The sequence below is a fragment of the Pristis pectinata genome, chromosome 9, assembly GCF_009764475.1.
Source record: "Pristis pectinata isolate sPriPec2 chromosome 9, sPriPec2.1.pri, whole genome shotgun sequence".
Taxonomy (NCBI): domain Eukaryota; kingdom Metazoa; phylum Chordata; class Chondrichthyes; order Rhinopristiformes; family Pristidae; genus Pristis; species Pristis pectinata.
The window spans coordinates 27,595,960-28,120,025 of record NC_067413.1 but is presented as its reverse complement, the minus strand read 5'-3'; the positions used below and the strand labels follow the sequence as shown (position 1 = coordinate 28,120,025).

The following is a 524,066-nucleotide window of genomic DNA, read 5'->3' as shown; positions in this document are numbered from 1 at the left end:
AAAAAAAAATCTGCAACAGACTTGACGCCTAAGCACGCTTGCCAATAATTTGTGGAACAAATAGAATCTCAGTTCGTTAATTCGATTCATAAAGATAAATTAAAAAGAAAATCCCGGCACAATTAAAGGGTTTAACATGAACTTTTTTTTATTTAGTACGATGTAGATTGGGAGAGTGAGAGGCAATTTCATAAATCGTTCGTCAACCGCCGGGCACTTTCAGTTTTCTTTTAACCCTCTGATACAATACCTAGGCAACAGATTGTGACCAATTGGATTAATATATAACGCTATAGTAATGATAACGCACACATTGCCTGTGCGTTGAGTTTTTAGAGACAATAGCACGTTAACCTGGTTTGGGATTCCGCCAGATCTTTGCCAAAACTGAATATTACAGAACATGAAGAGGCCATTCGTTCTTCCATGCCCGTGCCAGCTCTTTTAAAAAATTATTAATTTAATCCCAGTTGGCTGTTGTTTATGCTCAGAGTCCTGTATATTTTTTAAAATCTAGATGCAATTTTCTTTTGAAACTTGCTATTGAATATTCTTTGACTGCCTTTTGGGATGTATATTCCAGATAATAACAACTCAATGTGTAAAACAAATCTCATCTCTCTGATCCCGCTACCTTCTTTCAAAAATATACTTTATTCATAAAAATATACACCTGGAACTACAACAGGTACATGTCTTTCTTTACATTCATTGCACCATCCAATCAGTGCATTCTCTTAAATTTGCATCAATTATATTTATTTTTTCCTCTTTAAACAATACCCCCATGAAGTATTTGAGAGGCTGATACACAGAACCCAGCCCCTCAGTGCCCAGGAACGGTAGGACCTTAACTGTCGTCCTTCCCTACAAAACCTTTGTAGTGGGTGCACTGAGCTCCTGTGTGTCCTTCAGCACATAGTCCTGCACCCTGGAGTGTGCCAGTTGCCAACATTTGCTCACGGTCATTTCCTTTTACTGGAAGACCAACAAGTTTCAGGCAGACCAAACTGCATCTTCCACTAGGTCGATGACTTTCCAGCAGCAGCTGATGTTTGTCTTAGCATATGTCCCTGGGACCAGCCCGCGGATCAGAGCCTTCTGTTACGCAGGTGCTCAGGACAAAGCTCGGCGAGGACCACTTCATCCTTTTCCAGGCCTTGGCAGATGCACAGTCCCCAAAGCGATGGATGAAAATTTCATCAACACTGCAGCCATCTCAAGAGCAGTGTGCAATGGGAGTGAGAACTTCGACTGTGCAGGAAGGATCTGATGGGGAGGGCCCCTCTCACTGCCAGCCAAGGTCCTGGTATTTGTTTGAGAGTTCTGGTGATAAGGCATTCTGCCAAATGACTTTGACAGTGTGCTCGGGAAACCATCGTACAGGATCCATGATGTCCTTCTCTTGCAGGGCCTGCAAGATGTTACGTGCCTGATGGACCAGTGAGCAAAAATGTTTTTCTGCAGAAACTTTTCTACGAAGGACAGGCAGTGTGGCAAGATACAATTGAATGAAACATTGCACGGCAATAAGGCCAGATCCATCCTACTCAGCACTGGGGACAGGAAGAACCTCAGCATGTAGTGATGCCGGTATTTGTATCATTTGGTTCTATGTACAACTTGATGCAGCCATACACAAAGGTGGCTATCAGGATAAGGGCTACTTTTCTCCCCCCTTTCTCTGGAGAGCTGTACATCACAACCTGATGGATGCAATCCATCCTAGATCTCCAGATGAAATGGAAGATGGCTCGTGTGACTACCACAGTGCAGGAGCGATGTATGGGCCACATCTGCACAAATACAGTAATACAGAGAGCACCTTGCACCTGATGATCAGGTTCTTGCCTTGCATCGAGAAGGAGCATCGCTCCCATATTCCCAATTTTTGCTTTACCTTGGCTATCCATTCCAGCCAATTGTTGCACAGCCCCCCTAACCAACCCCCCCCCACCCCCTCCATCAACTCCTCCAAGCCAGATTTCCAAGTAGTCAGACCTGATGTGGTGACAGGAACAGAGAATCGGTTGAATCAATTACCAAAGAACATGGGGTCAGTTGTATTGCGATTGACTCTGGCCCCTGAGGCCTGCTTAGATTGGTTGTAGATGCTGATCAATCTGCTGAATGACTATGGGTCTAAGCAGAAGATGGTGATGCTGTCCATGTACATCTAGACAGTCCTAATGCAGAATTTCAACCCAAAACATCAACTATCCCTTTGAACCACAGATGCTGCTTGACCCACTGAGTTTCTCCAACATTTTGTTTATTTTTGCTCCAGATTCCAACATCTGCAGTCTCTTGTGTCTATAGGTAGACTTTGGTCTGAGTGCCCCCATTGCCTGGCATCGTCATTCCTCTTATGCCCGTGCCCTTCCTGATGGATTTGCCAAAGGGCTTGATACAACACAATACGCAAGGAGTGTGCAGCCATGACTGACTCCAGACTCAACAGGGAAGCTTTCTGTTTCCCACCCATTAATTTCTATGCACTATTAATGTCTATGTAGAGCATTTGTTATCCAATTGCTGATTCCCTCCCTATTTTGGAGAGTACATGTGCGGTCCTGTCAAAGACCTTCTCCTGGTCTGAGCTGATCAGGTATGTATCCCACACATAGCTAATGGTATCCCTGAGCAGTGCAAGGTTATCAGAGATTTTCCTGCTGGGTATGGTGCAGTTTGGTCTGGTGCTCCTGCTTTTAGTATATTGGTTCTTACTACCTTTCACATATCTGAAAGGCAGATACTTGGCTTTGTGGTAGGATTAACCACCCAATCAATTGGTAAGTAGATTATGGCCATGGAAGGAGCATTTACAATGTAGTCTGACAAAGTGCAAATCTGCCTATAGATTCTTCTGCTGCTTCACAATGTTTGCTAAAAGCAGCAGGTTATTCATTTCCATGAACCTACTTTGATATTCTTTTAGATCATCAGTGTCCAGTAGCAATGTTTTATTTATTTGTCCTTGGTTATATAAGATGCAGAAAGAACAACCTCTCCCTGACTTGGTAGATAGGTGAATTGACTATTAAACCATATTCCTAAATTTACTGGGGAGAAAGAATTATTGGCTTTGTTATTCTTAGATCAGGGAAGGGTTTCCATCGTAAATGCTGGAAAGCATAGAAGTGAAAGATGAATGAATGTGTAGGCATCATCTTGGCTCACTTATGAAGTAGTGGATGCTTGGAACATTATGAAAAACAGCAAATTTCCATGGGAGTTTATTTTTTATCTCCAAGATCTCAAGCACAAGGAGGTAACTAGAATCTGTCTTGCATATGGTAATAGAAAATTTGTGAGCTATCTTGAATTTATTTTCAGAGAGGAGCAATGGGTGCATTTACTGGCCAATCCTGGCTGCCCTGAGAAGGGACTTATGGGCTTCAGCGTCACTTTAGAAGCTATGAGTGTCATCCAGTCATTCAGGGATGGAAACCCTTCCCTGATCTAAGAATAACAAAGCCAATAATTCCCTTTCTCCCCAGTAAATTTAGGAATTTAGGGCAACACGGTAGCGTAGTGGGTAGCGCGACGCTATTACAGCACCAGCGATCAGGGTTCGATTCCCGTCACTGTCTGTAATGAGTTTGTACGTCCTCCCGTGTCTGCGTGGGTTTCCGCCGGGTGCTCCGGTTTCCTCCCACATTCTAAAGACGTACGGGTAGGTTAATTTGGGGTTTAAAATGGGTGGCGCGGACTCGTTGGGCTGGAAGGGCCTGTTACCACGCTGTAAATAAAATTTTAAAAAAAGAATATGGTTTAATAGTCAATTCACCTACCTGCCAAATCAGGGAGAGGTTGTTCTTTTTGCATCTTATATAACCAAGGACAAATAAATAAAACATTGCTTCTGGTCACTGATGATCTAAAAGAATATCAAAGTAGGTTCATGGAAATGAATGATAGGATCCACATTCAAGCCCATACTAGTTATAAGTGGGAGGTTCCAGGACATTAGTGAAGGCCACCAGTTTTTGCTATGCTTTATCACCTGCGTTTAAGTCAGAAGTCTAACTTCTTGGTCAAAAGATCATAAATTCAAGCCCCATGCCAGAAATTTGAATACCTAATCCAGGCTGACAGTGAGTAATGAGTAATACTGAGATAATGTGACATTGGATGGCACAGTGGCGCAGCAGTTACTACTACTGCCTCTCAGCGCCTGGAATTTGGATTCAGTCCTGATCTTGGATGCTTTCTTTGTGGAGTTTGCACATTCTTTCCTCGACTGGATCGGTTTCCTCCCACCTCCCAATGACATGCTGGTAGGTTAACCGGCTGCTGTAAATATTCACTTTTTGTAGTTAATGGAAAAAAGAATCAGGAAGGTGTGTTGATGGACAAGTATGAGAGAGAATAAGCTGCGGGGGTACAGGGAAATAAGGTGAGGGGGAGCGAGACTAGTGTGCCCAATGCGCAGTATGGCTTCCTTCGGTGCCATTATAAGATAATGGATGTGCCACCCTTTGGATGAAGTAATAAACCCTGTCAGCTATCTCAGGTCTCATGACCTGTATTTGAAGATAATAATGGAAATTCTTCCCAGTGCCGTAGTCATTAGTCATCCCCAAGCCAAATGACTTAAGATCAGGTTATTTGGTCATCCGTCTGTGTATGTCTCCCTGTCGTTTTCTATATTTCACTCTCTCTTCCTCTCATGGGTTGGTCTGGGTTTTAAGTTAACACATCCAATGGGCTGAGTTTGAGCTGGATATTCATTTTAGACCCTGACCAATTTTGTCAATAGGGAATAATAACACTTGGATTATAAAACTGATATATGTCTCAAACCTAGCCTTTCTTACAAGGAGGATTAGGCTTTTTTTTATTTATAAATTTCTTTCAAGATCTGTTTTTAGTGAGCCAAGTGTGCAACAAGCAGCAGTCACTAGATTCGGATGTGGGAAGTTCCTTTTTTGCTCCACTGGGAACAAATCCAATCTGAAAATAGATCCAATCCTTGGGGAAGCGAAGTCTAACACTGAGCAGACGCTTTTAACAATAAGGAGGTAACTTTTTTTTGAACTGTTACTCATTTTCTGTTATTAATGATTAGTTACCAAGCTGGCAGAAACTAGGCTTCCATGGAAAGGTTTGAGAGTTAGGAGTTGAAAGATGGCATTTCCAGGCAACAACGAGTGAGGAATCTGTGGGGCCCTGCTCTCCATGACTCATGCTTGCCCAGGAGCAAGCTTAGTTGCCGATGCACAGTATAGTTTCAGTGGAAAGAATGTGCATTTATGTAGTGCATTTTATGACTTCAGGACATCTCAAAGTGCTTTGTAGCCAGTTAAGCACTTTCAGTGCAATTGCTGCTTAATGGGAGAAATGTTGCAACCAGTTTGAGCACAGAAAGGAATACAAGCTGGTTTTAATTTTCTTTTCAAATGTTTGCATTCTTTGGGACCCAGGCATCACTGGCAAGGCCAGCATTTATTCTCCATCTCTAATTGCTTTTGGGAAGGTGGTGCTGATTTGCATTCTTGAACTATTGCAGACATTTTGGTGAAGGTACTCTGAGAGTACTGTTGGGTAAGGAGTTCCAGGAATTAAACCCGGTGACAATGAAGGACTGGTAATGTATTTCCAAATCAGGATGGTGTGTGACTTAGAGGGTAACATGCAGGTGGTGGTGTTTCTATGTGCCTCCTTGATGATATACATTACAGGCTTTGGACATGCTATCAGAGTAGCCTAGACAAGCAAGTGCAGTGTATTTTGTCGATAGTGCCCACTGCAGTTGCTGTATGTCAGCAGTGGAAGAATGAATTTTTGGAATTATTGATAGGGTGTCAATCAACTGGGTTGCTTAGTCCTGGATGGGGTCAACCTTCTTCAGAATTGTTGTCATTGCATTCAACTAGGCAAGTGGCAAGTATTCCGTCACACTCCTGATTTGTGCTTTACAAATGGTGAGAAGGCTTTGGGGTGTCAGGAGGTGACTCACTCAGTTCGGGATACCCAGCCTCTGACCTGCTCTTGTAGCCATAATATTTATGTGGCTGGTCAAGTTGAGTTTTTGGTAAATGGTAACCTCCAGGATGTTGATGGTGTGGTATTTGATAATGCTAATGCCATTGAATGTCAAAGGTAGGTAGTTGGACTCACTTGTGGGAGAACGTCATGGCCCAGATCTTTTGTGGCACAGATGTTACTTGCCACTTATCAGCTCATGCCTGGATGTTGTCCAGGTCTTGCTGGATGCAGATAGGGACTACTTCACTTTCTGAGAGGCTGTGAATCAAATTGATCACTGTGCAATCATCAGCAAACAGCCCGACTTCTGACATTGTGATCAAAGGAAGAAAGGTTGTTGATGAAGCAGCTGGATATAGTTGGCCTAGGACACTGACCAGAGGAACTCATGCAGTAATAACCTGGCACTAGGATGACTGACCTACAAGAATCTTCTTTCTTTGTGCAAGATATGATTCTAACCAATAGAATGTTTTCCACTTGATGCCATTGACTTTAGTTTTATCAGGGTTCTTTGATACCACACTCAGTCAAATGCCAGCTTAATGTCATAGGCAGTAACTCACATTTCATCTTTCCAATTCTGTTCTTTCTTTCTGTCGTTTGGGGAAAGGCTGTGACAAGATCTAGAGCAGAGTGGTCCTGGCAAAACCCAAACTGGGCAATGGGGAGCAGATTATTGGCGAGCAATACTGCATGAATCCTCTGTCAATCACACATTCCAGCGCTTCTCTAATGAATGAGGTTAAATTGATTGTGTGGTAATTAGCCAGATTGTATTTGTTCTGCTTTTTGTGAACAGGACATTTCTGGGCAATTTTCCACAGTGTTCTAACTATACTGGAACAGCTTGAGTGGAGGCACAGAAAATTCTGGAGCAAATGTCTTTAGTATTGCTGCTGGGTTGTTGTCTGGTCCCACAGTCCGTTATTTCAGCCATTTCTTGATATACATAGTGAACTGAATTGGCTGGAGACTGACTTTTGTGATGACAGAGGTGTCAGGAGGACATGGATGATCTATTCGGCACTGCTGGCTGAATATGGTTGTGAATGCCTTGTCTCCAGCCTCACATGCTGGCCCACCATCATTGATGATGGGGGTATTGTTAGGCTCCTCTTCAATTGTCAATCACCATTTATGACTACAGAGCTTCCATCTGATTCATTGACTGTGAGACCACTTAGCTTTATCAATTGCATGCTGCTTTTGCTGTTTAGTACGCATGTAGTCTTCAGTTGCAGATTCCCTAGGCTGGAACCACATGACTTTTAGGTTGTCTGATGCTGCTCCTAGCATGTGCTACTGCAGTCTTCATTGAACCAGGGTTGATCCCCTTTCTTGATAGTATAGTGGAGTGAGGGGTATGCTAGGACTAGAGGTTACAGATTATGATGTTATACATTATATGATTAGTTAATCCATTTTACTGTTGTTTGTTGAGTAATAAATCTTCTCTTAGTTGGTAGTGTCTCAGATTGAGGATGATTTGCTTCCAGTCCGGTTTTGTGGGTTCTGCAGTGGCTAATGAGATCAATGTGAGGACCCCAACTTCTCACACAGATGAGGCAGGAGGTAGCTGATTAGATGGGCGGGTGGTCTGTGAAATGTTATCCTCCTTTTGTTGTTTATGCAGGGATTCCTTGTGTTCCTGACACATCATTCTGAGGTTCTTAATACCATCATGAATGCACCTTCTGTAATTTGAGCAGTCCTGGAGTTAGTGGGATCACCCTTGAATCTTTTTCTCAGCCCCCACCCCCCCCCCAAGTAATCTCCTCCTTTTGAATTGAGTTAACTTAAATCTATTTATTTGTTGTCATAAATGTATTTGCATATTTAATTTAAATGTATGCTCATGTTTGCATTTTCATTTTTTTGAATAGATGTTAAATATTTTTCATTGTATGTGAAAGCCAGAGACATTCACCAGATGCTGATACCTTGGCCATGTATTTCTGGGTGTAGTGCTTGCCATTTACAGGGTATTGCTGAGCAGCAGTCAATTGGTAAGTGTAGCTAAAGCAGCAGCAGGTGCGATGAGCCAGCGGCATGGACAAAAGCATCCCACAGACCAGTTGTTTACCACAGGAATTGTGCTATTTTTATTTACGTTCACCTCAGATGACAGAAGGGATCCTTGTTTAATGTCTCATTTTAAAAATCAGAAATTCCAATGTCATTGCACTTTCTGCATACTGTACTGAAACATCAGCAAGGCTTGAACTAACAATGTTCTGACTGCCAGATGAATGTGCTATTATGAGCCCCAACTGATATAAAACCAGACCATAAACAAATGAAATTTTAATGGGGGTCCAGTGACAGAAAGGCCTGGAAGTTCACATTCTTTGAACATTGCAGGACCAGTTGTTAAAATCTGCTACATTTATGGGTCCTAGAGTGTATGTACAGAGGCATAGGTCAAGGAATTCACAGGCACATCACTATTGTTTTTAGTACTTCATATACAAAAGTAAATTGCTTTGGAATGGAACACAAGTACGTTGATTTATGGATTGTATTGGACTATTTCAGAAATTTGAGTGGGCATATCTGGTCACAAATTTTGCTTGTATTGATGATTGGATTTCCATGGCAAATTCACATGAAATAAGTCATTCTCTGTGAAATACTCCTTTATAGCAATGCCCAAGAGATTAAGCCATGCTGTTTTCAGGTGCACTTATCATTGGGCATCCTCAGAACATGCATGTTTAAAAAGTGCCGTACTCTGAATAGGTCCATACATGGCTGAAACCCCACTCAAATAGATTCTCTTACTTAGCTCCTCTCATTCAAGGCTTCACCACTGCAACAAGTCCCCAACTGGCCCCAGTTCTTACCCCAACTCATTACCTCAGGCTTCTTGATCCAATGCCTTAGTGAGGAGGTCCCAATATGATCCTAACTGAAGTCTTGCCTCAATTTGACCCTGGGCCTCTCTCCCCTACAATTTCCTGGACCCAGGTCCCATCTAGGAATTAATTACCTGATACTTCCCTTCATGCACTGTGTAATGGCACAGCTTGCAGACAGAAATTTAAAAGGGCCATTCAGTAGCATCTGATATTGATGAATTTCCAGGTCATACGGAGTATAAATCAAATGTTCATAATAAACCTTTGTATGTTAGTGGTTCAGCCTTAGTTCAATATTGTGTCCACCAATGGCACTACACTTCAGGGAAGGACACCTAGTCTTTGAAGAGAGTACAAGAATGATAACCTGATTTCCACTATCCAATGTCTTCATGGTCACTTTTAGTGATGCCAATTTATATTTGCTAGATTTTTAAACCAATAATATAACAACCACTTGGCCAAATATTCTTAAGTTCATTCCATTTTCGGAACATGGTTGCTCCATTAACTCAGATGGTTCAGTCCAATTGTGATGGAAAATTCTTTAAAAGTTTTTTACTTTAGTTGTCTTGTATAGAATTGCATGTAATCCAGTGCAAAAGTAGATATTCCATCCCATTTTCATTCTCCCCTACCTTCTTTTTCACCCAGTTCCCATATCCCAGTAATGCATTCTTCTTCATATATGGTAAATGTTATGTTTGACTAAACACATTGGACTTTAAAAAGCCATCTACAATCTCAACCTTTTGTTTCAGAGTTTGTTTTAGTTACCCTAGCAACAGGCTTGTAAGACAGAGTCCAATGGAATCTTGAAATCAATATAAACTTCATTAATAAAATCACAGCCTGCTTTATCTTGGACTGAGGCTGTCAGTTTTCAACACCTAATGATCCTTGGCAACAAGGCAGGTAAGTTCTTTGTAAAGAAATACATTGAAACTGTCCTCCTAATATAAATGAATCTAACGAACTAAAATCCTCATAGTAAGAGGTGTAATTATTTAACCAGTTTAAAAGCTTTGTTTGGAAGTAATAGTGGGAGTTGTGTATGCAACAGCTGTTTATACAGATACTATTTAGCCTTAAGGAGCTTTTTATTTTTATCTTTTATTCGAGACCATAAATCCCAAGATTAATTATGGATGAAGGCAGCAAATTTTGGCCAAACTGCTGGTGACTCTCATTGCAACATCAATTATTTTATACAACTTTTGAGTACAATGTCAGGATAGCTTAGCTGATTGCACTCCCAATTCCAGAGGTTTACAAGCAAAGGAACATAAGAAACAGGAGCAGGAATAGGCCATATAGCCTCTGAAGCCTGCTCCACCATTAGTAACATCATGGCGGATTTGATCTTGGCTTCAACACTTTTCTGACTGATGCCCTAGATTGCCTTCTACACCAAAAATCTGTCTTAATGCTGAAAATACTTAATAATCCAGTCTCCGCAGAAATCCCAAGAATCACCGCCTTCTGAGAGAAGAAATTCCTCATCTCCTTCTTGAATGGGCCATCTCCTAATCTCAAATTATGTCTCCTAGTTCTTGATTCCCCCATAAGAGGTAACATCCTCTCAGTATCTATCCTGTCAAGGCCTTTCAGAAATGTTTCTGTAAGACCATCTCTTATTTTTCCACAAAAAGTGCTGGAGGAACTCAGCAGGTCAGGCAGCATCCATGGAGGGAAATAAACAGTTGAAGGGTCTCAGCTCGAAACGTCGACTGTTTATTTCCCTCCATGGATGCTGCCTGACCTGCTGAGTTCCTCCAGCACTTTTGTGTATTGCTCCCAGATACATCCAGCATCTGCAGAATTTCTTGTGTCTCTTATTTTTCTAATCTCCAATGAGCATTAGGCCAAACCTAGTCAATGTTTCCTCAAAAGGACAAACCCTTCAATCCCAGGAATTAACCTGGTGAACTCTCAGAATTGCCTCCAATGTAAATATTTTTCCTTCTTAAATAAGGGGATAAAAACTAAACCCACTACTCCAGGCAAGGTCTCACCAATTCCTATACAATTGTAATCAGAATTTTTCATTTTGTACTCCATCCTCCTTGCAAAAAGACCTTCCTAATTACATGCTGTACCTTCATTCTAACTTTCTGTGATTCATTATTTCTCTATACATTGCATGTAAAACTGGAGCAGGAGTATGCCATTTGGCCGCTCAAGCCTGCATTGCCATTTGACAAGATCATGTTTATCTTCTACCTCAACACCATTTTCCTGCCCTATCCCCATGTTGCTTGATTGTTCCAATATCCAAATATCTAATGATGTCAGATTTGAATGAAATTAATGACTGAGCCACTGCAGCCATCTTAGGTTAGAGAATTCTAAAGATTCACCATCCTTGAGTAAAGAAATTCTCCTGAGTTCAATTCTAATTGGCCTACACTTTATTTTGAGATTATGACCCCTCAAATTCCTACCTGAGAAACAGCCTCCCTGATTCTACCCTGTTGAGCCCTCTGAGAATTTGGCAGGTTTGATGATGTCACCTCTCAATCTTCTAAACTCTGAATAAAGGCCTACGTTTTTCAGTTTCCCCTCATGACTGACCTACCATCCTAAGAGCAATGTGGTGAATCTTTCGCAGCAGTTCCATTGTAGCAAGTATATTCTTTCTTTGGGCAAGGAGACAAAATCTTTACAGAATACTCCAGGTGTGGTCTCACCAATTGCAGTAAAAATACTATCTCTCAGTGACTTATGTACAAGGGATACATGGTTCCCTTTGAACATCAACACTTCCTTATCAATTAGTATTTAAAAAATATACTCTACTTTTTAATTTTACCAAAGTGGATGACTTCACATTTTTCCACATTATACTCTGTCTACCATTTTGATTCAGCAACATCTGTAGCTGTTTATTATTTAAACAGTATTCTGCTTTTCCATTTCTACCAACAGGGATAACCTCACAATTCCTCACATCAGACTCTGCCTGCCATACTGCCCACTCACTTACCCTATCTGTTTTCATATTAGAGATTTCTTTGTGTCTTCTTCACAACTTGCTTTCCCACTTATCTCTGAATCTTCAACAAATTTGGCAATAATACTCAGTTTCCTTCTTTTAAGTCATTAATGTAGCAGCTAAATAGTTGAGACCCTAGTACTGATGCCTGTGGCATCCCACTAGTTACAACTTGACAACCTGGAAACGATCCATTTATCCTGTTTTACTTGAGCAAAAAATATAGCCCGACTCTCCATTGTGGTAGTGAGAGGTTCCACTTTCCAGATGAGATGTTAAAATAAGACCTGGTTTGATCTCAAATATTTATAGACACCGGTCTATTAAATTCCTCTACACAACCATAAAAAAGTGTTGTGCATTTGAAAATTGAATTGTTTGGTATAGAGCCTCTGCTTGCCTAGCTCATTCCACGCGCCCATCACCCTCTGTGTGGAAAGCCTGACCCTCAGAACACCTTTGGATTCTTCCCCTCTTGCCATTTGTTTTGGACTCCCTTACCCTGGGGAAGGGATGGACCATCTACCCTATCTATTTCCAGGCACAGTAGTTGTAACACTATTACAGCACCAGTGACCCGGGTTCAATTGCAGCCACTGTCTCTAAGGAGTTTGTACGTTCTCCCTGTGTCTGCGTGGGTTTCCTCCGGGTGCTCTGGTTTCCTCTCACATTCCAAAGACATACAGGTTAGGAAGTTGTGAGCATGCTGTGTTGGTGCTGGAAGTGTGGTGACACTTGTGAGCTGCCCCCTGAACACTCTACGCAAAAGATGCATTTCAATTGTGTGTTTCGATATACATGTGACTAATAAATAAATATCTTGTATCTTGTACTTTTCTTTGCTTGTCCATCCAGGTCCCTCTAAGTACAGTCAGCCACTCAATCACCACCATCCTCTCCACTCCTCTTCCCCTCTCCCCCATTATGTAGCAATACCCCCCTTGCAGCTGAAGAATGCCACATGCATTGTGGTATGTTTCTTTGAAAGCGAGCTGCAGAGATCACACTTGCAAAGTTAAATGGTGGTAAATTTGAGATCAATTGAATACATTATGCTGAAACTGACATAGTGTGATATTACACAGAAAACCTGTGAATTTTGCTACTGAAGATTTTAATCCTGATGAGCCTTTCACAAACAGCATTAGAGTGACCCACAATGTCATTTTAAGCTAATAAAGCAATTTCTGGGCTTCTTTGTTCAAAGAAGATCAAGTTATTAACCCTACTACTTAGTCAATATTTACCCCTTAGTCTACATTTTTAAAATTCAGATTTATCATTATGACATTGCAATTATCGCACATCAAAAAGTATGAAGTTCTTTGAGACAAGAATGGTATGTTGTAAATTACCCATCCCAACACCAGCAATTCTTCCCAATAGTCCATTCCAAGTGCTGATCATTATTTGGGTAGAAATTTTAACTTTTGGAAAATGGTGTAAAACAGAGTATATCAAATTATCTGACCATTTCTTCCTATCATTTTATTTTTAATTAATTCCATATCTTCCATTGAACACTATTGCTCAAAAATTATATACTCTTACATTATCCAAGTTTGGCTGTGATACCAGCTGCAATTTCAAAGCCCTCTATTATGAGTCAGTATAGTAGATTTCCACATTATTTCAATAGTGGGAAATAGGTTATAGAGAATCAACAGGCTATTTTATAGCTTTCCTATTTTTCTAACCATCTAAGTCAACAAAGGAGAAACCCAGAGCACTAAAACTGGCTGTTGACTCACTATCACCTACATTATGCAAACATACAAAGTCAAATTGATCCCACTGAAGGAGCCTCAGTTATGAAGAGTGGACAATAGATTGAGAAACCTGAGTGTTCATGGCTTTGCATGGTAACCTAATGGGAATAAGCAATGTACCTGCTGGATTATCTGCTGTTGGATTTGTATGTCAGTACGCTGGTCATTCTTAGCACCAGAAGGTAATGGGTTTAAATCCCAATCCAAATACTTATGCACATATTCTACCCTGGCATTTGAGAGGTTTGAGCAAATAATCTAGATTGCGAGAATAGTAAAACCTGTCTTCAGACATTCCATGTTTCAGATCTGCCCTCTCAGGTGCAGAGGTAAGATCCCATAGTATTATTTTGAAGAAGAGCAGGGAAAATTCCTCAGATGTACTGGGAAATATTTTTGCCCTCAAGTAACAATAAATTAGTTGGTAATTACAACGTCAGTTTTTGTGAAATCACCCCTTTTCCTTTGTTTCCTCACATTACAAAAGAAAACTAAACTTCTGAAGTGGATCTTGTGATCTTATCAAATGGTGGAACAGATTCAAGGACAGATCAGCTTGCTCTTGCTCCTGTTTCTGATGTTCTTATGAAAGAAGTTAATTGACTGTGAAGTGTTTTGTGGCATTCTGAAGTTATTAAAGATGCCATTGAGCTACAAATTCTTTCTTTAAAAGGTAGGGTTGAAAAATTAAAATCTTGGATCACTTACAATAGCTTACTAGGATTTTGCTGCTCACTCTGATCTCCTACCTTGGGACTGAAGGAGTCTATAGTCAGAGTACAATGTTGCAGCCAAAACACAATTGTGACTCAAATCATCAAGGAGCCTTTAAATGAAATGAAATGTACCCCAAAGATCAGTGTGGATGGATGAAAAACAAAAGCTGTACTTTTATGTCTGCAGAGTCCTTTGCTGGTCTTACACTGGAGATCCACAGAGAACTTCAATTTTGTGAGCTGGTAGGAAATTAATAAAAAGAGTATAGAGGCAGGAGAAGGTTGGGATCTATTTGTAGACAGACCATGTGTACAAAATGGCAATGTGTATTGTACATTTGACCTGTAACAGTATAAATGAGGAAATCCTGAATTGGCAGTCTGTTTTAAATTTCTTCTGATTTTTTTTTGTTTGACTTGTCAATAAAAGCAGTACAAGGGATATTTTGGAGTGTCATCACTACTATGTGCTTAGTTCCATGGTTTTTCACTGGTATTAAATAAATTATGTGCAATCACCGTTTTACATAAGCAGATGTAGTGAAATACTGGAAATCAAAAAATGCAGTTGTTGGAAATTTGAAATAAAAACTGAAAATGCTGGAAACACTCAGGTCAGACCGCATCTGTGAAAGAGAAACAGAGTTAACGTTTCATGTCAAAGACCCTTTATCAGAAAACAAGACTCAATGCAATCTTGAGGAACAGTACCTCATCCTCTGTCCAGGCATATTGCAGCCTTCTGCACTCAATATCAAATTCTACAATTTCAGGTAATGTGCTTTCTCTGTATGATAAGCTGTCATTTCTGCTGCAAATCATCCATATTGGCTCAGTTTTTCTCTCTCCATGAGCACAGCCTGAGCTGCTGGGTATGCATTTCACACCCCTCTGTATTACCACTTTCTACCTGCCCCCATTAACCAATCAACCACAATTTATCCCCACTGCAAAAAAAAATCACCCCATGACCCCTCTTTGCACCTTCTTTGCAACTTAAAACCAACTTGTTTTTCTCCCTTTCCAGTTCTTAAAAAGGGTCTTCGATCTGAAATGTTAACTCTTTCTCTTTCCAGAGATGCTAATCGACTAGCTGAGTGTTTCAGCATCTTCTATGTTGAAAGTATATACCGCCTTGTGGACCTTGAGATGAACGTAGTGAGCAAAGTGCTCCAATGAAGTGAAGACTGAGTAGTTAACAATCTCTTTAATTTAATGCTTGAGATTTCCAATAAAGTTACTCTTGTGGATTAAAAATAATGGAGAAGTTGATTACAATCTCAATGGGCTTTGTATGACTTAACATCAGAATGGCCTACCTATAGACCTAGATTATTAAAGGTTAAATCCACCAAATGCTTTCAGCTCTTATTAATGAGACAGAAAATTTGCATTTTGCATGTCCTCAGAAAACCCAAAAGTGTTTTACAGTCAATTAAATTGTCGATAGTCGTGATGAAAGGTCACCAACCTGGAAACCTTACTATTTCTCTCTGCGAATGTATGTTGCCTGATCTGTGTAATAATAGCATTTTCTGTTTTTAAACTTCAGATCTACAGCATCTGAAGTATTTTTTTTGGAAGTACTCTAAGAAAACACAGCAACCAACTAGGCACGGCAAGATCCACAAAAAGCAATGTGATAAACGACTAGACTTTTCTTTAAGAGTGGGTTGAGGGATATATGTTAGTCATGGAGAAAAGCCTCACACGATTCATACCTTTTATGCGCATCTGAGGGCAGAAGGGGCATCTGTAACTGACAAATAACTGCATTCTTGCACATTGTCAGCCTAGATCCAAGTCTTGAGGCCAAACCAGAATCTACAATCTTGTCAATCAAGAGATGGCAGTTTCACTGCTAAACAGTGCAGAGCCTTCAGGCCAATGTTCTCACTCCTTAATTCCAAATGTCACTTGACTTTTCACAGGGCTACCTTTGTGTTGGCATAAGCACAGTTAGGCCAGCACTACCCACATCCCATGGTTATTAGGATGTAGATAGTGCTAGCAAGTCCACACTTACAGTCAATCCCAAGTGGTCTTGAGGGCATTAAAATGGTATGGGACTAGAGTCACTTGATCTATGTTATCTTGCTGAATATTAACAATTTCTTTTCTGCAATCTATTCACAAATTACAAAATTAATTTGAACTCAGACTTCACATCTTAACATGGTAAACTATGATTCACAACCTCTGGTTGGTAGTGCACTATCAAGACTGAATTGCTATTCTACCTTCTATTACTAAAAGTAGGGGGTGCCTGATCTGCTGCAGAAGTTGTTGAAGGTTTTAACAACAGAAACAAAATAACCAAAGTAACTGCAATTTAACGTGTAAACTGTTACTTGGTCTATTGGAAATAGCCAATGTCAATATATTAAGAAGTTATTAGTTGCAGTTATAGCCTGATTCTTGATTGATTAAATGGTGGGAACTTTGGGCTGTGCCACTGTTGAACAATAGCAAGCAGTTTGCACTGATGGGGATTAAACTAACAAAACATTTGATTCTCTGAATGACAAGATATACTCTAAGTGTTTTAGTCATGCTATAGGGGAGGGGCAACAATTAGCTTTTGGTCAAATCTGAGTTGTAATTTAAGCTTTTTAAGCTAAAAGACTTTAACCTTTCTATCTCTTTTGTGTTATTGATGCTGTTATTATTGCTACTGCTCCAAACATTTCTTCTTCTCCTGCCCATTAAGCTTCAAACACCATTGCCAAGAAAATGGATCCATTTTGCCATTTTTAACTATGTAAATATTGCAATCTTTCTTTTACTCTTGTTTTGAAATATCTGTGCTCATTTCCTGTTGAAGACTCGCCCCTTGGAAAATGGACGAGATACATCCTGTCAGGATTCACCTAGTAGTGGGGTGTGACTCCCCATCACATTTCACCACAAGTCATCAACATTAAATTGCCCATTAATTATTACCAACCAATAAATAGAGTCACTTAAAAGTAAAATAATGAAAATTTCTGGGCCAACATGTCCCATAAAAGTAAAAGGCAAGAACAACAAATGCACAGAACCCTATATGTCAAGGAATATTAAGGGTTGGAATAAAGAAATAAAGGAAGCATATGGTAGGTATAGAGGGGTGGGATGCCATTCAGGAATAGAGAAAGTGTAGGAGGTACTTAAAAAAAGAGAGAGCAAAAAAAAGGGGCACAAATATCCTGGATTGACAAGTTCAGAGAAATTCCAAAAGGCATTTTATAACTATATTAACAACAAGAGCCTAACTGGGAAAGAGAGGGCCCATTAGGGATCAAAGGGGCATTTGTACATGGAGTCAGAGGTGAAGTCTTAAATGAATACTTCTCATCTGTATTCACTAAGGAGAAGGACCTTGCAGTTGAAAAAATTCAGGGAGGGGAGAATGGTGAAATTCTAGAACTAGTTATCATTAAAAAGATGTTAGATGTTTTAGCAGGCTTTAAGTAGATAACTCCCCAAGACCTGATGTGGTGTACCCCTGGCTGCTTTGGGAGGCAGGAGTGGAGACTGCTGGGTCCCTGATGGAGAGATTTTTAAAACCTTTGCTGACAGCGCAAGTGAGGCGCCAGATGACTGGAGGTCAGCAAACGTGTATTTTAATCAAGGAGGGCAGCAGGGATAAACCAGCTAATTACAGGCCTGTGTCTAATGTTAGTGGTAAGTAAGTTGGGGGGTGGGGAGAAGATCCTAAAAGACAGGATTAATCCATACTTGGAAAGGCAGTGATTAAACAAAGATAGTCATTGTTTAGAGGGAGAGCCTGTTTGACCAATTTGATTGAATTTTTTGAAGAGGTAACAATGCATTGGATTTGTTAATGCACATTGGATCCAAAACTGGTTTTGTGGTAGGAGGCAAAGGCTGATAATGGAAGGTTATTTTTGTGATTGGACTGTGACCAGTATGCCCACAGGGATCAGTATGGGCGTCTGACTGTTTGCTATATATTATATGATTTTGGATCTGAATATATGAGATCTGACTAGTGAGTTTGTCGATGACAGTCTGAAGATGATAAATTTGGTTGTGTTGTTGATAGTGAGGGAGGATAGTCTTAGGTTTCATGATGATATTGATACAGTTAGCAAATGGTTAGAGCAATGGCAGATGGAATTTAATACTGATAAGTTGTAAGGTGGATGCACTTTGGGAAGACTAATAACGGTAGGCAGTACACACTGAATGAAATGGCCCCAGGGAAGACCGAGGAATAGATAGACCTTGGGCTACAAGGCCAACTTTCCCATGAGGCTGTACCAAAATCATTTTGGAAAGCATAGTTTACATTATAATTGGTCATTTGTGAATCTATTGGGTCATAGATGAATCTTGTAGCTATCTCACAATTGACAAGCTTTTGATTTGAAACATAACCTTTACTGTATTCATGCGCAATATTGTACCTTGGCTTCCAACGTATTTGACAAGGTATCTGCACAAAAATGTAAGCCCATAGGACTTGAAGAAAATGGATTAAGCATAGAAAACAAACAAGTATTTAGAAGTTTGTCTACATAGGGAGGATAAGATTGCTGAGCAACTTCTTCTGATTCATCACCATTTCAGCATTACGCGATAACTTAGCAGATAAATTTGGTGAAATTTTGGTGCAGAGATTTGCTGTAATGATACCAGTCAAGAACCTTCAGTTATGAGAAGACAGTACAGAAAATACGCTTTGGATAAAATATGCAACTGGGCAGAGGAATAGAAAATGAAAATTAAATTTGCCATAAAAACATAGGAAGGTAGGTAAATGGCCAACACACCTGCACTTTATGAACATGCTTAAAAGATGAAAAAGTTCCTGGAGTCGGAGTAGACTTAAGGCTCAAGAAGTCCTGGCAATGTGAAGTAGCAAACAATGCAAACATAATGTTGAAGAATCCATGTCTGCATCAACCATGATGCCAATACAAACTAATCCTATCTCCCTGCATATGGTATATATCCCTCCATTCCCTGCCTGTTCAAGTGTCTGTCTAAGTGCCTTCTAAATGTTGCTATTGTATCTGCTTCCACCACTTCCCTGGCAGCAAGTTCCAGGCACCTATCACTCTCTGTAAAAAAACATTACTTGCCTCGTAAATCTCCTTTAAACTTTCCTCCTCTCACCTTAAAGCTATGCCCTTTCATATTTGACATTTCCAACCTGGGAAAATTACTCTATCTAGCCTATCTATGACTCTCATAAATTTTATTCATTTCTATCGGGTCACCTCTCAGCCTCCAACGCTCTAGAGAAAACAATCCAAGTTTGTCCAACCTCTCCTCCACAACTAATATTCTCTAATCTATCCCGATGAATCTCTTCTGCATCCACTCCAAAGCCTCCAATTTCCTTCCTGTAATGTGGCGATCAGAATTGCACAAAATACTCCAAATGTGGCCAAGCCAAAGTTTTATACAGTTGTAACATGATTTCCTGACTTTTACATCCAATGCGCTGATTAATGAAGGCAAGTATGCTATACACCTTCTTTACCACCCTATCTACTGTGTTGCCACTTTCAGGGAGCTATGGACTTGCACCCTAAGGGTCCTGAAAGGATGAATTGGCAATAATAGACTCAAATAGAATTTGTATTCCAAATGTAAAACAAGGATACAAAGTAGCTGCTGAATTACTATAAATCATTTTTTAAAATCTTCCGTTCTTTTTCTAGTACATAGAACATTACAGCACGGTACAGGCCCTTAGGCCCACAATGTTGTGCCGACATTTTATCCTGCCCTAAGATCTATCTAACCCTTCCCTCCCACATAGCCCTCCATTTCTCTATTATTTATGTGTTTATCTAATAGTGTCTTAAATGTCCCTAATGTATCTGCCCCCCCCCCCACAACCTCTGCCGGCAGTGTATTCCATGCACCCACCACTCTCTGTGTAAAAATCTTACCCCTGACATCCCCCTTATACCTGCCTGGAACGTGCTGCTGGAGGATTGATGAAAGCAGATACGATAGTGCCATTTAAGAAGTATTTAGGCACATGAGCATGCAGGGAGTGGATGAATATGGATCACATGCAGGCAGATGGGATTAGTTTAATTTGGCATCGTGGTCAGCACCGACATTGTGGATGAAGAGCCTGTTCCTTTGCTGTACTGTTTTATGTTCTCTAGTCTCTAAATAACTTCTGATTAAAATATCAGTATCCACAATCTTGTCCCTTTATCATTTCATTGACCGCAATCAAACTTCCCCAATGTCTATGTTTGAAAGGGCTAAATATACTTACATGGTTCCTGCACATTTTTCCTTCAAGTGTCTATCCATTTCCGTTTGAAAGTTACGACTGATTCCTCTTGCATGACCTATTCAAGTTGTGAATTCCAGATCACAACTTCTGGTGAATGGGATCCAAGTCATAATTATCAGCCCAAAAAAATATCATAATAAAATCCCCTATAGCAACTTAACAAGCAAATTTTTAACGTAGATGGGTATTTGATGGTTGGCATGGATGGACATTTGTTTTGCTGTATCTATGACACTATCGATGCCATAACTGTTGGACAAGGTTATTCTAGGTGAATGACCTTCCACATCTTGAGTCCATTTTGTAAGTGTTCTGCTGCTGGAAGAGTTTCCCTTTAGGTGAGAAGTTTAGTCAAGGCTCATTCCAACTACTATGATGCACATTAAAGTGCCAAAACATTATTTAAACACAAATAGAGAGATGGCCCTTTTAGGCAACATTTAGGGTAATCTAGTCAACAGTTAGTTCCCATTGAACCTACTTTTACCACTTTTTCAGTCAGTGCATTCCACAATGCTCAACCCCTTTGTGGAGAAATGGACATTAGTCATGTTGTATTTTCCAAAGTGTCTTTAAGATGCTGCATAGTGGACTCATGATGAAGGTCAGAGCATGTGTAATCAGGGGATAAATGGTAGAATAGATCAGTGGCATCAGAACAGAAAACAATGAAAAAATTAATGGTTGTTTCTCAAACTGGCAAAAGGTGAGGTTTCCATAAAGATTAATCCTGGGACCAATGTTCATGTACATAAATTGAAGGTACAGTTTCAAAATTCCCAGAGCTGCCATCACATTCAGGGTATTGCAAACACAGAAAGTTTAGGGTAATTATTAAATAAATTAAAATATCGATAAGTGTGAAATTGTTCATTTTGGCAGGGAGAAATGAGTCAGCACATGCTTCTTGGATAATAATATACTATAGAAAATGGAAAGCTGAAGTATGATTATGAAAGGATTTGATATAGTAGATATTGTAAAGACATCCCTACTTGAGTAGAAAACATTAAAAAGGACCCTAAATGCAAGAAATAAATCCAGTAAGAATTCTGGAGAATCTTATTTTTCCAAAAGTGCCACATCAAAGTGGAACTCAGCAACGTGAGTAGTTTTGAGAAAATTGGTACAGATGCATTTAAGGGGTAGCTAGATGAACACATGGGAGAACAGAATAAAAGGGTTAGACAAAAAATGTGGAGCATAAACATCAGGAAAGATCAGTTGAATCAAATGACCCCTTTCTATCTGGTAGACTCTTGTGTAATCCAATGTGTTAGTCTGTTAGGGGCCTTAAACTCTTCAATCTCCAGTACCTCCTGCATATTTTCTTTTGCTTTCAAAAGAGCAAACCACCATCGCTCTGGTGATGGTGTTATATTCAAATTGCAGACCAGTTTTATCCTTCACTTAGTCATAGAGCAGTGAAGGAGGCCACCCAACCCATTTTAACTGTGCTTGTTTTTTGTGAAAGAACTATTAGTTTCCAGCCACTTCTCTATTTCCCTGTTGCCCTGTGAAATTTTCCCATTCAAATTTACATCCAATTCCCTTTAGACAGTTAATATTGAATTTGTTACTCCTACTTCAATTATTCTGTGTCATAATTACTTTCCTTGTCCTTTCCCAAGCCACCAAACCAGTTTTGATGAAGTCTGTGTCCTCTGGTTACTGACATCTGTTACTAGATGTGGTTGTTCTTCATGTTATGTCAAAGTCTTCCATTAAATCTATATTAAATCTCCCTTTAACCTTCTCTGGTCCGGGGAACAGAGTCTTTCCATGCAATTATAATCACTCATTCCTGATATCATTCTATTAAATCCCTTCTGCACCCTCTCTAAGACCATGACCATTCCCTGAAATGGTCATAATATTCAGCTTGAGACCTAAACAGTGGGTTATGAATGTCTCTGATGGTAAAGAACTGAAAACCCAAAACTTTTTCCAAAATATAAAAAAGGCCAGTTTGAAAGGTTTGTGAACTGAATTTCCATATTGTTGTTTCCTCCTTTAAAACTGTTCCCTGCAATTCATATGTCATCACCTCTTATTGGTGCTGACGTAGTGCTTAGTAGATGGCGCAGCAGTTCAAGTCCAAATCGAGCTTATTGTCATAGGCACAAGTACATGTATGCACAGGTGCAATGAAAGACTTACTTGCAGTAGCATCACAGGCACAACATTCAAAAGAAAAACATAAATTTTACAAAAATTATACAAAAATTGTACAAGGAAGAACACAATTAGCAATGAACAAAGCAATGTTACAGTTAGTGTTGCTTCCTCACTAATTCAGTGACATGGATTCAATCCTGACTGAGGGTGCCGGTGTATAGACTTTGCGCATTCTCCCTGCGATCATTTGAGTTTTTTGAGCTTTGCTTTCTTCCCACATCTTAAAACATGCTGCTTGGGAGGTTAATTGGCTATTTTAGGTAACCCATAATGTAAGTGAGTGAATCAGGATAGCTGATGGGCATGTGGGAGAGAAAAGTGAAATAACTGGGAGAATGGGGTTGAGAGAACTGCTCGGCATAGACTAGATGGATCGAATAGCCTCCTACACTGTAAGGAAAAAAATATGAAGAAACATTTTGACAGACTATTAACCCAGAGGTTCAGATCTTGCCTAGTAATCTGTGGAATTTAAATTCCGTTAACAATTTGCAATTTAACAACAAAATAGTTTTAGTACTGATGACATTGCTGTGAAGCCCATTTGGTTCACTAATGTTCTCCGGGGAGGAAATCTGCCATCTTTATGGAGTCAATGCATGAGGGTTAATCTCCAATTAGAGTCAAAGCAGGGAAAAATGGCAAAGGGACAGAATTGAAGGCTCTTCATTAATGGTGCAGATAACCAGACAGATGAATTAAAGGCACAAACAGAAATAACTGGGCTTGGTCTAAAAGGATTTACAGAAATGGTATTAGTATATTATTGTCACTTGTACCGAGGTACAGTGAAAAACTTGTCTTGCATACCAATTGTACAGGTCAATTCATTACACAGTGCAGTTACATTGGGTTAGTACAGAGTGCGTTGATGTAGTACAGGTAAAAAACAATAACGGTACAGAGTAGAGTGTCACAGCTACAGAGAAAGTGTAGTGCAATAAGGTGCAAGGTCACAACAAGGTGGATCATGAGGTCAGAGTCCATCTCATCGTATAAGGGAACCGTTCAATAATCTTATCACAGTGCGGTAGAAGCTGTCGTTAAGTCTGGTGGTACGTGCCCTCAGGCTCCTGTATCTTCTACCTGATGGAAGAGGAGAGAGGAGAGAATGACCCGGGTAGGTGAGGTCTTTGATCACGCTGGCTGCTTCACCAAGGCAGTGGGAGATAAAGACAGAGTCCAAGGAGGGGAGGCTGGTGTCCGTGATGCGCTGGGCTGTGTCCACAACTCTCTGTAGTTTCATGCGGTCCTGGGCAGAGCAGTTGCCGTACCAAGCCATGATGCATCCAGATAGGATGCTTTCTATGGTGCATCAATAAAGGTTGGTGAGTGTCAAAGGGGACAAACCTAATTTCTTTAGCTTCCTGAGGAAGTAGAGGCATTGGTGAGCTTTCATGGCCATGGCATCAATGTGATTTGACCAGGACAGGCTGTTGGTGATTGCAAAATCACCAAAAGTTAGGAGCAAAATACCTAACTTGTAGAAGAAACAGAAAATGGAAAATGAGAATGGGTAATCCTATTAATAATTAAAAAAATGGCATAGAGTGAAAGGATCATAGCTCAGGAAATCAAGTAGAAGAATCAGTTTGGGTGAAGCTAAGGAACAGTAAGTGACAGGAACCATTTGGGGGAGTTGCCAACAAGCCCCAAACAGAAGTGGTAATATAGGTGAAAGTATGGAATCATGAACTTGGATGTGCATAAGAATGTAAGAAAATAGGATCAAGAGCAGGGGTAGGCCACTTGGTTCAAGTCTGCCCTGCCATTCAGTATAATCATGGCTGACCTGCCCAGGCTTCATCTCTTTTGTGCCAGTTCCTCATGGTTCTCAGTTCCCCAATCTTTCAACAAATTATCTACTTCTTTAAATACTCCTCAGTGATCTAGCCTCCACAACACTGGTTTCTGCAATAAAATGGCACTGAGGTAAAAGATTAGCAATGATCTGATTGAATGACAGAGCCGGTATGAGGAGCCAAATGGTCTACTCCTGCTTCTCTTTCTTATATTCTGACCTACAATCATCTCCATACTTGCAGCAACTTGGCTGACTTTTAATGGTCTAAATGAGTTCATACAAGGCAAAGTTGTTCCTAGCTAGTTAACGTTGAAAACTCCTCCTCGCAGTTAACCTTGAAAACTCCTCCTCGCCAATGACTGGGGATTGCTCATTGAGTTGTAAAGCTGTCTGAAGGCATAACTATCTCTTCCAGACAGCATGCCAGACTTCTCCATCACAAAGGGGATGATGCTTGTAGTCAAGTGATTTGAATGAGACCCTGACTAAGGGTGAGCAAATTGTTGGCAAGTGTTGCTAAATAGTACTGTTGATTGCACCTTCCATCACTTTGGTGTTTGAACATAGAATGACTGGACCACGATCAGCTGGATTGGATGTTTCCTGCTTTTGTGATGTAACATGCCTGGGCAATTTGTCCAGCAAATGCCAAATTTGAACAATTTGCCAGATGCATTGCAAGTTTTGGAGCTTAACTGCATTACCTCACTTGTCTGGATTAAATTCTATTGCCACTTTTGTGCCTATCTAACCAATCCATTGACACCCTTCCTGCAGTCTGGAGTTTCTTAATTATCAACCGCACTGTTAATTATGGTATAATCAGTAAACTTCTTAATCATGGTCCCTATATTCAAATACAATATCATGAATCTATTTGAAAGAAACCAAGAGAAATGTGCTGCACACAAACCCTATCCAACCCCACTCTAGGTCATTTAAGCTCCCATTGACCAAATTTTAACTTGCCACTTGAATCCCAAAGGCTTTTACTTTACTGATCAATTATCAAACTCCTAAGTTCCTTGTGGTCATAGATCATAGCCTTCCTTTAGCAAATCCAAGTTGACTTTCCATAATTAAATTGTGCCCCTCTTAAAGTTGATTGATGTTGTCCCTGGGAATGGTTTCCAATAATTGACCACCACTCATGTTAGTCTAACTGGCTCACAGTAACTTAGTCTATTATCTTTTAATAAAACAAAAGGAGAGTTATACATGAGCAGTTTTCTAGTCCTCTGGCATCAAGCTTCTATATGCTTAGTCTGAGTCAGAATCAGGTTTATTATCACTGACTTATATGACATGAAATTTGTTGTTTGCAGCAGCAGTACAGTTGCAAAGACATAAAAATTACTATAAACTACAAAATAAATAAATAGTTGCAAAAAAAGGAATAATGAGGTAGTGTTTCATGGACCGTTTAGAAATCTGATGGTGGAGAGGAGAAAAGATGTTCCTAAATCATTGAGTGTGGGTCTTCATGCTCCTGTACCTCCTCCCGATGGTAGTAATGAGAAGGGGGCATGTCCCGGAATGGTGACGGTTTTTAGTATTGGATGCCACCTTCTTGAGGAACTGCCTCTTGAAGACGTCCTCGAATGGTGGGGGAGGGTTGTGCCTGTGATGGAGCTGGCTGTGTCCACAATCCTCTGCAGCCTCTTGCGATTCTGCATCATTAGTCTGCACCCTTGCAGTGTATACATTTCATCCAGGTTTGTCATTTTATCCATATAGATATGTTCAACCCTTAATATATTCTCCTCCTACCTCATTTCCAAAACTATGCATCTTCTTCCTAAAAGTAGTCATCTACAACCATGTATCTTCCATCTTCATCATCAATATTTTCATCTCCAATTTCTACCTACCTCTTTTCTTTGTTACTCCCTTTCCTATCACCAGGTTGTTATATCTTGTTTTCCAGTTCCAACACTGCACTTTCTATAATCCAATAGGTCATTTGCCACATTGATTTTTCAGTATTCGTTGTAAGCATCCTCTTTTGTTTGCCTTATCTTGCCTCCAAATACTGCCCCACTTGTCACCCTTTCCACCTTTCCAAGTTATTCCCTAAAAAGGCCAATCCTCCCTCCCGCTCCTCCAATTTCCCACTCGTTTGGCCTACAACAAATTATCTCTCTTGAACTCGGCTACACAGTAGTTATTGTCAACTCATACAGACCAGAAGGTGCTCAATGAGCAACAGTGGGCTTCAGAACAGGTCTTAGTCACCTGGAGGGTGGGACTCAAATCAATTCGGCTTCCCCCTCTGCTTCAGTGGAGTAACTCATGCCAAGGAGTTATGGATCAAGTTTAAATTTGATGCTCTCCTGTTTCTCCTCCACAAGGATGAAGAGTCTAACATATTTGACAAGCGTTTATTTAAGCAAAGAGAATGGGCCCATAGGAGACACAAGAGACTGCAGATGCTGGAAGCTTGAGCAACACTTAAAACACTGGAGGAACCCAGCAGGTAGGGCAGCATCTGCGGAGAGAAAGGAACGGTTGATGTTTTGTCTCAACCTTAATGTCAACTGTCCATTTCCCTCCAATAGATGCTGCCTACCTGCTGAGTTCCTCCAGTGTTTTGTGTGTTGCAAGGAGAATGGGCTGCTGGCAATCCTGAGTGAATACCTCAAGGACATTTGATAGTGGCCGTGAGAACAGACGTTGCCCTCTAATGCTGTTAAAATTACTACACTCTTGACATAGCAATATAGGAATAGTCCCTTCAGCCCATAAACTTGATCCAACGATTAGAAATCACTAACTTGTTCTTTAACTTTGATCCATTTCCCTTATTTACTCTACCTCATGAAAATTAATGATCCCATTTTGAAGTTTTCTATTGATTCATGTTCACACTTTAATGTGATTCAAAGTTGATACAAATAACCACTGCCCTTCCCAATCTCATCACCATCGAGCTAAAAAATGGAGCACTGTAGTTTACCACTTATTTCAGCTGTAAATACAAGGATGACCAGTTTTAACTGTTCACTGTAGGTTCAGCAGCTGCAGGACCAGTCTGTAACAGGCTAGAGGCCTATGAACCTAAATGCACTAATGCAAATACACTTGTCTAGTGGAAGATCCGGTCACATTGTTCCCAGAGCCGCAGGCAGCAAAGAGAAACATAGTAGAATGAGAAATTATTTTATGCAGCGGCTGATATGATCTGGAATTAGCTGCTGAAAATATGGTGGAAACAGATTCCGTAATAACCTTTAAAAGTAGTGTTTATGGCTGAAAAGGAAAGAGCTGCGACTAAGGGGATAACTCTACAAAGAAAACAACAGATATAATGGGCTGAATTGCCTTGTATTTTCACTGTACCAGATTTGGCGGATAACATTGAAGGATGAAAGAAACCTTCAAAGTAAATGAACGTCTTCCTCTCCTGAGCCGAGTGTTCCTCCAGGCCACACAAGTTCACGCCCATGCTCACGGCGACGGGGAATGCTTCTCCGTCCTGCAAGACCCTCTGTCGATGGCCGGCCTACCGGCCGTTCAACTCTGCCCCCCGACCGCCCGGTAATCAGCTGTGGCTCTGCTGCCATTTCGGGAAGACAGCTGAGCCGGCGGTGTGAAGACCTAGCCTCTACCCAGGCCATGGAGCACGTTGTGGGCCCACTCAACCCGCCCACCGCCTTAAGAAGGGGCCCTCCTTCCATTGCGAAGCAGCCCAAAGCATTCCCCGCAGTTTAAAAAAACTTGTACTCCCTCCTACCCTCGTCTCCTGGGACGCGATTCCATGAGACTGTGCAGTAGCTCCGCCACCTTCCCAAGGCCTCCCTTCACATGTGATCGCAGGCGGCCGAGCCGTTTCACCTGCCGTGTGCGCTGCCCGCCGCGCCTGGCCAGGGACTGGAACACCTGCTGCGGAAGCTTCAATGCAGCAGCTTCCTTAGGGCAACACTAGAAGCCGAGGGTTCCTGCAAGCAGGAATCTCCTAATGGTGATTAAAGTGAAATGTGCCATTCTCACTGATTTGCAAGGGTAGACATTGTGGATCAAAGACCGAGAAAAAATTGAAAAACAGCCACATTTCGGGAACTGCAGGTAGTAAACATTAGATCTGTCACCATCTGGAATTAGATTTTTTACCTAAATTACAAACCTATAATCCCTTTTCAGATGCTGACCCATCTGAAAGGGGATTTCCGGTTTTACATTTAAAGGATGTTGTCAAGAAAACTGGTTCAACAAGTTACGAGATAAATACTTTTTTGAGAATTGAATGAAAGTTGTATAAACGGTCCGTAGAGGGCAATCAACCAGTGTCGAATATTGGTGTGAGCATTGACTGAACAAGTCCACTGAGAAGAGTATATACGTTTTCTGAGAAACTTAAATGGGCGGGTCTGTACCTAATAGGAAACTATGTTTGGGGAATGAGATTAAGTTAGCAACAAGAGTCCATTTGTGATTCTACAAGTCCTGCAAGAAAAAATTATTATATAGTTGGGTTGAGTTTATGGAGGAGGGGATGGAGCAGCAAGATTAGTCGGCAGAAAGCACAAGTTCTGTGGGACGAGCGGTCTTTTTTATTCAACGCAACAATCAGCTGGGGGAACCCAGCAGGTCCAGCAGGCACCTGTGGGAGGAAATGAATTGTTGATGTTTTGGGTTGAAACCCTGCATCAGGACTGAGAATGGAGAGTGAGATGGCCAGTATAAAGAGAAGGGAAGCAGTGAGCAAGAAGTTTGAAGTAACTGGTGGACTGAGGAGGATGCAAGATGACAGGCAGGTTGCATCAGGTAGGAGAGGGGATCAGGGGTGGAGTTGGGAGACACTTAGCAGATGAATATAGATGGAGGCAAAGAGAGAGAGGGGAAAATTGAGAGGCAGATGGAGCAAGGTGGGGGGAGAGGATGGGGGGAGAGGAGTGTGAAGGTGGGAGACAGTTGCTGGGAGGAGAGAGAGGGAGAGAAGCAGGAATACAAAGGACTACCAGTGCTGGAATCTGATAAGTAAAGAGGGTGATAATGGGACCCTTACGGGAGAGGTGAATGGCAGATGGAACCAGAATGGGGGGTGGAATCCTGTGGGTCAAATGTGTGTGTAGTGGGTGGATGGAACCAGGAGGGTGAGGGGACAAAGATGGGAGAGGAATTGAGGGAAAGTGGACAAAAATGGGAGCATCGGAAGGGGGTGGGGTGGGAGAAAATACCAGCAGAAGGGAGGGTTACCTAAAATTGGAAAGCTCAATGTTCATGCCATTTGGTTGAAGACTACCCAGATGGAATATGAGGAGCTGTTCCTCTAGTTTGTGTTGGGCCTCACCCTGGCAGTAGAGAAGGTAGAAGATGGACAGGTTAGTGTAGGAACGGGAAGGGAAATTGAAATGGCAGGCATCTGGGAGTTCGGGATGACCATTGCAGACCGAGCTTATGTGCTTTGTGTAATGTCGCCCAGCTGCACTTGGTCTCATCATTGTAGAAGACTCACATGTACATGTGACTAATAAAGAAATCTTACCAAATGCAGTAAACAAGGTTGGAAGAGGTGCACATGAATCTTTGCCTCACTTGGAAGGACTGTTTAGGTCCTTGGATGGCGGTGAGGGAGGAGGTGTAAGGACAAGTGTTACACCACCTCTGACTGCATGGGAAAGTGCCTGTTGTCAGGGAGGGGTAGCTAGGGACCAGGGAGTCAAGGAGGGGGTCGTCCCTGCAGAAGACTGAAAGGAGTAGGATGGAGATGATGGGGGGGGGGGCGGGTGGGTGGAGGTGTTGCGTTGCAGTTGGCAGAAATGATGAAGAATGATATGCTGGATGCAGGGGCTCATAGGGTGAAAGTTGAGGAGACTAGGGGAACTCTCTCTCTGTTCTGTCCAGAGGGAGGTGAGGTGAGAGCAGAAGTATGAGAAACAGAGATGTGAGAACAGGCTCCATCAACCACAGCAGAAGGGAAGCTATGCTTCCTGAAAAAGGTCATTTCAGATGTTCTGGAATGGTAAGGTCTCATCTTGATAGCAGACTGGTATTGTTATTGGTTTATTATTGTCATTTGTACCGAGATACAGTAAAAAAAAAACTTGTGTTGCATACCGTTCGCACAGATCAATTCATTACACAGTGCATTGAGGTAGTACAGAGTGAAAACAATAACAGATTACAGAGTAAAGTGTCACAGCTACAGGGAAGTGCAGTGCAGGTAGACAATAAGGTGCAAAGTCATAATGAGGAAGATTGTGAGGTCAAGAGTCGATCTCATTGTATAGGGGACTGTTCAATAGTCTTATAATAGTGGGATAGAAGCTGTCCTTGATCCTGGTGGTATGTGCCCTCAGGCTCCTGTATCTTCTGCCGATGGGAGAGGGGAGGAGAGAGAATGACCTGGGTGGGTGGGGTCTTTGATTATGCTGGCTGCTTCAGCAAGGCAGCGAGAATATAGACAAGAGTCCATGGAGGGGAGGCTGGTTTCTGTGATATGCTGGGAAGTGTCCACAACTCTCTACAGTTTCTTGCGGTCTCAGGCAGATGTGGTGGATGCCGGTGGCTAGGAAATTAAAATAATCTAATGAGAGATTACCTAACTAAAGAGAAGTAAACCTTAAAATACTGGAAATACCTAGCACATCAGTCAGCATCTCCAGAAGTATAGTTATTATTGAGAGTAGGCAGGGAGGAATGTGTCCAGTTTTCTTGATTTAGGGTAGTGGGACACTTTGCCTCTGAATGGAAGGTGTGGACAGCCAGCATTTTTAAAACAATATTTTTTCATGAATAGACTGGACAAAATAAAGTACATTTCTCGTTTCAGTGGCTCTCAGAAATGGGTTTGGGTTGTTAATCTGGTTCACTGTAAAATAAAGTTATGCACCACTGCATCATAGCAAAGTCAGCCCTGCCAGAGCCTCTGGGTAAACCATCACCATCCTCCTTGCTATTTTGCATGGTTTCTCATAATACAAATTTTCAGAAGTTCAGGTCTTTAGCTGCTGTCATAACTGTGACCTAAATCCATACTACCCAGTAATTGAATTTTGATCATACAATGAAACAGGTAATACAATATAGGCTGGGGACTGAATCATGGATTACATGATGACATCAGCTAACTCAATGCAGGTTGGGGATTGAACCCTGGAGTATAAGATAGGATCAACTTACTCAGTACAGGCTGGGGATTGAACCCTATTGCTTTGGATCAGCACCATGCATACTTTCACTCACATACCTTGGTATCTGAAAACTCTTTCTGAGAACAGTTTCAAATAAAGATAAAGGCACTTCTATTCAGTGAACACAATATAATCCTTGTTGATTTATTAAACTTTGTACAAAACTCGTTTTGGAAGAGCCTGGTCTTAAAATTTGTGACGGTGATTTCAGTTTCTTTTCAAACTGTAACTAAATAATATATACTCTTCATGCAGAAGACATGGATGGATTCCTTTGGTTCCTCTTTCCTTTGCGGTAACTTGGAATTTAATGACATTGAAGATTGGAGGGTGGTTTGTTCTTGATGGTGAGATGATCATTCCTGGTTTCTTCTTTATGGTTATTGGTTGGTGCTGAGCATGGCTTTGATATAATTGTGCTGAAAGAAAGGGGAAAAAATCATACAGTGAAATAATATGCAATTAGCAGAAGCATAATATTCTGTTATAAAGAACTCTTCCACACTGCATTGAGTATTGGACACTGGATCTTTATTTATGCAAAGGGATGTATAAATCTGAAATACTCTGCCACAAAAAACTATGAATGTTGAGTCAACTGAAACTTTCAAGACTGAGATCCATAGATTTATGTTAGGTAAGGATATGGAACAAAGGAATGTAAATGGGTTGAAGTATGGTAGTATAGGCTTGAAGGCTAAATAGCCTACTCCTATTTCAATGTACAGTGACTACTCATTATGACAATGGTCTACCAAAGATTGCAAAGCCAAATCACACCAGAGCAATTTGTAAAGTTAAATTACAACAGTGACTACAATGAAAGGTACAGGTTCTGAGATCCTGAAAGTACTACAGAAATAGAAGTCTGAAAGAAATCTGGCAACTTAGACCAGCACCAAGAAAAGCTAACCTATCAACCCCGTCCCTGTGTCGAGCCAACATGTCACTCCAGTTACAACAAAATGTAGTTGATTCTTAAAGCCTCCTTGAATTCAGCTGAATTACTATCCTTCTGGGGTCAAGCATCACATGGATTATTGGGAAAAATAGTTAAGGAAGTGTTCATGCTAGGGAGAGTGCAGAGGAGATTCACAAGGATGTTGCCTGTTGGAGGACTTTAGTTATGAGGAGATATTGGGTATTCTGGCTTATTTTCCCTGGAGCAGAGGAGACTGAGGGGTGACCTGATAGAAATTTATGAGATTATGAGAGGCATAGATAGAGTAGATGGTCAAAATCTTTTTCCCATGGCAGGGGTGTCAAAAACAAGAAGGTAAGATGAAGGAATTTTAAAGGAGATCTGAGGTGTAATTTTTTTTTACTTTACACAGTGGTTGATATCTGGAACTCACTACCAGAGGTGGTGGTGGAATCAGAAACAATTACTACGTTTAAGGAGCATTTGACAGACACTTAAATAGGCAAGGCAAAGGAAGATATGGCCTAATGCGGGCAAATGGGATTAGTGTAGATGGGCAAAATGGTGGCATGCATGTGGTGGGCCGAAGGGCCAGTTTCTATGCTGTACACTCTACTACTGATAGATGTGAGAATTAGAGATGACAAGCAGGATCGTTTTCCATCTAAGACAGTTCTGATTTTTTTCCTGACATGCAATAGATTTATTATTGTTCACTCCATTGGTATTGAAGTGTATAGTACAAATGTGAGATGGAGAAAGAGAAGAGAAATTGATGTTTCCAGGGAGATATGGGACTGAGATGGTGAGAGAGGCAATGATCAATGATAAAACAAGATTCTTCCACTCTGGATAGCTCAAAATGACTAACAGTTGATTATTATGTGCAGTCACTGTTGTAATGCAATCTATTTGCTCAAAGTAAGGTCGCAAACAACCTTGTTTCTTAGTGCTATTGGTTAAGGATTAAATATTGGCTAGGATACGGAGGAAAACTCCCATTTCAGTTATGTCCCTGTGAGGAGGAGGATAGAGCCTCAGTTTAATATCTCATCTAAAAGTTGGCCCTTCCAGCAGAGCTGGAGTACTGGCATAGGTTGTGTGTTCAAATTCCAATGGTGAGACTTGATCCCACTACATTCGAATTAAAAGTGTCACAATTCACCAAAATATGACACCTAAAGTTCATTAGTTCAGAACTGAACTCTTATTAGTCTTATAATAGTTCTTCCTGTTTTCTTTCCTGAATCTATTTGATAACAATCCAACTGCCTTCCTTATTCTTTATTGCTAGTCAACATTGGATGGAAATTCAGTGGTGGAAGGCCAACCCATTGAAAGACAACCCATTGAAAGGACAGTCAAAAACCTTCAGCAAGTCTATTTAACTCATGGTAAACTAACATGAACTAAAAGTAACCAAAATTTAATTCCACCATGCCATGAAGAATCAAGGGGCTCTATAATGAAATCCTCACACAGGGTGTAAGCTGAGAGAAAATGCTGAGATTGACTATACAAACATGAACAAGCTTCTCCAGAACCCCTGTAGTATGACCATCAACAAATATTTAGAAGTTAACATATAAGTATAAAAAACTCCTCTCCAAACTCCTATACCTGGGCCTCAACACCTTCCTTTTCAACTGAATCCTTGACTTGCTGACCAACAGACCACAATCAGTGAGGATAGGCAGCAACAACTTCACCACGATTATCCTCAACACTGGTGCCCCACAAGGCCTGCATCTCAGTCCCCTACTTTACCCCCTATACACTCACGACTGTGTGGCCAGATTTTGCTCTGACTCCATCTACAAGTCTGCAGATGACACCACCGTATTGAGCTGAATCTCAAATAACGATGAGTTGGAGTACACGAAGGAGATAGAGAGCCGAGTGGCATGGTGTCATGACAACAATCTTTCCCCCAATGTCAGCAAAATAAAACAGCTGATCATTGACTTCAGGACGCAGGGCAAATCTTCATGCTCCTGTTTACCTCAATGGTGCTGAGGTCGAGATGGTTGAGAGCTTCAAGTTACGAGGAGTAAACATCACCAATGTATGGATGGCATGCAAACAAAGTTTTCACTGTGGAAGAAAACGCGATGATACTGGAGGAACTCAGCAGGCCAGGAGCTTCTGTGGAGAAGAGCAGGCGGTCAATGTTTCAGGTCAGGACCCTTCTTCATGACATGAAGATAGGAAAAGGGGAAGCCCAATACATAGGAGGGAAGAGCAGAGCAGTGATAGGTGGACAAAGTGTGGAGGTGGGGTGGGCACAAGGTGGTGATAGGTAGACGCAGGTAAGAAATAGTGATAGGCAAGTGTGGGGGAGAAGGGGAGAACAGATCCACTGGGGGATGGGTCAAAGGAAGGAGAAAGGAAAAAAAGTTTTCACCTGTACCTCGGTACATGTGACAATAAATAAATCAGTTTAGTAACAAGATGGCATCAGTATATCTGATTCTGACTCATGCAGCCTTTGAATGTGGTAAACAATAGCATTGTCACTGAAAAACTCCATTAACAACTTTTCAAAATGCTGATAAGTTCAGACTTTGTGCCATCAAAACATTTTTGTTATGCCAAAGGATGAACATCAAACCATTTCTATATTGAACTGTTCATGGTCTTGCCACAGAGGGAATCAAAGGGGACATTGCATCAATCACTTGTCATGGGTGTGATTTTTGTATTGTGAAATAAACAAGATTTGGTGCAAATATTAACATTTTGCAGATAGCTGCAGATGGAGTGATTTCTGTACCAATGGATGCAGGCTGCACTGAGTGAGTGGTGGGATGAGTTTCATTCAAAATTATCTAGAGTGAAGGAATGTGTAATATTTAGCATTAAAGACCAAGAGTGATTACCTATACAGGTGAAGCCAGGTTCGTTCAAGGAATCACCAGAGAGGGTTGCCATCAGAGTCAAAGTTAAAGAGAAGTACATCTGAGTGGAAGTCACAGTTACAATTAATGATTAAAGCTGTTTAAGGAACAAAGGTGGTATTAATATACAACAATTTGTGGTATTTTATTTTCTTTGGAAATGTCACATGACATTTTAATGCCATTATTTGTGGGGCCTTATATTTGTTTTATTTTACTTGTGTTGCCTTATTAACCTTAAAGATTTCTGGGTTGTGCTGCTCTGTGAATCTTCATTAGTTTTACCCCAGCCAGATGAGTTCAGGCTGACACCAGGTGCATCTACAGGGCAAAGTCCATAACCCAATGACAGCATATTTCTGTTTAGCAATAAGTTGTGGAAATGTAGAAGGACGGACACAGTGCCACAGCAGCTGGTGCTGCTAACACATGGCTCCAGTGACCAGGGATTCATCATTACTAGGGTGTTGTCTAAATGGAGCTTGCATGTTTTTTCCTGTGACTGTGCTTTCTCTGCATGCTCCGTTCCTCCTCCATCCAAAGATGTTCTGGTAGATAGGCTGCTGTGAATTGCTCCTCGTGTAGGAAGGTGATAGGAGATTGATGCAATCATGAAGAAGGCACACCAGTGGCTCTACTTTTTTTTTAGAGAGTATGAGGAGATTTGGTATGTCACTAAGGACTCTTGCAAATTTCTACAGATGTACGGTGGAGAGCATTCTGACTGGTTGGATCACCGCCTGGTATAAAGGGCTCCGAATGTGCGGGATCAAAAGAAGCTGCAGAGGGTTGTAAACTCAGTCAGCTCTATCACAGGCACAACCCTCCCCACTGTGAGAACATCTTCAGAGGCGGTGCCTGAAGAAGGTGGCATCCATCATTAAGGACCCTCATCATCTAGGACATGCCTTCTTCTCATTACTACCATCAGGGAGGAGGTACAGGAGCCTGAAGACCCATACTTAATGCTTTAGGAACAGCTTCTTCCCTCCCCGCCATCAGATTCTGAATGGTCCATGAACAGTACCTGGTAAATCCTCTCTTGGACTATTTATTATCTATTTATTTGGGGTAACTTATAGTGATTTTTATGTCCTGCACTGTACTACTGCTGTAAAACACCAAATTTCACGACATATATCAGTGATAATAAAGCTGATTCTGAAATGGGGAACAGATGACCATGTGAGAGAGAATAGATTACAGGGAAATAAGTCATGGAATGGGACTTATGGGAATGCTCTAGGAGTTGGCAGAGATTAAGTGATCTGAAATAGCCTCCTACATTATGAGACAAAATGAAAACTATACTTTCCCTCCTGAGCCTAAAGATCTGCCTCTATATTTGCCATCCTTGAGATCAGCTAACATTTAAATGGCAGCACATCCATGTGTCCATATTACTCTTTATTTGAACATTGAAGGCAAGTATCTATGGAATATTTAACAACAAATACTTTAATTTTGACTATTCTGGCAAAGCCACGTGATTGATGCTCACTACTAGCTGCTCTAAGTTAGTGATTTTGAATCTTTGCATGTGAAGATGTTTCTTTACAATTTCAAGAATCTAACCTCAGCAATAACAGAATACTGAACCAGAACTTGTCCAATGCCTTTAACAAAGTAAATGTCCCAACATGCTTTACATGAGCAAAATTAGAAAAAAAATGACACGGAGAAGTGCATATTAAAGAAGATTGAAACCTTAGTTAAAGGAATAGTTTTTAAGGAGGTTATTACAGAAGTTGAGGAGAAAGTAGTTAGGAACAGAATTTAATAGTTTGGGGTCTAGGCAGTAGGCTGTCAGTGTTGGAGAAAAGGAAGTGGGGGTAGAAAAGAGGCTGGAATTGGTGGGATAGAATTTTCTCAGATAGTGGTAGAGGTTAGGGGTAGTTACAAAGATATGGAGGAACAAGACTATGGAGATGTCTAAACATGAAGATGTAATTTTAAAGGTTAAATTATTAAATGGTAGTCAATGTAGATCAGTTATGATCAGGGAGAGGAAATTTTCACAATTTAGGATAAAGGCACAATATCTTTTCTCTTGTTCATTGTAGTGCATGTCTTGGAGAAAACCTTCTTAATAGCATACCTTTATCATTCTTCATGTTGGAGGAGGTAGGCCTGGAATAGCTGCCAAAGTAAGCCTGGTAGGACATTATAGTACATACCACAGATAGCAGTCATAGCATGTCAAGAGTGGGGTGAAAGAATATCTTATTTTGCAGTGGGTGAACAGCTGGCCAAACTTATGGCTCTGTCCTGGAAAGTACCAATCTCTTAAGTATCACTTCCAATTCTCTGCTGAACAGTCTAAAATTAATTTCACTGCTGTACACTTCTTTGCGTTGCTGTGTGTTCTAAGTTTGAATTATTTATTGAGTTTTTCCTTAAAAATGTAATGTATTCTGACCAGTCATACCCCATAGGAAAACATTCCATATTAGGGAAGTGGACCAGTAACTAAAATCTTGGATTATTATCCAGAAACGTAAATGGAAATTCTATCTCGGCAGCTTGGGAATTTTTAAAAATATGCTGAAGCTTAAAGAGCATTAGTAAATACGATAAAGAGTCGTTGTAAAAACCCAACTGTTTCACTAATGTCTTTTAGGAAAGATAGTCTGTATCTGGTTCCACCTGTGACTACAGTCCCATATCAATGAAATTGATTCATTGTAGAATCATAATGGCACAGAAGAGGGCAATTTGGTCTGTTGAATCTGTGCTGGCTATTTGCAAAACAATTCAGTCAGTCACAATATTCCTTTTCCTGGAGCCTGGCAAATTATTTTCCCTCAAGTGCTTTTAAAAAGCCCTGATTGAATGAATTTCCATCATCCTTACAAGTATATGATCATTAGACAATTTAGAAAAAATCTTACTTGCCCTTCTATTTTCTGCCATTCACTTTAAATCTTTGTCCTTTGATCCCTGAATCATCTGCTAATGAGAACAACTTCCATTTACCCTATCTAAACCCATAATGTTCTTGTAAACCTCATCATATCTCCATGGGACCTTCTTGGCTCCAAAGATAAATCTGAGTTCCTCCTGTTTAACTTTTTTTTGGAAGTTCCTCATCTCAGGAACCTTACCCACAAATCTTCTCTGAATCTTTTCTAGAACTTTCACAATCTTCCTGAAGTGTTATAACTGTAATTGTATGCAATATTCCAACTGTAGCCCAATCACTCTATTGTAAAAGTTGAATATAACTATTGTCATAAAATCATAACAATTCATCGTGCAGAAGGACCTCATGCAGCTACTCGGGCCCTTTTTTTGGCTAAAACATGGAGCTAATTAGGTTACTCCCACTTTTCATCAAGAAATACAGCATAGACATTTGCCATTGAGCCTGCTAGGGCTGAGCATCAACCACCCATTTATTCTCCCCACTTTCTCAGCAATTCTTCCCAAGGCTAAAGCTGAGTAGCCTTGCAGATCACTGTTACTTAAATGATCATACAGATACTTTTTAAAATGATATGTGATGATAGAATTGACAACTGTATCTTCACCTTCCGAAGGGAAATTAGGGATAGGCAACAGATCCCAGCTTTGGCAGCAAGCCTACAGCCAGTAATGAACTAAAGGAATAAACATTCATTATGATAATTCTACTGCCTTAGAAAATTAGTTTCCCTTAGTCATCTTAACTACAAAAAAAATTAAATTTTCTCTTGGAGTTTTCCTGAACCAATGTTCTGAAAGATATCAGGTCAGAATGTGATACACTGTATGGAATTCTAATCTACCTCTGCATTAAAAACTAAAGACTGCATCCTGAAATTTGACAACTTGATATAAAAATTGTCTGTTCCATAGTTGAAAAGTAAACAAAGGAGAAATGCCATTGGTTATGCTGATTAAGCAAATGCTAATAAAGCACAAGGGAAATATAAAAAGAAACACATCAATGTAAGAAAGGTTTTGCTTGCTGGGGGGAAGAAACATTTTCCATCAGTATCTCCAGAAGTAGAACATTGTAAGCAAGTTTTGTGCAGTAATACTAGCGGAAAACCATTGTTTTCCTTTTCCCATTTACAACATTAACATTTGCCTTGCTTAACGTAGCCAGTTAACTTTGTTAAATGGCTTTATTTTTGCATATGTTGACCTTGGGGGAGGAGTTGCTGAGAAAATGAGGAAAATAAAAATAATATGTGTAAATGGGTAGTTGATGCTCAGCACGAACTTGGTGGGCTGAAGGGCAAGTTTCCGTGCTGTACTTCTCATCCTTTTTACTTCCTCAGAGCCTAAACATGTATCAGTTTTGGCTATTCTCTGAACAAATGTTTTGGATGTGGAATAAAGAAGTCATTGTCTCACTTCCATCAGCCAGCACAACAAAGCTTTTTCTTATTAATAAGTTGTTCTCAGTCTGAATAATCTGCCATTGACCATCCAACACCTTTACCTACCCGTTGTTCCAGCTTCATCCGTGCTTTGTAAAATGACACTGATTCTGGATTCGCCATCAGGATTTCATGTTGGATGCGTTGGAATTTCTCCTTATCATCTTCTTCCTAAATGATTGGGATGCACAGGATATTTAAATGGATAGTATGCCCTCCCCATCAACATTTTCCTCTCTTGAAGGTGATTTATTTTGCTGAGGAATGGATACTATTCCCTGGTTACAGGCTTCTTGCAGCAATGCAAGCACTGTACTTATTAAACATTTCCTTTTTGCCATATATCATTTTCCTTTATTTTTCTTCCAACCTCAGAATTGGATTTATTGAAGAATTGGTTTTCATTGATAAACTTTATGCTTTGATTCAAATAGTATGGGTTTTCTATAGTTACTACAACCAATCCCTACATTAATTTATGAAACTCTTCTTCAATTTGTGCAGCATGCCCATGTATCTACTCCTCCCTTACTTAGATGGAATCCATCTAAACTATATAGGCTCCCCTATTCCAAAATGCAATTCCCTGTTTGAGAACTAAATTAATTCCTATTCCAAATCCTTACTCATGTCTGAACTTCCCAAACATGGATAGCATTTTGGAAATTATTACTTAGTTCATCCCTTAAATTTCTTTTGTCATGTCTTACTGCCTATTTTGAGTTCTATGTGTTCTACTTCTCTGCGATTTCTTACCATGTAGATGGCAATACTCAATTCTTATATTGTTCTTTTCAGTATTTTATCAAACTGGTGTGCCAGATGCTCAAACCATGCACCAGGGAAGCAAAACTCCACTTGTTGTTCTGGTACGATTTGCACAGAATTCTACATGCAAAATTATAACATCATAACTTGCTTATTCCCCACTTTCCTTGATAGGTGACAGAATTGCCCCAGTGCATGCTATAGGTTTGCCTGTTGTAAACAACTCTTGACACTCTTTGTCATCACCCTCCAAGGAAGATAAACAGTTAGAGACAAACAGGAATGACTGCTCCTTTCCCATTATCTGACCATGACTTATGTGCCACTGTCTAGGTATTGATATTTCTAAAAAAAGGTTTGCCAGTTGCACACTGAATAATGATTCTTGAAGTTTGATCTTCAACTAGAATGACAGCTTGTAAATGTTGCAAGAAAAATCTTCCAGAACCCGAATCTATGAGGAAAATGCCTCAACTTCTACAACAGACAAATTATTTCATATGGATGCAACTTTCAACTGTATGGGGACCAAGCAGCAGTAGGATTAGATACAATAATAGAATATTAAAGAATAAAGGGAGTGAGCAGGAAGTAGGTTAGATTAGCTGGTATTGAAAAGGATATAGGAAATAGGCAAGATTTAAATTGCATTGTATACAAAAGGGGTACATTTACAATAGGTAGAATCATAAAGATTCTGAGGAATGAACAGGAATAAGACCAAGCATGGTATTGAAGGAAATGGGGAGTGAGTGGGAGTGGGGTTAGATTAGGTGGAATAGTAAAATATATAAGTATTATTAGCGCGCGTGTGTTATTAAAGGATAGGGAGAATAAGCAAAAGGATGGGATTAGACAAGGTGGGATATTAAGAGATGTTGGATTGAGTTGGAGTATGGAGTTCGTCTGGATAGAATATCCAAGAGTATGGGAGCAAGCAGGAGAATGCTATTGACTAAGGGCTAAATCATATGGGGAGTTAGCAAGATGTGAGCATTGACAATGGGTTGAATGGCTGTTCCTTGTTGGGTCATGCTAATATTATAAGACCAGAAAGAGTGGATAATCTATCTGTATTGCAAGGGAGACTTGAAAAACTTACCAAAGATATCATTCTGGGGTAGGGGACCAACCCTGGTCGGATACTGTCTACTTGTGGCGTGAGTTGAGCATCATCAGAAATCAGAAAGGATTCGTTGTACCAAATATCAAACTCTGTATGAAAAACAATTAAAAGTAAATCATGATTAAATGTTGCCAATTTCTGCCCTTTTTGTGACAACTTGCGGGGCGTGGGTGGGGTTGTTGATTCCTTGTGCACCAGCTCTTTCGTGCTAAATGTTGAAACTATTAATTTGTGAGACTTGACTAGGACTGTTCAAAAAATAGCCTATAGGTTAGAATTATCCCAGGTTAACCCTTGGTCTGGCATGATAAAGGACAGCACTTTTTCCACAAACAAAAGACCCAAGGAATCTTGTGTAGTAGAATATACTTATATGAGGAAACATGCATGAAGTTTTTTCTTCATGACCAACCAAGATTATGGAGAATGGAGATCACAATAAGTGTAGAAGATTACAGCAGGATGTTGGAGAGAGAATTGCTTGGGAATTAGGGAGAGAGATGACCTTGATGGGGGAGGAGGAAGGTTTGGTGCAGGAGATTTGGGTGTGAGTGGAATGAGTTGGTTTAAGACCATTGGCAGTGATAGGTGTGTGATGAGGGAAATCAACAATGATGGGAAAGTTAAAAGAGACATCTACATGGAGAAAAATGGATTACTTGGATTCCCCAACAATGGTCCAGATAACGTCAGGACCTTTTTTCCTAAAGCAGACCTTTACCTTCGGTTAGGAACTGCCTTATTGTTTAAGGTCCCCCTCTTTGTGAGCCTTGTGTGGGTAGCTAAGCTTTGAGTAAGGGACATCAAAATTGGCATAACATATCCCTTGATGTCACTGCAAATGCTCAGTGACATCTGTGCACTAGTGCATCACATACAAGAAAGTTCTGGAAACAATTTCGACCCATGGTCTTCTGCCCCAGCCTGAGAATGGTCCTTCATGCATAAATATTTTGGCATCTCTGGCCTCAATAATGATCACCATCAGCATGAACCAAATGGCAAATTAACTAAATTGTTCCCTTTTCCTATACCTGGCACCAGGCCACTTGAAACTATTAGCATAGTAAGTCCTGTCATTCTATCACCCTAATTTTGGCATCTAGCTGATATGAAGAAAAATCAGATTTTCTTGGGAGCTGAGATATTCGCTATTCCAGCCATCATCATTTCATCTCTCTTTGTTATAAAAGCATTTGGGGGGGGGGGGGGTGGTATAGAGGGTCAGAGAGAGGAATAAAGGAGATGATCAGAGGAGATCATTTCATTCCATTCTTCCCTGCACTCCCTTCTTGGTCCTTTCTCTTCACAGAATGTGGATTCTGCTGAAACAACCAACATTTGGGAGGATATAAGAATAGAGAGTACTGAAATTATCTTGAGGATTACAGTTCAGAATTAGACCACACTCAGAGAATTGCATAAATTCTGTGTGACAGACTACATGAGAGAAGAACCACAGAGAATAGGGGTATGTTGGAGAATTGGGATAGAGGGGGTAGGTTGGAGGAAGTGAAATAGTGACTGTAATAAAGTGATTATGGTATTGGACATACAACTTAGAAGCCACAATTTTACTCATGGCAAATTAGTACCAGAAAAAAATACAAACTAGCTGTGGATGTTGTTTTTAAAAAATGCAAGGAAATAATATAGCTTTACTTACTCAGGACTACAAGTGGCTCCAGCCACATGATAACTCTTAATGTCCTCAACAAAGAACGGATAATCCACATTACTTTGTCAATATTGACTCAAGAGCAAGCAGGAAAAATTAAAGGAAGAGGCATGTTCTTCTTTTTGAACCGAAAGCATTTTTGATTACCAGTTACAGGACTTGGACTGATGTGTAAGTACTGTTGCCCACTGTTAGGTTTACTTGTGTGAAATCGGTTTGATTTGGCAAACTATATTGGGAATGACTGGTGTGTATAACGTATAAGCACTGGGATTCTTATGAGTATTCAATTTTGGTAGGTAGTCAAAGATTTTCATAGGTTTGTGGCTAGTTTGTGAGTAATGTTTTGTGAAATCTGCTTTTTAGCTCTGATACTCAGCCAAATGGAAGATCTGAGCCAATATTTTGGAATTTGGCAGCCACAGCTGGCCTAGTTGCTGTAAGCTTGGCTGTGAAGTATTTGGTTTCCTGGCATTAATGGATACAGGGGATGGAGGATCTCTTATTGATTTTTGTGGAGTTATGGTGGTTTGGCAGTCCAACTGAAGCATCAATTCAGTGGCTCTGTGCTATGTTTTTTTTGTGTAATGTACATTCCAAAAGCTTTCTTTGCTTTGTACCTCTCTCACAATATATTGATTACCTCTCACCAAAAGCAGATCACCCCATTTTCAGGATGTATCTAAGGTACTGGAATTCTAGCTTGACTGTTTGCACTCCTAATTATTCTGTATTTGGAGCACTTGTGAATTTTCGTTGCCAGCTCAGGTCCTTCTTGGACTGTGAGGACTACTATAGATATTTATTGTGGATACCATTAGTTGGCAGATCTCGGTTGTGAATTTATGGTCACTATGATGATGCAATGCTTGGGTTACATTGTTGATAATGTTGGGAGATACCTTATATTAAATGAGGAATAACAGGTGGCAACAAGTTTCCACACACAGTGTTCCCCTTATAAATGTCAAGGCATATCACTGAATAATACGGAATAAAGAAAGGAGTATAGATGATGCCTATGTGGCATCGGTGTGACTTCTAATGAGCATAGTTTGATAAATGCTTTCAAGAAACAAGAGAGAAGAAAATTTTCCTACAGAACCCAAGATATTAACACAGTCTTCTAGTTTATATTGCTTCATAATAGTTACAATTACATTGTGCTTCATTGCCTCTTTCAGAAACATATCACATCCAATGGATGAGTTTTTAGCCTCTGTTCAAAGTAAGATCCCACTAAGAGTACTGGGGTCAATAATTAGTAAATCTGTTTTGATTGAGGCAGGCATGTTGAAAATTTGAACAATTTTCTCAATTTTCTTTAAAATCCATTTGAGTCAATGAAATAAGTTTGAAGTCTCACATAAAGGACAGACACATCAACAGTACAGTACTGCCAGTGGGTATCATTCATCTTTGCTAACTGAAGCTTGGTTTTGTTTTCCTGGCTAATATTGGTCTTTGTACCTGCAGCTATTGAATCATGGCACACATTAGACCTAAATGGCCTGTACATACCGGTCAGCAGCCGCAGCCTGCATTGATCCACCAGCTTCTGGCAGTACTGCACCTCCACCCGCAGGTCTCGCAATGCATCAAAGTCCTGTCGGTATTGGTGTTTCAGATCCTTCAATTGAATGATTAGGTTGAACTCATCTTCATCAACTATAGGCTCGTCTTGTTTATTCATGTACTCACCTAGCATGTATGAAAAGGACTGTGAATCAAAGGCGTTTCAAGCATTTTAAAACTACTGTGCTCACTGCAGAGAATTGTCATGAGAACAAGAGGAAGTGAATCCATTACAACTCTGATAATAAGTTACATATGACATCTGACTTATATAATTGAGGTTAGTTGGTATTACGGTACCTATGGTATCTCACTGGCTACCTATTATCAAATATTTGAATTAAAAAAGCTGGTTTGCAATGGTGACCATGACATACAGAACTATGAATCACTGTAACAGACAGTGGAAAGAAGAGTAGAAATTGAAGACAGGACCATCCAAACTGTAAGTCCATCCACATTTATTCAGTGTTTATGACATATTATTACAGTTCAGGATGTTTAATTTTATTCCCTTAATTTCTAGCCTAGAGCCAGTTGATTAAAATTGGGCATGCTAAAGATATCAGCTTGATTCCTTGGTGTACAGTACAGTAAGTGCCTGTGAACCATTTAGCAAAATGTTAAGTCCACAGGATTTGCAAGCAGGTCCTGTGGACTTAGTATTCACACAATATTTATTGTGCTTAGTGGTTAAATTATTTTACTAGCAGTCAAAATAATGTGAGATTAAATCCCAACTGTATTTGAGTCCAGCTTTAAAAAATAGGGCAATGAAGCAATCAGTTCATTATGAAAATCCAAATTTTCAAATAGTAATTGAAAAGTAAGAATCCTGCCATTCTTGTGTCATGACTCCAATCCTATATCAACATGACTCTCAATTGTCCTCTGAATTATCCCTGTAAGCCACTAAGTTGTGTTACACTTCCTGAGGTAAATGTGCTGCTGGCCTTGGCAGAGATGCCTACATCACGGGAATCAAAAAATTGTAATTTTCAGCAGGTTTAACAGATCAGTGTTGAGAAAAGGAATACTACTGCCCTTCACAGCAGCTAACTCTTCATAAACTGTGGAATTAAACCTGCAGCCTTCTAGTAGGTGATTCTCAGAATCTGTATGCTTTCCTAATGACATTACCTTGATCATGTCGCTCCCGTTTCTTGATATTGAGTGACCGCTTAGTGATGTCAATCTCTTCCTTGGTGTTGTTGATTCGCTCAGTCAACTCCTTCATGCTCTTCCTCTTTTCAATGAGAATACTTTTATTCTCAATAAGAATACGATTAATCTCGCGTCCTTTCTCTGCTTTGAATATTTCAAACATCTCTGACTTCTGTGGAGGTGTGCTAAGCCACAGAAGTGAAAAACAGAAATCAAAATACAAACTAAAACAAGGAACAATCTCTTACTGGATGAAACACTTTATCCTATTATTTTTTTTTGTATTGCTCACCTCCGCAAAGTGCTGTCCTTGCTCTGGTACAAATCCATGGGTCATTTGTCAGTGGGGACATAACAGTTAATTACCAGCAGAGATCAATGGATCTTGATCATCTGCTGGCATATTGGCTCATTTTGCTCATCCCTTAATCCAATGATGCCAAAGAAATAATCAACACCCGACTAATTCAGTACAGATTGGGATATGAATTATGCATTGGCCTTATATCATACACAATGTCTTTATTCATTCGGCCACGAGGGAAGGATACATGTCAAGTTACCTTCAAACTCTGCTTACTGCCCTTTCATCATTTGTGCAAAACTTTACAAATCTAGAATAGGCAAATGCTACTATGACGTTTAGTAGCATCACAGTTGAACTTGAGTGGGTTGTTTCTCCCCTTCTAAGCTTAGGACTGTGGAGGTAAATGTAGAAATTAATTGTTAGGGTAAGGGTACACAGGCAATGTTATGCAGCCAGTTTTTTTTTCCAGGATGTAATTCTGTAAGGCCTTGCAATGTTCTGGTTAATCTATGCTGCACCATTTTAAGGCTAATGTAGATTTATAGAACCATACAGCATGGAAGCAGTCCATTCAGCCCTCCATGTCCATGCTGACCAGTGGGCACCCATCTGTATTAATCCCACCTTCCAGCACTTGGCCCGTAGCCTTCTATGCCCAGGTGATTCAAGTCCTCATCGACACATTTTGAATGTTATCACCAAATTTGCTTCCACACTCTCTCTGGCAGTGCATTCTTGGTGCTCACCATTCTCTGGGTGAATAAAGTTCCCCTCAGATCCCGTCTAAATCTCTTATCTCTTACTTTAAATCTATTTCCTCTACCTTTATTCCTCAACTTCTGTAGAGAAAAAGTTTGCTGAAGTCTACCCTATCTATAACCATTTTGTTTCCCTCATTTCCAAAAAGTGCCACCTTGCTCTGGTACAAATCCATGGGTTGTTTGTCAATGGGAACTGAACAGTTAAAGTCAATCCTCTTTTCATTCCTTATATATCTCAATCATATCCCCTCTTCACCTTCTCTGCTCTAGGCAAACAGATCTAGCCTCTCCAGTCTCTCCTTATAACTGAAATGCTGTATCCCAGGCAACATCCTGATGAATCTTCTATGCATCTTCCCCAGCGCTATCCCATCTTTCCTATAGTGTGGTGACCAGAAATGCATACAGTACTCCAGCTGAGGTCTGATCCATGTTTTATAAAGCATAAAAGCATAACCTCCTTGGTCTTGCATTCAATGCCCTGACTAAAGTTGTTTTTCAGTTGGGACTTGTGTTTTTTTTAAGCAGTTCCAGCAGCCAGAGCTGCAGAGGGGAGGAGCCAGCAGCCTTTTTTTTAAAGTTGTCTCTGATTGGCTAAGTGCATGGCAACTCAGCCAATAAAAGGCAGGTAGGTTAAGGCAGAATTGCCATTGTGTGATTGGGCCAGTGTAAGAGTGGGGAGCTGAGGCTTTGGCGTCAAGAGGTGGAGGCTAAGGTGAGGTTCTGTTAAGTTCTCTTTTTTTCTTTATTATTGCACAGGTAGAGCAGTGGGAATGACACCCAGTGCAGTGGTGTGCTCCTCTTGCATGATATGGGATGTCAGGGAGAACTCCAGTGTTCCTGATGACTCCATGTGTGGGAAGTGCATCCGGCTGCAGTTCCTTACAGACCGTGTTAGGGAACTGGAGCTGGATGACCTTCGGATCATTTGGAAGACTGAGAGGTTGATAGACATGAGTTACAGGGAGGCAGTCACACCCAAGTTGCAGGTAGCTGGGTGACTGTCAGGAGAGAGAAAGGGAATAGGCAGTCAGTACAGGGTACCCCTGTGGCCATTCCCCTCAATAATAAGTATATTGTTTTAGATACTGTTGTGCAGGGATGACCTACCAGGGGAAAGCCACAGTGGTCAGGTCTTGGGCACTGTGCCTGGCTCTTTGGCTCAGAAGGACCTGAGTTACAGGGATAGGTTGAATAGGTTAGGACTTTATTCTTTGGAGTGCAGAAGAATCAGGGGAGATCTTATAGAAGTATATAAATTTATGAGGGGTATAGATAGGGTGAATGCATTCAGGCTTTTTCCCCTCAGGTTGGGTGAGACTAGAACTAGAGATCATAGGTTTAGGGTGAAAGGTGAAATATTTAAGGGGAATCTGAGGGGGAACTACTTTGCTCAGAGGGTGAAGTGAGTGTGGAATGAGCTGCCAGCAGAAGTGGTAGATGTGGGGACAATTGTAACAGTTAAGAGAAGTTTGGATAGATGCATGGATGAGAAAGGTATGGAGGGCTATGGTCTGGTGTAGATAGATGGGACTAGGCAGAAAACAAGGCCGGCATGGACTAGATGGGCTGAGGGGCGCGTTTCTGTGCTGTACTGCTCTGACTATAAAGAAAGGCAGTATCCCATAAGCCGCCTTAACCACATTATCTACCAGCGCTGCCGTCTTCAAGGACTTTTGGACTTGCACACCAAGGTCCCTCTATTCTTCAATACTCCAAGACCCTAACATTCATTGTGTTTGTCCTAGCCTCAATAGTACTCCAAAAATACACCAATGCACATTTATCAGGATTAATCTCCTTCTGCCATTTCTCAGCCCATTTCACCAACACATCAATATCATCCTGTAACCTAAGACTACCCTCTGCACTATCAACAACCCTATCAATCTACATGTCATCTGCAGACTTGCAGATCCTGGCTCCTACATCCACATTCAGATCATTCATATATATTACAAACAGCAAGGGTCTCAGAACCCATCCCTGTTGGATACCACTAGTCACAGGTGTCCAATCACAAAATCAGCCCATTTTCCGATGACTGGCACCCAAAACTGAATGTATGCTTTTATGAAATCATTTAGATGGGAATCTACATTTGTAATGACGATGGAATTGTCAGGATTTGCTGTCATTTCTGTTTGAAAGTGACAGGAGCCTCTGGTATTTGCAATATGCATAATGAAATGTGTTGGTCAGTAATACTGCACTCCTTGAAACATCCATAGCACTACTTTGACAAGAACAGAGATGTTCTCCATCGTGTCCTGGTCAATACTTAACACTTGGCAAAATTAATAAAGTAGGTTTCTTCAACATTAACATATTATTATTTGTGGGACCTTTGATGCACAAATTGGTTGCTGCATTTGCTACATTACCACAACATGAAGACTTAAAGAAATTTCTTCAGTGGCTATAAACCTTGTTGGGAAACCCTAATGGTCATGAAAGGTGCAACAGGATTGTAAGTCTTTATCTCTTTTTTCTCAAGACAAACTGAAGTGTTTATAGCCAGTGGAGGATGCTGTCTGCTTCCATGGGATATCTTATATCTACCTGAGAGAAGATGGCACCTGGCTTTAACATCTGAAAAATAATTCATGAAAGTAAATCAAGTATCACAAAAAAGGACATGGAGTTTATAGTGGAAGTAAGGTGTGGTCAAGTTTCTGAAAGTAAACAGATTAATGTAGAAAGGTACTTTCTGCAATGTTTAGAGTATACAAACAGTTTTAAAATGAGAAAGAACAAGATTCAGCATATCTAATAATGAACAATTTACATTCTTTTTGGGAAGCAGGAAAACTACTCCTGCTAATTCTGGATCTACAAACAAATAATAGAAAAAGATTTGCAGCCATCCTTTTTAGGCAACCATTGGTGGTTGCTTTAATGACTGTTGGTAAATCCATTCTAGATCTGCTAAAACTGGATGGAACTTGCATGATCTACATTGAAATTTTACAAATAATTCCTCAAAAGTGCTTAGATTCAACCTCAAGCTTGTTTCAAACTAGTTGCTTGCCTATTTACAAGCCCTTTTTATGTGGCATTAATAAAGCAGATGAAGAGCCACCACACTGAACAATTTGACATCTGGCCATCTGCTTATCAAATGGTATAGTAACTAGTTGAATATCTGCCCTCATCAGTTTCCTTGCACTGATACAATGGGCTGATGAAATTGTTTCTAACAATGTTAAAAGGATGAGTGCTGTCTAGTTGAAAAGAAGCTTAACCTGGAGAAAAGCAATATGGTGCCCATTTCCAAGCCTCTCAGTGACTGGTAGGAAATTTGACTTTTTGATAGGATGTTTGTTAGCATTAAAAGCTTTGTTCTGGATTGAAAATCCCTTAGATGATGCTAACAATAGTGCAACACCCAATATTCATCACTAGCATAATCTTCTATCTCGTGTATGAAAAACATAAGTTTTTGTTTACCTACTGAACAATCTAATCTTGTTTTCCCTGAAACAGAGCTTTTCAAAGGGCCAACATTCAAGCAGAATTCATTGCCAGACTGTACCACAATAATCTTGCCTGACTAAACACTTCTCTTGCTGGATGGCATGGAGATCATCGATAGGTTTCAATGACATAACAGGCAGTCACGAAGACCATATGAGTGGAGGCAAGAAGGACTTGTAACCCAAGAGAGCTTAACCATTCAGATCTTACAGAAACCGATGGTCATAGCTTGACTTCTCTGTAAAACCATGTCTATACTGGTTAGGCTTCACTAAGGGAATCCTCACTAAGATCTGTGACCTCCCATCATTGCAGCATCCATTTTGAAGCAGCAGCGCTCTCCGTAGCTGGGTCCTGTGGTTTCAGCTGTGAGGCTAAGTGCTGGTATCTTTGAGATTTTGCAATAGATCAATAGAAAGTGCACACCGAAACCGTGGTGGCATGAGACTGGGAAATTCAATGATGCTGTTCTAGGAATCTTGCACTAGAAAACCTTAATTTTTATAGGACTTTTAAATAAAAGAGGGTGACACACAATGCTGGTTTAATGCCAGTAATAAATAGAGGAGGAATTTCTAGGGTTTTTACACCCAAGTCTTCCTTAAATTCTATTTACCTAGGCCTGATCTCTTCCAGTTTGACAGCTGATTCTGACAGTGCAGACTCGGCACTAGCTACCTCTTGCTCTCTCTGCACTGTAGGTTTTGCAGGAACATCAGGAACAGGTTCTTTTGCTTGGAGTATCATTTCAGGATCTTTTCCTGCGATGGAAACACGTTCCTTCTTGGTGGAGCTAAACACAAAGCAGGCAGTACTGGTGAACAGACTGGAGGAGAGTATACAACGGAGTGCCTTAAGGTATGGCATTAGGACCATTGCTCTTTTTTTGATATATTAATGACCTGGCTGTGCATTGAAGAAATAATTCCAAAATATGCAGATGGTACATAATTTAGTAATGTATTACACAGTGACAAGGGCCATAGTGGAGTGGAAGGAAGATGAGGACAGACTGGTGGAATGTAGAAATTATATAAAATTTGCTGTGAAATGTTACATTACAAGAAAAGGTGGATGAGAAAAGGCAACATTGGCTACATCGTCCAATATTCAACAGTGCAAGAACTGAGAGAGCTAGGGACATATTTATGCTAATTGCTATAGGCAGGTGGACAAAGATATTAAAAAGACAAACAATATCCTTGGGTATATAAACAGAGATATGAAGTGCACAGAGGTTCAATTAATCCATAGTGAATCCCTGATTAGTCTCAGCTGTGTGTTAGTTCAGTTCTTGGCACTAAATGTTAGTAAGGATGTTAAGGCCTTAATGAAGGTGGTGAAGAGACTTACTGGTATGTTACCAAGAAAGTCACTTCATATGAAGTGTAAAAGGATACAAAAAAGCATAGAACCTGGCAAATGGGAGAGCAACAAAGGAATGTGAAAAAAAAATACTTGCAAATTTGTCAAAATCAATACATAAAACTTTCATAACCAGGAAAAAGAGTGTTTAGAAACTTTGTCGTCCCTTAAAAACTGGCAACGGTGATAATATTAATGCATATAAGGAATTGACAAAACTTGTTACATAATTACTTTACCTCAGTAAAGGGAAGTAATATTATAGCCCGGTGCGATTCTGCAGACTTCTCCAGGATGATCTTTATACAATCAACAAATTGATGTGAACTTCAGACATTTCAGATCTCCTTGTTGTGTAAACCCCATAAGATGCAAGGTAGCTGCTACTAGCTATTAAGCCATAATTACTGCTTAATCACCTCCTTTGCCCTACAATCTAATTTTGTATGTGTGGATTGTCAATCAAGCTATAATTAATTGAAAATTCTGTGTTCTTGAAATATTTTTTTCAAAAAATTCATTTATGACATTTCAGCTTCTAATGTCTCATATGTTTGCCTTATATTTTATACAGAACAGAAAATAAAGGTTTAATTATAAATTTTCGTTTTTAATTCTAGGCTTTGCTGTGTGTAAAAATCATTGCAATGTTACTGGCTGTCCAGCATGGTTGATGAATGCTGGAAATGACCCAGTGCTGGCACTTGTCAGCAACTGTTATCTGAAGAGGTGAATTATACATCATAAAGATTGCTAGATCTTAATGGTTAACTGTCATTGGGGCCAGCAGTGATTACTGTTACTTTGCCAGTGACTACTCTCTGGGTCAGTGCATTAGGAAAAAGGGGTTCACCAAAATTGTGCAAACAGATTAATAACAATGAAGAAAAGGATAGCACCAAAGAGAAACGCATCTCCAGGACCTGGTGCATTTCATCACAGTGTATTTAAAGGAAGCAGTTGAAACACTGCAGAAACTCTGTCCATGATCTTCTAAAGTTCAAACACTTCATGGACCAGTCCTTCAGATAAACTGCACTATTAAACTAAGGTAAGAGTTGGAAAATAGGGAATTACATACCAGTTAACCAAACATCTATTGTTGAAGAAATTACTCAACTTCATAATTATGGATGAAATGACAGAACTCCATGAAAATCATTTGCTAACTCGGGTTTGTAAAAGGGAGGTAGTGCTTGATGAACCTGATAATTATTTTTCAAAGAGATGACTGAAGAAGAATATCTAAAGATGTTAATTATGTGGGCTTCACAAAGGCAGTAGCTCTAGTGCTCCTTAGAGTGTTGTTAACTATAGTTGATGCTCATGGAATTGAGGGAAAATGATTGAATAGGATATTTGAGCACAAGACAAAGAGTTAGAGTAATGGCCAGTTATCCTAACTGCTGGGTGTGTTCAGAGGCATCCCATAGCATTCATGTTGGAACCATAACTATTCATAATTTATACAGATAGCTGACGAGAAAGGAAAAAGAGCTAAATATTTTGCCAATTACATAAATATAGATGGCATTGTAAGCAATGCATACAGAAACATTAAATTGAAAAGAGACAATAGATGAAGTAAATGAACAAAGCTGTAGCATTTGGTTTTCAATCGAGGCAAATGTGAGATTATACATTTTGGCCCTAAAAAGGATATATTTTAAAATGGTGAAAGCCTAGAGGTTATGAAAGTACAAAACGACTTAGAGGTCTATTTACATTGGACATTAAAATGTCAAGAAATTCTGTTTAAAAAAAACTAATGGAATGCTGACTTTTATATTTGTATTACACAAGGGACTAATGCCAGCAGCATGCTATATAAATTACTTGTTAGACCACACCTGCGTGCCATCCCTTAGGAAGAATGCACTAGCCTAGAGGAAATACAGAGCAGATTTATAAGAATGATATCTGGACTCCAAGGTTAAATTAGAGGGATTATACAGATTAGGGCTATATTCATAGGAATCTGGAATTAAGCATAGATTTGATTGATAGTTAAGATATTAAAGGGAAAATAGGATTAATATGTTGGGAAACTTAGGATCAAGAAGGCATACCCAAAAATTAGAGCCAAGTTAAGAAACACTTGCTCACAAATGGTGGTAGAAGTAAAGAAATTTCTTTTGTAAATGATAGTTGATACTGGGTCAGTAATCAATTTTAAATTTGAAGCTGATACATTTTACCAATAATAATCAAAAATATTAAGGGATATGCAACTTGGAGTTAGGCCACTAAACGGCTGTGAACTCACTGAATTTGACAGGCTAAAAGATTAACTGTCCCACAATCTCTTGATTGTTGAAGGTCATACACAGTTGGGTTTCCCTGTTCAATCAAGTCTCAATTATCTTGTGGCCCTTGCTTTGTATTGGTTTGCATTTTAAGCAACTTTGTGGGGCCAAGTGTTATAAGCTGATGAGTGGAAGGATGTTTAAATAATAGCAGATACCGTTGGATGCTTTGTTACAACAAAATCTATTTTAGTAATACTTGTTAGGCTTTAGGGAAAGAATGAATGATAGAAATTAATTTGGTGGCTCTTTGAAAGAGTGGGCTAAGGTAAAAATGCCTACTTCTGTTTTGTGTGATTCTGTGATAGATGACTGACACAAGAGGAAAGCTGTGATGTCAAAAAAATTATTCAAAAATTTTAATCTATCAGGTTGCATGAGATTAAATATAGTGAAAGAAACTACAGTAAAGCCACTAACCCAGCTGACTCTTTGGTCTTTTTACTTTTTAATTTCTTAGCTTTAGCTGATGCGGGAGCCAGTCCAACTCCAAACCCTTCTCCACTAAGTTCTCCAACCTGGGATTCTTCAGAGATCTTATGCCCCATCTGTAAGTACCAGATGACAAGATATAAAAGAAATTCACACAATAACAAAAATAGAAAGGCTTAGCAGATGTTTAGCCCACTGTAAATTTTTCACAGTAACTAAAATCTGGCAATTACAGACAAGCATGTGACTTTTAGTATGAGGTTAATAGATATCTTTGAAAAGTTGCAAATCAAGTTGAGTTCCACTTTCTTGATCTTCACCAGTCTTAATATTTAAATGTTTTTATTGTAACTTTTCAAAATTATGCAAAATGACTCAGAAACACATGTCAATAGGAGGAAAAAATAATGAAGGATAGATGACACAGGATGAACATTATTGGCAAATGAACCAGATGTGGACATGGTGAAAAATCAGTTTATACAGTGATTGGTTGGGGTCTGAAATGCACTTCCAGAGGTAGTCGTGAAGGTTCTTTAATTGCAAATTTCATGGGCTGGGTCTCAAACGACAGCAAGACAGAGTACAGGAAGGAGATAGAGAGCCTTGTGGCATGGTGTCAAGGCAACAATCTTTCCCTCGATGTCAGCAAAACAAAAGAGCTGGTCATTGACTTCAGGAAGCAGAGAGGAGTACATGCCCCTGTCTGTATCAATGGTGCTGAGCTGGAGATGGTTGAGAGTTTCAAGTTCTGAGGTGTAAATATCACCAATAACTTGTCCTGGTCCAGCCACATAGATGATATGGCCAAGGAAGCATACCAGTGCCTCTATTTCCTCAGTAGGCTAAGGAAATTTGGCATGTCCCCAATGACCCTCACCAATTTTTACAGATGCACCATAGAAAGTATCATATCCATATCCCTCACAGCTTGCAATGGTAACTGCTCTGCCCAAGACTACAAGAGGTTGCAGAGAGTTGTGAACACAGCCTAGTCTATCATGAAAACCAGCCTCCTCTCCATTGACTCTGTCTATACTTCCCACAGCATCGGGAAAGCAGCCAACACAATCAAAGGCCTCTCCCATCTCTCTTCTCCCCCCTTCCACTGGGCAGACAAAAGCTTGAGAACATGTACCACCAAGCTCAAGGACAGTTTCTATCCTGCTGTTATAAGACTCTTGAACATAGGCTTTATCTACGATAAAGGTGAACTCTTAATCTCTCAATCTGCCTCGTCATGGCTGCTGCACTTTATATGTCTACCTGCACTGCACTTTTTCTGTAACTGTAACAGAATCTGCATTATGTTTTTTTTTCCTGATCTATCTAGATGGCAGGCAAACAAAGCTTTTCACTATATCTCAGTACCCGTGACAAGAATAAACCAATTACTGATAGGGGGCTGCATAATTACCTGAGAGGAAAACTTGCAGGGCCATAAGTGAGGGTGAGGGAGTGGGAATATCTGGATTGCTCTTACATAGAGTTTGAATAGACTTGACAGGTTGATTAGCTTCCCTCCATAACGTTATCAATTTGTGATTCTGTGAACCTCTTATTGTCATTCCTTACATGTGACCCTCCTTTTACTCCATTTGTTCCTCACTGCTTCCACTATCCATCTTCATTCCTTTTCCTCCAAGCTCCTTGCACTTCCTCTCTGCAATTCACTAGATAGCTATATATTGAAAAGGTGCAGAATCTGTATCTAATTTTCCCTTTCGCACATCAGAGGATACACTTGGGAATCTCCATAATTGTATCCTACCAACTTTGGAGGAGGAAAGAGTGCAGGATTCTGAGGTAGAGAGCCAGAACAGATGGAGGACCATCAGAGTTCACAAAATTTAAATAATATTTACAACAGAGAAGCAGAACATATCACCCAATAGGCCCACAGGGTGTGTACACTCCCATCCTTCTTCATTTAACCTCAGTACATACTTTTCTAATCCTTTGTCCCTCGTGTGTTTTGAGTTTCTCCTTTAATGTAATTATGCTATTCAGTCCCATTGCTGTTTGTGATGATGAGGTCCACATTGCATCCATTGTCTGGGAATAACTTCACTGAATTTTATTAGTGATTATCTAATATTTGCAGCCTCTAGTTTTGATCTTGCTAAAAAAAATACTTGCCATATGTTTCTTGACAAGCGTTTCCTAGTTGGTTGAAACAAAAGGACCTGACAGAGCTTTTAAAAAAAAAGGCAAATAAAGAATTGGGGTTCAATTCCATTTGGATAGTTTAGAAAAGTAGAAAAGCTAGGTTAAATTTGCGTAGAATTTGATTCAACCACATACTTAGGTTAAATTCTTTCACAACGTTATAGACTTCTATCTGGTTACCCTTCAATTTCTTTTCTAGGGAAAAGAGCTCTAGTTTTGTCAAGTTTTTCTGAAAGATATGATCTCTCAGTTCTGTTATCATCCCAGCAAAACTTTATAGATCACTTTACAAGTGCTCTTTTTCTTGCAATGTGGATATCAGAAATGTTTGCAGCACTCCACCTGTGTCGTCGAACAAGGTTCAAGTCAAGTTGAGTTATTGCCATGTGCTCAAGTACGGTGAGGTACAGGTACAATGAAAAATGCTTGCAGCAACATCACAGGCACATAGGTTCAGACAACACACAGAATATAAATTATACATAAATTACACAAGATAGTTATGAGAAATAAAAGACTGCAAAGCAAGAAATTTGAGCAAAAAGAAATCAGAGAAAAGTCCATGGTAGTGCAAAAGGTGGTCCCTAGTGTTTCATTGTGAGGTTGGATTAGAGTTGTGCGGGTTGGTTTAAGAACCTGATAGTTATGGGAAAGTAGCTAATCCTGAACATGGTGGTGTGGAATACAGGCTCCTGTAACTCTTGCCTGATGGTAGCAGCAAGAAGAGGACATGACCCGGATGGTGGGGATCCTTGATGATTGATGCTGCCTTCTTGAGGCAGAGCCTCCTGTAGATGCTGTCATCAACAGGTTCTACACAAATTTAATAAAACTTTTTATTTGCTTTTTTTTTTACAGATTTACTAACATGCATTACTTAAGTGATTGGTAAATCTCCATTCTCAGGTCCTGTTTCTCTAACCAACTTAAATAAAATAGTCAAGAAACATATTGCACAATGTTCTTTTAGTAAATGTACCACGTTACCCTTGGCTATGTACTGAAGTTCGAATGTGCCAACTATGTACCACAAGCGTACTCTGCTTGCACTTCTATATTTTGCAAACCTTCTTGTATTACATTGGAGCGCTCCTCTATATGAGCTACCTCCCAATTTGGTTCCATTTGTAAATGTTAAAATTGTACTTCCAAACCTCTAAATCAAATTGTTTATGTAAATGATGGCACAAACACTGAACCTTATGGAACATCACTTCCCATCGGTCAATCTGTAACAGATTCCTTAGAGAAGACAGCACTGGAATCAACAGATGACTTTAACATGCTAAACATTGGTGATGGTGGTGAAGTTGACAGACCATGATGGCACAGCAACTGATTCAAATCTGCAGCTCCCCATCCTACCCCACCCATATCCCTCAACCAGCTACATCTTCAAGCAATTGCAATTATCAGCTAGTATGGTCAAGTACTTCAGTGCACATTAGTATCTTTTAAGTACCATTACTAAAGCTTCATTCTTTCTCTAGAGTCCTCATGGGAAGAACATGAGCCCTTGCCCAGAGAGAGGTAAACATGACAAAAGATATTTATCCATCCAGTGAATGTGCTGACATTTGTTATGTGCATTGCAGGCACAGGTGCTGGAGTGTATTGTCATATGGATCATATGGCAGGCATCTTGGTCAATGTTATGAAGTCAAATAACAACCATTTAACAAATAATTGGATTTTATGACTGACTGACTGGAGATCCTTCTCAGTGGATTGTGTTTAAAAGCTTTTAAGTGCTCTGATATCGGAGAGGTTTCACTTTTGGTGAAAAGTTAAACTGAAGCTCTGTAAAAGCCTGGTTTTATAAAAGAATGCAATTTTTTTCTTTCCAAGTCATCACTAAATACTAGGTACGTCCTCCCTCACTAGATATTTGAGCACATGTATCAAAGTCTCCATAATAATCAAGTTCTGAAGAGCGTTATTTCTTAGGATTCCAGACACTCACCGGCTCAGGTGTAGGGGCCGTTTCTTTATTTGTTTTATCTATGAGGATGTACTTCTTCCGCAGTGCAGTCTCTATTTCCTGTTCCTGTTGCCTTGGGGGTAATAAAGGGAAAGGTTTTTTTTTTACAATGAACTGAATTTTGCTGGGAATTCTGGAAAAGGTTCACAGTCCAATATTGTATGCAGTCACGGTTAGTTTATTCATGCAGCTCCTTTTGCTACCCGTCCCTTATCTCAGCTGTGTCACTGACAGAAGGCTCGAGCAAAAAGAGATGAGTTTACCTCATGGAGAGGAAGCAATTGACTAAGCATATTCAAACCCACCTTTCATTTCCGATTGACCAAAAGGAGAGGCCAAGACAGAAAAATGAACAGAAGAGACTGGGTTGGGGACAACAGAAACAAAGCAGGGATGCCAGACAGAGGTGGTTCCAGCAGGAACAATGACTGAGGCAGATGCAGCAGTTATGGACTATAGAAAGCTTAGAAGCATAGGTAGTGATGGAGATAATGGCAGGGTGAGAGACAGCAGAGAATTTGGAGAAAGACACAGTAGGTGCAGAAAAAGATTGCAGTAGATCCAAAGAGAGTCTGTGGTTGATGTAGAGATAGCTCATGGTGGACGCATAGAGATCGGGGTGGATGCAGAGAGACCCTGCAGTGGATGGAGAAAGAGCCCGTAGTAGATAGAGAGAGCTTGCAGTGGATGCAGAAAGAGAACCCACAGTGGATGTAGGCAAATCTTAGCGTGGATGCAGAGGAGCCGGGAGTCGTTGCAGAGAAAGACAGCAGTAGATGCAGAGAAACCTTGGAGTGGATGTGGAGAAAGACTGCAATGAATGCAGAGAAAAGCTGTAATGAATGTAGATAGAGGTAACAGATGAAGCAGAAACAGGCAAAGAGTAGAGCAAGCACAAAATTGAAAGCATTTGGTGGATCAGTGCAGAGGGAGCTTTACTCTGCATTGAATCCTTGGTGCACCTGCAGTGGAAGTATTTGATGAGATAATGTGAAGGAAACTTTGTTATATATTTAAGCAATTTAGGGACATTTCATGCAACAGCATAGAGAGGGCTTTATTCTGTTATCTAACCACAATGCAACTAGTCTGCGAGTATCTTATGGAGTAGGATGGATATACCTTAACTCTGTTGGAACACTGCATTGTAGATGCCCTCCAAGTGTTTAATGGGACAATGCTAATTTGCTGGAGGCTTTCGCTGCTTCTGCCCTGGGAGTGTTTTATATGCAGGGAATCATCACAACTTAATGAGCATGTAATTATTATGACAAGAGGAACATGGGTCAATACTTACTGCAAAATAATCTTGAATTGTGCAAAGGACTCACGAAGTTGCCTGACGTTAGTAATCTTTTTTTTAAAGAAGGAATCAGACAAAATGTTAATGTTATCATAATCAGCATAAACAATTACTTCATTATCTGTTTAAGGTTATAACTTCAATCCCTGCCACAGATACATTTTTTATATAATCTTCTTAAACTAAATTCAGATTCTCATAACTGCTTTCATGGATCCATTACACTTCCTTACCCATACAAGTCAGATTCATATTGGAAAAGTGTGGTAAGTGTGGAAAAGGTTCAGCATTAATGATCACTCTTCTAAGCAGCTCACAAGACCAGTTTACAACCCAATTTCTAGTTACGCTTCTAGTCAGAGGCTAGCCATGCCTGGCACTGAGGCAGAGAAGGGAAGGGTGAAGTCAGACAGAGCGATAGTGACAGGGGACTTGATAGTAAGGGGCACAGAGAGGCATTTTTGTGGCTGCAAATCATGACTCCAGGATGGTGTGTTGCCTCCCTGGTGCCAGGGTCTAGGATGTCTCACAGCAGGTACAGGACATTCTGTGAGGGGAGGGTGAGCAGTCAGAGGTTGTGGTCCATATAGGTACCAATGACATAGGCAGGAGTAGAGATGAGCTCCTGCTAAATGATTTTGGGGAGCTAGGTAGAAAGTTAAAAAGCAGGACTTCCAGGGTTGTAACCTCAGGATTACTACCCGTGCTAGTGAGGTGAGAAATAGACACATAGTGCAGTTCAATACGTGGCTAAGCAGCTGTGCAGGATGGAGGGCTTCAGATTTATGGATCATTGGGCTCTCTTCTAGGGCAGGTGGGACCTGTACAAAAAAGACAGTTTGCATCTGAACTGGAGGGGAACCAATATCCTCGCCGGGAGGTTTGCTAGTGCTACCCAGGAGGGTTTAAACTAGAGTGGCGGGGGATGGGAACCACAGCAACAGGGCAACAGGTGGTAGGGTTGAGGGCAAGAAAGATGGTACGGCAAGAAAGACTGAAAGGAACGGGCTAATAAACATGGTGGGTCTGATGGGCTAAATTGTGTTTATTTCAGTGCTAGCAGTATTATGGGTAAGGAGGATGAACTTAGAGCGTGGATCAGTACATGGAATTATGATGTTGTTGCCATTACAGAGACCTGGATGCGTGAGGGACAAGACTGCTGCTCAATGCTGCTGGGTTTTGCTGTTTTAGACATGATGGGGGGGGGGGGGGGGGGGGGGGTGCGGGGTAAAAGAGGTGGAGGGGTTGCACCACTGATAAGAGAGAACATCACAGAGGACATACTGGGGGCTCATCCACAAATGCAATTTGGGTGGAGCTCAGAAATATGAAAGGTGGAATTATGCACCACAAAGCTGTGTCCTCAGCCTTCTACTCTATTCCCTATATATTTATGACTGTGTGGCCAGATTCTGCTCTAACTTCATCTACAAGTTTGCATATGATACCACCATAGTAGGCCGTATCTCAGATAACGATGAGTCAGGATACAGGAAGGAGGTAGAGAGTTTAGTGGAATGGTGTCATGATAAAAACCTTTCCCTCAATGTCAACAAAAGAGCTGGTCATTGACTTCAGGAAAGGGGGGGAGGTGGGGTTTACATGCATCTGTCTACATCAATGGTACTGAGGTCGAGAGGGTTGAGAGCTTCAAGTTCCCCGGAGTGAACATCACCAATAGCCTGTCCTGATCAAATCACGTAGATGCCATGGCCAAGAAAGCTCACTAGCGCCTCTACTTCCTCAGGAGGCTAAAGAAATTCAGTATGTCCCCTTTGACACTCACCAACTTTTATCGATGCACCATGGAAAGCATCCTATCTGGATGCATCACGGCTTGGTATGGCAACTGCTCTGCCCAGGACTGCAAGAAACTGCAGAGAGTTGTGGACACAGCCCAGTGCGTCACGGACACCAGCCTCCCCTCCTTGGACTCTGTCTTTACCTCTTGCTGCCTTGGTGAATCAGACAGCATAATCAAAGACCCCACCCACCCGGGTCATTCTCTCTTTTCTCCTCTCCCATCAGGCAGAAGATAAAGGAGCCTGAGGGCACATACCACAGGCTCAAGGACAGCTTCTATCCCACGGTGATAGGACTATTGAGCAGTTCCCTTATAAGATGAGATGGACTCTGACCTCAACAACCTACCTTGTTATTACCTTGCACCTTATTGTCTACCTGCACTGCACTTCCTCTGCAGCTGTGACACCTTTTTTTTTCTCTCTCTTTTTTTCCCACCCCATTTCTTTTTCCCTTTTCCTTGGAGCAGACTCGATGGGCCGAATGGCCTGCTTCTGCTCCCTTATCTTGTGATCTTGTGATCTTGTGACCTTACTGTGTACTGTTATTGTTTTTACCTGTACTACCTCAATGTACTCTGTATTAACTCAATGTAACCGCACTGTGTAATGAATTGACCTGTACGACTGGTATGCAAGACAAGTTTTTCACTGTACCTCAATACAAGTGACAATAATAAGCCAATACCAATACTAATAGCCACTGAGTGGTGGAGGAACAGACATGTAGACAGATTATGGAAAGGTGCGGAAACAGGGTTGTCAATAGTGGGGGACTTTAACTTCCCCAGTATTGATTGGAACTTCCTTAATACAAGAAGCTTAGGTGGGGCAGGATTTCTTTATTGCATCCAAGCAGGGTTCTTGAAACATTATGTGGAGAGTCCAGCTACAGGACAGAACGTACTGGACCTAGTTTTGGGAAATGAGCAAGGCCAGGTGACAGACCTGATAGTGGGTGAACATTTTGGGAAAAGTGACCACAACGCATTAATTTTTAAGATAGTTATGAGTAAGGATAAAATTGGATCTTGCAGGAAGGTATTAAATTGGGGGAGGGCAAATTACAACAGAATAAGACCGGAGCTAGGGGGCATTGATTGGCAGCAGCTGCTGTCGGACATGTCCACGTCTGACATGTGGGAGTTGTTTAAAGAGCAGCTGATCAGAGTTCAAGACTGGCATGTTCCGGTAAGGAGTAAAGACAAAGGTGGTAAGGTAAGGGAACCTTGGATAACCTGAGAGGTCCTAAACTTAATCAGGAAGAAAAAGGAAGCATATGTAAGGAGAGGGGAGGACTACTCAAGGATGAAGGAGGGAATTTATGCTTGGAGTTAGAGCAAGTGGCTGAGGTGCTAAATGAGTACTTTGCATTGGTATTTACTGAGGAGAAGGAATTGGAGGATAGTGAAAACAGAGTGGGGCACGCTAATGTGCTGGGATATTCTGAGATTAAGGAGGAGGTATTGCTGGGTCTCCTGAAAAGCATTGTGGCTAAATCCCCAGGGCCTGATGGTATATATCACAGAATATTGAAAGAAGCGAGGAGGTTACAGGTGCTTTGACAAGGATCTTTGTGTCCTCACTAGCAACAGGTGAGGTCCCGGAGGACTGGAGAGTAACAAATGTTGTGTCTTTGTTCAAGAAGGGAAATAAGAATAATCCAAGTAATTATAGGCCAGTGAACCTCATGTCAATGGTAGGGAAGCTATTGGAGAGGATACTGAGGGATAGGGTTTATGCACACTTGGAAAGGCATAGCCTGCTTAGGGACAGTCAGCATGGCTTTGTGCAGGGCAGGTCATGTCTTACAAACTTGATTGAGTCTTTTGAGGAAGTGACAAAGGTGCTTGATGAGGATAAAGTAGTGGACTTTATCTACATGGACTTTAATAAAGCATTTGACAAGGTCCCTCATGGTAGGTTGATTAAGAAGATAAAGGTGAATGGGATCCAGGTGAATTGCAAGATTGGATTCGGAACTGGCTTGCCCATAGAAGATAGAGAGTAGGGATGGAAGGCTGTTATTCTGGCTGGAGGTCCGTGACCTGTGGTGTTCCACAAGGATCAGTGCTGGGACCTCTGTTGTTTGTGATCTATTTCAATGATTTGGATGAAAATGTAGATGGGTGGATTAGCACATTTGCGGATGACACCAAGATTGGTGGAGTTGTGGATGGTGTAAAACACTATCAAAGAATACAGTGGGATATAGCTCAATTACAGATATGGGCAGAGAACTGGCAGATGGAGTTTAATCTGGGCAAGTGTGAGTTGTTGCAGTTTGGGAGGTCAAATGAAAGGACAAAGTATACAGTTAATGGTAGGCCCCTCAATAGCATTGAGATACAGGGGGATCTTGGGGTCCAGGTCTATAGTTCACTGAAAGTTGCAACGCGTGGATAAAATGCTATAGAAGGTGTATGGAATGCTTGCCTTCACTGGTAGGGGTGTTGGGTATAAGATTAAGTAGGTAGACCACACTTGGAGTATTATGTGCCGTTCTGGTCACCCCATTATAGTAAGGATGTGGAGATTGTGGAAAATGTGCAGAAGGGGTTTGCCAGGATGCTGCCTGGATTAGAGAGTGTGAGCTATAAGAACAGGTTGGATAAACTTAGTTTGTTGTTCTGAGAGCGTCGGAGGCTGAGGGGAGACCTGATAGAAGTTTTTAATATCATGAGAGGCATTGATAAGATAGACAGTCAGGATCTGTTCCCCAGGGTAGAAATGTCAAACATCAGAGGACATACTTTTAAGGTTGGGGGGGGGGGGAAGTGGGGAGTTTAAAGGCGACGTGAGGGGCAAGTTTTTTTTTTAAACGCAGAATGGTAGGTGCCTGGAATGGGTTACTGGGGTAGTGGTGGAATCAGGCTGTTTAGTGGAGTTTAAGAGGCCTTTAGATAGACACACGAATATGAAAGGAATGAAGGGATATAGATGATAAACAGGAGGAGGACATTTAGTATAAATTAGCATCAAGATCGACAACATCGTGGACCAAATAGCTGGCCAGTGCTATACTGTTCTATGTGCTATTAAATGTTATTATTAGGACCCAAGTACACAGGAGTTGGGTAGCTTAACGTTAGTTGTAGGAAAGACTGGAATATATACTAAAATAAGTAATAAAAGCATCTTGAGACAGAAAATTTGATAACATAGTTTGAAAAGGCTAAATGCTCTCTTATCTATGCTGTTCATTATAACTCCCAAAACTTTAGCAGATTTATCAAACATGATTTTATCAGAGTCTATGCTGAGTCTGCCCAATTCTATCATTATTTTCCAAGTGCCCCATTAACACTACCTTAATAAATGATTCCAGCATTTTTCCTATCGTTGATGTCAGGCTAATTGGTCTATAGTTCCCAGTTTTCTTTCTCCTCCTTTCATAAATGGTGAGTTTATACTTGCTATTGCCCCCCCCCCCCCCCCCCCAATCTATGGAAACTATTGTAGAATCAATGGAGTTTTGGAAGATGGCAACCATAGGCACCCCTTTCAAAACCCTGGGATGCAGACCATTGAGTCCTAGGAATTTATCAGCTTTCAGTCTCAAATTTCTGCAATATTTTTATTTTCTCACTTGTGCTAATTTTTGTCTGTTCTTCATTGACTCTAGTCCTGTTGTTCTTTACCATCTCCACAGAAAACTGCTGAAAGCAGACATAAAATACTTCTTTGACTTCTCCGCCACTTCGTTATTCCCCGATACAATTTTTTCGGTCTTAGTCGGTTAGGGGTGAAACCCATTTCATTCACACTAATCTTTGAACCATACATTCAACTCCTTGATGTTATTGACTTGATTACAATTTACACACTGCTCGGGTGGAGATTACTACCTCTGCTTCTAATTTTTAATTTCAGTCCTAGAGACTCATACTCTTTCAGCTGAACCTTTTTCTTTGTCCCATCTATGTTGGATTTTCACATAGATCTTGACAACTGAATCTTTCCCCTCCCACATCTTTTGAGGGCAGGGGGTCATACTCTTAAAATTAGAAATGATTGGAGTGAAGCTTTCTCTTGCTTTTCTTAAAAATAGCCCCATAGAATCTATGGTAGAGGGCAGGTAATATGTCAATTTAATATCTCATAAGTAAGATAACATCTTTGATAATGCCATACCTGATTGTTAGCCGAGATCTTGTATTCACAATCATCTGACTTACAGACAAGGGTGCTATCCTTAAGCAACAGCAATACACAAAGTCCAGTATATACCACTTAATTGGGTAAATTGACTACAGAAAGTAGGCACTGCATTTGAAAAGAGCTTGTGTTGGAGAATCCATGCTTGTGTAGTAGCCCTATCTCTAACTTTTACTGTGACAGGTGTGGCTCCTCAATAGGACTGACATATTTTCTAGATAAATTTTTTTTTAAAGAAGTGTTCAGTCACTCACATTAATTTCTTCTATTGTCCCATCCAAGTACCTACAGACTTGAGCTTTGATGTCTCGGATTTGATTTGCAGTTAAAGTTTCGTAGCTGACCTGTCGACGGCTAGCCTAATATAGGAAAGCGGAATATATCACTTGACAATCTGAGAAATTACAGGAATACCTCATTTGATAACTATAAAAAACTGCTAGGGTATAGCAATATTCTGTAGCCAGAGTTAATCTTGAGAGTATATCGTTCAATATTCAGAGATATATTACTCAATAACTAGTAAGAATATCGGTATCACTAGATGCCCAAACAGAATACACACAATATATAAGTTGATATCCAGAGGCAATCACGATAAGGAATCAGTTTGTATCCAAGATAATTTCTAGAATACATCAATTGCTATCCAGAGAAAGTTTCTGGATTATATTACTTAATATCCACAGAGAATTACAGGAATATATCAGTGGATATCCAGACAGCATTACAGAAATATATTATTTGATAACTAGAGGTACATTACAAAAATACATAACTGGGCATCCAGAGAAAATTACTCTCCAGAGTAATATCCAGAGATAATTGCTGGAAAATACAATGTCATATCCAGAGAGCGTTGTTTGAGTAAATCTTACAAGGTCAAGAGAATTTCTTGAAGTTTGAAAATCACTCAATAGTTAGAGATTATATTTCAGAAATATACTTCTAGGTATTCAGAGGGATTTGCTGGAAAACATTGCTAATGTGCTCAAGCAGTAAATGGAAGTATCAGTACTGAATATCCGAATATAACACTGAAATGTTTGAAAAAATATTGATGAGGAAAGGTTATCGCATAACTGCAGGTGTTTGTGTTGCTACGAACAGCAGAATAAAATAAACAGGTAGTAAGCACTCTACAGCCAGGCATTGTTAACTTCAAAAATCATAATCTCAATCTCATTTAAAATCAATCATACTCTAACCTTCTTTGCTAATATTTATGCTATCAAAAATAATGCAAATATTTGAAGGGTGTAATGTGAAATATCTCACCAGTATATTATACATAGCCAGCTCATCCTGAAGTACCTTGATGTCATTCTGAAGCTTCTGAATCAATTTCTGGAAAAAAGAAACATAACATAAATAAGGATGGAATATTAATTTTCCTTCCATGAACGTTCATTCATATGAGACATTAGCTCTCCCTTTATCACTTATCAGTGAGGTTGCTTCATTTAGTGTCACGTTCATTTCCCAAACCATGGACCTGATATTTACAGAGAGAAAAGTTGAAGGATGAATGCTGGGGACAGCCAAAAATCCGAGGATATGAAAATCCTGATGAATTTAGTGGAAAGATGTTGTTTTTTCATTGTTTCCTACCCAGCAGCTAGCCGGACTATCCAGGCAGGAAATCCAGTGGTGGTCGGGTGCAGCTAGGGATGGTCTCTGGAAATTAATGAGTATCAACAAAGTTGGGGCAACAGAAGCCTGTACCGTACCCTACATTGCAATGATAATTGTATTGGCACATTAAAAATACATGCCTGTGGTGTGCAAACGTGTAATAGTATTCTCTGTAAAGTGCCCTTCCAAAAGTGACTACATTTAAATGTCTGCGTATCCCTCTGTAAATGATTGAGGTAAAAAAAAGCCCAGGACAATTGCTATACTAGCAACTGAGGGGTTCACAAGGAAGAAGGATGGGAGCTGGATCTGAAGACTGCAGATGCAAGATTGTGAGAGATAGGTGGTAGTCAGAAGATCCAAGGGCAGAAGAGATGTGGTTGCAGATTACGGGGTAAAAATGGCTTTAGAAGTTTAAGATAGATGGCGGGGTGGGTGGGGCATTGGTATCTTATAGGACAGAATGAGGGGGAGAGATTGTAAGAAGTGGGGAAATTGACAGATTGGATGCAGCAAAGGAGGCTTGCAGTGGAAGATCGCAGGCAGGTAGCAGTGGAGAGGTTGGCAGATTAGCAGAAGCTGGAAGAACTGGGCTGGTGGAAAGTCAGGCTACAGGAGAGGGTCGGAATACCATGGAGTAGAAGAAGTGTTTGGAACATGAATAGAGAATAAGGGAATGTGGCAGACTGTGGGAAAGATGTAGTGAGATCACAGATAGGGAGAGTGTCAGAAATTATGTGCAGGAAAGATCAGAAAGCTACAGAGCTGAAAAGGTTAGGTTCCTGGGGCAGAAAGGGGTCAGATCAAAGGTGAGAAAAGGGTCAATGAGGGCAGAAGAGGGGTTGGAAAACTGAAGAACAGAAGAGTGGTTTGGAAGACCACAAGACAGGAGGGGAATCACAAGATAATATGGTAGAAAGAGTTAATTGGAAGAGCACAGAAGCGATGGGCATGGTCTGCAGATTTTAGGGAAAATGGGGCTTATAAGGAGAACCAGTCGAGGACAGGAGGATCATTTGAGGAGCTAGGTAGGAAAGCACATATTCTGTCTCACAAATGTATTGTGGGACTTAATTGAAATATTATCACAAAATAATCTGCCTCAAAAGACACAGGCATATCACATGTACCATAGCTTATACAAGGCTGCGCTTTGGTAAGGCATTGATTGTGGCTACATTTTGTGATATAAAATTTCATCCTCTAACCCTTACCTTCCACCATTTATTGATGCAGCTTTAATATCAATGCTAGGAATCTAAGTTCCATGCCAGGAATTTCATTTTACGTTCTAAGAAGTGCATTATAATAAGAGATTCTGTAATTTGTATGAGATATTAAAACAAGGTCCTTCGATCCTTGCTCCTGATCAGTAGACTAAAGTTCCAATAAGACTACTTGAAGAACAGCAGATAACTCTTCCTAGATCCTAACTTGTGCTTTTCCCTCAACTAGTATCACCAATGAACATTAGACACATTCATCTAACTGCTATTTGTGCTGGATGAGAAAAAAAGTTGCCTAGCTAACAATAGTTACCATATTTCAAAAATGAACAATGTGATGTCCTTGGAAACTTTCCAAGAGATGTAAGCGTCTGATGGGACCCAATGATATGTGTTGGGCGCATGTTGGATAAAGTATCAAATCCTAGGACTGAGATCAGGTGGGGCTATACCATGGGCTCTTTATAAATAAATGCACTAAGGTTCAGTGCTCGAGAGGAGAGTCGTACAACACAGAAACAGGCCTGTCAACGCACCACATCCACGCCAACCTTTTTGCCCATCTACACTAATTTGTTTAGAGCCTAGCTACAGAAATCAACCTGATGGGACATTACATACATCACCTTGGTAGTCAGCTCAGACTTATAAACATGAGTCTGAGTTGACCATCAAGCATCCATTTATACTAATCCCACACAAATCCCATTTTGTTTTATTCTTCCTATTTATTCATCAACTGTCCCCAGATTCTACCACTCACCTACTCACTAGGGAAATTTTACCGTGGCCAATTAGCTGACCAACCTGTGTGCCTTTGGACTGTGGGAGGAAACCAGAGGACCCTGAGAAAGCCCACATGGTCACAGGGAGAATGTGCCACTCCACACAGATGCCACTGGAGGTCATAATTGAACCTGGGTCACTGGAGCTGTGAGGAAGCAGTTCTGCTAAATGTGCTATTGTGTTGCTCTGTGTTGGGTTTGGATTGGGTCAGCTATCAAAAAATGATATCCTTGGGCTTGGATCAGGCTTGATTGCCATGGTTGTGTTCGGCTTTGTTTTTATATTCAAAGGGATCTCTTTAAAAAAAACAAAATTCAAAAGCAGAAATTAAAATCTAACCTTTTCTGTTTCTGATCAAAGATCATAGGCATCAAATGTGAAGTCTTGCTCTCTCTGCAGATGCTGCCTGATTTGCTGAGTATTTCCAGCAGACTTTTTTTTAAAGAAAAAGAGAAATTAAACCATTCATTCTCCCAGTCAATGCAGGAGTGAGATTACAGAAAATTATACCAATGATCTGCTTTTGTGGTGTGTGAGTGCTTATATGTGTTGGAAAGAATAATGAAAAAAAAATCAGTGAGTTGTACACTCACCATAGGGTCACTATATACGTTAGCGACTGGCTCGGCTGGTATACACTTCATTCTTGATGCAAACCGGAGCGTAGATAGCTAAAGCAAAAGAATGACATTATCAGCTACAATTGTTCATTTCCTTTCATATCCTCCCCTCCAACTATGAAGGCACTGATTTTGTTTCATACCCTTTAATTGCTATCTATAGTCATCATTATTAATGTGTGAGCTTGAAGACTATTGGAGGGCTATTGGACCACTTGGACTCCAAAATGACAAAAATAGTATCCAGCAGATCTCCATATTTTCTAATATTCTAGAATTGGAACAATGATTAAAAGCAAATCCTTTCCTAATAGGTTTTATCCATATCAACACACCTTCTTCTATCACTCTGCCTTAACGTAGACCAGAGTTGGAAAATGACACCTTCTAAATTTGTATGTCTTATTTTTACACTGGGCAGTGGATTTACCATGAGAACAACATGGGGACCTTCACTGTTGTTAAAGCAATTTGTTTTTCTCTGTGTCACTTGCATTCAATGGGAAGTATATCAATAGTGAAAATGATTTCCCATTCTTGGGATGTATGTGTCATTGGAAGAACTGTTTTTTTAGTACCTATCCCAAAGAAGGTGGCATTAAGCCTCCTTCAACTGCTGGGAGCGGTGAGATACAACTGAACAAGTTGTTTGGCTACCACAGAAGAAATCAAGAATTGCTTGTGATGGTATTAGATCAGGGCCAGACTAGTTGAGTGAGGCAAGTTTCCTTCCCTACAGGACATATGAGACTGTGAAAGGTTCATAAGCACTTTTAATGGCATCAGCTTTTTACTCCCAGATTCTTTAAAAATCTGAACTAAAATTCACAAATGAATAATTAGTTCTCTAATTTTACCTCCACTCTCAAAGGTATTTAGGGCCTTGCTGAATTGAAATTCCCTAGAAACAAATCATCATTAGGCACTTTTTGCCCAGTGACTACTCTTATTGCAGGACCCAGATAGAGACCTCAGGCAGAATGTCTGAGATCAGCACTGTCAGACCTGGCCCAATTCTCCTCTGATATCTAGAGACTTTTTTTGCAACAATAATAATTGTTAGCAGTCTGGAGATGAACCCTACATTACTCAGTCCACAGGCTGTTTAAAAATATTTAAGAGACAAGAGTTCATAAACATACTGGTGGACAGAAAAACACATGAGATCAAAGTCAAGCAATACACACACGCGGGCTCATAGACATGCAAACAATATCAAACAGATCACTTGACATGAACCAAGTTAGAAGGAACCTCTAGTGGAAGTGTGGTTTGATAAGAGCACCAAGCTTCACAAACTATGGTTGATTCCCATATATGTTGGATTGGAATAAAGGCATTTTAATTGGTCTCAACACCCTAAGGTTAGGGAAGCAGAAAACATCATGCTGCATTGCATAGCTGCAAAGCATCTCCATACTCCAGGAGGATTGCAGCTGTTTACTGGGTTTTACTCCAACAATAGTGGGGAGAATGTTGTTAAAGGTAGGAAAGTGATGTTGCACACAGGTAGTCTCAGATCAGATGGGCCACGAAAGACTTAATTTCCTGTTATCAAACAATATAATAAACTAAAGATATTTGACCAACTATAATTGCTTTTCCCCCCACTAGTCACTGTGCTATGACAATTTCTGTGCTACCTATCACTCATTTTGCTGTACAGATACACTGACTTTCTCTCTCCTCCCTCTCCTTTGAGGTCGGGCTTGTCTCATTTCCACTCCATTTCACTGGGTTCTGACGCGTCTGATCAGGTCAGAGTAGGACCAACAGTCTGCTGCAGGTTGGGTGGCAGGTGTTTGGTGGAACAGATGGGGTGTGGATCGCATGGGAATCATTGTACTCCATCCAACTCTTATGCCATCCTTCCGTGTGCTCTCGACAAAGAGTCTTGAGGTTCTCAATGACATCTGAACTGCTCCTCCTCCATTTTGAGTGGTCTAGCAGTAGGGATTCCCGTAGGACTGTGGAGATGTTATACATGTTCATAGAAGTTTTGAAAAAATTCTTGAAGCATTTTTTTATCCAACTAATAACCTCTTGCCATGATGGACCTTAGAACAGTGGGTCTGTTTTCAGAGTTTGGTGTTGGGCATGCCCATCCGAGACAATGGAGTATAATGAGGGCCTCCATGCTGGTAATGATGCTGGGGATAGGGCACTGACAGTAGTTTTCTTATCTTGCCTGTGGATTTAGAAGATTTTGTTGAGCAAATGTTTGTGTTTCCTACCCAGTGCTTTCGAGTGCCTGCTACAGAAAGTTCATGACTTGGAAATGTACAGGAAGGTAGTGGTTACTGCTACACAGTAAACCACAATCTTTGTAGCTGATTAAGGTTTTAATCTTCAAACACACTTTTCTACTGATAGCCAAAGACTGTGCTGGAGCAGTTAAGGTGATGCTGAAATTTATCACTGAGAGGTAGGTCCCAAGATAAGTGAAGCAATCCACATATTCCAGTGTTTCATTGTGGACCTTTATTATCAGAGAGTGATGTTGTACAGTGGGACAGGTTGGTTGAAGCCCTTTGTTTTGGGGATGTTGTTAAGGCCAAGACCCATTCAATTATACACTTCACTGAAGAAGCCATCAATGATTTGAAGCTTGGCCTTTGAACAAGTTCAGATGCAAGTATTGTTTGCACAGTGTAGTTTGATAACTGAAGTCAGGGCAACTCTACCTGTCTCCATCATCACCCCATATGAAGGACAATGCAGTTTACTTGATTGTCATGCCATCCACAACTTGAAACAACCTCTCATTCCATCACCAGCATTACGTAGCCCAAGTGTATTTCACAGCAGTATCAGTACATCTTCCTCTGCTGCTGCTTCTTTTTTATTGGCACCCATCCTTCCACATTGATACATACTGTTCTCACCATGGATAGGTGGACTGTTTCAATGGCAATTCATCCACTATCTTAAACATCCATACGATCCACATTCAGTTGCATTGCGTACTATTTACAGGATGATCTGTGGCAACTTGTTAATGCTTGCCTGGCAACATCTCCTAAATCTCCAGTGTTTAGATGGACAGAGTGGACTTACTGTGCTGTTCCTTCTTCGTTGCTAGGTCAAAATCTTGGAATTCCCTACCATACAGCATTGTGGAAGGACCATTATACACAGACTGCAGTGGTTCAACCCGAGGACTCACTATCCTATCACTAAGGCATAAAAACAGAAGGCCTGTTTTTATGCTGGCTCTCACACTTTGACAATGACTTAAAAAAGTACATACCCAAAAGAACAATCACATATCCACATTTTCCCATAAGGTCCTTACCGTTTCTTCAATTTGAGCAGCCTCTCCATAGATATTTGCTACCAAGATAGTGTTGCAGGTCCCACCTAAAGGATGTTGACAAGTGAGCTGCTTAAATACTGCAGGTTCAAACTGAAAGTTTAAGCATTGTACAGAAATTAATTATTAGCAAGGTGGGAGATTAAACTAATTTACTCATTGACAGAAAAGTATCTGAACATGGATGATATAAATGTGTAAAAAGAACATTGCCTAGAAATTGACAGGCTCCTATTTAAGGGCCTTGCTTGTTCAATGGTGTGTTGCTGGGAAATTAAGTAGCAGATTAGGTGCAAAGGGTCATGTGGTACTGAATAGACAAATCAAGCACTTAAGGGTAGCACAGTGGTGCAGCTGGTAGAGGAGCACCAGAGGCCTGGGTTCATTCCTGACCTTGGGTGTTGTCTGGTGGAGTTTGCAAATTTTTGGCATGATCACATAGGTTTCCTCCCACATCCCAAAGACATGCAGGTTGGCAATTTACTGATTGAATTAAATGAGTGCTAGAATCTGGGGGAGTTGATGAGAATGTAATAAGAATAAAAATCAGATTAATGTAGGATTTGTGTAAATAGGTGATTGACGGTCAGCCTAGACTCAGTGGGCTGAGGCCTGCTTCCATGCTGTATGTCTCTATGACTCTGGATGGTGGGATCAATGGGCCAGGATTGGTAAGATGCACATGAAGTAGAGTTCAATTTCAACTTCTGTGGAGTTGAGGTTGCAATTTCACTTTCTTATCAGAATATGAAATCTCCCTCTGCCTTAATATTATTCAAAGGCATTGTTTCCAACAACCTTTGATGAAAAGAGTTCCAAAACCCACGACCTCAGATAAAACAAAATTCACCTCATATCTGTCTTATATGGATAGCTTCTTATTTTTAACAGTGACTAGTTCCAGATTCTCCCATAAGAGGAAACATCCCCTCCGCATCCATTCTGTCAAGAACTCTCTGGATCTTAAATGTTTCAATCAAGTCCTTTCTCACTCTTCTAAACTATCAGATAGCCTATCCAACTTTTTATCATAAGACAACCTTCTCGTTTCAACTAATAGTTCAGTAAATCTTCACTGAACCATTTCCAATGCATTATCATTCTTCCTCAAATAAAGAGACAAATATTGTATGCAGTACTCCAGATGAAGTCTCACTAATGCCCTAAGTAACTGAAGCATAATTTCACTAGTTTTGTATTTAGTCCCCCTAGCAATAAAGAATAACATTTCTGTATTTTTCTAGATTACTTACAGTACCAGCACACTAACCTTTTGAGAATTATGCGTGAGGTCACCTAGATCCTGTGTAACTCACGCTCTACAATCTCTCACCACTTAGACAATGGAGGGAGAGTTAATAGATAATAAAAAGACTGGGGCCAGGATTGGTAGGTTGAAGGACTGGGTCAGAAGATTGATAAATGAGTAAGACAGTGAGTTGAAACAAAATGTTGGAGCTGGGATTAGTCAGTAGAGGGGTTGAGGCAAGAGTTCATAGAGAGAGGAAGCAGCATTGAGATTGGTAGGTAAAGTGTTTATGTTGGAATGGGTAGATCAAAGATCTGGGGTGAGGGGCATGGTTGGGCAGGGAGATGATGGATTTAGTCAATAGGGGATGGGGAATGGTGTCAGCTCAACAGTATGGTGATAGACGTATGGCAGTAGTTGGGAAGGATGAAGGTAGCAGGCTGGTAAGGGCGGTGAACATGACTGAGGATTTTGTGGGGTAGGAGGGGACGGTGGCTGGTAGTGTAGCAGGACCAGGTACCTACGTTACTAATGGGAGACCAATCTAAGACAAGTTGCCAATGTGAGACTAAACAGGCATGTCTCAACATGAGTGGCCTATAGATGCATACATAAATGAAAATCCCAGAAGTTGTGTACAGGCATGTATTGAATGCCATTGTGCATGTCCAGGTTTCTTTGCGCATTAGAGTGTTAAAGAATCTAAAAGAAAAGTAATGGACTTTGTGGAACTTGCAATAAATCCCCAATTTTTGAATAAAATTTCCATTGAAATTAAAGCACATAAAATATAATCATCCAATTTTCAGGCATTTTTTTAAAAAAAGAATTGAAGGATATGATAAAGAATATAGTTTCTTCTGTCAGGAAGGAATGATTGATCTCTAATATAAGAGTAACATTTCTTGACTATCTATCCACTGTGTCTGTATATGGTATTTCTGTTATGGCAACAGGCAAAATTTTTGTGTACATCAAAAGCATGTGCATTTTTATTGTAATACATTTTATTTTAATACATTTTCAACATTGCCACACTTACCATAAACATCCATTCCATCCACTACAGCACACAATGGTTTCAGGGGGTACAAAATGTGCTGCTGTTGCCCAGGCTACTTCAATAGTAACTCCCAAACTGGTGACCTCTACACTAAGAAGGTTAAGGGCAGCAGGCACATGTGAACACTACCACCTGCAGGTTCCCCTTCATATTGCACACCATCTTCATTTGGAAATACCTTGCTGGTCATTCAGTGTCACTGGGTACAAGTCTTTGAATATCCTACACAACAGCACTCTGGGAGTACCTTCACGTGAAGGACTGCAGCAGTTCAAAGAGGCAGCTCACATACTACCTTCCCAAGTGTAAGCAGGGATGGGCAATAAATGTTGGCCTTGCCAACAATGTCCATATCGCAGAAAATGAATGAAAAAATAAAATAGTAACCAGGTCAATGCTTTCCTTACAATTTGTACAATATTACTTTGTTTAAGACAGATATATTTCAGCTATTCAGTAAGCCCTACATCCAATATAGGGAATTCAACACTAGGCCTACTCCTAAATGACAAAATGCAGTGAGAAATGCTAAAATTAGCAAAGATGAACTGACAGGTTTATTCCTTGAACTAACAATTATGTAACAATGTAAGTTTAAATACTAACAGGAAAGTGTTTTTTCAACTTTACGATATCCTCAAACTAATTGAGGTTCTGTCAACGAACTTGTTTTTTTAAAACCATTTTTCAACACCTCCTGTTTGATGAACAAACAGACTTCTTCAATAGGCTACATGTAGAGAAATCTTAGGGATGCTCTTGGTAGTTTTGTTACCATATCACTACATATTATGTATGGGGAGTACCTTCTTCCCAACCCTACCTTCAAAAGAAACACAATTAACATTTTATAATCTACAGTGTTATCCCTTGAATGCCAAATAGATAAAGCAGTGGCATGAGAGACCATAATTCCATCTGATCTTCTAAGCCTGACTGTTTTCCTATGCAGACATGCTAGTCCTTAACCCCCCGTGCACCCCCCCCCCCCCACCCCGGGAAGGAATTGGGTCTGTCCTTGAGGACTTGAAGGTGAAATGTTGAAAATAAGCACACAGCTCATTATCCAGCTTGGAGCAGAAGGGAGAGATGGTCCCTCCAGGCTCTTTGCCTGCTTCCATGTAAAGAAGTATCTTTCCCTCCACTGCTCTTTCAGCATCTCCATCCCAACTCCTCCTCCATGCTTGCTGCTTTTCCTAAGGAATGGTAGTAGCACAGTATATGTGCAAGTAGACCAGGAAATAAAATCAGCTGCTTTACTGGTCTCCTCTGCCCATTATTGAGTGGAGAACAATTGAGAAAACTTTGGAAAGAATTATGGAGGAAATTCTTTCCTGGGTAGGACACTCACATTATGTATCCCTGGCATGTTCTTGTTCCACTACAATGGCAGCGGTAAACTCAGGCTTTATTTTCATTCTCAATACATAGGTGGGAAGGGAAGGCTACTACTGAAGACCTGTTCATCTTTGCCAAGAAGGTGAAGAATAAACTTCTTTGTGGTATTTGAATGATTGAGTGCTTGCTAGTTCAGTTAAGATTCATCCATGTCCATATTGGGCAGGAGTCATGAAGGTCATGAAAGATAAGAATGACAGCTTTTCTTCCCTAAATAACATTAGTAAGTGGTTGAGATTTGACATTAATATGACCAGGTTTTAATTTCCAATTGAAAATAAATACCAAGTTCAAATTTGAGATTTCCTAAGAGTACTGAAATATCTTTGTTGGATTTCGAGTCCAGGTCTCTGGATTACTAGTATAAATACATCAATCTCATTAGCAGAAATCTTTCTACTAATACTCATCTCATTCTCTTATTTCATTTGATTAATTTCTAGTGCTTCTATGAACTCTCTACTTCTTCTACGTGCTTACCTATGGAATCCTTCAGTGCATGCGTGAGTTTGCTCTGCCTAAACGGAATATGCTCTCTCTTGGAATCAGCAAGAGCAATAATGGCCTGTTCAAGGAAGGAGAGTGACTTATTGATGTACATTGCTTCTCGCATCACCTGTCCTTCAGACTGAAATAACAAAAAAGAAGTTAGTGCAGGTTAAAAGGATATAATGTAATGGTTAAATAGTTAATTTTTGTTTTGTTTCTGATTTATGAGTTCCAGGGAAATCAAACATTCTACAATTCTGGCATTCATGTTTGCCTTAGTTCAGACATTGTTCTCCTGCCTTTAACTTCAAGTTGCTAGTTGATCCTCCAGATCAGAGATCTGTGGTCTTTGCATTAATCACACTATTTGTAGAGGATGGACAAGTTCCTATTATCATTGTTGATGATCATTTATCTCTGGACCAACATCTCCAAAAACAGATGAGCTGGTCATTCATCTCATTGCTGTTTGTGTTACCTTATGTGCAAAATGATAACTAAATTTACCTATATTTAAAAAAAACAGCAAAGTACACTGGAAAATAATTAATTTGCTTAAAGCTGAAGTAGAAAAGGTGGCTCAACATTGGGTAAAGTGCTATTTGTCCATTCATGCAATGGACTGTCAGCACTGAAGGTGGTGCTATCTCATCTGAAGATGCCACTATTGCACTAATGTGCTCAATGAAGCACACAAGTCCCCTTATGGGTTGCTTGACCACGAATATCTGCCCTAGAGAATTACCAGCTGAGCAAAAATCAGAATGATGCATTTGATAGTAACTCACTCCTGTCTTTCCCAAGCGTTCAGAACCTGCAAGATCCACCATGTTGAGTTTTGAGGTCAAGTACTTGACTTCTGAAGCCTCCTTCCACCGAGTCTGCAAACAAGGAAGAAAATTAAGGTGGAAAATTAAGTAAGAGGCTTTGCTTAAAAATTTAATTTGTGGAGATGGCCAGTAGATTAATCAGCAAGTGGAAGACAAAGGTTAAGTTTTTGAATAGATGAGGGGATGTCTTATTCATTCATCAGCTCTTCTGTGAGCATCATAGAGTCGTGGTTGAAAGACGATCACAGCTAGGAGCTAAACGTTCAAGGATACACATCCCATCGAAAAGACAGGCAGGTGGGCAGAGGGGGTGGGGTGGCCCTGTTGGTAAAAAATGAAATCAAATCCTTAGCAAGAGACCATAGGATCAGAAGATGTAGAATCCTTGTGGGTAGAGTTAAGAAACTGCAAGGGTAAAAAGACCCCGACGGGAATTATATACAGGCTTCCGAATTGTAGCCAGGATGTGCGGTACAAATTACAACAGGAGATAGAAAAGGCATGTAAGAAGGGCAATGTTACGGTGGTCATGGGGGATTTCAATATGCAGGTAGATTGGGAAAATCAGGTTGGTACTGGATCCCAAGAGAAGGAATTTGTAGAATGCCTACGAGATGACTTTTTAGAGCAGCTTGTGGTCGAGCCCACTAGGGAAAAGGCAATTCTGGATTTGGTGTTGTGCAATGAACCAGATTTGATTAGGGAGCTTAAGGTAGACGAACCCTTAGGAGGCAGTGATCATAATATGATAGAATTCAGCCTGCAGTTTGAGAGGGAGAAGCTAAAATCGGATGTATCGGTATTACAGTTGAGTAAAGGTAACTACAGAGGCATGAGAGAGGAGCTAACCAAAGATGATTGGAAGGGGACCTTAGCAGGGATGATGGTAGAGCAGCAATGGCAGGAGTTTCTGGGAGTAATTTGGAAGATGCAGGATCAGTTCATCCTAAAGAAGGAGAAGCATTCTAAGGAGGATGAGGCAACCGTGGCTGACAAGGGAAGTCAAAGACAGCATAAAAACAAAAGAGAGGGCATACAATATTGCAAAAACTAGTGGGAAGCTAGAGGATTGGAAAGCTCTTAAAAACCAACAGAAGGCACCACTAAAAAAGCAATAAGGGGAGAAAAGATGAAATATGAAGGTAAGCTAGTCAATAATAAAAGGGGATACCAAAAGTTTTATATAAAAAGAGAAGCAAGAGTGGTCATTGGACCACTGGAAAATGACGCTGGAGAGGTAGTAATAGGGAACAAAGAAATGGCGGATGAACTGAATAAGTATTTTGCGTCAGCCTTCACTACGGAAGACACCAGCAACGTCAGAAATTCAAGAGAGTCAGGGAGCAGAAGTGAGTCACTATTACTAAGGAGAAGGTGCCTGGGAAACTGAAAGGTCTGAAGGTAGATAAGTCACCTGGACCGGATGGACTACACCCCAGGGTTCTGAAAGAGGTAGCTGAAGAAATAGTGGAGGCATTAGTATTGATCTTTCAAGAATCACTAGATTCAGGAATGGTTCCGGAGGACTGGAAGATCACAAATGTCACTCCACTCTAAGAAGGGAGGGAGGCAAAATACAGGAAGTTATAGGCCAGTTAGCCTGACTTCAGTGGTTGGTAAGATGTTAGAGTCCATGATTAAGGATGAGGTTTCGGGGTACTTGGAAGCTAATGGTAAAATAGGCCGAAGTCAGCATGGTTTCCTTAAGGGGAGAGCTTGCCCAACAAATCTGTTGGAATTCTTTGAGGAAGTAACAGGCAGGATAGACAAAGGAGAGTCAGTGGATGACGTTGTTTACTTAGATTTTCAGAAGGCCTTTGACAAGATGCCGCACATGAGGCTGCTAAACAAGATAGGAGCCCACGCCATTACAGGAAAGGTACTAGCATGGATAGAAAATTGGCTGACTGGCAGAAGGCAAAGAGTGGGAATAGAGGGGGCTTTTTCTAGTTGGCTGCCGGTGACTAGTGGTGTTCCGCAGCGGTCAGTGTTGGGTCTGCTACTTTTCACGTTCTATGTTAATGATCTGGATTACGGAATTGATGGCTTCGTGGCCAAGTTTGCGGATGATACAAAGATAGGTGGAGGGGCAGGTAGTGCTGAGGAAGCAGGAAGTCTGCAGAAGGACTTGGACAGGTTGGTAGAATGGGCAAAGAAGTGGCAGATGGAATACAGCATAGGGAAGTGTGAGGTCATGCACTTTGGTTGAAGGAATAAAAGCATAGACTATTTTCTAACTGGGGACTGAATTCAGAAATCGGAGATGCAAAGGGACTTGGTAGTCCGAGTGCAGGATTCCCTAAAGGTTAACTTGCAGGTTGAGTCAGTAGTAAGGAAGGCAAATGCAATGTTAGCATTCATTTCAAGAAGACTAGAATATAATAGCAAGGGTGTACTGTTGTGGCTTTATAGGGCATTGGTCAGACCACATTTGGAGTATTGCGAGCAGTTTTGGGCCCCATATCCAAGAAAGGATGTGCTGGCATTGGAGAGGGTCCAGAGGAGGTTTACAAAAATGATACTGGGAATGAAAGGGTTAACTTATGAGGAGAGTTTGATAGCTCTGGACCTGTACTCGCTGGAGTTTAGAAAGATGAGGGGGGGATCTCATTGAAACCTACCAAATATTGAAAGGCCTGGATAGAGTGGACATGGAAAGGATGATTCCAGTAGTGGGAGAGTCTAGGACCAGAGATGAGGAGGAATTTCTTTAGCCAGAGGGTGGTGAATCTGTGGAATTCATTGCCACAGATGGCTGTGGAGGCTAAGTCATTGGGTATATTTAAAGCAGAGGTTGATGGGTTCTTGAATAGTAAGGGTGTCAAAAGTTACAGGGAGAATGGGTTTGAAGGAAAATTAAATCAGCCATGATCGAATGGTGGAGCAGATTCGAAGGAGCAGAATTAGACCATTCAGCCCTATGTCTTATGGTCTGATTTGCTCAGCTGGTAGTAACAATCAGTAGATATAGGTCCTCCACAGGTTATGAATGCCCAACTTACGTACAGCCTGTACATGCGAACGAGCATTTGGGAGACCGGCAGGATGGATTTGCTGGCTGCTGTGGGGCTGCAGGCAGCTTCTGCTATGTGGGAACTTGGTTCATGGCAATATCTGAATGGTTGAGTTAAACACCCTGGTTTAACTACACATTGCCCTTGGTTGGCCTTTCTTTTTGTTTAAATATATTGCTGGGCATTTCTGACAGGAACGGAACCCTGTCATAACGTGGGGAGTACCTGTAATCTCACATCCCAAGTGTATGTTGTTCAATATTTACTTATAAGGCACCATAAACTGGGGGTGTAATAATATTCCCTATATGAACAGGATATTCAAGTTTTCTGCACATATGCCTCTCCAACTCTCTCAAAGGCAGATTGAAAAAACATCTGATAAGACCAGATACATAACTATGACACTTTGTTCCGAAAGCTGGTGAATACAGAGAGGAATAGGAATAGTTACAACTGAGCTCATTTAATACAATCAGTACATCCTGTCTTTGAATAAAACCACAAAAAGAATGAAAATGCTATGCTTCTTCATATTAGGGGTCATTAAACAGATAAATAAAATAAATTCTGATGACTATTTTGTAAAATTTATGAACAGCTTTTCCGCACAATTTTCCTTTCAATAACTGAATAACCACCTGGATCTACTGGTATTCACAACCTGTAAGGATTGGTGAGACACATGAAACTTGACATCCCAGGAATAGAATTTTCTTTATTTATTGCTGAGAGTAATTAGAGGCAAGCAATAAACAAAGAAAAGGTGCCTTTCTGAACTGCTGGTAAAGGTTCCTTCACAGCGTTGTAGGGTAGGGAGTTTTAGAATTTAGACCAGTTGGTAATGAAGATGGTGATAGAGTTGGATGCTTTATGATTTGGATGGGAACCTGCAGGTGGCAGTGTTCCCATGTATCTATTGCTCTTGTACTTCTTGATGATACCGGTTTGGAGGGTGCTGTAGCCTAGGTGGGAAACTGCAGTCTATTTTGTGGATGGTAAATACTACAGCCATGGTGTGCCAGAGTCAGAAGTAGTGAATGTCTAAGGTGGTGGATTCAATGTCGATCACTGCTGGATACCTAGCCCCTAGCCTGTTCTTGTAGACGCAGTATTTATGTGGCTGCTCCAGTTGAACTTTGGTCAATGGTTATCCCAGGATGTTGTTTTTGGAGGATTGAGTAAAGGCAATATCATTTAGTGTCAAGGGAAAATTATTAGATTCTCTTTTATTAGAGACAGTCATTGCTTGACACATGTGGCTTGGATATTGCATGCAGCTTCTCTATCTGCATGTCTTGTGTAGCAGGTATAGTCTGCTTTATGTTTTGAGGAGTTGCAAATTGAATTGAACATTCTGTGATATTAGTGAGCATCCCATTTTTGATTTTGTTATAGAAGAAAGTTCATTGATGAAGCAGCTGAAGATTGTTGGGCTTAGTTGTGAGGCATTTATAAGTTCTTGAGGTTGGCTAATAATCTTTTGAACTGTTTACCTAGCTTGAGAATTTTATAATTATTATTACAAACATTAAAAAAGACCTGTTTGAATGCACTCTACTTCACACCACACCAGCTTGTGTATTTATCCTGTTGGCTCAGGTCCTGGATTGTTTAGAATTTAAATAAATTTGTTTAGGTGGCCTTTAGGTAACAAGAATCTACCTATGTTGGGGGAAATTAATAAAGGCTGCAGACCAAAGAGATGACAACTCAGCTTACCTCAACATATATTGTAAAGATGCAGTGAGATCTGGAAGAGCTCTTATTCATTGTATGGGATGCAATAATTCTGTTGGTTTCACCCTGTGACATGAAGGAGTTACAGATTCAATAAAAACCACAAGGTTCAGAGAGGAATTACAGGATAGGCAAGTCAATAATGCTGCTACAAATATAGGGATACAATGCTTGGTGAAGATATTGAAATAGGCCATTTTTAATTAATGCATGTTCCAATCTGCAGACAGTTGATCCTTGATTCAATTGCTTATGGAGTTAGGATTTAGTGAATTTTCCTCAGTGTGTTGAAGATGCTGTTCAAACTGCCAACTTAGTTGCACTATATTCTAGAACTTATTCTTGATCTTATAATTTTGCAACTTTAACCATCCCCACAATTCATTTCTTGACATATCAAACCTCAAGGAAAATGTTTAATGATGGCCACTAAAATATTCAGAAACCAATGTACGCCACAGACGGCTGGTCTCACTAGTGCAAGATGTCTGAATCTCTGAAAGTGGCATCACAGGTAGACAGGGTGGTGAAGAAGGCTTTTGGCACACTGGCCTTCATCAGTCAAGGCACTGAGTATAGAAGTTGGGATGTTATGTTGCAGTTGCACAAGATGTCGGTGAATCTGCATTTGGAATATATTGTGTTCAATTTTGGTCACCCTGCTATAGGAAAGAGGCCATTAAGCTGGAAAGAGTGCAGAGAAGATATACGAGGATATTGCCAGGACTTGAGAGACTGAGAGAAGTTGAGCAGGCTGGGACTTTTTTCATTGGAGCGTAGGAGAATAAGGGGTGATCTTATAGAGGTGTATAAAAATATGAGGGGCATAGACAGGGTGAATGCACACAGTCTTTTTCCCAGGGTTGAGGAATCAAAAACAAAAGGTCATAGGTTTAGGGTGAGAGGGGAGAGATTTAATAGGAACCTGAGGTGCAATCTTTTCATCTAGAGGGTGGTCTGTATTTCGAATGAGTTGCCAGAGGAAGTGCTTGAGGCAGGGACATTAACAACATTTAAAAGACACTTGGCCAGGTACATGAAAGGGAAAGGATTAGAAGGATATGGGCCAAATGCAGCCAAATGGGACTAGATTAGGTGGCATTCTTGGTTGGCATAGACCAGTTCGGCCGAAGGGCTTATTTTCATGCTGTGCGACCTTATGACTATGACTGACTGCATATTGGGACTGTTGCATCTCATTTATGAATTCATATGGAACAAAATAGTAGTAATAATCTGCACTATTAGTTTCTTCTCCTAGGCTCTCCCAAAAGTGCCCAATAGTTTATTGCTTAAATCCAGGAGATTACATCAGGATCAAGGTGGGCTGGTAACAATGCATGATCAAACTGAGTCCTCACAGAGCTTATTTAGAGCTTATGAAATTACACCTGCATTAAGTGTACACCTGCATGAATGTATCAACCAAAATGGTAAATATCAGACATGGACTGAACCACATATAGATCAATTTATACAAAGAAGGATACTCAGAAATTGGATTTCATCCTCATTTGGTGTACCAAACAAATTTTGCAAGCAGCACTAGCAACAAAGTAAGGACATCAAAAAGAAAATGAAATTAGAACATTCTAACTTATTGTGGTTCTCTCCCATTCGGAAGCAATAGAACATGACCCGCACATTTATAGATGCCTATTATGCTGAGCTCACAGATGTTGTATCATTCATGAGCTGCCTGTTAGGAAGTGGGTCAGCTCAGCTAACATGCAGTCTCCATGGTGGTCAAACAAATTGCTGTGAAGGGGAAGCAAAATGAAAATAGTATGGAGGTGGGGTGGGGGTGGCAGTTGTGGGAGCAGCGATGGTGCACTGGTCTCCTCATGGAGTCCCCAGTGCTATGGAGCCGCACATTTGGGCTCCATACCACAAGTGGGTCAATGCCACAATGAGTAACCGGATCATTGAAACCACAGATTTTAATATGTGCATAGATACAGAATTGCTGCAATCCAAGTCAGTGAAGCCTGTGGTGAAAAGATCAGCAAGTAAAAATGAATGTGGGCAAGTCAGTGCCTAGAAAACTGATCTCCCAGGAGGACCCATGGTTGCTAACTTGCTGCATGGCTTGATCTTTCTTTTAGTCAGGTCATAGTTCATGAACTTTCAACCCAATTGCTGGTAGAAAGGAAGTAATAAATGCTTCACATATTGATGACATGATTGTATGTATGAATGATGATGCAGAAATAATGCCCACACTGGGCTGAATCATGTATAGAACTGCCATATCCAGTTTTCCAATGGGAGGATCTTCAGCAAGAAATGAACATAAACATATCAAAGCTTACATAAACCACTCTTTAGGCATGATTTACTCATAAAAAAGAAGCATCGCGCTTAATTTCTAGGAAAGTTTGGCACCTTATGATTGTAAAGTATGTGTGCTCAGTGGGTTCTTAATCTTCCAGTGAAGTGCTTACAGTGTGTGTAATCTGATGCATAAGACAGGAAAGCAAACAAGTTGGGTCTGGTTTATTCAAGGATTCTTCACAGCTTTACTCTGGAAATTTCTACACACAATATTGCAGACCAGCTATCAGTTAGTCACAAGACAATCTTTAAAGGAATGACAGCCTTAAAGCAAGAATTACTGTTCATAACTAATATTACCTTATTTGGCAAGCTTATTTTGAAAGTTCAAAGTTAAAAGCTAGGGTGTCATTTTCTGATTTTCCTCTGATGATAAGAACCCCTCCTTGCCAAATGAACATGCTTGGAAATCACAGGCAGCAGATTTCTATGTCACAAATAAGTAAGATAAATTGCACGCCTAGATGTTCATGCAGAATACCATCCCCGCCCACGACCCCCTCCCCCATTAATTTAAGTGGCTCCTGGTTGAAATACTTTATCCTCCCACATGATGGCAGTGGGTTGCTTTGGTACAGACTCTACCTGCAGAAATTCTCTGAGTGCATCAGACTTCTGGATAGGAATGGAAACACAAGGCCAATATCCCACTTCTTTCTTTCTATTCTTGACATTCTAATTTTGAATCTATCCACAACTGGGTTCCTCTGACAGTAATTATGGAAGTACTGTGGAAACCAACACTCCCAGTCTTATTGGGCCAGATCATCAAGTACAAGATAAATTTCAACCATCCTGTCTGTGTAGCTCTTCAAAGAACAATGTGCATTATTCCTCACAATGTATATCCAAGTTGCTTTTGAAAGTTGCTTTGAGTGTGCTTCTATCACACTTTTAGTCAGTGCATTCCAGATTACAGCAAAGTAGTATAAAAAATATTCTCCTAATTTCTGCCAACCTTCATCCATTGCCAACCTTAACTTATTTTATTGGTTAATGACTGACATACTAATGGAAACTATTTCTCATTTATCAAAATCCTTAATAATTTTCACTGTCTCCAACCTTCTATTCTGCTAAGGTGTGAACAGTTCCATTTTAAATTAAAATTCTTCCTTCAGCATTTTAAACACAAGATGATGAGAATGACAATAAATTTTTTAAACATCAAATGCAGGATACACTGTTCATAAATAACATTCATATATTAAATGTCTGAGGAGTTTCTTTCTGAGTGAATTACTTCTAAAGTGTAGTCACCATTATTTTTGGAGGTGAATGTGGCAGTCAAGTTAATGACAGCAAAATCTTACAAAGAGCAATGAAGTGAATGTCCATTGTGAATGGTGGAGCAGATTTAGGAAGACATCGTGTCCAAGACTTCAGGAGGATTCTTTCTTAAATGCCAGCATGGGATCTTTTATCTGAATATGGCCTCAGTTAATATCTCATCTAAAGATTAGCATCTCCAATAACAACACATTTTCTTAATACTGCAGATGAAGCATCTGCCATACCATCCACTTAGTCTCAAAGACTACCATGGCCATCTCTGACCCTTGTGTCCTCTACCCTCCATATTTCACTTCTTTCAAACATCATTTCATTTTCCTTTCACATATAGAAAATATTGTCACTACATCAGCAGCGTGTTAAAAATACATATTTTCTATTTACTCTGACCTTTTAGCTGAGAAATTGCTCTGCACCTCTAATGTGCTAGAGCCATGTTTTGTGTGTGGGTTTTTGCTACAAAATTCCATGGTGTTACGTTTCAAAGTCATACATCACAGAGGCCTTTACCCTGCAATATGTGGATTCCAGGTGGGAATTCACCAAGGAGAAGAATATAATGAGTTGAGGGAGGGATATGCTGATTGTCTTGATCATATTGATATTAGGGTGTTAAATGTCTTGGAACACCCATTCCCAGGGTCAGATGAGATCTATCCCAGAATGCTATGGGAAACAAGGGAGGAGATTGCTGGGGCCCTGACGGAGATTTTTGCATCTTCATTAACCACAGGCGAGGTACCAGAAGACTCGAATATGGCTAATGTTGTTCCTCTATTTAAGATGGGTAGTATAGATAAGCCAGGTAATGACAGGCTGCTGAGCCTTACACCAGTGCTAAGGAAATTATTGGAGAAAGTTCTAAGGGACAGGATTTATGTTCATTTGGAAGGACAGGGATTGATTAGGGCTAGTCAGCATGCCTTTGTGAGAGGGAAATCCTGTCTCATTAATTTGATCTGAGTTTTTTGAGGAAGGTTAAAGCATATGAGATCCAAGGAAAGATGGCTAATTGGATCCAAAATTGGCTTGGTGGTGGAAAGATGTTTTTTCTGATTGGAAGTTAGTGACTAGTAGCATACCACAGGGATTGGTGCTGGGATCTTTGCTGTTTGTGATATATGTTAACAACTTGGATGTGAATGTAGGAGGTATGATTAGTAAGTTTGCGAATGACATGAAAATGACTGGTGCTGTGGAAAGCGAGTAAGGTTATCTATGGATAGAGCATGATATAGATCAGTTGGAACGTTGGGCAGAGCATTGGCAGATGGAATTTAATCACAACAAGTGCATTTTGGGAAGTCAAATAGAGGTAGAACATGTGCAGTAAACGGCAGGGCACTAAGGAATGTTGAACAGAGGGAACTTGGGTTTAATTCCATAGTTCATGAAAGTGGCAACATAGGTGGACAGGATGACAAAGAAGGTAAGTGGCTTGCTTGTCTTCATGGATTGGGGTGTAGAAAATAAGAGTTGGGATGTTATGTTGTAATTGTACAAAACTCTGGTTAGGCTGCACTTCAAGTATTTTATACAGTTTTGGTCATCACAGGTATAGGAAGGATGTGATTGCGCTGGAGAGAGTGCAGAGGAGATTCACCAGGATGTTGCCTGGATAGAAGGACATTAGTTACGGGAAGAGATTGGATAGGCTGGGTGTGTTTTCCCTGGATTGAAGGAGGCTGAGGGGTGACGTGATGAAACTGTATAAGATTATGAAAGGCATAAGAAGGGCATAGTCAAAATCTGTTCTCCTTAGTAGGGTTGTCAAAAACAAGAGGGTATAGTTTTAAGATCAGAGGTTGGAGTTTTAAAGGGGATTTGAGGGGTAAGTTCTTTTACATAGAGGGTGGTTGATAGCTGGAATGTGCTGACGGAGGAGGTGGAAATATCAGATACAATTACTACATTTAGGAGGCGTGGTAGGCCAAAGGGCCTATTTCTGTAACGTACAACTCTCTGACTTGAGTTATGTACAACTGGGGAGCATGGACATAGTGGGCCAAAAGGCCTGTTTCTGTGCTGTACAGCTCTACGATTCTATAACTGTGATTAACAAAGGCTTGGGAGAGAGGAGGAAAGAAGGGTGAAGCTTCAACCAGTGAGTTCTATTGTTGGGGTCACAGCTCTCTTGGTCATCAATTACCCAACTGAGCCAATGACACTGAGAACCGATGTACCTCATTCTCTTCTGCCAGTTGAGGGAATGCTACATTACCATAAATGTCCATTCCTTGGACCCTAACCTATTCCAGTCACTTTTATTGATTTAATGTACCATTTAAAGAACAAAAGGAATTCTTCCAGTGTCCTGGCCATACTCTTCCCTCAAACAATTTCACCAGAAAGAGATTAATTATAAGACATTTACCACATTACTGTTTGCTGGGTCTTGTCAAATATAACAACAGTGAATGGACTTCAAGAAAAGAATTAATGTATATGAAGCAATTCAGATATTTCTGAAAGTTGATGAATACATGTTCTTGCTTTCTAATTGCTGTAGGTTAAAGGAATGAGTTAGTTGGGAACAGGATATACTGTATATTAACAAGGTTTAAATGCCATCCAAATGTTTCAAAAGAGAGAATGGTTTACAGATACAGCTGAAGAACAAACAGGTTAATTAGGAGACATGTAATTTTCCAGTTCTTAAAAATTTTTAAACATCCTAGACCATTTCATTCAGAATTTACTGGTGTGGTAGTTATGTGACTGGACTAGTTTAAGACTAACAGTTTAGAAAGTGCATATTCAAATCCCACCTTGGCAGTTCGAGAACATAAATGTATTTTTAAAAAAAAACACCTTATAAGTGACTATGAAGCTAATGAATTGCTATAACAAACCTTTACGGGAAGGAAATCTGTCTTCCTTTCTCAGTCTGGACTAGTTCCACATCAGCATGGTTAATCCTTAACAACCCTCTGAAATAGCTGCAAGTTACTCAGATGTATCAAAGTGCAACACTGCAGCAATTAAATGAGGTCTGCCACACAACAGTCTCTCAAGGGAAATTAAAGTTGGGTGATATACAATAACACAATATTACTGGAAGAGAAGTCAGCAGGCCAAGCAGTGTCTGACAAGATACATTTAACATTTCAGGTCAATGACTTTTTATCAAAACCTATCAGATGAGCAATAAATGTTCACAATAAAGCCTGCAGAAATGAATTTTCTTTAAATATTTCAATCTAGATGTACCCCCTTCCTGAAAACTACCCACCATTATGTCCTTGATTACATTCCCTTGCTTCCCCTCAGTTTTCTCACCTCAAACAGATAGTTGAGGGCATCTTCCTCAGTAGTGACCAGACGGATGGAAAGTCCTTTGATACGCACACCATGGCCGTCCTCCACTATTGTCATCTGTGCATCAGATGTTGGGCTGTCAGGCATGGTGGACAGTAGGTCAAATAGAGTCTCATTGTAAATCTCCAAGTAGGAAACATATACAGTGAGGGCAAGATCTGCTTGTTCTTCCACCTCTTTAAAAATCTGCAGACAAAAATAGTGCATCATCTTTCTTTGTATTCTTTCCCCAGATTTTCGCTTTTCCTCTGTAGTTTAGGTGGTGGAGAGAATAACTGAAGCAGGTGCTGTGATGCTAGTTACCTATGATAGCACTAAAATGACCTGTGTTCCAAAATGGATGTGTGTTTTATGTATTGTACTTCTTCAATTTCATCAGAGGTGGACTGAGGCCAGGTATGTAAAGTTCAACAATCACATTTATTTTACTCAAAAAATTATAAAAGACAGAGAAAAGGGAAAGTGCATTTACAGAGCACATCAAGGCCTCAGTACATCCCAAAGAATGTTATAGCTATTTGATATGTACTCAGTCACTATGAAACACATCAAAAGGACCTTGTAAAGAGAACTAACATACAAGATTAGATCAAGTTTTAGTGATGTTGATTGAGAGATAAACATTGGCTGGATTAACATTGGAAAACGCTCGCCTCTTCTTAGGTGTGTCGGGAGATGTTCTAATCCATTCAGGAATATGCAACCTCTCAGTTTAACATTTCATTTGAAGTACTTCATCTCCAACAGGGCAGTGCTTCCTCAGTATGCACTTTAGAATAACCCTCTTGGATGACATTTGAACCCCCAACATTCTGATATTCAGGAAATTTATTCTTGCAGATTAGAAGGGCAGAAACTCATTTATCTTCAATCTCTTCTGCTGTCATCTTCCTATTCTTCCTTCTCACTGTCCTTCAACTCCATCTTCCTACCCATCCCCTCATATTATTCTTGCTGTCACTAATACCTTTGCTCCCTTGTACAAATCTGAATTCTGTAGTTATATTTTCATACCAAGACACATGCAAATAAACCTAGGCTGCTGTTTCAATACAGTTCTAAGATAGAGCCATATTTTTGGTTGTGTCTCCTTACCTTAAACTAAAGCTCTTTCTTCCCATTCAAATGCATATTATCTCATACCACTTTTTGACATATAGGGAGTTCTGTTGTTGTCCTGTTTACTTTTAACCAGTAACACCAAAAGATTACTTGGTCATTTAACTCAATTGTCCTTTACAGGACCTTGCTGTTTGCAAATTTGGCTGCTGCTTGGTCTACAATCCAATAGTGAATATACTTCAAAAATAATTCTTTGGATGTTCCGAGCAAATGTAAAGGATATTAAATTTCCTGCTAATTAGGATTTCCTTTCATTTCTATCCTCTAACTTCTATCATTACATTGCAAACTTTATCTTATCCAAACAACTACATCCCCTATGGTAGAGATGGTGAATTTGACCATGCGGTCACAAGCAGCCCCAGAAATATGCCACTTTACCTATCAGTGATATGATATTCTATGTTAACGGTTAATTTTAGATACATCTCCGGCCAAATGTTGTGGTTATATTCTCCCTTCAGGCTCAAAACCAGAAATCACCTAATTTATACTCCAGTGATTAAACAAAACTAAAATGTAGATATTTAAAGCCCATAATTGCAAGAAGGACAGGAGATAAAGTAAGGATTTCTGGTTTTGAGAACTTCTGAATAAAAGAAGTTATTGTAGGAGGCAGCACAATGATTTTTGATTAACATACAATGCAGAAGAAAGGAAAACCTGTAGGATGGTGTATCTAGTGCCCAGAGTGAACAGGAGAGGAAATCGCAAGATCACAGTTGATTGTCATTCTGTCAGTACCTGTTGAATTGCCCTGGGAATGATGCCACGGTACTCATATTTCTCTGTAGCTCCAGTCATTGTGTAAGTTTTTCCTGCCCCTGTTTGTCCATAACACATTATTGTACCTGCAGGAAATGTGAAGTACAGTCACTAAAACATGGTACTGGTTTTCCTGTCTCTCAAATTTTCTGGAGAGAGCAGGAAGATTTGCAATTTCTTCATGTCTTGACTAAGGTGAGAGATTTGAATGTTGAAGTGTTTGAATCTGAAGAAAGATGCCCAGAACTTGGATTGCATAATACTGAGCACTATGTGATTAAATATCAATGATTATATGTTGAGATGGTAAGAATTGTAGTCATTCCTACGTCAATGCAGCAATTTGCAAAATTTGACCAACATTTCTGGTTATGACACATAATAATGCGTGTTGGATAGATGCAGAGGGACATGCACGAAGTGACATCATCAATAGCACAATTCCCATTTGCAATATTGGTAATTGAAATTAGGTCATGTTTTTCCCTTCAGAAAAAATTCTTGGCCACTCACAAAGAACATCTGTGGCCCTTTGAGGTCAAAGTCATTGTTATCGTGAACATCCTAGCTTCTGCATCATTTCAAGTGGCTGCAGTGGAAACCCAGGCATACTGAAAATGAACACCTTTCAGTCTTTTAACATTTACTGAATACATTGCTTCTCTATTTTATTCTACCAAAGTGGATGACTTCACATTATATTCCATTCACCCTGTCCTCCCCCATTCACTTAGTCTTCTTATATACCACTGAATCCTCTCTGCACCCTGCTCACAATAACCACTGCTGCCCAGCTTTATATCATCAGTAAGCACGGATCTGTTACATTTGGCCTCTTCATTTAAATTTTTGGTCTAGATTATGAACACCTGAAGCTCCGGCACTGATCCCTACAGTGGCTTACTGTCACAATATCCCTAACTAAAAAACGTGCTGTTATTTTTGGCATATTTAGTTCCCAGCTTTGGTTACCCTACAAGCACATTATAGCTGCTTATTTCTCCTTGTGCCATTAATTCTTACCCTTGTTGCGAATGAGGCAGCTTTACTTTTGTTGTTTTCATTTTGATCAACTTTGCTAGTTAACATTGTTTTTTGCAATTTATTTCATTTGTTCCCTTTTTAACTTCCCCTTCCTGCTTTGTTTCTCTTCTTCCTGAATAATATCCCTAATCCCATAAACTCTCATTCTTTTCATAAACTCGTGTAGCACCTTGTGCAACACATCCACTAGTTCCCTCCTGCCTATTCTGCTGGTTGCAACTTTAAACATGCGAATCCCACTCAGCACTTTAACTGTAATAGACATAACCCTCAGTTGATTCTAAAAGCAACAACCAATGTTTACAGCTAAAGCTGCAACAGGTTTCAACATTGTTGACTAGAGTAACTGATCAGCTTCTACCAAAGGATAGAGCACTCCTCAGGCAGCTATTAAGTAGTTCCAAAACAAAGGGGAAAAGGCATCAATTCCTTATCTTGAAAGGAATTCTATGCTTGTATTATGCAGTCCTGATAATCAAGTTTTAAAGATTCCACAATGATAATTTTATCATTGACATCCATTCTCAGCATCGAGGAATCATTCATTCCAATCATAGGATGGTTAACACATGGAAGGAGACTATTGTCAGCCTGTCGATTGTACTGGCACAATATAAGAGCTATCCAACTGATCTCATTCCCTTGCTTTTCCCATATGGTGATTCTTTTCTTTCAGATAACTATGCAGCTCTCATTTGAACATTTCTTTCCAATGGTTTCACTAAGGATCCTCATATAGAAAATGTTTTCATTGAAATTTCTACACCTAACAACTTGATTAACATCCACAAAATAGTCTTTTGGTCAGGGCAGAAATGCTTTACGGCTGCAACTCTCTCAGTTAAATTACGAGAGATTTAGGAGCTATTCCTTGCCATAGTCCATTTGGGCTTTAAGACCAGAGGGCTCTTATATTGGAAGGACCAGCAACGTATCAGACCTGACTGTGGAAAATCAGTGGGACAGAACATTTTGTCAGTGATGAGCTGCCTGCATCTGCTGTTGACATATGCATTAAATATGGTTTCAGTTTGATGATGTCAACCTGCTGCCCAAAGCCACATCAATCCAAAACAGTGTGACTCCGCTTGACTGCAGGGACATGTGTCATATGCTATCATGGGGTGGTGAGGCAGTGGGAGTGCAAGTTAGGATTGATGTGCAGAAGCTTTGCCTATAGAATGGCTGGAAGAAAATGCCCCATCTCTGGCTTTGCTAGTTGTCAAAGATTTTGAAAGTTTCTGAACATCCTTTACATTCAGAAACACTCACAACTATTAAGTATCAATTAAACAATTTTCAAGACAATTGTTATTTTCAATATAACAAAAACATCACTTAAAACAAAAGTTAGAGCCTCTGGGATCCAATGGCAAATTCTATCCAAAATTTTCTAGGTAATGGGACGGCAGATGGTGATGATGGAGGGTTGTTTTGTGATTGGAAGTCTGGAATCTCGAACTTCTCACAGTGATCAGGACTGGGACTTCCTGTTTATTATTCAAATTAATTTGGATATGAATGTTGGAGGTATGGTTAGTAAGTTTGCAGATGATATAAAAATCAGTACTGTTGTTGATAGTGAGGAGGATAGTTGTAGGTTACAGGATGACATTGATCAGTTGTAAGATGATTAGAGCAATGGCAGATGGAATATAACCCTGATAAGTATGAGGTGGTGCACTTTGTTAGGCCTAATAAGGGTAGGACATACACAGTGAATGGTAGGACTATTGAATGGTCCCCTACTACAATAAAATGGACTCTTGACCTCAATCCACCTCATTATGGCCTTGCACCTTATTATCTGTCTATATTGCACCTTCTCTGTAACACTTTATTCTGCATTCTGTTATTGCTTTCCCTTGTACTACCTCAATGCACTGTTGTAATGAAATAATCTGTATGGATGGCATGCAAAACAAAGTTTTTCAATGGAGAGTGTTCTGACTGGTTGCATTACAGCCTGGTATAGAACTTTCAATGCACAGGATCGCAAGAGGCTGCAGAGGGCTATAGACTCAGCCAGCTCCATCATGGGCACAACCCTTCCCACCATCAAGGACATCTTTAAGAGGCAGTGCCTCAAGAGGGCGGCATCCATCATTAAGGACCCTCACCATCCAGAATATGTCCTCTTCTCATTACTACCATCAGGGAGGAGGTACAGGAGCCTGAAGACCCACACTCAACGCTTTAGGAACAGCTTCTTCCCCCCTCCCCCAGCCATCAGATTTCTGAATGGTCCATGAATACTACCTCGTTATTCCTCTTTTGGACTATTTACTTACTTACTTTTTGGTAACTTGTAGTGATTTTTATGTCTTGCACTGTACTACTGTCGCAAAACAACAAATTTTATGACATATATCAGTGATAATAAATCTGATTCTGATTCTGTTCTAGTTGCCACACTATAGGAAGGATATTATAGCACTTAAGAGGGTGCAGAGATTTACCTGAATGTTGCCTGGGATGGAGCATCTCAGTTATGAGGAGTAACTGGTTAGGCTGGATATGCTTTTCTTGGAGAGGAGGTGGCTGAGGGGGGACCCAATAGAGGTATACAAAATTATGAGGGATAGGATAGATAGTCGGATACATCCCATATCAGAGGCTTTTAAACTCAGACCACATAGCTTTGGGGTAAGCAGTAAGAGACGTAGAGAAGGATCTGATGAAGGGCTTTTTCACTCTCACGGTGGTTGGAATCAGGAACACACTGCTGTGGGTAATGGAGACAGGTATTTTCACAATATTTAAGAATTACTTAGATGAGCATTAGAATTGCCAGTTTGAGCATAGGGAAAAAGTAGCATCAACTACATACTTTTTCTTAGTGATAGCCTTCCAACCCGACTTGCTGCCCTTGTTGCCTCCAAATTGTACCTTCTCCGTGGCAGCAGCCAGGGTGGTGGGAAGTGGGTGGTGGAGCAAAGTGGGAAGTTCCACAATGCCACTGGAACTCTCTTGGGGCTGGCCACACCATGGCTTGTACATCTGCTGCAACCCAGATCATACAACTGCCATCAATGTCTCTAGACCTAAACAACATCGATAATCAGTTCCAAGGTGGCAGAAGTCTCTTCCCTGACACCAACACTGTACTGAATTGTAATATTTCTACCCTTGGAGAACAGCAGTTTGCTCCTGAGTGACGGCAGAGTTTGGAGATATTACTGAGCACAAAGACTTTGGACATCCTCTGCCTGTACCTCAATGGAAGTAGAAAACTGCTCCATCAGTAATTGCATCTTGGGGAATATGAGTGCTGGCTAGCATCAAGCTTGTAAAGACCAGAAATGTTGCACTCCTGGTGCTATGTAAAAATCCTGCAAGGAGTTGGAGATAGGCTCTCCCACGCTCCTTATCATCTCTCACATATCATCAGGCAGACAGGACAACAAAGCATTTCAATGTGCATTTACAACAATCTTCTCATTTATACATATTATAGAATTCATCCAGATCATCTGGACAGAACTGATGTGGAATCTCTCCTTCCAGAGATCTGACCCACAAGCTTCTCAATAATTCTGTGCCAACTGCAGAGCAAATGTGCCAGGTGACTCTCCATTGTAAAATATGCACATCTATTCTAGTTTATTCAACTATCATTGAGTCAATGTCTGATCTGGTGCTTGGTGATTTCAGGACTGATGAGGTGTCTTCTTCCTCCACTTCTGTGCTCCTTGCCAGATAGTGTGGGAGGAGGAGGGAAGTGTGATGAGCAGTTGGTATTTCCCAAGACCCTGTAATGTAGAGTTAAAAAAATAGTATGTGTCACTGACTGTGTGATACTCATACAAGGAATTCCCAACATATATAAAGAATTGAATGTTCATTGTTTGAAGGAAGGAGATGTGGAGGATCACTTGAAGATACGTGCTTTCCCTCTACACTCAATATCTCATCAGCTCAAACAAGGGTTATGGCCTAACCCAATGCCCAAACCCAATAATGAAGAAGATTCTCTCCTCCAGTCTGGTGAGCCATTGGGACTGGAATTATCTCCCTTCATTTTGCAAGATACCTTATCTGTAAGAAAAGGGGGAAAATTGTAAGTTGCTTGGAATCATAGAACACTGAAGAATGTACAAGGGCAGTAAGAGAACTTGCTACTACAGTGGGTGTGGGTGTGTGTGTGTGTGGGTGTGTGTGTGTGTGTGGGTGTGTGTGTGTGTGTGTATTGAAGCATGATATTTCTGGATATTACATTTGCGTTTGCTTCAAGGTTGTATTTGTGAGATACAGTGCACTATCAGAGCAATGACTCTGAAAAATCTAATGAAATTTAAAAATTTCAGGTAACTTGCTTTCTCTGTTTGTATCAGAACTGACTAGTTCTGCTGTGGATTATCCATCTGTCATATTAACTCAATTTTTCTCTCTGCTGACACAGATTGATCTGCAGGGAATTTCCTACAGCTCTGACCTGCACTTCACAGCTTTTATACAACTCTTTGTTTGTTTTCTCTCCTTCTAACTGTCCTTATCAATCTACCAACCAAATAGCTTCATCAATAGGCTATCCATCCCTTCCCTCCCTTCAATTAAAACTAACTTGCTTCCTCTCTTTCCCCATTCTAATAAAGGATCTTCAACCTCAAACATTAGCTTTGTTTCTCCTTCCTCAGATGCTGCCTGACCTGCTGAGTGTTTCTAGCATTTCCTATTTTTATTTCAGATTTCCAGCATCTGCAGTGTTTGGATTATCATTTACTGTGGCATGATGGAGAAGTGTCCTTTAAGGTCAAGACCCATATTGCCAATTAGCACAGGAATTGCTGCAGGATTATAATGTATTGTAGGATTAGTAATCCTATTTATGAGCAATCCAATTTCTAGGCAAGAACGTTCTCAATGCAAATAAATTAAACTGAAAATTCCAAGATTTTTTAGATTGTGGATATGTGTCAATTATAATACTTGTATTCTATAAAAAGAATGGAGGAAGAAAACAGGATACTAAAGATCAGATAGCCCAACATTAATTGTCAGAAAAATGCTGTATTCTATTATTAAGGAAATCATAACAGGTCACTTGAAAAATCATTTATTAGGCAAAGGCATTCAAAATTCCTCAGATAAAGAAGCAGATTGTACACAAATGACCTGGAGCACATTCAATCTTGGACAGGTACCATTTAAGAGTCAACATTCAAATCATAGCTTACTTGCTTGCATGAGTGCTGCTTCAAAAATACTGTGGCTATAAGAGCAGTTCAGAGTCTGGGTATACTGAGCAAAAAAACTCCCCTGCTGACTGTCCAAAGCCTTTCTTCTAGCTATAAATTACAAGTCAGGAGCGTGATGGAATACTCTCAACTTGTCTAGATGAATCCAACTCCAACAACATGAAGTTGTATACTAGCCAAGGCAAAGCCACCCATTTGTCTCAGATCCTATCTGTCACTTTAAACAATGGGCTAGATCATGCTGGTGACTGGCTGGCAGTTCCATGGAGAACTGCCATCTAACTACAGTGGGGTTAGTGTATTCCTGATGTCCATGTTCATGCACTACAATGCATCTGACCTCCTGCTCCATTGCTGCTCTCAGCACTAAGTCCAGAGATGGAACTCAGTCCTGCTGAGGTGAGGGACTGGATAAACATCATACTTGACCCCTTAGATTAACATCAGCGATGGCTGGCTTTTGTGGCACAACCCTATTCATTTGAATTCAGTTGCGGCATGGATTGGAAAGTATAAGTAGGTAGTTATTTTTCATTTTACTTAATCTTGATGCTTTATATTAATTGGAACAACACACAAAATGCTCAGCGGGTCAGGCAGCATCTATGGAGGGAGAAGGACAGTTGACGTTTCGGGTCGAGATCCTTCATCAGGACTGGAATGAGGGGAGATAGCCAGTAGAAAAGTGTGGGGGGGGGGAAGGGGTGGAGTAAGAGCTGGAGTAAGAGCTGGCAGGTGCTAGGTGGATCTAGATGAGAGGGGATGGATAGGCAGGTGAGGGGTGGGGGGGGGGGGGAAGAGTGGGAATGATGCAAGAAGCTGGGAGATGATAGGTGGAAGTGACAAAATAGCCGAAGAAGATGGAATCTGATAGGAGAGGACCCACTGAGTTCCTCCAGCATTTTGTGTGTTGCTCCAGATCTCCAGCATCTGCAGTCTCTTGTGTCTGGCTTCTTATTAATTTCTATAATATATATGAATTGAGTAGATTTGTTATTTTATTAATTTTATAGGGTTGGGGGAAGTGGGTGAGGGTGGTGAGCAACTGACATTAATAGAATTGAACACAATCTGATCCATTCACTCCCTCCACCACTGGTTAACCATGGCTGTAGCATTTAAAATCTGTAAAATATACCCTGCAAGTCTCTAAGTCTTCCAGCATTCTCTCACAAACCCTTAAACCTGCCTCCTGGGAAGATTAGTGCATTAGGCACACAGGAACGCCACTACCTGCAAATTTCCCATCCAAGTCTCACATCAAATTAACTTGGAAATATATAGCCAATGGTTAATCATTGTTGGGACACATTCCAACCAAACACAGTATGAGAGTACTTTCACCATGCAGACATCAGCAGTTCTATTAGGCAGCTTATCATCACCTTCTCAGGGGTATTAGGGATAGGCCATAATTGGTCATATTCTGTGAATTATTAGTTATGAAAGGAAAACTGTATTTGATAAACAGACCCAATCAAGCTTTTAAAGCATGTAAATACCAGGATTAGTATTGAGGGGGGGGGGGGGGCAATATAATACCCAGATTTTCAAAATTGAGTAGGGTGCTATGCATAAATTATTACACAAACTAAGGGCTCACTGGGTGGAAGAAACATACTAGTACAGACAAAATATTGATTGAAGAATAGAAAACAAAGAATAGGAGTAAATGGTTATTTACAATTCAATATTAATGTCTTAGATGAAGGCACCAAGCACGATATATCCAAATCTAGGTGGGAAGTAAGCTGCAAGAGAAACAGAAGAGTTTATGTAAGTGGGCAAGAAGGTGGCAAATGTGAGTATAAGGTGGAGAGAAGTGCTCATTCATGTTGTTGGGAATAGGAGAAAAACAAATTCTAAAAAAATGAACAACTCAGACTAGTTAGAGCACAGTATATACGAACTAGGTAAATGCAGATTAAACTCACTTGGCACTATTTCACTCCCATGTCAGACAAAGCACATGATAGAAGCAGAGAAAATTTACTTTAACACTGTATTATCAAATCTGACAAGGTGGGAACAGATTGATTGAATGCAGGAATAAGTTTGTAGGTATTGCGATAACATATCCTCTCAAGCTATAAACAATCTGCTGGAGGAACTCAGCAGGTTGAGCAGCATCTGTGATTCTGGTGTCCTGATGCAGGGTTTTGACCCGAAACGTTGACAATTCCTTTCTCCCCACAAATGTTGTTCGACCACTGAGTTCCTCCAGCTGACTGCAATTCCAGCATCTGCAATCTCTTGTGTCTCCATATGTCCTCTCAAAGCCTGCTCCACCAATGAGTATGATGGCTAAACTGTCTTCAGCACCACTCTCCTGCCTGTTCCCCACAACCCTCAACTCTTGTATGGGCCAAACACCTATCTCAGCCTTGTATACTTGTATATTTGGCTTACACAATTCTCTGGGATGGAGATTCAGAAGCCTTGACAGAAGAAATTCCTTCTCATCTCCATCTTAAATGGACGAACCCTTATTCCGATATTATGCCTCCTAGTCCTAGATTCCCCCAAGAGGGGAAACTTCCACTCAGCATCTATTTTTAAAGCCCCCTTGTATGTTTCAGTAAGATCACCTCCCATTCTTCTAAACTCCAATGAGTATAATCCCAACCTGTTCAAAATATTGTTTAATCTCTTCATCCCAGGAATCAAGCTAGAGGACCTCCTCTAAACTGTTTGCAATACATGTGTATCTCTCCTAAAATAAGATCAAAAATGTATGCATTAAGTGTAGTCTCACCAACACACTGTATGTATATAGCATGACTTACTAGCTTTTACCCTTCATGTCCTTTGCAATAAAGTCCAGTTACCTTCTTAACTATTGGCTGTACTTGCATACTAACTGTGATTCACACACAAGCACACCCAGATCCCTATGTACAGTCACATTCTGTAGTCTCTCACCATTTTGAGCATTATTTTTCCCATTCTTCCTACCAAAATTGATAACATCATGTTGTATTCCACGTGAAAAAAATTGTCCACTCACTAAACCAATGTATTCCCTTTGCAGACTCTTCACACCCTCCTTGCAACCTCTTTCCCACCTACTTCTGTACTAACAGCAAATCTGTTTATGAACACACTCAGTCCCTTCATCTAAGTCATTAAAATAGTTTAGTCCCCAGAGCTCATCCCAGAGATAAGGAAACCGTTTAGAGGAAGTGATCAAGAAGCAGACAAAATGGTAGGTTTTAAGGAGACTTCCGATGATGGGGACATATGGAGCAACGATTCATGGAACATGAAGGATTGATATCTGACAGATCTGCCACTGAGGGTGACATCAGTTCTTCTTTCTAATGTTTCAGTGATTTTAGCACCTGAGCTTTTGTCAAGTCACTCTATCCACCTTAGAGAAATGACAAGCATTCACTTGGAACACATCCTATTAGTCATAATTCAAGTGCACTTAGACATGAGTTTCAAATATGTTAGAAGTTCTAATACTTCATATCACTTATTGCACTGATTGGAAAATCAGGTTTCCATACACAGCTACTGCACGGCCAACTGCAACTTTACTTCCACATTCACACTGCTGAAATAGGTTTTTCTTTCAATGTTGTAACAACAGGTTCTATTCCCTTTGAGGTCAACAACAAGATCCTTATACTCATGAAAATGGCTAGAGTGAAATTCCTCATGTCTTCCCAATTAGAAAATTTAAATCTACGTACTACTGAAGCCATTTATTGTGCTGGAGACTGCTTTCTTTGCAACGGCATCATACACAACATCCTGTGGAACATCATGGAGAATCTCATCTACTTTGAATAACCAATCGCAATGTTGGTTGTTGGCTACCTCCTTACGCTGGTCCCGTCTGGTGTGAATTTTTATTGTCTGCAAAGCATGTTAAAAGTAAACAGCAGTTATTTGTCTAAACTTGGAAAATCATTTCAAACTAAAGTTTAAATTAACACATTTGATTAATATCATGTTTAGTTCACACTGGTTCTAATGAAACTTGATGGTCTAACTCTCCCATATGCTGTGGCAGAATTAAGATTGACAGCTATGTGTGAAAAAGGTCCACTGGAGTAAAAAGTAAAATCTGTATCAATTCCAAGGTAACTTCAACCAATTTAGATCTGAACTGAGCTTGAGTACTCAATCTTCTTTTCCATACCCAGATGGGAGACATTTGCAGAAAAGTAGGGGGAAAAAAAAGACTTGCTATTCTACACATGCACTGTTTTTGATCAAGAACAGAAGATATACATAGTAATATCAAACAAATCATCCTGACTTGTTTAAAGTAATGAGCCAGGCTAGCACAGCCTGACCTGGCCTAAACTCAAATGTATCATCAAAATTTATACAACTTGGTTTGGGTAGACAGTTTCTCAGGTGTATATTTACATGACCTTTCTGTCTTTAGTCTCTTCTATTATTCCATCGAAGCCAAATATTGCTCTGATGAACAGCAGTTGATCTTTCAACTCAGCATGTTACAGTCATCAGGACACAACAATACTATAGGAAAATGTTTTCCTTAATCCAGCCTGATGTTTTCAGAGGCCTGTCCAATTAATAAAACTTTAAACTCAGGCTGTGCCCCTTTGCTCCTTGTGAAACAGACATCATTGGAAAGCTTACATTTACTGTCTGCACCAAGCGGTTCTCATAAGATGGTGATTGCTTTTTCTTTTGTACATGATGCTCAAGGAAGTTAGCACACAATAATTAGGAAGGCAAATGTAAGGTTGGCCTTTATTGCAAGAGGATGGAGTAAAGGCAAGTCTATCAACAACTGAATGGAGTGTTGGTGAGACCATACATTTAAGGAGGGATATACTTGCACTGGAAGCAGTTCAGATTGAAAAGCAAAAAAAAAGCAGAAAATCCAAATAAAAAAAAACAGAATATGCTGGAAATAGTGTTCTAATTGTATTCTAATTTTGCCTCTACCTGATGAAAGATCAAAGCTGGTGAAGGATTGCAGATGATTTTTCTGGAGGAGAAGTAAATAAAAGGAATTGAATGAGGGCAGAAGGGATAGATAAAAAAAAGCTGGAACTGATTTTCTTCCGTTGATGCTGCCTAACTTGTTGAGTATTACCAGCATTTTCTGTTTTTATTTTACTGGCTTAATTCTTGAGATGAAGGGATTATCTGATGAGGAAAGTTTGAGCAGACTGGCCTACAATCATTGGCATTTAGAAGAATGAGATGTGATCTTATTGAAACACAATAATCCAAGGGGCTTGACAAGGATGAGAGGATGAGAGGATGTTTCCCCTCATGAGGGAAATGCTCAACCCCAGACAAATGTGGAGCTAAATCACTGAATATATTCAAGACTGGGATATATTTTTGGTCTACAGGGGAGTCAAGGATTAATGAAAAGTGGAGCTGAGGGCACAATCAAATGATCCAAGATTTCATTGAATGGTAGATCAGACTCAATGGGCCATTCGGCCTATATTTTTTTGTGTTCCACTGATTTTCTTATGCATCTGCCATATGGGAATGGTTGAGAGTTATTCATGAACTATGGACTAAAATTACATGCAGGACTCATGTATCAATATATTTTTACATCAGCCCTTTAATGTAATAAAATATTCAAAGCACTTCACCAAAGCATGATTGGGAAAAATTGACACCAAATCAAAGAAAACATTAAGGCTGGCGAGTATGAAAGCTAGATCAAAAAGAAAGGCATTAAGACTGGTGGATGCAATTTCACAGCACCACAACTGGCATGCCAAAGGTGGGGCACAGAATGACAGGGATATATCACAGTTCACAGTTAAAGGATAACAGAGGTAACAGAGGATTGTAGAACTAAAAGAGGTTATACTGAATAGAGAGGTGAGAACAATGAGCAATCTGAGCACAAAAAGAAAAATACTAAATTTGAATCACAGATGAAACAAGAGCTAAAATATGCCTGCAGCATATTATTAGGAAATCAGTTGGGTTTTCTTAACAAATCAATTTGTAATAAATTTGTTTTAGAATGGCTGTCAGGCTGTCTAACATATTGCAGGACATGAAGAACCATTAATCAGCACCTACGTATATGTAGTTAATGCATTTACTAGCTAGTTATGTCCCATAGTATACACTTCGATTCATAGAAAATTTATGACATAGGAGCCCAATTGATCCACTGAGTCTGTGCAGGTCAATAAAGAACCACCCAGCTTAATTCCTCTTTCCAGTACTGCAGGTCACAGTTCTTTAAATAAACATCCAAATGCTTTCATATATGATGAGTATTCCTGCTTCTACCACCTACACAGGCAAATTTACCCATCTCCCCTTTAATATTTTTACCAGTTATTTTAAATCAATGCTCTATTTGTTTCTTACCTCTCTCCTAAGGAAAATTGGTCCTTTCTATTTACACATAATTTTGTATACCTTAATTCCCTAGTCTTCTCTGGTCCAAGGAAAATAAACTACATAGCCAATCTTTTCTCACAATGACAATTTTCCAATGTCTTTTTCCTTCACACCTTTCAAATATAACCCCAAGCTTTGAATGTTCTCTTGCCTTGTTTTACTCCCCCTCCCCTCAGATGTATTAGCTCACATAATTCTATGTTAATTACCATTTGCCACTTTCTACCTAACTACCCAACTATCTATGCCTTCCTGCAGTCCTTTCTTCCTCAATGTTATCATGCTGCAATGGCCCCTTAACAGAGAAGTAGCTGCAATATTGATTTAATACAGGCTATTACAATTGCTAGTATCGCAGTGGTTAAATCTCCTGAGGTTATAAATTAGCCTAAATTCAATTGACAAACCACTTTACACAAGGCCAAATGTGGTGAAATGAGGGTTATTTTATAATAATAATTGCTATATTCTCCAATAATTTAACTGGATTTTCACCATTATTTCACCATTATTTCACTATGGTCTTCTACAATACTCTTACTTACTTCATTGTCAGGGGAGCACTCAATCATATCTGCTGCAAAATTAGCTGTTGTCCTGATTCTTACAAACACCTTCACACCCATATTTTTGCTGCCCATGTTAAACTGAAAATGTAATGAAGAACATTAGAGAACAAAATATTAGACATTCCTCCAGCTTCAAAACTCTAAGATCAATGGAAGTACCAGCAATGCCATAAAGGCTTGTGACTGAGGGTATAACTGTAAATAAACCAAGGTTCTTTTTAATCTTAGTGACTGAAACATTTACCGTCTTGACAGGTTAAATTGTTGAAGGCCTCAAATGCAAATATATTTAGTAGGGCAATCTAATGGAATCTCCCTTGAATTAAGGGAATTTTGAAAGATTAGATTCAACACATCAATTATTTCAGTAGCCATGTCTTTTTAAGGTCCCATCAAGACTTGGAGACTTGTCAGCCAGAGCTCCAATAACTTATGCAGTACCACTGCCCCGGTGATTGTAGTTTTCCTATGGGTGCTTGTCCACGTCCACTTTCCAACAGGGATATAACCAAATAGCGTTCAAGTTATTTCCACATGTCCTTCCATTCCCCCCTCTACCTGCCCTCTGAACCACCGAGCCCAACTAAAGACATTCTAAAGGGTAAGATTGAAGAAGCATTTCCAAAGTATTGCTGCTTCCTAAGTTGAGCGGGGGAAACACTGAAGACTTACTGTCGCCGGTATCTCGTCTCTCTGCCCTCCTTCCTCCGTCTCTCCCGTCACATTCAGAAAGCTCCCAGGCCGGGCCAGTGACACCTTGGAAACTGTACCCATGGTAACAGCGCCAGAGTTCTTTGCCGTAAGTAGGCCCTTCGATGGATTCGATCCGTCCATTGACGGCGCGCAAGCCGGTTTACAACCTCTCCGCTCCCGGAGCCGGTCGCGGTGTATTTCCCCCACTCACATTGTGAGCACCCGATGGCGACCGTTGCCATGGCTCGGTCGCTGTGGAAACACGACGCGCGCACCGCGAGGAACGTGGCCGTCATCACGTGGTACCCTTGGTTTGCGCCCCTTCGCTCAAGTGTTGCCATTCCTGTTATGTTTGGGCGATTCATTAAAGTGGGATGAAGCGGTTAGTCGTGCTCTTCCTGAAAAATATAAGCATTGGAGGAAAACCTAGAACACTGCATATCTGGAAGTGGATCGCCCTGGCAAAAACAAAACACCGCAGAAGCGGGAAATCCGAAATAAAACAAAGTACTGGACATCCATAAGTTCTAATTAAACACCAATTGATACATTCCCTCTCCACGGACTGTCTGCGCTGCTGCCGATTTCCAGCATTTTCGGCTTTTATCCCTCTGGTAATGTTACTTAACTAGTGGTAGGTGGTGGAAATCTCGAACTTCACTAAACGAAAGCAAAATACAGATTGCTGGAGGAATTGAGCGAGTCAGGCAGCGTCTGTGGAGGCAGAGGGAAGGTCGAGACCCTGCATCAGGACTGACCGACTGCATCAGGAATGAACGCTCTTTCATGAACGACATAAATGGCGCGGCCTTTATCACTGTGCCAAGTTACTGAATTCTATGTGAATACAGAGGCATTTATAAATCTATTAAGAACCCTCGTAACATAGTAAACTGGGAAAACTTGGGGCAATGCCTCCTCAGTGCGCTCGTGTTTAGAATGCTTCAGGGCAGAGAACTTGGCCTTCCGCATCCGGACCGCATAATACCGACAGGGAGACACTGAGGCCAGGGAGAAATAAAATCAGAAAATGCTGGAAATTATTATTGGTTTATTATTGTCACTTGTACCGAGGTACAGTGAAAAGCTTGTCTTACAAACAGATCGTACAGGTCAATTCATCACACAGTGCAGTTACATTGAGTTAGTACAGAGTGCATTGAAGTAGTACAGATAAAAACAGTAACAGTACAGAGTAAAGTGTCACAGCTACAGAGAAAGTGCAGTGCAATAAGGTGCAAGGTCACAACAAGGTAGATCGTGAGGTCATAGTCCATCTCATTGTATAAGGGAACCATTCAATAGTCTTATCACAGTGGGGTAGAAGCTGTCCTTAAGTCTGGTGGTACGTGCCCTCAGGCTCCTGTATCTTCTACCCGATGGAAGAGGAGAGAAGAGAGAATGTCCTGGGTGGGTGGGGTCTTTGATTATGCCGGCTGCTACACCAAGACAACGAGAAGTAAAGACAGAGTCCAAGGAGGGGAGGCTGGTGTCCGTGATGCGCTGGGCTGTGTCCACAACTCTCTGCAGCTTCTTGCGGTCCTGGGTAGAGCAGTTGCCGTACCAAGCCGTGACACAATACTCAGTAGGTCAGGCCTCATATGTGGAAGAGAAAGAGAGCTAATGTCTCAGGTTGAAGATTTTATCCGTAAGTCTGGAGGATTCGAGGGCTGGAATTACACGCTATTGGAATAAGTCTCCCTTTACCACCTGTCTTCAGCTGCCAAGGTCAGTGTTTGGCATTTCTTCTCAGAACTTATCCGTTAGTGAATTTGGGGTCTTAATTTTTAAAAAAAGTTTGCCATTATTTTCCACATACCTGTGTAATATGCCTTGAGAAAACTTTTGACATGAAGGTGAAATTTAAATTCATGAAAATCAAACAAAAATCTGCAGATGCTGGAAATCTAAAATAAAAACAGAAAATGCTGAAGGATCTTCAACCCGCAACATTAACTGTGTTTCTCTCTACACATATGTGGCCTAATCTGCTGAATATTTCCAGCATTTTCTGGAAGTTAAATTTGTGTTTGTTTTTCATCTTTTTTTCTTCAGCAGTCCAGCAGCTGTCCATAGAGTTAATGTAGATCAGGCCTTAATGTCAGATGCAAGAACATTAGGTTATCAATCTCAGCTTAGTCACAGCCTGTTGTTTCAAAGTCAGAATGTTGTAAGTTTCAAGTTTCAAATTCAGTGACTTGGCCTTCGATTAGGTTCCGTGGGGAGAGTTAGCTAATTGGACTCGGAATTGGCTTGATAGGAAGCTGAGGATGATAGTGGAAGTTTGTTTACCGGACTGGAAGCCCATGACTAATAGTGTTCCCCAGGGACTGGTGCTAGGCCCATTGTTTGTCACCTATATCAATGATTTGGATGAGAATGTACAAGGCATGGTTAGTAAGTTTGCAGATGACATTAAAATAGATGGTGTCGTTGACAGTGAAGATGGTTATCAGAATTTACAGAGAGATCTTGATCAGCTGGGTAAGTGGGCCGGGGAATGGCAAATTGAGTTTAATTTGTATAAGTGCGAGGTGTTGCATTTTGGGAAGACAAATGAGGGTAGGACTTTCATAGTGAATGGTGGGGCCCTGGGAAGTGTTGTAGAACAGAGGGACCCAGGAGTACAAGTACATGGTTTCCTGAAGGTGGTGTTACAGGTAGATGGGGTGGTGAAGAAAGCTTTTGGCACGCTGGCCTTCATCAGTCAGGTCATTGAGTATAGAAGTTGGGATGTTATGTTGCATTTGTACAAGATATTGCTGAGGCCACATTTGGAATATTGTGTTCAGTTTTGTACACCCTGGTATAGGAAAGTTGCCATTAAGCTGGAAGGAGTGCAGAGGAGATTTACAATGATGTTGCCGGGACTCGAGGGACTGAGCTATGGAGAGAGGTTGAGATATTTTTCATTGGAGTGCAGGAGAATGAGGGGTGATCTTGTAGAGGTGTATAAAATTATGAGGGGCATAGATAGGGTGAATGCGTACAGATTTTTTCCCAGGTTTGGGGAATTAAGAACTAGAGGGCATATGTTTAAGGTGAAAGGGTAGAGATTTAAAAGGAACCTGAGGGGTAACCTTTTCACCCAGGGAGTGGTCAGTATATGGAATGAGCTGTCAGAAGAAGTGGCTGAGGCAGGGACATTAACAACATTTAAAAGTAATGGATAGGAAAGGCTTAGAGGGATATGGGCCAAACGCGGGCAAATGGGACTAGCTTGGATGGGAATCTTAATCGGCATGGACCAGTTGGGCCAACGGGCCTGTTTCCATGCTGTATGACTCTGTGTTAGCTAGACTGACACTCCAGTGCAGTAGGAAGGAAGTGCTGCCTTGCCAAACATGCAGTCTCTTTGGAGGTCTTCAAACTGATGCCCTATCTCTCAAGTATTCACAGAGCTGAGATATCCAGTCCAAGATTTGTTCCTCAACCATCTTCACTAAAGCAGAGTAGCCTAGAAGTTCATTCAAGTTCAATAAGTATTGGGGAACAATATTAGTTGGTTATTATGTACCATGCCAATAACCATTTTGGCCAGGAGCCTACCACTTGCAAATTCAATTGCATTTGGTGCTATTAAATTAACAGTACAAAAGGAGAGTTCCGTCCTTCACAGCTATAACTCTGCAGAGTGTTCAAACAAAAACAGGTATGATAGGGAGAGGCATGGTGAGAAGTCACTTTAAAATATATTAGTGGGAAATGAAAGAAAATGCTGAAAATACTCAGTAAGTCAGGCAAAACAAAATGGAGAAAGAAACAGTTAATTAGCATCTTGGGTTAATCACCTTTTGTCAGGACTGCATTTAAATTAAATGGGATGTACATGAGTTGAGTTCTCAGTGCTGGGGCAGCTGATATGAATAGGATGTTATGGCATCGAATGAGGTCTTGTTGGCTCCTTGCAGAATAATCCAGTCAGTTCCTTAACCCCACTCTTCACTCATCCTGCAGATTATTTTCCCTTAAATTCCCACCCAATTCTCTTTTCAAAGCCATGATTGATTCTGTCTCTGTCACCCTTTACAGGCAGTGAGGTCCATATCATAGCCATGCTCAACAGAAAATAAAATGCTCACAATCCATTAGTACTGTATCTCTTGACTATCACTTTATATCTGCATTAAATTTCACCTACCACTTGGTTTCCCATTCTGCAAGCCTTTCTGTGTCCACTTGAAGTCCATTATTATCCTTCTCAGTGTTACCACACCCCCAAGTTTGGTGTCTACTGCAAATTTTGAAATGTTATCATGCACATCCATATCCAAGTCATCAGTACAGGTGTCCTCGTGCTGACCCTGGGTAAACACCACTTACCAGCATCCTCCAGTCTGAAAATTTACTATGCCTACAACTGTCTGCTTTCTGTCATTACGCCAATGACTTATCAGTGCTGCCACTGACCCTTTTATGAGACTCAATTTTTTTAACCAGACTCTTGTGTAGGACTTTGTCAAATCTTCCAAATGACTGTTTAGACCACATAGAACAGTACAGCACAGGAACAGGCCCTTTGGTCCACAATGTTGTGCCGAACTAATTAAACACCTAAGTAAACTAACTAGTCCCTTCGGCCTACACAAGGTCCATATTTCTTCATTCTCTGCATATTCATGTGCCTGTCTAAGAGCATCTTAAACACCTCTATTGTATTTGCCTCCACCACCATCCCTGGCAGCGCATTCCAGGCACTCACCACTCTCTGTGTAAAAAAAACCTGCCTTGCACATCTTCTTTGAACTTATCCCCTCTCACCTTAAATACATGCCCTCTAGTATTTTGACCTTGGGGAAAAAGATACCAGCTGCCTACTCTAGCTATGCCTGTCATAATCATATAAATTTCTATCAGATCTCCCCTCAGCCTCTGTCGCTCCAGAGAAAACAACCCAAGTTTGCTCAACCTCTCCTCATAGCACATGCCCTCTAATCCAGACAGCATCTCGGTAAACCTCTTCTGCACCCTCTCCAAAGCCTCCATATCCTTCCTATAAAGGGGTGACCAGAACTGAATGCAATACTCCAGATGTGGCCTAACCAGTTTTATAAAGTTGCAACATAACTTCTTGACTCTCAATGCCTCAACTAATAAAGGCAAGCATGCCATATGCTTTCTTTCCTACCCTATCAACTTGTGCAGCCACTTTCAGGGAGCTATGGACTTGGACCCCAAGATCCCTCTGTACACCAATGCTGTTAGGATCCTGCCATTAACTGTTTACTGTCCCTTTACATTAGATTTCCCAAAGTGCAACAGCTCACATTTGGTCGGATTAAACTCCACGTGCCATTTCTCCACCATATCTGTGACTGATTTATATCCTGCTGTATCCTTTGGTGATCTTCTACACTATCCGCAATGCCACCAATCTTTGTATCATCTGCGAACTTACTAAACCACCCATCCATGTTTTCATCCAAGTGATTTATAGATATCACAAACAGCAGAGGTCCCAGTCTGGATCCCTGTGGAACACCATTAGTCACGGACCTCCAGCCAGAATAAGTCCCATCGACCACTACCCTCTGTCTTCGGTGGCAGGCTAATTCTGAATCCAAACAGCCGAGTCATTGTGGATCCCATGCATTTCAATCTGGATGAGCCTAGCATGTGAGACCTTGTCAAACATCTACTGCATTCCCTTCATCAACCTTCCTACAACAATGACTGCACTTAAAAAGTGGTTGTAAAGCATTTGGAGGCAGATAGTGATTATGAAAGACACAAATGTTTTTATTTTGATGGGAAAGTTTGAATGATCACTACATGACTTTTATTGTTGAACTCTTTGCTTCTTTCCCTTTCAGATTTGAGGCTGACAGATTCCATTGCACCACTACTCCTTCAGACAGAACATCACACGGGGAAATATAATGTAGAAACAGAGAAAAAGTACAAAACAAGAACAGGACATTTGGATCACCATGCCTGCACTGGCCATGATGCTAAATGAAACTAATCCCGTCTTCTGACACATGGTCCATATCCTTCTGTTCCCTGTCTGTTTGTGTGTCTGTCTAAATGCCTCCTAAATATTGCTGTCATATCTGCTTCCACTACTTCCCTGGCAGCATGTTCCAGTCACCTACCGCTCTTTGTGTAAAAGCAAAACTTGACTCACACATCTCCTTTAAACTTTCCTCCTCTCACCTTAAATCTATGACCTTTAGTATTTGATACTTCCACTCTGGGAAAATGATTCTATCTACCCTATCTATGCCTCTCATTATTTTATATACTTCAATCAGGTCATCGCTCAAGCCTCTGATGCTGCAGAGAAAACAATCCAAGTTTGTCCAACATCTCCTTATTGCTAATACATCCCCGCCCAGGCAATATCCTGGTGACCTTCTTCTGCACTCTCTCCAAAGCCTCTACATCTTTCCTGTAATGCGGCGACCAGAACTGCACACAATACACACATGTGGCTTAGCCAAAGTTTTATACAGCTGCAACATTAAGTAGAGAACTAATGGTGTACCCATTGTGTTTTGTTGCTTACTGTCAATGTTTTGATCAACAATCTGATAGCACTTTCTTGCTTCATCTTTCATGAGTTTCCTTTATGAAGTGCCCTGAAATGTTTTTCAATGTCAAAGGCATAGGTTGAATTGTGTTATGGTTCTGAGAATACATGTTAAGTGGATATGTCTTACATAAGGTTATATTGAATTTGATCATGTATCAAAAAATTCCTTTGAGGAGGTATCTATTTGTGAACCACTTAGGATTATATGACAGTCTAACATTGCCACTGCCACTTTTACCAATACCAGCATTTTATTTTCAGAATTCAAATTCTCTGTTTCCATAATGGGATTTGAAGTGTAGTTATTGTAATCCAAGCCTCTGGATTTTCAATCCAGGAACATAATCTATGTATTGCCATATCTGCTGCAGGTGAACAGCTAATGCTATAGAAGGAGAGAAAATTTATCTCGAATCTTAGTGTACTTGACAGAAAGTTGCAGAAAGTTTTCTCTATATATTTTTAATTTTTTTTTTAAAAAGGAGGAAATGAGAAAGGAGGAACTTGAGTAGTAATAATAAATGACAATAAAAGAGGAAAAGAAACACTGAAAATGAGGAATTAGGAGGAGCAAATGAAAGTGAGTCTTGACAACTTCAGAAAATGGCCCAAAATGTGTGCAACCTTAAAACTTTGCAGGATAACTTCTCAAATGAATACAAAGACAATCAAAAAGTACAATTTAAAATACATTATTTTCATATATATTTTCAGTGTTTTTCAAAGCAAAAGTTCAAGTCACAAGCAGTAAGAGAACAAATGCAGTTCAATAAAAGGCCATCGATTTATACATTTAAGGCATGTTCTCCCTTTTTTAAACAATTTCTCACACACACACACACACACACACACACACACAACGACAAATATAAAGTTAAGAAATTATTTAACTTCTACACAGATTCATTGAAATTCAAAAAATTTGATTTTCTGGAATGTACTCAGTAAAAGTCTTGTTTGCCGTCAGGCAGTGGAATAAACACAAATAGATATACTTTTTAAAACAAAACTTCAAATCCAAATTGCTATTTTACCTCATCTCATTTAAAATGTAATTTGGACTGAAAATTGACCTACAGCTACATGCCTTGATATTCATTGCTGTCAAGATGACAGATTCCACCCTGCCCCCCATAAACACCAATAGTGAAACTGACAACTTTCATACCAAATTTTATTCCCACCATCCACCCTCATCCTCTGCTCTACCTTGTTGAGGTATAATCTCATGACTGTCTTGAGTCATCTGACTACCTGGTTCAGGCTTGCCACTATCTCATTGTCTATTTGTCTAACTTGGATACCGAGTCCTGTGAGACAACAGAACCCAGTGTCCACATAGGCAAGGGGACTTTGTAGCAATGATAATTATATGTTACTATTGGTCAGGAGTAGTTAAGTTGAACGCACAAAATGCTGGAGGAACTCAGAGTCAGGCAGCATCTGTGGAGGGAAATCGGCAGTCAATGTTTTGGGTTGAGGCCCTTCATCTGGATCTCATCAATCCAAATGAAGGATCTCCACCCGAAATGTCAACTGTTCATTTCCCTTCACAGATGTTGCCTGATCGCTGAGCTCCTCCAGCATTTTGTTTGTTGCTCCAGAGTCCAGTATCTGCTGTCTTTTGTGTCTTCAAAGTTAAACTTATTCAGCTGTCAAAATGTCTATGCAAATGATGGGTCCCCAAAAAAAAACTCTGCATGAATCTTAATGCTGAAAAAGATGATGGATAACCTTTTACCCAATTTCTAGCCCTTTTTGGGAGTTGGTGTTAACTGCATATGTGCATTTCAGCAGTGATGAGATTAGGTGAAGAATACAGTTTAATTGTTCCTATTTTCTTGGGTTAGATTTTACTGAATTGATGTTAATAAGGAACTGGAATAGCAATTTTGGAACAATACTCAAAATATGGAGGGTCTTGGATGGGAGAATTGACAAAGCCAAAAGGTGTACACAAATTTGGGCCATAGCACTCAGTGACAGCTTCCATTCTGAATCCTCTCTTCTCAACTGTTGTCTTAAAAATTCACAAGTCTAAAGGCATTCTCATTAAAACTCTACCAGCAACATGAAGGGAGGACTACAAATTAGGGTGACATCTGCACATACCAGAGCCTGTTTTATTTTTGGTAGTGGCACCTCTCTCTACAAAGAAATGATTCTAAAGGTCAGGTATTTCCACTTATCTGATCAGCAAAGCAGATGTCTGGGGATTGACAGCTGATGCCCAGACATCAGTGGTGTACAGGTAATCAAGGATGGTAGCTCTGAGGTCCACCATTGGTCTTCAGTTCTTCTGAAAAGATATTGGTAGGAAGCCTTCATGAACATTCCTAGGACATGTGGTTAAGCTACTCACTATAATGCTATTAGGCAGAGGTGTCCAATATTTTGACCCAGCAGCAAAGAAGAAACAAAATTATATGTACAAATCCGGATGGCATGCAGTTTGGAGGAAATGTTAAAGATGATGATGTTCCCAAATGCATGGTTCCCTATCCTTCTAGATGTGGAAGATTTTGGTTTGGGGAGGGGTGGAGGGTTGCTATTGATGAAGCCATGAAACCCAATAAAGCATGTGGACCTAACCCATTCCCCACAAACCTGACTGAAATTGAAAAAATTTTGTCCCTCAAACTTACTTTAACAGATGAATTGTATTCAAAATACTCTTTAGAAATGACAGGATAATAGGCCCTACACATCCATGAAAATGTTTTGTTGATGTGCAAAGTCCTATTGTAGGGTACATATATGGGGGCACTATGCCAGAGAAAAGTATCAAACTGGGGGAGACATGAAAACATCAGCTACTTTCTATGAGAAATGAAAAGAGGAGCTCATTTAGATTTATGGCTGGAGAACAATTCTCCACTGCCATTTCAGAAGTATTTATAACCAAGTTAATGTGCAAAACTGAAATACATGAAGGTGGCTCAAAGCAAATCATTCAACACCTAGTGCCTTTCACCTTTCCGTTTCTGACCTGATGATGCAGATTAATTCCAGGGTCTTGTGACACTAATTTTAGCCAAATGCTCATTCATTATATCTGACCTGAAACTTTGTTTAAACTCAAGGACTGGCAGATTTGCTCAATCCTATCCTCAAGTGGCTGTATGTTAGGAGATGGAAATTTAGCTGAACCTCTCCTCACTTCCCTTACTGCTTAAGGTGGTTGAGATAAATTGCAGATGTACAACTTAATTGCACTTAGTATTAGGTGTTTCAAATTACTCTCTACATATTATTTACCACTCAAAACCATTCAATTTAGATTCTGAAACCAATCAAGGTGCTGCATCCAAATGTTTAAATCTGATTTTTTTTCAGTTCAAGGAATTAACTTAATACCTCAAAAGAGCAGTGAAAATTTGTACTACAGCATAGTTGTAAGATTGAGAATAGAGAAAGGGAAGAATCGAGAAATAATGATTAAAAGGTTTAATTTTGAAAGCAAATGCATTGCAGCATGAATGGAAATTTAGAACTTTCAGAGTTCTACAGCCTTAAAAGAAAAAAATAGGAATCAGTGTCTTAAGGTGCAATGTAGACATTTTAAGAAGGTGAGAGAAAATTGTGTGGTTAGAGATTAAAACTTTGAAGGATCAGGGAAAGAAAGAGTAATTTTCGAAATACGGGGAAAACCTTAGGGAGAGGAGCTGGAGATCAGATGGAAGAGAAGAACCGCCACCCTGATTGCAGATTGAGAAAGGCACTGTTGCAGGAAGAAAATACAGAAATATTAAAATAAGCTAATGGGAAGAAAGTCACAGCCCGCAGCTTGGTCTCTTTGGTGGAAGTGTGATGTAAAAAGAGCAAGTTGCAATCAAACACAAGAACAATTTCATCATTGCACCAATTTCCTCTCAACTAATATCTTTCAATCAAAAGCTCAGTTCTATCAATAGGGAAGGGAGCCTGAAACAGGTCCTGATTTCAGAGTCCTTAATCTAACAATGCATGACATTCAATATCAACAGTAGATGTTCACAATGGGCAAATTTACAACAGAAAAGTGAATAATGCAAAAACCAACCTGTTACAGGGAGCAACTTAATAGGTAAAGACAATCCAGCACAAATGTTTTAAATTTGAGTGATGTGTCTTATTGTGTTTATAACTTTCCCAATGTGATAAAAAAGACAAAGATACAGATGAATTATAAAATAAAATTTCCGCCCCTCAATAAACCTCTCCATTCTCTCATCATCACATCATACTACAAATTACAGTAGTTTGCACTGTGCAGGTAGAAATTGCCAAAGATTGACAATTCCATGTGAAAAAGGTTTAAAAATCCTTGAATTATTAAGGCATCTGATCCTTTTCCACTTTTCTTGTAAACATTGAACCCTTTAAATCGCTTAGATTCAAATAGGTGCTTTGGTTGGTGAAAGCAGCTCATCATATTGCTGACGGAGCCACACAACCTGTCACTTCTCCAGCCTTCCAGCTTTGCTCAGTTTTCATTCGTTTCCTTTTAAATAAATAGAAAAGGTTTTTTTTTGCTGATTGTAACAGGAAGGAGATTCTTGGTGGAATTCAGCTCATCATGTTTGAGTTTTACTTTGTGCTTGTGTCAGTCTTGTTGTACTCCGTTTCTCCAGATGACACTTGAGAAATGCGCTTGGTGGAACCCCACAACCGTCTGGTGAATTGACCTGAACGCATCTGAAACAAGATAATGGACTAAATAAGGGATATTGCTATTAACAGCCTAAATCCCTTATCCCTTCTCCTAGAGGTGTTGACCATTAATAAACCATTTAGTCCATGTACACAGCAATCCTGCACTATCTTTCTCACCCGACCATTCAATACACAAGACGGAGCTGAGTCAGGATGCTGGACATTGAAGGGCTCTTTCAGTGATCTTAAGAGTACCCTACATAAACAAAGATCAAGGTTTAAACATAGGTTTTTTTACTCCCTAAAAAGTGCCAGAATTTCATTGGAACTATTTAGAATGATTATAGTAAGGGTAATAAGTAGATCTGTAGAGAGCAGCTTGCACTGAGTTGCCACTCTCCGGCGCCATGCATTCCTTTCAAAGTAGGCTGTGGGGAGGAGCTGTTTCATATCTGACCAGAACATTGTCTGTGTAATGTCCTGAACATGAATCAAACACCAACTGAATTGCAGCTTGAAGGAAATAAATTATGACTTTGAACCCACATCATGAAATTAAAGAACAACCGGAACATAGGTCCAGGAGGAGGTGATTCAGGGCCATTGAGTCCATTCTATCATTCAATTAGATTGTGAATGAAATGCAGGTGTTGGAGGCAATGCTGGCTGCCATAGAAGAAGATATAATGAAGGCCTTATAATCTGAGACCTTATCCAGCCAGTTTAGTGGGACACACACTCACAGCTAGACTTCTCTGTGTTACACTATCTTAACAGGCTAGCCTTTACTTAGAACTCTGGCCTCCCACCAGGACAGCCTTGCTAATCTGATGGACTGCTCTCTCAATCAAAGTCAAGGTCATGGTGATTCTCAGTATTCTAACCTCAGGATCATTCTTGGCTGCTGCTGCTGCTGATCTGTGTCTCATCAGACAGTTTGTGTGTCACTGTAGTATTCAGAAGGTCATCTAAGCTCCATACTCATGGACTGAAAACTTCATCTATTTTCCTTTAGGTCTTCAGAAGGAGGTAGAGCAGGCATTTGGAGTGGCTATAACCAAAGATTTCCCCCAACATGCAGGCCTTCATAGACTGTACTCATATAGTGTTTCTCCTTACAGACACCTCCCTAGAATGTCTGACTGTTAAACCCTAGAGGGTCTCCATGGTCCCCAGCACACAGAAGATGCATCTTTCGGGCACTGGTCTCCACCGACTGTCCAGGTCCATCTCTGAGACCTTGGGAGCACTCCCTCTCCCATTATTATAGATGCTAATTTTGAATCTTTTCAGTAGTTGGTAAAGTACTGCTCGTATTGTGTCCCTCTAAAGAAGAGTTTGCAGCTGCAAGGTTATGTGCCAGGATCTGGCAATAGATGAATGGAATAGGGCACTCTGAAACTGAAACAGTGAGTTGTTTTACGCGGGAATCTGACAATGTAGTTTTGTAAACTTTGCAATGTAAAATAGTGATCTTAATGGCAAGTAAAAAGTAGAAAAGGAATTTCGAGGCAATAGCCTTTTGTTCATGTTCAGTGATGCTGTATAAAAAATTGGCTGGGATAACCTGCTCCTCTTCAAACCTTCTACAACATGCAAATATATCTTGGTTATCTCCAATACTGCACTGACCCTCAGCACTGCACCTGTTATTTAGCCTAGATTATATTTTCAAATTTCTGTGCATATCTTGAACCCATTACCTTTGTTTGCCAACTTGATCCACGTTGACACATACAAGATAAAACAAGTGCTGGAAATACTAAGCATTTGAAGTTAAGATGCTTCCAGCCCTCCATTTTTAAACCCTGCTTAAAACCTACTTCTTTGAGTAGGCTTTCAATCATGTCCCCTAATTAGTTTTTTTTAGCTCAAGGTTAATTTTTATCCCTAGGAGAGCCTTTTGGATGTTTCCTTAGATTAAAACATGCTGTGTAAAATGCAAGTTGTTGTTCAATTACTGTTATTCAACCCAGTTTCCTGTACCTTTTTCATTATTGTCCTTACCGTAGAAGGTTTTCCTGATGCCACCACAATCAGTTTCCCATCATTCAAACCAACGAGAATATGGCTGTTATCTTTGGTAACAGAGACACAGTGGATGGGAACCTTCATGACCATTGGTTGCATTGCATTCTTCAAACTGAAAACAAAACTGTAATGAATTAATAATTCTGTCCACAAAAGTCACTTATTTTTGTTTACATTCTTAGGAGCAGGATTAGATAGGCAATTCATTCCCTCAACCCTATACTAACATTCAATAAGATCATGACTGATTTGTGGCTCAGTTCCATTTACTCAACTTTGGTCCACATCCTTTAATACCCCATTTAACAAGATTCTTTGGGCCTCAATGTGGAAGCTTATTTTGAACCAGAATTCACAGACTTTTGAGGAAGAAAATTACAAGAAAACTTACAAGAATTTGTAAGAAAAATTACAAGGAGAAATTACAAGAAGAAAACAAGCTAGGAAACTACAGGCCAGTGAGTTTGACATCAGTGGTGGGTAAATTGCTGGAGAGGATTCTGAGGGACAGGATCTACCAATATTTGGAGAGACGGGGTCTGATTCAGGACAGTCAACATGGCTTTGTGCGTGGAAAATCATGTCTGACAAATCTCTTGGAGTTCTTTGAGGAGGTAACCAAGAGGGTAGATGAGGCAGTGGATGTTGTCTAAATGGAGTTTAGCAAGGCCTTTGACAAGGTTCCTCATGCCGAACTAGTCTGGAAGGAAGATCGCATGGTATCCTGGGGTAGATAGCAGATCAGATTCATAATTGGCTCAGTGGTAGGTAGCAGAGGTGGTGGTCGAGGGTTGTTTCTCAGACTGTATGTGGTGTGCCACAGCGGTCGGTGCTGGGAACTTTATTGTTTGTAATTTATGTAAATGATTTGGATGTGAATGTCCAAGGCATGGTTAGTAAGTTTGTAGATGATACTAAAATAGGTGGTATTATAGGTAATGTAGAAGGTTATGAAACATTACAGGGGGATCTTGATCAGCTGGGTATGTGGGTTGAGGATTGGCAAATGACTTTCAATCCAGATAAATGTGAGGTATTGCATTTTGGGACTTCAAACCAGGGTAGGACTTATACAGTGAATGGTGGGGCCCTGGGGTGTGTTATGGAACAGAGGGACCCAGGAGTGCAAGTGCATGGTTTGCTGAAAGCAGCATCACAGGTAGGGAGGGTGGTGAAGAAGGCGTTTGGCACACTGGCCTTCATCAATCAGGGCCTTGAATATAGGAGTTGGGAGGTTATGTTACAGTTATATAAGACGTTGTTGAGGCCACATTTGGAGTATTGTGTACAGTTTTGGTCACATAGAGGAAATATCTTATTAAACTAGAAAGAGTGCAGAAAAGATTTTCCACGATGTTGCCTGGACTTGGGGCCTGAGTTACAGGGAAAGGTTGCGTGGACTAGGACTTTATTCCCTGGAACATAGGAGATTGAGGAGTGACCTGATAGAGGTATATTAGATCATGAGGGGCATAGACAGGATGAAAGCACATTGTCTTTTTCTCAGGGAAGGAGTGCTAAGAACAAGAGGGCATACGTTTAATATAGAGGTGAGAGATTTTAAAAGGGATGTCAGCGGCAGCTTCTTTATGGAAAGGGTGGTGTATATTTGGAATGAGCTGCCAGAAGTAGTGACTGAGGTGGGCACATTAGCCACATTTAAAAGCCATTTAGGTAAGTACGTGGATAGGACGGGTTTAAAGTGCTATGGGCCAAACGTGGGCTGATGGGACAAGCTTGCTTGGCTACACAGTCAGCATGGATGAGTTGGGCCAAACGGCCTGTTTCCATGCTGTATGACTCTATGACTCTACAGATTTCCATGATCTTGTGTCTGTGTAACAAAAAAGTGCCAACTGGTTTCCCAAGGGACCTTGTTTGAATTTTTAAGAAGTGTAGTTCCCTCTTCTGAATTCCCCCACCGTGGAAATCAACTTTCTCTGTATCTTTTCCATTGAATTCCTATATAATTTTAAATACCTTGATTAGATCATCCTTAACACTTAAAGAAAGGAATACTAACCCAAGTTCATGGAACCCATCCTCAATTTAACCCCTTCTGATCTGGTATTATTTCTGCTGTATTTGCTCAAAAGTCAATACTTATTTTCTGCCTTGACTTTGGATATGTGAGTTCAGCACCATTGCACTGGCCAATGCCAAGGCCTTTACTTTGCAGCCTGGTGGCAAAAAATGTAGCTGAGTTCATGAAATCATGAAGAAAATGGAGTAAGGTTTTCTGTATCCAAAAGGGAAATTTATGGTATACGGGACATTTATAATGGGATCGCAATTTTTTCATTAAATCAACAAAGGTTGCTGAGGAGCAGCTGGAATTCACCAGGATAACTCCAAGGAGGCAGATGGTGACATCATTGTGCAGCTACAAGCATGTAGTGACTTGCAGGACTGATAAGACTACAGCTGGGGATCTGAAGTAGGACTTGATTTTCTCTGTTGTTTTCTCCTTCTCTGGGGGTCCACCTGATTCAGAGCTTGGCCCTGGAAGCCTACCCTATGCAGCACTCAGTTCCAGGCTCCAAACTGGGCCTGGGCATCAGGAACTTGACTGAGCACAGCTGCAGCTCCTATAACATGAGGCGCAGTACTGCTGGGTACAAGCCTGTTACTGCAATAGCTGGGCATTGAACTGGTAAGCAGAAGTCTATCACTATTACATGGGTACAGTACTGATGTATATATGTCTGTCATTCTATAAAGCTGGGGTACTGAACTGGTGGATATAGGTCTGAACTATTATAACACCAGGGTATAGGTCCGTCACTGTCGACACTGGATTACAGTATTGGCGGGTACACATCCATCAGTGGCACTAATTGCAATTTCAAAGAGACCATACAAGGATGATAGGCTGTAAAATTATTTGAATTACCATCCTTACCATGGCCTAAAATTCAGATTTTATATGTTTGAAACAGGTACACATTTGTGAACTTTAAGAATTCTCAGACAAAGCCAGTGCTGTGAAGTTCAGTGGTTATTGACAGGACGCAGAGAAAATGTGTGCAGCTTCCTGACTTATAGTGGGAATATTTTTTCCTCCCACGATCAGTTGACCTTAAAAAAACCACTTAGGTAGTTTGTACTTTTTTCTGAATGACCTGGAAGTTTGCATTTCATTAAGAGGTAGTTCTAAAAGCAGAGGACAAAAATGCTTTTTAAAAAAAAGATCCAATTTTAGAAATGGGTAACTGGCAGATGTGTACAACCTTCCTTTTCCTCCTCTTTTTTTCCAATATCATTTCACACAATGTCCAAGTTTACAGATTTCACTTTGGCCTACTGAACCTGTGTTAACCCTGGGATCTCCTGTACTACAGTGGCACCATCATTAATCCCAAATGCAACATGCCCCACCCACAACCTGTCCCTTGCCTCAATTTGATTATATGAAGAGGTAATTCTAAAGCAACATTCCAGATAATTCAGAAAAAATACAAACTATCTAAGTGTTTTCTTAAGGTTGGCTGATGACAGGGGACAACATTTCCCCATTTTCTTAAGTGAGAAAGCTGTACACATTTTCTCTGTGTCCTCTGTCAAGAACCACTTAACTTCACAGCACCAGCTTTATCCAGCAATCCTTCAAGTTCACAAACATGCACCTGTCTCTAATGTAAAGTCTGGAAGGGAGGCAATGACAGGGATGATAATTTAAAATCTTACAACCCATCATCCTTGTACTATTCCCAAAACTCTCACTTTAGGTGTGGCATGGCTCCTGATATAGAGTATAGCTTCACTATGTTGTATCAATAACATTCTTAGTTTAACTGGTTTCACTCATTAGTTGAACTTGGGAGCACCTTCATCAGTATGACACCTGAGCCATGGGTTGCTAATAAATGTATCAAGAAAGCCAGGAAACAGAATTTTAAGTTGATAACACTTCTCCAAGACTTTCAGTCTCCTCAGAGTTTAATGAGAAGCTAATGTCTTCTCTGTGCTATAAAATGGGGTAGAAATCAGAGCACTCTACCTTTGAAGATCCCGTACATGCAGTGAGCACTGCTCAGTACCCAGCACCACAAACTCTTCAACGATGCTCATCGCGGACACCTGCTCATCCATGGTCACAGATGCTAAGTGCTTGCCATTTATAGAATAAAGGTGCAAGAAGATTTTATCCTAGATTAAGAATAACACAATAAAGTGCAGGAATAATAATGAAAGGAGATGATTGATAGGAGACATTTAATCCCACAAAAGACTATTTAAATTGACATTGAGATGACATTCAAACAACAAAGGACAACTTATTGCTAATTCTTAACACTGGTAATCTTCACAGTAGAAGGGTATAAAGTTACGAGAAAAAGTAAACTAAATTCAAAACAGTTTATAGAAGTGAAAAACCAAATGAATTTAAAAATTGATAAACTCTTAAGGAAGTAGGAAAGCAAGAGTGGAAACAATGTGTATTTACTCAAATTGGCAGGATTTAATAAGTGTATTCTGGGGATCCATACTATTGTTTGAAATGATTCCTATATATAAGAAGGGAGATAGAAAGAATCCATAGACCAGTTAGCTTAAAGTCAGTGACAGGAAAGTTAATAAAACTGTAATTCAAAAAATTTGATAGAAAAATATTTAGAAAGTAAAGATATAATGAAATGTAGACACCATGCATTTCAAAAGGGGAACTAATGCCTAAACCAAGATGCATTCAAGGGAAAGCAAGATAAATACTAGGGTAAATGGATAAGATGATGGAATTAGATGCAAATGAGTAGGAGGATCTCAAATGGAGTACGGGCAATGCCATGAACTTTTATCTCAGAATGCAATTTGCTCACTTATACATTTTAACTTGGCGATGTATTGCATATTTTGTTTAATCTCAAGGAACTTTATTGTGCACCAGCCAGATATCTTAGGGTACCCTGGTAGGTAAATGGAAGTGAAGATTGGTGAATAGAACAGGTTAAGTATTTTTTCAACGATGGATGTAAGATTTTACTGCATCCATCAATCACATCTGTTATTGCCTCAGCATCAAGACTCTCCTCCATGTGATCTCTTCTCAAACCATATCCCCACTATTCATGACCTCTATGGGTCTTTTCTACATTGTTTCTCCTTAAAACTACCCTACTTCTCAAGTGCAATGTGATCTTTGCATCCCCCTGATCATTTCCAAGATATTCCCCTTCCTGCTCCTCTCCCTGCTGGCCCCTACCCCTTCTTGGATAGTTGTTCAGGATCGTGGAAAGGGAAACAGTTAACATTTCAGGTCTGAACGGAAAAAGAGGGAAAACAAGTTAGTTTTCAGTAGTGAGGGTGATGGGGTGGGATGGGTAGAACAAAGGGAACACCTCTGATTGGGCGAGTCCAAATGGGTTAATGGGGACAGTTAGAGAAGCAGTTAGAGTATTGTGCTTCTTTGTCCATGTAATGTGTTGCTAATAGTGAGGCTGTGGGCAATGCCCAACAGAACAAGGTATAGTAACAGAAAAAATCTTTGCCACAATGATGACAGAAATGGTCATTTCTGATGCAGACACTTTTGTTTATAAATCTGGAACCTCTGAGGCAAATAGAATCATATTTACATTTTTAAGTAGGAACTCCATAATGTGGATTATTTCCATGAGCGATGGAGCAGGAAATGCCTACCAAATGTAAGTTTTGAGTTATTCTTGTGTTGGAAATGTTTTTCTGGAGCTCCATAAGATAATGTGGGCCACTTCGAAAGATGGTATTTCTGACCAGGCATCATTCCCTTCAGATGACTCTGTAATGTCAACCTGGTGGGATGTGCAGTACTTAAAGAGGATAAAGTCCTACCATTGTCACAATTTCCACAATTTGGAATGAATTGATCTGTACAATCGGTATGCAAGACAAGTTTTTTACTGTACCTCGGTACAAGTGACAATAATAAACCAATACCAATAGATGGCCAGTCAGGAACCTGTAGAAAGAAAAGCGAGCTGGCCTTTTTGTGGAATGCCTCTTTAAAGATGCTGTGCAAGGATATTCTGTAGTTGTGGTCAAGTTGAAACAAATGCCAGTAAAATGAATGCTTGGGTTTAAAAACTTGATGGACTGTAAAATGAAGGGATTACAGGAGGTAAGGAGCTTTACACTTCTGAAGCCCAGGGAAAGAGTGAGGAATTGTTGCCGTAAATCTTAATTTCACCAGATTGAGAGGCTGGAGATGAAAAGAAGCTTTTAGGGATGTGTTGGGAAGAACAGAAAAGAAAGAACTAAAGAAACTCTTCTCCCAAAGATTGATAATATAAAGATATAATTTAGGATTATTGGAGGTTAAAAGTTGGAGTTATCTGGAAAAGATTGTTTCCCATTAATCTAGTTTTATTCATGTAACCTTGCTGTAACTGAGATATCCCATTCCAAGCATGTGTTACACCCCAAGTGTTTAATATCATTGCCTCTCAAATGAAACAGTTCTATTCTCAAGTATCAAAGAAAGGTTCTATCCATGTTGAGTTACCTTTGATAAAGCCCTGCTTTCTATGGTGCTATGGATGACAATCTGGCCTTCATATCCAATGACAAGGTTGCTGATGGTCATGGGTAGTGTGCTTTCACAGGGGGGCCGCAGGGTCCGCATGAACTGGCCACGGCGGATGGTGTGCACAATGACTGTACCATCCTGTGGAAAAAAAAACAAGCTGAAGTTTAATTTTTACTGACTATGGCAGTTTGAGAATTTGAATTCAGTGACAAGAACCTAAATATAAAAGCAATCCAGTTATCCAATATCCTATAGGTATTGAAACCTCCATTCCTCATGAATCTGAGTGGCTCCAGACCCACAACAATGTGATTAAGTTTTAAAAAAGCTTCAAGCAGCAGGATAGCAGGTCATTCAGTTATAGAAGATGGTCCACTAGCATCTACACAGGCCAAGTAGTGATGACATGTAAATGCCAGTATTGTCAGTGAGTATAATATCTCAAGGATGACACAATTTCAAAAAACTGCAGCACCTCATAGATTCCACAGATAAAAGCAACTAATGTAGCCCAAATTGGGAACATATCCAGGAACTAGAGACAAATGAATGTATTTCCACATTTCTGAAATTTCATTATCTGAGCACTGAACAGTACTTTAAAATGAAACTATTGTTTTCTCCCTAGTTTCCCATGAAAAACACAACAGTTTTGTGTGTGCAGGTCCAGGGATCTGGGTTCAATCCCAAGTTTGGGTGTTGTCTGTGTGGAATTTGCACGTTCACTGTGCACGTATCTGCCGAGTGCTGTGATTTCCTCCCACATCCCAGAGTCAGGCTGGAAGGTTAACTGGCCACTGTAAATCCCATTATATTCTTTCAGTGTAGGTAACTGCCAAGAGATCAAAGATGAATTGATGGGTGTGTGAGAAATAACCATGTCACAGGACTACAGTGAATATTTGAGGGAAAATGAGATTGATTGTATTTTTCTACTGGGAGCCAATTGTTGATTGACCTTCCATACCATAAAAAGTAAAAGTAAGTTAAGGAGGGCCTTTAAAGAGAGAAGAAAGGAGATACATTCTGAATTTAGAAGGCACCACCACTGCGCCAGGGGGCCACATGAGTGGCGATGGTGTTATGTTTTAAAAGAAAGTGTTAACGCTACTGAATGTATTGCCCAAATGACACTAAGAATGTAGAAGTTTTTGCATTGTTTTCTTTCTGTATATATATTTCATTATGAATAAAGTTTATTTTTGAAATTAAAAAATGCTGGCATCTCCATCAACGATAGGACTAAAGAAGTGGGGAATTGACAAGAAACCAGAGATGGAGGAATGACAAATTCTCTTTGGGTTGCAAGATGGTTGAAGGCAAGATATAGATGGTTGACACCAGACTGATCCCACCCGACATCAGAGGCAGTAAACGCAACCGATTTCATGAACTAGCCCGATCCTTATCACCTAAAAAAATCAGGTTAAATGTGATTTACCTTTGATCCTGATACTGCCATGTCAAGCTCAGTGCTTATGGCCACACAGGTGACTGCATCATCATGTCCATAGAGTACTTGTACTGGCTTCTGGGCCAATCCACAAGCAAAACCACCCTGAGAATACATGCATAAAATATAAATGAAATGGAGCATTTTATAACAAACAGCAGTCCTTTAAACTGTTTTTGCATAAGGGATTACAAATGTATCATCACACTAAGTACTGAGACTTGAACACAAAAAATTAGGCTTTCACTCAAGTGCATTACTGAGGGATTGCTGCAGTGTGAGAGCTGTCCTCTTTGGGATGTGATATTAAAGCAGGATTCTATCCTCTTATTCAATTACAATTGAAAGATTTCATTATATTCTTTTAAACAAGGGTATTAACTGTGGTGTCCCTGCTGATATTCACCCCTCAAGTAATATCACTAAAAACAAATTAATTAGGCATTTTCACATCTGGTTGTAAATGCTTGCTGTTTGCAAATTAGCAGCTATATTTCTGCAACACTGACTATAACCTAAAGTCAGCTAATGAGCTTCTGGGGATCCCCAAGTTGTGAAATGTAAAAATCCAAGCCAGCACACTATTGCCGAGTTGTCAGAGGTACTGAATTTTAGATGAGGGTTTTAAATTAAGACTGTACTTCTTAGAAGTCCATGGCAAAATAACAGGGGAGTTCTACCTTTGGCCTGACCGACATTTACTTCTCAACAGCATCATTTAAACAGATTTACAGCTTTGCAAACAGCTCTGTTTAGTCTGCAGGACTGCCATGAGCTACCAGTCGCTCATCACTTTAATTCTCCATCTTACTTCCACTGTGACTTCTGTGTCTATGACCTCCTACACTATTCCAATAAAGCTCAGTGTAAGCTTAAGGAACAGCACCTCATCTTCTGTCTAGGATTGTTGCAGCCCATGGGACTTAACACTGAATTCAACAATTTCACATAAACAACTTTTCCAATTTGTATCAGAACTAGCCAGTTCTGATATAAGATCGTCCACCTGTAAAAGCAACTCAGCTTTTCTTTCTCTACAGATTCTGCTGATTTCCTGGGTATTTTCAGCATTCTTTTTTGTCTCAGATGTACAGGAACTGCTGTGTATCTCACAGTTCTAGCTCTCTCTAACTTCTCTCATCCAACTATTAATGGGTGGCTCTGAAAGTATTGTATAACTTGGACAACCTCAGTCTGCACATTATCACAGACATTCCATTTGTTCGCTCTGCTCCTCCTCTCTCTGCAACTTCAACACACTTTTTTTTTCTCTCTGATCTGAAAAATTACCTCTATTTCCCTCTCCCCAGAGGCTTACTGGCCTATCAAGTATTTTCAGCACTTTCTATTTTTATTCCAAAGAAACAGATCTGTTTGTGGGATCTTGTTGTCTGCAAATCGGACACCACATTACCCTTAAACACTTACACTTCATTAGGAACAACATCTTGAAAGGCACTACATGAATCCTATGTAAGTGTGACGGTCTTTGAAAAACCAACGAGAAGATCCAACTACCCAAAACATACATTGTGTACTAGTTCAGAGAACCAAGCAAACTTTATCCATAAATAAACTACGTATCAATTCTCTAACTGGACATTCATATGACTGACAATAGTCTGGCAGCTTCAGACTTTCCATTCAACTAGAGGCTACAGAGCCACAGTTCACCGCTTGCTTCTATGAACACAAATCAGGAAATTACTTAGAAACAAGAGCTGGCCATTCAGCATTGAGATTCTGGTGATCCATCTGGTGAGGCTCCATATTCATTATTCTCTAGTATAGCAAAAAGCCATCAATTCCAGATTTAAAATTGATAATTGAGCCATCATTTACTGCTTTTGTGGACAACCCTTTGACATTCTGTAGATGAAAAGTGCTTCCTAACTTCTCTGAATTTATGGTGATACTCCATTGTCCATCCCTCATCAGTCTAAATTAACACTCTATCTACCTTATCAACTATTTTCAAAATCCTTAAGACCTCCAAATCATATAACGCATCAACTTTCTGTTATCTTGATAAAATAAACATGGATTATGTAATTTCTCTTGATGGTCTAATTCTTAGAGCATTGGCTACATCTGGTGAACCTGCACTACACTCATTCCAAGACAATATATCCTCCTGAATGCATCACATTCTTTTTACAGCCCCACAATGTCATTTTTCTCATTCTGATGTGTTAGTGGAAGGTATTTTACCTGCTGGATGAGCTGCCACACCATACAGGTGGTGTCTCTTGATCCAGAAATCAGATAAATGCCACAAAGGTCCAGTGCTAGACAAGTTACAATATCTGTAGGAAAAAAATTCGTAATTCAGTAAAATACATGAACTGCCAATTAACTGCAGCACTTGTTGCTTATTAAAGCAAGGGTTAGAAACTTCCCAACTCCCATCATTGGTATCAAAGCAATTTGAGGCCAATTCAGCAGGGTTTACATGAGAAGCCCACGTACTATGCCAAACATTTCACAGTGTGTAGACCATGCATTTGGCAAGGTTTACACCTGCAAAGTGATGAAAGGTGTTATTAACAGTGCTATCAACTTACCCACCAATAACCTACTCACTAATGCCCAGATTGGGTTTCACCACATAAGGTGTGGACCACTTGGCTCCAGATCTTGTCACAGCTTTGTTCCAAACATGGACCAGAGAGCTGAATTCCAGACATCAAGGGAGCAATTGACTCAGTGTGGCATCAATGACCCCTGGTAAAACTGAAGTCAATGGGCATCAAGGAGAAAACATTTCAATGGATGGAATCATACTTCATATAAAGAAAGATGGCTGTAGTAGCAGTTTTAGGTCAGTCGTTCCAGCCATGTGGAATGGCCTGTATCTGGATGGGTAAAACTAGATGCTGGTGCAGTATTTTTAGTTTTTCTCTCTCCTGATGAGCATAATAAATGTAATCATATGGTGATGAAGTTTGGTCATTACTAACCTATGTGCCTCATGATGTGTCCTATTACTTTGCCCTTGCTCAAGGATGTAACTCGGAGACTGTTGTCCCAGTGACCACCACTGAAAAGAAGTTTTCCATCATGGGAAACGACAAGGATCTTTGGCGATAAATCCACACCAGGAGCAAGTGGGCCAGATAGGAAACGTTGAGTCCTGCCAAAATAGTAACAGGATAAAAGAAAATCAGTTCAGTTTACATTTGAAAGGTGATAGTAACTTAAGAGGTCAGTGTGTGGGTGTTAAAGAAAACAGTATATCTGATTTGGTATGAGTCTTTGTTTTTGTGATTGGATGTCTGTGACTAGTGGTATTCCACATATATCGGTGCTGGGATCCTTGCTGTTTGTAATATACATGAATGATTTGGATGTGAGTGTAAGAGGCATGTTCAGTAAGTTTGGAGATAGCACTAAGATTGGTGGAATTGTTGACAGTGTGGAGCGTAGTCGTAGGTTACAGGGTGATATCGATGCGTTGGTGAAATGGGTTGAGAAATGGCAGATGGGGTTTAATCCTGATAAATGTGAAGTTATGGATTTTGGGAGTACTAATGAGGCTGGAACATACACCATGAATGGTGGAGCCCTAGGGAGTATTGAGGAACAGAGGGACCTTGGTATGCAAGTCCAAAGATTCCTGAAGGTGGTAGCATAGATAGATAACGTGGTTAAGAAGGCTTATGGGATACTGGCCTTCATTAGTTGGAGTACTGATTACAAGAGCAGGGAGGTTATGCTCTAACTTTATAAGACATTGGTCAGGCCTCAGCTGGAGTACTGCATGCAGTTCTGGTCACCACATTATAGGAAGGATGTGACAGTGCTGGAGAGGGTGCAGAGGAGCATCATCAGGACATTGCCTGGGATGGAGTGTTTCAGTTATGATGAAAGACTGGAGAGGTGAGATCTATTTTTCCTGGAGATGAGAAGGACACGTGGGGACATGATTTAGGTAGATAAAGCTATGAGGGGTATAAATAGGGTAGACTGCAGGAAATATTTCCCCATATCAGAGGTAGATAAAACTAGAGGACATAGATTTAGGATAAGGAATGAGATTTAGTGGGGATTTGCGGGGGACCTTTATCACACAGAAAGTAGTGAGTACTTGGAATACACTGCCTGAGAGAGTGGTAGAATCAGAGTCATTCACAGCTTTTAAGATGTGTCTAGATGAGGACTTATATTGCCCGGGCATTGGAGGCTATAGACAAGTGCTGGAAGATGGGATTGATGCAGATGGTGCCCACTGGTCAATGTTGATGTGGTAAGCCAAAGGGCCTGTTTCCATGCTGTATGACTCTATGAGTGTAAAAGGATATAGTGATTTAGTGGCTTGCATGCATTCTTTGAAGATGACTTTAACCCAAGATCTATGGTGGAGTTGTATAAACTGCAGAATAAAAGTAAACTTACTTTGCACTGGAGATGATCGGGTCCTTGGTAAAAGTGAAGTAATTTGAAATGTTTTTGTCATATGGCAGCCAGCCATGAGTTCCTATCAAACCATTCATACTCACTGTTACCTGAGAGAAACAAAAAAAGTAAATGAGTAGGCCTAGCAATATGTCAGAGAAGTGAGAAGTGCTCTATTTTTATGGAAAAAATAAGAGACAATAAAGATCAAATGGCAGAATTGTAAAGAGTGCACAGGAACAGAGCAATCTAAGTGTATATGAGCAAAAATCTTTGACCGTGGCGAGGCATATTGAGGGAATGGTTGCAAAATATAAGGGATCCTGTGCTTCATAAACAGAAGCTTTGAGTATAAAAGTTAGGAGATTATATTGAGCCATCATAAAACATGGGTTGTGCACAAATATATTTGTGTCCTTTTCTGCTCACCATATTTTAACAAAGATGTGAAGATCCTAGAGAAGGTGCCCAAGAGACTTACTATAACGGGTGTAGAGTTGGGAAGTTTCGGCAACAAAATTAGATTGTAGAAGCTTGGGTTGTTTTGGAACAAAGGAATTTGAGTGGAGATTTGATAAAGGTAGACTAGATCTTGATTTAACTATGGTAAATAATGAGAAACTGTTCTCAATAACAGATAGTTCAAGCATCAGGGGACATAGATCTGAAGTGATATGCAAAAGAAACATGGGAGATATGAGGAAAAGTATTTTACTAGTTGACTGACTATGATCTGGTCTCTAAGCTGATGGAAACAAAGGTACTTGGAGCTTTCAAAAGGGAAGTGAAAGCACCTTAAGAAAAATACCTTGCAGGGCTGCAGAGAAGGAGCAGGGGAATGACCTGACTAGATTATTCTACAAAGAGTCGGCACAGACTCAATAGCCAGTTGATAGCATGTGCTATTATAATTTAATGATTCAACAGCAGCAGATTGCAATAATCTATCTTGCCTTAGTTAGGTCCAAAACTAGTTGGATTGAGGCATGCACAAGCAAGTGTAAAGCAAGTTCACATGGTGGAGCACACAAGGGAAAATTGAATAGATGTCTTTGAAACATTTTCACCCAGCTGTTTGTCCATTCTCCATTTTCACACAACCACAATATCAAAAATTGTAACTATAAGGTTTCTTTCAACAACCATCATGAGGTGATTACTCATGAAATCAAACTTTTTAGACTCAGTTGCAAATCACTGAACTGGGGAGATTAAGGTAACCTGTCATTGAGTATTTACTAACAGCAGATGGTGCAGTTCATCAAGACATGCAACTTGAACTCTGCATTTTATTTGTCAGTAACTCAGAGACAAGAGGGGCAATTTCAATCCAACTTCTCCAGTGGTTGGGTTGTTACACCTGGAAGTTCTCAATTAGATTTTGCTATTGTCGCAAGAAGGATGGGTATCCAATTGAACCACGCTTTAAAAGTTGGAGTCTTAAAGTGTCATCAATCATCGTCATCTTGGGGAGTCAAAGTTTCAAGACTAGACATGTTGTTTCTCTGTCCTTTGTGAATTGATCGTTTCAGACATATGTCCAAGTCTAAGTTGAGCTCACATTGTTTTCTTCAGTTCCTCACCTTTTGAACATTGGCCACCAAAGTTTTGGACACTAAATTTATTTAGGCTTTTGTTAAATACTGATTTTTTCAAAGTCTTAATGACATTTATTTATGTTTTTTTTGGAAAATAAGAACCTGATGATTTTGGTCCTTTTTAACACTGTTTACTCACCAGAACATCTGGAGATCCCTGTGTGATAAAAGTGTGTGCTTGATTTTTTGGTACCACAGCTTGTACCAATGGAATATCATCACTGATGCCCTGTAAGAAGACAGATCATATTATATAAGCATATATACTGTATATTCTACTACTGATATATAATTATGTTTTTGGAAAGGTGTGAACTACAGGGCACCCTTTGAAACTCCCACATCAATTGAGCCAAGCATCTACTACTTTCCCATATTGCTCATCTTCTCCATCCTACCCATCCCTTTGTTAATGATTCCAGTCCACTTTCATCAACCACCTCCAGATCTTCTGTAGTCACAACGTCTTTAAGGTAGCCTAGTGATAAACCTTCATCCCCTGCATACCCGACAATGGAACTGTAAAAATATTGCCTCTTTAAGTTCTTTATATATTTCATAGTGTTCTTCAAGCCTGTGCTTCCACTTAATAAATCCCTTCCTCATCTCCATCTTAATACCCTTTGTTCCATATCACTTGATACACTTACCTCAAAGGCAAAGGCAAATTTATTGTCTCCATCTCTTTTCCTTTTTTCCCATCCTTCCTAATTTTTCAATACCCTGGGATGTTTTGCTCCCAGCTTTTGTCACCCTGCCATTGTGTTTCTGTAATAGCCTTTCCAAATATGTTTGCTATTGATTCATCCACCTTGCTGCTGCTGATGCATTTAGATATAGTCCTTTTAAATTAGGCCTTTCACTCATCTATGGATTTTTTTCCAACAATATTAATCAGCGACTATTTTGTCAGGGGCTGATTGTGGTGAGAAAGGAGAAAGGTAAACTCAAAGGTAAACAAATAGAAAGATGCCAGAGAAGGTTCAGATTTATTTGAATGATACCAGATGGAAAATTTTGAGGGATCCATCATTTGAGGGATTTTGATAGAGCAAAAGAGGAGAAATTGTTTACCCAGAGAGTGTTTAGAACGTGGAATATGATTTTACACGGAATATTTGAGGCTAATACCATGAATGCAATTTCTCTTAGTTTTTTTCTTTTATTCATTGATCAGATTTACATAGCACTGGCAAGGCAAGCATTTATTGTCATGTCTCAAAAGGAAGCTGGATAAATATACAGAGAGAAAATGAATGGGGAGTATGTTGAATGATATGAAAGTGAGAAGAACCCCCTGTGGAGCATCAACAGTGGCAGAAATCAATTCAACCAAATGGCCAGTTTCTATGCTGTAAAATTAATGCAACTCAATGTAGGCAGGAAAGGCATTCTCCCATCCATAAATACCTTTACGGTAGCACTAGTAACCATTTACCTCAACAAAGAATGACTTAAGTTGGCCTAGCTGATCAAAGACATTCGCTGTATAGCTGTCAAATCGTGCTGAGCGTCTGAGAGAATTCTCTGCGGTAAGTCGTGGAGGATGTGGCTCCTGGAAGAAAAGATGAAGCAAATAAACAATTACAGGAGTTATCATTTCTCTACTGTTGAGAATTTAGACTTTTTTGTTTATCTACTCTTCCATCACCTAAACTCTGCTCCTGCCGGGATGGGAGGATGAGTTGAGGAGAAATTTATTCATTCCAAGAACTCTGAAGCTTTAGAACTCTCTACCCCAGGGAGATGTGGATGGTGTTAGGTACATTCAAGACTGATGTAGACATTTGGACAATTAAGATTGTGAGCTGAAATATTGGCAGGTGGCTGCTTGGGTTTGGGAAAGGAACAAAGAGCAGTTGTTATGCTGGAAACTAAGCCGTGAAATGTATCTGTGATGAGTGGACAGTACAGTATAGTTCAGCTATGAAATTGCTTTATTAATGAATGCAATTCAGTTAAATAAATTATGCTTTTTTGTGACTTGAGTCACATACAGTCCAGATTAAGTACAACAATTCACCAGTTTAATGACCAAATACCAATACTAACTTCTGTAATTTACACTAAATTCAAATCCTCAAATTTGGATGCTGGCATTTGAACTCTCTTAACCTGGATATTACATAGTTACTATGCTACAGTACATCTTCATTGCTGGATTAGTAATTCCTTTTAAATTCATTGTTTTGCAGTGAGCCACATAGAGGATTTAAGTTCACTAGTTCAAACAGACCAGAAAAATCAATGGTTTGATCCCAGCCACTCAGGATTCCCTACCTGGCTTCAGCTGGAAAATATTGTAGGGGAAAACCATATTCAAAACATTTCAATATTAGGAGAGCTACTAATGTACATGTAATTAAAATCTGAAATGAATAAGGAAATGAGACAAAACTAAAAAGACAAGTAAATGCAATTGAGCAAATATTTTGAAATGTTTGTTTTCAGAAGAGGATAACAACACGATTTAAGTTTACCTTCAGGAGCTGGCATGGGGTTTGTCCAAAGTTACTGATGATCCCTTCTAAAGCCTTCCTTTCTGTCTCATCAGCAATTGCATCCAGATCCACAGCACCTGTGCAGAAAGGATTGAATTAATACTGGAGGCAATGTTAAGTAATACAACTCCAATTCTATAACATCATAAAGGCTCAGAATCCAATTGGGGATTGTACCTACATGACCCTTATCCTCAGATCAAGTCAAAATACTGTTACATTAGTAATGTAAAGAGTTGAAAAATAAAAAGTTTAAATCGCAGTTAAAGAAGTTCTTTTGAATTGTAATCATTGTTGTCATTCTGGAAAGCATGGCTGCTATTTTATCTATTCTTATGGGATGTAGGACTTGCTATAAATATGAGCATTTATTGCACATCATTTATTTGCTCTTGAGGTGACAGTGGTTAAGTTGTCTTCTTGAGCTGCTGCAGACTGTGTGGTGAAGGCTCTCCCACAACGTTGTCAGAGAGGTAGTTACAGGCTCCAGGATTTTGACCCAGGAATGACGAAGGATCACAGATATACTTTCAAGTAAAATGATGTGATCTGTCAAGTAAAATGATGTGATCTGGATGAGAAAATGGAAGTGGTGACACTCCCATATCTTGATGTTAAGGCTAGTCACTCTCACATCATCTCTGAAACTCAGCTTGACTGTGGAGGAATACAGTTCTGCTGTTGCTGATGGCCGACAGTGCCTCATAGATGCCTTGTATTGACCTGTTCTGAATTTTTCCCAATTAGCCTGATGGTAATATCATGTGACATGGATTATGTTCTCCTTGTGAAGAAAGGATATTTTTGTCTCCACAAACACTGCATGGTACCGATAATGTCAAAGGCAGGTGCATCTGTAGCAGCTAGACAGGTCAGCAGGAAAGTGAGTAGGGCCTCACTTCTAATTAGTTTTCCCATCACCTGCTGTAATCTGCCAACCACCCCCTTCTGGACTCGGGCAGCTTAGACTGTAGTCGTGCGACTGAATCATTCTCAATAATAGATTTTAAAGTCTCTATCTAAAGCACATTTCTGTGTGCCTTCATTACTCTTAGTGCTTCAATGTGGCTATTTCTTGCTTGATTGATGAAAACTTGAACTGATTTATCACATGAGACAGATGTAGATAATTTTGCAATGAATCAGAGGATGGAGGAGGAGAAAGTATAATATACAGTGGTTTATAAACTAGAATATACCATCTGAAGGAACATGAAAGCATGCTCAATAATAACTTTCAAAAGGGAATCGAATACATGAAAAGGAAAAATGGCAAAGCTATGATGAAATGAATGGATATCAAGGCAAATTGGAAAGAACTCCCAAAGAGCCAGCACAATAACAATGGCTGAATGCCTCTTTCTATAATGTAAACATTTATTGTTCACTAGTGAGGCTGCCCATCAGTAGCGGATATCAACAGTATCAACTCTCTTTTACACACTCAGAGATGCGGAAAACAAAATTATGACTTGTATACATTATTTCCAAGTGGGCAAATTTAACTTTGATTTTGCCTACAACTTTCAACAAAACTTTGACCCTCCTCTGATTAATCCCAGAATGTGATAGATTCAAAACAAATCTTAAAAGATTACAGTGAATTATTCTTTAAGCATGAGAGCCAATGAGAGAACAGCTTGAGGTGAATTAACTTCTGGTGTTCTGATGAGCCCCATCTTATAACCTTACACTTAAGACTGCACGGTTGTCACCTGTGCAGTTGCCATACCTTCATATGTGCAGTAATAAAAGACATTCAGTGCTTCAACAGCTGCAGGCCCCCTCTGCTTGTAGCCAAAGATTAGGTCAATCCAATCATGGAGGTTTGCAGAGACATGCTCTGACTCCTGCATACAAAGTTGATAAAACATAGTCATGTAATTGAGACAAACAAATGCACAAAGCAGATGAGAGGATCAGAGTGGAGGGGGTTAAGTGGGATACCAGGAGTATTAGGAAGGCAATGTGCACAATGCAGATGAACACCAACCTGCAAGAGTGAAATCTAACAGTTTAAATGATTAATGAGTGAACTATACATGGTATATATGTATGTAACTGACAAAATGACATAGGCACATGGGATAACACACAAGATGCTGGAGGAACTCAGTGGGTCAGGCAACATCTGTGGAGGGAAATGGACAGACAACATTTTGGGTCGAGACTCTTCACCTGAACTGAGAGAGTCAGGGAGTGGTGCTGGAGTAGGTTTGAAACATGGACTGCTCCACATAACCAACAAAAAGGCAGGCATAGCTGGGCCCATGTGAGGGCCTATCACTTCACCTTTGATTTAGAGAAAGTGGTAGAGTCAAAAGAGAAGTTGTTAAAGGTAAGCACAAGTTCTGCCAGGCAGAGGAAGGTGATAGTAGAGGGAACTGATTAGGTCTGTGTTCTAGAAAGAAACGGAGAGCCCTAGGGCCTTCCTGTTGGGGGATGTAAGTGTATAGGGACTGGACGTCCATGGTGAAAATGAGGCGGTGGGGGCTAGGAATTTCAGGCAGTCCAGATGAAGGGTCTCGACCCGAAATGTTGACTGTCCGTTTCCGTCCACAGATGCTGCCTGACCCACTGAGTATCTCGAATGTTGCTCCAGATTCCAACATCTGCTGTCTTTTGTGTCTCTATAGGCACAGGGTTCATTGTTAGTCTTCAATGAAGTGTAATCCATGTTCTGAAACTCCTAGTATTGCCCAGAGAATATTATAGATGATAATTACTATTACTACAAGTTTGTCCATCTGCAGGTACCCTACATTATGGACTAGAATCTAATTGGGACACAGGGGGATTTAAATATAGAATGATTGATACCTGAGTAAAGTGCAGGCTTGGAATTACTCATGAGCCATGGAGTCTTAATATTTAAAGTAGCAAACATGTAAGGAAAAGAAAGAAATGACACACATTTGGGATAATATCTTGCATTTGGCATGCTGTACTACTTATTTACTGCATCTGTTACCACAATAAAGGCAGATGGAGGGGTAGCAACTGATGGGAATTGTCAAGAAGCAAGTTTTCTACAGACCTGGAGATTAAAATACAATAAACGTCACACCTCTCACATCTGATTTCACAATGGGACCGGTGAAGTACCTGGTTGTTCAGGTGGATGGGAAAAGGGGCATAATGCAGGATTGCAACTGAATTTGACCTTGCCAATATGGCATTTCATTGCTCTCAAGGGACCTTGGAAAGAGTTTATGGAAGAAAGCTCAGGAATTGGTTAAAAAAACTCTAAACTATTTTTTTTCTTTCTTCCTCTTAGTTACCAGTGCTTTTCTGTGCTTGTAAATGAAGTCTTCAGGAGATTTTGCCCACTTTGGAAGGACAATATCAGCCACATTCTCGCTGGTCATCTGCAGGCAACCGAGATCAAACCCTAGGGAAAGGGAGGGGCACAGAGTCAGGAAGTTAGATATAAAGACATTGAGAGAGTGAAACATAGAAAGACAGATACTGAGACATGGAGGAGAAGAGGTGGGTGGTGGATAAAAGGGATGTGAAAATAAGAGAAAGGAAGTCAAGTGACAGAGTGTGTCAGAGAAAGGTGGACACAGAGAGATATATGGAGGAAAACTGAAACATATACAGGGGATCCTCGCGTTACGACCGTTCAGATTATAGAAATTCACCCTTACAGAATTCACAGATCATTACCCAGAAACGTGAGATATGGAATAAAATTTGCTCTCACAGAATTTATGTGAAAACACAATAAATCAACACAAAATTTATATTTGTTCAACATATGTAGATGACATGGCTTTGCATTATGGAAAATCATGATAAGGGCTGTTTTCCAGGAATGCAACCCCTCCCCCATAAGATGGGAGTTAACTGTATAGAAGAAAATGAAATTCCATCAGGGATTTCTTCCTTGTTATTTCTCTTCCTCTCTTTAAGCCAATGCTAAATGCTGTAGTAGGAACAGGCAAGAGTTGGACCTGTCCCTTCCCCCATACTCATTGGTGGCCGAGCAGAAATGTTGAGACCTTTGCAATGCTGTTCTAAAGTGGCTAATGTTAACACCACCAGCATTTAATTATAGAAGGTATCATGGCCAATTTTAATTCTGGGTGATGTGTACCAGGCACACTTCTCAACAGGGCCAGTAATACAGCAATCAGGATCAGGAATCATGATGGATTTTCTATTTGCTTATGCAAAGACTGCAGAAGCCAATTGTAATGCTGAGGTAAACTTGGTACAGCCCTCAATTTTAATTCCTGCTGTTCAATGTCACTATCCAATGTATTTTACTTCATAAGCCAATGGCCCACTTGCTTCTGTCCACTTCAAGTGATGTCAGCTGTGATCAGTGGTAGTACTTTGGCCTCTGAATCAGATAATTATGGCTTCAAGTCTGAATCCTGAAATGCAAGTACTTAACTCAAGCCAACAGTTCAGTATGGTACTGAGAGAATGCAATAATCTTAATGGTGCTCTCAGTTGGACAAGATATTAAAATAAGGCTTTGCTTACCCTTTCAGGTGGATTTTAAAAATATCTCAAGCCACTCTGGGGGCTCAGTCAGCATCCTGGCTATTATTTATCTCAGAGCTATTATTAAATCACTGCACTACTCATTGAACTTAGTCTTGTTGAATTGTGCTAATTGGGTGCACAATTTTCCCTTATTATAACAGCAACTGCACTTAAAAAAATACTTAAGCAGTTACAAAGCACTTTGCTGTACCATAAAGCCATGAAAAGTGATTTATAAATGTGTGTCCCATTGCATTTCTTAACTAATAGTTTCATTGTTTTATTACATTTAAAAGTAAAACCAAGTCGTCATTAAAAATGAGAACCTCAATGGTTTTCAGGTAAGGAATCAGAGCTCTGCCTACCATTCTGGTTCTCCAGAAATTCTGGGAAGTAGAAGAATTCTGGAGTTAGCTCCTTCACATCGACAGGATTGTCTATCCGGACCTGCCAGGCTGCGGGGATTGAGTGGAACTGACGGTCTGCACAATCAAATCTGTGGGACACAAATATTTAACATTTATGGAATAGGACATGGTGTTAGTGAGCAGTTAGGATGCAGTTCACTGCTCAAACCTTCAAAAGGAACACCACTTATTAATTAAACATTTTTCTTGGTATTGAGAAGGGCTATAAGTACTCTAGGGCTGTTTCTCCCATTGTGTGATTCCTGATCATTGTGGTACTCTGTGTCAAAAACGTGGCACCTGCAACATCTAATAGAAAGACAGGATCTTTGGGGCCCTAATTTTTCCAAGAACCTCAACTTGGAAGCATCTTTCTTTATTATTGGGGCCCAATGTAATCTTCAATATAATTCCATCAAGTGCAGGTAAAATGCTGGTACATGTAAGTTAATTTTTTGTTCATAGTTTGTGCTCATCAGAATGAACTCTTAATATTTGAATTGAATGCATTCTATTTTGGGCTTCTTGCAGTGTTTACATATAGAGTCAACCTTCCTCTACACTGTTCCATTAACTAATCTCAAAGGAAGTAGAGCACGATATGTATATATAGAATAAAGCTCCATCTAAACTGTAATTAAGTACCTGGGATAGGTAGAGTCACATTCAATACAAAATAAAACTCTATTTATACCATTGCATTAAACACTCACAGTGCTCATGTACCGATTCAAGTCTGGGCATCAGTTTGAAGGCAATTTGAGAACAACTTTGCTCTTGTGAACCTCCACACTAAGATCTGATTGAGATTGTTCAAGTTCACCTCACAGCTTTATTGTGAGCTTTATCTTGGACTTTATTGTGGCTATTCCACATCACAATTCTAATTTCCCACTTTTGGTCAATTTGTTTCAATACCCTCACATGTCAGCAACCTATCTGTTCATGCAAGCTCCATTGCCTTTCGTGTGGAAAAACTTTTCCAGATTTTACCCCAAAAGAGCTTGGTTTTAATTTTTAGATTCTGCCTTTTGTGTTGGATTAAGAATGTAAGAACATATCAAACAGCAGCAGGAGCAGGTGATGTGACCTCTCACTTCATTTCCACTATTCATCGAAGTCAGAGCTGATCCTTTACCTCATCCTCTTGCCCAGTAGGAAAATTAGTTTCTTTATATAGAGTCTATCAAATCCACTTAGCTTGTTAAAAATATCATCCTCTTGGATAGATTAAATTGATAAGATCTTTATTAGTCACACGTACATCGAAACACACAGTGAAATACATCTTTTGCGTAGTGATTTTGGGGGGCAGCCCGCAAGTGTTGCCACACTTCCGGCGCCAACATAGCATGCCCATAACTTCCTAGCCTGTACGTCTTTGGAATGTGGAAGGAAACCGGAGCACCTGGAGGAAACCCACACAGACACGAGGAGAACGTACAAACTCCTTACGGACAGTGGCCGAATTTGAACCCGGGTCTCTGGCGCTGTAAAGCATTATGCTAACCACTATGCTACCGTGCCTGCCTGGAATGGAGATCCCACAGTTTACTACAATGTATAATCTTGGTTAATGTAATTCTGTACAATTGACCTCAGTCTGGAGCTATGGTGAAGATCCTCCAACTCAATGAGAATGTGCTCACCTGCCGCTCTGTAGCTGGATGTGCAAGGTAGTGAAAGGTTCGATCCGGATCATGTAGTGCATGACTCCAGCTGCATTGGAATAGTGTGTACCATAGTGGAATTTATCAATGTTTCCTGTGGGATCTTCAAAGCTTTCATACCTGAGTGATGAATTAGAAAGAGTTAGATCACTCACCATTCCTGCACACTATTTAGCACACCTCAGTTTCCAAGAAGTAATTATTTACCACTCTCCTGAATTATCAGGTAGCACATTCTTATCCCTTTATTCATAGGAATAAGTTCAACTATTCAACACCTTCAGCTCATTGCTGCTGTACATTTCAGAGGCATAGATTCGCTACAGCAGGGACCCCAAAGCACTGGGGAGGTACCAATGATATGACCTCCATAAATTCCTCTAAATCTACTGGCAAGATAACAAAACCATCGTCATTCTCCTCACCGTAACCAAGATCCCCAGAAGAGGCTCTAGTTATATATAGCCAACTCCAATGGGCAGGCTACCTTGTATGTATGTCTGATACAAGGCTTCCAAAGCAGACACTCTCCTTTGAGTTCTGCCATGGCAAGAAATTACTTGGAGGACACAGGAAAGAATTCAAGGATGTTCTCACGGCTTCTTTGAAAAGCTATAAGACCCTCATCAAGTTGTAGGAATCCCTCACCTGTGACCATTCAAAATAGAAAGATATTCTGGAATGGCACTGAAAACTTTGGCTGGAGCACCAGAGGCTCAGCAAATACTGAGGAAGGAGTACACCTCCTCTCATTCTAGTACCCCTTTGCCCCTTCAATACCTCCTGTCCCACCGGTGGCTGTCTGTGGATTCCATATTAACAACATAAACCAGCTCAGAGCTGAAGTGGATGCAGATCAGCCTCAACACTGAGGGAATATCTAAGCTGATGATGTGGCTGATCTATCCCTGAACTCATATACCTACCTTCCACAATATACCTTGATAGAGTAACCCAAGATAAAATTATTGATCCCAGCTTTGAAAGCTCTAATTGATCCAAATTTTTCCACTAACATTTGTAGAGATGAGATTATTTCTGATCTTGCACTTGAATTGTTTAGCTTTAATTTCACTATTTTGGCCAAAGAAATTCTCTATAAGCTATAAGTTTTAAATTCCTTAATCATTTCAAAGATCATGCTCAGATTGCCCCTTAACTTTCTAAACTGAAGACAATTACCTAATTGTAATTATGTCAGTGGCATATTTTCCAAGTTTTTTTTCCCTTCCTGAAGGTGCCAATGTTTACACAAGTTAGGTACTTTGGTTACCAGTATCTCTCAGGTGCCAAATCCAAGTGATCAGCCTTCATCCATGAGGCTCAAAGGTACAGGCTTCTTAAACTGGATAAGGTGTCACTTGAAGCTGGTTTCTGTCATCATTTGATATCTGTGGACATTCCCTCTTCAGCAAGGGCCACTTGATAGCAATCCTCAGTTAACACTTTGTCTGGATTTCCCTCATCTTATGATGGTGACAAAATGGCTGGATATGTGGACCATTGTTTATCAGGCTGAAAATATCACCATTCAAGCAAAAACAAAGGAAACAAGTATCAACTTACTTCTCCTTTACATCCTTTGCATGCTTATCATTCACCACACCAATTGGACGAGAGAGATCTCGGAAGACATTTGGATTGTTCAAATCTAATTCTTCAGATGTGTAGTCACAGATGATCCATGGAAACTGAGTTAAATGGAATAAAGTTCAGCAATCAAAAACAAACAAAGCCTTCCATCCTCTAGATTCAAACTTTTTTTAAATATAACATAATGGCCACATGAATTCAATGTTAAAAAACAATATTGCTCCCAGTCATTAAGTGAAATGAATTTTGTGCAGTCTTGAGCCTAAATTTTAATAGTCAGAATTCCAATCAGTAAACTATACAGAATTTAACATGAAATAGAAGTGTCAGTCAGGGAGACCAGAGAAATGGGAACATATAGAGAAAGCTTTACTCAGTACCCCTACTATACTGTTTCTGCCCTGGGCAAATGTAGGAAGAGATGTATTATAACTATGTTGTTCCCATCCTTTATGTGTCTGATATTGATATACAGTATGTACATTTTCCATCCTTTTGAGAGTTCATGAAGATATGAAATTTGAACCTCATTGATTAAGAGTTGTATGTGCTGGACAGGAAGAGCACTGGGGGCTGAAGTGGAAGGGTCACAGGAACTCATTGCTCCTACAGGACAAACTTACCACTGGGTATTGAGACAGATCATTATAGGTTCTTCCTGCAATGGTGTTAAGTTGCATTAAGTACTCAAAGTTGGATATCTTTCTCTGAACCCATTTCTGAAAGAGAATAGTGGCATTTACTACATAGTCAGCAAAGTCATAAGACCAACCTCTTTTATGCAATGATGGTGTACAGCACAAGAACTAGAAAGTTATATTAAGTCTTTGTAAATGACTGATAAAGTATCAGTTGAAGTATCAACCTGAATTCAGTGGCAAGAATTATAATGAATACTGGAAGCATCACCATTATTAACTAGGGAAAAGGAGTGTAACTTCCAGCACCTGTACACTGAAGTACAAAAACAAAGTAGTTGCTGCTTGAGCTGCCCTGCTCATTGTAAAGTTCCAATAAAGCAATACGCTGCCATGAAGTTCTGACATACATGCAAAAATATGAAGTTGGAATGTATAGCCACCAAACACAGCAAAAGAAAAGTTGAGACTGTCCATTTGATTATACATTAATCTTTAATGGCTTGGAAAGTTTTAACTAATTACTTTCAATCTATCTCACCAACACTGAAAACATACTGCATGGAGATTAATTTCTTCAACATTTTTATTATGATGGAAGTTCTTTAAAAAAACAGATGTTTTTTTTCAGCATTTTTATCTTTCTCTGCTTTAATACCATCTTTCTCTTTATTGAAATATGGCTTTCTATATATGTTATTATATTGTATTAAATCATTCAACTTAGATTTCCTGGGTAAGGGGTCCATGGGGTACAAGTACATTCCATAGCTGTGAGGTCTGAATGTGCAATACACCACTGGCTTGTGTCATACTCTGCTTCTGAAATTTGGTTCCACTTAAGCCAAAGAAACCAAATTTTGGAATCAGAGTACAAACTTGGAACTGTGACTACATGCAAGTAATCTGGAACAAATGACTACTCTACAGATCTCAGTTAAGAATTGTTCAGTTTGATTGACGGAGTAGAATGCTGCCATGTGCTCCTGTTCACATACCACAGATTGTCCTACATTGTTTCAGCTAATATAACCTCAGTTGCAGTGTAGAGGTCCATGGAATGCCTGTGGCAGAGATTCTATTCACTTATGTTAAAACACAAAATCTAAGCCATTGTCTCCATTTTTGCTCATCACACTTTAGGAAGAAGGCTGAGGTGAAGAGATTTCCTAGAATGATTTCAGGGATTAGAGACTTCAGTTATGTGAGAGATTAGAGAACCTAGGATTGTTCTCTTCAGAGTAGTGAAGATAAAAGGAAGATTTAATAGAATTATTAAGTAGAGGATACAAATTAGAAAAAAAAACTGATGGATGATGAGAAGGATTTCTTTTATGCACAGTTGTAATAACTACAATTCTCTGCCTAAAAAAATTATAGAGCCAGACTCAATTAGAACTTTAAAGTGGATTAACACTTGGAAGGAAAGACTTTTAGGGCTTTGGGGAAAGAGCACAGGTGTGGGGTTAATTTGATAGTTTTTAAAGAGCCAGTACCGGTCATTGACATCACAATTCACACAGTAGCACAGCATCTTACTTGAGTTAATCCAGACGCTTTCAGCAGTTCCTGGGGAGAGTGGCTATCGAAGTAGAAGAGGTTGGGGGGCCGTGCTGCCAGGATGCGCGAGTACACTTTGTTTCGGACCTGCACACAAAACAAGAGAAACTAAATCAGATAGGAATATAAAGTCCATCTTTGGAATGAGTAACATACAGCAATAATCCTAGGAAGGAATGTGATCTCACATCTTTATTTGCACAACATGATTATGTGCCACTTTATATTTCTTTATGCATTAATTAGTCAGATGAAAAGGTGAGCATGAATGCACACGGTCATTGTGTATGCTTTATTTCTTGCTTATTTACATTACCAATGAAACTAGGTAAGGGTTGCTGAAACAGTTTTTCTCTACCATAAATGTTACAACAATGACTGCACTTCAAAAAATATTTTACTCTTGCACCGTCTTATAGGTCATGAGAGATGCTGCAAAAGAGAAAATTTTCTTTAATTCAGTTCTAAACAGGCATTATCTTGCTCAACGTTTACACAAGTGACATGGGGGCACAGTCTTGTCAGATTTTTGCAGTGATATACATGTCCCAGAGTGTTCACACACACCACCTCCCTTTGCTGCAAACAACATGTTACTTTCTACATTTTTAGTAGGTTTTCTTTAGTGTTGCTGCAAATACCATCATTTAGACTAGGCAGGGCTAACAGCAGAACATTCTTCATGGTAGGCTTCTATTTTCAAGTTAAATATATCAAGGTCATACCACACTGGACTCAAAGTGTATCGAGGTCATGCCACAATGTATCAAGATCATACCACACTCACATCAACTCTTAAAGATACATTCACATTCATATATACTATACTCTCAACATATCATCCAAGCTATTGCTTGTCCTTAGAATCACATCCATTGTGCGTATATGGACAAACTTTGACGTCACTCTGCCAAGTCTATTATTCAAACCCAAGATAACACCACTGAAAATAAGGAAGTGAGGCAACTTTGAAGCAGGAACACTTAATGTCGATTGTTTTGTTCAGCCATGAACAAAACAATCGACACACTCACTGATGTAGGAGATTGTGGGTTTATAGTCCAAACCTAAGAGTTCATGACAAAATCTAGGTTGACACTTCAGTGTATTATTAGGGGAATGCTATTTATAAAGCAACTAATGAACAACACATTAAACTCCTCACTTTCCTCTATTTAGATGTAAAGGGATCTGTGGCTTTTGGTAGTAGTGTAGGGGAGCTCTCTCTGGTATACTGGCCAATATCTCTCTTGCTAGACATCACTGAAGCAGGCATTTTTGATTCAAAAGCAAAAAAAATGCTGGAAACACTTAGCAAGTCAGGCAGCATCTGTAGATCCTGCATCAGAACTGACAAAGAATCTTTGATCTGAAACATTAATTTTGTTTCTCTTTCCACAGATGCTGACTAACCTGCTGAATATTTCCAGAATTTTCTGTCTTTGTTTCAGATTTTCAGCATCTATGTTTTTTTTTTATTTTCAGCTACCTCTTGGTCATTTGCTATCTGATGTTTGTGAGGCCTTGCTGTACACAATTGCATGCTGCCTGTCTCTATATTACATCTGTGTCTTCTAAAGAGCTTTCTTGGCAAAGGAGAACTTTGCTGTATTTTTATCTCATGTCAAGATCATATATAAATGCAAGTCCTTTTATCTCCAGTCCCACACCAGAATAGTTGATGCTTAAATATCCTCAGTAATGGCCTAGTTGTATCAAATCACTTCTCACAGCGATTTGAAGATGACGTGCCACTATCTTCTCAAGGCAACTAGAGATTGACAATAAGCACCAGCTTGCCAGAAATAAGTAACATTCCAAAAATTAAATCCTAAAAATGATCCAAACCACATATCAATTGATTATAGAAAAGACATTGCTTAAAAATAAGACAAACACTATACCTTTTTTTTGAAGTTCACAAAGTAGTTTGATTGATCAATGAAGAAGAACTCCAGAGCAGATCTCCTCAAGTTATAGCGCCTGAGATGTGCTTCTCGGAGATGAGAGAGGGGACGTTTGAAATCATACCCAATACCTGAAAGAGAAACACTACAATTCAGTTTATCTTGTTCCTTTTTCCTCCCTTTCTCTTGATGGTCATGATTCACTCCCAAAACCCATAGCTCCACCGCTAAGGAGGACAATAGCAGCAGGTGCATGGGAGAACCACCACCTGCAGGTTCCCCTTCAAGCTGCATGACATCCTAATTTGGAAATAGATTGCCAATCCTTCATTGTCACTTAATCCTGAAACATCCCATCGAAGAGCACTGTGGGTATATATTCAGCAGAAAGACTGCAGTATTTCAGAATGTATCACCATCTTTTCAAGGGCAATTAGGGATGGGTTAAATGCTGGCCTTGCCAGCTATGCCCAAATCCTAAAAAAAAATCTGAGAACAACTCATTGATGTCAAGAAAACTGAATTTTGGAATGGAATGCAAGGTGCAACCATCACTTTCTTGTGCATTTAGCCTGTGTGACAAATTTTTATTCTGATCTTGGGAATGATCAATTAACTAAGACTGAGCTCTCACTCAGGGAGATATAAAAGTTTCAAAGGCACCACTTTGAAGAACAACAGGGTAGTTCCCTCTGGTATTCCTCCATCTACCAGCTTTTATATTCTTAAATTCATCCAAAAGCTCCACTGCCAAGTGCCTTCTGAGATACCTGTGCTCCTAAATTTCTGTTAGCATTATCATCACTCCAGCAATGGTCATACCTTTAGATGTGTAGACTCTATACTCTGAATTTCCTACCTCGACCTCTCTCCCATCCTTACAGAGGCTCATGATCAACATTATGATTATCTGTTAACAGATCTGAATGCGGCTCCTTAATCAATGGTCCTGTGATGCACTTCAGAAACTTTATCACATCCCTAAGGGCTATGTAGATGCAGTTTATTATGATAGATGCCATATCTAATTTTAATTCTTCAACCAAAATGTTATTGTTCAGGGGAGCCTCCGGTTCATAAACTGGCTATCACATTTTTCCCATTACAAGTGTTGTGGCACTTCAAAAGTACTTTATTACATATGAAGGGCCTTAGAACATTGAAAGTCACAACATGATCGCAGGTCCTTCGTTCTTAAACAGGAGGCCAAGATAATTGTGGCTACAAAATTAAGACAGGTCCCCAAAGTGTGGAATTTTTAACTCCCACTAAGCTATGCTGAAATAAATGTCTTTGGAAGTTAGATTTTATATCCAATAAGAAAAAAAAGAGCATGAGAGAAAAAGAGAGCGGGACAGTGAGAAAGGGAGAGCAAGAAGTGAGAGAGAAAGGGAGAAATGGTGAGAGAGAGAGAGAGAAAGGGGGAGGAAGGGGAGGGAGAGAGAGAGAGAGGAAGGGAGAGAGTAGGTTAAGTCTGATCTTCATTTAAGTCTGATGTACTTAGTTGCAATTTTGAATAGGTCAGTAAAACGGTGGCGAGGAGAAGGTCCATGAATGTCACTTGTAGGGATTTCATTGGTATTGGTATTGATTTATTATTGTCACGTAGACCGAGACCCAGTGAAGAGCTCTGTTTTGCATGTCATCCAGACAGATCATCATTATATTGAGGTAGTAAGAGGAAAACAGAATGCAGAATATTGTATTGCAGTTACAGAGAAAGTGCAGTGCAGGTAAACAAATAAAGTGCAAGGGAATAGATTGGGAGATCAAGAGTTCATCTTTTTGCATATGAAAAGTTTGTTCAAGACTCTGATCACAGTGGGATAGAAGCTGTCCTCGAGTCTGGTGATACATGCATAAGGAATCTGATAAAATTACATTTGAGATTATTCAAAGAATTGAGTTTGCAGGGGATTAGACCTAACTTTGTGACACAGGTTGGCAATTTCTTTGGAAGTAGAAATCAAAGAGTGAGGATAAATAGATAGCATTCTGATTGGTGGGATACTACATATGGTGGTTCCCCAGGTATCTATGTTGTGGCTCCAACTTTCCTAAATATATAAATATCAATGACTCAGATAAAGGATTAAAGAAAATGCAGACTTGCAAAGACTCTCACCAGGAGGCAAAGTATGTCAGGTGTATAGGGACAATAGGATTTACAGATTATGCACAGATTAAGTGAAAGGGAAAAATTAAAATTATAGCAGATGGAGTTCAACTAGGAAATGTAAGGTCCTTGGGTCTAGAGAGGCAACTTGGAATAGGATTTATTATTTGAGGAGTTGTGGAGGAGGATTTGTGCTTTTATATCAAAACCTGTCGATAGAAATAATCAGAAATGTCATAGAATAATAGGCTTTACCTTAAGTAGACTGGAATACAAAAGTGAGGAAAGTAAAGCTTCAGTGTCCAAAGCTTTGACTAGACTCGGTCTAGAGAAATGCAATCAGTTTTAGGCATTGCACTTCAGAATGAACATATAGCCAGTGCAGATTCACCAGAATCACAGATTAAATGGATAAATTATGAAGACAGGTGTGTAAATATGGCTTATATATCCTCAAACTTAGAAAGTTGAGTAGAAGTGGTTAAAACTATAGTGAGAAAATATTTCTCCTGTTGGGGAAATCCAGAGCAGGAAATCACAAATCTTAAAATAGAACGAAACTATTCTGAAGTGAATACACAGAGCTATAGAAACCAAAAAACTCTTCCCCATGAGGCTGATCAATTGAAATTGTTTTTTTACAGATAAAAGTGATCTGGAAAGATGGTAAAAGGTAGATAAATGGAGTTTAAGTATAGATCAGCTGCAATGTTACTGAATAGCAGAGAAAGCTGTATTTAAAATCCTAAATCAAGTTTACTGAAACTTAATTCAGATGAAGCACTCCCTCAGCACTGCTTTGAAATGCTAGCCTGGAGAATGTATTCAAATCTCTGGAATGGGAATAACAATTGGAACAATTAATTATTTATTGAAAGATCAACCTAGCAGCAGAGGAGTTTTGGAACTCTCACCCTCTTCTGTCTCTTCTTTCTCCGAGCTGCCATCATAGAAATAAATATGCTGTGTGGTGACCTCTAGGCGTCCAGGGATCACTGCGACAACTGTGATCAGCTCACATTCCTCAGAAATCACCAACTTCTCCTTCTGACTGGGCTCCTCAGGTTCTACCCTACAAGAATAAAATTGGCAGTTGAACAAGCATTAATAAATCATTCCACATTAGCAGTAATACCTTCTCTTTACATTGAAGCCTAAAATCAAATGCCTGCATACTTTTAGATTTATCACAAGCAAAGTGCTGCTGAGGCCATGTTATAGATCAATTGCATTTTGATCATTTTCTGCATGCTAATAAAAAAGTATATCTGCCATCAAAACATGACTCTGCACTCTTTTTTATTAATCCTATATACCAGCAGTTTCCGCTGGCTCTGGTGCTTTTATGTCACAAAGGTGCCTTGGGTGGCAGATATTCAAAGACCCTGAAATTGCTTGATAAAGTTGGAAAGGAGAAGGTTTAAGAGCACCAATATATTATAAAGAAGTCAGTAGAAAGGAAATATGCTGAAAGTGTAATGTGACGTTAGAAGGTAAAACATAAATAAGTGATCCAGGAAGTGGAGATCACCACTAGGAAGGTTAGTTTTTCCTGCAGGTGGGAAGATTGTGGTAAGAGTAAGGCATAATGTTACTCTAGCCGTTTGGGGATCATTCAAGCACATCTATGCTCCATTCCCTCCAAGGCCAACATATTTTTCATAAGGTGCGTTGCCCAAAAGTGCTCACAATTGAACTTGGGCTTGTGTAGCTGCCCTGTACATCAGATCTTCTGTTGTAAATGTCAGCATTCAATCAGCCTTTCTTATTATTTACTGTACCTGTACATGATATTTTAATAATCCAATTGCAGCGTGTTCTGGGGTGTTGATTTTTTAAAAAAAATCATTCTCAGGATGTGGGTGTCTCTGGTAAGGCACAAATTTATTTCTGTGGTTGCATGATAAAATGGTGCTGTGAAGCAGATTGATACAATTGAGTGCTTTGCAAGTCACTGCATGTGCAGCTAAAGTCAACAGACTGTTGTGCGAAAGCAGTCAATTATTTGGTCAGACCAGGGATGAAACAACATGAATAATCATCTGGGTTTTTAATGACAGTCTGACAGCTTCATACTGGGCTGTTTATTTCTGGATTTTAAAAATCAAGTTCAAAACTAGAAACTACTGACAACTGCGGAACAGTTTGACTGATTTCGGGCATTGGTCAAAAACTGAAGTCGATTACCTATTATTGCAATCTTTATAAAATCACATAAGCATCAATTAAGAGAAAATTCATTGGCAATGTTCTGTCCATTGATTGTGATAGAACAGATGAACTTCCCTGATACAAACTGCTTCAGGCAGAAGGTTAAGTTGAATTTCTGCCCACCAGTTCAAGGCAACATTGAAAGAAAATAAGACAGTTGGTCTTCTTGAAGAATTGGACCAGATGTCCTAAATAACCTGCAAATATACATTGTAATTTTGCATCTTAATCCAACAGGGTGAAATTTCACCCAGTATCACTAGCACTGCATGCACTTTGTTGTTGTAGGTGTGCATTGTATTGTGCTTCTGAACTGAATTTCCAGTTAGCGCATTTCACCACCCCCTCCGCGAAAAAATTCTACCCTTAATCTTAAAGGAAATATTGTAAAATTTCACTTTGACCCTATTGGGCAGAGGCCAAGGTTAATATAGTTGCCAACAGCCATTCCTTGATCAAGATCAGAATGGTGAACTAAACCATCTCTTTCATAGGTCATTCACTATGAGCATGTGAAGGAAGAACAGGCTATGGTTTAAGCATCATTCCTGATGATTTTCATGCAATGCCAGTGTCATTGTAGAGAATGATAGATTAGAATCCCTGCTTTGCTAAAAAAAAATTATCTGTTCATTGTTTCAATGCTGCTTGTGATCTCTTGTCATGTGCCAATTGCCACCTGAATTACTTTATTGGCTTTAACCACTTTGGAAAGTCCTGAGATTATAAAAATAATCATATAAATTCAAAATATTCTTTAACTTCCTTGCCTAATATTGGATGTACCAATTTGTTCCACAGAGTTTGATCCCTTTTGTCTTATTCTTATGACCTGAGATCTTGGATTTTAATTGGATAGTTGGTGTATTCTTTATTCACTTACTACAACATGAAAGGAGGCCATTCAGCCCACTGAGTCCACGTTGGCTCAAAGTGGACCAATCCCATTAGACTAGATTGGGTCTCAGCAGTTTGGATAGAGCTTCTTAAAACAATGGCTGTTTCACTGACCAAACACTTACTGGTTGTTAAGGAAAACCAGGTCTTCATCTCCAAGCTGATCATCCTCCAGCTCACTCACTTTTGCCTCCTTTGCTACAGCCAGTGGTAGAGAGTCTGGTGGGGTTCTCGCCTGATCACTACCTATGAAGAATCATAAAGAATCATCAATTTACAATCTACTGTCCTTGCAACGTTCAAAGACAACACTTAGATTTTGTTTTAATTAAGGATGTGGGTGTTTCTGGCATGGTTTGTAGTTGCTTTCCTTTTACTTGAATCACTTCAGTATACATATCATTAAAAGTCTTTGTAGCAGTTTGATTCACTGTAGAGTTTGCTGAAGTATTACAGATCAGCTGAGGTTGGTAGGTTTCCTTTCTTAAAATAATTAGTTTTTTTTTGTACAGCAAACAGACAGTTTCATTATTTCTGAGATTCTAAAGCTGGAGCGAATTTGGAACATAATCTTGTGAGTCTAAACTAAGTTCAGTAAAATTGGTTGTTATGATTCTTGCATTACCACAGATATTATCGCTAGAAAGTACTACATAGCAGTTAGTGGGACATCCTTGAAAGATGCTATGTTATAAAAAAAATGATTTCTTTAAAAGAACATTCTTTACTGCTAGACTAAAGACAAAAACAAAATTTTTATTACCAAGATTATCTCGCAAGGCACTGGCATCCAAATGTTTGTCGAAGTTGTAGTTTGGAACCAATTTGAGCCTCATCCTTGAGTAAGTTTCCACACTTGATAGTTTCCATTTTATTTCAGAGGGACTCCTATAGAGTAATAAGAATATTTGTAATTCATGTTGGTTGGCTGTAAAAAAAATCACCTATGTATATATAGGCATTAAATATAGAGTCATAGTGTTGTACCGTACAGAACTAGGCCCTTTAGCCCACAACATCCACACCAACCTTTTTGTCCATCTGCACTAATTCCATTTGCCTGCAGTCGAGTCATATTCTTCTATGCCTTGCCTATTTAAGTGTCTGTGCAAATGACTCTTCCCAATGCTTGTGAACTCACTGTGGACACCCACCATCTGCTATGAACTCACCACATACACTCATGATCTGTGATCTCACAGTGGACACCCACCATCTCCTGTGAACTCACCACATACACCCTTCTATGCCTTGCCCATTAAAGTGTCTGTCTAAATGCCTTTCAAATGTAGTAATTATACAGGATTCCAACCACACTGTGTTAAACAAAAACTTACCCCGAGACACCTGTTAAAACTGCTACCTCTCACCTTAAAACTAATCCTCATGTTTTTGATACCCCTACCATGGGAAAAAGGTTTTGACTGTCTACGCTATCTATGGCTCTCATAATCATAAACACTTCTATCAGGTAACCCCTCAGCCTCCTTTGCTCCAGGGAAAATAAGCCCAGGTAAGCAGGAAAATGTCAGAAGTCAAATGAATTGATTTAATGGCAAATTCTTCCATCAGTGCTTTTGTCAATTGATACCGTCATACTGAATGGCAGCAACTCTGAGACATAGCAACTAATGAGTCTTGAGAACAGGATCAGAAAGTTGGGTATCGAAATCCCATTAACTTGTGCATTTGATCCAAACTTATGGTTACATGCAGCACAGAGCACTGCACTGCTTAAGGTGATCTCTTGGACTGTCTGTCTTTCAACAGAATGTAAAAGATCCCATGGCATTATTCAAAGAAAAGCCAAGTGGTTGCTCAAAATCAAATATCAATCCTTTAACCAAAGCCTAAAAATCTCATTGATGATTTTGCGATATTGCTGCATGGTAATTGGTTGCTGTGATTTCTTCATTGCAACAATAAATTTGGAAGAACTTCATTGGCTTAAATCTACTTCTTGGAAGGCGCTATTCAAATGCAAGTTTTTACTTTGAAGTATTTTGAGATCATATTAATTAAGAATTCTTGTCAAGACAACAGTTTCACTGCCAAAGAATGGAACCCTTTCTCCTTGCAGATACATTAACACCAGTACTCTGAGGCCACTTACACAATATATGCAATGAACATATCTTCCACACTTCACCAACAACATGCATCAGCTTCAATCACTTTCTACAGCTAACTTTCCACTTCTCGCTACTGGTACCCCAACTTTGACTTTGCAATTAACTGCCAAGTAGTTTCAATATCACTACTAATAAACGTATCATTAGTCATATTGAAACAGACCCCAAACTCAATAGGATTCGAGTTCAAACTGCTGAAACGGATTTGAATTAGGATTAACCAGCAAACCTGGGTAGCTGGTTCCATTAAAGCTGGAAAAGTTTTGCTACCAAACTATTACATTATTTAGTCAGTATAATAGTGGACCAGTAATCCAAACATGTTTAACAAAATTCTGGAACTTAAAAGCTGGTATCAGTAAAAGTCACTATGAAGTTGTATTGTTGGAAAAACTCAACATTTCAGATTTCTATGGAGATAGTTCTGAATTCTCATTTTTTTTTACATTTAAGAATTACCACTTACTGTTCTGCCCAGGCTCCACGTGAGCAGGTCAGGAGTCGCCTCAATGAGCTCCACTGGCGAAGTACTGCTCTGTGGTGACTGTTAATCTGTTTGAGTGTGTTGCTGTATCGAGCATTCTCACTCCTCACACGCTTCAAGAAGGGCTCCAGCATTAACTCCTAGCACAAAGACAAGGGGAAACAAAATTTATACAGAACTTTTTCTTCCATAATCACAAGTCATTTTTAACAGTGGGAATAACAACTTGGCCCAACTAATTCAAATCATCTTCCGACTTCTACCGCAGTTACGTATATGGCTTTTTGCGCTTACATAGATTGTCATGTCAGTATCTGTGTTGTAATTGTTCAAGGAAGGACAGTGTGCGGGTGTACTGGGGAATTAGTTAGTCCTTCCAGTCGGTGTGGCCTACAAGAATCTGGAGATAACATGTAAACTCCAAATGCTGAGTAGGTAATGGGATCAAACATCAAATATAACCTGTGCTTATTTGGTCCAATAATCCATTCTCAAGATTTTGATCTTCCATATCATTTGTGGAAAAACTCATTTACTCAGATGGGAAATGATTGGATATTTTGGAGGTGACCACTGGTGGAGGTCTTTGTAACTCTTCCTTTTTGGGATTAAGGTAGAAACATGCATTTCAGTGGCCTTCCCTTATCTCTTCCTGTATGTTTTAATTTGCATCCTGTGAAATAAAATGCGATTTAATTCATTTTGTGAACCTGTTATCTATTGAATATTGCTGTGAGAGAAAATTATTTTTATGTTTGAGACTGATTTTTAATTTGATCTGTTTTTTTAATTTACTAATTTAATCTGCCACCGGACTCAGCATCCACCACCAATGTGCCTGAGGTTACAAAATATATGAACTATAAGGTACTGTGCAACAGCTCACTGAAGTTACTGTGACCTTTTAGTTACATTAACTGGCACCAAGAAGAGGAACAGCCAGGACACAAGAACCACAGCCATAACCGAGTTCTTCAGTCACTCACTTTCTTTCCTATAACACATTTGTTATTCCTTCATTGCTGAGTCAAACTCTTTATACTCTTTACCACTAATGTATTGGTATTGGTTTATTATTGTCACTTGTACCGAGGTACAGTGAAAAACTTGTCTTACAAACCGATCTTACAGGTCAATTCACACCACAAGCCACACCATCACAATATTACAGTGGTTCAAAGAAAAGCTCTGTCACAATTTAGCTGGGCCATCTATTGATGTACAACCTTTGTCACTTTTACCCATACCACAAGAACTAATAGCAAAAGTCACAAACCATTTCTCAACAGAAAAGCACAGAACAAAAAGTCTTAGGTGCAAAACAATCCTCTAAAAATGAAAGGACAAACTGTTTAGTTGACTTACGTTGCTAAATTTAGTCATAATGATAGAAATATTGGATTTACTAAATGAAAGAAAAGACCATGGCATACAGGTTTGCCTAGTGCCATCCTGGTAAAGCCATGATATAGAGAATGATGCTGATGACTATTTGTGTCAGCTGCTATTAAAGAATCTACAAAAAGAGATAACACAAGGAAAACCACCTTGGCAAGAAACATTTTAGAACCTACTCCTTCTAAAATGCCACACTTAACATATTCTGCTTTCCAATAATGTATTTCCTGGAAGTACTCTTAATTTTATTAAAATTCATTTTGAGAATTATTGTCCAGCCCCAATTGCCCTTAAGGAAATGTTGGTGAGCTGCCTTCCTAACCATTGCAATCCTTCTAGTGACAGCATGCTCACAGTGCTGCTGGGCAGAAGTTCCAGTATTTACACCCAGCAACAATGAAGGATCAGTGATATATTTCCGCATTAGCATGGTAAGTGACATGGCGGGGAACTTGTTAGTGATGGTGCTCCCATGAATGTACTTCCCTTGTCCATCTTGGTGGAAGAGAATGTGGTTTGGGAGGATTTATCAAGGTAGCCTGAGTGAGCAAATTCAGTTCATGTTGCAGCAGTGATGTAGGGGAATGAATGTTGGGGCCGGTGGATGGGATGCTTTGTTCTGCATGGTGCTTTGCTCCTTTAGAATTGTTGGAGCTACAATCATCCAGGCAAGGGGAAAATAGTCCATGATGCTTCTGATTTTTGCCTGGTAGATGGTGGTAGGGCCTGGTGTGTCAGGAAGTCACTCACCAAAGGCTACCCGACCTCTGACCTATTCCAAACTAACTAGTAGCAGGATTTATGTGTCCGGTCTAATTGAGTTTCTGGTCAATAGTGACTCCCAGGAAATGGATGGAGGAGGACTTGGTGATGGTAATACCACTGAACGTCAAGGTAGGTGGTTAGACTCTCTTTTGTTGGAGATGGTCATTGTCTAGCACTTTTGTGGCACAAATGTCACTTGACATTTATGAGTCCATGCCTGAAACTGGTCTAGGTCTTGCTGCATGCAGGCCTGGACTGCTTCATTTGTTGAGGAGTTGTGAATGGAATTGAACATTGTACAATCATCTACAAGCATTCCCACTTCTGACCTTATGATGGAAGGAAGACAAAGCAGTTGATGTTGGTTGGGGATCTGAAAGAATCAATACATTAATTCAGGAAAGTGGTGAGGCAGAGTCCATGATGGAATGAGATTTATAGAATTGTGGGAGGGGATAAAATAGGCAGAGTCTGTGTCAAAATAGAGCAAAAGAGTCTGTGACAGGTATAATGGGTATAGCCCACAGCAGTGTCTATACAAGTGTGCTTAATGGGTCAATTGGTCTTTAACATTCGCCAGTTGTATTAATTACCTGGAACTTGGAACGACTCTCCCCACGCTCATGCTCCCGACGTAGAGCACTACTCATTAGTGAGTCGTAACAGGAATTCCAGAAGCTGGACATCTGTTTGTGACTTGTGTCAAATGTGTCCGATTCATACTGAGCCATGGCTTTTAAAACCTGCAAAAACATATGTGGTTACGTCCACAGCAAGTAATCACACCAGATAAAACACATTAATACCAACAATTGATAGAAAGGTCACAGCCAGGAAAGCTAAAGTAATGCAAAGTAAGGTAGGCTTTAAAAGTAAGATAAGACTGGATACAATGTGATAGGATAAGTATTCTGAGCTAGAGAGGAACAAGAAATAGAAGTAGAGGCAAGACTGGAGAATGTGTCTTTCTCAAGGTAGGGGCACAAAATAAAAGCAGAGGTAGCAGGTATGGAGCATTGTGGTTGTTACTGGACTTGCATTTAAGGAATACAAAATTAAAGCCCACCACAACTATTGATAACTTAAATTCAGGTGATGAATTAAATTTGTGATAAAAAATCTCACAGCAGTAATGATGAACATGAAACCAGTAGATTGTTGTAAAATCCTACCTAGTTCACAGTATTCTTCAGGGAAAGAAATCTGCCATTCCTGGGGTATGGCTTATTTGACTCCAGATCTACCAATGTGGTCAACTCTGAAATGGCTGCAAACCACTCAACTTAATGGGTACTTAGGGATGGAAAATAAAATGCTCATTTTGCTAGCGACATCCTCAATCACGAACAAAAAAAAAAATGGTCCTTTGAGCATGTTCATCTACCCAAAAAGGTGAAAGCTGTCCTCCCACCTGCACTGTCTGGAAGTACACTGTCTCCATATCTCTTGATTCCTTGTTCTGGACTTGCTCATCATTGGATGAAGACCTTGCTCCGTCAAGCCTATGTGGCAGCTGATGTGCAATGGTCATCCCATATTAAAAGAATTCACACACAGGCAAGTTCTCTCCTCAGAGCTGGAGTGGAAGGGATTGACTTGGGAGAAGATCTTTAACTTCTTATTCGTCACAGTTATGCTTTTTTCTCTAATGTTTTTATTCAACAAGAAATTATATTATCTTTGCAAATGATCAATTTAAAAATAATATTTGCCATTGCTTATCTACCATCATATCTTTTAATATACAAGTTGTTCCTGTACAGCTACAACACTGGCTCGATCGACAATGTTGGAAAACCGCCCAGGTATGTCCTGTCCACAAGAAGCAGGATCAATCCGACACGGCTAATTACCACCTCATTAGTCTACTTTTGATCATCAGCAACGTGTTGAAAGGGATAATCGAGAGTGCTCTCAAGCAGCACTTGCTTAGCAATAATCTGCTCACAGAAGCTCAGTTCGGGTTCCGCCAAAGTCACTCAGCTTCTGACCTCATTGGTCCAGACGTTGACAAAAGAGCTGAACTCCAGAGGTGAAGTGAGAGTAATTTCTTCAAGGCAACATTTGATCGAGTATGGCATCAAGGAGCCCTGGCTAAACTGGAGTCAATGAGAATTAGGGGGAAAGCCCTCCACTGATTGGAATCATAGTGGGCACAATGGAAGATGGTTGTGGTGGTTGGAGGTCAATTATCTCAGCCACTGGACATCTCTTCAGGAGTTCCTCAGGGTAGTGTCCTAACCCTAACCATCTTCAGCAGCTTCATTGGAAGGTCAGAAGTAGGGATGTTTGCTGAAGATTGTATAATATTCAGCATAATTTCTGATTCCTCAGATAATGAAGCAGTTCACATAAAAATGCAGCAAACCTGGACAATATCCTGACCTGGGCTGTTAGGTGGCAACTAACATTTACACCATGCATGCCAGGCAATGATGATATTCAACAAGAGTTAATCCAGCTATCACCCCCTGACATTCAATGGCATTACCATCACTGAATCCCCCACTATCAGTATCCTGGGGGTTATATGGCTACATGAGCAGGTCAGGGGCAAGGAATCCCATGGCAAGTAACTCACCTCCTAACTCCCCAAGCCTGTCCACTATCGACAAGGCTCAAGTGAGGAGTGTGATGGAGTACTCTCTACTTACCTGGATGAGTGCAGCTTCACCACACTTAAGACATTTGACACCACACAGTACATACAGCCCGCTTCATAGGCACCCCATCTACAACCATTCACTCACTCCACCACTGACGCACAGTAGTAGCAGTTTGTACCATCTACAGGATGCACTGCAACAACTCACTAAGACTCCTTAGACAGCACCTTCCAAACCTATGACCTCTACCAGCCAGAAGGACAAGGGTAGCAAAAGCACAAGGAACACCACTACCTGGAAGTACTTCTCCAAGCCATACAACATCCTGACTTGGAAATATATCGCCATTCCTTCACTGTCACTGGGTCAAAATCCTGGAACTCTCTCCCTAACAGCATTTTGGGTATACCCACACCTCAGAGACTGCTGTGGTTCAAGAAGGTAGCTCACCACCACCTTCTCAATGAAATACTAGCTCAGCCTACGAAGCCCACATCCCTTGAAAGAGTTAAAAAAAATAAAGCAAAATGACTTCTAAAATAAGAATATAAAATACTGGAAATGGTCACCTTAGAGAGTGAACAACAAGCATCACTTCAGGTCAATTACCTTTCATCAGAACTCTAATGAAAGGTCATTGACACAAAATAATGAAAGGTCATTGACACAAAATATGAAGTCAGATTTCTTAAATTAAGTTCTGAGTCGACTTTAGCCAAGTCATCCTTATATCCATGTCATTTGCTTTGGTGAAATTCATGACCCTGTAGTTGGATTTAATAACATCACTATCCAAATACTATGATCCCTAGAAAATATTTTATCATAACATTATAAATTAACTCAGTCCCAGTTCATAATGCTAGACCCAAGACAGCTCCTTCCTTGGATGGTTCAACAATGTATCTGAAAATCTATTATGAATGCATTGAACAAATTTGTCCTCCAGACTATTAATGCTAATCTAGTTTGTAGTGTCTGCAAGAGTATTGTGCCCCATCACTACTGTTTTACTAAGCAACAAAGGAATTAACTTGAGAGACATGTGGACCACATTGGGTTGAAGAAACTAGGAAAAAGATTAAGAAGGGAATAGGATATCTGGGTAATTGCAGGGTGAAAAAAGGCAACATGGAGAACAGGTTGTGAGGATGTGCATGGACTGTTTTATTTTAAGAAATCTAAGTGAAATGTAAAGAATCAAACAATGCAGGGTACCACCTGATAGGATAAAATGCAAAATAAATCAAGACAAATTATTTGATTGACACCAAGAATGGGTATGAAAAGTCTGAAGGTTCTAGAAGAAAAGGATGCTGTGAACATGAGGAGCACAGTATTTAAATGGAGAAGATGAATACTGGAAGCCAAGAACCGTGAGGATAATGTGAACTGCACTTCCATGTTACCCTTCCTTGTGTGTCATGCATATAATGATCAAACAATACACAGATGCATAAAGCACTCACATTTCTTTCCATGAATAATTTCCATTCAGAGGTGACACAGAAATGCTGGAAATCCTCGTAGAAGGTTGGGCTGCCATTGGTGGGTGGCAGGGATGGCAGCTGATACTGGAGCTCAAGCAATTGGTAGCATTGGTCCATCAGAGTCCGAACGATAGGCATCAGGTATGAGAAGATGTCTGACTTTTCCTTGATAGACCTGGTGAGGGGCACATCTAGTTTTCCCAACAAGAAACAGGCTTCTTCCTTCCGTATTGGCATGGTTTGGAGGAGGCTATGAAGTTTGACACAGGCCATTGCACATACCTGAGTGGAGCAGGAGAACAGAGAACTGATTGATGAAGATAAACTGAGAAATGTCTTGTCTGCTTATGTAGATAGTTAATGCGCACTGATGGAAGTAAGGAGCTGATGACACATATAAATCCAATGAACGATAAGCAAAACTATGAGGATAAAGTTCTTTCATAGGTAACCATTGGTCCTATTCAATAGACAAACATTGTGTTGGAGACTGATCTGGTCCAATCATGAAGGGAAGTGCCCTTGAGAGTCAGCTTCACTTTTTACTAGATTATATCATTGCTTGAAATCAGACAAAGTGACAGGAAGATCTAAGAAGATTTAATGCAGTGAAATGTGGCCTTAATAGAATTTGCAATGCAGAAAAGCTTTCCTGAACTGGGCTATGCCAGTGTTTATGTTCTACATGAGCCTCCATTCATTCAACTTCAAAGTTACTTCCGTCTAGTTCTTAATTCCTCATGTACTTAAACTGATTTTCTCTCAAATGCTTTTATGCAATTTGCTCAAATACTCCTGATGCTGAAAGTTCCATATTTTAACCACATTCTGAATAAACTGTATCTTGAATTTCTTATTTATTTGTCAGTGACTATCTATTAGTTGCACCCCAGTTTTGAACAACCAAATGGTAAAACTCTCCTACATCTAAGATATCAACACATACATAATTTTAAAGAACTTTACTTGATTACCTGCTTGCTTTCCCAATTTAAAAAAAATTCAAATTGCCCAGCTAATTTTCTATTAGTTAGAATCTCTCAGTTTTATTAAAATCCCTGTAAATCTTTGTATTTCTTTCTCCAGTGCCTCTAAGTAGTTTTTTTTTGTCTTGGGAGATCATTTGTCTAAGTATGATGCAACTAAGATATCATAAATGTGAGGCCATAAATTTTGAAACTAAAACAATGGAAAAAAGGGCCTGACAGGCTTGCAGATTTTAGAAGATGACAGAAGAAGTTGTAAAGCTTATTAAAGTTCACAAATTCAAGATTTTAAATAAAGGCATAGACAATAATGTCAAGGACACTGTGTTAAATATTTATGGATCACTGCCATCTGTTGAATTGCTTTCATGTCTGGGCACCACACCAGAAATGATATCAAGGCCTTAAAAGGTGCAGAGGAGATTTATCATAACAATGTTATGGAGTTTTTAATTATGAGAAGTGATGACAGAAACTGAGATTATTCTTGTTACAGCAAAGGCTGAGGTGAGTTTTAATGAAATTGTTAAATATCATGAGAGGTTTATTTAGAATGAAAAAGAAAACTTCTTGCATTGAAGATTGGTTTGCTGAGCATGTGTATTTAAGACAATCAGAAAAACAATGAAAAGGTTGCTTCAGACAGCAAGTAATGATGGCCTGGAATCCCCTATTTTAATCCCTGAAGCAGATTCAATGGTAACTCAAAAGGGGAGTGAGATTTATTTGTTTAAGACAAAACTAGATGATTACAGAAAAAATAAAAATCAGCCAGCAAAAATCAGCCTTTCAAAGAGTAGTATTGTTAAAAACAAGCATCAGCACAACTTTTCTCAATTAATTAAAAAATGGCTCATTATAAGTGCTGAAATGAAGAGAGACATTACCTGCATTTAGAAAAGGTTTGAATTTAGGGGTCTATAAAACAGAGATGGCTAATAAGTCAGCATACAGATTGTAAGCATCTGAGAACAGAAAATTAGTTTTAATGTTTAAAAAAAATTGGGAAAAATAAGACCTTTTGCAAAGGCAGATAAAGATTTATCAGACTGACATTCCTGGGTCAGACAGTCCCAGCATCACTAACAAAGTGAGACACCAAATTTAGCACATTGACTCAGAGGGCTGTGGTTATGTAACCTCCCAGTTGCATCTGCCATTAAAATTGCAAGCTTAACAGAAATAAATTCAACGGACTAAAATTTAATACTTCCAAAAGACTTGCATCCTCTAAATTTCAGTGATTCACAATTATGAAAGAATTTTGTGTGAGAGGAAGACAAACTAGTTGGAAATTAGAGACTTGAATTTAAATAAAGCTAACCATATATGCACAAGAAGTAAGTTAGTTAAAGTATATTGAAAATTGGATGAAAAGGTTTGAAGGTATTTCCCATTCTCTTACAGCATTGGAAGCAGCCATTTGGCACATCAGGTCTATGTTGGCTGTTAGATCATTCCTGACAGTCCCATTCCCCCACCTACTTCCCTGTAACCTTTTCTCTCGTGATTATCAATTCCTCCCTGATCTTCCCACTATGCACTTAAATTAGGGGTAATTTACAGCAGCCAATTCACCTACCAGCATGCGTTTTGGATACAGGAGGAAACTAGAGCAGCTTGGGGAGACCCCAATGCATCACAGGGAAAACATTTGAACTTCACACAGACTGCACGTGAGGTCAGATTCCAAGCTGGACTCTGGAACTGTGTGGTAGCAGCACCACTTGCTGCACTACTGTGCCATCCATGTTCAGAAATAGAAGAAATATTTCAAAATTCCCATGAATGTACATGTGATCTATCGGTAGTAAACCAGCAGCTTGGGAGTGACCAAACTTCACACAGTTATTTAAAAAAGGAGGGAGGTAAAAAAGAGGAACTATGGACCAGTTAGCTAGACATCAGATGCCAGCAAAATATTGGAATTTATAATCAAAGTTATAGTAGCAGGTCATTTAGAAAATTATTATTAAACAGAGTCAACATGGCTTCATGAAGGAAAAATAAATATTTGCCAAATGTCACAGGAGTTTTTTGATGATGTAATTAGGAAAGGATATGAAAGGGAACCAGTGGAGAGTAGATGTGGTTCTACAGGCTTTAGGTGAGATAGCACACAAAAGGTTATTTTATAAATTAATGGGTCATGTGGTTGGGAGTTATAGCATGAATAAAGGATTGATTAAAGAACAGAAAAGAGCGTAGAAACGAACGGGTCATTTTCAGATTGGTGTACTATTATAAGTGGGGTGCTACAGGGATCGATACTGGCAGCTGAGCTATTCACAACTGTTTAATGACTTAGATGAAAAGGCAGAGCATAACACATGCAAGTTTGCTGGTCACACAAAACCAGACAAGAAGGCGAGAATGCAAAGACTCGGCAGAGATATAAACAAGCTAAGCAAGTTGGCAATAGCATGGCTGGTGTGGTGCAATGTGGGAAATATTGGTAGGAAGAATATGAAAACAGAACACTTGTTAAACTATGAGAAACTATTGAGTGTTGGTGTATGGAGTTATCTAGGCACACAGAGTCATGAGATGCAGAAATAACCTTGCAACCAATTACAAAATGAAATGTTATGTTGCTCTTCATGACGAAAGGGTTTGAATACAAAAGAGTACAAAACCTTGCTGACATTATACAGGACTTTAATGACTTTGGAGAACTGTGTGCAAATTTGGTCTCCTTCAATAAATGAGGATATATTGTAGTGCAGTACAGATTCACTGAAATGAAGGGACTGCCCTGTGAACAGAAATGATCACCCTATATATTTTAAGTTTTGCAAAATTTTTAAAGGATTTGAAAGAGTAGATTCTGTGAGGTTGTTCCTTCTAGATGGAGAATCTAGAATGAGGAGTCGGAGTCTTAGGATTAGGGATTGGCCATTAAAACTAAGATGAGGAGAAGTTTCTTTTGCAGAGGCTTGTATGTATTGGAATTCTCTATCACAAGATGGTGGGTGGACATTCCATTTATTATATTCAAGGCTGAGATTAATAGATTTAATTTTTCCGAATGCGAGAGAGGGCTGGAGGATGTCAGGTAGATGAGGGAAGCAAGCAGTCTCCTTCTCAGGAGCTGAAGCCTCAAATGTTGAGATCAAGAAGCCACTTGTGCTGATTTACAAACCTGCATATCATCCTGTATAATGTAGCCTAGGATAATCCTGAGGCCAATCTGAGCCATTTCCTTCAGGTCAGACGTTCCATTGTCTGAATGGTACCAAACAGAAAGTTTGTCCAGTAAGTTAATGGTTCCTTCCAAAATCTGAAAACAGGAAAGTCAGTAAATAATCACTTGATCTATCTTTATTGTACTCTCTCTCTCTCGATAGATATATCTACACATCTCTTTCTGCATATTTATGTTTTTTGCTATTCTCTTACCATAACATTTCAAGTCTCAGCAGGTCCTTTGACTAGTATTACAGACCAGTCTATTCCCATCCTCCTTCAACATCAAACTGCAAACATTTGCAAGAGTTAGAAGACTGATCAACAATGGAAACCAAAGACCTGCAAACCCAACACTAAGCTGCAATTTTTATGATAATTATGGGTATGGATGTCATTGGCAAAATACTATTCATCACCAGTTTGCAGTGGGCTTTCTTCTTGAACTGCTGTGATTCATATAGTGGGACTGTATGGCACTAGCAATGCTGTTGAGTGGAGGAATTCCATTTCAACAGGCTTCCCATTCAGTTGAGACGAACTGTCCCAGCTTTAGCTAGTAATGGAACCTGGGATGGTCAGGCTTATAAGGCATAGGGACCCCATTACTCTCTGCACTTGCATGCCTCTCTCAGTTCCACAGTATCATTAAGACAAGCCCAATCTCCATTCATCTCTGACAAACACCACCACCTCACCATCTGCTACCCTACACCCCTAACCACTGTTTACCTTTTCACTCCATAGCACTTGATTGCTCTGGCCTTCTGAAAAGAGGAAGTCTTGAAGCAGTCGGAGCAGTTTCAGAACATTGTGAATGTGGCTGGTCAGCATTATATTTGTGGCATCCTTAATGTCAGAGAATGCAGACTCCAGCATCATCTCCAACAGGCTGCAGTTTACAGAGAGAGAAAAAAAATCACATCGTCAACTTTATAACAGAATTTATTCAGCATTGGTAAGACCTTGGATTTAGCACTAAACTCATGGTCTACTGGGCAGCAGTGACCCCTGCCTTCCTTTGTGCTTCTGAGACATGAACTACTTACAGCAAGCATCTTAGGGCACTGGAAAAATATCACAATGCTTACTCTGAAAAATCCTCCAGTTTCACTGGAAGGTCAAGCAAACCAATGCCAATGTCCTCTCCCAGGTCAACATCATTGCATTGATGCCCTGGTTAATCTCAGTCAGCTATATTGGGCAAGATATGTTGTTTGCATGCCCGACACCAGACTCCTGAAACAGGCAGTCTATTCTAAGCTCTGTCTTGGGAGAAGATTATCAGGTGGATAGAGAAAAAGAATCATGAGTGTGCTCAAAGCTTCCTTGAAGAAGTGTAACATCTACCCTCCCACTCTGGGGAACTTGTGGCCAATTGACTGCTCAAAGTGGAGAAGGACCATTCTGGATGGTATTAAGAACCTCAAGGCCATGCATCAGATGCAAGGAAGCCCCGTGTATGCGATGGAAGACCACCTTACAAGCTAGCCACTCACCTACCCTGACAGTCACCTTCTGCCCCATCTTTTAAAGAGTATGGTTCCCACAATGGCCTCATTAGCTACCTCAGAACTCACAAAGCTGGAGTGGATGTAAGTCATCCTCAATCCTGAATGACTGTGTAAGAAAAAGAAGTCTCCTCCATTTTCCTGCCATTTTCTATTATTCACATTCCACTTTATTTCTTTGGTGGTATTTTGGAGTTGCTTTATTAGTCTTTGCTCACTTGGTTGGACCATTGGGCCATAATTGCGCAAGAGCCCCACTTCATCAATGCACTGCTAAAAGTGTCCTTCATAGCTCGAGGCCTTTCATTTGGATGAGACTTTAAAACCAAAGTTCCTTCTGGTCTACGAATTTGCTTAAAGCAAGGTTGAAACATGTACGGAAATACGAGATTTTTTTTTTAAAAGTATTATGATTTCACACTATTTTTTCCACTGATATTAGGTGAGACTTCACAAAATTGTTTAACAAAAGTAGATGATATTATTAGGAATACAGTTAGGAAGCTTTTCCGTTTATCTAACTGTGAAAACAATGGTATCTTACACTCAAGAACAAGAGATGGGTAACTCAGTATGGCCAAAATGGAAAACAGACCCCTGTTGCAATAGTCAGCAAATTCACGTGGCAATAAACGCTGTCATTTTTCAAGTCACAGCACTAAAGTTTGCTTGGTGTTTCGGTCAATATTAAACCCTCAACCAACAAATGTTATGGGATCTTTCCATGTGATTTCGTTCTTAATTACAAGCTGTGGGTGTCACTTGCAAGGCCAGTATTTATTGCCTACACTTAATTGCCCTTGTGAAGGTAGTGTTGGGCCGCCTTCTTGTACAGCTGCAGTCTTTCCAGTGAAGGTATTCGGCAGTGTTGTTAGATTTAAAATTCCATCATTTAGATCCAGTGATGAAGGAACAGTAATACATTAACAAGTTAGGATGTTTCCTAATTTGAACGAGAAACTGCAGGGTGTGGTATTCCCATGTTACACTTGTCCTTGATGGTGGAGGTCATGGGTTTGGGAAGTACTGTTAGCTCAGCTTTGGCGAGTAACTACAATGCATTTGTAGGTGGTGCACACTATCACTACTGTAGTGGAGAGAGTGATTGTTTAGGATTATGAATGGGTCAACTGGACTTCTTTGCTGGATGGTTGTCAACTTTGAGTGTTGGAGGAGTACTCATCAGAAGTGGAGAGGATTCCATCACAGTTTTTCCCTGTAGACAGTGCAAGAAAAATTACTTGCCACAGGATACCCACCTTCTGATGCAATGTTGTCAGCACAGTATTTAGGCACCTAAACCAATCGAGCTTCTGGTCAATTGTGACCCTTAGGATTATAAAGGATTCTGATGGCTATGCCATTGAACATCAAGGGTAGGAGGTTGGATACTTTCTTGAGGGAAAGTAGTTGAAAAAGGCAATGAACATTAGGCAATCATCCGTAAATATCCCCACACTGATCTCCTGTTGGAAGGCAGATCATTGATGAAGCAGCTGAAGAAGTTTAGTCCCAGGACACTAGCCGGAGGAACTTCTTGAGCAGTGTCCTAGTGCTAGAATGACTGACTTCCACAACACAACCACCTTTCTTTGTGTGAGGTATGACTCCAGCCAATGGCGATTTTCCCCCCTGATTCTCATCAACCAATTTTACCCTAGTTCTTTGACAAACATAGTTGGTCAAATGTGCTGTTGATATCAGAGACAGTCAATTTTACCACACCTCTGGAATTCAGCTCTTTTGTCCATATTTTGACCAAAGCAGTAATGATATCTGAAACCCAGTGGGCTTGAAAGAACCCAGTCTGAGCATCCACAATAAGTTTATAGGTGAGTAAATGCCATGTGATAATACTGGCGACAATGTCATTCATCACTTTGTTGATGATTGAGTGCCGACTGATGGGACAATAGTTGGTCAGATTGGACTTATCCTGCTTTTTCTTGGCAGGACACATTGAGGTGATTTTCCATATTGTTGAGTGGACACCAATGGTGATACCTTGAAGAGTTTAGACAGAGATGCAGCTGGTGCTGATAAACATCTTAGATTTTAGTAGAGTGCAATTCTTTTGCTGATGATGGTCCTCATTTACATCTAAATTTGAGTTCTGCATCAACTGCATTTAGCACCATTGTAGTGCCACATCACGGGGTAAAGGGGCTCCTCTGTTGAGGGTACTAATTTACATTGACTGTGCAGTACCAATAACGCCATGAACATGCTGCTACAACAGATACATTGGGGAGGATGGGGTCAAGTGACCTTTGTTTACCACCTGTCATATTCTGGGCCTGAACTTAGTGCTGAAATCTATCATCAGTGCTGCTACTGAGACCTCTTGGCACTGGACATTGAAGTTCTCCACGTAGGGTGAATGCTGTATACTTAACTACACTTGGTGGGAGGGAGGATTACTGGGTGGTAATAGGATGTTTCCTCATCTGTGTTTGACCTAACACTATAAGACATTCAGGTGTCTGAAGTCAATGTTACAGATTTCCAGGCCATCCCCTTCTGACTCCATACCTCTGTGCCGCCCTCAATATTTTCGCAACTTATTCAGGGTCCCAAATGGGTTCCTTAATGTGTTCCTTAAATTGAACACCATAAACTGGGCAAAACTATTGCAAGGTCAATTGTGTTAGGGCTTTGAAATGATGGAGACCATGCAACTCCTCCAGGATCCACAAACATATTTCAAATTTTACCTTTCACTCATGGAACTGATTGGAACTTGCACCATTCACTGTGATCAGTTTTACCTACATTGACAACTGAGGTCCCAGTTACCATATTAAACACGTGGCATTTTTTGGCACCTAGAGTCAGGCTCCTTTAAAATGAAGGCAACAAAATTAGGACTACCAACAGTCCTCTGTTTGGAGCCATTATGCCAAGCAAGAGAACTCAGAATTGATTCCATTAAATTTAAACTGTTTGGTCTTCCTTCGTAGCTGTCAGTTGTACAGTACAGACACTGGAAATCCAAAATAAATTAATGAAAATATCATTGACCCAAAACATTTTTTTCATTCTGCTGATGAAAAAACCTGCCTGTCCCGCAGAGTAATTCCAGAATTTCTGTTTTCATTTATGATTATTAATGTTCAATTTAGCATGATTCCTCAGATTCTCCAAAACTTAAAAAACTTATTCCCTTTCTTTTTCTTGTATACTCAAGCCAGGAATTTATAAAACAATCCAAAAAGAACTGCACTCTCAATAAGGATTCCACAATTTTTTTTAAACAGTTGTTTCCTTCAGTTTGGTAATTGGGTTTGGAGAGGGATGGATAATTAAAGGGGAAACCCTACACTTAAATAACATTAACATGCAATACCAACCTTCTTTTGATTTCATCCGGTGGACGCACCAGCTCACAAGCTGCCCCAAGTTTGGTCAGGACAGAAAAGACCTGTCCTCGCTCTTTCCATGCTGCATCTTCACAACCCTCCACCCCTCGCCATGTTACAGAGAAGATGATGTTAGTCAGCAAGTTGCAAAGTTCTTCCTCTGGTGTTTGCTGGGAAAGAAAAAGAAAGTGATTTGAGATAATTTCTTTATCAGCAATTTTCCAGATCCACACTGCTACTACAAGCTTTTTGATGTACACGAACAACCCCAGGAGCTCCACAGACATACAAGCAAAATGGGTGGAAGACAATGGGGAGGTTTAAAAGAATTACCAAAATCTTGGTACAGGAAGGAGATTTTAAGAGCAGCAAGAGGGCTGCTATTGCAACAGTTCCTGATCATGGGTCTTATTTGACTGTCAATATCAAGGTAAAAGAAGGGTTGGACAAGGCTGTTGAGATAGGGGAGGATTGATCAAAATTATTTAAATATGGGAAGAAACAATGAAGTATTGGAAACCTATGAACATCATCAAAGATGGGGTTAATCAATGAATAGTTCTTGATGCAGGATAGGATAAAAGCAAGAAAGTTTTGATGAGCTGTAGATCTTAAGGCTGTGGAGTGATTGTTGACCAGGAGAACCTTGAAACAGTTGATTCTGGAGGTGTCAAATAAGTGGATGAGGTTTCAGCAGTAGGATAGGTGATGAAATGTAAGTAAAAGGCTTTGTGATGAAAAGATGGAATAAAGTTCCATTCTTTAAATTTAAGAAGGCTCTTCACCAATTCTTTCTGACCTTATATTGCCAAGCAAGTACTTGCCAAGCAGACTGTAGTTTTGGGAGCTGTGCCCTGTTGTAATGACCAAATACACAAAGCATTTGAGCTCTCTACGGGCATAGAGGAGAGGCAAAAGAGCAGAAGCTTTGTGTATTGCACACTTAATATGAGACACTAGCCACGAGATACTGTACACTTGGGAATTAACACAAATCTGAAGGACTGTGGCCACATAGGGATGTATAGAGTTGCTATATTGCTAATTGACTGATGGTTTAAAATACGGCATAAAGTTTTTTTTATGTTGATGTTGAATGATGACAAGACTGCCCTTAACTTCAATGTTTCTTTTTGATGAGATTCCCTCTGGGAAAGCAGGTGGCAGAGGGGAATAAAGGGCTACACTGATGTTTAGATGAGGAAAAACAGGAAGAGGCTCAAGTCAAGCATAAACACTGTCATGGACTGGTTCGGTTGAACAGACTCTTTCTATGCTATTTTTCCCATGCATCCCTACCTAATTCAATAAGATTAACACTTTGTCTCATGATTGAAGTACCAAAGAATGAACATGTAATGGGACCCTAACATGAGCTTCTATCTTCTGGGGAAGAGGTGAGGAAGTTGAAGAAAACAAGAAAATAATCACTTCATAGGGGAGCAGTCAAATGTGCACATCAACCTTTGGCTTCCAGGGACTCTAAAATCTCATTTAAGGTGGTCAGGAACGTGCCAGAGGCTTGAGAAGAGAAATTACAGGCTCAGGCTTCAGTGCAAAATATAATTTCAATTCTCTGAAGTACTTTTTCAAACCAACTTCTGGAATGTTATATGTTCTGTTCTGTTCCTGAGAGGAGGATTAATGCTGGGCTTGAGGTGCTATTTCATTTTTTTTTTTACTAACAATATTCCATTTTTAATGTCAGTAGTTATTAGTTTTCAGGCAAACAACAGCAGAGGTTAGATATAGTGCAACATTCCCATTACACAGAGCCATCAAACACCCAAGCAGGGTAGAGCATGGATGAGATACAGAGTGCAGGTCCGTAAAGGTTAAAGATATGTTGTCAGATTCTGCATTAACTCCATCTACAAGTTTGTAGATGACACCACCATAGTGGGCCAAATCTCAAATACTTATGTTGGAATACGGGAAGGAGATAGAAAGCCTAGTGACATGGTGTCATGACAACAAACCTTCCCTCAATGTCAGCAAAACAAAAGAGCTGGTCATTGACTTCAGGAAGGGAGTGGTGCACACACTGCTGTTTACATCAATGGTGCTGAGGTCGAGAGGGTTGAGAGCTTTAAGTTAGTAGGAGTGAACATCACCAGTAGCCTGTCCTGGTCCAATCATGTAGATGTCACGGCCAAGAAAGTGCACCAGTGCTTCTACTTCCTCAGGAGGCTAAAGAAATTTGGCGTTTCTCCATTAGACCTTCACCGATTTTTATCAATGCACCATAGATCTGGATGCATCACGTCTTGGTATGACAACTGCTCAGCCCGAAACTGCAAGCAACTGCAGAATTGTGGACACAGCTCAGCACATCAAAGAAACCAGCCTCCCCTCCATGGACTCTGTCTACGCTTCTCACTGCCTTGGTAAAGCAGCCAACGTAATCAAAGACCCCACTCACCCCAGACATTCTCTCTTTTCTCCTCTCCCATCGGGCAGAAGATACAAAAACATGTACCACCGGGCTCGACAGTTTCTATCCCACTGTTATAAGACAACTGAACGGTTCCCTAGTACGATAAGGTAGACTCTTGACCTCACAATCTACCTCATTATGGCCTTGTACCTTATTGTCTGTCTGCACTGTACTTTCTCTATAACTGTAGCACTTAATTCTGCATTCTGTTATTGTTTTACCTTGTACTATCTCAATGCACTGTTGTAATGAAATGATCTGTATGGATGGCATTCAAAACAAAAATTTCACTGAACCTTTGTACATGTGACAATAATAAACCAATTTACCAACTTACCAAGTATCTCATTACTACATGAGGTGATCATTTGCTTTAAAACCTAGAACAGTACTCCACAGGAACAGGCCCTTTGGCCCATGGTGTCTGTGCCAACCATGCCAATCTAAATAATACCATCTGACTCACAAGGTCTGTATCCCGCTATTCCCTGCCTGTTCATGTGTCCGTCCAAATGCCTCTTAAACATTATTATTGCATTTGCTTCCACCACCTCCCTGACCGTGTGTTCCAGGCACCTACCACCATGAAAAAAATCTTGCCTTGTAAATCTCCTTAAACATTCCCCCTCTCACCTTAAACCTATGCCCTATTTGACATTTCCATCCCAGGAAAAAGACTATGACTATCTACCTGGTCTGTGCCTCTCATAATTTTACATTTTTCTATCAGGTCCCCTCAGCCTCTGATGTTCCAGAGAAATCAATACCAGTTTGTCCAATCTCGCCAAATAGCTGATACTCTCTAAACTAGGCAGCATGCTGGTGATCCTCTTCTGCACCCTCTCTAGACCCTCCACCCCCTTCCTGTAATATGGTGACCAGAAATGCACTCAATACTCAATGTGGCCTAACCAGTTTTATACAGCTGCATCATGACTTCCTGACTTCTATACTCATCACCTTGAATGATGAAGGCAAGTACGCTGTACATCTCCGCTACCCTATCTACTTGTGTTGCCACTTTCAGGGTACTATGGACATGCACCCCAATATCCCTCTATACATGGATATTCCCAAGGATCCTGCCATTTACTGTATACTTTCCTCTTAAACTTGACCTCCCAAAATGCAACACTTCACACGTAGACACAAGAGATCCTGCAGATGCTGGAATCTGGAGCAACACACACAAAATGCTGGAGGAACTCAGCAGGTCAGGCAGCATCTATGGAGGGAAATAGACAGTCGACATTTTGGGTCGAGACCCTTCATCAGGACTGGAGAGGAAGAGGGCAGAAGCCAGAATAAAAAGGTAGGGGGAAGGGGAGCAGGGAGGACCACAAGCTGGCAGGTGATAGGTGAGTGCAGGAGAGAGGGGAAGGCAGGTAATGGGGGAGGGGGGATGAAAGGGAATGATGTGAGAAGCTGGGAGGTGATAGGTGGAAGAGACAAAGGGCTGAAGAAGAAGGAATCCAATAGGAGAGGACAGTAGACCATGGAATAAAGGGGAGGAGGTGGGGAAGCAGATGGGGGCGATGGGCAGGTCGTGGGGGGGGGAGGGGAAAGAGAAGGGGTCCACAGGAATGAGGGAAAACAAAGAGGTGGGGGGGGGGGAATAAAGGGAAACCAGAAGTGAGTGGTTACCGTAAGTTAGAGAAATTGATGTTGATGCCATCAAGTTGGAGACTACCAACCTGCCACCTCCTTCCCTTTATTCCATGGTCTACTGTCCTCTCCTATTGGATTCCTTCTTCTTCAGCACTTTGCCTCTTCCACCTATCACCTCCCAGGATCTCACATCATTTCCTTTCATCAACCTTTCCTTTCATCATTCCCCCCACCCACCTACCTTCCCCCTCTCACCTGGACTCACCCATCACCTGGCAGCTTGTGCTCCTCCCCCTACCCTTTTTATTCTACTTCCGCCCTCTTCCTTTCCAGCCCTGAAGAAGGGTCTCAAGCTGAAATGTCGACTGTTTATTTCTCTCCATAGATGCTGCCTGACCTGCTGAACACTTCACACGTCTGGATTAAAATTCATCTGCCATTTCTTTGCCACATTTCTGACTGGTTTGTATCCTGCTGAATTCTTTGACAACCTTCCTCACTATCCACAACCCTGCCAATTTTTGTGTTGACTGCAGACTTTCTCATCAGCCCACCTACATTTTCACCTAAATCATTTATATATATCACAAACAACAGAGGTCCCGGCACTGATCCTTGCGAACACCATTGGTCACAGACTTCCAGTCAAAATAACACCCCCTCCACCACTACCTTCTGTCTCCTTTGGCCAAGCCAATTTTTTACCAAGTCTCCATGGATCCCATGTGCCTTAATCTTCTTGATCAGCCTAACATGAGGAACCTTGTCCAAAGCTTTTCTAAAGTCCATGTAAACAAGATCCACTGTTCTACCCACATCAATCATCTTTGTCACCTCCTCAAAAAGCCATGCTGACTCTCCCTAACAAGTCAATGCTTTTCCAGATGTGAACAGATCCTATCCCTAAGAATCTTCTCCAATAATTTCTCTATAATAAGGCTCTGTAATGGCTACAGCATAGTTCCATGTACTAATCCAGGCTCTAAGTTCATCTGCCTCACCTGTAATACTCCTTGCATTGATATAAATACACTTTGGCCCATCTGTGCTCATTAACTTGGACCTGCCTGCCCTTCCTTTCAGCCTTACTTGACCTAACCTTTACCTTCCTCCACATGCTGTCCTGCTGCTTTGGTTCCACCTTCCACCCCCCACACCTCCTCCCCCATCTCCACCATGCAAGTTTAAACATTCCTGAGTAGCACTAGCAAACTTCCCTGTGAGGATATTGGTTCCCCTACAATTTAGGTGCAACCTGTCCTTCTTGTACAGTTGTACAGGTCCCACCTGCCCTGGAAGAGTGCAAGCCTTGATTCTCACTTTTCATAGCAAGAAGGTAGTGGGCATGGTGATTTAAGATAAGATATTAAGATATTTATTTATTAGTCACATGTACATCGAAACACATAGTGAAATGCGTATTTTTGCATTACTGGGAATGTGCTGGGGACAGCCTACTGTGCTATAGCCTGCCTAAGATTCTGACAACAGATGCTAAAACTTGAAAAATGTTTTGGTCCCTGGTACGTCATAGTTCCATGTGGGGGATGGTGTTTCTGATTTGCTGACTGGAGTCAGGTTTCCACTCTCCAAGGTAGTAAAGGAACTGGAACTCCCCACATCCATTCCCCATCTTAAATAACTTTGTCCTGCTCTCCCATCCAATTGAATCTTCGAAGATCTATCCTTAAGTATTAATGACTAGTTTTTGCTCCATATACCTTGCCTAAATGAGATCTGTCACTGCCTTAAAAAGATCTATTTTCTCCAATATCTACAGATCTTTGGTGCAAAGAATTCCAGATTTTTTCACTGCTTGTGCAAACAAATGGTTAATAATACAAGGTGATCTAGCTGTTCTCAGAATTTAACCCTTTAGTGTCATTATCTTTTTGCTAAGTCTGCAACTCCTCTAATTCCTGAGGTGCAGGATCAGAAATGAATACATGAAAACAGAAATATTGTACAAAGACGATGGTGCATCCTGTTACCTGTGGATTGCTGGTGTTGGAAGCATCATCACTGGGGAGATTCTCTTGGTAACTGCTGTCATCCAGGACATTGGATAAACTGGAACTTTTCCATGTTCGAATACCTGGGAAGGGTTTGAAACTCTCCAGAGGAGATGGTGTTTCTGATTTGCTGACTGGAGTCAGGTTTCCACTCTCCAAGGTAGTAAAGGAACTGGCACTCCCCACGTCCATTCCCAAGTCAAAAGATGGGACTGTGAAAGGTGATTGGGGTTGATAGAAAGCATCTTCAGCTATGTCAGGTAGGCCAACTTCACTCGAGATAGGATTGTCTATTGTATTACCGTGCTCCAAAGAGTCAAATGATTTGAAGTTCAAGGAGTCAAAAGCCTTCATCTTGCCAGAAGGGAAACCAGGAGACATAGAAAGATCAGAATGCCCTTCTGAAATGTCATCGTTGAGATCCATGTTGAAGGGAAGAAAGACCTCACAATCCTGGAAGTCTGACTGACTACTTGTCCGATTATTCATCTCTTTATCTTGTTCCTGGATAAGCTCTTGGTTCTGATAAGAGTTCTTAGGTAGGTCCATGGAGTAGCTGGCAAATGAGCTTGATAGACTGGCCTCTCGAGACTCGTATGATTCTTTGACGTAGAGTTTGGTCAAGTTGTCCTGCCATCCAGCCTGTTTTGCCAATTGACGCACAATGTCTTGTTGAGAGTAAATAAGGTGAAAAAGCTAGAAAAGGTAATTTAGAAAGGAGATAAGCAAGTCTAAAGTCCAGAACAAGAATAAACTAATTTCCCTAATAACCCAGCTGCATTTATAGCATTCAGGTATGAAATTCTAAATCTTCTTTTTCCAATCTTTGACCCCTATAATACAAGGGAACAGTTGTTCTTCCTGCAATTATTCCTGGGGCAGGAAGAAGGGGGTGAATACAATGACTATTAAATGTCAACATAATCCTAAAACTGCCTTTTCAATATCGATTTAATTAATCTCAGATCAGGCCCTTCTATGGCAGCCTGCTCCAGACCCACTGGTTTAAGGTGTTGTTTTGGGGGGGAAAAAGTCTTTTCATCAAAATATTATGCTTTAAACTTAATAGGTCATTTGACTGAAGATATGGTATTTGGATAGAATCTAGAGGTGGCAAATAATTATCTTTATATGCATCGATTTACATTAACCCTGGGTTCCCTTCTACCTCAGTTTGATGCTTCTCATTCATGTGTTCAAAGCCATCCATGGCCCAGCCTCTCCCTACCCCTCAAACTCACTGTAGCATTTCTGCAATAGAATTACAGAATAATACAGTACTGAAGGAGGATACTTGATGCACTACACCTGTGCTGAAATTTTAGTTTGGCAATCCAACTGGCAACATTCTCCTGCTCTTTCCCCATTGTCCAATACATTTTCTTTTTCAAATATTTATCCAATTCCCATTTCCATGTTACTGTTAGACAGTGCATTCCTGATCATAATAACTCATTGCAGGAAACATCTTTCCCTCACAGCGGCTCTGGGTATTTTGCCAGTTACTTTAAATCATTGTACTCTTGTTACGGACCCTTCTGCTATTGGAAACATTTTTCTAACACCTCCATCAAATCACCTCTTAAATTTCAAGGTGGTGACTTGTCACTATTTTCTTGTCAGTGACACCTACATCTTGTTTATTAATAGATGTAATAGATTATCACTGTAGTTCCTTCACCTTTCTACCTCTTTATTTCCTTCCCACTATTTGGTAGCCTATAAAATATGGTCAGCAGTGGAATTATTCCTCTATTGTTCACAAATTCTAAATAAATACATTTTAGTTTTATACATGAAAGTAAACTTTCGAAATGGAAGCTGGAGTAGGCTATTTGGGCTCTCATGCCTACTCTGCCATTTAGTAAGATCATGTCTGATCCTTTATCTTAGTACTACTTTCCTGCATAACCCCACCCCTTCCCTTGACTCCCTTGATATCTAAAAATCCATCGATTTTGAACCTTCAAGTACTTAATCCCTTTCTGATGTTGCAACAATATTGTTGGTCAAGCTCAAGCTTCCACCCCTCCATTTTTCCTTCTGTAACTTTCCTGAACATAATTCAGCTAGGAATATTAAGTGCTTATTTCTCCGCTTATATAAACCATGCCTCAGTTACTGGCATTATATTGTAAATGATCATCATGCAGTTATTTCTGCCTGTAGTGTGCTAACCTAAATTGCCAAACTCTGTATATTAAGCAGATACATTCCTAGTCTGGCTTGCATTTGCCCCCTGCCTGACCCTTCCTATTTCTGACATATTATTTATTCTAATGTTATTCATCTCTCTGTGCACAATGCATTTCCACTAATGTTTCATCTTTGTATATCTTCCCCATCTAATTAATTTAAATCATCCCCATGGTATCAGTTAAGTCCTGCTCTGCTCTGATCTCTCATGCATCATCCAAGTCCTTTGCCTTTCCTCTGTCAGTTGTGACTTTTGACCCTAAGCACCTAACTCTGAAGTTCCCTTACCAGACCTCTGTCTCTGCACTTCTCTCCTCTTCTTAATGGATTGCTTAAAACCCTCCCTCTTCCAAACACTTGGTCATCAGTCTTAATGTATTCCTCTTTGGTGAACTTTGTCCAACTACCCTCCTCTGAGACGCTGTGGGACATATTGCTACACTAAAAGTGCTAAATAAATGCAGATCATTTTTTCAATTCAAATCACTCCAAAGCAAACTTTGAGAGCATATTAAAAAAATCTTTTTATTTGTAGGCTGACCAAAAAATTGTCTGATTGTGCTCAAACCCAATGAAATTCTGTTTCAATCTCTCCTCATTCATTGTGATTGCTCTTAGTACCCTCTGTAGAGGCCAAGTAAGTCAAATCAGGGTACATCAGGGTAACTGGGGATTTGCAAAAAAATGCTAGCCTTTCTGTCAGTACACATATCCCAAGAACAAATATAATCCACGTACCTCCTTGTTGTTTCAGCTGTGTCCATTCTTTTCATAAACAAGGACAAAATACTATTCATTTATTTTTACTGAGTCTTTTTCCCATTTTATTTCTACATTCTAAAGGCAGCCACCCATATACAGCTCTATTCCCAAAGGTGCTAACTAACTGGAGGTAGGGAAGATTCTGAACTTGACCATTGTGTTGGGAATAATATCATCAAGAGGCATTGCCGTTGAATTGGTGGCTGGGGTGTTAAATCTAGTGTCCCCTAGGTCTGAAAGAGAGAATTCAAAGCCTGTTCTTGATCACCATCCTGTGACCCCCACTGGGAAAGTTACATGGATGAGGATGTGTGGGGGATATAGTTGGCATAGTCTAAAAAGTACCAGATTTATTGATTTCAAATTTACAACTCAACACAATGGAATGTCAACACTTAACTTCTAAATTCCTGACCCAATACAATGACAAGCTTCATAGACTCATGAACATTCTGTGTATTACTGAGGTTAGCACACCTGTATATGTAATACAATACTGCTGGTCTAATGCAGCTGTCTTTATACGCTGCTATATAGTATACTATATAGTATAGCTGGGCAAATATATACCGTGATAGAAATATTTTTGCAAAGTTAAGTAATAATTGAGGTTGTTGGGTGTGTTGTTTCACTTACCTTTCGACAGACGTCCAGCCGCACAGTCAGGTCTGCTTTGTGAGACAGATAAACCACAGCAACCAGGTCCTTGTAATTTGGAACAGGATCTTAAATAAAAAGCAAGATCAGCACTAAATAGAGATGATGAATGATGTTCTTTGTGATCTGGATGAGACATTGAACTAGCTTTCTTTTCAGGTGGATCCTTCAGTTAACAACACTAATTGACTATTCATTTTCTCATGCTGCTTGTGTGCCCTTGCTGTGTACGAATTGGCTGCTGATTTTCATATAGCAGTTACTACATGCCAAACTGTATTACATTGGCTGTAAGCTGGAGCCTTTACTTTCAGCATTTTAAGGACATTGATCAGATCACCCCTCAATCTCCAATATTAAAGGGAAACTAAAGTTATATGACCTGTCCTTATAATTTAATCATCTGAGTTTTTATCTCATTTTTGAGATTCTGGGCAGTATTTATAATCTGAGGCCCGATAAAATATAACTCCTTGAAAAACCAAAGAAAAAAAATGAAGGGAAAAGGTGGCTCCTCTATTCAGCACTGAAGCAACACTATGACAGTGTCACTCAAGACGAGTTAGAGTAACTTGGGTACTTACCCGAGCACAGCACTTGCTCCGAGAGGCACCGAATGAGTGACACTGAGGCAGGAAAGTCATTCAGGAAAGAAGTCAAACCCTGGTACCCAATATCCTTTAGCTTCAGCCGCAGTTTGCTTCTTTCATTAACTTTCTCATACTTTAACATCTTGTATATTAGCTGGCCAGAGGAACATTAAAAAAGACAGCATAAATTATTTCCTACCAATGGAACTTAAACAGGCTTCCATCTCTGTCAGTCATCCAAGATGATTTTATAATCCAGCTCATGATAGGGGTGGGACCAACCCTTCAAGCTTGTTCTACCATTCAAACAAGATCACAGCTCATCTGTATCTCCAAATGGAAATGCTTTGGAACTCCATTAGACACATGAATGAACAAAGTTCTCCTCACACCTCTGCCAGTGGAGCATGAACAGCTCTGAGGAAGGTCCTGGCTACTTAAAATAAATACCCACACATTAGTTCTTAAGATGTGGGCAACATTCACGTTATTAATTCCCTAACCCTAACTATCCTGAGAACACCAGGTGACCTGATGTAGCGGGTCATCTGTCTGTTGGAGCTAGTAGTCTCAAATCGAACAGTTTGTAATAAAGGGTGACTGATCCAGTCTGTCCAGGCAGTGAAAGCGAGAAATCTTCCGTAAGAAATCAACCAAGTAGTGGGTGACTGGATTCTGCTGCCAAGATCAGCCACTTAAAAGTAGCTGTTTCCTTCTTTGAACACATCTATAGACCGGCAGACTATTAACAATTTTTCTCATGATTTCCTGGGGCAAGCCACAAAGTAGAAAATTTATTGTATTTAATTTCACAGCATGATACAATGGAATTTAAACTGAAGGTCTCTGATCTACAAGCACAGAACCACTTAAGAATAGATTAGAATGTGGAAAAACGGGTATGGGATTTTTGCCTGCACAGAGGATATCGTACTGCAAGGGCAAAATACAGTGGATTCTGGAAATCTGAAACATGTTGCAAACAGAAAAAGGGGGAAGATTAAACATATCAATCAGGATTTGTGGAGAGAGGAACAGATTTAATATTTTAGATTGATGAGTTTCTCAGAAGGAGTTGAAATGGTCAGGCCTATTTCACTGCAATAATTTCTAATTAATTTAATAATCACCATCGTATGGGCAGTATATAAAATAGATAAACCTTCTTCTTCTTTTGTCCAGTAAGTCTTTCCTTTTAATTTTAAAATTAAGCACATTGATTCAAGAGCAACTCACCCTAAAGATTTTCTCACGCACTTCATCTGAATATTTCTTCTGTAGGATCAGTGAGTAAAACACCTCCACATTGCCAGGCTCAAACAGTAAGGTGCAAAGCTGGTCTCGAGAAGGAGCTCCCTTCAACAGACTGAGCAACACATCCAGAATACCATGGAGCTGGAAAAAAAAAAGAACTTTTATTCTCTGAGGACTTAGCAAGCAACAAAACAAGAATAGCCAACATTGGGTCACACCAAAAGCATTTGAAATCCTAACGGAAAGGACTTGTGTCAGCCATGCTCGGTATTGGTAGTCATACCTTTGAGTGAGAAGGTTGTGGTCCAAGCCCCACCACAGAAACATGAGTGCATGACCTAGCTGACATTTCACTGCCTGCTCTCTGAATCTTATTCATGCTAAGTTGCTATCAACCCAATTTCTCTTCCCAGTCCCCAAGCTATCTGACGTGATTTATGACTAGACCTTCTTGGATATTGCTTCTGTCTTCTTCAAATATGCAGTTGTCATGTTTCTTGATAAAAAACACAATGATTTTACCGTCCTTTGAAACTCATCCCATCTCCAACCTCTTTAGTTTTCTTTGAACATACAAACTCCAATTAAGTTTCTGTCTCCGTGGCAGAAGCTCTTATATTGGGTTTCACTAGTAACTTTGATGATCATAACAAAGATAATCCGTTGCTCCTCCTCAACCTGTCAGCAACCTTTGACATGTTAGCCATGCCAACCTCCTCTAATGTCTCTCCACTGTCGTCTGTTTGGGTGGGATTGCATTTGCCTGGATCCATTCTTATCTAAACTACCTTTGTCACAGAATTAGCTGCAATAGCTTTTTTCCCCATGATCACACAGCTAGTTCAGTTTATTTCCTGCCTCCACTTATCTAAATGCTGCCCTTCAACATTATCCGTAAAGTTAGCATCCACAAAGGCAGGTGTACCGGCGTGCATGTAATTTGTGGCTGTTTCTTTAGTGTAGCAGTTATCATGTTTGTCTCACATGTGAAAGGTCTCCAGTTCATTCATGATTCATCTCAACCACTGTTGGTAGCAAGTTTTATGTTCTTCTCACTCTTGGGGTAAAAATAAAGTTTTGTTCTGAATTCACTATTTGATTTAGACAGCTGCATGGATACGAAAGGTTTAGAGGGATATGGATCAAGCACAGGCAAATGGGACTAGCTCAGATAGGCGACTTGGTCGGCATGGATGAGCTGGGCTGAAGGGTTTGTTTCCATGTTGTATAACTCTATGACTCTTGTGTCTCTCTAGATTTACTTCATATGCTCTCCTATTTTTTTCCTGTTTTTTTGGAGTCTTGTCATGTGGTAAGTGGCAGAATACAAACTGTTGGCGGAATTGAATGGGTCAGGCAGCATCTATGCAGAGGGACCGTCGACTATCCCTCTGCCTCCACAGATGCTGCCTGACCCACTGAAGTAAACCTAATCGTAGATAAAAAAGACCAAACTTAGTTTATTAGCTTATAGATATTCCAAATCTCAGTTGCTGCTACCCTAATATTAACAAGGAATGCTTAACTATTACTTCACTATGCTAGTTTTATACCGTTGGCTTATGATCCACTGACTTCACTTTACATGTTGAATTCCTTCTGTGAAATCATTCCACAGTCTCCAACCGGAACCTCTAACCCTTCAGGAACTCTGTCTTTCTCCATCTCTGGACTCTTATGTAAAACACTGAGATACTTTGGTTTCCTATCTGCAATCCTGCTTAAGCCCTTGAACTATAAAATTCCATCTTGAAGCTTCCAGTTCTACACCCTTGAAGCCTTCCTTAAAACCCAAATCTTTGATCAAACTTTTGGTCTCCTGTTCTTATGTCAGTATAAATACATTACCCACTTGTGAAGCATCTAGTGATATTTTCTGATATTAAAGACATTATACAAATACAAATTGTTTTTTGTTGCTGCTGAGAGTGCTGGTTAAGGAAAAAAAGGAAACATTACTTGGTTTGATAAGAACTCAATGGATTTTGAAAAAGGCCTGAACTGGTGTGAAACTGTGTGGACCACTGAGCCATTTGAACTTCTTCCACTATTGAATAAGCTAATGTTATTCTTCTATTTCCATTTCAATTTCCTGCACAATCTCAATATCCCTTTACTTTCTCTGTAAAACATTCTCAATCTTGATCACACTGTGATCAACCATCCATGACTATCTGGGGGACAGAACCCCAGATAATTGTGATCCTTTGAGTGAAGAAATTTCCCACCTTAGTCCTTAATGGATGGCCCTTTATTTTGCAATGTTAACCCCACACAGTCAGAGGAGTCTACTTCTCAGTACCTAAGCCTGTCAAATGCCAAAAAAGATATCTTGTTTTGATGAAATCACCTATTGTCTTAATTCTAAGGAATGTAGATTCTGGTTGCATTCCGAATACCAGCCTCCCCTTCCTTACCTGATCTTCATCATTCACAGCTGCCATGTAGGAAACGATGCTCTGCAACTCCTCAGCTGAAATTGCCTTATAAATGAAATCCTTAAGCAGGTTGAAGATCGATAGCTGAACTGTTTTAACATCAGCTGTGACCTGGTTATCCTTCTGTGCACTGAAAAAAAGGGGGCAAATATTAAAGAAACTGCCAAACCACTCCATCCTTCATTTGTGGTCATTCGTTGGCATATCTGACTGCCTGGTAGCTTAATTTTTGTTCAGTAGTTTGAATCACAAGCAACTAATGCTCTTTGGATAAGCAAACATGCTACCCTTATTCAGTCTGGCCCAGGTCACCAACATAGCTGACGCTAATCTACTTTCTGAGGTACCCTAATAAACCATTGTTGTATCACAGCTTTAAGTTACAAGAATGTGGGCCACTACCAAATTAAAAGATAGGTCATAGATGGTACCCCTGCCAAGGATAATCACAAAGAGATAAAATGATTTTAAAAATCTCCATACTCATTTGTGTACTCTGCTGAGTGAACAGTATCTATACAGTAACTCTGACTCTGTGAATAACCACTAACACACTACTATAACAATAAGTAATCCTACACTGTATAACCAGTAACTAATTGAAGTTTATTCACCATCTTCAACCCACATGCCTCACAAAAGGAACCTTTCCACTCACCCATAGTGAGTCCGGATAGAGTCCAGTACATACTGCACACCATACTTCTTTCTGATACGCTGCTTGTGATCTTTGGTGATCGTGGATAAGTACTGTATGTGCCCTGTGAATGTAAAGACAATCAGATCATTGACTTTCACCACTTACACACAGACTGTCCCACATTAATCTCAAATTACCAAGACCAGGCATTTTTGGAAAGGCTGAAACTTGAGATGAACTAACAGAAAGCTTCATTCTTGAGGCATTGCAAAGTAATAGGTAATGACAAACGTGTCCTAATGATGAATTTTCAAAGAGGGAGAGTAAAACAATAATGTGTGCTCACAAAGGTGAGGGGCATCAACAATCTAAAATGTAGCATATGAATAGCATCAAGTCAGGCAAAGTACAACAGAATGAAGCTCACTGAATTCTTCCCAAAAAACATCAAATGCAACAAGGCTAATAAAATAGTGATTTACACCAATAATCCCGATAGCACAAATTCAACCCCCTCTCCCCCCACCACCATGGCAAAATAAGAGTTTGAATTCTGGAAATAATTGCATCAGTTAAAGTGATGAAAAAGGTGCTGGAAAGTTATTATCCAGTTTACTAATACCCTTTTAAGAAAGAAAACTTGCTATCCTTATTCATCAGTCACCCAGTCCCATAAAGGTGGCTGAGTCTCTGTCTTGTACGGTGTCTGGGAAGCCAATCAATTGTATCAAACACCCAAAGTGCAAGAAATGTTGGCCTTGCCCTCCCATCATGTTCTGTCCTCTCCACCCCAACACTTGGTCATCCTGGTCAGCATTCCCTGAGCTTCATTGAACTTTTCTTATAATATTCTAAGAAGTTCAAGATATTCAGGATTTCCCAATGTAAATGTATTCATCAATTTTAATTTTAAACACACTGCAAGGGGAGGTGGGAATTAAATTAGATCTGGCCGGATTTGGCAGTTCAGTGTGCAACCACACTGACTGGAAAAACAGCCCAAATTTCAAAGATATTTTGCTGACATTGACTTGGAGAGAACATTTTTTTCATGGGGGTGGTTGGTGGGGGGAGAGCATTGGGTGGACTATTTTCACTGAAGATGTGACCTGATCCACTCCTTTCCCCAAACATTCTCCCTTGTGTATGGCGAGTGTTTTGCGGACAAGCAAAAAGTTTGTTAAGCACTACCTAATCGAACAGCAAAGTCACTGTGGCTCCAGATGCGGAAGTCAAAGAGCAGGTATTGGTACAGATAGTGGAGGAGAAGGTTATTGCCTTCACTGGCTGCTTGCTCCATTAGAAACTGACAGGCCATAAGCACATTCATATCCACTCTGTGACTTGGAACCTGCATCAAAGAAAAGCATGCATTAATCTCAAAGATCAGCATGTAAAGGTCTCTTCAAGTGTGGTCACTGTTACAATAGAAGAAATATTAGGGACAATGAGTGGCAGAAAGCTTCCACCAACACACAACTCAATGTTTTTATTTTCATGAGGTTGGTTGAGGGATAAATACTACACAGATTACCCCACTTTTCTTCAGAGGGTGACAAAACTGCCTGGAAATTTGCCCCAACTGCATATGCTGTGTTTTCCTGTCAGTAACTTGCACTCTAAAGTTCATTCCATTGAAAATAACTGGAATAGCAAATTTAGCACTAATAACCAGAGATGAAATCCTCCATCTTTTATTATCCTTTTCAACCCATCTTCAGATCTTTCATTGGTGATCACATCACACTATACATCCCCAGTGCCTTACTGCTGTCATCCAGCTGGCAGGCCCAGTCTTGCCTGGTTCTGTTCTTCTCTATCCAGTCCTCAATTTCTTCTCTTCTTTTACCTTTATGTGCCCAAGGATCTATTATTGGTCCCCTTATCTTTTATTTATTTGCTGCCCTATAGCTACATCATCCAAATAAGATATAGTGTTAGTTTCTACTTGTAAGCTAACAACACCACCATTCTGATGATAGGTCATTGATCAAAACATTAACTCTACTTCTCTTTCCACAGATCTTGTCTGACCTGTTATCTTCAACATTTTCTGTTTTTTTTGGCTTTTCACCACTTCCTCTGACCCTTCCACTCTCCACAACGTGTTTGTTGAATAAAACTGAGCAGAAGTTTCCTCCACTAAAAGGACAGAAGCAATTTTCTTTGGTTCCCCTACTACCTACCTCCTTGCCATATACTTGCGATTGTGACATTTCTCAATCTTGGTATCAGACCTGACCAAGACATGAACTTCCATATTATCTCTAAAACCACCTTTTGCCATGCATAACTCTGCCTTTGCCACAGCACAACCACTGCTTAAATCCTATGACACCTGGGTTAACTCTAGATTTGTGTTTTCCTATGCACTCTTAACCAGTGTTATTGTCTTTTTTAATACACCAAAACTGCAGTGTAACTTTTGAATAAATTCCAGTTTATTACTCCATTCCTTGAAGCTGTGCTTCCATGATGTAAGAACCATTACTCGAACTCCAGTCAAACAGGACTTGCCATTTACCAAGTTTCTGCAAATGCAGTTTACTTTTGCGTAAAACTAACAAGTTTATGAATAATGTTCGCTCTTAAATAACAGTGTCTGGTAAAACCCCCTCATTAAGTTTAATGAAACCCTTTGACTGTAATGAGACCTCGTTAAGTTTAATAAAGCAGCAAAGGAAGTTACACCCCTGACAACCATTTGAAATGTTACTTTTCTGTGAGTCTGCTCTCAAGGGGACCTCCACTTCTGTTCCAGCTCCTGCAGAGGGAAGATTAATTATTTTTGTGCATGAAGTGAAGAATTTGATGGTGGTCTGCAATTTGAAATAATAAACAGCTTATCACCTTTTGAAAATGAGGAGTATTTCTCTCTACAATGTTCCAAACATTCTCAGATCAGGTACAACATAGGTTATATACACAAAGTAAAAATTGATTTTCAATGTCTCATCAATCATGTTAAGTCAGGATTTGATATTGAGTAAACTGGAAGAGGAGTGGATGTCCTACGAGTGCAGCTTCACAGAACTGTAAAATTGTGGCAAATTTCAGATGGTCACACTTCCCCATTGAACACTCTAGCTTGTCTCTCTCTCCCCCTCTCCCTGCAAATGTCTCCCTCCCTGCAAGTGTCTCAGGTTCAACCAAAGTTTGCAGATTCATCAGAATGACACCAGGCTTTGAGGGTTAAATCATGAAGATGATTTGTAAAAACTGAACTTTAATTTCCTTGAGTATAGAAAACAAAGAAATCTAAAATGTTAAAAGAATTCATGGGGCTAAATACAGAGAAATTAATTCCTCTGAATGAGGGAATCAAGAATTTAAATTAATTAATGAGTTAGGCTCTGGAATCAAGAAATACAATTTTTAAATCCACTGATGGTGACAATTTAGGCAGTGGGTAATAGTCAATAGTAACTGTAGCATATATAATATTAGATGTGAATATTAATTGTTGATTTAAGGCTGTTACCTATTAAAGGATTGTGTCATGTTACTGCAGAGAACTAATCAATGAGGAAGCCTTGTTTGGAGCCGCTTGTAGCTCAGGGATTGATGTTCGCAATCCACAGAGAATATAAATCCCATAGTAAGGAAATCACATGAAGATATTGAAACAAAATGAAGAATGTGCAAATGATTCATAAATTAATTTAAACACTGTTAAAACATTGGTAGTGCACTATTTTGGAAGGAAAGAAAATAAAAATCTACGTGGACTAGGGCAGAAATACAAAAAATACACACAGCACTAGAACTTAATAAAGTTATAACCAAAGTAAACGACGCACTATGGTTTATTCCTTGACGAATGGCATTAAAGTACAGGAGTCATACTAACATATCAAGCGCTAGATCACATTTGAGATCTGGTCAAAATAAAAAGAATACAGAAATACTGGAGAGAATGCAATAATATTTACAAAGGAGCTACTAGAAATGTACCGGATTATACCTATCAGATAAGGATGCATTGCTTGGGCCTTTCTTCTTTTGTAAAAGTGATGGCTGAAGGATGATCTAATAGGGATTTTGAAAATTTAGAAGAGTTTCAAAACAAAAACATACTGGGAGGACATTTCTGCTTGTGGGAAAGAATATGTGGGAATGGAGGCTATCAACGTAAGATAGTCCCCAATAAATCGAATAGCGAATTCAGAACAAACTTTATTTTACCCCAAGAGTGGCAACAATATGGAACTTGCTACCAGCAGTGGTTGAGGTGAAAAATATAGCAACGGTTAAGGAGAGAATAGATAATTCTTTGAGGGAGAAGAGAACAGGTGGTCATAAGAAATAAATTGGAGGATGGGGAGGAGGTTCTACTGGAGCTCAAGTGCCTGATTGGGCTGAATGGCTTGTTTCTGTGCTGTATGTTCTGCACAGGTCATTCTCTCAAAATTGGAGCAAACTCATTGATGATGGAAACTCAGATGCAGTCCATCACACAAAGGAAAAAGAAATTCAAAATTCTGTGCCCGAAATGGCAATGGACATTGGTGCAACTGAAGTTTTCAAAACTGAGTTTGACACAAGCGAGACTGCAAATGCTGGAATCTGGGGCAAAACATAAATTGCTGGGGAAATTCAGCGGGTCAAATAGCATCTGTGGAGACAGAGGGATGGTCAACGGTTTGGGTCAGGTCCTGATGCAGGGTCTTGACCTGAAATGTTGACTATGAGTTTGACTGAGCTTTGTTAGGTAATTATATTAAGGATCATGAAGCAAAGATAAATGCTGTTGAGGTAGAAATCAGCTACAGTCTAATTAAATGGTTGAGTGGGCTCAAGGGATTGAGTGGCCTACTTGTGTTCTCATGTTCCAAATTCTGAAGAATGCCTTCTGCTTAATCATTGTGACTATCCCTATTCTGCTGGGGGTAGTTGTGTACCCACTGGGAATCAAATTTTGACCATAACCTCAGTTCCACAAGTAGTCTGAGCTGTCTTCAATTAACAATGGGATGGATTTAAAAGCCAGAAAATATGCTGTCTGTAATGTTCAACTCTCTTTCTTAAGTAATTGGAAACCATCACATCAGAATCAGAATCAAAATTATTATTACTGACTTATATGACATGAAATTTGTTGTTCTGCGGCAGCAGTAAAGTGCAGAGACATAAAATTACTATAAGTTACAAAAATAAATAAATAGTGCAAAACAAAAAGGAATAATGAGGTAGTGTTCATGGATTCAGGCCTTACCTTTTGCAGCAGGGCACCCATGATAGCCGGGCCATTGCACTGGATGAGATTCTCCTGGTTTATAGGATGATTTTGGATAAAGTTCTTAATAAGTAGCAAGAAAGCAGCAACACTATTTCTCTCCAATTTGCTCTCTAAAAAATGATTGCAAGAATGTTAGTATGAGAAGGCTTTCTGACAATCTCTAAAATATATTAATTCTGTCAACTCTCCACTACCACCCTTTATAGTAAAAGCATTCCATTTGTTAGGAAACTATATCAGGAATTTAAACAAAAATCAGTAAGATTTTCCGGCCATTTATATGCAAAATCATTCAGAAAAGAATCACTATTGTGCCCATCATTTTCCCCGTGGGTGAAACAGCAGAAACCCAAGGGGTGGTGCTGAAACCCATAACCATCTGATAGAACTGAGCCAATGTGACACTTGTTAAAAGTTCTTTGGTATTTCCTGAAAAGCTTTATATAAATACAAGTCTTCCTTTTTAAGGGCTCCAATTACTAAATACTTCTGTTCAGCAAAGGTGCTTTGTAGTTATATATTGTTATCAATATGACAATATGTCCAAAGGAACTTCACAGGCACATCATCAGATACATGCTGTCATGAAGTAAACATTACTGATTGTGCACACTTCTAATCTCCTCCTAACCTTCTTTGCTCCAAGGAGAAAATAATCCCCAGTCAGTAAGTAAACACTATTATCCTATTGAATGGGTCACTTGTCATTTTCTGACCTATACACTATTCATTTCTTTCAGTTTACTGCAAAGTTGGAGAATACATGTTGGAGAATGGAGAACCCCAGCAACCCCCTCCCCATCACTCCCTCTTAATGAACTACATTGGGATTACCTGAAGACTTTCCCAAGGGCAGGACCATGCTCTGGAAGTTCTGTGAGGACGTCAGTTCTGGTCCCACCAGGTCAGTCGTCTCCTGGTTCTCTTCTGAATCATCACTCTTGGATGACACTTGTTCCAGCAAGAGAAGGAGTGTTCCCATCCCTCCCATGCAGCTGATTACATCCTTAACAACAAATAGGAAAAATATAAAAGCAAAATACCTTCATGTGCTACCAATAGTATATTGGCAAATATTTTTTTTATATATAGTTAAAGGAAATGAATGAGATCTTTTGGAGAATATTATCACCAACTGTCAAGAGGCTGCCACTAGAGTGTTGACTGACTGTAATGGGACTGACTGATTCAGCATTGACTGTGTGGATAACTGCAATGATTGACTCAGCATAAATTATAGACATTGTTATGGCATCTCAAATGTACTCATTCTTGGATAAGCAACACTTTCTGTTTGATGTTTATACTGTGAGCTGAATCACTGAAATGGGAGCAACCATTTGCTGGCGTATTTATCCAGATTTTTGATACCCACCTTAATATCCCAGTTGATCGTGTCGTGCCCGGTCAACCTCCCATCGTAAGAATGATTTGAAGAGAGGTCCAAGCAAATATGATTTCTGCAGGCCTAACAACAAAGAAACATTAAATAGTTAGAACAGATAAATGTCCACGTAGCTAATGAAGGCATATTTCCCCAACCTGAGGCACAAACTATACCATTATACTTCTCTGAAGGATATATTCTAAATTCATTCCTGTATGCAATATCTTCGACTCCTAACCATCACCACCACTGCTCTCAACCACCACCACCCCCAACTTACCCACTTCACCTGTTTTCCCCATCATAGAATGTTACAGCAGAGATGGAGGTCTTTCAGCCCATCATCATAGCCCCTGGTATATAGTCTTACAAGGAGAACAAGGACATTGCATATTTATCCAATTTCTGAAGGCCACAGCCACACCAATTCCTCCACCACATCTGTAGAGAGTGCACTGCAGCTTCCAACCACATGATGTCTAAAAGGTTTTTCCTCATGTCGCTATGAACTCTCCTCCCTTTTATTTCATACTCATGACCTCTAGTTCTTGACCTTTCCAACAGAAATAGTTTTTCACTATCTACTCTGTTCAAATGACTCATCATTTGATATACTTCCATCAAACCTCCTCTCAGTTTTCTCTGTTATCACAAAAAGCAATCTCAGCCTTTCTAATCTATCCTGGTAACTGTGGTCTCTCCTACCAGAAATCAATCTTTTTCTGGACACTCTTTAATGTTTTTGCATCATTCTTATAATGAGGCAACCAAAATTGTTCAGAATACCCCAGCTGAGGCTGAACCAGTGTCCTGGGTCCAAGCTTACCCACCACTGAGATTAAACTAACTGGCCTATAAATGTTGGACTTATCCATGGTCCCTTTTATGAACAAGGGAGAAACATTTCCTCATTCCTGTCTCCTGTGCTCACGTCTCAGTCTGTCTCTACCAGTCATCCCTGTCTCTCTCACTCCCATGATTTATTTCTCTCTACATTTATCCGAGATGTAGAGAGGTCATGTGGTTCTGACTACATGAATTACGTGTGTTTTCTCAGAGTCAGTACTCTGACACCATCACTACCCAATAAACATTGAAAGATTATGGTCAGTGTCTCTGTGATTTCCTCCCATACTTCCCGCAAAATCTCAGGATACATTTCATCTGGTCCTGGTGACTTACCCACTTTAAGCTTAGCCTGGTTTTCTAATACCTTCACACTATCAATTTTTAACACATCTAGTGTTTCAACTATCTCCTTCTTCACGATTATTGTGTAAAAAATTGTTCCCTGAGGAAGACAGATACAAATTTTTATTTTCTTAATACTGTCCTCAGCTTCCATTTGCATGTTCCGAATTTTGTCCTTACTAAGCCCCACTCATTCATGTACTATCCTTTTACTATTTAACTACCCAACGAAAGCTTTCAGGTTCACATTTATGTTGGCAGCTAATCTTTCCTCGTACTTTCTCATTACTGCTCTTGTTTAGTTTTCACTTCCCCTCTGATTCTTTTACAATCAGCCTGGCTCTTGCTGGCATTAATAAGTTGCCATTTATAATATGCAACCTTTCTTGCTTTCTCTTTCCCTGTATCTCTTTTGTCATCCGTGGAGCTCTCGATATTTGTTCTTGCTTTGCCCCTCAGAGGAATGTGTCTCAACTGTAGCTGAACCATCCCTTTCTTAAAGCCAGACCATTATCCTGCTACAGTGTAACTGTTAGCTTATGTTTCCAATTCACCTCAACCCCTTATCATCTCATTGAATATGGCTGCCCTCCAATTAATTACCTTTAGTTTGGATTGTTCCTCCTTTTTTGTAGTTAACCTAAATCTTATGATGTTATGATCATTACCACTAAACTTACCCCTACCAAAACCTAGGGAACTTGACCCACCTCGCTCCCCAGACACAGATCTAGCAATGGGTTCTCTTTCATCTAATCAAAGCTTTGTCAACAGCACAACAGTTGGGTATCGTTTGAACCTTCTAAATTTAGAGCAAACTCAATGAACATAATCACCTTGGGAGAGTAGTAAAGGAGTAGTTTACTACCCAGATCAGATAGCTCACTGTCAGGCTTAAAGGGCAACAGATTGTTTGGACCTGAAGAATAAAGCACAAACAGAAGATGAGTTAGTTCTGATCTGTGGGTAATTCAGCAATCCCAATTCCAGCAAAGGGCCACCACACAGGGATTGTGTCTCTGCTTATTCTCTTGTCCCAGAGAGAACACAGGAGAAAAATGCAGAGAGAATCAAATCATGAGAGTGAAAGAGACAGTGATGAGTGGCAGAGAGAGACTGAGATGTGAGCAAGGGAGACAAGAATGAGGAGCAAGTCAATGATGAAAATATGCTGGGATAGGGCCACAGAGGGAAGCCAGAGAAGTGAGAAGGCAAGGGGTAAAGCAGAGTAAAGAATGAGAGGCAGGAAATGTTAACACAGAGAAGTGTCAGAATGAGATGGAGGTAAAGATTGAACATAAAAAGACTCAGAGTAGGAGAGAGAGATCAAGTCACATTGATGCAACACGTTCACATCCCCAAATACTCCAAAGTATTTTTGTTTAGCTATTTTTGTTTTATAAGCAAACACATGGCTAAACAGTGCACAGCAAGGTTACATAACAATACCCAGAAACAACTAGTTTTTGGCGGTGATGACTGGATGAAACGTGTGGGCCAGGACACTAAGAGAACTAGCTTGTGTCTCCTCATACGGTGCTACCAGATTAACTTTGTTCACCTTGGCAACAAACACAACAGTTCAGCCAGTAGAACTGTACTGAAGCATCAGATAACTTATGTGCCCACATCTATAGAATCAGATAATCATAACAATATGCAACGATAAAATAAAACATTCTGTCCGTGCTCGCACCAAAATCATGAGTCATCTAGAAAAATTCCACTTCCAAGAGCTTGGTTGACAGCCCCGTAGGCTATATCACCAAGTGCAAATACGTGGGAGAGGGCCTAAAACTACAACTTTCTGTTAGAAACAAGACCCAAGGCTAAATCTTGAAAGAGTGACAGAATGAGAGATAGGCAGAGGACAGCTTGCAACAGAGTTGTGGATAAAGTAAGTTGCAAGTGATTGCAAAAAGGAGTAGCAAGACATTAAAATAAGGACAACTTGTGGAAAATTGAGGGAGGTGTATCCTGCACATTTGTAGGATACACCATCCTCAATATATATATCTATTTATATTTATATATAAAACTAAGTTTACTGCCTCATACCTTGGGGCTCTACAATAAGATAGAATGATAAGATCACTCACCTCCAGTAAAGAGTGCTTTTATGTGCATTGGCTGTAGGGCCTCATGAAACACAAAGACAGATCCCAGCTGGCCTTCCAGCGAGGTGGGCGTGCCCCACTCTGTATCCTGTGTGCCGGCTGCAATTGTGTTGACGATGGCTGGTAACAAGATGGAGTCTCTGGAGGGAGCTGCAAAGCTGGCAGGGAAGGACTGAGAGCGACTGAGTGGGGGGTGTGGGATGAAGGAGAGATCAGGAGACTGGGAAGGAGATGTAACAACCGTTGTAGTTGTCCTGTGACCCGCTGAACCAATGCAGCAATACGTGAAAGACTGGGGAGGATAAAATATAAAATTAAAAGTCCAAAATCTTTATATATGAAATATTAAAAGAAATAAGTAGGATATGCTGGAAGTAGCTGTCAGTATATAAAGCAGACCAAGTAAATGTAGAGGTCAGAAACCGAACACAATATCCATTTAAAAAAAAACTACTGCAGGAACTCAGTGGGTCAAGCAGCATCTGTGAAGGGCAAAGAATTGTCAATGTTTTGGGTCAAGACCCTGCACAGATGCTGCTTGACCTGTTGAGTTCCTCCAGCATTTGTTGCTCCAGATTCCAGCATCTGCAGTCTCTTGTGGCTCCATTTAAAAGAAAGATATATTTTGAGAGAACACGTTGTCACCTGAAGAACAATTTACAAGGACATCCAAATCTCTCTGAATATCAACATAGAATAGCTGCTCTCTTTTTTAAAAATATTCTAATTTTCTATCCTTTTCACCTCATATTTACATACATTGTACTCCACCTCCCATCTCCTGATTGGCTCACCAAATCTTTCCAATTCTTTTTTTAAACCTTCCTCACAGCCTCTTTTCCACGTCACTTTGTAATAATAGCAAACTTGGATAATTACAATTGGTCCTTTCACTTAATTCATTAATGTAGATCAAAAATAGCTGAGGCCCAAGTTGGCTCATTGCAGCAGCCTACTAGTTACAGCTTGCCAAATTAAAAATAACCCATTTATCTCTATTCTTTGTGTGCTATATGTTCTATCCATGAGAATTAGCCCTAGCCCCATGAACACCTGGCCTGTGTAATGACTATCAGTGAGGCACCTTATCAAATGTCTTTTGTATTCTAGATACATTACCTCCACTGGCTCCAGTTTATCTCCTTTTCACTCTTCCATATATATATCAAACACAAAACCAAGGTAACTCGACTTAATCACATAATACTTTTTTAAGTGCTCTGTTTTAGTTTCCGAAATAATGGACTCTGGCATTTTCATGATGAACTGGCCTATAATTCTTGGTTTTCATTCTCCCACGTTTCTTGAACAGTGATATTATATTTACAGCATTGAGAAGACATGCAACAGGATCATAGGAACAGCAGAAGGCTCTTCAGCTTCTCAAGCGGATTTTGGCCAATACTCTGTCCAAAAATGACCATTGAAGCAAGACCAAAGACAGATCTTGCAATGTGCAAATTGGCTTTTGCATTTCACGTTTCACAATATACAACTACAATTTTTCTTATTTAAACATACAAAATCTAAATTCACATATTCATGTTGTTCAGTATTGCACTTGATTAGTTTAAGTTATGTTGAAGTATAACACAAACTCCATAAACTCTATAAAAAAAATCAGAGGTAAGACTCCCACTAATTTTGCCAAATACAATTTAATCACTTTTTTTTATTTTGGGGAAAAAAGGAAAACATTCACAAGTTGAAGTTCTAGGTCAATCTTACCTCATTAAGTGAAGGGAATCGTAACGGTGCAGTCTTCCTCAGGTAACCATCTGTGTAGATATTCACCACATTCTGCCCAAAGGGTCGACGTCCTGCGATGTGAACAATGTCAATGCAGTGCTGTAAACCAGAGATAGGGACAAGAGAAGTTAATGATGGCGAAAGAAATTACTTTCACCATCCAAGACGTGCCGTCTTCACGTTACTGCCATCAGAGAGGAGATACAGGAGCCTGAAGACCCACACTCAACGATTCAGGAACAGTTTCTTCCCCTCCACCATCAGATTTCTGAACAGTCCATGAACCCATGAACACTACTTTGTTACTCCTCTTTTGCACTTTTTATTTATTTTTGTAACTTATAGTAATTTTATGTCTTGCACTGTACTGCTGCTGCAAAACAACAAATTTCACGACATACAGTATGTCAGTGATAATAAACCTGATTCTGATTTTGATTATGATTCAGCTGATTGCATCTGTGTTTCTCTCCCACACCACTTAATTTTTTGTTGAGGATGCGAACCGAATAAAGAGAGCTTTGGGAGTAACTGGGCAGCACAGGCTTTACCAAGTAGGGATGAAGGAATACCATAATGTAAATAGACACAACAGTTATCTTAATGTTGCTTTATCTATGTCAGCAGACATGTAGGATTGACATATAGCTCTGTAGTAGCATGTTGTGCAAAAGTTTAATATTGATGTAATCTCCTGTAAGGAAGAATATTAGATCAGTTTAACTGGATCATAGCTGCTACCAGTTCCAGTGAAGGGTGATTGTGCTAAAACATTAAATTTATTTCTCTCATTTCAGATTCTTCCTGACCTAATGAGTATTTTTTTAGCAATTTCTGTTTTATTTTGGATTTCCAGCATCTGCAATATTTTACATCTGAATCTTTAAAATGGGTCTGACAGAATTGTTATTCCTGTTATATTGTAGAAGTTGCCCATAAATCAACTTTCTCTAACAAAACAATGGTGTTGGCAGCAAAAGTGGAAGAAGGGTCCATAAAGGCTATGCTACCCTGAAGCTCCATGATAAATAATCTGAGCTGTGGCATCCCTGGGATAATCCTTGCTTCCATCCCACATCTTAAGTGCAACCATTGGCTCGTGATGAGGACAGCTCCAGTGCCCTATAAACTAAAAACCTGACAACAGTTATGATCCAGGAGGTTCACTTATAGGAAAGGAAACTTCAAAGAGATACTTGGTTACTTGGATTTGCCTATGTCCCTGGTTGACTCTTAACTGCTTTTTAAAGGAGCCCAATAAAACCATACTAGAAGTTCAAGAAAGAAGCTCCCTTTCCAGGGAATTCAGATATTGACAATAAATGGACCAATATATTTTGGGAATGGGGATGAGGGATCACAGAGGAACATACCCAGGTTGAGTCACTAAAGCAGCAGTCTTCGAGGGCTACAGTCATGTATTCTCTTTTTGTGCAAACTGCGACAACCAGCATCCCATCTGAGGTGAAGAAGGCCTCGAATCCAGTGCCACTGGCTGTAAAGAAACTTCAGGAAAGGGAGGGAAGAAAGGAAAAGAGTTTGTTAAATGGCTTCCCTGCTACTTCTGTATGCTCCACCTTCTTTTTGAATTTTGTGATCCATTTCCCTATTTCAGGAATGATTTGTCATTAGAAAGCTCGGGTTTGTCATTTTCCAGTACTGAAGGTAGGGAACAATTTTCTGAATGCACAAGTTCACCTGGTGGCTACCTTCACTTCTCTGACTGTTTCAGAATTCCCAGGTGAGCTACTGGTGGGTTGTATCTCACACTGACAAATATGGCTCTGCAGTGAAAGCCTTCCTCTGTACTATTTCATCAGACACTGTCAGGGTAGCAACAGCATAGAGTGGATTTAGAATAAAATCGACTAGGCATCAAACGTCCTCAGAACAGGTCTATTGAAGGTTATAGATAGGGTAGAGATTGTTATGCTTTCTCCAAGTGGCTCAGCCCCAATTTCAGAGGAGCTGTAACAATCCAACAGTTTTTCAATCCCCAGCCTATCCAATGTGATATCACCATCAAACATAGAGCTGTTGAATGTTGAACTTACATCACTCCCTCGCTGTGGGCCATGAACCACAAGGAAAGTGATCAAAAGAGAGTCGGAATCACAGTGCCCCAGAAGGTGCCAGCTCTCTGTCCCATTATATCACTGTAGCCCTGCAAAATTATTTCCCTGAAGTGCATCTTTAATTTCCTTTCAAAATCATTATTTGTTTCTACTTGCACCACCTTTGCAGGGCGTGTGTTCCGGATCATTATCACTAATTCCTCATATCTCTCTCCTCTTCCAACCCAATTACATCTCTTGCTCAAAACCTTAAATCAGTGTCCCTTATTCCTTGTTCCATCTGCTAGTTGGAACAGGTTTTCTTTGTCTACCTTATCTAACTGTTATAATCATGTATACCTCTTGCACACATCTCCACAACCTCCATATGTTGCAGCTAAAATGTCACATTCCAGGAACCACTCTTATAATTCTCCTCTGCACCTTCTAAAATGTGATCTAACCAGAGCTTCATAAAAGTTCAACATAACTTCCCTGCTTTTTGTATTCCTATTTATGAAGCCCGAAATCTGATATAATTTGCCGACTACTCTCCAATATGTCCTGCCACCTTGAAAAGCTGGGCCTATGAACCACCAGGTACGCACCTTAGAACCGTGTCATTAGAACTGTATTACCTCTTGCATCCTTTCAGCTAACATGCATCACCTTACACTTCTCTGTCTTAAATTCCATCTCCCATTTGACTGTTCATTCTGCTAGCACGTCATGTCGTCACTGATTGACACTGTTTGGATCCAGGGACCTAAGCAGTCTTCCAAGTCAGGCAAAGCTTCACATGCATCTTCTCCAACCTTGTCTACTGCAGTCCATGATCTCAATGTGGTTCCCTCGACATCGGTGAGACCAAGTGCAGACTGGTAACCATTTTGCGGAGCACCTGCACTCTGTCTAATGAGGGCCACTTTGACCTCTCGGTTGCATGTCATTTCAACTCCCCCTCGCTTCCCACATCAACCTGTCTGTCCTCTGCCTTCTCCACTGCCAGGGTGAGGCCAAACGCAAACTAGAAGAACATTTCACCTTGCAGTCACTGTCACTCAACTCCACCCGTTCCCCCCCCCCCCACCTGACTCCATCTGTCCATCATCTTCCTCCTCACCTGGTTCCACCAATCACCTACCAGCCCCTGCTTCACCCCTCCCTCTCACCACTTTATACTGGCCATTTCCCCATCTACTCTCAGTCCTAGTTCAGGATCTCGACCCAAAATATTGGCCACATCTCTGCCTCCATAGATGCTGTCTGACTCACTGATTTCCTCTGGTAGTTTGTTCTTCTGCTCTAATTAAATAGATTCTGTTGTTGCTTCCCCCTCCCCCCAACAAGACTTTGTCCCTTTCTAAGACTACAATATTCTTCTTAATCAATACCGTCACCCTATCTTTTTCCCCTTCTCCATCTTTCTTGGGCATTTTGTATCCATGAATATTTAGCTTTCAGTCCTTACAGTCTTCAACTACATTTCCCCATTGTCATATCATCTTAGTCCCGCATGGTTACTTGTGTTTGTATCTTACCAACATTATTCAACTCTGTGTTGTTACTAGCATGCACCTGTCTCTTACACCTGTCTGTCTAGCCCTTCTTAGGCAATCCTCGGACTCAAGGATTGCTTGCTTCCACTCCAGTTCTGTGGGGCTTATCTTGGATCCACATACTCTGCCACATAAAAAGCAGGAAGTGCTTGATGGAGTGGATGGTGATGCTGGATTCTTTCCACAAGCCTGGTGGACAAACTCATAGTTCTTAGTGCTGTCCTGAATGCATCTTCTCCAATTTGATCAGTCGGTGAGGATGATTTTTTTTCCCCAAAGTGGCTTTGAGAACACCCTCAAAGCACTGTTAGTAATGTCTTGGTCTGACAGAGCTCAGAGCAGAGTACACATTCAGGAGTCTGGTGTTAGGCATCTGAACAATGTTCACTGGAACTGGTTGGATGTGATCAGAGCTTTGATGTTGGCTTGGGAAAGGATGCTGACACTGGTTTCATCATTCTGCCCATGGACATGGACAATTTTGTGGAGACAACATTTATAGTATCCCTCTAGTCCTGCTGCAGATACTCCATGTCTCAAAAACATACAGGAGGCAGGTGTCAGTGCTGCAATGTAGACCGTGAGCTTAGTGATAGGTTTGAAGCACCGTTTCCTCAGACGATCAGAGGCTGAGCGGGCACACTAGAGCCAGGGCCATTTTTGATTATTAATGTCTGTCTTCACTGGGAGGTGACTCCAGAAAAATGGCAAGTGATCCACATCTGCCTTCTTTAATATGGTACTACTTCCTTCTCTAATGCAATCTAATACTCTTGCTTCTTTATGCCCCTTTTTATATCATAAGGGTACATGAATTAGGACCAGGAGCAGACCACATAGCCCCTAAAGCCTGCTCTGCCACTCAGTAAGGTCACAGCAGACTTGATTGTAACCCCAACTCCACCTTCCCACTCACCATCTGAACAGCACAAGCTTTTACCTTCCACAATAACTTTTGCTGTGGCACCTTATCAAATGCCTTCTGATAAATCTGAGTATAGTATATTTGCCTGTTCCCCTTTATCCACAATTACTTCTTAAAAGAGCTCCAATAAATTGGTCGAACATAATTTTCTTTTCCCAGAACAACACTGATTTTCATAGTTAGCAATTAACACTTACAAGTGGTTGATCTTTAACATTTCCTGACTGTACAGGCAGATAATAATTGAAATTTGTATTTATGAAGGTTGGTAATATCTTAACTAATAGTTATTATTTGCAGTTATTATTTGCAGTTATCGTTTACAATTCCTACCTGTACAGTTGTTTCCTTTTTGGTCTCTTTCTTAATAAGTAAAAGTCCTCTTGTTCCTCGTTCAGACAGAGCCAAGCATGGAATGCAAAACCATTACCTGGCCACTTATGGATGGTGGGAACCATTATTCCAGCCATGCTGGGAGTCAGATCAAAATACTGCAGCACACTTTCTGAGCTATCTTTCCTTGCCATTGCTGACAAAGCCCGAATAACACGAGTGGAATACGGGTGTGCTTTGCCATCATCGGTTCGAAGAAGTTTTATCAGCTGCCGAAGTTCTGCAGGTTGAATGGAGAGTCTCCCTAGGGACTGGAGCAGGTCAATAAGGTTCTCACTGCACTTCCTGTCAAGCTGTGGGTGGCAGCCCAAAGTTGCCAGGACAGTGGGAAGCATTCCAGCTTTTACACAAGTCATACGTGTCCGCAGGGTGGCACTGCACACTTTCTTCAGCCACTCAGAGACAAAGATCTGTAGATCACGGGACTTCAGGTCAGGAATCCACTGCACCAAGATTAACAGGGGCTGCTCATTGTTGATCATTGTGAGGTTGGCCATGTTGTCATCTTCAATGGCCTGCAAACAGAAGGGAACCATCATGAGATGTAAACATTTATTTAACTGACCCATTCATGACTGAAGCCACTTATTCATAAAAGCTGTAACCAGAACAGTCACCATCATTTTCATTCTTAAAGTAACTGGTAATGAATGATAAATGGCAGGCTTGCCAGCAATTTGAATATTAAGGAATCAAGGGTTATGGGTTTCATATAGAAAAGTAGCACTGGGGTAAAAGATCAACCAAGGTCTTGACTGAGTGGTGAAGTAAGTGCAAGGGAATGAATGGCCTACTCCTGCTTCTATTTCTCACATTCTTATAAGCCACTCAGATCCCAAGAATAAAATCAGTCCAAGTAAGAAGCCCACCATCTCCCCTTCCACCTCAGTGCAAGGTATTATTACCAGCTGTGGCTTCGCTGAAGTTTGGTTTGTATGCCTTACTGTCATCCTAGACAGTACCTCTGCACCCCCGAGCCATCAGCTTGGTGTGCACACCTCTACTTACCATGTTCATGAGCTCTTGCAGGAGACGATTTGTTGGCTCTCCTTGGCTTTTCAGCACTTCATACAGGTGAGAATAACCAATCCGCTCCTTAAACACCTCCTGTTGGCAAAAAGAACCATGCAGCCAAATGTTGTTTAAAGTAGATTTGAATATTGTAAGGACAAATCATCCCTGGACATGGGACTGTTGTCATTCTTTCTCCATGTACCGTACCAATGATGTCACAATGTAATCTGACAATTCTACCAGCAGCTGATAAATGTAAGTAAGAAAGACTTGCAATCCTGCAGTGCCTTTCACAGTCTCAGGACATCCCATTGTACTTTACCACCAGTGAAGGACTTTTCAAGCACTGTTGCGATATGTGGAAACACAGCAACCAATCGAACCCAAGGTGCTACAAATAGTAAAGAAATATCTTCTGGTGATGGTAGTTGAGCAAAAGAATTTTGGCTAGGGTGTTGGGAGAACACCTCACTCATTCTTCAAAACAGTTTCCTGGGGTGCTTTGCCTCCAGCTATGAAGGTACTCAGGGCCTTGGTTTAATACCTCATCTAATAAATGACACATTGCACAGTGTCAGACTCACTCTGTGCAAGCTTAAAATGTCACTTTTAAAAAAATGCTGAAAAGCTCTTCAGTTGGGCCAAAATAAGGATGCTGAACGGCAAGAATAGCAAATAATTAGTGATTATACCTCGCATGAAAGATTGAGAAACCAGGTCAAATCAAGTATCCTTCAAAATTGAGGTAATGCTTTGTTTTGAATTTCCCTTCATGGTAAATAAAATGCTCAAGAAAAGCAATAATGCTATTCTGACCCAATGGGAATTTGGATAAACATTCAGTCAAAGAATAAAAAACTAGAATTACTCACTGTTGTGTGAAGCTGCATTTTCAGGAGTTACAAGTCTGTCATTGAAGGGGTGGGACTGATGTGAAATGAAGGATCAAAAATTGGATGCAATAATTATAAGTCTGAAATTTCCACTCAAAAGCATTTCAGTGGAATTGTTGGTCAGCTTCTTTCTGCAATTGGGGACCTGCTCCAGGGAAAGGCAACTTTCACAGGGAGGTAGTTATAAACGGTGAGCCTCTAAATGGAAATCTCAAGCTAATGAGACCAGATGTATTTAAACATAGTTAAAGTAATGGCTCCTGATATGGAGGGCCTGATTTTAACTCTTTGTCCTGTGAGAATATGGCTACAAACAGGAAATATAGAGAAAGACAAAGATCTAGAACAGGCTCTTTGGTGTTCTTGTGACATTGAAGCTCCCGAAATTATACCTTGGCAGAGGGCGAGTTCTTCATGATTGCTGTCAGCACTCTGATGGCATGCACTGTGATGGAATCCGATTCTTTCTCAAATACCTGCAAAGGAGGCAGATTATTACAACAACCACACCTACTCTATAAGAAGTCCATAAAGTTGAGCTGCAACATCCTACTTCAGAAACAAGGCCATCTGTGAACATGCTCATGAAGACTGAATGCGAAAGAAGATGGGGAGACAAGACTGCAATTGCATTTTCCCCTTGAAAATATCAATGTGATTGGCTCTTAATTGTCATCTGTGGTTGCAATGCAAGTAGCACCAGACTGGAGTCATAAAAACGAGATGCCTCTACATTATTAAGGGCAAATAATGATGGTAAATAAATGCCAACTTGCAGTGACTTTGCATACTGAGGACAATGAATGTAGGCACTGGCAGCTAATTCAACCATGAAAAAAATGGGGCCAGTTGATCACATTACCAAACCATTTTTCATATTATTTTCTCTGGTGAGGGTGATTCAGAAGGGGAGAAACTGTTTAGCATAGCAGACTGCATTTGTAGAGCTTCTGGTCCCATTCTGGCTGAGGACATCTAATTCAGAACTGCATTTTAGACCTCCCTGGACTGTAATATTAACCCCTGCCAAAGGCAGCACAAAGATTCTGATGTATCGTATCAGCCAAAATAAAACTTATCACTTTCTAGATTTATAATACCATTTATCCTGGCAAAAAAAGAGATCTAATTTATACCCAGGAACATCGGTGTACAGTTCTACAGTAACAATAATTTAAGGAGAAAGCCTACTATCCCTCACGGCCAAAGCTTTGACCATGATAATAATACACCACATCCTGAGAAAGAAGTGTACGTGCAACCTATAAAATTTTCAGTGAGTGGATGGAATGATTTGGGACAGATTGAGTCAATCTGCAACAGACTCAAAAATGAAATTCACAGAATGTGTGCATCGTGGCCTGGATGGCATTAATTGCCAATTGCCATTTGAATCTCACAGCAGTCCCCCTACTTGAACTATTAGTGAATGTTAAGAATAGGATGGCTTGCTGGGTGACTTCAGAAAGCATTAAGGGTGAAGTGCAAGGCTGAAGTCAGTTATGGGCCGGAGCAGATAGGAGATAAGTCCTTGTTTTGGAGTCAAGGCAAAAGTTCCCATGGTCATTTTGTGCTCTGGGGGCAGCCTGCAAATGACCAGATTTATTGATGAACACAATTTCAGATGTTGCTGAGGATCTATGGGATGTAGATCTGTGGTAAGTGATACAGGGACATGGGGTGCAATCCCATGAGGCTCTTTCTGCTTATTGCAATCTTGTCCAAGGCACAGCAATCAAGGTACTTACTGCAAATGTTTTGAGAAAGTTTTATCAATACCTCCAACAGATGAAGATCTCCTTATTCTTCCTCTGTAGTCAGAGATAGCAGTGCCCAATGGCTTCAATGCAGATACAAGTCACCATGATGTTACATTTCACAATGTATTCGCCACAACCGTAAGAATCAGCAAAGTGTTTTAGTGGTGTTAGAAACATGAACATCACACCACAACAAACATGATCTGGTTCATCCCCATCACTACAATAGGGATTAGTTTCTGCCTCTGATTTGCAAAGGTCGTTTCATCTGCAGGCTATAAATATCATTCTGAAATTCACAATGACCTTACATAACTGCTTTTATGAAGCTCTGTTCTTTCTCTCTCTCTCTTTATTCTACCTTGTAATTTATTGGTGACTTTAATCCAAATTACTTTTTTTTATACCTAAAAAAAGACTATCAATCCCAGTTTTGAAAATGTCAATCTACCCAGCATGTACAGTGTTTTCCTTTCCCTTTTTCTATGAAAAGAAATGCTTTTTGATGTCACTCCCAAATGCTCAAGTTCTAAGTTTAAGATTGTGCCATCCTGTTTTGGATTCCCCAATCAGTAGATATTGCTTCTCTACATTTATTGTTTCCAATCTCTTTGTTAGTTTAAACATTGGGATGAAATTGGGCCTTAATCTTCCACACTCAAGGGACCAAAAGTAAAGTTTCTGAAACTTGTGATTCAATCTAATGATCTGGAATCATTTTGGGTGAAACTGTTCTGCAGTCCTTCCAAAGCATAAGATGTAGTTCCCAAATATGAATATAACACTCCATATAAGGCTGACCGTCTACATTGGAAGTATCACATCTTGACTTGTATATTGCAGCCCTCCTGAGATTATAGTCCTCTTCCTAATTACACCTTTTTAGTAAAAGCTAATAAACAGCTATATGTTCATAGGGAGTCAATCTCTTTGTTCTTGCATAACTCCTAGTTTGTCAAAGATTTCTATTTGTTTTTCTTGGATTCATATGGATGACCTCACATATCCCCAAGCTGAACTCTATATGCCATAGCTTAAACTCGCTTAAATTATCTATATCTTTGAAACATTCTGCTCTTATCTACAGAATATCAACAGGCAATGTACAGCAGGCTATAGTCCAAAACACTAAACCTTCTACAAATCCCTCTGACATTTTTTTATTGCTTTATGCTGGTAGAGTGTAAAAAATATTGTGATCAAGATTACAAGAGTTTTGTGTGTTTTAGTCTGACTTAGGCTACGTAAATCAAGTTCTTGCACTTTTGTTGTGGTGTGATATTAATCATTTCGCAACCATGAATTTCAATCAACCTAGTAGAAATATACTAATGATTGACAGACAAATAAGTGAGCACGAAATAGGATCAGCATCCCCAGGTGGTATCAGCAAGCTGCAGCTTTCCTTACATTTAATACACTAAGTACCTGCTTTCAGATTTGTTTTTCTTTTAAATAATTTTTTTCCAATAATTGGGTTGCAAAGTTTCTCTCTGCTACTGTAGAAGAGGTTTGAAGAGTGAAGATATTAAACAAGAGGGTAGGAGATGGAGACTGGGGACAGCAAACAGAAAAGGGGTAGTCAGGGACAGGAATGAAAAACAGCCACAGAACAAGAATGGGCAGAACGAGAGTGGGAGGGAAGTGGAGAGTACGACGGGGGGGAGAGAGAGAGGGAGATGGAGAGAATGAAAGAGGGAGAGAGATGGAGAGAACGAGAGGGGCAGAAGGAGAGAACGAGAGGGGCAGAAGGAGAGAACAAGAAGGACAGATAGAGAGAACGAGAGGGGTATGGACAAGAAGGGGAAGAGTGGAGGTTTTTCACTGTCTGACTGCACCGTGCTGACATCAAGCCTGGCCATTCCTTTTCAATCAGCTGCAGCTGTACCTTGCTGAGATTGATTTCAGTCAGTAATTGAGTGGTAAGGTCACTCCCATCCTTAGATCTACTGCTTACATAGAGCTGTTAAAGAAAGGGAAGGGAGAGGCGAGGGAGGGTTGATGGGGAGGCATTGGAAAAGCGACAAAAAAACAGAATGTATAAAATGCATGACATTGGAAACCACACAAAGCTCACAAAACACAACAGTGCAACATAAATTAACTTGCTAACTTTCAGATGGATAAGATGTTTCTACTCAATGCGCCCAACCATTTTATCATAAAAATATATTTGAGGGAAGATACTTGAGAAAGATCATAACAAGAGATCCCCACTGCAGAAACTTGAGAAGACTCCCAAGGTCAGCAGTCATTCCATGTTTGACTGCTCTTTTCTAAGGAAACACAAGTTAAAAGTAGTGTAGGAGTTGATCAGAAGGTAGTCTGTCATCAGGAAACAATGTTACTGGCTGAGGGGCAGTGGGTCCACCTGGTACTGCAATTTCTCTGAGTGGCAAATGGAGTTCAATGTGGGAAGCACAAGGTTCTTTGGTTAAGGGAATCAAATGACACATTAGCCTTTATTGCAAAGGGGTTGGAGTTAGAAGAGGGGAAGTTTTGCTGCCGTTATATAGGATCCTGGTAAGGACACACCTGGAGTACTGGGCACAGTTTTAGTCCCCTTACCTAAGAAAGGAAGCAATGGAGGCAGTCCAAAAGAGATTCACCATGCTAATTCCTGGGATGTGAGGGTTGCCCTATCAAGAAAGACTTAATAGTTTGGGTCTGTATTCTTTAGAGTTTAGCAGAATGAGGGATGAACTTATTGAGACATACAAGATCCTGTGGGGGCTTAAAAGGGTAGATGTTGAGGGGTTTTCAATAGTGGGAGAGCTTCAAACAAGGGAACATAGTTAAAAGACAAGGGGCCAGTTATTATAAACTGAGATTCATAGAAATTTCTTTTCACAGAGGGTGATGAATCTGGAATTCTCTACCCCTGAGGGTTGTGGAGCCAAAATTATTATAAGTATTTTAGATGGAGGTAGATAAATATTTGAAAGATCAAGGAACTGAGGGCTATGGTGAAGTGTCACAGAGGAGGAATTGAGGGCAGCATAGACCAACAATGATCATATTGAATGGTGGGGCAAGCTTGAAGGTCCTGGTGGTTTACTTCTGCTCCTGTGTTCTTGTGTTTCTCTGTATTTTCATGGATCAGCTCTATAATCAGTTTGGATCCTGCCTCATCTCACAGCTGTATTTAGTGGAGCCAATGTAGAAATGTGCAGCTAGGACAAGCAAGGTCCATAATATCTGTTTTTTTTAAAATATGCATTTTGACAGCGAAAATACGCTCAGCCTTGACCTACTTTCTTTAAAGTATGCACAAAATATGACCTTTGCAGACTAAGTGGGGTCACATGCACACTCCTCACACTGACTCATACTTGCATAGCTCATTGGAACAGATTAGTTCACATGCCTAGTTGTTTATGTACATTAAACTGTACTCACTTGGATGATCTCAGATTCACTCACATAAACATATACCTACCAATAATCATTAAATGGCACTCTCACAATTATGCACTCACATTTATTAAGAAGCACAAACAAATAAGCACAACCTTTTTTATTTTTAAAAATTCCAGTAGGTTCTATAAAAGCAGATAATCCTTTCTACTGGATGATCAATCATTCCATGTGCACTGAAAACTACTCTTCAAGAATCTGGGCATCTGCTGAGAAAAGTAAGTTTGTACATGTTGGCAGTTTGTACTTGAGAAAATAGCCGACATATCTCAAGCAACACGTGAAGAATAGCTACTTGAACTGGGTGACAAATAATAGCCAGGGCAGAGCATGGAGACTGGAATCATAGAATCTTACAACACAGGAAGTCATTCTGACCATTGCATCTGTACTGGGTCTTTGGAAGTGCTATCCAATTGATCCCACTCTTCTTCTATCCCCAGGAAGGGAAAAAGTTGGGGGAAGAAATGATTAGGGACTTTCATCCTAAATTCCAGTCCCTCTTGAATCTTCAATATTAATTTTAGAATTCAAGCATTTCTAGTTTTCTCTTTCATTTATCTAACAGAATTCACAGATACTTTACTCTGTACTGTTATTGTTTTTACCTGTACTACCTCAATGCACTCTGTACTAACTCAATGTAACTGCACTGTGTAATGAATTGACCTGTATGATCGGTATGCAAGACAAGTTTTTCACTGTACCTTGGTGCAAGTGACAATAAAAAACCAATTCCAATACCAATACCAAGAATTTCCCTCAGCTCAGCAGCCTAACCTCACTTTTAAGAGTCCAGGAGAATAAAAGCACAGAAAGCCAATAGCAAGCAATGAGATAGAATTGCTCGGTAAGCTGTCCATACCTTGCTATTTTGGATGAGTCTAATGATGTGCTCAAAGCAGTTGTTATTAAGGAATATGGCCTGAAGCACAGGGCGATCCTTACAGTTCAACATTTCGGAGATAGCACCTGTAACATAAAAAGCTCAGTTTGGCTTTAGCTGCTTCTGCACAGGGGAAGAGACAAAGAGACAGCGCGAGATCCACAACAGCTCAATTGGTAACCTTTTTGCTTGGAATCAGAACATAGGAATTGACCACAAAAAAAAGAGGCCTATCTAATTCACCATGTAGCATCATAATTGCATGATGATACTCCATAAATGCACCTGTAGAGTAATCAATGTAATTCATTTGTTTATAGGCTCAAATTTGACATAAGTCATCTCCAGTCATGGAGATCTTTTGAAACCTAAAGTCAACCATTCCTCACGAGCATGTTGCAGCTATCATGTAATAGTACGTCTGTACTATGCTCTAACTTTTTTTCTGGGAGAAATCTAATTTGCATTTAACTCAATACCATTTGTTTTCACTGTCTTCCAACTCTACCTGTTCTATGAATTAACTTCTTCCCCATTGAAACAATGCTCCCACCGATTGGCTTTGATTTTGCGCCTTTAAACATGAAGGCACAAAGACATCTTCACTTACTCAGCATGTTGATCCGTACTGTGATGAACCCGTCCTCCAGTCGGGTTTTTATCCCCTCCTCCAGCACAGCCACTGGCCTGTCAGCATTCAACAGCTTAAAGTAACCTTCCAATATTGCCTTTATCTCCACTTGCCTCTGGTCAAGGCTACTGGCATGAAGAATGTGGATCATTGCAATCAGGCACTTTAAGGCAACATGCAGTGGTCTGGTGTCCTTCTGGTCCTGAGTTCCTATGTCACATGAAGTCCTGAGAACCAGCATGAGAGCCTCAACTGAGGTTGAGGTGATGGCAAGAAGTGCATTTTTCTGTATTGGAAGAGTCCGAGGCAGATTTCAGTCATGTGTCAGGCAGATTAAATTCAATTGAATGAATAAAATAACATTGTAGTTCTATCAGGTGGAGTGATCTATTAAACCATTCCACCAGGCAGTACCCAGCTCATCATCCCAACACTCGACATGTTTGGGTATCCACTCAGACTGTATTCCTTGTGTGGCCAAATAGCCACCACATACTCAGTACTTGAGCCAACAAGCAAGGACGTAATAATTGTTAGCAACAGGCAATCTTCTGGAGGTGCTCAGTGGGTTGAGCAGCATCTGTGGGGGGGAATGGGGGGGGGGGGGGGGGGGGGAGGAATTGTTGACGTTTCAGGTCAAAACCCTGCATCAGGAGTGAGAATAGACAAGGGAAATAGCTAATATAAAGAGAGGGGGAGTGGTGAAACAGAGGTTGGTGGACTGAGAGGGTGGAAGTGGGTGTTGAAGCATGACGGGCAGATCTAGCCAGGTCGGGGAGGGGGAGGGGTGGAGTTTACCTCAGATGAGAGGAAGACATGAAAAGTGATCCATGTTTTCCAGGGTTTTGTTTTGGGCAATGTTGTGCAGTGGGAGCAGGTTGGAGGAGGATCTTTTGTTTACAGAGGTTTAGTGTACAACACATTCCCTCACATGTTTTAATCAATGTCTCTGCAATGATTTAGATCTCCAAACACGCACATAAGCAAGAGTGCCCGTGCTCAATCACTGAGGTCGGAATGACCTTGGTTCTGGAATGGAGGTGATGTAGGTTGGACAGCTTCCCATTTTTATTGTAGAACAGCTCCACATCAGTGAGAAGCTTGTTGGAGGTGATGAGCAACATTGCACTAAGAAAGATTGATGGGACTGATGGAATGTGTAGGAGGTGAATCTCAGAGGAGACAATAGTGAGTAACTTCTTATATTTTTGTTTAACACAGGAGTTAATTTGGCCCATAAAATCTATGCCAGTTATCAGAGAAATCCCATCAAACCCATTCCCCTCACTTATTTTCTCAGATGGCTATTGACTCTGCTGATCCTCCTACAACCACAATTTACAGTTGTCAATTAACCTGGCAACATGTGAGTCTTTGGGATGTGGGAGGAAATCAGAGAACCACAGGGAAATGGGAAATTCTGTAAAAATAAAAGTTCTCCCCCTCTTTCTAAGAAGGGACTGAGGAATCAGGCATCAGCAGAAAATCTTTTTCCTTTATGTTGCTTAAGTTTCCAGTTTTGAAATGACTGCTCAAGCTTTACCTTACTCCCACTGATAATGGCTCCATAAAGGTATATCAGCCGCAGCTGAATCATCTTTGGCAAATTCTGGTTGTTCTTGAAACTTTCTACAAGATCATGAAAAAAAATTAAAAGTTAGGGTAACACCAAATGGGCAAGTTGTATTTGTATAATGTATAATTTGGCTGCCTTAAAGTACAACTATGGGAGAAATTATCTTCAATAATTTATTCCTATAGAACAAACAAGCCATGCAATGGGAAATGGATTCCACAGAATGCACAGGAGTAAATACAGAGAGGGTAATTTTGATACTGGTGGAAGAGTAAATTGCATAAAATGGATCAACTCTTATATGTATCTCCCAATTTTCAACTTCACTTAAGTCAATGGGAACTAAAAAAAATGGACAGGAGAAATGTATAAAGGTTGGTGCTTATCCAGTCATAGAATCATAGAGTTATACAGCATGGAAACAGGCCTTTCACCCAAATGTTCCATGCTGACCAAGGTGCCCCATCCAAGCTTGTCCCATTTGCCAAGGTTTGGCCCATAACCTTCTTCGCCTTTCCAATCCACGTATCTGTCCAACTGTCTTTTAAAAGTTGTTATTGTACCTGCCTCAACCACTTCCTCTGGCAGCTCATTCCATGTACATACCACCCTCTGTGGGGAAAAGTTGCCCCTCAAGTTCCTATTAAATCTTTCCCCTCTCACCTTAAACCTATGCCCTTGAGTTCTTGATTCCCCAATCCTGGAAAAAGACTGAGTGCATTCACCCTATCTATGTACCTTATAATTTTATACACCTCTAAAAGATCACTTCTCAGTCTCCTATGCTCTAAGGAATAAAATCCTAGCCTGTCCAACCTCTTTCTATAACTCAGTCCCTCAAGTCCTGGCAACATCCTTGTAAACCTTTTCTGTACTTTCTAATTTAATAACATCTTTCCTATAGCAGGGCGTCTAAAACTGAACACAATACTCCAAGTGCGGCCTCACCAGTTCCTGTACAACTGCACCATGACCTCCCAACTTATGTTACTAATTTTCCAGTTTCTTTTCTCATGTCACACATTGCATAGTAAACATTTGGGTTAATTTTAAATTCCAGATGAAAAACGTAAGAAAATCAGCAGTCTGTTTTATATCTCTTCAGATGCTCTTACTATGAAGCCCCGGCTCTGCATCATCCTGCCTATGATAAATCCCTAGCCTAGGGTTATAAGGTTTGTCAACATTTTGAAGCTGGTATTATCCTATTCACAAGACACCTCCTGTTTGTGACAATGACTGAATAACACAGTCCTAGCACCCTTATTCTGACCAAATTATACTTTCTCAGCTATTTGTTTCTGTCAAAACGACCTCTTCTACTTACCATGGAAGAATGTGTTGAATTCCTGAGGTAAAACAGCTGGTGCAAACTTGTATTTACTCCTTTCCATTGAACTGATAATCTCTCTGAAACCAAACAGGATTGCAGAGTTAGGCTTTTGGGTAAACGGCTGAACTGTACAGCCAGATCAATGATCTTGCTCACAGGCTTCCTTATGGTTAAGGTCCCACCTTCTCACCAATAGTCAAAGCCAGCATGTTCTATTCCATCATCAAGAGCATGGCAATTGCAGCACTGACTTTGTATCAAATCTTAGAGACAGGGCAATGATGTGGCACTCCCAGCTCATTAGTGGATTTGATAGATTGCTGCTTTCGTGAGGGAAGCACAAATATGCTTTTAATGAACCCTTCATTCTCCTGAATTACCTTTGCTTTTTGCAGACAATTAATCAGTAATCATGCCTGAAAAGCAGAGGAGGAGGCAGAGAAGCAGAACTGGCAGGATATTTGGTGGTCAGGTGGTTATGGGCTTTCACCCCACCGTTTACCAAGTTGATGTCCTTACCAAACAAAAATTAATCTAACTCCAAGGACCTCAGCCTTTTTCGGCAAAAGAAACAAGATTTGCACTCATCTGGATAAAGGTGCTTGCTAACTTCACTTTCAAATAGCCTAGCACTAATCGTACAAATAGCCTGGTAGCTCACTTATCACTCAGGATGCTGCCTCAGGAATGAGAGCACTATTAGAATTAGCATTAAAAGAGGTTTTTGTACTGCTGTACATAAATATTCATTACAGACAGTGCTGCTGTGTCAGGAACCCGGCGCAAGTCCCTGCCCTCCACTGGCATTCTCACAGCAATGAATCACCCGTAGCTCAGTGTGGAGAGGCAGCCTGTGAGGGCTGGTGTTCAGTGGGATGAGAGAAGCCAGGCAAACACTCAGCACTGCATTGTGGGACTCAGGATACAATCTGGTCAGCCTGGTGAGTATGGGATGACAGTACCTGCCACATACAGAAAGACCTGTATCCTATGGTCTATCTCATCACCTTGTTGGATTTAATGGAAGTGAGCACCCTTGAGCTTGTTACCAGAGAAAAATCTCTGGGCTAGGGAGAGCTATGAAGCCAAGCAAAGTGACAGCAGCTCTTATCACATCCAACAAGAGGTGACTAGAGAGTCTGTAGGATCTGTGTTGTCTCTCAACACGTGTAGCAGCCACAGCCAGTTCCCAGCAGTGGTCTGCACACACCATGCCAACCATGGCAAAGCCCTGAGCCCCACATCCCAGGCTGTATGGCTGCACAGTTTGCCCCCACCTACCCAGCTCGTCGCAGCCCACTCAACACCAGACCTCAAAGGCAGCCTCTTGGCACTGAGACGTGGACAGTATTTTGATGTGAGATGCCAGTGGAAGGCAGTGATCTGTGTCAGGCTCCTGGAACAGCGACAGGTTCCCAGCACAGCAGGGCGCAGCCTGAGTTAATCTTAACTATAGGATTGTACTCATCTGTGAGTGGACAACCAAGAGGGCTGTAGTGAATCGGTGCTGTGCAAAGTACAGCTCAGCAAGGTACCTTTCTCTGGATTCCACACTAGAGGAAGTAGTTTTCTCACATCTAACCTGTCAAAGCTATTATTTTAAACACCTCTGGAAAAAAAATTCAATTGCATATTTTTTTCCATTGTGCTCTGACTGAAAAATAATTTTCACCCCCAAGTTGAAACACAGTAACAACCATTTCCATGTCAGTACAGGTTACTTTGACCAGGCACTTCCAAGAATGAGCTGCCTTGCACCCTCATGAAATTTCTCCATCAATGGCGTACACGATGATGTTATTTCCTGTGCATTTCAGAGGAACTTGCCCATGATTTCTTGGGAAAACTTGTTTCTTTGTGATGGCTAGGGAGGTCTGTCAGTTGTCAATTACTTCCCTTTCACCCCTCAAGAGAACCCCCATCCCCCCAACACACACCTGGCATGGCTCCAACCACAAGCTCCCTACCACTTTTGACCCTAACTGCTCCTTCTCACCAGACATCACCATAGATCCTCTTCACCCCATCCCCAGATGATTGGCAATCTCAAAAACATCAAAGTCAATCCGGTTGCATCTAATGCTTGACATTTGCAGTGTGGGTCCTGCTTTATGTCACCCCTCAACCTTTGAAACTCAAGAAAAGACAAGTCAAGGTCAGAAACAACTACTATTCATTTCTTTATGTATATGAGTACTTAGTTACATGTGATTGTCTCCCCACTCAGGGTAACAAGATAAACAAAAGAAAAGGAATGGTCAATAAATGGGCAACAAAGGAAAAAGGCACTAATGAACCAAGTAAGGATTGCACAGTGAACAGGAAGGTAGCTTTCCACAGCCAGGAATCAAAGGAAGGCAGAATCATCATGTGAATTTCGCCGGGTCACAGGGAGGTGTCCGAGGACAAGAGAGTGCAGGCATTCATTTGGAAGGGCTTGGCAGTCAGAGTTCTGAACTAACTTGGATTGAGAGAATAATGGAAGTGGGAGATTGTCAAGAACAGCATGAGAGAACATCTATTAATGAACAGAAAGTTGTATACACATTGCACTTACTCACCCGCCCAATTGTCGCCTCCAGATTTGATATGGATCGAAGAGGCATTCACACAAGTGCAGTGCATACATGGTTAATTGCTCAACCTCGGAGGTGCCTGGTAAAAGTGTCTTCTGTGTTTCATTCTTTAGCTAGGAAGAGAGATGAACCCAGAAATAAAATTAAACAACTGGTGGCAGAAGACAAAACACATACCTACTTTCATAGGTTTCTTTAGAATTACATTTCTAATACTGTAGTCTCAAGGAATGTAGATGTCTGCACTGGGAAATGGAATATGCAAATAGCCATGGTAGGTTTCTACATTCCAGTAACATATATCGCATATCATTTCGGATACACATGCCATACAGCTTCAAAGGTCCTTGCTGGTGTCTATAATCCAATGAGGGACATTTCACATCTAACCTCATCAAAAATACTTCGATTCCTTTCTTATTTCTCATATTGTCTTATGACACAGGAGCCCATTCCATCCCTCCAGTCTATGCCAGCTCTCAGAGCATTCCCATAAATCCTAAACCCCCATCTATTTTCTCCATAACGTATCTTCTCTCACGCACCCTTCAACTTCCTCCAATTCTCCCATTACCCCACCTACACTAGGGGCAAATCGCAGCAGCCAATTAACCCACCGGCACGTCTTTGGGATGTGGGAAAAAAATCAGAGCATCTGAAGGAAACCGACACAGTCACAGAGAGAATGTAGAAACTCCACACAGCCTGCACTGGAGGTCAGGATTGAACCTGGGTCGTCGCACCGGAAATGTATAAAGGCAATACAGATATTGACGCAGAAGATGCCATGCAGTCCATTAGCTCCCCAGGGAGCAACGTCATTAATTCCATTCCCTCCCTCCTTATTTCCCCAAACCCTCCAAAATTTATTCTTTCTGACATATAACCATCAACTCACCTTTGATTTATTTTTGCCATTAACCTACACAAGGGATAATTTAAAGTAGCTAATTAACTCACCAGCACATCTTTTGGACATGGGAAGAAATCAGAGCTCCCAGTGGAAACCAACTTGATTACAAAGAGAACCTGCAGACTCCTCACAGACCTTCCAACTTCCCCTTAATGCAGTTTGGTTTCAGATTGGATGGTGTGCAACTTGGAGGGGAAAGCACAAGGGGAGTTTCCATACACCTGCTGTGCCTGCCCGTCTTGTTGGAGAGCTTGAGAGATTGGGAGGTGCTTCTGAGGTAGCCTCGATGAATAACTGCAGTGCACAGTGTGGCCATGGCTTGCCAGTGGTGGAGGGAATAACTGGGAGGGGCTGGATGTTGAATTCTAGTCACTCTCTGGTAAAGATGTTCCTCCTGAATTCCTTGCTGCATTTATTGGTGACTATCTTATATTTATGGGTCCTAGCTCTGGTCTCACATAAATCTTTTCTACATCTACGCTATCAAATATTTTCATAATCTGAAGAGCACTAGTACAGAAAGCATAGAGGATTAGCATAGATCGGTATTGGTATTGGTATATTATTGTCACTTGTACCGAGGTACAGTGAAAAGCTTGTCTTACAAACCGATCGTACAGATCAATTCATTACACAGTGCAGTTACATTGAGTCAGTACAGAGTGCATTGATGTAGTACAGGTAAAAAGAATAACAGTACAGAGTAAAGTGTCACAGCTACAGAGAATGTGCAGTGCAATAAGGTGCAAGGTCACAACAAGGTAGATCGTGAGGTCATAGTCCATCTCATTGGTGCATCTTGGTTGGCATGGATGAGTTAGGCTGAAGGGCCTGTTTCCATGCTGTAAAACTCTTTGAATAATCCATCAGGTCACACTTCTGCCTTTTTTCCAGAGGCTTTACCTGTTTTTCATCTGCTTTTCAATTTTAAGAATGAATTTCTCTTTAGAAATGAACCCTTGGCATTGTTTGCTTTTATGTAGCCTCAGTAACCTGCATCAGTATTCAGGATCTGTCCATCTGTATCCCAAACCCTTTGGTTCATCTCCTCTATTTAGACATTTTGTCCAAGTACTATGTGGCCTTCACATTCTGCAATACTGAATTGTTTATTCTTATCGACACTGAAGTTCAGTTGTCAATTATATATCCTTTCTGCAAGTTTATTAACATCTTCCTGCATTTTGCCATGGTTTTCTTTATACACAGCCCTAAATCAGCCTCATCCATTGTACTTCCAATTCTCAAGATTAGATTGCACATTAATGTCAATGACAGCACCATTCCTTTTATTTTGAACTCTCCTAATGTCTTGCCCACCAATTCAATACCCTCAGCAAATACAGAGACAAAGTAAACATATGATAATTCTGACATATTCCTCTTATTACTGATGAATTTACAGTGGATCTCGCTCTAGCCTTATTTTTCTTTTGTTTATTTTAAAGAGTTTATAGAATACCATTCCAAGTTGAAAAGATGGCATCAGTTTACCTGTCTAGTCTATTTTGACCAACAGTTACCCTGCAGCTCATCTAAACCTATAATGCCAATTAAGGACCAAATAAGAAATAATTCTCACTAAATATGGGTTTAGTGACCTCATGCTGATCCTACTTGCAGACCAAGTAGACTTATAATATGGCAAATATTCAGATTGCATACAGCAATGGGTTGATTAGGGAAAGAAATGAGCATCACAGAATGCAATGAGGAGGAGTATAAAAATTATCCTGATAAAGGGGATTGTTATAATGAGGAATGGTTTGCCACAAATGGCTGCTTAACAGTCCATTTTTTGTTAAAAAGAGATAAATGGTTGCTACATCAATATTAATGGTTACAAGGAACAAAGGATACAATTATGTTTGCTGAAACAGAGAAAATTAGGGGAAATTAATTGGAAAATTGGATCAGATAAAGAGAGATAAACTATGAGCAGTGATCAGAGAATAAGAATAAACTAGATGGTTTATGTGGAGACAAATACTTGCACAAAATCAACTGTTAATTTTCCTATAACTGTACTTTAGTTCCCTAGTTTCTGCATTGTGGGTCACATGTCAGAAAGCTGAGTAATTGCTGCATATAATTGTAGAATCAAAATATCTACAAAATGAAACAAAACTAATCTGTGTATGTGTGTTCTGATGCTAGATCTTTTCTATTGGCCCTATCACTCAGGGTATATTTTCATGGGGCAAGCTAGTAGCAGCACCCTTGACTCTATCCGGCTTTGACCCATTCTCCCGAATCAAGGCTCATGGATTATACATGACAAGCTCCAAATTAGGCTCCTGTCATGAAGAGGGGTATGAACAGTGTTAAAAGAAGGGTGATGATACTTTCACTGCTTTGGGACTTATTTGGACAGCTTCTCCTTTCATGGGGACATGAATCAATATTTTCCTTGTGCTGTCTACTGGCTGAGCACAGCAAACTGAAAAAGAGGGAAATACACTGTCGAATTGGGGCTGTGTACACTCAGATGTGGTTACAGAGATACCAATACAACACACTCTACCAGCCATTCACACAGAGGAAACCCTTCACCTTTATCCTCACCCTACTCTTGTTGCCAAGGAATGTTCTGAGCAGAAAAGGATAGATATGATTGTGGTGATATAAGTGCTCAAGTCTGCACAGACCCATTTGATCAGCTGAGGAATGATAACCCCTGCAAGTGTCAGTACCTTCAGGAGCAGAGAAATTTAAAAGTTCCAAGTTATTACTCAATTATGCTTTTCAGATTCTGAAATGAAATTAATTAGAAGTTTTCAAGATGAAGCAAAACACAATGTTTAAATTCTTCACGTCTTAAGTTAAAGAAAGAGGGCTCACCTCAGATGTGCACACAGCCAACAGATTAATAACCTCCAGGATGAAGGTTGGAGTGATCTTTGCTTCAATATTTTCAAAATTTCTGTTTTAAGGAAGAAATACATCTGGTTATTGGATATCCTGGGCCAAGGCTCAGTCACACACAAGTAAATTACAGACTGAGTCTAATCAAGAGTTTCAGATGACTTACAAGCAGAATGATGGATACCATAGAAATATACAGGTCAATCTGCAACACCAGAGCAAGGTATGTTGTATAGCTGAATGCAAATACTCTCGGGTGCATTCAGGATGTAATTGATAATTTGTTCCTGCTAAAATTCTTGCACTATTCATAAACATAAAATCATCCTTAATCCAGTGCAATTGGGCATCTTAATAGAAGGTAATTTTATTTTGAAAAGCTTTCTTGATGCACGTTAGAAAGGCAATCTGGCTTAGTTTTATTAATTCAGTTGAAACTGAGCATACAGGTTGTAGAGTCAGCTAAATGCAACTGTTACTAAGCATGTTCTCAGTGGTAGCACTCTTATCACTGACTCAGAAAGTACAGGGATCAGGTTGCATTCCAGAGGCATGAGCACAAAAACCTGAAATGAAACCCCATTGCAGTACTGCAGTGTCAGAAGTGCCATGTGCAAACTGAAATCCAGCCTCCTCTCTTAGATGTACAAACATGGCACAATTTGGGGACATTCCTTTTTGTGTATCCTGGTTAACATGTACCCATTCACCAACACCATTGTAATAAATGGCCTGGTCATCATTATATTGCTATTTCTGGGACCTTTGTGCATACCAGTTATTATGTTGCTTGATTGCTGTTTTCTGGTGCACTTAGAGAGATGTGAAATTTCAAGTATTTAAATGAGTTTGTATTGGAAAATAGTTTGAGAAGTCCTAGAGCAGGTTAATTTTACTCTCTATTCAACTTTCTGAAGAAAATAGGAAAGATGAAGCTCTTAAACAAGGTAGCTGAGTGCAAGGAAGGGTTGGTGACAAGAGAGAACATATTTGACAAAAACAACAGTATTATCGCAGAATTCCAAGACAGAAATTGTAAATGAATTTCTCTTCAGATCAAACCAACAGGAAAATAGATTAAGCACAGAGAAAACCCAGATGGCCAATTGGTTTTCAGAGCGCCTTTCCCAGTGAAGCCAGGAGGCCTGAAGTTAAATGCCTCTTTGTGTGCTTCCATAATTGTGGGAAGGGCTCAGAAAACTGGTGTGGATCAGAGGAAAAGGCTGGATGGGGGAGTAAAGAGGTTGAGGTTTTACAATTAAAGAAAAAATAGAGCCCTTTCTTCAACAAGTGGCTGTGAAGGATTTTAATGAATTTTTGTCAACTGCACTGTCCCTAGTCCATGGCTACATTTCAGGAAATAAACTGACAACAGCATGTGTGAGGGAAGCAGTTAATGGAGTGGGTTATGTCGTGAAGGGGTTACAACAAAATGAATAGGTAAGTCAGGCCATGACTGGGAAGACTCCCCTTTAACGTTACTCAATCTTGTCACGATGCACTTAAAACCCCAGTCACCACCCTGATACTAATATCGATGTGTGGTTTTTGTGTGAAGCGTGGTGCTATTTTCCACTCTTCAGAGCAGCAAACGCTGCTTTCGTTACTCGAGAGCTGGATGTTTCAGCAGGTTGTTGATTCTTTAATGTAGTGATGTGCCCTTTTAACTAGGAGTTGCCAACACAAAATCCAGTTTTGGCACCCAGGAAATTGCCAGGTGATGTCCAGGTGTGAGCCAACACACCTCCCCTCCATGTTGCCATTACATCTTCGAGTACCTTCCTATCCTGTTTTGATGGTTGAAATTGTCTTGAAACTGGTGGACTATCAATGCAACTACCTAGACTAGCAGCAAAAGTCAGACACTTTGCCGTTCTATGACAAGTGACTCACTTCTTGTCTCCCCACAGATCCTCCACCACTGAAAGGGCACAGGTGACACACATGACCGTAAACTTTCCACTAAAACATTATTCAAGAAACTTGACATCAGCCAGAACAAAACTGCTTGCTTGAATATAATCTTAAATATTCCATTTCTGCCACCATCTACAGAAAGTACAACCACAATTCACCAAAGTATTTTTTGAAAGAATATTCCCAACCCTTAACCTCCACCATCCTGGAAAGACAATGGCATGACACACAATGACATCACTATTTCCTCTGACCAAGAATCACAGCACACTGCTTTCCCTCTTTGAAGAATATGAGGGGAGGGTGGTACACGTTGTCTACATGGACCTTAGCAAGACTTTTGACAAGTTTCCACATCGTAGACTGGTCTGGAAGATGGAATCACATAGGATCCAGGGTGAGCGAACCAATTGGATACAAAAATCGGCTTGATGGAAGGAGTCCTATGGTAGTAGTGGAGGGCCATTTTTCAGATTGGAGGCATGTGACCAGTGATGTGCCACAGGGATCAGTGCCGGGTCCTCTGTTGCTTTGTCATATATATTGACAATTTGGATGGGAATTTAGATGGCAATGATTAGGAAGTTTGCAGATGACATCAAAATTGGTGGTTTAGTGGACAGTGAAGAAGGTTGTCTAAGGTTACAACAGGATCTAGATCAATTGGGAAAGTGGGCCAAGGAATGGCAGATGGAATTTAACTCAGACAGGTGTGAAGTGATGCAATTTGGGAAGTTAAACCAGGGGAGGACATTCACAGTGAATCACAGGGCCCTAGAGACTGTTGTAGAACATAGAGAGCAGGGGGTACAGTGTCTAGTTCTCTAAAAGTGTCGACACAGGTAGTGAAGAAAGTGTATGGCACACTTTCCTTCATCGAACAGGGCAATGAGCACAAGAGTTGGGATATCATGTTACAGCTACACAAGATGTTAGTGAGATCACAACTGGAATATTGTGTGCAGCTTTGACCACCTGGGTATAGTAAGCTGGAGAAGGTGCAGAAAAAGTCACAAGAACGTTGCTGGGACTAGAGGGCTTGAGTTATAAGGAGAGGTTGGATAGGCTGGGACTGTTTTCCCTGGAGTGAAGGAGGCTGAGGGGTGACGTTATATAAATTTATAAAATCATGAGGGGCATAGATAAGGTGGATGATCACAGTCTTTCAACTAGGGTAGCAGAAAGACTTAAGGTGAGAGGGGAAAGATTTAAAGGGAACCTGAGAGGTAGGTTTTTCCACACAGATGCTGGTGGGTATATACAATGAGCTGCCAGGGGAAGTCATAGAGGCAGGTACAATTACAATGTTACCAAATGACACTTGGACAGGTTCACGGATAGGAAAGGTTTAAAGGGATATGGGTCAAATGCAGGCAAATGGGTCTAGCCCAGGAAGACATGTTGATTGGCATGGACAAGTTGGGCCAAGGGGCCTGTTTCTGTGCAGTATAACTCTATTACATGTGTTAAAATGTTTCGCAGTTACAGACAGACACTTCAGATTCAGTCTCTTGATTGGCTTCCTCAATTGGTTTGACCTCCACAACTGTGTACTTGTCTCTGACATTGTGCTCGTTCCAGGAAAGGAGAACCAACAATCTCTTGACTTGTTCCTGTGACCCTTGGATAGCTGGTGACTAAGTATCAACATCAGGAATAGGTTCGTCAAATATTACTGGTATGTCTCTTGCTGTGATCCTTTGAGTATGAGCATCTCTGACGAAATTTCTGATACAAAGTAATTAACACTTTTATCAATGGATTTGGGCGATTCCGTTGAGTCTCATTTTCACTCACGGGTTTAGTGCCACCAATGCTTTCAGTCAAAGTTGCTTTTCTTTACCTTGAAACATTCCCTTCTTCTTCAATTGCTGCCTCCTTACTCTCCCCTCTAAGTTAAGCAATGAGGTTGATTACTCATGGTGCAAAACCAATGGGAAGGTGAGAAGTGATACGGTATCGAATCATCAGGAAGCTAAAATAACCTTGGAATAGTTACTTCTTCAAGGGTTTCTCTTCCCAGAGGTCTCTGCTGGACCCCTTCAGAAGCTGGATGATATGGTAGAATCAATAGATCAGCATGGTAACAGGTCACATGGCCCACCAGTGGGCATCCATCCATATTGATCCCATCTTCCAGCATTTGATCCATAGCCATCTATGCAGAGGCTTCTTAAATGATGCCAGTGCTTCTACCACTCTCTCAGACAGTGTATTCCAGGTACTCATCACTCTCTTCATGAGAAAGGTTCCCCTCAGATCCCCTCCCTTACCCCTTAGCCTAAGTCCTTTAGTTTTATCTACATTGGATATGGGGGAAATTTCCCTGAAGCTTACCCTATCTGTACTCCTCATAATTTTACCTTAATCATGTCCCTTCTTAACCACCTCCACTCTGGGGAAAACAGACCTAGCCATTCCAGTCGCTTTTCATAATTGAAATATTCCATCCCAGGCAAAATCCTGGTGAATATCCTCTGCACTCTCTCCAGCACTATCACATCCTTCCTACAGTGTGGTTACCAGAACTGAACACAGTAATCCAGCTGAGACCTAACCAATGTTTTATAAAGTTTGAGTATAACCTCCCTGCTTTTCTATTCAATGCCCTGACTAATGAAGGCCAGTATCGCATATGCCTTCTGAACCACATTATCAACCTGCACTGCCACCTTCAAGAATCTTTGGACTTGTCCTTCTCTTCCTTACTACTCGTTTGGACTCTACCATTCATGTTGTATGTCCTAGCCTCATTAGTACTCCCAAAATGAATTACCTCACATTAATCAGGATTAAATTCTATTTGCTATTTCTCAATCCATTTCACCAATACATTGATATCACACTGTAGTCTAAGACTACCCTTTGCAATATCAACAACTCCACCAATCTTTGTGTCATCTGAAAATTTAATAGAATAGATGTTTGATGACATCACAATACAAAAACTCTCAATTAAATGTAAATGGAACTATGGCATATTATCTGGAATAACTGGTGTTCTACGCACAACATAGATCCATCAAAATACTTCAGGTGGAACTTCTCACTATCACACAACACCAACATCTGATTTCAGTCCATTTTGAGTGGACGTTAATGAGCCCGATTATTGGTCACCATTTAACTAAAATTGAACCCAGGTTGGTTGAGCTATGAGGCAGCAACTCTACAGTGGCACTATTAAGGATTCAGGAGTTATGGAATCACATGGATATAGTAGGTATTAATTCAAACGAGAATCAGTCTTCAGGAAAACCGGTTCTGATATAAGTTGCAAGCAGTAATCGGTTTGAAATTAAAAGGACAGCTTTGTGAACAAACAGTATTGTCAACAGAGCACTGGCCCACAGCAGGAGGCTGCTCAAGAGATATGGTTTGCAAACTGATGTGACCATGAAATGTTCACATATGCATCAGCCAAACATAAAATGATGGGCTATCTTAATTGGCCTACATCAAAGCATGCATCAGACTCCAGGTAAGTTATTTTGTCACTTAGCACATCAAACATGGTCATAAGCATATTTGCTCTGTCTATCAATAATTGGGATATTTGTGTATTCCGAGAGCCAGCCCTCACAACACTAATTTTGGTTATCTGGGTTTTCTGTCCTTAGAAGCTTTTAGACCATCCATGTGAATTACCTTGTACCAGCAGAGTTGTTTGAACATTCAGAGGAGGCTTGTCAGTTACAGTGTAATCCCGTTGTAAATATGTAATTCAATGGAACCATTTGTCAGACTCAAAATATCAAAGTAAACAATGTCTTGTAATTATTGAAATTGTATTGAATCATTAGAGTATAAAAACTTGGTGTACTTTGAGTTGAGAGAGATCCTACTAAGTGGGTGTCCATGAGAACGTCTGCTTGTTGTGATGACTAAAGACCTTTATATCTACCAGGTTCATTGTCTCCAGCGACTCAGTTCAAAGTCACAATAGCATCACTGTGCCATCCTTGCATCACTTCAACAAATCCATGTCAACTTTTGTCAAATGGCGAGTGATAATTGGGTTCATTAACATGCACTAAAAATGGATTGAAATCAGATGTTGGTGTTGCGTGACAGTGGGAGGTTCCATCTGAAATGTTGTGATGGATTCCTGCCTCATATAGAACACCAGCAGAACTACTTGCAGATAATATGCCATAGTTCACTTCATATCTAATTGAGAATTTTTACATTATGTCATCTAACATCCATGCAGTAAGTCTGCCAGATGTCACGAAGTTTGGTAGAGTTGTTGATAGTGCAGAAGGTACTCCTAGGATACAGGATGATATTGATGTGTTGGTGAAATGGGTTTGGAATTTAATCCTGATTAGTGTGAGGTGATTACTTTTGGGAGTATTAATGAGGCTACGGCATACACCATGAATTGTAGGGTCTAAGGAGTATTGAGTAACGCAGGGATCTTGGTGTACAAGTCCAGTTTTTCCAGCATTTTCTGTTTCAGATTCCAACATCTGCAGTGATATTTGTTTTCTAAACAAAAGACATGGGGGTTGGTAGGTGAATTGGTCTTTGCAAATTGCCCCCAGCATGCAGCTGAATGGTAGAATTTGCAGGGGTGATGAGGGGGAGTTGATGGGAATGTGGGGAGAATAAGATGTGATGAGTGTAAGCAGGTGCTTGATGCTAGCGTTGACTCAGTGGGCCGAAAGGCCCGTTTTTGTGCTGTATGACTCCAGCCATTTTCAGGGCTGTAACAGTGTTGTAGGTGGTTTTGTTCTACACTAATGGCAAACTGTATATATGGACAAAACTTTCTCAATTCTTTATCAATGTTTGGCCAATGCACAGATTCCTTTGCGATGACTTTCATATTGCTGATTCCAGTGTGTCTGGCATGCAGTTAGTCGATAATCACTTACTCGAGTATGCTCAGAATGAATACGCGATGTTCCCATTTTAAACATCCTTGATCAGTTGATAATCCAAGCCGACTATTACCTCATTTGGACATTTGTCACTAGTCCATCCTTTTCAAAAACTGCTCATAAACTTTCCTGAAGGACACCTTTCTGAATTGCCCAAGCAGGTTCATTGGCTCTTACTGAAAAAAACTGTTTACTGGTTGCATTGTGAAAATTGAACATACCCTGCCAATGGCAGACAATTAATGTGGTAGAACATCAGTCTGCACAGTAAAACCTTCTGTAAAATCAATTTCTGATCTTGTTCAGAATCCTGTCTGTTATCACCAATCACCAGTGTGTCCATCTAGGAATAGCTCAAGACATGGTCTTTGTAGAACTTGCCATAGATTGCATCCAGCCAAGACTTTCAAACTTGTCAAAAGTCTTGAGACTGATTTTGTTTCACACTAAGGGAAATGACTGAACTCCATGCCATATTTGTCCTTTCCCATAATAGAACGGTCTGTTGCTCTGCATCTCTTCTATGAATTATGACTACACTTAAAGGCCTTTTGGCTCACACTACCATTTGTGATATAGATGCTATAGCAGATAAATTGTGTGTTATTGGCTGTTGTAGTATTATACAGATTCACTTTGTGATAACTTGTGAGAAACATTTTTCCCTGTGCTGTTATCATGAAGGAATCTTGATGAGGAACATTAAATCTTCCTGCCTCCCAACTAATCCAGCTTGATTTGCTGAGTGCTTCCAGCATTTTACTTCGGATTTTCAGCACCTACATTTTTTTGGCTCCATCTCCATATGATATGCACTTAATGACATAATTGTCACACATCAGTCATACTTGTTTGTTGTTCTTAACAGAAACAATTTTAACCCAACCAGATTAATGGAAAATTGGGATCAAATCACATTTTTAATTTGCATTGATCTTCACATTCAATTCCATTTAAAAATTCTCTGGAAATTAAGCAGCCTATGCCAGCTTAAAGCAGGACCTGATAGCATTGAGAACCAGGCTGACAAGTGCCAGCTTGCCATCTAAGTCATAACAGATAATGATCATAGATTTATAGTTGTACAGATCCCACTTGCTTGCATTAATTTCATATCCCTCTAAGCCCTGCTCATTCAAGTACCCGTCAAGATGCCTTTAATGTTGTTACTCTTCCTGCCTCCACCACCTCTTCTATCTCTTGAAAGAGAAAGCACCCTCCACTGTTGATCTTTAATTATTAAGCAGACTACTATCAACATTTTGGCCTTGTCACCATTGACCGGACATTGAATACAGGAGTTGGGATTTTATGCTGAAGTTGTACAAGACATTGATGAGGCCAAATTTAGAGTATTGTGGGCAGTTCTGGTCACCTACCTACAGGAAAGATATCAATAAGCTTGAAAGAGTGCAGAGAAAATTTACAAGGATGTTGCCAGGACTTGAGGATCTGAGTTATAGGGTAAGGTTGAATAGGTTAGGACTTTATTCCCTGGAGTGCAGGAGGATGAGGGGAGATCTTATAGAGGTCTACAAGATTATAAAGGGTATATAGATATTTATTTATTAGTCATATGTAATCGAAAACACACAGTGAAATGAGTCTTTTTTGTGTTACTGAGAATATGCTGGGGGACAGCCCACAAGTGTCGCCACTCTTCTGGCACCAACATGGCAAGGGTATAGATAGGGTGAATGCATGCAGACTATTTCCTCTATGGTTGGGTGAGCCTAGAACTAGAGGACATAGGTTTAGGGTGAAAGATGATAATATAAGGGGAATCTGAGGGGAAACTTCTTCACTCAGAGGGTGGTGCGAGTGTGGAATGAGCAGAAGTGGTAGAAGCGAGTTCAATTGTAACATTTAAGAGAAGTTTGGATAGGTACATGGACGGATGGGAGGGGTTTAGAGGGATATGGTCCGGGTGCAGGTAGATGGGATTAGGCAGAAGATCAGGTCGGCATGGGGCTAGATGGGCCATAGGGCTGGTTCTATGCTGTAGTGTTCTATGACTCTATGACTGAATGATGAGCTAGACCAGCCAAGGCAAAGTATCAGGGCAGTAGCTGGTTATCTTGTAATGAATGGCTCTATTCCTGAAGACTCAAAATCACTCTGGTATCTGCATGACATGAAGGAGGACTACAGGGTCAACATGCTCAAGGTTTTCTGTGACATCCGAGGCAGATCAGTTCACCATTGGTGCACTGCAGTTTGTACAATCTGCAACAACTCAAGTTTACCATTGTAGCTGATTCCAGCTAATGTGACAAATTACACCAAGGAGAACTACAATGAACAGAATGGAACTGTACCGCACAGGAACAGACCCTTTCACCCATGGCAGCTGTACAGACCATGATACCAATCCAAACTAATCCCATCTACCTGCACGTGGTCTGTATCCCTATATTCTCTGCCTGTTCATGTGTCTGTCTAAAGGCCTCTTAAAAATCATATCTGCTTCTACCACCTCACACGTTCTGGACACCTACCACTCTGTGGAAAAGAAAACTTTTCCCCTTTCACCTTAAACCAATGCCCTCGTGTTTGGCATTTGCACACTGGGAAAAAGATCCTGACTATCTATCCCTCTCATGATTTTATATATTTCTATCAGGTTGCCCCTCAGTCTCCGATACTCCAGAGAAAACTATCCAAGTTTGTTCAACCCGTCCATGTAGCTAACACTCTCCAATCCAGGCACCATCCTGATAAACCTCTTCTGCACCCCAATGCAAGCCTCTATATCCTTCCTGTCCTACAGCAACCAGAACTGGACAATGCTCCAAATGTGGCCTAACTAAAGTTTCATACAGCTGCAACATGACTTGTCAACTTTCATACTCAATGCCCTGATCTATGAAGGCAAACATGCCATACGCCACTTTTTAAACCACTCTATCCACTTGTGTTGCCACTTGCAGGGAGCTATGGACTTGCGATTTAGGCCTGGCATTTACTGTATACTTTCCTCTTGCATTTGATGCCCCAAAATGCACCACCTCATACTTGCCTGGATTAAGCTTCATCAGTCATTTCTTCACCCAAATTTCTAATTGATCTGTATTCTGCTGTATCTTTTGATAACCTTCCTCACTATTCACAATTCCACCAATTTATGTGTCGCCTGAAAACTTGCTAATCAGACAACCAACATTTTTGTCCAAATCTTTTATATATTACAGAGGTCCTAACACTGATCCTTATTGAACACCACTAGTCACAGACCTCCAGTCAGAATATCCCACCCCCCACCACCACTACCCTCTGCCTTCTATGGCCAAGCCAGTTTTGAATCTAACCTACAACTTACTGTGGATCCCATGTACCTTAACCTTCTGGATCAGCCTATCATGATGGACCTTGTCAAATGCTTTAATAAAGTCTGTATAATCATCTTCATTACCTCCTCAAAAAGTTCAATCAAGTTTGTAAGACATGACCTCCCACACACAAAACCACGCTAACTTTCCCCAATAAGTCTATGCCTTTTCAAATTGAGTAATCATGTCCCAAGGAATCTTCTCCAATGATTTCCCTGCCACTGATGCAAGGCCCACTGGCCTATGATTTCCTGGATTGTCTCGATTGTCCTTCTTAAGCAAGGGAACAACACTGGCTATTGTCCAGTCTTCTGGGATCTCGCCTGTGGCTAAAAAGGATACAAGATCTCTGTCGGATGAGCAATCTCCTGCCTTGCTTCCCTCCGCACCCTGGAATAGATCCCATCAGATCCTGCGGATTTATGCACCTTAATGTTCTTCAAGAGACCCAACACCACCTCTTTCTTAATATCAACATGCTCTAGAATATTAACATGCTGTTTCCTAATCTCACTATCTTCCACATGCTTCTCCTTGGTGAATACCAACACAAAGTATTCAATTAGTACCTCACCCACTTCCTCTGGCTCCAGGTGCAAATTCCCTTCTTTGTCCTTGAGTGAATCTATTCTTTCCCTTGCTACCTTGTTTTTAATATTTTTTATAAAATGCCTTGGGATTTTCCTTATACCTACTTGCCGAGAACATTTTATGGCCCTTTTTAGTCCTCATGATTTCCTGTTGAAGTTCTTTCCTGCTTCCTTTATACTCCTCAAGGGCCTTATCTGATTTCAGCTTCCTAAACCTAACATCTGGTTCCTTTTTTTGACTAAAAACTTACAATATCTCTTGATATCCAAGGTTCCTGAACCTTGCCATTTCCATCTCTCATCATTAGGTCAATAGGCACACCATGGTCAGGATCCATGCAACAACTTGCTATGGTTAACTTCAACAGCACCTCTCCTTCTATTACATGAAGACAAAAGCTTCCCCCTTTATGTCATGTACTATTTCAACTTTGACAAGAAATGCTATGCCTGCAATTTATTGAAATTCCCTACATGGTACCATTACAGGAACACCATCAGTACAAGGACTGCAGCAGTATTCCTTACCACCTCCTCATGGGAACTAGGAATAAGCAGTAAATACCAGGAAGTGACACCCAACCCTGATGATAGATAAAACTACAGATTAATTCCAGAGCTCTGCATCCAAGTTCCTAGTGCAGTTTACTATTCGGTGAAACTTGTTAACGACGAGCATATGTGACTGTTGAGCTTGTCTCAATGCCTACCAAACATAGTACACTTTCTGTGTCTCACAGCAGCCATTCTGAGATCTCAATAATATCAGGAGCTCAATATTACTGCCCCAGCCAACAAATATTTACTAATGAACACCAAAAGAACAGTTTAATTAGTCTTTTATCTCATCAGTATTTGTGGGGATCATTCCTCTACTCCTCCCACTTCTGCTTTGAGGACAGTTTGAGCAGACACTTGACTCAACTTTCACCTCATTTCAATCCACAGAGAAGATTTTGATGCAGATTTTCATCTTTGCTGCTGCTTGCCTGCCAAAATATTTCACAGGTCAATCTCTAGCTGAAAAACCCATTAAACAAAATCTCCAAAATATGAATAATAAAGAAAATGATGATAATAGCATGCACCTGCAGATTATGATGAGGAACTTTATCAGGAGGAGAGCTTGTCCAAGGCCTGCCCCAGCCTCCTCAGTCGATAATCTCTGTACACATTGACTCAGTTGATGGCTCAGGACTTGCAGGACATTGCCTGGCAACAGTGGAATCTCTGCAGTCATCTCTTCAGGCCTGGAATTAACAAGGAAATACAGAGGATTGAAACCATAGCAACTAAACATTAATCAGATCAGGCCTGTGCATCCCCCCTTCTCTTCTGTGAAACAAAATGTGATAACAGATTTACTATGTTATTTTTTAAAAAATCAGATCAGAGGTTCTATAATTGCTTAGTCTTTTTTTTAAAAAAATGCAACAACAATACTACAAAGCTACTCTCCCAGTCTTAACTGCTTTGAAATAACAGCAAATTCCAGTTAGGTATTTTCTCAAAATACTGAGGTAGAAGACCTAAGGCCTTCTCAAGTCACCTCAAATCTGTTCTAACTGGATTAAATCATGTCATTTGTCACTTACTCTCCCAAGACAGTTCTCAGCACCATCTAAAGACTTAAACCAAGAAAAAATTTAGCCAGACACCCCAGTGTAGTACTGAGGAAGAGCTGCACCATCAGGGGTGACATTTTTTCTGCAAGATGTCAAACCAAGGCCCCATCTACTCTCTCAGCTTGATACAAAAATTCCCAAAGTACTGTTTTAAAAAGGAATGGTGAAGTTATGCCTAATACCGATCAATTTTCATCATTAATAAACAAATCTGATTGGAGATTTCTGTGTGCAAACTGGCTGCCATTTTTATTACAACAGTGATTATGCTTCAAAATAATTCATTGGCTGTTCACTGGGGATCTCCTGAGGTAATTAAAGGTGCAACATATATTTAAAGGTCACTTTAATTGAGGAATGGGTGAGGAGGAGGCAAGTTGTGAATGAGGTGAGGGTCAGAAACCTCCAAAAAACAACACCAGGAAAAACAGAAGCAAATGTCCAATATTTTAGGAGGGATATTAATTGTAAGCCTGCTTCTTTGGTTTTAATGCCCTCTATAGAGCTTTTCATGGCTTTAGAAGAGGACTGGATAAAGAGGATACTGCCAATGTAACCATAAAATAAGATTCAGAATTACAATTCACGGGAATGGTGTCATCACTGTACAATACAGAGACAAGTACAATTATGACCAAGTTGACCAGCTTGTTCTTTTTAACTTTTAGTTAGAACAACTGTCAGAGAACTGGGAGGCTGTGGCTGCAGACCTGAGGCAGGTCTCAGCTTCCATACACCCTCCACACCAACCCCTGTCCATCCAGGTCTGGGCCCAGAGACCCCACTGTGTGGTAGGCATGGTTCTACCTCCATTTAACACAGGGGTACAGTTCACATAGGCTGGTCTGTCGCTATAACATTGGGATACAGTGCTGGCAAATGAAGAGCTGTCACTGTGCAACACTGGGGTACCTGAGGGATATCCGAAACATCTAGGCAGGCATTTAAATAGGCAAGGTATAGAAGAATATGGACTTAGTGCGGACAGATGGGATTAGAGTAGATGGGCAGAAAATGTTGGCATGGACATGGTGGACCGAAGGGCCTGTTTCTGTGCTGTTTGACTCTATGACTACCGGAGGGTCACCATATAACACTTCAATGATTTTCTGATGAGTGTAGGTCTCTCACTGGCATTAACTATAATTTTAAAGTGTCTTTTAAAGATCTGTTACAGACTCATTGGTCTTTATAATTTGTGTTATTATCATTCTGCTCCTGCTTTACTTTTATTAGCGGCAGGAGTATGTCCATGAACTTGGGGGAATTGCTAGATAAAGCAAAGTGACTGCTGAGGTGTATAGGGAAGAAACGCATCCAGCTTCCCAAATTTTGATCCCCCCTCCAGCCCCCCTCCCCTAAGAGGAAGATGTGAACAGCAAACTTTTTAAAAACACAACAGTCACAAATTTTTCTGAAAGTCATGGAACATTGCCTTCAGGAGTTTACCTCTGTCTGAGGTGCTCTACTGGGTCCTAGTCTCATGGTGACTGTTGACTTTTGATTGGAGCAGTGAGCAGGAATAATGACTATTCCATTTATAAACATTACTGTATACTTATAATTTTGGTCACATATGGTTAAAATGCAATACAGTTTCCATATGGGGTACTCGGAAGTAGCTTGGGTTGCAAAGTTGGTCCACCTCACAAAAAGATATTGTGCCACCAAGCTGGAAAATACTGGCAATCGGCCCTGTATTCATTCATTGTAAAAGCCAGTTACATGGATTGTGGCTCTTAAGATACTGCAATTTTGAACAAATCTGAAACTAAATAGTCCTTTTGTTATTTGGGTTGCAGACCCTGCTCTAGGGGGAAGAGGCTGTTAATTTGGAAGGTGCTGCTGCATTGATTAAATGGGGAGAAAGGCATTACACTTTATTTACCTTCGCTGCAGTGGCTCAAAGGAGCTGATGTCAATAATTCGTTCAAAGGAGGTGACAAAAGCTTCAAGCCATTGCTGAAGATAGTGAGGATCCTTCTGCAAATAAAAGAACAAGAATTATTAATTCCAGCAGCTCCTCAAGGCTTTGATTCTCACTCAGAGTTTTGAGTGGAGCTCATGCAGAAAACAGGCCACTTAACTGCAAGCTTTCTTCTCCAGAAGGATTCACAGCATCACAGTTACTTTTGTTGCTATCAAGTTTTTACTTGCAGTGGAATTTCATCATTTGACATCATTGTGTTTGCCCAGTGATCTTTGTGTTATAGCCCTTTATCATGCAGTTGGGAGTCTCATTTTAAATTTGGCATTCTGCTCATGCCGTACTATTTAGCTGGTTCGTGTACATGCAAATAATCACTAAGTTCTTGAATTTCTGGGCCAAGGAGCTGTCTGGATTCACAAAGAGCAAAGGCAGCATCCAGATTCAATGACACTTCACTTGAACTACTGTTGGTTGCACTCAAGAGCAGGAGACACACAATGCCACACCACAACAAAAGGAAAAATCTTGCCGCTATTCGTTAGACCAATATTGAATTTCAAAGGCACCCCCTCCACTCCTTTCCTCTTGATATTTTTGTTAATAATAATTGGTCATACTCACCTGAAATAGCCAGAGGTATTTTTTTGTAGCCTCATTCGTATTATTTTCCTGACAAGTGCGCTGTGGTGAATGCTAGCCACTTACATGATCTCCAAATATCGCTTCTGCTAAATTATAGAGCTTATTTTGCTTTAACCACAATGTCGAACTTTACAAAGTTCTTGAATTTCTGGGCTAAACGTTATCAGCATTTAATCATTATTTTTTGTAGCTGAGGAAATAATTAAACTTGACCTTAATTTAACATGTTTAAAAACAGGATAAAGGGTGTCCCACACTGACTTAGCATTGGACAGAGATATTAGTATAGATTTATTGGTATTGGTTCATTATTGTCATTTTTACTGAGGTACAGTGAAAAACTTGTCTTGTATACCGTTCATACAGATCAATTCATTACACAGTGCATTGAGGTATTAGATAAGATATCTTTATTAGTCACATGTACATCAAAACACACAGTGAAATGCATCTTTTGCAGTGTTCTGGGGGCAGCCTGCAAGTGTCGTCATGCTTCCGGTGCCAACATAGCATGCCCACAACTTCCTATCCCGTACGTCTTTGGAATGTCGGAGGAAACTGGAGCACCCAGAGGAAACCCACGCAGATATGGGGAGAACGTACAAACTCCTTACAGACAGCGGCAGGAATTGAACCGTGCCTGGTAAAACCAACAAGAGAATACAGAGTAAAGTGTCACAGCTACAGAGGAAGTGCAGTGTAGGTAGACAATAAGGTGCAAGGTCATAACAAGGTAGATGGTGAGGTCAAGAGTCCATCTCATCGTATAAAGGAAGCATTCAATAGTCTTACAACAGTGGGATAGAAGCTGTCCTTGAGCCTGATGGTATGTGCCCTCAGGCTCCTGTATCTTCTGCCCGATGGGAGGGGAGAAAAGAGAATGACCCGGGTGGGTGGGGTCTTTAATTATGCTGGCTGCTTCACCAAGGCAGTGAGAGGTACAGACAGAGTCCATGGAGGAGAGGCTGGTTTCCGTGATGTGCTGAGCTGTGTCTACAACTCTCTGCAGTTTTTTGTGGTCTGGGGCAGAGCAGTTGCCATACCAAGGTGTGATGCATCCAAATAGGATGCTTTCTATGGTGCATCGATAAAAGTTGGTGAGTGTCAACGGGGACATGCCAAATTTCTTTAGCCTCCTAGGGAAGTAGAGGTGCTGGTGAGCTTTCTTGGCTGTGGTGTCTACGTGGTTGGACAAGGACAGGCTATTGGTGATGTTCACTCCTAGGAACTTGAAGCTCGATATTTTCTATTTAAATCTAGGATGGTAATTATAATAGAGCACTGCTGGCAACCATATTGCCAAGGTTAGATACAACTGAGAAGAGGAACAACAGGTGTCCATTCACTTGTTACACTCAAGTTTACCTCCTTATATTGGCTCTGGCTTCTGACCAGGCAATCCCTCAATTTCAAACAATCCTACACATATTTTAAATCCTTCCCTGAACTTGTCCTCACCTCCATAATCTCCACATTCTGCCAAGATACCTGCACTCTTCCAAATCTGGCCACTTGTTACCCCAACATCTAGATGACTCCAGAACTGGTGGATATGCCTACTGCGGCCGTGTCTCCAAACTCTCCCTGAACCTTCATCACTACTCTTGTTTTGCTGTAAGCTTTGAAAACTACCCCTTGACCAATTTCTTGGTCATCTGCTCACACTGATCAGTGCGTGAATGATAATATGCTTGGATTGTTTCAGGCAAGGCAGCAGAAGTAAATGTTGTGTGGTGTTAGATGAAGTAATTGAACCAGTTCAATGTGAGTACACACCTTGACTCATCTGCATTCTATGGTGTAAAATCTCTTTACCCTCATTCTACCGTGCTAAGCATACCCACGCCCACTCTTCTACTCACAGCATTTTTCATTTTCACTGCACTTCCTTGCCTTTGTATCCACCAGCTGCTACAACTCCCCCAGTTCTAATACAATTAATGCACTTACCCGATAGTCACCCTCACTGAATGCACTGTGCCCACTGGAGAGGCAAGTGCAAAAACCAAACCCTGTGCGGTTAACAGATGCTGAGCAGGATATAAACAACAGAACTGCATCTACCCCAAGACGAGATGTAGAGTTAAGAACATCTCTGACACATGCTGATATTAATTAATCCAGGACTGAGTTTGATGATTGTCAAAGAACATCAAAAAGCTGCAGATGCTGGAAATCTGAAATATAAACAGGAAATGTTGGAAACCCTCAGCAGATCAGACAGCATCTGTGGAAAAAGAAACACTTCACATTTCAGGTCCATGACCCTTCATCAGAACTAGGTAAGAGAGAAAAACAAGTTTGTTTTCAGCAGCAGAGAAGATGGGGAAGGGACAAGTAGAACAACAAGAGTAGTTCTGATAGGGTGTGACCAAATAGGTTAAATAGGAACAGTCAGTCAGAGGAGCAGTAGAAGTACATGCTGCTTTTTTGTCTGAATAATGTGCTGTTAATAGCAAAGTTATAGGGCATGCTCGGCAAGCCAGGCTATATTCATAGAAACAGAAAAATAAAGCAAAATGAAGATAAGCAGACATGGCCAGTTCTGAAGCAGACAGAAGGGGTGTTACCTAAAGTCAGAGAACTTGATAGAGTCTAGAAGGTATATAGCAGAGGACACAGAACTCGACCCTCTCCCATAGCAGCAGGGCGTAGGGCTCCTTCCCTCTTCTGTAGCCCTGAGCAATCATTCAACACCTCAGTTGCCATGCTGCTCTGTGGCACAGAAAATCTGAGCTGTCAGCTTCTCACTTGGTTCTATTCCTCTTTCCGATATGATCCATTGACAGCTCTCTGGAAAATTTCTCTGCTTTGCCCCATTCTCCCCCCATTTCCCATTTTGCATCTCATGTGTGCCTTCCATCTGGTAAAGTCTGAACCACCCCTTTCAAACACAATCAATGTAAAAGCCAAAAATAAAGCAGTTCTGGTCTTGCATCAGTGATTGGAACTATTGACCTTAGCCATATTCTCCCTCGCATGAAGGTCCTCAGTGGGCCACTGGAGATATTGGGCCACAGGGCTCTCCCAAAGACTCCCTCAACACCAGGGGTAACTGCCATGTCACTCCAGCCTCACTCCCAGTGGTTCTGCTGAACAAGTGCAAATTTTGGCAAAGGTCCATTGCAAACAGGCGTACACAGTCAGCACACAAAGGGGTGGAATCTCACAACACAAGGGAGAAGTATAAAATTAGTATCTTCCACTCTCTTAATAATATGAGGATCATGTTATTCAGAAAGAGGAAGATACTAATTTTATGTTGTACTTTCTAAATTCTTGCCTTTATTCTGTAACCTTTTGCAATGCATTCTGGGTTGTACACCTTTCTGCCGTGTGGGGAAGGTATAAAAGACTTAATGACTCAGAACTTAGTGTGCTAGCGTGGACTGAAAAGGATAAAAGCTTGAAGTAAACAAAAATGTTGGATAATGGATATAGAGAGTAGGAGAATGGAAGTAATTGTATAGCTCCACTAACTAGGTAGGACATGGATGATAGACCAAATGGCCTGTTATTCTATGATCCATGATTGAACAAGAATCAAGACACAAATTTAGAAGTAACATAGTGTCACACAGCATGGTAACAGGATCTTCAACCCTGCTTGTCCATGCTGACCAAGATGTCTGTCCGAGCTAGATTCATTTGCCTGCATTTAGCCCACATCTCTCTCAGCCTTTTCTATTGATGTACATGTCTGAATGTCTTTTAAACATTGTAATTGTACCTGCCTCTTCAGCTTCCTCTGGTAGCTTATTTCATATACCCACCACCCTGTGTGTGGAAAAAGTTGCCACTCAGGTCCCTTTTAAATCTTACCCCTCTCACCTTAAATCTTTGTCCTCTAGTTTTGACTCCCTATCCTGGGAAAAAGACTGTGACCATCCACTTTACCAATGTACTTCATGATTTTATATACCTCTATAAGGTCACTCCCTATGCTCCAAGGAAAAAAAAGTCCCAGCCTTTCCAGCCTTTCTGAGTTATAAAGTCCTCTAGTCCTGTTATACAGTGACAAACCCATCCCTACTGGTACTGTACCTGATGTTATACAGTGACAAGCCCATCTCCACCGGTATTGTACCCGATGTTATACAGCGACAGACCCGTCCCCACCAGTACTGTACCAGCTGTTATAAAGTGACAGAACCATACCCACCAGTACTTGTGAATGTTTTTTGAACCCCTTCCAGGACATCCTTTCTATAGTTGGTGATGAGAACTGCACACAATACTCCAAGTGTGGTCTCACCAATGGCTTTCACAGTTGTAACATGATGTCCCAACTCCCGTAGTCAATGTCCTGACCAATGAAGGCAAACGTACCAAATGCCTTCTTCACCAACCCGTTTACCTGTGTCATCACTTTCAAGGAACTATGTACCTGTACCCCTTGGTCTCTCTATTCCACAACACTTTCCAGAGCTCTACAATTTACTGTGTAATTAATGCCCTGGTTTAAGTTACCAAAATGCAATACCTTGCACTTGTCTGGGTTAAATTCTATCTGCCATTCCTTGGCCTACTTTCCCAGTTGATCTAGATCCTGTTGTAATCTTAGACAACCTTCTTCGCTGTCCACTATAGCCCCAATTTTGGTAACATCGTCAAACTTTCTAACCACGTTCAGAACATTGCCATCCAAATAGTTAATATAGAAGACAAGCAACAGTGGACCCTGCAATGATCCCTGTGGCACATCACTGGTCACAGGCCTCCAATCTAACTAACAACCCTCCACTACCACTTTCTATGTCCTTCCACCAAGCCAATTTTGTATCCAATTGGCCCGCTCAACCTAGATCCCATGTGATCTAACCTTCCAGAGTAGATTACCATGCAGGACCTTGTCAAAGGCCTTACTAGAGTCCAAATTTGAAATAAATGACTATCCTTTGACAGGTTATTGACCTAGAAGATTCACTTTATTTATCTCTCTCTTTAGATGCTTCCTGGCCTGCTATTTTCAGAAGTTTCTGTTTTTAAATCAAAATAGAAACATATTACTGATGCCACCTTGCTTCTTGAGGTAGATTTCTGCTCCTCTATTTCCCTTATCTCTTAGTTCACTCTTGTTCACCATATTCTCCCTCACTCTGCCCTCCTAAGTCTCCCTCCCTCCCCTGGATTCATTCTCCCTTGCTTCATTCTTGTACATCCCTCTCATGCTCCTCTCTCCCTGAATATTAGTATCAGATCAGTATACAGACGTGAGTGCACTGTACGTGCCCTTCAAGTGACCCAAGCTCTAAGTGATAACGTTAACTTTAAAGGGTTCAAATCCCAATGGGGGAAGAATAAGCAATTATCAATTAATGGCTTACCAATAGAGTCATTGAATCAAACTGCGTGGAAACAGGCTGTTCGGCCCATTGAGTTGGTGCTGACTTCAAATACCCACTATTCTCACTTTACTCTCCCCACATTTCCATTCACAGTCCCCAGGTTCTACCACTCACCTACACACTAGGGGAAATTTACAGCAGCCAGTTGCACGTCTTTGGAATGCAGGAAGAAATCAGAGCTCCCAGAGGAAACCCACACAGCGCAAACTCCACACACAGAGCACTAGAGGTTAGTATTGAACCCAGGTGGTGGATGGAGCTGTGAGGCAGAAGCTGTACATGATGTGTGAGGTCCGTGTGCTGCTCAAACACCCTGCAGAGCAATGCAACTCACAAGGCAGAAGAGTGAGAAGCATGGCCTATGATACTGGAGGAGGTGGTATCATTGAAAGCATTCTCCCAGACTGGAATTCTCCATGCTCCCAACCTACTCTCAAACACTGAAAAAGATTTCTGGAAGACTGTTACACAGGCCACATTTAGCAACTAATCGCAATCCATCTGCAATCAGAGATGAATGTCAGCACATGGAAATAATGTGACCTTCCATTTAGTTGTGGCTGTGTACTTCTGGTGAGAAAGTCAGGCCCTGAATCACAGAACTACACAACACATACAAAGACCTTTTTTTTCCAGAATCAGATTCAGGTTTATTATCACTGACATATGTCATGAAATTTGTTGTTTTGCGGCAGCAGTACAGTGCAAGACATAAAAATTACTATAAGTTACAGAAATAAATAAATAGTGCAAAAGAGGAATAGTGAAAAAGACTTTCAGTTCACAGTATCCATGCAGGCACCTTGACACGACTACTTAATTTGTCCCACTTCCTCCTTTCAACATGACACCACAGATTTTTATTTTTCAAGTGTATTTCTAATTCCCTTTTGGATCTGATTTCACCACCCTTTCAAATAGTGCATTCCAGATCTTAACAACTTGCTGTTTTTAAAAAAGAGATTTTCTCCCTTTACCGATTTGACAAATTATCCTAAACTTTTGATTTCTTTTCATCAAACTGCCTGCTGGTAGAAATAAAGTTTCTCCCACTTTACTCTTTACAGAACTCCTCATATTTTTAACCCCCCCTATTCATCTGCTTGTCTTTGAGAAGGAAAACTTCAGCATTTCTGGACTCTCCACAAAGATGAAGCCTCTTGTTTCATTCTGGCCAATCTCCAACACTCAAACTGAGGACTAACCAGCAAATTGTAAAGATTTTGAATTCAAAAGCAATGAAGTCACACTATATCACTGCTTACAAAGCCAAGGATCCCATTTACTTTACAGTCAGCCATATCCACTTGTCCTGCCATCTTTAAAAGGCGCGAGCTGACTCCTGTTCTCCCTTGAAGATAGGGACACAAAAATGTGAGTCTAAACACTGAATATCACTGACAACATCTTGATAGATGGTATCCACATTTGATGTCCATGCTCTCTAGGATAATTTGGGGATTCAATTCCCCAGTCCTTGATCCAGTGGATAAGGAGGTCAATGATAGCACATTCAACATGATACTGCTGAGATCAGCTAACTCAGCATAACACTGGTAACTGAAAACCAAGCCCATCTCAGCTTGGACCAGGGGTTGAACTTTAACCTCACCAATTAGGCAATCATGTGGTACAGAAGTACTCATCCCTTTGAGAACGCCATCCCATGTGTGTGTAGCAGCTGTCTCTGCAGAATGCTCGAGAATTCCGTCATCAAATGTACCCAACTCTCCACTTTCCACCCCTTCTTTAAGAATGGACCACTTTGGCCAGGCTTCCTCATTAATATCTCTTACTTGTTTCAGTAACCTGCCCTCAGACTGCCCTGATGGCCTTTTGATCGGAGACATTGAAAACCTTTGAGGTAGATTTAAATAATTAAAAGTTGTTAAATCAAAATTTAAATGTGTTGTAAATACATTTATTATTAAGAGATAAATTCATTAAAATAAAGGAAACCAACCACTGTCCTTTTCTGGCCAGGTCAGGAACATCATTTAGTTTTATAGGACTGTGTGAGGTACACTGATCACAGCTAAAGGGTCAGATACACAGTACATTGAGCCCTTCACTCACCATGATCGAGTTCCACCCCAGACCATACAGAGTAGACGATCAGCTGTGTTGGAATCTGATCTCTCCTGTGCATTGCATGTTCCACGTTACAACATGCAAGCACAGCACTGTGAGTGCACTAACTCATGCAATGGTTTTAGCCGACAGCTCACTTTTGAACTACCTGCTGAGGAGGAGCACGACCTTGGCCAAATAAGTGGCTTTGTGAGAAACTAACTCAAATAAGGAAACAGAATAACTTGTACATCTGCAGCAAAGTCTCAGAATGTCACTTATTTTTGTAGCACACTACATTGTTGTGCATCCCCAACCTTAGGTTTATCACTCATGCCCAAAATGGATGACGTGTTAGGTTGTTTCAAAAAGCAATTGAGAGTCAACCACATTGATATGAAAACAGTTATCTGTGGGCCAAACTAAGCAATGTCAGCAAAATTATTTCTTACTTCATAAAAGTCAATATTGTTTTGATAATCTGACAGCTTCATTTTCCCTTTTATTGATAACAAACATTTTTTTTTTAGAAATCAGTTCAAATTCTCAATGCTCAGTGAGATATGAACAAAAACACCCTGGATCTCTAAATTACCACCACACTACCAAGCTCCATTAACAAATGGGTGACTCAAAGTTAACCATTTACTTATAACTTCATCAGCTGAAGGACCTGTTTTAGATGTGGTCTTGCATACTGCCCACATCCTGAAATTCTTTATTACTTTCAGTATATCTTTATGGCAACAACAAGAGGTTTGTTCCATAAATGCAATTGTCTAGATTTCAGAAAAGTTTACTCTTCTTCTCCTCCCCTACATCCTCATTGTGTTGAATTCAAGAATCTCTTAACCTTTCTCATTCTCTCAGCACTGTGTAGTTCACTACCATTCTATAGGTAAGACATTAAACCTGAACCTGTCTAATATGTAAAAAATTCTATAGCATTATTTGAGGCAAAGACAACCTGCCCATAAGATATACAAGAAATATTTCCTGGGGCAGCATGATCCCAGAACCTTTTCACAGAGAAAAAACAAAACATCTGATGATGTTAATCCTCATTATAAGTCCTTGTTTTCAACAATGTGACAAACAGGATGTAACTAAACACATTGATGAAGGAAGAGCAGTAGATGTAGTGTATATGGATTTCAGCAAGGCATTTGATAAGGTACCCCATGCAAGGCTTATTGAGAAAGTAAGGAGGCATGGGATCCAAGGGGACATTGCTTGGTGGATCCAGAACTGGCTGGCCCACAGAAAGCAAAGAGTGGTTGTTGACAGGTCATATTTTGCATGGAGGTCGGTGACCAGTGGTGTGCCTCAGGGATTTGTTCTGGGACCCTTACTCTTCATGGTTTTTATAAATGATCTGGATGAGGAAGTGGAAGGATGGTAAGTTTGCTGATGACACAAAGTTTGAGGTGTTGTGGATAGTGTGGAGGGCTGTCAGAGGTTACAGCGGGACATAGGTAGGATGCAAAACTGGGCTGAGAAGTGGCAGATGGAGTTCAACCCAGATAAGTGTGAAGTGATTCATTTTGGTAGGTCAAATATGATGGCAGAATATAGTATTAATAGACTCTTGGCAGTGTGGAGGATCAGAGAGATCTTGCAGTCCGAGTCCATAGGACGTTCAAAGCAGCTGCGCAGGTTGACTCTGTGGTTAAGAAGGCATATGGTGTATTGTCCTTCATCAATCGTGGAATTGAATTTAGGAGCCAAGAGGTAATGTTGCAGCTATATAGGACCCTGGTCAGACCCCACTTGGAGTACTGTGCTCACTTCTGGTCGCCTCACTACAGGAAGGATGTGGAAGCCATAGAGAGGGTGCAGAGGAGATTTACAAGGATGTTGCCTGGATTGGGGAGCATGCCTTATGAAAACAGGTTGAGTGAAGTTGGCCTTTTCTCCCTGGAGTGACGGAGGATGAGAGGTGACCTGATAGAGGTGTATAAGATGATGAGAGGCATTGATCGTGTGGACAGTCAGAGGCTTTTTCCCAGGGCTGAAATGGTTGCCGCAAGAGGACACAGGTTTAACGTGCTGGGGAGTAGGTACAAAGGAGATGTCAGGGCTAAGTTTTTTTACTCAGAGAGTGGTGAGTGTGTAGAATGGGCTGCTGGCAACGGTGGTGGAGGTGGATACGATAGGGTCTTTTAAGAGACTTTTGGATAGGTACATGGAGCTTAGAAATTACTAGGCTTACCCATAGCCCTCTATTTTTCTAAGGTAGGGACATGTTCGGCACAACTTTGTGGGCCAAAGGGCCTGTATGTGCTGTAGGTTTTCTATGTTCCTATGTTTCTAATGTAAAATAATAGATTATGTGCACTTTGGATTTTCAAAGTAAAACCTATTATGCAGCATAAGACATTATACCCCACTGCACTCTCAGCGCAACCACCTCTTTTCATATTATAGACAGATTCTTTGCTCAAGTTTTTACAGAAAAAAAACAGAAAATTATGAAGCCTGACAACTAAATATCTGTTAATAATTCTAAAACACGATGCAACGAAAGGAATTTAACTTCTGTTGCCATGTTTACATAATGGAGATTTTTCCAATGGTTATTTGGACTACCTGTTTACTTATAATTTACAGTTGTTATTTTGAAGCCAACAGTCAGCTTTCAAGAGCTTTTCCATTGTCATCTTTGCCAAGTTTAGAATCCAACCATAAGATCTAAGGGGAGAGTAGCGATTTATGTTCTTCCCTATTTGTTAAACCTTGGTGTTGCCCTGCACCATGGACCCACACCCAGGTTTAAGAAACAAGGTGAGGCATTTGTAATGATTTAATCTCCTCATCATGTTAAAATGCCTCAGGGGTTTACACAGCGAACAAATTCCCTACGTGTCGCACTGGAGTGTCAGATGAGATCACGTATTCAAGTCTTTGAAATGAACCTTGAACTCACAACCTTCTAACTCAAGAAGTGAGAGAATAGCAACAAAGCCAGAGAAATATATCTAACAGTTTGAGGTATTTACTTTAGTTATGTCTCATGTTTGAATCCTTCAGTGACTTTAACTCGTTAATCTTCTCCACCTATAATGAGTCATGTGGCATATTAGATACTTTTATTGATAGATCATATCATCTGGATGAAACGCCTTGAATGTTCACACCTTGACGTCAACTGCTGATTAATATGTTGGCAAAATAAAGCAAAAGCAACAGCAGAATCCCAAACACTGGCAAACTGAATGACCAGTTGTTGTGGAGACTCAGAAGACTGTAGATGCTGGAATCTGGAGCAAAGAACAAACTGCTGGAAACAAATAGTTGATGTTTCAGGTCAAGACCCTGCAAGAGGACTGAGAGAGCAGAGAAGAGATAGGCAGAACAAAGAGGTGAGAGGGAGGGCTGAGGAAGGGGCTGGCAGGCAATAGGTGGAACCAGGTGAGGAGGGAGATGATGGGCAGATGGAGTCAGGTAGGGAAGGGGAAGGATGGAGTCAGGAAGCAGTGGGGTGGGTGAAAAGTAAAAGGGGAAGATACAGCCAGGTGGGCGAAGGGGAGGGTGTCACTTCCACCAGCTCCAACGGAATCCCACAACCAGTCACATCTCCTCCTCACCACTGCTTTCCGCCTTCTGCAGGGACCAGTCTCTCGTGACTCCCTTGTTCGCTTATCTCTCCCCATCCGCTGGAACTTGCTCCTGCAACCCTTGGAAGTGCAACACCTGTCCCTACACCTCCGCCCTCACCACCATTCAGGGACCCAATCAGCTCTTCCAGGTGAGGCAAAGATTCAGGTGCGCCTCCTCCAACCTCGTCTACTACATTCGGTGCTCTCGATGCGTCCTCTTCTATGTCGGCGAGACCAAGCGCAGACTAGGCGACCATTTCACATAACACCTACGCTCTGTCCATGACGGCCATCCTGACCTCCCAGTTGCATGCCATTTCAACTCCCCCTCCCATACCGACCTGTCAGTCCTCGGCTTTCTCCACTGCCAGGGTGAGGCCAAACACAAACTAGAGGAACAACACCACCTGCGTAGTCTATAACCCAATGGTATGAACATTGAATTCTCCAACTTCAGGTAACCCACACCCCCCGTGCCTTTTCTCTCTCTTTCTGGTCTTTCCCATCCCCAAAATCACCAGTTTCATTCCTCTCCCACAGTTGGTTCCTTTTACCCATTATCCCTCCCTTATCATTCCTTCCAATTATCACCTTCATTAATTATCACATTCCACCATCTGCAGTATAATGTTTCCACTTATCACCATCCAGCCTCTGTCTCTACCTCCACCCTCCCGCCTAACTCCATCTCCCTCCTCACCTGGTTCTGCCGATCGTCTGCCAGCCCCTGCTTCACCCTCCCTCTCATTCCTTTATACTGGCCATCTCCCCTCTCAGTCCTGACTCAGGGTCTCGTCCCAAAATATCGACTCTTCGACCCTTCATTTGCCTCCACAGACACCGCTTGACCTGCTAAGTTCCCCTAGCCGTTTGTTTTTTGATCAGTTAATATGCTTTATTATTGTCACTTGTACTGAGATACAGTGAAAAACTTGCCTTGCATACAGTTTGTACAAATCAATTCATTACACAGTACATTGAGGGACTATTGTTCATCTCAACTGAGACAAATGCTGAGAAGATTATAAAAAATTCTCAACTCTTGCCCATTAATTTTAGCCAAAGAAAGAAATTTTGTTTTAATTTTTTTTAAAGTATGAAATCTAATATTCATCTCTGCATTGACTGTTAAATAGTAACCTCAGTTACTAATCTAATGGTGAGGTGATCTAAAATTAACACATTTTGAGATTAAGTATAAAGACCTACCCGTGGACTTTATCAGCCTGGTTCCTCTTCTGTCAAAGTGCCCCTGTCTGCCCAATTTTAGCTCCACTACTACAACTTTGAGAGCCCAGATATATCAAAAGGATAAACCTGACAATCGTCTTTAAAATAAAACTGCAGAGAATGGAGGTGTATGGAGAGAATGGAGGGACATTGACCTTGTGTAGGCAGAAGGGACTAGTTTAGTTAGGTGTTTAATTACTAGTTTAATTAGTTCAGCACAACATTGTGGGCTGAAGGGCCTGTTCCTGTCTGTACTGTTCTATGTTCTAAAACAGGTTGCTTATTTTGATTGGAACGGATCTAAGATGCAGGATATGACTAATTTAAGATATGACATAAGACTAATATATTTGCAAACAATAGGCAATTTTAGACCCAAATGCCTGGATGTTCAATTGGATAAGTTTGTTTTCGTGGCATTAAGCGCTTTAGAATTGTTTTTCTCTGGAGTGAAACATGATACCCACTGTTCCTGGATCGTTTTGCTTCACAATGGAAATTTGATTGGCACGTGCAGGCATGAATAATCTTTACATCTTTGATACGATTTCCACATCAGGCTTGCTTTGGCTGATAACATTTCCTTGTGCAATGCTTCTTTTAGGGCATTGATGTACATGGAGCTTGATGTACCAGGAGCAACCATCACAAAGCTCTCTAGAAGCAACCTGATCTCAGTGTAGTGTTGTAGGAGGAACGCAATGAAGCAGGGTACTTACACTGTGTCCTTCTGGCTTCCCCAACTCCTCCATCCACCATTTTAAAAAGCCTTCACCTCACTGCATAATCTTGCTCCTGACCTCCTGATGAAAAATCCCAACCCACCCTATCCCCCCAAACTCCCATCTGCCTTGACCATGCACCAACACAAGCCCCTGAAGTCTCTCTCCCTTCCCCACTTCCAACCATCCATCACTGCAGTTCCCAAGTCCCAGTGTCTCTCACCACAGACCTCCAATGTCTTCCCAACCTCCTGGCTTCAGCACAGGCCAGATTCATTGTACCCAGGACATAGAAACAAACATGGTCAAAAGAGCTGAACTCCAGAGGTGACAGTAACTGCCCTTGACATCAAGGCAGCATTTGGTGTCCTGGAGTGTGGCTACACTAGAGTCAATGGGAATCAGGGGGAAATTCCTCCACTGGCTGGAATCATACCTAACATAAAGGGAGTTGGTTGTAATGGTTGGAGGTCAATCATCTCAGCTTGGGTATTACCATTGACCGGAAATTGAACTGGAGTCACTATATACATGACGTGGCTACAAGAGCAGGTCAGAAGTTAGGAATCCTGCGACAAGTAAGTCGCCTCTTATCACCCCAAAGCCTGTCCACCATCTACAAGACTCAAGTCAGGAGTGTGTTGGAATACTCACCACTATCCTGATGAGTGCAGCTTCAACAATACTTGAGAAGCTTGACACCATACAGGACATAGCAGCCTGCTTGATAGGCACCCCATCCACAACCATTCACTCACTCTACCACTGACACACAGTAGCAGCATTTTTGTGCCATCTATGACAACTCACCAAGACTCCTTAGACAGCACCTTCCAAACTCATGACCTCTACCAGCTAGAATTACAAGGGCAGCAAAAGCACGGGGAACACCACCATCTGGAAGTTTCCCTCCAGGCCATACACCATCATGATTTGGAAATATATCGCCGTTCCTTCACCATCGCTGGGTCAAAATCCTGCAACTGTCTCCCCAACAGCATTAGGGGTATACCCACACTTTCAAGACTGCAGCGGTTCAAGAAGGCAGTTCACCACCACCTTCTCAATGGTAGGTAGAGATGGGCAATTAAATGCTAGCTCAGCCTGTGGAGATCACATCCCTTGAATTAATATTTTAAAAAAGCTCAAAACAAAAGCTCATTAAAGTAAAATATTTTTAAAAATTTAGGAAGCCTCCTCATAATATAACTGGAACTCCTGACCAATGCTTTCTCTTCTCCTCTTGAGGCTGTTGTCTCACCCCATGGTCCAACTTGATGAGTGTTGACAATTTGGCAATTCATTTATTTTGTCATATCACTTGAGGGAGGAATATTGGTCAGGACTCTGGAAGATCTCTCTGCTCACCTCTAATTGAATGTTCAGACCTGATCAGAGCTTAATCTATTACCAAGGATGATATAGCAAAAACAAGAGGGCATAGATTTAAGATGGAAGGAAGGAACTTTAAAAGGGATCTGAGGGGTAATTAATGTTTTTGTTTTTATACAGCGGTTGATACCCGGAACATGCTGCTTGAGGAAGTGGTGGTATCAGATACACTTACTATGTTTAAGAGGCATTTAGGCAAACACTTAAATAGGCATAGGTATAGAAAGATGTGGTCCCAATGCTGGCAAATGGGATTAGTGATGGGCAAAAAGGTCAGCAAGGACGTGATGGACTGAAGGGCTTGTTTCTGTGCAGTACAACTTTTTGAGGCACTGGGTCAGTTGTAGAGGTTGGACCCCCACTGAGGCAAATTCTAGTTGCTTACCACATAGAACGTAGAACTGTACAGCACAGGAACAGGCCCTTTGGCCCACGATGTCTGTGCTGAACACGATGCCAAATTAAATTAAATCTCTTCTGCCTGCACATGATCCATATCCTTCCATTCCCTGCACATTCACGTGTCTAACAGCCTTTTAAACACGACTGTTGTATCTGCTTCCACCACTACACCTGGTAGCCCATTCCAGCACCTACCACTCCCCGTGCAAAAGCTTGCTCAGCACAGTTCCTTTAAACTCTGCCCCTCTCAGCTTAAATACATGTCCTCCAGTATTTGACATTTCTACCTTGGGATAAAGATTCTGACTATCTACCTTATCAATGTCTCTCATAATTGTATAAACTTCTGTCAGGTCTCCCCTCAGCCTCCCGTGTTCCAGAGGAAACAACCCAAGTTTTTCCAAGCTCTCGTTACAACTCATTCCCTCTAATCCAGGTAGCATCCTGGTAAACAAGTTTTGATAATTAATTTCTTTGTTTCTACAATGGTGGATATCTGAAACATGCAGTCCAAGGAAGTGGTGGAATCAGATACAATGTTGAAGAGGTGTTTAGACAAGTATTTAAATAGGCTTGTTTCTGTGCAGTATAACTCTATGAGGCACTGGGTCAGCTGTAAGGTTGGACCTAAAATTCTCTGATCCCCAGTGAGGCAAATTCTAATTGCTTACCAAAACAAAACAAGTTCTGTCCTTTGGCTTGTTGGTGACCAAATGTGCCAAGCCAGCAACCTAAGTGTTCAAAACAATTTTACTCATCAACCAATGATCAACAATACAACATTCTGGATAGTCTAATGTTCAGATCTGCCCATCTGTCTTTTCAAAGGGCCTGTGATGAAGTTATTGCCACTGTCACAACGCAGTCCCAATGGTTGGAAGGCACAGCTGACACGCAACACTCTGCCTCGTACCTAAAGAATGGAATTTGGTTGAGAGTGGCTGGTAATCCCGACACCACAGGGAACATTCCCCAGACACTGTCCATGAGGTAGCTTAGACCAACTGTGGAAATCTGTTCCACAGTATCCGAGCTCCAGCTCTGACTGATTTTTTTCTGAGAGGGCGTCAACAATGGATTTATTTGCAGGTCTTCAGAGGAGAGTGGGAGAAAGTTACAACCAACATTTTGTTTTATTAATAATCCAGGAAACTTTAATAAGAATTTCAATGCAGGTGTGTTTGCACACATTTGCCAGCTGAGAAACCAAGGTTGATCTGAATTGCACTGTGAATAGGCATGTAGATAGCACTTTGTACAATTACAGAAGGCAGGGGCTAGAAATTCTAGTGCGGCAAAGTGTGAACTCATGATTTGTGCTGCAACAGGGAGACAAAACTTGTTTTGGTCTAGAATCTCCTGTTCCACCCTCAATTTGCCTAGTGTATTTTTGCTGACAAAAATGTGCTGCCCAGGCGTAGGGATTGGCACTGGGGGGTGGGGAAAGGGGTGATAAGCCTGATTGGGGTCCGTTTTGAAGTTGGGTGGGGATGACATTAAAAAAATGATCAGATGTGTGCTGTGGATCAGAGTGACAGGGTGGGTGATGGGGCATCCAGAATTATAGTTGACATTTTGGGAGGGGAGGCAGAGGGAGATGAAGTAAGTGAAGTGGGTTTTCAGGTGGCCAGAGAGTCAGGAGGTTGAAGGGTGCGTGTAGGAGGGAGGGGTGGGTATTGAGGACAGCTAGTGTTATGCAGATTAGAGATTTACAAGTCTCAGTGGAGGGTTGCATTGTTGCCTTGGGACAATCTAGCTCTACTGGTGGTGACTAACAATGTTCCTCTGCAAGGAGTGCCACATGCATCAGGAACTCAAGAGTGAGTCATGCCAGGAAACACCCAGTCAAATATCTGGAGTGATGCAAAGCCACTCAGATATGACCTTCATTACCTTTTACTTCAGGAAAAAAAGAGCTAATTGCAATTGCATAACAGTGGTGATGGGAGCATTGGAGGGTGCAGGTGGGAGGAAAGAGTTTTGCAGTTGAATTTCTAGGTCAATGTATTATGGTCAGAAGGAATGCATGAAACCAATGGAACAGTTTTAGGAAAGTTCTGACCTTAAAACCACTTCATGATTTATATTTTGTTCTCATGGGTCTCCAATTGGGGCATTGCTTTGAAGGGCTGAGGTGATCATTTTAATTCTATAATACTTGACAGCTTCCTCTCCATTTGCAAATCCATGGTGAGGAATGAATTTGTCTTCACTTATTTATTTCTCCACTCCTGGACTGAGGTGGATTTGATTGGTTTTATTTTAGAAAAGCATTCAGCTCGAGAGTTTGAGGAACAGTGTACTAAATTAAAAAGCAGAACCACCAAGATAATCATTTCTAGATTATTACATATCACCATCACTTTAGCACAAGATTAATAGGATCAAGGGGATAAATGCTTGACTCGAAGGCTGGTGTAGGAGAATCCTGGCATGGATTTTGATTTGTGGGGCACTGACATGCTGGAGAAGAGAAAGCTGTTCCACTGGGATAGACAATGTCTGAACCATGTTGGGACCAGAGTCCTAGTAAACAGAAAAACTACAGAGGAAGGTGGGGCTCTAAACTATATCAAAGGGGGCACGGTCTGCTGAAGAGAAATCTAGAATGCTAAAGACATGAAGCAGTGCAGGAAAGGGATTGGGCCAAGGATAACAACAATGTGTCAGGAAGGAACAGAGTATACAAACAGAAGAGTGCATAAAAGGTTGGAGTCCAGGTAAGCAAATGGTGAAAGATAAATAGGGCCAAAACAAAAAGTCAAGATGTGTAAAAATGTTAAGGAGACAAATCTGAAGGTGCTGCATTTGAATAACTTCCCAGAAATGTTAGGGAATCAGGAGTCTAATGAAGAAGATTTAAAAGAAATTAGTGCTGGTTAAAACAAAAGTGTTGGAGAAATTAATGTGACTGAAAGCTGATAAATCCCCAGGATCCAATAAACTGCCTTCCAGACTACTGTACAATAGATCTAGAAGATGCATTAGCTGTCATCATTCAGAATGCTACAGATTGTGGAACAGTTTCTGCAGTTTGGAATGTGGCAAATGTAATCCCAGTACTTTGAAAAAATAAGGAAAGAAGCTGAAAACAACTGCAAGCTAATTTGCCTAACACATGCAGCAGGAAAATGCTGGAGACCATTGTAAAGGAAGTGATAGCAGGACACAGAAAATTTATCAATGGGATTAGGTAAAGTCAAAATGAATTTATGAAAGGGAAATAGGTTTTGACAAACCTGCTGAAGTTTTCTGAGGATGTAACTGATAGCACAGATAAGGGAGAACCAGTGAATGTGGTGTACTTGGATTTCCAGAAGGCCTTTGATAAAGTCTCACATAAGAAGTTAGTGTGCAAAATTAAAGCATATGGGATGGGGGGTGGGGTGGGCAATATATTGGCATGGAAACAGAGTAGGAATAATTGCGTTGTTCTTGAGGTGGCAGTCATTGCAAGCTCGATACTGGAGGAATCAGTGCTTGGGCCCTAGATTTTGACAACATACATCAATGATTTAGATGAGGGAACCAACTGTAATATTTCCAAATTTGTCAACAGCACAGAACGAAGTGGAATTTTGAATAGCAAGGAGAGTGCAAAGAGGCTTCAAGGTGATTTAGATAATTTGAGTGAGTGACAAAGTATATGGCAGATGCAGTACAAATGTGGATAAATGTAAAGTTATCCATTTTGACAAGAAAGATGGAAAAGGAAAGAAATATTTTGATGGTGGTAGACTAGGAAATGTTAACGTCCAAAAGGATCTGGGTGCCCTTGTACACCAGACACTGAAAGCAAAATTGCAGGTGCAGCAAATAGTTAAGAGGGCAATTGATTTGTTGGCCTTCATGGCAAGAGGATTCGAGTACAGGAGCAAGGATGTCTAGCTACAATTATGCAGGGCCCTAGTGAGCCCACAGCTGGAGTACTATGCACACCTTTGATCTCCTTACTCAAGAAAAAATATACTTTCCACAGAGGAAGTGCAGCAAAGGTTCGTCAGGTTTATTCCTGGGATGGCAGGACTCATATATTGGGCTAACCTGCCTGTATTCACCAGAGTTTAGAAGAATGAGGGATGATCCCATTGAAACATATCAAACATACAAGACTAGACAGATGAAGGTCGAGGGGATGTTTGCCCTGGAAGGGGTTGGTGTTTAGATCAAGGAGTCACATTCTCAGGAATTCGGATAAAACATTTAGGACTGAGATGAGGAGAAATGTTTTCATTCGAAGTGGTGGACCTGTAGAAATTTCTGCCACAGAAGCCCGAATTGTTGAATATATTTAAGGAGGAGGAGTTAAATAGATTTTTAGAAACAAAGGGCGTCATATGGTCTGCAGAGAGGGCAAGAATATAGTATTGAGATGAAGGATCAGTCATGATTGTATTGAATGGTAGAGCAGGCTCAAAAGGGCCGAATGGTCTACTCCTGCTCCTTTTTCAATGTTCCATGTCATTGCACTAAATGGCAAGATGACAGAAATAAGCTTGGCACAAGACTATCAATTTATCTGATAACAAATAAACTCCCCATATGTTGCTAGTCCTGTTGAACAATTACTTGACAGTTTCAACGCTCATTGCTTTCAGTTGCACAATAAAGTTCAAAAAAACTGCAGCTGAGGTGCAGGTGAGATGGATAAAATTGCAGGAAAATAAAATTTTGTTATTTGTTATTTTCAGAAGTTTACAGGCATTTTTTCTGAGGGAGGGGAGGAAACAGTTTGAACTTCAGCAATTTTTATATTTTGTAACTTATCCATTAATTCTGTGGAACATTTCCACCTTAGCAACTTTCTTTTCTCTAACTGACATCCCAGAGATATTTTGCTGCAATCCAGCAATGTGATTGTTTTGGTTCACGGACCCTACTATAGAAATAGGCAAGTATGGGTTTTGGGAACAGGTGGGTAGATAGCAAGCCCTGGAAGTGGCTAAGAGGGAGGTTAGAATCCATGGAACAGCTGAGATGGAAACAGGAGACCCCAGAAGCAGGAAGGCCGATCTGACCAGTTGCTGAGGGGGCCTGATATTGCTGAAGCTGCACCTTACGCAGTATTGCAATTTAGGCAAAGCCTGCAAATCATCACTTGCAGGGATGGAAAAAAAGGAGGAGCAAGGGGAAAAAAAAGAGGAGGAAGTGAGGACGTCAACAAGAGGAAGGGAAAAGGAAAGATTAGAGAAGGGATAGGAGATAGCTGGGCAAAGGAAGAGAAAAGGGAAGAAAAAATGGTTTTCTTTCCCCTTGAAATCTGCAGCACCATATACATGCAAGTGTTAAAGAGAGAATGGGATTGTGTGATGTCCTCTGTATCTGTCAAAATTCTCTGTCTTTACATACCCCAGAAGAAAAATCATCTGAATAGGCCCAAGATGTAAACTAAACTGTCCATACCATGAATTTAGACTGCAGGGGCCAGTTAGGATCTCCAGGTGAGGGTGAAAGCTGGTGCATTCATCATAAGAGCTCCCAAGGAAGTCACACAAGTGGTCATGCATCAAACTATGAGGCAAACACATGATCTGCTTCCTGTTTGAATGCCATAATAATCAGAGAAAAGAAAATAAGAACTAGTAACAGGTTAGCACATTGAAATAGGAAAATGATACTGTTAAACATGCCTTTTCCAAACGAACCATATCAATACCTACAGACAAGAGTCTAAACAACCCTTCCTTACACTCCTCTCCCTCACCAAGATTCTTGTTTGTAAATGAAACAAGAGATCAGCAGATGCTCAAGAATATCCTCAGAGAGGAAAAGAGCTTTAGGACATCACAAAATACTGGATTCAGTGCTTCACCCCCACAGCAAGAAATTTGAATGTAGCAAGGTCTAACAATGAAATTGATAATCTGGCAGCCCATATTAGTAAACTTCATTGGGGAATAAATATGGGCCAGGACATTGGGAGAAACTCCACCAGCTTTCTTCTAATGGATCAAGGGATTGTATTCACCTGCTTGACAAGACAAACTTGGTTTAATATCTCATTCATTGAAAGGCACTTCCAACTGTGCAGCACTCCAGTCCTGTCAGCCATAGGTGTTCATGTAATCAAAAAGCAAAAAACTGCAGGTGCTGGAAATCTGAAATAAAAGCAGAAAATGCTGCAAATATTGAGCAGGTCAGGCTGCATCTGCATAGAAAGGAACAGAATTCGCCTGGGCTGGAGAATTAAAGTGATAGGCAGCTGTTAGCTAATGGATTGAATGGAGGTGTTCTGCAAAACAGTCACTCAATGTGCATTTAGTTCGTCCATTGTGGAGGTAACCACATCATGAGCACTTAATGCAGTGCATTACATTGGAAGAAGTACAAGCGAATTGCTGTTTTACCAGGTAGGAGTGTTTGGATCCTTGAATGACAGAAAGGGAAGAGGCAACAATGAGATGGACTATGACCTCACGATCTACCTTGTTGTGACCTTGCACCTTATTGCACTGCACTTTCTCTGCAGCTGTGACACTTTACTCTGTACTGTTACTGTTTTTACCTGTACTACATGAATGCACTCTGTACTAACTCAATGCAACTGCACTGTGTAATGAATTGACCTGTATGATTGGTTTGTAAGACAAGCTTTTCACGGTACCTCGGTACAAATGACAATAATAAACCAATACCAATACCAAAAAGGCAGATATTGCCTCTCCTGTGGTTGCATGGGATGGTGCTGTGAAAAAGGGAGAGAGTGCTGGTAGAGATGAAAAAGTGAACCATGGAGTTGCAGTGGGAACAGTCCCCTCAGAAAGCTGAAAAGGGGAAGGACGAAGAAGAGTTGTCTAGTAGTGGCAAAAATTATAGCTGGTGGTGCACTGTATGTGGAAGCAGGTGGTGTGCAAGAACAATGGAAACCAAGAGAATGGAATGGAGTCTTTACAGGAAGTGGGGTGGGAGGAGATGTCATTAAGATAACTTTGGGAGTCTGTGGGCTTGCAATGGATATTGGTTGCTAATCTATCCCCTGAGATGGAGATAGAGAAGTCAAAAAATGAAAGAGCTAGAAATGGATCATGTTGAAGTGAGAGCAGGGCTGCCAATTTCCAAATGCATTTGGTTTCTCCAGCGTTGAGGAGGCCACCTTTTGAACACCAAATGCAGTATACTAGATTGGGGGATCGCTCTGCAGAACACCTGTGCTCAGTCCACATCCAGTGACCCTCAGCTTCTGGTTGCCTGCCACTTTAATTCACGATCCACTCCCACTTTGACATTTCAGTCTGTGGCTTCCTGCACTGTTATAATGAGGCCCAACACAAGCTTGAGGAACAACACCTCATCTTTTACCTGGGCACATTGCGTTCAGCAGGATTCAATATCGAATTCTCCAGTTTTAAGTAGCTCCCTCTTTCTTTCTGCCTGTATCAGAACTGGCCATTTCTGTCTGCATTCGTTTTTTTCCCCATTCATATAGTCTGGCCTGCCGGCCATGTCCCAGTAGGACAAACTACACAAGATTGCACAGATTTTACAACATTAGCAACACATTACACTGACAAAGGAGCTTAACCACCCCATTAGTTCACTATTTCTGAGAAATTCCCTTTGTTCCAGTGTCACCTTCCTCACCTCTGCTACCTACACCAGTTTCCTTCTTTCTCAGTTCTAATGAAGGGTTCTGACCTGAAACATTAATTGTTTCTCTTTCCACAGATGTTGTCTGACCTGTGAGTTCTTCCAGCATTTATTGTTTTCTTTTTTAAAAGGTCAGATACCCTCCATTCTGCTCTATTTCTTTTTTTAAAAGGTCAGATACCCTCCATTCTGCTCTATCTCCTGAAGCCCCTCCATTTTCATCTTTGACAAATCTCCATAGAACTGCCTTATGCATCTGTCAACATCGAATGGTTCCAGCCTTCCTGGGCACAGTGGGCAAGGTAGTTGACATTCTGCCGTGCTCTGTTTATGCCATCATTCTGTTCGGTCATGCTTCATCTGTACCTCAACTCTTTTAACCAATCTTTGAAGTCCATTCCCATTTCATATTACTTATGCTAAAGACTTCCTTTTTTCAGCTATAATTACAAAATCTACAATGCGCAGCTATTATGTCAAACATATTGTAAAATGCAATTAAATTAAACCACTAGAATCTAAAATACCTCATTAAGATCTCCCATTGGTTTCCTTTTCCCCTGTGTGAACATTCCCTGTGTCTGGAGATGCTTCTCGCTGGGTTGGGCAGCCATTCCAAGTGTTTCCCTATGCTGTGCCCTCTCCTGTAACAAGATGTCCCTTCTGCTGTGTGCAAGCAGTGCAATTTGCGAAATCGTTTCTGCAATACTCTGATACAAATGCAACATCCTTTATATCTTACAACACTTTAAATCCTAAATTGTAGCACTGGACTTTTATTTGACTGTAAACCTGCTCCTGGCTAATGACAACTACATGCATTGGCTAATTGTATCAAATCTTCAATACAGAGATAGATTAATTGGCCCAACGCGTCAATGTTCCATGTTAAGGGGATGCTTATGGTTCACATTTCTCCTCCCATCCCTCCTCATTTATTCCGTACAACACAGCTTTCTATGCTTTTAAATGTGATACTTGCTTCTCCTGAATTCATGAAAAATCATAAGGAATTATTTTTTTATTGACATCCAGTTCCCTACAGAAAGAAACATTTTCTCTATACTTACTGTACCAATTGCTGTCAGAATTTTCAAGCCCGCCATAAGGTCAGCCCTCAATTCATTTACCTTTCTCAAAAATGTTCTCTTGTTTCTGGAATCATTCCAGTGAATTTGACACTTCCTCAGTATCTCAGGAGCCAGTAAGGAATTATTTTTGTGCCTAAGCTTATGAGCTGTAAATTCATCTTATAGTGAGAGGTGAGAACTATTAGCCAGAGGTGCAGGAGAAGATAACAATGATTGCATAACTCTTTAGTTCATGCCAGTGACAACCTGTGCCCAGATTGCTCTGTGGCACAAAGCTTTGGAAGCTGGACGGGAGGAGCGGGGATGAAGTGAAGTTCTACAGAAGGAAAGGGATAAGGACAGATTGCCAGGAAAGGGATGGAGGATCAATTCATCACAATGGAAATCAAAGGAAGAGGTTAAAACAAAATTAAGGAAAGAAAGAATGAGCTGTGGGGGGGGGGGAGGGAGGGGGCGGGATTGTGTGTGAAATCAATTAAGCAAGAAAGAAAACATTCAATCCCTGAACAGAAAAATGTAGAGTCAGAACAAAACAAAAAAAAACAGGTTAAACAATGAAATACTTAACTCCTGAGCTGAAACCGGTGCACCTAGGGCTGGGTGAAGAAAATAAGCACCTTTATGAAAATTCCCAAAGTTAAACCGATGCTTCTCAGACAGAACACCAAATAATGAATAGGCCCATCTATTTAAATTAATCTTAATCCTCCTACCTGTTTTCTCATATCACTCTGTACCTTTTAACTCTCCCTGTCAACAAAGAAACATTCTATTTCTTCAAGGTCCAGACTAGGTAAGTGATTCTCAACATGCCATGCACCCAGACTATGTGGGATTAGAATAAAAGTTCTCTTCTGCACAACCATCCCCACCCACCCCCCACCTGACTTCAAACTGCCATCATCTGTGGGACATTCAGCTTTAGGCATGGCAAAAGCACCAAATTTTTCCACCATTTAAAGAGCTTCAATCTTTTCATATTTATAGAGTTCTTGGTTTCAGATTTAAATGATAAAATCCCCATCAGGCCCAGTCTTTTCATGTTTGGGTTTATTTTAGAAACAATGATAAACCACCAAAAATTACACAAGGCCAAACAAAAGAAAATGTGCTTTCCACGAAATTGGTTCAAATTACTTTAAATTACTTGTTTGCCTCGCAACAAGATGGTTGATTTTAGAGACCTGCACAGGTACAAAATTGAAACCTGACCTGACTGTAACAAACTGAAACCTAACACCAGAACTCTTTCCATACCCGGCCTGACCTTACGACATCTGCCTATTATCGCCTCAAACACAGACGGCAAGTCCGTGCCTGAGGAAAGAACTCCAAACCAGGTGAAGGACACTATCCACCACCATGGGCAGATATTGCCACCTGACTTCAACACTGGGGCAAACCTGAAGCTGAAACCTAGGAAGGTGCCGCCTGACCCCAAGTAACATTTGCCATCCAGTTCCTGGATGGATATCATATCATCTGGGTTACTGAAGAAAACTTGAAACAGCATTCTTAAGAAACACATCACTAGCTCAAACAAGATCTTTGAATTGCAGGACCTTTGGAATATCAACCAGTCACTTCTTTTCAGACCCCAGGATGAAACTTGACCCGAGACTTGTCAACACACAGCTGTAAAAGTTTGCTCAGTATCCCTGCCCTGTTTATAATAATTTCTCCAGAGTTCCTCCCTCCCTTCCAATTTGCAATTGATAGCTCATTCTGGGATGTTACTCATATCACCTACAAGGTGGGCTGGACCATTACTAAACAAAATGGAGGAGCAACATCTGAGAAGGCACTGCAGACCCCGAGTCTCTTTGTTTATAGTATGTGGAAGCCCAGCCAAAACAATGGAAATAGCACAACCCCCACCTGCTACCCAGCCACCTGTCCTCTCCAGCATCTCCTGCAAGTCCCTCTTCAGCCATCTGAGGACCTGAAACCAGAGTGAAGGCAGGCCAGCCTTGATCCCAGGAACTACTGAAATGTTAGTAGCACTCACCTCTGAGCCTGCTGGGAAGGCTTATACACAGACTGCCAAGTAAGCTGATATGCCAACATTGTATTGAGGGAATGTTGTCAAATGTGCTGTCTTTTGGAGTGTGAATTTAAACCCATTTGAACTCTCATGATATATTAAAAAAATTGTGGTACAAAGAGAGGAGGAAGAATGGTGATCTCACTTGTACCCAGGCCAATACTCCTCCTTCAATCAAAGAAATTGTGTGAGATTTTGCTGGGTACATGTTGCCTGCTGCCTTCCTTATGTTGCACTAGTGACTACTTCAATAATTTTATTGTTTTTTTTAAACAATCTGACAATTTCACTTTTACTGATAAAAAATCTCAATTTCCAAATTGCTGTAAAGAAATTCTCCACTGACTCCATCTACACTTCTCGCTGCCTTGGGAAAGCCTTGGGAGGGCCCCTCCCACCCCAGTCATTCCCTCTTCTCCTCACTCCTGTCAGGCAGAAGATAAAAAAGCCTGAGAACGCAAACGACCAGACTCAAGGACAGTTTCTATCCCACTGTTATCAGACATTTGAACGGACCTCTCATATGCTAAAAAGTGAACTCTTGATCTCCCAATCTACCTCATCGTGGCCCTTGCACTTTATTCGTCTACCTGCACTGCACTTTCTCTGTAAATGCAACACTATATTCTGCATTCTGTTTTCTTTTTACTACCCAAATGTAATTATGTATAGCATGATCTGTATGGATGGCATGCAGAACAAAAGCTTTTCACTGTATAGTGGTACATGTGACAATAATAAACCAATACCAAATTCTCAAACACCATTATGGGATTTGATATTCAGTTTGCCTGGATTACCAAAACAGGAATATAAATGGCAGAGAGGAGGAGTTGAGATTGGCATAAGTCATCCATGATCATATTGAATGGCAGGGCAGGCTTGAGGGGCTGAGTGACCTACACCTGTTCCTATTTTCTTGTTATCGTGTACAGTGTAATGGGTATGTTCCTGTTTTTGTTATCAGGACTGAAATAACAAACCTTTCCTTGCAAGAACTTCCACAAAACATTGAAAAAAAAAGTATTTTTAAATCATTAATGGGAACATTTGAAAATGACAGATAGAAAAAAGACAGCTGATCCAACAAACCACTGCCACAATTCAGGGTGTTGTTCAGGGTGTTTGGGGGCAAGTTCTGTGACAAAGGGCCTGAAATATTGAAGTTAAGTAGTCAGGCGAGCCTTAGTGGAGTCCCGGTGCACAACACCATACGAGTGAGTTGTTGTGAGAGTGACTAACAGTGGTCACTTTTGGAATAAAGTAGTCTAACTTCCATGCCAGCACTCCAAAAGGAGCAATAAAAAGGGACATTATATTCTCCAATGGATATCGGAGGCCCAAGTCACATCAGGAGCACGTGCTTATCTCTTGTCTAATTGAAATTCCAGTCATGGTTGTGGCCAGGTTTCATTCTGGAAGAAGACCATTTTCAATTTTGTAGCACTGAAACAAACAGGACTATGCAATTAACTTCTTTGGCCAATATGTATTAGATAGGGTGATATTTGGAATCCACTGGCAGAGGAGGAAGAGAAAGTACTTGGAAAACACATGGGAAGAACAGGTGACTGAGATCTAAGGTTCCTAAATTTCTTCACCACTAGGCCGTCTATTCCATCATATTGGGCTTTGTTGTAGACTAATTGCAGTCATAGTGTCATAAAGTTGTACAGCACAGAAGCAGGCCCTTTAGCCCACAATATCCATGCTGACTTTTGTGACCCATCTGCCCACATTTGGACCGTATCCTTCTATGCCTTGTCTATTTATGTGTCTAAATCCTCAAATATAATAATTGTATCTGATTCAACTACCTCCTCTACCAGTGCGTTCCAGATGTCAACCACTACCTGTGTAAAAAAAACTTACCCCTCAGATCTCTTTTAAATCTCTTACCTCTCACCTTAAACATCTGCCCTCATGATTTTGATACAATTATGTTTTTATAATTATATGAAGCAGAAAAGGGTGGCTAAAGTGAACATAGGTCCCTTGAGAAGGGGAGTTAATATTGGGTGATATGGAAATGGCCGAGACCTTAAATGACTATTTTGTGTCAGTCTTCATGGTGGAGGACATGTCTAACACGCCAAAGAGAGATGTTATGGATGCGATGGGAGGTGGGGACCTCGATACAATGGCTGTCACCAGAGAGGTAGTGATGAGCAAACTAGTGGGCCTAAAGGTAGGCAAGTCCCCTGGTCCTGATGGGATGCATCCCAGGGTACTGAAAGAAATGGCGGAAATTATAGTAGAGGCTTTTGTGATAATTTACCAAAATTCTTTGGACTCTGGGCAGGTCCCGGCGGACTGGAAGACAGCGAATGTCACGCCACTATTTAAAAAAGGATGTAGGTAAAAAGGCGGTTATCGACAGGCCAGTTAGCTTAATGTCTGTAGTTGGGAAAATGCTTGATGGTATCATTGAGGAAGAAAAAGCGAGACATCTGGATAGATGTGGTTCCATCAGGCTGACGCAGCATGGATTCAGGAAGGGCAGGTCCTGTTTGACAAACTTACTGGAGTTCTTTGAGGATATAATGAGTGCAGTGGATACAGGGGAACAGGTGGATGTTGTATACTTGGATCTCCAGAAGGTGTTTGATAAGGTGTCGCAGAAAAGACTTATCCATAAAGTAAGGATGCATGGAGTTGGGGGTAATGTATTAGCATGGACAGAGGATTGGTTAACCAATAGAAGGCAGAGAGTTGGGATAAATGGGTGTTTCCCTGCTTGGCAATCAGTGGTGAGCGGGGTGCTGCAGGGGTCAGTGCTGGGCCCGCAACTGTTCATGATGTACATTAACGATTCAGAAGAGGGGATAGAGTGTAACATATCTAAGTTTGCTGATGACACTAAATTGAGTGGAAAAGCAAACTGTGCAGAGAATGCGGAGAGTCTGCAGAGAGATATAGATAGGTTAAGTGTGTGGGCAAGGGTCTGGCAGCTGGAATACAAGGTTGGTAAATGCGAGGTCATCTACTTCGGAAGGAAAAATAGAAGATCAGATTATTATTTAAATGGTGCAGGACTGCAGGATGCTCAGGAGTGCTTGTGCATGAATTGCAAAAGGTTGGTTTGCAGGTGCAACAGATTATCAAGGCAGCAAATGGAATGTTGTCTTTCATTGCTGGAAGGATTGAATTTAAGAGCAGGGAGGTTATGCTGCAACTGTACAGGGTACTGGTGAGGCCGCACCTGGAGTACTGCGTGCAGTTCTGGTCTCCTTACTTGAGGAAAGATATACTGGCTTTGTAGGTAATGCAGAGGAGGTTCACCAGGTTGATTCCAGAGATGAGGAGTTTAGCCTATGAGGAGGGATTGAGTCACCTGGGACTATACTCACTGGAATTCAGAAGAATGAGAGGGGATCTAATGAAAACATAAAATTATGAAAGGGATAGATAAGATAGAGGCAGGAAGGTTGCTTCCACTGGTAGGTGAGACTAGAACTAGGGGACATAGCCTCAAGATTCAGGGGAGTAGATTTAGGATGGAGATGAGGAGGAACTCCCTTTTCCCAGAGTAGTGAATCTTTGGAATTCTCTGCCCAAGGAAGCAGTGGAGGCTACCTCACTAAATATATTTAAGACATAGTTAGGTAGATTTTGGCATAGGAGGGGAATTAAGGGTTATGGGGAAAAGGCAGGTAGGTGGATCTGAGTCCATGGCCATATCAGCCATGATCTTATTGAATAGCAGAGCAGGCTCGATGGGTTAGATGGCCCACTCCTGCCCCTATTAGTTATCTTTTTATGTACCACGGGAAAAAAGATTTTCACCATCTATCTCCTCTCAATCTTACACATTCCAAGGAAGACAAGCCCAGTCTATCCAATCGCTTCCCATAACTAAAGTCCTCCAATCCAGGCACTGCCCCCCCCCCCCCACCAATCTCCTCTGCACTCTGTCTGAGTACAATCACATCCTTCCTTTAATGTGGTGAAGAACTGCACACGGTACTCTGAGTGTAGCATAACCAATGTTTGGTAAAGTTGCAACATAATGTCCTAACTCTCATATTCTGTGCTCCAGCCTTTGAAGACAAGCCTGCTATATGCTGTCTTCACCACTCTATTGAGCTTCACTTTCAGGGAACTATGGAAGAGATTAATTGGTAGAATTATCAAAAAAATGGTGCAGGAGTGGACTGGATTCTTTAGAATTGTTCATTTCAACCAAAGATCAGTAGAAACTGTTTTAACCTTATTGAGTGTTTCCACCACCATAGCATGAATGCCTCATTGAAGTTGCCAGAAAATGTACTTAATAAACATAAACCTTCACATTTTTTTGATCAGAAAAATGAAACAAGATTGTAAACTCATCAGGTTTCCCAAGCCATTGCTCAGTGAGAGTTAGATTATTGTCATATCCAAAGCTCAACAGGAAGAATGTGTGAAGCCTGCAGGAACTGTAGGCCAAATGTAAGGGCTTTAATAATTTACTAATAAGTTTCCTATGAAGTTGCCTGCATTCAGTTGATGAATCAATTGTTTTCATATTTCAATTAGCAGTTAAGTTGCTGGAAAAAGCCATTGCCTATTGTCTTCCTGCACTGCACTTTCTCTGTAACACTTTATTCTGCATTCTGTTTTGTTTTACCTTTTACTACCTCAATGCACTGTGTAATGAATTGATCTGTCTGAACAGTATGCAAGACAAGTTTTTCACTGTACCTCGATACATGTGACAATAATAAACCAATTTACCACTAAACTGAGGAGCGAATCCATAGTCTTTCAAATCTCTGTGAAGATTCTCATGCCTACTAATCTGAATCACTTATACTTTTTATAACAAGGGTCACAGATAAAAGATAAAACCCTGTTATAATGTCCTGGTCTATCCTGTCATATCATTTTAAACACTTCAATCACATTGCATCATAGACTGCAATATTCTACTTTTTTTTACAAATAGCACAAATTTTCAAATCTGATTTACAGTTCCATAGATTGAGCAACCCTACCCTCATTCAAGGATCCATTCTTCAGATTTAAAAGTATAAGCTGGTCATTTGGCTACACTGGGCATTGTAGCGAGATCTAATCCTAAAATTTGCACATTCTAGGACAAACAGGAACAGGAAAGATATCTAATTTTGTTTACCTCCCTCTCTTCCTGAAGTTACGAGGTCAATTGCACAATCCAGCATTGAGATTGTACCTGTTGACCTTACCTAGTCTGAATGGAGCAGTGGTGCACCAAATGGTGTAGCTGACCACCAAACCACAAGAGAAACCATCAATCTATTTGCCAACTTGTTTTGCTTGAGTCTGTCTTCACTGACACATGCCTTCACTGTCCTCTGAACCTGATCCATTGTTGCAAGCACAGGAAGTCAGGGGAGGGAAGGAAGATACCGTTTTGAGTCTTTAAAATGTGCTGAAGATATCAGACAAGTAACAAAAAACATAACCCTCACAACATACACTTGAGTGGAAGGTTGTGGATGGTGAATTAGGCAATGCATGTGATAAAGTAATGTATTGGCTATAAGGCTTAATAGATGTGGACAGAATGATGATGAATTAGATAGAGTAAATGGAGAGAAAATGTCCTTATTTACAGAGAAGTCAAATGTCTTTTTTTTACAGAGGTCAGATTTAAATTAATTGGAAATTGATCCAATTTATGCAGTAAATAGTTATGATCTGGAATATTGTTTAAGTTGCCCTTTTCAAAAGGGAAATTGGATAAACATTGAAGATACATTTGGCAGGGTTGTGGAGAAAGAGAAGGGAAATGTGACTGGCTGTTTTATTGTACAAGGAGCCAGCTTGACTTGATAAAACAATTCTTTTATATGGGTTCTCTAATCTAGGTTGATATTCACTGCAGTATTGAGGGAGTGTCTGAGATGCCATCTTTGAGGTGAGATGTTAAAGGAAGGCCCTGTCTGTACTCTTGGGTGGTTATAAAAGATCCCACAGCACCATTTGAAGAACCACATACTGAAAGAGAGAAAATCAAGTGGAGCTATTTTTTTAAATGGAGTATTAGAGTCTTAAGGGGTTTCCTGTATCTTAGCCAGCTTAAAATCCTTTTCACCCAATACCATGCCCTTTGTATTTGAGATTCTTATCCTCTGTAGCCGTCACCTCCTTATTTCTTTAACCAACAACTCTTTTTTCAGAACTTCCTCCTCTCTACATTAACCTCCTCTATGAAATCACTTTGCTCCATTTGTAGCGTTTTATGAATGTCCACTGACAATTACATGCAGTGGAAGTGAAGTATTTAACAGCTTAAGCTCTGGAGTTTCTTCCCCAATGTTCTGCAACACCCCTCCTTTAAGCTGCTTAAAACTTGCCTCTCACCCATCTAATATTTCTTCCTTTGGTATGGTGTCAAATCTTGATATATTACCCTCCTGTGAAATGCCTTAGGAAATGTTTTACTATGTTAATAGATTTACATAATTAACATTCTTTTTATATCGTACTGAGCATGTCACATTTTCTGATTACATCAGGACTTAACAAGCAACAGATTATTTAAAGTGCAATCACTATTTTATAGGCAAACCTGAGAGTCATTTTGATTTTTGCACAGCAACATCCCACAACCAGCTAATAAGTAAATGACCAGATCATCTGAACATTATGATTCAGGACAATATTGGCCCCAGGTCATTGAAAGAGCTCCTCAGTCTTTGAATGGTGTCATGAGATCTTTTACATATCCAAGCAGATATGCCAGTGGTTTCAAGAGAGAATGGGGTGTGTTAGTGGAGAGGACAGATATCAGAAACACAAAAGCATACTTTCATATTGCAGGAGGGAATAGTTAAGGACAACCAGGAAAAATGGATTACAGACTTTTGAATTACTAAAGATGAATTGTGAGCATGATGTAGATAAGAAAATGTGCAGTATGGAGTGAGGGAATTCAGAGCATTCTTTCAAGTGATGCTGTGAGAATGAGTTTAGGGATCATGGGGTCAAACTAGTGAAAGCTAAACAAAGTATTAAATTTTCACAAAAATTTAAAAACCTCCACTTTTGAGTTGTAGAGGTTGGAATTATTTTAATAAATAGATGGTGTGAAGAACGTTCTCTTCATTTTTCATCTTGAGGAGATGAATAGATGAATCATTTAAAATCACAGACCTTTCCAGTTTTTCCAAAGAAATTGCTTTGATTGTAACATTTCAGTGTTGAGTATTCAGAGTTCATTGTTGGTTCTTGCTCACTACCAGTGCCTTAATGTACCTCAGAGATACCAAATGTAACCAACAAGTTGGAATCCATATCAGGGAGAAACTTAGAAAGGCAAGTGGGAGGAGAAAGGCAGGCAGGTAGAGAATGAAAGGGTGCTCCCATCAACCCGGCAGAGCTGCCAAAGATTCCTGATTTATTCCTAAACTGTGCATCCCCCTCTATGTTCTGCCATCAGCTCAGTAAGGTAGTTGGCTAACTACCCATCCTCCCAGGCATCCTGTGAATACTGATGACATTCAAATGAAACCCACACCATGCAGCAGCACTCACTCAGGGATGAAAGTCCAGCCATTCTGCCAACCTGAACCCCGCTTCGGATGGAAGTCAAAATGCATCTGGAATGGAGAAAGCCTTAAATTTCTTTCATATCCAGGAACGCAAGAGGGTGTTAAAATATTAAACCCCATATTGATGAGTATTCAAGGATTGGAAATGAATTAGTACTTAAATTAATTAAATTTTTAAAAAGTTTTAAATTAAATTTTACTTACAGCGTGGTAACAGGCCCTTCCGGCCCAACAAGTCCGTGCCGCCCATCTTAAACCCCAAATTAACCTACCCGTACGTCTTTAGAATGTGGGAGGAAACCGGAGCACCCGGCGGAAACCCACGCAGACACGGGAGAACGTACAAACTCCTTACAGACAGCGACGGGAATCAAACCCCGATCACTGGCGTTGTAATAGCGTCGTGCTAACCGCTACGCTATCTCATTTCTCTATCTGCCTTCTTTGTGTTGCTTTTGTGTCAGCCTTTGTTACTAGGAAATGTTAATGTAGCAATTTTCATTTAATTGTGTTAAATTCCTAGACAATAGTTTGAGGCTATGGTCAATGAAGTCAATTACCAGCTCTTTTGTTTTGCTGACATGGAGGGAAAGGTTGTTGTCATGACACCACGCCAATAGGCTCTCTATTTCCTTCCTGTACTCCGACTCATCACTATTTGAGGTATGGCCCACTACGGAGGTATCATCTGCAAGCTTGTCGATGGAGTTAGAGCAGAATCTGGCCACACAGTCATGAATGTATAGGGAGTAGAGTAAAGGGCTGAGGACGCAGCCTAGTGATGGATGAACTATGTCAAAATTCGATATTGAGTTAGATGGATGGATGGATGGAATGTTACATTTTGGGAAAAGGGAAAACAAGTTTGATTAGCATCATATTTATTTGAAACGAGGTTGCATACTCGCTAAGCCAAATGGCTGTTTCAATGTTTTGACTTCTAAGTATTGTTTTTGTAATCGGGAGAATACTTGTGCTGAAGTCAGGATTAACACTGGTGGTATTTTATCATCCACAGGCTGGAATCTTTTATAAAAATGATCAATGGTCATTTTTGTGCAGCACCAATGGATGGGGCTTCAAAAAACCTCTCAAAGATGCTGAGAAATTAAGGCATGTAAAGATAAAATGGGCTGCATTTTTTTTTTACCTATTTCACCAGTAAGAAGTGGTACTGAACACAGAGGCTTTACAAGTCAGCTGATATTGAAAGCTCTGGCAGCCAAAGGCATTATCTGTGGTCACTGCCATTTTGTGCTTTACAAGTGTTAGCTGTGACTCAGTCAAAAGGAAGAACATAATCTGGAGCAGCACTGAAGGATGACTGAGATCACATTTTCAGGTGAACATTTACTTGCCATCATTGGCACAAGAACAGGAATGTTGTGTGTTCTGGCCAATAGTTATCTGTTAATCAGCATCACCAAGGCAGATAATCTGGATATTATCACATTACCGTTTGAGTGACTTTGCTGTTTCCAAAATGGCTGCTGCCTTTTCTAAATAAAAACAGCAGCTAAACTTCAGGTGTATTCCAAACAACAAACTGCTGGAGGAACTCAGTGGGTCATGAAGCATCTGTGGAGGCAAAGGGATGCTTGACGTCTTGGGTCAAGAAACCATCCCTTAGCCTCCACCAAAGTTGCCTGACCTACTGAGCTGCTCCAGCGGTTTTATTTTAGTTTTTTTTTGCTCCAGATTCCAGCATCTGGAGTTTCTTGTGGCTCCATTAGAAGTATTTCATCTGCCCAAAATATTTTGCAATAAAAAGGTGTAAAATTTCAGGTTTTTCATTGGTTAAGAGGAACCAGATCTTTAAAAAAATGTTAGGTGCAAATGGTATCCAAGAAGTGAAGACATGGTGAAGATATCCAGTTGTTGAATTAAAAACTCAGCTTGTTTAGTACCATCTTCTATGGAAGAATACCTACTGATCTTGTCTAGTCTGGCCTCCATAATGACTTTTAATTGGCCTCTGAAGTGTCAAACTACAACAGCAGTTCAAGAGAAAGGCTGCCTTCTTACAGCACCTGTGGACGGGGAATAAATGTGAACCTCCCACATCCCAAGAATAAATGGTAAAATGCATATGCAAATAGTAGCAACTATGTAGCTCCACAGATTAACTCGTCAATTGTGCATCACACATTGTTGGTTGTTACAGAGAACAATTGCTGTACTTCCTTATAAACCAACTGTCTGGAGCTATTCAGCAGGTGAAAAGCTTCAGGACAAGAGTGACAGGCTCTCGGACAAGTGCGAATATCATTACAGAATTACTTGTGCCATTTACAATCAGAAGATCACACGGCTATTAATCAAACAGTTTAAAAGCAGATACCAAAAGTAGCTTCAGCTTAGAGACTGGTGGTGTATACACTCCAAAAATAAAAATCGTTCAGGTTTTAAGTATATTAATGATCCATTCATGGGTAGTGAAAATAGTTGCCATATCTCTACACAAACCAAGTTTTAATACTTCCTGAAAAGCACAAAAATAAGAACAAATGAATTTACAATTTCATTACCTCGGATGCTGGCAGAAGAGGCTGGGAAGTGGATAAGTCCATTATCTGCCCACTTGCAGCAGCTCTCCTGAAGAACTTGTGTAGAGAGTGGCGTCTGGCAACAGTGATGAGTGATGGCTCTTTGTGCTGTGGGCTCTCGACAGGCTCCCTGCGATGCAGGACTCCATGATATACTGAACCCCAAACAGATCATCAGACAAGCCAGGAAGTGGCAAGTTACACAGACAAGCCAACAGCATGCTTCCTCTCTCACTCTCTGAGCTAATCTCTATCTTGTTGAATCAATGAGCTTATGAAGGATGTGGCAAATCTTTCTGTGCCCTTTCACAAACAAAACAAAGAAAGAACGAAATATTTTCTCCACTTTCTGAAATCGTTCTATCATGCCAGACTAGCCTGGGTTTGCAGGTAGAGTACCCCACTACAGACAGTATTATAATTAAACCCAATGCAGCCTTGCACAGCAACACCAAGGCAAAATGTAAAATCTCAATTGGCACTTATGTTCAAATCAAAAGTCTACTTGATCAGCAACCTTGCCACTGTCTGCTCTGCTATTACATGACAACAACAGAATGCATTGCGGCACTTACACTTCTCTGATCTGGCTCTTAATAGCCCCAGAGCAATTAGGTACATACAATAAACACAGCCTGCTGCACCATATCCAGACAACAAAAAGATATTAATGAATGAAATCTTATGCAACAGAACATAAAAGGTACATTAGTTTGATAGTAACTTCAGGCCCGTGATCTCCACCACCAAGGAGAGAGCAGCAATACAATGGAAACAGCATCACTTCAACATTCCCTGAAAGTTTCACACCACTTTGACTTGTATGCATTCATTCAATATCATGGGGTTAAAACATTCCAATTCTTCATGTGTCATCATTGTGAGGGTCTCCTTTACCATGTGGAAAGGAGAAGGTCTGCCAACTTCTTCTCAAGGTAAACTAGTCAGTAGCAATAAATGCCCATTTTTTCAGTAAAACTCACATTAAAAGATTTTTTCAAAAAACTTAGCATGGACCTGGGGATTAAACCCACAAGATACTTCCCCCAACAGAATGTACAGTGGGTGTAACATGCAAACTTAAAAACAATTTTTAAAAAAAATATTCTTGGAGATTGCATATTCCTTTGGTCACGATCACCATCCTTTACTTTGACTTAGGCTCAACTTCACGAAATAGGGTTCTCTTTGCTCTTTTTAATGTGAACAATTATAACTGGAATGGGTTTGGGCTGTTGACTGCATAGCTTCACTGATACGCAACAAATCAAAACGCAGATCCATCTCTAATGTACCAAACGTTGACAATATCAATAAGCATGATCATAAAGAACAAAAGAAATAGGGGCAAGAGTAGGTCATTCAGCCCTTTGAACCTGCTGCACCGTTCACCAAGACCATGGCTGATCTTCTACCTCAATGCTTATTTACTGCACTATCCCATCTCCCTTCATTGCCTGAACATCCAGAAATCTATCCAACCCTATTTTGAATAAAGTCATTGTCCAAGTCTCACAAGCCCTTTGGGTTTGAGAATGTCAAAGGTTCATCACCTGAGTGAAGAAACTTTTCTCATGTTAGCGCTTAATTTCCTATCCCTTATTCCAAAACTGTAACTTCTCAGCCAAGGGAAACACCTCCCATTGTAATACAACTGCTCAGCTCTGGAAAATTAGCTGGTATCATTCATTAAGGTCAAGATTTACCTTGTTTTTATAATTTCAATTATCTACAACTATCATCACACCATCATAACTTGCATTTATGTACCATTGTCAACACAATAAACTACTCAAGGTGTATCACAGGAGTGTTACCAAATAAAGTTCCACACCAAGTAAAAACATATTAGGACAGAAAGGATCAGAAATATGGTTGAAGTGGTAAGTTTTAGAGGTCATCTTATGAGCAAAGAGACAGAGAAATGTTTAGAGGGGGAAGGTTCAGCGTTTAGGACTCGGCAACTGAAAGCATGGTAACACAAGGTAGAAAGATTAAAGTCTGGGATATTCAGGAAGGCAGAATTTGACGAAGAGCTTTAGAAGGTTACAGTAATTGGGAGAAGCAAATATAATGGACACTGCTCACATTCAGCAATTGAATGTCTCACTTCCTCTTTATCAGGATGTATATCCCATATGCACAATGCGGGCAAAAAAAATCTGTTGATTGACATCAGTGAGGACTATACATACACTCTTAAGAACTGAATGTACCATATGGTATGATCTCAATTCACTGGATTGCCAGAAACAACCATTTTATTTGAGAATAGCTGCCTTAATTCACAAATGTCCTATTGTTAGCTGTGGTATCTGAGTGACAGAACTTGCAGCAAAAGCAGGATAAAACCAATCTTGCAAATTATCACCCATTCAGTCTACTGTTAATCATCAGCAAAGTTGACAGAGTTAGGAAGAGCATTTAATCACCAATAACCTGCTGACTGATCTTCGTTTTGGGATTCACCAGATCACTCAACTCCAGACCTCATCGCAGCCTTGGTCCAACTGTGGGCCAAAGAGAGTAATTCCAGGGGTGAGCTGGCTGCTTTTGATATCATGGCAGCATTTGACTCACCACCCTTTGCAAAAAGTGTGGCATCAAGAAGGTCTGGTAAAACTAAAGTCAATGGGCATCAGGAGAAAAATCAATGGGTGGAGTCAAACGTCATACATAGGAAGACTATTGTATTTGATGGAAGTCAATTATCACAACAGGAATTCCTTACAGCTGTGTCTGAGGCAGCTTCATCAAGATGTTCCTTCCAAATAAATGTCAGAAGGGGGTATTCACATTTAGTTGCACAATATTCAGTGCCATTCAAACTCCTCAGCAAATGAGGCAGCTCACGCCTGCATGTAGCAAGAACAAGACAATACTAAGGAATGAGCTGATAAATGAAAAGTGATGTTCATGCCATAAGTGCCAGGCAATGAAAGAGAATGTAACCAGCTAGATTTAATATTACTTCACTCGGTCCTCCACCACTAATATCCTTGGTGTCACTATTGAGTGGAAATTCAACTGGATCAACCACATAAATACAGTGATAGCAAGAGCAGGTTACAGACTAGGTATCCTGTAGTGATGACTCACCTCCTGAAAGCCCAAGGCCTTTCCACCACTTGCAGGGCACGTTGGGAGTGTGATGGAATACTTTCCACAAGCCTGGATGAATGCAGCTCCAACTAATTTTCCAGAGTCAGAGTCATGCAGTATACAAATAGGCCCTTCAGCCCATCAGGTCTGCATTGACCATCAAGCACCTATTTGCATTAACCATACTCTAAACCCATTATATTTGCCCCACATTCACATCAAACCCCCCAGTTTCTACCACTCACATATATAGTAGGAGCAATTTAGTTTCCTATAAACCTACCAAGCCTCACATCTTTGGGATATGGGAGGAAACCAGAACACATGAACACAAGGAGAACATGTAAAATCCACACAGAGGCCAGGATTGAAGCTGGGTTGTTGGAGCTGTGAGACAATAATTCTACTAGCTGCATCACTCTGCTACCCCAAATTCTCAAGATGTTTGATACCCCATCCACCACCATAAACATTCATTCCCTCCACCACTGCCTCAGTGGTTGCAGTTTGTACCAGCTACAAAATGCACTGCAGTGACTCATCCAGGCCACTGTGATATCACCAGCTAATCCAGCATCTCTACCACCAAGATGAGCACTTGAAACAAACTGCTGGAAGAACTCGGTGGGTCAAAAAGTATCTGTAGAGACAAAGGGATGGTTGACAGTTTGGGTCCAGACACTGTGTCAGGACTGAGAGTGCAGAGGGAAGATAGTACTTATGTCGAAATGCAGGGTGAGACAGAGGCTGGGAGGAGATAGGTGGAATGAGATGGGGAGGGGGAAACAATGGGTAGATGGAGGGAAGTGGGGGAGGGGGAGAGGAAGAGGGGAGTTTTGAGACAAAGGCTCACAGGTGATAGGTGACAGCAGGGGAAAAAAAAGAGGAAAATAAGGAAAAACAACTTTCAGGCAGGTGGAACTGATGGAGGAGGTTAGAGTCAGAGGCTGGGATGTGATAGATGGACCAAATGAGGGATGGATGATGGGCAGATGGAACCAGGTGGGGGAGGGTGAAACATCTAGGTAATGGGGGGACAGGGGGACAGATGGAAAAGGTGAACAGAGGGAGAGAGAACCTGGGTGGGCTGGTGCGAGTGGGAAAGAAACATGGGGGTTGTGGGTTACCTGAAATTAGAAAATTCATCATCATACTATTGGGTTGTAAGCTACCCAAGTGGAATATGAGGTGCTGTTCCTTTAGTTTATGTTTGGCCTCACCCTGGCACTGGAGAAGGCCAAGGAGAGTGGAAGCAGGAAGGAGAGTTGAAACGACCTGCAAGCAGAAGTTTAAGATGGCCGTTGCAGACAGAATGCAGGTGCTCAGCAAAATGGTTGCCTAGTCTATGCTCTGCCTCACTGATTAGAGAAGGTCACATCACAAGCACTGAATGCAATAGACCAGATTGGAAGAGGTGCATATGAATCTCTGCCTCACGTGGAAGGGCTGTTTAAGTCCCTCGCTGGTGGTGAGGGAAGAGGTGAAGGGACAAATGTTGCACCTTCTGCAGATGCAAGGGAAAGTGCCCAGGGACGGAAAGGGATGGGTGAGAAAGGATGAGCGTACCAGGGAGTCATGGGGAGACTGGTCCCTACAGAGAGCAGAAATGGGGTGGCAGGGGGAAGATGTGACTGGTGGTGGAATCCTATTGGAGCAAGCAGAAATGGCAAAGGATAATATGCTGGATTTGGAGGCTAGTGGGGTGAAAGGTGAGGACCAAAGGGAGACTTAGGAGAGGGAGGATGAGAGCAAACACGAGTGAAAAGGAGGAAATGTATGGGAGGGCTCCATCAACTACAGCAGAGGGGAAACCACATTTCCTCTAGAAGGACACTTCAGAAGTCCTAGAGTGGAAAGCCTCATCTTGAGAAGAGATGTGGCAGAGAGAGAAACTAAGAGAAAGGGATGGTGTCCTTACAGAAGATAATGGGGTAAGAGGTATAGTTGAGGTAGCTGTGGGAGTCGCTGGATTTGAAGTTGATATCAGTGGATAGTTTGTCTCTCGAGACGGAGACAGAGAGAGATCCAAAAAAAAAGGAAGAGAAATTTTAGAAATAGTCACAATAAATTTGAGGCAAGGGTGGAAGTTGGTACAAAAGGTGGTAAAGTTGACAAGTTCTGCACATATGCAGGAAGTAGCACCAATGCAGTCATCAATGTAGCAGAGAAAGAGTTGGGGTTATTTTCCAGAATAGGTTTGGATGATTCTACAGAGCCAACAAAGAGACATGTATAACTGGGGCCCATGTGAGTGCTTGTGGCTACACCTTTGATTTGTCGAAAGTGGGAGGAATCCAAAGAGAAGTTGTTGAGAGTAAGAACAGGTGGATGAGAGTGTTAGTGGAGGGGAAATGGTTGGATGTTTATGCCAGAAAGAAGTGGAGGGCCCCAAGACCTCCCAGATGGGGAGCAGAGGTGCACAGAGACTGGATTTCCATGGTAAAGATGAGGCTGTTAGGACTAGGGAATTGGAAGCTGTCAAGATGTTGGAGGGCTTGAGAGATGCCCCAGTAGTAGGTGGGAAGAGACTGAACAAGGGGAGACAGGATAGAATCAATGAATGAGGTGATAAGTTTGGTGGGGCATGGCAGGCAGAAACAATGGGTCCACCAGGCAGTCGTATCTGTTGATCTTAGGTAAGAGATATAATCAGGCAGTGTGGGGTTGGGGCACTGTCAGTTAGGAGGCTGTGGAAGGGAGATCTCCTGATGTGATAAAATCTGTAACTGATACAGTGGCCTAGTGTTCATGGGGGTACGGTCCAGGGGAAGGTAAGAGAAGGCTTCCAAGAGCCACCATCTGGCCTCTGCAAGACGCTGGAAAGTACTGCAGGAGTACTTTAACCAGAGGACTGCAGCTGGTCAAGGTAGTGGCTCAATAGATATTCAAATTCCTAATGCTCAATTAGTCTAGAATCTCAGGTGTTGCATTTATTAAATCTAACTATGTATGAAGGATTGTTCCAATGGGGTCCATGTTGTGGACAGTATATTGAAAATGAATTATATATAAACTCAGTATGATTTCAATGTACCCAAAAGAAATAAAGACAGCAAGTTCTGACACACTACAACCTTTTAAACTGGTTATGGTGGAGCAACATTGATTACGGCACCGGAAGAGGCGACACAAGACAGGGACAGGATGGCTCAAAGGGAAATTTGAACAGCACGGGTTAAATCCGTGAGCAAAGGTACAAGGACACCAGTAACCTTGAGTGGAAGGAGGTTGAGAGTACCACAAATTCCCAATGTGGATATGTGGATGAAGAACACAAGAACAGCTCCTTAAGCTGAACAAAGTATCCACTTTATCACAGACTCCAATTATTGCCTCTGCCTCACCACCAGCAACCATCTCCACCCTGTTGTCCACAAGGTCCCTTCTACAGAAACTAAAAAAACTTTCATCTCTAACTTTTCCCAGCTCTGGTGAAGGGCCATCAACATCTGTTTCTCTCTCCACATACTGAGTATTTGCAGCTTTTTCTATTTTATTTCACATTTCCAGCATTTGCAATATTTTGCTTTCAGAAGATGGTTGCTGTTGTTGGAGCCAAATACCTCAGCCCTTGGACATTGCTATAGAAATTCCTCAGGGCAGTAATCTGGGTCCAACCAACTACCAATGCTTTATTAAGGACCTTCCTTCCATCATGTCAGAAGTAGAAACATCCACTGATGATTGTGTTGTTCAATTCCATTTGTAGCTCAGAAAATGCAGCATTTTATATTCATCCAGTAAGACTTGGAAAACATTCAGGTATTGGCAGATATGTGGCACAAATGGCAGGCAACAATTTAGTGTAACATCCTACCCTTCACAGTCAAAAGAATTACTAATCCTACACCATTACCTTATTTGGCTGAGGTGATGATTTGTGATTAGAAGCTCAACCAGACCAGCAATATAGAAATTCTGAATACAAGAGGCTGATAATCCTGCTGGGGATGATTTCCCTCCCAACTCCCCAAAGCCTCTCCACCATATACAAAACACAAGCCAGCAGTGTGATGTGTAGTGTATTTGGGTTTTCTTCTGCTGTGCTGTGGAGTATTACACAACTCACAGACAGACCACCAAGGAAATGTCCAGATTGATGAACTTAAAGCAAGGTACATTCAATGTTGCAATTAAGTAATGATTTAACACAGTTTAAGGTAGTGACCCCACAAACATTAAACTATATGAGATACAGACCAAAATATATATCCACATCCCATCTATTATCAAAAAGGACAAGGGGTACAGGCCCAAAGGAACACCATTATTTGCAGGATCCATCCTGTGGAAGAATCTCGCACCATTCCTCCACTGTATCTGGATCTAAGTCCTGGAACTCGCTACCCAATAGTGCTGTGGGAGCACCTTCACCAGAAGGACTGCAGTGATCCAAGAAAGCAGCTTGCTATCACTTTCGAGGGCAAGATGGAATAAGCAATAAATGTTGGCCTTTCCTAGCATCACCCTTATCCTGTAAATAAGAAGTTTGTATACAAATACAAATTTAGATTTAGTGAAAATTTTATGAAATATCCCCAAGATGTTCAAGTGCAAGGAGAACAATCCCAGATTCTCATATCTTCACACAACTGAATACATTCATGCTATTATTTTAGTAATAATGGTTGGCACCGTGGTTGGCATGGACTGGTTGGGCCGAAGGGCCTGTATCTCTGCTGTACTGCTCTATAACTCTGCACCTTTGCACCTCTCCAAGGCCTTGGCATCCTTCTTAAAGCATGGCAACTTGAGCTGAAAGCAGTTCTCCATCTGATGTGTAATCAGTGACTTACATTTAAAAATATTACTTTAGTCCTTATGTTGAGAATTGTATGGCACTATTTATAAAGCCCATATAATTATAAGTTTGTTTTTGTTTAAAAGGAGAAAGCTGCCACCTTGAAAGGTTTCCATATGAAAGCCCTGAATTCTCTCAGTTCCTACCTCCCCTTTAAAATGGCACCATTTAGTTTAAATTGCTGCCACTATTTCTTCTTTCCAAATTGCATCACTTTGTACATTTCTGCATTCATTTTATTATCCATCTGAACATATATTTAACCAGTTCCACGTCCTCCAAAGTCTGTTCCTGTTGCCCTCATTGTTTATAACAGTTCAGACTTAAGTGTCATCTACAAACTTTGAGATTACTCTCTGTTTACCAAAGTCAAGGTCATTTCCACACACTAACAAGGAGTCATTCCAATACTTCCCTCTTCTGAAAAAGTTTCATTTACTACAACCTTCTGCTTTCTGTAACTCAATTTTTTTTCATCCACATTACCATTCTCCCTTTAATAACAGGCCTTTCAACTTTGTCAATTGCTATATTCTGTGGCCCTTGAGAAATACATTTGATTAAATAAATGAAGATAAAGAAAATTGCAAATACTGGAAATCTGAAACTAAAATAGAAAATGCAAAAAATAAACTCACATCAGGCAGCAACCATGGAATGAGAAACCGTTAACATTTCAGGTCTGGGACCCTTCACCAGAAATGATTGAAAGAAACAAGTTAGTCTATGTAACAGAGGAGAAAGGACAGGGCAGTGTGTGGAACAAGGGGTATTTCTCAAATGGGGTGAAATAGTGGGGCAGTTAAGCTAAGATTAAGTTTCATCTGTGTAATGTATTGCTGATGTTGTACAATCTAAGTAATATGGCACAGTCTGAGCAACATTGAACAGTCTGACTTTACAAAAAAAAAGAAAATAAAAAAGGATGGCAGGCGAAATGGGCAGTTCTCATACAAACAGAAAGAAAGAACAAATTACCTAAAGCTGGAGAATTCAATATCGAGTCCTGCAGACTGCAATTTACCCCAAGATAAGCTGTTATTCCTCAAACTTGCCTAGGACCTCATTGTATCTGTGGCCTTCTGCACTGTTACAGAGGTCAGTGTTGGAGTGGGATGGTGAATCAAAGCTCAGAATCGTTCCTGGGAACCAAGGGCAGGCACTCCACAAAGCAATCGCCAATCTGCGTTAGATTTCTCCAGTGTAGAGGAGGGTACATTGTGAACCCCAAGTGCAGTAAACTAGATCGAAAGAATTGCAAGTAAATCAGTGCTTCATCTGGAAAGACTTTTTGGGTGCCTGAATGGTGGGAAGGGAATAGGTGAAAAGACGGGTGTTGCACCTCCTAAGCTGCACTTGAAGTGCCAAAGGATGAGTAGTAGATGGGATAGAAGAGCAGGGAGTCATAAAGGGAACGATTCCTTCTAAATGCTCAAAGGGAAGGAGAAGAAAATATGTGTCTGGTGGTGAAATCTAATTGGAGCAGATGAAAGTTGCCAAGGGTGATCAGTTGAATATGGAGGCTGGTGTGGTGGAAGGCCTAGAGGAACTCTGTTCTTGCTCTGTCCAGGAGGTGAAGAGATGCAAGTAATAAATGTGTTCAATGGCTCTGCCTGCTATGGTAGAACGGAAGCCATGGTTAAGGAAGGAGGAAGACATTTCAGAGGCACCTGCGTGGGATGTTTCTTCATCAGAGCAAATGTGACAGAGATGGAGGAACTGAAAAAATGGAAAGAGTTCTTACAGAAGGCATGGTGGACGGAAGTGTAATTAAGGCAGCCTTGGGAGTCTTGTGGGCTTGTAGTGGGTGTTGTTATCACCCAAGATGGAGACCAAGAGCTCCAGAAAGGGAAGAGTCAGAGCTGGACCATGTGAAGGAGAGAGTTATGCCTGAGTGTAGGAAGCTGCATCAAAGCAGTCATCGATATACCAGAGAAAGAGTTGATGAAGTGGCACTAGTAGGACTGAAAGAAAAGCTGTTCCACATAGCCCACAAAAAGACAGGCATGACTTGGGCCCTTACAAGTGCCTATAGCTATACCTTTGATCTGGAAAAAGTGAGTGTTGAAGGAGAAGTTGTTTAATGCGAGGACAAGTTCAGCCAGGTGAACATGCGTGATTATGGAGGGGAACTGCTTAGACCTTAATTAACTACACTTCATAAACTATACCACCGTCGTTAATCCTCAGTTACTTCAGCAAAGACCCAAATCAGAAGCTGGGCTTGTTCTCCTTGGAACAGAGGAGGCTGTGGGGAGATTTGATAGAGGTATTTAAAACCTTGCAGAGAATAGATAGAGGGAAACTGCTCCTAATGCCAGGAGGATTAAGAACCACAGGAAAAAGAATGAAGGAGATTGGCTAAAAACAAGAAGTAACATTAGGATTTAAATAGAGTGGTTGCAGGGTATATTCAAAAGAGAGCGGTGCAAGTTATAAAAGTATAGTATTTGTAAGTCTATGGGGACAGGCAGAGGAGTGGGACCTTCTGGATTGCTCCTCCATAGAGCCAGTATAGACATAATGAGCTAAATAGCCCCCTTCCATCTGTAACCATTCTATGATGTTATCTATAAAATTTTCCTCACCGTCAAAGATGACTGATGAGTTCATATGGGAACCACAGACTTTTCTACAAAAAGGGCAACTCACCTGCATTTTTGTATTCTCTTTTTTGTAATGAATCCAACATTTATCCAAAGCCGCCTTTTTGTACGTTCATTTTAATCTCTGTACTTTAGTCCTTCCAGTTCTAGCACTGGGTGCCCTTCCAGTTCCTCTCATGAGAATGTTTCAATTCTGAATCTCTTTGATGACCTCCAATTGCTTAGATACTATTTTATTTGCAATATTTATTTCCAATCTAAGTGGGCAAGATCCCTTTTCAGTTCACTCTCAATTAGAGTATCCTCTCCTTCAAATGTTCCTAAACCTCCTGATTCTATGAGCTCGGCAAATGTTCTTCACTGATACTCCATTTGCCTCAATTCATTCCCCACAATTTGTTACAACATACAAAGGAACTATAGCACTGCATTTATATAAGTATTCTCATGCTTACTGCAGGCTGTTGAAAAGGAAGCTCATACTTATACTGTATTGCATCTGTCATGAGCACTTGCTGTAAAATGCTGACTTCATGCTCAGCAGTGAGGCCCCAGTACTGTAGGAGAGCCTTCCCCTTATAAACTCTGCCGTGGGGAGAATTTGCTTTTGCTTCTCCATGTCAAAATACAGAGTGAGTGCATGGGGATGGGGGAAACAACCAACAGTCAATTAAACCACATCCCTGGCTTTCAAAGCTCTCAATGTTCTCAAAACATGAACATTTTTGACATTCAGATATTCTAAAAGTATTTAAAAATCTGTAGAATTAAAATTTTTTAAATCTAACATATTAATCCTTCAAATAATAAAACAATTTGTGACCCCCCCCCCAAAATGTCCTGCTTCTGATCCAAATGGGCACACGTTCTTTAAGCAGATTCCCAGAGAAGTGCTCGGTAATTGTTGCAACCTCATGCCACTACACCAGACTCAGCTCCCAGGTGCAGTTGGGAAATTGGTGAATTGTTTTAAGAACTTCTGGACTGCCAAGTTCATACAGATGTGCACAGAATTTCTGTACCTGCTGGGCAGACACAACTGCCAGCATTTGCCATTTGGAACACACTGGAATAAAAAGGGTTAGTATCATGATAAGGGTGCAACTTCATGGCAGGCAGATGTTTGTTGATGACTTGGCTTCATTATCTGAGAAGTTGCAAACTGAACATACAGCAAGACCAGTACATCATTCAGAGATGGATTGATCATTGCCAAGTATCATTCATACCACATGTGCCAGGAAATAACAATCTCCAGCAAAAGCAAGTCCAACCATCAAAACTCGACATTTAATGTCATTACCATTGCCAAATTGCTCACCATCAATATCATACAGGTTATAATTGACCAGAAACTTAAATGGACCAGATACATAAAGACTACATCTACAAGATCAGATTAGAAGCTTGATATTCTGCAGCAGGTGCCTTATCTTTTAACACTATTTATAGGTCATTTCAAGAGAGTGATGGAAGACTCCCTATTTGTCTGGATGAGTCCAGCCCCAGAAACACTCAATATCATCCACTCAAATTAGCTTTACTGGCATCCAATTCAGCATCCTAAACATTCATTTCCTCCACTTAGAACACTGGGCTACAGTGCATATCATCAACAAAATACACTGCAGCAACTTGCAAAGGCTTCTTCAACAGCACCTCCTAATCAGTAACCTCTACCATATGTAAGACAAGGGCAGGAAGTGCTAAGATCTGCAAGTCCAACCGACTTGGAAATATATACTGTTCATTCATTATGGCTGGGTCAAAATTCTGGATTCCCAACAGTTGGGAATACCTTTGATAAGGACAATAGCAGTTCAGGAAAGTACCTCTCACTGCTACTTTTTGCAAAGGCAATTAGTTATGGGCCTTGCCAGTGATTTCCACATCCCATGCATCATTGGGACCTTCACAGATAGCACTACATGGGTAGCCAATGGTTCTAAACACATACATTTGCTAGCTGCAGTGCACATCAGCACTTTCTGGACCTCCACATTTATGCTTTGTACAGAATGCACTGAAGGTCAGATGGCAACACTCTGATCTCTGTTGCACTCAACACCAAGGTTCATTCTTATCTCAGCAAATATAAGGGCACAGGCTCAATACCACTGAGAGGCTGGTTGCACTTCATATCAGCCCATCAGCTTTACAACAACCAGATCTGGTGCATTTGAATGAGGCTGCCGAACTTTACAGAAATGTTAAATGGAGGCAAGTGGTTTTAATTAAATTTTAAATTAATTTATGCAAGTTAAATATGATGTTAATGAATGTATCTTTTAACTTCATTTTTTTTAGATTATTAGAAACAGTTTAAAAACATTTTAAATGTTTCTGATCAGAGGGAAACAACCATCAGAGCAATTGGTGGGAGGGGCCTTGAGAGAGAGAGAGAGAGAGAGAGAGAGAGAGAGACAAGGTAGGTGGAGAGAGAGATAAGGGGGGGGAAGAGAGAGACGCACAGGGGGGGGGAAAGAGAGAGAGACAAGAGACATGGATGGGGAAGGAGGAAAGGTGACAAATTTGTTTAAGATGGATATATGGGCCTATGAATGGATGGCCAATGATGTAGGGGTGAAGGCACTCCCCACACCCCACCTCCCTCCCCACCCCGAGTTCTGGATTGTAAGAATGGAAGAATGCTAGAAAGGGGGAATGCCAAAGACTTGGAGAGAATATGGGAATGGAACTACAGAGGTGGGAATTATAGATTTGATGGGGTGCGAGACATTATAGATTACCTGCAGCAGAAGTGTTGGTGCATGAGAGAAGGAAATAGATAGCAGTGTTTTAGGCAAGCTTATGTTAGCAGGAAGGACCAAATTTTGTTTTTCCCCTTTCTCTCTCATTCCGGATGTGGCCAACAGCATTAAAGTGATAAGACTGATTGCAACAAGCAGCAGTAATTAAAGAGTTCAGTTACTAATTGCAAAAGAGGAACAAAAGAAAAAACACACAGCCACTCTGAGTTTAAATGGAATTCACATCTTATTAGCACTGTTAGTTCCAAAAAGAGTACCCTCACACCACCCTCAGTTTAAATGCCCCTGAAGACAAGTAGAAGGGAAGTGAGAAGAATAATTAGAATATGATAAGACGTGTGTTGCATGAATGGTGGAATTCAAAAAGCTTAGCAAATAATGCTTTAATTGCTTTGTACCCCAGACAGACTATCTGGAGCACTGTTTTTGGCACCACACCCAAGTGTGTGGCAAGGTAGTGTAGCAGTTAGCATAACACTATTACAGCGCCAGCGATCAGGGTTCAATTCCCGCCGCTGTCTGTAAGGAGTTTGTACGTCCTCCCTGTGACTGTGTGGATTTCCTCTGGGTGCTCCGGTTTCCTCCCATATTCCAAAAACATATGGGTTAGTAGGTTAACATGGGTGTAATTGGGCAGCGCAGGCTTGTTGGGCCAGAAGGGCCTGTTACCATGCTGTACAAATAAAGTTTAAAGTTTATAATTGGAGGAGGTGTAGCATGAATTCACAAGATCAATACTGGAGTTGAAAGGGTTAAATTACAAGGTTAGGTTTCAGACATTTAGCTTTTAATCCCACATTGAGATTTTAGGGCGTTCTAAATCAAGGTGCTTCCAATGATAAAAGATATTAATTAGATACAGAAAAACTATTATCCACAATCAAAAAATCCAGAATAAAACAGGTATTTTGAACAGGGCTATACAAGAGCAAGTTAGATGGCAGCAAGCTAGAGAATTTTTTTTTGTCACTAGCAGAGAGTAGTGGAATATGTAACTCTGTCTCAAAAACTGGACAGTGGATCAATTGAAATTCTTAGAAGTAATGCTAATAATTTTTTGCTAGGTCATGGTTATCAAATTATTAAAAGGTATATAGAGCTCCAACAATGGACCAAATACCAACATAAAATAGCAAGAGTGAATGTCACGAATTCTGAATGATACAATGGGAAGCATATATACAGACATTTAGTATCAACAAATGTTTGAGGGATGGAGAAAGGTCAGTTTTTGAGTGCAAATGTTGAATTGTATTCTGTGTTGGAACTCTTGCAGTATTGGGTGTAAGACGAACGTTCTCCAGCAGTGGTTCTTGGTGAAGTGTTAGCTGGTTTCATACTGTACTTGATGAGCCATGAAAACTGGACTGGTATCAGCCTAGTTTATACTGAAATCATTGAAGTAGGGCTTGCACAATCTGAGGCAGAAAAGAAAGTGCTACCACTGTATCAAGTCTAAAGAGAGACACAAGAGAGGCTGCAGATTCTTGAAATCTGGAGCAACAAACTCAAAATGCTGGAGGAAATCAGCGGGTCAGGCAGCATTTATGGAGGGAACTGAACAGCTGACGTTTTGGACCGAGACCCTTCATCCAGACTGGACTTCATCAAAATGTTGACTCTTCATTTCCCTCCATAGGTGCTGCCTGACCTGCTGAGTTCCTCCAGCACTGTGTGTTCATTGCACCAAGTCTAAAGAGCCTGTTGTCTGGCTTATAAACACAGATTGGTCACCTGAAGGTGCTACAGGACTTCCATAACCCAAAGAAACTTCTTCACTGTGTGAGCCAGCATTTTGTGAAAGATGAAAGAAACAGCTATCTTAATTTCTAGTTCCATCTGTAAGCCCTCCTGCAGGGAACAGGCTTTAGGCCTCTCTGAGTCAGAAACCTTTCAACTTTGCCTGACACCTCTCTTTCTCTGCTCAAAAACCACATGTTAATAGTTGCAAAATATCTGTTGCAAAGAGAGGCATAAGAAGTTACAAAACTTCCTTGCAGGCTTTTCCTTTACACAACCTCAGAAAATGAGGGCATCATACACTGTTGATTTAACACTGTGCAACTGTGTCACAGAAAATGACAGATAATCTGGTTCCATTATGCAAAATTTACAAGCTAACCCAGTCACTAACTATTCCATTTTTTTTTTGCTCTCTCTGTCAAGGATATCTCTTGCCCAAATTCCATAAACTGCCTATGTGGGATCATGAAATCATTTTTCACATGCAAGCTCAGCCAAAGAACATCACCCAAACTAAGTCCAAAATCTTTCCTCACTCAACTTTAAACAGGAATCATCAGGTAATGAGATATTAATCTCCTGATCTTAGTGGCACTTTACCACAATAATAAATACACATGATCCTGTAAAGGAAATTATTACCAGCAACTACTTGCACTTAATTAGCATCGTCAACATTCGAAATTGTTTTTTTTCCTTTTGTATGACTTTGATGTACTTATATATGGAATGATCTGTCTGGATGGCATGAAAACAAAAGCTTTTCACTGCATCTCAGTACATGACAACAATAAACCATTTAACAATCAACATAGTAAAACACCTAATCGTATTCTGCATTTATCAATATATAATGCAATAATGATGTAGTTTGATTTTTGTTGTACAGACTGACTGTTGTCAAACCAGTATATAGCCAAATAAGGTTGTCACCCAGCACAGTTAATGGTGTCTTGATTGAAGAATGTGTGTGTTTTGGGCAACTTAAGTTATGAGACTCTAGAGTGTGGTTTTGTCGCTGCCAGATGGAAAGAGGCATTGCAATTCCTTTGACTTAATTTAGGGAAATACACCATGCTTAATTCACCTTAGCAATTCTGCTTTGCAATGTGTCAAGGTATAATGTTAAATTTCACAGCAAACCCACTGCATCTTACTTTAAGAATTTACCACTCCTTAGTCATCACACCTGCTATTTACCAATGTGGTATTCTTTGCTTTCTTCATTACCAACTGCTGTTTACCTTATCTTCTGCTAGTCTTTCCTTAAAGTCTTTTGCGTTGTGTGCCACTCTTTTGAATGTACACTTTGAATACCCTTATCAAGGTCTTTGGCAAAGATTAACAACAATAAGTACCTAACTGCACCTTTAATGTGGCAAAGCTTTCCAAGGTGCTTTACAGGAGTGTTAGCAAACAACATTTGACACAAAGTCGCCCAAGGTGACATTGTGCTTGATGACAAAACTTTTGGTCAATGAGGTAAGTTTCAAGCAATGACTTAAAGACGAAAAGAGGGGGAAAATTCTATAGCTCGGGCCTTGGCTGCTTAAGGCACAACTGTCTTTGGTATATAGTGCTGACATTCACAACTGGAGTTGTGAAAGGTTTAGAACCAAAAGGACATTATAAAGATATTGGGGAGAGGGGTCAAAGGCAGCAAACTTTTGGGTGTCCTCAAGTTTAAAGAGCAAAGAACAAGGGAGGTTAGCCAGAATGAGTTGGAATATTCACACAGGTAGAATAAAAAAATGGGATTAGTGTAAATGATTGTCTGATGTTTGGTGCAAACCTAGTGAGTTGAAAGGTTTGTTTCTGTGCTGTGTGAATCTATGACTTCAAAGTTAATGCAGTGCAGGTTTCAGCAGAAGATGAACTGAGGCAGCACCAGAGTCAGGTAATGTTATGAAGGTTAAAACCAACATTACTGGAAGTGCAGATATCTTTTCCGAAACATATCTCATGGTCAAATATCATTAGAAATTTAGCCAAAAGAATTTTCTCTGCAGGCATGAGATCACAGCTGCCCAATTAGAACCATTGGTTATTGACATTAGATTCCTATTATCTCTTGGATAAGTTATTTAATTTACACCTTGGATCCTGTGAACGTTCAATGATTTTCCAATGATGTATTTCATCACATTGGTCATCAGAACTTTGCCAACCCAAGATACAAAGAGATGATCTTCCTGGCTGTGGCTGGCAGTTCTGAAGGGAGGTGCTGGCATATCAGCCATTTATAAAGAAAAACCTTGAACTTGCATGAACTGGTTTTAGTTCTGGGGCTTACGTTCTAATGCTGGACTCCATATGGAGCCTAACAGCAGAATCAGTGCTTCTGTGAGTTCCAAGCATTACACTGCAAAAAAGTCACCTCCCCAACCACCAATCAGACCTGGTGTAGGATTGGAGACCCCATATCATTAGGGATACTTGGGGTGCAAAAATGGGGAAAGTAAGTTGTCTTTAAATTTCACTTCAGTTTAATATGTTTAATTATTTGTTAGAATTCTGTGTTAAATAAACTTTGTTTTGAATCCAAAATATTTAAAGATTATTTATATTAATTTTACTAGTTTACAAATATCTATGATTGTCACGGATATTTATAATCTGTTAAAAGCTGTACAGCACTGACAGAAAGCAAAGTCCTGCCCCCAGCTGCACCTTCTACCAGGCACACTCCATGGCAGAGCCTCAGAACAATGATACTCGGAGCCTCTTCTGTCTGGAACTTGCCCCTGACCCCAGGCATGGAAACCAGTGAGATTGGCTCTCCAATCTGTGGATGGTGACCTTGGCTGGGTCCAAAAAAGGTCCAACTCATGAATTATGTGTAATAGAAATAAATTATTCAAGCACAACAAATATTCCTTTTTAATTAGATTTCGAGCCCACCTACCCATCCTCAACACAAATGCTGCTGTTTACACCGGGTCACCCCCTACCCATCCAGTCCTAATTATCTCCTTCCCTATCTCATCCAAGCTCACCCCTTCTCATTTACAATGTCATTGTCACAATTTGCAAGCCCATTTGGGACAAAAAAAAACACCTGCTTAGTTGTCCATTCAGTATAATAAAGTCATTAGGGCTCCCTACCTAGTTGAAGCTCTTTCCTTAAGCATCTTCAACACAGTTGGTTCCAAAATATCCACTACACCAATTTGACAACATGGAGAGACAAGAGACTGCAGATGCTGGAACCTGGAGCAACAATCTGCTGGAAGAACTCAGCAGGTTGAGCAGCATCTGTGGGGAAAAGGAACAATCAACATTTTGGGTTGAAACCCTGCATCAGGACTAAGAGTGGAGAGGGGAGATGGCCAGTGTAAAGAGGACAGGGGGAGTGCTGAGATGAACCATTTGGCAATCTGCAGACTGGGCCATGCTACAAAACAGAAGTAATAATGCCTTTAAATGCTCTTGGAAATAAGAAATGCTTTCCACAATAAGTGGGTATGAATAGAGGAGCCATTTTGCAGATCTGGTTCATCTTCCCCTAGGATTTCCTATCATAGCACCCAACATCCTCTGAAATTGCTTCAGGAGGTTATTCCCATTTTCCTAACCCTGTCCATTCAATGTTTTAATCATTCCCTGTGCAGAAGTATTTTCCAACATCAAAAAGAAATGAAATAATACAGAAAATGCTGGAAACACTCAGCAGGTCGAGCAGTATCTGTGGAAAGAGAAACAGATTTCATGTTTCAGGTTGAAAACCTTGTGGCAGAACTGAGAGACCAAAAGAGAGAGCTAGATAGTTTTACGTTGCAGAGAAGTGGGGAAGGGATGGGATGATTAGACACAGGGAATATCTGTGATAGAGTGAAATCAAGGTTGTCATAAGGATAAATTGAAGAGGTCAATAGATTAATGGGCTGGTTAAGAGAGAACCATAGAACCATACAGCACAAAACAGGCCCTTCGGCCCACCATGTTGTGCCGTCCATCAAACCACCCTCACACTACCTAACCCCTTCCTCCCACATATCCCCCCATCCCACACTCCTCCATATGCCTATCCAACAAGCTCTTGAACCTGTCCAATGTATCTGCCTCCACCACCACCCCAGGCAGTGCATTCCATGCACCAACCACTCTCTGGGTGAAAAACCTCCCCCTGACATCTCCCCTGAACCTCCCACCCATAACCTTAAAGCCATGCCCTCTCGTCTTGAGCATTGGTGCCCTGGGAAAGAGGCGCTGGCTGTCTACTCTATCTATTCCTCTCAATATTTTATATACCTCTATCATGTCTCCTCTCATCCTCCTCCTTTCCAGTGCATAAAGCCCTAGCACCTTAAGCCTCTCCTCATATTCAATACTCTCTAATCCAGGCAGCATCCTGGTAAATCTCCTCTGCACCCTCTCAAAAACCTCCACATCCTTCCTAAATTGAGGCGACCAGAACTGAACACAGATTCTAAGTGTGGCCTAACTAGAGTTTTGTAAAGCTGCATCATCACCTCGCGGCTCTTAAACTCAATCCCGTGACTTATGAAAGCCAACATCCCATTGGTCTTCTTAACTGCTCTTTCCACCTGTGAGGCAACTTTCAATGAACTGTGAATAAGAACCCCCAGATTCCTCTGCTCCTCCACACTGCCAAGTACCTTGCCATTTACCCAGTACTCTGCCCTGGAATACCACCTCACACTTCTCCGGATTGAACTCCATCTGCCACTTGTCAGCCCAGCTTTGCATCCTATCAATATCCCTCTGTAAGCTCCGACAGCCCTCCACACTATCCATAACACTGCCTAACTTAGAGTCGTCCGCAAAATTACTAACCTAGCCCTCCACCCCCTCATCTAAGTCATCTATAAATATCACAAAAAGTAGAGGTCCCAGAACCGATCCCTGCGGGACACCACTAGTCACTGCCTTCCAATCCGAGGGCACTCCTTCCACCACAACCCTCTGCTTTCTACATGCAAGCCAATTCCTAATCCACACAGCCAAGCTTCCTTGGATCCTTTGGCCTCTGACCTTCTGAAGAAGCCTACCATGAGGAACCTTATCAAATGCCTTTCTAAAATCCATGTAAACCACATCCACCACACTGCCCTCATCAATCTTCCTGGTCACCTCCTCAAAGAACCCTATCAGACTTGTGAGGCATGATCTGCCCTTCACAAAGCCATGCTGGCTGTCCCTAATCAGTCCATGATTCCCTAGGTGTTCATAAATCCTATCCCTTAGAATCCTTTCTAACAGCTTACCCACCACAGACGTGAGACTCACCGGTCTATAATTCCCTGGCCTATCCCTATTACCTTTTTTGAACAAGGGGACAACATTCGCAACCCTCCAATCCTCTGGCACCATCCCCGTGGACAACGAGGACTCAAAGATCCTTACCAGCGGTTCAACAATCTCCTCCCTAGCCTCTCGAAGCAGCCTGGGGAAAATCCCGTCAGGCCCCGGAGATTTATCTGTCTTAATATTATTTAAAACTTCAACATATCCTCTCTTGATATCTACAACCTCAAGAACATTACCCCTACCAGCACTCCCTTCCGCATCATCAAGACCCCTCTCCCTGGTGAATACCGAAGAGAAGTACTCATTGAGAACTTCTCCCACTTCCGCCGCCTCCAGGCAAATTCTCCCACCTTTGTCCTTAATCGGACCTACCTTTACCCTAGCCATCTTCCTACCCTTCAGGTACTTGAAAAAGGCCTTGGGATTTTCCTTAACCCTACTAGCCAACGCCTTTTCATGTCCCCTTCTAGCTCTCCTCAGCCCTTTCTTAAGTTCCTTCCTTGCTACCCTATATTCCTCACGGGCCCTATCTGAACCTTGCTGCTTATACCTCACATACGCTACCTTCTTCTCCCTAACAAGTCATTCCACCTCTCTCATCACCCACAGTTCCTTCACCCTGCCATTCCTTCTCTGCCTCACCGGGACATATTTATCCCTAACATCCTGCATAAGATCCCTGAACATCGACCACATCTCCATGGTACATTTTCCTTCAAAAAGGACATCCCAATTTACACTCCCAAGTTCTCTCCTTATAGCCTCATAGTTCGCCCTTCCCCAATTAAAAATCCTCTTGTCCTCTCTGCACCTGTCCCTGTCCATGACAATTTTAAAGGTTATGAAGCAATGGTCACTGTCCCCCAAATGCTCACCCACCAATAGATCCTTCACTTGTCCCGGTTCATTTCCTAAAACTAGATCTAACATGGCATTCCCTCTAGTCGGCCTGTCAACATACTGCATCAGGAATCCCTCCTGGACACATTTAACAAATTCCGTCCCATCTAAACCTTTGGCACTAAGCAGGTTCCAGTCTATATTTGGGAAGTTGAAGTCTCCCATTATAACAACCCTGTTATTTTTGCTTCTCTCCAAACACTGACTGCCGATCTGCTCCTCTATCTCTCTACTGCTACCGGGGGGCCTATAGAATACTCCTAGTAGAGTAACTGCTCTTTTCTTGTTCCTCAATTCCACCCATACGGACTCTAGAGATGATCCTTCTACAACATCCATCTTTTCCACAGCCGTAACAGTGTCCCTGACCAGTATCGCCACCCCTCCTCCTCTTCTCCCCCCCCTTCCCTATCCCTCTTAAAACACCGAAAACCAGGAATATTCAATATCCACTCCTCTCCTGACGTCAGCCATGTCTCAGTAATAGTCACGATATCATAGTCCCCCATACTTATCCAAGCCCTCAGTTCATCCCCCTTATTCCTGACACTTCTTGCATTTAAGTACACACACTTCAGTCCATCTACCTTACTACTTTTATAGCCTGTATTCTGCTTCTCCTTCCCCAAAGCCTCTCTACCCGTTTGATCTAACTTTTCCCCATCCCCTTCTTCCTCTGACCTACTCCTCCGGTTCCCTTCCTCCTCACAAACTAGTTTAAAAGAAAATGAACAAAACCTATGAAATGACAGCATTTAGGGGGTGAAAATACACATAAAGCCATATAAAATTGTCAAAATGCAAGGCTCTTTGGATATGCCCAGCAGATTAGACTCTACTTATAGAGAGAGAAAAACTGAGCCAAAGTCACAAATTAATGACTTACAGCAGAAGTGGACAGACAGAGGAAGTGTGTTATACAAGAGATTCTGCAGATGCTGGAAATCTGAGGCAACACACATATAATGCTGAAGGAACTCAGCAGGTCAGGCAGCATCTAGAGGGAAATAAATAGTTGACATTTTGGGCCGAGACCCTTTATCAGGACTGTGAAAGGGGGTTATCTGAAGTTCTAGAATTCGATGGTGTCCAGAAGGCAGTAATGTGCCAGCAGAAAATGAGGTGATGTTCCTCAAGTTAGGCCTCATTACAACAGTCCAGGAGGCCACAGACAGATAGTTAAGAACAAAAGATGGTCCAGAACAAGGAAGCAAGATAACTACATCGAGCTCCATTTATACAAGTTCCCAAGTGAAAAACTTCAAATGGAGAGTTCTATCAGAGCCTACATAAACTTCCCCTGCAGCATCAATTTATTCTCTTGTTCTCACTTTGTCTTCAAACTCACAGCCTATGTTTCAACCAACAGGTGATATCACCCGACCTAATGCCACAAGAAAAGGACAAACAAATCTGTATCCTGTTCTAGCAGGGCTTCCACAATCCTGTTTACACAACTTACAGCAATAAGCATGAGTCACTTATAACAATGTGTGCACAGTAAGACAGAATAGAAGGTACAAAAGGATATTAATCCAAACTCATTTGAAGCTTAGCTAAGTCTTTCATCATGAAGCTGACAAAACAGTAACAGGCATTTTGCCCCATCAGACCCACTCCTTTCATAGACCATGTACACTCCACCCATCACAGACTAGACCTACCCATTTAACCAATTTCCATGGACAATATTTCCTTCTCAGGCAGCCCTCTGGGATTGAGGATAATTTACTTCCGCTCTGACTTCGTGGGTTCTAGGGCTGCTGGTGAGGCCAATGTGGGAGCCACAGACAGGGCAAGTGAGTAGGCAGTTTGTGAGGCCGGCCACTGACACAGGGCTTCTGTGTGTTCCTAATGCGTGGCCTTGAGGTTCTCAGTAGCATCCCAAATTCTCCTTCGCCACTTGGAACTGTTGTGGCCAGTGATTTTCAGGATTCAATGGGGATATTGGATTTCTCCAAGGAGGCTTTGAGCACATCCTTGATTTTCTTTTCTTCTGTCCACCAAGTAGTCTCTTCCCATGACAGAGCTTGGTAAGGAGTGTCTGCATTGGAAGTCTGGTGTCAGATTTGCGAGCATCATGGCCTGCCTAGTGTAATCAACGGTGTATAACTAAGACCTCAACACAGGTGATGTTGGCTTGGGAACCAATATTGACATTGGTTTGCTTGTCCTTCCAGTGAATTTAAAGGATTATGTGGAGCATTAATGGTATTTTACCAGTGCATTGAGTTGAAGTTGCTGTAGGTAGTCCATGTCTCAGAAGCAAATAGGAAGGCACAGATCACTGCTGCCCAGTAGACCATGAGTTTGATTCAAAGTCTTGAATCACCATGTCTTGTATACTCCATCCAACACATAGTACACTCACTCTTTAAACAATTTCATTGACTCTGTAACCATGTGCACTTTACTTGTTTGGGAACATATCAACCAACCAGTTAATTTCATGCTACACCCTGTGTACAGTCTATCTTCTTCCAGAATCTTTCCCCCTCCATAATACACTGTGGATCCCACAATATCCATTCAACCTCCTCATACCTGTGTATACTCCAACACGGATTCAACTTTATCCATTTAATCACTTACCACAGGCATCTGACAATTGCCAAGGAGACAAGTTGTAATTACCCCAGATGCACCTTTATTTTTCTGTTCATTCAAGTGAAGAGGGCTGCGCAGGCTGAGCCAGCATTTAATTGCCCTTGAGGTGGTGGTGGTGATCTACCTTCTTGAACTGGTGCAATCCTTGAGGTGTGGGTGTACCCATAATGTTGTTAGGGAGAGAGTTTCAGGATTGTGACCCAGTGATGGAGAGGGAACGGCGATATATTTCCAAGTCAGGATGTTAGGTGGCTTGGAACACAACTTCCAGGGGGTAGTGTTCCCATGCTTTTGCTGCCCTTGTCCTTCTGATTGGTAGAGGTCGTGAGGCTGGAAGGTGCTGTCTAAAGGAGACGGTGAGTTGTTACAGTGCACCATGTAGATGGTATAGACTGTTGCTGCGCATCAGTGGTGGAGTGAGTGAATGGTTGTGAATGGGGTGCTTATCAAGTGGGCTGCTAGGTCCGGTATATGAGCCGTCCTGCGTTAGAGATTCCCATGAGAGAGCAAGGATATTGTACTTTTTCCAAGGAGTCTTTGAGAACATTTTTGAAGCATTCTTTTGTCCTTCTGGTAGTCTTGCACTGTGAAAACTCGGAGTACCTTGCCTGTTACAGGAGTTTGATGCTGGTCATGCAAATAATGTGGCCCAGTCATTAGAACCGGCTGCATGTAGTTACAGCCTTGGTGCCAGAACTATTCGACCTGGGAGAGGAGGCTGATGTTCATTTACTTATTTTGTCTAGATCGGCAGGATCGTGCAGCAAGAGACACAGGAGACTGCAGGTGCTGGAATCTGGAAAGCCTGCATCAGGACTGAGAGTGGAGAGGCGAGATGGCCGGCATAGAGAGGAGATGGGGAGTTGCTACTCATGCCAAGTCTTTTTGTCATGGGCTTTTATTTTGCAGGGAAGCAGGGAGCCTTCTGCAGCAGGTGCACATTAGCAGAGGGCTAGTAACCATTTCAGAACTGCACTCATTTTAGCAGTTGTGTGCAAAAACAAAGCATCTGAAAACTGAAAGGTTTGTGTTTCTCCCCCCCCCCCCAACCAAAGGAAAGGTTTTCCAAGCTATGGATTTTCAACATCTTGCTTTTTCAGTTGTGCTTATAGACATTGAGCGGTAAACTAGTCAACCATGGAGAGATGTTTATACAATTCATAGCAAAGACAATGTTAAACAATTGCCAGTGAGCGTTCTTTGCTTGCATAGCCTGAAAAAAGGATAAAAGAGGCAGCAACCTTCATCATATTTAGTGCTCATTTGAATGCACACTTATGCCATAATCCACAAGGTCATGGATCAAGAACTGTTAAATCGGGTTTATGGTTTTCAAATCAGCATGGTTTTGATGGGCTGAATCGCCCCCTTCTGCTCTGTAAGTTTCTATAATTTTAATGATCAACTTCAATTCCCTAACCATGGCTGTTACCTAGAAATGCATTGTTTTCACAGAACCAACTCCATTTCAAATCAAGTTACTGCCCTTACCTCAATAACCATGTGGTTAATTATTGCACATGCTTGTGTGATGCACCCTTGGTTTACAAAAAAATAACTTTATGTGCGAATTGAACAGAAAAGATAGACACCATGGATCCAGTTTCTTGTTAAAGTTGAAATTGGTGTTCCTGTAGTAGCAACATCTGGCCACTACATGGTTCTGTGGAGAATGTTTCCAAAGTCCATTTCCCAATACTTCATCTTGCATATGTGCTTTTATATTTAAAACAAAGCTTACATTCATCAATTGGCCATAGGAAATTAAAAGAATGTCCATAATATAAGAGCAGTTATTCAGATAGGCAGCAATAATGGAGCCCTTACAGTAGCTATTAAATTTCAAAATGAAATAAAGTAAACAATCAAAAAATACTTAATGTTTAGAGCTGAAGAAGTCGTAAATGAAAGCACTCACAATCCACTTTGTGCAATACAGGTCATGTCTTCCTTATCACTTGCCAGTTTTAGTGGTTTTGTAGCAGAGTTCTAGTGTTAGATTTAGACGACTTGTGACAGTGTAATGCAATAGTGATTAAAAGTCTACTGCCAGATTTCTCTCTCCTAATGTTTACTTCATCCTTCACTACTTTTACACTCTCATTCATTTAAAGATCTTCCCCCGAACTTTTACACCAATAAAAATTTAGGAACATTTTTCTGAGCAGTCATTGGCTTCTGCTCCCCAAAACTGGATTAGCTTTGATTATCCCATCCCTCCACGCACAAGTTGCTTATCTTCAGAACATTACAAATCTGCTTGCTGATATTATCTTTCCAAAACTACTCTAGGTGTCACTGTGGCTCAGTAGAAGGACTCTTACCTCCAAAGACAAGAGATCATTCAAATCCTTCTCCATGAACTTAAGCACAAGGATCTGTACTGACACCTCAGTGTAGCACTGGAAGGGTTGGGGTGCAGGAGAAGTGCTGTACTGTTAGAGGTATTATCCTTTGATAACTTGTGGAAATTACCTTCTTATTATGACATAGGCGGCCATTGGGCCCATGTTGGCTCTAAGTAGAACAATCTTGTAAGTACTACTCCCCCTCTTTTTACATCCCTGTATCTCTGCAACCTGTTTGCTCTCACATGCCAATCAACTTGGCTTTGATTCTTTTTGACATCAACTTGCACTAAGGGGCAAGTTACAGTAGCCTATTAACCTGTCAGCATGTCTTTAAGGTGTGGAAGGAAAATGGGGCACCTGGAGATAACCCACAAGGAGAATGTGCATATAGACAGTGCCCAAAATCAGGAGGCAGCTGCACCAAGTGCTGTACCACCCTTAACACAAAGAAACTAGGAACTAAGGCATTCGGTCTCAGGTGGACATAAAAAAATCTTAACGTGCAAGGTTCCCTTTGACAGGAAGAGAGAATACCAAAACCTCTTCAATAACAGGAATAGATGAATTCTGCAGCACTATTTCAAAGAGTCAGGGTGTTTCCATGATGTCATTTATTCCACTGTCAGCATTAGCATAACAACTTATTTGATCATTATGTCATGGCAATCTGTAGCGCCTTTCAAGTTGGCCACTGTGTTTCCTTCATTATACCAACAATGACAGTTCAGAATTATTTCAAAAGCTGCAAAGTGTTTTGAGAGGTGAAGGACACTAAGTAGAATGGGGTAGAAGTTGCATGTACCAAGCACACGATATGGTAGCACAAGAGAGTGTTCTTTGCTTGCAAAATTCAGTTCCAATGAAGCCAGGTCACAGACAGAGGAAAGCACACTTGTGCGTTTAGTGTAAGCATCAGGCAAACATATTGCCACTCAAGCTCAATGGCTTTCCCTTTAAAACAATTCCAAACACATTTGTTTGACCTTCATCCACCACAGCCCCACCCCATGCATCTATTTTTGTTTTTATTTCCACTTTTATGATATTTTTTATTAAAACATCAAGTTCAGATGCTAACAAAACTGTTTTGCTTATCTCACTCTTTACATCACAGCACACTTTCAGCAGAGACAGGCATTTTTTTTTGAACATAGAACATTACAGCATGGTACAGGCCCTTCGGCCCACGATGTTGTGCCGACATTTTATCCTGCTCTAATTCTATCTAACCCTTCCCTTCCACATAGCCCTCCATTTTTTTTTATATTCATGTGGTTATCTAAAAGTCTCTTAAATGTCCCTAATGTATCTGTCTCCACCACCTCTTCTGGCAGTGCGTTCCACACACTTACCACTCTCCGTGTAAAAAAAACTTACCTCTGACATCCCTCCTATACCTTCCCCCAATCATCTTAAAATTATGCCCCCTCATGTTAGCCATTTTCACCCTGGGAAAAAGTCTCTGACTGTCCACTTGATCTATTCCTCTCATCATCTTGTACACTATCAAGTCACCTCTCATCCTCCTTTGCTCCAAAGAAAAAAGCTCTAGCTCACTCAACCTAGTCTCATAAGATATGCTCTCCAATCCAGGCAGCATCCTGATAAATCTCTTCTGCACCCTCTTTAAAACTTCCACATCCTTCCTATAATGAGGCAACCAGAACTGAACACAATACTCCAAGTGTGGTCTCACTAGAGTTTTATAGAGCTGCAACATTACCTGGCAGTCTTGAACTTAATACCCCAACTAATGAAGGCCAATACACCATACGCCTTCTTAACAACCCTATCAACCTGCACGGCAATCTTGAGGGATCTATGGACCCCAAGGTCCCTCTGTTCCTCCACACTGCAGAGTCCTGCCATTAACCTTGTATTCTGCCTTCAAATTCGATCTTCCAAACGTCACACTTTTCCGGGTTGAACTCTACCTGCCGCTTCTCAGCCCAACTCTGCATCCTATCAATGCCCTGCTGTAACCTACAGCAACCTTCTATACTACCCACAACACTACCAACCTTTGTGTCATCAGCAAACTTACTAACCTACCCTTCCACATCTTCATCCAAGTCATTTTTAAAAATCACAAAGAGCAGGGGTCCCAGAACCGATCCCTGCAGAACATCACTGGTCATAGACCTCCAGGCAGAATACGCTTCATCTACAACCACCCTCTGTCTTCTATGGGTGAACCAATTCTGAATCCACACAGTCAAGTTTCCCTGGATCCCATGCCTCCTGACTTTCTGAATGAGCCTTCCATGAGGAACCTTATCAAACGCCTTACTAAAATCCATGTACACCACATCCACTGCTCTACCTTCATCAATGTGCTTTGTCACATCCTCAAAGAATTCAATCAGGCTCATGAGGCTCGACCTGTTCAACTTCCATGACAAACTGCCATTCCTATTCTTTTCCCCTTTCTGGCAGCCAGGTTTCTCCATTCTAATCCCAAGAGTGCTCATTCTTGCCATGAATCGGTTCTATGAGCATTTGTTAATCTCTGCTCTATGCTCTTGGATGGATCCCACACGTTAAAAGGGAGGTTGCTCAATTGCTGATTTGCATCACAGATCATCTTTCACCAGCTCATTCTATAGGAAATGTTTGATTAGGAAAGGTAATGGTAGAAGAGAAACAACTCAAAAGGGCACAAGATCAAATCCATTCACATAAATTAGAACATAGAACAGTACAGCACAGAACAGGCCCTTCGGCCCACAATGTTGTACTGACATAGCTAATCCCTCCTACCTACAGAATGCCCATATCCCTCTATATTGTTCTCATTCATGTGCCCATCCAAGCCCCTCTTAAAAGCCCCCAATGAATTTGCCTCCACCACCCTATCAGGCAACGCATTCCAGGTGTCTACCACTCTCTCAGTAAAAAAAATGTACCTCTCACATCTGTTCTCAACTTACCCCGTCTCACCTTAAACGCATGCCCTCTGGTATTGAATCACTCAATGATGGGAAAAAGATATTGCTTGTCCACCCTAGCTATGCCCCTCATAATTTTATACACTTCCAACAGATCACCCCTCAGCTTCCGCCACTCCAGATAAAACAGCCCAAGTTTGTCCAGCCTCTCCTGAAAGCACATGCCCTCTAATCCAGGCAGCATCCTAGTAAACCTCCTCTGCACCCTCTCTAAAGCCTCGACATCCTTCCTATAGTGAGGTGACCAGAATTGCCAACGATACTCTAAATGTGGCCTAACCAGAGTTCTATAGAGATGAGATGTTAAAGATGAGCTCAATAAATCTAATAGACTCTTGACTAGGACCATAAAATTTATGAAAGCCTTAAAATTCAACAAGTTCACTGATGTACTTCAAGGAATGAAACTGTACAAACTGTCTGGAGTACATGCGGCTCCAGTTCCATTATTTTCTTCGACTTCTAAGATGTCCTTTAAGGCTCATTAAAAAAAATCTACCTCCATCTTAAAAATATTTAATAACTGCTTCCACCACTTTTTGAGGAAGAGAGTTCAAAAGACTCAACTCTCTAAGAGAAAAAAGCCTTAAATGGGTGACCCCTTTTAAAACAGTGATTTCTCGTTCTCGATTCTCCCTTTAAGAAACGTCCTCTCTACATTTCCCGTTAAGTCCGTCAGGGACTTATGTGATTCAATCAAATCACCTCTACATTTCTGAACTCTAGTGATAGAATCCTAACCTGTCCAATCTTTTCTTCATAAGGCAACCCACCCATTCCAGGTGTGAGATTAGTAAACCTCTCTGATCTGTTTCAAATGCATTAACATCCTTTCTTAAGAGACCAACACTGTACACAGTATTCCAGATGTGGTCTCACCAATGCCCTATATAACTGAAGCCTAACCTTGCTGCTCTTGTACTCAATTCCCTTAGCAATGAATGATAACATTGTTAATATTCCTAACTACATCCTGGAACTGTATACAGACCAGACCATCCCATCCCGTTTGATGCTGTTCAACTCAGTTTTCCCTTAACACTCTGCACAATTTTTGTAGCATGTTTGGATTTTAATGAAACAAATTAGGACAATCAAGTTTTAAATCCTCCTGTGTAAATATTTTAGGCGATCATGTGGTTGAAAATACCATGCCCTGTGGCTAAAAATACCATTATTTTTAATCTCCAGCTGAGGTATCTGTTAGAATTTGATTTTAATATACTCCATTTATGGAAAGAATTGCCTAATGAGATGCCTGTTCATACACAGCAGGATGTCCTATTTTGACATCACCCCCTGACTCCATATCTGTACATAATTAGCTGAAAATAGGGATGCAATAGTGGTGCTAAAATTGGTCTCAAGTCTCCTTGGGATAGTGAAAGTGAATTCTGCTGCTATTCTCATGAACATGTCTGAAACCATGATCTCTTCCACATTTGTAGAAGCTGGTGATGCTTAGTTTCCAACATCACATATGAAGAGCAGGGAAAAAAAAGCAGAGGCTAGTTGAAACCATGAACTGTATTCTGGCAAGAAACAGTGTTTTCAGCAAGAAGGTGAGAAATTTGAAAGAGAAGGTCATTGAATTTGAAACTTGACCTTTCCTTTCAAATTTTAAGTCCAAAAAACAATCCATTGAGCTTTTTCTCCCCCTTATCAGTATGTAAGCCAATTGTTTAGTCAATTAAACTCCACACATGGGACAAATCAACCCAAGCCATAATACTAGGCCTTAAATGCTGCAAGAGTGGTTTAGTTGAACATTTGGCTTGTTTCCATACTTCAGATGCCAACTGATAGACATCCAGAAGGAGGAGATGCTCTTATAAAGAAAACAACTTAGACATTTACACAGTGGCAAGCAACTAACTTGGTGAGCTAGCAAGGCATTACACATCACAGCTCACGTTGATGCATGCTTCAAATTTTTCCTCCCTCTCACTTGAAAGGAAAACAACTTAGTGATTTGGACATAAAATTAGAAACCACAAAGTCACTGACTGACCAATTCCAGTAAACACTTGGTTTATATAGTACCTTTGATTTAGTAAAACACTTCACAGGAGACAGAACTGACACTGAGTCAAAGCAGAAGAATTTTGACTGCGTGACCAATTACTTGGTCAGAGAAGTCATTTTAAGGAGAAAAATGGAGAAGCAATATCGGAAATGGACCAGAAATAAATCAAGATTCCTGCAAACTACTTTAGAAGGATGCACTCAGACCATTAAGTAGGTTTTCTATGTTTCTATTAGGTACATGGAGTTGAGAAAAATAGAGGGCTATGGGTCTCTATGGTAGGGACATGTTCAGCACAGCTTTGTGGGCCGAAGGGCCTGAATTGTGCTGTAGGTTTTCTATGTTTCTAAGATTTCCAATTGGCTGATTTTACTGACTGAGTTGCACATACAGAGAATGGATAATATTATTGAATCTGGTCATTATTTTGCTATTGTATGTAGTACTGCTTGGCTTTACACTGGACTCTGTTTCTTCCCACATCCCAAATATACATTAATTGGCTGCTGCAAATTACTCCTCAGTTAGGCAAGTAGCAAAAAAAATCAGAGGCAGTTGATGGGCATGTGAGAGAGAATAAGTTGTAGGGGTAGAGGTAAATAAGGCATGGGAAATGAGACTGACAAAATTGATCTTGTGGGAGCCAGCACACACTTGATGGGCTGAATGGCCACCTTTTATATCATAAGCAAGCACATAAACTCTGCCAACTGTAAATAAGCAGCAGTGTTTCCTGCATTACAACAGTATCACCATTTAAAAACCATTTCATTGGTTGTAATGTGCTTTGAGGCATCTCAATATTGTGAAAGGCACTATTTAAATACAAGCTGTTCTTATTGCAATGCAATATAGTTTCCACTTTCCACACAAGCTATGCGAGAATCCGTGTTTGCTCTGTGTCACATGAGTTTACTAAGTACAATACATGTATGCACATGCTCTACTTGGCCTCTTCACAAAACTGCTCTCATCCACTCATTGTTGACCATTTACTCAGTTCTAACAGCAGCTGAATGCCAAGTCTGGAGATCCTGAAATTAACCCTTTCACTAATTCTTTCTCTTCACAGCACATTGGCCACAGAACAATAAGAATGGATTTGGACTGTGCACCTGTGTTGCACCTGCCCATTATTCCCCCACCCCCTCAGTACTGCACGCCTTGCATGTCCCAAAACCCATTTTATGTTGGGTCCTTAAAGTCAGCAATAAAACAGATTTCATCTCTATGGTCTGCAAAGACCTTAGGTATAAAAAAAGGATATACATTATGTTAAGACATCATCTAGTCTCTAAAAAAAAACTTGCTTAAACCTGAAAACACTGATCATAGCTAGTACATAGTCAGTTCTAACACGAGAAAACTGGTTAATCATGTATTGATGTGTGTAGGATAAATCCCTTTAAGTCATTTAACAATGCTGTCCAATCCAATGTTTCTCCACATCTGATTAACAAATCATTGAGCAAGATAAAAGTTTTGTGTCAAAGCTTCGAAGCTTATTAATGAGAAAAAGCAATCTGCCTGGCTCTCCACCCAATTGGTGCCTTTGTAGGGACACGTTGGTTGGTTTGGATGCCTCCCACAGTCAAGTAACCACCAATAATCAATCTTTTGTCCATTGTCGAATACTTTCCTGGCTGAGATATTAGAAGACAGGCCGGTACCCCAGTGCCTGACAGTGAACATTCTGACTCATTGCACCACAGCCTGGTATGGAGGCTCTGATGCACAGGATCATAAGAGGCTGCAGAGGGTTGTAGACTCAGTCAGCTCCATCATGGGCACAACCCTCTCCACCATTAAGGACATCTTCAAGAGGCAGTGCCTCAAGAAGACGACATCCATCACTAAAGACCCTCACCATCCGATACATGCCCTCTTCTCATTACTACCACTGGAGAGGAGGTACAGGAGCCTGAAGACCCACACTCAACGATAAAGGAACAACTTCTTCCTCTCTGCCATCAGATTTCAGAACCTTCCATGAACACCACCTCATTGTTCTTTTTTTTTTGCATTGTTTGTAATTTATAGTAATTTTATGTCTTTGCACTGTACTGCTGCTACAAAACAACAAATTTCTCGTCATGAGACAGTGATAATAAACCTGATTCTGAACGGAGGCAGGAAGGCTTAGCGAGGAGGAAAAGGTTGAGGCCTGCACCTGCATTATGCTAGAGCTTCAGTGAACTCTGGAGGTTGATGAAGGAGTCAGGGTAAGAAATGAAACAGCAGAAAGCAAAGTCAGTTTGATGTCCCAAACTTTTTATTGAAAAATACTGATGTGATGCCCATGAATGAGTGGGTTTTGGGCGTTCAATCCCACCAAAGTTGACAAAACCCATCGCTGATTGTCCGGAGTGAAACAACACTACTACAACCCAGACAAATCCGTGACACAGAAACAAGCTAGTTCAATCTTCAGGCATACCTTACCCCCAGGATTAATGTTTCCGGCACAATGCACATGCACATCTAACCAAAACTGCACCAAACCGAACGCTAAAAATATTCGACTACAACAAAACAGTCACACGAATGGAAAATGGTTAACAGATACAACTGAAAACTTTGAGCAGCCTGATTTTGAACAGATCTTGCCGTAACTTCAATTCTAAATTCAAAAGGCTGAGAGGTCACATATTGCAAACTGATTAAAATCGGTAATGAATTAGACTTTTACAAGTTTATGCCGTTACGTCCAATCTCGCCCTGACACAAGTACCAAGACATTTACGTTCTCTCAGCAAACGCGCCACAACGGAGCGAAGAAAGAACCAGTTTAGCATTTGCAGAGCGAATCTGTCGGTAACACGCCCTCCCGCTTTTCATTTGAAGAGCTCTCCGACTTATTTTCAAATAATTATTAAACATTAATCTGGCCACAAACAAAACACTTGCCGCAATCTGCCCGAAATACAAGTGAATTTAAAAATAAGACATGTTTAACCAAGCAGATTTGAGTTATTTGTAAATCATTAATTGTCGAGGGAGAAATTAAACAATCTATAACTTTCCTGCCATCAAACAAACTAAACACGAGGCCAATAAACATTTCCTATATCGATGGAAAGCGAAATGACAACCTGAAGTATCGTGCAACAATTTCACCCGAAGATTATCACATATATAATTTAAAGGAAGACATTAAAATGCAGTTTGTATCAGACCCAGTATCTCAAACTCAACATCGCAACACGCACACACCAACACACAAAGTGTTGCCACTGTCGTTGCGCACTGACTGTCAATAAATATTGCTATATTTGTCTTCTTTGCAAGCGAAAGTAGGAAGGGGGAAGAGTAGCCGGGGTTAAGTGTGACGGGACGGGCGGGCCCGGCCCCGTGCCACAGGTGTGCAATCGCTCACCTTGGTGAAGTACAACATCCACAGCTCGTACAGCCTCTCCTTCGAAGCCATTCCTCGACTGGGAATAAACCGTGGTTTCTTCCTATTATTAACTCCCCTCTCTCACACGGGCAGCTTTTTCTTACAACTCTTCATCCTTGCTTTCCTCTCCTCCCCCGCTGTTGTCAAAGAGAGATTCGAAATTATTCCCTTGTTGCAATAAAAAGTAGTTGCTTAAAACTGAGCATCAGTGAAGATCTTCTTCACGCATTATTTCCTTCGTTTTGCAAGCTGGGTTCTTCATTTGATATTGTGGAATAAAACCTTCAAGTTAAAAGTTGCTCCGGCTTCTATGCCTCTCTGTCTCTTTCACACACTGAGCTCTTCCGCCATCTCGGTTCCGGACTCGATGTTTCTTTGATGTTGCTTCAGTTGCTTTTTTCTGGGGTGAAACTGAACGTTTGCTCCTCTGTGGGTCCGGGCACGCGGATTGCAGGCGAGCCCTCTGCCGGAGGCGCGCCTCCCGTCACAGCGCCTGAATTACGGGAGCAGGGTTCATAGCATCTACTCGCAGGCTGCACAATTATAAGAAATGCTGGAAATGCGCCTCCCTACCAATCGAGTGATCGCTTCCGTTTCCAACTCGCAATACGTGCCCGCGCTTTAGCGAGCCGAACACAAGGACGTCAAGTGAGATGCGATCCGCGGCCAGGTGTGTAGGTTGAGAGACAGAGAAAGGGAGGAGCCAGGTGTGTGTGTGTGAGAGAGAGAGAAAGATGCAGGCGAGAGAGAGGGAGGGAGGGAGACAGACAAGAGGGAGAAACAAAGACAGAGTGAATGAGAGAGAGAGAGAGTTGAGAGAAACAGAGACATAAGAGAGATAGAGAGACGAGAGAGAAGGAAAGAAAAACGAGAGAGAGATGAGAGAAATACGAGACAGAGACAGAGACAGAGACAGATGAGGGGGGGGGGGCAGGGTGGGGTGGAGGCCAAAGGCTGGTGTGAGGGTTCAGGATTTCACTGAACAGTTGCAGAGCATAATGAAAGGACGGGGTGAAAAAAAAGTAAGTTGTGGTCCACATCGGTATAGACAACAGGTAGTAGGAGGAACTTTGGAAGGCTTTTGGTGAGGCCCTACACAGGAGGGTGAACAAAGACAGAGCACATGGAAATGGAGATAATACACTTGCATGGATAGAGAGTTGTTAAAAGAAAGAAATCAAACAGTAGGGATGATGGTTCCTTCTCAAACTGGCAGGCTGTCACTACTGGGGAATTGTAGGGAGGTTGCTTGATTCTACCACTCATCTATGTATTGGGGGCAAGTTACAGTGGCCAATTAACCTACCATCCTGAACATCTTTGGGATGTGGGAGGGAACTGGAGCACCTGTAGGAAATCCATGAGTCATAGGGAGAACAGACAGCACTGTAGATCAGAACTGACCTTAGATCATTGGAGCTCTGAGGCAGCAGTTCTTCTAACTGCACCACTGTGCTGCCCAGACCAACATTCATCCTTCAAGTAATGTCATCGGAAACAGTTTACGTATTACTACAATCTGAGTTTCTTTCCCAGTACTACATATTTTCACCAGTAAGAACATGGCCTGGGTTATTTGTTAGCGAAAGAATTGATCTGCATTTTCAGATTCAGAAGACAACCATATAAGCTTTTATTCGAGTTGGATGCAAGCAAAAGAGAGGATGCATAAGGTTCCTTCCCAGAAATTCACTGGTAATCTTTGGGATAGATGTTGAGACTATTTTGTAATTTTATTTAGCAACTGATTTACCTTGCTAGTTTAAATACAATTTTGAATGTGGCCATGAGACCCAATACCAACAATATGGAGTTTTGCCTCTTCTATACAACCTGTATAATTGATTGACCAGAGCTCCAAAAACACCATTCAGTTATTGCAGAAAAACCTGATGGGCAGTGTCTGATCCCTTAAGAATGAACACAACATCAGCATAATTCAGCTTGTTGCCACCAGTATGACACAGTGGATTTACTACTCTAGGCAGTGGACTTTGTTTCTTTCAGTAATATCCCAATAAACAACATTACATTATATTTAACACCCATTTTCATTTGGAAAGTGGAAACGTATATGAACATGTAATGTCCTCAAAGTCATTCTTAAGACTCAGGCATTTTAAGCTTCTGTTGGAACACAGGATTTTTTCAATAAGAAAAGGCTAAGATCCAGCTCAGTAGTCACCTGACAAGAGAGTTGTTGGGTAATCATGGTAATTAATCTCTATTTAATTCATCTACAAAGGACCAGGCATTACTTGAAGCAAACTTCAGTAGTTAAGAGCTTTGGAAACTGTAATCTGAAAGTCATCTGTTCCATCAGAGCAGCTGCACTTACCATGTGTCATGCCTCTAATTATTCACTATTGCATAGCCATGAAATGGTAACCACTGACACAAGGAGGTTTGTTTTAAAGAAGGAGCTTGTTTTAATAGAATGGAAATTGATGAATTCCAATTGTACTTTATATTATCTCCAGGCTATTTTGGTATTCTGCCAATAAGACAGAAAGATAAAGTAAATCCTGGTAAACAACCACTACATTTTACTTTTTAGAAATACTGAAAATATATAAAACTAGTTGAGTTCCAATGCATTGTACCAAATGCAACAGGTGAAGCAGAGTTGATTGGCAAAGGAGTAAGTTTGAAATCTGTCTTTTTTACTGAGAGTAATTTAAGAAGCAATTAAGATGAGGCAGTTGAGACAATTTTTCTAGTTCTTTTTGGGATGGGCAACTAATTAAGCATTACCTCAGCTTTACCTGAGAAAATAATCATGAGAAGTAGGTAAGTTCCACCATCTCCTAGCATGTGAATATATTGCACTGTTCCATGAATGTTAATGCTGAAGGAAGAGTGTGAGCACACCTCATAATAATTAAGTCTCACATAGCAACCTATTTGTTAAATTCATTGTAAATATACCATAGATATCTTTGGCTGTAAAGGTAATCAGAAGAAGAGAACATGATAGTGTACACATTAGGATTGTTGAATATATACTGAATCTCAGGAAATGTGTTGTATTGCAGGTGTGCCTGCCTTCTGATGGTAGTGCACTTTGCCCTCGTTTATGCCTGTGGTTCAATAGAGTTGGGCAATAGCATTTGATGCATTTCTTATTTTCATCCATGCAAGTTATGCATGAAGTTATCAGAGGCAGGGCATCAATTCCAAAAAAAATCTTAGCTTGCTGTATCTACTGCAGCAAGGCAAATTTTGATGAAAGGCCATTGACATGGAACATTAACTCTATTTTTGTCTCCACAGATGCTGTCTGATTTGTTGAGTATTTCCCTCATTTTCTGTTTTTTATACAAAAATTAGCAACCTCTTCTCACCAGGAAGATCTATTTTCAACTGTGTCTTTCCCTCATCCATTTCTTCTGGAAAGTTTTGTTTTTGGTTTGTTCAAGATTACTCTGCATTACAGATCACTTCACAAATTCTGCTGATTTGCTAAAAATGATTCAATGTTCATATGGATTTCACTAGCCTGGAGGTCCGTGGAGGTATTTAAAGGGGAAGTAGGTACATTATTGGAAGATCAGGGAATTGAGGACTATGGGGAACTGGCACTGAGAAGGAGACGAAGACTGGGCAGATCAACCATGAACTATTGAATGGTGGGGCAGGTTTGAGGGGCCTACTCCTGCTCCCGTTTTCTTATGTTCTTATCTTGTAACTATATTCTCTTGTTCGAGACTCTTCCACTAGTGGAAACACCAACCTTGTTGTGCCTTCTTAGGATCTCATATATTTCAATAGAATCACTCCTCATTTTTCTAAACTTAGAAAAAGACGCAGGTCTAACACAGGTCATTTATGATAGGTCAACCCTCTCACCCCAGGAATTCACATAGTGATTCTCTTCTGAACAGTTTCTAATTCTAGTATGTCCTTGGTAAAAATAAGGAGATCTAAACTGTAAACAATACTGTAGGTGTGGTGTCACCTGTATAATTGTAACAATAAGTTTCTGCTTTAAAATTCTAACCAATGTGTCTTCTGCCTTCTTCATTACTTACTGCATTTGCACGCCAACTTTTGTATTTCATTCACAAAGACCTTTCATCATGCAGATGCTGCTTGACCTGCTGAGCATTTCCATCATTTTCTATTTTTATTTCATATGCTTGGTATCTTTAATAATAATCTTCTGTCTGATTCTGAATGTGATTGGTACAAATTTATACACATTCATTTTGAGTTCAACACGTTAGATAACTCAATACACAAGGAATCTGCATTGCATTTATTTATGAAATAAAAACAGAAAATATTTGAGGTATTCAGCTGGTTAGGGAGAAACACAGCTAATATTTCAGGCCCATGTCCCTCCACCTTTCCTGGAAGAGCGAAAACAAGTGAAGGAGCAACACAAAAAATCTGGAGGAACCCAGCGGGTCAGGCAGCATCTATGGAGGGAAATGGACAGTCGACGTTTCGGGTTGAAACCCTTTATCAGGACTGATGAAGGCCTGTACAAGTGTAGGCACTTGTCTGCAACTTAATTCTGTTTCTCTCTGCGGATTTTTCTACTCTACGTTTGTTGGTCTCTGCAGATGTCTGACCTGCTGAGTGCTTCAACAGAGTCACGGAGCACAGAAACATGCCTTTTGATCCACCATGTCTATGCTGACTATCATGTACCTGTCCATATATAATCCCATTTACCAGTCTTTTCTATGCCTTTTGAGAGTACCTGCCTCCACCACCCACTCAGGCAGTGCGTTCCAGATTCCAACCACTCTCTGGGTCGAAAAGTTCTCCTTTAGATTCCCACAAAACCTCTTACCTCTTACTCTAAACCTCTGCCCTCTGGTTTCAACTGTTGATATTTCAGATTTTGAGCATTTGCTGTCTTTTGCTTTTTGATGTAAGCAAATAAGTTGACTTTACAATGAACGTGGCTAATGTCAGATAACTCTGTGTGTAATGATGACCCACTTTACTTTTCAACGTTATCTCTTGTGTTTCGAGCCTTTCATTTTCACTGTTTGGTTGTTCCGACCATTTAGAGTTGGAGTGACGTCATTGGATGAGTCGATGTGCTGGGAGATTGCCTTCTGGCTCTGGCCGATTGCCTTGTGAGCGGCTGGTCATGCCTGCCGTGAGGGCTGCCGGGATTTGGAGTATCTAACCAGTTTTTGGGAAGATGGCGGAACAGGCCGGGAAGCTGCAGGAGGAGGCGCTGAGGAGGAAAGAGCGGCTCCGGGCATTGAAGGAGCGGCAGCTGCAAGTAAGGAAGGAAGGCCGGGGTGTGGGGTGCTGCGTACTTTGCTCTCTCCTCGCCCTTCTGTTTGGGAATAATTCAATTCTGGGGGAGTGTTTCATGTTCATGGAGAGGGGGAGGGGGGGGGGGGAGGGAGGGGGAGGGGGGGGGGGGAGGGAGGGGGAGGGGGGGGGGGGAGGGAGGGGAGGGGGGGGGGGAGGGAGGGGGAGGGGGGGGGGGAGGGAGGGGGAGGGGGGGGGGGAGGGAGGGGGAGGGGGGGGGGGAGGGGGGGGGGGGAGGGAGGGGGAGGGAGGGGGGGGGAGGGAGGGGGAGGGAGGGGGGGAGGGAGGGGGAGGGAGGGGGGGGGAGGGGGAGGAGAGGGGGAGGGAGGGGGAGGGAGGGGGGGGGAGGGGGAGGGAGGGGGGGGAGAGGGGGAGGGAGGGGGAGGGAGGGGGGGGAGAGGGGGAGGGAGGGGGAGGGAGACGGGGAGAGAGGGGGAGGGAGGGGGGGGAGAGGGGGAGGGAGGGGGGGGAGAGGGGGAGGGAGGGGGGAGGGAGGGAGGGGGGAGGGGGGAGGGGGGGGGAGAGGGGGAGGGGGGGGGGAGGGGGGGGAAGGGAGGGGGGGGAGGGGAGGGGGAGGGAGGGGGGGGGGAGGGGGAGGGAGGGGGGGAGGGAGGGGGAGGGGGGGAGGGAGGGAGGGGGGAGGGGGGAGGGAGGGGGGGGAGGGGGGGGAGAGGGGGAGGGAGGGGGGGGAGAGGGGGGAGGGAGGGGGGGGAGAGGGGGAGGGAGGGGGGGGAGGGAGGGAGGGGGGAGGGGGGGGAGAGGGGGAGGGGGAGGGGGGAGGGAGGGAGGGGGGAGGGGGGGGGGAGAGGGGGAGGGGGGGGGGGAGGGGGGGGGAGGGGAGGGGAGGGGGGGAGGGAGGGGGGGAGAGGAGGGGAGGGGGGGAGAGGAGGGGGGGAGAGGAGGGGGAGGGGGAGGAGGGAGGGAGGAGAGGGAGGGAGGAGGGGGGAGAGAGTGAGGGGATGGAGAGAGGGGAGAGTGGGGGGGGTGTGGAGATGGGGGCCGGGAGGGACAAGGGAGTGAGGGCTGGGAGGGAGCACATTGTTGGTGAGCAGGAGAGGGGGGGATGTTGGGCTGTGTGGTGAGGAGGGGGTGGTTGATTTGATGCAGGAGAGAAAGCTGTGATGAATGGGATTTGTTGGGGTGATTGGGGAAAATGTGTGGCTTTCAAGGGATCAGGAATAAAATGAATGTTTAGTTGATGTGGAGGTTTGGCTTAAGGATGTAATAGTCCCGCAGTGATCCGGTTTCAATCCTGACCTCTGGTGCTGTCAGTCTGGGCTTTGCACCTTCTCTGTGTGACTACATGGATTTCCCTCGGGTGCACCAGTTTCCTCTGACGTCCCAATGACGTGCTGATTTATTGACTGGCTCCTGTGAATTATTCCTTAGTGTAGGTTACAAAGAACAAAAGACAGTTGATGGGTATTTGTGAGGGCGAAGAATATGCAGAGGAACTAAGAGAACCAATGGAAGTAGTGGGATTGCTCATACAATTGTGTAGGAGAGGGCTTTATTTGAGAGAATTGGGAAAACTGGAAGTTTAGAAGGAAAATCTGGAGAGAAATTTAAGGGAAGGGGCAGCAAAGGAAGATGTAATCCATTTATCATCATTTCTCATTTCCTTGGGATATAGAGGAAGGCCAGTTTGCCCATTGAGTCTATGCTGTCTTTCAGAGCATGGCCATCAGTTCCATTTCCCATTTTTCCATGTAACCTATTCTCTCTCACTTTCCATAAATACTTCTGATTAAATGGAATATTTGATCCAGAAATGTGTTTTTGACCACATTGACTCCATTTCTTGTCACATTCAGAATATGGTTTGACTTTGGCCATCCATTATCACAATCATGCAGTGCCTTAATTTTAAATGTCAGGTATTTTCAAGTCTATCCATGACCTTGCTTTTCACTATCTCTGCACCTTTCTCTATCTGATAACTGAGTATTCCACGCACTTTCCATTCTGGCCCCTGGCACATCAGCTGATGTTAACTGCTCTTTTATTGGCTGCCATGCCTTAAGTTGCCTCAACCTGAAGCTCTGGAATTTCCTCCCTGAATCTTTCTACTTCTGTCTTTATGTTTTGTTGTTCTTTAAATCCACTTCATGTGATCAAGCTTCAATCCTCACTGTGAATATCTTCTTATGTTGATTGTTGTTGAATTTTTTGATAACACTACAGTGGAACACCTTAGATTAAAAATAGTAAATGCTGGAAACACTCAATAGAACAAGCTGATGGGAAGAGAAACAAAGCTAATATTTCGGGTTTGGGACTCTTCATTGAAACACAATAAAAGTCCCGAACCTGAAACGTTATCTCTGTTTTTCTTTCTACAAATTTTGATCATATTTGATCAGTACTTTACTGATGGACAAAGATTGATGTGTATTATGGTAGCAGTCAACAAAATGTCCATGTGGTTGACTGTTAACTACCTCATCAGTTCAGGTGTAGTTTGGGTGCCAGTGTTGAGCAAGCAAAAAAGAACATTGTTGCTGATGATCTGTTTGTAACGTGTTGCATATTTATAATTGTTATTGGCATATTCATTTTTGTTTAGTTGCAATGAAAGCTGATGAGGCTGGCTTTTAATCACCTTGTAAGTGGAAATTAAAAATACTGCAGATGCTAGAAATCTACATTTAAAAACTGGAAATACTCAAGTCAGGTGGCATCTATAGGAGTTAACTGAAGTTGTAGAATTCAACATTAAGTCCAGAAGGCTGCAGCATGTCCAGATGGAAGATGAGGTGCCTTTCCTCAAGCTTGTGCTGGGCTTCATTGTAACTCGGTTTCTCTTTCCATAGACGTGGCCCGATCTGAGTATTTCTAGCATTTTCTGTTTTTACATTTATCACCTTTCCAAGTGCTACTTGATAATAATGATGAAACTGGGGGCAGTTAAGTATCAATCACATTGGTGGGTGACTGCAGTAAAGTGTAACCCAAACCAGTAAGGATGTCGGGCTTCTGCCCTAAAGAGCGCAGGTGGCTAGCTGAATTTTATGTTAAACCATCGGCTTCGCGGTCACATGAGCTTTGTGTTAGGTCTTAAAACTAAGTTGAGATTACCAGTGGTGCAACTTGCATGTGTGTTCTTTGGAACCTTGGTACAATATCAGAATGTTTATTATCACTGGCATATGTCGTGAAATTTGTTGTTTTGCAGCAGCAGTACAGTGCAAGACATAAAAATTACTATAAGTTATAAAAGTGAATAAATAGTGCAAAAGAGGAATAACAAGGTAGTGTTCATGGGATCATGGACCGTTCAGAAATCTGATGGCAGAAGGAAAGAAGCTGTTCCTGAAACATTGAGTGTGGGTCTTCAGGCTCCTGTACCACCTCCCCGATGGTAGTAACGTGAAGACGGCATGTCCCGGGTGGTAAGAGTCCTTAATGATGGATGCTGCCACCTTGAGGCACCGTCTCTTGAAGATAACCTCAATGACAGGGAGGGTTGTGCCCGTGATGGAGCTGGCTGAGTCTACAACCCTCTGCAGCCTCTTTCAATCCTGCACATTGGAGCCTTCATACCAGGCTGTGATGCAACCAGTCAGAATGCTGTACATCTGTAGATCTGTACATCTGTAGAAATTTGCAAGAGTCTTTGGTGATGTACCAAATTTCCTCAAACTCCTAATGAAGTAGAGCCGCTGGTGTGCCTTCTTTGTGATTGCATCAATGTGTTGGGCCCAAGGTAGATCCTCTCAGATGTTGACACCCAGGAAATTGAAGCTGCTCACCCTTTCCACCGCTGACCCCTCAATGAAGACTGGTGTGTGTTCTCCGGACTTCCCCTTCCTGAAGTCCACAATCAGTTCCCTGGTCTTGCTGATGTTGAGTGCAAGGTTGTTGTTGCGACACCACTCGATCAGCCGATCTATCTCACTCCTGTATGCCTCCTCATCACCATCTGCAATTCTGCCAACAACAGTAGCGTCATCGGCGAACTTATAGATGGTGTTTGAGCTGCACGTAGCCACACTATCATGAGTGTAGAGAGAGCAGAGTAGTGGGCTAAGCACACATCCTTGAGGTGCACCTGTGTTGATTGTCAGTGAGGAGGAGATGTTACTACTGACCCACACTGACTGTGGTCTTCCAATAAGGAAGTCGAGGATCCAGTTGCAGAGGGAGGTACAGAGGCCCAGGTTTTGAAGCTTGTTGATTAGAATTGAGGGGGTGATGGCATTGAACGCCGAGCTGTAATCAATAAACAGCAGCCTGACGTATGTTTTGCCGTTGTCTAGATGCTCCAAAGCCAAGTGGAAAGCCAGTGAGATTGCGTCCGCTGTAGACCTGTTGTGGCGGTAGGCAAATTGCAATGGGTATGGGTCCTTGTTCAGGCAGGAGTTAATTCTAGCCATGACCAACCTCTCAATACACTTCATCACAGCAGATATGAGTGCTACTGGGCGATAGTCATTGAGGCAGCTCACCCTGCTCTTCTTGGGCACTGGTATGATTGATGCCCTTTTGAAGCCTCCAACTGCAGCAGTGAAAGGTTGAAGATGTCCTTGAACACTCCAGCTAGCTGGTCGGCACAGATTTTCAGTACCCCGTCAGGTATGCTGTTTGGGCCTGACGACTTGCGAGGGTTCATCCTCTGGAAGGATGTTCTGACATCGGCCTCCGAGACGGAGATTACAGGGTTCCCAGACGCTGTGAGGATTTGCACAGGTGTAGTGTTATTCTCCTTTTGAAAACGTGCATAAAAGGCGTTGAGCTCATTAGGGATTGAAGCATCACTGCCATTTATGTTGTTAAGTTAATAAAATATAAAATAGATAAAACAGAAAATGCTGGAAAAACTCAGCAGGTCAGGCAGCACCTGTAGAGGGAGAAAAACAAAGTTATCACATTTATTCGAGCTAGCTAGTTCTAATACAAACTGGAAAAAGGCTGACTACTTGAAACTTGAATTCAGTGTTAAGGTTTGTGGGCTGTCCTGTGTCACCTTGGAAGGCCGTATGCTATTTCTTGACCTTGCGTTAGGTTTCATTGGAACAGTGTAACATGCCAAAACTATAGAAGTCAGGGTGAGAATGTGATGGAGAATTAATCCAACAGGTAGCTGGAAAATCCAGTTGACTCTTGTTTATTTTGTGGAGGTGTTCTGCAAAGCAGTCAACTAATCTGCATTTGGTTGCTTCAGTGTAGAACATAGAACAGTACAGGACAGGCCATTTAGCCCACAATGTTGTGCCAAACTAATTAAACCAGTTACTCCTAATTTAATCCCTTTTCCCCACACATTGACCATATCCCTCCCTTCTCTGCATATTCATGTGCCTATCTTAAGAGTCTCTTAAATGCTCCTCTGCTATCTGCCTTTATCACCACCCCTGGCAGTGCATTCCAGGCTCCCATCACTCCCTATGGGGGGGGAAAAAAACAACTTGCCTTGCACATCTCCTTTGTACTTTCCCCCCTCACCTTAAATACATGTTCTCTAGTGCTAGACATTTCAATCCTGAGAAAAAAATACTGGCTGTTTATTCTATGCCTTGCATAATTTTATCAACTTCTATCAAATCTTCACTCAGCCTCTACTGCTCTGTAAAAAAAAACACAGCTTATCCAACCCCTCCTGATAGCACAGGTACTTTGAACCAGGCAACATCCTGGTAGACCTCCTCTGCACCCTCTCCAAAGCCTCCAAATCCTTCTTATAATGAGGCAACCAGAATTGAACACAATACTCTAAATGTGGCCTAACCGGAGTTTTATAAAGCTGCAACATAACTTCCTAGCTCTTGAATTCAATGCCTCGACTAATGAAGGCAAGCATGCCATATGCCTTCTTTACCACCCTATCAACCTTTGTGGTACCTGGACCCCAAGATCCTTCTATTTATCAGTGTTGTTAAGGATCCTGCCATTAACTCTGTACCCTCCCCTTGTATTGGATCTTCCAAAGTACAGCATCTCGCACTTGCCTGGATTAAACTTCATCTGCCACTTCTCCATCCATATCTGCAGTTGATCTATATCCTGCTGTATCCTTTGGCAATCTTCTATGCATCCACTATGCCACCAATCTTTGTGTTGTCTGTAAACTTGCTCACCCACCCTATCACACATATATATGGGCAAGCCAGTTTTGGATCCAAGTGACTGTGGATCCCATGCATCCTAATTTTCTGGACGAGCCTACCATGCGAGACCTTGTCTAATGCCGTACTAAAATCCATGCATACAACACCCACTGCTCTAGCTTCATCAATCAACTTTGTCACCTTCTTAAAAAATGCAATCAGACTAGTCAGATGTGACCTGCCCTGCACAAAGCTAAGCTTACTGTTCCTAATTAGACCATGCTCCTCCAAGTGCTTAAATATCTGATCCCTCAGAATCCTCTCCATTAGATTCCCTAACACTGGCATGAGACTCACCAGCCTATAATTTCCAGGATTATCCGTATTTCCGTCCTTGAACAAGTGAACAATATTAGCTGCCCGCCAGTCCTCCAGCATCACACCTGTGGCTAGCAAAGATACAAAGATCTTCGCCAAGGCCTTAGCAATCTCATTTCTCCTCTCTCAATAACCTGGGGTTTATCCCATCAGGCCCAGGGAACTTATCCACCTTAATGTTTTACAAGAGACCTAATACTACCTTGTTCCTAATCTCAAAATGCCCTAGTATCTTAACATGCTCCACTCTGATCTTGCTATCCTCTACATCCTTGGTAAATACCGATATTCTACAGATCACCATCTATAGCATCCACTTTCAACACAATGCCGCCACCACCAGATCTCATCCCTTTGCCTCAGTGCTTCCTGGTTTTCATTTCTACTTCCACCAATACTCACTCGCAAGGGAAGGTGCAGTGAGAAGGCAAGCGCAGAAGATGCGGCACCTGCCTTCTCATTTCGGATCTTGCCCACATCTTCCACCTCTAAGCACGTTCCCTCCTTTATTCTTGTGTAGTCCTACCCTCCTCCTAATTTATCCTCTTGCTCTTGAAATATGTGTGGAATGCCTTGGGGTTCTTTTTAATACTACTCACCAGGGACTTTTCCTGACTCCTCCTAGCTCTCTTAAGTCCCTTCTTGAGATCCCTTCTGGCTCCTTTATAGTCCTCAAGTGCCTTGTTTAATTCCAGCTGCTTAAGCCTAACATATGCTTCCTCCTCCTTGACTAAATTAATTACCTCTCTCTTCATCCAAGGTTTCCATAACTTGCCATCCTTGTCCTTCCCTCTTACTGGAACGAACCGGTCCCGAATTCCGTGCAGCTGGTCTTTAAGCAATCTCCACGTCAGATATGGATTTGCCCAAAAACAACTCTTCCCAATTAACTCTTCCTAGCTCTTGTCTGATGCCCTCATAATTTGCCCTCCCCCAATTTAATACTTTCCTGTAAGGTCCAATCTCATCCTTATTTATAGCTATCTTAAAGCTTCAGGAGTTGTGATCACTGTTTACCAATTGTTCACCCACTGAAAGGGCAGTCACCTGGCCAGGCTCATTCGCCAGTATAAGATCCATATCACTAGACAAGGGAGCAGAAGTAGGCCATTCGGCCCATTGAGTCTGCTCCAAAGAAAAGGGAAAAAAAGAAAAAGAATGAGAAATGGTGGGGGGCAAATGGGAAAAAAAACAAACTCTCCTAACCCCAATTTCTGGCCTTATCCCCATATCCCTTGATTCCTTGACTAATTAGATATCTATCTATCTATCTCCTCCTCAAATGCCTCCAGTGATCTAGCCTCCACTGCTGTACGTGGCAAGGAATTCCATAAATTCACTACCCTCTGGCTAAAGAAATTTCTCCTCATCTTTGTTTTAAACCTGTACCCTCTAATTCTAAGATTGTGCCCTCTGGTCCTGGACTCGCCCACCAAGGGAAACAGCTTGGCCACATCTACTCTGTTCAGTCCTTTCAACATTTTAAATGTCTCTATGTGGTTCCCTCTCATTCTTCTGTACTCCAGTGAGTACAGTCCAAGAGCTGACAAACGCTCATCATATGTAAGCCCTTTCATTCCTGGAATCATCCTCGTAAATCTCCTCTGAACCCTCTCCAACATCAGCACATCCTTCCTAAGATAGGTGGCCCAAAACTGTACACAGTATTCCAAATGAAGCCTCACTAGTGCCCCGTAGAGCCTCATAAACACTTCCTTACTTTTATACACTATACCTCTCAAAATGAATGCCAATGTAGCATTTGCTTTCTTTACCACTGATCCGACCTGGTGGTTAACCTTTAGGGTATCCTGCACGAGTACCGCCAAGTCCCTTTGTACTTATGTACTTTGAATTTTCTCCCCTTCTAGATAATAATCTGCCCGTTTATTTCTGTTTCCAAAGTGTACAACTGCACATTTCTTAACATTAAATCTCATCTGCCATTTCCTTGCCCATTCTCCTAAACTATCTAGGTCTCTCTGCAACCTTCCTGTCTCCTCAATACTCTCTACTCCTCCACCTATCTTGGTGTCATTCGCAAACTTAGTCACAAAACCATTTACTCCATCATCCAAATGGTTAATGTACAAGGTAAAAAGAAGCGGCCCCAACACCAACCCCTGCGGAACACCACTAGTAACCGGTAGCCAACCAGAGCAGGATCCTTTTATTCCCACCCTTTGCTTTCTGCCAACCAGCCAATGCTCCACCCATTTTGTTATCCTACCTGTAATTCTATGACCTCTCATCTTATTAATCAGTCTCTTGTGCGGCACCTTGTTGAAGGCTTTTTGAAAGTCTAAATACACAACATCTACCGCCTCTCCCTTATCCACTCTACCTGAGATTTCTTCAAAAAACTCCAATAGGTTGGTCAGGCAGGATCTTCCCTTCACAAAACCGTGTTGGCTTGGACCTATCTTGCCTTGCACCTCTAGGTATTCCATAACCTCATCCTTGAGGATCGATTCTAATAACTTTCCCACCACCGACGTCAGACTAATAGGTCTATAATTTCCTTCATGCTGCCTCCCACCTTTCTTATACAGCGGAACTACATTTGCGGTCCTCCGGAACCATGCCGGAGTCTATCGATTCCTGGAAAATTATCACCAATGCCTCCGCTATCTCAAAAGCTGCCACCTTCAGAACCCGGGGATGCACCTCATCCGGTCCGGGAGACTTATCAGTCTTTAGTCCATTTAGTTTTCCTAGCACCTTCTCTCTAGTAATCTTAACTGAACTCAGTTCCATCCCTTGAGACCCCTGACTAACTGGTATATTGCTGATGTCCTCCACAGTGAAGACCGATGCAAAATACTCATTTAGTTCCTCTGCCAATATAGCCTCCCCTTTAGTTGGACTATCCACATACTGCTTCAGGAAACCCTCTTGGGCACTCCTAACAAATCTGCCCCATCTGAATCTTTCGCACTAAGGAGTTCCCAGAATATGTTAGGGAAGTTGAAGTCACCTACAATGATAACCCTGTTTTTGCTCCTTTCCACACTGTCTGCATATCTGAGTGTTCCTATGGCTATTTGGGGGTCTATAGTATAAATCCGTCAGAGCGGCACCTTTCTTATTTTTGAGTTCTAGCAATTCAGACTGAATTGATGAGCCCTCCATTATGTCTCTTCTGAGTGCAGCTGTGGTATTGTCCCTGACTAGTAATGCAACCCTTCCCTCTCTTTTACTTCCCTCCCTATCTCTTCAAAGACATCGAAACTGTGGAACATTAAGCAGCCAGTCCTGTCCCCCTCTCAACTAGGAAACTGTAATTGCCACAATATCATAGTTCCATTTACTGATCCATATTCTAAGTTCACCACTCTTGCTCTTAGTACTCCTTGCATTGTAGAAGTGACTGAATCATGGACACCAAGTGCAATATTCTTTAATTGAAATAGGTTTGTGAATTGCTGCTTCACCAGGAAGGTGTGTTTGGGTCCCTGGATGGTGGGTCAGAAGGTAAGAAATGGAAAGGCAGATGCTGCATCTTCTGCACTTCACTGCACCTTCCTTTGCGAGTGTGTATTGGTGGAAGTAGAAGTGTGACCCAGGAAGCACTTGAGGTGAGGGGATGAGATGTGGTGGTGGCATTGTGTGGAAGGTGGATGTTATAGATGGTGATCTGTAGAATGTGGAAACTGATGAGGAGAACCTGATCCTTGTGAGAGAAGTGAGTGTGAGAGCAGAGGTTTGGGAAATGGGGCAGATATCATTGAGAGCCTTATCAACTAAATGGAGTCACAGTTGAGGGAAAATTAAGATATCTGAGAAGGATTGATGTGGAACATTGTCATCAGAAAAGATACAACAATGTCAGAAAAAGTGGGAGAATGTAATGGAGTCCTTGCAGGAAGCAGCCTGGGAGGAGGTATAGTCAAGTCCATGAGTTTGTAATGGATGTTGGTTGCTAATTTGTCTTCTGAGATGGAATAGAGAATACAGCAAAGGGAAAAGTCAGAGGCAGCTACCTGAAGGTGAGAGGAGGATGAAAGTTGGTAGTAGAGGTGCTGAAACTTTCAAGTTCTTTGAGAGCAGGAAGCAATGTGAATTCACTCATCAGTGTATTGGATGAAGAGGTGAGGGTAGGGCCTGAGTGGTACTTAACTGAGGACTGTTCCAGATATCCCAAACAGCGACAGACCTGCTTGGACCCGTGTAGTTCCCAGCACAACACAGATGATGAAGGAATTGAATGGAGTTGAAGGTGAAGTTGTTTACTGTGAGAACAACTTAAATGAGGTGGAGGCTGGAGGCTGATTGGGTTTCTGTTCAAGGGATTAGGTGAGGGCTGTAAGGTTACCATGGTGTGGGATGGAGGTGCAGAGGGATGAAGAGGATATATTGATGTTAAGCCACTTGAGACCTAGAAACTTTCCAAATAACAGAGGGCATCTGAGGTGTGCCAGATGTAAGTGGGAAAAGCTGGATGAGGAGGGAAAGAATGAGTGCAAGGTTAAAAAAAATAAGTTGTGTGAGACAAGAACAGATTGAAACGATCAGTTTACCAAGATAGTTCTTCTGAATCTTGAAGAGGTAGGAGTGGGCTATGTGTGGTTAGAGAGACTGTGGAAGAAAGATCTACAGAGGAAATGGGGTCAATTACTATCATGGTGACAAAAGCTTGATTATGTTGTGGGGGAGGGGTGATCATGGTCCACAGAGAGGTGTGAGGAGTTGTTGGAGAGCTGGTGATAAACTTCTGCAAGGTGGAAGTCAGTTTACTAAATAACAACAGCACTGTCCTTGTCAACAGATTTAATGACAGTATCGGGATTGGTTCTGAGTGAACCTGTAGTTCAGAGTAAGTAAGTTGAGTGGAATAATTCAAGTAAATATCATGCCAGCAGTTTGCAATGGATAAGTCCAAAACAGGTCTATGGCAAATGCCATCTACCTGGCCCTAACTCATCTCTGGATCATCTGGACAGTGAAGAGAGCTACATTAGACTATTGTTTATTGACTACAGCTCTGCTTACAAGCAAACTCATCACCAAACTCCGAGACCTGGGATTCAACACCTCCCTCTGCAACAGGATCCTTGACTTCCTGACCAACAGACCGCAATCAGTAAGGATATGCAGCAACACCACTGGCATGATTATTCTCAACACTGGTGCCCCTCAAGGCTGGATCTTATCCCCCTACTCTACTCCCTATACACTTATGACTGCGTGGCCAGCTTTTGCTCTAACTCCATCTACAAGTTTGCAGATGACACTACTGTAGTGGCTGTATCTCAAATAACTATGAGTCAAAGTACAGGAAGGAGATAGAGAGCTTAGTGACATGGAGTCATGACAACGACTTTTCCCTTGGTGTCAGCAAACAAAAGAGCTGGTTATTGACTTCAGGAAGGGGGCCGGTGCATATGCTCCTGTCTACATCAACAGTGCTGAGGTCAAGAAGGTTGAGAGCTTCAAGTTCCGAGGAGTGAACATCACCAATAGTCTGTCCTGGTCCAACCACGTAGACACCACTGCCAAGAAAGCTCATCAGCACCTCTACTTCCTCAGGAGGCTAAAGAAATTTGGCATGTCTCCTCTGACCCTCACCAATTTTTATCGATGCACTATAGAAAGCCTCCTATCTGGATGCATCATGGCTTGGTATGGCACCTGCTCTGCCTGGGACTGCAAGAAACTGCAGAGAGTTGTGGATACAGCTCAGCACATCATGGAAACCAGCTTCCCCTCTGTGGACTCTGTCTATATGTCTCGCTACTTCGGTAAAGCAGCCAGCATAATCAAAGGCCCCAGCCATCCTGGACATTCTCTCTTTTCCCTTCTCCCATTGGCCAAAAGATACAAAAGCCTGAAAGCATGTACTACCTGGATCAAGGGCAGCTTCTATCCCGCTGTTATTGAACGGTTCCCTAGTATGATAAGATGGACTCTTGACCTCACAATCTACCTCATTATGACCTTGCACCTTATTGTCTCCCTACACTGTACTTCCTCTGTAGCTGTGACACTTTATTTTGCATTCTGTCTTGTTTTACCTTGTACTACCTCAATGCACTTTGTAATAAATTGATCTGTATGAATGGTATGCAAGACAAGTTTTTCACTGTACCTTGGTACATGTGACAATAATATTCCAATTCCAGAAAGCATAAGGGACCAGAAAGGAAGAGATCCAGGTGGATGGGGAATTTTGAAGGTGAGTCAGGATTGAATGCTTTTGGCCAAAGACAGCAGAAGAGCTCAACTCCATGAAGCATAGGCCTCAGCTGGGATCAGAGATGGGCAGATTAAATGGCATGGTGAAAACATAGGAACAGATCAGACTGGGGGATGAATGGGGTCAATGGAGAGTGGTGGAGGAGAGACATCTGGAGGGGTGATAGATCTTTGGCACTTAAAAGAAGGAAATAGTCTTTTCTGAAAGCACCAGATGTGGCAAAAGGTGAAGTGGAATTGTGGACCTGGACGGTCTGTGGAAAGATTAATTTATTGCAGTTGGAGATAGAGGTTAAGAGCAGATATGTGCCAACATATGGCTTGAAGCAAATACCTCAAAATACTATGACAACAGGATACTTTCCTTTTCCCATAATATTCTCCCCAGGCTACTAAATTAATCATGGTGTTATCTTTGCATCTTTGCTGTGTCTCATCAAGTCACAATCTCTGTGTGTTTATTTCAGTGGCTGACTTTGCACAGCATTTGAAAGCTACCAGTTTTGGAAATGCAGCATTCCCTCCTTTGAGCTGCACAGTCATGCCAGCCAGCATCGTAAGCTTAAACGCTTGTTTTGCAGAAACTTGTAGTTGACCCACCATTTGCTGACAGAGTGCAACCAAATAAAGCAAGTCGACAGTGTGCTAATTCATTTAATAGCTTCTCCCTGGAGCGTGGGTGAAAAGGAAGCTGTTATTGTGTTGCTGCTGTGTGCGATAAGATTGATTTTGGACTGTGGTTGAATGAGGAAGTTGTTGCTGCAGCTTTGCTGCAATGGATTCAGACTCTAAACAATATTTTCGTCTGATATTGAAAAAAATACTACAAATGTTTGAAATTTAGCTGAAGAGAATTGATTTCTTCTGGATGTATTGTAAAAATAACTTGAGAAGTAAAACTATAGCATAGAATGTACAAAGCTTATTTTAAAAAAATCTTGGGATCCATTACTGCCCTTGTTGAGCAGACAAAGCAAGGAAACTAGAGGTGTACATGTTGATTTGTACTGACAGAGGACATAGGAATTTAATTATTGCAGCACTTTTGTGTTGATTGACATGATTAATTCCCTGTGAATTTATTTCTGTTCTCAGCAAATGTTAGTCCTGGGGAGTGGAGCATACAGTTTCTCTAGGATCATGTATAGTTTGAAATTCTGTCCTCTGCTCTAAGTTATAGCCACAGATCTGGTTTAAGAAGGCTGTATTGTGAGATTTCCCAAAACATTGATCACCGAGTCTGAGTCAAATTAAGAGCACTTTTAAGCTGCAAAGTGTTTCACCTGAAAGTGGTGATGGTGGTGTCTGCCTCAGCAATTTACTTGCTTTGTACAGGTGTCACTTTCAAGGTCAGCATTCCATAACCCTTAAGAATTGGGCACCTGCCTTGAGCCACTGCATTTCTTTGGCCAAAGATGCTTCCACAATGCTGTTAGTTAGGAGTTTCAAAGTCTTGTTCCAATGACAATAAGAGAAAGACAATATTCATCTGGGTTGGGGTGAATTGGTAAATTGGTTTATTATTGTCACGTGTACTGAGGTACAGTGTAAAACTTGTCTTACATGCTGTTTATACAGATCAATTCATTACAACAGTGCACTGAGGTAATACAAGGTAAAACAACAATGCAGAATAGTGTTACAGTTACAGAGAAAGTGCAGTGCTGGTAGATAGTAAGGTGCAAGGTCATAATGAGGTAGGTTGTGAGTCCATCTTACTTTGAGGGAAGCCTGCATTTAGTAAGTAATGTTTTCATGTGCCTGTTGCTCTTGGCCTTGATGGCTGAGATACTTTTAAAGTTGCCTTGGCAAATATGACAATGTATTTTGTAGAAGGACTAAATAGAAATATGATAAAATGCCAGAGAGAGTCAGGAGGGACAATTTACAGTGATACAAGGGATTCTGCAGATGCTGGAATCTGGAGCAAAACACAAAATGCTGGAGGAACTCAGCAGATCAGGCAGCAATAAACAGTCGACGTTTTGGTTCGAGATCCTTCATAAGGACAATTTACAGTGGACAGTTAATCTACCAACCCCCATGTTTTGGGTTGTGAGGAAACCAGAGCATACAGCAGAAACCCAGGCAGTCACAGGGAGAACATGCAAATTCCACACAGCAACTGACTGAACCTGGGTGGCTGGAGGTAGCCCCTCTACCAGCTCTGCCGCTGTGTTGCTATAGGTGGTAATAGTGAAAGAATAGTAAGGTCTTTTTATGAATGTGTAGTTTAAAGAATGGTTAGAGTCCCAAGACCTCTTCTGATAAAATTGAATGCCTAATTGTGGAGGATGAAGGCATGATGGAGATGCCAAATATTTTGGTTTATATGCTGTTGGGGGCAATGGACCAGCATCAGAGGAGAAAATGAATACCTGCTGAAGCTACATGTAGAACAGTTATGAAAATACTTAAAACTTCTTAATATGTGACGAGGTCCATGACTGTTTGGAGGTGGTGGTGGGGAGGGCTGGGAATTGTCAGTAGTAAAGGGTCTGGGTGCAATTTGTTGATTCTCAATTCTTTAAATGTGTACATTACACCTTTTGAAGGAGAGTGCCATGTATGTGGTACTCGTGTTCATGAAGGAGAAAGAGTGAAGCAATTGAACAGTTAGGCTATATTAATTGTGACCAAACTCTAAATTGTTCAGCCCTTAATGTGTGGTCAGTCAAGCCATAGATAAAGAATAATTGTTCAATAAATTTAATTGGATTTGTTTAAGTAGTGAATTAGATAATAAGGAGAATGCAGGCGATGCAGCGATTTTCAGAAGACATTCAATCAGATGTAAATGTGACAATTATTTATCTACATCATTGAAACCTGCATCAAAGGAGGCCACCTGTCAGCCCATCTGTTTCTTTGAAGAAAAAAATAGCCATACTTAGCCTTGTGTCTTTGTGTTCCGTCAGTGACCACCTGTAACAACTTCTTTCCCCATTTTTCTGATGCCATCTTTAAAACTATTTTGTATATCACATTCCACTACCATTTTAAGTTGAATGTTACAAAGTCCTGTTAACAACTGGAGTGGAAAAAGAATTTTAGTTCCCTCTGCCTTCACCCCCAATGATCTTGAACCTTTAACCTCTGATTATTGGCCCCACATGTCTGAAGAAATAATTCTGAACTGTCTCATCCATCAGAATCTCTTATCATGAAAAATTTATATTAAGTCACCTCCTAACCTTTTCTACTGGGGGATAAAAGTCCTAACATTTCGAACAATTTTTCAGAACTTATGTCCTTCACCCCTGATAACAATGTCCCCTAAATCCTTTTTGGGGCTTTTGCATTTTTCCCAAAATGTGTTTAGATTTGTCTATATTGAGATGAAGTCTAACCAGTGATTTATTTCTAACATGATACTTTTGCTTTTATCTTCCACTTATCTTATTTTTAAGCCTAAAAAATGAGTTTCCAGATATATAGTACAAGAATAGCATTGGTAGCTGATAGACAGGAAATAGCTAATGGTTGCAGGCAGAATTGGAGAAAGTTCGCAAGTGGTGTGCGTTGGGTGCTAATAGTCTGTATTCTTTATTCTCGGTGTGCATAGACTGTACTTGAACATATTTAAATGCAATTCTTATAAATGACCAAGGGTCCTGATGCAGGGTTTCAACCCAAAACGTTGACACTTCCTTTTCTCAGATGCTGCTCGACCTGCTGAGCTCCTTCTGCAGAGTGTTTGTTGCTCCAATGGTTGTGGTTTCAGCTGAAGTATTATGGACTCTGGACACCTTATTATGGTAAAGATATAAAGTCCTCCTTGGAAGGAGTTCAGAGGAAGTTTCCAAGGATAAAGGTGTTCAATTATGAGAATTTATTGAAAAAGTTGAGGCTTATTTTCTCAATTTAAAATAAGGTTTAGAGGTAAATTCACAGGTAATTTTCAAGATGAGAGGCTTCGATGAACGAGATGGAGAAAAATTATTCCTGCTGCCACATGGCCCAATAATTAATGCTTAATGTTTCAAAACGATTGGTGAAAAGATCTGTGGTGAAACAAGCACTTTTATTTTACTGCAGATGTAGTAGTTAGTCTTGAATATGTAACCCAAAAATGTGGTGTAAGATGGAATTAAACAGATATGTAAGAATGACTGACACAAAATGGGGATATGGGATCTTTCAAAGAGTCATCTGGGTTTAATGGCAGCCTGGTTTGCTGTCTTTATGAAGTAATGAAATAGTATTTGAGTTTACCCATGACACACTTGTAGTAGTTTTATAGCATGGAGGGCTATAGAAGACACAAACAAATGGAATGGGCAGATATGACAGATCCTAATATAGGAGGAGAATGAGAGTATACACTGACCTTTCAAGGTTTGTGAATGTGTGAAGAGAGGAGTCAAATACATAATATAATTCAGTATATCCAAATAGATACAGTGGCATGCAAAAGTTTGGGCACCCCGGTCAAAATTTCTGTTACTGTGAATAGCTAAGTGAGTAAAAGATGACCTGATTTCCAAAAGGCATAAAGTTAAAGATGACACATTCCTTTAATATTTTAAGCAAGATTACTTTTTTATTTCTATCCTTTACAGCTTCAAAATAATAAAAAAGGAAAAGGGCCCAAAGCAAAAGTTTGGGCATCCTGCATGGTCAGTACTTAATAACACCCCCTTTGGCAAGTATCACAGATTGTGAACGCTTTCTGTAGCCAGCTAAGAATCTTTCATTTCTTGTTTGGGGGATTTTTGCCCATTCTTCCTTGCAGAAGGCTTCTAGTTCTGTGAGATTCTTCGGCCGTCTTGCATGCACTGCTGTTATGAGGTCTATCCAGATTTTCAATGATGTTTAGTTCGGGGGACTGTGAGGGCCATGGCAAAACCTTCAGCTTGTGCCTCTTGAGGTAGTCCACTGTGGATTTTGAGGTGTGTTTAGCATCATTATCCTGTTGTAGAAGCCATCCTCTTTTCATCTTCAGCTTTTTTACAGACGGTGTGAGAGCAGTGCATGCAAGACGGCCGAAGAATCTCACAGAACTAGAAGCCTTTTGCAAGGAAGAATGGGCGAAAATCCCCCAAACAAGAATTGAAAGACTCTTAGCTGGCAACAGAAAGAGTTTACAAGCTGTGATACTTGCCAAAGGGGGTGTTACTAAGTACTGACCATGCAGGGTGCCCAAACTTTTGCTTCGGGCCCTTCTCCTTTTTTATTATTTTGAAACTGTAAAAGATGGAAATAAAAAAGTAATCTTGCTTAAAATATTAAAGAAATGTGTCATCTTTAACTTTATGCCTTTTGGAAATCAGGTCATCTTTTACTCGCTTAGCTATTCACAGTAACAGAAATTTTGACCAGGGGTGCCCAAATTTATGCATGCCACAGTATGGACATAAAGGACTGGAGAATCTTAACTTATAGAGAAGAAAAGTTGTGAAGCTAGTGTGTGTGTATTTACACATATATAGGCTTGACTACCTTTAGAATACTGTGCAGAGTTTTAGGCCTTCCTGTTAGTTTTAGAATACAATTTTTAATTCTTTGAGAAAGTATAGTTTATATTCACTGAGGTTCACTGGGATGGGAAACTTTGGCTATATGAAGAGATGAGATAATTGTTTCTATTGGAACAGTTAAAACTGAAGAGATTTATGAGATTTTTTAATACTGTTAAGTGTTCTAATTTTAAGTTTAATTAGGAGACAGGCACTCAAGGTTGATGAATGATTGTGACATAGCCAGACTGAAGATGGAAATGATTTGGAGTTTCCAGTGGATGGAAAATGTGAGGTGGTTGGCATAGTCATCAGGCAAATTTTAGCTTTAGTGTTTTAGCTGATGGCTAGTTGATCATTTTGTACAAGTTATTCAAGTTAATTTACACAAATGATTTCTAGAGGCAAAGAAGCCATAGAGTACAACAGCCGATTTTCACCATGCACAAATTGGGAAGGAATGCCCCTGATACTTTAGATTTTAGCAAATATTGGGATGATGCACAGGGAAATTTGTCCTTTGTTGCATGTGCCCAATGCATAATGTAAAATCAGCGGTGTTATTCCCTGTTTCCATTGAAATTTGCTTCCATTGAAACTGAGGATAAATTCTGACCTCCACCACCCTCCTTCCCCTCCCCAATTTATTGTGGTATGCATGAAAATGCAATTTATAGAGCTTGAGGCAATTCTGACAGCATGTAACATAGAACAGTACAGAACAGGTAAAGGGCCTTCAGTCCATGATGTCTGTGCCGAGCATGATGCCAAATTAAACTAATCCCTTCTGCCCGCATGTGAGCCATATCCCATCATTTCCTTGAATATTCATGTGCCTCTCTAAAAGCTTCTTGAACGTCATTATTGTGTCTGCTTCACTACGTCCTTGGCAGTGTGTTCCAGGCACCGACCATTCTCTACGTAAAAAGAATAAAAGCTTGCCCTGGACATACCCTTTTAAACTTTCCCTCTTTCACCTTAAAGCAAGGAGAATGGAAGCCAAAGCACTAGAGGTGGATTCAAATTTAAAAGTGCATTTTACTTTGAAACTCAAGCAAATTCTTAAGAATATTCTGCCCACTAAATCATTTATTACATTAAACAGCAAAACAACATATGCCAGATGATAATTCTTTGGTGCCATAGATGTCAATTTTGTGCATTTATGATTTCATTCGCACCATAGGCTTAATATCTGCAGCTCTCCTCATTTCCACCTTTCACCATGTATTGGTTTATTATTGTGACTTGTCCCGAGGTATAGTGGAAAAACTTGTCTTGCAAACTGTTCGTACAGATCAATTCATTACACGGTGCATTGAGGTAGTACAGGGTAAAAAAAATAATAGAATACAGGGTGAAGTGTCACGGCTACAGAGGAAGTGCAGTGCAGGTAGACAATAAGGGGCAAGGTCATAATAAGGTAGATTGTGAGGTCAAGAGTCCTTCTCACCATCTAAGGGAACTGTACAGTAGACTTATCACAGTGGGGTAGAAGTTGTCCTTGAGCCTGGTGGTATGTGCCCTCAGGCTCCTGTATCTTCTGCCTGATAGGAGAGGGGAGAAGAGAGAATGACCCAGATGGATGGGGTCTTTGATTATGTTGGCTTCTTCACCAAGGCAGGGAGAGGTATAGATAGAGTCCATGGAGGGGAGGCTGGTTTCTGTGATGTGCTAAGCTGTGTCCACAACTCTCCGCAGTTTCTTACGGTCCTGGGCAGAGCAGTTGTCCTACCAAGCTGTGATGCATCCAGATAGGATGCTTGCTGTGGTGCATCGATAAAACTTGGTGAGTGTCAAAGGGGACATGCCAAATTTCTTTAGCTTCCTGAGAAGTAGAGGCGCTGGTGAGCTTTCTTGGCTGTGGCGTCTACATGGTTGGATCAGCACAGGCTATTGGTGATGTTTGCTCCTAGGAACTTGAAGCTCTCAACCCTCTTGACCTCAGCACCGTTGATGTAGACAGGTGCATGTACACCACCCTCTTTCCAGAAGTCGATGACCAGCTCTTTTGTTTTGCTGACATTGAGGGAAAGGTTGTTGTCATGACACCATGTCACTAAGCTCTCTATCTCCTTCCTATACTCCGACTTGTCGTTATTTGAGATATGGCCCACCACGGTGGTATTGAAGGTGGAGCTGTAGTCAATAAACAATAGTCTAACATAGGTGTCTTTACTGTCCAGATGCTCCAGAGATGAGTGTAGGGCCAGGGAGATGGCGACCACTGTAGATCTGTTTCGGCAGTAGGCGAATTGCAGTGGGTTGAAGTTTTCCAGGAGGCTGGAGTTAATGTGTGCTGTGACCAACTGGGATAATAATGGTCTTCTTAAAACATGTTGGAACCTCAGATTGAAGCAGGGAGAGGTTAAATATGTCTGCAAATACCACCGCCAGCTGATTAGCACAATATTTGAGGATAGGGCCAGGGACACCATCTGGGCCAGATGCTTTCCTTGGGTTCACTCTCTGGAAGACTGATGTTATGTCCTCGATGGTGACCATAGGCTCAGTTGCATTGGAGGCTGTCAGGGTGGGTGGTGACAGACCAATCCCTTTCTGTTCAAAATGTGCTTAGAATGCATTAACCTTATCAGGAAGGGATGCGCTGTTATTGACTATGTTGCCCGACTTCATTTTGTACCCCATTATAGCATGTAAGCCCTGCTACATCTGATGGCTGGTCTGGGATTCTATTTTGAACAGCATTTCTGATAGCTTTACGGAGGTCATATCTCGATTTCTTGTAAAGGCAGGGTCACCTGATTGGAATGTAGCAGTCCTCGACTTCAGTAGGGAGTGGACCTCCCGGTTCAGCCATGGTTTCCAGTTTGGGAACACCCATATTTTCCTCTTTGGTACACAGTCCTCAATACACTTGCTGATAAAGTCTGTGATGGTGATGACATACTCATCAGGGCTGGCAGTTGAGTCTTTGAATGTGGATTAGTCCACTGACTCAAAGCAGTTGCGTAGAGCTCATCTATTTCCTCAGACCAACGCTGCACGACTTTCTGTATTGGAACCTCCCGTTTCAGTTTCTGTTTGTATGCAGGGAGAAGGAGCACAGCCTGGTGGTCTGATTTACCAAAGTGAGGGTGAGGGATGTCTCAGAAGGCATCTTTAATGGTTGTATAGCAATGGTCAAGGGTGTTAGGGCCCCTGGTGGGACAGGAGACGTGCTAGTAGTATTTTGGTAACACACTCTTGAGGTTGGCCTGGTTGAAGTCTTTTTTAATGAACCACTGTATCTGAATCGATGAAAGAGTTTATATAACACATGTACCATAGAAAACTCAAGACCCAAGCTTGAGAAAAAGCAGAAGCTAAGCCAAAGGGAGAAAGGGATTTGGAGGGATAGTAAAAGTTTGGTAAGGGTGGCCAGTAATATGAAGAATGTTTTGGAGGGAAGTGATGAAGAGACACAGGGCTTCAAGGGAGAATGTTAAAGAGCATGGCATGTACAGGACAAACTGAAATTCATGCCATAAGTTACGGGATGAGGCTTGGAAATTGCGAAAGATGTTGGAATTAGGAATTGAGTCTTCAAGATTGGAGGATATTTTCTTCCCTTCTTGGGATGAACACATCAGGAACAAACAAATGCTGGAAGACACACTTTGAAGATCTCCTCAACCACAACTTTGTCCTCTTATATTCTCAGAAGGAGGTCATGTGCTGGCTCCCAAAACATCCCCACTATTTATTGCTCCATCTTGTTCTCTCACATGCTCATCAATTTTCCCTGATCTACGCTACATTATATACAGTAGCTAATTAACCTCTCAGCATGCCTTTAGGATGTGGGAGGAATCTGGAGCAGTCAGGGAGGACTCGCATGGTCACAGGAAGAACATATAAACTCCAGGTAGACAATATACAGTCAGGATTGAATTTGGGTCAGTGGAGCCGTGCTTCCCTGAAGTGCCCTTTGCACCATCCTACAACAACATACTTAGTTTAGCCATTACAGACTGGCACAAAATTCAGAAGTCACGGAGTTGCACAAGCATGGAAATGGGCTCTTGGGCCCACTGAGTTCATGCTAACCATCAAGGCCATATTTTGGCTTAACAGATATGTCCTCTGGAGCAGGCAATCCTTGCTGAGGTTCTAAAACTTGACAGTGAAAGGATTCATTCATGAATCTGCAATCTCATTTCCACATTTTGGACGAGGAGGATGTATCAGGAGACCTCGGAGATGCCACAGTCATGATTATCTTCCAGAAGGGAGAAAAGTTCAATAGTGGAATTACAGCAAAGTTTTCTGCTACAAGGAAGGTCATTACCAGGAATCTCCTCAACCACCACCTCCCAGTGGTTGAAGAGCTGCTCTGGAAATTGCAGTATGGATTCTGCCCCCATCTAGTGACCCAGCAGAACATGATCTTCACCCAGTGACAACTTTAAGAAAAATACAAGGAGCAGCTCCAGCTTCTCCATGGCCTTGAATCTCACTAAAGTCTTTAACTACACTTGGAGGCACCATGGAATACTGTTCCCAAATTCAGCTACCCACAGAAATGAATTTTACATTAGCTTGAGTACATGCACTGGGAGCATGCAGAGGCCCTGCACAAAAAGCAGAATGAGTGCACCAGCTTGCAAGCTAAACATCTGCAACATTGAGCAACCCCTGCCCCATCTGTGGAAGAGTCTCTGGTTCCCACCTTGGCTTCATCAGTCACCTCAGAACCCACAAAGCTGGAGTAGAAGCAAATTATCCTCTATTTTGATTAATTGCCAATGAAGAATGAGGGGGTTTTAGAGATTAAAGACATGAGGGAGCTAACCCTAAACCAGAGTTAGAAGGGAGCTATATTTGCTTGGCAGCATTTGGATAAAGGCACAATGCTTCCAAGATTATTCTTAAGATGCTGCAGATTTACTCCTAGAACTTGTTGATACAACATTTGAAGGCAGTATTGTGTTCGGAATGCTGAACATAAATTTAGCCACGCTTCCTTGTCAAGTTTAACTTGATGAATTTTCAGTTTAAGCTTCAGCTTTTGCAAACAAGTCTTTTCCAAACAACCATCACATTTTTCACTGATGTGCTCCTAATTTCTGTGATGTGAAGCACGTTCTTTCTTTCTCTCCCAGGCTTATGTCTGCTATTATTTTAGTACGTATAAACAGAACTAGGCCTTTCAACTCTGCAGCTCTTCAAGCCTGTTTTCCTGTTCGAGTTAGATTATGACTGATCTGTATTTTCACTCCATTTATCTGTAATGGCTCCAGATAACTTAGTATGGCTTGCTAATAAGAATCATGTCATCTGTTTTGAAGGTTTCATTTGGCTTTGTCTCAGCAGTTTTCCTCTAGTAAAGGGAGTTTAAGATTTTCACTGTCCTTTATGTAAAGAAGTGCTTCCTGACATTACCCCAGTGGCCTAGTTTAATTTTAAAGGTATGCTTTGTTATTTTTATTATCAAAATAAAATTTATTTAGCAATGATCTTTTAATCATTTTAAAAACTTTTGATCACCACTTAATCTTCTACACTTGAGGGAATGCAACTTAAGCTGTACAACTTGTTCTAGTTATTTAACACTGGGAGACTACTTGTCTCCGAGCAAATAAAATACTTGTAAATGTTGCTCGTCCTCAAGGGATGTCAGTTTGTAATGTAGATTATGATCTTTTTGTTTTTGTGTGTTTGAACTGGTTCTGATCATTTTTAATGAGTAGCTTTGGAAGTTAGGTGCAGCAAACCTGTGTTATGTGCATATTATTGTTCAGAATATGAACTAGTGAGCCCCTTGTCAGATTGGAAGTTCCTGAAAAAACATGAATACTAGCTTCATTCGTGATATTGAAAGTTGGATAATTTCCTTCTCTGAATGCAGTAAAAATTGGGTGGGGGTACATTACAGAAGAATTGTGTTCTCAATGTAAGTGTGAAGAATCCTTCATGAAAATTATTGTGGGAATTATTTTTGTTACGTGAGTGTTTGGTTCATATTTTCTCTGGTAGCATCTTGTAACTGGGTTAAATGGCAGTCCGATTGAGCTTGAATTTGGCCTGACGCCATTTGGTATTGTCAGAATGCTGCTGAATTGAAACAGTGTTCTCAGATCTGATTTAATCCATAATCACCATCCAAGTCATCCTGAGGCTATTTGACTAAAAGTTGGGTTTTATTCCAGTTTTAGGGGAATCATTAACCCTCAACCAAATCCATCTCAATGCCCTTAGTGCATTCTACATGTTTGGGCGTGCATTCAGCTTTAAGAATATTCATTGCTTTTAAGTGATTTTTATTTTAAACAAACCTATTTGCATTATTTCAAAATGATAGATGCAACTAAAATGTTTTTATTACAATTAAAGAAAGTTTGCAAAGTGGCCAATATCTGGCTTTAAATAAAAAGTATTCCTTTCAAAAAATGATACGTTTCTGTGGGACAATATTGCAAAGTCACCGTATAATGCAAGAAGCTGCTGCTATAAAAGGGATATGAACAGGAAATGTGGTTTCAGTGTCAAATCGAAACGTTTTGAGTGATCCAAAATATCTGTTAACATGCTGTAGGAAAATGTTTTCAACCTTTGCTTATCATTTGTACACTCCCTTAATGCATCATTCACTTTATTTTTTTCCATTATCTTGTATAAAATAAAACAACCCCCCTAAGCAGCTCAGGTTTTTTGAATTGGAATTGGTTTATTATTGTAACATGTGCTGAGATTCAGTGAAAAACTTGTCTTGTTCATAAGGATCAATTCATTGCACAGTGCATTGGGGTAGTACAAGGTAAAACAATAACAGAATGCAGAATAAAGTGTAACAGCCACAGAGGAAGTGCAGTGCAGGTGGACAATAAGGTGCAAGATTGTGAGGTCAAGAGTCCATCTTACCGTACTAGGGAACTGTTCAATATTCTTATAACAGCGGGATAAAAGCTGCCCTTGAGCCTTCGTGGTATGTGCTTTCAGGCTTTTGTATCTTCTGCCTGATGGGAGAGGGGAGAATGTCCGGGGTGGGTGGGGTCTTTGATTATGCTGGCTGCTTTACCAAAGCAGCGAGATGTATGGATGGAGTCCATGGAGGGGAGGCTGGTTTCCGTGATGTGCTGAGCTGTATCCACAACTCTCTGCAGTTTTGTTCGGTCAGGGGCAGAGCAGATGACATAACAATCTGTGATGCATCCAGATATGATGCTTTCTATGGTGCACTGATTAAAAATTGGTGAGGGTTGAAGGGAACATGCCAAATTTCTTTAGCCTCCTGAGGAAGTAGAGGTGCTGGTGAGCTTTCTTGGCTGTGGTGTCTATGTGGTTGGACCTGCACAGGCTATTGGTGATGTTCACTCCTAGGAACTTGAAGCCCTCAACCTTCTTGAATTCAGCACTGTTGATATAGACAGGAGCATGTGCAATGCTCCCCTTCACGAAGTAAATGACTAGCTCTTATGTTTTTCTGACATTGAGGGAAAGGTTGTTGTCACGACACCATGTTACTAAGCTCTCTATCTCCTTCCTGTACTCTGACTCATTGTTATTTGAGATACAACCCAATACAGTGGTATCATTTGCAAACTTGTAGATGGCATTAGAGCAGAATCTGGCCATGGAGTCATGAGTGTATAGGGAGTAGAGTAGGGGGCTGAGGAAACAGCCTTGTGGGGCATCAGTGTTGGGAATAATCGTGCCAGAGGTGTTGCTGCCTATCCTTATTGCGGTCTATTGGTCAGGAAGTCAAAGATGTAATTGCAAAGGGAGGTGTTGAGTCGCAGGTCTTGGAGTTTGGTGATGAGTTTGCTTGGAATTATAATATTGAAGGTGGAGCTGTAGTCAATAAACAATAGTCTAACATAGGTGTCCTTACTGTCTAGATGCTCCAGAGATGAGCCTAGGGCCAGAGATGAGTGTAGGGCCTGTTTCGGCGGTAGGTGAATTGCATTGGGTCGAGGTTGTCTGGCATGTTGGATGCACTCCATGATGGTGGATGTCGGAGCCACCAGGCGGTAGTCATTAAGTCACGTCACCTTATTTTTCTGAGGTACTGGGATGATAGTGGTCTTATAGCAGGTAGGAACCTCGTATTGAATCAGGGAAAGGTTAAAAATGTCTACAAATATCCATCCAGCTGATCTGCACAGAATCCAAGGACAAGGCCAGGGACACCATCTGGACCAGATGTTTTCCGTGGGTTCAATCTCCCTGGAAGGCTGTTACTTTTATTCCCAGTTTATTCTGAACTTTCTGAATATTAAAGATGTAAAATGCCATTGTATTACTGAGAGAGGAAATGTTGCTGAATTTCTGATTAAGTAGAATTCCTGACAAGTGCACATGCAGGCAGCTTTGACCTAGGGAGTTAAAGGAAACGCTGCTACTATGTTTAATTTACATCAACTTAAGTAGGAAAAAGAAGGGAAACTAGTCAAATATTCATGGAACACAAAGAAATTGCCTATTCTAAAGAGAGAGCTGGGCATTTCAAAATAGTGGAAAAATATACAGGTGATCATTGAAATTTACCACAGATAATTGTAAAGATCAGGTGATTGTGTTTCACGTGCAGTGTTGCACATCTGAAGTTAATGTTGAGAGAAATCTTGGCAGGTGAGATCTATCGCTCAATTTCTCTCTGAAATCACACGGTAGCGTAGTGGTTAGCATAACGCTATTACAGTGCCAGCGATCGGGGTTCAATTCCTGCCGCTGTCTGTAAGGAGTTTGTGCCTTCTGTCCGTTGACTGCATGGGTTTCATCCCACGTTCCAAAGACGTAGTTTAACATGGGTGTAATTGGGTAGCATTGGTTCGTTGGGCTGGAAAAGCCTTTTACCATGCTGTATAAATTTTTTAAGTTTTAAATTCCAAACATTTGTGACCTTTTGGGGGAAGAGGTTTGTTCTTGTATGCCCTGATTGGTTAGCCTCTTATTTTGAGACTGTGGCACCTCCTTCAAATTACTTAAACCAGGGGAAATATCCCAAGCAACTCTCTAGCGACCATGTGATCTGCTTCTGTGATGTTGATTGATGGAATAATTATTGGATAGGCTAAGGGATTATTCCCTGCTTTTCTTTGTAATGCCGGGGTGGGTGGGGTCTTTGATTATGCTGGCTGCTTTACTGAAGCAGCAAGATGTATGGAATATGACCGAGAAAAAGGGAGAATATGTTATAAGGCATGACGTATTTTACATCCACTCAGAAGGATGACTTGGCCTTGGTTTAAATTTAATTTTTTTTTTATTTACAGCATGGTAACAGGCCCTTCCGGCCCAACGAGTCCGCGCTGCCCATTTTAAACCCCCATATTAACCTACCCGTACGTCTTTAGAATGTGGGAGGAAACTGGAGCACCCGGAGGAAACCCATGCAGACACAGGAGAACGTACAAACTCCTTACAGTGACGGGAATTGAACCCCGATTGCTGGCGCTGTAATAGCGTCGCGCTAACCACTACGCTTGTTTGGCAGTCAGCGCTCCCTCACTGTGCTATGAATCAGATTAAATTATTGTACTCTGGTCTTTTGAGAATACTTAAAAGGCACAACTCCAAGACACACAAGCAACTAGAACAACAACTTGCCTTTACTGTAGTGCCTTTACTGTAGTGCCTTTACTGTAGTGCCTTTACTGTAGCAACACCTCTCTAGGCATGACAGGAGCATTGTCAAAGATCTAGCTTTGAGGAGGATGCTGGAGAAGGAAGGAGAGGTAGAGAGATGGAAAAGTTTAGAGAGAATTCCAGAGCATAGTTTACAACTGGAAGCAAGGCTGTTAGTGGTGGAGTGAGTCAAATTGGAGATGCTTGAGACGAAAATTGGAGCACTCCAGATATTACAGAGGATCAGAAACATGGACTGCAGGCAAAGGGTAGTGGGGGGAGGTGCTGAAGTCATGGAAAGATTTGAAAATGAATGTGAGAACTTCAAAATCAAGACATGGCGTGATAGGAGCAGATGTAAATTGAATGGGTGGAGATGGGTGAAAGGGACTTGTGCAAGTTAGGATACATTCAGAATAGTTCTGGATTATTTCAGGTTTATGGAGGGTGAAGTGAGAGAAGCCGGCCTCCACTGTGTTGGCAAAGGTGAATTGTGAGGGTCATGTCTGGTATAAGAGGACAGTGAAAAGAAATTTAGATCCGTTAGTTTTCAGAAATGAGCAAATAAACTTGGTGTAAGTGGGAAAATTAAATAATGTCATCCTTTTGCAATGGAAGTACATCTGAATGAGCAAAAGGTAAATGTATGCCTGGTCAAAATATGCTATTGACCCCTGGATTTAAAGGTTGAAGCAACAATCCTGAAATTTTTGAAAACCTAACTGTTATGCTGTTGGTTGGGGTGATGCTCTAATGGATGTTTGGATGATCTCTATTTATTATGGGTGGATCTTTGCTGCACTCAATGCCAAATGCATCACTTGGTTAAGGAGATCGAATCTGTACACAATGCTCTTGGGCAATCTCACCAAGGTGCTATACAATTGCATCAAGACTATATGGCACAGTTCTAAAGGGGTCCAGGAGCAGGATGATCTGGGTGTACAGGTGTACAAATCCTTGACTCTGGTAGATTATGTTGAGAGAATGGTAATTGAAACCACCTTGAATCCCAGAATCTTGTATTCCTTGAGAACTAAAGCAGTGAGGTTATGTTGAACCAGCATAAAACATTGGTTAGGCCACTTCTGAAATATAGTGTTCAATTCTGGTCGCCACACTTCAGAATGTGGAGGTCCTAGTGTGTGCAGAGAAGATTTACAAGAATAGTTCCAGGCATGAGGGATTTTATCAGCAATTAGACTAGAGAAACTGGGATTGTTCTCCTTTGAGGAAAGGTTAAGAGGTTTGATAAGAGGTGTACAAGATTATGGCTGGTTTAGATGGGGTAAATCGAGGGGCTGTTTTCATTAGCAGATGGTTTAAGGACCGGGGGACATAATTTATTTTAGTCAGAAGGTACTGGGGATTTGAGGAATAACATATTGTACTCGGGAATATTAATGGTTATGATTAACTACGTTAAAGAGTTCTGGAAGCAGTTAATTTGTGTCTTCAAAGCAGGTGAAAACAAAATTGGTATTGGATTATTATTGTCACATGTACTGAGATACAGTGAAAAGCCTTTGTTTTGCTTGCCATCCAGACAGATTAGGCCATACATAATTACATTGAGGTAGTAAAAAGAAAACAATGCAGAATATTGTGTTATAGTTACAGAGAAAGTGCAGTACAGGTAGACAAGTAAAGTGCAAGGGCCATGCTGAGGTAGATTGGGAGATCAAGAGTTCACCTTTTAGTGTATGGGAGGTCTGTTCAAGAGTCTGATAACAGTGGGATAGAAGCTGCCTGATCTGCTAAGAGAGTCAACTATGGAGAAAGTAGAGGCACTGATGTTTTCAAGTCCATGACTTCTCATCTTCAAAAGAGAATTGGAAAGGAATTGAGCTTGGAGAGAATAATTTGCAATGGTGAAAGAGTAGGGAGATGGAATAGAAAGAATTTCTTTTGTTGGAGTCATAACAATTGAATGATTTGGCAAATGCCTTTAGTCATTCAAAGTGATGGTTAGATTGGATAGGGAATCGAGTGGACAGTATACTTTAAAACTGATGTAAATACTGGCATTAGCAGATTGGGTTGAATGTTGTGTTTGTTGTAACTTGAATGGGTTTACATATTGGTATACTACATGGTGTGGGTAATGGTGGAAATGTGTTCTTAAAATATTGAAAACTAACCAAAATAGAAAGTCTTTGAACACAATCAATTGCTGCTTTCTTTATTATTTATGAAGAGAACTTTAGATTTTTCGCTTTAAGAGTCTGTGTCAGCAGCTCCCTTTGTGTTGTTGTATTTTTAGAAGGACGTGGGAAGGGAATGTTTCTCTATGGATTTCCCAAAATAGCTGAAATTATTTAATCCCCACCAATTCTAGAGCTGGCTTCAAACAAATTCCATTGTTTTTCAGGCAATTCACTTGACTAGTGTCAACTTTACACACTAATAAAATGGGTCTTTCTTGCTGTTTATTAAAATTGATTCACTTTTACTGGAAAATTCTAATACTTGGAGTTGTCAGGCTGCACTGACCTTACAGTGGTCAGTGCAGCTTGGCATGACTCCAAGTAAAAGAATTTTCCAATGAGTGATTCAATTTTAAACAGGGAGACACTGCAATGAAAGATGTTCTTGCACTTTGGAAAGATATGGAAAATAAATTCCAGCCTATAGCTGCTGAACATCCCTTACTTTTGCTGAGCTAATTCTGCACAGAGCATGGATTGAAATGAGAAAAATTTAATGAGAATCTACATGAGGCTTTTCATTTTCCCTGCAGCCAACTTTTTGGACAGGAGGTTGAAGAGGATATAGTGGATTTGGGAGAGATTGGGCGTTTAGGAACAGGTTGGATCAGCCATGATATTGAATAGCAGAGCAGACTCAAGGTGTTGATTGGCCTGCTCTTGTTTCTTATGAGATTTGGATCCCAGTCTATTATTCACTGCAGAATCAACGTTTGGGCAATGGATGGCCATAATATGTAATGCTGTTTGAAACTACTACAAATCCTGATATAAAATATTTTTGTTTGCCAAGTGCATTGTTGGCAAAATGGAATTATAATACAGGCCAACCACGATCTGAATGAATTGTGAAATGGGCTCTAGCTGAATGGCTTACTCTGTTCTTAAATCTACTGAATTCAGACATCGCAATTGAATGGCATATGACAATCAAAAATAAAACTGCAGATGCTAGAATTTCAAACTAAAATCAAATATTCAAAATACTCAGCAGGTCAGGCCGCGTCTTTGGGCCACACTCCAGATTTTACCTATCCTTAACTCCATGGTCACCTTGGTTTTGCCCTGTCATAGACATCATGACACCTCGCCCCACCTCCCTACAGCTTAACAAACATCTTCTCCCTTCCCAGTTTTGACAAAGGGTTTTTGACCTGAAACGTTAACTTCAAATCGTACCTCGTCTGGATGTATAATTCTGTGACATTCTGAATAGAATCATACAGAAGTTTGATAGATACTGGAGCCATTTAAGCGATTGTATCCATGCTGATTGAAAGAGTTTGCCAGACTAAACTCACTTTCCAGCTTTTGGCTTGTGATCTTTTAGAAACAGCAGATCAGCTCTGTATTCTTGTCTCCAGCTCGGAATGCAATGTATCATTCTCAAATATTGTCTGTGGTGCAGAAATTCCAGGCTTCCCTGCTTAACAAAAAGTCTTTCTCTTTATTCACCTACTCTGCCGCTGTGTGCAAGCAGGTGTCCTGTATGTAATCTTAGCGGTTGACATAAGCAAGGACATTTAATGAGCTTCCAATATCTTTTAATTGCATCACAGTAAGAGTGTGAATTGTAAAAAAAAATTATACACTAATGGAGTGCTTTATTCAATCCATCTTATCTGTGAAAGAACTATCTGTTTAGTCTTGTGCTCCTTTAATTTAAGAAGAAATATTTAATTTCCTTTCACGTGCCATTATTTTGCTTTCAATGCTATTACAAGTTGGATTCTTATGTTCAATGACTCATTTTTTAAAAACAAATAAGATATTTATTAGTCAGATATACATCGAAACACACAGTGAAATGCGTCTTTTTGTGTTACTGGGAATGTGCTGGGGGCAGCTTGCAAGTGTCGCCACTCTTCCAGCACCAACGTGGCATGCCCACAGCTCCTAACCTGTATGTCTTTAGAATGTGGAGCACCCAGAGGAAACCCACACAGACACGGGGAGAACGTACAAACTCCTTACAGCGGCGGAATTGAACCCAGGTCGCTGGCGTTGTAATAGCATTACGCTAACCGCTACACTGCTGTGCCACCGATCCTAGCCTCTCTCACCTTTTTGTAATTAAATTTATTCTCATTGATCAGTGGAATTGCCTATCACAGTAACAATCCTGATCTTCCCCCACTGTGATTAGCTGGCCCACCTATGCTGTTACGGACTTGGATCTAGCTGTAATATTTTTATTTACAGAATTCATTTCTCATGTCAGATGAAATTAACTTGAACAATGAAGGGAAAAGTATGATACATCGGTGATTTCCAGATGGTTGGACAGCTGTGATTACATTCAGTGTTGACTTGGGAAATGGAACCTAACAAGGAAACAAAATTGTTCCTTAACTGTGCCAGATTCATAGAATTGAAAGTCAATTAAGCTGGATTTAAGGAAGAATGGAACATGTAACTGGGCATGCACCACACAATAAATGTGAGTGACATACAGTTCAAATCTGTTATCGATCACAAAACTAACCATTACTTAAATTATGACTTATTTAAATGTTTGCTCAGTCCAACAGCTTGCTCCCTCTTTGCACAGATAGATACTAACGTTGTCTTCTCTGAATTGTTCCAATCCACTGGAGAAAGTATCTTTCTTAATGTCTCTGTCTTTCTTATCTGCCTTCTATCAGCACAAATTGTTAAGAGTTGCATGGCTGAAGTGTAGGACTTGAGAGTTTCCTCACTTGCAGCAAAAACTTAGCATTGTTCACTGTTGAGAAAACTTATCATGAATAACAATTAATAATCATATTTTAGAGTTTATGTTATTTATTGTTAATTGAATTTAACCCCCTTCCCCAGCTCTCCTGCTTTATAATTGGTTAAAGGTTTTCAAACATCAGTTTAAATTACATTCAGTCAGGCATTGTTGAATAATGTATACAGTGATTGCCAGCAACTCATTGGCAATAGATGGTCTTGAATGTACATCTTCTGACAACTTTATGGTAGAAGATGATGAATCTCTATTTTTGCTTTTTGTTGTTCTATTATTTTCTTTGTTTCCTTTTCTTTTTCTCTTGCTACTTTATTTTCTCTCCTGTCTCTCCATCAGCCTTCCACATTTTTCCCCTCCCTTCTTCCTAATATCTCATTTTCTTCCTTTCCATGTGCATTGATTGAGGTGCAGTTTTCATTTAAACCATTAATGGCATTTGTGCCCAATATCCAGCTAAAAGCCTCGTGGGGCTATTTGAAAAACAGCCATATTTTCCCAGTTTGCTAAAACACATTGACCCTCAACCAGTACTATTTCTTAAAAAAAAGCATGATTGGACCTTCAGCTCATTGCTGCCTGTGGAAATTTGTTGCCTGCAGTTTGACTTCGTGTCAAACTGTGAAATAATCATTTTATGTATATGGTCTTAAGTGAATACTTCTCATCTGTATTCATTAAGGAGAAACGTGTAGATGCAGGCTTCAGGTAGTGGGACAGGGATATCCTAGAGCATATTAACATTAAAAAGGAGAATACATTAGTGGTCCTAAAGATAAATAAATCCCCAGGGCCTGTTGAAATGTATCCCAGGCTGGTATGAGGGGCAAGGATTGCTAGGACCTAGTCTTTGCTGGCCACAGGTAAGATACCAAATGACTGGAGTACCATGAATGCGGTACAACTATTGAAGAAGGGCAGCAGGGATAAGCCAGGTAATTAAAGGCTCAAGAATGTGATTAAGCTAGAGGGGGTGCAGAAAAGGTTCAATGATGTTACTGGGACTGGGGGGCTTGAGTTATGAGGAGAGACTGAATAGGCTAGGACTGTTTTCCTTGGAGCAAAGCAGGCTGAGGGTTGACCTTTATAAAAGTTTATAAAATCATGAGAGACATTAATAAGGTCACTGTCTTTTTCCCAGATTTTCTTAAGAGGAGGTAAGTTTAAGCTGAGGGGGGAAAAATTTAAAGGGGACCTGAGGGGCAAGTTTTTCACACACAGGTTGGTGGGTATATGGAACGAGCTCCCAGATGGAGTGGTTGAAGTGGGTACAAATGCAACATTTGAAAGACATTTGGACATGGATAGAAAAGGCCTTGAGGGATATGGTCCCAAATGCAGGCAAATGTGACAAGCTCAGGAAGGCACCTTGGTCAGCATGGACAATTAGGGCTGAAGGGCCTGTTTCGATGCTGTATGACTCTGACAATGATTCTAAATTGAACCAGTTGTACCTCAGCAGGATCAGAAACACTATTCTGGCAGGGGATTTGCTTGTGCTAAGGGGGAGAGGGTCAAACTTGCTTGGCAAGAGAATGGGCACCTCAAATTTGGGAAGGAGAGAGACAAAGCAAGAATGGGATGTTAGCAAAGTATTAAATGACAAAAACTAAGTTGAACAATAAAGGGGGTTAAAGTGCTGAAAGATGTTCTATAGCAAAATTAATCTAAATGCACACTGCATTCGCAATAAAGTGGCGCTAATAGAAGTAAACAGATATCTCATTGCACGTGGCTGCGGTGTGACCGAAGCTGGAAACTAAATATTCCAGAGTATCCTATATTTAGGATGGCAGGCAAAAAGGAGGTGATAAGAAATTATCTTGGTATGACAGATCATGATGTGGAATTCAAAACATTTTGGGTTAAGCTTTAAAAAAAAAGCTAAGGGATGAAAATATTGGTAGAAGTTATTCCTTGGCCATGAAATAGGAGTTGTAACATTGGGTGTGGCAAAAATCATGAAATTAGATGTGTGTGCAATGGGCAATACAGTAATTATGGAAGTTTTTAACCTATGTGCAGGCGGGACAGTAAGATGAAATCATAGAATGTATGTAAGATGCTTTTCCAGATCAGTATTTTGAGGAGCCAACTGGGCTTTTGGGGCAGAGACCATATTATAGTAGTTTGAAAGTGATGTAGTTCAATGCAAAACCTTCCATAGAAGGAAGTGTGTCAAAAATTCACAGTGAAAGAACTATGGAAGGAGAATTAGCTGTGCATGATTGGGAAAATGCATTGAAAGGCATAATGATTGGCTGGCGATGATTAGCATTTAAAGTTGCAAAAAAAAAAAAATTCCTTGGGTATCAAACCCCAAAAGGAAGATTGATATTACAGTCTGTTACTCTCTTGTCACCTCTGGAATTCGGTTTTTTGGTCCGTGTTTGGACAAAGGCTGTGATGAGGTCTGGAGCTGAGTGGTCCTGGTGAAACCCAAACATGGGGTTAGCAGGTTTGGTCTGTTGGCACCTATGGCATTGTCTTGTAATGGTATTCAAATGCGTTAGAAAGTGGAGAAACTCTAGTTGTTGCATTTACAGAAAATCCTTCACCTTTCACCATCCTTGGCCCACTCAGTACCCACAGAAACATCCCAAGAGCTGAACCAATGATAATAAGGACAGCAAACTCAAACCTACATCCTTTTTGGTTCTTGCAGAAAAAAAGTTTGCCTTCTTTCACCAAGAGTCATTGCCTACAGTGAAGATTGCCTAGTTTCAAAAAGGAAAAATGGCTGTTTGCAAACTGCACTTGAAATAACTTTGTCCTTTGCTGTTAGTAAGCTTGAACATATATTCTGGGTTCATTAGCTCCACTAAAATAAAGGCATAATTGGATGACTTCTTGAGGGGGAAAAAGATGGGCACTTTTTGTGCTCCTGAGTTGCATTTCTATGATATTTAGCTTTCTCACTCCTCTTCTGTTGATGAGAGTTCCATGCTGTTGCAAGTATCCACAAATATCTACCCTCTTGTTTATCTGGACATTCTTTATGGAAGATTTTGGTCAATGAGTGTTCAACTAAGGTGGGCAGGTCAGTGGAGCCCAATATAACCATTAACTGTAATGACAGATGTGTGGTAGGAGGTCTTGCTAAATAATTGGAGCTTGGGGAGCCCTACTCCATGCACTCCACCCACTAACCCCAAACCAATCTTTGAGATCATTTGTAATTTTCTTTACTGATCTCAGGCTAGTGGTTGTGATCAGATGCATAACAGAGATTGAACTTTGGTTGCTGGGTGAAAATTGCTCAGTAATAAGTGGTAGGTAGCAGTTTTCCCTTGAGCCACTGACTGGTGACGTTTTCTCCCAAATCTGTTCACTACTTAATGATTAAAGGGAAAGCTATGCTGATAACACCTGGCATTGAGGAAGGCCATTTTAACATCACCTTGTTTTCTGTAATCTTTCTTTAAAAAAACCCACAATTTCCTGTAGTGTTCTGCAGGTTAAATTGTTCCAGTATTTACCTCAATGTACAATTTACATGTTGCCAGGAATGTAGTTGCTTCCTATCATTGTCTTTGATCTAAAATATTTACTTTTACTGGCCCTTCCCATAGATTTTTTTTCCAGAGTAGTTAATTTTTGAAAAAAATCATTTTTAACGGATGCCTCACTAGGTTTATGGAACAGTGTCGCTCATAATGTTTGTCAAAGTTGCTTTGCAGCACTTTAAGCGCATTGTCTAGGGTGATTATATCAGTGCAATAGTGAGGGTTTTTTTTACAGTAGGTTCACTGTCAAAAATCCCAATACACTATTTAGGAAAAGAGCTTAGATTTGCAGAGGGCCTTTCATGGCCTTTGGATGTCCTGAAGTATTTTGCAGCCAATGAAGTGTCTTTTGAAGTATAATTACTGTTGTAATGTTGGGAAACATTGATGTAGACCAGAGAGTTCTATTTGGGTCTTGGCCAGGACTCGTTCTCTTGGCTAACTGCCAAAAAAAAGTGAATTAACCAACCATTTGTTTTAACACTTTGAGGGGATTTACCATCTGCAAAATGATTGATATGTTTATCTACATAATAACATTCACTGCACATCAAATTAATTAATTTTAGGTGAAGCACTTTAGATGTCTATTGAGACAGAAGGTGCTATAGATGTAGCAGCAATTCAACTCATAAATTAATCTGTGCTTGGTTACAACTCCACGAGAGTCATTGAACCTTTCTGTAAATTAACTGCACGGCAGTCTTTTATTTATTTGATCTCAGTGAGAAGTTGCACTGTGATAAGGTTGTCACAATTTGAGGCTTTTGTCACTACATGGAAACACTGGTATTCATTTGGAACTTGGAACATAGAAAAGTGCACCACAGGAACAGGCCCTTCAGCCCACGATGACTGTGTTGACCATGATGCCAAATTAAACCAATCCCATCTGCCTACAATTGGTACGTATCCCTCTATTCCCTGCCTGTTCACATGTCTGTCTAAATTCCTCTTAAACTTGGCTATCATATCTGCTTCCATCACTTTCCCCGGCAGTGCGTTCCAGGCACCTACCATCCTCTTTGTGTAAAAAAGAAAAATAATCTTGCCTTGCAAACCTTCTTGTAAACTCCCCCTCCTTCCCCCGCCCCCCAATCTTAAACCTATGTTCACTTGTATTTGACATTTCAGTTGGGGCGTAAGGGCACTGGATTGTGATCAGGAGCAATGTTACATCATTCCTTTAGAAGGTTAGCCCATCTGCTATTCATTCTGGGATATATGTCTACATTAAGGGTGTTACTTTAATTCAGGTTGTTGTAGGGTTCCTTGTTTTAGTAAGCACTCTGCATCAGTGATCCCCAAGATGCTGACAGATGGTTCTTGATGATGATGGTGGTGAAGGGGAAAAAATGGCCATACTCTTACTGGAGAGGAACTTGTACAATAAAAAATGCTGCCTGCCACTTCTCAGCTGAATGTGCACTGTAGCCTGACATTGCCTGCTTCATTACTGGAGAATTGTGAATGGAACTGAACACTGCAGGCATCAGTAGACTGCTCTGATCATGGCATTACGCTGGACAAAGTTCTTCAATATACCAGATGAAAGCAGTCATATTGTGGATGCTATTCTGGAACCCTTGATTTAATGCTCTACGATTGTGCATTCTGACCATCACAGCATCTTCCTTTATGTCAGTTCTGGTACCTGATTCTGGAGAATTTTCGCTTTGATCCTTAGTGACCTCCCTTTGCTTGAGCTTGGTAAACTCAATCAAATGTTGCCTTCACATTCTGACATTTCTGGTGGTGTGCAAAATGAAGATCAGTGAGCAAAAAGCAAACAGCTGGAAGAACTCAGTAGGTCATCAAGTAGCATCTGTAGAGGCAAAGGGATAAGACCCTGCATCAATGAGTAGCTGTCTCTTAGTGTTAATTTCAAAGGCTGCTTCCTCCTTTGATTGATTGCTGAAAGTATGGTAATTGTCCAAGTAGCATTTATTAATTTTGTTAAGACATGTCTAAGCACATTATCTCACAGATCTAAGTATTGTATATGTAAATTTTGATGATCTTATGGCTGGGCAATCAGCCATGGTTTGTTGTCAAAGTCAGCAATTCATTCATCGGCATAGGGTGAGGCACTGTGAATGGTGGTGATACCAACAAAAAAAGCATCTCTTGGAATTAGAGTTCCTAATGTGAGTGATGGTCTGATCTGGGTGCACATTGTCAAAATTTGGGCTGCTGGGGGACTTTAAATTGTAGGATTTGGAGTGTATTTCTGGAAATAGCTGCAGAATTTCAGATGGGAATATGGGTTTTTCTGAGGTCTTTTAGTGGGAATGCCTTTAAATTTCCAGACAGTGGATTTAGTTTTGGAGAATAACATTTGAATTGGAGCTCCTTGTTAATCGTCTGATAGATTCATCCATATGTGATGATTGTATTCACAAGATCACAAGACGGGAGCAGAAGTAGGCCATTCGGCCCATCAAGTCTGCTCCGCCACTTCACCATGAGCTAAACTATTCTCCTATCTAGCCCCAATTCCTGGCCTTTTCCCCATATCCCTTGATACCCTGACTAATTAGATACCTATCAATCTCCTCCTTAAACACCCCCAATGATTGGGCCTCCACAGCTGTATGTGGCAACGAATTCCATAAATCCATGACCCTCTGGCTAAAGAAATTTTTCCTCATCTCTGTTTTAAATGGGTACCCTCTAATTCTAAGACTGTGCCCTCTTGTCCTGGACTCACCCACCAAGGAAAACAACTTAGCCACATCTACTCTGTCCAGTCCTTTCAACAATCGAAATGTTTCTATGAGGTCCCCTCTCATTCTTCTATACTCCAATGAATACAGTCCAAGAGCCGACAAATGCTCCTTGTATGTAAGCCCTTGCATTCTGGGAATCATCCTTGTAAATCTTCTCTGAACCCTCTCCAACATCAGTACATCCTTTCTAAGATGAGGGGCCCAAAACTGCGCACAGTATTCCAAATGAGGTCTCACCAGTGCCCCATAGAACCTCATCAACATGTGCTTACTTTTATACGCTATTCCTCATGAAATGAATGCCAACGTAGCATTCGCTTTCCCAACTGCCGATCCAACCTGGAGGTTAACCTTTAGGGTTTCCTGCACGAGGACCCCCAAGTCCCTTTGCACTTCCAAATTTTGAATTTTCTCCCCATCTACATAATAATCTGCCCATCTATTTCTTCTTCCAAAATGTACAACCGCACACTTCTCTACATTGTATCTCATCTGCCATTTCTTTGCCCGCTTTCCTAAACTGTCCAAGTCTCTCTGCAACCTTCCTGTTTCTTCAACACTACCTCTTGGTGTCACCTGCAAACTCAGCCACAAAACCATTTATTCCATAATCTAAATCATCGATATACGGTGTAAAAAGAAGCGGCCCCAAGACCGACCCCTGCAGAACATCACTAATAACCAGCAACCAACCAGAACAGTATCCCTTTATTCCCACCCTTTGCTTTCTGCCTATCAGCCAATGCTCCACCCATTCTAATATCTTTCCTGTAATTCCATGGGCTCTTATCTCATTAAGGAGCCTGTTATGCGGCACCTTTGTCGAAGGCCTTTTGAAAATCCAAATACACAACATCCACAGCCTCTCCCTTGTCCATCCTACTTGAGATTACCTCAAATTTCAATAGGTTGGTCAGGCACGATCTTCCCTTCATGAAACCTATCTTGTCGTGCACCTCCAGGTATTCCATAACCTCGTCCTTGAGGATCGACTCCAATAACTTTCCAACCACCGATGTCAGATTAATAGGCCTGTAATTTTCCTTTTGCTGCCTCCCTCCTTTCTTAAACAGTGGAACTGGCCATTAACACCTCTTAACGAATGCCAACTTTACCCGAACACTCCTTTGGGGAATAAAAAAAATACTGCTTTTAGAACCGTCTGTTCTCCTTAGCATCTTTTAAGTTGAATTGTTTTTTGAAGACATGAATTGATCACAAAATAACCTTCCTTGGGAATCCATTTTTTACTTCCACTATCAAGTGGTGGAAATGGGTGAAATCTTCAGCCTTTCTGGAGGCCTGTGAGCTTTGAGACTTCAGTGTATTTTTATTTACCCTGTTACAACTCATTACTTCTGAGCACCAGTAACATATGTTTAATTACTCCATCCTTATGCAGCTCACAAACTTGTTTTCAGGCAGATCCCAAGTTCAGAAGGACACAAACAGCTGGTCCCTCTAGCCTGAAGCAGTAGCAATGCACAGAAGTCACATCACATCAAAATAAAAATTCACTCCTATTTAGCGAACAGAATGCCTGAATAATAAAGTATGCATCATAACATTCCCTTAGTTCAAAAGTCAGCTTTATGCAGGTCAACTATATAATAAATAGATATCATGTACCTTTTGTTTAAATGAAAGGTAGGGAGCAAACACAAGATTTGAAAAGGTGATACACAGTTGATGACTGAGGGAATGCTTCAGCCACTGAATCATCTATTCTTGTTCCTTCCTTACGTGTGATCAGGTGAACATTCAGAGATGCCATAACCAGAAGCTTGTAATATTTACTGCAGAACTCTGCCCACATTTCACTCGCTTGCCTACAGGCATTTTAAAGCTACCCAACCTTCTAACTGCTTAAGCATGTCCCAACCTGTCTCTCCTACCTATATGAATACACTGACAGGTTAAATTATTTCTACACCCACGTGAACTATTTTGAAAGGAGCTTTCAAACTCTTGCAACCTTGTCAGGTGTTAACCACTCTCCAACCTACTTCCATCTCCAGTGAAATATGGGCGTGCCACAGACATTACTTTGACTGTCTCTCCATCCCTCACCACATTGGAGGCATTAGATGCCTGAAAGAGAAGACAATGCAGTCATTATCATGTAGTCAGCTACTGACATGAGGTGGTGTGTGAAATTTCCAACCTATAACTACCTTATGAACTGTGAAAAATTGCCAAATAGCATTCCCTCAGTCATCAACTGTGTATCACCTTTTCAAATCTTGTGTTTGCTCCCTACCTTTCATTTAAATAAAAGGTACATGATATCTATTTATTACATAGTTGACCTGCATAAAGCTGACTTTTGAACTAAGGGAATGTTATGATGCATACTTTATTATTCAGGCATTCTGTTCGCCAGATAGGAGTGAATTTTTATTTTGATGTGATGTGACCTCTGTGGATTGCTACTGTTTCAGGCTAGAGGGACCGGCTGTTTGTACATAGAAGAGGAGAGGCACTGTGCACTGGAAAGAGGGTAGGATGTCAAACTTAAAATGAAGGATGGGTCACCTAGAGGCAAAGAATGGCAAAAGCTGGAAAGGGAGTGGAAGGATGGTCAGTTGTGAGTGTTTATGGTGGGGTTGGGGTGGTGGTGTGGGAGGCTGCAGCTACACTGAGGGGTGGAGACCCTGTGCCAGAGTGTAGGGAACAGGAGCCTAAAGATGTGGCAATAAGTAAGAACATGATCAATGGCAGCAGTCGTACCGGTTGGATTCGTTCTGCTAGAATAAATTAAAGGGTTTTGGGAGGTAGGGCCTGAAAAATTGAGAGGCATATTACAACTTTAGAGGAAGCCAAAAAGATTCTGCATGTTGCAGCAGGTAAATTCACCAGGTGAAACTTGTTCCAAATAAGGTACTTGGCACACACTGAGCTGACTCCACTTAAGCAGATCAATTGTTAAGCTATTGTAGCTGTCTTCAGCACCCTCATTGTTATATGCCGTTCTGTAGATCTAACAGAGAATGCATTGATGTGTATATTCAGAAGAAAGTAATCCACTGACATACACCATCCAGTCCTTCACACATAGTTGCTCTTTAGATGAGGTACAAAGAAGCTGCTGGCACTTGCTGAACTGTATTTAGCATGGTGCTATGCATTCAAGAGACTGGAAAATGAACTAGTGGACAGGAAATTTTAAATCGGCTTCTAAGTAGAGCAAGTCATGTGAAAAGACTGGAGCAACTTCAGCTTTATAGTCTTCAAAAGAAAATCATTAGGAAGATGTATCAAAGAAGGAAAATGTTGGAACTTGCATATCATCCTTCATATCTGTAGGATACCCTAAAGGATTTCAGTTGATGTATTATTTTGAGCTGCGGTCACTGTTATCTGGACAGAAAGCACACAGTTAAGTGATACAAATGGCAGTAAGATAAATGGCCAAATATCCAGTTTTGGTGATGTTGGTGCAAGGATATATGCTGGCCAACATCCCTATTCTGAGAAGGCAAACTTGTCTTCTTAAAAACAACCTCACAAACTTTGCAGTACTGCGCTACAGTGCAAGTCCAAATTATGTATTAAGTCTCTGGAAAGTGAGGTTTGACCTGGAGCAAAGGTGTACATTTAGAATTAAAGCTATGAATGGTATAGCAAATGTTGATCAACAGTATAAAGTTAAATCAGGAGCATGTAGCAGAAACGGTTATGGATGGATACTTATCCAGAAAGCTTTTGGAATATTGCCTTGGATTTTGCTGACTGGGTGCTGCTACCTGTACTTGCTACTGAAGTGCATTGATATCACAATCTGGACAAAAAGCAGTGTTACTGACAAAAAGATAATTTTTACCTCCAAAAGCAAAAACTCTATTTACTTTATCCATGATTAAATGAGTGTCTTGTCTTCCTTGTAATTTCTACCTCCAAAAGTAGATATGATAAGGAAGACTATTTCAGATACAAACTCCTTCATCCTCGATAGAGTAAATAGAATTACTGCTTTGGAGTTAGAAATTATGCTTCTGTCCATATCATTGCTTGTGTTCCAGATTACGACAGTGGCTGAGTAGTCTCGACCCGAAATGTCAACTGTACATTTCCCTCTGTAGATACTGCCTGACCTACAGTTCCTCCAGCAGTTTTTTTTTGCTCCAGATTCCAGCAGCTGGAGTCTCTTGTGTCTCCAGTTGTATATCAGTGCTTTGCACTGTCTTTTATTTGATGGGTGAGTAATGCTGCTTCCTCTATTATATTTGAGTATAAAATCTGATTGGAATTGTACACTAACCATAAATTGAACTCCTCATACCTGTTGGAGCCATCTTTGTTGCCGTCCAGGTTATCACCTGTCAGTTATGCAATTGAATTTAAATGTAGTTAGATGGATGGTTCAACAGTGCTCTTAACTAAAAGTGACTAAGTTTTTATTGCAAAATTCAAACACATTGAATAAATAATGATATGAAGCTGAACAGGTAGGCAATTAAACAGCTGATTAGGAGGAGGAGGCTCCACGAACATCCCCATCCTTAACATTTGAGTGCTTTAAAAAAAAATGGCTGAAGTATTTGCAATCGTTCAGCCATAAGTGTGCAGGAGATGATCAATCTTGGCTTCTTCCTGAGATTTACCTCCCCTCATTACATACAGAAGCCAATTTGATCCACCTCACCAGGGGCCTAAACTCCCTTGACTATTGCTACACAACCGTCAGACGCCTACTGATCCATCCCCGCCCTCACTTTGGTAATTCAGATCACCAGGCTGTGCTCCTTCTCCCTGCGTACAAACAGAAACTGAAATGCAAGGATCCGGTGCAGAAAGTCGTACAGTGCTTGTCTGAGGAAATAGAGGAGGTTCTACACAAGTGCTTTGAGTTGGTAGACTGGTCCATGTTCAAAGACTCAGCAGGCAATCTAGATGAGTACGTCATCACTGTCACAGACTTTATTAGCAAGTGTGTAGGGGATTGTGTACCAAAGAAGTCAATCCGGGTGTTCCCAAACCGGAAACCATGGATGAACTGGGAGATCCACTCCCTACTGAGGTTCAGGGCTGCGGCATTCAAATCGGCCAACCCAGACCTGTACAAGAAATCAAGACCTTCGTAAAGTTATTAGGAATGCCAAGTGACAATACCAGTTCAAAACAGAGTACCAGATCAGCCGTTAGTTGTGGAGGGCTTGCATGCTATAATGGGCTACAAAACAAAGTCGGGCAGCATCGGCAACAATAGCACATCCCTTCCCAATGAGAACGCATTCTGTGCACATTTTGAACAGAAGGGGAATGGAATGTCACTACCTGCCCCAATCTCCAATGCCCTGTGCCCATTGTCACTGTTGCAGACATCAGATCAGTCTCTGGCTTGGATGGAGTCCTCGGCTGTGTCCTTAGATCCTGTACAGATCAGCTGGCAGGGTATTTGCAGACATTTTTAACCTCTCCCTACTTCAATCTGAGGTTCCCACCTGCTTTAAGAAGGTCACTATCATCATAGTACCAAAGAAAAACAAGGTAACAACGTGCCTTAATGACTACCGCCTGGTGGCTCTGACATCCACCATCACAAAGTGCTTCGAGAGGCTGGTCATGGCACACATCAGCTCCAGCCTCCCAGGTAGCCTTGATCCATTGCAATTCACCTACCGCCGAAACAGGTCCACGGCAGATGCCATCTCCCTGGCCCTGCACTCATCTCTGGAGGCTTCATCACAGCCTTCCACTGTGACTCTGGTGCCAAAGGTGAGGTGAGTGATAGCAAGGCAGCATTTAGTAGAGTATAGCATCAAGGAATGCTGGTAAAACTGAAGTCAGTGTGCTTCAATTGTTAGTCGTACCTCACCTGTAGGAAGATGGTCCTGACTATTGGAGGTCAATCATCCCAGCCCAGGACATCACTACAGGAGTTCTTTGTTCTGTTTCCTCAACCCAATTATCTTCAACTACTTCATGAATGACCTTCCTTCCTCATAATGTTGGAAGTCGGGATGTTCATTATATGCACAATGCTCAATTCCATTTGCAAATTCTTAGCAAATGAAGCCGTCCTTGCCCATGCACTGTAGGACCTAGACAACATTCAGGCATGGGCTGAAACGTTTGTGCCACATAAATCATCCTACCTTTGACATTCAATGGCATTGCCATTGTTGAACCCCTATTAACATCTTGGGGGGTCCATTGACCAGAAACCCAAATGGGCCAACCACATAAAAGCTGAAGCTACAAGAATAGGTCTTGAGCTGACCTTGTAACAAAAAATGTTTAAGTGAATGAACTGATCTGGTGGGGTATTATTTTTGTGACCTCAGTGGTGAAACAGAGGTATCACAAAGCAATTTAATTTTTATATTTTTGATCTACAGAACAGAGGCAAAGATGAAGGAGAGCCAGGAAGTAAGCAATTCAAAGAGGACGAAGATGAAGAAGTAAAACATAGGTGAGAAGAATATGTTTAGCAATTATTCCAAGGTTATTTTTAACCCCTCTTGTCCTTTTCACAGTGGCTCATGTTATAGTTCTAGGAGTGCAAAGGTACTTCATGTGAGTTGGAACAATAGATGAAGAGACTGCTTGATCGTATATTTACCCTATTTTGATGTGGCGTACATGGTCATTTTGTAGTTAACCTCACAGGAGAGGATCTTGTGTGGATTACTTTCACTATTCTTTCATCCCCGACCACCAAGGGCGCTGAGGGTAATTGTAATTATCCTGATCATTGGATGAAATTAGTTGACTCAACAGCAACGATGGGGTTTAAAAAGGAGACTTTCATGGTCCCGTGGCCTTGCATTGAACTGGACTTGCCAAAGTCTCTTTTGATTGGTTAAACCAATAATTGTCATTTCCCTTTTATAGTAAAACAAAAAAAAATTATCAAGCTGTGATGATCTGTTGTACTGCATCTTTGCATCTTTCTCAGTGTCAATATGAACCATGAGTGGTGGTGTGATTATTCTTAAATCAAAGTTTGATAGTGGGAGTAGAATTTCAGTCCTGTGAATTCCTCATTCTTCAGCCCTCTGCAACCTTGCTGTGTTTGGGGTGATCAGGGGAAGGTCCAATGGAATCAAATTACCTTCAGCCACACTTTTGCTATTATTTATCTTCACTTATTCTGTTTTTCTTCATCATTGAGCCAGCCAGGTTTTTTTCAATAATTTTAATTACCATATAAAGATCACTCACCTCATCAAAACTATTCTCTTCTTGGGTTAACCCCAGCTGCTCCCTATTTCTTGGATGTTGCTTTCTGCAGAAAAGAATCCAATTGAATCCTGAATTCATTTAGATGATCTTCTCCATGGAACTTGCCTCAAATTGCATGGAGAAGATAATTTAAACTATTATCCCGAGGTACTAAGGGGTGTTTTTAACTATAGAGGCATAAATCACCAAGAGTCAAGATCTTATTTAGGCACAAGATAAAATTCTGTACTTAGCAACTTTAAAACTATTCATCCTTTTCCCCTCTCCTTCCCTTTGCTGCTCAGGCTGAGATAACTCATGAATTGGGTCAAGATAGTGATCAAGCCCAATGCGTTCCTGGTCATGTAATTAAGTCTCTTGGTGGGTAAAACTATTCTTCGGGGTAAGTAAAAAGTTTCTTCCAGGCAGAAACTGTGCACATAAGATTGGTTTCTGCCAAATACTGGAATCAGAAGCAAAACAAAGTGCTGGAAATACTCAGCAAGTTAGGCTGCAAGAGTGGGAAAAGAAACAGACGGTGTTTCGGGTAAATAACCCTCCTTCAGAAAAGAATACAGGAATCAGAATGAATTTAGTAGCAGTTTAAAATGTATGCAGTTCAATAGTCACTTGATCTGTGGGAAGGTGCATTAAAGGACTTTTAAAAATCACGAACTGGCTAGATGTAATTTTAAAATGGGTCAGAGTAGGAAGGAAAGTACATCAGGAACATAGAGCCTAGTGTGTTGTAAATTTGAAATAAAAACAGAAAATTATTATTTTCTGTTTTTCTTTCAAATTTCCAACACACCAGGGAAATAAGTCCATTGAAGCAAGGTGTTTTGGCACCTTACATGCTGATGAATTCTCCAAAGACATGTTTTATGTATATCACTGATAGTTATTCAAGGAAGTGTGGGAAGCATTTTGGGGATGGCAAAAAGCTATTAATCTGTATTTGGGTGGTACTGTTTGAAAGAGGAATACTGACTATTACACCAAGAATATTCCCTGATGGAATGATGCACGATTAGCTGGATTTTGGCATAATATCTGTTTGGAATGTCTGCCATTCCAGATCACATGGCATTCCTTCTGCACTGTACAGGACTATTGGACTAGATTACATGCTTAAGATAAAATATCTTTATTAGTCACATGTACATCGAAAGACACAGTGAAATACATCTTTTGTGTAGAGTGTTCTGGGGGCAGTCTGGAAGTGTCGCCACGCTTCCAGCACCAACATAGCATGCCCACAACTTCCTAACCTGTACGTCTTTGGAATGTGGGAGGAAACTGGAGCACCCGGAGGAAACCCACACAGACGTGGGGAGAATGTACAAATTCCTTACAGACAGTGGCCGGAATTGAACCCAGGTCGCTGGTGCTGTAATAGAGTTACACTAACCGCTACACTACTGTGCTTGGGGTGGTGTTTGTGATACAGCAGACCTACATTAGTGAAAAGACAGAGGTGTGAAGTTAGTTATCCATCAATAACAAGACTCTACCTTAAATGATAACCTGTCTTTCATCTCTGTGATTTACTTTGGAAGGAAGGGCAGGGCATATTGGAAATATTGTTGTTTAGAAATGAGTGGAATTCTCAATGAGCCAAAATAAGTTGATGCTGTCTTTTCCCAGGCTCTTTCATATCACCTGGAGGCTTACAGGTGCTCCTGATATGTTACCATTTAGTGATATCCATATTGGTTTATAATCCAAGAGCAGAATTAAAATTCTCAGAATCACTCTTGGCCATTTTATTATAGAAATTTAGTTAAATGCCCTTACTGTGTTCTTGTAAGATTTTCTTTGCAATTTGTCATAACTGAATGAAAGGAGAAGGAAATTAAAACACAAAAAAAGTTCTGACTAATATGCCTTGCTCTGCCCTACCTCTTGTGCCCATCATTTCTTTTCTTTGTATTTTTTGGCTGACATCCATTTAATTATAAAGGAAAATATTTGCATTTAATAGAGCACCTTTCAGCACATCTGAATCCCAAAGCACTTTGCAACTAAAGAGGTAAAATAAAATGTTCCGTCACATCTCACTGAAATGTCTGAATATTACCTACTTTTATAATGAAGGGTGTAGCTCTGTTTGTTAAGTAAGCTAATGTATTCAGTATCACAAAGTCCCCTTCTCTCTCCTTCCCTCTTTCTTTCTGTCTCTCTCCCTCCCCTCCCTCTCTCTAAGTCTCAGGAAAAAAAATTCAACATTGATTCAATGTTTTTAAGGACATGTAAACTTATTCACTGTCTCTGAACAGTTCCTTCCCTAGTCATTTTCCATTTCCTCATAATTAGACTTCATCCTCAATATGTATCCCTTCTGATACAATTTCTATGGATGAAAATGAAAGACATCCTAGGTAAACAATGGAAAACTACCTACCCAGCACACTGGCACTTTTTCAAACATTTCTTGTCATTCTTACTTAGCCATCTTGCACTATAACTCTTCGTGCATCTGCCTCTGAAAACCTCTTGTTTGTGTATTTCTTTGTCACTGCCATCTGTAATTGCCTGTTTTCATTTGAGCATGTTCGTCAATGTCCCCTGGCTGAGGGTCATAGAATAATACACCACAGAAACAGGCCCTTCAGCCCAACTCATCCATGCCAACCAAGATGCCCATCTAAGCTAGTCCATTTGCCCATATTTGGCCCATATTCCTCTAAACCTTTTCTAGTTATGTACTTGTGTCTTTTAAATGTTAATGTACCTGCCTCAACCTCTTCCTCTGGAAGCTTGTTCCATATATGCACCACCCTCTGCATGAAGTTGCCCCTCAAGACCCTTTTAAATCTTTTCCCTCTCACCTTGTCTCTATGCCCTCTGGTTCTTGATTCCCTTTCCCTGTGGAAAAGGACTGTGTATTTACCCTATATATATCTCTCATGATTTTAAACACCTCTAAGATCAACCCTCAGTCTCCTATGCTCCAAGGAATAAAGTCGTGGCCTGCTCAACCTCTCCCTGCATTTCAGTTTTTTTATTAATTTGGCTTAACCGTCAAACATTGCTGAACATAGAAATGATATCTGCTGCCCTCAAGTGACAAATAGTCTGTATCACTGGTGTTAAACTACTGCACTTTGAATACATTTTTGATGTTCCAGAGCTCTCTATGATAGGAATTTAAAACATTGCATATTGACTTTGGCAGAGTTCCTATAAAAGGTCATTGACCTGAAACATTGACTCAGTGTTTCCCCTCAACTGATACTGGCAGACCTGCTATTTCCAACATTTTACGTTTTTGTTATAGATTTCCAGGGTATGCAGCTTTTTTTTGCTCCAGGAATTGATGGGCTGGAGCAGTGATATTCGAACCATGACTCTCCAGCAAGTGAGGACATTTGATGTGCAGCGTATGACTTTTCAAGATCTCTAATTTCTGTGTTGGAACATGAAATTTTAATATACAGTGACATGCGAAAGTTTGGGTACCCCTGGTCAAAATTTCTGTTACTGTGAATAGCTAAGCGAGTAAAAGATGACCTGATTTCCGAAGGGCATAAAGTTAAAGATGACACATTTCTTTAATATTTTAAGCAGGATTACTTCTTTATTTCCATCTTTTACAGTTTTAAAATAATAAAAAAGGAAAAGGGCCCCCTTGCTTAACAGTTGGAGAGGTGTTCTTTTCATGAAATTCTGCACCCTTTTTTCTCCAAACACACCTTTGCTCATTGTGGCCAAAAAGATTTATTTTAACTTCATCAGTCCACAGGACTTATTTCCAAAGTGCATCAGGCTTGTTTAGATGTTCCTTTGTAGACTTCTGACACTGAATTTTGTGGTGACGACACAGGAAAGGTTTTCTTCTGATGACCCTTCCATGAAGGTCATATTTGTGCAGGTGTCGCCGCACAGTAGAACAGTGCCCCACCACTCCAGAGTCTGCTAGATCTTCCTGAAGGTCTTTTACAGTCAAACGGGGGCTTTGATTTGCCTTTCTAGCAATCCTACGAGCAGTTCTCTCGGTAAGTTTTCTTGGTCTTCCAGACCTCGACCTCCACTGTTCCTGTTAACTGTCATTTGTTAATTACATTACGAACTGAGGAAATGGCTATCTGAAAACGCTTTGCTATCTTCTTATACCCTTTTGCTTTGTGGGCATCATTTATTTTAATTTTCAGAGTGCTAGGCAGCTGCTTAGAGGAGCCCATGGCTGCTGATTGTTGGGACAAGGCTTGAGGAGTCAGGGTATTTATAAAGCTTTGAAATTTGCATCACCTGGTCTTTCCTAACGATGACTGTGAACAAGCCATAGCCCTAACAAGCTAATGAAGATCTGAGACCTTGGTAAAAGTTATCTGAGAGCTCAAATCTCTTGGGGTGCCCAAACTTTTGCCTGGTGCTCCTTTCCTTTTTCACTCTAAAATTGTACAAAACAAAAATAATACACTAATCTTGCTTAAAATGTGGAAAAGAATGTTTCATCTTTAACTTTATGACTTCTGGAGATCACAGTTTGAAGGTGCATGATTATATCAGTACTACCTTGGTATATTCTGGATAATGTGTTCGTATCTCTGGAGTGGAACTCAAACCCACAAACTTCTGATCAGGAGGCAAGAATTCACTGTTAAGCCAGGATAACATCTTGATCAGTCCTGATATATATTTAAAAAAACCTAATTTTATATCAGATTATTTTACATTTTTGAACTGTCTTTTTTCTTGTTCTTCCAGAGAATTAAAGCTGCGCAACTATGTCCCAGAAGACAAGGAACTGAAAGAACGTCTTGTGCCTAATGTCAAACCAGCCTCAGGTTAGTATCATGTGAGATGCAACCCATGTGCTGGCCCTAGAAATCCTTATTCGTTACAGCTTTCTCACAAGTTTGTCAATTTAAAGTATCACTGTTGGATCAAAAGATTCTATTTAATACTGAAATAATAGGCTTAGTAGAAGATATGGTCCTCTCCAATTCACAATGTTCAGGAAATTTTAAGTTTGTTAATATTGTGGAAAGTCAGTTCATGGCAGAAAAGCATTTTAAGTGCCATTTATTTTTTTAGTTGGTGAAAATGTTAGAGGAACAGAAACATTTATAACTAAAAGGTTTCACTTGGCTAAAAGCAGTTACACATACCAAGTATGAAATGCAATAATAACTCGGGAGCTGGAGAATTCCACACTTAAAAACTAGATGCAGTGAAATTTTGGATTTGTAAAGACTGAAAATATTGAATTTCAAACTGATACATTTGAATCTCCAGCCAACCAGAATTGCTGTGTGACTCTATTACCTTTCAGGGTTATGTCTAGTTATATTTGCAGGTGCTGCTTAAGAAATGTGACATTATTGATTTGAAGGGTATAAACAGTCTTAAGTCTCATTATCTGACAAGATGTGTGGACCTGGTCTACAATAAAGCCCTTCAGTTTGTTGCATTTTTATGAGTGAGCACAGTGATGAAGGGGATAAAATGGGGAAAGAGGGCTTTACAGAATAGATGCCTGATGGTTAGTTGAGGAAAGCCTGGGAAAAATTATTCCTTATGCCTATATTGGAGAAATCACCAAATTTTTTCCAATACTTTGCTCTCAGAAAGCGGGCATCGATAACAAGGATGGCATTTATTGTCCATCTATAGTTGCAGTTTGGAACTTGATGGTGGATCCTTTCCTGAGACCAGTGCAGTCATGTTGATGGCCACAGATAGTTTACAGAAATGCTGCATGGATTGCATCACTTCCTTTATTGTAGTACTGTTGACACTGTCTGCAGTGGTTCCAGGTGAAAGATCATTACAGACTTTAAGGGTAACTAAAGATACTTGCCTTGCTGGTGATATCTGCATCATAGATAGCTGACTATACTAATGGGGTAATAAAGAATCATTAAATGTAGGGTTTCCTTGGCCTTTCTCATCTACGTCACAGGGATGACTCATTGTGGCTTTTGGCAAATAGAAGTAATTTATTAATACTTTGTGCCACTCTCCTTTTAGGTTGTTGAATATGATTGAAGTAGAGGGAAATGAAAACTGTGGCTTTACCAGTCTTTGTGTCCTGGTGACCAAATGCATTGATTGTTGCAGTAACTGAGCCACATCTAGAAGTCCTAGGTCTGACACAAGATGGTTGCAGAGTTGATTCAGCTGTGACCAAGTTGCTTCTGCTATAGGTTGAGAAAAAAACAGCAGGGTTTTGTTAAATGTTATCAGTTTGGGATACCTACTGGAAAGTCCATTGGCTTGCTCAACTGTAACAGTCCCTCATGGTTCTTTAATCTTATTGATTTATATCTAAGCAAGAGATTGCTGGCACACTGGCTATGTTAGAATCAGAAATGGTTACAGCACAGAAAGAGTCCATGCAGCCCATTATGTTGTGCTGGCCTTTTACCAAAGCAACTCATTAGTTCCACACCCACTCATTCCACCCCTTTTCCTTAGCTTTGCAAGTTTTTCCTTGCCATATATTTATCCAGTTTCCTCTTGCTGGCCGTGTATTCCAGATTTGACCTGCGGGCTGTTTTTCCTATGACACTATTAATCATCTTCCCCTTTATACCTGTGACCTCTAGTGCTCACCCCCTCCACCAATAGGAAAACCCTCCCACGACTGGCACCTTGAAGGAAATTGAAGAGGTAGATCACTTTGTGATTCCTACAGCATCTAGTTCTGTGCGCTGAATTTGCACTTGTTTTAAAGATATGCCACTGACAACTAGTGAAAAATATCATTTCGCTTTACTTGAACTTTTAATAATAAAGATAAAGTACAAATGTTATAACTCTTACAGTATACTACCCATTAAGGCATGTTCTCTGAGTCTTGGACTCAGGATCCCGCCTTGTGAGGGTTGGTTCTTGTACTGTCCCAAGTTTGGGTAAAGAGTTCCAGAAACCATCTCCCTCCTTTCTTTCTGTTCTCCAATGGAAATATTACACACTGACAGTTTAGTTTGGGTTCAATCATATTGACGATCTTCATTCTATTCTAGCTAGACTATTGGATGCCACAGCTTCATCTTCCATTTGCCAATGCACAGCTGCTTGGCTATTGGTACCGAGTCAACCAGGTACAGTGGAGAAGAGTGCCTGACCATTAACCCTGGATGATGTCCACATAAGGACCTCATTCTCCACATGGATTTGATAGTCTCCTGACCAGACCTCATCACTTGGCTACTTCTCTATCCTGGCCTAGGCCTCTGGTTATATTACAATGGAAGCAGCCCATTAGAACTAATTAGGCCTTCAATTCTACCAGAGATATCTTCAGATTAGGCACATTGTTTCTTATCTCATAATTCTTTTGCTTGGTCTGGCTCTAGCCCTGGTATCTCTATTCCACAGTCTTAACTGCCAGAGGAGGCTGGTCAAAAGAATTCCTGATTTGGAATTTATGATTAATTAAGCCCAGAGAACTTGCTGCTCCTTCAGCAACCTCCTGGCTTCTGCTCCCTTAGCATTCTCTGTGAATTTCATATTAACCATCCCATAAGTGGCTATCTCTAGATACATATCCCTCCTAGATGGTTGTTTCAACCTTTTGACTGCCAGAGAGCTGAATTCAAGTTGTTCATCTGTTCACGGCTGTTTGCTCTGATTTTCTGTTCACAGTTGAGGATAAGGTGAAGGACCAGCTTGAAGCAGGGAAGCCTGAACCTGTCATTGAAGAAGTGGTATGTCATTCCTTTTATAGTAAATTGGAATCTCACTTTGAACTTTCCACTATGGAAAAGTTGGTAATGAGGAAAACTAGATAGTGCTTCACTAGCTCTGTATTAAAGTAGCCCCAAGTGTGATCTTGAGACCATACTGATCCAGGATGCGGCAGTGCTATAATTAGTGTCAGGGCTTGGGAGAAGAAAAATTGCGTGTCGTATCACCTGATGGTTGTGTATTGCTTCTGCTATGTACATTGCCTAGCCATGAGGCCAGGACTTGACTTGTGTCTAGTTCACTACCATGCAGATGCACTGTGTAGACCTACGTGGGAGGACTTGTCAAAATACTGGAGAAGGACCATTGTTGGAACTGTTAGACCATGAGTCAACATTAGTAATGAAGGAGCAACAATTGTAAATTAACAGACGAGTTAACAACAGAAATTCACCTGACACCAGGGGTTTAGATGCAGAAATCTGACATATTCCTTTGAGTTTAGCAGGTTGAAGGATGATGTAATTGAAGTATAATCCCATAAAATAATTTGCCATGATGGATACAGAGAAACTAATTGCTCTGTGGAAATCCAGAATAAGAGAGCATAATTTTAAAGCAAAATAAAACAGGAAATGCTGGAAGTATTCAAAAGGGACAGGCAGCATCTGTAGAGAGAGAAAAACCTATTTCAGATGGATGACCTTTGTTACGGACTCAGTGAAAGTCCCTTTAGAGTCTATCTTAGAGTGTGTGTGTGTATGTGTGTGTGGGGCGTGCTTACGTCAATAGAAGATAAAGGACGTAATGATGTTGTTGAAGAAGTCAGAAGAAGAAAGAGAGAGAGAGAAGGGAGAGAGACACCAGCCTGCTTGTTTTCTCTATCGATGGATGAGAAACAATAACTGTGTCTGCCACTGAAATCCATGTATGGAAGTTGGAAGTAATCCGATGGAGTTCACTTTGTTGCTGACCTGTAGAAGGAAACAGGTATTTGTGTGTGGACGACCACGGTTCGGATGCTTTTCGGGGTGAGGAAGTCACTACCGAGTAAACACTGGAGTGTCGTTTGGGTTCCATCGTGGAACATTTGGATTTCGTATGTACTCTCTCTATGTTTTTCTACATCTACATCTTATCTTCAGACAACGGTGGTTGTTGAAGAAGCCCTTGCTCATGTTTCACCTTATGGCTTGCGGAACTGAACTTTAAGAACCATTCCGGAACTGGGAGTTTTGGACTTTGCCACACCCACACACACACGAAGAGTTTAGTTTTGGGGTTAACGTTCGAGGTTTAACATTTTTGAATTCTAACATACTAACACTTTTACTTTTATTTTACGTATTATCATAAGTAGTAATTAATAAAATAGTTTTTAACGCTGAATCATGCTCAGTGTGTTTCTTTTGTTGCTGGTTCGTGACACCTTTCTTAAGTACAAAAATTAATGCACTAGATCTCTGATAATCCAGTATGTTCAGAACTTTGCTGCTGGGCTGACTGATTTTCCAGACTGTTCAATGTTATTCCTATTGATACCCCGACAAACTTTTAATACACTTTTTAAGATGTTACACAATAACAATAAATGTTCCATTGAACCCAGTGAGCTGAAAGGGAACACAGGAACCGGGGTCCTGGCAGATTTCAAAGGAAGGTGGGAACCAGGGTCTGGTGAGTTTCTAGGGAATGCTGCAAACAGCACCTGGTGAGCAAGATGCCGAACCAATGGAATTTCTGAATAGTTGGATAGTGGATTATTCGAGTCTTGCTCTCTCAGTTTATTCAGAAGTGAAATCAGGAAGCACATTTTCCCAAAAAGGGTCATAGAAATAGGGAGCTCGATCTCTTAAAACATCTTGATGTGGAGAGAAACTGCATTATTGAGTGATCCAATATGAGAGGGCATACATTTAAGGTGAGAGGGGGTAGGTTCAGAAGAGACGTGAGGGGTAAGTTTTTTTTTTCTCGGAGAGTGGTGGATGCCTGGAATGCATTGCCTGATAGGGTGGTGGAGGCAAATTCATTGGGGGCTTTTAAGAGGGGCTTGGACGGGCACATGAGTGAGAGGAAAATATAGGGATATGGGCATTTTGTAGGTAGGAGGGATTAGCTGTGTCGGCACAACGTTGTGGGCTGAAGGGCCTGTTCTGTGCTGTACTGTTCTATGTTCTAGATCAGGTGTACCCACAATGCCCTGTCTGAGTCTGTCCTACCATTTTGTATTGTGACTGAACTACATTAGCTTCAATTTCCTGCACTATCCCATACCACTTGATTAGTAAGATCTAAATGTTAGGTTTGTTCTCAATTATTCAGAGATAATGAAATAATTAAATAATAAATTAATGCAAATTACCAACAAGAGTATTGATAAGCTTTCCATTGCTAGAATTACCATGTCTGTATGTGCATTGCTTTCTTGGTATATATTATTGAGCAATTAAACCCTCCCACCATTATTTGATGGGACCAGCCTTGGGTCCAATTGATGTACATGGGTGGTCAACCATCAGGTCAATAATTAGTAGAAAAGAGCATAAGAAACTTAATCAGGAGGAACCACAAGGCTCTTCAACTTAGACTTGCTGTTTCATGTTGTGACTGAACCTCTACATCAGCTCCAGTTTTAACTTTTCAAAAGTTATTCTGCTTTTCCATTCTTGAGAGAATCATAGAAATCCTATAGCATAGGAAAATGTCATTTAACTCACTGTGCAATGCCAGTCAAAAATTAACCTACTTGGGTTATCCCCACTAACCAAATGTGTATTGCCTTGAAGGTTATGGCTCTTCAAGTGCTCATCCAAATGTCTTTTAAATATGATGAAGGCTTTTGCCTCCACCACTCTGTCAGGCATTGAGTTCCATACTCACACTACTATTTGGGCAAAAAAGAGTTTTCTTAACTACTCTCTAGTCCTATCAATTAACATAAATCTGTGTATCCAAATTGCTGACCTTTTTGTACATTTATCTGCTCTGCCTTTGTTCCAAAGAAAATCTCTTTGTCTCCTAACCCTCATGACTATAAATTTCCAGCCTATCAACCATAATGCAAGTCTTGCATCTCTAGTGTTGTCACCTCCTCTTATATTGTGGTGATGAGAACTGTGCATAATAATCTATCTCTGGCCTAAATAGTGGTTTATACAGTTGCTGAGTGATCCTCTTGTTCTTGCAGTCTGTCTTAGCCAAATACCACCATCTCTTTGGAGATCTGTGGATGTAGATTGCAAAGTCCTTCTGTTCTATGGCTTACCAATTTTAGTCTATTCACTCACTTCCTTTGCCTCAAATCGCATAATTTTGTGCTGCTTCAGATTGAATTCCATATGCCAGTCTTATGCTCTCTAAACCAGTCCACTGGTACCTTGCTGTCGACCACACTGCCAATTTCTCCTGCTGCTTGGCTCTCCTGCTTTGAGTTCTCATTTCCAATATTTTGCATTCTTCCTCCTAAGTATCAATGTATCATCTCCCTCCACGAAGATAAATGCAGTGAATTAATTTAATAATTCCACAGATCCTCGCCTCAATCTGCTTACTAATAAGTTAAGTGATCTGTAATCATTTACAGCTTTTTTTTTAAAGCCCTTTCCACTCACTTGTCCTCCTAGCTTCATATCTAGTATTTTTTTAATTTAATTTTTCAGGATGTAGACATTGCTGGTGTAGCAGCATTTATTCCTAATTCTCTCAGAAAAAAATGATCAGGAGCCACCTTCTTGAACTGCTGCAGTTCTTATGGTGCACGTACTCCAACAATGACATTGGGTAGGGAGTTCCAGGATTTGGACCCAGGTGAAGGAATGGTGATTATAGGATAGCGTGCAAGGATGTGTAACTTGGGGAGGATCTTGCACTTCGTGTTCCCATGTGCTTGCTGCTTGTCGTTCTTGGTGGTATAGTTTGTGGATTTGGAACGTGCTGTTTAGTTGCCTATGTGGGTAACAGGCGGTGTACTTAGAAGGTGATAATGCACCAGGGCACCACTGTGGGCCAGTGATGGACAGAAAGAATGTTTAGGGTGGTTGATGGGATGCTTATTAAATAGTCTGTTTTGTCCTGGATGGTGTTGAGTTTCTTGTTGTTGAGGCTGTACTCAGAGACAAATGGAAAATCTTCCATCTGGCTCCTGACTTGTGCTTTTTAAGTGATGGAAACACTTTGGAGTGTCAGGATGTAACTGGATTCGGAAGATGCAGATTCTGACCTGCTCTTGTAGCCATGGTATTCATGTGGCTGGTCCAGCTGAGTTTCTGATCTGTGGTAATCTCAGGATCTTTGGTGGTGGGAGACTCCAGTAATGCCATTGAATATCAAGGACAGATGGTTGGACTCTGTCTTATTGGAGATGGTTATTGCCTGGACCATTTGTAGCACAAATGCTGTTTGCCACTTTTCAGCACATGCCTGAATTTGCCTTGCTAGTAAGGCTATTATTCATTCGATTGGTTCCTGGGATGGTGGATTTGTTGTATAAGGAGAGATTGAGTCAGTTGGACCTCTAGAGTTCAGAAAAATGGGAGGTGTTCTCATTGAAATATACAAAATTCTTCGAGGGGTTAACAAGGTAGATGTGGGGAGTTTGTTTCCCATGGCTAAGGAATGTAGGATTGGGAGTTTAGCAAAATAAGGGATCAGCCATGAGTAATTTGATTTAAGTTTAAAAACAAATGTATTGATTTCTGGATATTAAATGAATCAAAGGATATGGTGATGGGGCAGGATCACCGCTTCTGACTTGATAACATCCCACTTCTGATTTGATAGATGGAAAGTCATTGAAGGAGTGAATTGTGGGTGGGCTAGGATAGTGCCCTGGGGAACCCGTGCAGTGATATTCTGGGTCCGGACTGATCAATCTTTGACTATTATAGCCATCTTACAATGTTACACTCTGTCTCTCCTTTAGTTTTATAAATGGTTGAGGGCCAACCATTCACTGTATAAGACTCCACCAATTATACTTCACTATTAAGATGACTTTGAGATTTTTCCGATTCTAATTTGGCTCTGTTAATCAGTCCTCCACCCATTACAGCCAAATTCTTAAGCCCAAATCTGTGAAACAACGTGGTGTGCAGTATCTTATTGAAAATATATTTGTGATTTCTCCTCGCCTACTTTGCTGGTTGCATCCTTTCTAAAAAAAAACAATTATTATATTCGTCAAACAAGAGTTACCTTTGAAATATCATGTTGGTATTCAAAGTGTTTGTAACCATATCATTTACAAAAGATTCTAACATTTTCCCTACAACTGATATCAATCCATTTCCCTGTTTTCTCTTCTTTCTTGAACACTTTCTACCTTACTATCTAAAGGGATAGAGGAGAAAGAGTAGTGAAGGACTGTCCTGCTCCCCCCTCCTCCTCAGCATGGTTTTGATGATTACAGAATTCCCATATATAAACCTTTATTGTAATACGATTAATGTTTGAACTTTTTACTTCGTAGGACTTGGTGAACCTTGCCCCCAGGAAGCCTGACTGGTATGTGACTAACTTCAGTAAATTAAGATGTTATTTCCAAAGAAATGTATTTAATTTGTTTATAATTTAGTCTATTTATTCTACCACTTCCTTGTTGATGCCAGCCATCCTGTAGTCTTCAATTGCCAAGAAAGATTTTAGAATGCTAAAGATTATTTTTTTCTCAGGGATCTGAAAAGGGATGTGGCCAAGAAGCTAGAAAAGCTAGAGAAGAGAACACAGAGAGCAATAGCAGAACTAATCCGTAAGTAATCACTGAAGGGAAATTGCAGGAACCTTGTTGACGTAAAAAAAAACAGTATTTGAGTAAATTAATTTGCAATATGATGTTTAAAGGCATTGAAGTAAAGTGATGGCAATTACAAAAAGGAAATTAACAGAACTGAGGTGATTGGTTTACCACGGTGAAGGTTTCAAAGAACAGGCATAAATTAATAATCTACAAGCTCCACGTAAAAAGGGCAGTCTGTGAAAACATTTTCACACAAAGGAAAATCATCAAAGACTTGGGATGAACCTCTTTGGGTCAAGATTTGGGGGGGTGGGGGAGGGAGGGGTTGCACAGGGATGACCTATCCGGGCACAGCAACAGCCAGGTCAGTGGCACTGTGGCCGGTTCTGAGTCTCAGTGGCGAAAGGTATAGTCAGGCAGAGCAATAGTGGTAGGAGACTTGATAGTTAGGGGGACAGACTGGAGATTCTGTGGCTGTGAAAGAGACGCCAGGATGGTGTGATGCCTCCCAGTGCCAGGGTTGACGATGTCTCTGAGTGGCTGCAGAATATCCTCAAGGGGGAAGGTGAGCAGCCAGAGGTTATGGTGCACATTGGCACTAATGACATTGGTAGAAAGGGGGAAGAGGTCCTGCACAGTGAATATAGGAAGTTAGGAAAAAGGCTGAAAAGTAGGACCTCAAAGATGGTAATCTCCTTGGACTATCCACATACTGCTTCAAGAAACCCTCTTGGACACACCCAATAAATTCTACCCCATCTAAATCTTTTACACTAAGGAGTTCCCAGTCTATGTTGGGGAAGTTGAAGTCACCCGGTGCCACGTGCTAGTCAGGGCAGGAATAGAAAGATAGAACAGATGAATGTGTGGCTGAGAAGCTGGTGAAGGGTTTCAGGTTCTAGGATCATTGGAACCTCTTCTGAGGCAGGGTTGACCTGTACAAGAGGGATAGGTTGCATTTTCACTGGAGGGGAACTAATATCCTGGCCGGGAGGTTCGTTAGTACTACTCGGGAGGGTTTAAACTAAGTTGGCAAGGGAATGGGAGCCAGAGCACCAGGTCAGAAAGTGGAGAAATTGAGAGGAAGGTAGATGTCATGACCAGTAAGTCTGTAAGGAAGGACAGGCAGGAGCAAGGTAATAAACACGATGGAACAGACAGGTTGAAGTGTGTTTATTTTAATGCCAGGAGTATTAAGGGTAAGGGTGATGAACTTAGAGAATGGATCAGTGCATGGAACTATGATGTTGTGGCCATTACAGAGACTTGGTCGAGAGAGCGACAGGACTAGATGCTTAATTTTCCAGGGTTTTGATGTTTTAGAAGAGATGGGGAGGGAGATAAAAGAAGGGGAAGGGTTGCATTACTGGTCAGGGACAATATCACAGCTGCACTCCGAGGAGACGTAACAGAAGGCTCATCGATTGAGGCTATATAGGTAGATCTCAAAAATAAGAAAGGTGCAACTCTGATGGATTTATACCATAGACCCCCAAATAGCCAAAGGGACACTGAGGAGCAGATATGCAGGCAGATTGTGGAAGGGAGCAAAAACAACAGGGTTATCATTGTGGATGACTTCAACTTCCCTAACATAGACTGGGAACTCCTTAGTGCAAAAGATTTAGATGGGGCAGAATTTGTTAGGGGTGCCCAAGAGGGTTTCTTGAAGCAGTATGTGGATAGTCCAACTAGAGGGAGGCTATATGGATCTTGTACTGGTGAATGAGCCTGGCCAGGTGACTGCCCTTTCAGTGGGTGAACACTTGGGAAACAGTGATCACAACTCCTAAGCTTTAAGATAGCTGTGAGTAAGAGTGGACCTTGCATTAAATTGTGGGAGGGCAAATTATGAGGGCATCAGACAGGAGCTAGGGAGAGTTAATTGGGAAGAGTTGTTTTCGGGCAAATCCATATCTGACGTGGAGATTGCTTAAAGACCAGCTGCAGAGTTCAGGACCGGTTTGTTCCAGTAAGAGGGAAGGACAAGGATGGCAAGGTATGGGAACCTTGGATGAAGAGAGAGGTAGTTAATTTAGTCGAGGAGGAGGAAGCATATGTAAGGCTTAAGAAGCTGGAATCGACTATAAGGGAGCCACAAGGGAACTCAAGAAGGGACTTGGGAGAGCTAGAGGGAGTCATGAAAAATCCCTGGTGAGTAGGATTTAAAAAGAACCCCAAGGCATTCCACACATTTTTCAAGAGGATAACTAGGGAGAGGGTAGGACTGCTCAGGAATAAAGGAGGGAACGTGCTTAGAGGTGGAGGATGTGGGCGAGATCCAAAATGAGAAGGCAGGTGCTGCATCTCCTGCACTTCTTACTGCACCTTTCCTTGCAAATGAGTATTGGTGTAAGTAGAAATGTGAACCAGGAAACACTGAGGCAAGGGGATGAGATCTGGTGGTGGCTGCATTGTGTTGAAAGTGGATGCTATAGATGGTGATCTGTAGAATATCAGTATTTACCAAGGATGTAGAGGATAGCAAGATCAGAGTGGAGCATGTTAAGATGCTAGGGCATTTTGAGATTAGGAAAGAGGTAGTGTTAGGTCTCTTGAAAAATATTAAAGTGGATAAGTTCCCTGGGCCTGATGGGATAAACCACAGGTTCGTGAGAGAGGAGAAATGAGATTGCTGGGGCCTTGGCGAAGATCTTTGTATCTTTGCTAGCCACAGGTGTGATGCTGGAGGACTGGCGGGTAGCTAATGTTGTTCCCTTGTTCAAGAAGGGAAATAGGGATAATCCTGGAAATTATAGGCTAGTGAGTCTCATATCAGTGTTAGGGAATCTAATGGAGAGGATTTTTAGGGATAGGATATATAAGCATTTGGAGATGCATGGTCTAACTAGGAACAGTAAGCATAGCTTTGTGCAGGGCAGGTCACGTCTGACTAGTCTGAATTTTTTGAGGAGGTGACAAAGGTTGAGTTGGTTGAGAAGAGGGACAGGACTAGATGCTGAATGTTCCAGGGTTTCAATATTTTAGAAAAGATAGAATGGGTGGTAAAAGAGGGGGGAGTTGCACGATTAATCAGGCACAACATCACAGGTGCCCTCAGAGAGGACATAATTGAGGGTTCATTCACTAAGTCTATGTGTACAAATCAAAAATAAGAAAGGTGTAATCACTCTGATAGGATTATACTACAGACCCCCCAGTAGTCATCGGGACATTGAGGAACAGATATGCAGGCAGATTAAGGAAGGTGTGTTTAAAAAAAACAGGGTTGTTGTCGGGGGTGACTTCAACTTCCCCCATATAAACTGCGACCTCCTTAGTGCAAGAGGTGAGATGGTGCAGAATTTGTTACGTGCATCCAGGAGGGTTTCTTAAATCAGTATGTAGATAGTCCAATGAGAGGAGGGGCCATACTGGACCTGCAGTTGGGAAATGAGCCTGGCCAGGTGACTGACCTTACAGTGGGAGAACATTTATGGAACTGTGATCACAACTCCTTAAGTTTTAAGATAGCCATAAATAAGGATAGTTAAGGACCTTGCGGGGAAGGATTAAATTGGAACAAGGCAAATTTACAAGAGCATTAGGCAGGAAGTAGGGAGAGTTTATTGGGAACAGCTGTTTTTGGGTAAGTCCACATCTGACATGTGGAGGGTGTTTAAAGACCAACTGCACAGAGTACAGGACAGGTACGTTCCAGTAAGAAGGAAGGACAAGGATGGCGAGGTAAGGAAATCTTGGTGGTGAATTTAGTTGAGAAGAAAAAGGAAGCATTTGTAAGGTTTAGGGAGCTAAAATCTAACTGAGTCCTTGAGGATTATAAAGAAGCTAGAAGACGGCTCAAGGGAATTAGGAGACCCAGGAGGGGCCATGAAAAACTCCTGACAAGTAGGATTAAAGAGAATCCCAAGGCATTCTATGTATCAAGAGCAAGAGTGTTTGACAAGGTCCCTCATGGTGTGTTTCTCCAGAAGATTAAGATGCATGGGAACTATGGCGTCATGGCCGTTTGGATTCAAAATTTGGCTTGCCCGTGGAAGACAGAGGGCAAGATGGGACGACTTCTCGCTGGAGGTCTGTAACTAGTGGTGTTCTGCAGGGATCCATACAGGACCTCTGCAGTATGTGATGTATATGACATGGATGAAAATGTGGATGGATGGGTTAGTAAGTTCGCATACCACACAAAGATTGCTGGTGTTGTGGATAGCTTAGAAGATTGCCAAAGGATACAGTGGGATATAGATCAGTTGCAGATATGGGCGGAGAAATGGCAGATGGAATTTAATCTGGCCAAATGTGAGGTGTTGCACTTTGTGACTGGTGGGATCCCGTCGCAGCTGGTGGAAATGGCGAAGAGTGATGTGCTGGATGTGGAAGCTAGTGTGGTGAAAAGTGAGGACCGAGGGGGTGAGAGCAGATGTCTGTGAAGTGGAGGAAATAGGAGTAAGGGTTCCATCAACTACAGTGGAAACAAAGCCACGTTTCCTGAAAAAGGAGGACAACTATACATCAGTGAAGAAAGGGATGAACCTTTGGGATACTTTGGATAATATTGAGCTTGAAAATTGTTGGAGCTACACTCAGTCAAGTAGAGTATTCCATCACAATCCTGGCTTGTGCCTTGTGGATGATAGAACAGCTTTGGGGTGTCAAGTAGTGAATTGTTCGCCACAGTATATCTAACCTCTGACCTATCCTTGTTGCCACAGTACCTATGTGGCTGGTCTGGTGGGCATTTTGGTCAATTCTGACTCCCAGAATGTTGATGGGGCACTAGGTGGTGCTAATGCTATTGAGTGTCAAGGATGGGTGGTTAGCCACTCTCATACTGGAGATGGTTATTGCTTGAGTATTACTTGGCTTTTAACCGCATATACCTGAATGTTGTATAGGTCTTACTGCTTTGGGCATGCAGACTGCATTTGAGCATGCAGACTGCTTCATTTAGTGAAGAGTTGCAAATGGAATTGAACTGTGCAATCATCAGTGAATATCCCCATTTCTGATCTTGTGGAAGCAAGGTCATTGGTGAAACAGCAGAAGATGGTTGCTTAGGACACTGCCCTAAGGAACTTCTCCAGTGATCTCCCAAGGCAAGAATGTTTGTCCTCTCAGCCACAATCATCTTCCTTGTGGGAGATATAACTCCAACCATTGAAGTGTTTTCACTTCATCCATTGACTTCAATTTTATCAGGACATTTTGATGCCACACTCAGTCAAATTTTATTTGCTGTCAAGGGCAGTCACTCTCAGATTACCTTTAGAATTCAGTTCTTCAGTTCATGTTTAGACCAAAGCAGTGATGAGGTCTAGAGCAGAGTGATCCTTGTGAAAACCAAACTGGACAGGTGAATAGGTTATTGGTGAGTAAGTGCCTTTTGATTGCACCTTCTGTCACTTTGATAATTGAGTGTGGACTATTTGGACAGTCATTAGCTAGACAAGATTTGTCCTGCTTTTTGTGAACAGGACATACCTGAGCTGCTTTCTACTTTGTCAGGTTGATGCCGGTATGTTAATGGCACTGTTAAGGCTTGGTTAGAGGTGCAGCTAGTTCTGGAGTGCAGGTCTTTTGTGCAAACCCAGTCTGGCAGCTATATTGTTTAGGTAAAATTGGTTAGTGGTGGTGCTACCAAGCCACACTTAGTTAAGGAGATTGAAGTCCTCCACCCAGAATACATTCTGTGACCTTGCTACTTTCACTGCACTGCATCATCGGCCCAGAGAGGATGTTAGGTGATAATGAGGAGGAGGTTTCCTTACCCATATGTGACCTTATGCCATGGGGTCTGGAGTCAATGTTGAGGACTCTAGGGGGATACCTCCTCCCACTTGTACACTACTAGGCTGTCACCCCTGGTAGGTCTTTCCTGCTGTGGAACAATATCTACCCAAGAATTGTGACAATGGAGTCTGCCACATTGTCTGTAGGATATGATTCTATGAGTACAACTGTGTAAGGCTTGTGCTTGATAAGTCTGTGGGATAGCTCTCCCAATTCAGACATTCATCCCAGGTGTTCGGGAAGTGAACTTTGCGAGGTTGGCTGGTCAGCACATCACTATGTCCAAATTCAATACCTAACTTAATGGCAAGTGATCTGTCCAGTTTTATTCTTCTTGTATTTGAACACAGTGCTAATGGTACAACTGGTGGCATGCTTGGCCACTTTGGGGGGCATTTAATAGTCAACCACATGGGTTGGGTCTGGAGTTGCATATCGACCAGAACAGTTAAGGATAGCAGGTGGCCTTTCCTGACGGATGAAGGAGAACCAGATGTTTTTTTTCAACAGTCCAGTAGTTTTATGTTCATCACTACTGAGACCAGTTGTTCTTCCTATTTTCAGATTACTAACTGAACTTAAATTCCACATCTGCTCTGCTGGGACCTGAACTTGGGTCTTTGAATTATTTGTCCAGGTCTCTGAATTATTAACATGGTGATTTGTATTACTAGTCTGGCAACTTGAGTACAAATACCATTAAGCAGGGGTTATTAGTTTGTTTGCTTTAAGCTAATTCATAGATTTAGAAATATTATTGGGATAATGTTAATAGAGAGAGTTTCTTTTCATCCCCACAGGTGAAAAACTAAAAGGCAATGAAGATGATCTGGCGTCTGCAGTTGGAGCAGTGAAACAGGAGGATTATGACTCTGAGTGACTCCATATTCTTAGGTGGACAATGGTTTGGGGTCAGCCACAAACTAGATGACTTCAAGGTATAGGTACATGCACGTCATCCAGTGTCTTCAGTTCACCTCCTCCTTCAAAAGAAAATGCCAGTATATCAGATGTAGGTCAAAGTGTGGGAAAAGGAGGCCATTCACCCCACCTTACAGGAAAGACACTGCTCTCTACACTGACATCTTGCTGCTGATTTAATGATTCCATTGTCTTTATTGCCACCGTTCTACATACTGATCTGCGAAGAACTTCATCTTCAATTCAATTGCCCTATTGTTATGCTAATTTTGAAGTGATCCAGGATGTATTTTTTCTATGACATTGACTGTGTTATACACCTTCACTAGATCCGCTTCAGTCACTTCATTTCCAGGTCAAAGAGCCCAAGTTTGTTCTTTATAACTCAGCCCTTCTGAAATAAAGATAATTGTATTGACTCTTTTACTCTGTCTTCAGGATTTAGTTGACTCCCTGTGCCTTACTGTTCAGAATTGATTGCAGTGTTCAATATGGTCTGACTAGCTCATTCTGCAGTAGTTGCTTTTGGAGTGGTGCCTCCTCCATGTCTTTTCTCACAGACTCTGATATGGTGAATTGCTGAGAGTTGGCTTCAAGGAAAGGTACCTAATGTGCTCAGATCTGGAGCCTCTCTGAAACAATCAGTAAAATTAACTTTAGATGACTAATGTATTTTTGTCAGTCTCTGCCTTTGAATCACTTGATCCTTTGGGGAATCGAATCAAATTGTTGTGATTTGGTGAGGAGAGGTGGTGGTTGGAGGGTAAAGTGGGTTTATAAGGTTGTATAAGAAGCAGAGATCAGAGCTTTTATTAAGATTTGAGAAGAAAAGCCTGTATGAGTGTGAGATTGAAACCCACAGTAATTGCAAAGTGTAATCCTCTCCACAGGCTGCAAACCTGAGTCTAGACTCATCCAATAAGTTTTAATAAGATTTGAAAATGTAAATTTGCAAAGCCTCGTAACCTGTACAAAAATGTATGTTTTTATGTATTGGGCTTACCAGTAGTGTCTGAATGAGAAGAGATGGGTGAATTTTCAGATAAAGATCCTTTCAGATAAAGGTAAAGAGCCTTGCATCAAATGTCTGTACAGCAGACCTACTATACATTCAAGCAATTTTACTTGAGCTAAGAGTTTCTTAAGCCTCAGACCAAAATATTGTCAGTGTAGTTTGTCTCAATATCTGAACGTTGTATTGTAAGTGTGTGGTAGTCTTTCTATGCTTGTGTGTGCTGCCATGAGTCAGAGTTGGGTATTACTAAGTAGATTACCCCTTTGTTTGCTTGTTGTCTTTTTATGATATTTTTGACAGTCTTTGTAGGAAATGATGTGCTGATTTATAATAAAAGAACAAACCAAATTCACTGAGTTGTCTAGGTGTTAATGTCTAAAGTGCCTGTTTGTGAGTTCTGATGAATCATTGACCATCCATGCAGGAAACCATACCACAGGATCCATTGTTGTACTCCCACAGGGCCTGCAGTACGGTCTGTGCTGACTACTGCCCGATGGACATGTGGTCAAGTGTTTTCTGATATAGCTGCATGCATACTGTGTCTACGTGAGCAAGTAAGAGCGGGATATCAAGCAGTGAATGACAAATGCAGTGTGATGAAATATCCTCCACTTATCTGTAGTGTGCAATTGTAATAACATGAAAGTTGACTTCATTCTGGAAAGGACAGTTGTCTGATTGATCCCTAAACACCCTAAACATTCATTTCCTCCTTCCGCACACCGTACGTGCAGTGTGCACCATCTGCAAAACGCACTGCACTTACTTGCCGACGCAAAAACGACAGCAGCTTATGACCTTTATCACCAAGTACAAGACGTGCAGGCATATGAGAATACCACCACCTACAGTTTCGCACACCACCCTGACATGTATCACTGTTTCTTTATTGTTGCCTGTAAATAGTGGAATACTCTACTAATAAGTAATATCATTACCCAAGCGGTTTGAAAAGGCAGCTCACCAGCACCCTCTCATGGCTAATTAGGAACGAGTAATACATGCTCAGCCATGGCAGCGACGTTCTCTTCCCATAAATGAATAAGAATGTCCATTTCGAGAGAACTGGACAGAATCCATCTGTTTCAACAAAGACTCTTCCTCTGACAGAGAAGATTGCCTTTTGCGGCTAGAACATTAACCCTGATGTTATGCTCCAGTTTTCACTATGGTACAAAAAAAACTGCTGGAGGAACTCGGTGGGTCAGGCTGCATTTGTGGAGGTAGAGGGATGGTCGACGTTTCGGGTCGAGAGCCTGCATCAGGACGGTGTCTTACGCTTAAAACAAACTGATGAGCCCAGCGGGTCAGGACTGATGCGGGGTATCGAACGAAACGTCCCTTTTCCTCAGCAGATGCTGTCAGGCCTGCTGAGTTCCTCCAGCAGTTTGTTTTCCTTTGCAGATGACAGTATCTACAGTCTCTCGTGTCTCCACTACAGGCCAGGGCAGACTGCGGGACATGAGCCAATACGGTGTGAAGATCCATGAGGAGAGAAGGGGGGCGAGTGAAGTGACCACGTTTAGAGAGAAATGGCGAGCTTGAAGTAAAGCCTTAAGGAGAAGGCAGTAACATATTAAATATAACATCGATTTATATTTGCATTGGACGGTTCCATTTGCATCGACCGGTTGCCGACTGGCCTCCACTCCGATGTATCCCCGCTCCTCCTCTCCCGGAGGAGCTCTTCCTGGGCACGTAATGACGTCGTGCGTAAGGGCTGATCGGTCAGACGCGCCGTGGCGTCACGTGGTGTCGCACGTCCAATGACGTGCGCCGTTGACGGGCGGCCATTGCTGGGGAAGAGGGTGAGTGTGTGGGTGCTTTGACCCTCATGGATTAGATCGGGGGCGGGGGGGACGGACGATGGACGACGGACGATCCGTGGGCGGCGGCGTTGTTGGCATTAACCGGGGCCTGGCCATGTCAACCGGTCACAAGTCGAGCCACGCTCTGGTATCCCCTCTCTCAGGCACGGCAGCCCTGGCGCCGCCGTCTCTGCCGGTTTGGGGAGCCCAGCCCGGTTCCTTCCACCGACACTGACGGAGCATCCCCCGGGGACGTGTTCCCCCTCCGGTCCTCTTCCCATCCCTGTCTCCGTCCACTGTGAACGGCAGGTGCAGGAGGGACACCATGTACTTGAGGTGGCAGGTTCAACAGCTGGACTGGACTCCCGGAAAGAGTGGCTGGGAGGTCAGGGTGTTGAGAAACAACTGGATGCTCTAGTGGGAAGCTAATAAAATGGAACCGTATGCTCTTCAATTAGTTTGTACTTTACAAATATTGGGGGGAAAAGTAGCATTACTCCTATCACACTACTATGGAGTACTGTGCACAATTCACATCACCATACTTTAAGAAGAATGTGAAGGTCTTAAGAGGTTGCAGAAAAAATATTAAATTACTAAAATGGTTTTAGGGATAAGGAATTTCAGTTGCAATTTTAAACTGAAGAAACAGAGTTTGTTCTTGGAACAAAGATGATTGAGAGTGGATTTGATCAAGGCGATAGAATAATAGCAAATTTACAACACAGAAGGCCATTTGGTTCACTGTGATGTGACGGTCAAAAGGCTCTTGCTCCACAATCCAAGGTTTTTTTGTATGTGATTGTGTTTCTATCACCCTTTCAGACTACCATGTTTGGGAAAACAAAAAGTTTCTTCATTGTCCTGCTAATGCTATAATTACATAGAACACTGCAGTACAGGAACAGGCTCTTTAGCCCACCATATCTGCACCGACCATGATGCCAGTCTAAACTAATCCCATCTGCCTGCACATGGTCCATATCCCTCTATTCCCTGTCTGTTCCTGTGTCTGTCTAAATGTCTCTTAAATATCACTATTGTATTTGCTGTTTCTACCACCTCCCCAGCATGTTTTGGGCACTTGCCACTCTCTGTATAAAATAAAATTGCCTCACACACCTCCTTTGAACTTTCCCCCTCTCAGCTTAAATCTATGCCCTCTAGTATTTGACCTTTCCACCCTGGGGGAAAAAAGAATCTTGACTGTCTACCCTGTCTGTGCCTCTCATAACTTTATATACTTCTATCAGGTCACCCCTCGGCCTCTGATGCTCTGGTGAAAGCAATCCAAGTTTGTCAGACATCTCCTTGTACCTAACACGCACCAATCCAGGCTTCAAGTACTTCAAATCTATGTTCCCTCATTTTTGATCTCACTGCTAAGGGAAATAGGTTCTTCCTATTTACTTTACCTGGGTGTCTCACCATACACTGTATTGAGTCTCCATCCTACATCCTCGCCAAAGAAAATAGCAGTAGCTTATCCAATCTTTCCACATTGTTAAAATTTTCCAGTCCTGACAACATCCTCATGAATCTCCCCTGTGACCTCTCTTGTGCAATCATATCTTTCCTGTAATATGGCTGTATTCAAGTTGTGGCCTGACTGGTGTCATATGCAGTTCCAGCATAACCTTCCTGACCACACATTCTACAGTTTGGCTAATCTTATATGCCTTTTTAACACCTTACTGACCTGTCTTGGTAGAGAAACAAAAGACAGCAGATGCTGGAATCTAGATGAAAAAACAAGGAGATGTTGGAGGAACTCAGCAGGTCAGGCAGCATCCATGGAGAAAAACAGACAGTCAACGTTTTGGGTCAGGACCCTTCTTCAGGAATGAAGATAGGAAAATGGGAAGCCCAATATTATAAGGGGGAAAAACAGAGCAGTGATGGGTGGCCAAAAAAGGGGATGTGGGGTGGGCACAAAGTGGTGATAGGTAGATGCGGGCGGTGGGGGAGAAGGGGAGAGCAGATCTACTGGGGATGGGTCAAAAGTATGGGGGGAGGAGAGGAAAAAGGAGAGAGAAAAAAATGGCGAGCAGAAAAAGGAGACCTTGCCTCTTTTCTTCCCTTTCCTAGCCTATGTTTTTTCACCAGTAGATTCACCAGGATATTGTGTGGGATGGTGCATTTCAGTTATGAGAGACTGGATAGGCTGCATTTGTTTTCCTTGGAGGAGGAGGAGGCTGAGGGAGGACCGAGTAGATGTATACAAAATTATGAGCAGCATAGATTGGATAGATACGAGGAAACATTTCCCCATAGCAGAAATGTCTAAAACAACAGGGCATGGGTTCAGAGTAAGGGGTAAGTGGTTTAGAGGGAATCTGATCTGAGGATGATTGTTTTATCACTGGGGGGGGGGGGGCGCAGGAAGGGTGTCAGAATCAGGAACTGAATGGATGAGGCAGGTACACTCACAATTTAAGAAATATCCAGGTGAGCAAGGTTTTGAAGACTGTGGACCAAGTGCTAATAAATGGGATTAGTGAAGATAGGTACTTGATGCTTGGCATGGACGTGGTGGGCTGATGGGTTTGTTTTTATGCTCCATGACTTCATCTCATTGAATGCTGTTACAGGCTTGAGAGCTCAGTGGATTTCTATTCCTGTCGTGAGCACTGCATAATGTTCAGCTGGAAGAATCATTACTGTAAACAAAAGTATTTATTTTAATACAAACATCACCATTTCTTTTTTACTCTAGGTATCATGAGATGTAAAGTTTGAAGTGCTTCTACCTACTAATTTTGCAATGACAATGACAGCCCGGCTCATACCCAGGTGTTTCCGACACCTTGGTGCTTCGTTTCTCACTGTGCCAGTCTCTGCTACCTGCAGGCGAATCATGCCTGAACAGTACTGGTCGTCTGTACCGTTTGCTGGTGTACACATGTCTGCTGTTTGTCACCAAACCGACTTGTCTCCTGCTGCTGAACAACCCTACTTCCGACCACCAGAGCGTACAAAGGTGGAGGAGCTGATTGAGTCAGCCCAGAGTGTAGAGGAGCTTCTGCAGATTCCCTGTGGCCAGAAGACCACTGGGAACCAAGCGGCATCGGTGCTTATCCGTGTGTGCAGCCCGAAGCTAGGTCAGAAGCTGGACTCTCAGAATATCACAGAGGACGAGCGCTTCCAGCGTCTTTTGAACACCATTGATAGCCAGGTTAGTAACTTTGATTTTGTGGGAAACTTATCCTCATCAGAGGCTGCTACAAACAGTGGAATATTGTGTTTTCAGTGTACCACCAGGAAGAATGATAGTTGTAGGGTAATATACTGCCAGGCACTGTGGAATTAAAGCATGGCAGTTTGAGAATTTAAATCCAGTTTTTAAGAATCTAGAATGTAAAAGCTGCCAGTAGTAAAAAGTGAGTATGAAGGTGTCAAAGCTCATCTTTGAATGATAGAAACCTGATGTCCATACTTGCTTTACCCTTTATATTACTTCTATTTAACATCAGCATGATTAATCCTAAATTGCCTTATGAAATGGCCACTCTGTTGCAGTCAGGTAATCAGAGATGGGCAATAACTATTGTCCTTTCTAGCAGTATCCAAGAATGAACTTAAAATAAAAATAGAAAATAATGAAAGCACTCAGCAGGTCAAGAAAGATCTGCAAAGAGAGAAAGAGAATTAATGTTTTGAGTTGATCCTTTCATCAGAACAAGGTAAAACAGAGATTGAAAAAAATGTTTTAAAAATGTTGGGGTTGGAAAGGACCAAAGGATAGGTCTATGATACAGACCTGGAGAAGTTGAATGACATAAGTGCCAGCTGAAAGAGATTAATAAAGACTTCTGATGTAAATAGGAGAAGGTGGATGAAATCTGAAATGACAGAAGAGGGGAGAAAAAGAACCTTAATGTTAGAAATGTGAGAATATCTGAAATTGTTTAATTTAGTCTTGATTCCAGAACATTTTAGTGTGAGTTGCTGGAAAGTGAGGTGCTGTTCCTCAGGTTTATATCGAGCTATGTTTGAACAGCATTTGAAGCCAATATTAAAGGGAGGTGGGGAATTAGAATGAAAAGTAACCGGAAGCTCAGTGTTTCCCTTGCAAAATAAATAGAGGTGTTCTGCAAAACAGCTGCTCAACCTGTGTTTGCTTTTCCCAGGGTAGGGGAGACCACATCATGAGTTGGTAAAACTTAACTGGAAAGAGTGTTTGAGGTCCTGGACGATGGGATGGAGGTAAAAGGGCAGGCCCAACACTTGGCCCAACTTCCCATCTGATCTATTACCTTCCTGCAGCCTTAGGTGACTTTCCTTGCTGTCGTGGAGAGGGGAAGGGGAGAGATGGCAGGGAGAATGGGGAGGGGGAGAAGAGAGGAGAGTGTCATCCGCAAACTTACTAATCATTCCTCCTACGTTATCATCCAAGTTGTTAATATATATCACAAAGAAGTTCCAGCACTAATCCCTGTGGTACATCAGTAGGCACAGACTTCCAATCAGAAAAGAAACTTGTACCAGCACCTCTGATTCCTGTCACCAAGCCAGTTTTGGATCCAATTAGCCCGCTCACTTTGGATCCCATGTTCCTTGACCTTCTAGACCAGCCTACCATGTGGGATCTTGTCAAATGCCTGATTAAAATCCACATAGACAACATCTGCTGTCCTGCCTTCGTCAATCTTAGTTACCTCCTCAAAAAAGTCAATCAAAGCAGTGAAATAGGATTTTCTTTGCACAAAACCATGCTGACTTTTGATTACTCCCAGCCTTGACAAATGTACATAAATCCTATCCCTTAGAATTTTCTCCAAAACTTCCCTACCACTGACATAAAGCTCACTAGCCTGTAATTACCTGGCTTATCCTTGCTGCCCTTCTTAAATAAAGGAACAACATTAGCTGTTCTTTAGGATCCTCTTGTATCTTGCATTTTGAGCATGTTTTCCTTTCTCCTCTTGGTAATTTCAGATTTAATTAATCTTCTCCTTCCCTCAGATGTAGCTTTTTATATTCACTAGCCTTTGCCACCATCTTTCACCTGGCACCAACACTTCTTGTGTCATCCAGTCTCTCCTGGTCCACACATTTCCAATCCTCTACTTCTTCTGCAACATCAATCTTTTTTTATCTTCTCTATTCCCAGTTCTAATGAAATGTTGTTGACCTGAACTAATAATCCTGCTTCTCTTTCCGTAAATGCTGCCTGACCTGCTGAGTGTTTCCAGCATTTTCTATTTTTTTTATTTCAGATTTCCTTTATCTGCAATACATTACTTTTGTTTAATGAATATAAAATGCTTATGTGGAAATCTGATCAGTCTGTGGTTGGAGCTTTTGGTGAATGATCACACTATCTAATGGCTATTTTCATACTCTCCTAATCTGTCTTTCACTCTCACTATTGCTCAGTCTTGCTCACTTGGTCCCTTACTCTTTCACATATACTTGCACAACATATTCACAGTAGCACAGTGTTAGGTTACTGGATTTGTATTCCAAGGCTTGTACTGTTGATCTGGGAACAGGAGTTGGAATTTTAAAAAAGCTACTAACATTAACGAAGATCATGAATCTGGCAGGTTATGTTAAAAATCTCATTTTCTTCCTTAAGGGAGAGAAATCTGCCATCACTATTCTGTCTGGCCTAGGATCTTTGACCCACAACAGTGTGCTTGTTAGTAGGTTAGGTCAGACAGCTCAAAATGATTCAGTTACCAGATCAAGGGTATTTATTGGCTTTTGGTCCCTTTAATTTCTCCAGTACTTTTCCTTTGGTTCCCTCAATATGTCTGTTACATTTTTGTCTTCCACATTGGAGTCAGATACCTCAGCTACTTTTTTTCCTGCACATTTCCTCCAGTCTCTGCCTTTAAGGTCCACATTTACTTTGGATATTTATTTTTCAAAGACAGTACCAATACTATGATTGTGGAAGCATTTTCAAGCTGTTGTATTTATTATTTTCATAAACTATCTTCCTCCTCTTTGTCAATATTACTTTACTGGACGTAGAAATATTTGCATACAGACTCCATGCGTTCTCCCCCGCTGAACTCTCCTCGATGGTATGGAGATACTAATTAGTAATATGGCCACAAACCATCATCAATTATTTCTGCACTGCTGGGTTGGGAAAGACCTGCACAGGGGAGTGACCAGCCCCATGTGACCCCTCTGTGTGGTCAGGACCTAGAAATTTCTCTATTTGCTCTGAATCTGAGTGATGATTCCAGATAGTCCATAACTCCAAAGTACGTATCTGCCAGCCTACTCTTCATCAACAAAGTACAATATAATAGACCACAGGATGCTTCTGTTCATCTGGCCCATCCCAGTAAGCAGACAGCTGCCTATACATGCCAATCCTCTAAGCACTCTTACTTACTATGGCTTTTGGATCCTACTTCTGGGTACTGATTGGTGAGGCTCTGGGGAGTTCAGGCCCTTCCTGCTGTACCTGCCATGTCCGCCTCCAGAAATGCTTTAACAACCAGTCCAGATGAAGGGACTCGACCCAAAAATGTCGACTGTCCATTTCCCTACACAGATGCTGCCTGACTTGCTGAGTTCCTCCAGCATTTTGTTTGTTGCTCCAGATTCCAGCATCTGCAGTCTCTTGTATCTCCAGTTATAATCACACTTCATGCTTACTAACTGTCAAAACAATTAAAAGTTCTTGAATGTCTGTGACCGCGTCAATTATCCAAAAGTATAAATTACCTGAAACTTTATCTATCCCTCTGTCCCAGCTATTTTTCCATTGTACTGAATGGGGTCACTGAACCACACTGTATGCCAAGTGCAGGTTAAGTGGGCAGATTTTCCAGCATAACTGCTGGGAAACAGCTCAAGTACACTCAATATGGAAGTCTTCTAAGGAGCTCAGGATGTCTGTGTTTGTATGAGTGTCCCTCAGAAGTGATACTATAGAGCTGCTCTATCCAATTAAAAAATTGTTGTGCAACACCCCTGTATTAATACCTCCAACGTATCACCTTGTGTATTTAGTGTTTATTTATCTTGTATGCTGTTGTAAGTACCAAGTAACAAACTATACAGTAGTGACTGGAGCCTCTTGATATAAAAGAGAAGCAGTTGGATGCTGTGGTGTAGGTGAGGACATTTGTGCCATCTTCTATATTGAAATCTAATGTTTCGATATAATACCAAGCCTATCCAAATGATAGCCACACTGCCACCCAGTGGGGAAAGGAAACATTACTGCATTCTCCCAAGGAGAATCTTCTGCCTGGACATTGCACTCCTGACATCTGGTTTAAATGTTGGTTTTCCTTTTCAGATTTCTGTTGTGTGGAATGGGAACTTGATCAGCTTGCTACGGAGCCTCCTTATGATCAGGCTTGATGCCAAAAACCCAGTTCTTCGGTCCATTGAAAATGAGGTCCACTGGCGGTTGAGACGGCTATCCTTTAAAAATCTCACATCACTTGTTGACTACTACACCAGCTTTGCACAGTCAGACCAACAGAAAGTGTTGCTAAGTGACATAATAAAACATGTGGAACTGCGGTGGGCAGAGATCACAGACGCAAAGACTGTGGCCTTGTTAGTGATGAAGGTTGGACATCTGTCAAATGCATTGATGGACAAACTGGAGGATAAGGTATACATGACCCACTCAGTGTATGTTATGATCAACACAAGAATAACCAGCATCCTTGTACGAGCCTCACCTTGTTCTTGGTTTTGCTGTCGGCTTTGGCTCAGCGTTGACAAGTTCCACCCCAGAGATTTAAGTGTTTAATTCACTTCTGCAATACTAGGGAAAAGAGGTTGGGGGAAATAGCACTGTTGGGGTTGGTGTTTTCAGAATGAGTTGTTTAAACCTGGGCCCAATCAGCTCCCTCTGCTGGATGTAAAGGATCCCATGGCACCTTAGGAAGAAGAGAACTGTAGTTCTCCCAGTGTCATAGCATGGAAACAGGCCTTTCGGCCCAACTGATCCATGCTGACCAAGACGCCCATCTAAGCTAGTTCCATTTGTCCGTGTTTGGCCCATATCCCTCTAAACTTTTCCTATCCATGTACCTGTCCGAGTACCTTTTGAATGTTGTTAAAGTACCTGCCTCAACCACTTCCCCTGGCAGTTCATTCTATATAAAGACCACCCTCTGGGTGAAAAAGTTGCCCCTCAGGTTCCTATTAAACCTCTAATCCCTTATTTAAACCTATGCCCTGTAGTTCTTGATTCCCCAACATTGGGAAAAAGACTTTATGCATTGACTCTATCTATGCCCCACTTGATTTTATGTAGCTCTATAAGGTTACCCCTCATTCTCCCATGCTGTAATGAATAAAGTCCTAGCCTGCTCAACCTCTTTCAATTACTCTGTCCCTTGAGTTCTGGCAACATCATCGTAGATCTTTTCTACACTCTTTCCAGCTTAATGGCATTTTTCCCTGTAGCAGAGTGACCAAAACTGAACACAATATTCCAAATGAGACCTCACCAACATCTTGTATAACTGCTAAATAACATTCCAACTTCTATACTCAGTGCCCTGACTGATGATCATCGATTTTAGTGTCATCTGCAAATCTACTAACCACGCCTTGTACATTCTCATCCAAATCATTGATAGATATGACAAATAGCAATGGGTCTAGCACCGACCCCTGGGGAACACCACAGGTCACAGGCTTCCAGACTGAAAAACAACCTTTCACCATCACCCTCCGCTTCCTACCGTCAAGCCAATTGTGTGTCCATTTAGCTAGCTCTCCCTAGATCCCATGTGATCTAACTTTCCATAACAGCCTACCATGCAGAACCTTATCAAAGGCCTTTCTGAAGTCCATATAGACCATGTGTACTGCCCTGCCCTCATCGACCTCCTTGGTAACCAAGAAGGTGGATGAGGGATGTTATCCCCCACGCACAAAGCCATGCTGACTATCCCAGTGATTGGGCCAGCTACTGTCTGTCAACTAAAGAATGTAACCTGGGCTTTACTTCGGTGCTATTTGTAGGCCTTTGATTAATACAAATTGGTCACTTTGTTTACTTCATTCCAACAGAAAGCGCTTCACTTTGTAAAGTACTTCATTTTTAAAACTCTGGGGTATCATGAGATTGTGAAAGGTGCTGTATCATTGTAAGTTTTTAGTCTTCTGAGTCTACACAGTATATGTATTTTCACTGTATTTGTCAACTTTATGTTTCAGAGCTTGGAACTGGCTGAATATTTCACTCCTGATGACACAAGAAAAGTGATGCTGGCCTTGGCAATGCAAAATCGGCGCTCTGTTCCCTTGCTACGTGCCCTCTCATACCATTTCATGCAGAAGCACTTTGATCTGAAGACTGGAGTACTGATTGACATGGCTTTTGCTTATGGTTAGTGCAAATTCAATGACAGTGCAACATATAAACTAAACCAAAAACAAGTGAAATGTCCCTTGTGAGGGTCCCTGCAATCTGTGTTTAACAGATAGTAAAAACAATTTTGCAGACATAGGAACTCTAAAATAAAATCAAAATGCTGGAGAAGCACATAAATTACACTCAGCCAGCTCTGGTGGCTGAGTAACCAAGTTTGCATGCACATCACCGGATTCCTGAACAGACATTCTAGTCAAACACTCTATCTTGACAAGAGGAAGGGAAGGGTTCACCTCATGATACCATGACATCATGTTGCAATGTTTAAAAAAGAATCTGCTTTTCAGAAACATTAGTTAGTTCAATAAAAATAATACCTGCACAAAATTTAATCTTGGTTTCTGATATTCCCACAGGAAAGCTGAATTTCCAGCAGACGCAGGTTTTCCAGCGGCTGGCCTCTGAGCTTCTCCCCAGGGTACCGGAGCTGAGCCCCCTTGACGTCATGCGATGCACAAAGTCATTTGCTTACCTAAAGTGGCTCAATCTACCTTTGTTTGAAGCTCTGGCACAGGTGAAATTGCAATAATTAACATGGACATATGAGCTAAGTTTGATCATTTCCACTTCCCTACTTTTCCCCAATCCTCTGTTCACTTAAAAATCAGACTTTGTGGCATAAAGTTGGGTCTGGCATTACCTGGTATAATGCTTTTCATTGTTTCACTGTGACCAATGACTATTGTGAGTTTAATCTATGCACCTAATCTGATTTGGGAGCATTCATGCCTCTGCTGGATGCCACAATAAAATTACTGATTTTAGTCGACTGCAGTAAAAGTTCATGTCTTCTGAAAATGAGGAAGTAAAACGTGAATTGACTCTCTTAAACACAATTTCCTTCATAATTCTGGATGGAGATTCCTGGTTTCTGTTTTAGAACATAGAACGGTACAGTGCAGGAACAGGCCCTTCAGCCCACAGTGGCTGTTCTGAACATGATGCCAAATTAAACTCAATCTCTTCTGCCTGCACATGATCCATATCCCTCCATTCCCTGCATATTCATGTGTCTGTCTAAAAGCCTCTTAAATGCCATTATCATATCTGCTTCCACCACGACCACTGGTAGCCCATTCCAGGCACCAACCACTCTGTGTGTGCGAAAAAAAAACTTGCTCACACATCTTTCAACTTCCCCCTCTTACCTTAAATGCATGTCCTCTAGTACTTGACATTTCTACCCTGGGGAAAAGATTCTGACTGTTTACCCTATCTGTGCCTCATAATTTTATGAACTTCTATCAGGTCTCCCCTCAGACTCTGACACTTGGGGGAAACAACCCAAGTTTATCCAACCTCTCCTGATAGCTCATACCCTCTAATCCAGGCAGCATCCAGTTAAACTTCTTCTGTACCCTTTCTAAAGCCTCCACTTCCTTCCTGTAATGGGGCTACCATAAACACACACAATACTCCCAGTGCAACCCAACCAAAGTTTTACATAGCTGCAACATGACTTCCTGATTGTTATACTCAGTGCCCTGACCAATGAAGGCAAGCATACCATACGTCTTCTTTACCACCCTATATACTGTGTTTTATTTTATGTAATTCACTGGTGTCAGATTAAGGCACAGAATGTCAAATAATCCAATTTGATTGGTAATAGAGTCAATACTACATCTCTTCTTAAAAAAAATCTAGAAAATTTGTACATGGATGGTTTATCTATGCAAAGAAAAGCAAATTAGAAGTTGGAATCTCATTGAGAAATACAAATTGTTTATGTATACAATACTGGATTTCTGGGAGAGATGTATAGAATACTTGGTTTTTGGGATCTATTATCGAGTTCAGATGGTTTATAAACAGAATATTATACCTGAAAGTGAGTTATGGGCAATATTCTACATGGTGTATATGTAGAAAATTGAATACCTAAGGAGATTAAGGAGAATACCTAATAAAATTCTGGATACACTAGTCAGATTCTGTGTTTTTGACTGTTCTGAAGAATGGAACGGTGCAGATCAGTTACTGTGTTGTGTTATCTCATTCAGTATGTACATGAGCACTGTGACAAGATGACTGAGGTGCAGCTCTGTAACATTATCATGGCTTTTGCTCGTCTTAATTATCAACCAGCCACTGGAGAGGCCTTCTTTGCTAAGGTAGGAATGGTGATCTATAAGAGAGAATGTATTATAGTTATGTCAACCATCTGTCAGTGGTAACATACTTGCCTCAGAGTGAGAAAGTTGTGATTGTATAATACAGTGAATGTAAATGTAACGCTGCTTGGAAGGTGAGCTTGTTTAAAATTGCCCTCATTCTCAGCAGGGATTGCTGCACTTAGTTTCCTAGAAACAGGAGAAAGGTATTCAACATTTCAAGTCTGCTTTACCATTCGTTAGATCATTAAGCTGCATATCTGTTGATACACTAACGCAACTAAAATTTATCCATCTCTATCCTGAGTACTGGGAGTTGGAACGGGGAGGACTTGCAATCCAGTGACTGGGGTTGGAGTGGTGGAGGAATATCAAATTTCTTTTACCCTTTGTGTTGAAGTATTTGCTTTGTGGTCTAGTTCTAAATTTAATATTACATCCCTGTATTTATAACTCCCTCGCCAGAAGATGTAGTTTCCTATTAAAAGCTTCCACCATTTTGCGTTTGCAATATCTTCGTAATTTAAACATCTGAGCCCCATCATTATTCTGGTGGACGTTTCCTCCGTTTCTTCCAAGGCCAATATATCCTTCATTGCTCTGTACAACTGAAGCATAACATGTTTTGAAATAAAGGTCATTGCTGGTTTTGTCTTTTTGGATTTGTAACTTTAAAATGATATTTGTAGTTAGATACCTTTTTTTTATTTATTCATTTATTGGATGTGGGCATCACGAGAAGAACAGCATTTATTGTCCATGCATAATTGCTTTTGATAACATGGTGGTGAATGACATTTTTGAACCACTGCAGTCTTGGTGAAGATACTGCCATAGTCCTGTTAGGGTAGGGAGTTCCAAGGTTTAAAACCAGCAATGATGAAGGAATGGTGATGAACTTCCAGGTCAGGATGATGGGTGACTTGGAAGTGGTGGTGTTCGTCTACTATTCCCAATTCTTCACTATTTAATCTTCAATCTTTCTTTGATCCAAAGTGGATGACTTTACCCTTGGCCTCATTGTCTCATCCTCTCCTTGGTTATGAGGGACAAAATTGGCTCTTTATTGCTCTATACCCTGCCTGCTGTGGTAAGTCTGCATATCAGCAGGACCAGAATGTAGCTAAGTTGATCATTATTATGGTTTAATTTCACCCTTTTGTCTAAACTAGCTCATAAAAGCATAAGAAATGAAAGCAGGAGTAGACCTGCCATTCCGTCAGGTAATGGCTAACCTTTTACCTTAGTTTCACTTGTCTGCACTAACCCATTACTTGCCTAATTTCTAAAGAAACATGCAGATTGGTTAACTATCAGTGGTAATTGGCATCAAGGAGAATGTGGAGCAAAAAGGTGAAGGTGAGCATTGTAATCCTGGCCAAAATTCAAGTCTTTGTGTGCAGTGGCGTTGCATTAGAAACAGTTGGGATGACCAGCAGAAGACAGGATATTTTCAATGAGCTGTCCCTTTTACTAAATATTTTTCTTGTCTCCAGATTCACAATAAATTTAACAGTGCCCTGTTGGAGATGGAGCCATTCCTGCTGGTTGATTTGGTATGGTCACTTTGTATATTGCAACAGGTTAACCCTTTTTACCTCCGTCATGTACTTGAACCTCATTTCTACCAAAGAATCACAGGTAAGTCTTGTATTTTGAATAAGTTTCTTTAAAACTCTTCTTGTTGGATCTGACACCTGGAAGCCTGAGTTCGCAACTTACATTGGGATATTATACAATTGGATGTCTATTAATTTATAGGCTAACAATAGAAAAATGAATGAAGGAACTGGAATTTGTCATTGAAATACTGCTTATTAACCTAGATTTGCATATAACACTAATCCCATGCACGTGTATGAAAATAGATTAGTTGCTCATTGCTGTTGTGGGCACTTGCTGTGTGCAAATACAGGCCGTCCCTAGGTTATGAGCGCCTGATTCACGGACACCCATAGATACAAACAAATTCCCATAATATTATTAAATTCAAAAGCCTGACTATGTACATATGTTTGTACCTATAAACAGCAGAACTCATTTTCTCCCTCTCTTCACTTTTAGGAATTACACCAGTTAATTTGCTATAAAACACTGTCAAACGTGAAAAATGGCAAATGGCGAATTTAAACCATTAGTTGAATTGGCCAAGCACAAAGGATAACCATTAATAGGAGTTTTTTGCCATTGTAATGGTGTTACCCCATTCCAAGAAAAATAAAAAAGTAGTTTCTTCCTTTTGCTAAAAAATAACTTGAAACTGTATTCTAGGTAGATTCCTAGTGCCACCCAAGTGTGTATTATATTACCAAAGGTGCCTTCAGATGGGGCATTAAATCATTCAGTAAATGATTTGTAGCCTTCTTTGCAAGAGAAGAGAGCTTTCTTGGTGTCTAGGGTAACATTCTTCCTGCAACTATCAGAACTATTAACATGAGATTATTAGAGCAACACATAAAGGATCTGGAGGAACTCAGCGGGTCAGGCAGCATCTTTAGAGGAAAATGGACAGTTGATGGTTCAGGTCGGGACCCTTCATCAGGACTGTGTTGTCCACTTCCCTCCATAGATGCTGCCTGTTCCGCTGAGTTCCTGCAGCTCCTTTGTGTGTTGCTCCAGGTTTCCAACATCTGTAGTCTCTCTTGTGTCAACATGAAATTATTGTTGTCTTTGTCATGTTGCCTGTTGAACGCAGAATGACAGCCTAATCACTTTGAGTGAACTGCAAAAGTAATTTGTTGTGTGCATCTTCATGTTAAATTCTTGATGTGTATCAGCTGCGGCTTGCAATCAAATCTTAGAGAAATAGTTTCCTGTTGGATTGTGCAATCTCTTGGATTTGCTAACTTGTTTGTATTTCTGTTGGTATCAGAAGGGACTCAGCCACAGAAAGAGGAGAACTATAAACTGAAGTTGGTACATATCAATGCCACAGCTCAGCTTGAATGTTCTGACTATAGTGGTCCCTTTTTGCCAAGTCAGTGCCTGGATACCTGGATCTCAGGAGCCAGGAAGAAGCCAAGTCCACTAAGTGGTGCTGTATGTGAAGCTTTGCAGTCTGCCCTCGGAGACCAGACCAAGTATCGCTGTGGTGTTGACACATTGTATGGTTGGGTTATTGGTGAGTTGGTAAAATTGATTTTCTTTTTACCCCCACCCCCCAAAATTAATTTTAACCCTTATGCTGTCCTTTGGAAAAAGAAACATAGTTAACATTTCAGATTGAAGATCCTTCACATAAACTTGAGCATAGGCTGACACTGTGGTGCAGAACCAAGGGATTTATTGCAGGGCCTTGAATGTTAAACCAAAGCCCTATCCCCAGTTTGGGTGGCTATAAATAGAGAGACTTAAATTTAAGATCAGCGTCAAAACAAAAAGCGAAGAGGTCTGGAGCAGTTTGGTACAGGATGTCATGGGATGCCTGTTGAAGAATATGGTGATTGTGCAATTCATTCTTTATCTTAAAAGAGAACTTAATGAACATCTGGAATGAGGGTATAAAAGTAAATGGAGCACTTTTGAGAGATTGATTAACTGAACTGTTTTTTCTGTGTTGTTAAAGTCAGGCTTAAAGAAATCCCTAGGCACTATTCAGTTATGAGCCAGTAGTTCTCCCAATATATTGACACACACCCTTTCTCAACTAACCTCAAGTATCTGCTCGATCAGTGCTGTTTGTGGAACTTTGCTATTACAGAAAAGTTAAATGGTTTGTTTACATAATTGTCACTGTACTTTTACACCTTTTAACATGATAACATCTTAGAACATAGAACAGTACAGCACAGGAACATGCCTTTTGGCCCACAATGTTGTACCAACCTAACTAAATTAGTAATCAAATACCCAACTAAACTAATCCCTTCTGCCTACACAATCTCCATATCCTTGCATTTCCCGCACATTTATGTGCCTAAGAGCTCCTTGAACGCCCCTTTCGTATTTGCCTTCACCACCACCCCGGGCAGTGCATTCCAGGCAAACACCACTCTCTGTGGGGAAAAAAAAACTTGCCCCCCACATCTCCTTTGAACTTACCCCCCTCTCACCTTAAATGAATGCCCTCTAGTATTAGACATTCCCAACCCTGGGAAAAAGATACTGGCTGTCTATCTATGCCTCTCATAATCTTATAAATCTCTATCAGGTCTCCCCTCAGCCTCCACTGCTCCGGAGAAAACAAGCCAAGTTTGTCCAATCTCTCCTTATAGCATATGCCCTCTAATCCAGGCAGCATCCTGGTAAACCTCTTCTGCATCCTCTCCAAAGCCTCGACATCCTTCCTATAATGGGGCGACCACAATTGAATGCAATACTCCAGAAGCAGCCTAACCAGAGTTTTATAAAGTTGCAGCATAACTTCCTGACTCTTGAACTTAATGCCTTGACTAATAAAGGCAAGCATGTTGTATGCCTTCATAACCACCCTATCAACCTGTGTTGTCACTTTCACGGAGCTATGAACTTGGATCCCAAGATTCCTCTGCTCATCAACACTGTAAAGGGCCTTGCTGTTAATGGTGTACTGTCTCTTTACATTTGATCTCCCAAGGTGCAACACTGCACATTTGGCTGGGTTGAACTCCATCTGCCATTTCTCTGCCCATATCTGCAACTGATCTATATCCCGCTATATCCTTTGCCGGTCTTCTACATTATCCACAACACCACCAATCTTTGTATCACCTGCAAACTTACATAAATGCAGGCAACCCCTGTGTTACAGAGGGGTTCCATTCCTAGAAAACTGTCTGTATTCTGATTTTCTGAACTACAAGCCCCCTTTTCCCATGGAATCCCATATTATAGTGTATTCCTATGGGATGTTTTCCTCTCATATTAAGCCATTTTATCAGTGACGATGAAATGACCCACCATCCTTATTTAACAGCAGAGGCCAACAGTAGAGGCTCGTGGCTTAGGAACGCGTTTAGGAAGTGGGGATATCAGGGAAAGGGATGGGATTCAAGGATCAGGGTTCATGGGAGGAGTAGTTCAGGGGGCTAATAGGTTAAAGCACAGTGACTTAATTGACGTGGAGTATAGGCTGAGGGATTACTTTAAGGAGCCAGCCATGGCTATTGTGACTCCCCACAATGCAGCGCGTCAGAGAAAATGTCTCGCAGATGAAGAGTGCTGCAGCACTGCACTCTGAGACGTCTGTTCACATGTCCTCGGACTGGAGAGGGTGTGGCAGAGGAGGGGCATGGCTGAGACTGTCAATCCAATCGATGCGGTGACATCATATCCAAATCTTATTGCCTCAGATACAAATTGACAAAATGTGTTGTTTCTTTTGCATTTTGTGTTTATTTATTACTTTTTTTCCTACATGAATTCTATAAGATTGAATTTTATTTTATATCTCAAATTTTTGGGTAGTGATTTATGAATTTCATAAGGGTGAATTTCTGTAATCCCAACAGCCTGAATGTGGCGGTCGCCTGTTCTTTCATTCATATAGTGACTGAGTGTAGCTGAAGCAGACGTCCATTGATCAAATGCACTGAGTGTTTGATTTAATGTTTGATTTTAAAACTTGTTTTCTTCTTGGCATCCTTTATTTACCTGGTATAATAAGCATAGCTAAGACAGGAAACTCCCTTGTCTATACTTTAAGTGGGGGGTTTATGACTAGCATGCCGTCCTTCTGTTGTTCCATAACGCCTTGATTGGATTGTTATCAGTATTAAAAGGTTAAGGTTTCTTTCTTTGTCTGCAGATGGAGAAGTTCTGATGGATTCTGAGAGTAAGCCTTTTGCCCTTCAGCAGTACACGGCCTTGCACCTACTTAAACCTGAGGGGACAATGCCTCTTCCCCCTGGAGCCAAGAGGTAAAGAGTGAGCATACACTGATACAGTAAAAATATGCACATCGAGTGGAATTTAGTGTTCCCCAAAATCTAAATATAATCATAGAAATGTTACTGTATGGATGGAGGCCACTCAGCCCATTGACCCTGTGTTAGCTCACCACAAAACCAATCTGTTCAATCCCATTTCTCAATGTTTTCCTGGTAGCCCTGCATTTTTCCTCTCAATAATCCAGTTTTCTTTTGAAATTGATAATTGAATTTATTTCCAATTGGCAGTGTAGACTAGATGATGAATATTAGCTATGAGAAATAGTTTCCTTCACGTCACCTCTTGCCCTTCTGCCAATTGCTTTAAATTGGTGCCCATTTGTTCTTGACCAGTAGCATTTAATATGGTGCTGCATCAAAGATTTTTAAGGAAAAATGAAGCTCATGATGTAAAAATTGGTTGATAATAAATGGCGAATAAGTGGAAATGGGACTTTTTCTGATTGGTCAGATATAATCCGTGGTGTGCCAGAAGAATCAGTGCTGAGGCTTCAACTTCTTATAATTTTACATTTTATATAAATAACTTGGATGAAAGCACCAAAGGTATGTTGCTAAGTTTGTTGATGACATGAGGATTGGTGGAGAGTAAGTTGTGATGAGGACGTGAGGAAGTTAGCAAAGGATAAAGAAAGACAAGTGAAATTGTCCATTTTAGAAGGAAAAATTTAATACATAGGACTCTAAGGGTTATTGACAGGGTGACTGTGGAGAGAATGTTACTTTTTTGTGGGGGGAATCTGCAACTAGTAGTTGTTATTTAAAAGCAAGAGGTTGCATATTTAAGACTGGTGAAATGAAAATTTGTCAGAGTGCCACGAGTCTTTTAAACTCCTTTCCTCAGAAGGCCATAGAAGCAGAGCCTTTGATAGGTAGATAGGTTCTTGATAAGCAGTGGAGTGAAGCGTTACCATGCATGGAGTGGATTGCAAGTTGAAGTTACTGTCAGATCAGCCATGATCTTATTTTGTGGCCCATTCATCCTAGTTCATCTTTTTCACTGTCTGGATTCGTTATGATTTTGAAGCCTCTATCAAATCACCTTTCAACCTGCTCTTCTGCAAGGAAAAGAATTCAAGCCTCTCCAGTCTATTCACGCCAAAATAAAACTGAGTAGTCTATTGGTACTGGGTTTATCTTAGCATCGTTTGTTGTAGCAATCAAAGAACTGCACATGTTCTTGTTAGCTTGGGCATCAGACCAAAATTGCCTTTAATGTTAATTCATTTTACACTTCAATTATCTATAGCATAGCAATTCTGAAAAACATACAATGAGGCTTCCCTGCATTGTGTACTATTCCCAAGACAAAGCAGCTTATCTACTTGCCTCAGTTCATCCTTTCGCCTTCACATCATGGGGAAGGCCTAGATACTCTACGGACAGACTCCCATGTATTATCACACAGAGTCTTTCCACACCCATCATCCAAAGGCGTGACCAATACAGTAGGAATCAGGAGAAGGAATATTTCAAAATGTATTCACTTTTTCCCTTTTATGATTTACACAGCCTTTATTGTGATATAAAGTTGGCAGTAAAGTTCTGTATTTTTTGCTGTGGTATTGAATATTGAAGTACAACGGTTATAAAAACATGATCCTGTCTTCGATCTGATTGGCAGTTATTTAATGCCTTTTGCAGCTTAGGATGTCCTAAAGTGCTTTTAAAGTAAGGAAGCATGTTTTGAAGTTGTAGGCATGTTAGAAGTTACTGTATGCCTGCTGTTCAGTTGGAATCAATATATCTCAGGGTAGTACTGGGTCTACTTTTCCCCCAGTACTCATAGGTGATGCTGATTTGAACATCGGAACACACATGAAATCTGCTGTGCCTACAATTAAGCAGTTTGTAAGCATGGCCATAAAGGACCTCAGCATATATACAAGTTAATGTGGAATAGTTCCACATGATACGTTCTGCACGGATTTGTGTTTTTTTTTGTTGTTTCCTTGTAAGTTTTTCAGTTTCAGTCTCCATCTGAACATCCCTTTAAATTCACAGATTGGCACTTATAGCTAGGGAATATCCAAATTACATGTCACGGAGCCGGGACCTGTTGGGGCGCTTCGCTATGGCTCGTCGGCACTTGCAGGCTGCTGGATTCTTGGTTGTGGATGTAAGTCTCCAACTCTGTTTGAAGCGAGAGTAAACCATCTTTCTAAAATTACAAAAGTGCACAGGAAGCAAAGTCAAGAATATTTAGCATGTAGGTCCCAGCTAGTGAGAGAGAGGTACTAAACAGCATTTAATTCCTGGAAGAATCTTAACAGTAGCTTATGTTTAGCAAGGACAATGTCAATAACTATACTGGAAACAGACTGAACGCCAACAGAATTACAAAAGCTATCTCTATTTAAATGTGATCAGAAGAAAACAAGGGGTCCTCTCTGCAAATCTTGCAGCATTCTACAGAGCCTTTGGCTTTAACAGAAACACAAAAGATTCTGCAGATGCTGGAACCTGGAGCAACACCCACAAAATGCTGGAGGAACTCAGCAAGTCAGGCAGCATCTATGGAGGGAAATAAACAGTCGACCTTTTGGCCCATAACATTGACTGTTTATTTCCCTCTATAGATGCTGCCTAACCTGCTGAGTTCTTCTAACATTTCGTGTATGTTGCCTTTGGCTTTAACATTGTCTTTAATAGCTTTATACCTTTAAATATAGCTTTTTTTATTATGAGGGATGGATGAATCAGCATTGACAATTCTAATGTTAGAACTTAACTCAAGCATACTTGTTATCATCTGGCAAGAATCAGGTACTAAAGCAAACTATTGAAGAGCAATCTCAGATTGAGAGGGTACAAAATAGCAAGTCCTGGACCCTTAATACTACGCAATGAAAAAATTATGATTTTTTAAAATATGTTTCACCCTGTACTGTAAGTCTGTCATTCTGTTTGTCTTCTCTGGTGAATCCATTTGTTTTGCCTGTTTCTCTGGTATCAGTTTCAGACATCACTTATACTTCTCTACCTCTTCTGGTCTCATTCTCTGTATGTTCTTAATTTCTTTTGTAATGTATCAACCTATAATTGTCTATTTAACTATTACTTAATCAATTTAACAATTAATTCATTTCAGTCTTTTTAGCAACACTTCTTGCTCCTTTCTGCACATTATACTTGCCACACCCTCCTTTGCTTCTGATCCATTTTAAATACTGTTTCTTCTCCGTCCTTGGGCACATTTACTGCCAAATTGTTCCCTTGTCTTGTCCTCTCCAAGGATTACAGACCACTGATGTTTCTAGGATTCATTGTTTCTCTTTTAGATTTGACCTTATTCTTTCTTTTGTAATCCTTTTCTTTGAATTCCAACCTGTAACTTGTCTGTTACTACTAATTGCTGTAAATGTAAATAATCTGAATCATTCTATTGGATTCTTGCCTTTATTCCTATGTTATTCAATACATAAATCAGCATCTTTGTTTTATGTGGGAGGATGCAGCCTCACCTGCTCTCTGAACTCCTTAATTAGATTCTGGTCTGGATCTTGCTTCTACATTCTCATTCACCTCCGTATAAATCACACAAATTGCTTGCTTAAAAAAGTCTGTAATTCACTGTCAGGTATCTATTATTTGATATATTAACTGCACAAAGCCCTCAAGTTGAGTATAAACTATCCATGGATAAAGGATTTTTTTTGTGTTTGAGAGACATGTCTGTTGAGAAAATGATGTTTGTTTGTTGTACCCATCCCCTGCCTGGGTCCCCACTCTCTCTGCAGGTTCCATACTATGATTGGCTTGAATTGAAGTCAGAGTGGCAGAAGGTTGCATACTTAAAGGACAAAATGAGCAAAGCCATAGCTGAAGAAATGGCACAGTGAAGCACAGAGATCTGCCTCATTCCACCATTTACCTTGCTTGAAGCTGGGTGGTGAAGACAGAAGGTTCTCTCTGGAATCCATGTGATAAAAAGATCAGTGGAGTCAGTGATTTTCATTGTACATACTATATTTTAAATTAAAAGAGTGCATTGGTTCCACAGTTTATATTTGGGAGATGCAGAGATTTTCTTTGCCAGGTTTACATAGTCCTTTTAGCTTTTTGGAGCACCTAGCACACCCTCATCGCCCAGCCCCCTACAATTCTTCATTTCACCTTTTTACCCCTTTGCATGGAGGTAAAATTCGTTTGTTTTATCCAAGACTCTGTACACAATGAGTATTGGCGACCAACAATGAAGATTCAGAAGACCAAATCTTTAGAAATCAACTACATCTTAATGATTGAAGTTTGAATTTTCTTTCTAATTCTGGAACAATAAACATTTTCCTTTGTTTAGATATGTAAGACCAGAAATTCTGAGCTTTATTTCCCTCCTTCCCTCTATCCCTTCAAATCTCTGCTCAGTCTACACACAAGTTGTGTACTGAGCTTCAGGTTAGGGAGGAAAAAACTAGTTGAATTCTATCTAAGAATCTGAGCATCAGATGAGGGTAGGATCGGATTCCATGACTAAGTAACTTTGGTTGATTAGCTATCTGAAATGAGAACACGGGCTGTTGGTTGAATTAAGAGTGGATAACCAATACTTGTGGGCTGTTACCCAAGGAGAAGCAGCTTGTTTAGTGAGGTGTATAACATATTACTTTTGTCTTTTGTAGTGTCTTAACTGCCTGTAGCACATAAACAGGATCACTCCCTAACCTCCATGCCTTCACTATTTTGTCAGATAAATGAATGGTAAATATATAAAATTTGATTGAGGCACAAGAAACTACTTGGATAGTTAACCAAAACCTTTGTTGGAGAGGAAGATTTTAAGGATTGTTTTGAAGGATGAAAGATGGTGGAGAGATTTAGGCAGAGAATTCCTGAGCTTCGGGCCTAGGCAACCGAAAGCACGGTCACAGCGATGGAGTGATTAAATTCAGAATAATCAGAAACCAGAACTGGAAGAGAATGGATATCTCAGGCAGTGGTAAGAAATAACAGAGTTAAGGTGGGGGTGAGTCCACAGAGGAACTGAAGACAAGGATAAGAATTGTAAAATCGTGGAATTTCTTAACCCAGTTCCTTTGTGGGTTTTCTAGCACAGGACTGATGAGTGATTAGGGAACTGTGAAAAAGACATGGATTTGAAAGTCTTGAATAACCTCAAGCTTATGGAGTTTAGAATGACACTCTGGAATTCCCTTGTCTACAGGTTAGAAAGGTGTGGGTAAGGGTTTACAATACATGAGTTGAGGCAGGTACAGGGTTAGTTGATGTTAGAACCATAGAATTGTACAGCATAGAAACAGGCCATTCAGCCCAACTCATCTATGCCAACCAGTGGGCACCCTTCTGTTTTAATCCTATAGTCCAGCATGTGGTCCATAGCCCTCCATGCCTAAGTGATTCAAGTGCTCATCTAGACATTTCTTAAATCCTGTCAGCAACCCAGCTTCAACCACTCTCTCAGGCAGTGCATTTCAGGTACTTACCACACTCTGGGTGAAAACTGTGTTATGGAGGTGAGATCATGGTGACGTTACAAAGATGGTCTGAAGTTTATTTCAGGGTCAAATGTCAAGGTCACATACTATATGATTAAGGCATTAACAGAGAATCAGTGACTAGGAAACTGAATTTGTGGTAATGACTGAAGAAAATTAAAAGTGTGGCTCAATGAGAAGTAATGGAGGGAGAGGTTTTGCTTTATGGGACATTGGCACCAGTACTGGGGTAATAGCGATCAGTTGGGTCAGACTCCTCTTAAACAGGTGTAGAACCAGTAAACTGGTGAATTAGATAGCTAGGACAGTAGACAAGGCTTTAAACTAATAACATGGGGGAGAGGGTTACCCCACCTCATCTCCCTAACCCCACAAGTGAAATGTCAAATGGCTACAATAGTTTTGTGTAGAAATAAGCAGAGCATGTCAGGATGAGGCAGAATGTATGACAAATGTAATAGGACAATGTAACTAGTGTGGCACCTAAGGAAAATAAAATCAAAAGTCAAACTTAAAAGGCACTGCATCTGAATGTGCAAAACACAGGTGGAAACTAATAAGTTTGATCAAATAGCCATTGCAACCCACAATTCCAAAATGACCATGCTTGTGAATTAAGTATTCCAGGAACCATAACTTTTAGAAAAGATGGGCAAAATGGATGATGGGCAGTAAAGTTAAAGGAACTTCGCTCAGAAAATCAAGTAGTAGAATCAGTTTGGGTGGAGCTAATAAAAACAAGGGTTGGTATTGTCTATAACTCCCCAAACAGTTGTGGGTATGTAGAGCATATGATAAATTAGGAAATTAGAGTTAAATGTAATAAGGGTAATAATTGGAATTGGTTTATTATTGTCATTTATATCGAAGTAATGATGCAGCTCTACAAAACTGGTTAGGCCACACTTGGAGTACTGTGTCCAGTTCTGGTTGCCTCATTATAGGAAGGATGTGGAAGTGTTGGAAAGGGTGCAGAGGAGATTTACCAGGATGCTGCCTGGTTTGGAGAGTATGGATTATGAGGAAAGACTAAGGGAGCTAGGGCTTTACTCTTTGGAGAGAAGGAGGATGAGGGGAGACATGATAGAGGTATACAAAATATTAAGAGGAATAGATAGAGTAGACAGCCAGCGCCTCTTTCCCAGGGCACCAATGCTCAATACAAGAGGGCATGGCTTTGAAGTAATGGGTGGGAAGTTCAAGGGAGATATCAGAGGGAAGTTTTTTACCCAGAGAGTGGTTGGGGCATGGAATGCGCTGCCTGGGGTAGTGGTGGAAGCAGGTACGTTGGTCAAATTCAAGATATTGTTAGATAAGCATATGGAGGAATTTAAAATAGGATATGTGGGAGGAAGGGGTTAGATAGTCAGGCGTGGTTTAAAGGTCGGCACAACATGGTGGGCTGAAGGGAGGTACAATGAAAAACTTGTCTTGCACACCGTTCATACAGATCAATTCATTGCACAGTGCATTGAGATAATACAAGGTAAAACAATACAGCTTGCAGAATTAAGTGTAACAGCTACAGAGAAAGTGCAGTGGAGGTAGATAATAAGGTGCAAGGCCATAATGAGGTAGACTGTGAGGTCAAGAGTCCATCTTATCCTACTCGGGAACTGTTCAATAGTCTTATAACAACAGTATAGAAGCTGTCCTTGAGCCTGGTGGTACATGCTTTCAGGCTTTTGTATCCTCTGCCTGATTGGGGGGGGGGGGGGGGGGGGGTGGGGGAAGAGAATATCCGGGGTGGGTGGGGTCTTTGATTATGCTGGCTGCTTTACTGAGGCAGTGAGAATAATCATGTACCATTTTAATCTACATATACACTGGCAAACAGATTAGCAATGATAGTGTGGAGTTTCCAATATAATTTCTAAATCAGTACATCATGGAACAAACCAGGGAAGAGGCTATATAAGACTGAGAATAATACAGTGAGGAAAGTTTAATTAATAACCTTCTAATTAAGGGGCCTTTAGGGATGAGTGGTCAAATCATGATAGAACTTTACATGAGCATTGAAAATGATTTAGTTCAACCTGAAGAGTGTTTTAAATCTAATCTAAGGTACAAAGGACATTTGGGGCTGTGGTAGACTGGGAAACTACAAGACATAGTAGACAAACAACAGCTAACATAAAGAATTAATACACTAATACATAGTTTATAAGATTTTTTCCCTTTTAATGCACAAAATCCTGACAGAGTAAGTGGCCCAACTATGGCTAACAAGAGAAGTTGAGGATGTTACCAGATTAATGGAAAAAGCTTATAATATTGTCAAAAAAGACCAGTAAGCCCTAAGGATGGGGAACATTTCAGAATTAAGCAAAGTACCAAGAAATTCATAAAGAGGAAATAAAGTACACGAGTAAACTAGCTCGAAAAAAAAAGTCATAAGGCTTCTACAGACATGCAACAAAGGTTCATTAGATTAATGAAAATCAAAAATAAAACTGCAGGTGCTGGAAATATGAAATAAAAACATAAAATGCAGGAAACACTCAGCAGGTCAAAACAGCTTCTATGGAAAGAGAAGCAGAGTTTCAGGTTGAATCTGTAAAGCAAGGCACATCGAGGGATAAAATACTCTTGTCTGAATGAGGCTTCTTATGCAGTCCCTTGTGATTAATGATGATTTGTTTCCACTCTGGTTTTATGGGTTCTGAGATGGTTAATGGGATTTGCATATTCTTCCATGAAAGGGGCTGATGGGGAGGATGGCTGGTTAGTTCTGAGGTGATGGACTCCTTCCCTTGCTTACACAGGCCTGGATGATTGTAGCTCCAACAAAACACAAGAGGTTCAACGATACCCAGGACAAAGCAGCCTGTTTATTTGGCTGCCAATTCACAACCACAAGCATGTATTCCTTTCACCAGTGGTGCACTGTGGCTGCAATGTGTACCATCTAAAGTATTCACTGTAGTTACTCAAACATCAAAATCACTGCAGATGCTGGAAATCTGAAACAAAAAGCAAATTACTGGAAAAATTCAGCAAGTCAGGCAGCATCTTCAGTTACTTGTTTAGGCTACTCCAACGGCACCTCCCAAACCTTCAACCTCTATACCAAGAATGGTAAGGCTAGTAGGCATACCATGTTCAGATTCTCCTCCAAGTTGCACGCCATCCTTGCCTGGAAATATATTACCATTCCTTCATTGTCACTGAATGTAAACCCTGGGACTCCCTATCACAGGACTGTGGCAAAATCTTCACCAGAACTGCAGCAGTTCATGAAGAATGACCAGCCAATTTTTTCTCAAGGGTAACCAGGAATGGACAATAAATGAAGGCCTTGGTGACGATGTCCCATTCCTGAAAAATGAAAAAATAAAACTATAATTGGAAAGTTGCATCCTGAAGGGACACTGAGCTGGTTAGAGAAATGGGAAAGATTATGTCTCAAATAACTAACTCTTAAATTATTATTATTATTATTTCTTTATTTGTCATTGTACTGTTGCAACAACATGAGATTACGATGGCACTCCCTTGCCTAGTAAAAACCAAAACAGTAAATTGATAAGAGCAATTATAACTATAAAATAAAACAAACATACACAAATATAAAGTATAAAAAAATAAGGCAGTGTGCAAATGAACCATGATAATAATAATAATGATAATCAGCAGCATATCAATATCAATATATTAAATAACACCATGATGAGTCCAGCCGGTAAAGGGAAGACATAGTATGTATATATAGGTGTCAGTCCATGTTCAACAATTTAACAGCTTTGGGAAAAAAGCTGTGTTTCAGTCTTGTAGTGTGTGCATGTATTTGTCCTGTATCGCCTACCAGAAGGGAGTAGTTTAAAAAGGTAGTGAGCAGGGTGAGCTGGTTCTCGAATGATGTTTAAAGCCCTGCTCCGACATCGAGCCTGATAGATGTCCTCCATCGCTGATAACTGAGTCCCAATGATGTTTTGGGCCGTCTTGATGACCCTCTGCAGAGCTTTCTGCTCCTTCCTAGTGCAGCTGGCATACCAAGCAGTAATGCTGTAGGTCAGGATGCTCTCCACCGCACACCGGTAGAAGTTCACCAAAAATGAATTCTAGGGATTCATGGGTATGACTCAGCACAAAAACATGTTAATTAGAGTCAAAAGGAAAGCCCTGCTCAAGGATGACTGGAAGAGCAGTGCACAGAAGAGCAGGATTGGTTGTTGCTTCATACTGGGACTGAGGTACTAGTCAGCATATCTGGGGATTTGTCACATTAATTTCTCCTTTGCTAGTATTAACTGATTTAAGTTCCTTATTCTCTTTACCGCATGATTCCTCACTAGTTTTTGTTTTCTACAATGAAGATAGATTTTCTATCTTTAAGTTTCTGCCATTTCCTTATTCCAATTGACCTATCTTTACCTTTTGCAAGCTTTTTCTCCTAACATACATGCAGAACCAATTGCAGGCTCTGACAATACTGCTTATTTTTTTCTCATTTTCTATTTTCCCACCCTTCAAAAGTAATATTCGGATCACAGTTTTGCGGACGATGCAGACGGTTTGAAGGGGTCAAGAGGTGCGCAAAGCATTTTGGACTAACTATGCCATGCCCAGTGTTTGTTATCATTTTGTTGTTATGATCTTTCCTGTTAACTTTCAAGTTAATATGACCCTTAAGATATTGCTGTTAGGAGACTCATTAATGGCATTTTCATTAAGTTTATTGAAATTTTTCTGTTAGGAACTGAATGGAGATGAACATTCAGTGTTAACAGTTCCACTCCTGAATTTTTTGAGGGGGTGGAGAAAAGGCACTTCAGGCAACCTTTTGAGACCTTAGGATACCTCAATGCACTTTACAGCAAATGAAATATTGTAGCAGTGCTTTGACTGTTGTAATATCCAAAATTAAAAAAAAACGTGTACACTAAGTATCCACAAATAGAAATAAAATAAATAGATATATCATCTTTTTTGTTGATGTTGATTGAGGGATTAAAGTTATCCCAGCACATCAGGAAGTACTTCCCTGTAGAATGGAAAGGGGTCGTTAGATTACAATCCCATCAAAGATCATTGTAGGTGTAGCTAAAGATCTAAACTGGTCAGTCTCCACCCTATGAGTAAAATGAATAATGCTCAAGTTCTGTCAGAAATACTTAACTGCAGAGCACTTTATAACTAAGATCCAATTCCAAGCTTCAGTACAAATTGAAAAAAATGCTTCCTTTACAATGAATCATTGAATTTAATAATAGGTATTAGGTTATCTTGGAATCCCAGAAAATCTAGCCTCAATTGTAATTGAAGGAGAAAAGCATCATCTTTAACATTGCTAGGGTTACAGGGAAGCTTTACTTAAATCTAACTCCAGTTGTACTTGCCCTGGGAATGTTTAATGGACAATGTAAAGGGAGTTTTCCTATATATCTCATCTATGTTTTATTGACATTGGCATAAGGTTACACCTGTGTAGCACTTAATCTGAAGAATATGAGGTTAGATCTCACCCTTGAAGCTGAATTCTGTCTTTAAGAAGCAGATGTCAGTAAAGTAATTATCAATATATTTTGTCATAATAAGTTAACTATTCCACAATGAACATTAGAGAAGCAAGCCAGTCATCCCTACACAGTTGTGATGATGGGCTGAAGGGTCTGTGTCTGTATGACTATGACTCAAGGGGACACTATTGCCTTCATGTCACATACCAGCCTGATTTCATTCTGCATTCCCTAATCATCACAAGATCAAAATCCCAGAACTCTTAGCCCAACAGTTTAATTGAAGCATCTTCACCAAATGGTCTGCAGCAATTCAAGAGAAATGGCTTCTCACATTGTCTAATAAGAATGGACAGTAAATAGCAACCTTCCAACAATGCCCACATTTCGAATGAATTCTAAATTAGCGACAGTCCTTTCAATTAGAAATTAACACTTGCAGGAACGAGCCTGGGTTGCTGGAGGTGTGTGGCAGCAGTTCTGTTTGCTGTGCCACCTTGGTTACAATCCAGTGAGAAGGGGAGAAAATGAGGGAAAAGAAACATGAGGAATGTGGTGGGGGCAGGGAAGGGTTGGGGTGTGAGAGGCTGGGAATAGAGCTGGGAAACAATAGAAGCCATTTTGCTTTGAAGAATTTGTATTTACGTAGCACCTTTCATTTCAGGATATAGTGAAGTACTTCACGGCCAATGACAATTTTCAAAAGATGCCATTCTTGAAATATTTGTGCATAATAATGTCCAAGAAACAGCAATAAGTGACCAGTGAATCTGTTTTAGTGATACGATTGAGGGATAAGTATTGGCCAGTATACCAGAGAGAACTCCCCTGTATGGATTGATATCAAATTGGCCTCCATGACTTGCCCTCACATTTGTGAAATTTAGCCCTTTAGTTCTTCATGTGTTAAATAAGTGTAAACAACTTACAGGTACGTTTTCCCAGTGACTGGTGGAGATGACTTATAAAAAAATAACCCAACTTGCCTCTTTCCCACTGTTGATGGCCCCGTTACATACATACAGCATTTTAAGAAAAATGTTCTGATTTCTAATGTTATCAGCTTTCTTTCGAACTGAATCATCCTTTTTAGTTAATATCTGAGCAGAAATTAATTATGGATTTTTACTTTAAAAAGGGAAAGCTCCCACCTATACATTACCCTGTCTCTCTCCACAGCCCCCAACCAGCAACACCTTTCCCCACCCCCATCCCCATTTCACCAAATCCCAACCTCTCCAGCTGTCTCATTGATAGTCTTTGTGCCTTGGTGATTATTGCGAGTGACACCCCTGCTGGTTCTTAAAAAGACACTGCTTGAATCTAAATGAATCTTTAATGAAGGGTGAAGGATGAACGTGCAACAAAGACTGAAATGACATTGTAGAAATTAGAGAAAAATATGTTTTATCTTTTAATGAAAGAGACTTTTGAAAAGATCAGACTGATGCAATAGGATACAAGTCCTGAAAAGTGGCTTTATTTTCTGCAGTATTGATTACAGGCAAGCTCTCTCTTTTTCCTCTCTCTCTACCATTCTGCAGTGCCTGGTACACACCCTGATTTTTTTCCTGAATCCTGCTGACATCATCTAGCATGACACAGCTAAGTACAGTAGAGTGCACTGTCAGAAGGGATGCTGGTGCAGTGCACTTTCAGTCCCAAGCACACACACAAATACACACGCAGGATACAGCACACGTTTGCTCTCTCTCTCTCTCTCTCTCTCTCTCTCTCTCTCTCTCTTTCTCTCTCCCCCTTCCTTGCTACCCCCCTCCCCCAGCTCAACAGCATTGGTGAGACGAGGTGGAGAGATATCAAACGACACAAGCTGGCTGCTCTACCTAAACAAATCCACAGCATTAATCCCGAGATCCAGATCGACAATGCCTGGGGATGCAGTGAAGGATGCAGCAAATCTACATCAAGAGTTCCAACCCAAGCAAAGAAGCCCAGGTGAGTCAGTGGGGTGAATCGGTGGTGGGGGTGGTGGTGGTGGTGAGGATTTAATCGGGTTTAATATATATAAGAATATTTAAGAGGATTGCCGTTCAACCATGTTAATGTTGCACTCCTGCTTTCTGATGTAGAAACAGATTTTTTTTGAACAGGACACTGTGTGACGGACATTTTATATGAGGGGAGGGTAAAAACAGAAAATTGTCATCATTATTCAAAATCTGCTTTTAATGGTTCTGAACGCACCCTTAAAATACCAATAACAAATATCACACTGCGAAATGCAGAGCCTTTCTATGTTTATCTTTTATCTTTAATATTAAAAATAAATCTCTGTTAGCATCCATTATTATATATAACGCTGTTTTAATCTGTGGGTTCTGGTTTAAGGCTGCTAGGTGGTGGCGTCAGATTATATAACACTTACGATAAGCTTAGTAAGTATATACTCACAGATGCCTTATTTTACACCATAGTGCACATATTGAAGCCAAACAGAAGTGAAGGCCAAATACTGTTTTTGGAGCTTGGGTAAAAGGAAAAGCTATTTTGGCGTAGCTGGCAGAAATCTGGGTGAAATGAATGATAAAACAGTGTGAGGATGATCACAAATGTCTTTGAATATGCAAGTCTGTAATCAAATTAAAACCTAAGTGACTGAACCCCACTCCCGACAGAGTAAGGTTTGAAGATGCCTTTCCGTGTCATTGCATCCATGGCTTGGTGATAGCATTCAAGCCTCAAGGCTTGACAGAGCTCCACTCGTGTGAATTGAGCACAAAATCTAGGCCGACATTTCAGTGCAAGGCAGAGGAAGGGCTACACTTTTGGAAGTGCAAGCTTTGGATAAGAACTGAGAGCAGGGGTCCATATAACCTCTCAAGTTGATGTAAAATATCCTGTAGCAGGAGAGTTGTCCCTGGGTCCTATTCTATCTCAGGCATAACCACTGAAGGAGATTACCGCTTTGCAGTTTGTTGAAGTTTACTGGCTGCCATATTTCCTATGTTACAGTAGTGGCTGCAATTTTAAAATGTGCTTCACTGGCTCTAAGCAATTTGGGATAACTCAAGGAGAAAGACAAAGGTAAGTTTTTTCTTCAGCTTATAAGCACATTTGTTGCAGAGTTTATCTGACAGATAACCATTAGCATGGTTCAGTTGCATAAGAGATTGGCCTGTGGTGCCAAGCCTGAGGGAGTGCTGCCTTTTCGGAGGTAACAGCTTTCAAATAAAGCTATGTCATTGTCAATCCATTCAGATGAATGTAAAAGGGCTTGCGGCACTATTCATGTATTACTCAACCAATGTCACGGTAAATATGGAAAGGATAATTGATCTTTCATTAGAAGAAACCAGAACATTTCTGTAACTTTCCTCTTGTGCAGAAAGATGTCTCAGAGAGATGGACAAAACCAGGGAGCAGGCATTTTTGGTTGCTCCTGACATAAAATAGCTTCTGTGATTTCTTCTACAGTTACTGCACAAACAGATAGTGTAAGGAGCTCAGAAATAAAGAAATAGATCTTCTTCTATGGAAGTCCCTCAGGGTGAGAGATGACTTGATTCCGTGGGTTGTGAGGAGGCTGAAAATTCCGTGTAGGACTTGGCCACAAGTGGGGCAGGTGATGCTTGATTGCATGGGTGGGTAGTTAGCCAGGGATGTGTGTGTACCTTTCACTGTTTGCACAAAGCCTCCTGTGGAAGAGACTTAAGGTACTCAGTACCTTTCCGACTGGTCACAAGTCAGGGATTTCTATCAATTGGTGAGAATGTTCCATTTTTACAAGCAGGCTTTGAAAATGTCCTTGAAGCATTTTCTCTGACCTCCAGGAAATGGTTTGTCATGTTTGGAGCCAAGAGGAGAGTGCTTAGTTTCAGGAATCTGTCTGCATGCCAAACACCAATATGGCCTGTCCGCTGGAGCTGGTGAAGTGTCATCAGAACCTCGACGTTGAGGATATCGGCCTCGGAGAGGATGCTGACCATGGTTGGCCTATACTGCCAATGGAGTTGGAGGAGTTGGTGGAAACTGAAATGACTGCATTTCTTCAGTGGTCCTTGTTTCTGAAGCATACAAGAGGACAGTGGGACTTTGACAGCCAGAGGGTGTGCTGGAGAACTGGAGGTGGTGGTGAATTTCATCATGAATGCCTGCCTTCATTGAAGGGTGGCTCCTGATACATGGGCAGTTGTTCCAGGGTCTCTTCATGGATCTTGATACTTAGGAAGTGCGTTTTCCTGTAGGTGCAGACTAGTAGAGGGCTATGTCTTCCAGATACTTGGTGTAATCAGAAGTGTTTTAGTGCTGGATTCACTAAGTGTTGTCTGCACTTAGTGAATCACTGATTGAAATTTTAAGTGTGGCATTTATGAATATTCTTGGCACAAAATGTCTGCTGTTTTTCCCTATGAACTGTTCTGGACATCTGTTCACAACGTAAAGACTACTGTATAAAGAAATACACCAGTGAGCAACTAAGCTGATGGGTTGCAGCCCAGAACATAAAGCATTATAAAACTCGGAAAGTTTGTACGAAAGAATCAATTGGAACAGGAAATACAGTTAGATGGCACATAGGTCAGAATTTAAAAGGCTGCTGATGGTAAAGGAATGGAAATATTGAGTGGAGTAGGAAGTTCTATATTCTTAAGATGCTGGGAAAAGTATGTAATTTTATAAATGATGCAACAAGTTTCATTTTTGACTGCGAGGATGTAGTGAGAAGGATGTGGATGCATTGCTAGAAGTGATCTACATGGAGGAGCAAATATCAAACCCATAACATATTGAAGAATGAAGTCTTGTTACTGATTGTGGTTTCACCAGGTAGTGTATGTCCACAACAATCCAAAGCTGGAGATCTGCAAACTTCTCTGACGTGGAAGTTCATGCATTGCTGCTGCCATTCTCAGAAACGCTGGAATTACAACAATACACTAAGTGAACAAATTGCTTTCTGTGTGCATCCGAAGTTACCCAGGGAATAGTGGGTGTCTGGAATTAGGCGTACAGATGAATGTGGCAGTCTACAGTGAGTTATACAGCAAATGGGCCTGACCAAGTGATTTACATTATGAACAGTGAAATAAAAGAAGGAAGGTGATGCTTCAGGTATAGGCATTGATGACACCATGTTTGGAGTTCGGTATATGGTTTTGTTCTCCACATTTAAGGAAGAATGTTAATGTATTGTCAGCAGTTCAAAGAAGGTTATTGGAATAATATCTGGAATGGACCCATTGTCTTCTGAGAAAAGACTAAACAGCGGTATTATATCCACTGGAGTTGATTGTTAATAACAAAATAAATGTACGTAAAAAAATCTTGAAGATACAAGATACAAAACAAATTAAAAGCAAGACAAGCTTTCAATTTAAAAAAAAGTGAAACCATTAAATCACAGATAAGGATATAAAATGGTAATAGTAATTATTCCAATGCTGGACAATTAGAGCTGGATTGGGGTAGGTGGTTAATGTGAAAGGCTGGACAAGGTAGACTTGCTGGATTTTAGAAGAATGAAAGGTGACTTGATTGAATCATATAAGGTCCTGACAGGTTCTAACAAAGTGGTGATGGAGAGGATGATTTCCCTTATGACTAAACATACAACAAAGGTGCTCACGTGTTTTGGATAGAGATGAGATGATTTTTATTTCACTCTAATGGCCTATTGAAGAATATGGATATGTGGAGTAAGCTAACATGAAAAGTGTGAGATCCTGGAGTGAGTTACACAAGAAATGGTGAGTATTGCGAATCAGTTACACGGGAGATGGTGAGTGTTAGCAGTGAGTTAAATGGAAGATGGTGAGTGTTGGGAATTAGTTACACGGGAGATGGTGAGTGTGAGGAGTGAGTTACACGGGAGATGGTGAGTGTGGGCAGTGAGTTACACGGGAGATGGTGAGTGTGGGCAGTGAGTTACATGGGAGATGGTGAGTGTTAGCAGTGAGTTACACGGGAGATGGTGAGTGTGAGGAGTGAGTTACACGGGAGATGGTGAGTGTCGGCAGTGAGTTACACGGGAGATGGTGAGTGTGGGGAGTGAGTTACATGGGAGATGGTGAGCGTGGGCAGTGAGTTACACAGGAGATGATGGGTGTTAGCAGTGAGTTAAATGGAAGATGGTGAGTGTTTGGAGTGAGTTACACAGGAGATGATGGGTGTGGGCAGTGAGTTACATGGGAGATGGTGAGTGTGGGGAGTGAGTTACACGGGAGATGGTGAGTGTGGGAGTGAATTACACGGGAGATGGTGAGCGTGGGAGTGAGTTACATGGGAGATGGTGAGTGTGGGGAGTGAGTGTGGGAGTGAGTTACACGGGAGATGGTGAGTGTCGGAATGAGTTACACGGGAAGTGGTGAGTGTCGGGATGAGTTACACGGGAAGTGGTGAATGTCGGGATGAGTTACATGGGAGATGGTGAGTGTTAGGAGTGTGTTATGCAGGAGATTTTATCTTTTAAGATCACTGATGGAGGCCTTTTGGTCAATCGGATCCATGCTGGCTCCGGTGGGAGCAATTCCCTTCATCCCACTCCTCTCTCGTTATTTCCTGAAACTCCTGTAACTTATCCTCTCATCAACTCCTCTTTGAATCTTTTTGCTGTTAACCTACACTAAATGGTCATTTACTGTAGTCAATAGACCTACCACCACATCTTTTGGACTTGAGCAGAAATTGGTGCACCTGGAGTAACCCCATTATAGTCACCGAAAGAATGTGCAAACACTGCACAGGTAGCACCCAAGGTCAAGATTGAACCTGGGTCTCTGGAGCACTAACATTTGTAGGAGGGTGCCTCCCAGAGAGATGATGAGTGTCTGCAGTGAGTCACAGTGGAGATGGGAGAGAATTCCAAATGAGTTGCACAGGAGATGGTGGGTGTCCACGGTGAGATCACAGGAGATGGTGGGTGTCCACGGCGAGATCATAGGAGATGGTGGGTGTCCACGGTGAGGTCACAGGAGATGGTGGGTGTCCACAGTGAGATCACAGCAGATGGTAGGTGTCCATGGTAAGATCGTAGGAGATGGTGGGTGTCCACGGTGAGATCACAGGAAATGGTGGGCGTCCACAGTGAGATCACAGCAGATGGTGGATGTCCATGGTGAGATCGCAGGAGATGGTGGGTGTCCATGGTGAGATCGCAGGAAATGGTGGGTGTCCACGGTGAGATCACAGCAGATGGTGTGTCTCCATGGTGAGATGATGAAGTGTTTCAGATGAGCTTCACTGTTTTAAGTCAGTTGCACAAGGACTGTACTTTGTGAGTTGCATGAAATGGCAGATTTCTGCAAACTGTTCATCGCACATTGGCATCTGGAGCATTATCCATTTTTGAATGGAGATGTCTGCAGTAAGGTTCATGCAATGATGAATGCTTCAGGAGCAAATTCACAGAGGGTAATGGATATCTGAAATCAAGTTTATGTACAATGGTGAGGGTCCTGATGGAGAATGGTAGGGAAAGCAAGTACAGTAATTGAAGCAGAGATGGTACCAGAGGATAAAGAATCATAACAGATAAGGAAAGGAGAAAAGTAGTGAGAAAAAGAGGAGATAAAATGATAGAGGAGAACTAGTGAGAGAGAAAGAGCCGGTACAGAGTTGGAGGTGAGAACGTGAGAGAGAAAGGGAAGCTGCAGAGGTAGAAGAGCCAAACAGTGAGAGAAATGGCAGATACAGTGACAAGGAGAAACACTAACCTTGTCCAGCACTCTGCTATCCATTCCCACGTATGGCAGAGTGCTGGGTAGTTTAGTGCTATTTCCATTTCCATTTCAGAAAGGAGACTGCATGTTTTTATAACACTTCAGCAATTTATCAGCTCATACAATGAAATGCCCTCATACTACACTAGGGTCCTCTGTACATAGTTCATTATATTGACTAAGCACACCTGTAAGTTCAGCCTGTAGTTTCAATTTCAAGATGCTAACTGAACTGCTGTATATCAATCATTATCACTGCTATCTTCACTGTCCCACTGAGTGGGAATTCTGGCCAGTATTTATCACTCAAACCATGTTAATAGAACAGATTATTTGGTCATTGCTGTTTGTGGAAGCTTGTGAGGAAACTTAGAATCCTATAAATATTGAACATATCAGCCACCGAGGCTCTCTTTTCCAAGGAGAATCTAGTCAATTTGCACAGTCTCTTCATTTAATCTAATCCCTCCATTTCAGCAATCATCTGGTTGGTTTTACTGTATCTTTTCGATAACTAAACCTACTTTCCTCTACTAAGGTCACCATGATGATAAGTAGCGCACACATGCCATTTATTTATAAAGCAGCATGATTCCCTTGCTATTTCAGCTCAATGTTGACCTTTTAAATCATCCCAATCTTTGATTTATTCAATGCAACCAGACGTTTCTACTGTGGTTCACTTTTTATCAGTCAGGACTCCTGCATCTCTTTTATTACTTTGCGATGAAATTAAGCTTCTTTCCTGAATTTTTACATTCCTTTATATTGAAAGTCATCTGCCTTTCGTCTGCTCATTTCCCAAGTACAAACAAATCCTCCTGTAGCCTGCCCTGTTTAGCTGTAAATTTCACCTGTCACCTTCATTAGCTTTGTAGTATCTGCAACTGTGTTTCTGATTACTAGCTGTAGATCATATATTAAACAAAATAGACCTTTGTGGACTCCCACTGATGTCAGTCTTTTTACTGTTTTTATAACCTTTTAAGTTCAATTATTCATTCAGTGTGAAGCATTTTCACTATCACTCACTGTACTTTCAATACAAACATCTCCAGAGGAATTGTATTAAAGGTTTCACCAAAATCCAAATTCTCTGTATCCACAGCTCTTAAAGAAAACCAATAAGGCAGGCTGTTGATCTGCAGTTATCTTGGGTCTTGGGTCCAGAAATGGCCACTATATTTTTAAAAGCAAATGGAAAACATGATGTTGGAATGCACCATCAGTCCTAACAACACTATCCATTTTCATATTGTTAATTAAAAGAAGCTGATAGAAAGGAAACAAAAAGAGAGAGAGAGAGGGAGAGGGAGGGAGGGAGAGAGACAGAGAGAGAGAGAGAAAATGAATCTTGTTTTATACAGCAATTAAGAAGCATAAGGAGATTTCCATATCAGGTAACTGAATGTAAAAAGCTGCTTAATGCGATTGATTTAACATTAACATTTTAAGATAATGCACTATATTGCAGCAAACATGATTTAGATAGTGCTTAGCAACGGCTTCTGGGAGGTGCTTGTTCTCACTTGGCTTCTCAAACTATCCCTCATGCCAAAAGAAATCAAAACGTTCTTTTGGTTTGCTTTTAATTGTACTCAGATTTAGCAAGGATTTAGCATGTTCCTCATCTTTTGTTCTTACAGGTCATTTAATGTCAACCGTTAACAGTGAGAGTGAAGCCACGTTTAGACCCACATCAGGGAGGGGTGGGAGATTTATGTCTTTGAAGGATATTTGTGAATCAATGTGGTTTTTACAGTCAGATTTCACTTTTATTTTGTACTGTTGAGCCCCATTTCACTGGGTTTATTCATAAATTGCTATAATGGTGCTTGAACTTATAGCTTCTAGATTGTTATCACTAGACCACAATCCATCATCTCTTTGGAAAATTGGCTGTTGCAGGAGGAAGAGCACAGTTCTGTGGGCAGATTTTGCCCTCCAATACCTGTCTGAAGCTGTTCCATTTTTACTCAGTGAGGTCCCTGGATGTGTATTGCACCCTCTTCCATGAGTCATCTCTCTGGCACAATTTTGGTGTCATCTACAAACTTACTAATCATATCACCTGTATTCTCTTCAAAATCATTAATATATTTGACAAACAATAAAGGACCCAGCACCAATCCCTGCAGCACAGTCCTCCAATCTGAAAAACAATCCTCCACGACCAACTAATGCTTCTGTCCACAAGCCAATTTTGTATTCAAGTGGCCAGCTTACCCTGGATCCCATGTGTTCTCACCTTCCGGATCAGTTTACCAAGCTGGATGTCCCAAGCCTTGCCGAAGTCCATATAGACAATGTCTACTGCCCTTCCTATGTCAGTTCTCTTGATCATCTCTTCAAAAAACTCATTCAAATTTGTGATAATTGTAGGTGATTCAGATCAAGGCAGGGAGAACATGCTAGAACCACATAAAACACTAGTTAGGTCACAGCTAGTACAGTATACAGTTCTGTACACCACACTGCTGGAAAGATGTGATAACATTGGAGTGGGGGCAAAGCAGATATATAAGGATATTGCCAGGGCTGGAAAACTATAGTTATGACTGTTCAGGCTAGTATTAGTTTCTCTAGAACTGAGGGGAGATTTAATTATAAGAGGAATAGGAGTGTACAGGAAGGAGCTATTTCCCCTAATTGAGGGGTCAATAACTAGGGAACATAGATGAAGATAATTGGTAAAACAATTAGGGTGGAATTGAGGAAGACATTTTTCACCAAGGAGGAGTGGGGGAATGCAACTCAGTGCCTAAGTGGGGGTGTTGGAGGCAGAGACTCTCAGTCCTTCTTGTAAGTATCTTGATGAGAACTTGAAGCTGTATCATGCAAGGATATGGGCAGAGAACTTGGAAGTGGAACAATCCTAAATAGCTCCTTTTTTAATTGGAAATTATTGGTCAAATGCCATCCTTTCTGTTTTCATACTTTTCTAAAATTCACTGATTCTATTCCATGACCACTTTAATTCAGTCAGACATGCTATTTTGGGTAAATGAGAAATACCTGCAATTGAACATAGAAAGTACCAAAAGCAAACACATCTGCCTCCCAGCAATTCAACAGTTTCCCATTGGCGCTGCCTGTTGTACAGGAGGATGAGAGGAGACATGATAGAGGTGTGCAAAATATTAAGAGGAATAGATAGAGTGGACAGCCAGTGCACCAATGCTCAATACAAGAGGGCATGGCTTTAAAGTAATGGGTGGGAAGTTCAAGGGAGATATCAGAGGAAGGCTTTATTACCCAGTGAGTGGTTGGGGCATGGAATGCGCTGCCTGGGATGGTGGTGGAGGCAGGTACATTGGTCAAATTCGAGATTACTAGATAGGCATATGGAGGAATTTAAAATAGAGGGATATATAGGAGGAAGGGGTTAGATAATCTCAGGCAAGGTTTAAAGGTTGGCACAACATTGTGGGCCGAAGGGCCTGTATTGTGCTGTACTGTTCTATGTTCAGTGCACCATGCCCCCCCTTCTCCTCAGCTTCAGTTTATCAATTTCCTGAATTCCCTGAGTGTATATAAATATCTAAAACCCTATCTGTACTGACACTTTGTTTCCCTTGTCTTCAATTTATCTGCACGATTACCCTTTCCCACAAAATAATTTAAGCAAACAAGTGAGTGGGATTAGAGCGAGTGATATTAAAGTTTGGCGGAGATTTGAAGTGCGTGGGCACCGAACAAAGAGTGGGATAAGAACATTAAAGTTGACCTGATGAACTACTTCCGTTTTTGAAAAGCACATCTGAAATTTTGGAAGTTTTCACTTTTTGGCCTTGCAGAGTTTTTATTTCCTTTTTTGTTGTGTTATTGATGTAAGGTCAGGTTCAGCTTACAAAGTATTATCTCCTGGAGACGCTCAATCCATTTAGACTATGGGATAGGATGATTAGTTCAGACTTCAAATAGAACAGTGATCAAACTGCTTACTTAGGATAGCTTGAAGGTAATGTCATTGGACCTTGTTGCCATGTGACAGCATGTTTGCTTTGTACTTTATTTCCAAATACAATGACAAGGAATTAGCCGTGAAATTGCCATTATAAAAAAGATCCTAAAATAATCTGAATGACATTCCCGGAAATCTTGGAATATTTAGTAGTGATTTGCAACAAGAATGGGTATTGAATAAGTAATTAGATAAAATAAGATAAGGTTTCTTTATTACTCACATGCACATCGAAACACACAGTGAAATGCATCTTTTGCGTAGAGTGTTCTAGGGCCAGCCCGCAAGTGTCACCACGCTTCCAGCGCCAACATAGCATGCCCACAATTTCCTAACCTGTACGTCTTTGGAAATGAATTAATGAGTTGAATAAACGTAACAATTCTCAAAGAAGAAAGGTTTTGGAGACTAAAACTTTGAAATTGCAGTTGACTGCACTACATATGAACATATAAATCAGCAGCAGGCATAGGCCACTCAGCCTTTCAATCCTACTCTGCCAATTAATAAGATCACAGCTGATCTAATCGCTTAAGTTGACCCACTGTAACCTTTTATCTCCATGCTCATCAAGAATGTATCCATCTCTGCCTCAAAAATACTAAAAAAACTCTGCTTCCATTGATCTTTGAGGAAAAGAGTTCCAAAGACTGAAAATTTGCATCACCTTAAATGGGCAACACTTCATTTTTAAACAGAGACCCCTAGTTCTAAATTCTTCCACAATATCCTCATCACCTTGCCAAAACCCTCAGGATCTTACTTTTTCATTTGTTCCCCTTTACTGTTCTAATCTCCACTGAATATAATGCAAACCTGTCCAACATCTCCTTACAAGACAACCTGCTCATACGAGATATTAGTCTAGTAAACATAGAACAGTACAGCACAGGAACAGGCCTTTCAGTCCAGCATGTCTGTGCCAATAACCTTCTCTGAATGGCTTCTCATTCATTTACATACTTATTTAAATAAGGAGACAAAAACTATATGCCGTACTCCAGACATGGTCGCAACATTCTGGGCTGAAGGGCCTGTTCTTATGCTATAGTGTTCTATGTTCTACCAGTGCCCTATATAATTGAAGCATTACCTCCCTACTTTTGTATTCAATGCCCCTAGCAATAAGCAATGACATTCTACTACCTTGCCTAATTCCTTACAGTACTTGAAAACTAGAAATTTATGAATCGTGCACAATGACATCCATATCCCTATACATCCTAGGGCCCTGCATTTGGATAGTATGCTTCTTTTTCACTTTTTCTGCCCAAATGAATTATCCCCCATCATCTATTTGCCAGATTTTTGTCCATTCACCTAAGCTATTGATATCCCTTTGTGGCCTCTTTGTGTCCCCTTTACAACTTATTCTGACCTATCTATTTGTCATCAGCAAATTTAGCAAGTAAACCTTTAATGCCTTCACCCAGGGTGCTTACTAAATTGTGAAAGGGCGAGGTTCCACCACTGGATGCTGTGGCGGAACACACAATCCCATCGCTCAACATCTTTCTCCATCCCTTACATTGATGAGCATAAGAACTTATTTAGAGACAAGCAAAGGAAACAACTTTAAGTCTAATCATTCTGTGTTGGTAGTTATCCTCTGCCCAAACAATTAGCTTTAATTGTATTTGACCATTGTGTTATTTCCTCACTCACTTTTAACCTATCCAATCTAACATCATTTTTGCCTCAATTAGTAATCCTTGAAAAAGTCTATAACCTGACATAAAACAGAAAATAATGGAAATACTCTGCAGGTCAGTCAGGCCACACCTGTGGGAAGAGAAACAGAGTTAACATTTCAGGTTGAAAACCCCACAACCTGACAACTTTTTATTGTGCTTAAGAGGGCAATGGTGGAGCCCATCCTTTCAAGGAGCTCCTGAGGTTGGCTTTGGAAGGAGGCTCTCTCACTTAATTGGGTCCTGATGGTAAAGCTCCTAATTGTTCAAGGATCTCAGGATGATGTTTGCTGAGGAATAGTGAGGATTAGACGCCTTCATAAACCATAACAGAGAATTGGTAGTACCTGTGATCCCAGAGCAAGGGATTGCACCACCAGAAGCATCAAAGAGGGCAAATGTAAAACTGAAAGACTCAGTATGTCAATATCTTGGAAAGGGCACCAAGGAAATTACCAGAATGTCACCAGGGAAGAAGAGGTGTAGAGAGAGGAAAGAATCTGGGATTGTTCTCAAAGCATTGGAAATACAATGGAAGTGCTTATAAATCCATTGGCAAGGTGGTCAATAACCAGAGAACACAGACAAAATAAATGGTGAAAGAAATTCAGGTGAGATCAGCATTGTTTTAATGATTATGCACTGGAATGCACGGGTGGAAAGCAGGGTTACAGTGGATTCAAAAGTAACTTCCAAAAGCAAGTTGGCTAGATAATTGGGAAGGAAAAATTGAAGTACCTCAGGCAAAGAATAGAGGAATGGAACAATTCCCAAATGACTTGCAAAGACCTCGCAGAAACATGGTGGCCTGAATGGTTTCTTTCTGTACACTGAGCTTCCACAGTTCTCTGCTGAAACATGTTGAGAGTTGTTTTTTACCTCAGGATGATTTCTCCATCTTCAGTAATCATGAACAGGAATAGCAGTGAGATCAGCACATAAAGGCAGAGTCAGTAATTGGGTTAAAAGCTTTTCATGTTTGAGTGTGGTAGAGAAGCTTAATGCGTTTCACTTAATCAATAGAAAGGTTTCTGTTTCAGCTCTGAGGCTTCTGTAGATGCAAAGCTTTGATTACATACTGGAGAAAAGCAAAGTTACTCCACACCAGAATGTGTTGCAGTGTCAGCTCCTGTAAATGTACAAGCTGCAGTGGATAATGGGAGTGATTTGCTCAGATCTGGTAAGGTATGGTTCATATTTTGCAACGTCGCCTCTCAGTGTATACAGTACCCTGGGGATATGATTCCCTCTCTCAGGTAACGTACAGATGGTGTTTGCAATGTCAGCTGCTGCACAGGTGCCTATACTGTAGATGTAAGGAATGATTCATTCCCCCCTGGTGCCAAGTTACCTGTGTGCGTCTCAATGTCAGCTCCTCTGTGTAAGGTACCCACTGGGCAAAGGGAATGTTTCGCTCCAGCCTGGCATTGTAAGCTAAGAGATAAGATATCTTTATTAGTCACATGTACATCGAAACACACAGTGAAGTGCACCTTTTGCATAGAGTGTTCTGGGGACAGCCCGTAAGTGTCGCCACGTTTCCGGCGCCAACATAGCATGCCCACAACTTCCTAACCCGTACGTCTTTGGAATGTGGGAGGAAACTGGATCACCCGGAGGAAACCCACGCAGACACGAGGAGAACGTACAAACTCCTTACAGACAGCGGCCAGAATTGAACCCGGATCACTGACGCTTTATGGCTCATCATTATCTAACGCTGGATTCCTATGCACATACAAACCAGGTGAAAGTAGCAAATCTCTGGTTACGAAAAAAGTGTGGTTATGCTGTAAATATTTATTTTGCATCTTGTTAAATTTGTTTTGCATTGCACTGAATGAGTGATGCATCAATTGGCAATGATGTGGCCCAGCGATGTAGTCCAATGACTGTGCCAAATCCCTCAACTGGAGGCTATCTCCAATCTAATTGCTGTGAAACTTTAACTGGCCTTTCCTCCAGTTCTGCCTTTCAATCTTCCTCTTCGAAATGTAGGCAAACAAAAATGGCTAAAGCCATTATGGCTTGAGCCGGGACTTCTCTTTATGACTGTTCCAGGATGTTCCTTGCACAAGAACACGGAGAGCTAATTAAATCCCTGAGAGGTGGCCATGCATTTTAACGAGGTGTAGGCATAGGCACATGTTGTGACGCACACTGGAACTGAGATACCTTCTGGGCAGCTTGAAAACCAGCTCTCTGTATGGATCATTAGTCAGCTTCCCGCTCACACAACAGTGTCAGATCACCTCTCATCTCTTGCTTTACATTGATGATGAATTGCTATTATTTATTGATCACTGCCGTTTCTTCCCATAGACTTCTTGTTCACGGAATCAGACTGTTACTCAGCGGGTCAGTATCTTCAGGGAAAGGTGAATTTGTAATTCCCTTAACTATGTCTCTTTCTATAAGTCTGATTTACTTCCCTTTCCTACTACTTTTATCCTAAGTGTCTTAGAGTCATACAGCATGGAAACGGGCCCTTCAGCCCACAATGTCCATGCTGACCATCAAGTACCCATCTACACTAATCCCATTTTCCAGCATTTGGCCCATAACCTTCTCTGCCTTAGCAATTCAAGTGCTCGTCTAGATACTTCTTAAGTGTTGTGAGAGTACATGCCATCACCACCCATTTAAGCAGTGTGTTCCAGAGCCCAACACCCTCTGGGAGGAAAACAATCTTCCTCAGATCCCCTCTAAACTTGCTACCCCTTATCTTAAGCCACTTCCCTCTGGTTTTAGACACTTCTGCTATAGTGAAAAGTTTCTCACTCTCTATCCCTTTCTATGCCCCTCATAATTTTGTATACCTCAATCAGGTCTCCCCTCAGCCTCCTCCTCTACAAGGAAAACAAACCCAAGCTATCCAGTGTCTCCTCATTAATGAAATGCACCATCCCTCGCAACAAGCTGGTGAATCTCCACTACACCCTCTCCAGTGCAATCACATCCTTCCTATAGTGTGTCAACCAGAACTGCACATAGTGCTCCAGTTGTGGCCTAACCAACATTTTATAAAGTTGGACCATAACCTCCTGCTCTTATATGCCTTGGCTAATGAATCCCTTATGCCTTCTTCCCACCTTCTCTATCTGTGCTGTTGCCTTCAGGGATCCTTGGAACTGTATACAAAGTTTTCTCTGTTCCTTAATACTCTCTTGGGCCCTACCATTCATTGTCTATGTCCTATTTTTATTAGTCCTCCCAAAATGCATCACTATCCTTCAATTGTGCTCTCAGTCAATCATTGACCTTCTCCCTGGGATAGATTCCCTCCGTGTGGGTCGGTGCCTTTCAACCTGGGGTAGAGTCCCTCAGCATGGGCCCAGATCCTTCACCCTGGGATAGTGCCCCTCATTGTGGGTTTAAGTCCTTCACTGTTTGATAGTGACCCTCATCAAGGAGCCGGGTAATTGATATGGCAGTTAAAAGAGTCAAAAGTCTACATCTCTATCCTGCACAGGACTTGCTTCACTGAAGTTCAAGGATCTTGTGCTCACTTCTCTGGACAGGGCTTGAACCTATGACAAGAAAGATAACATTCAGCCAAAAGCATAATGCCGTGATGCTTGAAATCTGAAATAAAAATAGAAAATGCTGGAAATGCTGGATCAGGCAGCATCCATATAGTGAGAAACAGCATCAATGTTTCAGGCTCATGAGCTGCGAGTGCTTCAAGCACTTTTTTGATTTTATTTAACATTTATACACACTGGGCTTGGAAGAGGAGGGAAACCAAGCCATCCTGTGCTTATTCCCCAGAAAGCATATAAAAATCACAGAAATATTTGACACAGAAGGAGGACATTTGGCCCATCATGTCTATACTGTATACATAAAGCCTCATGCGGGAAAACTGCATGTGACATTTTGACATTGGATCACAATCAGGCTGTGGCTGTAATTATTGCAGAGGGACTCTGTGGTAATGATTACTGGAAGTCTTCGAAGCCCTGAACAAGCCTCACTCACATGAAGCATTTTAAGTTTACAGAAACTGTGTAATTATACTCCAACGTGAATATCAGGAAGACAGTATCTGCCTGGCAGTTTGGACATTTTGAGTTCAAACCCGTCCACCGTGGAGTTGGAATGGATATGGAGAAAATGTTTCCACTTATGGATAAGACCAAAACAAGAAGGCATAAATATTAGATAGCTATCAGCATATCAAATGTAGAATTCAGCAGGATATTCTTTATGCAGAGTGTTACAATGTGGAACATGTTGCCACATAAGGTGGCTGAGCACTCAGCAATGAAATATTTAAGGGGAGGCTTGATACGCACAAGAAGGAGAAAGGAACTGAAAGATATGGAGGTGGAAGGGTAGGAAAGAAGTTATTAGAGAGGGAGTCAACGTGAATAAAACACTTATAACGGTGTTATAACGGTGTTATAATGGTGCCAAATGACCTGTTTCTGTGCTGAGACTTCAATAGGAAAATAGAACAGTACAGCACAGCAACAGGCCCTTTGGACTGTGCTGAACACTATGCTGGTAAACTAAATCCCTTTTGCCTGCACATGGTCCATATTCCTCCCTTCCTTCCCTGCATATTCACATGCCTATCTGAAAGCCTCTTAAATACCTCTACTGTATCTGCTTCCACCACTACCCCTGGCAGTCTAGTAAAAACTACTGGTCTAATAAGTGTAGTAATTTGTAAGCTGTCGCCAGAAAAAAAATATTATTGAAGCAACTGGATTGGCCTCCTGTTGGTCACAAATGTATGTCAGTGAAGAGGATTGCCATAACAATCTGGACCTAGCCATGATTCCAGCCCACACTACATGGTCGATTCTCCCTAATCTTTGAAGTTATGGGTCAAACCATTCAATGCTTGTGATGAGAAAAGCACACCATTATATTAGGAGGTGGTCAAAAAAACCCACTAACTTTTCCAATAATATATACAGAAAATGCTAGGAATACCTAGGATGTTCTGCTGCCTGATTTGCTGTGTACTCTGCATTTTTCTTTTAAATTCCCAGCATCTGCAGCATTTTGCTTTCACAAAACCTTGCCAGTGTGGATAATGTTCAGAACCGGGAAGAAATTAGTTTAAAACCCTACAGAACCCTTTAATATTATGATGCAAAAGAGTCTGTCTTCTGTGCTTCACTACTCACTTGTTTTTTCCAACAAATGGTTATTTTTCAATTTATTCAGTACTTGGAGACATTTGCTACTTTCTGAATGGTTCTTTGCCATCCAATGAATTGTTTAAGTCAGTACACAGACAAATGGCTGGCCTGGCTGCAGAGGCAGTACCATCTGTTTATACCCTGTGGTCTGTCTATGACGATGGTCCCATCTGGAGCTCCACCCCCAACCTTCCTGTGCTGCAGCCAACACGCTGCAGCAGCTCTTTCTAGACCCAGACTGCTGAACAGAATTGGCATGGCTGCATTATCTGAGAACGTAAATAGATAGAATTCCACTCATCCCCTGTGATTAGCCAGCCATCTGTCCTTGCTGCAGGAAAGGGAGGATAAAAGATGTGCGTCAATCATAAACTATGGTGAGAAGGAGGTAAATGATGGATTTATGTACCCAAATGTGTGTTGAGCCAAGGATACCCACAATGGAGTTACCCTGCTTGTTTCATATATTGTAATCCCACATTTTTGTGCACAGTCAAAGCAGAGAACATAGCCAGTGCCTAAAGGTAGGCAAAATCAAAACTAATCTGCAGAAGAAAATATTTCAGTGGATGATTAGTTAAATCTATGGAACACGTTTCCTTGCAAGATGGTTTAAGAAGGTAGTATTCATTTAATAAAATGAGATAGATTTCTTTCAGAAAGTAACATTTTAAGATAAAGTACATGAGTAATTTAACACCGTAAGTTGTGAGGTACAGGTGACTTTTGACCCATAGTCTCTAAGTGCTGGATTTTCCTTGACTCAGCTCTAGGTCTGTTGTGAGCTAATGGGTAAAATATTTGAAATACCTCACTGAGTGTGTGTACTGAGGAAGAACAGTATGAGTTTGGATGTATCTTTTAAGGCTGCCCCTACAAGCTCTTACATTTTAGTAGCAGAACAAGTAGTATTTATGCTACAAAAGTGCCAGGAGATGACTACCTCCATCAACACCTATACTTGACATTCAATGTCATTACCACCATTGAATCCCCTCAGAATAATATTTTGGGGATGACCATTGATCACAACTTCAACTTCACCAGCCTCATACATACAGGGATACAAGAGCAGGTCAGGACTGGGCTTGCTATAGGGAGAGACTCTCCAATACCTTTCTACCATCTACAAGGCACAAGTCAGGAGCGTGATGCAATACTCTTCACTTGTCTAGGTGATTGTATCTCCAACAATGCTCAAGAAGTGTGACACTATCCAGAATAAAGCAGCCATTTGACTGACATCCCATTTACCACTCTAAACATTTGTTTCCACCTGCATGCAGTGACTGCAATGCATATCAACAAGATACAGTTGAGTTACTTGCTAGACTACTCTGCCAGCAATTCTCAAACTCTGACCTCCAGAGAAGAACAAGGCTATTAGGTGCATGGGGAGCTGATATAGAAGCTGGGTCAGGTCAGCCATGACATTATTTGTTGGGTGGAGCAGGCTTGAGGCGCCAAGGGGACTACTCCTATTTTCTTATGTTCCTCTGGGAACACCTCCACACGACATCCTGACTTGGAAATATATCACCGGTCCATCACCACTGGGCCTAAATCCTGGAACTCCCTCTCTGAGAGCACTGTAGGAGTACTCTCAGTAAAAGGACAGCAGTGGTTCAAGGAGGCATCTCACCACAATCCCCTGAAGGGGACTTAGGGATGGCCAGTAAAGACATGTGTGTCCAGAGCCACCAGGATCCCAAAAATGACTTTAAAAAAATTAATTCATTGTATATTGCATGACATATATAGTGCACCCTCTGACTTGCTATCAGCAGAGCTGTGGGTAATTTATCAGCATATATAAAGGAGTTTCATTTATCTTTTAGGCTCAGGTATCACAGTCAAACTTTTGTATTGGATTTATTTAAGAAATGCACTTTATTGTGAAACAACCAGCGGTTAGTGTAACACTATTACAGCGCCAGCAACCTGGGTTCAATTCCCGCCGCTGTTTTTAAGGAGTTTGTACGTTCTCCCTGTGTTTGCGTGGGTTTCCTCCGGGTGCTCCAGTTTCCTCCCACATTCCAAAGATGTACGGGTTAGGAAGTTGTGGGCATGCTATGTTGGCGCCAGAAGAGTGGTGACACTTGTGGGCTGCCCCCAGAACATTCTATGCAAAAAGATGTATTTTGCTGTGTGTTTCGATGTACACGTGACTAATAAATATATCTTATCTTAAGAAAAAAATAGCCCTTCCAGCAATCCAGCACAATTTTCTGCATGGCCATCTTTTGTGCTGTACTGTTCTATGGTTCTACAAATCCAATATTCATTGGGAAGACATTCCAAACCGAGACAGGCCAAGGCATTTCTTCCTATTTCCCTCCTCTCTCCTTAAGTAAGTATTTTAAATTGATGGTCTCTCATAACTTACTTCCAAACCAAAGGATATTATCTTCCTTTATCTACATGATATTAAGAAAATTAACAGTTCATGGATTGGAAAGCTTCCCTCTCCCCTAACAAGATGTTACAGTGCCAGAAAAATATTGATTTGGGTCAAATGACAGATTTTAAATGATCTGGGTTAATATTTGTGGATGTAAAGGTGGATGATTATGCCACTGAAGCAGGAAGTTAATAATGGCCATAGTGGATAATTACAGTGAATATGTTCAAATCATGATTGATAATTTCAATTGTTCTTTTTAAATTAAAAACATCTAAAAGTAAAAACAAATCTTTACCCTGACTCTTTACCTAAGAGTACCTAAGACTCTTCTCTCTTCCTCTCAGTTCTATATCTTCTGCTTGCTGCTTATGGAAATAATTTCTCGCATGGTTTACCAAAATTCAATACCTTTTATAATTTTGAACACTTGTATTAAAACTGTCTTTAACATTGTCTACTCTAACTTTGTAATCTCGTCCCAGACACCACTCTGGTAAATCACCGCGTACCATATCCAAGGAGCTTCACTTTGTGTTTCATTTTGATGCTGTGTTTACTTCTGGGCTCCTCATTTTAGCAAGAATAAACTGGAAGAGGGACACAAATGAAATCCGTGGGGTTAAATGTTAATTGTAAGGTTAAATTATACATACATTAGGCTTGTATAAGGTTACAAGGTCATCTAATTACCATGTTTAAAGTAAACAAAGGATTTGACAAGCTCAGCAGAGACGACTGTTTATCTGACAGCAGAGTCTGAGGCGAAGTGGCACAATCTTAAAATTAGGGCTGGATCGTTCAGGGGAGCACTTCTTCAAACAAAATTGTTGAGGCAAAGACAAAAATTTCAAAATGAGATTGACAGATTTTTATTAGCGGGGGTCTTATGTGGAATGGAACTTAGCCATGACCTTATTGAATGGTGGAAGGCTAAATAGATTTTATTTGCAGTAAGGTACATAATTGAATTAGGAGTGAGATGAGGTCCAGCCTGAGATCAGGGATAAAATACATCACTTTTGTGGACAGACTGGAGAAAATGGGATTATTCATCAGTGGAAAGGTTTGACAAATTAGATGGGGGCGAAGGGCTTCTGCTCCCTTCCTCCCCTTCCTATTTACCTTTCCAGATGGACCATTCCCTCAGTACTTTCTGTTTCTTGCTAGGCAGCCAATCTTCTATCCATTCCAGTGTGGTAATTCCTAAACAATGAGCTCTTATTTTCCATAATAACCTTTCAATGTGGCACCTTGTCAAAAGCCTTCTGGAAATCTAAATACAGTACATCATTGGTTCCCCTTTATCCACTGCATATGTTCCCTCTTCAAAAGACTTCAATAAACTGGCTAAACATGATTTCCTTTCATTTAACCATGTTGACTTTGGCTGATTACCTTTAATTTTTTGAAGTACTCTGATATAACGTCTTCAATAATGGTCACTAACATTTTCCCTATGGCAGATATTAAGGCAATTCGCCTGTAGTTTTCTGCTTTCTGTATCCCATTCTTTTTGAATAAAAGAGTTACATTTGTCATTTTCAAATTCATGAAACCATCTCTGAATCTATGGAATTTTAGAAAATTAAAACCAATACTTCAACTATTTCATTTGCCACGACTTTTAAAAACCTAGAATGAAGTCCAGGCCTTGGAGACTTGTCAGGCCGGCTGCTCCAAAAATGTGATCAGTATCTCAGCTCCTTTAAACGTCTGCCATGCATCTGGACTGACTGCTCCCTAATCTAATTTGGCAGTTCACTTTCACTAACCTACTCTCAGAGCCATCTTTATTTAAGATCCTAATTGTGGACCAATTCTTCTGCCCCTCAAACTGAATATAACATTCAATTAACTTGTGATTGCTGCTACCAAGGAGTCCCTAAGTAATAAGGTCATTAATGTCCAGATGAACGGTCTCCACCCGAAACTTTGGCTGTTCATTTCCCTCCACAGATGCTGCTTGACCAGCTGAGTTCTTCCAGCAGTTTGTTTTTTGCTCCCTTTGCAGCCTCTTGTGTCTCCAGGTCATTAATTAATCCTGTTTTATTGCACAATACCAGGTCTAGTGTAACCTTTTCTCCAGTCCTGATGCAGGGTCTCGACCTGAAACATCAACCATCCCTCTGACTCCACTGAGTTGTCTGACCCACTGAGTTCTTCCAGAAGTTTGTTTTTTGCTCCAGATTCCAGCATCTGCAGTCTCTAATATCGTCTCTCTGGTTGACTCCAGAAGGTGCTGTTCTAAGAAAATTTCCTCTCCTCCACCCTTTCTCTGTACCTGAAAACTTGTTGAAAGGTTATTGACCTCAGCTATTAACTCTGCTTCTCTCTCGACAGATGCTGCACAACACGCTGAGAACTTACAGCGTTTTCCATTTTTCTTTCAGATTTCCAACATCTTGCTTTTGGCAGGACCTTCAGCTCATTGACCAACCATCAAGCACCTATTTACTTTCATTCTACACTGACCCCATTTTATTCTAATCAACTCTACCCAGATTCTGCCATTTACCTGCTCAATAGGGGCAAGTTATAGAGCCTATTAAAAGCATTGCTTATCCATATTGGTTGCTGCTTGACCTCACTTTGGGAGGTTATTGGTAGTCAGATGAAAGAACAGGAAATGACTCATTCTCTTCTCTTTTTTTAAAGATATCTAATTATGTCCTATTGATGCTCTATGCAAATTATGAGAGATGAGTCCCAAAACAAAGGTTAAACATACACAATCTGTTAAGGTGTTGGAAGCAAATCCAAAGGGACTTTTAGAGAGGAATTGAATGTGTTTGAAAATGAAAAATTGACAGAGCTATAAGGAAAGTATAAAAGTAGGGAAGACATGTTGCAGCTGTGTAAAACCATAGTTAGAATGCATTTGGATTATTGTGTGCAGTTCTGGTTGCCCCATTACAGGAAGGATGTGGAGGTTTGGACAGGGTGTGAATGAGGTTCACCAGGCTGTTGCCTGGATTAGAGAGTATTAGATATAAGGAGAAGTTGGAGCGACAGAGGCTGAGGGGTGACCAGATAGAAGTATAAAAATTATAAAGGCATAGAAAGGGTGGATAGTCAGAGTTTTTTTCCCAGGGTGGAAATGTCAAATACTAGAGGGCAAAAGTTTAAGGTGAGAGGGGAGAAAGTTCAAAGGAGATTTACATGGTGTTTTTTGTTACAAAGAGAGTGGTAGGTGCCCGTAACATGACAGGGGAAGTGGTGGAAGCAGATATGATAACAACATTCAAGAGGCATTTAGAGAGGTACAGGATAGACAGGGAATAGAGGGATATAGACCATGTGGAGACAGATGGGATTAGTTTGTGTTGGCATCATGGTTGGCACAGACATAGTGGGCTGAAGGGCCTGTTCCTGTGCTGTACTATTCTATGTACCATGAAAGTGCAGGAGAATGGAGTCTGGTAATGCAAGACAAAATGAAATGAACAGAAGTCTGATGAAAATATTTAAAACTTTTTTACTCTGCTTCTTTCTCTATATTAAAATTGGTAAAATTGGTTTATTATTGTCACATGTACCAAGATACAATGAAAAACATTGCTTTGCATGCCATCTATACAGATCATCTCATCACATCAGTGCATTGAGGTAGTACAAGGGAAAACAATAACAGAATATAGTATTACAGTTACAGAGATTTCTATTTTTTCATATTTTCGCATTTCTCATGATATAGAAGGAGGCCCATCGAGTCTATGCCCGTTTCCAGAACATTCCCATCAGTCCTATTCACCAACTTATTTCCCTGTAACCTATTCTATCACTCATGCCCATCAACTACACTTGATTTACCTGCCACTCAACTACACGAGGTAAATCACAGTGTCCATCTCTGGGCTACAGGAGGAAACTGGGTACTGGGGGATCTCATGTGGTTACTAGGAGAACATGCAAAATGTACACCATCAGCACCTGAGGACAAGACTGAACCTGTACCTCCGGAGCTGTGTGGCAGGTTCTCCTGTCTGCTCTCTTCTGTATGCAATCTATCTGCCTTCACTTTTTGTCTCCTTTTGTTCAATCTGCAGATGTTTCTCCTGATGTTTCCTGTGGCTCCACCCATGGCATCATCACCCCTAAAGACCTAACTTCACCTCAAGACTCCCCGACAACGGACTCATCATACCTGATGCAGCTTGCTGACGACTCAAAGTGGTCTACGGGAATGGAACAAAGTGGGCTCCTGACTGCCAGCTCTGCTTCGGATTGTGCTGCTGAAAGCCTGCCTGCTGAGTGCCCAGCTGATGAAGGTGCCCGACCTCAGCCTGAAGGAGCGAGTTGTGATACAGACACTGATAGCTCATATCCCGAATCATCTACAGCCACATCTTGCATCAAGGGGAGCTCTTCGGAAAATGAAGGCCAAGGAACCAAGCACAAACCGGATGCGGCTCGAGAAATGGTAGACATGTTTGGACTAAGCACTGCTAACGGCGCACAGCTCATCATTGCAGACATTGGCTCAGGGATATCAAAAAAGGAAGCTCTAGACGTTAACAGCCACCTACTGGATGGTCCATCAGCCACTGCTGACTCCCTCACTTCCACCACACGAGCCAGCTTGGAAGCCAGTGCAGGCTTGTCTTCGGGAGTGTCAGAGGTGGACAGCATTTCAGAGACTGACACAATATCCAGGGAAGAACCAGACGGAGACATACAACTGACAGATACCAAAGCAGACAGGGAGGCAGAGATGGCCACTTTGGAGGTGGAGGAAGATCACGATCTACCCAACATACAAACAGACACATCAGTTCCATTGTCTTTCATTGGCAAAGGCACAGAATGTGCAGAAATGGACCAAGGTGTACTGAAAGCAGGCAATAATGGAAACGTTCTTGCCGATGATGCACTCTGTCTTGTCAACTCCCCTCCCAGTGGCATGAGTGGTAGTACTGAGTATTCACCAACACCAGAACTTCAGGACATTTCAAGCACTGGAAGTGATGAGCCTGTGGTTATGGATCCTCTCCACATACTGACTGTGCAATCAAGGGCTGAAAATGTAAAGACTGAATCTTCACAAACTCAGGATCAAGTTACAACCATTGGACACACTGATATGCCTTTGTGTTATTTGGAACCCACCAAAGAATTGCCTGTGTATTCCAGTGCTGTGGACCATATGTGTGCCACAGATCCAGATCTTTTCTTCACTGCGCCATCCACTCCAGTAAAGATGGCAAGTGGTGCGCAGAAATTCTTTTCATATTTGACAACTGGGTTACACGAGGAGCCTGTTGAAGCCCTGGAGAGTGAAGGCAGTGAGGGCATCTGTTCTCCACCAACCTCTCCCTCGGGATCATACAGAACAGCAGAAGGAGGTAGCTGGACATCATCAGGGACCCCAAACACATCTTTGTCTTGCTCCCCAAACCTACTAACAGAAGTTGAAACAATGGAAGTATCTGCTTGCTATGTAGAATCATTGTCTGCTTTTGCAGAGGAGCTCAATGAGGAGCAGTCCGATGAAGGGCTGCCTCTTGCTAATGCTCCTTATAACATCGTTGATGAGGAAATTTGGACCTCCACAGAGGAGTTAACTGAAAGGTGCCTTACTGAAACACAAGATGACCTTGCTCCTTTAGCATTTGATAATGAAAATCTTGAAACTAGTGAAGATGATGATGGTGATGATGATGATGGTGATGATGATGATGGTAATGATGATGGTGGTGATGACGGTGGTGATGATGGTGGTGATGAAGATGATGGTGAAGATGATGAAGATGATGGTGAAGATGATGATGGTGAAGATGATGATGATGAAGATGATGATGATGATGAAGATGATGAAGATAATGGACAAGAAAATATATCTCTTAAAGATCAGGACATTTCCAGTAAAGGTCCTGGATTAATTGAGACTAATAATATGAATCAACAATCAGATGTGACAAACTGTGATGTTGGTACAGAATTAGGGGACTCACCAACAATAACACAGAATATTACAACTGAGGAAAAGAACTGTACAATCACTTCCGATGGAAAACTGGAAGATCCAATATCCATTCCTCAGGAAGAAGACAAATCAGAGTCAAAATACAAGGGGGAGTTTGATGATGGTGAATACAATTGTAAAAATATTGCAACAGTACCTAGTAATGAAGACGAACCAATAGGAATGGGTACACCCGAAATAGACGCTAATGTTGATGAGGTTTCTTGGCAGCTTGAGTCTAATCCTATTCAAGATCAAACTGAGGAAGAAAGCACAAAACCAGTAGGATTACCTGACAACTTTTCTTGTCAGAAATCAAAAGACAGTAAACTAATTTCTGAATTGGAATGTGCATCAGTGGAACAAATGGGTGTAAATCATGGGTCAACTGACATAGGTGATAGCACAACTTACTCAGCACATAACTACTTGCTCACATCTAAGACAGCAATGGACCAATATGCTTATAGGAAACATTACAATGATTGCACTACTAATGCTCCTCTTGCTTCCTCTGAGGAACTTGCTGAAGATTGCAATGACTCATTTAATGAAGAAAGGAGCAAAAAAACAGCGAAAGAACCCGATATAAAATTTGAAACTTTACTCTCCGGCCAACTCGATTTACCATTAGATGAATCAGTCAAGGAAATTTCTAAGACTTTTATCAGTTCTGTATATGACAGTTTTCTCGAAGTTGAAGATGAGCTTGAAAGATCCATTCCATTAGCTTCAGCACTTGGCATTCCAGGGGGCCAACCATCCACTCAAGTTGCTAGTCCCTCTGAAATGACAGACATAGAAAGTGGTCCTGAAGTCGAGACTGGGGTGATGCTCCAATCTCCATATGAAGCCATTGGTGCAGGACTTGATAACGAGAGAATGGTGCCTTTGTCATCACTATCATTTCGAGGCAGTATTATTTTCGAGGCAGAGTCTATTGAAATTACATCATTGTCTGCAGTAGCCCCAACAGAACAGGTAAAAGTTCAGGATGATGGTGATGTTCTTCCCTGTGATGAAGCTAATGATGGTGGTGATGTTACTGAAGGCGATCATGCTGTTGATGTTAACTGTGATGTTGGAGATGAAGATGAAGACAGCTCAGTGTCATGCCTTTACTCACTTTCTGAGAACTCTATCACTGCAGGAGTTGACGAATCCTTCGCATTTCAAGACACCACGTCAGAATCATCGGCTTCTGCATCTCTTGAAGGAGAGGATGAAAGAATCACTGCAGAGCACTATGACCTACCCTCAGGAGCTAATGAAGAATGTACTGAAAGACCAAAAGATGAATCTGTTGATTCAGGCAGTGACAGTGAGGTAGAGATGTCCTCGGCAACTTCGACATCAGACTCTGAAGCATGTGGGCCCTACTGCACTACAAGTATGGCATTGCGTGACATGGCATCAGTACTGCAGACTGGGAATTTTGGCAAAGCTGAAGAACCGCCTAGTTCTGGAATGGAAGTGCAAAAGAATTGCAGAAAGGAACCCAAGGGCATAGACACTAATAGCAAGGATGAAGCCCAATCGGTACTTGTTGCTGAAGTAACCAATCTACAAGCTCCAACGTGTGACACAGCTTCTCCATTACAGACACACACCTTACACACAGATGCACTGTCAGAAGGCAGCTCATTGCCTTTTCCCAATGTGCCAGATGAGTCTCAGCAAATACCATTGGTTGAGTCTATAAAAACAAACTCAGAGAACCTTTCAGAGATGGTAGTGAAGGGTGATGAGAATGAGATACATTCAACTGATTCGGACAGTGAAGATCTGTCATTTGACTCTCCAGCCTTTGGGGAAATGACTCATGAACTGGCATCCTGTGAAAGGCAATCATCAGAGCTGGAATCTCTCCCCACCTTCGAACAGACCCAATCAGATAGCTGTGGTGGGACACTAACCATGTTTCAGGATATAAAGGAGCATTCACCCACAGAATCAAATTCAACAAGTCTCTCTTCTCATTTGGAAAAGGACTTGAATAAAGACGATCTTGACATTGAATTAGCTTCTGATTTACCTGAAGGTATGAATAAATTTGACGATTACCACAATGACATGATCAGTACACTGTCTGGAGATGATGAGAACAAAGGGCCCAATTCTGAGATGTCCTTGAATGTGCCTGTTGACCTGGCCAGTGATGTTGATATACCAAACATCAGCTCGAGTGAATCAAATTCTGAAAATAACAATTCTGTGTTCACCATACAGAAACCATGTGAAGGTGGTCAATATTCCATTGGGAAAACCATAGATTCCACAAATATCAATAATATCAGTGAGGATTTAGAGTCAGTCTGTAAGAAAATTGACAATCAGTCTACTAGTTTTGAAGAAACTGAAAACTCTCCCTGTGTCAGTCCTTTCCCATTAGATTCAGCCATTTTAAACACACCGGAACCCTCCTCTCCTGATGAATCACAAATTTTAGATATCCACGGAGACGATCTCAGACCAAAGTCTTCTTGTTCTATACTAGCTTCCTCAGAGGACAGTGTTGTCGAGGAACGTGATGTCCCTCTTTATGCTGAAGAGTTCCTGCAAATGTTACCTAAAAATAAACCAGCAATGGGATCTGAAAACATTATTGCATTGGGCTTCAGAGACATAACGCTGCCTCCTCATGGAACCACCACTGAGAACACGGATGACAGTAGACCAATTGAGAAAGTATCTCATTCCTTGCCCAGTACATGCCAATCTGAAACAAGGTCTGGCCTCAATAATCTTTCTGATTTAACAAATACTGGAAAAGCAGTTGGAGCACCAACAAAAAACCTTGGAGAAAATAATCTGGAGGAACAACATAATGAGACTTTCAACATTGCACCGACAGAAATGATGAACATAGCTCCTGGGGACGCTTCAGTGAATGGGGATTCGGCATATGAGGAACGTCAAGATTTTACAAGCAATCCAATATCTCAATCATTAAAAGAATTATCTTCATCAGAAACAGAAGATTATGACATGACCAGTGAACCAGAACTTCCTGAATCCATTCCCCCAGCTAAGGACACCAAATCTACTGATGAGATCAATAAACCTATTGGTGACACCAGTACTTCACCAGATGTGAGTGCTCAACAGGATAAGACCTCATTAGATTCATCTCAGTTGCTATCCACCAAGATGGAGTCTAGTTACTCAGAATCATTGCTGGATAAACCAGATCAAAAACCTGAAGATCAACAGGTTGAAAATGGAACAGGAAACAAAGTTTATACTATTGCCAGTCAAGAAGATTTTGATGCTGAACGAAAAGTTGACATTGATCAACCTAATTTATCAGATCCTGAGTTAAGTTCAAACTCCATAGTAAGAAATGATTTAGTGATGTGTTCTGTCTCCTTACCACAAGAATGCTTCAATCCTGTAAGGTTTCCTAATGTTCAGACTACAAGTGCTGTTAGCCAATTAAAGGTCTTGAGTTCCAGTTTAGAAGTTGGCACTGATCCAAAAACCAGCTCGGAAGAGTATGATAATCAGATCAAACTTCCCACTACACCTCTTGAAGATATTGGCAGGCAAGTGGGACCCGCCGATATTCTGCAAAACAATGATGTTGATAAAGCAGAAGACTTGGATATTATACATGAAGAGAGTAATGATCAAACAGAGCCCTTAGAAAGCTTACCAGACAATACCAATCAAGTGGATATTACAGACTTATCATTAGAGAATACTGCCAATACCTTTTTGAACCAGATGATAAAAGATGATACTTGTCAAATAGAGCTTTCTAGCAGTAAATCAGAACCTTATTCTGTTGAGTCACAGACCACAGAGACAACATTTAGAGATGGAGATGGGAAACTTGAGGCTCCAGGTGCATTCCCAGAAGATCATACTATTATGTCAGAGATCCAGAGGACAGAGGTTGGGGATTTTGTTGGACAGTTGGAAGTAACCAGTATCCATTCAAGAGATGGTGCTTGTAAATTGGAAAGTGCAGACGGAGTGATAGATAATATTAATCAAGTCGACGTTTCTCACTTCCCCTCAGAAGATAATGCCAGTAGATCCACAGCTGTAGATTTGGCAGCTGTTTGTATGGCTGGTCATCTGGAAACGTCCAATGCTGTATCAGAAGATATTTCTTTTCAACCAAAGACCATTAATGGAATGGAAAAAGATACTTCAGAAAATGTTGATGCAGGCAACTTAGACATTTCTGGTGTCGTTACAGAATGTACAGATCCTACAATAGACAAGCTGCAAGGGGATTCTGTTGGTCAACTGGAACTATCTAACAGCAGCCCAAGGGAGGATACCGACCAATTAGGAAACATAAAAACAATATTGGATAATAGTGGAAATGAAGTAGAATTCTCTGAAACTTTACCAGATGAGTTTGCATGTAAATCAGATGTTGCCAACATGTCAATCAGAGATAGCAGTGAGCAAGTCTCAAGCATCTGCTCAGGAAGTGTCATTGACAAGGTAGAGGTTTCTGGCACAAGAACGGATGACAACTCTATTGAAGTCAGTTTATCAGAAGTTAATGACCACAAAGAAATAATCAAAGACATTGATGGACCAGTGAAACTCAGCAACACATTGCCAGTAGAGGATGCTGATTGGCTTGAAGGTATGGGCACTCTTCCAGTGGAAGAGGAGAATCAAGAAAAGGTTGGTGATGTCCATGTGATAGGAAGTGACACCAGCCAGTTTGAAGATATGGAGACTCTGCCAATAGTGGAAGTTAAGCAAGTAAAACCCAGTCACATTCAATCAGAAGATGATGCTGGTAAATCAGATTCTACTTGTACAGTGGTATACCAAGACAAAGTGTTAGAAAGCGATATTGCTAAATACTCAGATATCCTACTAAGGAACTCCACTGAAACATCAGAGATTTCAGGAGACCCTAGTACCCAGATGGAGAAGTCTTGTAGCCTATTGCAAAATGATTCGAGTGAAGTAAAAGAACAAGATCAAACCCACTTCTCTGAAATATTACCAGAGGATGATGCCATGGACACAGGACCAGAAGATGGTAAAGATCAAACAGAAGTCACTGAAGTTCTTTTGGATGATGCTCCTCATAATTTGGAGACTGCAGGTGCTATGTCAAATGAAGATAATAGTGATGAAAATGACAAATCCACAGATATGTCATTAAGTGGAGATCTGAGAATAATTAATGTGGCACAAATCATACCACATAATGAAGCAGAGATCTCTACCAACACACCTGAAGAACTTGAGGTGGAAGGCTCTACACTAAGATGTAGTGCATCAACAGACAATGATGATTCAAAAGCCACAGATGGTGGGAAATATATCCTTGATTCAGCAATAGGAAACAATACAAGTCTAGAAGAGAACTTGGGTAAGAGTTCAAAAGATAGTGTTGGTGAAATAAGTTCCTTCAGCCATTCGGAAGGACATGATGATAGTACATTAGAAGTTGCAGAGGCAGTATCACCAAATGATGATCAAAAAATAGAACTAACTGATACCCAGCTGAGGGATGATGCTTGCCCATTGGACATAGTAAACTTAGTATCAGAAAGTGAGCACAAAGAAACTTCAAGTATCCCACAAATCAGTAATGCTGGTCAACTAAATCTCCTTGACCCCTGTCACACAAAACTCTCAAGGATGTCACCAGGCCACACTGGTGACCAGCTGGAGGATTTATGCTTTGAAGAAAGGAACATCAATAATCAACCTGAACTCCCAAACCAAACTCCAATAGTGGATGATCATCAACAGGAAGTTTGTGAAACTGTATCAGAACCTTCTCATTACAATTTAGAAGTCTCAGTTTCTGCAGAAGGATTGGGTTCTTCAGCTCCACCGCTGTCAGAATCTGCAGCAGCATTAACTGATGAATGTCTAGAGTGTTCTCAAAGCCTGACCAACAATGTTACAGAGTTAATTGATCAAGTAGCTCCTGATGATCTCACTGATATCACTCCACAAGATACGGCTTTAGTAACTCAAGATGCTTCAGAGGGTGAATCAGAAAAAGTAGACGATACAAAAAGCCACAGTTTAGCTGCAGAACCAAATACAGAAATGGAAGTTTATGAGGTAGTGACATCCTCTAAAGTATCAGAGTTTGCACCTGAAGCTGAACTTGACCTTTTCACTGATGAATCCAATAACTTAACTTCAGAAGGTTCCAAGTCAGAAGATGTTGAGATAATTCTTCCATCAGAGCCTGTTTGCATGCCTTCATCCATCCCTCCTGTCTGTCTAGGACCACAACATACCATTCAGGACCAAAAGGCAGATATGGTTGCTTTAAAAAGTGAGGTGGTAGTGGGAGAGTTGTCAGTGGAGGTGCCCACTGACCTGGAAGAAAGTAAGGGAGATGAGGGTGCACCAAGTGATATGTTAGATTCATGTGAATACCATGAGCCTGAAGGATTGAGTTGCACCCAAGGTGTTGCTGATTTAGAAATAGACTCACATTCTAGTTCAGATGTGAACCAAACTGAATCTGATGCTCCTGTTGTTACACAAAATAGTGAACAATTGTATTGTGACAAAAAAGGCAATGGGACATCATTGGAGACTCCATGTCAAGATCAAAAACCTGTTTGCTTAGTAGGTAGTGACAGAGAAGAAAAGGATGACACTTGTCACCATGTGATTGGAGAAAACTCTCAGGATAAAAAATTGGATACTTCGCATCATTCCGAAAATTTCTCCACCATTGGTCATTCACTGGTAGAGGGTCCAGAATTTAATGCATTGCTCAATGCATCTTGCAAAACACCAGACAGACCTCTTGTATGTCCTCATGCTACACTGAGTAACATTCCTTCTGCATTTTCAATGACAGAATTTGGTTTTGCTTCTGCACCCATCCATTCCGTTGCAAACTTAGAAAAAGCTTCCCCTGCAACCTGCCCTGAACTGACTAATGGCCGCTTTTCTGCTGTATCCTCCCCATCGAGTAAACTGACATTAGGACAACAGGACCAAGAAAGCTTTTCAACACATGCTGATCCAGCTGAAAGAGCACCAGAGGAAGATAAAAGCCATGAGGAGTTTAAGGTGTCTGATGCAATGGATTTGGAAGAGAAACCAACAGGTAAAGAGTTTCCATTGCATTAAAATGCTGAGAAGGAAATGAATCTATTTGGATTTTATTGGTTACATATTGCATGTTTGCAACCTGAAAAGAATCTCTCACCTTCTTGACATTATGGTTCTCTCATTTATCTTGATATGCTAGTGTAATTTGCACAACTCTTTCCTTTACATCAGAAGACTGTGGTCCAATGCTTCTTCAGGGGGAGAGCTCACAATCTAGCTGGCACTTCTGAGAAGGAACTGTGCTGCTGGAGTTGCTCTCCATCAAACAGATAATTCAGATCCCGGTTACTTAAATCAGATTCCCATTACATTTTCCATAGCAATGTATGAAGAACATTTGGACTTTTTAGCTATTTCTCCACCAGCCAAAAAAAGCTGTGTTGAATTAGAATACCCAAGAATTAGCAATTTTCATGTCATATAATTTGTGTCTGAGCATTAGACTCTTACATAATGTTTCGCCAGTTTCAATACTTATTGTATAAAATAATGTATGCCTATTTTGGAATAAGACTTGTGAAAGTCTTTTTATGCTCCTTTAAATGTGTAACCTTACTGTTACTAAGTAAAACCTTTTGAATTTGCCAATAATTGAAACAGAAGAAGGCCATTCAGCCCCTCAAGCTTGTTTTGCCATTCAGTTAGATCATGGCTGATCTGTACTTTAACCTTAGTTATCCACCTTTGACCCATAGTCCTTGAACCCCTTACATCACCAAAAAATTATTAATTTTATTTTCCAAATTTTCAATTTACCCTTTGTTCACCAACATTTTTGGAGAAAATTTCCAGATTTCAGCTTTGCATGAGAAAATGTCACTGAATGCTCATCTTGATTCAGCACATTGACTCCTCATGGCAGTGGGCATTTGGTCCACAGGCTGAACACTGCAAACATTTTTTATGATGGTTAATTCTCTAAACTTTGGCAGGAATTTGGAATGAGTGCCTCAGATGCTTTGGACTTTTCCCTCAAGGAAATTCCCAATAATTTGTTATACAAGGGTAGATTCTAAAGATAACATCATTATACAGCTGAATATTTAACTTAGTTGTATAACATTGCTCTGTCTACCATTCTAATTTAGGTTATTAACCTGTTTGAAAAAATAGGGTATCAAATCAAAACTGCAAGACTTAGTACCACACCAAGTGAGTGATGCATTTGAATTTACATCTACTTACATTCTTAGGTGTTAATGGATGTTTTGTACTTTATACCCAGTAATGAAAAGCACTCGAGAAGCAGTCACCATGTCAAGAGATGTCGCTCTGAGGCATCAGAAGTCACTTCCTGAAAGGGAAGCAGTGCATGCTTCTGATGAATTGAGATGTCAGCCTTGGCTCGGTGCCCTTAGTTGCCTTGTGTGTTCAAGCACATTATCTAGGCTGACAGTTCAGTGAGGTACTGAGGTAATCTTGCACTGTTGGAGATCTCCTCTTTGGGATAAAACATCAAACTAAAGTTCCATCTGCCCTTTCACTTGGACCTAAAGCATTAATTGAAGAAAAGCAGCAAAGATTTTGTAATATCCTAGTTAATAGTACCCTTAACTAAAGCCTAAAAAATGTTGCTCTGTTTTACTTATTTAATGTTTGTGGAAATTTGCTTCATGCCAATTGCTGCTGAGTGTCCCCATGTTACAACAGTGATTTCACTTCATCGGTTGTAAAGCACTTTGAGATGTCCAGGCATTCATGGGCTGAATTCCCAGGATGTAGAAACAGCGAGTTGTTTGCAGACTTGAGTTCAAACCCTAAACTCGGCCACTTTTCAAAACCGGAGGTTGGTGTCCATGCTTTCAGACTTTATCTCCTGTTATTTTTCACCCTTGGTACTATCCTATTTAGTGGCCTGCATTACATTTCTGGTTAGTCAAAAGTAATAAATTTAATTCATAATAGAACACAGAACAGTACAGCACAGAAACAGGCCTTTCAGCCCACAATGTCTGTGCCGAACATGAAAATGTAATTACAATGTGAACATACAATCCCGCAATAACTTAAAAAGATGTATTTTTGTAGTCCCACAGATCCCTGAGAAACTGGAGCAGTGCCCTGGAGTTGATCACCTGGACTCCATCCAAGCAGAAGCCAAGTCCATGGACACAGAACCCATCTGTCGGACCCGTCATGCTTTCAGCCCATCAGATTCGAGTTCCTCCAGCGAGAGTGAGCTGCCATTCCCAATCCCACTTGAAGATGTTAGGAAAAGAAGCTCTCCCCAGGAGGTCCCTGTTAAATCGGAATCCGCAGATGCGCAGATTCCGTTGAAGCAAAGGACTTTTGAGACCACTGCTATCAACAAAGGTAATAACAAAAGTGCTTCAGGGAAAGAAACCTGCAATCCTTACACGGTCTGTCTTATTGGGTGGCACAGCTGGTAGAGCTGCTGCTTCACAGCTCCAGAGACCCAGGTTCAATCCTGACCTCTGGTGCTGTCTGTATGGAGTTTGTATGTTTTTTCTGTGACTATGTGAGTTTCCACCAGATACTCTGGTTTCCTCCCAAATCCCAAGTTGTGCAGGCTGGTAAGTTAATTGGTCACTTTAAATTTCCCCTAGTGTGTTGGTGAGTGGTAGAATCAAATAGGAGTTGATGGGACTGTAGGGACAATAAAATAGTATTACTGTAAATGGGTGTAGTCACACATTCAATGTGAATTCAGTTCCACATCAATATGATAGACTCATAAATGCCCTGTATCCAACAAACCCATACTGTATCATCATCATCTTGGAGTAGGAAGGATTGGAAATAAGAGTTGACCTCACTGATAAAGGTCATATCCCAATATTGCAGATGAGGAGGTTACCTTCTGAAGTTTGTAGGAGGACCATGGCTCAGGCTTTCTGGTTAGGAAGAATCACTGCCCCAGAGCCACCATTAATCTGACTCTGTCCCTGTTACCATTTTGAGAGTGATTTATATGTGAGTCAAACCAAAGGACAGTGATTTTATTTGTACAGAACTATTGGCTTGCTGAGACAAAGTGGGTTGCTGAACTGGCCTTTTTAAAACATTTTTCCCCCATCATTTTAGTAAAAGAAATTCAGTTTGCTTATGAGGTCTGTGGCCTGAGAGTGTTTGTGCAGGTTCCTTTCTTTTTTGATCTCCCTTATGCTTCCTCATTAATCTTTGATCTCTGAGCACCAGGCCTAAGATCAAGCATTGACATTTCTGATGTATCCAGCATACACAGTATATCCTTCATGTGTGTCTAATTTTAACCAAGGCTAACAAAACATTAAGGATAGTGTTAGATCTACAGAGATGTCATAAAAAGTAGCAGACCTGAGGAATGGGAGTACTTTAAAATTCAGCAAAAATGGACCAGTAGAAAATGTGAGTAAAGAAATATAAAAGTAGACTGTAGATCTTTACAAAGACAAGCAGAGCTCTTTTGAAAGGTGTGGTGATTATGCACAAATTATGGAGGAGCTGCTTTCTGTGATCTTTGTTCCTGAGAACTTTCAAGAAGACACATACGAGCAGTCTGTATGTGTGCACTCATGAGTAAACCCAATGAATTTACTCATGAGCACCAGTGAGGTTACAGAGAATATGTGCAAGGATGTAGACAATTTAAAAATTTGGTACTGTCTAGACAAAGATATTCAAGTAGTCAAGACATCTGTTTCAAGGACAAAAGCTACATGGAGAATATTGAATTTGAGACAAGCAGCTGGTGATACTTCTGATCACTCAAAAGGTAATGCAGGAAGTCAAGAAGGTCACCATACAGGATAATATAATTCAGACAGGATGAAAAGAGACACTTCATGGGTTGACTTTTTCTCAGGCCATATTTCCATCTGAAAGATGAAATGGATGCCCAAGGTGACCTGATCTTCAGAGGCGAAAGGGGTAATTGTACCCAAACTTTGAAGGTACAATAAGATCAGATACTTTCACTCTTCACATCCAACAGTGAATGGCTACTGTGGCAGAATAAGAGACATTTTCTACTGCCAGAGACTGAGTACAGAAATACAAGCCCTCCAGATCCCTAGAAAGGAACCAACCAAAGAGTCACTCTCACCAAGCCTCAGGTAGACTCTGGGCCAAAGTTGGACCAAATCTGCTTCACCTGGAGGAGAAAATATATCTGATGATAACTTTTTTGGAGATATTCACAGGAGACAATTTTGCAAGGTTCTCAAATGGCAGGCAGTTTGATCATCGGACATCGTCACCTTACTTTCCACCAGAAACACTGGCAGAGGCTAAATCATCACCATCACATTTGAGCCCTCTTTGAGCACTCTAGGCTTCTGCAATACCTCAATAGAATGGATTACAAGTCTTATTGCAGTAACTTGTGAGTAGATGAAGTAAAACTCTATTCCCAACAACAGAAAGGCTGCTCGAAGCAGAAGTGGCCAAAAGAAGATAGGCACAACATCACAACAGAAATGCCAAAGACATCATCAGTAAAAGTTGGGGGCACAATGAGGGTAAAGCCCATTAGGTGAACACCAGATATTGCATCAACACACACCACACCCCAGATCATGCAGTCACATCAGAAGTAGGAATCCCACATTAAAGGAAAAGGCCCCATCTCAGAAAGACTACTGAAGAGGCTGGCTTGATGGAAGCAATTGTGAAGATACTGGAGGACACATTGCTAACCCTAGTACTGTGCCTTCTGGTACCTCCACAATTGCTTTCATCTAGCAGATCAAGAATAGATAGTTAGGACAACCAGATCTGGAAGAACAGTCTGCCGACCTAGTATCTGGAAGACTTTGTACCAAAGCAAAGCCAAGGAGATAGGAAACTTATTTTGGATGTTTACTTTTGACCTATTGTTTTGCTTGCATTATTTGAAGAATAGTATTATGTGACCACTGGAGTAGCATGCATATGGCAGAGAAATACAGCTTATAAGTTTTGGTTTGATAAAGCATGTTGTTAATTCAATAAACTATTCTAAGCAAAAGATGAGACAGCTTCTCCCTGTATTCCTCAGTCCTGTGGTTTGAGGCTATAGAATTCTGCACTACGGATTAAATGAAGCACTGATTAACATTCAGATTTACCTCTGCCTGGGGCAAATTGGTGATTGTATTTCCTATTTAAAATGATCTTTCTTTTTCTTAAGTCTACTTTTCAGATGACCTAGTCTCACTACTGCTGCTGTTCTGTGTTCCCAGGGTCTTGCAATGAATCGGACAGCGATGATTCGGTACCTGAGCTTGAGGAGCCTGAGGTTTCTGTTCCACTAGCTGGACAGGAACAGGTGTGTGGTATAGACATTAATGTGAATGCTTTATTTGCATAGTTTTGATTGCCTATGGTGTGAGGACCTTCCCCAAAACTTGGGTAATTTTGATTTGTGACCTGGGTTCTTCTCATGAAAAGTCTTATAGGTCATTCATGAGAACTACTTGGTGGAAGCATCTGGGATCCACTACGTCTATGCAAACCACCTTTAGTGAGTTTTACACAAAATGGCTACTCCATGTCTCTGTTATGCAACTTCTTGACAATGTACTACAGTGACATTGTGGAAAGGAAATACAAATTGATGTAATCAGTGTTTGACCTCTGGAGTATGAGATTGCTACACTTCACTGGTTCTAGGGTTCCAACATTGTTGAACCCACTACCTTATATCCTGAGTCCTAGTGGAAGTGGACTGAGAAGGCCAAGGCACAATAACAACAATTAAAAGACAGTTGGACAGGTACATGGATTGGAAAGTTTAGAAGGTTATGGGCCAAATGCTAGTAAATGGGACTAGCTTTGTCAATTTTTACCTGAGCAGCTTTATGCTAGGTTTTCAACAGGAAATAAAGCTATTGGATTAATGTAAAAACCTGCCTGATTCATAAACCTCCTTCAGAGAAAGAAATCTGCTGTCTCTACCTTGCCTGGCCTAAATGTGATTCCAGATCCATCAGTGTGGTTGAACCATAGAACAATACAGCACAATACAGGCCCTTCGGCTCGCCATGTTGTGCCGACCTTTAAACCACGCCTAAGACTATCTAAACCCTTCCTCTCACGTATCCCTCTATTTTAAATTCCTCCATGTGCTTATCAAACAACCTCTTGAACTTGACCAACGTATCAGCCTCCACCACCGCCCCAGGCAGCGTATTCCATGCACTAACCACTCTCTGGGTGAAAAACCTCCCTCTGATATCTCCCTTGAACTTCCCACCCATTACCTTAAAGCCATGCCCTCTTGAATTGAGCATTGGTGCCCTGGGAAAGAGGCACTGGCTGTCCACTCTATCTATTCTTCTTAATATTTTGTGTACCTCTATCATGTCTCCCCTCATCCTTCTTCTCTCTAATGAGTAAAGCCCTAGCTCCCTTAGACTCTCCTCATAATCCATAATCTCCAATCCAGGCAGCATCCTGGTAAGTCTCCTCTGCGCCCTTTCCAACACTTCCACATCCTTCCTATAATGAGGTGACCAGAACTGAATGCAGTACTCGCAAATGTGGTCTAACCAGAGTTTTGTAGAGCTGCATCATTACCTCGCGGCTCTTAAACTCGATCCCACGACTTATGAAAGCTAACATCCCACATCCCATAAGCTTTCTTAACTACCCTATCCACCTGTGAGGCAACTTTCAGTGATCTGTGGATATGAACCCCCAGATCCCTCTGCTCCACAGTCCCCAGAATCCTGCCATTAGTCTTGTACTCCGCTTTGGAGTTAGTCCTTCCAAAGTGTACCACCTCACACTTCTCCGGATTGAACTCCATCTGCCACTTCTTAGCCCAGCTCTGCAAGCTTCGACAGCCCTCCACACTATCCACAACACCACCGACTTTTGTGTCGTCTGCAAACTTGCTAACCCACCCTTCCACCCCCTGATCCAAGTCATTAATAAATATCACAAAAAGTAGAGGTCCCAGAACCGATCCTTGTGGGACACCAATAGTCACAGCCCTCCAATCTGAATGCAATCCCTCCACCACAACCCTCTACTTTCTACAGGCAAGCCAATTCTGAATCCACACGGCCAAGCCTCCCTGGATCCCTTGCCCTCTGACCTTCTGAAGAAGCCTACCATGTGGAGCCTTGTCAAACGCCTTACTAAAATCCATGTAGACCACATCCATGTTGACTTATAACTGCCTTTACAGTTCGGGGGCAATTAGAGATAGACAGTATTCCTATTGATATCTACATCCAGCAAAGAAATTAATAATAAAGAGAGAAATTAAAGTGGCTGGAAACAGAAATAAGTATCTATCAATTGAAGGATTCTGTATTTTCTGCTTTATTGGAGTACTGTTCTGTCAAAAAACAAAGAATTGTCATATTTATTAATGTTGTACTTAATTAAAAGGGGAAAGATTTGAAAGGAGAAAGTTTTTCAGCCGGAGGGTGGTCAGTATATGGAACGAGCTGCCAGAAGAAGTGGTTGAGGCAGGTACAGTAGTATCATTTAAGAAGCACTTGATAGATACATGGCAGGGCGAGGATTGGAGGGATCTGGGCTGAACGCAGGAAATTGGGACTAGCTGGGTGGGCACCGTGGTCTGCATGGACTGGTTGGGCTGAAGGGCCTGTATCCATGCTGCCTTGCTCTAGGACTAAGGAATTGCTCCAAAGATTTCTAGAGATTAACAAGTGATGAAGATTCGTGCAATCATACAAGGATTAAATAATTCCTATTACAGGGAGAGACTTGAGAAAATAAAAGTTTTTTTAAAGAGCAGTGAAAATCAAGGGGAGATTTGATCAGATTTAGAACACTACAGCACAAGACCAGGCCCTTCAGCCCACCATGTCTGCGCAACCATGATGCCAAATTAGACTAAACCCATCTGCTGCACGTGGTCCATATCCCACATCCCTCATATCCTGACTGTCCAGGTATCTCTCTAAATGCTTCTTAAACATTGCTATTGTATCTGTTTCTACCACCTCCCAGGTATCAACCAATCTCTGTGTAAAAAACATGCATTGCAAATCTCCTTAAAACTTTTCCCTCTCACCTTAAACATACACCCTCTGGTATTTGACATTTTCACCCTAGGAAAAAGACTCTGACCATCCACCTTATCGAAGCCTCTCATAATTTTATAAATTTCTGTCAGGTCCCTCCTCAGCCTCCGCCACTTCAGAGAAAACAACCCAAATTTGTCCATCCTTTCCCTACAGCTGATACACTCTAATCCTGGCAACTTTCCTGGTGAACCTCCGCTGCACCTCCTCCAAAGCCTTCATGTCCTTTCTGTAATGTGGGGACCAGAACTGCACACAATACTCCAAATGTGGGCTGACCAGAGTTCTATACAGCTGCAACATGAGTTCCCAACTTTTATACTCAATACCTTGACCAATGAAGGCAAGCATGCCATACACCCTCTTTAACACTCTATCCACTTGTGTTGCCACTTTCAGAGAGTTATGGACTTGCACCCCAATATCCCTATGTACATCATTGCTCAAAAGGATCCTGCCAATTACAGTATATTTTCCTTTTTGCATTTGACCTTGCATTTGTCCTGATTAAACTCCATCTGCCATTTCTCCACACAAATTTCCAACTGATCTATATCCTGCTGTATCCTTTGACAACTTTCCTTGCTATCTACAGCTCTAACAATTTTCATGTCACCTGCAAACTTACTAATCAGACCATCTACATTTTCATTCAGATCATTGATATATGTTACAAACAACAGAGTTCCCAGCGCTGATTCTTGAGGAACACCACTGGTCACAGACTTCCATTCAGTGAAACTCCCCTCTTCTATGACCAAGGCAATTTTGGATCCAATTTACCAAGTCTCCATGAATCCCAGGTGCCTTAATCTTCTGGACCAGCCTACCATTAGGGACCCTGTCAAATGCTTTACTAAAGTCCATGTGGAGAACTTCCACTGCTCTACCCTTAACAATCATTTTCATCACTTTCTCAAAAAACTCGATCAAGTTTGTGAGACAGGATCTCCCCTGCTGACTATCCCTCATATGTCCATGCTTTGCCAAATGCAAGAAAATCCCGTCCCTAAGAATCTCTTCCAATAATTTGTAAGGTTTACCAGCCTATAATTTTCTGGTTTGTCCCTGTCGCCCTTCTTAAACAGAAGAACAGCATTGGCTAGTCTCCAGCCTTCTGGCACCTCACCTATGTCTAAAGAGGATACGAAGATATAGACATGTTAGACTTGCAGAAGGCTGCAATAGTGTAACTCAGGAGAAAACTATTCTCAGTGTAAGAAATGTCAATAATAGTGAGACACAGATAAAAGGCAATTGAAAATCACCTAAAATAATTTTTCATTTTGCATCAAATGTTTTTATGATCTAGGCTCCACTGTCTGAATCAGTGCTGGAAGTAGATTCACCAGTAGCTTTCAGAAAGAAAGCAGATAAAATCTTGGAGGAATTACTGCCACACTTCCCTTGCTGAACTATGAGGAAAGCAGGGTGGCAGTAATTCCTCCAGCTTTTAAAAAGCTGGCAGAATAAAAGCAGATACAGAAGTAGAATTTGTAACTGAATCAGACTTGGGGTAGAAATTCGTCCCTTTGCAACCTGATAAAAATCAATGGAACTAAACATCAGAAGCCAAGTATAACATCAGAAGCCAAGAAATGAGATTTGTTTGTATAATCTTTTATTAGTAATGAGTAGCAGGAGAACATTTCTAATGGATATCTGTGTATATTCTTTATTCTTAACCATTAAATCCTCACACCATTTTAATACATTTCCTCTGCACTTCTCCTTTTCCAAATCCTTAATATCTTTTCTTAAGTGTGGTGCTGATGATTGGCTACAAAGTTCCAACTGTGTCTTAACTGGTGATTTATAAAAGTTTATCATAACTTATTTGGTCTGTCCTTGTATTAATAAAACCAAGGATCTCACATGTGTATTTAGTAGCCTTGTTGACTTGTCTTGTTACCTTCAGGGATCCCCAGCTCACTCTGTTCTTCCTCTGTAAATAGGCAGGTTAGTCATGTGAATAGGCATGTACCTGTTCTTTCTCATTATAGCATATTGGCTATAATATGTGGCAGACTATATCACTGCAGGAGACAGAGGGAAGAGTGGAGTTCAGGATTCACATACCTGTGTTGTAGCTGCCCTGAGAGTGATTAAGGAGTCAGTGGAGGATAATCCTTTCCACTGTATCTAACCCACGTTATATCTAAACAGGCAATGGTTGATATTGACACAGCAAGAATACTTTGAATCTCATCCCATTGATGTAGACAATGTCTGTGAAAATTAAGTACAATTTGTTCTTGTTTTTTGAAAAAAATATCACTTCTAGTCACAGTTGGCACAAGCAGTGGGGATTGGTGATGAGCCTGTGAGTAAAGCTAAACAGAGCCGGAGTGAAAAGAAGGCGCGAAAGGTGAGTCAAAGTATGCCCTTAGACAAAGTTGTATGGATGTGTGAACAGGGATGCAGCTAGACACAAGTGTACCTGAACAGTCATGTGCCAAGACACAGGTGTGCAGATACAAATATGCATCCAAAAGAGATGGACTCTGACCTCACGATCTACCTTGTTGTGACCTTGCACCTTATTGCACTGCACTTTCTCTGTAGCTGTGACACTTTACTCTGTACTGTTTTTGTTTTTACCTGTACTACCTCAATGCACTCTGTACTAACTCAATGTAACTGCACTGTGTAATGAATTGATCTGTATGATTGGTATGCAAGACAAATTTTTCACTGTACCTCGATACAAATGACAATAATAAACCAATACCAATACCAAAAATACTTGTATGGACATGAACAAATATGCACTTGGACACAGGTGTATAGACCATAAACATGAACCCAGACTTGCATGTAAAGACACAAAAACAGGCATGTGCCTGGTGATGCATGTATAGACATGAACAAAATACACTTATATGTGTTTGTGCTGACACAGGTACAAATATGCAACTAGATATCTGTGTGTGTACACTCGGACAGGCATGAATATAGATATATGAACCAACATTCACCTGGACATGTGTTTAGAGAGATGAACAAGCATGCATCTATCTACGAGGCTGTTACACACATATAAGCATGAATACAAACATGTGGTCATGCAATAGGAATAAGAGAGCATAGTGGTTATATTTCTAGTAATCTGAATAATCACCCAATATCAACCTAGGCACCAGATTTTAACATAACAAAAGCATACGTACGTAGCCTAACCATCCTACAAAGACCTTGTCACTAACATTGGGAGACATATGACTAAATTTTTAGAGAAGTTCCATGGGCTTGTTTGGCAAGAGCTGTCTAGCATGAACCTAGATATAGAAGTGTAGACACATAAACAGACAAGCACCTTAATATGGTTGTGTTGACTTGTGAACAAATATGCATAGAGGCTTACTCACAGAATTATACCTTTCGGCCAATGTCTCAAGTACCTCCATCAACTGCCCTGGGTATGCTCTATTCTTTTACTTGCCTTCAGCTCATGAATGAGTGCTTCTCCACACTAAACATCTTCTTGGAAGAAGCACTGAGGGTAACAAGGGGGATTCGCTGAGTTTCATAGATACCAACTGAGTATCCAACAAAATTCAATGTCCTGGGCAATTGTTTAGAGGCTTACTGGCAGGTAATGACACCAAGTACACAACCTACAATGCATGGATCAATGCAAGAGCCAAGTTTCATGTTGGTCTCCAAATTTAGTGACTTTTGAATCCACTCCACCATATCAAATGCCAGGAGGAAAGTTATTGAACAACTAACAACCTGCACTCTTCCATATGGATTTTAAAAATGTGTTGTAATAAAGATTATCTTTCTCTGTCTGTTATTCTCTGCATTTTTTTCTGACTTATAATCAATCTTTTCCCTCTTATCTTTCCCGTCTCTCTCTCTCTGTTTTTCTCTTACTGTTTTCTTCTCTCTAACTCATTCTGTTCACCCGTCATCACTCTGTGATATATTGCTTTCCATTTTAATACTTCCTATTCTATCTCACTGATCTATCATATTTCTGCCTTCCTCTTTTCTTCTTCTTCAATTCTCCCATCTCACTCTCTCCATCTTATCCCTCCCCTTCCTGCCCTTCACTGTCTCTTTTTGTTTCTCTTGTTCTCCCCTTTTATATCTCCTGTGATCACTCACTATCTACCCATCTTGCTTGTGTTATCTGTATTTCTCTTTCACACTATTATGCTCTTTCTTTCTCTCTCTCATGCTCTGTCCCTGTTTCTGACTCTCATTCCCTCTCTCCTACTCATCTAACCCATCCCACCCCACAAACCCTTTCCCAGGCTATGTCCAAGCTCGGTCTGCGACAGGTACATGGTGTGACAAGGATAACAATCAGAAAGTCTAAAAACATCCTGTTTGTCATAACAAAACCAGATGTTTTCAAGAGTCCAGTGTCTGACATCTACATTGTCTTTGGGGAAGCAAAGGTAAGGATTTGTTACTAACTGTGAAAACAAATAAATGATTGGGTCCTTTAGTAGCACTGAATATTAACTGTTTAAAGAAAGCATGAGGATCAGATATATTGGAGACTCTGCTCTGAATATGGGGCTTGTTTAAATACTGGGAGGGCATTTTACTTTGCATCAACTCTGTTCTGTATCTGCCCTGGGAATGTATGATGGGACTGTGAAATGGGGAGTGTTATATTTGTTCTTCATCAAGGTACAAACTTGGCGTGGGTTTAACACCTGAACATTTATTAAAACAACAACAACAACAGACTGACTGCAACAGACAGGCTGGCTTGCTTGCCCACTCTTTTACAGCCACTTCCTGTTCTGCCCATGTGACCCCTTGCATTGCCTACTGGGAAATGTAGTTTTTTTATTATAACTACATAATAACACAGGGAGAGCATAGGTACATGACTGCACTATTCACATCCTTGAGCTTGTGTTGCCATTCGATTAGACTGTGGCCAAATTGCTTCAACATCTTTTCTGAAATTTTGTTTAATACCCCAAAAGAACTTCATCTATTGAGAATGCACCAACCTCAATGCTTCCAATTTCCTCCCTCCGTACAACTGAAGTCCTCCCCAATGACTTGCTCAAGGACCACAGGTGTTTCAGAGCTCTTGCCACAGAAGTAGAAAGGCAGGCTCAGCTGAGGCATTCTGTATTCATTTTCTGTCCTGCTCAACAGCAGAGCTTGGGGCCATTTGTGTTCATGGCAGTCTCAGTGTGCATGCTTGTGGCTGGACTGCATGCAGTCTATGGTACAAAGCCACTTTCAACTTGGATTCTGCTCGGATGGGAATTCCCCAGCTGCATCAGCCCATTTCATAAAGATTGAGGTTCTTAGAGGGGGGTTATGGTCCATAAATTCAGTTGGAGAATTTCAGGAGGTAAGAAATAAAAACAGGATTAAGGCCACTTGGTCTCTTGTACCTGCTTTGCCATTCAACAAGACCAAGGTTAATCTTTCACCTCTGCACCACTTTCCTTCATTAATCCTACATCCCTTGATTCTCTTGGTATCCAAAAACTATTGCTCTCTTTTTAATATACTCACTCAATGTGTTCCACTGACCTACTAGGTGAAGAACTCCAAAGGTCCACTACCCACTGGGTGAAGGAAATTACCTCTCACCTCTCCTGAATGGTCAACCCCTTATTTTGATACTGTTACCCTAAGACACCCAGTGGAAACATCACCCCTGTATCTATCCTGTCAAACCCTGTAAAAATATTCTATGTTTCAATGAGATGGGAGGCAGAGAAATAACTAAGCAAAGAAAGTGGTATCAATGCCTGCATTTGTTAATGCCAAGCAGAACACTCTCGCCTCTGAGTTAGAGTTACAAGGTTGTGAAGCCAACCTCAGTCTCTGGACTTGGACCTGTGAACCAGCTGGCTAAATTCCAGTGCAATAATTCCAGTTACAATCTTTCATCTGCACTCTAAAAGGGCCATTAAAGATCTCAAGACACTGATAGAAATGGGGAGTTCTCTTATGCCCTGGCCAACATCTTTTTTTCATCCAGTGTCTCCAAAATCAGATCTTTTGACTGATTTATTTCATTGCCGTTTGTGGGATCATGTTGTGTATAAATTGATGTTGTGTTTTCAATATTGACTAAACTTCAAAAGCACTTTGAGAAGCCTTTGGTTCCTAATAGGCACTATGTAAATACAAGTCTTTCTCTTGTTTCCTCTTATTCCAGATTGAAGATCTGTCCCAGCAGGCTCATAAAGCAGCTGCTGAAAAGTTCAAAGTTCCCATTGAACATGCAACTTTGATCCCTGAAACAACTCCAACTCTCAGCATTAAGGAGGAGAGCGAGGAAGAGGAGGTAAAATGTTTCTGGGACATTTTGGATTCAAGCCTTGAACATTACAGCCATTGGAACACAAATTTTTATCACCCTCTTCCTTCCCACTATTGTAATCTCACATTGCAACAGTCCCAGCTAAATACCATTACATAACCTGCTCCATAATCTTCATCGTAGCTTTTACAAAAGTTATTATTACTTCAACATACTAAAGACTCAGTAGGTTCTATGCAGAATGATCACAAACAATAACATAAAATAACTTATTACCCTAAGTACATAGAAAGAATGACCATGTATGTGTATGCATATGAATAGTACTGTGACATGACAACATTTTTGAGCCTCTCCAAATATTATCTAAGATCAAAATACTGCAGTTGCTGGAACATGAGGTAAAAACAGAAAATGCCAGAAATACTCAGCAGGTCAGGCAATATCTGTGGAGACAGAAACAGAGTCAATGTTTCAGGTCAATGAAATTTCATCTTCCTGATGAAAGGACTTCAGTCTGAAATGTTAACACTATCTCCACAGATGCTACCTGACCTGCTGAGCCTGTCCAGCATTTTCTGTTGTTATTACAATTATTACCTTACAACCACAATTGCATGTTTTTACTTTTATATACTTTACTGAAGGGCTAAAGTAAAATGTAATTCTAAAGTGAATTTTTTGATACAAAGTAGTTTCCATTATTATCCTTTCATCATTTCTAATGTGGTGACTGTGAAAGGTAGTTAAGGTAGTTAAATCCCAAAGGACTCATTAAAACTGAGGAAATTATGAATAAGCAGAAAGGACTCAGGATGGGGAGGGTGTGATCCTTAATACCCAGTCAAATTTGACTGTGGAATTAATTAACTAGTCAAAGATATCAAAATAGAATGAACAAGTAGAGTTAAGGCAGACAGCAATAGAAAATCAAAAAACTGCAGAGGCTGGAATTCTGAAATGAAAAGAGAAAATGCTGGAAATACTCAACATGTCAAGCAGCATATGTAAAAAGAAAACCGAGTTAAAGTTTCAGGTTAACGTTTGGGTAAAGGGTCTTCAACTTGAAATGTTAATTCTGTTTCTACTCCAACAAATGCCACCTGACATGCTGTCTGTTTCTGGCATTTTCTGTTTTTATTTAAGACAAATAGAGAGGTTGATAGAATTCAGGGTGATGGTAGGAGATTGAAAATGAATTATTTGGTCCTGTAGACTCTTCTGTTCCATAAATTCTTATCTCCCTGTGACACATGCATCACATGTCTTCCTGAGTTATAGAAAACAGAAAACTCATATTTTAACTTAATATAATTTAGACTTGAAAGTTCCAAATCACCTTTTTAGGGCAACAAAGCAGTGATAGTCACATATCATTAGATGATCTTTAAAAGATAAAGACTGCAGCTCAGATTCATTTTGAATACAGTGCTCAAAGGACCTGAATTCATTGTCCTGGTATAATTTGTGGGGCTGGTTGGATTCCCTGTGCTGAAAGTAAGAGGGGGACTGGACTCAGTTTGGATGACATGCCTTGGTATGCTCACAAATAAATTGAACTCCAGGCTTATTGGGAGATAACTATACAGTAGGTGCTTAATCCAGTTTGGCAGTAATCCTTGTGAGGGAGGACCCAAGAGTAAAGGGGACTGGACCATTAAATTCTTTGCCATGTACTTAACTTTCAGCTGGATGAAACGGGACTTGAAGCTAGAGACATAGAGCTGGTAATGGCCCAGGCAAATGTCTCAAGAGGAAAAGCTGTGCGAGCTCTCAGGCACAACAAGAATGATATTGTCAATGCTATAATGGTGAGATGCTCTGGAATTTCCATTATTGTTTTATAGTTGTCTTTGTATTCATTCTTTTTCTTTCTAAACTATCTTCCCTATCTACTTAAGAAAAGATGGTTTGCTTTAAGTGGGTTCAGATACTCTTTCTGACCATTCACGCCTGGACCCTGCATTAGTTTGCCCCTACTCAATCAGGTGAACGTCTCCCATCCCTGCAGGTTGGAAGAGCCTTGAGGGAGATGAGTCTGGGACTGTCCATTTCATTGCCTGAAAGAAAAACAAATTTACCACATATGACTGAAATGTAAATAAAAAATTGGGAATACTTTGCAGCAACAAACAACAAAAACTGATATTTTAAACAATTGGGTTGTTGTTGGAATTTCAACAGATTCATTGATCAACTTCTGGGAAAAGGAATTGGAACCTGATACATCCTGGATTACTTGACTCCAGTCAAACAATGCCTGGCTCACTCTTTAAGTCCTCTCTGGCCTTAGTTGAGCACTCAAATTTTTTTCCCACGAATTGACAATAAAAAAGGCCTTATTTGCATTGCCCACAATCAGAAAATATCTTCTCACAGGTGTGTGGGCAATGAACCCAAGGGAGATTTTATCCAATGGCAGGAATGCCACCTGCCTCTGGTGGACTCAGGCCAGACCTTATTAGCATGGTGCTGAATGAGTCCTGAAAGACCTAGTTTGGGATGGTTATATACTTGGAGTACCTGTGGAAATTATGGCAGCCAATCATGAAAGGGTCAGAGGGGGTAAGGTGTCAGGGGATGGGGTGGAGGGTGATGGGTGGCAGTGGCTGTGGTTGACAAAGTGAGTTGGGGCAGGAAGGAACTCTCAACTTTACTAATGACACAAAGGATAGCCAAAAATGTACACCTTCAGCTTCCAATTCTCTCCTGATAGATCTTGTGCCAGCATCTTCCTTTGATCAATATTAAACCTAGTTTTCTTATTTGATAGCTGCTCAGAAAGGTAGGCTTAAATTGAAAATGGAAAGATTCAGATAGTGCTATCTAAAATGCTCATCAATGAACTGCCTGCTTATTCATTTTACTGGTTGAGTAAGTTAGAACCAACTTTTTGGAGTCATATGGATGAGACAATCTGCTGAGAGTGATCAGGGAAGGGTAAACAAGCCTCTTCACCTGTTTAATTATCCTCTTTTCTTTCTCTTCTAGGAATTAACGATGTAAACCGCAAAATGGAGATCTATTTCTATATATATTCGCTGGATATTATCAACATTATAAACTATAACCAAACTGTAAATCATACAAGTTTGCATCTGTTATACTGCTAATAAACTCAGTCTATGGAAACCAAGCCAGAGATTGCATGTGTTTCTTTAAATAATCACTGGGAAAGAGAAGAGGTTTTCATGGACTGAAACCCCACTCCAGAAACTTGTGCACACAGTCTAGGCTGACAATACTGAGGGAGTGTTGAACTGCCAGAACTTTTAGAATAAGATATCATCTGCATGCTCAGGTGATTGTAAATATTCCACAATAGTTTTGGAAGAAGAGAATTGTTGGTATCCTGGCCATATTTACCCTTCAATCCACATAATTAAAACCCGTTATTTGATCATTACCTTTTTATTGTTTATGGAACAATTTCCTTGCAGTACTTTAGCCTCTGGACATATTGTCGCCCCATTACAGGAAGGATGTGGAGGCTTCGGAAAGGGTACAGAAGAGGTTTACCAGGATGCTGCCTGGATTAGAGGGTTTGAGCGATAAGGAGAGGATGGACAAAACTTGGGTTGTTTTCTCTGGAAAGTCAGAGGCTGAGGGGAGACCTGACAGAAGTTTATTAAATTATGAAAGGCATAGATAGGGTAGACAGTCAGAATCTTATTCCCAGGGTGGAAATGTCAAATACTAGAAGACATGCATTTAAGGTGAGAGGGGGAAAGTTTAAGGGAGACATGCAGCACAAGTTTTTTTTTACACAGAGTGGTAGGCACCTGCAACAGGCTGCTAGGGGTAGTGTTGGAAGCAGATACAATAGTGACATTTAAGAAGCTTTTGGATACACACATGAATATGGAGGAAATGTAGGGATATGGATCATGTGCAGGCAGAAGAGATTTAGTTTAATTTGGCATCATGTTCGGCCAGACATCGTGAGCCGAAGGGCCTGTTCCTGTGCTCAGCGGATCTGACTCAAACACCACCCTCCACTCCGAGAGACGCTTCCTTTTACCCATAAAACAATCACATAGAACCCACTGACTGCCTAATCAATCTGCAAATATTTTGCAATTTATTGAAGATCCACTTAAATAGAGTAGGTGGTGAGGATTCTTTCTGCGCATAGTTACCAGGTTTTGCTGCACGGCTCACACAGTGCACCAGTCAGGTTAAGTTGCTCCAAGTTGGAAGGGCAGATGTCAAATCAGCTTTGCAAGAAGATCGTCAGGAAAGGGAAGGGGTATAGACAGACAGGTCAGAGCACCCCTGTGGCCGTTCCCATCAACAATAAGTATACTGTTTTGGATACTGCTGGTGGGGATGACCTACCAGGGACAAGTGGCAGTGGTCCTGTCTCTGGCACTGAGATGGGACCCTCAGCTCAGAAAGGAAGGAGGCAAAAAAAGAGAGCAGTAGTGATAGGGGATTCGATAGTTAGGGAGACAGATAGGAGGTTCTGTGGGAGAGATCAAGAATCCCTGATGGTCTGTTGCCTCCCTGGTGCCAGGGTCCATGATATCTTGGATCGAGTTCTCGATATTCTCAGGAGGGAGGGTGAGCAGCCAGATGTTGTGGTCCACATAGGGACCAATGACGTGGATAGGAAAAGGGAGGAGGTCCTGTAAAGAGAGTTTAGAGAATTAGGTGCAGAGTTGAAGGACAGGACCTCCAAGGCTGCAATCTCAGGATTGCTACATGTGCCATGAGCTAGTGAGGCTAGAAATAGGAGGATTATGCAGCTAAACACGTGGCTAAGGAAATGGTGCAGGAGGGAGGGCTTCACGTTTCTAGACAATTGGGCTTTGTTCCAGGGAAGGTTGGACCTGTTCTGACGGGATGGATTGCACCTGAACTGGAGGGGGACAAACATTCTTGTGGGTAGGTTTGCTAGTGCTGCTCTGGGGGGCTTTAAACTAGATTTGCAGGGGGAGGGGAACCAGAGTGTTAGAACAGATAGTGAGGTGGAGGAGGAAAAAAGTCATGTGAGGACTGCAGGTATGAACAGAAATCAAAGGTTTGTACATGATAGAAATGTTCTCAGGTGCATCTATTTCAATGCAAGGAGTATTGTAGGTAAGGCAGATGAGTTTAGGGCGTGGATTGACATGTGGGATTATGACATTATTGCTATTAGTGAGACTTGGATGCAGGAGGGGCAGGACTGGCAGCTTAATGTCCTGGGGTTCCGTTGTTTCAGACGTGATAGAAGGGGAGGGATGAAAGAGGGAGGAGTGGCATTACTAGTAAGGGAAGGTATCACAGCTGTGCGGAGACAAGATAGCCCGGAGGGCTCGTCTACAGAGGCCATATGGGTGGAGCTGAGGAACAGGAAAGGTGTGGCCACACTAATAGGGTTGTATTATAGACTGCCCAATAGTCAGAGAGAATTGGAGGAACAAATCTGTAGTGAGATAGCAGACCGATGTAAGAAACAGAAAGTTGTGATAGGAGGGGATTTTAACTTTCCACATATTGACTGGGACTCCCACACTGTGAAAGGGCTGGATGGCTTGGAATTTGTCAAATGTGTTCAGGAAAGTTTTCTAAATCAACATATAGAGGTACCAACGAGAGAGAATGCAATACTTGATCTCCTATTAGGGAACCAGACAGGTCAGGTGACAGAAGTATGTGTTGGGGAGCATTTTGGGTCCAGTGACCATAATGTCATTAGTTTCAAGTTACTTATGGATAAGGACAGGTCTGGTCCTCCAGTTGAGGTTCTAAATTGGAGAAAGGCCAATTTTGTGGAAATGAGAAAGGATCTAGGAAGGGTGGATTGGGATGAGTTGTTTTCTGGCAAGGATGTGCTCAGTAAGTGGATGGCCTTTAAAGATGAAATTTTCCTGCCAGGATTAAAGACAAAGTTAAAAAGCATAGGGAACCGTGGGTTTTCAAGGGATATTGGTGATCTGGTTAAGAAAAAGAGAGAGGTGTAGAGCAGGTATAGGGAACTAGGAACAAATGAGGTACTTGAAGAGTATAGAAAAAGTAAGAAAATACTAAAAAAGGAAATCAGGAAGGCAAAAAGAAGACATGAGGTTGCTTTGGCAGATAATGTGAAGGTAAATCCGAAGGGTTTCGACAAGTGTATGAAGAATAAAAGGATAGTAAGGGATAAAATTGGTCCCCTAGAAGATCAGAGTGGTCGTCTATGTGTGGAGCCTCAGGAGATGGGGGAGATCTTAAATAATTTTTTTGCATCAGTATTTATGCAGGAAATGGGCATAGTGGATATGGAAGGAAGGGAAACAAGCAATAGAGTCATGGAACATATAGAGATTAAAGAGGAGGAGGTGCTTTCTGCCTTACAGCGAATAAAGGTAGATAAATCCCCCAGGCCAGATAAGATATTTCCTCGGACATTGAGGGAGACTAGTGTAGAAATTGCAGGGGCCCTGGCAGATATATTTAAAATGTCCTTAGCCACGGGTGTGGTGCCAGAGGACTGGAGGGAAGCTCATGTTGTTCCGTTGTTTAAAAAAGGATTTAAAAGTAAACCAGGTAGTTACAGGCTGGTGAGCCTGACATCAGTAGTGGGTAAATTATTGGAAGGTGTTTTGAGAGATCGGATTTACAAGTATTTGGACAACCAAGGGCTGATTAAGGATAGTCAGCATGGCTTTGTGCGTGGTAGATCATATTTAACAAATCTTGTAGAGTTTTTCAAGGAGGTACTAAGAAAGTAGATGAAGGAAAGGCTGTGGATGTTGTCTACATGGACTTTAGTAAGGCCTTTGACAAGGTCCCACATGGGAGGTTAGTTCAGAAGGTTCAGACACTAGGTATCCATGGAGAGGTTGTAAACTGGATTCGAAATTGGCTGTGTGGGAGAAGGCAGAGAGTGGTAGTTGACGATTGTTTCTCAGACTGGAGGCCTGTCAGAGTATATAAATATATCTGCCAGGGCCCCTGCAATTTCTACACTAGTCTCCCTCAATGTCCGAGGAAATATCTTATCTGGCCCAGGGGATTTATCTAACTTTATTCGCTGTAAGGCAGAAAGCACCTCCTCCTCTTTAATCTCTATATGTTCCATGACTCTATTGCTTGTTTCCCTTCCTTCCATATCCACTATGCCCATTTCCTGCATAAATACTGATGCAAAAAAATTGTTTGACACACACAATACCAGCATTATTTTATTTACTGAATAACATTAATTGAGCTAAAAATGTGCAACAGCAATCTGTTAACAAAATTGTTAGCAAATCATCACATACAGCTCAGAAAAACATATTTTTCTTTCAGTGGGTTCTTAGCTCAACATTAACTTAACAATAAACCGCAACAGTTGCCAATTTAGAGGTTTATTTCAACTAAATGTCCTCTTTCCTTCTTCCCCCATCTCTTAATGTCTCGTGGCACCTTCTAATCGCAGAAGGGAGCTTGCCCATTAGCAACAATAAAAGTCTCCATAGCAGGTTTAATACACTTGTTTGTCCCAAAGTATTGTACCAGAACATTGAGCCCATAAGAAAATGTTAGGGCACTCATATCATGCAAACATATGAGTAAGAGCAGGAGTAGGCCACTTGGTCTCTCAAGCCTGCTCTTCTACTTAACAAGACCATGGCTGATCTGATGCAAAAAAAAATTGCTGGAGGAACTCAGCGAGTCAGGTAGCATCTGTGGAGGCAGAGGGATTGTCGATATTTTGTGTCGAGACCCTAATGCAGTATCTCAATCTGAAACACTAACCAGCCCTCTGCTTCTACAGATGCTGCCTGACCCACCGAGTTCTCCAGCAGTTTGTTTTTGCTTCAGATTATAGCATCTGCTGTTTCTTGTATCTCCACAGCTAATCTGATTGTAATTTCAAGTCTACCATCTACTCAAAGTAACTTTTCACCCCCTTTCGAAGGCTTCAAGGAGTTTCTTAAGTGTGGAAAGAGATATAGAAAGAAGTCCCAAGTTTAGGGCCTTGGCAGGTGCAGGCACATCTATGGTGGAGTGACTAAATTAAGGGATTTGCATTGGAAGATCATAACTCCTGGTGGGTTTTAGTATGGTGGGGGTTTCAGAGGTAGGGAGGTTTGATACTACATTATTCCAACAATGTATGGCCTTAGCTTCACAAAATGCTTTAGAAAGTCTCTCCACCATTGCACATCAGCCTATCTTGCATTTTCTGTTTATGTAGCAGGTGGTTGCAGTTATCTGTGCGAAGTTCTTTTCAGAACCAAGGTCAAACAGAAGATGCCAATTGTCACCTTAATCTAAAATGGCATCTCGTCACAGCTATCTACATAACAACATAAGGAATAGGGTCATAGAGTAATTCATCATGGAAACAGAACCTTTAGCCCAACTTGGCTATGCCAACCATGGTGACCACCAAGCCAGTCTCATTTGACCATGTTTGGCCCATATCCCTCTAACAATTTCCACCCCCCCCCCCCACCCCCCGCTGCACCCCCATCCATGTGCTTATCCAAATGTCTTTTAAATAGGACAAGGAGTATACCCTTTGAGCCTGTTTCACCATTTCACCAAGATCACGGCTGATCTTCTGCCTCAGCTCTATTTTCCTGAACTTGTCCTCAGTTCCCTTAACATCCAGCAGTCTAGCATACTCTGCTCTGAATGAAATCAAAGACTGAAGCCTACACAACCTTCTTGGGTAGAGAGGTCTAAAGATTCACAACCCACTGCCCGAAAAAAATTCTCCTCATCTCCAATCCACTTATTCTGAGACTGTGATCCCTGGTTTGAGACACCTCAGCCAAGGGAAGCATTATCCCTGCATATGCTCTGTCAAGCTCTGAAAAAAAAAATTTTTGAAGTTGCTATACAAAATTATTTTTACATCTGAACATTAATGATCATCATATAGTCTAGGACTGGAGTTATATGTAAACTAATGAGGTGAGGCTAACAGACAATCTCTTTACAGCAAAGCAATGGTTACAGAACATAGAACAGTACAGCGCAGGAACAGGCCCTTCACCCCAAGATGTTGTGCCAAACTAATTAAACTAATGACACCCAGTTAAACTACACTTCTGCCTGTACATGATCCATATCCCTCCATCCACTGCATATTCATGTTTCTATCTAACAGCTTTTTAAATGCCACTACCCCTGGAGCCCGTTCCAGGCACCTACCACTCTCTGTGTAAAAAACTTGCCCTGCTCATCTCCTTTAAATTTTCCCCCTCTTGCCTTAAATGCATATCATCTAGTATTTGACTTTTCTATACTGGGAAAAAGATTTTGACTGTCTACGCTATCAATGCCTCTCATAATTTTATAAACTTCCATCAGGTCTCCCCTCAGCCTCTGACACTTCAGAGAAAACAACTCAAGTTTGTCCAACACTCTCCCTCCTCCTCTCATCCCGGCAGCATCCTGGTAAACCCTTTCTGCACCTTTTCCAAAGCCTCCACATCCTTCCTGCAATGGGACAACCAGAATTGCAGACAATACTCCAAGTGTGGCCTAATCAAAGTTTTATGTAACTGCAACATGACTTGCTTACTATTGTACTCAATGCTCCAACCAATGAAGGCAAGCATGCCATATGCCCTCTTTACCACCCTATCTACTTGCGTGGTCACTTTCAGTGAATTATGGACTTGGACATCAGGACTTCTGAACAGATAAGTTTTTCTTCTTTTTGTTAATAGGGTTTTTATTATAAGGTTTAGTTTTATAAGGTTCTTTTTTATAAGTTGTTATATAAGTTTTAATCGGAATAGTGGGGGCTGGACTGCACAGGCGCGTGACGTCAGCAGGTGCAGCGCGGGCAGTTTAAAAAGCAAACCGCCATATCCAGCAGGCAGCATCAGAGTGGGCAGCTGAGTGAGAGGGAGCAGAGTGGTTGGGCTTTGGCTCAAGGGGCTTCGGCGTGAAGGGGCAAGGTGGGTGAGTAGCTGGTAAGTAGGTAAAGGTAAGCTTTTACCTGTTATCTGTTTATAAATTTTTAAGTAGGAAAAACTAGAGGGAAAAAAAAGAATTAGTTCAGATGGAGGACATGGTGGTGTGCTGCAGCTGCTTGATGTGGGAGCTCGTGGACCTTGCTGTGGTCCACGATGGCCACATCTGCAGTAAGTGCTTGAGGCTGGAGGAACTTCAGCTCAGAATTGATGAGCTGGAGTTGCAGCTTCAAACACTGCGCAGCATCAGGGAGGGGGAGAGTTATGTAGGTACTGTGCATCAGGAGATGGTCACCCCCCTTAGAGCAAGTACTTCTGGAGTCCAGGAAGTAGATAGAAGGGTGACTGTCAGGGGAGGGAAAAGGGAAAAGAAAATGAACAGGCAGATAGAGCAGAGGACCCCGGAGGCTGTTCCCCTCAATAACAGGTTTTCCACTTTGGAAACTGTTGAGGGAGATGGCCTGCAGGGGCCTAGCAGTAGTAGCCAGGTTTATGGCACTGGGACTGGTCCTGCCGCTCAGAAGGGAAGGGAGGAGAAGAGGAAGGCAGTAGTGATAGGGGACTCGATAGTCAGGGAACCAGATAGGAGGTTCTGTGGCAGTGAGCATGAATCCTGGATGGTATGTTGCCTCCCAGGTGCCAGGGTCCGGGATATCACTGATCGGGTCCACAGGATTCTCGAGCGGGAGGGAGAACAGTCAGAAGTCGTGGTTCATGTTGTTACCAATGACATAGGTAGGGGTGAGGTCCTGAAAAGTGAGTTTAGCGAGCTAGGCAGAAGGCTGAAGAACAGGACCTCAAGGGTAGCAATCTTGGGATTGCTGCCAGTGCCACACGATAGTGAAGGTAGGAATAGGAGGAGATGGCAAATAAATGCGTGGCTGAGAAGTTGGTGCAGGAGGGAGGGTTTTAGATTTCTGCATCATTGGGATCTCTTCTGGGGAAGGTAGGACCTGTACAGAGAGGACGGGTTACACCCTAACTTGAGGGGGGCCAATATCCTTGCAGCCAGGTTTGCTAGGGTGGTTCAGGAGGGTTTAAACTAGATTGCGAGGGGGAAGGGAACCTGAGGAGTAGGTCAGAGGAAGAAGGGGATGGGGAAAAGTCAGATCTGACAGGTAGAGAGGCTTTGAGGAAGGAGAAGCAGAGTACAGGCTATAAAAGTAGTGAGGTAGATGGGCTAAAGTGCATTTACTTAAATGCAAGAAGCATCAGGAATAAGGGAGATGAACTGAGACCTTGGATAAGTACATGGGACTACAATATTGTGGCTATTACAGAGACATGGCTGACATCAGGGCAGGAATGGATATTGAATATTCCTGGTTTTCAGTGTTTTAAAAGGGATAGGGAGGGGGGGAGAAGAGGAGGAGGGTTGGCGATACTGGTCAGGAACGCTGTTACAGCTGCAGAAAGGGTAGATAATGTAGAAAGATCCTTTCTGGAGTCAGTATGGGTGGAAGTTAGGAACAAGAAAGGAGCAGTTACCATAGAACCATAGGACAATACGGCACAATACAGGCCCTTCGGCCCACCATGTTGTGGGCCCTTCAAACCACGCCTATGACTATCTAACCCCTTCCTCCCACATATCCCTCTATCCTAAATTCCTCCATGTGCTTATCTAACAATCTCTTGAACTTGTCCAATGTATCAGCCTCCACCACCACCCCAGGTAGCACATTCCATGCACCAACCACTCTCTGGGTGAAAATCCTCCCTCTGACATCTCCCTTGAACTTCCCATCCAATACCTTAAAGCCATGCCCTCTTGTTTTGAGCATTGGCGCCCCTGGGAAAGGGGCGCTGGCTGTCCACTCTATCTATTCTCCTCAATATCTTGTATACCTCTATCATGTCTCCCCTCATCCTCCTTCTCTCCAATGAGAACAGCCCTAGCTCCTTTAATCTCTCCTCATAATCCATAGTCTCCAATTCAGGCAGCATCCTGGTAAATCTCCTCTGCACCCTTTCCAATGCTTCCACATCCTTCCTATAATGAGGCGACCAGAACTGGACACAGTACTCCAAGTGTGGTCTAACCAGAGTTTCACCCTCCTGGGAGTATTCTATAGGCCCCCCGGTAGCAGTAGGGATATTGAGGAGCAGATTGAGAGGCAGTTTTTGGAAAGCTGCGAAAATAATAGGGTTATTATAACAGGAGACTTCAACTTTCCAAATATTGATTGACACCTACTTAGTGCCAAAGGCTTAGATGGGGCGGAGTTTGTTAAGTGTGTCCAGGACGGATTCCTGACACAGTATGTTGACAGGCCGACTAGAGGGAATGCTATATTAGATCTAGTTTTAGGTAATGAACTGGGACAGGTGACAGATCTATCGGTGGGTGAGCATTTGGGGGACAGTGACCATTGTTCCATAAACTTTAGAATTGTCATGGACAGGGATAGGAGCAAGGAGGACGGGAGGATATTTAATTGGGGAAAGGCGAATTATGAGGCTATAAGGCGAGAACTTGGGAGTGTAAATTGGGATGACATTTTTGAAGGGGAATGTACTATGGAGATGTGGTCGATGTACAGGGATCTTTTGCAGGATGTTAGGGATAAATTTGTCCCGGTGAGGCAGAGAAGGAATGGCAGGGTGAAGGAACCGTGGGTGATGAGAGAGGTGGAACAACTAGTTAGGAAGAAGAAGGCAGCATACATAAGGTGTAAGCAGCAAGGATCAGACAGGGCTCGTGAGGAATATAGAGTAGCAAGGAAGGAACCTAAGAAGGGACTGGGGAGAGCGAGAAGGGGACATGAAAAGGCTTTGGCGAGTAGGGTTAAGGAGAATCCCAAGGCTTTTTTCTCATATGTGAAGAGCAGAAGGATGGCTAGAGTAAATGTAAGTCCAATTAAAGTCAAAGGTGGGAGGATGTGCCTGGAAGCTGTGGAAGTGGGTGAGGTTCCCAGTGAATACTTCCTTCAGTATTCACCAAGGAAAGGGGCCTTGATGATGCTGAGGACAGTTTTGGTAAGGTTAATGTTCTAAAGTATGTAGATATCGAGAGAGGATGTGTTGGAGCTGTTAGAAACATTAGGACAGATAAGTCCCCGGGGCCTGAAGGAATATTCTCCAGGCTGCTCTGCGAGGTGAGGGAAGAGATTGCTGAACCACTGGCTAGGATCTTTGAGTCCTCGTTGTCCACAGGAATGGTACCGGAGGATTGGAGGGTGGCGAATGTTGTCCCCTTATTCAAAAAAGGTGGTAGGGATAGTCCAGGGAATTACAGACCAGTGAGCCTTACATCTGTGGTGGGTAAGCTGTTAGAAAGGACTCTAAGAGATAGGATCTGTGAGCATTTAGAGAATCATGGACTGATTAGGGACAGCCAGCATAGCTTTGTGAAGGGAAGATTTTGCCTCACAAGCCTTATAGGGTTCTTTGAAGAGGTGACCAGGAAGATTGATGAGGGTATTGCAGTGGATGTGGTCTACATGGGTTTTAGTAAGGTGTTTGATAAGGTTCCACATGGTAGGCTTCTTCAGAAGGTCAGAGGCCAAGGGATCCAGGGAGGCTTGGCAGTGCGGATTCAGTATTGGCTTACCTGTAGAAAGCAGAGGGTTGTGGTGGAGGGAGTGCATTTGGATTGGAGGTCTGTGACTAGTGGTGTCCCACAGGGATCAGTTCTGGGACCTCTACTTTTTGTGATATTTATTAATGACTTAGATGAGGGGGTGGAAGGGTGGGTTAGCAAGTTCGCAGATGACACAAAGATCGGTGGTGTTATGGATAGTGTGGAGGGCTGTCGAAGCTTACAGAGGGATATTGATAGGATGCAGAGCTGGGCTGACAAGTGGCAGATGGAGTTCAATCCAGAGAAGGTGAGGTAGTACACTTTGGAAAGACAAACTCCAAGGTGGAGTACAAGGTAAATGGCAGGATTCTGGGCAGTGTAGAGGAGCAGAGGGATCTGGAGGTTCATATCCACATATCATTGAAAGTCGCCTCACAGGTAGATAGGGTAATTAAGAAAGCTTATGGGATGTGGGATGTTAGCTTTCATAAGTCGTGGGATCGAGTTTAAGAGCTGTGAAGTAATGATGCAGCTTTACAAAACTCTGGTTAGGCCACACTTAAAGTACTGTGTCCAGTTCTGGTCACCTCATTATAGGAAGGATGTGGAGGTGCTGGAAAGGGTGCAGAGGAGATTTACCAGGATGCTGCCTGGATTAGAGAGTATGGATTATGAGGAGAGACTAAAGGAGCTAGGGCTTTACTCATTGGAGAGGAGGATGATGAGGGGAGACATGATAGAGGTATACAAGATATTGAGAGGAATAGATAGAGCGGACAGCCAGTGCCTCTTTCCTAGGGCACCAATGCTCAAAACAAGAGGGCATGGCTTTAAGGTAATGGGTGGGAAGTTCAAGGGAGATGTCAGAGGGAGGTTTTTCACCCAGAGAGTGGTTGGTGCATGGAATGTGCTACCTGGGGTGGTGGTGGAGGCAGATATGTTGGTCAAGTTCAAGAGGTTGTTAGATAAGCAAATGGAGGAATTTAAGATAGAGGGATATGTGGGAGGAAGGGGTTAGATAGTCTTAGGTGTGATTCGAAGGGTGGCACAACATGGTGGGCCGAAGGGCCTGTATTGTTCTGTATGGTTCTATGCTTCTATGGACCCCCATGATCCCTCTGTACATCAATTCTGTAAAGGGTCCTGCCATTAACTGTATACTTTCCCCTTACATTTGACCTCCCAAAATGTAACACCTCACGCTTGCTTGGATTAAATTCCATCTACCATTTCTCCACTCATATCTGTAAGTGATCTATATCCTGCTGTATCTTTTGATTGCCCTCTACACTGTCCACAACTCCACCAATCTTTGTGTCATCAGAAAACCTACTGATCCACCCATTTACTTTTTCATCCAAGTTATTTATATGTATATCACAAACAATAGAGGTCCCAGCAGTACTGATCCCTGCAGAACACCACTGGTCACAGACCTCCAGCCAGAATAATACCCTTCCACCACTACCCTCTGTCTTCTATGGACAAGTCAATTCTGAATCCAAACCACCAAGTTATGATCCTTTATCTTTTTGTTACATTGATTGTACTTTCACCAATTGCCATGGTGATAATTAAACTCAATTAGCAGGAATAAAACAAAAATGCTGGAAATATTTAAGAGGTCAGACAGCATCCGTGGATGTAGAAACAGAGTTGACATCTCAAGTCAGCAGCTTTTCCTCAGAACTGGGAATAATAAGGTTTGTGATAAAACGGATGCAGGAGAGATTAAATGATGAAAGACAAAAGTAGATGGTTGGGGGAAAAGCAAAGATGAAAAATGTGTATAGAGGAGGTATAAATGAGGAAAGTAAAGTCATTGCATGAAATTGCTGAATGCAGCTCTCTGGGTTGTCAGTCCATTGTCAAGCCTGCTAACATGAAGGACAAATGGTATAGGAAGTGAAGTTTCCGCAAGATTTACTTGATTCATTTTGCGAGACTTTGGCGATTGTTCTTCAGGATATGGCAGAGTAGCTCTGCATTGTTCAGTAATGCCTTTCAAGAAACAGAACATATCTCCTTTACCAGGTCTACCCCAGACAAACTACTCATGATTGTCTCTCAACTCCTTCAAAGCTACAAGATATGGGCAATAAAAGTGACCTTGTCTGTGTCACTTTAATCCCAGAACAAATTGAGAAAGGTTAAAAGACATCAAGGCTTAGGAGATCAAGGCATTAGGATAAACAATAAATTATTATTAACATGCTTCTCCACATCTGCCGTTATCTTGGGAGAGGAAGTGCTGTCACCTGGAGTGAAATATTAGATTTCCATTGTCGTCAGGAGAGAAGAGACTAAAAATGAAAACAGTTTGTTTGATTTTCAAACGGCCTTGGAATGACTTTGCTGTGCAGTAAAATGTAGGAACCAAGTGAAAGAGCAGAAACCATTGCATAACTTATCTGTAATGCAACACAAAAATAGACTATGTAGGTTGAATTACTGTGGAACAGATGGTGAGCAGACTATTGATTTGTACCCAGAGCCTGTTGCCATTAGAAAGTGCTGACTGACTCCCAATGTGATTATATTTACACAGAAGTGACGCTTGCCAAGATCAAGGTCCTGCCAGGCTCAATTACTCAGCACAACACAGACAGGGTGCTCCTGGCTTCTGTCCTTGCACTTGCTCACTTCAAGAAAGGCTTTCTTTGAAAAAAGGAAACAGGCCCCCATTCTTTTCCAATTTTGTTCTCTACTGTTACTAGAATGCAGCCAATAATTTCCTTTAGAATTATCCCTTATGCACTTCGGGGGAGGGTACAGGGGATTGGATATAAACAGGAAATGCTGGCCTCCACCCATCCTTCAGAGTGACCTTATTCAGCCTATCTCATGGCCTGCTTCAATCTCATCCCATCCATCTGAGCACAGAGACTAATTAATAAAATTTACAGTTAATTCTTCAGAATTCCTGGCTACTTACTCTTCCAGCACAAGAAGTCCATCCAGATCTAGGTGTTAGTTTGACCACCTCATTGTGTGCCTGTGCAAATCTTCATTTCAGTAGCATGGATCAGAAGGTTGAGTGCTTGTGGCCAGATTACACAAATGATTCTCTGACATTTATTCCTTGGTAAAAAGACTTCAAGTATCATGTCTATGAGCTAGTTAAAGGCAAGACCGGATCATAGGCTATATAGCGCTCTTTCACCAAGAACAAATTATTGAACAGGTTGGTGTTTTGCAAGTTGAATTGTGTGGTCTTCAAATGAGAGATGTACCAGCTCCTTGCTGCAGTATAAATAAATAACTTTAACATACTAGATAATATTAGCAGTATTGATGCAATTCATTATCCATGTTTCAATCATTTAAGGGAATCAGAAAGGAATTGTCAAGAATTTTGACCCAATTTACCTTGAGCTTTTTTTTTGCTTGTGCTAGGAGAGCCCTCAGCTGTGGTGAGTATGAGCTGTCTAATCTTGATCCTTAAGACATCACAAAAACTGGGACAAGGTTAAAGGATCAAGTGGTTATTTTTCTGGCCAGCATTTTTTGTTTCCTCCCAACAGATGCTGCTCGACCTGCTGATTTCCTCCAGCAGGTTGTAGCATTTTTTTGTATGGCCGGTCTATACCAAAAGCACAAGGTAATATGATTTTGTATTCAGTGGGACAACACAGGGATCAGTTCTAGAGTCCCAGATGGTCACAATATATATATATTGATGACTTAGATGAGGAGAATAAGGATAATATATCCAAGGTTGATGATGCAAAAAAAGTCCTGTATGAACTGTGAGGAAGGCATAGAGTAGCCCCAGAAGGATGTAGAGGTGCAAAATGAATAGATGAAGGCATGGGGATAGAATACAACAGGGAAAATAACAAGATCAGCCACTTTGGTAAAGATGCCCTAGTATGTGAATCACTGAACATTAACATGCAGGTATAGCAAGCAATTAGGAAGGCAAAGGACATTATGGCCTTAAATCTTATCTTATAAATTACAAGGCTGTTTGAGGATAAGAGTATAATCACAATAGAACATCATTAATGAGTCCTGGCAAGATCACATTTGGAATATTGTGTACAGATCTGGTTGCCTTCCCCAATGATAAATGTACTTGTGACATTGATTTGATTAACTTTTCAATCACGTTCTTTGTAGGGAATGAGTTGGGTGCAGAAGTGGAAAGGGAAAGCAGTTTTGCCTTTGGAAAAGAGAAAATGGACAGAGTTTATACTCCCTGGAAGGTTAGAAGAATATCATTGAAACAAATCTTTTTTTTAAAACAGCACATTATAAAAGGTAGATGCAATGATGATATGTCACATGGCTGGGTATCTACATTAAGGGCAGCCATTCATGCAGACCAGAAGAAATTTGTTCATATTGGGAGTAGGAAATCTTTGGAATTCTCAAACCAAGATAAATCTGGGAACTTGATTGTTAAGTATATTAATTTTGATGTTATACCCATGATTCTTGCTACCAGTCCATAGAGTGGGGTAAATAAAGATCAGGAAATGGAGTGGCAAGCTAAAAGTTCTACTCCTGCCTCTATTTCTAATGGGAACTAGGAGCAGAGACTCAAATACACAGCTTCCCATAAATCCATTAACACATTTTGCCAAAATATACAAATATTTGTCCCCTGTATATATTTCATTTTCCCCATGTTTCAGTTTGAAATCTTCACTTCCCCCTCCCCATTTTACACAAAGGAAAAGCAATTGGCCACATTTTAAATTATTTTACTTTTGAAGGTGAGTCTAGAATTAGTGTACACAGGTTTAAGGTAAGAGTGGAGGAGCTGAAAGGAGATTTGAGGGATGGATACACAGTGGTGAACATTTGGAGTAAGCTGCCTGAGGTAGTGATGGAGGCACTTATTTGTAATGTTCAAAAGGCTTTTGGACAGGAAAAGCATTGGGGATATAGGGTTAAAGATTAATGGGATTAGTGTAGATAAGCATCATGGATAAGGTGGGCCAAAAGGACCCACGTCTGTGCTGTTCAAATTTTATGAAAAACTTTAGATATTCCAAAGCAAAGAATGATGAAATAATGTGTCAATCAAGCATCTCAGCTTCAGCTTTATGCAAATCTGAGTTACCTCAACAGCACTACTTCATAGTTGAATCAGAATTCGTGGGTTAAAGTCCCATTTAGATGGGATGATGGCAGTTTAGGCCTCTGGTTCAATCCCTGCCATTTATTGGGACAAGATTTGTGGCTAAGACTATGAATGTCTAACACCAGGTGGATTCAATTAGCTATAAGTGGCAATTTTAGGCAGATAAACACAAGACAAGATAGGCAGAATGGTTTTACATCTTCAACAAATCACTTCAAGCAGACTAGCATGGAGCATCCACTTTAACAAATAGAGACAGAAGTTTCTAGTCTTGGTGTTGTAATTTATAAGAGGCAGCTCCATCACATGTTCTGTATCCAGTTTGGGCAATGGATCAAGAGAAATTCCCCACTGTTTCACAAACAAAGAAATTCCATTGTTGCTTTAGTGACACCAATCATGCTTTGGGAGAGAGAGGAAAATAACCAAGATCAAGTGCAATTTAAGATTTATTTACTGGTTTTATAATATATAGTTCCATAATCTGTTGTGTACAGATTTTAGTTGGACAAAACTTCAGATATGGACATCCAATAAGGCCATTTGCTCATTAAAGCATACAATTTAATAACATTTGAAGGAGGAGTCAGGAACTGCTAGCATAGAGCAACACCTGCACAATATTTAGCTGGAGCATTACATTCATTAGACCATGAACATCAATAGCCAGTTGACGCAAAGCTGATTTCATTTCTATTCCTGAAGAGATTTGGAAGGATGAAGTAAACTTAACTTATTCCACTGATTTTAAAATCAATCTATTTGAATGAAAAGAAACAGTTGTGGTAGAAAAGTAAGCAGGATAGACAAAAAGTTACATCAGTGAGACTATAACCATGGGAATTGAATGTAGAGATCTCATTTCCTCGTCCAACTTAAATTACCTATACTCTAAAACCACTTCAAGTCCTTGAAGGGTACTTCAGAGCTCTGAAATAGAACTCAGCTAGACCAAAACAGGCATACATTCCATTCAATGGTTTTGAGATTAGGCTTTTATCATATTTTAATACTCAATTTGCCCTCATGTTTAGTTGCATTAACTACACTGATCAGATCTCCAATTTGAATGGACCAACCAGTTGTTAACTAGAAATCTTAGGACAAACCCAAAGTTTCAATTTTGTGGACGTCAGGCTGCCAAATGCAAATCATAATCAGTCCTCATTTACTTAAACCACCTTGCTAAAATGGAAGTCTACAATAAGCACTTTGAAGAGAGCTGAGCAGTAGCATAAATTTTAGACAAGCCTAGGGAGAAAAATGGGCAAGTGAGGAAAAGCAATTAGACATTTAAAACAGGAAATACAATTAAACTTGCACTGGACAATTTCAAACAACTTGATGTTATTACTTAATATTTCAAATCAAGAACAAAAAAGCTGTCATTTTACTGCATAAAGATCCTGACCAATTGCAACAAGCTCTCAAGCAAATGTTAGTTGTCCAAGGTGAATAACTAATCCTTGGTTCCTATTGTGCACACCATGAAGGAGTTGGTTTTACAATATTGTCATAATCTTGGACTGCCAATGATCAACCAAAATATGTCAAGGACAGTACATGATAATAGCAAGATTTGCAAGGTTGCATACAATTTTTTCTAGGACTAATGACTTTAAACCAAGAAACCTCTAGGCACAAACTGGAAAACCCTGCCACAAGATAGATATCAATACACATTCCAAACAGCATAGACAATAAAAAGTTAGGAGCAGCAGGAAGATGTTCTATGTAGAATGCAGCAAAAAAAATCTCAGAAGCATTTGCGATGGACTATGGAGGGCCCAGACTCATCATACTCCTGTTTGGTGATCCACATTTGCTGAAAGGTAGAGAGAGAAGCCAAGATGGAACCACCAATCCACACTGAATATTTCCTCTCAGGTGGAGCAATGATCTTAATTTTCATTGTGCTCGGAGCCAAGGCTGTAATCTCCTTCTGCATTCTATCAGCAATACCTGGGTACATAGTGGATCCACCAGACAATACCGTGTTGGCATACAGATCCTTCCTAATGTCTATATCACATTTCATTATACTGTTGAAGGTTGTCTCATGTATCCCTGTTGTCTCCATTCCTAGGAAAGAAGGTTGGAAGAGAGCCTCTGGGCACCTGAAGCGCTCATTACCAATAGTGATGACTTGGCCATCAGGTAACTCATAGCTTTTCTCTAGGGAAGAAGAGGAGGCAGCCATTGTCATCTCAGCCTCAAAGTCAAGAGCCACATAACATAGCTTCTCCTTTACATCTCGTACAATCTCCCTCTCAGCTGTGGTCGTGAATGAGTATCCACGTTCAGTCATAACCTTCATCAAATAGTCAGTGAGGTCCCTACCAGCCAGATCTAGCCGTAGAATGGCATGGGGCAAGGCATAGCCCTCATAGATGGGTACTGTGTGGGTAACACCATCGCCAGAGTCTAGTACAATGCCTGTAGTGCGGCCAGAAGCATACAAGGATAGCACAGCTTGAATGGAGACATACATGGCTGGTGTGTTAAAAGTCTCAAACATGATTTGGGTCATCTTCTCTCGGTTGGCTTTGGGGTTCAGAGGTGCCTCTGTGAGGAGAACAGGATGCTCCTCTGGGGCAACTCTCAGCTCATTGTAGAAGGTGTGGTGCCAAATCTTCTCCATATCATCCCAGTTGGTCACAATTCCATGCTCAATTGGATACTTTAGGGTCAGAATTCCTCTCTTGCTTTGGGCTTCATCACCAACATAACTGTCTTTCTGACCCATTCCCACCATAACTCCCTGAAATATATAAAAAAAGGCCAGTATACATAATCCAGGCACAAAGTCAAATGGAAATCTTGCACAAGTATTGTTACCCTGAGAAGGCAGCAGGCAAATTGCTTACTTTGTGACTTTAGAAGTCAGTGAACAAAACTCTAGGAAGTAGAATTGCATTTAAAACTAAACCAGGTTTATTTTGTTAAGAGGTGCTCCTAACATGGAATTGACAGTTTCACTACTTTTACTGAAAAGTAAATGTATGTTTAAATATTGGAGTTAAACTCCTGCTTCCTCTAGTTTATAGTCTAGGCATTGTCCCAATAAAAAATTAAACTGCAAACTCCATTTTGGACCTTGGAGAACAGATAGTAAACAGGCACATTTGAGTATGCAGATCATGTCAGATCAAAACACTTGATGCAAACACAATATGATAGAAAGAGAATTAAAGAACAATATAGGTGCACAGGATTCATTTCCTGGAAAAAAAAATCTATTAGTTTGCAGGTGAGGAGTGAGATTCATAACCCAAGCATTTTGGGCCACCCTGAGCTAGCAATTAAAAAAATTAGGTAGGAAATTTATACCCAAGAATAAAAAAAAAGAGGATCCAGTTGAAAGCAAGACAAGAAAGATTCTCTTTCCATCTGGGGTAATTTGTCACAAAAATGTATTTCATCAACATTTAGTTAATAGCAACTAGCACTGGATTAGAAAGTACACAATCTTAAATTAAGCCTCAGATCCTTCACTTTCAAGAGCTTGCCTTTAAGGAACACTTGGCCCAGAAATGTGGAATTAATTGTAGACAAGACTACAATTCAGTGATCAGGTCTCCTAGCAACCCACAATTTCATATCTCCTAATGAACAAGATTTTGGCCAAGGGTGGAAAGAGTGTACTGGCAATTTATTACCCATCCCTAAAATAGCCCATTTGACAATCAAGTTTTTTCCCCCCCCCCAAATATAGGCCATTTTCAAGAGTAGTGAAGAGTCATGCATATTGGTCTAGGCGTAAGCCTGTTGTCTCACTAAATAAGCTTGCTGTTCTTGCCCTATTTCTCTCAAAAGATCAGCAGGTTTAAAAAGAGTCACTGTATAGCTTCTAGGCTTTTTTTAAAAAAAAATCTGCTATTAGCATTTAAAACCAACTTTAGAAAACCACAATAGAGAAATTTAAATTCTGGAATGTTAATCCACACATCTGAAGTGTTAAATCAGTAACAAAAATAAAAGAGGAAAATCAATGTGCCTGGAATCCTGTTAACCTTGTACTCCAATCTAAAGCAGAAATTAATAATTTTGACTCAAAAGCCAAAGTGAAACTTTACCTGGTGTCGAGGGCGTCCCACAATGGACGGAAATACAGCTCTGGGAGCATCATCTCCAGCAAATCCAGCCTTACACATCCCAGATCCATTATCCACAACCAAAGCTGCAATCTCATCATCCCCCATGGTTCTAAACCTGCTAGAATTCACTGCAGATAGGAATAAAATAAAGTACAGCAGATTAGAGACAGGAAAATAAAACAAATCTTACACTTGCAATTAACCAGTAAAGCTCATCTTTGAGGACAAGCCCCTCACATAAGACCACCCTATACTCAAGATTAACAACACATTCCTTACCTTATTCACTGCTCTTTTATACTGCACAGGGTTCCCGTTCATCTAAAATCACATGAGCTAGACATAGGGGAGGAGCTAAAAATTAGCTTTACCACACATCATTACATTTATTTCTAACCCTGGCATTTTGATTAAAATTGTTTTTCTTTATTTTTTTGTACAAATAGGAATGAATGAATCTTTCCTCTAAATCTAATATTGAGTTTAACCTCTTCTTTGCCTGGATTCCATTGCTTGGAATATTTAGAAAGGAAGACTTGGCTTAGTATTGGTCTGAAGCACATGACAAACATTGAATTCCTTTGAGCTAGGCAGCCTATTAGGCAATTAAATATGGCACCTATGGTAGAGCACAGAAGGATCCCACAAATAAGAATAAACTGGGAATAACTCCATTTCTTTCAGTACCGCTGTTGTTGCAAGATTAAAACTGTGTGATAATGAAACTGTTAGTTTATCACTGTAATCAATCTATGGAAGATTCTGAAACAACACAAGGATAATCCCAGCAGTGGAAAGCTTTCCAAGACACTTGTTCCTTTCAACCTGCACTTACAACATGTTATACCTTAGATTACTCAAAACTATCTGATTTATATTGATTGAATTATGCTGCCCATTTCCATTGTTCTTCTAAGGTGTCCCACTCACTTCTGGGACAGGTAGAAGGGATAAAGGGTATTCACTCATCTAAAGGGTAATACCTCTGACAATGCAGCATTCCCTCAGTACTGCTTTGAGACATTGACCTAATCTATACTTCCAAATCTGCATTTTGAAGCAAGATAAGAAAATATTATCAACTGAGACAAAGGAGCTGATTTTGAAAGCATCTGAAAACCTTCATTTTGTGTGACAAACCATTCTTCATTCACTTCTTCATTACCTTGCTAACTGTAGCTTTCAGGATTAGGGATGAAATAAATCAGTTTAACGGGAGAAAAGATCAGCACAGTTCCATGTCTGGTTCCCAGGAGTTGCTTTAAATATGCTTAGTGCTGTTCAAAGTGTCACAGATGCCCTTGCAGCAGCAATTGGCTTCTCAATTACAAACAGCAGCCTTTTCTAACCACCCTCTATAAAATTTTACTTGTTTCCGTTCTAAGGAGAGCTAAAACAGCAAACAGCCATTATCTTCATGAAGAGAGTCCTGTTTCCTTCTGTGTTTAAAAAACACCCAATTAACACCTTGTGAGCTTTATGGGATGATTATAATAATATTATTAAAAACTAAGAATTGGTGATCTTCCTTTTAAATTGACACTGAAATAGGCTGGAGAAGACATAGTGACTAACCATTGTAATTCCCAAGTGAAACAATGCTTTTTTAGGCTGCATATGGTGACAATGCTGCAGCCAGCCAAAATGGAGTGGCTAGGGAAAACTCCCAGCCAATCAAGCTTGGTGATTACCTGGCTGTGTGACTGAGATTGATTTTATACATGGAATTTATACATAAAGATCCTTCACTCACTACATTTGCTGGAGCAATAACTTTGTTTTTACTGGGAGAATTTGTTGTACTTAGTTTCCTTGGCTCGTCTTATAGATTTGCCTAAAATTAGGGTTTATCCTTACTTGGTATGCTAAATGATGGGGTATTTATACCTAAAGGACAATAAAGACATCTCCAAAAAAGCTGCAAACTTGGGAAAAATTACCTTTTAAAATTTGTCAATGTTCTTATCATGATTGATTGGTGCATTAAAATGAAACTTATGTGGTTCCTGACAACAGCTGCCTGCATTCTGTTGCTGCTAGGAATTGCGGTAAAGGTCGCAGCCTGCAAGGGCACACTCCATGGCAGCAACAGTAGAGCAGTGTAAAAGACTACAGTGGAGGTGAGGAAAAGGTGGGGGATGAGGGAACAGGTATCTTCAATGTGTGTGGCTGCACCCACCCTGGTGACTTTCCACTCATGCCCTGAGGGGTTCCATGCCACTGAAAGGCACAGGCTCAGTATTGAAGCAGAAATAGCAGCACAATGGTGTTGTGAATTTCAAAGGTTTGCAGTGAGATCCAACAAATATTTACAGCACTGAATACTCAGGCATGGACATGCAAGTTAGGTGCATGTTAGTCAGGACTTGTTAATTAAATTCACTAGCTAACTTGCTCTGGGGTTTGGTCCTTGTTTCACTGGAAATTATAAACAAGGCTTGTAGGTTGGACATTATGTTTCAATTTCTGGGAAGGCAGCAATGAATGTGGTCCATGTTGATGATATCTGGGGTGCAATGTACAATATTGATCTCTTTATTTAAGGAAAGACGTTAATGCATTGGAAGTATTTAAGTGAAGGTTTACTGGACCAAAACCTGTAATGGGTGGGTTGTTTATAAGGAAAGCTTGTACAGGCTGGAGCTTAACAAAGTGAGAGAGGAATTGATTGAAATACTCAAGATCTTGAGGGGTCTTGATAAAAAGGGTGCGGAGAGGATGTTTCTTCTTGTGGCAGCATCTAGAACTAGATATCACTCTTCATAAATAAATGGTCACCTATTGAAGGGAGAGGACAGCCCAGTAGTGCAGTGAGTAGAGCATTTGTGTTTTTGTTTAGGAATAGGAACAAGAAAAGGCTATTTATCTCCTCATGCTTTGTGATAGTGAAAGGGCTAAAACAGCCATTGCAGAATAGAAGAATGGACAGTGTGTACAGCCTCAACAGACAGTTGAGGTCACCACGTACAAGGATAGTTAATGAGCTGCAGAATTCTGTGAGAACATTAAGAACTTTTAAGCAAGGAGATTGATAACAACTCAGTCAAAGGAGTATATTTCCAGGATTGGTTGACGTTAGGGTTCTGAATCAGGAATTGTTTTCAGAAGCCATTGATAGCAATCAAGACTCTATCAAATAAACATTACTTTAGGCCTGAACTAGACTGGTATGAAGTCAGAAATACCTGTACTTTCTCTGTAGCTGTGACACTTTACTCTGTACTGTTACTGTTTTTACCTGTACTACATCAATGCACTCTGTACTAACCCAATGTAACTGCAATGTCTAATGAATTGACCTGTAAAGTCGGTATGCAAGATATGTTTTTCACTGTATCTCGGTACAAGAGACAACAATAAACCAATACCAAAACCAATAAAACCCCAATGTAACATTCTCTCAGCTTTACTAAGCAAAACCATCAATTGGGAACTTCACTCACTTTACTAAGACCCGAGGTCTCGGAGGCCTAAGAAGTTGAAGTCAATGGGACCGTGACTAGCTGTCTGTAGTAAGATAAGAAACAGTGGTTCCACTCTAAGACATCTTCAATGGCATTTAGGGCCTCAACAGCAGGCAGAGACCTGGCAGTTACAATGGTAATAAGAGATAACCAGAAGCCGAGGTTAAGACAAAGAAATACCTAAATGATGAATTCTGGTCATGATACCCACATGGAGAATGAGATCTTTGTATGAACTGTAAGATAAGATAAGATAAGATAAGATAAAATAAAATAAGATAAGATAAGATAAGATATGATAGCATAAGATATCTTTATTAGTCACAGGTACATCGAAACACACAGTGAAATACATCTTTCTGCGTAGTGTTCAGGGCACAGCCCACAAGTGTCGTCACGCTTCCGACGCCAACATAACATGCTCACAACTTTCTAACCTGTACATCTTTGGAATGCGGGAGGAAACTGGATGACCCGGAGGAAACCATGCAGACATGGGGAGAACATACAAACTCCTTACAGACAGCAGCTGGATTTGAACCACTAACTGCTACACTACTGTGCCTGCCCATACTGTCAGGAGCAATCAGTTCCATGCTCATCTGTATCTGAATGGTTCATTCCCACTAACTAGGATGCTACACAATTGGTTGTGGAAAATGGAGGTGATACTATTGCAGCCAATAATCCAACTGCAGTGGAATGTAGAGGCCGAGAAGGTTCAGACCTTGAGTAGGCTTTACATGTGATACCGTCCCATTGGAGAACAGAAGGAATAGGAGGGAGATGGGTCTTGGAAACAGCGTACTTCCTTCCTGGAACTGCATGAGAACCTGGGATTGCAGAGAGACCCTAGGCTCTACATGCGGAGGGGCCCTGAGTCTGGGACTCAAAGAACAAAGAGAAGTCACTAGCCTGATTGAGACCAATCACCTTGTGTAGTATAGTGTGCATGCTGTGAGTGCTTGGACACTGTTCTTGCAATTAAGGGTTTGAATTCAGCTAAATATACTTCTGTCAGTTGTCAGCAAAGTGAATATTATGTCCAAATTCAGCGCAGCAACTTTTATTATTTAGTGAGATCATGGCTGATTTCCATAAACCTGTTTTTTCTCCATATTCTTTAAGCTCTTTGGCAAATTGTTGGATTTAACCAATTGATCTGGAATTGAGTTACATTTTTGGAAAAGAGTTGCAAATATCTTCCCCCATCTGCATGTTAAATTACTTCTGAAAGACACTGGCTTTAGTTTTTAGACAACTTCCACTTGTCTGAGACACTCCAACTAGCGGAAATACTTTCTTTCTCTCAGATGCCACTAATATGTTGGAAGCTGATCAAATCAACCTTCAAGCTTCTAAATTCCAGGGAATACAAATCTACTCTTTTTAACTCTTGGAACGCAGGGATCACTCAATGAACCTTGGACCAATCCCTCCAAGAGATTTAATGAAAGGAGGGTTACAGGATTAATGAAAAGGCGGGGGGGTGGGGGCTTAAACTGCTCTTCAAGAATAAACAACAACACTGGCTGCTGAATCAGAAGGTAAGGATTCGGGTCTCACTCCCAAGGTTTGAGCAACTAACGTATGTATTCAATTTGACAATTCTGTGCAGTACTACAGGAGTGTTCCACTGTCAGAAGTACCATAGAACCATAGAACCATAGAACAATACAGCACAATAAGGCCCTTCGGCCCATCATGTCGTGCCAACCTTTAAACCATGCCTAGGACTATCTAACCCCTTCCTCCCATATATCCCCCTATTTTAAATTCCTCCATATGCTTATCTAACATTCTCTTGAACTTGACCAACGTATCTGCCTCCACCACTACCCCAGGCAGCGCATTCCATGCACCAACCACTCTCTGGGTGAAAAACCTCCCTCTGATATCTCCCTTGAACTTTCCACCCATTACTTTAAAGCCATGCCCTCTTGTATTGAGCATTGGTGCCCTGGGAAAGCGGCGCTGGCTGTCTACTTTATCTATTCCTCTTTATATTTTGTATACCTCTATCATGTCTCCCCTCATCCTCCTTCTCTCCAAAGAGTAAAGCCCTAGCTCCCTTAGTCTCTCCTCATAATGCATGCTCTCCAATCCAGGCAGCATCCTGGTAAATCTCCTCTGCACCCTTTCCAACGCTTCCACATCCCTCCTATAATGAGGCAACCAGAACTGGACACAGTACTCCAAGTGTGGTCTAACCAGAGTTTTGTAAAGCTGCATCATTACCTTGCGGCTCTTAAACTCGATCCCACGGCTTATGAAAGCCAACATCCCATAAGCTTTCTTAACTACCCTATCCTGTACTGTCTTCCAATCAAATGTAAAAGATCATATAGTTTAATTAAAAGAGAAGGGAACTCTTACTGGTTTCCTTGGCCAATATCCACCTGTCAATTAATATCCCAAAAAGATATGATGCAGTCATCTACTTTCTTGCTGTTACCAATTGTTATTATTACCACATTAGTTCTTATTACCACATTGCACTTCTACAGTGACCACAAATCAAAAAGATGCCATTGATTTGGAAGTTTTTGGAACATTTCATGATTTTGAAGAGTGCTTTTTTAACAGACAGGATGGAACAAATGGCCAGTTCCTGCTTTGTCCTTCTTTTCAAGATATTATGTAAGCTGTCCATATAAAATTGTCTTCACTTTATCACCTGCTCTACATGCAGCCCTTTGTTTTTCTTCTCTTCCATTATCTGTGATGCTCTGATGCTTTGTGTTTCTGATCCAACAGCCTCAGGCCCCTGCTGTCTCCAAATATTAGCAGCTTTATATAAAATCTGGAGCAGAGACAATATCACAGCATATGGGAGATGGGAAAGATTAGGGAGTTGATTTTATTTCATTTTGCTGAGGATGTTTCCCTTTGATATTCACTTTGATATTTCAAGCAAATTTAAATGTAACTTGTCTTATCATGTGAAATTTGGTCAGCTATTACTCCGCTCAGATATAAATGCTTCAAAAAGTCAAGCTGACTGTCATTTACCAAAAATATAGGCATCATATTTCTATAATTATTGTTAGAGTTCAGGCTTTTTTATTCATGTTTGTAGCTTTCTACCACAATGAGGCTTTTGTGATTAAAAGGATTCAGGAACAAAGAAGATTCATCAGAATTTTATTAAGGAATGAGAAGCTCCACTCATATGGAATGACTGGATTTGTTCTCCTGAGAACAGGGTATGCTTCATACTGATGCTTAAGAAGGCAAAGAGTTTTGAGGTAGAGATTAACTGTGAATCGGTAATAGGAGGGCACATATTTAAAATAATCTGCAAAATTTTTGATGGCATCAGTTATGATGATTTGGAGTACAGAAGTATTGATAGAAGTAGATTCAATAGTAACTTCCAAGAAAGTGAATTGGAGAGCCCTTTCCAGTACAATTGTGATCAAATGAATCATCTCCTTTTGGCTGTAAGATTCTATGCAAACATACGGAAATCACAAGAGTGAAACAAATCTCCTAAAGCACCGAGGATGGCAACATTTCAGCTGCTTTTTCTGTACTAAAATGGAGCTGTAAACAACTTTGGAAGCATAATCCCCTGCAAACCCTAACTTGTACATCCACATTCATTATGCATTATCCACTGGTGCCCCACAAGGCTGCGTCCTCTGCCCCCTACTCTACTCCCTATACATTCATGACTGTGTGGCCAGATTCTGCTCTAACTCCATCTACAAGTTTGCAGATGATACCACCGTTGTAGGCCGTATCTCAAAAAGTGATGTCAGAGTACAGGAAGGAGACAGAGAGCTTAGTGGAATGGTGTCATGACAACAACCTTTCCCTCAATGTCAACAAAACAAAAGAGCTGGTCATTGACTTCAGGAAAGAGGGTGGTGTACATGCACCTGTCTACATCAATGGTGCTGAGGTTGAGAGGGTTGAGAGCTCCATGTTCCTGGGAGTGAACATCACCAACAGCCTGTCCTGGTCAAATCACGTAGATGCCACGGCCAAGAAAGCTCACCAACGCCTCTACTTCCTCAGGAGGCTAAAGAAATTTGGTTTGTCCCCTTTGACTCTCACCAACTTTTACTGATGCACTATAGAAAGCATCCCATCTGGATGTATCATGGCTTGGTACAGCAACTGCTCTGCCCAGGACTGCAAGAAACTGCAGAGAGTTGTGGACACAGCCCAGCGCATCACAGACACCAGCCCCCCCTCCTTGGACTCTGTCTTTACCTCTCGTTGTCTTGGTGAAGCAGCCAGCATAATCAAAGACCCCCCCCCCCCACCTGGATCATTCTCTCTTCTCTCCTCTTCCATCAGGTAGAAGATACAGGTGCCTGAGGGCACGTACCACCAGACTTAAGGACAGCTTCTACCCCACTGTGATAAGTCTATTGAACGGTTCCTTTATACAATGAGATGGACTATCACCTCACGATCTACCTTGTTGTGACCTTGCACCTTATTGCACTGCACTTTCTCTGTAGCTGTGACACTTTACTCTGTACTGTTACTGCTTTTACCTGTACTACATGAATGCACTCTGTACTAACTCAATGTAACTGCACTGTGTAATGAATTGACCTGTACGATCGGTTTGTAAGGCAAGCTTTTCACTGTACTTCGGTACAAGTGACAATAATAAACCAATACCAATACCATAACCTGGGCTGCAATCTCAACATCCCTTGTGATTCAGAATCTTCAGAAATCATTAACAAAGAATAAAATAAAACAGGTTGTTAGAGATACACGTACCCAAAGCTTTAAAATAATCATAAATCTTAATTCCTTTATCACCCCCTCACCTGACAATGATGATATGTGAATGATAATATATATTTTTTTAGTCCCAATATCTCCTACATGCCTCATTGGGGCTGGTGGTGTGAGGATTGGAAGTGGGTTGGATGGTGAGGTGTGTTGTATATCCCACTGCTGAACCTTGGAGCTGGAGTCAGGAAAGTGGAGAGCTCAAGTACAGAAGTCACACAGTGTTCAGTTCTTTACTAGTGTGCTTTCATTTTGGCTCTTCATTTGTTGAGAGGGAACAAGAAGCAAGAAGCAAACAGGATTACGTCTGCTTGGTGCTCCTTCACCATTGAGCTCCTTGTGAATAACATGCACTCTGCCTGGCTGCGGGCAGACCTGGCTTCAGGAAGGCCAGCCTCCATTGCATCCTCTCCTTGCAGCGCTGTCACAGGACTGGGGTACTGAGGGAGAGTTTAATGTCTACCACTAGGGGTCACCTACTGCATCTTTTGGACATTTTTGTCTGCAGGGAGGTTGAGCAGATTGATAGAGGTGTTGGGATTGAAGACTGTTCCTATTCCCACTTAAAATTGTATCCTGTACCCTTTATACTATCTCTCATTATTTTGTTGTAAGATGAATCACTTCACGTTTCTCATATAGCCATAGAGTTATACAGCACGGAAATACCCCTTTGTCCCAACTTGTCCAGGTAATCCCAACTCTTGTACTCAATGTCCTGTCCATTGAAGGCAAGCATGCCATATGCCTTCTTTACCACCTTGTCTACCTGTGTCGTCACTTTCAGGGAAATACTGTATCTTCTTGTACCCCGAATTCTCTGTTCCACAACACTCCCCAAGGCCCTGTCATTTACTGTGCAAGTCCTGCCCTGGTTCAACTTCCCAAAATGCATCATTTCGCACTTGTCTGAGTTAAATTCATCTGGCATTCCTTTGTCCACTTTCTCATTTGATGTAGATCCTGTTGTAACCTTAGGTAATCTTCTGCACTGTCCACTACACCACCAATTTTGGTGTCATCTGCAAACTTAGATGTCATGTCACTTACATTCTTATCCAAATCATTAATAAATTTGACAAACAACAGGACCTATCACTGATCCCTGTGGCACACCACAGGTCACAGGCCTTCAATCTGAAGACAATCCTCCACTACCACCCCATTCCTCCTACCACCAAGCTGATTTTGTATCCAGTGGGCTAGCTCACTCTGGATCCTATATGATCTCACGTTCCAGACCAGTCTACCATGCAGGACCTTGTCAAAAGCCTTGATAAAGTTCCTGTAGACAATGTCTACTGCCACGCCCTTGTCAAACCTCTTGGTCAGCTCTTCAAAAAACTCAATCAAATTCTTGAGACACGGTTTCCCATGCAAAAAGACATGCTGATGATCCCTAATCAGTCCTTGCCTTTCCAAATGCAGGTAGACCCTGTCTCTCAGAATCCCCTCCAGTAACTTTCCCACCACTGATGTTAGGCTCACTGGCCTGTAGCTCCCTGGTTTACCCTTGCAGCACTTCTTAAATAAAAGTACAACATTAGCCACCCTCCACCCTTCCAGTACCTCACCCATGGCTAAAGAAGGTACAAAAATCTCTGTATTTTCGTCTGTCATATGTTTCCCCACTTCACATGTCTGCTCTACTATTTCCTCCTGAAGTCTGTTACCATCGTCCTCAGTGTTTTCTACCCTTCTGAGTTTGGTTTCATTTGCATTCTTTAAAATTAGGCTCTGATTTCAAAATCCAGGTGACTAATTAAAATGATCAGTGATCACTTTAAACCTCTGGGGTCACAGGTATAAAATGGTTGTCAGCAAAACAACCATTCATCACTACTCTCTGCCTTCTTTTCCTCAGAAGGAGTGTTCTATCCAGGCATCCATTACCCCACTACTTACAAGGGCTTCAATTTTGCTAATGAGTTTGTTATTTAGTATCTTCTTAAATTTCTCTTGAAACTCCACGTTACATCACCTACCCGACCTGCATCAACCCTTTATAATGGGCCTGTCCCACAGATAGGAAAAGTGGTACCCAGGGATCATGAAGGAAGAGTCTGGCGCATGTTCTGTACGGTATGACTACATCAAGCTATGAGGTGGCTTTCCCAGCTTGGCATTACGGTCTACAGAAGAGGAGGACTCTGCAGGGTTATCTGATCTGGGAGTGAGTGTGCCATGTCCAAATCTAAGAGGTGTCCAGACTAGTACTTGAATCACCTAGGCATTGAAGGCAATGGAACATATGCTGGAAGGCAGGATTAATACTGATGGGTGCCCACTGGTCTGTGTGGATGTGGTGGGCTGAATGGCCGGTTTCCAAGCTGTGTAACTCTATGACATTGGCCACAGATAGGCTTGATCTTTTTTTGTAAGTGGACATCATTAAGACTCCATATAAACTTTGTTTAGGAAGAGGAAAGCCAATCACATTAATATCTTTGGAGATTTTTTTGTCATAGGAAAACATAGAAAGGGAATGATTTTTAAAATGATAGGATGCCCTGATTTTGAGAGTGTAAATTTTTCCTAGACAGATGCGTAAAGGAGTCTTTTATTTGCATTTCTCTTCATACAGTCTTTATCTTTAGCCAACCAACCTGCATCAGGTTTTGACCCTAAACATCGAAATTCCTTTCCTCCCACAGATGCTGCTCAACCTATTGAGTTCCTCCAGCAGATTGTTTGTTGCTCCAGATTCCAGTATCTGCAGCCTCTCGTGTTTCTATCTTTAGTCATAGAGTTATACAGCACGGAAACAGGCCCTTTGGCCCAACTGGTCCATCCTGACCAAGATGCCCCATCCAAGCTAGTCCCATTTGCCAGCATATGGGCCATAACCTTCTAAACCTTTCCAATCCATGTGCCTGTCCATTTGTTTTTTAAAAGTTATCATTCTACCTGCTTCCACCACTTCCTCTGGCAGCTCATTCCACATACATATTGATCTTTGCCCTCAAGTCCCTTTTAAATCTTTCCCCTGTCACCTTCAACCTATGCCCTCTAGTCCTTTATTCCCCAACTCTGGGAAAAAGACCGAGTGCATTCACCCTATCTATGTCCCTCATGATTTTATGTACCTCTATAAGATCACCTCTCAGTCTCCTACACTATAAGAAATAACATCCTAGCCTGTCCAACTTCTCCCTATAACTCAGTCCTTCAAGTCCTGGCAACATCCTTGTAAATCTTTTCTGTACTCTTTCCAGTTTAATAACATCTTTCCTATAGTAGGGCAACTAAAACTGAACACAATACTCCAAGTGCTGCCTCACCAGTGTCCTGTGTAACTGCACCATGACCTCCCAACTTTGACACTCAGTGCTCTGATTTATGAAGGCCAGCATGCCAAGAGCCTTCTTCACCACCCTGTCTACCTGTGACTCCACAGGTAGAACCATATATTTAGTCCAAGGCCTCTCCGTACTACAACACTCCCCAGGCCCCTTCTGTTCACTGTGAAAGTCCTACCTGGATTTGACTTTCCAAAATGCAATACCTTTAGCTACTCATTTCCAGATTGAACTGAACCACATTAATTACCAGCTCTATTGGAACTTTTCACTGCTACCAATCATCTTGGACTACAGCGGTAACTCCTGGCTTACTTTGCCTATTACCAATTGTCTCCTAAATTCTTCTCACTACCCTGCTCTGTCTCACCTCCAACCACAATTGCAAAATCATGGAATTCATTGTCTTTAAGGTGGAGGCCACTCTTGTTAAAGCTGCAATACAAGTTCAAATTGTCATTGTCATTCATTGTAGTTGTGTTGTGGAAGTTCCTTTTTCTGCAAAGGATATCAGCACCAGTCATTACAGGGTTAAGCTTTAGTTTCAACTAAATGAAGCATTATTAAAGGAATTCCTGTTACATAAACAGTGACTCACCTATACACATAATGTTCAAATTTCTCCTATTGTTGCTAAGCTCTTTTTTGGATGTGTCTTTTGAATCCTAAGCTCAATAAAGAAGTCTTTTTCTTTGAGCTTCAGTAACTAAGAAAGAAACCATTCAATCATGATTGATGATGAGGAACTGCACAGTGTGGAGAAAAGGTGGAAGATAAATGAAAAACAACACAGCTTATTGTGCATTGACTTTCTTGAGGCCAGGACATAGTGTTAATAATAATAATAGCACACTTCCATAAAGCCCCATTGTAACCCCTAAACTCCTACAGGTGAGAGGTGATAGTTCCACCTGTTATCATCCATATCTTTAATCGACCTTTGTCACATGATGACACTGCTAACAACTTGATTCAGTTCAGGGCAAGACATTTCTGGTTCACATCCTTCTGTGGGAATTAGTTCAAGGTGTCTTTCTGATAAGTTGTTAAAATGATTCTTTGTATTCCTGCAGGCAGCAAAACTGTATGAGTTAACTAGGACTCTCCTACTCACTGATTCCAACAGCCCAATAGAACTGCATCTTTTAAGTTCCGGAGTAGTTTCTCTACATCCTTTATTGTCAACAGCTACGGTGTAGAATTCCCCAACTGTAATAAGAGCTGGGGTAGGGGAAGGGGATGGAGAAGAATAGAGTGGCGGATGCTAATGGTGGGCATGCATAATGCACAGCAGTCCCTACAGAGCCAGGAGAGTCAGAAGCACATGGTAAATGGAAGCAGTTTCAGCAAAAGGTTGAGGGAAACCAGGAAAACTTACTGCTGGCCAAATGGGGACAACAAAAGGGAGACTATGGAGAAGGAAGCTGGAACAGAGGGCTACTAATTGACAGCATTGAAACCACAGATGACTTTCCTTATGACATTTTATTGGCTTAGTTACTCTGCACTTCTTGGACACACTTAGCATCATATCTGTAGGGCTCCTAGATCTTTTTCAGCTTCAGGTTTAACCATTTCAACATAATTTACGAATTGTGTTATCTAGGGTTCATTCATAGTGCAATACCTTAGCGGCTGTTTGCATTAATCTCATCTGTTACTGTTTTGCCAATTTGTGTACCTAGTCCAACTCATTCTGTACCTCCTGAGCTATGATCCAACTATCTGTCATTACATTTAGCTGAGATTTCAGATCATTTGTGTAAATTAGAACCAACAGTTGACCCACCACTGAGGCTCCCCATTCAGTGTGCCCACCACTCTTTATTTCTCAGCAATGGGGTCAAGTTTGAGCAATCAGTCACTACCTTCAGAAAAAGGTCAGAAGATAACCCACAAAATGACATGATGCTTAGAGTCAGGAATAGGTTGGCAAAGTCAGTCTTCCACAATTGTTGTGAAAATTGATTAATGTTATTAATTTCATGGAAACGTATTTATGCCCCTGATAATTTAAGGATATTCAAACAATGTTCATCCTTGGGTGAGTTAATCTATGGCATTAACCAGGCACAGCTTTAACCAAGCTCAGCAAAATGGTTTCACTAAAACAATATCAGCGTCCTTTCCTGAAAGGAGTAAGATAAATATCAGGGTTAGATAGGGGCCAACCCGGTCCTTAGGGAGGGGCATGTCTGAGAGGGGAGGGCCTACAAATTGCAACTGAGTAAAGGACTGAGCATGATGTTGAAGGCACCCAAGAACACGATTACTGATTACTTCAAGAGGTAGCAATGGTTAGTGATAACCTGCCTTGCCTCTAACTGTGAGGTGTTCATTCTTCAGTTTATTGGTTCTTCATTTCAATCTCCTTGCAATGTAAGAGCACAATGAACAGGAGAAGGAGTTACTACACGGCCCCTCAGATCTGTGTTCGTCATTGAATGGAATCAAAGGATTACAGTAAAGGTTGTTATCCAGCACCTGCTCTACTTGCCTGGTATTGATTAATCCATTATGCTGGTTAACCCAGTATCGGTTCACTGGTCCTGTCCAGGGTTTTCCTCAGCACTGTCCTGCTCTCAATCCAGGAGCTCCCTTACTGCTGTCTGGATGTTGGTTGTGAAGTGCTGGTGATGGGAGCGTGCCAGTTAATGAAGTGTTGGATAACCGGGATTTTACTGTTGCTATCCACAGCTCATTAAGATGAAGAATTCTAATGTCTTGAAAAAGAAATTACTCCCTATTTCAATACAAAATAGTCAAACCCTTTTCCTGAGATCACCCTCCCTGCAGCTTCCAAGTTCTGTTGAAGGGTCTTCGACCTGAAACGTTAACTCTGTTTCTCTTCCCACAGATGTTGCCTGACCTGCTGAGTATTTCCAGCATTTCCTGTTTCTATGGATTTCCAGCATCTGCAGTTCTTTTGATTACCCATATGTACTCTCTGCGATTTCGTAGCCACAATAGGAAATGATACACACAGTGAGGAGACAAGTCTACACTTCCCCTGGTTTTGGATGTCAAGGCTGGTATTCAAGTCAATGGAGGATTCCCTTGGATCATGTATAGTTAAGCACTGGTATGCAGCAAAGGATTTAGTGCTTGATCAAAAGTCACTTCAGAAAGTCAGCAGTCAGAAGAGCAAGGAGACTTCAGTATCAGACATCACTGAACTGCTGGGATTGTGAAAGTGAATTCACAGCAGGTTAAAACTCTGGCCTGTGGAGGTGAAAGGCCAAAGTGGTAAAACAGCAACATCCAATTATTAGCTGATCATTAATATTAATTGTTGGATTTTTCTGCTTACCTTTTTTCCCTGATTGTAAATTTCTAAACACAAATTGATTAAAAAAAACTGGTTGTTTGTTAGGGCAGATACCAACAAGAATTTGTTTTGGTTGACAGCCATCCAGCACCGAAATACAGAATCAATCTGAAAAGAAAACAAAGCTGGTCATCCTTGCCATCAAAGATATATTCAAGGTCAGGGATAATAATTAACCTCAGCAACCAATAGGTAACTTAGTGGAAGAAAGCCTCTGCTGGTGTGTCGCTGTAGTTTTGACTGGAGTTTTGCACAGGAGATGTCTGACAGGATGAGATCCTGGTTGACAGCCCTTGTGTGCATTGCTGTGGCTGCGGTGGTGCACGGCAGCCCGATCCAACGGACACCAACATCCAAGGATGCTCTGCGTGCTGCCATTCACAAATACAATGCAGGGTCTGACCAGGAGAACCTCTATAAGCTCATGGGAGCGCATTGCATCGCGATCAAGGTATAGAGATATCACTGAACTGCTGAGATTGTGAAACTGGATTCACAACCATTCTTAATGCTTCTGAATTGGGAGTAGGAGGTAGCTGGGTTGGAGTAAGCAGAGCATAGCTTTTTCTTGCACCCGGCCAGAGGCAAGGGGAAGGCAATGAAGTCAGTTTCCCCTATCTGTGCATGGCATTGCCAGGTAGTAATAGCCTCAAAATAGGATTGTACCATCATGATCTAATCATCAGCAAGGATGTGGCCTGCTCCTAGATGAAACACTCTTTGGTCAGGTGCATAAAGTTCCTGCCTGTTCCATGCCGTTGGCCTATTTAAGATGGACATTGGGGGTCACATGGTGTAAATAGGCCCCTGATTGTCACTTATGTTGTAATCTGCACTGAGCACAGTTCAAATAATTCCTGGGCCTTTTCAATTGAAGAGGCCAGCAAAAGTAAAATGTTGAATTATTTCTGAATAAGTTTTTATAGGTCACAAAAGTAATCCCAGTCTCTAAGACCATTCAGCAGACAATTGCTTTGCTGGTAGCAGTCTTGTCACAAACGAGAGGTACTAATCAGCCTTCAAGGACATTGGAAGCAAGTCTGAACTTGCACTTCCCTGACTTGGTTTCAATCATTTTCCAGTGTTAATTACAGAGTAGTGATCAAGAGTTTTCACTAAATTGGTTTGCTTTTCCTTCTGTACTCTGGTGAGAAAATGAGATTTGCAGCATTCATAATATTTCACGCAGTGACAGGTCCTACCATCAAGGGACAAATGTAACAAAGGCAGAAGGTGGTGTGGCTGGGAGCTGGGGGATTGTCTTTTCTCTTTCATGCAGTGTGACAATGGAGGAAGTTCAATTTCAAATGCAAATCTATTTTCTGCTAGATCCCATTTTTCAACTGAATGGCTTCTCATGCTTTTAAATTTGTTATTAGCCAATATATCAGTATTGAAGCTCAGGGCTTTTGCTTGTAAACTGTTATAGAGTCACAGTAATACAGTCACAACACAAAACTCTGTTCTCCCAGTGAGTGCAAGGAGCTGTGTTGATTCGCCCCTGGAGCAGGATCTCTGGAGGTCTTTTAATGGACCTCCGTGGACATAGTTCCAGACAAGCACATGGCTGAGAATAAAGGTGGAGGGGCATGGTCTGGTCTGGTTCCCTCCTCTCCTCCCTTCCCTGTCTGCCATGCTCTGTTCTCCACCATTTCCACACCTGATACTTGCAGTAGTGTCGTATCTTACTGCAGGATGCACTGAAAGACCCAGAAATGATGTTGTTTAACACTACAACTGGTCAGCAGCTATGCTAAATCCATTGTCATTGATATTGAATAGGTACCTGCTCTTTTACCCAGGGAATCACGATCTGAAACAGCATCCCCACTGCATCTGTATGAAACGTGCAGGGTTACCAGACAGGTCAGGGGCAAACTGCTTCTGCTGGTTGTGGAATCAAGGATGAGGTAACATAGTCCAAAGATTATGGTGTACTAGTCCAATGATCCCCTTAAGGTGACAGTACAGGTAGATAGGGTTGTAAAGAAAGCATATGGGATGCCAGCCTTCATTAGCCAGGGAATAGAATATAAGAGCAGGGAAATTATGCCACAACTTTCTAAAACATTGGTGGGACCATATATGGAATATTGTGTGCAGCTTTGGTTGCCTCAGTGTAGAAAAGATGTGATTGCTTTGGAAGGGGTGCAGAGGAGATTTACCAGGATGTTGCCTGAGACGGAGCATCTCAGTTATGAGGGGAGAATGGACAGACTGGGTTTGTTTTTCATAGAGTGGAGAAGGCTGAGGGGGGAGCCTGATAGAGGTGGAGAAAATTATGAGGGGAATAGATAGGGTTGACAGTAGCAAACTTTTCTCCACAGCAGAGGTATCTGAGGGCATAGGTTTAAAGTGAGGAGTAAGATTTTTAGAGGGGATATAAGGAAGAATTTCTTCACTTAGAGGATGTTTGGAATTTGGAATGCATTGCCTGAGAGGGTGCTGGTGGCAGGTACTCTCATGACATACAACAAGAATCCAGATGCACACTTGAATTACTAAGGCATGAAAAACTATGGACTAAGTGCTGGCAAATGGGATTAGAATAGATGGACACTTGATGGTTGGCATGGATAAGATGGGCTGAAGAGCCTGTACTATATGACTCCATGATTAGAGACATGCACTTTTGGTGTTGTTAGGGAATACCTCAACGGGTGCAGGGTGATTTAAACATTTGCATAGCTCTTCCACAAATGACAATTGGTGCAAAGACTATAGTTAATTACAGCTCTGAGACTTTTCGATTTTTTACCAACCAAAAGTGTTGGGGAGTATGGAGTTAAGTCAAAGATCATCCACGTTCTGGGAGAATGGTGGAACAGGTTGGCAGGGCTGAATGGCTCGCTGTCCCTATGTACCCACAAACATGAGTGAGTCAAAGGTGCTTTCCTGAAGTGATTTGCTGAAGTTGGGGTTATTTATGACTTAAGCAATGGAGGATTTTTCCTTTTGAAAAGTGACCTTAATTTTGCCAGGACCATGAATGGCTTTCTTGGATGAAAGATATCCCAGTACTGAGGGCAGCTTATACTGAGCTCTCCTTACCTTTGGGTGGGGTGGGAGTGAGGGGAAAGGAAGACATCCTCACAACTTCTTAAATCCAAATGGAGAAGTACTGTCGGATGACTGGACTGTAGAGGTGCTGTCATTTATAAATAGATGTTAAAATGAGGCATGTTTAGGTAAATATGAATGTTACAATGGCAGTACTGGAGGAGGAGCATGCATGTTCTCCTGTAAAGGCCATGAGCACCTGACCTATGGACTGCCATAATATTATTAAACTCAAAAGTCCAATGTACATACATACTTCTGTTCCTACAAATGGCAGAATGAGTATCCTCTCTCTCTCTCTCTCTCTCTCTCTCTCTCTCTCTCTCTCTCTCTCTCTTCACTTTTAGTAATTGTTCTTCCTTATGTGCTTTTGATGCCATTCATTGCAGTACTGTGGAGATACGGTTACCATATTGAATAATATTTATGTATTTTCTGACTTACGGACAAAATTGACTTATGGACATCTGTAGAAACAGAACTCATTCTTTACCTGGGCTGAACAACATTCCTCATCAAGCAACAACATTCCTCATCAAGCAACACCATCAATGCACAGATTCACTGGCTCATTGGTTGGGATATCTTCCTGCTACATAAATGAAAGTTCTAACCTGAATATTCTGGAGATGAAGGATAATTGAAGTTATGGCAAAGAGGAGAGCAAGGAATACCCAACCTACCATGGGCCAGACCCTGGGATTGTACAGTATATGGCCACTATACACCAGAGAAGTCTGTTAATGAACTGTTAATGATGGGAAAGTAAAGTGATGGAATAATGCAGAGAGGTCAACAGTTTGCTTCTAACTTGCACTTTACCTGCCTCGAGTTGATGGATGGGGAACTGCAGAGGCAGTGTTAGTTTGTATCTAACTGCTGTTGTACCTGCCCCAGAAATATCTGACAGGGAACGTAGTTGGAACGTCACCCTGTATCTATTCCCTGCTTTACTTGCAGTGTTTGAAGGGAGAGAATAGTGGGAAGCTTTACTCCAACTCTGACCTGTGCTAAGCCTGCCCTGGAAGTATTTGATGGGGAAATTTAGAAGGAACTTTACCCTGATTCCAACCTGTAGTGTGGAAGCTCATGCTGTTGAATAAAGTTGTTAGATTTTTAAAAATACTGTTCTGCTGGAAAAAATTTCTCAGCTTGTGAGCAGATCAGTTCATTGATGAAAGTGAAGCAAAAGTCTGCCATCAGAATTGATTCTCTGGAGAGGACTGCTGAGGGTATGCAATGACTTCACGATCTCTTCTTTCTGTAGGAACTATCACAAGGCAAGGAATATGAGATAGGATTTTCCCTCAAGGAGACCGTGTGCACTAAGGGAATGGAGGACAGAATACAAGAGTGTGCATTCATGCATAATGGGGTAAGTTTTTTTTAATCCAAAATAAACTTTATTCATAATAAAAGACAAACTATATACAATAATAAAACTGCGCAAGCCTTTACATTCTTGTACAGATCAATCCTTAGTGTTACCCTTTTATATATAAAAAAACACAGCACCAATGCCACTCCTGTGGCTGGGGTAAGTGTGTTTCTGCCCTCACTGTGTCAGTGTCTCATTGACAATGGTGACCTGATGGGATTACCTGTGTTTCACAAATCCCCCTTTTAATTTAGGATGACAGTGGGTGGAGAGATCCTGGGCCTGGGCCTGTGGGTATTCTGTCCACTGTGCTGCAGTGATGGATGTTGTTGATTCTAAACCTCCTCATGGGATCCATGAGCCTGCCATTGGGAACCAACCAAATCTGGCAAATGCAGGTTCAAGCATCCAGTCACCATTGCTCCAAGGATTTTCGTCGTCTTTTACAAAAGAAATGTTGCTCACGTAGAATGAGACAAATGACAGATGGGAGATAGGGCCACGCTAAGCCTTGTGGTTCCTGTGCTGATCTATAATTGCCGATTGAACCCCTTTCTACTGTCTGTGTTATGTCTTTCCCATGCAACTTATCCTATACCTTGCCTCAGGACCAGTCCTGATGCAGAGTTTCAAGTCGAATCGTTGACATTTCCTCCCCCCCCCCACTCCCCCCACTGATACTGCTCGACACACTGAAGTGTGATCCAGATTCCAACATCTGTAGTCTCTTCTGTCTCTAACTTATCCCACACCATTTTTAATGTATATTAGCAAAACAGGAGGCCCACCAGCCAATCACTTCTGTTAGATCTTTTTGAGATCAATCCAAATTTAGTGTTCTAATGTCTTCCCATTGCCTTAACTTCAAATATTTAATTTTGTCTTAAGTAGTGGTATCTGTCTCAGCAATTCTCTGGTGAAAAACATTACAGGCTCTGTTTGTCGAAATTTAAAAAAAAATTCTCCTCATTGTTTTAGTGACAATATTAAAATGGTGTCCTGTTGTCCATGGTTACCCAATCAGAGGTAAAAGTATTTCCTCAAACTCTATCAAAGCACTTGCATTAAATTATCCCCTTGTCTATCCTGCTCCAGGGGGAATAATCTCAGTATCTCATCTCACCTGCAGTTAGGTTTCCTGACCTCTGGTATCGTCCTGGAGAATCTATGCTCCATGCTTTGTCTTTTCAATAACAGTGCGGACTAAATGCATTTGCTGTTAACTGTGATGGGACTGACATTTATATCACTTAGTATGACTGCTTCACTTTTGTACTCGAAGACAAAAGATTTCAGGTAACTGGTTTTCTCTGTCTGCATCAGAACCGGCCACTTCTCCTGTAAGTAATCCTTCTGTGATACTGGTTCAGTTTTTTTACTCTCCATTAGTCTTGCTGGGCATGTCCAGGTATTGCATTATGCAACTTTCCACATTCTGTTGTTTGTATTCACCCATTGACCTCTAGCACCTCTAGCACCTATCCCCATGGCAACTTTGACCTCACTCTATTACAGATATGCCCTTTAGCTTTTCCATCCATCTTTTACTTTCACTGCACATCAAAATTAACTTGTTTTCTCTCTTATCAACTTCTGATGAAGGGTCTTCAACTTGAAAGATTTACTCTGTTTCTTTTTCTACAGATGCTGCCTAACCTGCTAAGTGTTTCTGTTATATTCATTTCCTACATATTATCTTCTAACTAGTCTTGGCCTTTTTAGACTGATGTACCTACACTTAGATTTTCAGGGAATTATATATTGGCACCTCTAGGTGTCTCTTTTCAATCACACCACTCTCTTCAATGCACTAGCAGAGTCTGGTCAAATGAGGAGAAGGATATTTGAAGATCAAGACCGCAGACCTGGCACCAAACTCTGGTCTACCTCTCATCAATGATCCTTGCCCTCCTTTAAGCTTCTAAGACCTAGACTACCTACAGCAGACATCTCAAGAGACTGGAAAAATACCACCAACCCAGTCTCTGCAAGATCCTCTAAAATCCCAGAAGTGATCTAAACTAATGTCTGCATCCTCTCCCAGGTCAACATCCCCATTACTGAGGCACTAGTTACACAAAGTTACTTCCGTTGGGCAAGCCATATCATTCACATGCCCAACAACAGACTCCTGAAACAGGAATACTCTTCGTTATCTTTACATTGATTACAAGATCACAGTTCCTGTGGTTCTCATGACCAAGGAATTTAAACATTCATATATGGAATTAACTGAAAGCTGTTGATCAGCTGCAAAAGAACATTTAATAGACCTAAAATATCTTGGTCTTTAATTTAAATGGATCAGAACACAGAGGCTGTTAAAACTCTGAATAGACTGCATTTGAAATTCTGCGTTCAATCTTAGACAACATAAAGATGTGTTGGCTTGGAGGAAGGGCAGCTCAAATTCTTCAGGAAGAGGAAATTTCTAAGTAAAATGTCAAGGCTAGGACACATTTAGGATGAGACTGGATGATATAATGGGAAGGCTGTAGGACTGGTCTTGTGGAAGGGAGTCTAAAGAACTAATGGGCCTTTTCATTCCAAACCTGTGTAATGAAATGTAACATGCCTCAAGGTATGGATAGATTCTGAAAATTGAAAGTGCACCTATTTATTCCATTTATTGTTCCAATTTCCCAACAGACCACACTAACCTGCAACTCAGTGATTACAATTAGATTCAATGTCCTTAAACCAGTAAGAACCTTGGTCACCTGCGTACAGGTAAGAATTTTTTTCTTTTTATCCGTGATGACTTCACTAGAGGTGGCCACAAGTCAATACTGTACCTAGAGGGATGCCGATTGGGCAGACCAGATGTGACTTAGAGTCATAGAGCCATGGAGCAGTACAGCACGGATACAGGCCCTTTGGCCCAATAAGTTCATGCCGTCCACGGTGCCCACCCTTCTAGTCCCAATTTCCTGCGTTCGGCCCATATCCCTTAAGCCCCGCCCCTCCACATCCCTATCTAAGTGCTTCTTAAATGATACTATTATAGCTGCCTCAACCACTTCCTCTGCAGCTCATTCCATATACTCACCACCGTCTGCGTGAAAAAGTTACCCCTCAGGTCCCTTTTAAATCTTTCCCCTCTCACCCTAGTTTTGGACTCCCCTACCCTGGGGAAAAGACTGCTACCATCCACCTTATCAATGCCTCTCATGATTTTATAAACCTCTATAAGATCACCCCTCATTCTCCTACGCTCCAAGGAATGAAGACCTAGCCTGGCCAACCTCTCCCTATAACTCAGGCCCTCTAGTCCTGGCAACATCCTTGTAAATCTTTTCTGCACTCTTTCCATTTTAACCAGGTCTTTCCCATTACAGGGTGACCAAAACTGTACACAGTACTCCAAGTGTGGCCTCACCAACAACTCATACAACTGCAACATAATGTCCCAACTCCTACACTCAGTACACTGACTGATGAAGGCCAGCATGCTAAATGCCTTTTTTGCTACCCTGTCTACCTGTGATGCTACTTTCAATGAACTATGCCCTTGTACTCCTAGGTCCCTCTGTTCCATTATGCTTCCTAGTGCCCTACCATTCATAGTATAAGTCCTACGCTAGTCTGACTTTCCAAAATGCATCACCTTGCACTTATCTGTATTGAAATCCTTTTGCCACTCCTCAGCCCACTTCCCTAACTGATCAAAATCCCCCTGTAATCTACAATAACCTTCTTCACTATCAACAACACCTCGTAATTCCGCGTCATCAGCAAACTTACTGATCGAACCTTGTGCATTCACATCCAAGTTATTTATATAAATAACGAATAACAAGGGTCCAAACATTGACACCCGCAGCACACCGCTAGTCACTGGTCACCATTCCGAGAAACAACCTCCAACCACCACCATCTGCTTCTTACCTCCGAGCTAATTTTTTGATCCACCTAACTAGCTCTCCCTGAATTCTATGGGACCTCACCTTGCAGACCGGCCTACCGTGCGGGACCTTGTTGAAGGCCTTGCTAAAGTTCAAACAGACAACATCCACTGCCCGACCCTCATCTACCTTTTTGGTTACCTCCAAAAAAACTCTAAAAGGTTTGTCAAGCTCAACTTTGCACACACAAAGCCATGCTGACTCCTCCTAGTCAGACTCTGTCTATCAAAAAGCTGGTAGATCCTGTCCCTCAGAATTCCCTCCAGTATCTTCCCCACTACTGATGTCAGGCTGACCAGCCTGTAGTTCCCTGACTTATCCTTGCTACCCTTCTTAAACAACGGAACATTAGCCACCTTCCAGTCTTCTAACCAGTGGCTAACGATGAAGAAAATATCTTTGCAAGGGCCTTTGCAATTTCTCCTCTAGCCTCCCACAAAATCCTAGGATGGACTCGGTCAGGCCCTGGGGATTTATCCACCTTAATGCACTGTAAGGCTGCAAATACCTCCTCCCTGGAAATATGAATATTCTCCAAAACATCTCCACTAGTTCCCCTTACCTTTTGAGTGACCGTGATTTTTTTCCTCAGTAAACACTGAGGAGAAGTATTCATTAAAAATCCCACCCATCTCCTGCGGCTTGAGACATAGGCAGCCCTGCTGATCTCTAAGGGACCTCCTTTCTCGCTAGCCACCTTTTACTCTTTGTAATAGCTATAGAACCTCTTAGGATTTTCCTTAATCTTACCTGCCAAATCCATCTCATACCCTCTTTCTCCCCTGATTCCCCTCTTAAGAATATTCTTAATCTTTTTAAGGTCATCAAGGGATTCACTCATCCCTGACCTCCTAAACACAATGTATGCTTCCTTCTTCATATATACTTTCAATATAGACTTCTTAATATAGAGGTAGTAATCCTTCTTTGTTGGTGAGTATTTCAAGCAGAGACCAGTGAATTGACAGACCAGATTTAATTAGTATCAGGCAATGACAATATATAGCAATACAGGGCCTAATGATAACTGATGGCATTACTGCTACTAAATCCCCACAAATCCCAGGTCTTGCCAATTTTATCAGCCACATAAATACCATGGCTACTACAGCTGGCTAGTATTTCAAAGTCTTTCTCTTCCCTTTGGGTAGAGTTCAAGAATATGATGGAATACTTCCCATATGCTTGGACTGATGCAGTTGCAATAACATACAAGAACTTTGACAGGATCTAGGATGTAGAAGCTGGATTTACTGGCACCTGACCAATGAGCTTAAACATGTATATGCACATCTCCGATATCTGGTGCACTGTGGCTGCAGTGTGTATTATCTGCAAGATAAGATGCAGCATCTTCCAAATCCATAATGCCCAGCTCCTAAAACAACAGCAGGTGCACACAGTATGAGTCTCGCTGATAAGGCCAGTATTTGGTGCCTATCTTTAATGCCTGAAAAGAAGTTGATATTTCCTTATCCAGTAGTGAAGATATCCCAACACTGCAGGTAGGTACGCATTTCAATGATTTTAACAAAGCAATGGCTATGTTATTCCAAGCTTGGATAGTTTGGGACTTGGAGAGGAACTTTGGGATGATGATAATCCTCTAGCAAATGCCGCCTTTGTACTTCAAAAGAGTAACATGCGAACACGATCCCATATACACCAGGAGATTCTACCGGGACTGGAAGCTTGAGAGGCTGGATAGGCTGGAACAATTTTCCCTGGAGGGGTGACCTTATAGAGGTATATAAAATCATTAAGTGCATAGATAAGGTGATGGTCATAGTTTTTTTTCCCCAGGATAGGGGAGGCTAAAATTAGAGGGCATGGATTTAAGGTGTGAGGAGAAAGATTTAAAAGGGAACTGAGAGGAAATATTTTCACACAGAGGGTGGTGGGTATGTGGAAAAAGCTGCCAGAGGAAGCTGTAGTGGTAGGTACAATTATAATGTTTTAAAGATATTTAGACAGGTACATCGACAGAAAAGGTTTAGATGGACATGGGCCAAACTCAAGCAAATGGGACTAGCTTGGATAGACACCCAGGTTGGCATGGATGAGTTGGGATGAAGGGCCTGTTTCCATGCTGTATTACTCTACGACTATGATTCTATAAATCTGGGGTCCATCAGTGATGTTTCAGTGAGTGGGAAGGTGTGATCTCAGTTGGCTGAATAGATATTTTCATGCTTCGTGTTATTGTTTTGACTTCTAAAAAATCACGAACATTGGAAAAAAGCAATAAAGGCTGGAGTACACAAATGATTTAAGCCATTGGTCACATATAAAGAACAATCAATAGGACTAATGGATTGTTGGACTTCATCACTAGTGTTCTGGATTACAAAAGAAGGTCATTATGCTTTGGTAGTAAAGAGCTTTGGACAGGCCTGTCTTGTATAAGTGTTGGGCATCATACTTCAGGAGAAATGGTTTGGTTGGGGATTATATAAATGTAGATTCACTAGAATTATTTCGGAGACTGAAGGGTCAGATTATGAAATTAGGTCACATAGATTTATCCTATTTTTATGTATGGTGGTTAAGGGGCCATCTAAGTTGGACATTTAAAATGTTAAAAGGAGGTATATAAAACTATGAGGGGTATATGCATACAGGCTTTTTCCCCTAAGGTTTAGGACGTAGGTTTAGGGTGAAAGGTGAAATATATAAGGGGAATCTGAGGGGAAACTACTTCACTCAGAGGATGGTGCGAGTGTGGAGCAAGCTGCCAGCGGAAGTGGTAGATGCAGATTCAATTGTAATATTTAAGAGAGGTTCAGATAGGTACATGGATGGGAAGGGTTTGGAGGGATATGATCTGGGTGTAGGTAGATGGGACTCGGCAGGAGATCAGGTTGGCATGGACTAGATGGACCAAAGGGCCTGTTTCAGTGCTGTAGTGCTCTAAGATTCATTCAGGTATGATTGAGGGAAACTACTTCTTCTAGTGGACGAAGCCCAGAACATAGAGGTTTATCTTAAAGCTAGAGTTGGATCTAATTTTCTTGACATAAGGGAAACATCAGGAAACAGTTTTTCACATAAGAAGTAGAGGAAATCTTGCAAAACTCTCCTCCAAAATGCTAAGGCTGAGAGCTTCCATGATAAGGACTGACGTTATTGTACAAAATTATCAAGAAAATGAAGCAAAGGGATCTAAATAGAGTTGAAATGCAGATCAGCAGTAATCCAGTTAAACGTAAGAACAGGTTAAAGTGGATGAATATCCCACTCCCTCCTGATGTGCCCTTGGGGGTAAATGCTCAGTCATGACTTGTGAGTGCTGAGTGCAATCTGCATTTTGCCTTTCTTTCTTGCAGAACTGAGTGAAGAATTTGAAAGAGGACAATGAACAGCAGCAAACGAGAGAGAACCAATCGCCAAGGCAGCCAAAAATCTTAATCATGAGACGTAATCTATAAAATATATTAAAAAAATGCCTGTGGACTTCCTTGAAAATGTTGTTAAAGTACGACATATTTTAAGAGTAAAATTTGCAATCCAAACTTTGTATTCAATCTTTGGGCTGGGTCCCAACCTCTTTTCTTGAGACACCACCAATTATTTCTCTGGATCAATAGCAAGTGACATTTAAAAGCCTGATCAAGTATATCTATACCTCTTAGTATGGTCATAAGGCTAGTGTGAAACTGGAGTACTTTTAAAGTGTGAGTTACATTGTCTGAATAATCAGGACCTGTTGCAATAAATTATAATCACCATTAAATATAAATTTGACTCTTAAGTTTTATGTTGTGAACAGTCTGAGACATATATTTGATCTGAATTAACAGATAGACAAGGTGATGAGTATTAAGAGAGTACCATTCTACTGACTTTCCATCTGTTGATATGAAACCGGTCCCCTAACACTTATTCCCCCCTCCTCTACCAGTCATGTGTTCCTACTAAAACTAATCCAGCTTTGTCACATTGTCACTGAATGATTTCCCACCACCTCACTAACACCTCATGTTGCCTACTGTATTGTCACTGATGTTAATCCATCTCCCTCACAATATCACACTAAGGTCTCCCCTCTAGCACTCAGTGTCACTGACAATGACATTTTGAAATTTCTCTTGTGTTATACCTGGAAATTGGTTTATTAGAGTGAGAGCAAATGGGGCCAGATATCACGTATCAGTAAGCTAGGGCATCAAACTTTAATTCCATGTTGAGTGTAGAAGAATATGCCAGGAGCAACACCTGGTATGTCATAAAACAGGTGTCAATTGTGAAGCACTAAAATAACAACAGAACCACCATGCCATAAACAGATCAGAGGTATGTGAGAATGTGGGGAGAATAACATGGGTTAGACTAGGATTAGTGTAAAAATGGTTGCTTGATGGTTGGCACTGACTTGGTGGGCTGAAAGGCCTGTTTCTGGACTGTATCTCTCCATGACTCAAAGCAATTCTTCCACCCATGGATCAGGTGATTCTGAAGTCCTGACACTTCCTGTTATGAGTGGCAGGGTCTAGTTTAACAATGGGCAAAGGAGTAGGCTCCACGAATATCCATTCTCTCAATGGCAGTGAAGACAAGTCAAAAGATAAACCAGAAATGCCAAATGGTTGATCCTCCTGTGGTCCCCAACATTCCAGAAGTCTGGGCAATTCAAGACTGAAGATGTATCTAAACATTTGGGTCCTGACAACATACTGGATGTGGAGCTGAAAAGTTGTATTCCAGAGTAGTCTGGATGTTCCAGTGCAATTTTGACCAGCACCTACACAACAAAGGTAATTGTGTCCCAACCACAAAGGTAGGAAAAAAATTACTGACCCATCAGCCTACTCTTACTCATCATCAAAAGGTTGCAGCAGTGCATTGATGCATTGGCTTCTCTCCAATGGCACTAGCTTGACTTTAACTTGCTCATCAGTACATGGTCTGGGTATCGCCAGGGACACCTGGCTCTTCGCCTTAGTTTAGTCTTGCTTTAAGTGTGGACAAAGGAGCTAAGTTGAGAGTGGCTTGACTTAACTTCAAGGCAACATTTGACTGGTGATGAAGGATCTCAACCCGAAACATCAACTGTTTATTTCCCTTCATAGATGCTGCCTGACCTGCTGAGTTCCTCCAGCATTCTGTGTGTGTTGCTCCAGATTCCAGCATCTGCAGAATCTCGTGTGTCTCTGTTTCCACATGCAACAAGATGTGAACAGCATTCAGGCATGGGCTGAGAAGTGGCAAATAGCATTCATACCAGACAATTGCCAAGTATGACCAACTCTCCTTTAAATTTAATGGCACTATCCTCAGTAAATCTGGTACTGTAAAAGATGCTTGGGCTCACCATTATTCAGAAACTTAACTGAAGCCATCACTGATACACTGTGGCTACAAGAACAGGACAGTAGTTGGTATTCTGCTGTAAGTATCTCATTTCCAAACTGCCCAAAGCCTTTCCACCGTCTACAAGGTACAAATCAAGAATGCGATGGAATATTCACCATTTACTTGAATGGGAGTGTAACAAAATATATTCATGAGGGCGGTACGGTTGATGTGGTCTCCATGGATGTCTGTCAGGCCTTTGACAAAGTCACATGTGGGAACCTGGTCCAAAACATTAGAGCAGAGGAGATCCAAGACAAGTTGGCAAAATGGATCTAAAACTGCTTTAAGAATAGAAGGTAGGGGGTGATGATAGAGGGTTGCTTTTGTGATTGTAAGTCTGTGATCAGTGCTATACCACAGGGATTGATGCTGGGACCTTTGCTGTTTGGTATATGCATAAACCATTTGGATATGAATGAAGGAGATATGATTAATAATTTTGCAGGTGATATGAACATTGGTGGCATGTTTCAAGTGAAGAGGATATTCTAAGGCTACAAAATGATGTTGATCAGTTTGTAAGGTGGGAAGAGCAATGACAAATGGAATTTAATGCTGATAAGTGCAAGGTGATACACTTTGTGAGAACTAATATGGCTAGGACATTGAGTCATAGAATAATACAGCACAGAAACAGGCCCTTCGGCCCAACTCATCCATGGTGATCAAGATGCCCATCTAAGCTAGTCCCATTTGCCCATATCTGGCCCATACTCAGTGAATGGTAGAATCCTGGGGAGAACTGAGGAACAGAGGAACCTTGGTGGAACGATAGGTAGATAAGATGGTGAAGACAGAATAAAAGGGATATTTTCCTTCATTAGACTGGGCATGGAATATAAGAACAGGGAGGTAATGATATAATTTGATGAAACATTGGCTAGTCCAAGGCTGGAGTACTGTGTTCAGTTCTGGTTGCCATATTATAGGAAGGATGTGGTTGAACTGGAGTGGTTGCAGAGGAGGTTCTCTGGAATGGTGCCTGGGAAAGATCATTTCAGATATGGGTGGCACAGTAGCGTAGCAGTTAACGTAAGGCTATTACAGCGCCGGCGATCAGGGTTCAATTCCCGCTGCTGTCTGTAAGGAGCTTGTACGTTCTCCCCATGACTGTGGGTTTCCTCCAGGTGCTCCAGTTTCCTCCCACATTCCAAAAATGTACGGGTTAGTAGGTTAACATGGGTGTAATTGGACAGTGCAGGCTCGTTGGGCTGTAAGGGCCTGTTACTGTGCTGTATAAATAAAGTTTAAAGTTTTAAAAGGAGAGACTGCTTAGGGTGGATTTGTGTTCCTTGTGGTTGGGGAAGCTAAGGAGTAGACAAAATTATGGGGGACATATATAGGATAGGTAGTAGGAAACTTTTCTCTTTAGCAGAGGTTTCAAAAACTTGACAGCATAAGTTTAAGGTAAGGAGCAATAGTTTTAGACAGGATACGGTGGTTGGAATCTGGAACGCAGTGCCTAAGGGGGAGGTGGAGGCAGGTACTCTCACAATGTTTAAGAAGTTATGTAGATGAGCACTTAAGTCATCAAGGCAATGATGGCTACGGACTAAAAAGTGCAGGTAAACAGGATTACTATAGATGGTTCTTGACATGGTGGGATGAAGTGCTTGATTCTATGCTGTATTACTCCATGAACCAATGAGTGCAGTTCCAACACATGGAAATTTGCTACCATCAAAGCAACTGGCTTGACTTGTACCCACTCTTGTGCTCTGGACATTCAATCCCTCTGTTATCATTGCCGCAGGAATGCGGCATATTTCCAAGATGTTCTGGAGCAATTCACCAAGGTTTCTTCAACCACACCTCCCAAACCCATGACCACTACTGGCAAGAAGGACTAGGGTAGCAGGCAAATAAAAGTTTCTCTTCAAGCCACATGTTATCCTGACCTGGAACTATATTGGTTTTGCTTCATGAACACTGGGTCAAAATCCTGGATCTATTTACTTTTCATGTTTTTCTAATTTTTAAAAGTTATTTATTATATTTATTATTTGTATAAACCTGGATAAGTGTGAAGTGATACACTTCGGAAGATCGAATTTGAAGGCAGAATACAAGGTTAATGGCAGGACTCTTAGCAGTGTGGAAAAACAGAGGGATCTTGGGGTCCACATCCATAGATCCCTCAAGGTTACCTCGCAGGATGATAGGGTTGTTAAGAAGGCGTATGGAGTGTTGGCCTTCATTAGTTGGGGTATTGTGTTCAAGAGCTGCGAGGTGATGTTGCAGCTCTATAGAACTCTGGTTAGACCACACTTGGAGTATTGTGTTCAGTTCTTGGTCGCCTCATTATAGGAAGGATGTGGAAGCTTTAGAGAGGGTGCAGAGGAGATTTACCAGGATGTTGCCTGGATTGGACAGCATGTCTTATGAGGATAGGTTGAGTGAGCTAGGGCTTTTCTCTTTGGAGAGAAGGAGGATGAGAGGTGACTTGATAGAGGTGGACAAGATGATAAGAGGCATAGATCGAGTGGACAGTCAGAGACTTTTTCCAAGGGCAACAATGGCTAACACAAGGGGACATAACTTTAAGGTGATTGGAGGAAGATATAAGGGGGATGTCAGGGTTAGGTTCTTTACATAGAGAGTGATGGGTGCGTGGAATGCACTGCCAGCAGAGGTTGTGGGGGCAGATACATTAGGGACATTTAAGAGACTCTTAGATAGACACATGAATGATAGAGAAATAGGGGACTATGTGGGAGGGAAGGGTTAGATAGATTTTAGAGGAAGATGAAATGTCGGCACAATATTGTGGGCCGAAGGGCCTGTACTATGCTGTGATGTTCTGTGTTCCATGTTCTATAAAACTATTTACTATGAGATCAACTTCACTAGATAGAGAGTGGAAGTTCAAGATGATAGTTCTTCATGGTCTTTTCAAGAGTAATCAGAGATGGCCACCAAATGCTGATCTTAACACAATGTACAAATGTTTCTAAACACAATCTATGACATCAGGTTCTTGCAATATGATGTTTGACCTTTGCATTATTCCACAATGTCCAGCAGATGGCAGGCACTGTTCATCTGTTAGACTCTACCGCACAGAAATAGTGCTGGATTCACAGGTGGCGCACTCACAGAATTAAAGCTTATTTCTCATTTTCTAATTTGAGGCAATGCAGCAACCCTTTGTGTGAAAGTTTGTTTTCATGTTTATCCTTTGGTTAAATTCCTACTTAGTATAAGGAAATATCATTTGGAGAAAACAATTGAATTATCTGTCATGCTGTGGATAAACCATCTGAACTCTGTTACATTATGCTCTATATACTCTCTATATATTCTCTATATAAACTATATTATCCATTTAAGTAAATCCATGCATGTGTAAATGATTCACAAATATACAAAACACAAACCATCTAAAACCCATATTTAGATGTCAGACTATCACCTAATCTTGGTTTTCCATTATTCTACATATGAAACATCTAATTAGATCCAGTCTGTGGAACTCATTTCCAGCTATTCTTTACTCTTTACATAAATCATTTGAAGTCTGGAATTAAATTGCAGTCAGTAATGCACTCCTGTATATAAAGCATCTGAACTCCGCAATTTGACTTCTGTCTGTAGCCCATGACCAGATGTCCATTAATTTACCCATAAACAATCTGTGCTTCTCAATTTGATTCCAGACTGTAACCCACACCTGGATATCCATTATTCCACATATATACGATCTAAACTCCTCTGTTTAATTCCAGTATATACCTCACTGTCAGGTGTCTATCATTTCATATATTAAAAAAGCTGAACTCTTCAATTTCATTCCAGGCTCACTCTTGGATATCCATGGATGGTTTCCACATGGAAACTATCTGAATTGCTCAATTTGATACTAGTCTGTAACACTCCCCAATGTCCATTGTTCCCTATAGAGGTGTACAGAACTCTTCAACTTAATTTTATCTGCATCTCACTCTTAGGTATTCATTATTCTATTTTTATGATGTGAATCCCTTACCTGGATTCCAGCCTCTAAGTTACTTCCAGGTAATCATTCTTCTTAAGTCCTTAGATCATAATTGTCAACTGATTCTGAATACCTGGTATTGTATTTAAGCAATTAAAATTCATTTCTTTCAGGCACTGTATTTGAACAGTTAGAGATATGTTGCTGAAAATACTGCCATTTATTTAGTTAGTGCATGTGTTACATTTTAAAAAAGCCAAAGAAATCAAATTTTTACAAAATACAGATTGGTTTGGTTTGTTTGAATTCAGGTATGAATAAGGACGAAACAAGTAAGGAGGCATGATCACTTTGCAACAGATTTTATTTCAGCTTGGATGCCTATCAAAAATTTGAACTCCAATTGCTATCTAGGCTCTCACATGGAGAATGGCCTTCAGTGTAAAAGTATTTTGCAGAGGTGTTGGGGATGGAAGGGGATGGAAACTCAGTAGGGAATAAAATCTCATTTATTATCAAAGAATAAAACATCAGTCAGGCAGAAGAGGTCAGAAGACCCATACCAGCTACTGATATTTCCAGCCTGCTCCATTGATTTGCTTAATGGTAAGTTTTGTACTAGACAGTTGAGACTCAACACCAGCAGTACAACATTTAAATGTCACTAACTGGTAAATTAACAAATGACTGCAAAATCCTCTCTGTACTTTTATCATAGGAAGTGAACTCTGAGGTATTCCCTCAGGGCCCAAGAACTGCAGATTCTTGCAGCATTTCTAATCCAATACTTTCTGCAGAATTGAACAACTGAAGTGTGTAGACTTCACTGTTGGGCTTTTGATTTTGCCTCAGTCTTACTGCCTCTCCCAAAAATGTCTGGGAGAGGCAGTAAGTCATCATGAAAAGGCAGACACAGGAGACTGCAGATGCTGGAATCTTGAGCAACAAACAATCTGCTGGAGGAACTCAGCGGGTTGAGCAACACCTGTGGGAGGAAAGGAAATGTCGACGTTTTGGGTTGAAACCATTTCGGGTAGAAGTCCTGATGCAGGGTTTTGACCTGAAACGTTGACATTTCCTTTCCTCCCACAGATGCTGCTTGACCCACTGAGTTCCTCCAGCAGATTGTTAGTTGCATCATGTAAAGGCATCTTTGTCTTTCTTTATTTATCTATCCTTTGCAGTTATTACGTACAATCCAGGGAGGGTTAAGTAACATGCTTACTTGAGTGGGCTGATTGGGAACAGCAGTCAGTGTACATTGCTGGCTCCATTTACCACTGTGGCATGTGTATATGCTTGTTTAACAGGTCACAACATTTCAACACCAACAACATGCACTTATATAGTGACTTGGGAAAGGAACACCTCAAGCCACTATACAGCAGAATAACTGGAAAAAAATCAATATTGAACCAAAGGAGGTGATATTAGCAAAGATCGTCAAACCCTTGGGGTCGAAAAGATGCATCTTAATGAGGAGAAAGAGTTAGAAATTCCAGAATGTAGACCTCAGATGGCTGAAGGCCAATGCTGGGCATTGGGGTGGAGGGTGGAAAGGGACTAGACGATGACAAAAGGAGAGTTCACAGAGGATTGTAAGACTAAAAGAGGCTCCAGAGGTAGGGAGGAGTTGTACATTGAAGGAATATGCACATAAGGACAAGAATTAAAGCCACTGGAGGGACAAGGAGCCCATCTAAATCATCAAGCACATGAATGATGAGATAATGCGATAGTCTGCTGTAGGATATGGAAAAGACTTTGGATGGTTGGGGTTCAGGAAGAATGGTAAATGTGTGATTGACCAGGTTGACAGCAGATTAGTTCTTCATGTGAGAAAGACTGGGAATGGATGGAGGTTTCCGCAGATGCATGGATGTGCATTTTTATGTGAGTGAAAATGCTCAGTCTGTCTAATAGATGGGATATGTTTGGAAGCTGTTTGGGTTTAAATAGGAAGCTGAATGTCTGGCCAAGAGGACAGAATCAATGGCGAGAATCAGCACCAGGGGTCAAAGGAGGTGGTTTCAGTCTTCCTGGTACTTAACTGAAGAAAACTGTAACTCGTCCTGGATTGGAAGTCAGATGAACAATCTAAGAATGTACATGAAGTGGTGAGATCAAGGCAGCTGAAGTTAGGCTTAGAAGGACAGAGGCACATGTGAATTCTACCTTCTGCAAGTTCCCTTGCATGTAATCCTATACTGGAAACTGGGCAATAAATGTAGGCTATTCCTAGATAACATAAATGAATAAAGAATATAGTTGCTTATACAAAAGGTAGCCCTGGACCAGTGGATTTAAAAGTTCTAATAACAATGGATTTCTCTATATCTCTTGCAGAATCATTGGTAGACATTAATTGCCATGGGTAGTCATTATATAGAACCATAGAGTTATAAACATTTACAGGAGCAGACCATTCAAACCATCTTACGCATATCAGCCAGAATGGAGCTATGCAGGTAAACCTCACTTTCCAGCTCTCAGTCTGAGGTCCTGTAAGTCATAGCACTTGGTCCTTATCTGGGTACTGTTTATATGTAGTGAGGGTTTCAGCCTCTAATAGTGCACTCCAAACCACCAACATTCCCTGGGTGAATATTTTTTTCAACTTCCTTCTAATCTTTTATGTTTATTAAGTATGTCAGTTAAGGAAGACTGAAATCACCTCCTTCTAATCTCTTATTGTAATCAATGATCTTAAATCAATGATCATTAGTTTTCCTTCTTTCTGCTGAAGGAAGTGTTGTTCATTCACATTATGTAGGCATCTCACAAATCTCCCCTCAGACTCATTGGTTCCTAAGGAAATTTAGCCAATCTCTTCCCATAACTAAAATTCTCCAGCCCTGGCAACATCATCATAAATCTGTTCTGCATGCTACATTGTTATCACACCCTTCATGGAATGTGATGACCAGACCTGTGCACAATATTCTAGCTGTGACCGAACCAATTTTTTTTGAAGTTCTAGCATGACTTCGCTACTCACGTACTCTGCTTTTCCATCTGTAATTGTCACATTACAGATAGGGAAGTGCGTTCCACAGATCCTTAGGATCTGTCATTTTATTGTGTATTCGCTCCCTTTTTGGCCTCCCTAAATGCACAATTTAAGACACTTTTGACTGAAAGAGAAAATACCAGACACAGCAGGTGAAGCAGCATCGATGGAAAGAGAAAATGGAACCCTTTGACCTGAAACTTTTACTCAGTTCCTCTTTCCACAGAAGCTGCTTGATTTGCTGAGTGTTTCCTGCATTTTCTGTTTTTATTTCAAATTTTCAGCATCCACAGTTCTATGAATTTCATTTGCAAATTGAACCTCATTTGTCACTTATTTTTACTACTCAAAGATGTAAGTTTTAAGAAGGATCTTAAAGGAGGAAGGACAAGTGGAGAGGCTGAAAGATTTCCAGAGCTTGGTGTCGACACAGACACCAGAAATAATGGCCACTGCTGCTGGCAAAGAAAGAAAAGTATGTTTAATAACCAACTATACCAGCTCTGCTTTCTGAATGGGGTTCTTCAAAGGTTAGGTTTTCAACTTCAGGTGAAAAAAAAGGGCATAAAAGAAAAACACAAAATGCAACAGTCGTGGACAGACCATGGATGGAAAAAAAACAAGAGTCCAGGCAGATCCTTCTTTCAAGCTGAAATTAAAAACAAATTGCTTTTTTCTTAGATGAGTTAAAGGTATTGTAGAATTCAGCAAAACAACTTGTAGATAACAGTCTAATCAGAACGAATGGGTTAAAAGATCTGCAAGCTGCTTCCTCAAAAAGCAGAGGATTGTTAAAGAACCTAAAATGTCATGTCTGAGGAAGCTGAAATATATTTAATAAACTAGACAATAGACAGTCAGGAGAGCATCCAAAGAATGAGTAAATAGTGAGACAGAAGCACAAGAAGAAAGCCTGCAAAATCAGGTGACTGATATGAAAATTGTAATTCTATATACATTGATGTAGGGATTCAGCAATAAAAGCCAACGCCCAGGATGGAAAATGAGTTGCGAAAATAAGAATTTCACATTGATATGATATTATATCATAATTAGTCACAGTGAAATGCATCTTTTTGTGTAGAGTGTCCTGGGGGCAGTCTGCAAGTGTCATTACACTTCCAGCGCTAACATAGCATGCCCACAACTTCCTAACCTGTACGTCTTTGGAATGTGGGAGGAAACTGGAGCACCCGGAGGAAACCCACACAGACATGGGGAGAATGTACAAACTCCTTACAGACAGTGGCCGGAATTGAACCCGGGTCACTGGCACTGTAATAGTGTTATGCTAACCACTACACCACCATGCCTGCTGTGTATACCATGCCTGCTGTGTAGCTATTAAGGGCTTACACTTAGATTGACAGGCCGTCTTCTCCTGGATACAAATTTCTGTATTGGGTTGGGGTGGAGGAAGGGTGGAATTTGACTCTGTTTCTATGTTAGTCAAGCATTTGTGAGGGGTCTTCAATTTTACAGCTCAATGGAAGTGACTTCAGACCCTTTTCATCACTATTGACCCATCCTCCGCATCTTGACTTTTCCTGATGCAGGATTTCGACCCGAAACATTGATAACTCCTCCCCCATCACAGATGCTGCTCAACCCATTGAGTTCATCCAGAGGTTGTTTGTTGCATCCTCATCTTGTGCCTGGACACTGACTGGCTCACTGTTCCCTCCACACATCATCTGCCTGTCCCCACCTACATGACTAATCTACATCACTCCCCAAATATATGAACATTCAAACTGGGAGCAGTTGTCCACCTGGTTATTCTGCCAGCTAATAAGATTGTTGCTGGTCTGATTGTAACTACATTCCTGCCTACCTACATTGAGCTTTCTCCCACTTGTTAATTGAGACCTTTTTGACCTCTGCCTTAAATATATTTAAAAAAACCTCTTCTACCTGTGTCTTTTGAGGAAGAGTGTTTCCCTAAGAGAAAACATTCTGTCTCATTTCTGGCTAACTTGGATGATCACTTATTGTTAAACAGTAACCTCTAGTTCTAGATTCTACACAAAAGGAAACATTCTCTCCACATCCACACTCATGATCTTACATGTTTCTAAATACCAGCAGATACAAGCCTAGTTTGTCCAACCTTTCCTCACAAGGTCACCCACCGACTCCAAACCACCCTCCCTTAATTTGCAAAATAAGCTAATGACAACTTTCCTCTAGGTTTAGTAGAACTAGAGCAATGCAGATGTATTCAGCAAAACAGAAGACTGGAGATGTCAAGTTCTGAGAGAATTTTTTTCGTTCAACTACTTCATGTAACTTTGGTATCAGAAAATAACCAGCCTAGAAACAACTTCTAAATCTGACAGATATACACTCAATTTTAAGATCACATTTACTGAAAATGTATAACCCCTCAGAGGACAGACGTCATATTTCTACAAATGAACAAAAGTAGAATGAATTGCAAAATTATTAATTCACATTATTTTCTCATGCTATTGGGTTCCTTTTCATCTTCTGTTGTTGAGTTTCCATTCTGGTATATGGTGCACTTTATTTGATATGATTAAAAGAAGAAGAGGCAAACTTTTCTTTCTTCTGCAATATTGCTGGAATGTTCAACATATGCCTTCAGATTCACCTTACCCTAAAAATGTTACAAAAAACAATGGAACTAATCAGACCTACTCTAACCATTATATGCCATTAAAACTTATCTGATGGACCTCTGGAAAGTTTAATTGTTAAATACACATGAAACGCAGGCAATTGATCATTGGTCCAAAAGAAATCAATGTTAGAGAAAACACTAGTTGTTTTCTTTTTGCTAGAATGCTTCATTGGAATGATAACACCCTTTAGTTATTTATGTATTCTGTGTTAGTGCCGTTAATGAAAGAGCTCATGCACTATCAAGAAAGGATTCTTCCAGGAAATTAGTCCACCATGAACTTCAATACTAAAATATTATTTGCATATTCCTTAAATCCAAATGACAAAACCCCCTCACTTCACAAGTTCATTGGTCCAAACCGTGGCATTTCTAATTTCATGTATCATTCTAGAGCTGAACTAGATGGACCTTGACCTTATTTTATCCCACAATTCTACTATTGCTATGACAATACAGTGGTGTTGACAGTAGTGTAGTTGTCTCACAACTCAAACAACCCAGGTTTGATTCTAAACTCCAGTGTTCTCTGTGCAGAGTTTGAATGTTCTCCATGTCTGTGTTGGTTTCTCCTGGGTGAAACATCCCAAAGACAAGCTGGGTGGTAGGTTAATTAGCTGGTGGAGGTGGCTGGTCAGAGAATGAGGAGAGAATAGATTACAAGAAACTAAGTGGGGAATGGGATTGATGGGATTGCTCTGAGAGTTGGCATAGACTTGATGGGCTGAATGGCCTCCTTCTATGTTGTAAGGGAATATATATGACCAGAGTACTGTACATTATTGCAAGATATCCTCTGACTTATAGGGACCGTTCGGCCCATTGAGTCTACTCCACCATTCAATCAGGTATGATTTTCTTCAACCCCATTCTCTCTCCTTCTCCCTTAACCCTCTAACCAATCAAGAACCTATCAATCTCTCCCTTAAATACACCCAATTACTTGGTCTCACAGCCCTCTGTGGCATGAATTCCACAGATTCACCACCCTCTGGCTGAAGAAATTCCTCCTCATCTCAGTTTTAACGGGACATCCTTTTATTCTGAGGCTGTGCCCTTGGATCCTAGACGGTCTGACTCCACATTTTATTTGCTTTGTTGTCTGATGTACTAATACATGATTGGACTTGTTGAGGGTTGAATGGAACATAATATATTTTTTAAAAAAGCAGGACCCTGTGGAATGACTTTTAAAAGTCTCTACATAACATCCACTAGGTAGCTCTCCCACGTGAAATTAATTAATGTCTCAAAGAATTCCAGTAGATTTGTGACGCATGACATATTGCTTCTAAATTCATGCTGAGTAACTCCTCATGGCCTCTGCAACCTTTAGATAAACATTTGCATCTCATATAAAATTCTCAAACATTTTTGAGATAAATTTGTCTATAGTTAACCAATAAAGGCTGTCTCCTTTTTTGGATATTTTAACAGTATTTGGTTGGTCTTAGTCTTTCCACTGAATATACTCAGAAAGAAACTAAGGGAAACAAAGGGAAAAAATAAAGAGATAAAGAAAACTAAAAAGACAGAAAGAAAGCTCTTTAATTTATATACCTCTTTGTACAACCTGTACAAATTGCCTGTAGTGTTTCACGGTATATGATATATAATTACTATTGCAAGTAATTGCAAATTTTCTGGTCAGTGGTGATACAAGCATGCTCCTGATTAATCTTAAAGAAAGCTACTTACAACAATTTAGTGGTCACCTTTCTCTATGTCAGTTGCTGTTAGATACTCACTCTAGGAGACCTCTGGCATTCATTAGTGGTGACGACATAAATCAGGCTTAAGTGCTAATTGTATTGATGAATTTTCAGGCACAAACTGCGAAGTAAAAAGCACAATTTTTATCTCACTTTTTAAACATTTTATGGAAAGCAAAATAAATATTATAATATGCACATAACATTAAGATAGAACTTGACATGATATTACATAATGAAAGGTGAACTACCTGAGGGATTGACAATCCATGTACATGAAATTAATTTTTAGGATGAGGAAAATTGTTCAGCTGTACAGCTTAGAACATCTTTATAAACTAATTCAAATCTCATGAAATAAGATGTAAGGGATTAATGACAAGAAATAATATGTAAATCTGAAATTCTCATCAGATCTCTAATTCCTGAAGATTACAATGGAGAAAATCAATAAATAATGCTCCCTGCAAAGGGGCATAAAATCACTGACAGCAACCTCTGGACTTCCACGATTAAGTGTGAATGTGCACTCTTCAGAAATTGCTGTTTGTTACTTTGGGTGTAACCTGGACAAAAACTGACAGTCACTCTCATTGCAGATGCAAAGTATAAGTAGCTAATTAGCCCTGAGGAAGTTCCCACCAATGACAATTCAATAAAGGGCCACGTGCTCTGCTTTTGATTGTGGTCATTGATTGATAGATAGATGTTGGCCAGGATGATTGGAGACCCCTCACAAATCCAAAAACTCTTCAAGGGGTGATACAGAAACCTTACATTCAATCAAGAGGGCAGACGGGTTTAGTTTAACCTTTTGTTCAAAGATAGCAGTTCAGCATCCTCTGCATATGTCTCTAAAGTGACAAAAGGAAGTATGGTTTCAAGTCCCTCAAGTGTGATAAGAGGTGAGATTGCTATTGTTGAACTACATTTTTCAATAGTCAGTGCAAACCTCTAAGCTTGTAGCCACAATCATGTTAGGCTTGGTCCAGCATTTACTCATCCAACTCCAGGAGTCTTCCAATGCAACTGTTACTATCGAGAGGACAGACTGATATTCTTCACCAATGATGACAGAAAATTCATGCAGAGTAGCAGCACTGAAATGGAGAATGGCAGTCCCAGAACTAAACAGGCCTGTACTGAATGATGCTTGTTATAAGGACTGTTTTAGATACCTTGCACAATTGCATGACCCTAACACTAGCCCTGCACATTCTGTAATCAGTGGGCTTTGGTTCTATTTAATTTTGATGAAGAAAAAGTGCATAATCTCATATTAGAACATAGAACAGTGCAGCACCTATTGGCCAAGATCTCATTTTTGTGAAGGGGAAAGTGGTCCATAATTGTTTTGCATTACATCAAAGCAGAAGTCACACAGTGGATGTATATACGAGAGAATTAACCGACTGCACAATTTGCTTACAGTCATAAAATACTAATATAATCATTAGACATTTTTAATGATGGAACTTTTGAAATAGCAGGAAGTCATTATATTTAAACAAGCTTTCCACTCCTTCATACTTCAACCCCTCCGATCCAGGCCCTCTCTTCAATCCCATAAATCAATTCTTTCTGCAAAAATGTATATTTTTTTTCTTGACTCCACTTATGTCATAATTTTCAGCAACTTCCCTGGACAACCCATTCCACAACTATGTTACCCCAAGGACATTTTATTTACATTACTAAATTATATAGAACATACATAGAACATAGAACAGTACAGCACAGAACAGGCCCTTCGGCCCACAATGTTGTGCCAACATAGCTATTCCCTCCTACCTACAGAATGCAGGTAACGTTCTCATTTTTATAATATATCTTTTGGCACATGGAAAATTTACCTGGTTAGTTATATTCTTCTTGAAATTCTAGTGCTTCCAGATCGAAGAACACAATGTAAAAACCATATGATTGTTTTAAGTGCAGACTACCAGGAAATAAGAGGGTCAATTAATTAAAAAGAACTCAAATATTTAGAAGGATTTGGAAAATGGAACAACCTTCCAGTTCAGGGGCCCAGTAGCAGTGTTAAATAATGCCCATGCAAACTTAACACAGAATAAATATAGACTGAATATTTGCAGCATAAAACATTCCCAGTTCAGGGGAGTAGCAGAGATACTTCAAAGTAAATTAAAACCTATGTGACCAGAAGCTCCCACGACCCTGTGACTCTAAATATCTCAAAGTGTTTCACATATAATTTGGTGCTTTGAAATGCAATGAGTGGTCATGTTATATTTTAAGATATATTAAATAAATAATTGAGACACAGTAGGGGCATGAGAAAGAAGTTCGTATTTGATACAAAATTTACCACGTGGTTGGCAGAGAGGAGGAAAGATTTTGGCTTCAGGAGCATTTAGGTGGACTGGTCAACTGGACAGAGAAGAGGCAAGTAGATTTTAAACTGAGTGAATTCACTTGGAGAGGTGCAGCAAAGCAGGGGAATATACAAAATATGGCAGAATAATAGGAAATATGGAGGAACAAACGGACCTTGGAGTGCACATCCAAAGATCCTTAAAGTAAGCAGGACAGGTAGGTAAGGCAGTTAGAAGACATACAGGGTGTTTTCCTCCATTAGCCAAGACAAAGAATATAATAGCAGGGTTGTTATGCTAGAACAGTATGTAACTCATGTCAGGCCATGTCTTGAGTATTGTGTTCAGTTCTGTTCACCTTATTAAAGGAGTTATGTAGTTGCACCTGACATGGCTCAGAGAAGATTTACCAGAAAGCTGCCAGGCCTAGAAAATGAAAGCTTGGATAGGCTAGGGATGTTTTCTTGTTTTCTTTGAATGAGGCTGAGGAAGACATAATGTGTGTAAAATTCTGAGGAGTTTAGATAGTATAAATAGGAAGGACCTCTTTCCCTTAGCTGGATGGGGAGGAGGCAAAAATGAATGAGACTGAAGTAATTAGTAGAATGATTGAGAGATGTTAGAGAGGAAAAGCTTTGTCACTAAAAGCAGGACAAACCTAATCTGTTCAGTATCTCCCCCCAACTCAATCTATTCTCAATCATCAGCAAAGTGACAGAAGTTGTCATCCACAGTTCTATCAAATGGCATTTACTCCCTAATAACTTACTGATGTCCAGATTGAGTTTCACTAGGACCACTGCAGGATTTCCTCAAGCCAGTGTTCTGGGTCCAACCAGCTTCAGCTGCTTCATCAATGACCTTCCTTCCATCAAAAGATCAAAAGTGGGGACATTCGATGATGATTGCATAATGTTGAATTCCATTCACATGTCCTCAGAAAACGAGGCAACCCATGCCTGCATGCAGCAAGACCTAGACAATACTCAGGCATAGGCTAATAAGTGACAAGTAACATACTCACCACAAAAGTGCCAGGAAATGACCATGTTCAACAGGAGAAAATTGAATCACCTACCCTTGTCATTCAATGACATTACTATCACTGAGTCCCCCATCCTCAATATCCTGTGGTCACCATGGCCAAAAACTCAACTAGATCAACAATATAAATACTGTTGCTGCAAGAGCAGCTCAGAGGCTGGATACCTTGCAGTGCATGATTGATATCCTGACACCACATGGCCTATTCACCATTTACAAGGGGCGAGCATGTAAAGATTTCAGCATGAGAGTGCCAGTTCGTAGAGATTTCTGACAAAATATGTACCATTACAAACAAGGTGCAAAGTAAAAGGCTCAGATAAAGGTGCCATTGAAAGATGATTTTATTTAGTCTGGCACAGATGACAGGGCGGGCATGGTAGTGTAGCGGTAAGTATAACTGTATTAAGCACCAGCGACCCAGGTTCAATTCCCGCCACTGTCTGTAAGAAGTTCGTACGTTCTCCCCATGTCTGCGTGGGTTTCCTCTGGGTGCTCTAGTTTCCTCCCACATTCCAAAGACGTACGGGTTAGGAAGTTGTGGACATACTTTGTTGGCGCCGGAAGTGTGGCGACACTTGCAGGCTGCCTCCAGAACACTCTACGCAAAAGATGTATTTCACTGTGTGTTTCAATGTACATGTGACTAATAAAGATCTTATCTTATCTTACAATTATGGAGAATATGAATGTGTAAGTTCTGCTGAAGATCTCAGCGTCTACAAGACTTTTGCTATTTTCAGAATTACTGTATGACCTAAATCAAGCAATAATGGAGTTGGATGCTTTAAGAGAAGGCAGCATCGCAATGCAGAGGCAGGACTAAAGCTCTGATGATCCTATGAACAATGTCACAGCAGTTATGGATTAACTAATATCAGCCTAGTGCAGCTTTGCCAGAGTGAGACAAAATGGACAGAAAGCAGTTTCTTGGAGACAATCCAGAAAGAGAAGTTCAAAGGAAATAGCACTGTGACTGTAAAAGTAACAGCAAGAAAATGGAAATGTCTGGTATTCACTGTGTGAAAGCAGGGGGAGAAAAATGGAGAGCCTTAAGAAGGAATTGAAGTCGAGATGTTTGTGACTGAGTTCATGGCATTCAGTAACGTTTCAAATGCAATGTATAATTGTAACTGCTGTAGTTACAGATGAGAGCGATTAGTCCCTGTGTTAAGTTTTATGTGAACAGTTTAGTGATTGCAAGTGACACCAAGACTACATAATACAATGTATTCAAAATTAATATTGGAATAGGGTCCTATTGTGGACAAGAGCAATTAAGACCTGTTCCTTCAATCTGACTGCTGTTGACTGGGACCTTGCAATGGGAAATTCCTCTGACGAAATTGACCAGGTGTATAATGTATATGTGCAAGGGCTGGCACTGAGACACAGATGATCGTTATAGGTCAGAATAACGCAGTGTAGTGTTCATACATGATAGCTGGAACAGAGATGCCCACAAGCCAAAGGAAGTACGAGACAGGAATTAATGATTCCAAAAACCATTTAAAAATTTCCATCAACACTTCATGGTGTATTATCTTTGGGATTTTTCAATGAAATTTGAAAATAATGAAAATATAAGATCCCGGGATATACTGCAATGATTTCCAGAATTTTTTCTTTCTCAGATTCCTGCTGTTTGTTTTGGGACTAGACCTTGACTGCCAAGTGAAAAAATAGCTTAACAGATTCCAGCAGGAGTCAGGAAACCATCTAGTGGCGAGAGACTGGAGATCGCTGCATGTTAAAGGAGAGACAGAACTGGGGAGTAATTGCACCACATTTTTAAAATATTTCCTCCCTCCATCACTTTTTAATCACAAACCCACTGTATTTCCTCACTCCTTTCTCTGATACCTGCCCAACACAAACACAGTGAACAGAGAAAAAGAAAAGGGAGGGGAGAAAGAGAGAGAGAGATCGAGATCTGGGTTATAAGTACATCCTTCTACGCGATCTTGTCTTTTTCAGGCTGGTCACAGCTGGTGAGCAAATTGACTGGAAGGGATAACTGAATAAAGGAGAATGGGAATGCTGAAATTAAATCTGAATTGAAACTATCTAAAGGCTATAAACAAAGATGAAGGAACTTTTCTTTTAAATAGAACTCCTACTTTGGAATATTCTAAATTACAGAGCAATTTGAAAAAAAATAACCTGGAATGTCGCGA

At 41.0% G+C, this 524,066-nt stretch overlaps 8 protein-coding genes across 14 annotated transcripts; 4 read left to right on the top strand and 4 right to left on the bottom strand.

The window, feature by feature from the left end:
- Nucleotides 1–31,904: 31,904 nt before the first annotated feature.
- LOC127574459 (kinesin-like protein KIF9) lies at nucleotides 31,905–92,513 on the bottom strand. Its single transcript, XM_052023475.1, has 18 exons — nucleotides 92,454–92,513; nucleotides 90,549–90,773; nucleotides 78,847–78,939; nucleotides 78,050–78,197; nucleotides 76,978–76,994; nucleotides 73,842–73,952; nucleotides 70,520–70,597; nucleotides 67,558–67,626; nucleotides 66,534–66,638; nucleotides 60,311–60,366; nucleotides 58,996–59,086; nucleotides 54,852–54,979; nucleotides 51,377–51,553; nucleotides 46,192–46,400; nucleotides 44,998–45,177; nucleotides 41,775–41,887; nucleotides 39,971–40,075; nucleotides 31,905–32,137 (listed from the first exon to the last, which is right to left on the bottom strand). Exons 1-18 carry the CDS (start codon nucleotides 92,511–92,513, stop codon nucleotides 32,099–32,101), a joined length of 2,004 nt encoding a protein of 667 aa, XP_051879435.1. The 3' UTR covers nucleotides 31,905–32,098.
- A 9,851-nt stretch (nucleotides 92,514–102,364) lies between these two features.
- On the bottom strand, nucleotides 102,365–106,556 carry LOC127574349 (kinesin-like protein KIF9). The gene is made up of 3 exons (XM_052023294.1): nucleotides 106,333–106,556; nucleotides 105,637–105,738; nucleotides 102,365–102,580 (listed from the first exon to the last, which is right to left on the bottom strand). Exons 1-3 carry the CDS (start codon nucleotides 106,492–106,494, stop codon nucleotides 102,407–102,409), a joined length of 438 nt encoding a protein of 145 aa, XP_051879254.1. The 5' UTR covers nucleotides 106,495–106,556; the 3' UTR covers nucleotides 102,365–102,406.
- Nucleotides 106,557–113,564: 7,008 nt separating this feature from the next.
- On the bottom strand, nucleotides 113,565–305,608 carry nbeal2 (neurobeachin-like 2). 4 transcript variants are annotated; one of them, XM_052022635.1, is made up of 55 exons: nucleotides 305,461–305,608; nucleotides 234,727–234,821; nucleotides 232,302–232,463; nucleotides 220,468–220,549; nucleotides 216,699–216,826; nucleotides 214,132–214,214; nucleotides 212,772–212,857; nucleotides 211,208–211,514; nucleotides 210,577–210,683; nucleotides 208,183–208,257; nucleotides 204,927–205,010; nucleotides 203,636–203,734; nucleotides 202,568–203,142; nucleotides 199,070–199,202; nucleotides 197,676–197,795; nucleotides 195,930–196,239; nucleotides 194,667–194,749; nucleotides 192,628–192,720; nucleotides 192,087–192,258; nucleotides 191,229–191,362; nucleotides 187,205–187,364; nucleotides 186,032–186,134; nucleotides 185,353–185,503; nucleotides 182,918–183,076; nucleotides 181,676–181,835; nucleotides 181,071–181,159; nucleotides 177,456–178,172; nucleotides 171,411–171,589; nucleotides 167,282–167,441; nucleotides 166,506–166,643; nucleotides 162,357–162,659; nucleotides 158,875–159,024; nucleotides 156,101–156,258; nucleotides 154,266–154,390; nucleotides 153,628–153,748; nucleotides 151,309–151,466; nucleotides 148,276–148,409; nucleotides 146,351–146,458; nucleotides 144,797–144,892; nucleotides 144,147–144,271; nucleotides 142,560–142,700; nucleotides 140,869–140,999; nucleotides 139,288–139,397; nucleotides 137,739–137,856; nucleotides 135,986–136,083; nucleotides 134,944–135,060; nucleotides 133,645–133,734; nucleotides 131,908–132,017; nucleotides 130,473–130,645; nucleotides 129,724–129,818; nucleotides 127,501–127,617; nucleotides 126,036–126,197; nucleotides 123,555–123,703; nucleotides 119,531–119,666; nucleotides 113,565–117,565 (listed from the first exon to the last, which is right to left on the bottom strand). In XM_052022635.1, exons 1-55 carry the CDS (start codon nucleotides 305,509–305,511, stop codon nucleotides 117,458–117,460), a joined length of 8,328 nt encoding a protein of 2,775 aa, XP_051878595.1. In that variant the 5' UTR covers nucleotides 305,512–305,608; the 3' UTR covers nucleotides 113,565–117,457. The 4 variants fall into 4 exon arrangements, with proteins under 4 accessions (XP_051878595.1, XP_051878596.1, XP_051878594.1 ...); XM_052022636.1 differs by lacking the exon at nucleotides 305,461–305,608 and adding an exon at nucleotides 270,941–271,096; XM_052022634.1 differs by lacking the exon at nucleotides 305,461–305,608 and adding an exon at nucleotides 258,288–258,414.
- A 399-nt stretch (nucleotides 305,609–306,007) lies between these two features.
- On the top strand, nucleotides 306,008–378,184 carry ccdc12 (coiled-coil domain containing 12). The gene is made up of 8 exons (XM_052022638.1): nucleotides 306,008–306,151; nucleotides 310,506–310,726; nucleotides 355,925–355,998; nucleotides 361,461–361,540; nucleotides 364,347–364,408; nucleotides 369,856–369,890; nucleotides 370,058–370,134; nucleotides 376,674–378,184. Exons 2-8 carry the CDS (start codon nucleotides 310,643–310,645, stop codon nucleotides 376,751–376,753), a joined length of 492 nt encoding a protein of 163 aa, XP_051878598.1. The 5' UTR covers nucleotides 306,008–306,151; nucleotides 310,506–310,642; the 3' UTR covers nucleotides 376,754–378,184.
- A 1,053-nt stretch (nucleotides 378,185–379,237) lies between these two features.
- On the top strand, nucleotides 379,238–403,594 carry tbrg4 (transforming growth factor beta regulator 4). The gene is made up of 11 exons (XM_052023896.1): nucleotides 379,238–379,620; nucleotides 382,337–382,795; nucleotides 386,891–387,214; nucleotides 388,777–388,948; nucleotides 389,350–389,507; nucleotides 390,997–391,107; nucleotides 392,604–392,748; nucleotides 393,980–394,228; nucleotides 396,833–396,944; nucleotides 398,979–399,093; nucleotides 400,715–403,594. The coding sequence occupies exons 2-11, from the start codon at nucleotides 382,385–382,387 to the stop codon at nucleotides 400,814–400,816; spliced, it is 1,899 nt and encodes a 632-aa protein (XP_051879856.1). The 5' UTR covers nucleotides 379,238–379,620; nucleotides 382,337–382,384; the 3' UTR covers nucleotides 400,817–403,594.
- A 5,827-nt stretch (nucleotides 403,595–409,421) lies between these two features.
- Nucleotides 409,422–459,196, top strand: LOC127574517 (uncharacterized). Of its 2 annotated transcripts, none has more exons than XM_052023558.1 (9): nucleotides 409,422–409,848; nucleotides 432,833–441,817; nucleotides 443,851–444,135; nucleotides 446,985–447,070; nucleotides 452,095–452,172; nucleotides 454,067–454,213; nucleotides 455,956–456,084; nucleotides 457,749–457,871; nucleotides 459,052–459,196. In XM_052023558.1, the coding sequence occupies exons 1-9, from the start codon at nucleotides 409,779–409,781 to the stop codon at nucleotides 459,064–459,066; spliced, it is 9,918 nt and encodes a 3,305-aa protein (XP_051879518.1). In that variant the 5' UTR covers nucleotides 409,422–409,778; the 3' UTR covers nucleotides 459,067–459,196. The 2 variants fall into 2 exon arrangements, with proteins under 2 accessions (XP_051879518.1, XP_051879517.1); XM_052023557.1 differs by having other exon boundaries at nucleotides 452,089–452,172.
- Nucleotides 459,197–474,700: 15,504 nt separating this feature from the next.
- Nucleotides 474,701–478,984, bottom strand: LOC127574493 (actin, cytoplasmic 2-like). Of its 3 annotated transcripts, none has more exons than XM_052023522.1 (3): nucleotides 478,897–478,923; nucleotides 478,639–478,787; nucleotides 474,995–477,323 (listed from the first exon to the last, which is right to left on the bottom strand). In XM_052023522.1, the coding sequence occupies exons 2-3, from the start codon at nucleotides 478,762–478,764 to the stop codon at nucleotides 476,319–476,321; spliced, it is 1,131 nt and encodes a 376-aa protein (XP_051879482.1). In that variant the 5' UTR covers nucleotides 478,765–478,787; nucleotides 478,897–478,923; the 3' UTR covers nucleotides 474,995–476,318. The 3 variants fall into 3 exon arrangements, with proteins under 3 accessions (XP_051879481.1, XP_051879482.1, XP_051879480.1); XM_052023520.1 differs by lacking the exon at nucleotides 478,897–478,923 and adding an exon at nucleotides 478,939–478,984 and having other exon boundaries at nucleotides 475,005–477,323; XM_052023521.1 differs by having other exon boundaries at nucleotides 474,701–477,323; nucleotides 478,639–478,929.
- A 14,750-nt stretch (nucleotides 478,985–493,734) lies between these two features.
- Nucleotides 493,735–505,605, top strand: LOC127574576 (batroxicidin-like). The gene is made up of 4 exons (XM_052023695.1): nucleotides 493,735–493,962; nucleotides 497,839–497,946; nucleotides 500,599–500,679; nucleotides 505,181–505,605. The coding sequence occupies exons 1-4, from the start codon at nucleotides 493,771–493,773 to the stop codon at nucleotides 505,184–505,186; spliced, it is 387 nt and encodes a 128-aa protein (XP_051879655.1). The 5' UTR covers nucleotides 493,735–493,770; the 3' UTR covers nucleotides 505,187–505,605.
- The last annotated feature ends 18,461 nt before the right edge of the window (nucleotides 505,606–524,066 follow it).

Bases quoted from the DNA above. Each gene is read 5' to 3' on its own strand.
- nbeal2 (XM_052022634.1), bottom strand. From the start codon at position 258,374: ATGGCTGCCCAACCCAGCGAGAAGCATCTCCAGACACAGGGAATGTTC. The intron at 214,215-216,698 runs GTGAGTAAGTGC...GTTTGGTTTCAG, and splicing joins TGGAGGCGACAATTGGGCGG to AGAGATTATCAGTTCAATGG. The intron at 171,590-177,455 runs GTAACAGGATGC...TTTCTTTCCCAG, and splicing joins CCAACACCAGCAATCCACAG to CAAACACCAGAGGAAGAACT.
- LOC127574459 (XM_052023475.1), bottom strand. From the start codon at position 92,513: ATGACTGGAGCTACAGAGAAATATGAGTACCGTGGCATCATTCCCAGG. The intron at 78,198-78,846 runs GTGAGTTACTAT...TTGTTATTTCAG, and splicing joins AACGCTTGGGAAAGACAGGA to TCTGAAGGACAGGTGATGCG. The intron at 32,138-39,970 runs GTAGGTAAAGGT...CCTTTCTTTCAG, and splicing joins GGATGAAGCTGGAACAACGG to CACAATTATATCAAAGCCAT.
- tbrg4 (XM_052023896.1), top strand. From the start codon at position 382,385: ATGACAATGACAGCCCGGCTCATACCCAGGTGTTTCCGACACCTTGGT. The intron at 396,945-398,978 runs GTAAAGAGTGAG...TTAAATTCACAG, and splicing joins CTTCCCCCTGGAGCCAAGAG to ATTGGCACTTATAGCTAGGG. The intron at 399,094-400,714 runs GTAAGTCTCCAA...CTCTCTCTGCAG, and splicing joins CTGGATTCTTGGTTGTGGAT to GTTCCATACTATGATTGGCT.
- LOC127574517 (XM_052023557.1), top strand. From the start codon at position 409,779: ATGCCTGGGGATGCAGTGAAGGATGCAGCAAATCTACATCAAGAGTTC. The intron at 444,136-446,984 runs GTAATAACAAAA...CTGTGTTCCCAG, and splicing joins GACCACTGCTATCAACAAAG to GGTCTTGCAATGAATCGGAC. The intron at 454,214-455,955 runs GTAAGGATTTGT...CTCTTATTCCAG, and splicing joins TTGTCTTTGGGGAAGCAAAG to ATTGAAGATCTGTCCCAGCA.
- LOC127574349 (XM_052023294.1), bottom strand. From the start codon at position 106,494: ATGGACGGATCGAATCCATCGAAGGGCCTACTTACGGCAAAGAACTCT. The intron at 105,739-106,332 runs GTAAGTCTTCAG...TTACATTTTCAG, and splicing joins GAGACGAGATACCGGCGACA to TTTAACATGGGCAGCAAAAA. The intron at 102,581-105,636 runs GTAAGTAAGAGT...CATGCTTTGCAG, and splicing joins AGTGCTCCCCTGACAATGAA to ACAATAAAAATTCACACCAG.
- LOC127574576 (XM_052023695.1), top strand. From the start codon at position 493,771: ATGTCTGACAGGATGAGATCCTGGTTGACAGCCCTTGTGTGCATTGCT. The intron at 493,963-497,838 runs GTATAGAGATAT...TTCTTTCTGTAG, and splicing joins CGCATTGCATCGCGATCAAG to GAACTATCACAAGGCAAGGA. The intron at 497,947-500,598 runs GTAAGTTTTTTT...ATTTCCCAACAG, and splicing joins GTGCATTCATGCATAATGGG to ACCACACTAACCTGCAACTC.
- ccdc12 (XM_052022638.1), top strand. From the start codon at position 310,643: ATGGCGGAACAGGCCGGGAAGCTGCAGGAGGAGGCGCTGAGGAGGAAA. The intron at 355,999-361,460 runs GTGAGAAGAATA...TTGTTCTTCCAG, and splicing joins GATGAAGAAGTAAAACATAG to AGAATTAAAGCTGCGCAACT. The intron at 370,135-376,673 runs GTAAGTAATCAC...TCATCCCCACAG, and splicing joins AGCAATAGCAGAACTAATCC to GTGAAAAACTAAAAGGCAAT.
- LOC127574493 (XM_052023520.1), bottom strand. From the start codon at position 478,764: ATGGGGGATGATGAGATTGCAGCTTTGGTTGTGGATAATGGATCTGGG. The intron at 477,324-478,638 runs GTAAAGTTTCAC...TATATATTTCAG, and splicing joins TGGGACGCCCTCGACACCAG to GGAGTTATGGTGGGAATGGG.